Below are 538,399 nucleotides of genomic sequence, written 5' to 3'. Positions count from 1 at the left end.
GAGCGCAGGACTGAGGGAGCCTTGGATTGCAGCCTGCAGAGCCCCAGGCTCAGGTGGTTGTCCCCAGTCAGGTGTCACCAGCTCAGAGGTACCAGGTACCACCTCGATGGGAAGGGAAGGAGAGGCTACTAAAGCAGCCAGGTCCTCTGGCTTTGGGGTGAGCGGGGTGGAGCAGCACACAGGAAAGGTTCACAGCTTGATAACCTGAGCAACCTGAATCCGTGGGATGGGAAAGCAACTGGAGCAGCCCTGTAGCTTTACAGAGCTAATGTCCGCCATGGCTCCAAGGAAGGCAGCAGGGGACACCTATGTGGGGCTGGACATGCTGCAGAAGGCAGTAGGACAGGGAAGGAAGTTCTTATTTTAAAAGGTACTATGGCTTTTCATACGACCTCAGCCAACTCAGTCCAGAGTCTGCCAAGAAGGGGAGAGGCACTAGCCCACCATAAAATATCTGTCAGCTCTCACATTCAGCTATCCATCACTGCTTTAGTCACAGGCTTCTCCTTCAGATGTACTCGACAACTCACAGAGGACAGCCTTGCAACTAGAAATCACACACTGTCCCCTCTTCCTTACCAAAGGCAAAAGTCCTCTGGCCCAGCAGCCTGAAAGAGGGGTGATTTGCTCTCCTGCTTTTCTTTCTTCCTCCTGGGAAAGAAGGAGAACACAGCTTCTCATTAACCACACACCAAAAGGCCCCAGCTGCTGGCAAGGGAGGGAGAAGAGGTGATGGTGGCCCAGATTGACCATGTGTCGCCAGTCACAGCATGCAAGAGCACTGCCGATGCCTGCTGAAGGCTGCACAGCAGCCAGCTGAACAGCACCAGAGCAGTTTTCCAGAGCCACCAGAGCCACCCCACTGACACATTGCCCCTGGGTAATAGTCCAGACACCGTGACCCTGCCAGCATAGGTCCTCCATGAATGAACCAAGCTGGAGCCATGGACAAGATTTTCCTGAAACATCTTTTAACCTCCCTCTCCAGCCCATAGAAATCCTGCCAGAAGGTACTACACCTAGTAAATCCTGTGGGACTACTCTTGCACAGCAATGCTTACACTCAAGGAGTATGGAGAACAGCAATCACTAGTTCCCTGTTTTGGTCTCATTCCCTAAGCAAAGCAAAAATAAAGATGATGGACAGGCACTGGGAAAAGTCCATTCACTGCATTTGGGGTAATAAAGGCAGTGAGCATTCGTGGTACCTGCCCTTGTAGCTAACGTGACCCACAGAGCACCCAACACACAGTCCAGGGCAGCAAGAGTTTTGTCTGTTGAGAAAGCTGTATTGTAGTATTCCATTTGTTAATTAATAGCTTTAAGCAGTATGAGGGTGGAGGTGGAGATGATTAATGTTTCTACCTAATAATTGCTGTATCTTGAAATGTGTATTTATGGTTTTCTTATTTATTTAATTTATAATTTGGTTCTACAAGAGAAGGAGAGATTTACAAGAAGCATATTTAATTTCTCAGTATTCCAGGAACTGCTGTGGAGATTTCTTGTATTGTAGTAGATACCTATTTTATTGATTCAAACAAAATATGTCCTATTCATAAAAATAAATAAAAGAATCAAGTAGCGTGGTAACATACAGGTCTCAGTGACTTAGAAGCTTTTGAAAAGCACTTAGTGGAAAGCAGAGGGAGGGTTTATGATACTGAAGGACACGAACACCCTGATGGCAAAGAACCCAAATTTTGCTCCCCACGAGGAGAGCCTGGAAGTGTATGTTTGTGAGCGGTCCCAATATTTTACAGGTGGCAGAATCACTGTTTGTTATCAGATAGAGAACAAGCCTGGCAGCACCAGCATTAGATACATATTTACTCACCTGACCTTAAGAGGATTACGGACACGGGTTTTAGTCTCGCTGCATCCCTGAGAGGTAAGCAGTGTCACCTCCCTCTGTCCATCCTGTCAAATAAGAGCACCAAGACAGAGGCTCCTCAAGGGTAACTAAGGCTCTGGTAGAGAATAAAACCAAGTGCTTCCTATCTTCAGTCCTACCAGTTAACAAAGTCACTTAACTTACCTCAAACACAACGTGGTCTTCGGAGACCATGCGCTGAACCACAGCCCAACACAAGGTCGGTGGCACATGGACGCAGAAGCCCAGGCTAGGGGAGCTGCCTCAGGACTGCAAGGAGAAAGACTTTAAGATACAACAAGGAAAGAAAACATACAGTGTTGACATCCTTCACCAGCCCCAATTTTGGAAAGCCCGTCCATTAGAGGATGGCTTGTGCCCCTGCCTGTGGCACCGACCATACTCTGTGCAGCTCTGGTGAAAAGGTGCCACATTTCTGGTCCTTCCATTACAGACAGTGTCTATGTTTAAAATGAGCAACCGGGGAGTGCTGTCTCGATGAGTGCCCACACCAAAGGACTTGGCACAGATATTTTCCAGGACATGGGGTAACAACCTGGCTTCTGCTGGGAACTCCTCTGCAAATCCCAACCCTTAGTCATGTGTTAAAAATACTGGCATGAGTATGGAACAGGATGCAGAGGCGCAATACATTTTCCAGATGAAAATGTACACAAAGCAACATTGGGTCGACTCCAGCGCACCGTCAGAAATATGTGAAATAGTGATTAAAAACATAAGTGAACTGTACCATTTTTCCATCAAAGACAGAAAAGTTGTTAACTGTGCAGCCGACGGGCACTGCCTGACCCGTGCATACTGTCATACTTCATAGCATCTCTGAGAGGATGCATTTTTCATATGCGTTTCGTGTCATTTTGCAATTTTGGGTTCCCCGGAACTAGAGACTAACTGGGGCACCCACCTGACAGAAATAGACTGCAGGATGACAGTCCATTACACTTACAGTAATTTATATTTCATTTCCAAAAAAACAAAGGTTTCTAATTTCTTCTCACCATTTCAAAAAACATATTTGTGATAGAGCTACTCATTAAAATATCTATCATTACTTTGCATACCACTTTATTTAAATAAACTGTAGTGAATTTAAAGCTAGGCTACTATATAAAACAATTCTTACTGATGCATGAAAAAAAAATCTCAGATATGCTTTGCCTGCCTTTCTTCCCTTTTTGCACTCACTTTACAGATCCTGTAGCAAACAGGTTTGCCAGAAGAGTTGATCACAGACGCATTGCTGCTTGGGGGAATACCGCACACTTTTTACGGAAAAACATTTTTAACTCAAACATTGGCTTTTGCAGACTAATTTCGCATCTGAGAGTTACGCAGTCAGAAAAGTTGCAATATCAGGACTCGCACACAGAAAGAAAAGCGAAACAAGTCAGACTTAGATGAAACCCTGTGTGTGAACTCTACAAACAATGCAGATGTCAAATAGCCATGAATATTTTATGAGAGATTTTCAAAATCTCAGTGTTAGCTCCACAGATTATTCACGAGCGAGCAGCTTGACCCTACACAGATCACTAAAATAAAAAGTGAAGCATTTAGAAGGAAGAGAGAGAGTTGAATATTTAATGAAGTTAGATCAAGGCCCAGGAAAAACAAGCAGCTGAGCTCAAAGGAGAACATGAAATGGAAGTACATGTGAATGATGCCTGCCTTAGCCATCAGGTTGGATTCGCTACAATAAAAGGCATCATTTTTAACAGCCTTATTGATAAGCCCCATGGAGCAGCCAAGGGCTGACCCAAAGGCAGGAGATCAGCACAGACACAAGCTGGCAGCCCCCAGTCCCAGGTGTTTCAGACCTCCCACCCTGCAGATTCACCTGCCCTAACAGTTTACTCTGCTTTATTTTAGACCAACATTTTCCTACTGCGCTGTCATGGTTTGCATAGCAGTGAAATAGTAAGAGGCAACACACCATCTATTTTGCTTGATGCTCCCTTTTTTTTTGGGGGGGGGGGAGGGGGGGTTTGCACTGGACCATAAAGCAGAAGAGACATGCAAAGGGCCCTGCAGCGTGCACGGTCCTTCACCCCGCCACTGACGAGGCACTTTTTGTTGAAGCGAGCCCTCGGCGCGGCCGTGCCGGGAGCTGACGCTGTGAAACCAGCCGCTCTGCCGAGGCGTTGTCTGCTCCCGCGCTGTGCCAGCAAAAGCAAAGGTGGGGTGCAGGAAGCAACAGCATCCTCGTCAAAGCAGTTGTCTGAGTAACAAGGACCAGCAAAAGCTTCAGAAATTAGAGGCTACTTTAGCCTGGGAGTGCAGCAGCAAGCCTAGCGAGGCTGTATTTAACTGCTAGACTGCACAGAAAGTCCTGCAAGTGATTTTTAATAATAAAGACATTAACCTTTCCTGTGAAAACTGCAACCCTATAAATTCTTTATAACTCTATCCCAGAGCCCTTGTAATACTCAGTAGCTGACATTTGTCCTTGTAAGTTGGGATGCAAGCAGATTTTTCAGTCAGATTTGAAGCAAGTTGGATAAAGCTTTATCTATAATGAACCCTTATAAATGGGGTTCATCCACACTGAAGACTCTTGCACTGCCTATTCTTTTATTCACAATGGTAATATCTAAAAATCCAAGCTTGGCCAATCATTTTTTTAAAATAATTTACACTATAAATAGAAATATCAACCTATTTAGCTGACAACAACATGCTAGAGGTGGGTTATCGTATTAGCAGAAGACACACAAATATTTTAAGGGAAAAAAATATGAATAAGAATTAAGCCTCCAATCGTTTTCCTCCATGGACACAGAAACCCTCAGCAGCCCCCACTCCAGGCTCTGGCACCAGCGCACCAGCCACGCTCCGCAAAGACAAAGGTCTGTACAGAGGCACTGTGGGGTAGACAAGGATATGAATACAGGATGCTTTCACCCAGCCTGGGGTTTTGCAAGGGAGCCTTTATTTTGTGACCATGGCATCCATCGCAGCTGATGCCCGACTGAGACATGCTAAAGGAGTTGTTCCTTTTGCAGCCCGGCACAAGGCCCTCGCCAGACATAAGTCTCAGGTGCCTCAGGTGATGCCCTTTCTTCCCTGACCTTTGCCACCTAAAGAAATGAGACAAACTCCACCAGTGTGACAGAGGAGTCGCCCCATATGTGCAAAACAGCCACGGTCTGGTTGCCACTACTCCGGCACCTGTTTTGCCCTATGTCAATCCTTCCTGCAGGTGAGAAGCAGGATCCATCCAGGCAGCCGCTTGCCAGGGACCCTGAGGAATGGGAGGGCTCAGCCCAGGCTGCCTTCCTCCCCGGGCAGCGGCATTCCCAGCCAGCCCCACGTCCCTCCTCGCACCAGGGAGGCCATGCATGTGCAGCACTCGTGCCTTTGTCAGTGCAAGCATGCAGAACAGGGTCTGGCCCAATTTGCATAGCAGCTGCAGCAGCTGGACACATCAAGGGCCTCTCTGCAGGCCATTGACTCAGCTTCAGGTCTCAGGGTTAAAAATATCTTCTTACTGCATGTGATCACTGCCAGGCTGGAGACACAAGTGTAATGAAAGCTCAGCCAGGGTGATCAGCAGAGATGGAAACCAGAAACCCTCCAAATCCAAAAAGCACAGAGGTCAGCAGCCTCAGCCCCTGCAGAGGGTCAATAAACCCCTTCCTCACCTGGTCCAGCCACTAAAGCAGATGCCAGCGATGCCGTGTGGACAGCACGGTGAGGAGGAAGACTGCACGTTCAGGCTGATAGTGACCTTTGCAAAAGCAAGAGAAATAGCTTATTCACACAACTCTTGCTTTTCAGCGTGACTGGCTGGCTTACATCAGGCTCGCCACTACACAACAGCCCCCAGCAGGCATCCAAAGTATTGTATGATTACCAGTGCAACCATTGGATACCAGCATCATGCCAACACAGAGCACGGCTCTGAGACCAGGTCGGCTTCATACAGATTTGCTCAGCTCTACAATATAATACATAATACATTTCAGCAGGGAGGAGAGGTCTCCACTTATAGCTGCGGACACATAGAGGAACCTCCAGGTCACCCCACTGGGCTGTCCAGGTCCATACCCAGCTTTTGGGGGGGTGCATCACCTCCCAGAAACCCTGCAAGGATGCAGGAGGGTAGGGGATGTTCTGCCCAGAGGGTGGGAAATCCCTGCCCTTCCTGGGTATCCTCTAAAGGAGAAGAGAAGCAGGCAGTCACCCAGGCATGCAGAGGTAAATGCTGCTTTACCTAGACACAGGCTCCATCTTCACATCTCTCCCCCTGTGTCACCAGCTAACCTGGCTGGCACCATCAGCTTCTGCCTCACAGGTGGCTGCATTTTTGTTAGGAGACTGTTGGTATTAGCAGGCTTGCAAATTGCTGTTCTGCAGGACAGTTAAAGGCTCAGAAAAAGCAGACTTCAACAAAATGAAAATATACTCCAGCTAATCCAGGCGCCTAAAAATAGGGTAGAAAAATTGCTCGGCCTCAGTAAGCCTCTTTGCCTTTATAAAGTCACAGGTGTGAATTGCACCACAGCCACCAAGCTGAAACCTTCAGCAATGATTCTTAACAGAAGATGGGGAAAAGTAAGACTCAAAAATCAGAACAGACGGAACAGGTATAAAAGTTTACACGCAGCTCCTGATGACCCATTGACTGCTCAATTTTCAGTAGTTCACCTGAAATGCAAAGCCAGCACGTGATGAAATCATTGAAGTGCTGAAGGAGGCTGTGGCCAGTCCAGATCTCAGGGATCCTGCTGTGTCATCACGGAAGCCTCCTCCACAGGCTCCAGTGGAGAGGCTCACCCTCCTGCCAAAGAAGCCTTGCTTTCGCAAAAGGGGGGTCAGCAGTGCAAACCTCAGCACTGTCTGCGTTTAGTTGCTCATGGTGTTGGAACTGGTACTTCTGGTACTTTCCATGAGGACCAATATTTTTGGAAGAACCTCAAGGCAGCTTGAACGCTTCCTTCCTCTAGGATCTGATAAATGCAAAAGAGCCAAACCCTCTGCCCTCAAATCTCCTTTCTGAAGTACCAGAATAAACTATTTAACAGTCATTTGGGGTGAATTGGAGATAAATGAGGTTATGGAGCCAGTTTTGTGCAAGAGTCAGGTCAGCCAGTTACAGCAGTCACTTTTTTCCCTAGGAATCACCAGGCCAACAGCAAAACCCCCTTGGTAGCTCTGCCACACAACCCACAGCAGAAGGAAAACTCCCAAGTCACCGCAGTATCCAGTTGTGCTCCCAGCTGGATGGTTGTTAGTTTAAGCAGAATATTTCAGAGAGAAAGTAGCATGTGCACGAACCCTGCCGCAGCCCCTTGCAACACAGGACAAAACAACTGCCTTATCGATGGACGCAGGCAGCACCTAAGAGAAGCACTTCACACCACCAAGGAAACCTTCTTGCCTCACGTTTGCTAGGTAGAGGGTACACGTCGTACAAACCCACCCACTGACATGCACATTTTCCCCTGTGGCTCAGCACCTGCTCCCAAAAGACGGTGCAGGCAGGCCAGTGGGGTCTCCCTGGGGCACCGAGCCTGGGGGTGCCCAGCTTCACCCTCGCCCTGCCAGCAACACTACTAACAAACCACCATCACCAGCTGCAAAAGGAATTGCTTTAGTTCCTTTTATATACCATGAGAAAACAGCATCAAATCCATCTGATCAAGGCAAATACACACAGATATTGTCAAGTTTTACAGCATCTTGATAACCAGCACAGACATGGAGACCCGGCAGATGCCACACATCGGGCAATGAAAGGACTTCCCTCGTATGTTGGAAATAGCGTTATGTGAAGTTACACCATTGCTGTTTCATAAATATCCTGACAGGATAGCTGGACATGCATCGCTTTACGCCTCACATGGCTGAGTAAGAGGGTGCCCCTTGCCGCCGCTGCCACGGATTGACTGTGGGTGGTGACCCACGGTCAGCACGACACCTCAGAACACCAGGGTTGCTCATGTACCATATGATGCAGGGCAGGGAAAGCATGCCCAAAAAAGCCCCTGTGTCTGCGCCCATGTGAACAGCCAGCTCAGAGTCTCTGGCCACATTATGTTTAGGTGGCACAAACCTCTGCTGGTTCTCGGTGAACGGTCCGGATATGCAAACTCCCCACAGGAAATGCCGTTTCACACGGCGAGGTGTGACGAGGAAAACATTTCCCTTCCCTCCAAATGCTTCAACATTTTCCAGTGCCATAAGGCATGCCATTGTGGATTTAAACTGCTTTAGAAAGTAAAAACTAAATATTTTTGAGGTTCCACCTGCACAGGCTCTGGGCCACAGCTGACAGCGTCCCTGGGCACCACTTTTACGGGCCAGGCAGCGCAGAGCCAGAGAAGTCCCACACCCCTCACATCCCCTGTTCGTTTCAACCCCTCACCAGCCTTTCTGGACTAAAACCCTTCTTTTTCACTTGCGTCAAACCCAAGCAAGTTTTTAGCATCAATGCCTGGCTACTACCAAATATGAGGGGGAAGGCACAGAGGGGATATTTTCACAGCAAGGCAGCCTGAGCTGGGAACAAGTCTGATCCACCAAATGAAAGCCAATCCTATAAAGTAGAGCTTCTGAGGTCGCTGAAGGTTATTTTTTCCAAGATCTCTGTTCCACCTGCTTTGCAGCTGTCATATCGCTTAAGTAAACCAATAGCTGATAGCTTTATTCATGGTCAGTAAAGAGTCATAACGCATTTTTGTTCTGGGGTTTTTCGCAGAAGAGAAACGGCCATCCATAATCCTTACTGCAATGTGATAACATCTATCCTCCCATCTATAACCTGCAACAAGCGCTGCCTGCAAAATATTCTGTCTGCAAAATATTCTGTCTGCAGTCATAAGGCAAAAAACCCCCCACATCTCCCAAATGCCCTCTCAGCGTTCCGAAAACAACAAAAAAAGTCTCAGGGGAAAGAAAAAAAAAGATACACCAGGGTAGAGTGGCAAGTACTTTCATCCAGCCACCACCTGAACTTCAGGAGTCTGTGCATGTAGATTCAGCCTCAAACCTCATGACATCTCTCCTGAACAGGCAGATCCACAGTCCTACTGATATGAGCACTTGGGAGTCACACAGAGATGCTGGCGCTTGAGGTCACCACCAATCCCACTTGCTTAGCTCCAGAGATTTTAACTAAATTAACATTATCTTTTCCCCCCCATCCTATCACAGTTAGACCATGCGCACTTATAGTGAATTTTTTCAACATTTTAATTGTTTGCATTTTTGACTGTTTCAGCAGGGCTGGCTCCAAGTACCTTTGCAGAAAATGCCTTTGCTCTCAATGCAAGCAGTCACTAGCAATAGAGTTTGAAGGAGGTAGAAGGACGAGGTAGACCAGGACTGCTGCCAACAGCTGGACCTGCTGCTGGCTTTTCCACCTGCAGAGCTGAGCTGCCATGGGGCAGGGAGGTGGGCTGGAAGGGGGGTGCTCGAGCTGCCCTTGTCACAGAGCCTGGCACCAAACCATGGGAAGTGGGAAGCTGAACAGGATCAGAGGCTGCAGGTGCTTCTCCCACAACCACTAAATCCCTCAGGACAACATTTCTCTTCTTACCTTGCTGTTACCTGCTCATTTAAAGCTGGAAATGAGAGAAACATGCACGCTTACTCCTGCTTTCCCCAAGGGCAAGGAACGCGATGCTAACCCATGACGAAGGGCTAGGCTGGGTTATAAACATCTAGCCCAATGAGGTCTGGGCAAAACTTTACCAGCAAGAAACTTTAGATGTAAAACTACTGACAGGGTCTGCTGTGAGCTGAACTGAGGCTCTGGACCTAAAAACTCTTTTGAACATGATTTCCAGAGGTGGATTCAAACTCTGCAGCTATTTGCTGAGGGCCATTCTCTATACATAAGAGCTGGGAACCCCTCAGGTACAGGGAAATTCCTTCTGCCCTCTATTTATATCCATGTTTGCTACTGAGCTGCTGCTGAGGGAGGGAGTCAGATGCCACCCACTGTCACCAAGCTCCTCAGGAGCTCTGCAGAGGGAGAAGTATCTGCCACTGGCCAGCCCTGCACTGCAGCGAGCACCAGCTCTCCTCTCTGGGGCCAGTACCGACGGAGCCCCTGTGCCCGCTCGGACCTTCTCCATCCCCAGCTGCACCCTGAAAGCGTGACCTTGGGTGACCCAGGCCACGTTTGCCATTTTTCCCCAGCTGGCCGGACAAAAGCAATGGAAGATGTAATACGTTTTACACATTTGCCCAACGCAATTAGCAACAGGCTCTCGGTTGAGGGACTGTATTGTCACACTCAGCTGGAGCCAGCTAAGCTGATTTGTCTGGGCTTGCAAACTCCCCTTTCACAAGCCAGTGACTACGGTCAAAGGACAAACTGACAAGGTCCCGTCTTGGCCCCAGCTGCCAAAAGGTCCACCCCCTCCACCTGGCCCTACAGGGAAGTGGGAAGTCTTGAAGAGTGCTGGGTTTTCTTTCTCCCTCAGGCTCCCTGTTGGACAACCAGGTCCATGCCAGAGGAGTTTCCAGGCTCCCTCATTCTCCTGTCCTAGGCTGGAGGCCTCCTGTCCCGGCCTGGCTTGCCAAGTTGCTAAAACATCTGTGCCAGCACCGCAGGCCATATTTGCAAACTATACGATGTACAAACATAATTGTAACCATTGCTTACTGCTGGCCAAGTTAAAACACTTGCACTCTGGTATGCACCAGCAAGGGCACAAAGGGAGCATGAACTCAGCAAACACAGGATGCTCCATACTCAGTCACTGTAAGTTTGCTCAAGGAGAGGTTGTATTATAACAACAAAAAAAAAAAAAGGGGGGGGGGGGGGGGGAGGAGAAAATAAAAAGCTCTCCTTTTCCCGCCAAAAATTATGCGGCAGCAGGTCCACAGAGTGTCTGCCAGATGACCTGCTTGTCACACTCATAATTGCTTCCCATCTGGTGTCTGGAGCACACAAAGCCTGGCCGTTTGCCAGCGCAGGACGACGCACAAACTGGCCTACTTCTGGTGACACAGGCCCTCCAGACACCGGTGATCCGCTCGTTTCCGTATGGCTGAGGAGAACGTGGCATTCATTTGTAAATAGCTGGCAGCTGATTTATCCGGCTATTGGGGCCCGTCGCTCAGCGCAGCTAACGCGCTTCCCCTTTGCTGCGTGGCGCAGCCCGAGCCCTGGTGCTGGGCCAGTCCTCTCTGGCTCCAAGATGCCAAATGCATGTTTTGCCAGCATGAGAAGTAGGCAAACAAGGACGCTGTTCTCCCGTACGCTGCTCAGTTTTAAGATGAGAGCATCAAGCCAACTCATCCCTACATGTACGTGCAAACACATCTTCAGCTGCTCTGATTTACAAAGCTGATTGCTTTTCCAAACTTTGTCTTTCCGTCTAATGTATGTGCATAGCTCATTTTGTTCATGTAGTTCCTACAAAGACTTTTGAGGCACTTCATATCACTGCTTATGAGCATGGTCTTTCTCTGGGTTTTCTTTTCTCTGTTTTATGGGTTTGTTCTATTGATTTTTTTTTAAATTATTTTTCGTTTAATACCTACTAGTGTAAGAACTTGATACCCTCAGAAAACTCTGCAAATATTTCTTAACCTATGGGATAGACCATTTTAAAGCAGAGCGCACAGCATGCGCTACAGCGTACTCTGAAGTTCTGCTGGTTGTGCAACCACCAAGCAGCACTTTTACAAGGAGTAACTAAGATCAAGCAACTGGCCAACAGTAGGTGAGTAACTAAATGCTGAGTAAGCAGAATTCTCCTTCCCCAAGAGACAAAAGCACCCTTTCCCCTCAGAATATGACACAGGACAGTCACAGACATACATCACTGCCAGCCAATACACAGCCCATTCCCGTTTTGGGTATGCTAAAGCCATTAACATCCATCTTCTCTGTAGTCAGAGGGTGTGATGACACAGGAACTCAGAAGTCAGGTAAATAATCCAGAGGACTTTCTAAAAATAAACCCAAAGAATCCCCCCAAATGTCCGTAAAAGGTAGTAGCAGGTAGACAGAATTCCCTTTGCAATAGCAACTGTATCACTGGGGTCATGCAGTCCAACAGCAAGCACTGTCAGAGGACTCCTTTCAGTTCTGCACCTCACAAAAAACACGCACTGCAATGAAGCAGAAGAGAAAGTGGAATTAAAGAAGAAAACCAAACCACCAACACAAGCTGATACTGAAGAATGCCATATTGCACATCTCTTACTCCAGATGGAAACAGAAGCTGCACTATTGACGCTTCTTCATAATCATTAAGGTGGAATTCAGTGGGTATGAGTGTTCAGATTTTTGCTGTATGTAAGAATGCAAGGTTATGTATAAACGTCCAAAGCTTACCTGTTCTTCCAGCACACAGTGCTAGCAGAACTACAAGGATCCTATTGTTCCCTTCAGCTGCAGGGCAAGAATCCAACCCACTCAAGGGATAAGCTGGCTGTCTCCAGGGGAAGCCACACAGACCAGCACGCTGCAGCTTTGAGAGGGACCGATCTTTTGGCTCAGCTGGCACAGAAACAGTAATCCACAGCTGCTTCATGAAAGTAAGCATTTAAGCTTGTAAAGCTTCAGCTTTACAGGTTAAGGAAACTCATGGGAAAAAAAAGTTAAATGAGGTCTAGCATCACATCAGTGTATTTTCTGCCTAGGTACTGAAACTTTATCTGAATGTTTGCCACAAAACCAAATGCAAGAATCGGTTCCAGATTGTTTTTGTTGCTTCCATTGTGTTGGACCTTGGTCACAACTATGATGCAACAGTGGTCAGTTAATATCCAGCGTTAAAACCGTTATTTCATGAAGCTTGACGCACTCACAACATTGCATCCATTTTAGTTCGTTGCAACTAGTAGTTACTCTCGCATAAAACCAGAGTAATAGCGGTGGGAACTGGGCTTATTCTCACCAATCAATTCTTTAAAGACCATTTCTTCCAAGTAGAGCTTCCAGAGCCTTCATATAATCAAACTTATGGTTGTAGTTCCTTCCAAGCTGGGCTTACTGGCTGTCCCTCTGCTCTACTTTTGTTCACTGAGCAAAGCTGACATGGAAAAATGACCTAGTGACATCACTAGAGACCCCATGTTCACCCACCTAAACTTCACCCCAGTTTCCGAGGTCATCAGCCAGCCACAAGAACAAAGGCTCTACACTCAGCCCACGTCACTTGTCCCAAGTGATGGAAAGCTTCACGCGGGCAAACAGAAACGGGTCTGCAGCACGTACTTACAGCCATCCGGCTACGACAGCCAGAAGCCCAGCAAAGCCCCAGTAACAGTCACAGTTTGCCTATCCAGCTTAGAGCTAGGTGACACAAATTGCCAGGACATATTTCTGAAGAACTGGCTTGCGTTAGTCCCTCTTGTCCTTTCCCTTCAACAGACTATCTTATTTTAACTGTTTGCCATTTGTATTTTGTCACGAAACTGGGGAAGGCAATAATATTATTTATTGAATGCCCATGTTTCTAGCAAAGTAAGAGTCAAAGTGTAACACTGATTCAGATTGTTACATGTTTGTGAGTGCTAGTTAGGAAAAAAGAAATCACCATGTACAGCTTATGCTTGCATTGACCTCCCAAGACCCAGGCACACCTACTAAAATATCCCTTCTACCATACAAATGAAAGGAATGTAAAAAAGCTTTACACTAGCAACATTCTTCATCCCTCAAAACTGTCTCGAATACGTAAATATTGGTGTTAAAGCTTTGAGAGACAAATACAAACTGTTAACCAAATACAAGTCGGCTTACAAGTTGATTGGATTGAAGCATGGTCGAGGGGCTCCATCCTGCTGCGTAACTCACTTATTCCCAGGTCTGCTGTTTGTCTCTGCCTGTCCAGAAAAGGTAGGGTTCTTGCAGTTCCACATGCACACATACATACATGTTGCTTTAACAAGCACTGTATGTTTAAGTTCTCAAATAAAAGGCACTTACAGTAACCTGGTACATAGATGCTTTATTTCTGACATTAATATGGCCTGTATTGTATGTGAAATTCTCTTACATAAAAGAAAAGTTTGTGGTACAACAAAAACTAAGATAAACATGGCATTTGTTGCACGTTATGTCAAACCTTAAAACAGAAGTACGGAGTAATATGTATTTAGGTTTCATGCAAGTTTGGCTGCTGCATGTACAATCTACTTATAAAATGAAATAAATGCAAATGCACGCAACATTCGAAAAGTAATAAAAGATGCCTGACATATGAAAGATTAAAACCTTCCTGCTAAAGCAACAAAGTAGGAGTTAACTAAACGATCCAACCAATACCAACACAAATTAATACTACTTACCATAAATCTATGCTTAAACTTGGTATAGGCAGTTTTGGTGATACCACTTCTACTGAAATATATCATCCAGATTCTAGATATTCGTTCTCTCTCAATGTCGTTTCTTTTTTTTTTTTTTTGGTGAATTAAATGCTGTCTCTGGCATTAAATGTTGCTGTTAAATCCATTCTGGTAATGCACAGCTAAATCTAGTACTGCCAAGAATTCCAGTCGCCTCCTCTCAATTTTCATAGGTGAGGAGTAATCCTGGCATGATGGATACTTTCTGATCCCCTTGCTTATATAGGATACACCCCCCCCCTTAAAATTTTGATGCGAATTAAAAACTGCTAAAAATATTTATGCCTACTGCTGTCATAGCCAGGCAAATATTTAATATCAAAAAGCTCATAAAAATAGGATTGTGTAAGCTTTGAGATGTTTAAAAAAGTTTAATAACCCATTACCTTCCTTGTGCCACTCATCACATGTTAAAATTCTCCATTAATAAATTATCCTCTACCACCTTTGATATTAAAGTGATAGGAATGCTTTCCACACCCTGCATAGTACTGGCTGATCTCATAAAGTTAACTAGAGAACCTGACATCATTTTTGTAAGTTTACATACAGTGCATATGATGCTCGCTCTTTCCATCTCTCATAGCAGCAAGCCGATTCTGCCACTATCTGTAGCAGCACACCCGGGAGTGGAGAGGAAGAGTGTTTGAATTATAAATAACTAAAACTACAGTGTACAATTCTATTTACCTGTCAGTATTTGCTGATAACACACCATTATAACTTGCTCAAAATTTACTACATAAAAATCTCTACAACAAAAGCAAGCCAAAACATTCCTTCAAAAAAAGACATAAAATAAGTGCAAATACCTAAAATAGGCAACTAAAGCAACTGTTGTGACCTGTATACCTTTAAATAAGGACAAAAATTTTTCATAAATAAAAGAATGTTCTCTTTGCTCTTCAAACATTTAGTAAGTATATAACGGTCAAACTTAAGTGCAGATACAATTGTTTTGAGATCCAAGGTGCCAAGTTTCTTTTTTTTTTTTTTTTTTAAATATTTAAAATGCATTCGTTTTTAGTTCCTATGCAGGACAAAGTACTCCTGGGTCACATACAGGACCCCACCATTCCTTTCTAAATATATTTAAACAAGGTACAGGAACAGTTGCTGTACAATACAGGTGTACCTTGTAATTGTTTTGTAGACCAACATGATTTAAGGGTTATAGTGCAATCTTTATGTAGATGTAACATACAGTATAGATTCGTACACTTTCACCACTGTAATTCTTCTGCTATTCCATACTTTAAACTTGTCCTTTTATCATCTTAGCTGTTTTAACAGGAAACAACGTTGGCTTCTAGACAACCTGCATACATATAAATATCTACATTTAAGCTTTAAAATGAAAATAAATTATAAAAAACAGTCTCCTTTCCAATTTACAAAATTTTCCCTGTTCCTACATACTGTACAATACATTCAACAATCATCTCATTCTGAGATTTACGAAGAAAATACTGATGCTTTACACTAAAGCCTAATTCACCCCCCGCCTATTTCTAGTACCATTTGCAAATAAATATATTTAACACTGTAGTTAATTTCATTGTTTTGCAGCATACCAAAAAAATTAGTAGTGCAACTTTCTATCCTTCTTTTATACTCCTTTCCATTGTGTTTCTTTACATACTAGAAAAATGCTACATAAGCAAAAGCAGTCATGTATGTTGCTCATTTGGAAACCAGTAACAACCTATAAACCTACTCTATATTGAAAATGCACTATCAGAAAAAAAGCAATGCAAGTCAAAAGAATAAATATGAAAAATAGACCTAAAATCTGTATGTTGTCAGTACTGCAATGTTTTTTATCATTCTTTATCATATTTCAGGGTGTTACTTTTTTAATATTAAAGAAATCCATTGCAGGAGTGTTTGCAATATCCCATTGTAGAGACTATGAGAGCTTCATGCCTGTTCTTTGTCAGTCAGAAGAAGAAAGGAAGCTTTAAGGTAGCTTTAAGGTTTCCCTTGGCAGACTGTCCTTAAGTAAAGACTTAATTCACAAGCATTGTGCTGGAATTGCCTTCAACATTGTGTCAGTTTCAATGGAAAGAGATGGCTGTCAGTTGCAGTGACCATCACAGTATCAGAGCCCTTGAAGTGCTGTTGGTAGCCGTGTATGTGCTCAGATATCGTCTTGCTTGTTCAGTCATGATAAGCTGGTCTTCTGTTTTTCCGTAAACAACTGCTTCCCATTCACAATTTGACTGAAAAAAAAAATTCAGTTAAAAAGATTCTTTTAACTAAAATACTCGAGCAATTCTCATACAACCTTTCAGAGTAATAATAAATTATCCAAGTCTAGCAATAGAGTATTTTACTGAGGAGTCAGTCCTACAATATAATACCTAAAACCTGCGACAAAGCTCCCTCTCCACCCCTTAACCCAGCTCCCCAGCAGCGCATCTGTGTTACGCTTTAAGTTCTAACACAGAAAATGTAACGCACTCTTAAAAAGAGACTAGTTCAACAATTGATACATAAAAGAGAAGTTAATTAAGTCATCTTCTCTTTGGATATCCTCCCCTTTTAAATGGGCTGAGTTCAACAGGCAGAAAAATGCATTATTGACAGCTGTCTGGAGACACCAAGGAAGGTAAAATGGTTTGGCAGCTGAAAAAGAATACCGTGAAGGATTTCACTGAACTGAAGTGGCAGCTGTGGAAGAATGTTCAGATGTTTTGGGAATATATTAGAAATGGCAAAGGAATTAGGAATAAAAATAATGAATGGAAGAATAACTGAGCCGCTGGTGCTGCTTCTTCCATGAAGCAAACCCTGCAAGTTTACATGATTTATTGAATCTCAAGATGATTTGCAGCAGCTCTAAATTGGACCTGACACTAGCAGATTGTAGCATAGTGAAGAAGGCAGGATTCTCTCCCTCCCATGCTGAGCTAGAAAGTGATCCAAAGGATCAGTTCCACATATAGATGCACAGAGAAAATTAGCCATTTGAGTTTCTCTATAAATTTAGCAGGACTTTGATTCATGGAAGGGACCCATGGTTAGAGAGGCCACTAAACTGAGAGGGAATTTCTCAAGGGAAAGAGCAAAAAGAGGAAGAGAGTTCAATGAGAATATTTGCGGGTACAGTATCACTAAGCTCCCCTTTTAAGTATTTGTAAGAGCATAGTTCTGGGCCACCTTTGCTGCAATTCACTGCAGTTAAATTTTTTTTTCTTTTTGGCAAATCACAACTAAATAAGGTTTGTTCTTTCTTCTCATAAGAAAGGATCAGAAAGTAATACCGGAGTCTCTGTACTTAAAAACACATCACTGTTAAAGCAATTACATGAGACATGGAAGATCAGGCTCCAGGTGCCCTGCCTTTTTTTTTTTTTAAATTAATACAGAGCTGTAGATATTGAGAAGACAGAAAAACTTTACACATTAACTCCCTGTTGGGCAAACTGGAACAGGTACCAAGTCAGGTCGAAGACAATCTCTCCCTAAACCTGGCGATCAAGACACACATAGAGGAAAAACTAGGTTCCACCATTTTAACAGTATGGAAAATGTACAGATGTACAAGAACAGGCATGTTGCAAGAACAATTACCAACCAGAACCTGTGAATGAACTCTGCTTAATGAATCCCACTGGGCTTATTATGAAGTAACCACCAGCCAAATTTGAGAAACTTTGGCGTTATAGAGGCTTAGTGCGCACAAAGTCAAGTTTTCTTACTGCTAGACTTGGGTACCCAAACCTGTTTTGCAGGTCTACCCTACCCTGATTTTTTTTCCCCACATTACATCTTGAGGCCACTCAGTGAAACATCAGGGTTTTATTTAAAGAACTTTGCTATGAATAAACACTTCATGGACAAATGACCAACTTACAAGAAATTAGGATCATGGAAACACTGATCGAAACTAGATCACTGAATCGAACAGTTCTAGACATTAGTACAATACAGAAACCAAAAAGAAATTCTCTGTTAATCTGCTAACATAACTAACAGAATTCTTTGCATCCAGACCTGAAGAGTTTTCTCCATTTTGACATTTTTTGAAGCACATGCATTCAGTTTCTTCTTAATTACCACATTTGCTTTGTTTGCTGGATTTGTATCCTGGTTTTCGGATGTCAGGTTACATCTGTTGTCATGTATTTCCAACAATGGTATCATTAATAAAGATGTGGTATATGCATTTTCTGACTATTGACAAAAAAAGAGGGTAGGGAACAGGAATAATAATTAATATATAATTTAAAAAAAAAAAAAAAGTCTTCGACTGATGTGGTCAGAGAAGCCAAAATGTAAAAAAAGCAAATATAATCAAAAAGACCCTAGGAGAGAATCTGAAAAGAAAAAATAATGAACGGTATATGAAGAACTAGCCTAGTCTGTACTGGGATTCACAGCCAATGTTGAGCACAGTAGAACAAGTAGCTGCCAGCATGATTTGAGCATTACAGAGTAGACCGCTTCTTTCATATAAAGCCATGCTACAGCTGACTACATTTTTTTAAGAACAAGACTTGATAAAGCAGTAACTGCAGAACAGTTTTAAAGAAAAAGCTTGTCATTCGCTTCTGGTACAATCCTTGTGGAAGTACGCACAAGGAAACTGGAGTAAAAAGAATTAAGTTCGTATCAGTATCAGGGGGAGGAACTGCTTTAAGAACTGAAATAAGCACTGGATTGATTCATTCCAGAAGATTTTTATAGGCTGATAGTCTTTATGGAAATAAAAAGAAATTAATCCATCTTCACCATAGCAAAACAGAACAAAGGTATATGACAGTTTTAGAGAGCAAATTCAGATGTAACAGTGGCATATATGCTTGTTTGCTTACAAAAACACCCCATTAAACTGCATTAAACTACCTTTACATATTTATTCTACGGAGGACCTTACTCCTAACTTAAAGCCACATGGACACACAATTTCGACTTCAGGATTGGTATATTTTTCATTTTTTAATCAGATACCACCACTATCTCTCTTGCTAAGAGCAAATGTTCCTGCTGCACCAGCATCCCTCATTAAAATGGAGGAAAAGCGATTTTTCCCCAGTCCATTGTCTTTAATGTTCCACAACATCATAGCGTATCTGGGTTTTAGCTTAATAACCTGAACATCAGTGATGTACAATATACCATGTCATAACAAGGCGTTACTAAGAGAACACCGGATATTTTGGTTCTGTTTTGAATGGCCACAGCAACGCTGCTCCTCAGAAGACAGAGATGTTCTTGGGGAAGTGAGGAGTTTCCACTAGGTGGCAGAGCATGTAACACCCAGCAGACAGACACCGAGGCTTGGCATTAGGAAGCGAATTTAGAAAACCAGCTACAATAATCAGAAAGGGGTATAGATTAAGCACCTGTTCTTTTCAAAGACATTGGCTCCTACCTCTTGAATATACTTTTTTTTATACCTGATCAAAAGTCAGACATTTACTTTTTCAGAATTAAACAGATACATACATTAATTTAAGAACTGGATTAGAATAAGGTTTTCCTACAAACTACAAGACTAGAGAGTAATCTATTCAATCACTCAACTGGAAAAATATTGGGCTACTTTTTAAAGGAATGAGGGACCAAAACAGCCCCATCTCTGAGCTCTTGATGTGTCAGTTGTTGAGGCGGAAGTATTCAAATTCCTTCAGGCAGACGAAGGCCAGAAGCCTCATCATCTACGTGCCTAGCAAGTATTCCCCTACCACGTGATGCGGGAAAGGAAAGACATGCTGCTAATATGCAGTCTTCAGAACGTGTCTGCCAGACTGTCAAGCATGCAAAACACGGGCAAATGCCATCTTCCTGGTGTATTACAGAGAGCTTCAGTGTGCCATATATGCTGAAGTTTGTAGGTAGCCAGCATGGAAGCAGCTTTGCTATAACAGTAAATCTGCAAAGCATCTGCATTACTTTACCAGTCCTGCTCTGAAGACCTGAAAGGAAGAATTCATGCATGAATTCAAGCCCAGTGTTCAAGTATTGCTTTTAGCACGTGAAGTAATATTTCAAACCAAAGGTGATTTTCCCTTTCCAGATTTATGAATCTAGCCTCAATCCAAACATTTTATTTTAGTTGATAGAATGAAAGTTACTCAGTTCTAGATTAATATTGCTGCCAGTGATGGTCTTTAGTAGTTTAATACTCACCTGTACATCCAAACTATTATCTTCTGGGAAGAGCTGGGCACCAACCTGTTCTTTTTCCCATGGATCTAGGACCAGTGATTTTCTGACTTTTTTAGAAGAGTTGTGCTGCAATTAACATTTTGCAGAGAATAATTGTAAATTATTATTTAAAAGCAGTTATTTCCTATTTGAAATTATTATTGTAATGTTACCTCCTGCTTGCAGCTTTTATACACAGTGTCATCTTCCTCCTTGAGAAATATATCCGTTCCAGTTTCCTCTTTCAAAACTTCCCTAATGTCTTCCTCCAAGAAGGCAAGTGGTTGTGACTAAGTTAATTAAAATTGAAGGAGAAAATACAGGAAGTCTATTAGTTGCTAGTTTTTACCATATTCTACCTCCAGCTCATGCAGGCCACAAGAGATCTTGCAAAATATAGCAACAGAAAAAAGGATTTAAGCTATTGTAGTTAACAACTACACATCAACATTTCAATACTATGCAGATTTTTTAATTCATTTTATTCCACATTATTTCTAGCCAGATATAACATATATCCACACAGTGCCTCAAAAATGCAAGGTAGCATTGAATAAGACACGCAAACTACTTGTTTCCATTTATTACCTACGGTTATCCACTGGCAAAAGGGGTAAGAATACTTCATATATACTAAACACATACATAATCACATGTATGTATACATACATGCATACAAACATACTAAAAAACTGTAAAAACATGACTGTTGTTGGGAAAGGAATTTCTATCAATCTTAACACAAATCTTTGAATAAGACATTGATAGTCCTAAGTACAGTACAGAATTTCACAGAAGCCATACAGATGGCTCCTTTGTGTACCAACAGGAGAAGAATTCCCTTAAGCCCTCAAAATGTGATTTTGAACAGGAGGTTAATAGTGGACAGAAACAGGAATGCCAAACCACTCCATTTGCATAGTGAGAGACTGTGAATCTATAGGGTAACACAGATGGTGCCAAGCCCTGTGGCAAAGTCTGAGCTACCTTCTGTGTTTGCAGAAAAGAAGTAGTCAATATATATTGACTGGAATTTTTTCAGAACTTGAAAAGCATATGTCTACTGAATTCCAAAAGTTATTATGCATTAACATACCTCAGGTAGGCTCAGAAGAGAGCAAAAATTGAATTCAGTTGGAACAAATGAACAACCAAAAAAAGTAACATTATCCACAGTCAACCAAAAAGTGTCTTCTGTGAGAGCCAAAAGAATCAGAGGAATCATTAATTGCTATAATAAGATTTTGGGTTTTAGGATGAAGAAAATTGTAGGCATCACTCAACTAAGCCCCTAGGAAGGATAAAACACTTCCAAACATCTTCCCATAAAAAAAATTCTCAGAATACTAGCATGCTGTGGTAAACATCTAGTTTCAGTCATAGCACTGTAGAAGAACAAAAGCCAGAAAACAGCTCAGCTCTTATATAGTCCAGAGGATTCAAAGATAATGCAGTTTTTCAAGTCAAATGTGAAAGTTGCTGATAATAACAAAGTCAGTCACATTCATCTGCACCAGTCTACTCTTACTAGATTATCCAGTTGGAGGATCCACACTCATTCACTCTCTCACAATTTTTCTTTTGAAAAAAACAGAATGCTGAAGTATTAAAATTAAAACCTCGGACAACGATGTTACCACCTCATAAGAGGTACAGTGTTAGCAAGGCTACACAAATTTAAAACAACTCACAGATGCGGAACCAATGCATTTTAGGACACTATGGATCAAATTATTATATGTACCAAATACGACTCAAAAAGACAACGCCCCTATATTACACTGAAGGACACTAACCTAACATAGAAAATCTGAAACATTTTTGATTCACATTCTAGCTGTTCTCTAGCATAATATGGAACATCCCTGAAACAACAGCACTGTTATAAAATGCTTTCTAAGATCATGCTGAGGCTTACAATATCTCAGAAACAAAAGGGCATTTAGACTTTAACAAAGAAGAAAATAAACAATGTCATCACATACCATAAGTTTGAGGGGACCATACTTTTTTTCCTGAGCAGCCAAAGCATTTTTAAAAGGAGTTGGGGTCCTTGGTGTTGAACCCAAAAGAGATCTTCTAATTGTGGGAGTTCTAAAACTATTCAAGCATAGAAAAATGTTCACACATGCATTTTAATATTTTACTTTATCAACAGTAACATAATAAAATGAATCTAAGAAACATTTTTAAATACCTTCATTTACACAACAGATAACACCATCATGGATCTGAAAGTATTAAGATCACCACGGCATTGCCCCAGGTATATTAAACTTTAACTGGATTTTGTTCAATATTTTAAAAAAGTAAAAATTTTAACTGAGTACAAGTCACTTTCTGTTAAGTTAAAAACAGGAAGCCAGTTTGTTTTGTACACAAGTATTTAAGTGTTAGGGGTTTTAAAACTCATTCACAGTATGTGTACAGGTAGACTAATTTTTCAATGTTTAGGAAAACTTGTTTTTATTTGAGCAACACCACCAGATGTTTAATGTAATAACCCTACCCCACATTTTCCTTTTGATCTTTTGGTGTCATTTCCTTGTGTAGAGGAGTCGTAATAAGAACTTTCTGCCCACAGATTGGAGTCGATGTAAATGCAGGATTTTCGAGGTTAAATTGTTCATTTCCAGAGCAAGTGTTGAAAAACTAAGCACAAGAGAGGAAAAAACCCCTAAGCAATCTTAAAGGAAGAAACTTCACCACTGCACTGAACAGTAAAAAAATTATATGTATATATCTGAAAGGCTTTTATTGACAAACTCCAACTATTCTTGACTTATACTCCAAGACATTTGCAATATTTATCGCTGAAACCTTGGTTTTCTCCTTAAAATCCCTACTGTTTAATTAGGTCACAGAGACAATAGGTCTCTCTCAACAATTATTTGCATGAGAAAGTGTGAGCTGATTTAAGTCGCTGCCCCCTCCCCCCAAGTTACTCTTCAAAACAGAGGAAATAGGTTAATTAACAATTTCTTTTTAATATGTCTCCCCTTATGCAGATGTTTCAAGAAGTTTCTAGACATATACGCTTAGGCTACGAAGTATGACTACGGAAGAAAGTACTTGTAATTTATAATCCACCCGCTGCAGCCTTCATAGTTTAGCCATATTTAATAACAAACTCACCTGCGATGGAGAAAATGGTAGTGTTTTCACTGGTGTATGCTTTAGTGCAATATTGATAGCATCATTACACAAGCCATCATTCAGTTCATTAACTGGTGATTGCCCAACACGCAATCTCTTTTTCTTTCTTAGTATAGTAGGCGGAGTGCTGAATTTAGTTAAATTTGGGGTTGCTTGACAAACTGCTTCTTCCTCGCCACTGATGCTACTATGTTTTTTGCCATCAAGCACAACGCTGACGTTATACTGGCACTCAGCAGCCCCTTCATTTTGTTGAATCCGCATTAGTTTTACGGGAGCTGGCTTGACAGGAGATGCAACAGCCTCTGAAAGCTCAAAACTGGTGACATCGCTCCACGCTACAGGATCCTATAAGGCAAGATGTAAAACACTCAAACATAACTGTCAGCGTTATCCAAGATTATTTCACAACATCTAAGCCAGTCTAACAGCTCTCTACCTCCAGAAGCCATATAATGAATTATTCTCCCTGTATCTTCCACACAATCCTAAAACACTGAACATTTCCAAACACAATTCTTTTAAAATAGGCAATAAAAAAATCACTCAACATGGGTAAAACTACAGATAAGTACAGAATAAGGTTATTTTAAGAGTATTTTACACACATTGCAAAAGCTGGTGTTCCTAAATAAACATTTTTTAGAATAAATACAGACTTACAGATTCAATAAGCTCTAGAGTCTCTGCAAATTCTGGAATGGTTTGTAGAGACGACAGCATTGTATTTGCTTCCACAGCCAAATACTTAGGTGGTGAATTCTGCTGAACAGATGTGCCGTGGGTCTCATCCATGCTGTAGAACTCACTTGTTTGTTCCCCAAGGCTATTTAGTGTATTAGACACACAATCTTCCGTGACAAAACTTCCAGACCAACAAGGTAAGTTTCCAGCTTGCTAAAAAGTAAGAAACATGTTCATCTTGTTCAACTTAGAAGCTGAAGAGTCCGTTATGAGACCGTGGGGAGGAAAAAAACGTAGTATGTGGAAAGACTAAGAGTAACTATTAATTTTTGCTTTTTCAAACTCTGATTATCTGTTTGCATTAATGCAGTTAGCCTTCTCCTTACATTAACAACACTCAACATTCTCACATTGTGTAAGATTTTTCTTACCTCTCATTCACATCTTATACATGCTTATAACTTAGATAATTGTGGGTTGTATCAGAACACATCTCTGATGCAAGTTTCCCGTGTTTCTGAACATCAGTATATTATGAAGTCATCTTCACTATAGAACACAGGTATATTTTAAGATCAGAAACTGTTTCTAGAACATTAAATACTTCTTGTTTGATATGATTTTTTTTTTTAACGCAGATTCTGCATTGACAGTTTACTTAACTTCTAAATGGTTATCCCTTTTAGTACACTGCTTAGAAACTCACAGAACAGATCTTAATTTTTACTGGAAATCTAGAAGCAATACAGATTGCACTAGATAAGCAGAACACTGCACTGTTTCAAGAGAATGCCAGGAATAGTCCCACCACAAAAAACTGGAAGTTCACCTGTAATCTAAATTAGTGATCAATATTGTTGTGTTGGTTAGGTGTCTGATGTTGTTCACAGCCCTCTGTTCCTGAGGAAATAACTGACTGTCATCTGCAAATTTCCCTCATTCCATTGAGGTACACATAAATTTTGTACAGCACAAAATTTATATACCATTTGTCCTGTCCAAATGTGGTTATTAAGTATTACAAGCACTCACATAGAATTTTGATAAAAATATAATCTACACAACATTTTGAAATCAAATAGGGCAAAACCTATATATTTTTCACCTTTCTCTGTTGAACAGGTGATCAACACTGCTGATCTGTAAAACTGAATGGTGGTGATACCAACAAACATGCTACCTCTTGAAGAGGATTAAAGTCCTGGGTCTTAGGAACAATGGCCAAATTGCAGGTCATATTTCTGCTGTTTTCACAGTTTAGAAAAATGCACTAAAAATAATTTGCCTCAATTCTAATAGCTAGGCTTTGTTTCACAACCCCACAGCTACAGGTTTGATTTTAGAAGGTCGGGTGAAAACACACAACAAAACCAAACATCCATTACTAAATTGCTGAGGATTAATCTCAGTAAAGCATATTCAAATATTTACAGTCCTTACAGAAGACACTCGTTTTCTTCCGATTTCATTCTCTGCTGACATAAGTAGCAATTCAAGTTCCTTTATTTTCTTTTCTTTATCAGGATCATCATCAACAAATGACTGCTGAAAAATTTAAGAAAGAAGTGATTACTATTTTCCACCTCCACCACCCCTCCATAGCAAAGACTCTACATTATAACACAGCTACATTTTAAACAGAAATCCACACACAGGTGGAACAGAGCTGTTCAAGCGGTATTATATTTTGTAATACACTTGCAAGCGAAACAACTCCAGCAATTACCAGGAGATGGATCCGATATTAAAGTGGTATACAAGTTAGTATTTCAACAAGTTTCTAACATGGCCTGCTAATGCTCAGCATGCTATAGCACTTTTTAACCAAAAGGCACTCATTTCTGTCTTTAATAGAAGCGACAACGTTGGCACCTTGGTAGATGTGTTTGCATTTTCGTGTCCTTTCTAGAATTTTGAGTTATTTATCCTCACTAAGCATACAAGAAGGTGTTTCAAATCAGCATTTGCTGATAGAGTATCTATACATGCAATCCTCCCAATACTATCAGAAAAGAAAATTAATTGGTTTTGGTTGGTTAGTTTTTTTTCAACCTCCTTAAAACTTTCTGTTATTGCTATAAATACAGATAAGTGAGGATATATGCCATGAGCTTCAAAATTAGTTACACTCCCCAGTTTAGGGGGACTTCAAGGAGCAGAAAGTATCATATACTTTTCTGTATAGGGCAATCCAGAGTGTCAAAGGCCATAGGAGGCTTTGTTATGAGTTTTATTCTTATCCTGAGATCAGGGAGGAAAATACAACATGAAACAGATGACCCACACAGGGAAACTATAGGTTAGGTACAGAGTTCTGCAGAATGCCTTTAACACACCTAGCACAAACAAAATACATATTATTCTCTGCGTCAAAATAGGTTTTTTACTAATGTTAAATTCACAAAAATTCTTCCAGGAAGTCATATTACAAACCATGATCTACATTCAGTCTGCAACACGTGAGGAATTTCAGATATATTCTAAGTGAGGCCAAAGGAGCAAAAGGAAATAAACATAACCAATTATTTTTTGCATGAAAAAGCATCTTCAGCTGACTGACAGGAGTTTATCAGTCAGAAAAAACCTAAAACCTGTTGAGAATAAAAAAAGCACAGCCAGAAGTGTAATTCACAGTAAGCTATTTGAACTGAGTCTTTCAAACAGGGTTGTATTTATCACAGATATATATATAAATGTAGTAAATTCTTGTTGTTAAGTCTCTCAGAAGCTAGGTAATGCTCACCGGTCATAATTTTAACCTAAAGATTTAACTAGTAGACTATGTTTTAAGCCATACTTCTGTCAGAAATGAGGACAACTGCTGTGTTTCTGGGATGTACAGTCAGCTCCTTTTTTCCTACCTAGAACTACCAACTAAGCTAGCAAGCTTACTTACAGAAGAACACTTACATAAATTTAGGTAAATGCTAAAGCCTTAAAGACATTTTGAAGTAGCAGGTTTTTAAACTCTTCATTTTATAGCATAACACACAGTACATTCTCTTCATTTATGATGCCCGATAACAATTTACCTGAGCTAAGTTGGAAGAAGCTGAAGCATGCTCTAGACAGCTGCCTTCTGGTGAGGCATACTGGTATACTGGAATCTGAAAAGACATAAATAATTTTACAAACCCTAAAAAAAAGGAGACTACAAAATTACCTCCAGTTTATTGTACATAAACTATTTATTACAGCTTACAAATCCTAAGTTACCACAATATCACAAAAAAACTCAACAGATCTTCATTCTTTCAGATTTGTTTCTCATTCCAAATGCAATGAATTATTTGAAACTGGGAAATACTAGTTATTCTGGATTTCAAACTTACATGTGTCTGAACAGGTATGTAAAATTGATTCTGAGTGTGCAAGTGTTCCATAGTCAGACAAGGTTGGGGCTGAAGTTTGGATGAACTAGCTCTTTCAGACTTTATACCATCTTGTAAATATCCTTCCTGTTCCACCTTTCTCCGCATTGTTGAATTCCAGTGATTTTTAATCGAATTATCAGTCCTAAAATGAAAGTGTATACAACAGTGACTGGTTTCTGTATCTCAAAATTTAATAGATGGCATAATTTACAGGGTTTGTACAGTGGATTTGTGACTTCGGATTAACCTAGAAAGCTCCAGCAGCTTGGACTGCAAGTTCTACTATCAGTGAGGTTTTGGCATAATGACTAGAAAACTACTCTTTTCAAAACTTCCTTCTACTAAACTTCAACTCTGCGGGAAAGTAAAAGCAGCAAAAGAGAAAACCTTCATTCTAGCTATTATCATGAGTGAGAACCTTTTTTCTTGGATACTTGCAGCAACCCTGTGTTCTCTGTCACTGCATTATTTACCCTCTGCTACAAGTTTGCAGAACAAAAAGCTAAGGCAATCACCCAACTGTCCCACAGCATAAGGGCACTGCAGCCAGCGTTTGCTGCTGGAAGTCATCTCTTCTTAAAAAAAAAAAAAAAAAAAAAAAAAAAGAAAAAAAGACAGCCTACATTCCCAGCTCTGAGTTTTATGTGCAGCTTAGTGGAAGAACATCCCCCTACTTCCTGGTGCTCTTGATCTTGTATGGGAAAAGCAGGCATGGCAGAAGACCAGCACCCAGTGTCATTCCGCTTGATAAAAAAAAAAAATGTTTGCAGTTTGACAAGCACACTGAAATTACTTTTAATGCTAGACAAGCATTATGGCAAGAGTAGAGTATGAATGCATTACAGTCTAAAAATACTAGCAGTATTACTACTAGCTTTAGAGAGAGGTACAGAGAAATAAAAATTGCTTTAAACTCCATTCTTCACTTAAGCTCAACTCCAAGAAGTATTCCCCTTTTGCATCCCACTAGTGTTAAACTCTACAAATCTTCTAGGTCTAGCATCCAACCTCTAGCTAAGAGTCTCATCTTGGATTTACTGTCAAACAAGTTTATTAGGAATGCCACTGTCCTTACAAACTCATCTTCCCTCTCTGAAATTCTATTAAGATGCAATCGATTTCCTCCCATTCATTCCTCCAAAGGATTTCCTGTGATTCATGGATTGTGTACTTAGTCAAAATGTCAAATTTTTAAACACACATCTCTAACGACTCATTCTCCCAACATAACAAGTGCTGACATTCCTTAGGCAGAGCTAGGCAGTCACCTCCTGGACACACAGACTGAATTCAGAGAGGAACAGCTTAACATTGAGTTTCAATTAACAGTACAAGGTAAAAAAGTTTATTTCATTAAACTCTTTAAACACTAAAACTGTTTTCCACAAGCATGTAATTTGGCAATCACACTGGAAACACAGATAAGGAGAACAATATATACAATTCATTCTTAACTTTGAGACTACATGGTAAACCACTAGCTTTGCAGCGCATGACTCCTAAACCCAGACTTTTGAAAGTTACTAAGATTCTCTTTTGAGTGTCTTAACAAGAAGTATTCCATAAAAAATAAATTTTAAAAAAAGAAATTCTGATCTAAAGCCAAAAATGAAGTCACACCCAAATGCATATTACTGAAGGCACTTTGATATCAAGTCATACAAGGTTAAGGCATTCTTGCACTATTACACGCAGTTACTCTTCAGCTCTGCTACAGTTTTTTTTGTAAGTGAACAGGAGGATTTTTGAAAGAACCTGCTGAGCGTTAGAGGTCTCTTTATTGGTTTTATGGCTTTTTAAAAATACATAATCAAGTGCAAAAGATCTTTGAAAATTTCAGTATCTATCCAGACAAAGATGATGTAAGTTTCAACTGATGGTCTCTGACTAACACATTGGAAAGAGTTGTGCAATGACCACTTTCCATATTCCAATATTTAACACAAATTGAGTGGAAAAGCACCTTCCAGGAAGAAGCTTTGCTATTTCAGCCCATCGGTTTCCCAAACGCTTGTGAGCTTCATAGATTATTCTGTCCTCCTCTTCCGTCCATGAAGATTTTTTTACTTCAGGATTGAGATGGTTATGCCATCTCTCTCTGCACTGCTTGCCTATTCTTCCTTTCAGGTGTTTTGCGATTAGAGACCAGCGCTTTGGACCATACTTCTGAACTAATTCAATAACCTGGAACACAGATGAAAGCACATTAGGAAAACTAGGGTATAGAATTATAATCAAAGACTGAGAACACTGATAAACTCACATTTTAGGATAGGATTATAATAGACAACTCTGTAAGATACTAGGCCTAAGGAGGCAGACAGCAACTTAGGGTTTTAAAAATTATTTTTTAAAGAAAACAAAAAATTGCTTATTAACTCCAATTCACTGCGTTTAGAATATAAGTATATACTATGAAAACATTCATTTGGAAGTTTTCTTTCTGTAACCCATAGCATAAGCTGATGTTAGGAAAGACCAAAAGAGAAGCTGGTAAAGATACTGGGTTTGACTTTTTTCAACAACATATGTATGAGAAAAAACACCCCCACCTCTATGCCCAACCTTCATCCCTTTTCTATGTGTTTTTACACATTAGAAGCTTTTTCTTAGAAGACTGATGAGAACTGTAAATAAATAGATTGGGAAGACCATAAGTTGACAAATACTAGTTTTAAACATCTTAAAACAGCTTTTATAAGTGGGAATAAGCAGTCGATTTGAAACATCATATGTGAAAGCTGTATGTGCACCTCCCTACAGGGCAGTCCAGGTTTTGCAGGCAAAAGCTGCAGTGTGGATTAACAGAGATGGGGAAAAGAGGTCTAACACCGTTGTTAGCTTCTTTAACAGTAGAGTATGAAATAATTTCCCTTATTCCCAACCCCTTTAAGTCTGGTGGGTTTGAGGAACAAAAGATGTAAATAAGTCCTTTGATCTTTAGTGCTGTAAAGATATCTCCTCTACTTGGTAAGCCAGAGTAGCTCAGCTAGCGATCTGAACAAAGGGATATTAAATGCTTGAGCAGACCAGACATTCTGTCTACTTAAGAGCAGCTGCGGTTTTTTTCCTTCTCACACAGCATAATGTAATGTAATTACCTATGTCACAAGATGCATCAGACAGCATCTCTGTGGGGATGAAACCTAAGAAAATGTACACATTCTTAGTAGTCATATGCCAGTTTTATTACAGTAAAAGAGTACAGTATCAATTAGGTTTTATTACCCTCTGATCTTCTTCTTTAGTCCAGGGACCTTTAATCAATTCTGGGTTTAGTACCTTCTGCCATCGATGCTGGCATTGAAAATCTGAACGATTCTGAAATAGTTTTAGAAGACCAGTGTAGCTGTTAAACTCTTGAATACATAAAACCAAAATATTAGCTAGCCAGAATTATTAGCTTATTTCAAATTAAAAGCCTTACTCAGACCTTTGTTCTAAGTATAATAGTTAAATTCTCCCTTATTATTTATTCTTCCATTTGCTTATAAAAGCTCTTCTCCAGAAAAAACAGCCTTGCAAAGTTCTAAGTACTTCAATGTTCTTACTTGATAATCAAATTCAGAACACTCTCTTCTTTAAAGAAAAACTTATAATTATTTTTGTCATCATTACTCCAGACCTTCTCTGAACTTCATGTGATTGACATGCTTTTGACATTATCTATAACCTATACAAGGAAAGACATTTTAAAGGAAATCTTTTTCTTTCAAATAAGAGAACAAACTTTTTTCTAAGTCTCAAATGAATATATTCTCAGCTCTCTACTAGAGTGTTAAGTAAAACAGATTTATATCAAGTTTACCTAACACATACTAATTAAACAACATTGCTTTTTCCTGCTCAGGACAGATGGTGCTTTTCTGTAGCTTCACTAAGGATCTTTTGAAATATTGTTCCCAGTTATGAAAGAGAAGTAAGCTTTCACGTAGCCTCGTATAAACTGTCTGTAGGAAAGTTTGGGACTCTCTCGGTAGTTGGTTCAATCCTTAGAAATATGCAGATAAGAGCCTGCCCCGGCATAGCATACTGGTTAGTACATGTTTTATAACACTGGGACATGATGGTTTACTCTCTTCAGTACAAGCTGCTGGATAGCAAGTACTGATGTCAAGGGTTTGCTGTGCTTGCCTACCAAGTAATGGCATTACCATGCCAAGATGAGGTTAAACAAGAAGCAATCTGCAAGACCAGAGACACCCAAAACACTGTTACATCTAAAATTACATTGATGACAGTACTTTCAAGCTAATCACAAGTAGACACTGTATGATTAAAAGCACACTAGTGTTTGTTACAAAACATCATCATTTCCTGGTAGAGACAAGCTGTTAAAGGCAGACTCAGCATAGGATAGCTGCTGCCATTTTCAAGAGAAAAATTCTGAAATTTTGGCTTTCTAGTGTTTTTGCCTTCCAGACATTTCTTAAATCATGACATATATGGGGGAGAAGAGCAAAACAAACGATGGGATGAAACAACAAAATCATTTCAGGTCTGCCTTAGCCACAACAAATTTGAAGAGAATGCAAGCTGCGCTTCCTCTCGAGAGTCACCTTTAAGCCATCGTCACTTTTTTGGGCAGAATACAGGGAAGGTTTACTTGTGCCCAGCCCAATAGTGAAATGGGGTTCTGAAAACATGGCAGTTTGAGCACCTTTACATGCTAGTAACTCAAGATACACTTGGTTTTCCTAGCAAGAGACCATCAATAACAGCGTACGTTCTAATTACACCAGCCTCTATTATTTGGCTTTGTAATTTGAACACTGCAATAGGACAACCAGAGAGGCTGCGGAGTCTCCATCCATGGAGATATTCAAAACCCAACAGGACAGTATCCTGGGCAGCCTGCTCCAGCTGACCTTGCTTGAGCAGGGGCCTCGGACTAGATGACCTTGAGATGTTCCTTCCAACATCAACCATCCATCTTCCAAACATCTGCAGTGGGCAACCTGATTATCCATGCATGTTTCCCATGATAGCTGGGGAGCCTTTTTTCAATCTCACTTGGGTCCAAATGAACAATAGCTTTCTCTCTCCAGCAGCATGTTTTCAGGTGGAGAATATTTTATTAAATTAAACTATTAGATCCGTTAAATGCAACTCCATACTACACCTGCAGACCAGTATCACCAAACACTGTATTTTTAAACAGTTTAATATAAAAGCTTTTGGATAGTATCTCTTTCTTCTCTGCCATTCACTCATTTCACTGCTTTTTGGAAGGGGATAATATATATGTAAGGAATTATGATTTGCTTAGGTACTCCTTAAATTTAGAAGCTTTGAGTTTGTTTCCTGATATCTATACTTTGCCACCTGGAAAAAAAATCAGAAGCACCACAGTTGCACAAATATGAAGAGAACACTGAAAAGTTAGCAGTTCAGCATTTAGAATTCAAGTCTATTTTTACCTAGTTACACAGGGATTTAATATAACTATATAATCCCACTCAATATTATAACAGCCACAAAGGGGGGGGTGTAATTTTTTTATTTTTAACATTTGAATATTCAATACCACTTAAGTAGTGATTTCAACCTTAGATTCTAGTCACATTTTTATAGTAGGCATTTTATAACATTTTATCAGAAGAGAAACAACCATAATGGATTCTAGTTGTATGTATTTTCTACCAGTGCAGCTCATGCAGCTGAGGAGTCATTTATCATTTGAACAAACAGCTCCTTTACTTGTTTCACCTGACCATTGACACTTAAAATTTCTTGTTCTGTTCCAGTAGGAAACTTCCAAGAAACCTGCTAAGGTTCCATTCGTAACAACTGAAGTTACTGCTGGGGGGAAAGTTTTCATATGTTGGGGAAGCAGACATCACTGTGGAAAAAAAAAGACCAAAAAAACACCTAACACCAAAACAAAAAAAAAATCCACTACCTCATCCCCCTTTTCCAAAGGTATTTAAGAAATTGATCCTTCTCCTTTCAAGCAGTCTTTCAGATGCAACCCACTCTCCTAACTGCTTCAGATGTAACCACCACAAGTGATGCCACCAATAGGAAGCAGGGATATATTCCAGAATGAAAACAAAAAGCAAGCATGGACAGAAAGTGTAAATTATTTTTGACCATTTCAGACCACCACTTGATACCCAACCTGAGCTGGGAAGGTTCTCCAAGGTCTGAGCTAGATCTCAAGTCCAATTTACAAGCATCCTTTAAAATATTTTTTACTATTATGTGTTTCTGGTTTCTGATTTCTATTTCACCTCACTTCCAAACTAGGGATATGACCAAAGTAAATAAATATTAAGAGGAAGCTTAACTGAAACAGAGATTCAACTTACTTGTAGATGACTAGCAATGAAAGCCCAATCATCTGTACCATTTTGTTCCACCAGCTTCTTTAGCCTTTCATCCTGTTAAGACATAACCTCAGCCAATAAATTTTACATGATATCCCAATACAATACAAAATAACATTTAATGTGCTATTGATATCATACAGGAATTAAATTGAAGCCAAGAAAGTATTACCTCATCACGCGTCCATTTCACCCTGTTACATATCTTCTTCAAACCTTTTTGCTGTGGAACTTCATAGTCATGGTCCACATATTGAAGGTCATCATCTTCCTCACTGCAGAATACAACACAAGAGTGAAGAAGATAGAAACAGAAGGGTTTTTTTTAAACTCTGAATAACTTTTTTCCCTAACTACTTGTACCTTTTTTCCAATCTGTATACACATTGTTCTAAAATGACATATGTAATTTGTATTAACATAAGTTCTGCCTCCAGCAGTGCCCTATATTCACCACGTCAAAGGAACAGAATTAATTTTAATTTCAAGGCCACATGCTGGGATACAGACAGATAATTCATTCCAAGTCAAGACAAATTTGAATCAAAAGCTGTTGCTTAGGATCACGTTTCTGTAACACATTTATGAAGTTATTTTATATAAATGAGCTTATAAGATAATGTGTTTGGCTAGTCTGCAAAGTACATTCATATTCCACCTCCATAACTCAAACACACACAACCAGGGTGCCAACTAATTTAGCGCCAACTTGAGATTTTAAGCGGGCTCCTGCCTCGAACAGAAGTGCTGCCTCAGTGTTACAGGAATTAGATAAAGATCTCTTAACGCATAAATACTCCAGCAAGAAATAACTACCGGATCATGGGTGACCCTCTAAGTTAAGAGTCAGAAGGGCAGGAAACCAGGTTAACCTCTGTGACTCCATGTAGATCGCACTCCATCTACTGGAGAAATGCATACTTCACAGCTTTGATAAGCAAAGCCTTATGAACAAGCAGCACAGGGAAATGTTTCATGGAAATATCACTTCAACTTAGATGTCAGTGACTCATGTTAGTGTAAATTCAAACACATGTGGAAACCTAGGCCTAACAAGATGAGCAGTTCCTCTACATTAGTTATAGCAGACACCAAGAAGGGACTCCCATCCAAATACACAACTTTAATTAAAAGCAGTTTCACACTGCAATCTTAAGTTTTCTCCTTTTCATTACCTGGATAAAGCACAATATAAATATCATAAATTCATGTTCAAAACTGAATTTACTAGCTCTGCTCAGCCTTGAAAGTTACTTCCACTTTTCAACCAAAGGTTAAAAAAAAAATATCTTTTCCCAGTAACAGAATTAACCTGTGCTGGTGTCCCAAGAACTGATTAGGTGGCAGACCTCTACATTATTTTCCAGAACACGCAATTTGCCCACACACCATGCTGATTAACCATTGATACGTATTTGTTACTTCCCAGGAAGTGAGAACGTTCTCTATGGCTAACATGAAAATATGGTCATTCAAGAGCAGCACTACTTACTTGAAAGCATTACTACAAGGTAGTTATGTACCCAGCTCCCGCAGACCCCATGTCTTTAACATTGCCTTTACATCCCACACATCTGGATTTGCCCTACTTCGCTTCATGATGCAGTAAAAATAGTAACATGTAAACATACTAAAACTTTGTGGAGCCAGTGACATACAAAGCATTGAGCTTGTTGAAAGGTCAACAGCAACTTCTTCACAGTACTTCCACAAGTTCTTGACAAACTTCAGAAGTGTTTCTTTGTATTATAAGGAGCACATCTTAGTATTACAATCCTATTTCATACCAAGCAAGCCATACAGTTTACTTATAACTAAAATTTGGCCTTGTGGTTAAGCTGTTTGTCAACACAATCTCCTTACCCACTGCACAGCAAACTAGTTCAAGGACAGTCTTCAGTTACATGAAAAGTCATGGGGATTTTAAAAAAAGAGGAAAGGCCCCACGTACACAGCAGTGATTCTGACAAGACGGCCAGTACCAGACAATGTGGTGTCACCGCCAGCAGTGGCAGTTAAGAGCCCTGCAGCTGGAGTTCTCCAGCAGCGCACAAATCCCACAGCCAAACCAGCACAGCCACCTCCGTGCACTTCCCAGGCACGAGGGCCAGCTGAGCAGCCACTAAGCTCTCTTGCACCTTGATTCCACATGAATAACTGTTTAGTCTTTGGTCCTGTTTAGAACAGTACACCAGTAGATTGTATATTAAACATACATGAATGGTTAGGACTACTAACTTGAGCTTTTGATTAAAATATCTTCAAACACATGGAGTTGTTACAGTTCATGTGACAATTCTTTTGCAGTTATGAAACCATACCACAATACTGCACTAAAGTGGAACACAGCCACCAAATTTCATTAAGAAATCTGGAACAATAACATATTTCCTGAGTTCTGTGCTACCTATATTTACAATTCCGAGTTAAGAACCATTAAAGGAGAAAATTAAGCTTCCAAATGCAAAAACCAAGAGCAGTTTAACCAAATTAAACTTGATTCCATTTGGTGCAAAACAACTATACTTCCTCCTTACTCCACACCTGGATTAACAATCTTGAAATCACTTTTATGTAAATTCATAGCTACAATGATTTAGTTTTGGCGGTATCATCATCATCACACATTGACACAGTATTCTTGCAGGGCTACTGAACTCTAATCAAACGTTCCTCTGCTATCCACAGCCAGCTGTATTTTCAATGATGACATCAAAGCACTCCATAGCCACAAGAGATAATACAAGCTAAAGCTTTGCAGAGATGAAACTATTGTTTGCAATACCACTGAGGAAAGTCTCTTAAATTACAGAACACAGATTAGGAGCAACAAGAAACATTCTCTCTTCGAGCTGATTCTTGCAGATAGCTACATGTAGACAGCTCCAGCAGTTAACCTCAGCAAGCAAAGGCCCTTAATGAATCTTTGCTCCTTACACAACCAGGACCCAAAAGCATTGTTTTCTTGGTTTACGTGCAGTTTTGCAGAAAGAGATTAATTTATGAACTCTTTTCAGGTCAGAGGAAGATGCAGAAGCAGTTTTAATATCCATAACTGTGAAACCACCCCCAACTCCATGAGAAGCATACAGTCACGGTAAACCCCTGACGCCATAAGTAACTCTGGCATTAATATCACTCATTGCATACCTTTTCCCTCTCAATCCTAATCCTGCTTTCACATTTCTTTATCACTTTTCAGAAACTGATTTTCTATTTAGGACAAGAATAATTATAACAATAAACCAGTTGTCCAAGGCCCACCTTCTTGATACAAAGCAAAGACACACCCATTTTCATATCAATAAAACAAAAGATGTGTCAAAACCATCTGGGGCTACTGCTGAAGCTCCCGAGGAAAACATTTTCCCTCAGGAAGACTACAGGCTAGATAATAACATCCTCAATCAAAGAATATGCCGAATCAGAGAAAGTAGGTGCATTTAAGATATTGGAGGTAATCAGCAGGCCCGAACATCGGCTTTAACTGAACAGTCCCAAACCTTACATCAAGGGTGTGCCAAAGCCACTCGGGAGGAGAAAAGCAAAAAGTATTACTCCAGCAGAAGGAAAATAACCAGCAGGAAAAGCTCAGCGACCACAGAAGAACTAAGCCTAGGTAAGCCACAACAAAAAAATGGTTTGAGCGAAAGCATAGAAGCCAGAGCAGCGAGACATATACCCGGGAGCTGGTACTCCGGAGCCGGAGGGAAGACGGCCACCTGGGCGGGTGCCGGGCGAGGGAGGGCTCGGAGGGCGGAGGGGAGGCGGGCAGTGACACCCGGGGCCGGGGGGTGGAAGGAGGCCGACAGCCGCGCCAGCAGGGCTCGGCGGGGGGGGCGAGGGGCGGGGGGGGCGGGACGGCGGCGGCACCTGGCGGGGATCCCGGCGTGCGGGGGGTGCCCGGGCGGGGAACGCAGAGACCCCTGGGCCGGGCGGGGCCCGCAGCCGCACTCACCTGCGCGGTCTCTTCGCCATCCTCGGGGCGCACCATAGGGGGGCCCGCCGGCGCAGCGGGACGCGGCGCGGAGCCTCCGAGCCCCCACCCGGCCTCCTCCTCTGGCGGCCGGGTGGCGCGGCAGGTCGGGCGGGGGACGGAGAAGGGCGCTGGCGGCTCAGGGAGGCTTCGGGCGGGCAGGGTTTCTCCGGCGGCCCCCTCCTCCCCGCGGAGCTTCACGGTGTCTACAGCTCCCCGGCGGCCGCCCTCAACCCCGACCCGGCCCGGCTCCCGGAGCGTCAGGCATGGCTCGGCCTGGCCCCTGCTCGCAAGGATGGAGCACGCAGCGGCCCCCCTCTCGCCCGGCGGTGCCTCCCCGCTCCTGTCAGAGCTGCCGCGGGCTCCGGCGGCGCCTTCCCGCCCTGGCCTGTTGGCCTGTTGCCCTGCCGTGCCGTGCCCTGCCCTGCCCCACCCGGCCCCGCCGCTGGCTGGCCCCGCCGCTGCCCCCCGGGCTGCGCCGCCGCCGCGCTCGCGGCGGGCTCGGTCGGTGCCGCCGAATCTCGCGCCCAGCCTCCTTCCAGAGCCACCGTTTGAATCTGCGCAGGCGGACTGCCGCCCCATTGGCCGCCGCCGCCGCACGCGACCCGGGCGGGGGGCGTGGCCTGGCGCCCGCTGCCGCCGCGGGGGGGGAGAGGAGCGGGGGGGGGGCGAAGCATGACGGGGGAGCGAGTCTTCCTCGTTCTTCCCCCCCCCCCACCCCCCCCACCCCGGGCCCGTTACGCCCCGGCGCAAGCACGCGCACGCCACCCGCGGCAACGGTGGGCGAGGGGGGAGAGAGCTCCTGACGGAAAAAAAACGGCGGCCGCCCCGCGCGGCGACGCAAAAACCGTGCTGCTCCTTCGAGCCGGAATCGAACCAGCGACCTAAGGATTCCCGCGGGCCGCGCCTCTACAGTCCTCCGCTCTACCAGCTGAGCTATCGAAGGGAGCTGGGCGCCGCCGCTGCACCGCGGCACACAGCCCCAGCGCTCCTCACGGCGGGCGGGCTGCGCCGCGGCCCCCTCCCCGGGAACGGCCGGGGCGTAAAGACCCGTTTCAGACCGGAGATCGCCGGCGCCCCGAGTCTGACAGGGCGAATGCCCAGCGGAGACTTCCCGCAGCCAGGGCCCCCTCCCTCCTACCGGCGGGTCGGTTAGGGCAGGGGGCGAGCACGGCGCCCTCAGCCCTGCGCACCACCGCAGTCTCAGGGTGTGAAGACAGCCCTTCCCACTTCCCTCCTCGGAAACGCCGATGCCCTGTGCTTACACGCGTGCTTGCGAAGCGAGGGTCTTCAGCCCGCTTACGGGGCACCTGCTCTAGCCACTGCACTATTATATTTACAAAAGAGGCACCCCAGCCATCGCACCACATCCTCTTGTGGCTGCACCTACAAACACACGAACTCTGCAGAGCCCTTAGGAGAAAAGGGTGCGAGCACCTGCCCTGAAGACGTGGGTTAGCAGTTACAGAGCCAAAATCAAAAGGGCAGGCACGCCTGTTGCTGCAGGCACACCTCGGGTCAGCCTTTAATGATAGTCATCCGCAGCCTTTGCTCAGTTCTTGGGCGCTCAAGCCTATCGCAGGGCCCAACCACCAGCTTTTTCCCTTTATAAAGTGATTTTAACTTTAATGATCAAAACAAAGCCTCAAAACAGCATACGGTTTCTTACCCCAAATACATTTTTTAAATGTGTTTACTTACAGAAAATTGTTCACCACCACCACAGAGGAAACAACCTCCTGAAGTTGTCACCTCCACAAAGTACAAGCTACACACCAGCATAACCTATGTATCTTCTAGGTATTCCCCTACACGAGAGTAGTAAGATGGAAATTATTTGTATGAACGAAGCCTTGTACGTATGGAGTTTGCACATAGACACATGCACCTACATACGTTGTTACACGTACCTATCTGTGCAGGGTGCCTGTCCCCAGCCTGCGAGGGGAGCAGGGTGAGTGGGACAGCTTGGCTCGCAGCGCCCTCTGCGCAGGCACACGGGAACCTCAGGGCCTGGCACGGCCCGTAGGCGCAGGAGGGAAAAACACCCACAAAAACCTGACTTACCTGCAGTACAAACCTACTGTTTCAAGGCCTAACTCGTATCGTTGCATCTTTCGGGGGGGGGGGGGGGGATCAAGTAGGTTGAAGTTTTGATTTGTTTATTTACAGTCTTTGCCTGCTGCAGGTGTTCAGCGACAACCTGCACCCACTGTGATTCTAGTATCCAGAGATGACTACACAGCAGGTTTCCCCACATCAAAGCTCTGACAGGAGTCTTTGAACTACAAAAGCTGTAATCAAAAAGTATGTGGAATAAACACCAGCCCTGAGACAGGATTTGTGTCGTCAGCTTCATATGGTATGAAATGTCATCTTTTAGCATTCATTTATATTTAATTCAAAGTGAAAGGAGCCTGAAATAAAAAGTGTTGTTTAAATAAGTGCCTTCTTGTATATTCCCATTGTATATTCCCATAGTAATTCATGTGTTCTTAATTTGTAAAAAATAGATCCTGAAAGCATTAGCAGAGTCAAACTACCAAATAAGTACTGATGGTCCTGGTAAAAAAAAAAAAAATCAAATCTAAAGATGCAGTTTGTATGTCCAGTAAACATTGTCCTTGGCATACATCACCTACACGCCTCTCTTTTTTTTCTCTTTTAATCCTGTAAGTGTTACTGTCTGGTGTGACAAGGCCTGATGTTCAGAGTTTCTTGTGCTCCTACATGACAAAAAAAGGATGGAGGTGCATCCTCTCTCCATCTCTTCTCAGCTTCTGGTAGCTTCACAAAGCCAAGCCAGAGGTCTAGCTACCCCTCTCTTAAGAGACCCTACAAGTTATTTCTTCCAGCTGTTCATTTAAGATCATCTCTGAGAAATAACTGGCAATCTGTCTCTGTAGTGGGATATGGAACATCTCCCCCAAATGCCACTATTTTCAGGAACTGTCCTACCCCATCGCAGCCCGCCAAGGCTGTTATGGCCCACAAGCCACCAGGCTCAGCCTCAACAGACTTCTTGTAAGACACTCACCAGCCTCCGATATCTGAGTCCCGTTATACAAGACCTGCTTTCTGCCTTTGCTTGTCCCTCCCAAGACTCCCTCGTAACAAAGGAGAGCTCAATTCCAGCCTAGACCTGAATAACGCGACCAGATGCGAAAACACAGCTGCAGGTTCAGGGTGGCAGGATGAGGGAAGTGTCACCATCACTCCAAGCTCATGGACCTTAAGTCACAGTGGGCATACTTCCGCTTTGCCACTTCCCCGTTGCCTTAGGAGTGCTTAGTTTGGTCTCCTGACAAATCAAAACAAAACATCGCTAGAACCACCTGTTAGCATTTGAATCCTGCTTGGTTTTTGTAGTGTTCCCCACATGCTAACAGCAGTGGGCATCCTGCTTCCAACGACAGGACACTCACTCACACCCTTACCCAGATGATTTGATAGGCAATGTACCCTTGAAGAGACAGTGACGATCCTCTAATTTGCCCTGTTATTTGTTCCTTCTTGCTAAGCTTCCTGCTGACCTGCAGTGGGAAAAGTTCTGTTAGCCATTCATTATGACCCTAACCAACGGCAGATCAGCGACTCTGTTCCTGCTGGGAGACAGGTGCCTTTCTGGGCAATGCTGATGCTTCAAAAAATTTCACCCAGCTGCAGCGGTATGAACTATTAGGCCATATGTTAAGTCCATACGTGTATTACTGGGCTCATTTGTTACTGCTCCAATTCTGTGAGAGTTCCATCTATTCCCTGGCAAAGCCTTTAATGAATAAAAAAATACCAGTCATGATCCCACTTTATATTGTCACAGAGCTGAAATGATGGAAAAACTCTGAAGTCATGTGTGGAAGTTTGTAATTCTTTGTTGCCATGCTCATAAGAATCGCATTGTGAATTCAGGCAGCCAGTTCAACATTTATCTGGACAATTAAGCAATACAAGGATATTCCCCAGAAGGCACAGGGCTTAACACCAGACATGAAGTTAAGAATAACCAGCCTGTCCTAAATGATCTCCCTGTAGGTTGTTTGGAAACCATACAACTGAGGAACCCAGAGTCTTTGTGAAGATGGCTCTCAGCACTATGAATAAGGCATGCAACTGACTTCTTGCTACCAGAGCTTCAGCCTTTGAATCTAGCAAAATTCCTACAATGTGAACTGAGGAGTCAGGTTTTCTGAATTGGGAAATCAAGTGGCTTATTTTCTCTGCAAACGGTTTCCCAGCTCAAAAGCAATTGCTGCCAGTCTCATAGAGCTAAGGTCTATGAAGTAAAAGAAACACCTGATGATTGCTAAAAGACCAAGCTTAGTGTATGTGAGCTTGCAATTTTTTTTACCAGTTGCTTTCCTTTTAGTAGTCTTCAGTGCCTTATCACCAGTTCCTCTAGTGACTCTAATCTTCAGAGCTTTACACTGGCAGAAACACCAAATACGTCAATCAAACCCACATGTATCCATCAAGTCTTCAGCCCAGCTTCTCGACTTGGTCTAGATTCAATGTCACGGCACCCCTCATTCAGCACCCAAGGTGATCTTGCTTGCATCAGCCCTGTGGGCACTGAGCGTCCTCCCCATGTTTGGGGAAAGCCCTGATGGGGCACAAGGATAGTCACCAGATACCCTTTTAAATTAAAATAGTTCTCCATATGGACAGCACATTATTACTTGCATCCGCTCCCTGTCTCAGTGCTGAAGATCCCAGCTTATCATTAGTACTTGAATCATGTCACAGTCAGTTCAGTGAAGCTGCAGTTCAGAGCAATTTCTACAAACTTCTTAGTATGAAAGTTTCTGAAGGGCAATATTCTATTCATGGCTATTGAAAACGATCTGCTTTTGCTGGAATTCTCTCTAAATGCTCCTTACAACATTTTCCTAGATGCTGAGTCTTACTGGATCAACCACCTCACCCAGAAGAGTTAGCAAGCTCTGTGCACTTTGATGCAATCTATTTATACAGCCTTTTGAGAGGGGGAAAAAGTGCTTAATTGAGTGCCTAACTCAATGAGCCTGTGTTCTGTTAACCATGACACAGAGGAAGTGTATGTACTTTGTGATTTCATTAATTTGGCTTTACTATATTGACAGGTCTACATTATTCATGCTAGTGTAGGGAGGGTGGAAATGTAAGGCTTAAGGGCTACCATATCACAAAAATATCAAAATAATTTAGTATATCTGGATGGGCTTAGAATTTATACTAGTGCATTAACCTCTGTGACAACTGCGCACAAAAACACGTCCTCTTGCACATTCCCAAAGCAGCCTGTATCAGCTTCTCAAGGAGGCTGTACTCGGAAAACTCTGAGGTGGCCTTTGGATCAAGCCTTGGACTGAAAAACAACCGCAGTTCCCAAGTTCAGGAGATCAGTAAAGCAGTCTGAGGGATATAGCCCTGCCAGCAACCTACAGTAGGATCCACTCAGGCATGTACACAGAGAACAAGTTACTTACTGTAGAACAACTGTAGTTCTCAGGGATGAGATTGTATTTCAGATCTCATGAGCTGCTCTGTGTCCCTGCTACTGGCAATCCTTGGCTGTCATTGGCTTGAGAAGAAACTGAGGTCACGCTGAGCTCCCACTGCCTCTGGCACAGAGTGTGAGGCAATCGTGTCAGCGTACAGATGGACACTGTCACTTAGAATCCAAGTCCTAAGCCTCACCTCATCTGCTCATGCAAGTACAGTGGCAGCTACACTGACAGTACTCATCTGAAGAGACAAATTTCTCGTGGGCAAGCACTTCACTGGCATGGGTATTAATTTATATGAGGCACTATATAGGCACACAGATTACTTTTTAGGGGTTAAAAGTGAGATGGCCTTGAATCAAAGGGGGGAAATAAACATTCCCAAATTTACACTTAGACATTACCTATGAACTTGCTGTCAGCTCTCCCAATACCGCTGCAAGATTAGATTATAATGTTAATTAACAAGCTTTACTAATTTCTCAAATGCCACTTGCTTATTTTGGAAATCATGGAGGAATGCGTTTACCAGCTCTGGCCAGGCATGCAAATGTTTTAGAAAAAGGATTTACTCCTTTCACAAACATTCACAAATTTGGAGATGAAAGAGATTGTTTAGAAGTCACCTGTTGATCAGGTGTTAGCAGTACATGTTTTCCCACACTGTTGTGGGATTATGCCCTAGGTGGTCATCACTACAAATGCAAGAGAAGTCAACTTAATCCTTAGACATTGCCAACCCCAGGAGTAAACAATTGGTCCTAATGCAAGGGCTTTGTAAAGCAGGTGGAGCCAGACAGAGCCAACCACACGGTCAGGTGGGTAAACAGTAGTCAGGCAGCAGTAGCAGTGCCCCAGCAGCAGCCTGAGCTAGGTTCAAGCAAACAGCCCAAGTTCAAGAGCATCCTTGTGATAAATGGAAAGCACTGGCTTGACTTTCTACCCCCAAAATAAAAGCCACTTTATACAAAGAATAGTGTTATGATCCCCTACTTTCCAAACTAGCAGCAAGACTCTCTCCTTCCCACTCCTAGCACCAATTACAATAACAGGAGTCTCGGAGACAAGTTTTCCAGCATCACAACCAGCAATCCCGGAGACGCTGGCCCCTGCTGCTTGCACAACTGCAGTTTACCTCTTTTCAAGGCAGTGTTGCTCCCGCACCCTGCAGAATTCCAGTGGGAAGGGGGAAGGGAGAGCAGAGAGTGCTTACAGATGCAAAAGACTGCACACCTCCACCCTGGCTCCGCTTCTGCAGTCAGGATTGAGCATCCATGAGAGGTCCACAGTTATTACAAATATATTTTCTGAGTTTGTGCAGGGATTCAAGTTTATGAGAGTTTCAAATGTAGAACCTCAGGGTTAGGGTTGGAAAGACCCAAAATGTTAAACAAAAAGAGATTACTTTCAGAACAGACAGTAGATAACTGGGGATTTTGGTGCTGCTGGCTTCCTAGAGACCTGAGAGAGTTCAAAATTTCCAAGCTAAGAAGGGAATGGGCTAGCTCAGCTGGCTTCAAATGCAGGTAAGAAAACAAAAAAATATGTTAGTGACTATGGCAGGGTAAAGAAGAAGTTAAGGTTAGGAGAAGCAGAGGGAGCAAAGAAATAAATACTGGTGTTTAGTTTCGTCCATTGTACCATGCCTTGAATTTTCTTATTTTGAAAGCAGAAGGAAGCAGGTACTCTTGGTACTCTTGACCCTTGTTTCCTCCATCCCTCCTGCTCCCTGCAAAAATAATTGTGACTTCCAGCATCTGTCCTTAGAAGCCAAGAAGGACTTTATTTTAAGAAAGACATAGCAGGGGAAAAAGTAGTATTCTTGTATGTGTAATGTTCCAGTGTAGGACTTGGGTATGTAATGAGCAACACTTGAGCAGATCTGAACATAAATATAGTTAGAAATAGGATTTATTTCACCCCCACACCCATGCGATTTTAGGCTAGGCCCTTGCCTTTTTCTGTGTGTTTTGGCTTTTTTCTTCCTGCCAAAACCTTACACCATCATGTGGCAACAACTGGTGAGGTCTCACCCCTTCTGTCCCACTGTGTGGAAAAGTATGTATTTGGCAGCTTTTGCTCCTAGGAGAAAAGAAAGGTGGCTCTCAGGGAAATCCCCAGATTTAGCACGAGCCACTGCAGCTTCTAAAGCTCATCACCCTGGAGGTGGAACAACATGAAACACGGTTGACCCTACAGAACTACCAGGTGATTTTTAGAATCATTGATGAATCCTTATGTATCATCTTCTCTCTCCTGAATATGCCCACAAGTCCTCTGCTCTTTTAGGAATCCCCCTTCATTCCTTTCTGTCCCATGCATATGGACCTCAGAGGAAGTCAAACAAGGTTTTCATTTCTATCAGTCTAATTTCTGTGAAACTGGCTCATTTATCTATTGCCTCTCACTGTCTCAAAGAGCAGCAGTATAAACAGAAGATGATAAGCTTACAAAAACATCCAGGGTAGAAATTATTCAGTATATAAATCTAAATGGCAAATGAAAAGCAAACAGGAAAGCTACCCCAACATCAGAAGAGACCTGTTTAGGATCTGTAGAGTCTGCACAAATGCACATGGGAAAGAAGAGAGAGGTTGGGATTAGGAGGTAGCATCTCTTGACATTTATACAACATGACAATCTGAAAGAAGCTTCATTTTAAAGAAAGTCATATACTGAGTTGACAAGATAGCCTATAAAAATCAAGTTTTCTTATTCTGAAAGAAGTTGCTTGAATCATGTCTTAAAGGTTTATAAGAAATGACTGCATTTCACACAACCAGGCTCTGCAGACTATTGGTGAATAAGAACCATAGCACCTTCTAAACCTTCTTCTAATTTCTGATAACTTCCACCTGCCATCTTTCTTTTCATTTTTTACTTATTGAATACAAGTTTCCAAAAGCACAGACCCTGTCGAGATCTACAGGATCACTTTACAAGTGAAATTAGATTTGCTACCAGCAAGACAAGCCACTAGAAGTATTATTTCCAGCAGAAAACAAAATTAGGTAGTCATTTGAAAAACCAGAGGTGGATAAAGTCCAAATACAAGTCTGTGCAGCTATGTCTTAATCATGAAATCAATGCCTTTCATTAACAGAACAGAGAATAATAGTCTTTTCTGAACCCTCTGAAAGCATCTGCAAGTTACTGCAACAGAGGTCATGCTTACACCAAAGCCTAGTGCCTTTGACAGCATTAATAAATGTTCAGAATCACCCAGTGTACACCAGTTTAAGTAACTCAAATCAGAAAACCCCATTTCAAATCAGTTGTGGCAACCAGGTTTCGGAAACGTCAGCTTTGCCATTGAGTCTACTATGGATCCAAACACTGCTACTTTTCTTTGTCTGTCATTAAGAAGTAAATATTCAAAACATCACAAATCGGTGGAAGCCAACATATGTCAAAGCCTCAATAAAATAAACTCCATATCAAAGTGACACAGTTTCTATTAAGTTTTGCAGTCAATATACGTGTTCGAATTGACTCGTCATAATACCAGAAGCACCTTCCGCAACTCACTGCACAAGCGGATGAGCATCCGAGGTTCACTCTCACCCTGATCCTAGGGAGAAAATTATGTTGCAAGGAGTCTTGTTCTGGCAGAAAGCTGGGGTTTTGCAGGGATGTTAGAACAGATTTGCTACGGACACACCTAAGAATAAAAATTTTTAAAAAACCAAAACCAAACCCAACAACTCCAATCTAAAAGAAGAACATTTAGACACATATTAAGGCTGTACAATTAATAGCTGAAGAAAAATGAAAACACACTGAAAGCACTCTTAATTCGGTTGCTTCATAGATTCAGTACTGGTTTTTGCTCAGGTTATAAACACTGCATTAATGAAGATGAGTAAATTTCTAGCTTAGCATTAAGGCCTTTGAAATACAAATCTTCCAAAGGATAATTTTTAATTCTTCATGATATGACATGCAATCAAAATTAACTCTGTATACTTACACCCATCATTTAAAAAAATGCTTTAATGCTAGCACACTTTGAATTAAATACAGGAAGAAGGAACACAGAGTTTTGCAGATGGGTTTCATGACTTCTTTTTAGGCTCAAAAGTTATGATTACAGACCATTTTTGAAACAAACTGCCACGTGTAGCTGGTGGAAAAAGCACAGAGATAATTTCGTAGTTGTCAGTATGTTCATCTTTAAGCATGCCAAATATTCAAAAGCCTAGCTCTTCCAAATTATACTATTCATACTTGCATATTACATGCATGTATTAAAATTTATTTTGAAATACATTTTGACCAATGTTTCAAACCACAGACTGTAAGATATCATAAGTGTCACATATGATTTGGTTAGTGTTTTTCTCCACCTTCATGGTGACAACTTTGAAAAAGGCTCAGATCTCAGGTTTTGGTCTCAAATATATAAAAACTTGTTTTAAAAATCTCTCAAATTCAAAGGTCCTGTGTGTTTAATGAAATATTCGGAACAGATATGAGGTACAAAAAAAAAAAACCTCCAAATTTTTCCATACAGAGTTTTTCTTTCAAGAAAGTTTCTTTTAAACAGAAACATAACTAAAGCAAAATGGATGGCATCAGGGTTTACTTTTCTAAGATTCGTACCAGTTTTTCAACTTCTGTACTAGTATTCATGTATGCAAGTATAAGGCAATTTATATGTAGAATGCAAAAGTTGGTATAATTACAACTCATTCATTTTGTAGCCAAATCAGTGTCAATTGAACAGGCTAATGTGTGAAAGGCTAGATAAAAGTTGCACCTTATAAAACCAAAGCAGATGTTTTAACTTATAGTTTTAATATAGCAATCAAAGAAAATTCCAAATACTGTACAGTGAAGTGTAGTATAGTACACTATATACTGTTATAATACACTATTGTTACATTACAGATAAAAAAATCAAATATAATTAGTACAGCAATCACAAATAAAACAAACCAAACTGTGCTGGATAACAGCCAGTACTGTGAAGATGGTATAGTTTCTATGCTAATTTCATTTTAATTCAACAGGTAAAGCACTTACTGTTTAAAAAGATTTGTTCTCTAAATATATACACTATTTTAATTCTTATTTATACATTTTAAATAGCATTCCCTCCTAAAAGTGCACTCTTTCATTTCTTGGCAATAATCCTCATTAAACTTAAATTAATTCTGAAAATACCACTCTTGTTTCAACCTTTTATTGCTCAACCGCAGGCATAAGGGCTCAGAGGGAATCCTGCATTCTAGAGATCTTAAGCAACTTCTTCAGTTTTAAGAAGCTAAACTGATATCCACAAGCAAAACAAAGAAACCACTTACTGTTGTGGTTTGTTTTTTTAACAGAAGGATCAACTTCATATTATTATTATTATTTTACAAAAGCATGTAGATTCTGCTATTTGAAAATGGGAACCAAAAAATGTAGAGGTAACAGTGGCATCTTCTTAAATCATTCATTTTTCATACATTTCAGATCGAGCATCGCTCTCCCAATTGTAAGCATACGATGAATTTTATTACCTGGCATTTTCAGTGCGTTGAAAAAGTTAGCAACTCTGCTAACCTTGTGACAGTGACAATAGATTCTACTTTTTGAAAGACTGTAAATTAAGCATTTTGGTCTTGAAAGTGTGCCTGTTGTGCAGGGTTGTTAGCATATGGCCCCATGGCACTGTGCCTCTGGGACATCGCTAGAGCATTCTGTCGGAGGCAAACGTCTAGCACACATTTTCTGTCAGAAGACTAGTAAGCTATACGGGGTGCACAAAACCAACAATATACATTGCTGTTTTGTGACCATGCCAGCGAAGACATCCCAAACATATATGATTTTATTCGAAGAGCTGCTATTTGTTTTCCCTTTGCCGAAATGCAAACAATTCACAGAGAAACAGCAGTATCAAAAAGTCAACCTTACTAAGCAGCCAGCTATCTGAAGTAGTAAAAAGCTTGCATTTGCCTGGAAATCTGATCTTTTCTCCTGAGGTTTCCCATATGCTCATTGGCAATGTAGGTGGGGTTTTTTTGTTTGTTTTTTTGAATGGGCCTGTATTTTCAGTAATCATCTCTCATTTACATTATACATACTAAGCCACTTAAGTTCAGGATTTTCAAATAATTTAAGTCTTGTTTGCCATGAGTCACTGCGTAAAAGGTGGTAAAGCCCCTAGACAAGAAAGTAATCAAGACAGGTACTCAAAAATAATTTAGAACCACAGCCTAAGTGCAGAGGCAATTCAGTAGCAAGAGGTTGGGCGTTTGTTGAGAAAGGGACACTCTTCACGCCATTTGAGAAGTCCTATTGACAGGGCTTCATATCCACAATGACACAGCATCTTCCCTGCCCTTGTACCCCACCACTGTTCCTGATGCTAACAGGGAAATCTAACAAGCACACGGGTGCTCCTCAGACAGGCACACAGATTTGCCTCAACTTACATTTCCACCCACTGCTAGCAATCAAATGAAACATCTATTCAAACTTACACTTCAGTGTTCTTTATTTCACTTCTCCTGTACAGTTACACATCTCACCAGCACGTAGATGAAGTTTAGCTTCACTTGAGAGTATCAAAAGCTGTCTTTCTCAAACACACTGATATTTAAATGCATGAGAAAGCTACATGAAATAAGAACACTGCAAAGAAATATGACAGTCCTGCTTTACACCAGAGGAAATCACGTCGGCAGATCGTGTGATTTTGACACCATTTTACCATTCCTTTTTGAGACCATTTTGTTTTAGGAACTTGAGAGTTCTGATCTACGTGACTTGAGTGGACCCAAGGTAACACTAAGGGTGAGTCAAACAGAGCTATTATCTATGTCTATTTCTATTTAGATAAGAAGGAAAATGTCAAATTACTGCTGAAATGGGAAGTGTGTCAAAATTAAACCAAGCCTTCCTCTTTAAACAGTAAAAGGCACACAAACTTCTGTAGTCTTACCAGAAAGGCATGAAAAAAGTAAGCAACTTCCCTTAAGGGTGACGTGCAATAAATATGTCGATTTATTTCAAACTTTAAATTCTCTCATATACACTGCCTGTATTTTTTTCCAGTCGAGGAAGACTTCTTTTTCTAAAGAAAAGATTAAAAATGTCTAGGTGATAGTTATCTTGTCTAAAATGGAAATGATCCCGGAGATTCCTCCCCCTCAGCCTCTCCTGACTTACACTCCTTCCCAGGAACATACCACTGCTAAAGCTCACACAGTGACAAAGCACAAGCCTCTACTCAACATTTTCTATATAGAAGTAGCCTTCAGACAGCTAGGCTGATTCATGGGAGACTAAATGTTTTCAGAAGTCGTGGCAGGCTTCCAGCTGCTGCATATGCATCCTGTTTCTCATTGAATGAGCCCTGCCAGTTAATCAGTGCATGAGCAAGGTCAGTTCTGGCGAGCCAAATTACTTCATACATTCCAAGCTTCCAAATTGCTGACTTACAGGTTTGAGATCATGTATTTGTGAAAAGGTGATTCTTATTTTTTACCTGAAAGTAGTATACTAAATCATGTAATATTTATTCCCTCTACATAAAAAGTTAACCAACAGAGGCATTTTAATTTACTTGGGCAAAACGGGCTATTCTTTAAGTGACTTGCTTCAGTTAATTTTTACATACAAAAATAAATCCTCCCTCCTGGGACTTTTTATCATACTAATGCTTAGAACTGTTTAAGTGATTAGAAATGTAAAAAGTGAGGAGACTTTTCTGAATACAAACATATACAATACAAACAACATTTGTGAACTGGTAAAAACCCACATGTGCACAAACACAGATTTCAATATTTAAATGCTCTTAATTCCTTTCATCCATTCAATGTTATTTTACCATGAGAGGAAGCAATAATAGTGCACTTAAATATGACTCTGAAGATAGGAAGCAAAGTGCAGTATCAGATACACATTCCATCCTTAGGGAGCAAGCACAATGGCTGCTTCTTAAGAACTAGCACTGCAGCCCTGATGAACATGCTACTTACGTGGATATCAGCTATGTTATCACTGATGCAGGGAAACCTGCATCACAAACTGAACTGAGGCTAATAGAGGTGGGCAGTCTTTATAGACACTAAAACTTTCCAAAAGCTCAATTATCACTGAACACTTTAGAATAATGTATGTTAGAGTCATTTCCTTCCAATAAATTGTTAATTTGCTTTGAAGAGCACAGCTGTTACTTAATTTTTGCCATTACTAACCAATGCTAGTAATCGAACTATTTTAAAAGAAATGGATTTGCCATTGAACATTTGTTGTTTCTTGCAATTGCCAACTCCTTCTCTCCTGTAGTTGTACTAAATGTTGTACAACATCTGACAAGCTCAGTATTTGGGAGGAAATAAAAACATGCTATCACTTACTAACAGAGCATCAAAATGGTTGTGTTGGCTCAGACAGCCATGCATAACCACACCACATTCACTTTATCTTCATCATACACTAAGTAGCCTTTTTCCTAACTCGCTTAAACTGACAATATGCAGAAATTAGAGTTTACTAAAGTTACACTTATTTCAAGATTTGACAAGCGTATACAGCTGTATGAATGAAAAAGTTTTTAAATCGGAGGAAGTGCCAGCACAATGTAATTGAAGTACTGTATATGCTGCATTATCAGATTTAGCAGAAGTTTAGTTTCAGTTGCTTTTTGAAATTTATGTGTAATTCACATTTATAGTGTATTTCTGAGTGGAATTAAGTACCTGGGACAGGACTAACTTTGTCACGTTTCTAGTTTTGCCTGTTCTAGCCTTTCCAGTAACCTTAAACTAGCATGGTAAGAACCTTGCATGGGCTCTAAATTCTAAGACTTTTTAAGGAATTAAAAATGACAAAGAATTTTCAAGAACCCACATTTACAGCAGATATTCATCTCAGTGCATTTCCTAATAACTAATTTACAGGTAACAGAGCCAGCCTGGGCAGCAGTATGGTAATATTGAAAGCTATTGCCAATCACACACTTGCTTATCATGCACTGAATAAGATGATATAATCTTTGACATACATACAAGATTTAATAACTAATCACTTTGTGTGGCCCAGCCAATAAACATTACATTTGAACAGTAATTTCTTCTACCCTTATTAGATTTTAACCTATCAAGAGTGATCCATTGGCTCAGTTGCATTAGTGATTCCTGCATCTTGACTATCCATCTCCTCAAGCTCCTCAACAGAATTTCCCTTTTGTGCTTTAGACCTTGCAGGGAATGTTGTTCCCGCAGAATTCACCACGTTACCATCAGCTGATTCAGTATTCAAGTGTTCGGTACCACCTGGTGCAGAAAACGACTCGGGTAAGCCGGCCTGAAAGCTCCCAGTTTTAGCAGTTGAACTCACTGCCTCTACTTTTCTTTGAGATAGATCAACTGATGCTGACTGCTCTGTATTCTGATCCCGCAAATGTCTATCCATTGAAGCCTGAATAGAGGAGACCATTTCCTGCAACTTTTTTCTCTGTGCCTCAATCAAAGTGGGGTCAAGCTGTCTGCTGTCTCTCATTGTCACAACTCCCGGTGCAATTCGGATAAGCTCACTATTACCAGAAGCAGCTGTGAATACCGAAGGCTCAATTTTAGCAGAAGGACTGAAGTCCGTTTCTGTGCCATGCTTTCTTAAAAGTGGTGTTTCCCTGGCTCTTTGATCATGTTGTTGACTACTAGATGCAGTTCCTAGGGAATGGCCCTTTCCCTGAAATGCAGTTATGTTATGTAGTTGTTCAGATTTCTTTTTCACTACTCCACCACTACCCAGCTTCAACATTCCGTGTGAAGGACTTGCTTCCCTGCTTCTTGAAGTAGCTTCTGCTCGCACTTGACTTAAGGCCTCTTTAACCAGCTCTTCTACATCAGGACCGATGGGAAAGTGTCCAGCAGCATCCACACACAGCTCTAATCTGTCTTCTGCTGCGTTGTACACAAAGTTTTTACCAGGCAGATGTGGAAAAGTACAGTGCTTGCCATCAGCCAAACCTATAAAGATAGAAGTAGTTATTCAAAGTGCTAACATATTTTAAGGCATGCCTTGAATACACAGTAATTATTGTATTTAAACTTATTGCATCAAGCATGTAAAAACAAAACACACTGAAACTTACTACCATGGGAGAAAACCAATTGAGGCTTGTATGCCATGGGATAGCAATCACAGTATACCCCTAAGATGATGCTGCTGCCTTTTATGGTGATTCTAATGAAGAGACAGGAGTGTCGTATTACTAGATAAAACAACCACCTTGCTGGGACTTGCAGTTCAAATACAACAGAAGTTAAAGAAACAGTGTATGCTTGTGGTAACACAGAGCAAGTCAAACCCCATCATTACCACCACCCTGAAACCACACAAAAACCAAACAAAGAAAAACCCCAGAAAACAGCCAAAGAGGACATTTCAAATCACTATCTGGAAAAGTAATATTTAAGACCACTTCCATGCTAGTTAGAATTGTAGTAGGATTTCAGGGTGTACAACTGCTGCTGAGCCTGATGAACTTGAAATTTGCTTCTTGTCTTCTCAGAGAAGAAGTGTTGCTAAATAAAAGTGTTTCAAGCTTACTATGTTTAGTAGTCCTGGACAGTAGAAGTTTTGTTGTTTACAAAACAATCATGAGGCATAACATTTTTAACCTGCTGTTTGTTTCATTGTCCCACTTACAATTTGACCAATCTGCTAAAATTGAGAGCTCACGAGACAAAAGTTCTGAAGCTGCTCTGTGTCAAAAGTGAGCAACATTGGGTTTTCCAGTTTATAATCATAAAATACAAAAGAACTCTTTCAACTGTGTCCCATGCAGGTTGTGGTAAAAGCAGTAAGGTATCACTTTAGTGACAACGGCTTCTGGTGAGTTAAAAGCTCTCTCCAGATGAAAACTTGGCTGCAACAACTCTCTTCAATTCTATCAGCTATGAAAAGAGAGCTACAACTAAAAAATTTTTTAAAAAAAGTGCCAGGAATAGATAAATTAATGGGATCTTTCCTCACATTCTCTTACAATTCTTGAAGAAAAACTCCAGAAATTATGCAGAAGGGAAGAAACACAACAAGCAGATCCTATGTCTGTGTTACCAAATACAATGCAGTGAAAATAAGTATTCTGGGCATCAATGAAAAAGGTGACTCAAATAATTTGAAACATTATTAAACTGTTTTTAATACCGATGCACCAACTGACCAATCTCACTCATCCTCCACAGCTTCTGACTCACACACTTTTACAGTTTCAGAGAATCTACAGATGAAATTTTATTTCAAGAACTTCAGGCACCTAGCTCCTTTCTTTAGATATCCATGGGAACCAGTAACCAAACAGGCAGAACACACACAGGACAAAATTTAACCCCAAACACCTACCCATCTAACTTAGCCTGAAGAACTTGTTTTTACTGCATAATTTACCAGCTCAACCTTCATTTGCAAGAGAGCTGTAACAGCTTCTATGACAGACCAAAACTGCCTCTGAAATTGCAATCCTGAAATCTCAAAATAAGATCTTAAAACAAGATCTACTAAATCAAATTTAAATTGATTAACAGTACCTACACTTGATCAAAAGCTTTGTTCCAAGGGTCCAGTATGGTAGTTGCATTATTACATTAACGAAAATATTACAAATAGGTAAATTACAAATAGGTAAAGAGCTTAAGTGAAAAAAAAAAAAAAAAAGATTGTTGCACACTAATTGTTTAATGTAGAAATTTAGTGGTTAATAAAATGTTAAAAATCATACAAGTATGTTAATGCTGAAATAGTAATTCTGCCTCCCAAGGTAGCGTAAAATACCCGCACACACAGAAATGCAATAATGCTCAAATACAGAGTATCATCTCCTACAGACTTAGTTCTGATGTTGTCAGTTGGCAACAATGACTTTTAAGTCAAGCATTTTCTGTGAGTTAATGACCAGCTGGCTTAAAGTCTCTTGGATTCATCTCAGGTTCTCAACTCCGGCTAGTCATTAATCGGTCCAGAATGTCCTTTCCATCAGGCACTGTTTAAGCTAATTCACTTGCCACAAACAATATACCAGTCTTTACTGTACAAGCATATTAAAAGAAAGAAAACTAAAAGGAAACAGATCTGCTGTAGGACACTTGCATGCTAATTCTATTACCGAGGCTAATAATTCAGTGAGACATAGTGGGCACTGAGTATACCACACGTTTTAATTACTGCAAACAGAACAGAAATTACATGGTAAAATACCTGTTTCCAGAAATAATCAAGATAAAGTTATGGTTGATAAAACTGCCTAAGAAGAAATCAAACAGTAAGAAAGCAGCAAAGGAATCATTATTAGAGATGAACCCACAAGCTCTAAACAATGAATGCAAAGACTTCAATAAGAAAATAAACTTTAAATGAGAGAAAATAACTGCATAGTACTTTCTTCTCAAAAGAAACAGATCCTATTCTTTGTAGGTAATATTTATATACTTGCTTGGCTATTCTGCGTATAGTCCAAGATGTGACATTTAGCAATGCAAGAAGGGGATGGATAGCTTTGCTTTTGAACAAACTTAGGAGTATGAAAGACCAGTTTAACCAAACATTTACATTTAAAACATGCAGTACCCATGTATAAAGTATCTACTAAGAAACACACTAGAAAGATGAACTGCATATCCAGTAAGTGTTTTAAAGTATAACAGGAAGAGGTCCTATGATCTTCTCTTTGTTTGATATCTCCCTCACCCCCCCAAAAAAAAACCAAACAGTTGACTTATTGAAGTTATTTGTACAATTCAGAAAATTTAAATGGAGATGTATTGTTATAGAGAAAATTTCAGAGAAGAGGAGATTTAAGTTGAACAGACTAGTCTCAGTAAGATGTCCTAGTCTTAGGCTCTCCGAGGAAGCATAAGGCCTTCTACAGTATTATGAAAATGAAAATGTACCTTGGTAATAAAAAAATATATTTATGCTTACAAGTGACTCAATACCAATTTACAATTTTAGAGATTTGAAAAGAGGAAGGAAGAGATAAAAATAAAAACAAAACACACCTGTGGTTTTCTTCATTATGCTATAGAATACTCCACCCTGCTGAAACAATTGGGGAAGGCCCTTTGCGTAAGACCAAACGTCTTCTCCTGTAAAAATCAAACACAATCATTAGAATTAAATAGTAGTATTTTAACATTATAGATAATGACTGAAAATAGAACTCCTTGAATTAAAAGCTGAAACCTCACTCTCTTCTATGCAATTAAGAATTTGAATTTTTATTGCAAATTTACCTAACAGGAGCCCAGGTCATTGGGAAACTTTCAGGGAAGCATACCACTGTCTGCATTCAAATATCCTACATGCCCTAGTACAAAGGTTCCCAAATTCTATTTGATCCAAGCTGCAGCTCCTGATTCTTTGCCAGGCCCTACACACAAGTCTCCATTCCCCTCCTACCCATGCTTTCAACATAAAACTAGGAAATAACTAACTTCCAAAATTCAAGCACATACCCTTACCCATTAAAACCTCAATTCTATGTTGCTACACCTTCTCAAAAATCAGATCACAATTTCACAGCTGCCATACAGAAGTCTTTATACTGTAGCTGAGATAAACGTCCACACAGGCAGCAGTGTAGAAGCTGTATCTGTACCTTGCTTTTCTTGAGAGCTAGCAACAAAATACCAACTGTGAGGCCCCAGCACTCCTGTGTAACTGGCATTTTTCAAAGATGCCAAAAATGGCATTGAAATATGACAACTTTAAATGCCACTGAGAGGAAAGAAAAAAACCCCAACCTACACTATGTAAGGAAAGAAATACAAAGAACAGAAAAATTGGGTTACAATCACACCAGTGATGTAACAGCACCTGCTAAATCAGTTCAGATCTGCATTTTTACCTATACTCTCTTCCTCATTTCACTAGCCACTTACCTGCTTCAGAGAAGTGACATGTGATGTAGCTGTCAAAGTAGTGCAAACAAAAAGTACTCATAAATACCATTCTCCTGATGCAGAAACAACTACCGTGTATACACATTTTCAGAAAACTGCTTTTCCCACTTTATATCAAACATTCAGGGTACATACTGAGATACCTTAAATAGAAGTTGCGCCCTTCTTTAGGCATCAACATCTCAATAACCATGTCTCTCAATTTTCTATTAAAATTGGAGAATCAATCATCAACTAAAGTTAACTGGATGCACTTGCTACTTGGAATAGAGCTAGCTGGACTGTGTGAGGCTGTAAAATATTACCCACCAATATTTATTTGCTTGCTGTTAAGAGCAAAATAAAAATAAGAAGTTATTTTTAATAGCTTCCACATATAGAATACAAGGCACATCTAAATCCTTCCTTGCACATCTTTATGGCACATCCCACAAGGTAACTGCGGCTACTCTCCTATCCCACCCACCTCAGGTGAGAAACTGTTCTAGCCTTGTGACAGTGGCATTATGTGCTACATTACGCTTTGAAACCCTTCAAGCCACTCTCCAACTTTTCTGCTTTGCATCCCCGATGGGCACGAGACTCCCTACACTCCTCTGCTTGTCTGTCCCACCACCAGAAGGATTCTGTTGCTCACCTCCCCACTTCAGGTGTTAATCAAGTCCCCATTCTCAATAAAAAGGTACAGTGCATCTTCATTGTGTTTGTCTTTAGACATTTTAAAGGCAGGAGACCTACATGATCTGAATAATTTTAAATGCATTCCCTTGACCCATATATGCACTAGTTCACTGCATTCATTTGCACACCAAGCTCACAGATTTGGCCTTCACTCCCTAGCAAGAACATCCAAGTAAAACCAACTACTCGTCATATTTTCCATGATCTACTGAAGAAGTCTTGTCTCTTGATTTTATCCTGATAACTCCTCTCTGACTTGCTAATAATTTTGAAGGTCCTCTCCAGCTATCACTGACCCAATGAAAGAAAAAACATTGGAAAAAAAATAACATTATCTTTTCTTCCCCACTATTGTCACCATTTTCCCCTCTTCTTCAAACAGCTGCATGGAGGGAGGACAGTTACTGATGATAACACACTCTCTCACATTTTTGCTATTTCAGAAGGTGTTCACTGCTCCCCTGCATCCCTGTTCCCATTTATATTTTGAAATACACAATGGCTCCAGAGCATCGCTGCTGTGGCTCTTCCATTTTCCCCCAAGCAGCAGCAAGCTGAAGTCTTCCTGATAGATAGCCTTTTATGCAACACTAGGAAGGACTACATGCAGAAAAGTATGGAGAGCAGGGCTCACAAAACAAAAGCATCAGCCACTGAAAGAAACACAAACTAACTATGCTATTTTGATTAAGAGATCTCAGATTGGAACACCAAAAAAAACCACAATTACAACTGGACTCTCCCAGATCAGAGGGACTAGCATCTGTGATTCAACTAAACTGTGTCTGAGGTTTACACGTTTTTGTTGCTAGTTCGGGTTTACTTGTTTATTTTGGTTTTGTTTACCATGGGAGTAAGATGTTTGTAGGTCACAAGTTAATTTGTGTGATCATTTGGTTAGATTAAACACTCCCTCAAGACACTACATTTATCAAAGAGATTATGTTCTCCACACTATTCTGACTGCAGTGCACACTCCCTCAGACCAGACCTCGGCCCCACAACATTAAGGTATAGCAAAAATTAAGACTATTCTACCCACAAGCATGCCTCATACGCTGCTGAAAAAGGGTGGGTGCAGACTAATCTACACCAGCGGAAGCCCAAGACCATCACTTCATGCAGCAGAGAGGGCACACAGAAGTGCAAAAGACATCCAAAGCTCAGCTAATAAACACAGGTTACAAGGAACTACAGCTAGCTTAAAAACAATCTGTGTAAATCCAAGCAAATCCTGGTATCAATTAATACATTTAATTTAAACCTGGCTATTTTGATTTCTTGTGCACTGAAATTCATCTATGCAAAACAAACCGATCAAAATAGAGTCATACTTGGCTTGCATGTATCCAGAGTGTTTCTGCATGGGTGTATATAAAATCAGCTTAAAAATATAACGTTTTAACTATGTTAATGTAAAATTAAAGTTCCTTAAAGAATTCTCTATTTTGAGCTAAACAAAAATAGGGGAGAAAACATATTATGCATGATTTTTTGTAAAGCTAAGTAGCCCAGAAATTACAGTATCTAACTTCCCAAGGCTTATTTTTAAGTTTTATGCATAAAAATTAGAGATTATGGTCTAAAATTTTAATAAGTTAACTAGATGAGACTAGAAGAGAAAAATTCTAGTAACTGAAATATGAAAGAAGCATCAAGTGAGCCTGCAAGAGACCCTGTATGAAAGAAAAGCTTTTCAGCATCCAGAACGGTTATAGATGTTTGAAGACACTTTCACTACGGCAGGGGGGTGGGTGTATGGACACAACGACAACAAACAGAACACAAACAACCCAGCAAAGCATGTCTGGACCAGACAGCTATTTCAATAGCATCTCCCCTCTACACATTCTCATCTGACTGTATTAGAATAATGCTTTTAGCAGAACAACCTTAGAGCAACAGCATGCATGCAGGATAAGCTGACTCTCAGAACTTCGCAGCATTGGTTTTTAGCAGTACAGAAACGTAGCTGAGGAACACTGAGGCTTTCTTGACCCAGAAAGGCTGAATATACCACCTTGAGGAACTGCCACCCCAACACTCTGAAAAAACTGCAAGGACTTAAGAAGTTCCTTTGAGTTTGTTTCCCCATTGAAAAATTACAACTGTAAGTAGTCAACTGTCTAGATTTCTTCTACAAGTATCTTTGAAGGAAAATGAAGCCTTGATGAGAAAAGTGATTTTATAAAAAGGCAGCTACTGAGTAAGGTGCTGTAAGTTGTTATGACTGGTTGGTTTACCATTTCCTGACACTTGTACTTCTACTAGTAATGCAAAAATGGATGCAGTCAGAGGAGGGTGGGGTAAATTCTATTCTAGCCTGTGCTTCAGAAGCAGAGTCTAACAGCAATGAGAGTTAAAGACAAAAATTGATTCTTGAATACAAGATCAGCTCACAGTTTACAGATAAATACTTGTAAAAAAAAAAAAAAAAGACACCTTAAAAGTGACTGATATACTTTTAAAGCACCTCAGAGTTTTTGTAAGCCAATAACTATATTTTCAGGAGTACTTCCTGAAAACAGAAAAGTACTCTTAAGCTTCATCTCAAATTAAGACAGCTTTTAAACCTAACCTTTTCCTGCACTTTGGAACTGCCATATAAATGTCAGTGTGACAAGGTGGCTAGTGATTCAGCATGCTATCTTGCAAGAGACATGGGAGTAAACAATCAGGCTTGGAGAAGAATCAAAGTTCTGCATTATGAACTTCTGACATACCACTCTGTGATTATGTAATTGTTTCATTTCTAAAACATCACATGCTTTAGCCACACCAAATCCCTCCAGCAAGAGAAGGCTCCCACAAAAAAAAAAAAACAACAAACCTGTAAACATTACTATTCCACTGGTTCATAGAGCTAAATGTATGATAATTACTGTTCTACTTCCCGCTGGTAAGCAGCAAGAACTGTGAAACCTGATGAAGAAAGCACACAAATGAAGGTCCAAGTCTCCCGAGTCCAAATACGAAAATAAAAACCACAGGCACCTGAGTAAAGTCCTTTTATCTTGAATTATTAGCAGTTAGTTTTACATGACTGACGATTTATAAGCATAGCTTTGCAACCCTACATCCACCTTCAGGATTCAAATCCGTTTAGCTTCTTTCAGTTTCTCCTCTGCTTATCTTCTGAAATACTACTTTTCACAGCTCTTTAAGAAGACCTGATCTTCACTTAAAATTAGCAGATTAGCCAGGGACACAAGGTTGTGTTGATTTGCTTAAACCAACACAACCCCCTGTGGGGAGAAATGCCACAACTTTATTCTAATACAAAGGTGACAATTTGGTGCTCAAACTTCCCATGAGCAGACATTCAGCATCCCCTTCTCACCTCTGCTTTGAATTTATTTCCCAAAACCTGAGGGAGATGTAGGAAAAAAGAGAGCAATGTAGCTCACACACACATCAGGTGTATGCCTAATGAGAGACAGGAAAAACAAATAGAAGAGGAAATACAACAACTTCTAAACAGCAATGTTTAAAAAGAGGGCTTTATAGCAAGGAAAGAACAAGTATCTCATATACACATTTTTAAAAGTCACAACACTCAGGAAAGCACAGCCAGCATGTTCTTCTAATAGCAGAATAAAGGAACTAACCTTCTCCATGGTTACAGAAAAGGGAAAAAAAAATATATATGGATGTAACTACAGTTTGTAAAATGTTCTCTTCTACTCAAAAATATAATTTAAAAGTATAACTTGAAGTCAGCCTTACCCATTAGCGTTGCTAGAAGACAGAGAGAATACATCTCCTTATCGACTTGCTCTTGAAGTTCCTTTGATGAGATTTTACTAGTCACAGCAACATCTTCATGCTTCATGGCATGGGCCGAGTGTGCTGAAGCAGACTGCCTGCCTTCCTCCTTACCTTTCAGGATTTCTATCGCAATCCTGTCACCATGCTGCAAAGGAACAGGCTCATTTTCCATGCCTTCTTTGGGAGGCAGAAGCTCTTTAGGAGGAAAGCCATAGCGAATACACTGCAAATAGGGAGGAATATTAAATTCTCTCGCTATGCTGTCCTGTAGTTCCAAGAAGGTGGTAGTGCACTTAAGTGTAAGCATTGACTGCCTCCCATCATTTGTGGTTATTCGAATTTTCTTTTCTTTTGTAGATGTTGGAGAATATGGTGTTTTTGTTGGTGTAGCAGGTGCAGATGACGGCCCCTCACGAACGGCCCCAGGAGAAGCAGCCCTAGGTTGCCCTTTATGCTCTTGTTTCAATTTTTCACTTTTCCGTTTTTGCATTACAGAAGCCTGGTCTGCAATGTTCTGCTGAATAGTTCTTTCAGCTTTGCTCATATTCAGCTCCTCCTTGTGCAAAGTTTTTGTCTTCTGTCCAGTCAAAATAATTTTGGTTGGAAGTTGCGACTCTAACTCTTGTCCTTGCTGTACATCATCAGCTCTTTGGGCGTGAGCACCATCAATATTTACAGGGGTATAATCATCAGGGTTCTTTTTGGCCGTTTGATGCAATATTGTGTTGACAACTTTCTGAACAAGGATCTCACTACCAAATTCACCAGGAAAGTGCTTGGTAACAAGTTTCATGGCAACATCATACACATTGCTGTTCAGAGATGTGTCACTTTCATACTGGAACCAGTAGACAGTCTCTCTCACCACTCTTCCACCCCACTCTAGAGTAATAGGAAAAGCTTCAGGGAGATTATCATATTCTTTACCTTCCCAGTAGTGCTTGAATCCACAGCCACATTTGCCACCTGTAGACCGAGTGTTAGTTCTGTCTCCATCCAAATATGAAATGGATCCATCTTCTCTGACACGACGCACTAAGTTACCATGACACCAGTTACAAGCAGTCAAACTACTCAGGCTATAGTCTGGTACCAGCACATCCTTTGCAGGGTTGTAAGAACACACCAAACTGTTCAGGGGAAAACTGTAGTTTTTGTCAGGCCTTAGCTGGCCATGGGTACTTTTTGCCAGGTTATAGAGTTTCCCCCCAGGAGCCAGCCACTCCGGAGGAACATGATGCTCTGAAAGGGCCCCACAGATGAGGCACCTGTGAAGGCGGTTGTCCATCACTGCTTTTTTGGCAGCTGCAGTTACTTCTTCAGGCTGGACTCCTATTACACCAGTCCTTCTGTAGAAATACTGATGTACATCAGCTACAAGACTGGGATGGATACCGTGTTTACTCATGAAAACCTCCTCCATTGCAGCAACGAGCCTCATCAAGTACTTATCTTGCAAACTTCTGTCTCCACCAATAACACAACCACCATCCTCCTCTAACTTGATGTACTTTTTGATGAGGTCTTGAGGAACTCCCCAGGCTTTAGGAAGTAGCTTCCTAGGCAGTTTAGGTAAAGCAGCACCTTTTATTCCAACTAGAGGAATATAATGGTTACGTCCTGAGCTACTCCATGCAATGCAGATCGGCTTGTTCAACATGCCATCTTTTCCCATGCATTTTTCTAGAGGTACCAGACCAGGGAGGAACGTTGCTGAGTAATCTCCGGAGCTTCTCATTCCACTCAAGGAGTCTAACAGGATGATAGGCCGGTGAAGCACGTTGGCCAGACCAAAGATGTGAATGTTCCTAAGGCCCATTGGCACACCTTCTGGAGGAACAAACAGAGGGTCACATTCATTGATAATGTCCTCCCACTCTGCTGCATCAATAAAGTCGTGGAAAAGTGCCTTGTAGTGACTCAGATTCTCCTCAAAATGCTTCTTTAGATTCTCTCGCAGAGCATGCCAGAACAGTTCCCTGCCAACGAGCGCCCGCGAGACCGCGTGGACGAGGCAGTGGCCATCTCCATCCACATGGACAGGAATGAGGCACTCCTGACTGTTGTTGGCCTTCTTGATGTCTTCCAGGGTATCATGCAGGTAGATGAGGCTACCAGAGCGGTCCTTTCCATAACCGATGGTTTCAACGTGCTCCGGCTCAATGAGGAAGGCACGGTCACCCAAGAGGGAGCAGTCGAAGATGTCTCCCTGGTTCATCTCCGTGAGGAGCTTGGCTTTGCCCGTTTGCTTATCCATGCCGTAGCGGGCCAGGATGGGGGCCAGGAGCTTGCAGTGGTAGTTGGAGAGGCCCATGACTTTGACGAGCTCGGTGTTCCTGCGGGGCGGGCCGGCCCCGCTGACGCCCAGCAGCGCATTTCGCAGCAGGTTGTGCAGCACCAGGTCGGGGTCCGTCACCTCCTCCACGGCCAGGAGCTGCCGCTGCTCGTGGCGCTGCCCGCAGTCCGTGCACTCGATGCTGCCGCTGCCCTGCGGCCCGTGGGCCGGGAAGAAGAGCCGCGCCTGGCATTTGGGGTCGGGGCAGGTACCCGAGAAGATGCGCCGGTCCCGCTTCTTGGAGGCGGCCGGAGGTGGCGGCTGCGGCTGCTGCTGAGGAGACGGCGGTGGCGGCGGCGGCGGCGGCTGCTGCTGAGGCTGAGACATCGCTCTGCTCCGGCCGGGCTTCACCCCCACCCGCGCTCCTCCGCCCTTACAGGCTCATCACTCCGGCCCGGCTAACCCCCGGCGCCTCACAGATGCCGGTGCCGTCCGTCAACCACCCATCCACCGAGCGCCCTCCCGCAGCCGCCGCCGCCGCCGCCGCCGCTCCTCGCCCCCTCCCCCTGCCGCGGCAAACGCGGAAGCCGCCGGCACCGCCGCTTACTGGCCTCTTCGCTGCTCCAGCCCTTGCCCGCAACGCAACGGCCCCTCGCACTTCCACGCCAACGGCGCCGGCGCGGCGCTGCGGGCGGCGCCGGGAAGTGTAGTCTTCGCCGCCGCCAAGGCCCTGCCCGGGGAAGGGAGCGGGGCAGGGCGGGAAGACTACAGGGACCGAGATGGCGGGCGGCGGGGGGAGGACGGGGGCGGGGTGAGCCGGGCCGGCCGCCCCACCCCGCGGGGCTCCTGGGAAGTGTAGTCTTCCCCCGGGCGGGCCGCGGAGGAGGGGAGCCGAGAGGGACATACTTAGGGCGCTTCGCCAGCGCTTGTTGCGCTTCCCGTTTCATGGGCTGGGGGAAGGGCGGGCTGCGGTGTTGAGGGTGACACCCCCACGTCTATATTCCCCTTCTGTCCCCCCTCCCTGTTCAGCCCCACAGCATGAACAGTGAAGCGAGGTTCCCTTGCTGTCACCCGTCCCTCCGTGAACGCAGCCCGGCGAGGAGGCTGCTCACGCCTCCACCTGAAGCTGCCAGCAGGCCTTGTCCTCTGGCTTTGTCCCCCATCTTCTCACAGCACTGCCTGTGCTCCAACAGGTGGCCTTTGACAACGGGCTGACAGAATGGGGCATGGTGGGCGGCTGAGCCCCAGCCTGCACCTCGCTGTTGCTGCGTAAGGGGGGTCCGAGTGCCTGGGGGCGAGCCCCAAGGGCTTCCCAGGCATGGAGGTTTCCAAACAGCATGGCAAGAAGCACATACTCCCAAGCAGCCATCCCCTGCAGGCGTGGGCACATGGCCTCTGGCCACCAACACCCGCCCGTGGGTTACACGAGCCAGGCGTGGCTGGCACAGGGCTGGCATCAGCAGCAGCACTGTGCCTGCTCTTGGAGCTCTCCAGGCATTCTGGAGCTCAATACACAGTCAGTGGGGTTTCTCTTCCTGAGCAGCTACGCCAGGCTTGTTTTTCGTGAGGTGAGCTATCTGAACAGAGGTGTTCCCCAGCTGCTGGCTGCTGATAGCACCGAAGCAAGACACGAGGCGATGTGAGAGCAAGTTGTTAACACAAGTCATCTCTCCTGCTGGTGCTACGTAAGGAGATAATGAGAGAATAGAGCTGGCACTTACATTATCTCCAGTGGCCGTCTGAATAATACTTAACAAAAATGAAAGGGAATAATGATCACAACCTCCAACCTAATTACAATGGGCTGGCAGCATATTCATGCAGAGAGCTCAAGGAGGGTTACTGTCAGCACACAGGTTTTTTTAAGTTCACTGGAAGCCATTCCAGATAGAGATTTATCCTTTAATAAAGGAAAACCAAAGCTGAACTTCTGGAGGATGAGGTGGCACCTCCCTGGGTATTGCCAAGTACTAGACTGATCCAGCCCTACAAACAGAAGGGCAAAAACGACTGCTTCCTCCCTCCTCCATCATCCCGGTTCCACCAAATAAACACCTGGCATTTACATCCCAAGGCCTTAGTTATTCTATAGTTCCCAAAACAATTTAAAATTAGAATAAAAATTATAGCAAACGTATTGTGCGTGTGCTTTCCAATACAAAAAGCATGTTTCATTTTCATTAATCCATTAAAAGTAATTTATGCAGCTGACATTTAAATTATAAATATTCAGATGATTAATACATACAGAAAAATTCTGTTTGTGTGTTTTATCACAGGCTTAAGGAAAAAAATGGCTCCAGGCCTGGCCCTGTGACAGACTGAGCACTGCCACCTTCCAGTGATGGCAGCAGAGCTGTGCATGCTCATTCCCTCTCGGTTCCAGTAATTTGTCAAGCATAGAAAATGTATATGTGTGTGTAAAAGCGTGTATTCCACAGCGTAATCTTTTATCTGATCTTTCAAAATCTGGGACAGGTTTGAAGAGGAAAAAGTGAAAATTATGAGACAGATTTTCCTTCTTGCCTGCTACTAATTCTTTTTTATGCATGTGACAGTAAGGTAGCAGCATCACCAGCTCCATAATCCTGCCAATGTGCCTTGTACTTGGGGATAAATCAGCAGTCTGTGCCCATTCATTCCTTAGTCTTCCCTTCATAAGTAGCAGGAACGCAGTAAAAATGCAAATAGGGAAGCCTCTGTCCTCTGTGAAACTCTGTGGCAGCTATTGAGAATGGGCACCATTCAGTGCATCGGGCGGTGACAATCCTGTGCTAACCCAGCTTGCATTTTGAAGGAATGTCAAAGGATTTTTCTGAAACATCGCCAGCCTCTGGAGCAATCCATTTCTTCGCATATGGGAAATAAGCACTTCTGTCGTTGTTTAATAGTACTTTGAAGTAAATAATAGGTAGCACCCTGGTGAAATAATTAGCTTTTCCTGTCAAAGCCAATGGAAATTTTGATGTTTTGTTTACTTCTCTAGCCAGATGTTTTTATGAAAGCACTTGATAAACTATGACTGTAAAGTCAAAAGCATTTCCCCTTCCTATTCCCATCATTAATTTGACTGATAAATTATATTCAATAGAGGAATCTATCTTTTATGGTGACTTGACCCTAATTAACATGAATGTTTTTGATGAATGACATTTGTAAGTATTCCAGCTATATGCAGACTTATCTCATGACTGATTGTCCAAGCAATTTCTGCAACAATAAACTTTCATTGCAGAATCTTTGATAAAAATCACAATTCTCTGGCAAGCTAATATGTTATGCAAATTAAATGCATATTTATTTACAAGCTTTATTCACTGCATCTGGCAAACAGGATAAGGAAGTTCTGTGTTATATCACTGAATACAGGTCATGTGACTAACAAAACCTTTAAGCAGCCTTAAAGGAAAATTCAGGAAATGCAGTATCTGCCTTGTTAGCAGATAACCTGCGGAAGTGTAGCAACAAGTCCTACCAGAGGTCACAGCAACAAACACACATTTTCACGGACAATGCAAACAGCAAGATCACAGTCAGGAAAGTAGGATTACTTTCAAATCTACCACATAGTTGAAGATCACACCGATTACAAAGTTAAATCTATTTATAATGGGTCAGAAGAATGATTAATTATCAGCAACAGGATATATCTGAACCCATGCTACTTTGTTGGTGTGAACCGAGCACTGCCAGGCAAAATACCAGGCATTCATTTCAGGCCCAGGATGCAAGATCTAAAACTGTAAGTTTGATCTTCACCCAGTGCTATTCGCTCTCTTCTTTGTCATTCACCCTCAGGAAATGGGTCATTCCCAGGCAAAAGCAATTATTTCTCAGAGGGACTCGTTTCTTTGGAAGAGCAATGACAGAAGTTTCCAGCTAAGCAGAAACAAAAGGCTTGTGCAGTGTGGCAAAGACCAGGTCATGATAAACTAGAAGATGCTTGATTTTGTTGAGAGGTGAAAATTATTATCAGCCTTCAGCTACAACTCAGCGTGGTCTCCATACCATGCATTATGGAGAAAGGATAGCTGAAAGTCTGGTGTTATCTTCATTGAATCCCTGGCAGAGCTGATCCTGCCTAGCCTACAAGACTAGCAGTTTTGCCTGACCTGGCCCTAAAAGCGCTCTACATTTCAGCCTTACACTTGAGAAAGAGGAGAGAGAAAACAACTGTGAGCTAGAAGGAATATCATCACAACCCACAATAAATGCACTTTTCTGTTTAGATATAACACCCTAGTGTCTAAAAAGCATGGCTAGGCCCCCAACTGGGTAGTACTTATGATATCCTAAGTACCAGCTGTCTACAAGGAGTCAACAACAGTATGTGCTTAACTGCACAGAACAGCTTCAAGTTCCATGCAGTGAGGACTCCTGTATTTATCTCCCTTGTTAAACCAATTCTGCACTTGTTTCCAAACTGAGGCTGAACTGCATATATTTTGTTCCCCTTCACCCAGGCAGGCAGTTGTTATTAAAAGCCCGAGCACTAACCGCCACGGTCACTGCATTATGCTGAAGGGGTGTTGGTCACAGGCCTCCTCGTGCCCTTGCCCTCAGAGGCAGCGTGCAGCCCAGCATAGTGTTCTGGAAGGACAGGAATCACCACTGAGCAGCTTCAGTTCAGCTTTCATAAACCTTTGGGTTAATTAATAGTTAGTCGATGGTGCTTAGAAAACAGCATCTGGCTTAGTTTGAAGACCTGGACTGGTGACTCTTGTCCTGGATACTTCCAACTGAATAACTTCCATATCCCTCTTCTACTGCCTTCCAATGATCTCCAAAATGAAAAACTGTTTTCCTTCAGCACTTTCACTGAGTCAGAGCTTGAACTGCTGCCTTTGCAACAGGTTGATGTAATTCCTACACATGAGACCAAATTTGGGCTGCTCAAAATGTGGTATGTGTGTTACCAAACATAAGCATGTTAGGAAAACAACATGCAAAAGGGAGATACTGGGCAGACCTTCTAATACTAATTAGAACTATCCAAACAACCTGCTCAAAGGCTTTTCTGCTGCAAAGTCAACGCTCCCAATATTTGTTTGGGTACAGCCTTGTCCGGTAAGAACAGCTCTACTGCTGACGCCCATGCAGGGACAATCGTGGCATCCAAGACATGCTGCTCAACGGGTACACTGGTTTTTTTTAACCTATGCTTTCCTTTTATTTCTTGACTCAAAATCTGGTTTTGAGGCCCTATCTTGCAAGCAAATTAGATTAATTTCACATGCAAACTCCTCTGCAAAATTAAGGCCTTGCATTTTTTATTCTGAATATCTCTCTTAGAGTTGACGCCAGCACAACCGGCAAATAAAATTAATTCATCAGGACTGTCAGTGTCCAGCAACTGTCAATAGACTATCAATCTTTAGGGCAGTAGACCATTAAAAAAGAGGAGAATGTAAGTGTTATTAGCTTAGATGTGTAACCTGATTAGATGGAAGTCTCTACAGCAATTACTGTGAATATTTATCTGCTTTCCATAGTGATCTGTCAAACACAGATTGAAGGAATGGTACAATCCCATTACACTAAAAGATAAATGCCTCAAAATAAAATAGGTCGAGCAACTAACAAACACACTCACTGCTGTATTGATTTGTATGTTCACAGCGTATGCACGGTCACTGATCTCAGCAGCTATTAAAGGCTTACTTAAATCTATATGACATTCACGTGTATTTAAACATCCCAATTTACTGTCTGGTCCTTACTGAAGTTCTTTCTTTAAATATCCAGTGAAGGAGAGAAGAATAAGCAGCAACTTCCAGGGCAGAAGAATTCCCAAGTCAAGGATGTAAATGGGTGACAGAAACAATGGAATGCTTCTTACAGAGAACACACAGCAGTGATGCCTGACTTGTGACTATGCTTAAATTTATAAGTATTTGACAGGTCAAAAGCCTGTATTTTTCAGAGCTGAAGACATAGGAGAGAACCTGGTACACAAATATTAAACGGTGGGAGTGGATCAGCTGGCTGAAAAAAAGAAAAACATAAAAAGCCACTCTATCTTCAGACTTTCTCCTGACGGTTTTAGCCTCAATGTTGTTAGAGTTCAAATATAAACCCAATGAACCCTTCAAACTGGCTTGTTGCCAAGTCCTTTAGCAACTGATCATAACATCCCATCTTCCAAAATGCACAAACACCCTCACCACCACCAGCCAGATGTTATAATAGTTTATAGTTTTCTGACAGCTCAAAAGGTTCTTAGTCCTTTATACACCTATAAAGGTCTAAACTACAGTTCCTGAGTGCATGAATTCATTGCAGTTCACTAAACCTAACAACCTTCCAGTAAGTGGGATCTTTGATCACCTTTCCTTGTCCTGGATGTGATTTCTCGGTATTGAAATAAGTGAAAACGAGGTTTGCAAAAACAAACAAACAGGTCCCTACTACTGGGCACGAATTGCTTTGAGGAGAAGCTTTTTCTTGAATCTGATGTAAAATCATCTGCAGTAACAATGAAGATGTATCATCTATTTAAAAAAAAAGTTACATCTTTTTTGCCTCCGAGAAGTATTTACTTCTAGCCGTAAACTCATTAGCTTCTATCATGGAAAATGCATAAAGTAACTTTCAATTAACTCTTGTCTTTCACTAATTTTACTAGAAACACAAAAGTAAAAAAAAACCCCAAGTTTCTCTTAGAGACCGTGCCATTTCTGATCTGTATTGCTCTTATTTTCATAAAGCTATGGACAGTATTTATCCTTTCAAGTACCGTACTGGTAGTCCGAATCCAAAGCTACATTCCATGAATCTTGTGGGACAGTGTCAAACCCTTCTCCTGTGTTATTTTGCTGCATTCAGCTCTGGCAGTAGGTGTCAGCAGAAGCTAACCAAGTGAACCTTCCCACTGATCCCAGGAACTGCCACGCTACACGGATGATACATTAATGCTATAAGGCATGATTACTTTGTCACTCTATTGCCTTTTATCTGCCTAATCAAATAAAGAAAAACAGAGGGTCCAACTGCTGAACATCCTAGATGATTGTACACTACTGAGCAAATAAGCAGAACAAGCTTTGCTTACGCACTAAGATTTCATTAGCATAGCAAGCAGGGTAGCTCACAAGACACATACTGATATAGAACATTACATGCTGAAGAATGACAGGAAACTGTGATTCACACATTGAGAACATGAGTGCCTGTTCTGAGGTCCAGAACTCATCAGGAGATCTGCTCAAATAACTGCAACAAAATGGGGGCAAAGAGAAAGCAGAGGAAAGATCCCACTATGGTATGACATTAGAACACTGCATAAGGATGATTCCAGGGATATAATTTTAAGGGGAGGATTTCAAATAAAATTGTACTAAGGTCCTTCATTACCAAGGTCACTACTCAAACTAACAGATAACTGCTGGTAGATGGTACAGTGGGAGAAAATTGGCTAACAGGTAGAAAGTTTAAGAAAGATTCTGTTGATATGGAAAATATAAGACATCCTATAGGGAAGGCTTTCTAGATTTGAATCTGAGCAAATCTAGCTGACTGAAGAAAAGCAGCAAACAAGCTGCACAACTGTTCATTAAATTACAAGAGAGATAAAGAAAGACAATGCACTTTAATAAATCATCTTTGAAACTCTCCACATTGCTAGATAAGATTTCATGGGAAGAAAGTAAAAAACAAAAACAATTCTGAAAAAATCAGAAGTTACATGTGCCCAAACTATCCCGATCCAAGTAATAGAGAAGTGCAGAAAAATCAACTTGGTTAAACAATGTCATTGACCCCAAAACTCAAAAAGAGCCATACCAAAAATAAAAAACTAAATCAAATTACCAAACAGAAAGCAGTATGGTAAAAAAAAATAGAACGGTGCCAAAGCAGAAAGTAAGACACAATTAAGGGGATATAAGGAGGACATTCTGCAAGCACATTATTACTACGAGGAATGGTTGACAATGCCAGCCCAATATGGTAACCTATTTTCTCTCAGTGACAGCAGGCCACATACATGAGAAGAAGTGATAGCTGTCTTATGCTGGCATCCGTCAGTTTTGGTATCCTCTCACATTCCACCTTGCAATCAAGCTAGCAGAAAATGCGTCGATTGGATACTGCTGTGCTAGATAGAAGAGCCATGATTATAGCACACTTATGTAACCACAGCATATGCAGAGCAGCTGATCACTACCAAACTGGAAAAGCATATCAAAATGAGGTTATGCAGGCATCTGTCCTCAGTCTGTTCATTAATTACATGCAAGATTATACTTATTGAACTTGTGGGAAATACTAAGCTGGAAAGAGTTGCAAGCACTTGGAGGGAGAAATTTATATGTCAAAATTCTCTTGACAAGCTGGTGAAACAAATAGGGTTAGGAATCAGCATATATAATACTTTATTCCCGCTTATAATCACAAGATAAGAGAGTAAATTTAGTGGAAACATTCTTCAGAAAGAATCAGGGCATACAGTGAATCACAAACTGATTGTGAGTCAGCCATGTCATATTGTTATGAAAAAGCAGTCTTTTAAAGGATTCAGAGCATGAATATCACAGGTAAGACAAAATGATCGGCATGGCAACTTGCAGCAAATGCAGTGTGTGTCAGTACCTCATTTCAAGAGGCATGTGAACCAGCAGGGAAAAGTCTAAGCTAGATGAACAAAAAATAATCATGGTCTAGAACAAAAAAAAAAAAAGATGTGAGAGAAAGAATGGATGTCCTCATCTAAGCATGCAAGAGCTAGGTAACTGAGGCTGCCATCACATGCAGACTGGAAGTAAGAGTCAAGATATCAGTAAAGAAAGAGGATACAAAATTAGAGGATATCAGAAAAAATATCACAGATATTATATTGGTTCATGATAAATAATCTGCTCTATTACCAACCCTTTCCTATCTTTCTATTTGTGTCTACAACTGCTAAGTCCACCCCGCTGAGAGGTAAGTTTTGTTCACCTCCTGTTTAGACCATGAGCAGCCAGCCCAGCACTCAAGGTGAACTGTGAAGCTTGGGGGAATGCTCCTGATGAAGACAAACAAAAACCTGCTGACTATGTCGAAACTAGAAAAAAGGCAAAATAAGAATTTGGGAAAAGGAGACCGAGAACTTACCTGCTTGTATGTAGGTTAGCAGAGCTGAGAGTTTCAGCTAGTTTTATAATAACCTACAGATCAAAGAATATTTGACTGAAGCCATTACCCCTCCCAAGAGCGTTATTCCCAGCTCAGCTCTTCCAAAGCGCTTCACTGGCTCTCTGATGCATTTGCTTCCATGAAGGAAAAATGAATTAAAATATCAGGGGACTAAAGAGATTCAGTGAATTGATGGGGTAGTGGAGTGGGAAGGACATGCACATGGGACCTCTGGTACAGGGAGACAATATAAGCAGCTTCTGGCAGGGTGGGAAACCCCAGTCCCACAGAAAGGGAGTCCTGACGGTCCCTCTTCCTTGTTGCACAATACCAGACCCCTGGAAGAAGGCCTCAGGCAGGTATTTTTACTACAATTGTCTGAATAAGATGGAGAATAAACTAGAGGATATATAACTGTACCCAAAACTTTGCCTTTCGAGTCTAGGTGTAGGAGGGACAGTGGATAGTTTCCCCAAATAACTCTTTAGGAGCAGATACAATCTGAAAATATTCTGAAGTGGAGATCATGGCATTTTTTACCATTGGTTTACCAATAGTTTACCATTGGTTTAGGTTTATCTAATCCCTACTTTAAATATTGCACCTCAGTCACTTCCTAGGACTCCAGACACTTCCCAAATAGACCTTTTGTGAGCAGCTATCTCCTATCATGTGTGCAAAAGGATTTCCTGTAACCTTCCGGCAGTTCCCACCAGCAAAGAAGCACCTCAGATGTAGATAGCTACCAGTGTTTGAAACATGCTCTACTGAGAGCAGATCTTGTGCCACTTGGTTAGCACATCTGGGATACTCGCTTTCTTTTTCCTGCTGGAGCTCTGCAAGATTTGATTACAAAATAGATGCTTTTAGAATGGAGTTACAGCACTTTCCAGAACCCTGGGCTTAGTAACATGAATATCTCTCCTTTGCTAGCCCAGTTCAGTTATCTTTTCGTTGTACACCCATTGAATTTCACTGTGCTTATTCCTGTGTGCAGGTTTATAAAAAAAAAGATTACTAACTTCAGGTCTTTCCCAGTTTACCTGACAGAAGAGATTTCATTGGTTTCCTTAATCTGGCTTCATCTGTTTTGCATTACAATGCAGAAAAGTTCATAGAACAGAAGACAGTAAAGATGAGAAAGCAGGGCAACAAAACTGAAGGAAAACAAAAATTTTAATTTTTAAGTTGTACTCTCACTATCAGCAGGGCTGAAAAGAGTGCTTGTGTTAATGAAGAGTGAGCATTAAGCAACACTTCCGATTTACGCATATATAAAAAAGACTTCACATATATAGACTTATTCACCCTTCCACTTCACTTAGAAATGGGTAACTTAGCTTCCTTACAGCCTTCAACTCTTGCCCACTCAAAAGGTTTGTTCTCTTCTTTTAAAGACTTTACACCCCAACTCCTATATTAAGACAAATAAGAACACCTTCTTGAGTTTGTGGTAGGCTTGGGGATTTTCTGTCTGGGAAAGCTGTTGCCTCATGCCTGGTACTTCCTGATAACTCACGGGAAACATCTGAGGCAGGGACTTTCTTGTTCCTCAAAATGGCAACCAGAGCTGGAATGAAAATGAAAAGAGAGAAGAAACAAAAAACCCACTTCATTAAATACATCTATTTTCTAAGTAGGTTGTTTTCTTACACTGAAATTTTCGTAAGTTAATTCAGTTTCAGCTTCTTGGAGACTTTCATTGCTATATCACATGATGTATTTCTTTCCTACACCACTAAGATTTAATCCCAATTCCCTTTTATAAAACTATCTTAAGAAGCAAAAGTAGACATAGGGTTTTACTTTGGGCCTCTTAACTTATCATCTGCTTAATTATAACATGTTGCAGTGAGTAAGATAAGTCCTCTCGTGTTTTCTTTGCTGTATCCTTTGGCTTTCCATTCGGCGGTATCTAGATATAATAATTACGTAGCACCCTTGTAATACATGCCATACTGTCTTCTTTCTTGCATCTTTGTGTAGAGAAATAGCTTCTAATTCTTGGCTGGATGTTTGAGAATTGTTTAATATATTAAAGATAAATATTTTTATTATTTTTAAAGAAGTTTATCACAGATTTAAAGAATATACCATCTTCCATTCTTTTAGTTAATTCTGCTTGCAGAGGTTGACAGTTAGATGCTGTAGCCAACGTGACCAGTGTTTCAGATGACAAATAGTTCATAGCAGCAGGGATCCTGAATACAATTAAACAGGCTTGTGGTGTGAATGGATGAACCTTACAGCGTATCCAGTAACAAAAGCTGAAGGGCAGTGAATCTTCTGGTCCAATTAACCTTGAACTTTACAGAGAACATACTCAAATGTTTAATAGTAGCATAATATGCCACAGCAGTTGAGTAAGCGGATATGATAAAAGAATAACAAATTTACCTTTTGGAAGGAGGGAGAGAAAATGAAGTGTGTTTTCTAGCTACCTAGATGGAGGATCCCATGCTTAATTGCTTACCTCTCACTGTTTCAGGAAAAGAACTGTACTTAGCGCATTGAAAGCTGCTCCTAGTTAGAGGCTAAGTAACAGTGCTTCCATGTCCTGAAATATCACCCGCAAACTTGGCAATATCTTCTTCCTGTTCAATTCACTGGTATTTGCCTTGTCTCCAGATTAGCCCGCTAATGACCATTATTTAATAACAACTAAGACTTGGAAACGTGTCTCTGTTTACACTCTGGAGGTGGGCACCTCGCCTGAATATCCATCTATGGTGGACTCCAATTCTGAAAAAAATCTGATCTGGATTTACTCATGACACTGAGGAATACAAACTAGAGTATGAAACCCAAAGCATCTAACAGTGTAGAAACTATAACCAAATGAAACCAACTTTAAATAGTGGCTATGAGACGGGTGACCTCCACTCTTCCCTACCCATCCTGATTTGGGTGTTGATACGGAAGTCTAATGGCAATGCTTTGGAGAAGATTATTTTTGCTTGGAGGCACAACAGGAGTTAGATAGAGACCCCCAGATGTGATTTGGCAACCAAGTTCCAGGAGCTCAATAAAGCACTTAAGTTCCTTTTTATTTAATATTTGTGTTGACCTTTCATCTTAATTGCTGTAGTCCGTGTTTCAAATGTTCAATAAAACATGAGTTATACTACCTTACCGGAGGAAAGTAAATTCAACACCTGTACCTTGTAAAGCTCGATGTTTATTAGAAATATGAATAGTTAGCTAGCCCCCGAAGACAAACTTTATCATTCCTTCAGGAACGTGCTCTGAAAAAATGGGAATTTGTGTGCCTGAAGATAGGAACCTCTTTATGAACATGGATTTAGTGGTAGATGAATGCCACATCACAACATGCCTTTCTCATGATACATAATCATTGATTTATTTCCTTGCTATTGTGTGGTTGTGGGGGATCTAACTAGCCTGAGCGTGTACTGTCAGGTGTGCAGAACAGACAATCCTAGGTGCAAGGTCACCTCATATAACTTTCTGCTTTCTACTTTAAAACTTTCTTAGCTTCTTTTATTCCACTTGTCCTTCACCTATTGCTTTTCTCCCTACCTTGGCTCATAGCGTGTAGTGCTAGAAAGTTCACTGCCAGTCTACCTCAGCTAACGACCCTTTGCCTTTGCAATTTTCCCTTCTAAAGGGAATAGTGCCTGCACTATTACACAGCTTCTTGATGTGGGAGGAGGCAGAAGTAAGATGTATGCAGGCAGAGTTGCTATGGGGAAAGCAGTGCAAAGGGAAGAAAGGTGGAGACATGCAAATAGGTGAAGCGACAAAGAGAATGAAAGGAGGTATAGCAGGAAGGCAGAAGTAACGGTGAGGTTGCAAAAGATCTTTCCCCCCTACATTTGGTGTCTCACAATAAGGTGGAAAATACATCGTCTCCACAACTACTCAGTTACTGCAGGAAGAGTTTACTCTGACCTCGGTCTGTGCACCAGACTGCGGGTGTTGATAGGAGTTTTGTTATGCTTTAAAAGCAGTATGTCATCATCATCTGTTTTTTTCGCCATTTTCTCTTTCTGTGTTGCTGGTGCTTCTAGGTGAGCTATTCAGACATTGACCTGTGTGTAGTTAAACTGATCGACCTGTCTGCAAGGATATGTGTAAGAAAAGAAAACAAACGATGGAGCAAACAGATGAAGGAACAAATGAGGCACATCTATTAGCTTTGTTTGTTTGGCAGCAGGACTGAGGCCAACCTTTTAAAGATTTTCTAGTTTTATTGCTTCCTATTGTGGATGACGTAGCATTAAGGACCTTGAGTGTGTACTTATGTCCTCACAGCAGAATACCAGAGCAAAAGGAAAACATGCTGTTCTTACAAGGCAATTATGATGGAAGAAAAGGCTGACTGTAGTAGAAAGTAATTTTTTTTCTTTTTTTTTTTAAGAGGATTCCACCTTAGGTGAAATTTTCTTATATTGAAGGGGTGACAGGGCGTGGTTAATATTCTCACTGACATTTAGGTCATGCACTGTGGCTGTACAGGAATGTGATAGCCTGAGTAGCCACAGAAGAGTCTCTGGTACAGAGAACTGAACCTGGAAAGAGTGTGAATTTGCAGTCACCCAGGGGCTCCTCCACCACAGCAAGCTCATGGAGGGGCCAGGTCTGCGTCTGCAGGTTGTGGCCTAGACTGCAAACAAGCCAACCCATTACTTGCAGGAGGACCATGTCTTTCTCAAGACACCTAGTTTGGGTCAAACTGCATGTAAAGCAGGAAAAATGGGTTCTCTCAGGTCAAAGAAAGATATGTAGTGTTTTTACACACACGCAAAAAAATGACTAGTAGAAACTTTCAGTGGTTCAGCCTCCTCAACTTATAAAAGCTGCTGTTTATGGCAGTCCGTTTGTTTTTCTTCCTACTAGCTCTGTGTTCTTTTTAAGTAGCAGGAAAACTCTAGAAAGAGTTGCATATTATTGTTAGATAACTGAGGTGGTTTTCACTTAAAATTTATGCTTTTTACAATTTTTAATTTCAGACAAGGAACAAACAATATGAGAAGACCTTGTTAGAGCTTTGGAAGTAGAAACCCTGGCACCGGTATGGGATGAGCACCAACAAAATTAGGTACTTTATCCAGTGTTTAAGTACAAAAATGTTGCGATGATACATCAGGTTATAGGCTACTCTGGAGTTGACTAGCCTTTCCCTTTTTGGGAAGGGGAAAAGAACAGGTTTTGTTCTGGTTTTGGTTTTGCCCTGATACAGGAGCCCTGGCTTAGAGCCCCCTCCGGCCTGACCTTGAACGTTTCCAGGGATGGGGCATCTACCACCTCTCTGGGCAACCTGTTCCAGTGTTTCACCACCCTCATCATAAATTTTTTTTTTCCTTATATCCAGTCTAAATCTACCTTCTTTTAGTTTAAAACCATTACCCTTTGTCCTATCGCAACAGGCCCTGCTAAAAAGTTTGTCCCCATCTTTCTTATAAGCCCCCTTTAAGTACTGAAAGGCCACAATGAGGTCTCACCGGATCATTCTCTTCTCCAGGCTGAACAACCCCAACTCTCTCAGCCTGTCTTCATAGGAGAGGTGCTCCAGCCCTTGGATCATTTTTGTGGTCCTCTTCTGGACCCACTCCAACAGGTCGATGTCTTTCCTGTGCTGAGGGCTCCAGAGTTGGATGCAGCACTCCAGGTGGGGTCTCACCAGAGCAGAGGGGCAGAATCGCCTCCCTCAACCTGCTGGCCATGCTTCTTTTGATGCTGCCCAGGATACAGTTGGCCTTCTGGGCTGCAAGTGAACGCTGCCAGCTCATGTCCAGTTTTTCACCCACCAGTACCCCCAAGTCCTTCTGCACAGACCTGCTCTCAATCCCTTCATCCCCCAGCCTGTACTGATACTGGGGGTTGTCCCAACCCAGGTGCAGGACCTTGCACTTCGCCTTGTTGAACCTCATGAGGTTCACATGGGCCTGCTTCTCGAGCTAGTCCAGGTCCCTCTGGATGGCATCCCGTCCCTCAGGCATGTCAACCACACCACTCAGCTTGGTGTCATCTGCAAACATGCTGAGGGTGTACTTGATTCCGCTGTCTATGTCACTGATGAAGATACTAAACTGTACTGGTCCCAGTATGGACCCCTGAAGAGAGACCACTTGTCACTGATCTCCATCTGGACATTGAGCTGTTGACCACCACCCTCTGGATGCGACCATCCAACCAATTCCTCATCCACCAGACAGTCCACCCATCAAATCCATATCTCTCCAATTTAGAGAGAAGGATGCTGTGTGGGACCATGTCAAAGGCCTTACAGAAGTCCAGATAGATGACATCTGTAGCTCTTCCCTTGTCTACTGATGTAGTAACTCCACCATAGAAGGCCATTTCTTGACAGGTTGGTCAGGCAGGTCCTGCCCTTGGTGAAGCCATGCTGGCTGCCTCAGATCACCTCCCTGCCCTGCATGTGGTTTAGTATAGCTTCTAGGAGGATCTTTCCCATGATCTTCCCAGGCTGACAGGTAGGTAGTTCCCATGATGTTTAAATATACTTCAGCTCTCTATGATAAATGATCTAAATATTCAGGCCATTTTCCAACTTCGTCTTTTGGACCACCAGAGTTTTAAAGAAGCTGTCAGTCAGAAAGAGAAGTGTTCAACACAACAGCAATTGTAGCAACTAGAGCGTACAATTCCAGCAAGTGGTGGCAACCTAAAGAAAAGACTGAGATCAGTAGTGAATTATAGGTGCAGTCAAATGAGTGGGCATAATGATGGGCTAAAACAGCATTCCCACTAAAAATGTGTTAGCAAAATCCTTAATTGAAGAGAGTAAAAGAGGAAGCTTGCATGAAATCATACAATCTTGGCAAGAATGCCTTAATCCTATTTTTCCTCAAAGACGTGGCATTTCGCTGTACCTTTTAATCTCACTCCTTTGCTTAATTGGAAGCAGGGAAGGAAGGAACTATCCAAACTGTATTGAAGGGACACTGTAATGCAGTGATCATTCTTTTAAGATATGCTAGGACATCAGATTAACTATATCAGACCATCAGATTGAGGTCTTTGTCTAGGATTCACTGTTGCCCATACTAGAGTCTCCGTTTTCTTCCTTGCATCTCAGGATGTGAGAGCTGTTGCCTTTCTCTGTAGTCTCTTGCCTTCTTTTTGCCACTCAGAAATTTCACCTGTGCTCCATTTGTGCTTGGAACAACCTCCCTTGTCTCATGACCCACCTCTGAGGCCTTCCTGAAGTTCTTGTTTTCCAAGCCGGTACCATCTCCTTAGGTGTGCTATGTACAAACCTCAGCTGGCCATACTCAAACCATGAATCTGATACACAGAAGTGTTATGAGGCAGGATTGTGCAAATTAAGAGCGGGGTGGGTTGTTCCATGCTGCATCCTGTGGTAATATGTGCAGAAGAAAGCGCGGCAGGAAGCACAGAAGCAGCAGCCAGAAAAGAGACAACAAATGTCGCTTGAGACAGACTGATAACTCTATTTTTACCACATCCTGCCATGAGAAACCAGCATCGAGTGAGTAGAGAAGGAAAAAGACAAAATAATGCCTAGAAGACAGAAGGGGGAGGATGCTTCTGCACCCTAGGTAACGTCTCCAATGCCTCCTTTCTCCATCCAGCCTGATTAATTCGGTTTTGCCGGCCAGACGAATGAAATACTGGCATCAAAGATCTGTCTTCGCTTTCTGTGCCAGGGCGTGACAGCTTTGCAGTTGACGGAGCGACCCAGTACTATGTAGGCTGTGCCTATTTGGCTGACGGGGAATAACTCGCCGTGTGCCTCAGCGAGCGGCGGGCTCGCCGGGCGCTGCTTCAGGGCACCGTCGCCCGCCCCAAACTCGCTCCCCGGGCGCAGCCTGTGCTGCCCGGTTTGCGTGGGACGCGGGGGGGGACCCCGCATGACCCGCCGGTTTAACCGGAGGAGCCCGGTAATCCGGCCTTGAACCTCCTCTCGCCGTGTTCCCTCACCCCCACCCCCCCCGCGGGCGGGAGCCCGTCAGCCCGGGGCGGCGGCAGGAGGGGCGCGGCCCGCGCGGCGGGGAGGAGGAAGAAGCTGCCTGCAACGGGCGGGCGGGCGGACGGACGGACGGACAGACAGCCGGACACCCCCCGGCCCGCCCCGGCCGGGAGGGAGGCGGGCAGGTACGCGGGGCCCAGGTGGCAGGCGGCCGGGCGATTTAAAGAGGGGGGTCCGGAGCCATGGAGGTTCACCGGCCGCGGGGAGGGTGGGGGTGTCGCGGGTACCGGGCACGGGACCGTTTTGCCCGCCTTTTGTTGCAGCCCGAAAAGGTACGCGTGCTTGTCTTACATCCCCACTCGCTTCTGTGGCGGGTGTTCGGTGTGGCCCTCCCGAGGCTTCTGCCGTGGGCGTGGGGGAACTGAAACTGTTCGCGCAGGAAAACGCGGATCCGCGTGGGCGTGCGGCTCCAGTTGCACGGGTCCAGTTACGGGCTGGGGACAGAGTGCTCCAAGCAAACATGGAGAAACTTCTGCTCCCCCCCCCCCCGCTTTTTCCCCCAGCTGGTATAGTTTAAGGTGCTGTATTTGCAAAGAAGTCGCAAAGTCATTCTGCATTTCACGTTCTCCTTCCGTCTTACTTTTTTTTATTCCCACCCTTTTCCGTAGTGTTACTTGCTCCTCCTAGTACTCTTGCCCTAATATTTTTATGCGTTACTCTGTGAATGTGTAGTTTTACAAATTATGCTTTTATTTTGCGTGGCTGGCTGGGTTTGATTTCTGGGTCGCAGCTACAGCCATTACCAAACTCCATTTCAGTTCCACTATTCCATACAGACAGTGATGCTAAGGTGGAAGCAGGCAGGCGTTCAAGAGGTAAGGGTGTCTTGGCATTTACATTTAGAGCAGTTGGAAGAGCTTGTTTCCAGAGAGCCCTTTCCCCGGGACCCTGAAGGATGGGGAGACCCTGGTTCACTTTGCTTTGTGCCTCGCAGAGGAAAAGCAGTTAATGCAGTTTAGGTCAGCGGTCTGTCTTCCTAGCGACCCCTGTGCTCTAGATAGGTGAGGGCTGGAACTGCTTCTTCACCCCTTTAAACACCTTAAATATGAGAGAAGTTTGGAGGCATGGAGAAAATTAAAATAATTTTCTCCTCACGTGCAGAGGGAGTTGCAAAGTATCCGTACTTTCTGGACAGATCTCTTACGGGAAAGGTAAAATTCTGATGCAAACTTGAAGGATTTGCGCTAGGGGGAGAACTAGTGGAGCTTGAAGGAGTACATCCCACAACATTTACCTGCGTGACTTTGCATTTGCAGGACATCTTTGGCTCAGTTCTTTCAGGAGCATTGGTGAGCACTCCATGGCTTCCCCTTGCTGAGACATATATGCTCCTGCGGAGCTGGATTTTTGTCTGAATTATGCCAAGCTCTTCCCCTTCATTTTGGGGAGTGTATGAAGAGCAAGAATATGCACTAGTTGGCAGCAAAAAGGAGTTTGTGGTTTCTAGATTTCTCTCTAGCAAGTGCTACAGCCTCTTTGTTATGTGGTCTTAGCAATGAAACAGCATTGAAATTTGTATTGGATGCTTAAAATAGATGCTGACAGCCCTTGCATTTAACTTCTTTCCTGCTAATCTAATAAATTCAATATCTGTTGTTATCTTAAAAGAGGATTAAACATTTCCTGAGGGGAAGGAGAGTTATGTGGACTGGTTTATGCATGGGCTGCATCCAGAGGACTGCAGGACTTCATAATTCATTGGTTATATTGTTTTGAGGGGATCTTCATTCTGATAATCAACAGCTGATAGGAGTTGTCGGTTTTTATTATTGCTCTGCATTTTTATTCTCTAAGGACAGGTAGCTTTCTAAGAAGCCTGACAAAGCTGGATGTTCAAGTCTCATTGAACAGAGGCTCAAAGGACCTCTGGGGGGACATTAGTTGGGTGGTTCCCAGCCCACTCTGCTTATAAAATAATGTGTTGCAGGGAGCTAGTCGTTAAAGTTTTAAGATGTGGGCACTTTAAAATTACTAGTCTGCTCATTTTTTGACTTGTTTAAAGTCAATCCACAAGTAGGTGGATAATTTGACTGTAATGGCATGTCTTTAAAATAGTGATTGCTGGTTTTTAATATGCAGAATTGTTTCAGCCTAGCTAGCTGGAGTAGCTGCAAGCCTCCAAAGCTGACTTGACCCTGCAACAAGATATTTCAATAGGGTATGCTGAGAGCCAAAAATAAAGTGTATTTAATAAAATGTCACAGGTATTAGCAAATAAAAATAGATGCAGATCAACTCTTTTCTCCCCTGGGATCTGGGATTTATTATGAAAATAATCTGTCATTTTATAATGCCATGTGTGTTAATTGCAGGTTCATGTTAATCATCACTGTATAAGAGGGTATGCCAAATCTTATTTTCTATCCCATCCATACAGGATAAGCATCTAATAAGCTGTGATCCTTTAGCCACATCCACACATTAGCTCTGTCCTGGGTTATCCTGCCTATATCCCAGATAATTTTCCAGATGGTTTCTGTTTTATAATTTGCATGCAAGTACTAGGGCATTTTTGTCCCATGGCTGCAAGCCATTTTATACACAAATGCCCTGCATTGCTGCACGTAAATCAAGATCAGATTACATGCATTTATAGCTGTAAATGAATTTTTTTTTTAATGTTTTAATTTGTCATTTAGAAAAATGTTACTTTTAAGGACTGGGCACATCCCCAAAGGAAAGTCACTATTAGGGTTTTTTGTGACTTCATTTTTGGATGCATATAAGTCACTGAAGACTTATACTGCTATGAATTATTTTTTTCTCTAGACCAAGGAACTAGAAACTGGCATAAGTAATCTATGTATTTATATAGACTGAGCTGTAGTAAAGCAATATGTTGTTTTTATTTGAAGTTAGCACTTCAAGTGTTTGTATTGAAGGATTCATTTTGTTCTAGTTTGAGTAGTATCCATAAGCTAAAATAACCTGCAAAGAAAACACGCTTTCCAAAGCAGAACTGAAGGGCTTCAGCATACTGTGAGAACATTTTAAAATGTGTTAATCAGGTTCCTGCTTGCATTCCTAATTCTCAAACAGAATTTATCTCCCAAGTCTTCCAAACCACCTAACACAGTGTCTGGCTGACTCTGAAAGTGTCTTAAACGTATTGGATCTCCCTCTAAGCAGAAAGTTCTTAAGCGCCTTATCTAGAGCTGCTGTAGTTGAGCATCAAAGCCCTTAGGAGATCAAGAAACTAGGACACCTGGCAAGCACACTGTAAACAGAGGCGCTGAAAGGACTGGTTATGTCTCGAAATGCAGTTGTATGGGGTTTCTTTTTAAAACGTCGCCAGAAGAGGAACCAGTACTTGGCTTTCCCTGAGAGCTGCTGGTGGTGGGACTTGTCTAAAGAGTAGACTGTGTTCTAGGAGTTGAAACCCGGGCTCCTGGTCCCTGCACCCAAGGGGTTCAAGCCCACATCTTACCCAACCCTTGCAGCTGTTGCACAGGCTGAAGTGAGTGGGAGGGCATGGTTCCCTGTGTTTAACCCGGGCCATCTCGTGGAAGGTGCAGCAGGTTGCCCGAGGCTGACATGAGGGAGCACCAGCAGGAGCCTGACACTGTTGCAGCGGTTTCTGTATTCCTCTGGGAGGAGGGCTGGGATTTAGAGCTCAAGTCACTGACGATGAGGCTGTTAATTAGAGGTGGGAATTACCATGGCATCTTCTGTGTTTCAGGAGAGGAGCAACACTTGGCTAGTTGCTCTAGGAGAAAACCGGGCCCAGAGGAAGAATGGACTTTGAGCTCTGGAGTAGATGGTTACAGCTCTTTGTAGTCCTGGCTTAGGAGTTTAAGCTCTGAAGTTGAAGTGAGGAGGGTGTCCAGTATTTCCTACCAGAAAACCCCATTTCCAGTGCAGAAGTCTCTTCCTGGGACACCTCTCTTGCAGTGTATCTGTGTGGTGGTAGGTGCCAGCCTGGCAGTTTTCTATTATGCAGGTGTTCAGTTCTTATTGTAACTGATCCAATCCACAGGTTGGGTGGCCTGACCTGTAACTCCATTTCCTCACCCAGCTCTGTGTTGAGAGTCATCTTCCCTAACCTTTAGCAAAGGAACAAGGAAGGTTGTGTCTTCACATGATCTTTTCACTTCGTTCTTTCAGACACCCTGTGAGCATCATCTGACAAGAAGAGGGAAATTCATCATTCCGTCATATTTGAAAAGTTTTACTTTGTTAGTACAGTTTCTTTGTTCTAGGGCAGGAAAGTACCTGGTTGGGGGGGCATGGATAAGCAAGATTGGTGTCTAAATGTACTTGAAAGCTCCTTTATTCAAAGAGATACCACATCTTATTTTTTGGCAGTTGTTTGAAACTCTGAGGGCGACTGGCAAGCTGCTAGTGCGAAGTGCCTTGCCAAATACTATTGCAAAATACTGGCACTGCAGAAGTTGCATAACTTTATAGACGATTACATTTCTCTTGGAGAAAACCCAAGGGGTACCAACTTCTGATCCTTTGCCTCTGCTAAGAAGCAAGACTGACATGTTTCCAGCTGTTTCCGAGGCACCAGCATGCTGCTTTGCTACTACTGTCTCTTCTAGTTCTTGCAGTCAGTTTTCCTTCAACAGTACTTATGCATCTCTTGTTCAGTGTTGTGAAATAACTGATGAAACAGAATTATTTAAAACTTTTTCACTGTCTTGTTAATTGCAAAATATTTTGGAACAGATATCAGACCAAGGAAGGCTTTGCCTCTGGTTCTGAAGTCACTGCTAATGTAGCAGGTGCATCAAAAGAGATTTGCAGTGTCCCATGGCGTTATACCCTGTATTTGAGTGTTTATTGAACAACTGTGGAATTGAAGTCACTCCCAAGTATTTATTTTCATCTAATTAATAGAGACTACAAAATCTGATATCTAAATATATGCAAACTGTGGATTAGTTTTTGAGTTTTCATAACTTTTCTGTTTGCTGTTAAAATAAGGCACCGGCTGGAAACACAGTTCCATGTCTTGGACAGTGAGTCTTCATGGTTATTTCAGGGCTTTGCACCATTAATCTTTGATCAAATTAATATGCTAATGAGAAATTGTGTTTGGGGGAGTTGTGAGGATTATTGTCCTGTGGTGTTGTGTATAACATTGCATTACAGTGACACTTCTGGATTCAGCTAGGAAGATATGCTGAAGGGGTAAGTGCTGCTTAGGGCTAAATGTCTTAAATCATGCAGTTATTCAGGTTAGAAGGAACATTGGGAGGTGTTGAGTGCTACCTCCTGCTCGGAACAGGGTTAACCCTCAGTTCAGATGGGCTCAGGGCTCTTTTTAGCTGGGTTTTGGAAATCTCTGAAGACAGAGGCTCCACAGCCCCTCTGGGCAACCTGTCCTAGTGGTCAACTAGCCTCATAACGATTTCCCTTCTCATGCAATGCACTGCAAGCAGAGTCTCTCTGTCTTCTCCCTAACCTTCTCAAATGCATTGGGAGGTGGCTGTTGGGTCCCAGTGAAGCCTCCTCTTCTCAAGGCTAAGGGAGTCTAGTCATCTCTGAGTCACATCCCAGAGCATGAGCTGTAGCCCTTATCTGTCTGTCTTCTGACCTCTTCTGTTCTGTGCCCTGTGTTAGTTCCTGCTTAAGTGCAGGAATGTCAGACGTATGTATTTAAGTATGAATATACTCGGACCACAGCAGTCTGACAGAACAACCGTATATTTGGATTGTGATAGTTTAGGTTGAGACTTTTTTTTTTGGCATCTTAGTGTTAGTTATTTATGAACTGGGATCACTATCAAGCCCTCAAATATGTTTCATACTAAGTTTGGTAAATAAGTAAGGACTGAGCATTCAGAAAATGAATGCTTTTACTTAAATGCTGTGGAATATCCAGTTTATGATATGTGTTTGCTTTAATGTTGGGAAGAGCGTGGAACAGGGATAGGAGGTAATTAAAGAAAAAAATAACTTTTGTACTCCCTTTGGATGAGATTTAAGCATACCTTGCAAAACCAAGATGCATTAAATCTACAAGTTTGGAATGCTACCAAAAACTACAAAACTGAGAAAATTTAGAACAGTTCTAAAATAAAAGCTGCCTGGCAAAAGTACCCAGACTGTCAAATGCCTGAAGACAAACGCATCAAAGAACTAAGAGACTTCTGCTTCCTTGCTGCAGTAGTAATGGTGCATCTTGATTATATTATAGACAAAAAAAAAAAAAGAAAAAAGCTATGTTGTCATAAAAGGTAAGTAAAAAGAGCATGTAACGTTAAAAAGTATCTAGCAATGTTTTATGAGAGGTAAGTGAAACAGAAGGGGCTGATACAGAGTTGTAGTAGATGCTGACAACCTAGAATCAAACTTGCCTCCTGATTTTTATTTTTTCCTCCCAAGTACTGGGCCCTCTTGTTTCACTCAAGTGTTTCCTTTAAGTAATACATCTATTGGTGTTAATCTAATCTCCTGGTGCTCACAGTAAATTTCTAGTAAATAAGTAATTTAGCTTGATCAGTTGCTCTTGCAAGGGGTTCTGGATTTTCAGACTATCACGGAAATACTTAAGCAGCATTTTAATATTAAAACATCTAAATTTCACCCCCATCCCTCCCAAATCAGCCCTTGGTAAAAGAATATCTGTTGTCTTTAGAATTGTTGGGTCTCTTTTCTGCCATCCTTCTGTGTTAAGAGTCCTGACTGAAAACATATGGGGTTTCTCTGTCAGGGGACCACGAAAATGTTCCTTGATAGTGTCCCTGAAAAACCATGTGATACTTGCAGCAGTTAGAGAAAACCAGAGCAATTACATTGTTCTGGCAAGTGAGCGCGGCCAGTGCGCTCCGAAATTTTCAACTGTCTTAAAGTGTTTGTATCCAGAACAAACTGTGCTGTTTCCAGTGAGGTTTTACATCTTGTGTATGTGTCCACACACATTATATGTAACTCTAAAGGCATATGCCAGATAGATTGGTTTAACTTCACTTTTCTTCAGAATATTTTGAAGGTTGGCTGCCTCTCTGGTGCTCTTTTCATGTTCACTAATACGTTATGTGGTGGATGAATAGGATTCTTTATAGAATTATCTAAAACCAGCCACTGATTTATTTGAAAACAAAGGGTTTCTTTAGAGCTTAAGTTTAAGCTGGCATTGCCATGAATCCTAGAATTATTCTACATTTAAATGAGAGAACAGTGATGCACTTGTACTTCGGCTTTGAACAGCACAGAGCTGTTGACCAGAGACTCGGAGACTGCTGAGCAAATCTTTCTAGGTTCACTTGCCGAAATTTCAAAGCCTACTTTTCTCTCCTTACGCAGATAATGAAAACCAAAGCTAAAAACATGCTCTAAGTTGCACTAGTACATTTTTTTTTTTTGAGGTATGCAAAATTGTTCTGCAGTGCGTGATCAAAATATCTGTACAACCCTGAGTGCTCTGTAGCAATCTGAATGCATACTTTTTTTGTTCTGTTTTGGTTTGGGGTGTGTGGGGTATAGTGCATAGCAGCTAAACAATACTTCACTTGTTTATAAAAAACCTTGGGAAGAAGGAGTGAGAAAGAAGAAAATATTTACAGTAGTTTTCTACCCAATTAAAATCAGAAGGCAGACTGAAAAGGAAAGAGTTCATCTACTGTCCAACCCAATTAAAAGTAAGTTTTGCAGTTTGGACATTAATTTACACGTCCAAGGCAATGTAAATTTAAACTAGAAGTTTGACTTAACCTCACCAGTTCAGGTGAACTTCAAATTTATGATTCATTTGGGTTTGGTCATAGCATCTGTGTACTTAAGCACATTTTATGTGAATTCACAGAGGCTATTAGAAATTCATAAACAGCCTTAAAATGTTAAACTTGCGGAGTACCTCACCAGAATGTATAAATAATGCCTGTCTTGCAAACATAGCTCTGCAACACAAGCTGGCTAGGATCCTCAGTTAAGATATTCTTATGTTTCATGCCCTCAGCCATTTTTCCTGTTGTTTAATTATCTGGGAATAAAACCAGAATTCTGTAGCTTCTCTCATGCATTAAAAAGTATCTAGAATTTCTGTGCAAGCATTTTAATTGTATTTGTTGATATTAGTTGAGGTTGGTTGTAGGTGTTTTCCCCATGTTTCATGTGCATTTGTTTATAAAGAATTAAAATAGGCATGGGAGGAGGAACCTCATAACACAGTTTTACTCAAATTATACTGTAAACTTGTCAACGTGTGCAAAAATCAGTTTGCTGTTTTACGTAGAAGCATCACTTGAAGTGACCTGAAAGAAATTTAACATCAACCACCCAGACAAAGCCCAGATAATTATTCAGGGAACCACGTTGGATGCGTGATGTGCACAGAAACAAAAGAAAAAAGAAAACAGTCCTTGACAAGGAATCCAAAGGTGTCGAATATTTCAGAAGCTACAGAGCAATGGCCTTGTAAGGAACAGAGGATGGCCTTGTAGCTCAGAATCTGAACAGGCACGCGCACAGAGGCATGTGCACAATTTGACCCTTCTTTAGGAAGAGAAAGTTGCATCATGGACTGAAGGTATGTTGGAAAGAAATAAGGAACTGGCAATGAGAAACTGGAATGTTCTTTGTCTTGGTTATGGCTTTATGACTCAGCAGCTAGAAAAGACTGATGGCTTGGGCGCTTGGCCTTTTGTTTTGGTTCTGCTATTTTAATTTATATGAGTCAAAAAGTCCCTAGACATAGGTCCTCATTTAACGAAAAGAAAGAAAAAGAAGGACAGGTTATTAGAATGTTATTTTAAAGAAAATGCAGTTGGTAAACTGTAACCAGCCATCACAATGTTTTCATTTATTTACAGACCTACCAAAGACGTCCATATGTCACATCAGATGTCAGTTAAAATGGTCAATATGCTGCCTCAAAACAGTTAGTGCCTGGTGCCTAGACACTTAATGCAGTCATGCTTGTTGCTGCAAAGTATTTAGATCTATCTAACAGTTGAGGTGAGCAGTGTTGTTCTGGTCAGCTATGGTTGACCTGTCCTGCTTTGCTCTTTGCCATGTGGATGCCACTGTTTGTCCCAGCATTCCTCTGCTTAGGGTGAGTCTGTGTTACCATATCAGGAGCTGGCTTTTGAAGTATGTCCCTCACCACATTTTGGTTCACACTGGTGGGTCATCTTGGGGAACATGAGCTGGATTCCCTTCAGATGAGGTCAGATTGGAAGATGTTCTGCAGGAGTGCTTTTAACACCTACCAACCGCTAACGGGTATCCTGCCCACAGGACCAGGTTAGAGCTAGCTTGAAGCAAAACATAAAAATCCTGCCACACCAACGTGGGTAGTGTAGATGCTGAATACTCAACTGTTTTCCTCTCTGTGGATGTGCTTTTCTTGCACTGTGCTACTTGCTAAGGTAGACATTGGAACAAAAACTACAGCAGGGGCAGATGCAAGCACCTGGAGCTTGCCTTTTGACTTCAGGTGCAAGCTTATAAGTAGTTTCTCATGAAAGTGTAACATGGCTCTCCGTGCAAAAGGCTGTCTCATTTTTCATCTTTCTTTTTCTCAGTTTCCTGCCTGTCACTTGACTTCCCTCAGTGCTTCTCCTCTCTGTGCTTTCAAACCACTTTTCCTCCCCCTCGCTTCTTGTTTGCCACCATCTCTTTCCTCAAATATTGCTCCCAGCCATAAGGTCTCAGTCTGAAGAGGTCATTTAACTGTCTCTGCGCCAAAGGTGCATTCTGTCTTTTATGAAGAAGTGTTTGCCTCAGCTGTTTTTAAATCTCTTTGCTGGTAGAATCTCTTCCAGTGCTTCACTACCCTTCCATTATTTTTTTTAATGTTCTTGTCTCCCTTTCTCCAGTGTTTAACCTGAAGCTTTCCTGTACTCATTTTAAGCTCATTAGGACTTGTCCTATCCATAGCTGACTGAAGAGACAATTCCCTTCTCTTTGTAGTAGTCCTTCAATGCAACAGCTGTCCCTTAAATGGTTTTATTTTATCCTGTACTAACAACTAGCTTGTCCATCCCACCTCCCCATAAGTCACATTTTCTAGACTACTTTGTGTTCTTATTACTGTTCCCTAGACCCTCTCTGGTGGGTCCACACCTTTCCTAGGTATTCAGACACAGAGTAAAGTAGAAGGATTTTTTGAGTTCAGCAGATCATGCTGAGGCTTTGCACTCCCAACACTTTTTCTTTTAATTTTATACCTCATAGCAATGTTTGTCTTTCTTACAACAGCATGATATTTGTGTCTTGTGACCTGCTGTAGTCTGCTGCCTTGTTGTTTCCCATCCTGTATTTGTATGTTTGATGTTTCCTGCCTGTGGGCAGTATCTTGTACATAACCTGCTACATTTCACTCCGTCCTTCCAGATCACTACTTTATCTTGACGATGATATATTTAACCTTTGTTTCTCACATCCTGAACTAACCTTTATTCTTCCTGCATCTGTATTCTGATTGTTAAAATATCTTGAGGCTGTTTCAAAGCCTTGCTAAAGGAAAGATGCGACATCTGTGGTTTCTCTCCTGTCTATCTGGAAGGCCTGTCAAAGGAAGTTAGCAATGTGATTTAACAAATCTCTTTTGGCTACTAGTTGAGATTATCTTCCAGGTGCTGCTAATTAATTTGTTCTGGATTGTCTTGCCCAGGAATTTGAAGTTAGATAGGCTCATTGGGTCTCTAATACTCTTACTGTTGTTTTTTGTTGCTTTGTTTTGTTTACTTGTTTGTTTTTTTCCATCATGCACACGTGCACACAATTTCATTCACACTCCCTCTTTCTCCCTGCCTTTCCCCCTGAAATCTTATGTCATTGCTGTTATTTATGCTATTCGCTGCTTGCATTTGACCCTCTTGGTGAAGACTGATGTCCTAAACACGATAGCCTTCTGGATGCCATTTCTCATCAGTTTTTCTCTGTGTTGACTAGGGCAACAAGGTTTTTCATGCTCTTAAGCTATAAACATGTTGATAATAAGGATTTTTTTTGTTGCTAGCTTGTTTTTTTTTATTTGCATTATAATTCTGTCTTAACAATGCTCATTCTCATACTGATGTACTTATGCAGATTTTATACGTATTGCTAGCAATTTGACCGGGTTTTCACAATCTATGTCTGTCCTGACAAATAAATCTTGTGTCGCAGATTTTGCTGTTTATTTTTACAGGGCACAAGCACGGATTATCCTGTTGTATTGTTTCTTGGAGGAACTGCTGCTGCTTTCTTGTCTCTTTGCTTAGTGTCTCTTGTGAGGTCTCTTCTCTACCTGAGTGTGTTCACATTTGTCCTCATTACGTTTATGAGCTCCCTCTCCTCCCTTTTCATGAGGTTTAGTCAACTTGTCTTCTGAACTGGTTGCTCTCCATTTGTCTAGAAACAAATCTAAAGGATCTGCTGCCTTCTGTATTTTCTCCATATTTTAATTAAAAAATTTCTAATTTTGAAATAAGTGTGAGTCTAAACAACAATAAAGCTTCATGACAATTCACAGGCCTTTACTCCTTATACTATGTGGCTATCAAGATACCACATGTTGCGAGATTTCCATTTCAGGCTTTTTTGTTTTATTTCCAAGTTGCTAGCTGTTTGATATGTAGATTTGAGATATCAAACAAATAACCCTGGTGCTGTGAAATATTTTTAATGGCTTCGTCATTCTTTAAACTGATTAGCCCTGTTAGTGCAAACAGCTTGTTCTTGCCATGCTTCAGACTCAGCCGGCTGCCTACCGTGCATTGTCTGTCATGTGCCCAGTGCCAGTGGATCTACCACAGTGGGAAACATGAATTTAAAAAATAGAGAGGGTGTGCTTTCAGATTTACAGTTACTGTACATTTCCATTTCTGGTCCGTAGAAGCCAGGTTTTGTTCCACAAGTTGTTGATACTGTGCAAAGTGCGATGCTGGGCGCAAGCTCTTCCAACCATAGATTTAGGCCCAGGATTTATTTCGACTGCTTGTTCCAGCAATGAAATGCAAAAACTTCAGCAAACACACTTCATTATAATGAACACTTTTGTGACTTGAGTGACCTCAGCAATTAACTGTAAATGCCTCCCCTTGCTGTTTTTGCTCTCCACCCCTGAGGGAGAACTGAGCCTTTGCACATTCACCACCAGTGACACCAATGATCCTAAAAGCTTACCATTGACTTTCTTCAAATCCAGGGTGAGTGAAAAAGGCAGAAAGAGTGTTCCCACCCCACTATGGGAAGCCAGTCCCTGCAGCATTTTCTTGGAATTAAAGCTGCTACGTGTGCTGCTGCTCTTTCATAAGAAAGGGATCTGGTTGTCTTGACCAGGGTCTTAAGAGCTAGGAATAGAAAGATTTTTGAAACTTTAAAGGATTAGTATGGAGACCATTGAGCATGATAAGAGGGGGGTGTGCAATAATACATATCTGTATGTATAAATTTATGTGGTTGTCTTGGTCATTGGCAGCCACTAGGCACTTGAAGCTGCATCAAGTCCACCTTATGCTGGATGTCTTGCACAAAATTAATAAAGATGACCTCTTTTCCAAAGAACTCTGCTCTGGCTTTTATTCTTAGCTGGTGACATAAGACAAGTCACAGCTGCAGTGTGGAATGAATCCTGAACAGAGAGGATGACAGTGGCGTTGGAGTGTGGAGAGAGCAGGAAGAGAGGGGCTGTGAGCAGAGCTGCACCTCTTGAGGGTTGAAACCCTGTGGGTTTCCTCTGGTGAGGATGCGTTGCAGAAAACAGGCAAGAGGAGAGGCAGGATGTAACAGACATTTTCCTCCCAGTGAAGGTAAATGAGAAAGATGATACAAGAAAAATGGAAAGATTTTTTTTTCCATTGCCTAGTATTTGATATTACTGTTTGCAAAGTGTGTGCCGCTGCTGGCAACCTTTTTTTTTCTGTGCTGGTGAAGGAGGTGCCCAAAATGAAACGCTATTTAGGGTTTAATATAATAATTAACTAGGCAAAGATCTGCCACTTTGTCCTGATGACAAAATGCTCTTTTAGGCTTCTGTCTCCTTTTCTCCTGTCTAACTAACATCGCCAGCCCAATAAGACTTACTGTGATTTTGATGTTAATTTATTTGCAGCCCTTCTAACCTTGTATCTAATTAGAGATTAGTTTTAGCAAACTAATAAATTGAGCATATTAACACATGGACCCAAGTACTCCTAGGGAGCTCCAATCTCCCTGTGGTTGGCGAGTGGTCTTGCAAATGTTTGTATGTAACCCGGGGGTTCTGCTGTTGCTCTACACAGATGAGCAATCAATGTTATGTGGTGCTAGAGAATTAGGGCTGGGGTGCTTTTAGAAGGAAGTAAGAAGTATTCCTAGCTGAGTAAGAAGGCTGTCCTTTGCAAGTAATCTTGTTCCCCTGTGGGATAATGCATAAGATGTGCTGGGGGTTTGGGAGACTCAAGATCTTTTCCTTGTTCTAATGCAAAAACTTCCTTTGTGCCTTGGTTGAATATTTGAGTCTTTGTTGCAGGCACGTTTTTATTGCTGTTTTCATGTTTTACAATGTAGCAGGCCTTAATTTTATTGTTCCTTGGAATCTGAATAGTCTTGGCCAAGAAAATGCTGCTACTGGCAAAGAAAATACTACTTAATCTATTTATTTGGATTCAGACCCTGGTTTATTTATTTATTATTCTTAGCCAGTAGCTGGGATTGTGCTTGTTTCTTTCTTTAGTCTGACTTCCTTCCGAATTTATGATACATTCTGTGCCAATGTATTACAGAATTAACCACAGACCAGTGTCAGGCCTATTTTACTTTTAAGAGTCTTCAGTAAATTGACTACTTAATTTTTCAGGACTGGGCAGATTATCTAGCAGTATTTGAAAACTTTAAAAATGTAAAAGAAATTCCACAATTTATGTGTTCAGAAGATACTGGCAAGTATTCTCTGAAATAACTTTTTGTTAGTATTGAGTTTCCTTTCCTTCATGGTAAATTTGTCCCTCCCCAATATGCAGTTGTGTGTGTGTGTATATATATATTTTTTTTTTTGCCATAAAAAATAATTTTTTTTTAAAGTAAAGGAGTGGGGGTTCTGCATGTTTTCCTCTCCCCTCCCCCAGACACTACAGGAAGTCATGGGCTCTGCTCTCAATTTTCCTGGACATGCAATAAACCCAAACTTAATATAATCCCATGTAAATTAAATAACTAATCCCACCATCTTTCTGTTTTCATACTCCCACAATTCTAGCATCCGCACAGGTACAGTTTTACTCTCTACCTGCCCAGCGTGGTAGGCCTGTTAATGCTTTCAAGTTCGCATTTATGTGAAATGTCCGAAATATCTTTCTCTTTGGTGTTAGCTTAATGTTTTATTTGTTCTCTTTTTGTCTCTCTCGACTGCTGGTCCTTTTGTTAATTGATAGAAACTATACTATCACTCCATTATCCCATAAAAGTGCTAAGCTGCTCTGACTTGTGGGACTTGAGACATTCTTCCCATAAACCAGGTTTAAAATGAGGTACTAGTTTAATGGTGCAAGTTCACAACAAATGCAATAAAATGTTTATGAAAAGCTTTATTGAGCAATTATGCATGGAGGAATGCTGGAGCCAGGAATCAGCAGTATAAACAGCCATCTTGCTTGCTCTGACTTTAAAAGAATTATGTAAAAAAAAAAATAATGGTTTTGTCCTCAGTAATTCCACATTTCTCAAAATTAGGCATTATTCTTCTAAGAGTGAGAAATAAACAATGCTTGTATTTTCTGATTTTGAAGATGCTTTTGAATCAATCAGTGGAGGCAGGAGTGAAAATATCCATAATTACCCTGACTTTATTTTAGCAGAGGTATGTGGTGAGGACCACTTGGCCAGACACCTGCCTGCCACCCCCAGGCTCCCTAGGGAAGCTGACTGTGCCAGCAGCGCAGGCGTTCCCTGCAGTCATGGTCTGCTCACAACTGCATGCGGGTAGGCATAAATTGGTGGCAAAGAAAGGCGGAAAAAAACCGAGCAGCGTAGGCCTGGGAGAACCACAGTTATATAAAGGTGAATGAAGAAACATTATTTCTGAAGTGGGTATTTTGAAGGGCTGTTACTGCAACACTTTTTATATAAATGAAGGTGCATTTGCATCGGAAGCAATTTGGTGTAGAAACCTGCTAGTGACTCACCCCAAACCTGAGAGGAAACAGAGCTAGTGTGGCACAGAGATTTTTGGGTGCTTACATGGTATCTGCTTCAGACTGAAGTTACATTTTCATCAGTTAATCCAAGAGTGGAAGATACTGGCACCCTCCTCCAACACCACTCCTATTAACTTCCATTAGCGCAGTGCATATTCCAGTCTGGGTATCCTCATCGCCGTTGCAATTGCATCCAAATGGGGGCTGATGATTGGTAGTTTCCTGAACACTGTACAGATTCTGCACAGCTCCTACATTTAGCTACCAGTGCAGTAACAACATATTTATTAAGTGCTTCAGTTCGAGATGTATGACATCTTGAGTTCTCGTGGCTTTATGAACTTCATCTTCTTTCTAGAACAATTTTTTTTCTTTGCTTAATTTGAAGATTTATAAAAAAATTAATGAATCAGGTTGACACAAAGATTGCCATTTAATTAGAAAACATTGGCATTTTGTTCTTTTGTGTTCTTATGCCAGCTTAAAATTGCACTGTCATCTACAAAAATTACTTTAATTTGTACAACATTATTGGAGAAGACTGTAGTTGGAATAAGACTTATTCTTGATCTCATGCCTTATAGAAAAGAGAGTAGCTTGGATTTGTGTGCAGGAATGTTTTCATATGAAACATTTGACTAATTTGAACAATGACTGCAAGAAAATACCATGTCTTTTAACGAATCTGGTTCTTATTGTCCCTTTAAAATGGCTGCATGTACATCAAAGCTAAAAGTCAACAGATACAATTTCGTGATAACTTCTACTTGGTATTCATGTTCCATGCTGCAACCTACAATATCTTTCTTTGTTCCCTGCAGTCCTTACCACCCAATACCATAAATGCTAACGTCAAAAAATTGCTGACCTGAAACATTAAGTAATGCCATATTCTTTTTTAAAACTGCATAATGGAACAGGGGTCTTGAGTTAATAACTAGCTTAGAGGGATTTCTTTAATTGTTGCTTGTGCTTCATACTCAGATTTACAATATTCCATTAAGCGGCTTCTGCTAGATTGTCATATTATAAAAAGAAAGATATATTAAAGAAAAATGTAGTTTAGTAGAGTCCAAAAGTTGATCATTTGTCCTCTGTCCCTTCTTGTTCTTGAACATCCTGTGTTGTATTGGTTTTATCTGGTAGAAGAAGACAGGAAGTATCTTTCTATAAATTTATTGCTGAAACTCACTTAATAGTTCAGGCCCACATACACATTTAAAAAATTGACACACGGCTCCCAGGATTGAAAATGGTAATATTTGTGCTTGGAGAACAAAACCCAGACTCTGCAGTTGTAGATGGAAATAGATCTCTGTGGGTTGGGAATAAGGTTGGGCATCTGGCAAACATGAGGAACCAGCTGGATAAACAACTAAACAAAATAAGGACAGCAAATAATAAACTTTCACAACATTTTGCTTACATCTCTCATTTTTGGATTATGATACACAGCTTCTTGCTTTGGTAGTGGGGTTTTTACATCACAGCTACCTTTTTTTCTGCTCAGAGTTGGTGCGTAACAATGCTCAAGTGGAATACATGTGGCTTTTGACATGAACAATTTTTTAGAGGTATTAACAGAACAGGAAATCCAAATCTGGTCCTTCTGTAGATCCTAGGCTGCCTTTAAAATGCTGACATTTTGGAAAAAGGCTGTGAGCCTTTTGTGAGGGAGTGGACACTCCCAAACCAATGCCCTTGTTTAGTTTCATTTGAATAGAATACCTGTACACATGAGCTACTGGTAAATAGCTTCAGAATGCAAATACGGTGCTTGTGTTCTTGCTCATCTCTATGTTCTGGGGAAGAACTCTTGACATTCTGGGTAGACCCCACCTACATAACATTGTGCGCCAGAGCATTTGTTTACCAAAGCATATTTGTTCACCCCAGCCTGTATTTGCAATTCTAGCAGAACGTGCTGTAGCTGGGATCCAGGAGGCTGAATTAAGAAACATCCATACAGAATTACTACTTAGAGAGCTTTTTTATTTCCTTTTATACTTAACTTAGCTTTGGTATACCTTCCTGCTCAAACTGCTCAGATCTCTTGCAAACTCAGATACTTGACCTGTTTTATAGAACTGTATTTATGAGCTGAATTCCAAAGAGCCTTTAAGAACAAAATGGAGGTCTTGCAGTACTATGAGTTGAGAGGTTTTTTTAGCAGCATATACCGATACTTCATGAGGTGTAGTGAATAACTTCAGCTTCAAAGGGTTTAACAGCACAGTAATATATTACTGTGTTGTATGTGTGTGCTGAAACTAGCCTCAGAATATGTTAGCATATACCAATAAGCTGTATATTTAACGTGTCAAGCACATATTTTGCTATATATCTATAAAGCAGCCAGTTTGTCCTTTTGTTATATATGTATTCACCCTTGTAGGACTCAGTGATGAGTCAGGTCCAAAGGACTTATTTTTCCTTATATTCTTGGAACCGGTGTAAATCTTCCATGCTTCTGTGTAAGCAAGTGGAGGTGGCTTGAGGGAGTATCTACAATGTGCGTCTCTAAGATAACTGAAAACTAAGGTAAACTAGGCTATCAGGAGTTTATTCATACTACTATTGTGCTTATGGTAGCTGAACTAGTTTGTGGAGATTTCGCTTGGGTACCTGCTCCGGACTGCACACTTGCAGTGAGCGAGGATAGGTGCAAGGTGAAAAGAGATCTGGGCCTGGTGGGCAGTGAATACTGGTGTGTGTCTATGTGCCCTGGGTTAGTGGTGCTTCTCCTAACCACAGGCTGTAACTGGGTAAGATCTCCTGGTGGAACCCTGCCAGCTCTTGCACTGATAAGCGAACAGGATGTAAACAGCACGGTTTGGGTCAGAAGGTGGGCTTTGTCAGACAGTTCATGTGCACTTCACCGTTCAGTGAAAATGCCTTGCATAAGTAGCTTTTAGAAACTAATATTACGATGTTTGCTTTATAACAAAATACATTGTTCAACTTGCCCTGACTGAAAATAGTACTCCAAAATTACTGATATGGCAATACTAATACATTTTAGTGTATGCATGAGGGAAATAAAGAACTTGGGGAGGATGAAGTGAGGAAAATAAGAGATGTGTGTATTGCAAATGCAGCTATAGTATTTCACTGCCTGATACTGCTTTTTTTTATCTTGAAATCCCACCATGCACTTACGCAGTTTCTACCAAAAATTGCTTGCCTGTATCAAATTACCCAGCGGGTTGTTAGTTACAACATAGTGTTGTACAAAAGGAATGTATTTTCCTAAATACATTTATGAAATTATACAGAGGCTTCAAGTAATCACAAAATGTAAACAAGCAGAACTCTTGCATTGAAGGAAAAAAGGGTAACTCATGGCATTACTTGTCTTCATGTTTTCAATTTGATTTCCATCTTTTAAAAGCCTGTTGAGTGCTTGTGAGAATAAATTGGTTTCCATGTATGTGTGTTCTCTAATACTCATGTATTTGGATAAAATATGAAACTGGTTATGGTATGGATTATAGGTTGGTATTGAGGTCATGAGGGATGTCTGTGCTATGTCTGAGGTACATAACAGCTTTTCTGCTGGAATGAATCACTCAGGTTTCCTCCCCACTACCACTCAGCCTATCGTGTTCCATTTGCTGCCTCCAGATCCTTGTACATATCAAATACTTCCCTACGATGAGGTGGTGGCGAGGTACGTAAAATCCCTTTTCTACAGGGTATTTGCCCATAGTTGTTACTTGAAACAGATTCCTTCTCATTGTAAAAAACCATATGTGACAAAACCGAACACAAAGTATTTGAAATACAGCCAGAAATCCCTGGTTTGTAAGAAAACAGCTCAGAATATAGCAATCCCTGCACCTCAGGGAATGAAAATTTTTTAAAGTGAAGTAACATCTGGGATATGAAAGTGGCCTTTGTGAGGGCAAAGGGAGCCATCCCTGGGCAAAGTCTCTGGTACTGTGTGCAGGTGAGGGCTAAGCTGGACTGAGATGGGATCTGTAAAACCTGCTGTATGTGTAATTTTCTTCAGAGATGCCTCTTGTTTTGCTTCTGCCTGGAGGTGCTACCACGACAGAACCTGTTTGTATTTGTTTTGGACCTCTGGATACCCAGCACACAAACGTTGCCATTCAGCTCGGACTGTAGATGTTAAGTCCTGCATAGGTCAGAGTACAGCTACCGCTTCTAGGAAGGACCAGATATATGTGCAGTAGCATTGCCCAGTGTAAATGTCAATGTACTTAAGACAGAGATGCCACCGAACCCTTTTTTAGTGGGACTCTTCCATGTGAATGACAGTATTTGCTATTTACTGCAGTTAATCTTGCCCAGAAAAAATCTCAGCTGTTGGTTTAATCATCCCAGCACTGTGTAAATGCATTGTTGAAGCGACTGAGCTTCATATATTTTTAACAAAAACTACAATTGCTCTGAAGAGCACTGACAGAGAATCTGAAGTTCCAAGGTATGCAACAACGCACTTAGCATACATGTTCCCCTAGGTGGGGATAAACTCGCCTTTTTAATTTTTCAGCATTACCTATTTTTCCTTAATTCCTTGTGACACTGCTGCTTTTGGAGCAGTGCTTGCTTGTGTACTAGCATTCATCTTCACTATATGCCTCAATTGATTTAAACCAGTTTTCTTCTTAGCTTCTGTGAAGAATTTCTCTGATGTGGTGCTGCTGTCATTCTTCTGGTTCATGTTGTGCATACTTTGATGTTTGTGAAATGATGCAATTTATTACCATTTTTCTATAGTTTTCCATTATTTTGGTTTGTGGTGTTTGCTATGCTAAGTGGGGTCTATGTAGTGGTGGTGTAGATCCTGGTCTTGATCTCCACTGGCCTCTGTGCTCCAGGACACTCTGTGTGATACATGGATCATCATCTTTGTACCTGGAGTGCTGGAAAACTGTCAGTTCCTGTGAATGTCGTTCAGGGTTGGGAAGCTTACTTGCCAAGTTCTTATGTTTCTTAACAGATAATAATGAATCTTTCAGTCATACTTGTTTAGGTGGGTTGTGGTAGTTTCGGGTGGGTTGGTTTGTTTGGGAGAAGGGGTTCAAGTATACGTTCGCTATGAATCTGTCTCTTAAGTATTCACTTCAATCCTTCAAAATTAAATACTGTCTCTGTAATCCGAAGACATTTTGTTGTTGATCTAGCATACACAAAGAAAGTAGGGGAAAAAAGCATTTCTCCTGCGCAGCTCATGTAAAACTGAACCACTATTCAGGCTTTGCAAATAAGCACAGGCACGCAGCTATGAAAATGCATTCAATGAAAGCCATTAATATGCATACATGCATTAAGTGTTACAAAACCTGGTTTGGTAAAGAACAGTTACCTGGTGACACTGCTGCTTGCACGTGCACTTTGATGTTTAAATCTTGTCCAGCTGGCATTTCTTCCACAGTTTTAACTCTCGGGCTTTCAGCTAAATCACTTTCCCACTCAGGGTTGTCATCTTTGATTTTTATCTGTGATAGCCCGTGTTTTCTAGTGCTCTCATGTGTCCAGGGAGTCTATCAGAAGAGTGTTTTCTGTAGTATGTGAGTCCTGGGTGTCATGCTTTGCAGCACTGAATGCCTGGTTCCAGCTGGCCCAGTCCCAAACCCCTTCAAAGCCTTCTTCCTAAGCAGGCAGTGGGCTATGAACATGATTAATTAGGTGTATCCAAACAAGAAGCTGGGAAGCAGTGTGAGAGTAATTGATAGAAAAGGGTGGGTACGTATCTGTCTTCATACATTTTATGGAGCTTTTGTGGCTGCCAGAATCCATCCGGGGTGTTAGACAATATTTGCCCTGAGTTGCTGTGCCTGTGTCATTCTGAGGCCCATCCATTGCACCCTGAGGCTTTCCAGAAGGTGATGTCCCCAGACTGCTCAGTGCTGCGTAGATGGATACAGTCTGCTTGGAGCTGGGTTCTTTGGCACGTGTGAAGTTCACTAGAACGGCCAGTGGTTGTTTCCCGAGTGAAGTCTAAGTTTATAGGCTAAAGGGTAACAACAATTCCTTAAAAGATCACTTCCTTTTGGAGGGTTTTAAACAGACGTGCATTTGGTTGTGTTATCCCTGAGCGTGAGGAGTAGGATAGAAAGCTTGGTGTTAAAAGTGATAAGGTACTCTTTTGAAGGTGCAGGAACCGAGACTGAAATCGGTGATGTTGGTGTTTGAAGCTGATAGTGATGGTTTCGAGGTGTTACTCAATTGATCCACCATGTTTTAGTAGTAACTAAAAATATGGGACTGTGCTTCTGAAGAGGTTTGGGCTGTGCTTGTTGCGTGAATATTTGAATATATACTGAACTACCACAGAATATACATGCGGAACAGCGTTCACTAGCAGAGCTCCTGGCTATGTTTAAACAAGTCTTCTGCATTCCTGCTTGTCTTTGTCTTACAATGGTTTTTCATACTGTATTTTTACCTATATAGTTCTCTTGAGGTTGTAAAATTAGACTTTTGATCTTTGGTCAGGGGCAAGGTTTTCATACTAATTTAAGGACATTTTCAGTAAACACAGGACCTAATAGTTGAGATTATTGCTACCTGTCATACTAGGCTTGGATAAATGTGGAAAGTACCCTGCATTTCTGTCGCCTCTTGCATTTGCAGGGGGTTGAGATGGGTCCTCATTTCTCTTCCCTTCTTTTCCACCCCAACCACTCAGTCACGGGTGTTCTTCAACAAAGACTTTAAATACTTGGGATGACAGCACAGTACATAGAGTTGTAACGTTCTTAAGGAGTAAAGTACTGCAAAGCAGTGGAAGTGAGATTCTTTGTATTACTTGCCCGGGAGATAAAAATGGGGAGTGCAAGGGAGTTCCTGGGGACAAAAGTGCCAGAGTGAATGCTGACCTTTAACTTCTCGTAAAAGGCAAGTCGAGTTCCGTGTGTTTCTGTGTGTGCTATGCAGTTAACCACCAGGTATCCACATTGACATTAGAATATCAGCCTTTAAAAGCTCATCAAGCAAATCTGTAAATTAGGGTTTATTTAAATTTTAGGACCTTCACAGTGTTTTGCATGGTATGATGCACTAGGCAGACGAACGTGCTGTGGAATTCATTCGGGCAAATTACAGTTTAAGGATACGGAACACATTGTTGCTCTCTAATTACTTAAGGCTGAGCATAGCTCCAGAGTAGTGAGAGGAACTGCATAAAATTAACTGGTTGACAGCCCAGTCTTCAGGGAGTTTTGAACCGTGAGGAAGGACAAATAGCTGGTCTTTATTCAAAGGTTTAGGGCTTAGACTGTGTGACCATGTAGTCAGAGTTAAATTATCTCTAGGTCAGGGTCATCCTCTCCTTTCCTGGGCTGAGGCCCCTCTGCTTACTGTAAATCAGGCCAGTGGCTCCATTCAACTGATCTGCTGACAAGTAAATGATTAACTGAGAACTATCAACCAGACGGAAGATGAACACTGATAAACAACTGTAAAGTAAAATAACTCTTGAGTACAGATTACCTGATTAAGTTATTTGCCAACCAGTTATTTTAACTGACTGTAGTTCAAAAGCTCTGGGTTCCACAGTGAGAAGTGCTAACAGTTTCTTTAAAACCTCTCGATGAACGTAGGGCAAATACCTTGCCCGGTCTGAACAAGAACAAGGTGGCTGTTGCTGCAACGCAGCAATGGACTCTGGATGTAGCAGTGCCTACCCAAAAATACGAAACTGCAAAGATGAGGAAAGGGCATGTTAGGATGGGAAAATTCCTTATTTCTTCCTGTGCGGACTCCACTGAAACGGAAGCTTGTGATCCAGTTGACTTGTAGCTTGTGTGAACACAGTTACAACGCGCTAATCAAAACACCCATGCACTTTGTGTAATGCCAGGCTGTTTCTCTGGTTTGTTTTTGGAAAGTGCTTGGATGACTCTGTGTCTGACGCGAGTGTAGTATTATACAGGAGTACTTCTGCAGCAGGAGCGTCCAGGAACAGGATCTCCCGAATCACTGTTTGCCAGATACTTGCCAATACCTGCAACTGTTGGAATGAGCATCGTCATCACGTCTCATCAGGCCCAAATGCAAGTCTTGTAAAGACACGCTTGTAGAACGTGGAGCTTCTCCATAATCAATAGCACAATTTCCTGATGAAAACCTGTCCGGTTTTGAGGGCACCTAGGTGTTACATTGGCAAAGACAGTGGCACGGGCCATGGTGTTGTTATGCTTGCTCATTCTTTACACGGCTGTTGAAATCCCAAGAATCATTTCAGGTATTATGTGGAGGAAGCTAAAATGGCATAGGCTTTTACCTCATTCCGAGTGTCACCATATGCATTAGATATTCTTTGCCTCCTAAGCCTTGTCTGAATGATGAACATATACGTTTAGAGACCCAGGGCAGATCCTCAATAAACACAGGGTTTTAGCTTGATGGGTGCAGTGGTCTGTTCTGTTAAACTGAGGCCATGCTGATTCCTGGCTGTCCTGCACTTTAGCTCTAGCTAACAAAATAAAGTGGAAGTGATACTGCCATTGAAAGAGCTTTTCTTCTGGAATCTGTATTTTTATAGCTGTTTCATGGCCTCAACCTGCTCAGGAAAAACTTACCAAGTTACACTTTGTTTTAAGAGGTCTAGTTGAATTTTAACTGGGCTATTGAACTTACCCTCTAATTTCAGAAAGTGCAGAAATGTTTCCCTAAATAGTGCTAGACATTACACAATCCTATCTTGTTTTCCTGTGTTATTCCTTCTGCACATGCAGAAGAGGAGGGATTATTTGTGTGCTACGTGAATGTATGTGACCCATGAAATGTAATTTCATTGCAGCAGCCAGTTGCTTTAACGGTGGCCTCGCCAGTGGGTTGTGGCCACCCTTAAACTCCCTGAAGAGTTAAACCGAAACCCCTCTTGTGTGCAGTCATGGGCTTTATTGTTATTTTTACCGGAGCGGCAGCTTCACTGGGGCTGATTTTCAGGCGTTTCTGTGGGGAGCCGCCCAGCAGGAGCATCCCCCGGGGACTGAAACAGCAGCGGGGACGGGGAAAAGTGGGAACTTGTAAGTAAAATGGGAAGACCAAAAAAAAAAAAATTAAGTTCTGGGGTTTTTATTAAAAAATAAAAAAAAGAAAAAAGAGGGTGGGGGAAGCCTCGCCTCCGGTCCCAGCCTGCAGCCCGGGCGGGACGGGCCCCGTGCCCTGCGCAGGACCCGGGGGCGGCGGGCGGGCAGCCGGGGCCGCCCCACGCCCGGCCTGGCGCCGCGGGGGCGGAGGGGCGCGGGAGGGGGGCCGCGGACCGGGCGCTGGCCCCGCGGGCGTGTCCGTGGGTGAGGCCACGCGCGGGCCCGGGCACGCACCTCCCCCGAGGTCGTTCTCCCTGGGAGGCAGTTAATGGGGGGGGGGGGGGGGGTGTTAGTGTTCCCCGCCCCCCCCCCCGGAGCGGCCGCGACACGCGTGGGGTGGGTGCGTGCGTGGGCGGAGGGGGGCCGCTCGGCACTGCGGTGAGGCGCGGCACAGCGCGGCGGGGCCTGCCGGGCGCTCTTCCCGCGGCGGCGGCGGCGGCCGCCTCTCCTGGGTGGAGCCGCCTTTCGCCTTTTCTCGCCGTTGGGCCCCGCGTGTGCGTGGGCCCGCGGGGTTCCGGGGGCGGGCGCGGAGCAGCGCGGCGCCGGCGGGCAGGCGATGGAGGCGCGGGGGAGCGGCGGGCGGCGGCAGCCGAGCGGCGCCGCCGCCGGACCGGGAATGTGAGGCATTTGTAACTTCCGAGGAATCGGGGAGCTGAGGAATAGTTGTCGGGGCGAAGGTGAGCGGCTCCCGAGCTCGGGGAGGGGCGGCGGAGCCGGGGGCCCGGCCCGGCCCGGCCTGGCCCGGCCCGGCGGGCTCCTGTGCCCGCGCTGGGAGGAGGGGCCCGCCCGGGCGCTCTGCCCGTGCCTTGCAGCCGGGAGGCGGCTGCTGTCCTGCAGGAGCGCAGCGAACCGGGGTGGGGGGAAGCACCGCCGGGGTCTCGCCCTTGGAAAACTAAAGCTTTTTTGAGTAATGCTGTCCTGTAGGGACTCAGGTACCCTTGAGGAGTTTAATTTTGTGGAGGTGAATTAAAAGGCAGCTGTCAAGTATTAAGGCTTAAGCTGTTTTGACAGCTCGTCCTTTTTTTTTTTAATTTAATATTTTTGTGAATTTTTCTTCTCTAGCAGCTTTTCAAGGTGTAAGTGTTCCACTTCTAGATGCGCAGTAGTTTTGCAGCATGGAATATTCATTTCTTATTCCCCTTTAAACGTGAGATACGTTTTCGTGCTGGTACTGCATTTCATTTCAACGCAGTTATGTCACTTGAATGCCGTTATGATTCTTCCAGTTATTTGGCACTGAAGATTTCTGTGAATATCACTTGCTGTAATATCCTCGTAGCTAATTTTTTTTATATAACTCCTTTCAAACATATATTAAGTGTGTTCGTATACTCGTGCATAATTAATCTGTGTTTTTAAAGGCTGCTGTTATTCTATTTTGGGTTCTTTTAATGTTACTCTTGCTTCAGTCTGAGTGTCTAAATATAGTTCTTTTTTTGTTTGTTTTGTTTTTTTTTTCTAGTTTTCACCTGCCCATCAGGCTCCTCGATGACTGTAGTATAAACTGATGATTAAAAAAGGGAGGTGTGTATGGAGGAGTGTTTTATGAAGGCTTTAAGATACTTTAAATTTCAGAAAAAAATGTTACTAGCTTTTGGAAAGCATTTTGGAAAGTTCACTTAATATTGTCAAGGTAGTCTCTGTACTTGGTATTTCTAATAACTTAAAGCTAGAAAACTGACCTATTTCTTAAAAGATACTTTGAGATACTCGATTAGGTCAGAAATACAGCAGGTATTGGAGATCCTTGTTTAAGTGAGAAACTTGCCTGTTAGTGAGAAGTCCTGGTTGTTTTAACAAACTCTATAATTTTAAAGCTGAAGAAGCTGTGACTAGTGGTTGCATGATGATGGTCAATTGTGTTAAATTTGCTTTCCAACCTTAATGTCCATCTTTGATTGTAAATTACAGCCTCACCACATCTGAAGTTACTGCACCAAATTCTGTTATACATGCATAAACAACTGTTCTCTGAATCCTTATAGAATTGCAACACCGTCTTATTCTCTGTGCAGCACTGAAATATGTGAGAGGTCAACGTATGCTCTTACCTGCAAGAGTTTGTAAACTGTCCTTGAAGAATAGACTTGAAATAATAGCTGTAGTTGCACTGATGGAACGCGAGGAATCAAGTGGTGGTGAACTGGGCATGCTGTTTGGATGTTGCTGTATGCTCTTTCTCTTAGTTGCCTCTTAATATATTATAAGTTGTTGCCTTTTCATTATCCAACAGCTTTATGGTTCTAGGCAGCCATGAAATCTGTAAAGCACAGACTTCAAAAGTGTGTTTTCTGGGTCGTGAGCTGTAGCTTGGGTTTACATATTTCGTTATTTTAAAATCTAGATATATTCTGTTGTATGGATTTTACCCTTTTGCCAATTACAGTACACAAAATCCAGTAATTTTCTCCATGTTTGATGCATTAGCAATAACATTAGTCTTAAGTAGGTCAGAATTGTCTTGCATTTACGTAGTGAAACTGAGGGAGAACAGTTAGTGACTTCTGTTGAAGGTTATAGAAAATAACGGGCAGTATATCTGGAATTGAAGTTCAGGGTTTTCTTGCTTACTCCTCTTCAAGAGGGGCAAAATGAGGCTGGGATTATTTGCTTTGTGTTTACTGAAGCCTGACTGCCCTCTTACGTAGAACTGACTACGTTGCAAGTGGCCAGTATCGGCTGTCTGTAAGACCTCTTGAAAGTAGCTTACAGTGCTGTTGCTACAACTTTTGATCGGTGCTATCCTTAGGCATCTACATTTAACTTTAATTGGACCTGGTGTGTAGGAGGGCTGAGGAAGTGCGCCAAGGAATGTGCAGGTAGCAAGTGTAATGCTCTGATGTTTGTGTCAGTCGTACCATCTGAGGCCCATAGTGACATTTCCAGATACTATGGACATGGCTAAAGGTGAAATTATGACGGACCTGTGTTCAGGAATAAAAGACATTTGCCTTTTATTGGCAGTATTTGTTCTTTAGACCCATTTTATTACTCAGGGTTTGCTGACCATGGCAAAGAACCTGTGTTCTGTCACGTGATAAACATGGATGCAAATAGATCCAGTCCAGTCCATGAATCTTGTTATATTCCAGTTAGATTAATTTACTGGAGCTTATTTTGGGAGGTGGGGCAGATGGGATGTTCTTGGGTGCAGTAGAATTGTGGGAAGTAAATGTTTGCCTGACTTCACGTAAATTTGACAGAGACAAAAAAAAAGTGTTTCTTATTTCTTTCCCTTGGTTGAGGTTTCACTTTACCTGCCATCCATTTCTACAAGTAGAAAGAATCAGTTGAATTGGACTTTGCCCACATTGCTGCAGAGTAGTGGTTTGCTTTCCATAGTGGTGATACAAAAGGTTTTAAAAAATTCAAGGTAGTGAGTGGGTGTGTAAACAAGAGAGCAAGCTTTTTCCTTTATACCAATGGCTGAATTCTCAATTCTCCTCTCCAGTTGTAGTTAGAAGGGAGTGTGGAGATAAGCCAAGGATTGCCAGACTATCTTGGTTAGTGCTTTCCTTTTTCTTCAGCTGTAATATTTCTAGAGGTCTTCACTGGTGTTTAGTGTTCTCATATTAAAAACCATATGTATGTGGTATTTATGTGCAGGCCTACGTGAAACCTGTTTTCTTCAGAACCTAGTTATTCAACAGTTTCTGGTCATCCATCTCTCTTCACAGTTTAGTGCTCTGTGTTTTGCTTTTGACTCTTCCTGAGGCATGTGACTTCTCCTACAATCCCGAGCTCTCCTCATCCTGTATTTCTGTTGCACTGGGTTCTGAATATCTTGTCTCCCATTTCCTGTGTGTCAGCTGCCTGTCTGGTAACAAGAGAGTGGGACCGTCTGTTTCATCATACAACAGTTGAGAAAAAGTTTACTTTCTGGGCTTTCTCAAAGATTGTGTAATGTTCAGTGATATGTTGAGTCATTATCAGGATATTTGCAGAGAAGACTGAGGTAGTGATGAAAAGTATGCCAAAGATGATACTTTCTCTAAGAGGAAATAGAATAATGTTTGTAGCAAATAATAGGGCTGTCTCCTGTATCTGGCTTTCTGTTTCTGCATATGCAGGTTTCTTCTGTAATTGGAATCACTCAGGTGGGATTTTCAGCTGTTGGTTTTACTGGTGGCTCAGCCCTAGAATCAGTCTTCCTAGGTGGATGATTAGTGTATAGGGAAATGGCGGTTCTGTTCCAGTGAGCGAGTATGGGTCCTGGTGATTCTCCCAGGTGTGCTTGCAGGGAGACTGTCTTTCAGGTTTTTTGACTGTTCTTGTTTCTGCTTCCCTTGTATTACTCAAAGAGCTGGAGTGAGTAGGATAGCTGAGTTGCGCTGGCATTAGAGGCATTTAAGGGAATTTGGTTACAGCTCGAGAGTACTCACCCAGCAGGTGAGGACTCAGCTTCCTAATCTAGTTCTGAATGTTCTTGGTAGAGATTGACTCATAAGCACCCAGAAAAAGGTGTTTGGTTATGCAGTGGTATCATCTACAGGTCATTATAATTTAAAAAAAAAAAGTTTCAGTACAGAATAAAACAACCTGATTAAACTTCAGGAACCTTTTCTAATACAGTTTGAGCCTAGCTTATGCAGAAAGGAGTAAAAGGAGGTTGCCACGTACCACTAAACTACATAATGTTTGCCTGTTGCATGTAGCTATTATGAGGTTGCACAAAATATTTTATTGTAAGGCATTCAGGAAATTCTTCATTTGTGGGTATAGCAGATATATCTATGTTCTCGTAGTGTCAGTGTCCTGTAATTGGTGTGCTCTTACTTCAACAGAGACAGGAGTCAACCTGAAATTTGGCATTATTGTGGCTTAATGCAGGAAATGGTGAAAATACTGCTTGCTTTTTGACAGCCACCATGGAGAAAACAGTGTAGCTGCTGATAGGCTTGAAACTCTGCCAGGAGGACGGGTGACTTCGGTTCTCCTCTATTGCATTTGTCTGTGCCTTCCCCTGTTCCAGGCCTAGATACTGTAGCAACTTAAAAGTTTTAGCTGTGTCTGGACAGCACTGGTCTCAGGGTTAACCTGACTTGCATTATGTACACGCTTTTTCAGTAGTGCTCAAGTATGATTTAAGGGGTATTTATTTTGCTACCTAGTTTTCTAAAGTTCCTTCTCCTTTGTGTCTGTTATCAAACTTGAGGCCAGGGGATGCTTATTCTTGGTTACAGGAAAAGCTATAACCAGAGACAGAGACTTCTCAGCTGACAGTATCTGTTAAATTCACTCATATCTGGCAACCCTCAAGACACTACAGTTTGCACTTTTGAAGCTGTGGATGAAAATATGTCTCTACTGTTTGCTGTCTGTTATCACTTCATGTAGTTACCACAGCATTAGTGGTTTTACCTGCTACTAAAACTACAGCTGTGTTCCTAAATGGCAGCATGGCAAAAGATTAAAACAAATCTATCCCTATTTCTATAGTCAGACCTACAGTTCAGATATAAGAAGCTCTCAAGAGCTGATAGACTTATGGCAAGCAGAAATTGAAAGAAACCTCTGATCCTCTGGAGCTCAGTGGCAAACTGATAATGCATTTCTTCCGAGTTTGTCAGTTCAGCTTAGTGTTGGTGACCCAGGCACAACACAGAGGAGATGCCTCAGGGAAGGAAAACTATCACAGCCAGTGATCTAGGCAGCTTAAAGAAAGAAATAGGAACGTTGCAGTTTCATCTTATCAGATGAGTTATTCTTTTTCTCCCCAGTAAGATGAATAAACTCTTCCTGAATTAATCTGGGTGACACTTCCTCCTTTTGTTTGCTGTAGATCTTTCAACCTCAGATCTGGAATAAAGCTCAGTCTTCCAAGTGATGTTCTTTGGACTGCGGCCTTTAATCCATAGTGCTCCTGTACTGGTATTTAAAGCTAGGACACCAAGAATAAAAAACGAAAGGGGTGAGAGAAGCACAGCCTATATTGTGAGAATGCGTGCAAGCATGTTAGGAAGCTCTGTAATGAATGTCAGTTTACAAGAAGAGAAAGACAGTTATATTAGTCAGGGAACACCTAATCCATTTTTAAAGCTTGCTTTGTTTTTCTGTCATGAGCAGGATGAACACAGGTACCCGTGCTCCATTTCTTGTGCTGGACCTCAAGTGCCTAAGGATAGGCACAGGTGCTTAGTAAAGTCTAAGCTTAGCGAAACACTTACTGAAAGTGGTGCCTGTTGACTATTTTAGTGGACCTCTTGTGATGGAGAAGAGCACAGATCTTAATTTTTGGGTGTGGCAATGGGTGAAGGACAGTCTTAATCCCGTGCTAGTATAAAATCATGGAAAATGGGAACTGAGCCTTGTAATAAAGCTTTTACCAGTGGCTTGCCAAAGGAAAAGAGAAACTTAGAGTCTGCGTAACTGGCTTGGATGAACTGTGCTAAAAATAAAGACGGGGGAAGGTTAACCCTGCTCAACCCTGTAACTACCTAATCAGTGAAGTAGGGAACAATCAAATTAAGGTAAATGCAGATGTAACTAAAAATAATTCCCTAATATGTTGCAGTATGGGTGATCTATCGCTCATCTGTAATTATAGTGGTTTCAAACACACTTTTTTTTGTTTAAAGTCACCAGACACATCTTTGAAATGACTTAATTTTAAATGGCTACAGGAAGAATAATAACATGAAGTTTGAACCAGAGATCTGGCTTTTGAGAACAAGAAAAATAGACAACTGACTGACTGAGACTAGTTTGGGTATCAAGAACAAATCTTTTCACTGGATTCCAGGGACTTTTGCCTTTGTGCCAACATAAATATGGGTGTCTCTCTAATAGCAGAATTGCATTGGATTCATTTGTGCTATTTGGAAATTATGATATGAAATATACAGTTCACTTTTAGACTTCCCTGTTTTAAGAAAATAGGGAGTTAGATGTTGAACTGGATGCTCCTTTTTCCTCTGGGTGTTTTGAAGAGAACTGAGGTCTCCTATTTCTAAAACATTCTTCTCATGTTTGTAAGTTGGTCAGACACACAGTGTTCTAAAAGCTCTGCTGCATTCCCTGCAGGCCCAAACAGAGAGTTGTAGCTATGTAGCATCAATTTCAGCTGCTCTTAGGCAGTGCTGAAGTTCCTGCTGTTTGCAGTGGGGTCCAGTAAACATTTGGCTTGTGTTCAAGGCGGATGTGGGGAATACTGTCCCTCAGTGAGCAAAGAGGCATCAGGTTAATACTAAGCTCTCTGCCTTTTTGATGGCTTTATCCTCTCTCTTGTCTTGTGCCCTTCTCAAGTTCTGCAAGGAAGCTAACTGTTCTGCTGAACGGAATGGACGACCTTACTGTTCTGCTAAACACAAAGTATGCCAAGTATGGGGAAGGGGGGACAGAGAAGGTAAATACTCAGACAGACACATGATGCTGCCTGTGTCCCTCTCTAAAATTCACATGAAAAATTACTTTTTCTCATGTCATCTTTCATCTCTGATGTGATAATTAAATATACTCAGCATGTTCTGACAAATCTGAAATGCCCTCTGGTACATACTCAAGCAGTTGAAAACCTTTGTCTTTGAAATAAACTGTTCTGAATGTACATGTTACTGGCTTTTCTCAGATGTCTGATACCAGGTTGTCATCTTTAATTATGTCTCCGTGCTCTGTCTTTGTTCCTTCAAAGTATTGTCTGTAGTGGGCCCAAATCTGTTTCCAGTACATATATGCAACTTGGTGATATTTTGGGTGTGTTAGTGTCTTCAGAGAATGTGAGTGATTTCAGTGAAACAACAAAGGACCACAAGCCTGAAACAGTTTGCAAAATCATAATGATAATGGCTGTATATGTGCGTAGTAAAGTGCATTACCTGCCAGGAAAAGTTCTTGTCACACAGGTTTTAGCACTGAGGTAAGTGTTCCTGTACTTAATTTTCCCTTTATATTTACTTTAAGATTACAGCATGGAATTCACGTTTTCTCAAGAAAAGCTGCATATGTTAGATCAATACCGTTGAAGATATCTTCTGATTGCAACACCCAAAGCAGGGTCCTGGAACCAATTTTTCAAAAGACGACACACAATGGATCTCAAAGAAAGCTGCCCAAGTGTTAGCATTCCCAGCTCTGATGAACACAGAGAGAAGAAAAAGAGATTTACTGTAAGTATGTAAGAGTATAAACCACCAAATTTTTGAAAGACCTTTTCTCTGTCTTCCTTCTTGTTTTCTGATTCTAATACCTATGAGTTGTTTTTTTGTGTTGTTTTTTTTTTTCCCCTATCCTGTTTGTATTTTCACTCCTTGTTGTTCCCTTCCCTCTTTCTTTTTTGGCCTCCCAATTTGACTTGCTTTCTGGAAGTAAAGTCTTCCCATTCTGTGGGGGAATGGTTTGCATTGCATACTGAAAAACAGTGCGGCATGGATTTTTGTTTTGCTTACATATATGCTGGGACATAAAGACAGCATCATACTTCCTTTAAAAAGCTCAAACTATTTCATTGCTCTTATGCAACTTCCTCTCAGCTTTTTTTGACTGACTTAGTCACTCCTCAGCTGTGGAATGCAGACACCCTTAGACTGAATTGCTGTCTGGAGCATACAACAAAACAAAGATTTACTTTTGAGTTAGATATCTATCTTTCCTCTTCACCTCCTTTCCTCAGAGAAGAATAATGCTATTTGATTCTACAAGTGTATCAAGACATAATTTGGGGAAGGAACGTGCTGGTAAAGGGGGCAAGCAAAAGAGAACTTTACTAATACTTAAAACTGCTGCATGCATGTGAAACTCAAATGAGCAGGCAAAACTTCATAAAAGTCTAAACTTGAGCAAAACAGGTTTGTTTTGTTCTGTCAGTGCTGGCAGTCCTGCTGCTAAAAGTGCCAGTGTGGTACATTTATGGTACGTACTGGTACATACTAGTGTTGTGGTTTCCAGGTCATTTTACCTGAAGATCTGTGTGACAACCATAGCAACTTAAAGGCATTTTCTTTGGGCGTGCCCTCTAGAAAGCTGTACAAGTAAGAGTAGGAAACTTCAGAAACTGGTGGTTAAGGGTGGGGGGGGAAAGGAATCCAACCCAGCTTGCACTGTGTGGAGGTACTTTCTCTTGGTGGCTTCTGCTTTCTCCATCAATTAGCAGCTTGACAAGAACTGGTTTTCACAACCAAGCTTTTGAGTATTATCACATGAATTTTAGGATTTGGTAACAGAAATGAGGGTCAGGCTAAACTTCATGGGAGGAACTGTGAATTCCAGCATGTGTGTACCAGTGCTTTTACTCTGTCTCCTCTTTTGTAGCTGCGTTGTAATGACTGGAGCCTGTCAGTACTGCTTTTGGAGGGGAGTGAGAGAGGGGTGTGGGGACAAACAGTTCTTAACAAATTTATGGCAGGTATAGATGTCTGTTTCTGATAGCCATGTTAGTGCCATTTCTATAAAGAGCAGTAAGAACCTTAGGGTAAAAGAAAAGGTTAAAGTGATAAAGGCTAGGAAACATTCAGGTGACTATTTTGTATAATCTTCACCTTACCATTACCTATAGTATATACCACTACTGCTTCTGAGACTATTCTAGAATCTTACTGGACTGAATAGAAACTATGAATTGCAGCTCAAACTTTACAGCGGCTTGCTTAATGCTGGCACTGAAACAAGACAAGTATGTGCAACTTTGCTTTTACTAGCTCTTCTTTTTCCCCTTGCACTTGACCTGACGAAGCATTTTTAAAAACAATCTTGTCTCTGTGCAGTCCTCATTCTGATAAATGAATCAAGCTTTTCAGTTTTGTCTTTGGAAATGAACTCGATTTCTCGTGAGCATTTTCATAGGCTTTTATTGAATATTTGATCAGTTTTTGTTAAATACTGCATACATTTAATATATTTACTACTGATATTTTTTTTCTTCACTAATAGCTTCATGTTTGATTTTTTTAGGCATTCTGGCAAGGAAGGTTTTTTGCTTCCACTTAATCTGTGGTAACTAGCTTCTATGTATATTAACTCTAGTTCACTGTCCTGCCTTTTTCTAAAGATTCAGCATTCACTTTCTTCATAAAAAGAGCAAAACACTTGCTTGTTTTGGACTATATCTAGACTATATTAATTGCTACTGTCCTTGCTGTATAGTGGGCCACTTTCTTTTGCCTGTTTGGCCAAATAGCTTTGTTTTGGATTTCTCGCTTCTATCCCTGTGTTTGATGTCTGAGGCTTAATTTTCTCTTCTGACTTGTTCTCTTGCCTCCCCTCACACCCCAATCAGGTTTAAGAGATCTCTTTCAAGGGTGGTGTTTGTCTGATTAAATCTGGAAACTTTGTTTCAGACCTGTGATGTATAATACTAATCCCCAACCCGGTGGAAATTGTGGAGTTGTTTATTTTGTTGATGCTTACTAAACAGTTTCCTTACTTTTTCAATGCTTGCTCTCTTGAAATTGGAAAACTGCCTACCTTTTTACTTACCTTAATGCAAATGGATTATTTAATCCAGAAGCATAAGCTACCCAGAGTTGAAGCCTTTTAATTTCAGTGACTTCTTCCATGAAGAAATGTATCACATCCAGAAATAGCTGGACCCTACCTGTATCTGGGAAGATAGTTTATAGTGATGGCTGTGTGATGTTTTCAGTTTTGTTTCTTTTTCTTTTCCCTTTCTCAAAGCTTTGTATTATCTATCCACATATTAGAAGGTGTGGATGCATCTTATCTATTTTTTAGGAGTTTTCTAAGACTAGTTTTGGTTTAGGAGTAATTAGACTTGTTAAGGTTATTATCTAAGTAAGGCTAGATTCCTCCCTGTCCCCCCCGGTCTTTCTAGAAACAGGCATTGCACACATCTCTAAATCATTAGATAGATGTAGCTGGTAGTAGTAATACAGCCCAAAGACATAGTATGTTTTGGGGTTTTACCAGATTCTTTGTAGATATCATATGTGTTCTTAACCATTCAGTGCTTCTGTAACTGTTGAATTTGCAGTTTCTACTTTGTAGGGTATGCAAGCACTTCAGTGATGGTGTAAACTGGATGACCTCGTATGGTTTTGGGGGTTTTCTGTGTTGTCTTCTGTAAAGAAGGTGGTCTGTGTCATTGTTCTGCAGCTAGCTACTCCCAGAACAAAACTGTTTTTAATCTTGAGGTTGACAAGGAGGTGACTATCATCATGTATCCTAAGTTATGCTCAGTTGTGCACTTTGCAGTCTGTGCGTTTTGCCCTGATAATTTAAGAAGTTGTCCATGGCCTGCTTCTTAAGCTTGTTGGCATTGATCTGCCATGCAGTCATGGGGAGTGAAGATGATGTATGTTTGAGCATTATTTGCAGGACTAGATTGCTGTATAAGATACCTAGGTAAGGAGAAGAGTAGTTAAGTATTGCAGCTGAGGCTTTTGCTGTTTATGGTCTAGGGAGGCTCTAGATGGTGTGTAGCTAGGTTTTATGCTACTGCTTGTTTAGCAGTATAAGGGTAAGCTAGTTCTCTAAGTCGAGTCTCATCAGCATCCTTGTGGATGCTTCTATCCAGCCCCCTGTGTTCCCTGGGGAAGACTGAGAGCAGCTTATTTGGGCAGTTACCGTAGCATGAATGCAATTCTCAGGCTAAGAACTGATGGCAGTTGCTGCCACTTCCACTGAGGGAGTTGAAAAGAGAGAAGTGAGCTGCTTTTGCAGGATGGAGGGGAGACTGGGGCATTGGTACAGTTTTCTACATCAGGAATTAGCAGCCTTCTGCACTCGTTTCCTTGCTGTGCGCATCTTCTCCCCTGAAGGAATAGCTAGGCTCCTTCTGGAAGTAGAAGGTGGAGAAGGGAGGTCAACTAGTTGTGTAAGAGACAGGAGAAGCATGCTGGAAACTCAGCTGTCAACCAGATTTATGAAGCCAGGGACTGATAATTTGTCTAGTTACTGGAGTACTCTTCTGCCATGGGATTTGAATGGCCAGAACTGCGCAGTAGGTTCCAGCTACGCCTCCCTTGATCCCAGTGCTGTGTATTATGTACCCTGTCCTGTATTTCAGCCACAGCAGTGTTTTTTCCCCCTTGAATGATTTTGTCATCTGCCAGGATCCTGACTAAAATATGTATTCAAGATGTTGCAAGGAACAGCTATCTTTATAACTGCCTTCCATATGTGCTTTCTCTTTAGGTTTTGGTGAAGGCAGTCTTCAGTATTTAAGTGCTTTATTTCCTTAATGATAGTGTTTATTATGGATTATCAAGTTGTTAACAGATTTCATAGCGATTTTTTTATAGACGACCGTCTGATGGCCAGGTGTTCTTGTTGGGTATGAACTAATTTATGAAACTGCATTAAATCAGCTTAAACACCAGGTAAACAAAAACTACTGTAAAATACCAGACTCTTCTAATTGTTCTTTTAATCATTTGTATTGATGTCTGTGTGACAGCTGTAAGAAATACATAGCTCAAGAAGTACATTTACACAATACGTTTAGCAGCCTGCCCTTATTTCCACCACAGGTCTAAACCTGTGAGGTTTTACTAAACTTTGCTGTTGGCAATAACCTTATCTTTGTTACTACAGGTTTACAAAGTGTTGGTCTCAGTTGGCAGAAATGAATGGTTTGTCTTGAGACGATATGCAGAGTTTGATAAACTCTACAATACGGTAAGCAAAAGGCAAGCTACGAAATCATGCCAGAATAGCACAGAGTAACACTTGTTTGCAGCATTATGGTCGGAGTTAATTCCCTCATTGAGGAGTTGAGTCAATATTCAATGACCATAGGAGCCTGTTTAAAGAAAATGACAGGGTGGGGTTTTTAAACTTGGTTTGTTTGAATTTCAAACTCAAAACCCACTTATTTGTCGCTTTTGTTCTATTGTTGCTTGGGATCCTAGCGTAATGAGAGAAACTTCCAATTCACTGGTTGTCAAAACATCTGAAATATGCATGTTTGTGATGGTAAAAATCACTGCAAAACTTAAAACATCTGGATAGATAAATTTATCTTAAAACAAGTGTTTTACTTTGAAGTACTGAAAGTAATAAACAAATCCTTGTTTCTCAATATAAACTTTCTGGTAAGTCAGTCATGGCAGTTGCTACCTGCAGTTTCATAGCCAAATTTTGTGGCAGTGGTCCAAATAAAATAGGCCTCTTCAGCGACTGAGTATGGATTTCTTGGGTTCGTTGTTAGAAGAGGATTTTGCCCCTTTGACATAGTGGGCAAGAGAGGCAAATACTTGCTCAGATGTGCAGTTTGTTGTGTCCTGCGTCCATACGCTTCTCCAGTTCTTCATGTTTAGAGCCTACAATTTTTGTTTTAACAAACGAAGAAGTAATTCCTCTGTGATTCCATAAGAAAAGGTTACTAGCTGCTTATCTGTGCCTCCTTTTCCATTGTCCCTGTGGGAAGTAGTCAGGCTTTTCTCCCTTCTGCCTCACTGTGCGTGGATTTATATGTGGCAGTGGTATACAAGTGCAGGCACTGAGGTTGGAGCTGTCTCACAAGGTCTGAGCTGAAACCCCCCACCCGGATACACCACCTAGTGCTTTGCCTGCATCTTGGGAAAGACTTGCAAGTGATGTGAAAACAAAGTATCCCGTTTTCAATACCTGCAGAGTGAGCGCTGGTGATCCTGTTGCCTTTGCTGTGTTGTCTTGCTATTCAGATCAGCATTGCTCTGCTGGTTTTTGTCACTGGTCTTTCTAATGCATGTAGAGGTGGAGGTCCTGGGGAAGTGGAACCGGGAGGACATTTAGTCCAGTTTCTATTCTGTGTAATTCATACAGTATAGTACACCAAAAAGAATTTGTGGTGTTAACTGGAAGAGATAACCGATGTTTCTAAGGAAAGAAGAATTGCCAGCTACTGTATTAGAAAACTACCCTCTTAAAGAGGATGAGAGTAAGGTTGCTCTTCCTGGAGTGCTTGAAGATGAAGCAAATGCAACCAAGGCTTGGCTCTTGTCAGGTTATTTTGATAAATTCAGTGCTGTTGTACACAATCTTCTGGTCAGTTTATCAAGTGCGGAATATAACCAAATTATCAAATGCAGTATTGTAAAATAGGCTGTTCATCTATCTAGAGTTTTGACTTAGGAGTGGACCACCTGTGGTTTCTGAAGCTTTAAAAATGTGGTTTGGGCAAAACCTGGAGGCCTGTATCCCTAACCCATCTTAAACCTCAAGTGTACATCCCTGTGTAAGCAGGCAAGAAAAAAAACAAACCTGAGAGAGAGAACTGATGGAGAAAGGCAATAAAGAGGATAATAAAACCAACATTGAAACTCTAGCCTACTTTTTTAATATGGGGCAAGTGGAAAATAATTTTTGCCAATATTGCAGATAGCTTTCTACAGTGAGATGGCCTTTGAATTTAAAAGGGTATGACTGGTGCAAACAAGCTGAGTACAGGTTGGTTTGGGTTTGCTTTTTTTCCCCCTAAGCATATGAGTAGAGCAGATGGCAGAGAGAAACAGAATTACTAATAATCAGAGGTTCAAACTGTTTGTCAGAAAACAAACAAAATGCAATTATTTCCAGGTACTTCAATGTCTAAGCACGATCTAATTGTATGTGTTTTGTTTACAGCTAAAGAAGCAGTTTCCCACCATGAACATGAAGATTCCAGCTAAAAGAATATTTGGCGATAATTTTGATCCTGGTAAGTTATCATCTTGTTACTCATGTTGTCAGTTTTTTTATATGAAAATTGATCTATTCCAGCCTACGAGAAGCTATCTTAGATGAGTTTTACACCAGTCCTCAAAACAGTGACTAAACCAAAGTTTAGTCATGCTTCAGTCAAGAACAGGAACTAGCGTAGGTAGGTATTCTACCTTGTGATCTTGAACAAAGTATTGCTCAGTGGCCTAGTGCCTGCCTTGTGCTGAAGGCTATAGCTCCTCCCAACCCTCCTGTGTCCAGGATTGTGAGAGATTCTGAACTGTCAGGTGTAATCTCTCTTCTATAAAAGCAAAAGCCAAAACCCAAACTCTTCTAAACATAAATTTTAAACTTTTTGTGTGACTTTTTTTTCCTCTCTCTGAAACATGAAATAACTAAAGGATTTTCTCTGAAGGCTTTTGAACTTCTGTATCTAAATGTGCTTCCTTGTACTGTTTAGATGAAAGCGAACCTCTTCCTGTTGTTGTTCCACTTACAGAAGCCTGTCTGATACCAACGTGTTGTGATCCAGTTAGCAGTGATAGGTCCCAATTAAGCTTGCATAGTCCACATCAAAATATGAATGGAAAATCACTTGTAAAGTGCATTGAGTTAACCTAGGTGGCACCACCGATGAATAAATAAAAAGTAAATGGGAGGCCAGGCTTTTGCTCTGTGTGTTTATACCCTTCCTTGAGGCGATTTTTACTTAAGGGTTTTCCTGATGGTCGTGGGGAGCCTCCCACCCTCCCCTGGCTTGCTGACATGATCAGGCTGTGTTTGTAGTTTCACCTACTCCTGCACCTGTTTCAAGCATGTCATTTTCTCCTTTGCTGAAGAACAAATGGATTCAGAGATTCTGAACTTCTAGATGTGTTGTTTTGGGTGTTTTGAGGGTTGTTTCAAACAAATTAATTTTTGGCAGTGACAGTCATCTGGATCCTGACATGAAACTCCCTTTTATTTTTTATTAAAATAATGAAATGCAAGTCCAGTTTCTGGTGTCCTCTTCTGATGAAGATGTAAATGATTGCCAAAAGTTCTACGTGTATTATGTCTACAGGGACTTCTTGGATTGTTTCAGTTTCTTTCCTTTGCTCTGACCTTGGGGTTTTCAGAGCTGGCTGAAGACCTAGTAATGTCATGCAGTCTGGTCTGCTGTACAGCCAAATGTACAGGTGCATTTCTTGGAGTCAAATTTAGGAAACTGGAGTTCAAATGGGGGTGGGGGGACGGGGACCTAAAACTTTATTAAAACTATGTATGTAAAACAAAGTCCTCAGACTTGTTTTAAATTTCTGTGAACTATCCTGGAATCCTTGAAGCATGAGAAGTTAAATAGTTCTCAAGATGTTTCTTGCTGGGGGGCAGGGAGGAGATGGAGCCGTGATACTTATTTACATAATTCTTTATCTTAACACTGATTTATTGAAGCTTTGATATAACGTTTCTGCTGGCTTCTGAAATAAGTCACATACTTTACCAATGGTGGAAAGGTATTTTACTTCTGTCAATCCACGCGTGGGTATGCAGCATTCTACTATTGCATTGGAGTTCTAAGTGCAGTAGAGTGAAACATACATATCCCTTTTCCCAAAGTCTACCAAAACTACTGTCATAACACAACATTTTTATCTAAAAGCTCCATTTTTATTCTCACTTAGGTTATTTAAAGATTAATCTTGTTTTAACTTCAGAAGTGGGGCAGAGGGAAATTACAGAAACCAGTCACAATACAGAACTGAAAAATTACAGAATACATTTGAGCTGACGTGATGCAGATGTTTTACCTTCAACAGCATGGACAGCTCTGTAGGCTTCGTGTGGCTGATTGCATTGTACATTCACCATACTGAAACTGCTGATGTTGGTGACTCCCATAACATCTTTATGCAGATGTACCTACCTGTTCGATGTCAGTAATTTGGGATTAGTAAATAACCTAACAAGGATTTAGGGTTTACATCCCTGAAACAATATGAACATTTTTTCATAATATTTGAAATACGGCTTTTAATTAAAATTAGATTTCACTTTAAAATTTTAATAGTTGTCAGTAATCTATATGTGACAGAAAGTCATGTGTATTAACATTTAAGGTATTCCAAAGTTAAATATTCTTCTTCCATACAAATTATTGTTGATATGAGTAATGAAAAGCAAGATTATTCTGGTTTACAATTTATTTCCTGTTAGAGCTCTTTCTGTTTCAAGTCCCTTGTGTATCTTTCCATATTGCTAAAGAAAAGCTACGTGTTTTGAGCTTTGAGAGTGGAGATTCTGAGGAAATTTTTTTTTTTACTTTAGAGATTGTCCAAAATGGAAAAAACGCCCGTTTCATTTAGTTATCTTTAAAGGTTACATCTGAGTGTCTGCTGGCTGGGTTAATTGTGCAACTTTCCCACTGCCATATGTATTTTATGGAAATATGCTGCTTGGTGGGACTGTTCATGTAAAAACTTGACTTATGAAACTGATGTCAGGTTTTCCCTGTGGCTTTTTTCTGACTGGAATCAGGTCCTGAAGGGCTCAACCCGTGCAGCAAAGGCTGCACAGGTTAGCCGACTGTGGTTACCTGCTGTTGTTGAAACACTTCAGTGCACTTTTAATCCACCTGGCTTTCTCCGTTCTCAGGTAGCGTAGCACAGAAACTGAAACGTGTTCTCTCACCTGACTTGAATGTTTTAAGCTTGTGATTTTCATATACAGAACCAATTGTGAACCAATATCTTTAACTGTTGTTCAAGCCCTAAAAAAACTGTAAATATTGAAAATAAGTCTCTTTCACAAGCTGACTGATCATTCTAATAAATCTTTTTTTTTTCTCCCCCCCTCAGATTTCATTAAACAGAGAAGAGCAGGACTGAATGAATTCATTCAGAATTTAGTTAGACAGCCAGAGCTATGCAACCAGTAAGTAGTTTAATTTCTGTTTTATAAGGGCTACTTATAAAAGACATGAGATGTCAAATATGAAATTGCAGATTAAGTACTTTTAACCAGAAAACACATTCTACCTGTTCAGTGCTCTTAAGTATAATAAATAAACTTTAATATGGCTGTTCATTCCTTCAGGAAAAATCTAGAGATTGATGAACAGTATAAAGATATCTTTGTTTTCTGAAAACTGATCTACAAATAAACTTGCAGGCATTTAACTGATTTTAGTTCGAGGTGCAGATTCCGGTATTGGCACTGTTGTAGGGCAGGCGTTTGTTTTGCCAATAGCTTTACTGTTTGAAAACTCTACTGTCACTTGCTGCTACATTGTCCTTCTGGGAGTAAGTCAGTCACTGCCTGCATCCTTTTGTTAAAGCAGTTCATGTGTCTTCTCCAGAACTTATTTTAAGCCTGTTAACCATATAGCTTCATGAGCTTGCCTAAGTGGTTTGGGATACCCAAGCTGCCCTGCCTAAAGCAAATAAATAAGCTTGCATATAAACTGTTCTGTTAGAAGAACTGCAGGTGTGGGACGGTGGGATGAATGAGATATGGTGATGTGCTAGAGTTGGGTCTAGTTAAGTCTGGGGGATAGTGCTTCTAGAAGTGCATGACTGACTTGGGGGGTAAGCTGCCTTTTTCTTTCAGTTTATATCTAATTAGTTTAAACTAAATCCATGCAGCTTTCTATGTTACTGGAACTAGTAAAATGGCAAAGCTCTATATTTGGCTTCAGCGTTGAGTAAATGACTGTATACAGATGCTTTGTTTAATTAGTCTATCTGTACAACCTGTGAAATCACCAGTTTCCCCACGGGGGAAAAAAAAAATCCCAAACAGAATATTGCTGCAGTTTGCAGTGAGATGATTTTTTTCCAAAAAACCGAACTATTTAATGTCCTGTTAACCTGAAATATGTATTTCCTGTCTTTTTTGGAAAAAAAAAAGGAGCTTTATATATATACTTCCTTGTGATAAGTGGAAAAAATTTCAAAACAAAGTCTCTACGGTGGAATAGTTTTCCACTAGAACAAATACTGCAGGGTTTGTGGTTGTAGTCATGCTATTCTCTGGGAAAGATGGAAAGCACTTTAAAATAACTAATTATTGAAAGCTTATCTGTTTTGTTACATTAGGGAAGGACACTGGTTTTATTTAGCACAATCCCCTCCCCTGTTTGGTTGTCAGTGTGTCCAAGTACAAAATATTTTGTCTCAAAACATACTATATTTGTTCTCCAAAGGGAGAATGGTACTTTCCTTTTTTATGCATGTCACAAAATTGTGTGCTTAAAAAAAAAAAAGCCAAACCTCAAATCCACTTGTGTTCTTAATTTTTTTGTGAGCTTTTAAAATTGTTTTATGTTCAAATGCATCTGTAGCTGAATCTGTGTTCTTTAACATGGCACTTAGCCTGTCTGATCCATTAAAACTAACTCAAACCTGTATTAAGAAATAGGTCTTCAAGTGTTTGGTGCTGTTGAAAGTGTGTTGAGTAACAAGCTTATTTAGGTGTAGTTCTACAATACAACCAAAATAGAGAGTGAAGTTCGTCTTGTGCTGTTCTCCTCCTCCCCACCCTTAAAGTAACAGTGGTTTATGTGGCAGAAAAAGCAAGCCTTTAATTCACAATTCAGTGCAAAAGCATTTAATTTTAAAGTAATTTCTGTGTTGTTTTTCTTTTACTAACTGCAAGGTACTTTGTTTTTCTGGAGTGAGCTTTTAGTTTTTGCAGTGCTCCGTTGCAGCAAATAGAATTACTAATTACATAATCTGTCAGTGAATGCTATTAGTGAAGAAATACCAAAACTTTGACCGTGGTGGTTGCTTGTTGTTTAGGTTGGTGTGTGGTTTTTTGTTTGGTTTGGTGTGGTGTTGTTGGTTTTTGTGTGTGTGTTTGTGTTTGTTTTTTTTAATCTGCTAGAAACTACTCAAGGAATATGTGGTGACTGAGTCTTCAGAGATAGTCCACACCCTTGACTTCTTAGACTGTTTTGCTTTAATGTGCTAATTAAATTTGATATTAAGTAAAATAACTTACATAAAGTTAGTAATGTACAAGAAAGACTTAAGGGGTTATGCATTCTTACAGAACTTTAAGGAAGTCCACCTTCCGCTACATCTTTTAAGCATTAAAACCAGTATCAGGTTGTCATATTTTTAAGTCCTACCTATGAAAACTGTTTCACTAAAAACTTAGGGATGGTTCATGATTGTCTCCTAATTTCTGGAAGGGAAGGCATCTGAACATCTGAATTGAAAAGCACAAAGGTCAGATTCCATGTGTCCAAAATGATAATATTTACATTATTCTCTGAAACATGCAGCACCGTGTTCTTTTTTCTCCCACCCCCCAGTGGACTTTGTTCTTGGGTCTGACACGTTTGTTGAATATTGTATCAAAGCCAAACCTTTCTGCTCAGTAATAAACCCAACAAAAACCTAAAGTGTGTTAGAGTGATTAAAAAGAGCATGTAACGGTTGATAAGGATTTTCCTGGAATCACTGTCAGATGGAATATGTGGTGAGAAAGGTCACTAGCTTAGACCAAATTGGGAATTAGGTGGACTAGCTTCAAGTTACATTTACTCAGCTAACTGTATTTGACAGAGAACTTGTTCTCCTGGACAGGATGCAGATGTTGAAGACAAAAAAAAAAAAGTCAGAAGCGATATTGATCTGATAGTGCCCCCCCCCCCCCTCCCCCCGCTGACTGAATAGGAGCTGGGAGTTTGTTACTTGTTAGCACCTATTCAAATTGGGCTGCTCGCCCCCTCAAATGTAGGTCTTCACTATAAAAATAATGGATTTAACTGTCAATCAGAGCATGTCCAAAGAAAATCTGTTTGAATCCAAATGTATAACAGAGAATGCATTAAAGATGTAACGTAGTTATTTTTAAACAGTCCAAAGTAGCTCCTTAATGAAAGTGATAACAATTTGCATAACACTCGAAGAACTCAAGGATGACAATACCCTGAAACCTCTATGGGGAAATGAATCATCGGCTCTTTAAGTGCAAAGCGGGGTTCTGCATTTGTTCCCTAGGAGAAAATCAGAGAGACTAGATTTTTCTGGTTTTGAAGTCTCATGAATATAAAAATGAATATGAAACCCCTGGACTGTTAGGTCTTGCAGCCCATGTTGGGGAAAGCAAACCTTGCATTGCATTAGTTGTGCTCTTTTAAAATCTTACTGCACAGTATGGCTTTTTGAGCGTTTGCTTTCTGCAAGAGATAGCAGTGCTTTAGGTTTTTTGGTTTGGGTTTGTTTTTTTAAAAAGGTGTTTGGAGAAGAGTGAGGAACTAGGCACCATTATTTAAATAAAGTGTGTGTCATACATTAAGGAGGTTCTGTCACTGGCAATTAATTTTACCATTTTGCTTCAAAATTTGTGTAACTTCTTGGCCTTGTTCATATTTGTGGGTGTGTCCAAAATTTTTGTGTGGCTTCATATGTTTCTGCAGGAAGGCTAATGCAGAACCAGTATCACAGAAGGATCTCTATTTAGGCAGAGTGTGACACCCCTTTGTGGATTTCAGAGATAATCCATAAACTAAATTTATCCAATCAATCATAAAATTCCAGACAAAACCAACTTTTGCTGGTAGTATATGTACAATGTATACAAGCATTGCTTTTTAATCTGTTTTCTTGATCCTTTTAATTTGATATGTGATGTTATTTTAGGAATAGTTTCAGTGTCTTTTAAAATACACTGAGCTAATACGTGTGAGTTGATATAGCACAGAAGTCCTACCAATCTATATAGCATTTTGCATAACATGCTGCAGCCTTAGCTAAGAAGTTGGTACGTTAAACTTTTTAATCACTCTTTCTTTGCAGTTCTTTTAAAATTACAAACGTGAACAGTGTAACATTGATCAGTTACGCTTCTGGCTGCCCGGTATTGCAGAGGCTGTTGAATACCCTGCCACTGTACAGCAGCCTTCTGCAGTGAACGGATTTTTTTTTTTCCTGCTGTGAATTCAGTCATGGACAAAGTTACTATAGTAACTATTTGAGATGTATTACAACATGCTCTATTTAATCAACCAGTTGTCCAGAATAATTAATGCTGAAAGGTAGTTAAGGTCTGTTTTTGTTGTACTATCTAGCAAAAACCATTAACCGTAACTTCTTATTCTTGTTGTTATGATATCCAAAGATTCTGAATCTTAAATTGTTGCATCATGAGCCAATATTACTACGATATTTAAACCGCTGTGATTTTTGTCTTCCTGGGACTCAGGGTACAAGACAGACCCTGAAATAGATCAGAATTTGGAGTTCATGTAAGATGGGAAGAATTCAACTGAAATGATGGTGGGAAATTTTGTGACTGGTCTTGTTGCTGTATTTTAAACCTGAAAGGCCAAAGGTAACTGAAACATAGGGTGTAGGAATACAGAATGTAACTGATGGAAACTGGGAGCCTCAGACAGCATGGGACATGAATTAGGTTCAGTAATGCTAGTATGAAATACAGAAGCTGGAGAAACGTCAGAAACGGCTTATCTCTTACTTCTGATCCTCACTTTCCAGAAATGTGGAGGGTGAAATGGATCAAAAATAGCAAAGCAAGTACATCTGCGTCTTATATGAAACTACCCTATTTTATATATAGTAGAGAAAAAAGTGCAGCTCCATAGTAAGTTAGTGCTTTCCATGTACTGAATGGCGCATGCAGAGTTTCCTATCAGTGGCTGCCCTGAGACCTTCTCAATGAACTTATATCTCTGAAATTTAGGTAAGATTTCTTCCTTGATCAGTAGGTTGCCTTTTAGTAAACTGAAGGAACTTGAAAGAGTCAAGTCATCTCTTCAAGTGGTATTTAGGCTACACACGATATCCATTTGCTTAGGAATTAATTTTGCCTCGCTTGTATTACATCGTTCTTTACTCCCTCACTATGCTGTGGTTAAGACAGTCGTTACATTCTTTTGAACTTACTCTTGGGTAAGCCTTGCTTCCTGGGAGCGGGTTCTCGGAGTTCTCCTACTTTCCCTCCTTTCTCCCAGTCCTCCTCCCCCAGCCCCCACCAAGACAAAAGCTAGAAACCAATGCTGAAGTTAAAATGCGTCTCCTTAGGTACTGTGGGAAGCTCGTAGTCTCTCTTGCAGAGAATGCACTCTGAATACAAAATCACCGTTCTAAAGCGAACTGAACAGCGACGTTCCTGCCATGTACCTGTTGGGATATGCACCTCTCTTTGGAATGAGGACTATGTATTTCATTCTGTGTTGTGTTGGACTATGTCGTTAATTTCAGAAAACTAAAAATGGTTTTAAACTCTTCAGTTTTTTTGAAAGTAAGTTGGTTTCCTGGCAGTTGCTAGCCAATCAGAATTCATGCTTTGGATGGTGTTCGTTCTAATAATAATTACCGTTTAATGCAGTTCTACAGAGCATTTCCTTATGAAGTCTTTACATACATATACTTTAACATGTTGGGTTTTTGCATGTGGAAATTTTTATGTATGGTATGGAACACGTTCAGCAGTTGAATTATGTTGCTATAGAAGTGTTTCTTTGTGATGAGTAACTCCTCTGTATGCTACTGTTTATTCCTATGCTTCCTATGATTATAGCTGAAAATGATGCACATTATCAGTGTGCTAATGAAGTTAACTGTGTTTCTAGCCCAGATGTCAGAGCATTTCTCCAGATGGATAACCCAAAACACCAGTCGGATCCATCTGAAGATGAAGATGAAAGGAGCAGTCAGAAGGTAATAAAACAAGTAGAACAGTCTTCTATATTTAGCTACTTGAGGGCAATCTTAGGCATATTATTTACTGAAAATTACTGGTTGGTTTCACAATAAATCCCTTCCATTCTCTTTTAAACAAATGTGTTCCACTATGGGCTGTAAGGTATTTTTCTGTCAGATGTGAACAGCAGAGAGGGGTAGAAGTGATGGCTAGCTTTGTCTTGCTTCTTCCCCATTTGCTATGTGGGTTAAAGAAACACAGCTTTAGTCATAGCTTAGCTGTCACAGTTTTTGCAATCTCTTAAAAGATTATTGCAAAGAACATCTGGCAAGGAGCAGGGGACACTGAATGTTTAATTGTCTCTTTGTTTGCTTCTGTGTTGTGGTGTGGTTTTTTTTAAATAGAGGGAGAAATATAATTCAGGGAAAAAAATGCAGTCCTTCTCGAAGTCTCTCAGGAGTAAGGATGGATTTTATTTCATTTCACATGTAACACTGTGTGAGGTCTGAAGCCTTTTTTGTCACAAAAGCCACTACATAGCTAGATGGATTCTCTGAAAATTAACTTACAGCCTCCAGAAGCAGTGGTGTTTGAAAAAAGGAGTATTTCTAGGAAGGCAGAAGTGCCATATTTAAGCTTGTTTTCTTTATGGCGTACTTCCTGGCATACAGATGCGATCTTAGTACTTCTCTTCTTATCCAGCCCCTGTTAAAGATACGAGTTGTCATTTTGGTTTGTGTGTGATCCACAGCAGATCTGGTGTTTTCTGAAAGTTTCACTTCCAAAGATGCCAGTCTTTGCCTTTTTTTTTTTTTTAAAGTGCTTGATAGCACTGTGAGCGTGAAGCAAAATTCTAATTTAAAAGACCATTTTCTTCTTCCTTTGAAAAGTATTTTAAGTAATGTGGAACGATCTAAACCTCCTGTGGAGAATTAATGATGTGTCATGCCACAACAAATTCCAAAATAGGAAGAGAGCTAATGCATAGGGGCCTGGACCGTACATTTTGATAGAAAATTCACCTTCTCATAGTTACTGTAAGTGATGAAGCTGAAGAATAAGGAACAAAAACAAGCCCTCAAGAAAAGAAAAATCTTAAAACTTATAGTAGCTTTTTAAAAACTCTCCAGTACCATTGTGTGATTGGCTCTTACTAGTGAACAGTAGCATCCAGCGCTGCTGTCGGGGCATTCTCTGATTCTGTAGGAGTACTGGCTTTGTGATGCCTGCTAGCCTGTCCCCAGGTAACTTGTATTTGAATGCAGTTTATCCTTCTCTGATAAAGTCCAAAACCACAATGAGGATGCAAATGCTGCTTTTTTTAAATTAAAAACAAAATGGAGAAGATTACCTAAATGACAGTGGCTTCCTCCTTTCCCTGTAATTTACAAAATCTGACTGGGTGTGTACTGGTAAGATTCATGCCATTCCTGGAATTGAGTTAGTTAACCTTTAATGTCAGGATAGGAAAGGTTGGTAATGTTTTTCTTGGGGTGGGGAGAATGTTCACTTTTGTTGTTTTTAAAAGCACTGTGCTTTTCATTAACTACTCTTGCATAAACAGTGTGGGTTTAAAATTATGTTATTGCTAAGATCTTGGAAAATTTAGAATAAAAGGTAGAAAATATATTCCTAGAGTAAACAAAGAAGGGGTTAAGTTCTGGATGAGGAACAAATTGTTCAAATGCTCTTAATTTTTTTTTGTTCCTAATCTTTGTCCTCTGTGTCTGGACACAAGTATTTTATTATCTTCATCCTTGAATATGATGTGTGTAGAAATCATTTGTGACAAGGTGATGATGACTAGGTACTTCAACTTAAGAAGTTCCCAATCTGGGCACTAGATCTCTTTAAAAATCTAATATAACAAGTGTGAAGGTACATGCTGGGCAAATTAGTAGAGTTATTTTGAAATTAATATTGGTTGAAATGTAAGAGAGAATTAAAAAATAAAATAAAAATAAACCTCTTTGTTCTTCCAACAGTTAAACTCTACCTCACAGAATATCAACTTGGGACCATCTGGAAATCCCCAGTAGGTTTCAATTAAACTGAATTAAAATGCAATACAATTTAATGTAAATGTTTTATTTTAATGAAATTTTATTAAAATTAATTTTAAAACCTTAAAAATTAGACTGAGTGTAATTGTTAATAGTATTAAAAGTTCTTTGGATATATGCCTTTATGTGTTGATTTGCATTGCTTAGGAGGAAGCAAAACATTGAATCCTGTGTTACATAAACAATCACTTTTAAAACATTTTTTATCTCTTCACCTTCAGATTTTGTTAGTCTACTATCCTTTTACTTAAGGATGCTGTAGCAAAGATGACCTCTTTCGGGAGTGGTCGCCCAACTGTTCAGAATGTGAATGGTTTCTGAACACAAGTTTGTTTTAATGCATGGCAAAGGAGCTGCTTGCCTGTTGATACTCCAAACCTAGTTATTGCAGTTGTAACTTGCTTCTCTGTCTTCTGTAGAGTTTCTGGTCTCAGTTCTGTGTGAAACCGTGCTTTTTCTCATCTACGAGATGACTGCTATTTTGGTTTTGCTTTCTGCACAGATTTGTTCTGGGCTAACAGGAGGAAATGCTTAATAGATTGCAGTAAGAAATTAAAGAGTGTACTTCCTTTCAGGGGCCGTAAATGGAGAGGTGTATGGTGATGTAACTGTTGTTTTGGCATTTGAAAACATGGTTAATTGTTTTGCTGACAAAAATATCTCTGCATTGTATTTAGGAAAAAGTGAGGGGATCCTGGGAAATTAATGTGGTGATGTGGGAAGTGGAAAAACTGAGAGTGAGTTCATACGTGTACACACACAGAAGAGGAAAGTGTTAGGGCCTCACTCCTCTCACTGTAATTCAAAATGTGGGAGGATGGGAAGGAAAGCAGAGAGAGAATAGAGAACAAACTTGATCAGTCCTTCCTTCCTTCCTTTCTTCTTTCATGTAAGCTTGAGAATCCATTTGGCCCTCTGGAAATGAGAAATAAGCTCCAGGAAAAGCCATGGGGAAATGGAGACTTAAAAATTACAAGAAACTAGACTATGGAGAATAAAAGAACAGTCTTGCTCCTCTATTACATCTTAAACTTGCAAAATAAAATAAACTTAAAGGATGCAACCTGAACTCTTTCCCTGGAGGAAAGTGGAATTACAAAATGATGAGGAGTCATCTCCAAGGGAAGGTCTGCAGAAGTCTAGGTGTTGGGCAGAATGAAGGAGGGTGCTAACACACAGTTAAAACTCAACTGCTACACTAGGCTGCTGTACAGCTATAAAGCTTGTAATTTCTGCCCAGATGACCTGTCTCCTTCCTAAATATCTTTCAGTGCTAAACCAACAGACTTTGATTTCCTGAAAGTTATTGGGAAAGGCAGCTTTGGCAAGGTGAGCTTTCTCATTACTGTGTCTTACCCCAGTGCAAGGATGCTAGCTTGTGTCATATGCATAGTCACTGTTGCCTAGACTTGGCCAGAGGTTTTGGAAAGTGGTGTCGGTCTAGGGTGGCAAATAAACTGTTGTATTGGATCCCTGCTGCTGCTTCTTTTTCCCTGGTGTGGCAGTTGGCCATCTCCATCACTTGTCGGGGGTAACGAAAGGGAGCGTTTCCCTTTCTCGTTAAGAGCAGTAGGGATCTTCTGTTTCCCCGAGAGAGGAAGGGAGGTAACACTGTGCTTATGCAGCAGCTGGAGTACAAATTGTGCATTTCCCTTTGGCGTAGTCTGTTTTGTCAAAAGCCTAATGCTATGGAGCTGTGTGAGCAATGGCCCATTGAAAAGTGACTTAAATACTGCTATCCTGCAAAGATGCAACAGAGAATCCCTCTTGACATCTTTGTTTTCAGCTTATTTTTCAAGTTGTTTTCCATTAAATTATCTTTAAAAGTTAAAAAACCAGCTGAGCTTGATCTTGATAGCGATTCAGTGGGTCCTGGAAAATAAATTCTGTATTCAGTCTTTCATGATACCACTATCATGAGAGGTTTAATGAACTGCTAGCTTACTCTATTGGTGATTATATTGCTGATTGACCATACTAGAAGCAAAGAAACTTTATTGTGGAAAAAAATAGAGTGAATACTTTCCAGTTATGCTGAAATTATGGAAATATTCCTAATACAATGTGAACTGCAACAATCACATTTCTTCATTTGTTTTGAATTTCACAGGTTCTTCTTGCAAAACGAAAACTGGATGGGAAATACTACGCTGTCAAAGTGCTGCAGAAAAAAATCGTTCTTAATAGGAAAGAGGTGAAAATAAATTTTCTTTCTCCACCTACCACCCTTCCTTCTTTCCCCTAATTACAAAATAATTCCTGTTTACCTACTGATCTTTTACTTTCTTACAGCAAAAACATATTATGGCTGAACGTAATGTGCTTTTGAAAAATGTGAAGCATCCATTTTTGGTTGGATTACATTACTCATTCCAAACAACGGAAAAGCTTTACTTTGTCCTGGATTTTGTTAATGGAGGAGAGGTATGTGGTGGTTGTGTTTGGATTTGAGTCTGTTTTGCTAATTCTAGGTGGGAGGAACAAAATGATCCTTTACCAATGGGCTGTGATCAGTATTCTGCCAGTTTTGAAAATTCTATTATTATCTGCTGTTACTACAGACTTCTATAGCTATACAGACCCTGTTCCTCTTTTCAACAACTTTAATCCCAGATATATTCATGGTTGTCAGATACAAATACCGTATTTCACAGTTACATAAAATGTACCTTTATTACTCATTAATCTTATGTTGACATTTTTCACCATGTAAAACTGTCTTTTCCTCTTGCAACTGCATTGGCTGACATGCTAGTATTTCGAAAGCGGAAGGAAGGAAGGAAACTGGCAACTGACTTTACCACATTGACATTTTTTGGAACGTTTTGATTATTCTGTAGCTGCACATGGTATAATTACTTCTTCCCAAATAGCCTTAGCCTCAGGATTCTTTGCCTTGAGGCAATGCTATTGAATCTGAAGATCCATTAAGTAACGTGTGAAAGAAATGGAGAAAGTCTGTACATGTTTAAATATACTTCTGGAGCAGTTTGTCTTCACTTAGGGACCCGTTGCTTTTCCAAGTACCTGGTGCTTCTAGGAAGTGGTCAAGCAATTAGTGTATAAACTGGTTGAATAGCCAACACACATGACAAGGGTATAAAATGTTGCTTCTGTTCCTTCAAAAGGTTCTGTGGAAAATCAAGGGTCTTGTAGGCTAATAACTGATTTCCTAGATAGTTCCAGGTATTGTGAATGAAGAAAACAGTGTAGTGAAAAATTATTGTATGAAAGGAACTCTCCAACGTACATAATTTAAAGAAGAGCTCTATGTCTTGTCACTTGCTGTGTTTTCAATTTGGTAATTTATTGGGGTGAAATGTACACATTCCAGAAGGTCTTACAGGTGCTTAAAGCAGAACAGGAAAGAAGGATGAGATAGGATGCTGTTGGAGGTGATAAAACTCTGGGAGCTGAAAGACCACTGAAGAAGGGGTAGAATTTAAATAGTTTGTTTTGGCAATCTCAAGGCTTCCTATTATGTCACTGCACCTGGATATACACAGACAAGTATGAAGTATGCTGAATAAACCAGGATGAGAGATGAACTGGGGTATACACCGGTTCGCATTCATATGCCTACTGTCAGTATTTATGTTGCTCCTAAAGCTGGCATTCTGGTCCCTTTAAGTGTCAGAGTTGGGACAGGATGGGCCTTTCTCTTGTCTGCAGATGATGACAGTACATTAGACAGTATTAGCAAACTCCCGGTTTGCTGTACTCTGAATTCCTGGCCACAACTTTGGTTGGCGTTCTTCCATGCAAACTAAAATACAGTTCAAAACAGCTTTCAAATTTGAATGAGCGTTTGGAAAGCTTTGGTGGCTTTTTGTATTTATTTTTTTTCCCCAAGCTTTGTAGGCAGAAAATAGAAAATTTGTTTTCTAAAAATTTGTAGAAGTTGAATGGGTAGTATAGTTTCATATGTATGTTTATGATTTAATCTTTTGGCTAGACTTCCAGAATCTGCTCAATTTATTTGAAGCCAGACAGCTCTCTAGTTGAGAGATTTTGTGGATCAACTTGGAATATACATCTCCCAAAGTGATCTAGGTGATTTCAGAATACAATTATATAAATACTCGTATACAAAACCTTGAATGCAAGCCTATACAGAAACTGAAGATTACTTATTTGACACCACTTTATATTGTTAGGAGGCCATCTTGCATGATTTAATCTTGTCAACCTCTCTTCACAGCTTAGTGATTTACTCTAGTTCATTTTCACCAGTCTTGGTTTTAGGGGAGTGTTTTTATGTGTTTGAGTTACCTGTCCACTTCTGAGCTACAGAAGAGAGGAAAGGAAGTGAGTAAAGGAATGACAAAGTCATGTGGCAAAACCAATTATAATTCATTTTACATTTTTAAAAGAAAAAAGTGGACAGCTAAATAAAGTTACTTTTTTACTGTTAAAATTACACATTATTAACCTGGTCTTTGTGTGTAATATTTTTATTTACTATTTGTGTATTTACAGCTGTTCTTTCACTTACAAAGAGAACGTTCCTTTCCTGAGCACAGAGCCAGATTTTATGCTGCTGAAATAGCCAGTGCACTGGGCTACTTACACTCCATGAATATAGTGTACAGGTACGTTTCTGAAATGTATCCTTGTCCTGCAGAAGTTCAAAATAGGAAAAATTACTGAATAAAAACCGCTGCATGAAATAATAATATGGGAAAGTCAAACATAACGATTTCACCAAAGTGTGAAGCTTTCAGCTGAAGAATAAAAGTCCTTGCCTCTGAAGCTCTTGTGTTAGTTACTGCTGTTTTGAATTAATACAATTATTTTCTTTAAATAGGGATTTAAAACCAGAAAACATTCTCCTAGATTCACTAGTAAGTATTGCAACATTATGTTTGCTTTTCTATGTTCTTTCACAAAATTTACACTTATGTGTATGAACATGTTGACCACGTTCTGTTTTTTAAAATACCACACTTTCTTAAACAGGGTCATGTTGTGTTGACAGACTTTGGACTTTGTAAAGAAGGGATTGCAAGTTCTGATACCACTGCAACCTTTTGTGGGACACCAGAAGTATGTTGACAACTTTCCTGTTGTTTTTTTTTTTTTTTACCAGTAATTAATGCCTGTTGACTATTTTTAATATCTGTGTAACTGGAAGATCAAATATTCCATTTTGTGCTGTTGGAGATTTGCATGCTTTCAACAAGACTTTCCATGAAACCAAACCAAAGAAAGGCTTCCTGCAGATCTGTTCTTTGTCCTTTTTACTAGTACACAGTATCTCCTACTTAACTGCCCACATCCCTGTGACCCATCTCTTCCTTCCTCCTTTTTTCCAGTCCTTTTCAAACACTCTGTTCCTCCCATGTCTCCTAACTGCCGGCTAGACACAGGACAGTTAGCTTGTTAACAGCTGAAACAGATTTGCCAGTATGAATCTACTTACCATATTCTGCCACTGATTTTTAGTAAGTTTATAAGGACTTAATATCTGTGAGTCTTGAGAAGATTTTGCATATGTGTGAAACTGAACTTGCTGACTGAATTTATTCACCTCTGTTGTCTCTTTTTACTAAGAAAACTAGGCTGGAAAACTTAGAATCTGGAAGTCTTGAACACGTATGAGGGATTCACTGAAATTCCAGGATTAGTGGCTTTGATAATTTGATAAATATATTGTAAATTATAGAAAAGGCCTTTGATGGCCGTGGAGGATAAGTGAGGAGTAGTATTTAGCTGGAACATTTGAATTAAAAAAAAAAAAGGCAGGTGGCAACATGTGACAACTTATCCTAGTTATGATCAGAGCAGGAATCCATAAAGCTGAGTGGTACATGTGTGCTGCAACAAAATTAGTTGACTATTTTGGAAAGTTCAAAGGACGATATATAGAACACTGGTAACTCTGGATCTGTTTGAGAAAATCTGTGGGATTTTTCCCCATGATCAGAGGCTTAGTCTTCACACTTACCTTGGACTTGCATGACTTGGAACGTAAGAGGACGCTGATGCTCTTGCTTCATAAGTTCTTAAAAATACCAAGACTAAACATAGCAGTTATGTGTTAGACTTCCTAATCCAAGATTTAGATTCAAATCTCTCATGATCCTGCTCAAAGTGTAATGCTCTTCTAAATGTTTCTAAGCACCAAGTTGAATGACTCAGTGAGTTCCAACACCTAAAAAGCTCAAAGCAGGTAGTGAAAGATTAGAAAAAGCTTAATTAGTTGAGTTCAAAACACTTCAGCTGCTTTTCATGCTTTCACAGCATCATCTATAGACAAATGGGTTACAGGGCAATCACACGTACAGAAAGTTTGGGAAAGACTGATGTGATTAAACTTTGAGTTTCAGACTGCCTTGTCTGACAATGCTATCATCTATTTGTAAATTAAATTTCAGAATTTGGATACTAGAATGATAGAAGTGAGCATCCTTTTGTTTTGAGAGGTTAGAAACTGTGTGTGCTGTAGATGAGGACTGAGATGATGATGATCCAGCCATAGTAATTTTATATTGTGTACTCTCAAAGCATAGTCTTTGTATTATGAAGTGGCTGTCCTTGTGCTGTAGTGTTAGTAAGCTCTGAGATGCTGAGCAGATTTCTTGCAAGGCAGATGGAAACCCAGTTAGCATTGTCATTCAGTGTTTGATGGTATAGAATATTTATCACAAATCAGTCAAGTGATGATACCTATTTGACAAGAATCTCTAATTTAGCAACACACAACTCATGCCCTCATTGAGATTTACAGTGAAACTTAATATAGGTCATACAGTTTCTGAATAATGATAGATTTAAAGCAGAATTAAGATCATCACCTTTCATGTTCATGTACCGGTGGGGAGCATACAGGCTGAGGATGGCAGAATAGGCGTGGCCAGCTTGCTGAGATGTCTCTGCAACAGCACAGCAACCTATCTGAAATGTAAAATTTCATAACAGAGGTGGCAAAGCAGTTTGGCAAAACAGTAGTGTATGGAAAGTATTGTTTCAGTTGGGAAAACAGCTGTCCTAGTTGGTAAATGACAGATGGTGACAAAGTATTTGCCAGGTTTGTGGTCTTAAAATTGCCTTGAAGCAACTTTCCTGAAGGTGTTTACTGTGATGTGACTAAAACCTAGGTTGCTTTAATTGCTAGCCTAATGTTCTAAAATACCTTTTTTTTAAATTTTAGTATCTTGCACCGGAAGTCATTAAAAAGCAGCCCTATGACAACACAGTAGACTGGTGGTGCCTTGGTGCAGTTCTTTACGAAATGCTTTATGGGCTGGTATGTACTTAATATATACTCCTCCCCCTTTATGTGAACTAACCCTGGAGTGTTGTTAAAGATGCTAACTTCTGCAAACTCCACTTAGGTGGAGGAACAGTTTGTTCTTGACATAGCACCTGTTTTTCTCTTTTTGGATTTCACATTGCCTCTTGGTGTCTAAAAGTTCACATTCCAGTGAACTGCTGGACATCAACTCCAATGAAGACCAGTAGTCATCACTCAGAGGGAAAGTGAGAGTAAACTGAATCAACGGTGATAATACCCAATAAAAACCCCCAACTTATAAGTGAAATTTTGTCAAATACTGGCATAAATACAATTAGAATACTTTTTTTTACTTAGGTCTCCCAGAATTTCTCCTAGCTTTCCCACTTCTTGATGCAGCATTAAAACAAAAAAAAAAATCTTACTATGCTGCTTCTACTCATATGTCATTACCCCAGTAACAATCTGTTCTGTTAGTTTTCTTGAGTTTTATCTCTTCCCATAGGACCTTAAATAGGGACATAGATTTGGTTTTCCACCCTCGTGATCTTGTCAGGCAAGTTCAATGGGAGCTTTGAAGCTGGATGGCTTCTATAGAATGTGTTAGGAGAAGAGGAGGTGGGTGGGGAAGCTATCAAGTGTAAAGATCTGGCAATGGTGATGACTGAATTAGAAGTTAGCAGTGCATAAGAAGACGTAGATTTCTTCTCTACTGCTAGCAGTTTGTATTTCTTCTAGAATTGTTTACTGATCCATACATATGAAACAATGTCGCATGTGGCTTCAAATTAATGTATAACTGTTTTATTTTTTTAGCCTCCTTTTTACTGCCGTGATGTTGCTGAGATGTATGAGAACATTCTTCATAAACCGTTAGTTTTGCGTCCAGGAATCAGTCTTACAGCCTGGTCTATTCTGGAAGAACTTTTGGAGAAAGATCGGCAAAGCAGACTTGGAGCAAGGGAAGATTTTGTATGTACTGTCCTAATTTATTAAGCCGTACTTCGTTTAAAGGGACATCACCAAATTTATGTGCACAGCACAGGTTTAATAGTTAGAGACTGCTATGTTATGTCTGTTTGTGTTTTCCTCCGTTTTATTTCTTCATTAAAGACACCAGTGTAGTCAATCCCTGAAAATTATTGGGGGTAGGAGACACGTGATTGTTGTGGGATATAAATGTTTTGCGCTTGGTTGCTGCTGTACCTGCCAGCAAAGGAAACACAATTCCTGGTGTAGTAGTCGCTAAGATGTACTAAGGTAGGTTTTGCTGTTTGTAGTGAAACTCAAATAATCAAAAGAAAAGTGTGTTTTCTGGTAATGTCACTTTAACTAACTGTATGAAAAAGTCTTCAGACAAAGAGGAACACTAGTACCATGCAAGCAGCAGCTCTTTTTTTTTAGTCTTAAAATCATGGCAAATGTTTTCCCAGTGTAACAACAAAAACTTTCTTTGCCAGAAGGCAATGTGAGAGAGTATAGATGTCTTCAGAACTGTGCGATGAGGGATGATCTAGGAGGACTTCTTCCATCCATTAATTGTGAGATCTTTGTAGTCTTCTGTTGGCAGCCTTAATGTTAGGTAGTCTGTTGACCTTGTAACAAAGGATTTAGACTATGACATAATACTTTCTCACAGTGTGGAGCAAGACGAAAGGATTTAATTGCTGTTTCTACTGACTACAGCTTTTATTGCAAAGTAAACTGTGAATAAATGAACTGATGGAAGGACTTGACTCCCTTATGTGCATGCAGTCTGAGGTAGTATTTACTATGATGCACAGGATGGATTTATAAAATATCTAAAATCTTTATTCCTTACTGCAGCTTGAAATTCAAAAGCACCCGTTCTTTGAATCTCTCAGCTGGACTGATCTTCTTCAGAAGAAGATTCCACCACCATTTAATCCTAACGTGGTAGGTGCCTGGTGCTGTTTTAGCTCATACCTGCCAAATTTCTGCTTTTGAGGGTTCATCTATTTGCAAAGAATGTTTGTTTCAGAATGGTGAAGAATGGGAACCCCCCAGTGCTGACTGGCCTTTTGAGCACTTTTGAGCAGTGATACTGGGTTTTTTGTTTTTTTTTTTTTTTTTTTTTTCTTTAGAACTCAGTTTGACATATCACTGTTTCCTCTCCTTGTTCCTGTCAAAGGACTGTCAATTTTTGTGGGGTCTGAAGACTGAAGAAGGAAGTACAGATAGCCTCTTTATTTGAAGACTTTCCAAAAGACTGACTTCCTGCTTTTTTCCTTTTTTGGTAGTTATTAACCCTTAGTTGCAGCTTTTCTTTATCCTCCCATCAGTTTAAACTGTGTCAACCTCTTGCTGCTTGTACCAAAACTTGGGGGGAGAGGGAGCAGGAGGAAGCCCTTCCTAAAGTCACATCAACCTTTTGTTGAGTCTGTCTAGTGAAGAAGCATTAGCTGTCTTGTCTCTTCTCTCTGTGACTAAATTATTACTGCACTTCAGTCCTTAGGTGTGTTACTGGGAAGCTGATCTATCATAACAGTACCATTGCTGGAATTTAACACTTAAAGTATTATTGATGGAAAAGGAAGAAAGAATTGGGTGTGGTTTGGCATTTGTTGGGGGTTTTGGTGTGTTGTGGGTTTTTTGGTGGTTTTTGTTTGATTTGGTGTTTTGTTCAGGGGTGGGTGGTGGGTAGTGGTGTTAGTTTTTGCATCTCCCTAACAGTCATTTAAGAAAGAGACGTTTCTTCGTATTTCTTAGGTTTATCAGATCATAGAGGTGTGTAGGCTTTGGTCTGAACTCCAGCCTAGAAGAAACAGGCAGGCTTTTAATAGGTGTTTTCAGGGATGCTGTGGTGTGCTTCCTTAAATTTTCTGTACTTAAATAGGAAAGAACGACATAAAGCAGATAGCCTCGAGAGTGAAATTTGAAGTCTTAAGGGCTATCACAAGTTTGAAAGAGTATTAATATGACAACTGATCGATCTTTCTGTTTTCTAGGTTGGACCAGATGATATTGGGAATTTTGACGCAGTGTTTACAGAAGAAATGGTCCCATACTCAGTTTGCATTTCTTCCGATTACAACATCGTTAATGCCAGTGTCCTAGAGGCGGATGATGCATTTGTTGGATTTTCTTACGCACCACCTTCTGAAGATATGTTTTCCTAGGGAGTTAGAAGGCAACAGTGTTTTGGAAGTCTTGGGGTGAACTGAAACGTTAGGGTTATGGACACATTCCAAAATGGTGTAACTAGTGCCTCGTTTTGTATGTAGGTTTGAAACCTATGAACAAACTTTCTCTGCTGTATAGGAGGAATTTGGGCATTTTGGATGGCTTTCTTTGGGGGTTGAACTGTTTGTTCCTGCTGCAGAAAATATTTTTTAAAACCTTTAAACAGTGTTCTCTACATATTTTTTAAGCAAAGATACTGACTGTTCTCCTCAATCCCTTCAAGTTTACATTCATACCTATCTAAGATTTGGCTGGCACAAACAGCAGCAAATTTAGTAAATTTATAAATGCTTTTGTACCTATTTACAGTGACTTTGTGCTTGAATTGTAACTATGCAAGTTGTCTTTTGTATATCCTGGTTTAAAAAAAATGAAAATGTTTTCCCTGTTATATCAGTTCAGAATATATGTTAATTTACCTGTCAGCACTTAAATGAGGGGTTAATATAAGTTAAGGCCAGGATTCTTAAAGGAATTCTGCAGAATGAAAAGGTGGTCACATAAAACTGGATTGTTGTTCTTGCACTTGCTGAAGGACCCACTCACTCAACTGGGTTATCTGAGGTATTGGGGGATTACTTAAAGCAAGGATGGAACAAATTAACTGGATTGATTTGGTAACATTACTGATCATGTGTTCTACTTTTCTTTCTTCCTTGAGATAAATAAGTCTATATTTCAACTACATTAAAATATTTTTGGTTAAAAATCTGCTTCTCCAAAGATATAATATGCAATAATCACTGTTACTTTAAAAGGCTATCTTGCTTTGACCTTTTGGGGGCGGGTGGTGAGGGGATGATGCCAAATATTGGGGATTTTTCTCACGGATTCATAGTTTGAAACACTAATATGTTCTAAATTGATTGTATTTCAACATTCATAGCTACTTGTCCTTGTGTTCCAGTTTGCACCATTTTAAATCTTCACTTGATATTGGGGGGGGGGGGAAATGTAAATTACGCTGATAATTTTTAAAATGTGAAAAGCTGTTGTATTTCTCATAACATACACGTGTATGGACAAACATAATTCTGAACAATTTCTGTTTAAGGAAATTTTTTTAAACAATGCCAAAATTGACTGCAGTTACAGTGTATAAAGGCCTATCACGGTAGTAGTTTTATTATATATATTACTTGTAAATAACAACTTATTTTTGTCTGTTACTTCACAAATGTTCTGTGTTTTTTGTTCATAAATATATTCAGTTAAAGGCCTTGATTTGAGAATTCTGATGACACTGATGAGTAGCCAGAGTTAAATGTCAGATAAATTTCCATATCTAAACCATCTCATTTTTGACAAAATAAGAACTAGCTAAGAGAAACCTATCTATATTGCATCAAGATCAGTTAAAATTGAGAATATTGGGGAAATGAGTGTATCAAATAGGAATTCTTCTGAAACTAATGTTGTGTCAGCAGTGAAACATTAAGGCAAGTGGAAACTAAAACAGAATTCCTTGCTTATCTCAAGGAGTGTCTCCTGCAGTGTGCTTAAGTGATGCTGAGCAGTTGCTACATGAGGTTTTGGAAGGAGCAGCTGGGTAAAAGAAGTAAGAATTGACGTTGGGTGTGGAAGGGAGGAAGGAACTGCTGTATCCTTTGTGGGAGTGGACTGATGGCTTGGTGCTCATTTTCTATGGTGCTGCCTTTTGGAAATAGCTATGCAGCTATTGTGGACAACCAAGCGCGTGTGAATCCTGTTCTTGCAGTTATAACCGTTTGGAGGCAACAGCCTTATCATTTTTCTTTTAAACATACGCCTTTCTGATGGACTGGAAAGCAGAAATGGATTGTAAGAAAGGAAGTATCTGATCTCATACTGAATTCTTATTATAATGATTGTGGGCTACTGCAACTACCTTCTCTTTATGGCAAGGAAGCACATAATGTAGTTGCTTTCTGCTTCTCCAAGTGAGGGAGTACAGTACTGTAGAGAGGGAAAGAGAGGGGATACTTCAGAAGCTGTTGCTGTGGGACCTAGCACCCATTTTAGTTTGTCTTATGTTTCTAAGATGTCTGTACCTAGCTGCCTGACTTGGGTGAGGGGTTTTGTGGTTTGGCGTGTTTTGTCCTAAATTTGAGGTTTCTTTCCTTGTTTTATTTAAAGAAAAAAACCAGCAGTGGTAGTTTGTTATTTCTGGGACAGCAGCTTAGTAATTGCATATTAAGTTTTTTCCTTCGGCAGGCTCCACCTCTTTGGCAAAGTTCATGTGTTTAAGCATATACCTTGCACTACTTACAGTAGAAGAAACAAAAGTAACGTAAGTTCATATTGTGACATGCCTCAGTCAGATCAGGACTTCTAAAGATAGCAGACTCTGTACAACATCAAGCATAAAGCCTCACAATACTTCTGTAGCTAGTGCTCTCGTTCTGCATCTCCTGAGGCTGGCTTTCAAAGTAATGTGGCTCAGTTCAGAGTGTAGTAGCCCCTTCTCCCATGCTGAGCTGAAAAGTAAGTCTGAAGCACTAGTGTGGTAAAGCCCAGATAAGGAGACTATTGAAGAACCTGCACAGGAACCACCTGTGGTGCTTCCTTCATGTTTTGGCAGAGAGAAAAAGACAGATTTTACCTCCCTTTATTAAGTGACTAATGCAGGGGGTTTTGCCTGTCCCTGGCAAAAGGGGATTGTTTCTCCCCTTCCCAAGACGTGCAGCTGAGCCCCATGAGGAGTTTATGTTCCTGTTAGGCTTTCTCTGGTGGTGCTGTAGAAGCAAAGGAGCAGTGCTGCCCTTGTTCTCTCTGGTCTTTCGGCCTGGGAGGAGAGAGGGACAAGAAGGAGGGACTGACTGAAATGCATGGCAGTTGTAAAAACATGAAACTGGAATAACACCAGTGAGTTTAGAGGTGCTGTCCTGGGAGGTAAGACGCGGATGCTAAAGGCAGCAGTTAAATATGCGATATTTACTAACGAAGGAGAGAAAGTGGTTTTACAAATACATTTCTCTTACTGCGCTGTGACCTGCTTACGACTGTGGCTGCAGCGAAGCGCGGGCAGCGCGGCCCACAGCGCTTAACGGGGCACCGTCATCCCGAGGAGGTGGCGGCTCACGAGCGGGTGGCGGCCGGGCCGGGGTTTTGCCTTCGTGAAGGAGGGAGCTGCTGGCGCTGCCCTTCAGGGGCCCCGTAGCGCTGGCCGTGCGAGGCCGAGCCCGGAGGGGAGCGGTGCCGCCTTTCCCGCCCTGGCCGGGCGGGTGGCGGCTGACGGAGAGGCACCGGCAGCCCGGTCCTTCGGGGGGCGATCCCCTCGCTACCGCCTCCGAAACGGCCCCGTCTGACTCTCCTGCGGGGGCACCGGCACCATCGTAGGGAGAAGGCGCCATAAGCCCCTCTCACCGCCGTGGTGTGGGTGGCCTGGCCGCCCTCAGTGCCCATTGCTGCCGCCGCAGCAGTGCTGAAGTGGGGGGCGTAGGAAGCACCGAGGATATTTCGGGGAGAGCACCGGTGAGGTCTGTGAGGAAGGGGTGCTGATAGCAGGAGCTTGGTGTCGGGCATGGGGCGGTGCCATATGCTAGAGTGCCCCTGAGCGGGCTTGGCAGGCTGTGGGGGGCGCTGATGAAACATGGTCACCCCAGTAGTGGGACTTGCCAGACTTTGTTTTTTGAAGCTTACTCCTTCCTAGTCGTGTTTGGTGCTCTCCTACCCTGGGGAGCCCAGGGTCCAGGGAGATAACGGTGGATCTGTGTGTGTTTAATCCCTTCCTGCTGAAGGTTTTAAGGGATGGAGCAGTAATCGTGTAGGAATAATCCTAAAGACACTGGAGAAGAAAAAACCTACTGTAAGTTATTTTTCAACTTGTGTGTAAAATACTTGAGGCCCTAAGCACACCTACCAGCCCACAGTGTGCAACTCTCAGAGGGTTTACACTGCTGCCGCACACGTGTTGCACTGGCATCCAGTTGCTCTTCTCTCAGATGTTGACCTGTTTGTCCTCCCAGAGCCAGTTCAGTGAGCTCCTACAAGGCATCTTTCGTGTGCTGTGAGCTGCGCTTCTGCATGAGCCCAATAATTCTATGTCTTGTCCTTCACCAGGTAGCTAAATCTCTTTTTGAAGAATTAAGTGACGTTTCATACTGGTCATCTACAGAGAGGACAAAGGACGCTTTGTAGAAGATCTGTAAGACAGTAAAACAGATACATATATCCAAAATACTGTATTTTGGCCTTAGTAAGTCTCCCTCTAAATTCAGCAAAGTACTGCTTTGTGGTATGAGATTCTACTTCAAAAGATGCAGAGATGTATATAATACACAATGAATACAGCACTAAAGAGCACAGTCAGCCTCCCAACCAAAATTGTAGTTGTGAACGTTTTTGTCTATGGGAATCAGAATTGATCTTCAGTGTACGTGAGTGGAAATAAGTGTTTGTGAGATCAGCACCTTCAGTGGGTGCTACAGGAGGTAACAGCAGAGTAGGAAAGTCAGATTTAAAAAAGGGAAAAGGTGTTGCCCAGTTTCACACTTATAACAGCTATGGCAAACTTCTCCAATAAGGGAGATATTTAAGTCTGTCTTTTGATAGGCTGATTTTACCTGTAAAATATATAATATATTTTTAAAATGGCAAGCTTTAATTTCATGAGTTACAGGACTGGGCAGTGAAATAATTCACTGAGAGAATAAAACACTAGAGCATTCTTCAAGAATTTACTTTGGGAATGTACTATGCTTCACCCATTAGAAGTTTCCACTGAATTTTAAAAATCCTTCAAGAACTGCATAGTTTGAAAAAGAGACTATTTTAATTTTGTATGGCTTTGTTAATATATATATGTTCTTATTGTGGCATGGCCAGTTCTAACATCATTTCTTCACATTTTATTCCAACGTGAATAAAGATAGAGAGTGCAAGATCTTTCCTGGAAGATGCATCGTGAAATACAGAAAATGAGGGAAATTGCCCTTGTTTACCTTGACAGAAGCGGTGGCCTTCAGAAATTTGTGCACGATTGCAAAAAATATAATGGTATTACTCACTCAATGGACAGTTTGTTAAATTGATACGTAATGTTACACAAACCTGTGTTATTTTTATTTAAGATACTTTTTGCTCCTGCAGACTCAAAACAAAGTTACGCTGTTTATCGTTTCATTATTTCAATAAATCCTTCTGATATTGCTGAACTAGATGCGACTCTGGGAAACTACATTCTTCATAATCCCATACAAGCTGCACAGATTTTTCAGTCAGTGAGTGTGTGTTTATAGACAAGAGTAGACAAAATTACATCATCTATATTTTAACCAGATTTTCCTTTCTAAAATCAAGTTATTTTTCAATCACAGGTATGCTTCATAGCTATTAAGACATTGTCATTAATTGAACAACTGCAGACAGAGGCCCAGGTGAGTCTGCATTGTTTTCTTCCATTTAGATCGTAAACCTTTTAAGTAAGGTGAAGTATTAACAAATACTACTTTTGTACTAACTAACTTTCTAGTGTTCATCTTCCCTTTGCTTGTAGTACTATCTGTGATTGAAAAAAGCTGGAAGTCTCATGCAACCATATGGCAAGAATTTTGAGATAATGAATTTGAAATCTAATTACTCCTACGCTTCACGTGTTTCTGAAATATTTTTCTGATAGCTATATATGACATGGTGTGTTTGGCCATGTAAGTAAAACAGTTTTAAATAAAGTATTTTTATAGTATTAATGTAATTGTGTCTCTTGTTAGATTAGCATACTGCTGAAACCAACACATTTGCCACCTTTACCAAGTTATATTCTGAGTCTTTCTGCGTTTCCTTTTGATTACACATCTCAGAGATTTTATATGTCTGAAGGAATAGCAATTGCAATGGGAACTGTAACAAAATATACGCAAGGAGCAAGATTTCTTTGCACTGAGGAAACCTGCCCATTTTCTGAAGGTAGTAAAAAAATTCATTACTATTTCAAAAGCTTTTTGATAATTTTGATAATTTAGCCGAGGTTAAAAACCTAGCATGAAAAAAGCATTTTCCTGTGCAGTCTTTATTTTGCAGACATTTTTGTTATGAGTCCAGCATGGTTTTTATTAATTGAAAGCAGTGGACTTTGCCAGTGCTTGCTCAGCATTAGTATATGTTTTGGGAGCGTAGCTATGCCAGCAATCCATTTTCCTAATGCTAAAGATAGTTTATATGAGAAAAGATACATTGCTAATATAATTTAGTAAATTATCTGAAAGCAAAAAAGCTAAACTAGAATTTTTTTTTTTTACCCTTGGAAACTGTGTTTCTGTTTATATAAAAATGCCACAGAACGACATGCTTAAGTGACTGGCAAAAGATTCTAGCATAGAACAAGTTTAATGACTGCTGTGGAACTACTTTGAGTAATACTACTGAAGTGCCTGTATCGTTGCAGGATTAGGCCTTAACTACTTTTAAGGCTGTTTTGTTTGCTTCTTCCTGTAACCGAGATCATAACATTATAAAAGAGAAACGAAATGCCAAAGTTAGGAGACTGCTGAATAAATAATGGTGTCTTTATGAAGGCACATAGCTCTAATAATGAATTATTAATCCTGTGTCATTTCGAGGCAAGGCAGAAGCGGCGGTCGCTCGCTCCCTGCGGCTTGGAGAGCCAGGCCGAGCTCTGCTGCCTGGGCATGTGCAATAGCAAATCCTGCCATCTTGTGGCCGGCCTGTTATAAATGACATCATTTTAGTGGAAGCATAGTACATGAATATGCGCACTCATCTGAGGAAACACATCATAAATTTGGAATTTCACCGTCCAGTATTTGAATGGCTTGTATTTTAGTGGGAAATATAAAATGAAAGCCATGTCCTCATTTTAAATGTTTTGTAATTTTAATTTTTTTATTGTTTTTATTTAGGGTTTAGGTGCATAAGAGTGCATCTGCCTGGAGCTACGGAATCTGCCACAGTGAGGAACGATTTTGTGTGCAGTTTGTGTTCTTCGCCACTGCAGGAAGATATGAAATTTAGAGTACTTGGTGGTAGGATCTATGTAGTTTTGAGATCTGTTACTTTCCTACCTCTGTTACACAATAAGTAAGCAAAATGGTTAAGTGGAAAAAGCCCCCAAATACACCAGTCATAAAAAAAAAAAAAAGCCGTACTGTTTTCAAGAGAACTAATCTTTTCTTTGCCTTTATTTTGAAAGATAAACAAATAGTTGAAATGATTGATGCAAAAGTTCTTGATGCTCTGAAAGGATATTCCAATGATAAATTACATTTTAGGATTCAGACAGTCACAGTTTTCTTGAGAGGTAAGCTTAAGTTTGGAGTTCCATCAGAAATGTTTTGAATTGAAGTGTAATAATCCCTTGCATTTTTCTTACAGGTCCCTATCTCTGGATAAAATGGTGAAAGTCATAATTTATCTTGCAGTTCTTTAATAAAATTAGGTGGGGAATACATAAAATTAGCGAAGTGACTAAACACACAGGTGACTGAAGACCGCACACGGCAAAACTGTTGTGTTCACTTTTATATCTTGATTTAAATAAAATGCCCAGGCCAGCTCTGCAGTATTGCATTCTAGCTGTGGCTTAGTTTTTCTTCCTCCTTTCTGCTTCCTTTGGTCATACTGTTTTGTACTAAATTAATGCATTTTTAACATCCTTCCTCAGTCTAGCTGTTTTCCGCATTCTGTCAGGATTTTTGGCTTCTACTACCACCAGCTTCCACTGCAAACATTAAATGACTTCTGATGTTGAATATCCAACTAAAATCCCAACTCACCAACATACTTCCATTAATTCTCTTAAAAGAAAAAAAATTTAAAAGCCATTCCAAAAGTCTATGGAATTATACGGTTAATTTCTTGAAAACTAAATAGCCCTGAGGTCATGAGAAATGCTTAAAAACTGATGCTATGCATGTATTGTTAGAAAACAGAATCTATGGGTGAGATACTGAGAGTTATGCACGTGTTACATTTACACTGGCTTCAGTGATCAGTGAGGTTAGAGTGGGTCTCACAGCTGGGATTCATATTTGGTTGGACCTAACTCCCCAAAAAATCTAGTTTTTTTTTTAATGCACAAAAATACAAAGGTTCCCAAAGATATTTCTGTCTCTTTTTGAAATCTGTTTAGTTTGGATCACCTTTTTATTTTTCTCTGACATTTTATAGGACAGTAACTGAAAATGGTGTCACCACAAGTCTGAGTAGGAACGCATACTTGCAAACAACTGTCCATTTTCTTTCCAATGCAGAACTAAGTGCAGCATCCATTTTCTTTATCAGGAATCTGCTTTTCCTCACCCAGTGTGCCTTCCTTACCTTTTGTATCCAACTGCTGTTGTCTGCAATTAAGTCATAAAATCAAAGCATTCAAAATGTGAAAAAGTTTTCTGACCGTGTCTTTAAAACTGGTTTTATGCCCTAACACGTCTGTGGGTTCTTCTCCCCCACACACTTTTTTTTTTTTAATTTCTAGATGAACTGGCCAATAAAATGAAAATAGGAAACCATTACAAGATTATAGGGATTCCAGCTTGCGTACAAAATGGCTTACAAGCTACAGCATGTATAGAAGTCAATAGCGTACAGCCCTGTAAACCAAAGGGTAAGAAAGTTCTGTTAAAAATTGACTAAAAAAGTTGGGAAACCATCTAGAACAAAATCTTAAGAATTGGTACAGTTTTCTCTTATCTAGAAGACTGGATTACAAAACCGCTCTGGGACTTTGCTCTTACAGTCTGAAATGTGAGCTTTCTGTTATTTGAAAATATCTTCTTTTGCCCAGTTTCCATGCATTGGGAAGCTACCTAATTATTTACTGCAGTTCTTCAACTTCTCTTTCCAAGTTCTCCTACTCATCGGAAGGTACTTTGAACTCATACATTAAATGAAGCTATTTCAGTTTGTTATTTCTTCCTTATTCCATCAGCTTTAGCATATCACGTCTGCTACGCTTTTACTAGTAAAACTAATGGTGTCATTTACATTTTGAATTTTTGCTTAATACATAAACAGATTCGTTCTAAGTTTTGCATCAAGACTAGAATGGTGATTTGTTCTAGTATATCTGCATGGCTCTCTTACAAAGTGCTTGTTAACCTGTACTCTGTTTTCATTAGGTCCTTTGTTTATCAGTGACAATTTTAAGTATCTGCTCTCACTGAGTTCAAGTTCATGCTGGAGGTTTACTGCCATCCTTGCCAATATCTTTGCTTCTCAAGTCGTTCCACCAGGCACTTACAATACTCTCAAACTTGCGATATTGCTGAGTCTAGTACAGACGTGTGAAAAAGAAAATGCAGATTATCTGGATCTGTTGATTGTGACAAGCGACACGCTAGTAATTGATAGGTAAAGAGATTCTTGATTTTTCATCTAAATTAGAATTAAAAACATCAGTATTTTTAAAGATAATAGGATCAGTCTTACACGAACAGCTGTAGAGACTACAATTTAAAAGAATATACAGGGCTCTGACTTAGTAAAAATACCCAATTTTTATCCCTGGGACATTTATTTATTTCAAGTGATAAATGCAGATCAGAACTACACTAATAATAAAACCCCTTAACACTCTTGTGATCATCTCAAGATTTTAACACCAGCACTGTTTAGCAGAGCTCAAATAAAACATGCTTCTAAAACCAAAACTGAAAACCGTCCCAGAAGCTGGTAATGATAAAAGCAAAGGACTCTCCTCTTCAAATCTTGTGTCACTTGAAGCCTTTTCATCACCACTTCCCAGCCATCAGCATTTTCAGTTAATGAGCAGTGTTCAAATAGATACTTGCATTTTTATTGTTCTTTTTCGTAAAAACTATACTGATACAGTAGCAAAAGTTGTGTACATCTTTACATGTAGGTCATAAATCTGGCTGTTTTTGCCTTTTACAAAATGTTTTTCTGCATTTATGCATTTTATGTATTTACCCCTTCACACAACTATAAACTGTTAACACCATTTCACGTACATTGCAGAAAAGTACAATATGCTTACCTTTAAATTTATGTTAATTGAAACAAAATCACTTTCTCATTCCCCACCTCAAAACAGGGCTTCATTTTTATTTTTGCAGAAGATCTTTGAAAGGGGCATGAATTTTTCTTTCGAGTGTTCTTCAACAAATTCATTAGTGTTTTTTGGTGTGGAAAAAAAATTACTTTCTTAACCATTTCAAAGTTTAGCTGTAGAAATGAGTTCAAATTTGAAAAAAAACTATGGGCTGCAGGCTTTCTTTCCCCAGGTTAAGAGTGAGATTTCGTAAGAGAAATTACAGGAACTCAAGAGTGTTTTGAGAATCAAAACAGCTGGTTAATATTAGAACAGTTGCACTGTCAAGCTTGGTCAGTAGTCATTGGTATGGTCTTGCATGTGCACATGGTATTTTGTTGTCAGTAGCCTGTCAAAACAGACATCTCCTACATATTTATATTGGTATGATAGCCTATTTATGAATACTTGCCGATTTTAATGAGTAAGTTTTTCTTAGTTATTAATAGGCTAAATCGTGCTCTGACATCTTAAAATCATTAGGAGCCTTTGATTGTGGAACCAGACAGACAACTGGCAACATCTTTACACCAAGGAATATAGTACAGGGGATGGAAAAGAAATTCTATACCTGATTTCTCTCAAAGAATGGGGGGGGGGGGGGGCAGTAACCCAGGCAGGCAGAGCTTGCACATTCCCAGCCTCTTCATTTTTCCCAGATGGGCAGGGTCGCTAATACTCTACCCTTTTAAATCACTGGAAAAGTTTCTCTAGAGTAGGAATAGGAGTCAACAATATGGGATTAAGTTGTGAGACATCTTTGACTTCCTAGGAATTACTTCCATTGCAAGCCATGATTTGCCTTGTACATTTAATCTCTAAGAAACACAGTCCTGTTGGCGAGAAAGCTTGGACTTCTATTTTTGCACTTAAAGTTACTTTAAACATTTGACACTGGTTTTATGTTAGGGGTTTTTTTGTAGTTGTTTCTAAGTGAGTTTGAATATATAGAATATTAAGTTTTGAAAATCTGAACAGTAATTTAACAATTTATGACTGACAGAATTATTTAATTCTCTAGGCTTCTGAATTACAGTGTATGTCTTCTCCCTCGTGGCATACGACACCCACCTTCTAGTGAAATTTTTCCTTCCGTCTCCAAAGATAAACACGGAACTGGAAGTGCCAGTATTCACGCGTGCAGTGCTGTGCTGGCTAAGGGTGGTATCTGTTACATAGCAGACTTATCTTCATATAAAAAGGATAAACTTGAACTTCTACAGTCCGGTAATCTCACACCTACTAATAAATGAGGGAACAGAACAAAACAGACATGCAAATTCATTGCTAGGTTTGTTCCCCAGCTTGTGGCCCTCAAATGATGGGGAACATCTATAGGCTGTTTTTGACCAGTCTGTGTAACAAACAAGGGCAAAAAAGCCAAGGTTCTCTAAGCTTGTATTTGCTACGCTACAGCGATCCATTGATCATGACAATTCAGTGGAATACATAATCATGACTGGTTTCAGATAGCGTGTGGGACTAGAATTTATAGTTAAACTAGATAAATTCCATAACTGATGTGTTTTGTCCTGTCCTGTCCTGTCCCAGTGCTGGAGAGCAGAATGACAACAGTATTCATTCCTGGGAAGAAGTATGGAGAAGAGGCTGACCAGCAAGTTACCATTTCAGTTCAGACCAATTTTTGGTCTTTTGTAGATATAGATTCTTCCTCAAAGAAACATATACAAAAGGATAACTTCTTAATTGGACAGATGGTAAAGCATGACAGGAACTGTACTCGAGAAGTTGTTTGTGGTTACTGTTATTTCAAGTTGTGAAATAATGAAAACAATCAAATGTGTTCGTATTTCCCAAGAAGTCACGACTTAAGTGACTTTACATCAAGTATCTTCTAAAATGAGCTAGCTTTCCCAAAAGTAGGCATCTACTATTGAAACAAAATTTTACTGTATACATTATAGGTAATTCATTAGACAATCTTGCAGGACTCCGTATATATGGGCATTGAACATCTAGACTGAGAAAAACCTGTGATGTTTCTACAAGTCAAAAGGCCAAAATAAAGTAATTGTTTTCCTTCACTGGGTCTTCTCTTTAGGATGTGAGTTTGATTCCACCTAACCTTCTAGATGTTTTTGGGCTTTTGATATACGACGAGTTTCCTTCATGTCGACTATCTTCTCTCATACCTCACGTCTTGAAAAAAGCCATTAATCCTGACGCCATGCTGTACAGAGTCTCGCAGCAGTTCAAAATGCAGGATTATGAGGAGGTAACAGATACTACCCAATGACTTAGAAACACATCATACTTGGGAATATCACACTGTCTCTGGAATTCTGATGACTCTGCACATTCTGATGGCTTATTTTTAAACCTGTCAATATTCACTTTCTATCCTTCCCCCCTGCCCCACGTTCCTGCTAGCACTAACAGAATCACTGATAAAATTAGCTTCAGTTCTTTAAAAGGGTCAGCATGATACATTCAGTTTGATCTTGTTTCTGAAAAACGTACTAGGTTAACAACAGATCTCATACCTAGTTTTGACAGAATAGTTTACAGGCTCCATAGTTTATGGATTTAATATTCCATTCTAAATAAACCACCAATATTTCTAGTATAATTAACAGATTATTCTGTTCAGTATCTGCCATATATCCTATGCACAGCTGAATGGTAACAGCCATCTTTATAAAAACTATTGGTAGAATATATTGTCCAAGCTATATTACTACATCACTTCTATGTTGAAAGGTGGGAAAAAAGTAAATTCTTTCTTTTCCAGTTAAATATTTAAATGCATACTCTCTCTAGTTTATTTCGTTTGCTAAGAATCTTCATGTTGAACTGAGTTCAGAAGCAGAAAACCTCATTCAGGGCTACTACCTTGCAAGTCGCAGAGTGAGAAGAGATTCTGTTCATGGATCAACAGTATCAGCATCTGCACTAAAAATTCTGTATGTCCTACTTTTTGTAGTGAAGGAAACACATCTATGTTTCAAATAGAAATTGTGCTAAGCTGCTCAAGAGCTTGTTAAACAAAAATCTAGACAAGACCCTTCAGTTTTGAAGAGTTCAAGCGTAAAGAATCTATTTATGAATAACATTTTATATATTGATGTTGAAAAAAAAGCTTAAAGAACTTTGCCAGGCAAAAACCCAGTGATTCAGAAACAATGATCACTGTTCAAGCTATCTAGAAAAACAAAAATAGGATTTAAATTCTCACAGCTTTATATTATGCAAGCAAAAAAAGTAATAATAGTAGACAATGTGCCAAGTTCCACTGCTTTCATAGCACAAAAAAAGTCACGCATAGTGATACATACTTTGTCAGGGACAAGTGTAACTGCACAGTAGTTGTGGGAAGTTTACACAGCTGAAGTATGGAAAAAAAAAAAACCACTACAGTGTTAACTTTTGATTTACAGAAGTGCTTGAAACAGGGCAAGGCGTACAGCATTTGTCTACAGTACTTTTTATTTCTGACATGCTTGTATTCATCCCCTAGGATTTCACTATCCAAGGCTCATACTAAACTAAGTTTAAGAAAGAAAGTACTTGAGGAAGATGCGTTGATTGCCATCTTGTTACTTGAATCATCTCTTACCCTAAAACACGGTAATTAATGTAACTCAGTCTTGTCTTGGGTACATTGTTTTCATATTCTGGCAGTTTGAAAAAAGTTTATATTAATTGATGGCAATAATAGTTAATTTCCAATCAAAGTCCAGAATTTACACTGTTGAAGACCAATATAAGGAAAGTCATTTAGTCAACTTTCCTGCAGAGTCTCAGCACTGTATGTAATCAGGCCGCAGGCCAGCACCAAGCCTCCCTCTCCTGTGCTGTCTGATGTGAGGCATTGCTGCTCAAACACTGGTCCAGGTTCAATTAATGACAGATTTCCCTCCCTGGGGAAAGAGAAGACAAGGCTTGAGGGTTTGTGGTTTTGGTTTTTTTTTTTTTTAAATCTAGCATGAGAGTCACATTTGCTTATGCAGATTTGGCTGTGAGACATGAATTGTGATGTAACGCTTAAGTACAAGACTGCATTACTAAGTAATCTGTAAGCTTTTTTTTATCCTTCAAAGTCCTGGCAAGAGTTTATAAAATCTTTTAGCATAAATCTTAATTTCTTCTTTGTTTAGGCAAGTCTGCATTATGCATAGCTCCAAATCCTGTATTTCCGTTTGACCTCAGTGATGAAAACTCCCTGCAACAGAGGGATAGTTACCTAAGGCAGTGTCACCATCAACTGTGGACTTTTATTGGTGCATATGGCCCATATGGCCCAGGAATTCACACTAGCACTAATGAAGAGTGAAAACTCCACAAGTAAAGCCTGAAGCTTCTACTTCAGCTTTTTGAGAGACTGCAGTTAGAAATACTCAGAAGTTCAACATTTTTCAAGACGGTTCAGTGCTTTTTTGCTAAGGAATAAAGCATAGCTGACAAGATGTGATTACAAGTTCTGTGGCAGTGTTGAAGGCAGGAGCAATGTCCTCATCCTTGGCAGCCATGGCTTCAGAATAAAGCCACAACCTCAGCTTCTCCTGGCTACCACTGTTCATCCACAGCTCAGAGACAGGAGTAAAGCAGGGTTTTTAATAAGACTAAAACTAACAGTTTAAACCAGTTTAGAATCTAATGTTTCATTTCAATATGAATATTCAATATTCAAACTATATGAACTCTGCAGTTTTTCTTGTTGCTTCTTTCCAAATATATCACCCAATGATGGTTAAACAGTTTCTAGTACATTAAAACCTTTTTTCTAGTGTAAGCCAACTTTCTTGAATTATTATTACTCACATTCTAAAAGACATAAAAGTATCACCCTCTGCTTGACATTCTACGTCTTAGTTTTACATCACAGCAACATAATATTAGACCAGGATGGTGGTGTGCTCCTGCAATCAGAAAAACACCCAGCATTTCCCCATTACTTTACACAGACTGCAGGGGACAGTGAGTTCAGCTCTACCTCACTGCAAAAACAAGTGTAGAGTGGTGTGGGAGAAGATGACATGTCTGGGCTGCAGTGCTTCTCCAGCTGTGGACTATCCTGTATTTTTAGTTCCTCGTGAGGATATAGCAGCAGACATAACACTGAGCAAGTTTTACATCCGAGATGTGCATGTTTAAAAAAAGAAAAGCAGCAGAACGATTGTACTGACTTTCTGTCAAATCTGGACAAGCTGCATAGGAAAGGCTCGGTTGACTCCTACCCGGGATATCATCCAACAGGATCATGGTGCTACTGCTCACATTGCCAACAAAAAACTTACAGCCACTGAAAACAGAAATCTAAGATTTTATTCATCCACACATATTGCCTTGGAGATAAGCAGAAAAGCTGCCACCACTAACACTAAACAATCCCATTTATACAAGCTAACCCAAGTTTTTCTACGTGTTTTAACCCTTGATTGATTCAATTTTTTTCAATGTGTATGGTACACTTAAATATTCATACTAAGTTCTAAGAGTGTCCACAAGGCCAATTCCCCTTCTGACACTCTCACCTGTACTTCATTCGAGGTTTATTCACACATTTTCAGCGAACAGATATTCCACTGCCTCACTCTTGAATCAAGCAGTATTTCTGAGGAGCAGGAAGGGCCATGAAAGCATTTCCAAGTGTATTAGCATTCCACATTTCAGGCTGTTTTCAAGCTAAAAATAATTTCAAAATAAGTTAGTTTTCTGTACACTTAATCAATCTTGCACAAAGTTATTAACCATACTGGCATTTCAGATGCAAAGATACACATCAAAAACCAGTCAGATGGGTAAACGGCAAACATTTCATCATTATGCCAGCAAAATTACTTTTCTAGAACAGACTTAAATAGAATTACTTTATAAATCACTATTTTTGATAAGCTGTATTAAGGAATACATATCCTTAGGAAAAAAAAAGGATGCTGCAGAAAGAGCACAATTTTTATCCTTACCTCTCCCCAGCTTCTCCCATGATCTTTTAAGCAAAACCCAGAAGACTAGTAGCACTACCGCAAGTAAAGGACAGCACAGTCAGTCCATAGCCCGAAAGTGTCCTTGACTAACGGGCCACACCCTCAGCTGCTGTCAGCTCCAGGCAGTGGCAAACATGGCCAGGACAGGCCTCCAACAGCGAGCACATAGCTTGCTGGAGCCCAAGTACTGTAGTATCACAGTAAAAAAGCAACATACCTTCCTAAACACCATCCACTTCTAGAAGTGTGGGAGTCTACTATGGGTTGCATGTGCCCACACAGGGCTCAAGGACAGCAGAGGCGGCCATCTGATGTCATAGCACCTTTAAAAGAATAAATAAAATCAGAAATTATGGTAGCAAATCACACTGGAATAATCCTACTAATTTTCTGGCACATCAGATGCAAGACTGCTCATCACAAAATTCAGTTGGGTAAACGGCAAAGAGTCATCACCATCATCACTGTGCCAGCGGGCAGTTTCCTGCCTGCAAAAAGGCTGGTGTCATTTTTCCCAGATACCAAATACAAGGGGATTTGTTCAGTTTGTCTCAAGAGCTGCGCTTCTACATGTCTAAGGAGAACTGTAACTGTTAAGTGCAGAATGGATGGCGTATGGCCAGGAAAGAGAAAAAAAGCTCCCTTTGGGTACAAAACCACAGGCCCCTCCTCTTGTTACGTTCAAGCCCAGATGCCAGCTATCTTTCTGGAGGTAGAATTCACTGTCATAGTCACCTTTCCTGTTGGAACATATTCCAACAGACTGGTACAGTTAAATGCCAAGCAAGGATGGTGACTTGAACACACTGTTCTTCACTTCAGTCTCTCACTCCCAACTAGCATCTGTTAATTCTTCAAAGCAGAAGTCTTGTTTCTCTCCCATTAAAAGCTAGATGCTCTGATACTATTACAAACCTCTCCCCTCCGATTACTTCAGGATTCTTGGATTGCATCTGCTTTGCTCTGGGGAGCAACTCATAGAGGTTTTATAGCTGCTGTGATACCTTTTATTAGGATTTCAACCCCTTAACCCTACGTACAAGCAATCATGTTCCTCCTTGTTGCATCTGTATGAGAATTTACAAGCCATAAAAGACCTTCAGAAATCCAGATTTTAGGTTTTCCTCAACTTTTTTAAGTATGTTAAGAAATAATTACTTCTGTAGCTCCAGGATTCACGTGACATCTTTCTGCTTGCAAGGTAACAGCATGGCAGAGCCCAGATTGACGATTCCCAAAGCCAGTAACAAACTCATCTCTTCACTTGCTGCCTGAAACAATGAAAAAGAGATAGATGTCCGATTCAGAGAACGCCACTGCTGAACCAGTACCAGAGAGCATCAGCATTTCCTTAAGGAAAGTAAGCCAGTCAAAGAAATACCACCCTAACTGGGCAACATAACTGCTGGCTTTGTCATGACCTGGGGAAAAAACTACAGGCAGCATCAGCCGAGATCAAAGTTAAGCAGAGGCACAGCCATTTTATGTAAAACAAGTCCCTGTATGAAGAATGACTGATTGTAGGGCTGTGATGCTGCTCCTAACAAGCAGCCATCACTGGCGAGAGGAATACCCAACAGGGCACAGCCTTTAACCCCAGATCATATGCCACACTTCAGGGAACTTGCCGACCTGTTTTCCCATCGTTTGAATTAAAGTCAGTGCTTGCGCTGCGGTCCTGGCAGGAGAGCATTACCTCAGAGACCGCTGAGGCCCTGGGGTCCTAACCCTGCCAGATCCCACCATTTTGGGTCTGTCCCTACGATCCAGAAAAGGCATCATCAGGGTCACCACACAACACTTACCCAACTCCCCGAAGGGAAAAAATGCAATTTAGGTTTAGAATTAGGACATGGGTTTGCCTATGAAAGTGCTTTATCAGCAAAACCAAGTCTCTCTGGATGCCTGATCTGTCATTCCTTCTAGGACTTGATGAACCAAGAGTTAACTCAAAGCAACCACCACGGCTTGCCGGTGAAATGGCACATATAATTAGGTCTGTCTTAGTCTCACAGGCCATACACCGGCCTCTGGAAAGCCTGCACGGCTGCTGAGTGCTAAGTGTCAGCTTGAGCTCAGCCACTGCAGCACCCAGACTATACCAGCTGTGAGCACGCTCCCACCTCGCACGACAACCAAAACCGAGGCACGGCTGCAACAGCACAACCACTCGCCATTTAATAGATGGCTTACGCTGTTCAGAAAACAGTGCCAGCAATCCATCCTTTCAATTCTTGCCGTTATATGCGTTGTTTTGAATTATCAGAACCGGATTTCGTACATTAACCAGTGGGGGATAGTTCTAATTCCTCAGAAAAGTAAAAAAAAAAAAATTAGAAATCGCTCTGCTGTTGCGCAGAGCTTGTGGTCGGGGCGTTGAGCCGAGGCGCTCCTTCACGGAGGCCCGGCCGCCCCTCTGCAGCGGGGCCCGGCGGCCCGAACCGCCGCCGGAGGCCGAGGCCCGCCCGGAGCAGCCCACAAGCCGCGCAGCTGCCGGTGGGCCGAGCACCCGCCGTACCGCACGGTGCAGACGGCCGGCCGGCCCCGCCGGGCGCCCCTCGCCCGCCAGTGAGCGCCCGCCGAGAGGGGCCCCCGCACCACACAGTCCACGTCCCCGGGCCCCCCCGGACCCTCAGTACCCCGCGGCTGGGCTGCGATGTCTCTCAAGGCCGCCGAGCGCGTGGAAGGAGAGATTCCTCCGCGCGGTCCCATTAAATAGGCCGCGCGCCAGGGGCGGGGAAGGCGCGCGGCACCGCGGTGCTTTGCGGCGGGGCGGTGCCTGGCGAGCGTGCCCGGAGGGTGGGGGAGAGGGCTGCGCGCGCGCGTGCACGCGTGGGCCGGCGGTAGCGGTGCAGGCGCGTGAACCCGGTGCTGCGGCTTCCCGCTTCATAGAGGCAGAATGTTCTGAGTGGGAAGGTGGCACATCTTCCTGTCATTCCCTCGGGTCCTGTCGTTGGTCACCAGAAAGATCAGCGCCTGCCCCTCCTCCCCTTGTGAGGAAGCTGCAGACCATGATGAGGTCTCCCCTTAGTCTCCTCCAGGCTGAACAAACCAAGTGACTTTAGCTGCGCCTAGTACAGTTTCCTCTCTAAACCCTCCACCAACTTCGGGGCCCTCCTCCGGACACTCTCTAGTAGCTTTACATCCTTAATGTACTGTGGCGCCCAAAACTGCACCCAGCACTCGAGGTGAGGACACACCAGTGCAGAGCAGAGCAGGGCAATCACCTCCCTCAACCAGCTGCAATGCAGGGCTTGATGCACCCCAGGGCACGGTTGGCCTCTTGGCTGCCAGGGCACACTGTTGGCTCATGTTCAACTTGCCGTCGACCAGAGCCCGGAGGTCCCTCCCTGCAGAGCTGCTCTGCAGCCCCTCGTTCCCCGGTCTGTATGCGCATCCAGGGTTGCCGTGCCCCAGGTGTAAAATCCAGCACTTGCCGTTGTTAAACTTCATGTGGCTAGTGATGGCCCAGCTCTCCAGTCTGTCCAGATCCCTCTGCAGGGCCCCTCCGCCCTCAAGAGTGTCAACAGCTCCTCCCAGTTTTGTGTTGTCAGCAAACTTAATTAATATTCCTTCCATGCCTGCATCCATGTCATTTATGAAGACATTAAAGAGTACTGGCTTCCCCCTTCCCACCCTCCAGCTGCCACCATGGCGTGTCCACAGCCCTGGGAGCCCTGAGGGGCAGCCTGGTTCCTTCAGACCAGCAGGCACAAAGCAATCCTGTGACTGCCACCATCACGGTGCTGGAATTTGAGCAGAAGTGGGGGAGCTCAGAGTGGCTGCGTGGGGTGAGGAGAACCAGGGCATGGGCCCGTGGCCAGCTGGGGCGCTGAGGAGCGGGCAGCCAGGTGGGGTGCTGTGGCGGGGGATGGTTTGTGGTGTGACTGAGGAACTGGAGGAGTTTGTTCTAGGTGGGTCAGGAAAGCAGGAGGCTGCCTGAGAGGGAAGCACCATCGCTTTCCTTCTGGTCTGTCTTACCTACAACAATACGCTTAATAAAACCCAGCGTTTCCAACCTTAAAATGCTTCTATTCGCACTGAATAGTCAGTCCTTTAGAAGTCGGAGCCACAGAAAATTAATCTTTTTGGTGTTGTCATTCTTCAGTTTACACAAGTACAATGACTCCTTTGTCCTAAGGGTCTGAGTGAAAAAGGAGCGGTTGGCAGGGCAGGTATGTGCTAAGAGAAAGCAACACATGACTGGAGGGCAGGGTAGCGTAGTTACAGCTGTGTGTATAAGGAAAAAAAAAAGATGTGTATGCGGCAGCTTTCACACAGGCAGGTTATTTGCCTACAGCCATGTGAAGTTCACCCTCCCATCCCTCTGAAGGAAAAGCTGCAATGACAGTAACTGAGGTTTGCAAAGATCTTTAAGTTACTCCATGAAAAAACAGTTCCTTTTGACAGCAACATGAACACTGTAGAATTGTATTCCTAAATGCTTGTGTATTTCCAGTGCCAAATGCCAAACCGTTACATTTCAGTATATGAGGATACGAGCTGTTCCTAAGAAACCTAACATTTGATCCAAGCATCAGGTTTGAAGCAAAGAGGTTCAGAGGATCTGTTTTGAACCTGGTTCAAAAGACAAGAGCTCTTGCACTGGCCAAAGGAAGGGGCTGCCTGACCTGGTGTCTTGGCTCTGGAAGAAAAGGCATAAAAATTTGCAGCTGATGCAGAATAACCTGTCCAAAAAAAAAAAAAAATCCCAACTCATAAATATGGGGCGCTCTCCTCAAGTAAAAAAACTGCTGTTGTAATTCTGCATATTCTTACTGTCCTTTAATACATCTATAAAATGCTGCTAAGGTCTTTGCATTGTCGTGTATGTGGCCACAACTAACACAAAGGTTGTTGGGTACAAGGCAGCTCCAGTGTTTGCTGCCCCATTTCACTGGTCGTCTTCTGACCACCATGAAAACTCCGCCTGGATAGTAGTAAAAGTCTGAGTAGAGGTGCATCCATTCCTACCTTTCCATGTTCCTAACACTTACTCCTACCCATTTTTTCACGCTTTTCATCCTTCAATTACATTTAATGGAAAAAGCCTTTAAAAACTGCAAGGGGGTGCCTTTTTTTTCCCTCCTTTTTTTTTGTTTCTTGAATTCTGCCCCTTCCGGGTGTATTATTTAAGAGCCTGTGAAGTAACCAGCACCCCTCTGCTAGGTAAGAGCATGCAATTGATGCAAAACGTCACCACATTTTGTGCTTTCCCCATGCTATTTTGCATTCATGGTTCTATGTGTTTTGTTTTGATTATCAGATCACTGCTACACCGTGGCATCTCAAGGTTTGACAGTGACTTTGGCTGAGATTTTGCTTGTCCTTTTTTCCCTGACCCAATGCTGTTTATTCAAATCTCAGTTACATACAAAACTAGACTGAATTCTCCATGCTTCTACATTGCTACTTGGCATTTTATCAGCCTGAAGCGTAAGTGGTGTCTTACGCCTTCATCTCATACAGCAAAGTACTCCCGGAAGACCTCGCTGTTCTGACACTCCTTCATTTTACTTAACTATCGTCACCTTTGCAGCTCCTTTGCATCTCCTCATTTGCATCTCTGAACGTAAATCAGTGTCCCAATAAGAGGAGGTTGTACTAACTCACTTTTTACTACTGTGGAAAGTCAGTATAGTTCTTTAAAAAGTCAGGCTCTTATTTACGTAAGAGTAGATAGTTGCAAAACTGCTCTTTTATATATTTTTTTCTTCCACAAAATACAGTAGTTTGTGTGGTTGAATGGTGCTCTGGCTATGTAATTCTCATAATAAACCACTTACAATTGTAGATAAGAAATATGCCTAAAATAGTTTAAATATATGTACCAAGCATATTTAAAATATTCTAAGTACTTTTACTATTTAAAAGAATAATCTTGTTAAAAGCTCAGAATGCTGCAGGGGTAGAGGGGAGTTCCAGATTTTGCCACGCTTTATAACTCCTACATATCCTAGGTGGTTTGTCCGACTCTTTCTAACTGCCCTGCTCGTTCTTACATACTTTCTTCTACCAGAGGCCTGATTTTCTGTGATACCAAACACTCAGCTTGCCATGACATGCTCAGCACCTCTGCAAGCCATCAGCCATTTGACTCCAGAATGAAAGCAACAGAATTTTTTTTTAGTAAAGGTGGTTCTTGCTAGTATTTGTGTTGTCCTTTCAATGTCATTTTAAAATGTAAACTGTGAAGAAGTCTTCAGAAGGAAGTTGCTATAAAAGCAGAACTGTTAGAAACTATCGGTCCTGTACAACAAGAAACTGATAAAGGTTTTGCAACTCAATAAATATATAATGTCCACTGAATAATATTTAATGTTTACCTCAGCAATAACAAACTGTGAGAAGTACAGTGTTTTACAGAACAGGTACATTAGATGGCATTTGTGCATTTAGTTTCAGTTTTTCTTGCCTAAATATAGAAGACATTTAAGTGAAAAAGGTGCTATGAACAAGCCAACTGTTCAGGCTCATTTGCTTGAATGCATGAACCCACTAACAGATGAGATAAACCAACCTTGGCATCATGAGCAGACACGTAGTTGTACTGGGATAACACTTAAAACACATTTTGAACCCTGTAACATGCAACACTGTCATAGGGGTCACCACGAGCAATACCTGACACACAGAGCGGTCTGTGCCTGCTGTAGGCAGCGCTGTGTGCACACGGGATAGATTTCAGCACATTTTTACCTGCGGTGAACATGCAGCCATGTTTTCAGGAATAACTACACACATTTCAGATTATCTGACAGATGAAGCCCTGACCTGACAACTGCTGTCAGGGGGATTTCTGCCCTTGGGTTCATGCAGTGAAGAAAGTGCACGTGGGATTTTGGTGGCTATTTTCAGACTTGCCCTTCGCCTCTCACCCAAGCCCGTACTGCTCTGTACTTAGCCAGTACTGCATCGCTCCTTGCTCCTCCCTCTTCCACACTGCACCTATTCACCGCTCATCCTGGCGGGGCTGAGGTTACCTATTCTGCTCGCAGCTCTGCCTTTGGGGCTGCTTCTGTTGGTGCTGACCGCAATCACCTCCATTTCCCCCAGTTCAGATCCCAGCAATGTCCTCTATGATAGAAACCAATCACATGTCACATTAACTTAATGAGGTATTAATTACATTTAAGAATCAATTCCTTCTCCTCTACAAACAGTATTTCAGGAATTACAGCTTGTCTGTAGATATTATTTTTTAACTTAAATATATATAAAGGTGTAATAAATAAAATTTTATTTTTTTTAGAAGCGAGAAGGGAGATTAGTTTTGTGAAGCTGTTGATGTTTCTCCTTGGTTTGCACCGTCTCCTTGTGCTGAGTGAGTCAAAAACTGTCCCGTAGCTCCAATGTACAACCTGGAACGCATTGGCCACTTCTGCAAAAGAAGAGACAAGCGTGACGCTGAGATACACGGGAAGGGCGCAGCATGAATGCAGTCCTCAGCAGAGCTTTAGGCGTTGATCATGACACATTCACATCGTTAATCACAATACGAGAAAATAGGAAACTATTGTCATTGCCAGGAAATTCCCATTTTGTCATTTGTTTGAAAATGTCATTAGAAGCTGGGTAAGGGAACCTCAGCCTGAGTATTTTTCTTTGGTCATTAATCATGAGGCACAGTCCCCAGACCCCCCGGGCCCCACTGCACAGGAGTAAGTCACACTGATCAGTCATTGCACCACAATTGGTACAGCGGATGCTCTGTTGGTAGAATGAGCCAAAGCATTCCTCTGCACAGCGCCAGGGATGCTATGGGGACATACCAGCACCCGCAGCCCTGCGCGTGTACCCGCTCACGCTGGCCAGCCCCCGCCGTACCAACTGCAGCACAGGGACTGCTAGAGACTGCATGAGAGGGAATTGAATGTAGTTGCTCCTCGGCAGACATCAGGACTGACAGCTTCTTGTTCTTTGTCAGCTTCAGTGATTTTAGATTAGACAATTCATCTTTCCATTAATTCATTACTGGAATAACCAGTTACGTTGGTGTTCTTAACCCAAGCAAATCAGTTACTGCAGGCGGCCCTGCAGTACGGGTGGCTGCAGCCGCCTGCCCTGCTCCTGGGAGGAAGCATTCAGCTCCAGTTTGACATGCCGAGTTCATGATTAGAGAAGTGGGTGTTTGAAAAGACGAACTTGTCATACACATCTGATGCAAAAATGCTTGGAACAACATGCTGGCTGTGTTTCAGAAGCATACAAGGGTTTTTTAAAGACCGTTTTGGGAACAGGCTGGCACCTTTCCTGTGGGTAATGAAAGGGAGCTCTAAAAACTAGAGGGGCTTAATACTGCAGCTAAGTGTCAGCTCTTCCAGTTAAAGACATAACACAGCAGCATATTCTCAGTTGGAAAGACTGTACAATCCCATTCAGTATTTTGATTTCAAAAGTGATGTTATGAATTCATCACCAATAAGACATCAGAGTTTAAAGTCATTAGCTGTATTTTTCGTTCAGCAGACACACAGCCGTACTTGGATATTTTACCTTCCTCACTATTAGTATTTACTGTGCTTGATATATCGAGTGTAGTTACAGTCCTTATCTGTACTGGTTTTCTCATATCTTGCACTTTGGGTTTTTTTTCTGAAGCACATACTATGATTTGTCTGTGACGCTTTTGTTCTAGTGCCAACTGAAAAATTAATTTGCCATCAGGAATATTAGAAAGATTGGTTAGACTCATGGAGTCTTCACAAAACTAAATACAGGTAAATGGCATGTAAATAAGATTATAAGAAATAATTGCTAGATTAATCCAGTATTGCTGTATTCCAGTAGTTCAGGAAATGTGCATCTGGATCATTTAACTGCTGTAATAATATTTTAAAGTATTTTTCTGCCAGTAATAACTGGCAGTTGATATAAAATACCATAAGAGACCTGTGTCCTTTCACTCTGACCAAGAGAACTAACAGAAGCTACTTGAAACTTATTTTGAAATACGTCACAATATTTTTTTTCCCTTCTTGAATTATAGCCATCTTCTAACTGACGTAAAGGCTTTGCTTTCTTAACAAGCCTGCTGATCATTTAAATGGCCTCAGAAGCCTACGTTCACATCATGCTTTTTACAGCGACCAACACTGGACAAGAAACTCTGAATTAGTCACTTCATAGGAATTAGAGATTACTTCACAAATTAATCTTAATTAAATCATTCTCATTTCACCAGACTTCAAAAAAAAAAAAAAAGAAAGAAAAAGAAAACACACCCCAGTGCTCTTAACTCCCTCCCTGAGACCAGAGCCAAAGAAAATACCCCGTGGCATTTCAGAGTCCTGCCAGTCACTGAATGATGCATTTGAAACCAGTTTCCAGCCCCGGGTCCTCTCCAAGATCAGTTCCCCTTTCTCGTCCCCTCTGCATCACTGTGAATTTCTTGTACGAAAGGAAGAGCAACAACAGCTGATGCCAACTAGACAAAATAAATGCATCAGAAAAGTGCTTTCATAGCAGGGATTAACATGTGGTCAGTAATTAGCACCACCTTCCGTACCTTGGCTGCCTCGGCAGGAGAACCAAAGCCCAACCCTGGCTGGGGTCACCCCTGCAGGACAGAGCATCACCTCAGCCACACACAGCCCCTACAGCCGGTCCTGATGGGTTTGGTGGGGAAATCACCAAGGTTTCCATACGGGGACAGAGGAGGTGCTGGTACTACTCTGGTGCTGCCTTCTGCCTTCGCTTCCAAGGGACCAAGTTCCGTGATGTTTAAACCTATGCTATATTTGATATTTTAGTGCAAAGTTCCTGACGCTGGAGGGACAAAGCTCCGGGACATTTCCATCAGGCCCCTAGCACCTAGATGAAGTGTTAGTCCAGGCAGTCTTCTCATGTATTAACTCTGACAAGGTAAATAAATTTGAAACCTTTTTTCATCTAAGTACCTTTAACACCTCTTTACTTCTTCACCAAGAGAAGGTGGTAGCTGCTCCTCAGCTCTCCTACCTTGACAGGGTGGAGGTATCCATCCCCGCGGAGGGTACCCAGGCCCTCTCCTGGCAACTCTTCCTCATCCTGAAGGCTGCGGGTGAGGTGCGCGATATAGGTGGTGGCCAGGAGGAGTACATCCAGCTTGGAGAGCTTGGTGTCAGGTGGCACAGAGGGGAGAGTCTTCTGCAGCTCGAGGAAGGCATGGCGCAGGGTTTGAACCCGACTGCGCTCTCGAGCGGCATTAGCAGCAGCAGGTCTGCCAGGAGGTGCCCCAGCCCGCTGCCCAGCCGCCGAGGGTGGGCAGGAATTGCTGCCGGCAGCAGAAGGCAGCAGGGAACTGGGCTCTGTGCCAGGGCTGGAGATCTCCTCGCTGCTCTCAGCTGAGTGTCCACAGTCCATTGGTGACTTCCCTGGCAGGGAGGGTCCTGCAACCAACAAGAGCATCTCTAAAGCCAGCCACCACGCTGTGCTGAAGCAAATGCTTTCTAAAAAACCAAAGATTATCAGGAATGCAAATGCTGCCTGTGCCAGGAAAAGTCAGGATGCCGCTGTGCGAGCTGCTTTTCTGCGAGCTGCTTATAAATTTGGTATCGCATACAGGTACAGAAACAGAAGTTAAACGCTTCAAAGATTGGTGTTTAATTTTTTAGGGACGGAATTATACAGAACAATTTCTTTGAATCACATGCAGCCCAAAGATCACCTGGCTCATCTGAAAAAACCCAAGAGGCAGTGCTGAGCAGCACTGCCACAGTAGTTTCTATTTAAAACCAGCTAAAAATTAGGCTAAACGTTATTTTTTTAAAAACACATTACTTGTATAATTTGACATGCAGGACTGTGTGTATGTTTTCTATTTACTTGCCATCATTTTATTGACGGTCTTTTAAGTGATCAGTGCTCCACCTATTACAGAAAGAAAAATACTGTTTTCAGACGCAGCGGTGAATGGAGCCACAGAGCACAGTACTGAGGTTTTGAGGGATGAAGCTTGGTCCACAATTTTAAAGGATCAGGAACAGACTTGTGTCCTCCCACCCCTAACACTACTCAGGAATTTCCATGCTTATCCTGTAGCTTCTACGTTTTCAAACGTAAAAAGCATCTTGTAAACTGGATTTTGGCCATCGGGGGGCAAAAGAACCCTTTGAAAACAACAGCGAAAAGCTCCTTTTGAGCAAAGCTGGTAACAACGACTGCAAGGCCTTTTCCCGTTTCAGAAAAGACAGCCAGCTCTGCCTGTAATAAAACTCACAGTCCTTTAATTAATTCAGTTCCACAGTAAAATGCAATTCAATCAAAGCGCCGCACTTCTTAGCTAGAAAAAATAATACCTGATCCTGTTGTCCTTAGTCAAGCAGCCCTTCGAGACGTCTCAGACAGATCCCGGCTTTCACGTGTTGGGAGCAGCTGTTTCTGTGACAGCCCAGCTAGACAGCAAGGGTAAGGACAGCTATTAAAACTTCTGATTTCATTCAAATACTATATAATTTTAAAAAATTTAACAAAATTGGTGCATGTAAGTGACTGAAGATCTAAACTTACAAAAATTAGGCCTTGATTTTTCATAGTATTCCAACCACATGCTAAAGTCCCACTGATCACCCCATTAACTGTGGCTGATAATGGCAAAAAACCCAAGACAATGAACCAAGTGAAAAATTTATAGCAGAGAAGAGGAAAGGTTTCTAAATAATGATTTTTGCAATGCTCTAATTTCATTGTATTTTGAAGGCTTTTGTTTTTGGTGTTTTATGGTGATTAACTTAGTGTTTTATGGTGATTAACTTGGTGTTAATCTGACTCACAGAGTTTTATCAGGTAATGTTTTCTTACCAGTAGTACAGTTTAGACTGAAATTATTTGTGAAGTACTGTGTGCGTTATAACCATAAACCAAAGGGAAAAATCTCATTATTATTTTTTATTGTGATAATTATGACCTACTTAAAACTCACATTAAGTCTATATGAGCTTGTCTTGAGTGAGGGCTGAAAAATGGTCCTTAACCTGGCTATTTCCTTCAACGTAAACCAAAGAAAAGGTTCCATATGCTTTTTTCTTGGTATATTCTCACTGTGTTAAGTCACAGTCAGATCTAGATTAATTTTAGTGGCAAAAAAATAATCTCTCTTGCCACTGCAGCGTAAATACAATCACAAAATACGGCATAAGAGTATCGTTTTCAGGTTAGCAGCAGGATTTCTCATTTGCCATCCCACTGAAATCCCACTGAAACGAAGACACCTTCCCTGATTACTTGAAAAGTCCAAGTTAGACAAGGATACGGTCAGATTGGGTTAGTATAAATACCTACTCACCTGCTGAAGCAGAGGACTGAGGCTGGTTTACAGGCAGTTTTGATTTTGCTGTGTTGGTGTAGAACTAATGACACTAGAATGACTTTGCATGAAATGCAGTATATAGAAATGCACGTACCTAAAAACCTCATTTCCTTGGGCGCCCCTTGAAGTACAAGTTTCTGTTTTAGGAGCTTCACATCTACATCAGATGAAATCCTGGGCCTACCAAAAAAAAAAAAGGAAGGCAAAGTTTCAGCTGTGGACATGAGAGATTTCCCTCTGAATTAATTTCTTCACTTTCAGATTTCCCATTAAATACATACAGCAAACGGCCTGCGAAAATCCGCTATGGAGAAACACAGGACCTGCTGTAGGTATGTGCATGTGCAGCCAAAACGCGGTGGTTCCTGAGCCAAGACCATGTTTGCTGCACACTGGGGCTGGGCAGCATCACCCCTCGCACCGGCACGATCGGGGTGCACGCTCTGGGCGCCATGCTCTCTGTAAACCCTGGAGTCACCCAAACCTCAGCGCCCAAAAAGCCCTTGCTGAAAACTAAAGTAAATAAAATGCCTCTGGGCAGCAGCCAGTTACCATGAAACCTCCTTTAAAAATCTTACAAGAAAGAGGTTGGTTTCTTAAGAAAATTGCCATGATTTTTGCAGACACCCGCTTGCTGCCTGGCGTGCAGAGAGACCTGGGAACAGGGGTGTGCAAGGAAATCAAAGCATTTATATCATTTGTAAAGCATTTCTACTGCATTATTTCTAACACAGGCAGATACGTTCGTGTTTTTACATGACGTTACAAAGACATAATCCGTTCAAAATCAAGTTCACCGAAGAAAACAGCACAACATTACTTTAGCCCCGAGTTCCATGTGAATGGAACGGCGACGAAGGCAACCTGCCCACAGGGTCAAGGAAAAGATCGAGAACACCAGAGTATGCAAACCGAACAGAAATAGGTGGAAACCTTAGATAAACTAGTTCACCGCCTTTTCAGTTGTTCCCTGGGGGGTGGGGAGGGGTTATATAGGTACGCTATACTATTTGGCACCATTTTTAAAGAGACGTTTCGCTTTGCGTAACTCCGGTAACAGTTAACGAAAAGCACCTTCTCTGGAGCAGGGGAGCGGGAACTCGCCGCTCGGGGTGCGGAGGCAGCGCGGCCGCCCTCCGCCTGTCCGCCCCGTCCCATACGGGCCCCGCCGCGGCTGCCGCCCCTCCCGCTCCCCTGGATCCGCTCCCCCGGGGGGGACCCCGCGGACCCCGGCCCGAGGATGAACTTACCGTTCCCGCCCGGATCGGGTCCCTCCCAGCGCGTCCCGTCCCGTCCCGTCCCGTCGGTCCGGTCCCTTATAAGCCGCCGCGGCCGGTGGGCGCGGCGGGGCTGGGCCGCACCTGGGCGCTGGGCTCCCCCCGCCGCCGGCCCGGGGGCAGCGCCCGCCCCTTCGCGGGCGGTGGGTCATTAATCACAGAGCTGTCGGGGGCCGCCATCGCCTCACGGCCCCGTGTCCCCCCTCACGGCCCCGCTGCGGGGACACCTCCACACCCCTCCCCGCCCGCCCGCCTCGGCCGCTGTTTTTCTTCGGATGAAGTAACGGTTTTGCTGGGGGGGAGCAACGGAATGGCTGGGCCGGGAGCTCGGCGCTGGTTTGGGAAAAGCGAGGCCCTCCCCTCCGCTCCATCCCCCTCTGCGGCCGGGGGGGTCCCGGGGGTCCCCCGGGTGAGGCTCCTTCCCGCAGCCGCGGGTGAACCGACCCACGCGGGGTGGAAACGCGAGCGGGTGGGCAGAGGGGCGATTTAAAAGCGAACGGAGAGCAATTAAAAATCAGTAACGTTAATGAGAAGGGACGGTCAAAATAAATCCTGGGGGTATAGAATTAGCCCAGAAAAAACATTGTGAGCGAAGCCTGATTGCGCGATAACGGGGACACAATAAATCAAGCCTCGGGAGCAGTAGGAAAAACAAAGTCTGAGCCGTTCCTTACCGGTTTTGCAGCCAAGAAAATTATGGACTTAATCTCCAGCGATAATTGAAAATCCTGGGAAGGGATGATTTAGGAGCAGGAGGGACGAGCCTGGTGAGGGGCCAGCAGCAACCACACAGGGGGCCCGAGCACTGGCCACTGATGAGGCCCCCCAGACCCCCGGCCCTCGGGGCAGTATCCGCAGCCCTGCTGAGGCAAAGATGGCTGGGTGGCAAGGGATGCCACTGGCCTATTTTAAGGGAGATTAATCACCAAAACCGAAAACTGCCTCAATATTTACCTTTGCCTGGCACTGGCTGCCTCAGTAGGGGTTTCATTTCTTCCATCAGGAGTCACTCTGACAACGGCTGCTCTGTCAGTATCTACAAGGCCATGTTTATGGCCTTCACCTGCACCAAGGACTGTCTTTCAGCCTCCTGGTGCCCAGAAGAGCAAAGGCTGGGGCTCCCCGGAGGGTGGTGGAGGTACCTCTGAGCAGCCCTGCTGAGCCAGCCTCGCACGCCAGCCCATGCTTCAGCCCCAAGGAGTCCAGGTCTGCCTCCAGCCCAAGACAGCGTTGCCGAAATCTTTCTGCAGCTAAAACCTCTTAGAAATTCACTCAGCCAGCCTCCAGGGCTCAAACAAGCAGTTCTTGAGCACATCCTTAAACTCGCACTGAAATCACCCTCGCCAACACTGTGATGTGGTATGGAGGAAGCACTCCCGGACTGCCCGGGGCATGGGGAGACTTGCCTTCCAGCCCCGCTTCCCCTGCAGCTCCCCTTTCACTCTGTAATCACCAAATGGGCACTGACTAGGTCCAGCACGCAAGTCTGGGGGTCGGCTCGCCCGTATCCCAGGGAGCTGCCCTAGGTCTGCCTGCCCAAGAAACATCTACTCCAAAAGGGCTTTTAACTAGACTACAGCACCCTTGGTAATACTAGTATGGGTCAGTGACGGACAGACAACTTAGCGAAAGGCAACCTAACTGCTTGAGACTTCCCAGCCACCTGAAATTAGCAGATCATGAATGCTGTGCTCTTCTTCTCTGCTCTAATGTACTTAATGACAGAAAATTATGGGTTTTTTTACTTTCTCATCGTACACATGCTGAGTTCAGCCTCAGTGCAGGAAACACTGTGGAAGGACTTGAAGAGAAGGGGTAGAACCCCCATTACCATCTTTTGACAACTCCAAATCCGGCTTGCTGTGGAGTTTGGTTAGAGAGATTGCAGCGTGAGATTTGTGAGTGGGGTTTGGAGAGACCACCCTGGCTGCTAACGCTGTTACCAAAGAAGAGGTGCTTTAGCTATATTAAAAAAACACCCCAAGCAACCCCCAGATATAAAGGTAGAAGTAGTGCTTTTTGCCCCATCAAGTCTTTCTCCCACCAGCAGGCTCCTCCCCCATTGCAACCACAACGAGATCCAGTGATTACTTTTTGTATCAACCCACTACTTAAGTCTAAAGCCATGACAAGCTGCTGCAGCTGTTTCTTCTTCTTCTTTCCCAGCTAAATGTCTAAGAATTACTTTCCTGCTTTACCTTCCACAATATATTTCAAATCGGAGAAACGCCAGGGTCACAGAAGAGCCAGATGTCCAGTGTGATTTAGGTAAGAAAAAGTCCTCCTAGAGACAGAGTGATGCTTATCCAGGTACACTTTGCTCCCTTCACGTCAAATTATTTTCTGGTTTTACAGCTACAGTTCAGCATGAACATTCATGGTGCTTCTTTCCAATTTGTTCATTCTCTCCCATTGCCATTTCTGTATAAGGGCTTAACGAGTGGCTTTGTCTGCTGGAAGGGTGAAGCGTGGATGTCGGTATGGTACTACTGACGGACTAGCAGAAACACCGCTTGTCCCAGTAAAACAGTTACGGCGCAAAGCCGCGCATGGGCTGTGCCTGACCAGGCCCTGCTGATTCCAGCTGTAGCCTGGGAGCAAACGAAAGGTGAGACACCGCCATGGGAGAGTCAAAATAGGTTGACATTCAGAACTTCTGCTTCATGGGGAAACCTCAGCGTTTCCTAATGGGAGTGTATTTCAAATGCAAACAAATATTTTGACAATTTCCAACTTAATACCATTTTTCCCTTGCTTCACATGCCATGCTGTTAGTGTGTTGTAGGACCATGGCACATTCTACAGTTGTGTTAAATATGTTATAATCCAGTGTAGCAAAATGCCTGTTATTTTATTTTCTAAATTACTAAAGGTAGAGCTGCTTCTTAATACTGGACTACCAGAACACATCAGTGCCTCTCCTGTATGCTGTAAGAAGGATTTTAACATTGAAAAAGAAAATAGGACAAACATTTTCCATCTCTTCTCTCCTTCCAAATTTGCTGATCAAAGTCATTTAGCTTTCAAAAACATTGCCTTAATCAAAATTCCATTTTGAATTACAATTTTTGATGAACATTTTTGCTAACAACCATAAAACAATCAAAAAGTTCAAATGCTCTCTCTTACCCCCCCCTTTAAAATTGTCCTCTCTCTACATTTTCCCATTCGCAGTCATAAATCCAAATATTTAAAAATACTTTTTTTAAAAAAAAAACATAGAGTTTTCAGAGGCAAGTTGCAAAAATGAAGCTTAAGTGAGTGGAGTATCCTGTTCTCCCAGCTACTGCCAAGAAGCATCCACTTTTCTCAGTAATAATTACTTTAAAAATAGATCTAGAATACAAATCAGAAGGGCTCCATCCTAGTGTGCGTGCACACAGAAGTGTTAGAGCGTAACAGAATCATGGAATGTATTAAGGGTTTTTTTAAGACTTGCAGACAGTGAGATCCCACCGCAATGCCATTTCACACCCACACGTATTTAAGGAAGCATTTCTAAACTATTCCATTGTAGATCACAAGAAAGGTGCCCAATTTGAACAGGTCTCCATTAGCTTGGCCGTTCTCACTCTAAGAAGAGATAGGAAAACCAGGGTGAAGGATGAGAGCCTTGAAGGATGAGATGGGGCTTGGAGTTGTCCCTCGCCAGCAGCCACGTGAGAAGTGCGCTGCGGCAGCCAGCGCCAGTGAGCAGAGGGGGAGCTGAGCAGGGCAAGGGCTGGCTTTGCTGGAGCTAGAGACGTGTGAATATTTATGCATCGAGTGACAGTGTGAATGATTGCGCGCAAGGGGAATTGCAGACTGAAAACGTAGGAGTTTAGAGCAGGCCAAAGAATGGGACTAAACATACATGTATGCAGCTGGGATGGAGCGAAGTCGTTATAGAACATAAAACGTGAGAGTGAGATTAGATGTGGAGAGATCGAGACCCACTTTCCTATATCACCAGTGGAAGACTTTGATAGGGCTTTGCTTTAGCTAGCTAAAGCAAACGTGAGTTGCTTGGCTGCAGGATTCTCTGTGTGAAACACCATGGCCCACTTAGTACGGGGAATAGTTCATTCAGGTCTTAAATATTTCATTTAACGTACAAGAAACTAAAATCTTTAAGCCAGAAATACTCAGAACCTATGAAAAAGTCACACCCTGAATGGCTTACACAGCATAGCCCACATCAAGAAATACTAAAAATCCATTAAACATTTTCAAATGGGTGCATGTGAGGCAGAGGGAGGCGTAAGGTGGAAGGATAATGTTAATGCTGTGCTATAAAGATCAGGAGGTGACTTCCTAATGCACTGCCTGGAGTCAGTAATCCGGCAGCTGCCACTTTAAACAAGCTCACCAAAAGTGTTGACATTCCTCTCTGGGAATTGCCTGAACAAGAAGAAACCTTTTTTTAGTGTATGCTTTTCTGTTGCCCTCGACCTGAATATCATTGGTGACGGCAGCTAAAACAAGAAGTACCGCGCTCGGTTAATACTGATTTCAGTAATGGACTAATAACGACAGCTACACACCAGAGCTTTATTTATTGTTTTGTGTTCTCTTACTCTGAAGGCAAATGACCCTCTAGCTTTACCAGAAGCAAGTGGCACCTCAGCATTAGAGTACCACTCATTTACTACCTTAGTTTTGGAAATCTGTTTCTTTATAATGAAGATCTTGTTATTCAAGGGGAGAATGCATGCAGGACTTACATTTATTTGAATTATCTTTATCAAAGGGCAATAAAATATTAACAATAAAATACAGAAAACATAGAATGCAGAAAGAGAGATCCTGATTGCCTTATTCAGGAAAAATTCCTTTCTTACTTCAGAGAGGGTCTCAAGTGTAAGATGCTGAGCTGACATTCCTACAGAGAAACTCCATTAGGAAAGGTTTTATTCCAGGGGCAATTTATAATCTGGGCTTTCCTTTCCTTATCTGTACATTTGGAATTTTCCTGTATCAGAAGTCTTGAGCGTTCATTTAATTACTGAAACTAGTGCAAAGCAGCCAACCTCCATTTCCAGTTACTTAAAGCAGAATTTGAAGTAAAATTAATGTGTAATACTCCCAATCCAAAAACTAATCAGCACAGACATCGTTCATCTTCTTGTGCCTTCTTTCCTAACTATTCCACATTATTCACCAGAGCTTCGAAAAATCCAAATGATGGAAATTATTTTTTAGGACTGCAGATCTCAAAAATCACATGCTAATAGCTCCTTTCTCCTTGCAGTAGGAGGCTATAAGCACGTAATGGTTAAGCGTATCATGTATGGAAAGAAGCAGCTTCTCGGGTATTCAGGTCACAGACTAGGTAAGGCACTGGTTAAAAACAACTCCCTTCCTGAGGAAGTTTGAGAAATAGGCAGCCAGTTTAGCCTACCAAGTGCCGATAGTTTTACATGCTTTTAATACAAAGCATCACTACTAAATAAACAGGCGCTCACCTTTTTCTGAATGTTCTTAAAGGGCAGTGTTAAGTTCAACATGCTTCATTCTGTCTGGTTTGGGGATTACAAAGACACAGATAACATAGCCAAAGAGACACCAGTACCTTTCTTTATAAGCTTTGAGGGGAAAAAAAAATCCAATAATGGCCAAATCTTCACATCCTGTAACTTCTGGTGTTTAGAATTCAACTTACTTCTGCCGTCACTTCAGATTCCTCCTCCACCTACATCAGAGAGATCAGAGAAGACAGATGAGCTTTTCACGCCAGAACCACACCAAAGTCCCAATCGCTCCTGTCTTCATTAACGCTTCTCAGGACACACAACATTTCTACAGAATGTATAAGCAGTGCTGTCAAAAGCCACAGACAAAAAAAACCCCAGGTCTTTACCTATTGCAAGGATATCAACTGATGCAGTGAAAGCCCTTTTATTTAACCAGTGCTAAACCTGAGGGCAGACTTCATTGGCAGACTAATTGATATAATCTGACGACCTGGAGTACTATCCCTTCCCTCATTACAAAACGGACCGGCTTTTTGCACACACAAAACCAGTGACAGTTAACAATTTTGGCCAGACAAATTTGTATCAAGTACCAGTAATTTTCAAGTTCCACAGGAAACAAAAATCTTAGTAATAACCAAAGCAATTTCTCATATAAATGAAATCAGATAAGAATCAGTCTTTTATTCCAAAACATCTTACTACGAACTATATGTAACTGATTATACCCAGCTTTACTGGATGCATAATTAGCGATTACCGTGACAGTCTAATGTATTAACTCTCCCAGAAAGGAAGATCTTACCCATCCAATTGGCTTTTTGAATTAAAGTATTAGTTTATTACATGGATCATTTCACAGCTGGCTCTGATTTATCTTGGTTTTGATGCAGCAATTAATTCTGCTCAGAATTAAGAGGACAGAAGGATGTAGCCAGTAATTTCTGTAGTCTCTGGTTACAGTGTTTGATTGAAGAGGTAAGGTTCAAATACATATTTTTTTTAGCAGTGAACTCCTAGAATCCTTCAAGGCCACATGACTTAAAGTGAAAACTCACTGGGTTTTTTTTCTGGCAAAGCAAAATGTGTTTGTTACAGACACAATATATAACATTTATCATTTAGTGACTGTAAACAAGCAGGTTCACATATTAACTGATTCCCCTCAGAGCCCTGTTTGTCAGGACAGCTACTTTGCACAGTACATGAAAATAAAAAATCATAAGGAAAACACAGCAGAGACTTTCAGATCCCCTTATTTTTATCAGTTGTGCTCTGAATTACAACGACATACTTTCCCATACTAACAGATCATGTGTCGTAGTCCTCAGCCCAAAAAACTGATGGGCACATCTTGAACACTGACTCAATTTTTGGCTTTTTTCCCCCCTTCTTCCCCAACATCAGAACTTTCAAGCTGCAGTTCTATGCACTGCTTTATACCTGCATATATGAAGAAATAATATGGCATGAAATTAACTTATACCTTGCACTATTTTTAATGTGACATTTAAGAAAAATAGGACTTTTTTCACTGGTTACTGATTTATGTTTCAGATGTGTACACAGTGATTGCAAAGCTTATGTACCTATACATATATTCTGATTAGGATCCGAGCCGTACTAAGGGGAGGTGTTTGAGCACCAATGCCTTACTTTGTTTCCCTTTTGGTACTTCTAACACACCAAAAAGCTGCACCAGTACGGCAGACTGCTCTGAAAGCAGCAGAATCTTTACTGGCAAGGCCTGGTCTCGCACCTCCTAGGGCCTAGCCACAGCTTTTAGTGGGGAGAAATAGTAGATGATGATGGGGATAGGAACCACTAAGGCACATCTGATGTATCCAAGTCTTTGCAATTGGACGGGATGAATCCCAGGTGCTGGAGGTGAATTTGAGGAAGGCACAATGATTGGGTTTTCACCTCAAGTTTGTTAAAGCAACTGCTTTCAGCTTTTCAGATATGGGAGTATGGCTACAGAATGCCTGGTAAGATACAGGAAGGCAAACAGTGAGACAGTGTTTATATCATTGTAGTAAATTATTGGAATGGACTTAACTGAATAGCTTCTGGAGTTATGCTGAGGTATCACAGAATTTATTTATATATTCCTATTCACATAGCAGTCTTTATTTTAACCTCAAATTACTTTTTAAATCTCCCATGCAGGTATGTGTTTTAAAAAGCTGAAAACACAGCATTATTTCTTTACTATGTTAATTTGATTCATGCTTTGTGTATATAAAAGTGATTTTTATAATTTTGCAAAATAGTTACACAATAAAAAATGTTCAGTGTTAACACAGCAGAGTAAAAATGTTATGAAGTTTTGAGTTCTTATTTCAACAGTAGTCTGTAAAAGTACTGACAACAAAGGCCTAAGGATAGGAAAAAAGTAAACAACGCATACCGGATGTCTGTCTCATTTAGGTAATAACTATTAAAATGACCACATAACACCTAAAAAATGCATATGCAAAGATTTGAGTTTGTTTTTTGTTTATTTTACTACCCCAAAGTAGTAGTTCATTCCTGACACAATTTTGATTGAGCCATTTACAAGATGCAACTCACTCAAAAGTCACCAAACAGCCCTCTCTATATACACATTCCGTTTAAAATGTTATTGACCTACGGTTGGACTTGGTGATCTTAAGGGTCTTTTCCCAACCTAAATGATTCTAAATATTCATGTATTTTTTGTACCAGGTTTCAAACATTCTGCGTTTCAATGTTCTTGAAAGCGTATTACAGCCTGCAGACCCAGGTGTGCCCCGGTAATTTTTTGACCTACCACTGGCTGACAAGTTGCATGTGCCATTTGGTCTTCTAATGGTCTGGGCAATAGCACCTACCTCCTGGAAGAGGCAGCAGGCTGATGCAAGCAAATGTGCTCCTGCCAGCTTGCCAATCAGTGGGCATATTAGGATGAGAGGAAATGGCCTCAAACTGCATCAGGGGAGGTTTAGATTGGATATTAGGAAAAATTTCATTACTGAAAGGGTGGTCAGGCATTGGCACAGGCTTCCCCGGGAGGTGGTGGAGTCTCCATCCATGGAGGCGTTCAAAAAACGTGTAGACGTGCCACTTCTGGGCATGGTTTAGGAGGCATGGTGGTGTTGGGTTGATGGTTGGACTTGATGAACCTAGAGGTCTTTTCCAACCTTTATGATCCTATGATTCATATACCTCCTGGCAAGAATGTGCCTATATGATGTCTGGTCATCCACACCTGTAGGAGTACCTGCGGTCTAGCTGGCAAACTGCTCACCAGGAGATGCGCACTCTCTCTCAGTGATTTGAAAAAACATTTGTCCTTTCCAAGGGCACAGAGGATTTAGGTCTGTTAGCACATGCGTTCTGTTACTGTATTTTAGATCCTTCCTCTTTCCCAGTTTTGGGCACAGCCAGCAGCACAGAGAACTGGCGTGGGGTGGCATGGACATAGGAAAGGAGGGATAATTTCCAAATCAGCAGTCTCCAGGTAAATAGCAGAATTCATGCCCAGAAAGGGATGCCTTTTATCATTGTCTTTGGGAGGCTGAATGATGTGGCAGTGTTAAGTACTACAGAGTTGGCATATATTAACACTACTCTTTTTTTCCTTTAATTACCGCTACTGAAATTTAAGTTTAGGGAGAAGATAATGCTGTTTGCACATAGTCTTGCATGTTTGTAATGAGAGTTATTTCTTTCCTTCAAAACAGATTATGAATTATCATGGGCAGAATCATTCAGCACCACATCCAGCTGAATTAATTCAGCAAGATTGTAAATATGGATAGAGAAAATACCATAAAGATAAACAACTCTGTAACATTAATTACGGTCTGACAAATGCACTCACACTCACTTTTGCAGGTAGAGCATTTCCTCTAGAAAAAAAGGGAAACAACCACTGAACTGATGAATTGCCTGCTGAAACCTTGCATGGGCCACAGTAACCAGAGACTGTTTATACCTGATCCCCATTCAAATAGCTCTGCTCCAGCAACCCTATTTAATTTCAGAACTTCATCTCTTCGTCCTTACACTTGCTCTAGCCTTTCAGTGACTCCTCTCATATCCCATATCTTGGCTGAATAATTCAACTGCAAGTAAATTCCTTACATTTCTCTTCGATGGCCTTCGTCACTAATTGCTGATTGATACTTTCTAGACCTCACTGAGGAGACATTTGCATTTTTCCTTCAACACCACTGCCAAGGAAAGGCAGTGAGACGGGCTATGGCTGCTGGGAAAGGCACTCCAGCTCTGTTCAAAACATGCTCTCAGCTCTGCCAAAGTGCTCCATTTGGGATCTCCAAATACCAAATGCACCAAACTCTGAATAAAGTTGGAGTGCTTGCACACTATTCAGTGGCTGAAACCAGTGCAGAGCTAAAACTGCACTGGTTTGTATCTTAACTCTGTATTTCTCCTTTTTCTGAAGCCAAGGCAGAAAATATTTTTTGAGTTTTCAGAAGTTTGCTGAAATTGACATTCAGTAAGACAATAATATTTAGGTTACCTGGAGGTAACATATCCCCCACTGCCCTCTCAAATAAGAGAACTATATCCTGTAATATGAAATGAACATATGATTGTAAAAGTTATGTTTTGGGTATGCAATTGTTATAATCTCAGTATCAGGCCTCCCCAAAAAACTGTCATAGAACAGGCTTTAATAATTTTATTTATTTTAATGCCAGTTAGATTCCTATACACAAAAGCCCAGCACACATGCAGAGCATGTACACTTTTACCTGTTCGCAAAGAAACATTACTCTACATAGATTTCAGACCACCTAAATCACCTCAACTAAAGGTATTTATAAATATTTAACAAAATAAATAAATGCATACATACAATGTTGATAAGAGCATCTGCCAAAGAGCTAAGAAGGGGGAGAACTAACATTGCTCACCACAAGTTCCTTCCATTTGGACTAGAACTTGAACCATACAGATGTGCGTGGTGGCTAGGAGAGAGGCTTATGATTAGTTGACACGATCCAGTGTAGTGACTATATGCTGACTATATCATTTAAAGATATGACCATACTGCTAGTCACATAACATACACTGGAAGACAAAAGGTGACTTTCCCACCAAATTCCAAATTGCTATGGTATTGCTATGAATACCGACTAGGATATTTATTTCCGTGAGTAAGGAAACGTGGGCAGAAACTGCTGGTTACAGGTTCAGTTTACAACAACAAAATTTCAACAACTTTTCTACTCAGGGAAAGTTAATAACAGTGTATCCCATTGGAAGGTATTAGATATCTTTAAAATAGCTAAATGGTTTGTTTTCTTTTAATTACTTCCTGCCAATATCCATCATTCTCTCTGAATGTTCAAAACTAACTTAAAATCCAGTACGAAATTGCTATTGTTTTTGTAGCATCAAAATAGAAAGACTAATGACATATTTCAGTAATCTAGTAATAACTGGCTTTTTTCATTGTTCAAGCTGTACGTAATCCTCAGTGGATCTTAGATGTAGGTTAAAAAGGTATTTAATGCCCGTTTTTCAGTTGCCAAGGTCAAACATCACCTAGCGTGTATAGGGAAAGAGGAAACATCTGTTGGAATAATTTATTTGACTAACACATAGGGTAGGATTAAAATTCACTAATTTCTTTGGTCTCATACTGAACTTCAATTAAACAATACAAGTATTTGTTCAATTTGACAAAATTTTGTTGCTTTACCTGTGGGCACATTTATGCAAATGCCTAACTACTGGATCCGGCAAGGGAATACTGTGATTTGTCATTATTTCATGCCTGCATATACTCTGAGAATTAATATTTCTGTATTTTGAGTTGTGTACCCCCTGCCCCCCCCCCCCCCCCCAAAAAAAACCCCAGAACATTTTAGAGAATTCACAAACCTTTAACTAATTCCCAAGACTCTTTGGTTTCCATGGAATTCTACTAGTAACAAGATTAGAATATATCTCAAGATCAGTGGTTACATATGGAATTGTAATGTACAGCAACTTTTAGTGTCCAAGATAAAAGCCCTGCTTAAAAGTTTTTTGAAAATATTAACTGCAAGTCATCTGACTGTAGATTATTCTATGCTTTATGCAAATCAGAGTAAAATCTTCTAGACTAACAGTAAAAATAACCCAAAACAATCACTCAAATTGTTTAATTTGCAAATGTAAATCAATACAATTACAGACATTTTATTCCAATCAAGTATGGAAGATGCAATCTTTGCCTTTCTAGGCAAAGACCCCTTTCTAGGGTCAAAAGGGATTTCAACAGGGCCAGGATTGTTCTCCAGCTTTTTAATACTGGGAAAATTTCTGTCAAGCAAAGAAGCTCAACAATTGGATAGCTTTTTGTCATAGTACAGTAGAATTGGAATGCTTTATCTCCAAGGAGATAGCAGAAGTTCTTACACTGAAGAAGATAATTGTCTGGGAGGTGCTGTACACATGTGTTCCATCCTTTAGTAGAACTAAGGGGAGTGCTAAATGAAAAATGTAGCTTTATTTAGCCTGGCCCAAAAGACAGAATGCTAATAAAGATGAAATGCAGGCTGACAGGACACTGAGCTTGTGTGAAAAAAAAAGAAAATACATGTTTGTATGGCATGTGTACCTCTCTAAATTTCACAAGCCTGGACTATTCAGTGGAAAATAATCACGTAGTAGCACTATTTTGTGAGAACTAGTGCCTTGTTCCTGCAGTTCTTGTTTTTAAACTTCTCTGCTTCTGCAGGAGGAAAAAAATTCAGGAACAGGCAATATATGATGAGTTCTGTTTCTTTCTAGGACAGAACATATCCATTGCCATATGAAGAACAAAAATGATACTTTGGAAGAGAGCAGCTCTGTGATTTGTGATTCTTCTTCCCTTCGCAAGGGAAAGGCAGCTATTTTTAGTCAAAACAAAAAATCAGTAGGAAAAAAACTGATGGAATGGAAAGCAGTAAGTTGTCAAGAATAAAATAGTATTACATGGTGCCTAGTTAAATTTTCAAAACATACTAATAAATTCTGATTTGCATGTAAAACAAAACACTACCTTTAGTAATTCAATTACAAAAGAATACCTGTGTCAGTTGCATTTATTTATTTATTTATTTTATCTACAGCATTGCATACACGATGATTTTTTTGTTGGCCAGTACAGCTGATAAATAAAAAACCCGTTACACTAAAAGTAGCATTAAAAATCTGGAAGGAATGATATTAGGTTCCAAATACTGAATTTAGCTATTACTACAGGTAAAACTGGAAAAACTACAGGTCCCAAACTGCAAATCCTTATGGGCAGATTTCATTTCCACTAACAGTTGCATTAGAGTTCCCAGGGCTGCTTATGTGAGTAAGGAATACATATGCTAAACTCTGAATTTAAATTCATCTGATGTCTAAATGTCTGTAAGGCATACACATCAGATTTTCTTTCTTGGTTATCTTGATGGTCTTGAGCTTATGCTACAGGAAAATGCTAATCAAGTATATAATACACTGGAACATGTTTATTAGAAGTAAGCTATAATGATGAAAAGTGATCATTTCTCCTTCTGCATATTACTGCGTGCATGGGATCGGCCTTCACCAATGTTGTTGAAAGTACTGTACTTCCAAGAATTGACTTGTATATTATTTTACTTTTTTGGAAGATTACAATCAAATGCATATGACAGAAACTAGTAACACTGGAGGAAAGTTATTACTATTAGCCAGTCTACTGATTTATAACCAGAAACTGAAATCCATTATCCTGTCTTTCAAAGAAATAAAGACAACAATTATAACACGGTTACAAAAAACCTGAAACAGATTTAAGATGAAATTCTACTTTCACTTGTCTTGTTTTCCAGCTGACTCAGTAAGAGCTGTACATGCAATAACCAACAGAACTAAAAGGAAGATGTCTGAGGAACATACCTGCGTTTTCATCTGATTTATTTTTTTCCCAGGATTCTTGGCAGAGGTTTTCTTTTAACTTTCTGCATCTCGGACAAAACTAAAAAATTTGTTCTTTCTTTCAGACAGTGACTGCAGTGAAAAGGAAGAATAGGATAAGGTGTTTCAAAGTCAGCTGCAGAAAACAAAGAAAAAGGGATTAATTAAAAATCCCAGGTCAAAGCAAATCTACTTTAATATTCACTATGATTGATCACAGGCTCCCAAATATCTTGTTATACAAAACAGCATAATAAGCTTTAGGGTAAAATGCCTCAAATTTGGTAACTGAGAATGGAAAACTTTGTACGAAATGATGGGAAGTGCTGCAACCACCGACGAAGGTGAATATTTTAGCAGGTATTCTTCTTCAGGTAGAGTTATTTGAAAGGGAGTAAATTAAATTACATAGCACCTCCTTATGTCGGTAGTTATTCAGAAGGCAGAATATTACTTTCAGAAGCACTGCCATTCACATGGCTTCCAAACACCAAGCAGACTGCAACTTTCTTGGGGCTGAGACTGACAGGCTGAGTGCTTTTCACTTCACATCTTCAAAAACAAGTGAACTTCATGAGATTTCATGAATTAATAGTTTGAGATTGCATGGCTGTAAAGAACATGCTTTCTCCCCCAAGTTACGTATCACAGTTTATCTTCTGAAAGCAATGGTGTAACTGCCACCAATTTTATTTTATTTTATAAATATGGTCATTCAAACCATTTTGAGTAATTTGAAGTCGAATATCAGTTTCTGAATCCTGCAAGATGGCAAGACACGCTGTTAAGTCATTTATGTTTTAATCTGCAGCCAACTCTATAACAACAACCCCCACCCCGCTGTTTTTTAAAAACCTCAAAGTTTATTTCAGGTTTTGCTTGAGTTTCAAAATTAATTTGTTTTCCTGCTTCAAGAACCTGTTGCCTTTTCTTTTACATTTAAGGCTTTTCTTCCTCTGAGGCATATTTTTTCTTTCCAAGTTTAAAACTTTTACTGCTGCTAGACATGTATCTTGTGAAGGCCTTTAAAAGGACTGGGAATCTACACAGATCAAATAAGTATTGACAAATAGATTTTAAACATCTGATGTATTTCATGCATATTTATTCTAGAATGCCCGACACGTTTTTCTTTTAATATGGAAAGTAATTGTGAATATTTACAAACATTCAAAATGTATTAGCTACTCCTTTCCATAATTCTGGGAGATTGGGATGGGAGGGAAAAACCACCACATGAACTAGTGCTCAAATTAAATTTTATATTGGAAAAGTTCAATTTCTACTCCTGTGTTTCGGTCTCACTGCCAGCACAAGTCTCATTCCCAGTATATTTACTGTTAGCTGCTATTTTATTGTTTCTATAATTTATTAGTTTGCTTACAAAAATGTAGATAGGCTGCATGTTCATTTGTCATTCTTTCTTTATTTTTGTTCCTGGCAGCTTTGGAGGCTTTCCAATTCATTAGGAACTGTCTTTCCATTTCTTTAATTTCTTTCCCATCAAGGGATTCTGTCAAAGAGAAGAGAACATTTTCTGATACCTGAAGTTAACTAAAAGGCTGTACAAACCCGTATGTAATGTGCACTGATTCTATATTTGCTCTCTTCAAATCTTTTTTCCTCTTTTTAGTCTTTTGGAAAAAAAAAACCACCAATATGATACTCATATTTAAGCTGCAAGAGTGAGTTGACATGCCTTAATTACAAAAAGCAGCTTTGTTTTTGTAACTTTCACGGGAAATATATATATTTCACATTCCGTTAACGTGAAATACCTTATAGAAAGTTTTGAAGAAAAGCTATGCTCTTACACAAGATATATATAGATGCAGAAATTCAGGTTAAGGAGAAAAACTGCGTTCTTAGCAATCAAGGAATCCTTGTGCTCATGAAGACAGACAGACAGATTTGGCTCTTTAAGATTACCTTTACTTACTTAGGTACCATAAAGCTTTTGCTGTATGCTTCCTTGGTTGCATCTGCATTTTTGAGTCAGACCAAATAAAATACCTCATTTGGCCACAAATTTAGGTTGTGTTAGAACTGTCCTAAGGCACCGTTATTTTCATTGTGCATATAGGCTTTTCCTTTTTCTTAATGTCCAGTGTTTTGTACTCTCAGAAAAAAGAAAACCAAGTTCTGTAATTAAAGAATTTTAAACAACTTTTTTTTTAAATTTTGTCTTGTTGTTTAAACAAGAATTAAAAACAACTTTTAAGATAATTTCCACCATTTTATTTCCAATAAAAAATGAGCAGATAATTTTTACTTGTTTCTACAGTATGAATACTTATGTATAGAAGACTAAGTTGCTTCCTTTTATGCTAAAATTTTCTCAAAATAATAATGTAAACTGCAGTTTAAAGAGCACAGTAAGGTTAAGATTAACAAGTACATTCACAACACAAGTGTAAACTGCTTTTAAGTTTAAGGACAAATGTTATAGAACAAATTCAAACTGTGCTACTGTAACTGTGCAACTAAAACACCTAAGCAACTACTACGATAGGGGAGTAGACTAAACTTAATTTTGAAAATCAGTTTCACAGCATCTGGAATATGAACACAAAAAAGTGTATTGTCTTATAACAATCTCACCAATCCTCTATTATAAAATGAATGATTACTGCTACGAATAGCAAAACTAAGCAACACCGGTCATGCAGTTGATTACATAAGCAGGTTTAGCTACATTACCTGTACATACATTAAAAATTTATCATTTGACATAAATACCTATGGCAGTAATTGTGTTTACATACATAGTGCAGTTCAAGAACAATTAATGTATCAGTTATTTCCTAAAACAGTGAGGATTATGAGTGGATTTTGGGGCTGGCCATTGGTTTTATTTTTTACCTAAAGTCCATGACTGTACTACAATCCTGTCCCTGTACTTTGGCTTGTGGCAGATGGGGTTTCCTGTAAGATCCATTCCACGTAGCTTTGTCCATTTGTTTAATACAACCTCCAGATCCTGCAGTTGATACAAGAACAGAACATTGTGATTGTTTTTCCCCCTCCAGAGTAAAATTCAATAGTAACGTAATTTGTTCATCCAGACCCAAATCCTGCACACAGAAATAACTTCAGTGAGACTGTTTGTGTATTAATATGCACATTAAGATTGTGCATTTTCAAATACCATGATGTGTAGCATTCCCTGAATATATCATAATTGCACAGAAAAAATGGTAATCCATTTGGAAAACTCTGCCTTTTTAAGGTTAGAGTAATGCCAGCTATGGAAATTACCACTACAATCCCACTTATAAGCACGTAAAACTGAGGAATTACCAGCGAAAAAATTTGGGTGGTATGTAACGTCTGTTAATGCATCCCCATGGTCTCACAGAGCCCTTAGAGTATCAGTGCCTGATTAGATTTTGAAAGAATTGTGGAAGAATAAATACTTTACAGAGGAAGAACAGACTCTAAAACAGCTAAAAATCATGCAAACCACAGTAGACTGCCTTTCTCTTTATATATATGTAAAACTGTATTTTACAGGAGAAGCAGTGATCCCCCCCACATATCTGTGGGTGGTCAGTTATAGTATTGGCCCAAATAGTGAAATTTTTGAAATACACCTTTCTCCATCTGGGTTTCTGTCTGGTTACCCAAGGGCAGTATGACCTAGATAAAACTTCTTCTGTCTTTTAAATACAATAAATTCAAGTTAAAAGGATGCAAAGCTTAGCAGTTTGGTCGTTTCAACTCAGATACCCTACTTTCTGAAATACTTTCTTTTCAAAATTTCACTTAACTGTCATTCTTGATAGGCTTAAGGAGGGATTCCAAATAATCTGTATGAATGTAAGAGGAGAGAGAATTTACGTTCTACAGGTGTAATAATTTGGAAAAAAATCTACTAATCATGATGTGACAGATACTAAACTGCAAAGTCTGTAGAATTTTGTAGCTTGATGCCAATAATGAAGTATCTAGCAATGTAGATATCTCTTAGCTCCTTCAAATTTAGAAAATCACCTGGGTAATGCAAGTAAGAAGTCCAGTTTTGGAGGCTTTACTCCCTTGGTAGAAAATTCTCCTGGGAATATTCTATGGGTTATATAATACATATTTAGAAGAATCACACGGAAGTGGAAGTGGCAGCAGAGCCTCACACATTGATGGTGATACCATCTATCATCTATTGTTAGCCAGTGATGGTAACGTCTTTTCATAAAAATAGAGAGCAAAAGTTTTGTTCTGTGAGGAGCAAGACTGATAAAACACTGCAAGAAACTCTGAGGACCACTCCACATGAAGAAATACTGATAAATCTCATAATGTTACAAAGCAAAGCTTTATCAGAATAGCAATATGATAACCCCCCCCAGTTTAGGTGCTAACACTTAATCACAAACACACCAATTTAGGTGAAAAATATTTTAGTCTGGACTTATTAAGAATGAAATAGCATTTAGCAAGTGTATTTATTCTTACCTGAGCATTCAGGCATTGTCATTGAAATCTGGAATGTATTCGAGATTTCACTAGAAAGAATGTTTTCAAGTAATAATTTTGCAACACAAAATTGTCTATTACTGAAATAAAATGCATACAGTTTAAGTTTGATGAATGTATACAAAGAGTCCTGTAGATTTTGTTAGCTGTTACTCACTTGATAAATGACCCAGAACATGCTTACTCCAGTGTATGTTTATCTAAGAGCACACTAATCCTGTGCTGAAATATGATTACCCTTTCGATACGCTCTAGTTGTTCATTGCCTTCCTGTCTCTAATAAAGTGCTTTCACTTCCTAGCCTTTCAATAAGCTGTACTAAAGGGACCAGACACTCTTCTGGGCAGTCTCCGTTTGATAAATGATCATGTCATGCTATCACTTTGAGGTCTGCTACAAAATACTGACGAGCAAATTATATTCCATTGGGGGGGGGAAGAGGGGGAAGGGCAAGTGCCTTAGGAGGCAGCTGTAGTGCTGGCAATATCGTTCTTACCAATTAATGATGGCCATTTAAGAATTGGTATTTGACCAGTATGCTCCAGTTTTTATCGGAAACGTCTAGTCCAACTGCCCTAACTACATCTACAGACAGCAATTTGTCACCGTTTTGACTACCTGTCATAATCTATTTGAGAAAATCTATAATTTTTCTCTTGTTCCTGACTCAATTCTGAAGTGAATGAATTAATCTTTTGTGATATCCTCTTGTCATAATCAATATCGGGCAGAGGTTGAATAAATTAAAGACTTAGAAAATACAGATTTTTATAGTATTTCTAGTTACGATTTCTCTATCTATCCAAATACTTACGCAAGTCATAATCTTCCCAAAACTACTGTAATTAGTAAAGAAATAATATTCTGGCTTTTTGTAAACAGGAATAGTTGTGTTTTGTTTTGTTTTTTAATAGGAATAGTGTTTTTTAAAAATTCCCTTAGTATTCCAACCTAAATACACTGCAGCCTAGAAGCCTTTGTGAACCTGACTAAAGTAAACCAGAACCTAGATAGGATAAATAAATGAAGTAGCAAGAAAAAGAAAGCTAAGAAAAGCCAATTCTATTTTAAAATCAATTATGTTTTTGATAACTGACCTAAGACATGCTTTTTACATGTGGTAGGTAGTCATAGTAAGTTTTTTTGCATTAATTGAGAAATATTACTTAATTTTGTTCTGTTTACTGTTCAGACTGCATTATATAAACTTCAGCCAGGTGAAACAAGATCATATGCCTTGACGACTGTTCATTATGCTAACAATGCCCTGAATTAGCCAGAACTTGAAGTGCTTTAATTTATTGGCCCTAATTTTCAACTATGCTGAAATCAGCATGGCACTGTTGAAAAGCAAGGGAGTATGGGGTTTCATAACAATGCGAAAAAACTGAGATAAATGTTTAGATACAAAATAATTTTACTATACAAAAATGAGAAAAGTCTACATGAGAAGATATTGTATTTAATGCATTTCTTATGCCTTTCACATTTCCCCCTTCTGCAAAGATTCCATATTATTCCTGCTCCCATCTACCTCTGCTACACAGATCAGTGCTGTTCACCAGCCCTGCTAAGACCTGGATGGCTCCTCTACAGCTTCTCTTCCCACCAGTGAAGTAGAGCTGGGTACAGAGCTCTGCAGCACTCCCCTGTTATGCAGCACCACCACGGCCTCTGATCAGTGCCAAACGTTCCTGGGGGTGACCTTGATGGCAGTGATGGGGAGCAGGAATGGGAAAACGGGGTGTAGAGCCTTTGGCATGAAAAAGAGGTATACTTCAGAGTTTTGAAAACAGAGGGGCAAGAAGGAGGAGAATGGAGGCAGCTTGTGTGGGAACGAAAGAGCATTTCCTGTGCGTAAGAAGTTCAGCCAGCAGAAGAAATTAAGTATATGTAGTACAATGGCATTCCCCCTATAATCCTTTCAGCTATCACAGTTGTAGAATAATGTAAGCTCTGGAATAATGAAATTCAGTGTTGCAAAAAACCTGAAACATACTCAAAACTTCCCTCAACTATTTTTTTTAAACAGTTAGCAGATGTATACAATTGTTCTGCTAGGCGTTCACTGTAAGTTAAAGCCTCTTAAGCAGAGCTAAAACGGATTTTTTTAATATACTTTGCATCGCATACTGCTTTTCAACAGCTTTTTCTAAATTTATATAAGAATTTATATTAGTGATAAGTGGCGCCTACTAAAATGTAATCTCTAAAACACAGTAATTGTAGCTGGCAAGTTGGATATCCAGCTGCATCACACTGTCTGTTAGGCATATTCAATATGGTCATTAATTTTACAGGTCTGCAAGGGTGTGAATAGAAATACTCTATATGCTCCATGTTTTCAAAACTTGGAGATTGTTTAGAAAACCCAGAGGACAGTCACCTTCAAAATTTCCCAGAGCTTGATCCAAGCATAACTGACAGCAGCAGCAGCAGCTAACTCAAACGCTAACCACATAATTTTTCAAAATCTGTAACATGGAAATCTAAATGTCTAACTGATTTGGGTAAATGTTAACTCTGGTCTTCCTGATAATGAAATAATGACTTTTAATAATGATTAAATAATACATACACTGTTACTGAATAATACAGTCCTCTCCTTATTCTCTTTCAGAAGATACTGGTTTTTCCTCTGAGATACTGGAAACACTGTTTCTGAACTGGCATCCTCATTCTTAAGAATAATTGTTTTTTTGGCTAAGACAATCTTCTTTTAAGATCATCATCACTGAAGTCTTTTGTTTTTATGAGAAAGAAAACAATTCTAAAAATCTCTGTAATATATTTTATTTAGAAAAGGAATGCTTTTCAAAAGGGAAGCTTTGGAGAGACTACCTATTTAAAAAAACCTTACTGTTATTTTGATGTAACCAACACATTCAATATGGTTTTAATTACCCAGCAACAGCCAAGATGAACTCTATTTTGATATAAATTCAATCACAACTGCCAGCCGGAAACACAGCTTGAAATACAATACATTAATAATCCTCTAGTAAAAAAGACATTCATCATTCAACATTTTTTAATATTAAAATGTAAAAAATTAAGAGCCCAAATAAAATATATTGACCTAGAAATTTGCTAGATTATGCATACAAAGTCCTGGAATCTCCTGTAAAAAGAACTGCAAATTTAATGTAAAAGATATTAAGTGTTCTAAGAAGTAGCAAGAATAGTTATTTTAATAATTACTAACCAATGAAAGTTAACATTTCTAAGGAAATAGAATGTGTATGCAAAACAGTAATGAAAGAGTTTATTTCAATCAAGGCTTTGACTTGGTGATTTGGGTTAAGATTTAAGCAAATTCATTTCAGTATTTATTAGTGAAAGTATAAATTTCAAATAAAGCACAACACCAAGAGCATAAATACGTTTATTTCACTTGTTTTAGCTGCTACTGTAGAAATTAGAGCTCTTGCTTATGAAGACATGTCTTTCCTTAGCAGAAAATTATGGAAGAAATTCACTCTTTACTTTCAAGACAAATACTTCTTTTGCTACTCCAGCACCAATAGTCAAAAATTCATTTTGATACTAGAAAGGCTGCAAAATCAGCTACATGATCTGATATTCAAGCAGCAGCTTTTATTTACATTAAAATAGAGAAGATCTGTAATACGGTAAACTATTGCAAGTTAATTAACCAACAATGGCCACGTCATCTTTGCACATTAAGCCACAGACAGTCACTCAAATGGCCAAAACATACACACTAACTCTAAGTTTTGGACATATTCTATTATAGTTATAACTTCCATGCATTTACTACTCAGTTGATAGATGCATGCACAATTGCCACTCCACGTAGGATTAAAGGACATTGGGACATCCTGGATAAATGGTTCTCCACGTTAAATCTCAACGAGATTTTTGGATGAGAAAAGGCAACACACTTGGAAAGTCAGAGGTTCAGTAACTGAAGAAATCAAGTTTATTTTTACTAACCTATTTAGTGATAAAGATTAATTTGACTGATTTCTTATCACCCATACTAAATGGAACAAATATTAATTTTAATACCTTCATATGTTGAAGTTGATTGTCAACTGCTCTAAGATAAGCAAGATTTTCCAAAACTGCCAGTTCTTCTAATTCATCTATGTTGTTATTGCTGATATTCAACACAGACAAAGATTTCTGGAGGAATAAAAGCAGAAAAAGAAAATTATTTTTTTCATGCCATGCATGAGTCAAGTTGTAAATTCTTACAGAAAGTTCTCTTAAAGGAAGAACAAGCATATGAAACAGAAACATGCAAATAAATACAACTACCACATACCTCACACATTGTTTTATCTTGGCCTTGCATCTTGTCCTAAAATGCTGTTTATTTTAGTTTTGAAGTCAAATCGAAGTAAGATTATTCCTCAGTTATGTCAGTACTTCATAACAAATACAGAATTTTTATTTTTCTCTAAACATGTTAAACTGCTTTACAGAGTTCTGCAAGTGCTACTAACTCTAGATTCAAAGTCTGAAACAGACACAGTAATTGACTGCCTTTTCCAAGGTTACATCTGAATTGCATAGAGCTGAAATCCGTATCTGATGTCCACGTAGTCTCATTTAACAGCTGGACTATTCTGTTTTGCTTTCAGGCATAATCCTACAAACTTCTTGGTATACATACCTCTCTTCCTTGCCCCTTCTTTGGAACACTAGTGAGCCATATGATGCACTTTGTCTTTTGTAACAGACAACAGTTAGAGAGATCTTTACATTCTAGATAAAAAGTAAATGTGTTTCAGGTATTTAGCCCAGGAAGCACTTAATGTAGTTTCACGTAAAAGGAACAAGCTTATATGAAAAAGGGCACCAGTGAGTTTAGATATGGGATTTACCATTAGTTAGAAAACATCTATTTCAGCAGCGTATACAGGAAAAGTAACTCCCATCTAAAATCTGACCAAGATCTACGTTGCAGGCAGAAATTACCAGTATCATCCTGATACGCACAGTGCATAAACTTAATCTCCTCAGTCAAAAGATTCATGATACTGTCATCATCAAGACATTTGCTCGTGGTATACAGAGACCTAAATGATCCCATGTTTTTGGCTCTTTCATCTCTGACATCATTAAGAGCCAGAAACAGATAGAAGATGATGAAGTGATGTCTTAAAAAGGGACCAAACACTTAGCACTCGAAGGATAAATATAGAATGTTTTCACATGTAGCTTCCACAAAGGTGTTACATAGGCAAGAATGTAAAGTGTCTCTTAAAAAAAAACAAAACAACACAAAAAAAAATCCACCACACCAAAAGACCTTAAATAAAAGCCATGAAGAGCAAAATGCTAGTGACTCTAGGCCTGGATGCTGAAAAACACTGAAGTATGAGAGCTATCCTGGGAAGATTATAGCTATATAACCTCCCTCTACTTTCACCATTTCTCCAATATAGAAGGAACAAAGTAGAAGTGCTCCCACAGGAATGGCTCATTTCTATTAAAAGAAAATGGCACGACATGTTGTGGATTGCTTAATCTCAAAACAGCAAGAATCAGAGCTAGGTCAAATGTTTATGACATACACACGAACAAAAAAGCTCACTTTACAGTGAGTTCTTCATCTTCACAAAAAAAAGCTCATCAAGCCCCAACTACACTTTGGGAGACACAGCAAGATGATTTTTTTTTTTAGTATAGAACTACATCTATTAGTAAATACAGTCTATTTTGATAGACATTTGATGAATTGATAGGATTTGACTACATTTGATGTTTACTGAGCAATTTACATGTTGAAAGAAAACATCAAAAGGTGACTTTCCTGAAATCTTGACCTACCACAACATACAAAAATGGCAGAACTAAAACTGAATGCTTTTGATTGTGTTGCTCTTAATAGCCAGAAAAAAAGCTGTTTGTACCTTTTGCCATTGCATTCTCTAGAGAAATACAGGAGACAGTAAATAAACTAATGTAACAATCAAATCAGAGAACTATCAACAAACTAATTCACTACAAACTAAGTAGACTAAGATAACTAACTGTGGTAAATTCCTACCCCTTTTTTAGTTTGTTCACATTCTGTGGGTATAGAGCATCCACATATATCCTTACTTCCTCTCTGTCTTTATTCTTATTTCCATCCTTCACAGAAAAATAAAAGAAGAATCTGCTGGACTCCTTGCTTATATGAGAATTGGGATGGGAGTACCTTGGTAGAATCTGAAAGAAGAGCACCAACTGGGAGAAAAGGAAAACACACCATGATCGAGTCCTAATCACTCCTCCTAAAAATACTGATCTACTGATTAACGGCTCATTGAAATTCTCAAAATGTACTTACTGCCAGGGACCTAAGAGATCTTGGATCAAACAGAAGCTTCTTGCCAGGAGGGAGGTGTTGACTTTCAATATGTAGCTCCCTTATTTCTTCTAATTTATCCAAACCCTCTACCACAGTGATGCAGTTGCCCCCCAAATATCTGCAGAAAAGAACACAAAATAGATTTAATACCATTTGAAAGCAAAAGCTAACACAAGGCCTCAGTGTATATATATAAAAAGTAATATTTTAAGTGTTATTGAATAATACTTGGAAATGATACTAGAAAAAGTAAATAACCTACCATGTAAGTAGAACACACAGATAACAGATCCAAGATTTTTTAGGGGTTTTATATATTGCTACTATTATTAAATGGCTGAAAAAGGAAAATAATTTAAATGAAAATAAATATGTTAAGATGACAGACCATCACTTTACTTCTATCATAGGACACTTTGCTAAAAAAATTCTAAGCAATTACTTTTAATTGAAAAGCAACATTTAAGAGCTAAAAGGACCTTACTGGCTACATATTTTTTTAATTTCTTAGTGTAATAATTTTTCTTCTACTAGTAAAACAAATGCATGTTTTTCAACTTACAGTTTTTCAAGGTTTTTCAGCGATGAGAGATTTTCCATACATGTAATGCAATTGTTCTGAAGGTAAAGGTGTGTTATGTTTGAAGCAAAGTCCAGGTTCTGGATTTGACTGATTTGGTTGTCATATAAATACAGAACTCTAAGATTTTTACACAAAGAGAGATCACCCTGAAACAAACAATAAGAAATGAATGCTACATAGAGCTCACTCACTGCCTGCTTCTGGAAGATGTTGATTGTTTTTATATTTAAGTTCTGCTGCATGATTTCGACATTTTTATCTTTACCAAACACTTTTAACAACTATTTTTCCTCAAAAAAATGAGTGTCAGTAATCATCTCCTGCACAGATTTAAGACTGAAATCTATCATTACTGTTCTGCCGTACAGAAGCTGAGGGCTACAGCCATCATCAGCAGGTGCACCACATCCTGTGTGACTTCATTCCCTTCCCTGCCTTCATAAGTCAGGTTTCAGAAAAGCACAATTGTTAGTGTAGTTGTCTCCATCAAACCTCAGTGATGTAATGGAAACCAGTTCTTGGCAAAGGAATACTGATTTATAAAAAAACTTGCACTTCAATGTATTTTAATACACTTCCAAGTCTAAGATGACACTCAAATGTCAAGTTTCTTTGAATGTATTATTCTTAAATAACTAAAAGTTCACATATTCCTATGAGGGTTTCTGTAAAGCTTCTCTATGGCATCTGATGAACCAGTCCTAATCAAACGGACTGATCAAGTTAGTAATTCGCTATGGCTCTGCACATTCCTAGGAGTGGGCTGAATAAACCCACTTGCTTGCACGGATCTGCTCACACAGAACAAGCTATTTAATCTTCTTGACTGAAATCACACTTTTAAAACAGAAACCCACTATACACAACAATTTAGTGGTTCAGGGTTCAGCAGTTTCAAAATGTGCTCAGTATCTTGAGGGGATTTGAATCAACTTGGGACTTACTGAAACCTGTATAAATTTCCTATTATTAAACTCAAAGGAAGAAGAACTGCTTGCAGGTTTAGTCTTTGAAAATTAAAAGGTCATGGATTATTTTTTAAATTAATAAGCCCCAGGGAGCAATTTAAAAAAAAAAAAAAAGTAGATTTTAACCTGACTAATTTGAAAAAGCAACTACACCAGTCCAAATTTGTTAACCTCACTTGGCTTATATCCTGTTCCTGGACTCCCCTTTCTTTTCCCAGACTTCCTCTGAAATCTAAGGAATAAATCAGAGATAGATTGAAAAGATTGTGCTTTGCAAGTTAACAACTTCTTGTAAAATTCCCAAGACTACAAAATATATGGCATTAACGAGAATAAAAGTAGTGTTGCACTTAATAGTACGTAATATCATTACTACTTCCTTAAAAAAATATATCTGATCTGCAAAATTACTAGCTCATTACATCATCTTCACTTCCACAGTCGCATTTTTATAAAGGTAACCATCAAGAAATACAAGTCTTTAAATAAAAACCCAAACTGTTGCTGAAAACATAAACTTTGTCTTTTAACCTCAGACCTAAAGTCTCCAAGATCACTATAGCTAGATTTCACTATATATAGCAGGGCTAGAGCACTGCTTTCAAAGCCCTACACCTACTGATGCAACGGCAACAGCCTGGCTGTGTTCTGTAGGAAAGGTGTCAGGTCTAAATTATTAATTTGAAGTATTCTCTTTCTTAAGTGGCTAAAGGGGTGAGCAAGTGGAGTTATCATGTCCATTCTGGTGACTTCCTGAAAGCTCCTTTACAATGTAGCAACTGTACAAAATAATCAAAATAGCAAATTGTTTTAGCTTTTTTTTTTTAGAGCTGCAGATTCAACATTTCACCTCTCGTGTAATTGCTTACATGGATTTTCTATTTTAATTAATTAATGGCAAAAATAGTGTACCAATAATATCCTTCTTGTCTGATGCACAGATGATACAGATTGCTACAGTTTCAGGTAAATAAAGTACTTCAACAAGATTCTTGCCATATAAAGAAAAAAGCATCAGGTCAATAATAAGAAACCCTCCAGACTGTTGGAGTTACAGTCACCCACTTTGATGTTTTATATGAGAAGTTACAGCTGAAAGATTATTTTCACATTTCAAATGCACACACATTTAAAATCCATTTAAATACTTTTACATACAAGCAGTGTTCTGCACAGTAACAGCAGTGAATACTGAAGCATGTTTCTAAACAGATATATTATTAGGGCTTAACTGCAAGTCAATATAAATGTTAAAACATAATATGGCTGTTATAAAATAGAAACTTGTCTTTGCTTGTTTGTCTCCCCAACTCTAAACAACTCATCATAACAGTAACTGCAAAACATTTGAGCAGCCAAGTTAAAAAGAATAAAGATAAATCTTACAATTGCATCTATATTTTTATCTGATAAATTCAGATGAGTTATTTTTCGCAGATACTGTCCAAAGTCCTCTTCGTTGCGATTCTTGTGACTGATGCTTTTAGCAATTAGGTCCATTGTTAGTCGAACCATAATTCTGCAATAGGCCCAACTGCTCTACCACTTCTTTTAACAGTGTATGCCACGTGCTCTTGTAAGTAGTTTTATATAATGCCTTAAAAATAAAAAGGAAAACATTATACTACTTGTACCCCAGCTCTTCAACAAAGCTTACATGTATACTTCAAATGTGGTGTTTCGCCTTTTTGCTTACAGTGACACATTTACATAGTCTTTCCTGCTTATAAAAAGCTACCCTTCTTGCTGTCATTTTTTTTCACTTTTAGTGTATTAAATAACATTTTAAATAGATTGTTATATTTGATTTGTGGTTTCAGTGTGCTTAAGAAGGCTATACTCTCGTCTTCATCTTTTTCATACAGAAATACGAGCACAATGGTCCACAGCAGAAGTAATTCTCACACATAAATAGCTACTTAATTGCAGCTCATAACCTAATTATTATTTAGAAAATACATCATTCTGTATAGCAGGTTGTACAGGCTGTGAGAAGTGGCAAAACCCTACGGTATTCTTTATTCATCTGCACAGCCATTTTGTCATGCACACCACTGCACGTGCATTTGTTATGCACAGTGAAAAACCGAGTTTTTCACACGGAGGCATACTGTAGAGGTTCTCACAACAAAACCAACTTTTTTTTTTAAACTCTGGCCACTGTCCCAAGTGAGCTTATATATCAGGGAATGGGGGGCAGGGAAGAAGACAAGACACATATTTGAAACTGGACATGTAAACGGCCTGGGGAGAAAAATAGCCTAACAAATAGAACTTAACAACTCAGAATAAAAAGGTTGCTTTTTTTTTAGCCTACATATAGCATACATAATGTACATAAAACAATGTACATTATGTATTTTAGCCAATGCATAAAATCCCCACATCAGTGTATCAAAACAACTGACAAGACAGAAAAAAGCATCCCAATACTAACACTCACGCAGCCACATAAACCAAGGCACGGAGAATCCTCCTTGCCCGTATTACGCTTATGAGAAACTAAGCAAAAGCAAAGATTGAAACTGTGTAGAAAAAAGAAACTAAAGGTCAGCAGTTCCCCCTTACCCATGCGGGTTTTGCTTTTTTGTTTTGTTTTTTTAAAAGGTGGGGGAAGAACGCTGAATGGACTTTTTTTTTTTTTAAACACTGAGAAGCATGCTTCTTTCTTGCTTTTTTATGTAAAAAAACTTTTCAGAGCCTTTTCTTAGACTTCTTCCAAACCAAGCAGTAACAGCAGGCTGCCAGCCCAGGGGGGGCTCCCCGTGAGGTAGGCCTCCCTAGCTCCCAGACCCCTGAGCTTTGCCCGTCTCCCCCACCCCAAGAGAAGCCTTGAGGACGACGCGGACCCGCCGCCACCCCGCGCAGCCGGCGGGAAGGCTGCTTCCATGTCCCTGCCCATAAGCCAAGCGGGACAGGGAGGGTGCACGAAGGACGAGGCGGGACCTGCTCCCCACATCCATCCCATGAAGAAACTACCCTTTCCCCCGCCGGCCTAGGCGAGACCCCCACGGCCCAGCCCGGCGCGGTCCCGCCCCCCCCTCACCTCCCGGCCGCGGCAGCGGGACGGCGGGCAGAGGAGAGCCGCCGGCGCCTCCACGCTCCCCCCACCGGTTGCCGGGCAACCGCACGCCAACGGCCCGGGGGGGCGGAGCGCTCCCGCCGCCGGGTGTGGCGCGCGCCCCCCCCACCCAATCGGCGTTGAGGAGGGAGCTCAGGCGGGGGGTGCGCGGGGTTGTTCGAGCCCGTCGTCGCAGGGGCGGAGGGCGGCGGGCTGAGGCGGGCTCGCTGCCCCCCTGGCCCCCTTATGTGTCCACGAGGGTGAACTGGGGTGGGGGAGCGGGTGTTGCGTTTTAGCCAGCAGTCATGGGCCTGGCTTATGCCTCTGAGGCAAAGAGGGTTGCTGTGCCACAGGCACAGGCGTGTCTTGCAGCGAGGGTGGCCTCTCGGCTAGCTGGGGCCTGTCAGCCCACTTCAGGCGTCTGTGGAAGAGGAAATTGCAACGGGAATATCGCAGAGAAAACTTTGAAACCTAATGCAAGTGGACTTTGAACAACATCTGCCCTGTGAAGAGCTTACTACTTAGAGCTTACCTTACTACTACCTTAATAATGCTATGTGTTCCTAAATTTTGTTTACCTGCAGTCATTCCATCTGGCACTGGTGCTTCTTCCTGCATGCCAGGCATTTTTGTGAGCGTGAATTAGTGGCAGAACCAAAATTATGTGGTTCATTTCCCCCATGCTTAAATTGGGAGGGTTAATAGTTTAATAAATTGAGTGGATGCTGTATTTAACAGCAATGTTCTATAAAAAAAGTTAGCAAATGTTTAATACATTTTTCCTATGATGAAACATTATTCCAATTTGGGGTGGTTTTTTGAAATCAGTATCATATCAACTTTTCTGATGTCTTTTAAAATGAATTGATTAATTGCTGATTACGTAAAACTGAGAGGAGGGGCTGATTTGCCAGAGGGTTTTGCTGCCATCCAGAGGGACCTTGACAGGCTGGAGGAATGGCCTGACAGGAGCCCCAAGAAGTTCAACATGGGGAAGTGCAAAGCCCTGCCCCTGGTGAGGAACACCCCCAGGCACCAGCGCAGACTGGGGCTGACCAGCTGGAAAGGAGCTTGGCAGAGAGGACCTGGGGGTCCTGGTGGACACCGAATTGAACATGACCCAGCCGTGTGCCCTTGCTTGAAAGAAAGCAAATGGTGTCCTGGGCTGTATTAGGAGGAGCATTGGCAGCAGATGGAGGGAGATGATCCTGCCTCTCTGCTCAGCACTGGTGAGGCCACACCTGGAGTGCTGGGTTCAGGTCTGGCTTGCCAGTACAAGAGAGACGTGGGCATACCAGAGAGAGTCCAGCAAGGGGCCGCTAAGGTGATGAAGGGGCTGGAGCATCTCTCCTATAGGGAAAGGCTGAGAGAGCTGGGAGTGTTCAGCCTGGAGAAGAGAAAGCTCAGGAGGATCTCATCAATGTACATAAATACCTGAAGGGAGGGTGCAAAGAGGACAGAGCCAGGCTCTATCCAGAGGTGTCCAGTGACAGGACCAGAGGCAACAGGCACAAACTGAAACACAGCAGCTTCCCTCTGAAGATCAGGAAACTCTGAGGGTGACCAAGCAGTGGCATAAGTTGCCCAGGGAGATTGTGGAGTCACCATCCTTGGAGATACTCAAAATCCATCTGTCTGGACACAGTCCTGGGCAACCAGCTCTAGGGGACCCTGTTTTAATAGGTACGTTGGACCCGATGCCCTCCAGAGGCCCCTTCCCACCTCAGCCATTCTGTGATTCTCAGTTAAGCATCTGAATAACTCACCGAATAAAACTTCATACACTATGTGCTTGCTGTGTTGGAATGTAAAAGTGCATGAGCTGGACAGTGAAAAAATATATTGTTTCCGATGAAACCAAGATTAGGAGTTTATTTCTTTTATAGGAAAAATGACACCAAATGTTGTCACGAGCAAGCGTATACCACTTTGACCTTTGTTAGAAATGCAGACAAGGTATAAAGACCCATCCGTCCAACCTCAAATTTCCTATATCCTTCTCTCAGAGGATACGAAAGATCACAAAATGTCCTTATTTCTGTGGTGGAATCCAAACTGAGCATGCCCTGGAGCTGCTTGTTCTGGGAAATGTTTCTGTAAAAAAAGCATGTTAATATTCTGAAAGTTAATTTTGGACTTAGTTTGTTTGCCCTCACGGCTGTAGATTTTGCAGGTGTCTCGGGCTGTCGTTAGTAATTTGATTTAAAGGCAGAAAAAAGCTATGAGAAGTTTCAGAGAGAGTATTTATTCATTAAGATTTGAAATAGGATTCTCATTTGGTGGCACAGAGTATTAAACAATCAGCTGCATACGCTCCAGGATGGCAGTAATTTGGCTGAGTACTAAAAGTCCTTGTCTTCAGAAAAGCTTTTGGCAATATCAGTGTAAAACAATCGATGGCTATATTTTTTACAGTTCCAGGTTGGAATGTTGAACTGAAATTTACTTCCAAGGACATAAAACACCTTAAGAGCTTCCCTTGCATAAGCACTCCCATGCATTCTGCATAGAGCTATTTCTGCATGTATGGATTCTATATGTGGGGCGTGGCATATAATGAATGAGACATATCCTTAGAAGATACTCACACTTGTAACTATAAAACATTAAATTCAAGCCTCACGATTTCTGAAGAACTTTTTCAGGGCTGGATTTCTTATTCAGTCAGGCTTTTTCCTGAGTATCTCTTGTCTTCCTTTTTTGTGGCTAGACAGCTATATAAAATGGAGTCAACACAGTTGCTTCAGTAATTTGTTTTAATATGTAAAATATGCCCAAAACAACTTTTTCACCAAATTTAAATCAATTTTAGTTTTTACGTTTTCAAAGGTAGCAAATACAAGTTTCTCAAAAACATAGGGCAGAGCAAATAGTGCTTTAATTTCAATAAACTTGCAGAGACCTGTACTGAAATGTCTTTCTCTGAAAAAATAAGGCGATAATCCATGAGGTTTGGCATCGTCAGTGTGGTTCCTCAAGGACATAGTGCTTAACCTGTTCCTGATGTCTCTGCCTGTACAAACCGCCTAGTAACTTTTAAACCCATCAAGCCAACTCTGGCTAAAACCAGCAAAGGGGACGGGCATAGGATGGCAACAAATTCTACCGTTTTTTACAAAATTCAGTGACTGGTTAGCAAAAAAGATTCCTAGCCTAGCATCCTCATTTGAGGGGGGGGCTGAAGCGTGACCCGACCAGTTACATGCTCATCTGGGGGGTGGGCATTAGCCTGCCTCTGTTGGCAAATCAACAGCCTGCCTTCTGCCGCAGCTGGGTAGGCAGAAGGGAGAGCTGGAGCAGCGTGGGGATGGGAACTCCAGCGGCGACCCACTAACCTCTAGTTACCGTCGGCAGGGAATAAGATACTGCAGGAGACAGGGCATCATTATTTTGGATGCTCATGAATAATAATTCTGGTAAATATGTTGTTTCCTCAGTTTTGTCCATGTCAAACTTACTCTGAAATAGGCGTAGCGCAGTGTAACTCTACATGTTTGTATTTCTATCCTGGAAGTGGTTTAGGTGAGACATGTTCCTGGAATAATAATGGGAAGCCCTAACCTTGAACGCTGTGCTTCAAGTTCCTGGACTTGTTCTGTTGTATGGCAACTGCTCGACAACACCTCTTGATTCTTGATTTTATTTGAGCAGGATCTCATGCACGCACAAGTAACAACAGATTACGCATTCAGAGCTAAGCTGCTTTTTCCTCCCTGTGCTGGAGAAGCACCGCTGTGGAGCTCTGTCCTTGCAGTGCCGCCTTCTCCCTGCTGCCCACGCACAGTTCGTGCCTCATGCTACTGCTCTTTCACCGCTTATACCTTATCACTTCTGCCGTGACTGGATTAACGCTTTTGCTCATACTGACTGCTGATACCAACAGCGCTGTGTGAGCCTAAGCAAAACCAGAGCTACAACAGAAAACCACTAATGTGATTAAAATGAGATAGATAGCAGGCTGGCTGTTACAAAAATTCCTAAAGTTATTTATGCAAATACAACTCAAATAAAATTAAGATATATCCAATACCAGACAGGGTCTGAAGCCCAATATAGGTAATTATTATTATAAAACTTTAAGGTCTGTTATTAGTACAAAACTGTTATCATCATTGATAGCCTTTCTGCATTTCCCAGCATTAAAATCTGCTAAAGCCTGGAAGTAAAAGTTAGTAGAAAACTTTGTTAGGAGAAACATTTTATCTTTATGGTGTTTATAATGTATTTATACAAACGTTGCATCTTACCTCCAGCAGAGACTACAATGTTGATTTGGGAAATGCAGGATTCTGTCTCCAAATATGAGCAGTAAGAAATAATTCAAAACACATTTTTACAATTTTCACCATAGAGAAAACAACAGCTTTCCAAATATTGTAATGAAGTTTGACAGATCAACCAAGAAGAGAAAGTAAAAACGATTATATGCTGCTCTTATTCAGAAACAGCCACAAGGCGTACTGGTATCTCAGCATTATTTTGTTGAGCACCACATAGAGAGCAAATATGAGCATTCACACAGTCATCACTCTTTCTTCTTAAATAGATGTAAGATGTTATTTACATGTTATTTGTCCCTGGCTGATGTTTTTCATAAATATTTTTTGTGTTAAACCATTTTTGCCTCTTTCAGAATTTTACCTAGTTTTTAAAGTGGAAAAGGAAGACATTCCACAAAAACTTGGTATAATGAGGAGCTAGTTTGGAGTTCGCATCACCATATAGAATATGTACATCTTGTTCAAGTTGGAAGAATAGCTGCCGGTTTAGTACCTCTAGGTTTCTCCAGTTACATCTCCACCTTTGTGAACTCAGACTGGAAATGCCTCCTTTGGAAACAGAATAAAAATATAAGCTTAAATCTAACCTCAACCGATACAGTAAGTGAATGCAACTTGTCTTCTGCTGGAGAAGAAAGTTCAGATGGTTGTAATTACTGAAGATTGCATGCTATTAGATGCAGGCACATAAATTAATTTCCTTTTATAATAAAGTAATGCCACTGCAGTTATACACAAGCCCTAAGGTAATCGGGTCTAAATCAAACAGAAATTCACACAGGAAATGATGGACAAATTATGCAGGAGCTGAATGCGTGTTTCAGTTGAAAACGAAGAGTTCCTAAACCAATATATTTATAGTCCCCGCAAAGGGCTTAGGCATTTCCTATCTGTGATGATCTAAACAAACTCTGCAAAACAGAGTAAACATTCTTTGCTAACAGCATTATTAAGAATTGTTATTTAAGGTGGTGCTGTCTGACAAACTGGGGATGTAGCAGTGACCTTTAGTGCATAAAAACAGTAATACTTATATATCCTTTTTCGTCTGTATTTTTAAAAGGCTAATGATCAATCTTTGTATTTCCTAGAGGAAGACAGGCACTAGCTCTGGCAAAAATGCCTTGCTAAAGTTTATGCACTCCTGGTTTGTGAAAAGTCAGGAAGAAACCCCAGTTCTCCTGAGATGCAGTCCTGTGACCTATCCACTAGACCATGCTACTTCCCAGAATACTGTAGTTTTCAGAAAGCCCTGTATGAAGCAATTTTTCATAATTAAAAACAAACCAAATGTCACAGCAAATATTTCATATGTTAGAAGTTTCATCTGAGGGTCAAAATTAACTTTCCTAAATTACATATTTCCTCGTGGATATTATTCCTCGGCTCTGAAAAGAATAACTACAGCTCATAAAAAATACACCCTGAGGAACAAGATACTTCATTAATTCCTTAAAGGTTTAGCATAATTGTTTTTAACTCTAGAAAAATCCTTCAACTAACTGGAGACTGTCTGATGTCAGGTCTTCAAGACTTGACACAAGAAAAAAATTTATACGTGCGTGCAATTAATCTTATGTATTATCACCCCATATTTCAATCATCTTCACCTCTTAGGGACTTGCACCCTTAAAATGATGCTAGCTCAACTCTGTAGTATTTAAATTTTGTCTGGTTTTGTACTTTTGAAAGTATTTGTTTTTATAATTTTATTTTAACCTAGTTTATGGTATGATATACAAAATATTTTATATGGGGATTTCAAGAAATACTTTAAATATTGTATATAAACATGTTAATTATATGTTAGTAGCATAATGAGAGTCCAGTTCTGATTTGGACTAAAAAGATTCTGATTTGCAATAAGAAGAGACAAAATAAATAGTATGTTTATCAAAGAGAAAGTAACACAGCAAGATTCTTTTAAAACATGGACCTAAAATTAAAAAATCTCCAACATTTAGCAAAGGGGAAAAAATAAGTAAGACAATGTTTAATTATATTTAGTATATTTTTAATCTTATAAACAAGATAGTAACATGTCAGCAATTAGCTTTATATCCTGGATTCTTGCATTTTTAACAATCAACGTTAAATAATCAGCTGGCATTACAGTTCGTAATAAATGGAGGAGCACTTTGGAAACACGGTATGCCTTGGGGCAACATGCTCTGCTGTGCAGGAGTGATCCGGTACTCAAGTTCATGGCAACCTTATACCTTCCTAAGCTACTCTATCTGCAGGAACAGCCTGCCGCACTGACGTTTCATGAAATGCTGGACAGGTTAAGATAAAAACAAAATATCCAAACCCAGACGGCGGTCGAAGCTTTATAAAGGCACAAGTGATAGAAATGCAAGAAAATGATGCTCCATTTACTGAATAGCAAGTTCAAAAGAGCTCATTCCATTTAATCTGAGCTCGTGTACACAACCTGCCACTGAAGGCAAGGAAAATAAGGGAGTCCCTTGTAAAACAGGGTCTGAACAGCGATGTTGTGGGGTCAGGGGGGTTTTCCAGGGAATATCAAAGATACAGGGTGAACGTTGCTGTTGTAGCCAGCTCACAGCTGCCTCTTCTAGTACTAGAATCAAAGATAATTTATGAAAAGCTCAAGGAATATTTCTTCTGGCCTGGTGTGAATGTGAGGTAAGGGACGACTGAAGAACTTGTGATGCTGCTCAAAAGCAAAAGATTAAGGTTAGCCTTTTTATTAGCTTTTTCTAAAGCAAAAATACTTCTTGACTTCAGTAAGGTTGTTGATACAGGGACTGCTTGCTTGTAAGAGTAAAAATTACAGAGTTTGTAACAAAATCATGGTGGCTCACGGTGGCAGAGCGAGTCTTTGGGACGGAAACATTTTCTAAAATTTGTCTTACTTCAGTGTATCAAGATTATTGCTTAAAACTCCCAGTTAGGGCTAATCCTTCAGAAAGGCTCAGTCTCCAGTAGACGTCTAACGTAAGAGGCCTAGGGAAATGCTTAACATCTAGTAATTCCCATTTCCCCTCTGAACAAGTGCCAAGTTTTTGAAAATCTGCGTGCTTCGTGGTATAAATGGGGGCTGCTGGATGCAAAATTATTTTGGAAAAAAATTGGCCCTAATAGCCTGATCACCTAATTTAGCTTTTTTACAGTTTTGTTAAACATTATCTACAAACATTGCTAAAGCAAATGCAACCAGAGTGAAGATGTTACATTTTACAGATTAGTTAAGAATATACCCACTAAGTAGGTAATCTAATTGTTTATGCGGGACTTCAAAGCAAAATTTCACTTCCTTAAGTGTCTTGGCTACGTATAAAATCTGAGAAATATGTGCATCCAGCTTTATATGACCAGATACCTCAGATATACCATATACATATAAATGTGATATGTTTCTATTGCCGTTAGTTACTTTTAAAATAATCCAGGATTACAACTTTGCAAGTTTCTGAAGTGCTTATTTTCAGTTTTTTATATATATATAGATGCATATGGCAGTCAGATACAGTGCAGGAATATGCAAGACATATGAATAATTGTACGTGCATGAATCCTATGTCTGCACCTCATCATTCATGGGCCAGTCCTGAAACCATCTCCTTCTCCAGTGTACAGCCTTTGGAGAGCAGAACATTCTTCCCTACAGCCACTGCAACTCAGCGTTTGTCCTCCAACGTGTTTATTTTCACAAGTTTGTCCTATAGTTGAGTTACTACTCTCTGTGCAGTATTTGGGATATCCAGAATACAAAACAATGGCTAGACATCGGACTCAATTCTAAAGGCAACCCAAGCTTGAATTTTGTTCTAGAAAGCAGAATATTTGACTTTCCTGTCCAAAAGTATGGCAATACATTATAAAATACAGTCACTATCATTGGGGTAAAATCCTTTCTGAAATGAGCATGTCAGTCAGATGGAATCTCAAAGAATTAAAGATAACTAAATATCTTGAAGTTGCCAGCTGGTAACTTGGCTTTTCTGGATAGTCAAATGCTGCACTGATGGTGAGGAACTCTGAAAGGATCTCACAAAACTGAGAGCAAAAATGTGGCAGAAGAGCTTTGACGTAGATAAATGCATCTTGGGAAAAGTGAACCATGCCTACGCAACGCTTTCCAGAGTTGTACCTACCAATTCAAACCTAAGTAGTTTTTAAGATTTTGAAATCATCAGCCTGACATGCAGCAGCAACCAAATAAGCCAGCGAAACACTGGGTGCCACCAGGGAAGGTACTGAGAACAAGGGAGAAGTATTTTGCTTCTCTATAAAACTTTGGTGCACCCAAATCTTGAGTATTGTGCAGCTGTGGGCTCTGCGTGCCAAGGACAAAGCAGGATGAGACGTGGTATGGAGGGCAACTAAAATGATCAAGTGGGTAAAGCGGCAGCTTTGTAACAACAGCATGAAAAAGCTGAAACTTCTCAATTTGGAGAGAAGGCTGAGGTGGCGATATGATAAAAGCTAATAAAGGTGGAGGGTAAGGCAAACAAAACTGTTAATCGGTGCATGGCACACTATTAGAACTAGAAATACTCTACAAGAAAGCTCCTCGATCCACCCAGGTTCACCTGCTCTTCCCCAGCAGCACTCCTACGGCTGCTCCTGGAGATGGCCAAGCAGCAGGGCCTTTCCCGTAACCCCCTACCTTCTCTTGCCTATTTGCATTTTAGGTAGACTGGAAGATAAGACAACAGGTGAACAGGAAAAGCTGGTCTCTCATAGCTGCATTGCTCCATTCAGTAAATTTAAAAAAGGCATGAAAAATTATGTCTTCTTTCTAGTTCCATGTGGCAACAGAAGCAAAGCCATTCATTCTTCAGGTAAGAAAATTAATTTATAGGAGCTGCCATTCTAGTTCTTACCAAACATTTGAAGGGAAGTTCAAAGGAGAAGGAGGTCTGATAGCACAGTGAAGCATCTTTGACTGCCTGGTAATCACAGAATCAATCTGAAAGGCTCTTCTTAAAAGCTTGTGTACAATAAAGGTGAACTGGTACTCTGTCAGGAATTAAAGCTTCTTCCTTGGTCTTTGATTGTTAAAAATATGCATATATTTATCTGGATTTTATTGAGATTAGAATGTATAAATCGTTCAGAAATGCAATATGCATACATGAGAAAGGTGAGCATACAGGATAACGTGAAGAAAGAAAACCTGAAGAACTGGAGAGGGAAGAAGTTAAAACACAATTCGGCATTTTCAGCATTCCATGATTGTTATGTCTGTTGGCAAATACTGTTAGATGAAGAAATTAATTGCGGTCATTGAAATAGATTTTTATTTATTAAAATGTGAAAGGCACTCAGAATTTTTGTATGCATGTCTCAAAAGAACCTACCTGCATGTGCCTTAATATGGACTGAATTACTTCAGCTGTCAAAATAGTTACCTGATACGGGGCACTCATTTGCATAAACTGACTTCTAAATAAAATGTGGGTGCAAATGTGAAAGAACAAATTAATGTATTTGTTGATAGACAACATGTACTGTTCTCAAGAATACCTTTACTCCTAATATTTTTAAAGTCTCAAAACTATTTGGTAGAACATAGGCGTACTTTCTATTCCTTCTCCGTGGTTCAGGATACACTTGCGTGCGTGTGTGTACGTATGGGATGACTCCTTTGGGCGTAATCATCTTCAATGCACGGAATTCTGATCTTGGTTAAGGCAGAATTTGGAATAACGTTAGCATTAAAAATGGTTGCTCAAAGACAAGGGCGTTGTTATTTTGGTTCCTGAACACTGCAGGAAGGATCCTATGCAGGCCACAGGTATAGCCACGCTGCAGGTATGCTTTAAACTGAGTTATAACACGAGATGCTCAGCGAATAACACCACACATAACTCAAGGGACACCTGTTTACATCAGCATTCATGTTGCTATAGTCTATAAAACAACTTGGTATTTTAAAGCCAACTATGACTAAAAACATTCAGTCTGAGCCTACCTGCATGAAATGTCAGCTCACTGTGTCACAAATGAGGGCAGTTTAAATACACTAAATAGATTAATCTCATATTCAACTATTATTTTATATTTCAAGTAGATGTCCAAAACTTTTGGATCATGGTATGCAAAGAGAATTCTATGAAGTGGTAACATAGGTTCTATTTCCTAATTGGTATTTATCTCACAGCGCCCTTTTTTGTGCAAACATATATTGAGTGGGACAATGGCTGTGTGCTAAAATTTGAAATCTCACAAACACCCGTGGAAGAAAATAAGTAGCAAAAGTTATTGGCCAGGTACAGGTGCTGTGTCTTGCTTGAACTTAAAAGGTACTGCCGTGGGCTTCTGTACTGTGCTTGCTTGTACAGAAAGCTATTGCTGCCATTTCCAAAAAAATTTGATAGCTTTGAATATTAAAAAGCCACAGCTTTCTTCCTCTCCTGCCTCCCCACAACACTGCCAGGCTGGGAGAAGCATAAAATTATTCTCCTGTCAAACTGCACATCTGATAATTATCTCAACTTTACTAGCTCCAATTAAATACATTTTTCCTATACTGTTGGATGCTGTTGCTTTAAAACTCTTGATGTATTTCTGCTTCAGGGTATCTGCGTTCCTCTGCTGAATGATAAGTTTCCATTGTATAACTTGCATCTGAGCTTCAAATACTGGAATCCATTTGGATGAAAAGTCCCAAATGAGTAATAGCTATTAAAATTTCCAGACCAAAACAAAAACAAAACCCACATCAAGGCAGAGTTAAGGTTGAAAAGGAATATCAGTGATTTAAGATATAAAGTGTAATGGCATATTGTATAAAGCATGTTGTAAATTATCCCAAAAGTAAACATTCCAAAAACCCCAGGAAACTCAGGATTAAGTATAAAAACCTTAGAAGAAATCCAAACATCTTGAATTACTGAAATGCAGTATGAAAGCCTCCAAACCAAACTCAGATCCGCCCTGCAGCAGCACCATGCTCTAAGCCAGCAATTATGATTAATGCATTTTAGTAACTGTGCCCTAAATCAGTCTGATGCGTATTTCAGAGATGATAATTTTTCATTTTGTTCCTTTGCATGCAACAAATGACTATGACAAGGAATAGAAGGTGAGCAGGAGAAAAATAATGGTATATAACCATAATACTAGTTTCACTGTAGAACTGGTCGTTACTTGACTACTTAGAAATATAAAACGTCCATCTTAAGCACGAAGCTACAAGAGAAATACTGTCATATCATGCATGAATGTTTCATCGCTGTGAGAAGAAACCATTTCTGGCTGGACCAGTAAAACTAAATCAGGAAAGGCTCCATCATATTTAATAACTTGTTAAAAGATAAGCAAATGGGATTTCACTTCTTAAACAAGTAAATGAAAATTTGAGAAACAAACTTCTTGTACTGCATAGGTTACTTATCTAACTGAGTGGACAACACTTTTCTACAGAACAATAAGAAAAAGGAGGAGGAGACGAATGTTTGCCAAAAAATTCAAGCCCCAAAACACTCACTCGTTTTCGAAATTGTTTTATTGCAGTTGGATAACAGAGATAAATACCTAACAGCAAAATCCAGTGAGTCACATTTATTTTTCTTTTGGAACAATTCTCCAAACTGGTTGTGTTTTATGATAAAGAACAAAAAGTTGCACTACATTTCAGAACATTTTGTTCTTTAAAACTGGTCAGACAGGTGGGAAATATTAAAGTTCTACAAATTAGATGAATAATTTTCCACTCCAGCTTTATTTCCCAAATTGAACAAGTCCAAGCGAAAGAAAGCATGACTTTTTCTGCTTTGGAGATGCATATCAGCTGGTGATGCACTTCAAGCTATATTAATTTGATTAAAAAGTTTATCCTTAATAACCTGAGACATCAATCCATGTATAGCTTCTATGGTGGTCTTGCAGCTGAAAAACAAGCATAAATTCAATGTTGGCCAAACACTGAGCTGAACTGCCATTTTATTTGAAGATATTCAGCTGTTCTGGAAGTTCAGGGTGCCCATAACCCCATGAATCTTAACAACTGTCCAGAAAGGAAAAGTCACACACAGAAATTCAGCCATTGCTGCCAAATGCTTTTTGTTATTTAAAAAGCAAACTGACGATCACTATACACACAGCCCAATTCCAGAAAACTTCTTTGTCTGGCAATTTAGGACATCTTACATTAACAATGGCAAGTGAGCCCTCTGGTCTTCTGAACCAAAAAAATAAAATAAAATAAAATAATCCCTGGGGGAATGGAACTACCAGCTGTTACCAATACCTGAAGGCTCTCACTGTTCTCTACCTCATCTCCTTTGCCCAACCAAGGCCAGTAATGCAGCGCTACCTTAGCTCCTCTGAGAAACTTTACAGAGAACATATACAGACCTAATCAGTTATTAGTCAAAATAAATTAACATGTGCCAAACCCTCAAACAGCTCAGAGGATTCCTATTGATCCAAGTTTCATCCAGTGCTCCTGGCTTAGGGGGAGGTGGTGTCAAACTAACAAAAATGTCTCAGAATATACAAATGCAAAAGGTGAATCAGCCCTGAAGGCGTGGAGAGTGGGGACAAATTACTGCTAGACAGATAAAGGAATCCTAGGTGAAGGAAGCCGGCTCAGAGCACAGTTTGACTAATGCATATGTACTCTTAGAAAACGGCTCTTAGAGATGTGTATGTACAGCAACAGAAGATATCATATAGCTAAGTGGAAGCACCTTTGCACTTTGGCACATATTTCTAATGTGGCAGGGGCAGAAAGACTACAAGAAAACTGTTCCACGTATCAGGATAGAACGATGAGCAAGGGGACCAGAAAACCTCCAAATCGGAAAAGTAGAATGTCCCAGATTTTATTCAATTTTTGCAGTCTGTTCCAAGGGATTCTACGGAACTGTTCCTTCTTTAATGGAGTTATACCTCACTCAGAACACTCCTAAGATACATGCAGGTGAGTCCTGTCTTCTCCGCAGATGGACCTGAGATTGTACTAGCACGTGCAGTGCAGTACTTCTAGGTTTTCAAAGTCTGGAATTTGCCAAATACAATGTTCTTGAAAGGCCCAAGATACTGTACAACTTGTTGGACACTATTACCCTTTGTTAAAAATTTTATTTGGAAAAATGATGACTATAATAGTCTAAGCACACATATTCTTAAGACTATTGGGAGATAGATGTGAGTGAGAAGCAACTTTTGTACTTCAAAGCTCAGAAAAGAGCTGATTACCAACAAACATATATGGAACGCCGAGGAAAAACACAATAACTTCTTTGAAATAATCCTGTATACCAGAGATGGGTAAATTAATTAACTGATAATAGCAAGTATTTGCTATCAGGCAGGGCAGCTGAATATCAAGGCCAGAATGTCTGTAATCTATGTCTTAGAAACAAAACAAAATAAAAAACAAAAACCTGCCTCATTTGTGGGAAAAGGATGGATTAATTAAGAAATATGAAAAAAGGGAGTTCTTAATTTTCAAGTGAGACAAAGTATTACACAAATGTAAACTAAACTTACTGGACTGCTAGCATTAGTTCTTAAAATCACATTCTATATAATAATTTTATTTACTGTTGGTTTAAACCTGATTAAACCCATAAATGTGCTATTTTCTAGCAATGCTACCCTTTTGCATTTGACAGAAAATGTCTTTTTTGGTTTGCTGCATACTGATGGAATTTAACAGGGATTTTTTGTTTAATATATAAACTAGAATTGATTTTTTTCCAGAAACAAAGATTGAAAAGCCACTGTAGGTTTAATAAAAGCAAGATTTTCTTAAACCTTCAAGAAGAGCTAGTGACATTTGGAGTCTCTCATTCCTATTTATACTCTAATCATTCTTATCTGTAATCTTGGTAGGTTACAATTTAAGGCATGATAAAAGTTTAAAAAAAAATAACACTTTTTACAGAGAAGAACACAAGTACGTGTTATCTTACCTGTCTCTTGTTGCTTTTGCAAGTTTGTCTTCTGATTTCTTATCATGAGTCTCTAAACCCAGCATGAAACTGCCCCTTCCAAGCTGAGCTTCTGACTGTTCTAATTTTTCAGACAAATCAAAGACTTGGCCAGTGGTGTAGTCAGCATTCTTAAGAGAAAGAAGGTAATAAACATATTGAATTCTACACTATAAATTCAAGCATTTATACATAAAATAAAATCTGAAGAGAGCCTTTAAGGCTGTAGTACTGCATATTTTAACCTCTGTCTGCAACTGAAGTGATACAGAACATGAGTGGCACACAAGTGGTGGCGGAGAGAACAGAAGCTGAACATTGACAAATGCTCAATACCGAACGCCTGAAAGGGGCATTCCTTATTACTTTCTGCCCGAAGTTATGAAAGAGTAAGTAAAACTCATTTGGTTTTGACCAAGAGAAAAGGTTTAAAATTGGCTTTTGCAGAAGGAAGGTTTTGATGCTGAGCTGTTCCGTTGAAGGCCTACCTGCAGTATTTCTCTTGCAATCTTGTTTTAACAGTTCCCATTTTTTTAAAGTGTTTATTTATTCAATACCATTATTTTAAGGCATACTATTCATTACAGTGCTGTAAAGAGATATAAGGTTAAAAGGTGTGTAAGACAAAATCTAAGCGTATAGGGAACTCAGTAAAATCAAACTTCAGCCATTCCCACCTTCTACTTTTAAAGAGCAGATATAAGGAACATTTCAGTATTCATCATTAGGAAAATCTCCCTTTCTTGTTTAATCTGACAAATAGATTCTTAATGTGGGATCTGAATCTATCAGTGTCCCATTAAGCATTTTACAGTAGAAGGTCTGGCTTTCAGCATTAATGAATTAATACATGCACATGGTAGCATACTATGGTACTTACAGTAAGCAGACTCGAAGAACTGAGAGTGTTCACCCAGTACTTGTTCCACAAAAGCTCAAGCAACTTACGATCCAAAGATGATTTAAAGTACGAGACTTCTAAAGCATAATACCTTCAAAAACAAACATGCAAACAAAATAAGCTTCCATCTAAATGCGTCTTGTTTGGCTGTGACACCCAAAGTACACGCATCTCAAGAAATCCTTATCAATAGCAAATATCTTCAAAAATTCAAAGCACCGAACAATAAAAAAGTTATCCCAGTTCCAATTCTAACTCTAACAGATTTTCCGTAAGTATTTCACATATAGCTTTAATTCACGTATACACAATCCCCACATACTGCGTGTTCTATTTAATGAGATTGCAAGGTTTCTTTAATTATTCTCTTAACAACTTCTTGTGCAATGCAATGATGCCCTGTTCCATGCTGGGATCTTCAATCCTATAATTGTTAATTACAGATGACTGCAGTTTTGCATATATCACCTCTAATTCAATTAGGAACGTTAGATAGCAGTAAATGTTACAAACAGGCAAACAATCTTATGCTCTACCACACCTGTTTTGAAAGCCAGGCTTTAGTTGTGCTACAGAATTCACAAGAGACAACACAGCAGGTAGAAAGCTGAGCTATGCAAAGTCATTAGTGTATGTGAATTACAGCAACATTAAAGAGCTACATTAAATTTTATTTTGACCAGGAAATTATTGAGCAGGTTATCAATAATCCAATTATATCTTGATTTCTCTGGAAAGTTATTTCGCTTGGCATTTCTGTAAGAAGTTCCATCTGAGATAATTATGCTTTAAAATCTACCCCCACACCACACTAATATTTCTGTGATAGCCTTATTTCAGACATTCTAAGAAAAATACGGTACTAAGTCAGTTCTTCAAAGAGACGTCTGGCAGACTCAAAATTAGAAATCCAAGTTATTTGAGGAGTAGTGTAATGGACTTACTTAAAAAGATTAAATGGAAGAAGTTTCACACTGGGCATTGAACACCAATTAAAGGAGAGAACTTTGACTAAGATTATCCAGACTGCTGTTATGACACAATTAATAGTCACTGGCATTCCAAACAGACTGGATCATTAAGGGTTGAAGGCACAAATCTTATGAGGAACGGCTGAGGGAACTGGGGTTGTTTAGCCTGGAGGAGTCCGAGGGGAGACCTTATCGCTCTCTACAACTACCTGAAAGGAGGTTGTAGTGAGGTGGGGGTCAGTCTCTTCTCCCAAGTAATAAGCGATAGGATGAGAGGAAATGGCCTCAAGTTGTACCAGGGTGGGGGACTTAGACTGGATATTAGGAAAAATTTCTTCACCGAAAGGGTTGTCAAGCACTGGACCAGGCTGCCCAGGGAAGTGCTTGAGTCACCAACCCTGGAAGTATTTAAAAGATGCGTAGATGCGGTGCCTGGGGACATGGATTAGTGGTGGACTTAGCAGTGCTAGCTTAGCAGTTGGACTTGAGGATCTTAAAGGTCTTTTCCAATCTAAATGATTCTCTGGTTCTATGAGATCGTTCAAGTTCTCAAAACTTTTAATTGTCAGTCAGACTACCCATACCTCTGAGAGACCACCACCACTCTAGTCTTCTGTATTATCAGTCATTCACTAATGTGACAAATTCCCTCTCTTTGCCTAACTGCTGTTTCCTTCTAGGAAAGACTGGAAAATATTTTCTTGGTTTGTATGGAAAGAAAAGGCTTGTACAAGAAGCCAAATTCCTGAGATGGAGATTGCAACAATAACTATTAAGCATTTCCAACTTCAAAAAAACCCCACCAAATTAACTCTCTCCAACCACCTCTAAATAGAACGGATAAAACATATCCTTCTTTCATGCTTAAAAGCATGGCTTTATGACCAATGCCAGGTTTACAATGACTTACAATACTCTGAAATGACAAGAACATTACAGTTCTACAAAGATTTCTGTGTAGCTACTGTTCTGGATTTTTCCTCAAATTGGATTGGAAGACCAATTCCAATTGTTTTAATTTCTGCATCTCTTCAGGGTCAGATTTTGCATGCAACTATAAAGGCACTGAAGAACAGATATCCATGCACTAAAACCATGAAAAAATTACACAACAGCCTACGGAACACACTGGTGTCAATGAGATCTTCAGGTTGCTTAAGGTGCTTCAAGGTGCTTAAGCTGTAACGCTTGTCAAACATCTGAAGGTGGAATTGAAACCAGGCTGTTACTGAAAGAAGCGGTCCCTCCTTTCCTTAGCTGTTCTTTGCAAACACTGTGTCTCCAGTATCTGTCTCTGCTTTCCACCCCACCTTAGCTTAACCATCAAGAACATGTGTGCTCCCACAAGTTGGGCCAGACCACGGGACTGACCTGGCAAAACAAATGCCTCACCAAATAAGTCAATGTAGGTATGAGCTGGGCATAGAACAGTTAAAGAAAGAATGGTTAAAACTAAACTACCTTTTTAATTCATGGAAAGTAAACTAACAGGAGAGAAAAAGCAGTAATTCTTCCTGTTGCTAATGTTGTCCTAGAGGCAGCTCCACTTTCCAATCCTACCAAAGACAGAAACAATCTTAACACGCCCACGGCACTTGCCACTACTCAGAAGAGGAGACAGAGTAGAGTCTCCCTGGCCCTGCTGCTAAATCTATGCCTGACCCTTTCCTCCCTGCCCTGTGAAAGCACCACTGCTTAAGGGTGTTCAGGAAACAACTGCTCAAGCTTTAACCAGGTTCATCTTTTTAACAGTTCTCCCTTGAAGTATCTCCTGATGACACTTTTTCACAAAACCAACAGTGCTAAAGCAACAAAGAACTTCAAGACTTGAAACTCTCCAAGAAAAATGTACGTTTCCATACTGAATCACTAACCTAAACACAAAAATTGAGAACTTACGCTAGAGGTAGTAGGTTTTTTTACTTACTGTTTACAGTGTACACCAAAGTCTTCTATTTTATTAAGTGGAATAGTCTGGTATTCAGAGGGACCTTCATCTGGAGGTTTATAGCCCTAAAAATTCAACAAAGGGCAAAGATGACACAGTAATTTTGAGACTTTTTTAAATGCCTAAACTCTTTGAAAGTACTTCACCAAAATCCTAACTTATGCAATTCTAGTTTATTTTTCCTAGGGAAAATGAAATTTCCCCCAATAGCCTGAGATTTGGAATTTTCTTGGACCTCAGGATTTACATTTGGCTTTACTAGCAGTTATTACATTTGCAGGTCTATCAAAATGCATGTTGGAAGCGAACTAGTGGTCACAGCTGAGATTTTTCAAACAAGATGGCAAGCTATGATTAGAACATTTCTTGAGTGAGCTTCTTCTAAGATGGTATTTCTCTACCTATCCTTGGAAGTGATTTCAATCCTCTTCTGAGGGAAGACAGCAGGCATGAGAAGAGGGAAGAGACATCCACACCTTGGATATGCCTTAAGGATACCTCAAGCTTCAGCTTGAGTATTTAGCCAAGATGGTGCCACTCACAGCTACTGACTAGGCAGGAATTGCCTGCAGACTACCGTGAGGACTCCCTAAAAATACACTTCAAACATGCTTTTTCTGTGTAGGATTTGGTTCTCAGGTGCAGGATTCTATTCCCTGCTCAAAATTCTGAAAGTATTTGTGAAGTGGTTCTGACTACAGAAGTGAATATTCTTCTTAATCACAAACTGTTCTAAGAAGACCTCTTGTGTATTTGTCAACACAAAAGTAATGCCTGAACGCAACTGGGAACCTCTCACAAATTTTTTTGTTAATTACAGTTTTACTGGATGTCAGCCTGGAGTTCTTGATGAGTCAATAATAACTGGAAATTTGAAGGCTATACCTGAACTTTGTCAGACTGAAATTAAATAGCACGGTTATATCTCTGCCAAAAGTATAAACGAAAGACTAAATCTGGAGATGTAGATCTCCAATATTTATGTGATTTCCTCATTTTTAGCCTACCCTTCCATGTTGTTTAACTAACTCATACATTACATTGCAAAGATTCATAATATTTATTTGAAAGAGTTAAGTAGATAGTTTTGAATCTTCCTTTTCTAAAATGAAAAGCAGATTACAACATGTAAAACATACTATTAACATTTGGCGTTAGGTCTAAAAAATAGGAGAGAAGAATTAACACAAATATATTCTGATGAATGCTACCCGCAACGATATCCATTAAAAAATGGTTTTATTGAACTATGTAATTTTAGGACAACTCTACTACCTAGACAGTCTATTTGATTTAATGCTGCCAAAAACCTATGAAAAAGAAACTAGAAGTCAACCTTTGTAAATGTAATCACTACCTAAAGACACGCAATAACCAGTATACCAGCACGTCTTTCTTTCAGAAAGAGCAATGACACACAGTGCAACACAGCAGATCGAACTGTTAGATGATCTAACTGCAGTGATCTTTAGAACCAATTTATTACTCATTTAAAGAAAGTGTAGCGATCACACACTAGATAATTTTAACTGTTCACCTTAGGATATGTCCTAAATGCTCCAAGATTTACTTTTCCCGCAGATATTGTTCTTGTTGGATCAATCTGTAAAAATACAGTTAATACTTATTATAGGCATTTTATAAATTATTACAGGCATAAATTAACACTAGTTGTATTGCAGAAAGTTAATTAGTGCAAATTTTATTAGTTATGATTGGTATCTGTTGGTATGAGACTCTAAAAAGATGGGAATATCAATAGCCTTCTACGGACCATTTTTTTCAAACTAATTTTTTTTATTTCCCAAATACTTTAAAGAAATGGCACTTTAGAGCAATCAGTAAACCATAATTAAAAAATCTGCATTTTAATTTTATAACCACTAGAGGTAAGAAACAGTATTATGTGATCTGCCGTCATTTGGTGGAAAATACAGGAAATGAATGAAGAAATCTCCTTGCTAACATATTTACTAATGCCGTGTTTAATTTTAAAAGTAATTAAAAAAGAAAAAGAAAGAAAAAAAAGGAAAAAGCGGTCCCAAGGAAAGTGTTCTGAATCTGTGAAATTATGTCATAACACAGGAGAACTAACAGGGTGGAAATACTTAAGAGTGATTTATCCTTTTCTAATGTAATTCTTCCCTTAGAATTTTATTCCTTCCTTGTGATTAGTTTCAGTCTTTTTTACTTTATTTCCTTCAGTAGCAATGGTTATACAAGTAGTATTTAAAATAAGGTTTACTTTTGATTTCAAATGTCATCTGAAGTTTAGAAGATCCTGGAGGGCCCAAAGAGTTTCTTCAGGTTTTTTCTTCAAAGATAGATTTCCTAGTGTCTCCTACCTTGTACTGTGCCATTGACTTAATTTAAAAGGCATTTTAGATGCGAAGTAGCAGAACTGTGTGAACATGCTTTGCTCTATTTTGACAGAAAAAGCAACGAAGAGAACAAGTGACAGATTTTTGTTCTGTTGAGGGAGGCTGAGTACGCATTGCTCAATACATGTTTTTTGCACAAGTACCAAGTAGAACTTTAAGTTAGGAGTAACATATGGATTTGTACAGAGCTACCATACCTGGAATAACGCAGTGAAAATGGCCTCTGTAAGTAATACTACTCGTTCGACTGATACATGGCCAGCAAAGCAAAAGGAGCGATACCAATTTAAAATTTGGATCTAACACTTCCATCGTGCAAAATGCACACTACTAGAATGTGGACAGAAATCTAAAAATTATTCCCACTCAACATAATTTGCAATGCAGTGTTATGAACTACCAGCCAGTACTTACAACCACTGCTACAAAGGGTTCTTGAAATTGCTGATTAAGCATCTGGGTACTGACGTCGATCCCGGAGAGCCAGCAGCCATAGCCAGGGTGACTGTGATACCAGCCAATTGCGTTTTCTAGACGACCAACCTGACAGGGGTGAAGGAAAACAAACCCAGCATTAATCTCCCTTCCGAAAGTATCCTCTGCCCTCTGCTGGGCCTCCCAGCATACTGCAACACGTTGAGCACATAAAGCATACACACACAACCCATGATCCTAACTTACTAATACTACACTAAATACTAAACATACGCCTTATTTTGCTAAACTATTTTCTAGAAACCATAAAATCTATAGCATTAACATTCTCTGTTACAGCTACTACCACAGAACAAAGAACTTCAAGAAGCCAGGAGCTCCTTCTCCAATGACAGCAGAAATACAGAAGCGATTCCACGTGGTGAGATGGTAAGCAAGCTGGGACTCCTCAGCATGGAAGTGAAATTTCTTAGGGTGGATATGACGTATTTATAATGTCATATAACGTCTGGTATGTCACTAGAGAATTAATGTTAATTCTTTAGTATAGTAACACATCTCAGAGGCACACAGAGAGATTATTGCTAGGTTTAAAAATAACTTCAGAGGGGCATGTTTTCGAGCGCCATTAGTGTCAGAGATTATTGCCAGAGCATGCTGTGAAAGCCAAAAGATGAATTTTTGCAATTTTTAAGATCAGAAGAAACTCAAAATCGGAGTTTCCAAATCATACCCCTGGCTATCTCTACAAACTCTGGAAGAAAACCAATGAAACAAAACAAAAAACCCCAGGAAAACAAACACCCATCGCACCTAATTTTGTAATTCTCTCTCAGGAATTGCTTACTGGCTGCTCCATACCGAGTTGAATGATTTTGGTACAACCCTATATACCAGTTCTTAGCTGAGAGGGGCATGTTTGGATGTATCACCTGCCTGGTTTTGCCAAATACTGAGTATGTCAGGAAGGTTAAATAAGAAAAATGTTAAGATGAGACAGAACACACAAACTGCCTACTGAATGGAGCATTTATTTTATTTCTGAATTGGTGAATAATATTTATATTTTCTTTACAACCCCCATAATAGAGGAGGAGAAAACAACAAAACACTAAAGAACGTGTTATTTTTCAAAGGCAAATAACACATTTTGACTGTATTAACACCAGATCCTGTCCATGGAGAAGCAAACGTTGGCATCTGTAAAGTACTTATGCAGAGGAATATATCAATTTGCAATCTAATATTAAAAAAGAGTTATTCCAGGAACAACTGCTTGCCAAAATCAAATGTGGAACAGCCAGCATGCGAACTCTGCCAGATCACCAGTATAGCTGAGTTATTAATATTTGCACACAACTTCAATTTCAAAATTGTGAAACCAACTACAGACAAAACTGTACAATATCAACAACTAGAAGAAATGTTTCCTATCATATGAGTACTCCTACATAAACCTAGACTGTTTTAAACATAAGACAAGCTAACTGTATGTATAAAAGCCACTAATTTTATGCTACATACTTACTCTTTTGAAACCCATTATTTCTACCTAAGAACTAGTTAGTATCAATGTATCTTTAGGTAAAGACATCTTTTCAAGTTACCTACTTTTCTCCAACAACAGTAGTAGCATCATGACATTAATAGTTTCCAGGTAAAAGGAACTAGATTAAATAAATAATTTCTAAATTTTCTCATAAACAGGGATGAATTACTAAAAAAAGTCCCAGTATATACCTACTTCTGGATTACATTTACTCCTTTCTGATCCAGCCTAATTCACATCTATTTAAATTTCTCTAAGGGTATATAAGGCTGAGAATATAAGTACAACTCTCCAAAATAGCCCAAATACTGCTCTGTTATCTCCAGTGAATAAGTACGGGGCCTCTAGTTTTAGCTGGTTTAAAATACTTTCAGGATTAAAAAAGGTCAAAGGGTAAACTGGGCCTCACAACTATTTGAGCTTGGCGAGTCAAGGGTTACTTCAGCGCTTATTTGTAGTATAGGATTGCCCTGTATTGGAAGAAGCATGTCAGCAGGTGCTCTGATGTGCCGTGCTGGTTCCTACATCAGCCACAGAGCAGATTCATATTTCTGTTAACCCTGCATGTGAGAACTTCACTGCACAGTCAGGCTTAATGTGACATGGATCTCCGAATACAGGGTGACGAAGAGGGGGAACAGACATCTGAGTCAGTTCATCTAAATTTCCAAATTATAAACACGAATAATTAAGTTACACTGAAACTTGCTTATTCCTTCATTGGCATTTTCTTTGCAGATGTGTTTTCTTTGTTTTTATGGAAAACAGCAGCATGGCTATGCAGTTAAGACTTCAGAAAGCAAGAAGGTAAGAATAAATGTAATATTCCTGATCTCTGAAATGTATGTATATTTAATTTTGCGTACTGTTTTTAGAAACATGTATTACAGCAGTTATTTTAGAAACACACTCCCTCCTTGTTCCATCCACAAGCCACCAGCTGCAGCCACAAAACACCTCCTGAGCCATGAAAACCATTTATAAAGAAAAGGAGAATGTGGTATTTGATGACCTACTGTAAGACATGAGAATATATCTATGAAAAAGGTTTAAAGGGCTCTGCGTTCTTTGCTGCTGACAGAGTTCTCTTAGCCACCTTTGAGAAGAAACAGGGCAACTGGACAGCCACTTCGTCGCTGTGGGAGGCAGGGAACCCTGCAAACCCCACAACACGTTCCTGCGCGGTTCGCTTACAAGATCTGCGGCCACAGCTTGGCGAGAAACCCCCTCTGCCGCCTCCCCTCACCTGCTTGGCGTTTTCGATGTAGGCAGCCATGTACTCGTAGGCGGCCGCCTGGGCGTTGACGCGGGTCTCGGTACCCTCTACCGGCAGGGCGAAGCTGTCCATGATGATCATGGTTTCCCCGTCCACCTTGCCCAGCATGAGCCCCATCACCTCCAGGTTACCCCCGGACCTGGCGTGCATCACCATCTTCAGGAGGGCCAGCGCCGAGATCTTGCAGTACTTGAAGTAATGGTGGCTGCAAGAGAGAGGCCGCGGAAGCCATCAGGGCCGGCCCTGCCGCCCGGCCCGCTCCTCACGGCCCCGCCGCCCTCCCGCCGCCCGCCCCGGCCCGGCTCTCGCTCACTCTTTGGTCCAGGGCTTGGCCGCCAGGATCTCCTGCTGCTGTTTGCGGTCGTACTTGTAGATCTCGTCGATGCTTTGCGCCTCCTGCATGTTGTTGGCCAACTCCCACGTCTTCTGCGCCATCCCGCTCCCGGAGGTGCCGCTCCCCGCCGCTGCCGCCGCCATCTCCCCCCGCCGCGGGCCGGGCCCCGGCCCCGCTCCCGCTCCCGTCCCGCCGCACCGGGCCGCCGGCGGAACCACGCGAGGCCGGGGGTGTGTGTGTGGGGTGCGGCGGGAGGTGGTACGGTCCGCGCAGGCCCGGGGCTGGCGGCGCTGCGCCCCCAGCGGGAGCGCCGGGCTCTGCGGCCGTGCGGGACGGCGGTGGCTGTGGGGCCGCTCGGCCCGCCCGGCTACAGCATGTTGCGGCCTGGCAGAAGCGTTGCGGGGCCGCCCTACCTCCTCCCTCCCCGCCGCCGCCCTGCCAAGCGGTGTGTCACGGCGAGCGGGCCCCCGGCGAGGGGAGACCGCCGCCGCCGCCGCCTTTCGCCGGTTAAAGGCGCGCCGGTGCGGCCCTGGCCGCGGCCCTTGTCCCTGCCCTTCCCCGGGGAGGAGGCGGCGAGCCGCGGACGGCTGCAGGACGGAGGCGGGATAGACTGGGCCGCGTCACGCCGCCCTCCGGAGCGGTAGGGGGCGCTGTTCGGCGCCGCCCGCCGGTTTCCGGGGAGGCAGTAACGCGCGCGCGGGACGCGGAGAGAGCCGCGGCGGCCGCCGGTGAGCGGCGGGTCGGGTCGGGTCGGGTCGGGGCGGGGCGGGGCGGGGCGGGGCGGGGCAGGGCAGGGCAGGGCAGGTCAGGTCCGGTCCCGGCCCGGGGACCATCACCCGGAAAGCCCGGTGTGCCTGCCGCCCCGCGCGGAGGCCGAGGGGCCGCCCCGTTGGCAACCCGCAGCAGGCGCTCCCGCTCCCCTCCGCGGCAGGACGGGGGCGGCTCACCGGGGGGCGAGGCGGCGCGGGGAGCGGGGCCGCCGGCCGGGGCACGGGACGCGGTGTCAGACGTCCCGGTTGGGGGGCGGGGGCGGGCAGAGGGGCTCCGGCGGGCCTTCCGGCGGGCGCCGCTTGTTGCGCGGCCGTTGCCTGACAACGGCGCCGCGCGCCTTAAAGGGGCCGTGCCTGGAGAGCCGCCTCCCGTCCCGGCCCTCAGCCTCCCGCGGCCTCGCACGGGGACGGGGCGGGGGTTGGTAGTTGCGGGGCTGCCTGAGCAATGCTGCCGGGCGGGGACCGGGGCCGGGCCGCTTCCCCGAGCTGTCGGGCGTGGAGAAGTAAGTCTGAGCGCCTGGCTGTGAGGGTTCCCCAGATTAATGTCTTTTGTATCAGGGTGCATGTTCTGGAAAAGTAGATACGGGAAATAACTCGCGAAACTTGTTGGTTGCTTGCTGTGAGGGTTAATTGCCTTCGCAGTTATGAAAAAGTCGTGCTTTCGTCAGGGTTTATTAATTGTGAGCATCCAGACCCTGGATTTTTTGTGTTTTTTTCAGATAAGAATTGAAAAGAAACGAAGGTGGAAGGTGTAGGAAGCATGTCTCTTAACAGCAAGAGCTTATTCTAAAGGCCGTTCACAGGGGCGGAGAAGCAGCCGGCAGTGGCTGTTCTGAGAGTTTAGGAAGTTTGGGTGAAAAATATTTCGTAATGAAACAATTATGTGGCCATATAATCTTCAAGTACAATTACTAAACATGGAATACGGTTTCTTTTTTAACGCAATTCCCTCCCCTCCTGCCCTTGCTGCAGTTCACATGGATGGGAATAGCCGTTTTGCCAGTTTTCCCGATGTCATTTTAGTGTTATTGTGGCACAGAATTGATGAGATCTGTCTACTTATACATGCTGATTTTAAATTTTGTGCCCTGTGTTCAGGAGGCACAGAATAGGAGCGGAAGGGAAAGAATAAAAAGGAACACAGTAAACATTGCTTCAGATGATACAGTAAGTACACAATAAGTAGATAGATATAGTACATATGATAAAATCCATATGCAAATAGGTGTTTTGAATGTCTTGAGTAGAGATGTGCATTGTTAACCATATTTGGGCATAGATCTAATAAAAATATAACGTTCAAACTTGATTTTAATTGAATATATGCTTTCTATTGCCTGGTATATTTGGTTAAGTTGAAGTCTACCTGGCTGACTGTAGTTATTCAGAGTTGTTTTTGTGGAAACTTCCAGACTGAAAGAAAGGTTATGTAAAACTAAAATCTTATTGTAAGTAAAAAGATATAAAATATATTTTTTTACGAGACACTTTCAGACAGTAGTTGAGTATATAGCAGCAGTATGTTGAATGTAATTTTGCTTTGTATAACACAATGTTTTAGGAATGCAAATACATCCAAGATTTAAAGATGGAAGAGCTGATAAATTTATGCTAGCAAACATTTTTTTTTTAAAAACATATTTACAAAATATTCTGTTTTCAAAAAAACCCATGAAAAATACGTTGTTTGCACCCCCTAATTTTGGCGGCATATGGTTTATCCTTGGGTTTTCAGATGTTTACAGCAAGTTCTGACTTTCCCTTTTGCTCTGTGCACGTGCCCAAGCTTAGTTTTTGAATCTGCTACTTTGGCTAGTAATAACTGCAAGGCTCTAGAAATGCACAAAATGCATTCGGACACATTGCTAAACTGAACATAGATTATTTTATTTTGAATCAAAGTGTTTTTTTAATGGCAAACTTTACCTCAGTACATTTGTGCAGTCATATGAAGCCAGTTTGAAGTTAATGGTTCGCTGTGACTTCAGTGCTGTCACCTCCAAGATACTGGCAGTCACCACCTGCAGTTCACTGTGTAACTGGGGGCTGTGGTAGCACTCTTTTCAGACAGAAATGTATTGTTTCTTTTTTTTTTTAGTTGCTATTAGTCATGATCTCTTCATTTGATACAGCAGATGAGAAAATTTATTAATATTCAGTAAGACATTTGCTTATATATTGGTATATTTTCTGAACTTAGCAGTGTATGGATCACATTCAAATTGTCAGTCTTTTGCTTAGAATATATAAGAATTTTTGAATTTTTTCCCCCTTATCTTTCATTCTCTGTCAGTACAATATACCCTTTTTGCTTAATCTCATAAAGTTTTCACTCGGTCATATTTTAAGAAGATGAACTCAAGAAGAAAGATGTAAGAGCTAAAATGTCTCACTGTTTTCTAAGGGGCATTTGGCCGCTTTTCCTGGCTATTTAGCTGTATTAAAGGTATGCCGAATCAACAGTGCTGTGGCATTATCTTGTTAGCGTTCTCCAAGGCCTGTAGTTGTGAGTTTTCTTCACACCAATTGAATTGCCTGTGTAGTTCAGCTGTAACTGTGTTGGCTTTGTTTTATAATTTATTATGTTGCTCTTTTGAGCAATATGACAGGAGTGCAGAACGTTAGAATATTCATTGTCTTCCTCGTGCTAGATGGAAAGTATACTGTGAGTATTCTTTTCCTTATACCGTCTCTCAGAATAGGCTTGGTACCATTCCAATACAGTGGTTTGGAAACTGTTTTAGAGTTTATAAATATTATTGTAAGTAGAGGTAAGAAATGCAGATGTTACAGTCAGTGAGCTTTTGGGAAGGCTTCTCACAGTGTTCCCTCCCACGTGTGGTAATCTTGCTTGTGGTGGATATGCAGCACTGGAGAGGTGATGAGACCAACTTTAAAATTCTTTAGTATGACAAGTTTTCACCTGTTCAGAACAGTTTTTTCATTATTCTTATGTAACCTAGTAGGCTAACTAAAATTTATCAGTGCTTGGCAACTTACCCTCTTCTAGATTTCTTTTATCCTTTATAAATGTGCAAAACTAATGAGATTAAAGATTTAGGACAAATCAGATGGGGGAATTTATTTTTGGAATTGATTGTCCTGTATTACCACTAGGAGTCGTAAATAGGTTGTCCTAGTTCTGCCTCCTTTGTAACAATATTGTAATTTTATATTATGAACAAAAAAATAGCATTAATGTAAAAGTTTAAAGGAATACATTTTAAGGAATGCAACAAGTAGATGTATTCCTTAAGTTAGCGTGCAATTATTTGTATTTATCTGATGGAATTTTGACATTTTTTTCTTCTTCATCTTACTTCTAGTAAGCATTTATCTCAGTCTCTCTGGACACATTATTTTATGTTAACCTATGTAATACCTTATTCCACTAGTCTTTGTGAGATGGGTGGGTTTGTTTGTTTGTTTTTAATTCTTTGATCCTCTTTCTGAAAGTGTTTTCTAATATACTTTCATCATTGGCCTATTGTTTACTCCATACAGTCTGTAGGCTTTAGAAAGTTATGGAATTCGCCTCAGTAACACCACTGTACAATCTGAGTTTAGATACCGGATGTCATGGGATTGCTTAGGAACCTGCATAAGCAATCCTATTGCTTAAGTTGTGTGGGTAGTATTAGAGGGATTTGAGGGTCATAATTTTCTTCTCAGTTTCATGCTTCCTTTAAGCATGGAATATAGCACATGGATTTTTTATCTATAGGCTTGGTTTTGCAAAGCTTCTCCTGTGGAGCTGGTGAAAATACAGGGCGGAGATTAGGATGAGTAGGCTTGTATGCAGTTATTCTTTTTTGGTTTTGTCTTTTTTTTTTTTTTTCCATGGTTACTTAGTATGCAGCTTTGTGATATTTTTAGTTCCGATAAGACTATGCTAACAATGAATATTCAAAGTCTGAGTGTGTGCCTTAACTTCTGTACAGTTCCATTGTCATGAATTTGATTCACTTTTTTTATTATGGGGTTATTTAGGAGCAGGAACATACAACACACAGTACAAATAAGATGCTAAATTTCTGCCCTGAAGGGCTTCCAGTTAAATAAGCAAGATGCAGAACTAACAGAAGAGAGGTAATCAGCTGTTCCTCAGTGCATGTCTTGTTACAGATGAGTGGCTTGTCTCATTGCAAGTCAATGCTGCCTGATATCCACAGTCTTACAATTATTGCAGAATTGTAACTGTTCTTATTGCCACTGGTATTTTATTGGTATGGGAGGTAATGATACAATGTTGTCTCCAGCTCTAGAAACACTATGCAGGCATTTAGTATTTTGTGGAGGTTTTTTTTTTTTGCTTTGTTGTCTTTTTTTTCCACACACACCCTCCCCCCCCCCCGCCCATAAGCTTGATGATTTTTAAGACTTCTCATGATAGTAAGCTAAGCATGGAATTGATTGTATGATTTGGTCCTTATTTAGAGTATACATGTATTTTGTACTTTTCGTACTTTTTTTGTCTAACAATTCCTTTATGCTGTGTATTTTTTATGTTGTCTAATTTTGATTTTATAATTCACTAACAATAAGCTTGTGCTAGTGTGTAGTGAAGGGCCATCGGTAGATTTGCAGTTAAAAAAAACAGTCCCAAAACACTTCAACCAAGTTAGCGCAAAAGATTAGCAAAATATCTTCATTCTTACAATCTGGAATCTTTGGATTTTCTCTCTGGTGAATCATCAGGTAATCTCCTCCATGGCGGGTTTCCTGAGTCAGGAGTTTCGCTGGCCCATCAGATATCTTAAGGCTTGTAGTTCTGAGGGAGAAACTTACTATTTAACTATTGGCTTAAGGAACTGTAATTGAGCTTTAAATTTTTGAGGTTCTGATATGAGGCAATGTTCTGTGTCTTTTCTATAACCTTAGAAATGATGGCTGATGATTTAGACAAATTTATTGAAGATCAGAAGGCCAAGTTGGCACAGGATAAGGCAGAACTTGAAAATGATCCACCTTACGTGGAAATGAGGGTAAGAGTATTAAACAGTTTTCCTGAATTTAAACACTTCTGTTGCTAGGGTCTTGATGTAAGCTTGCTTCTACTGTGCTCTTAAAACTGTATTTGTTGTTAGAGTATTTATTAAAGACTTATCTAATAAAAGTAATTTCTAACCTAAATACTGCATATCTGTATTCATCTAGATTTTTTTTTAAAAGCCTGTTTGCCACCAGGCATACGCAATAACATTTGTATTTTACAAGCAGGAAAACTCTTGTAAATAGTTATCATTGTTCCTTTCCCCAGTCCCTAGGGAAGCTGACTGGCAGGATCTGCTCTCTGCCCACCCTGGAGCATGGGTGTTGGGGTGGAGGTGAAAGGTATAAATAACCTCAAAATTTCTGTTTTGGAAACTAGGAAATATAAAAGGCAAATTACTTATCCAACCAATTAAACAGAATCTGTTCTTATCACTGTTTTCGTATCAGAAATTTTAGTACCTCATTGTAAAGCTATAAAGATTATATAATTTGCAGATCACCATTAACTTGTTTAATAGTGCCAGTACCTGGCAAAAAGCTATATCTAAATAATTCAAGCTAGCTAAGCATCATGGTAACTAAATACAGTCCTCAGTAAAAAAAGTTGTGATTTGTCTGTTGTTTATCTTACAAGGCCCCACACAGCTTAAGCGTTTAACAGCAATCAAAAATATTGAGTTTTCATTCCGTTTTTTGTTTCATCAGAAGGTTATGAGAACTCATCTTTTCCCTTCTGTGGGTTATATAAGTATTTTTACCTAGTTATAATAATTCCCTCCAGAAAGTTTTATTCATTCACCGCAGAAAGTTAATTCTGAGGGAGCCGTGAGAAGTTGTGCTTCCTTTATTTTTTGCCTCCTTTGCTCAGAGCAAGTTTAAAGAGAAGGGGAATGTTTCCAGTCTATAGTTTGATGAAGTCCTAAGCTGTATGGTGAAAGGGAATGGGTGCGTTAACCTTGCCCTGTAATACCCTCTAATTCTTTCATAGTTTCAAGCGGAGTGCAGCGTGTCAAATTAGCCTGCATAAAAAAGCAGAGAGGATGTGTATAAACTATGAAACCATTGTGGATTATGATGTGGTTTATGATCAAAAACACAGTATATATTTTCAACATATTTCATTACATGACATATATTGAATATACAGAACTAATAATTCCTGTGTTGTGGAGAACTGCTTTTTTGGTAGTATTAGTGAAAACTGTAACTTGCTTAATGTGTTAAACTAGCATCGCTTTCAATCTCTCTGTTCTCCAGTGCTAAAAATTATGTTAATAATGTTGTTCTTATATGTGATTTTTTTTTTACCCCGTGATGCAGCATTTTTGTTTTGTTTTCAGAATAAGGAATCAGAGAAGCTTTCTGAGACTAGCAAAATGTTAATCTCCATGGCTAAAGAAAATATACCTCCAAACAGTCAACAGAACTATCCTTCAGGTATAGTATATTTTCTTATGTCTTCTAGATTTGAGTAGCATTTAATTACTTTTGAGAATTTTTGGAAGGGCATTACTGCTTTGGATTTTTAATTATAAGATGATCATTATAATTCAAGTACTTACCAAGTCTTCAGTCTTTCAAACGTCTTGAGATTGTATGGAATTTTTTTTAGTTAGGCTTTTTTTTTTTTTTTGAATAAGGAAAATATGCCAAGCACTTTCTTTTTCTTCTTGTGGAGATAGCTCCATTAAAACCAAACCAAAACAAAAAGCTGCTTGCTAGTCCTTGATAGATGATCTGTCCTTTCCTGTTGTATTTGGGTGGAGCAAAAGCTTTGGAAGTCCATCTTTCACCTGGACTTTACTGTAAAAGGATATGTTCCCTGTACTTTGTGTCAGGGAAGTGAGGGTACCTTAGAGGCCTTCAGCCTCTAAGCTTGAGTCCTGGTCCAACTTGGCTAAAACGCACACAGTTAAACTTAATTTTTCTTTTAAATGCTAAGTGTGTTTTAAATGTTTAGTCATAGAGTACTAAAGTGATTGCACTGCTTTTGTAATTTTCTTTTAATGTAGTAATTTATTACACAAGGAAAGAACAAGCACTTAGTTTTGGTTGAAATCTTAACCAAGTGAAATGGTGAAATGACTATTGTTTAATCACTGTTTTCCTATGTTCTTCTTTTCTCAGTGTTCTTTGTGATTTCTGTTTGAAAATGTGTCATAGTGTTTCTTTCTCCATTTTACTGTTTCTGTAGTGCGCCACCTTTCCTTATTGTCCTACCATCTTCTTTCTGTAGGCATGACTGTTTTTACTTACACTTGTGTAGCTCAGGTTTGTCTTGACAGCTTTAGAGCTTTTCTGTGTCCTACTTCTTGTCGAAAGGTAACTCTTTTCTTTCATGTGTAGACACTTTGGTTTTTGTACTGCATTAATTTTCATACTGTGTTTACTGTAATTCTGGTGTAATTCTGCATCCAGTGGGAGTAAAAGCTGTCCTTTTATTTTAAAGAAGATATGTCAATGGATATTTGCAGTTGTTTACATAATATCAATCTAATCTATCTTTTAAAGAAGTACTCCTGCTATACTTAATGTTATTTCCTCTCTATAATTTTAAAAGAATTTGTGATCAGAAAAGTGCATGTCTTTAATTAAAGAACGGAGCCTGAGCTTGTGAATCTGGGGGCCTGAACTGGTCTTAGCTGCATAAATGAAAACGTGTTCTTATAAGAATTTATAAGCCATTAGTAAGGCAAGCGCCTCTAAAACCTTTACAGGAAAACGTTACTAAAAATTACCTGAAATGATAATTGAATATTCCTTGCTGCCAGAAGTGATAATGGATAAACTTGGTTAGAGGACAGTACTTGAATAAATATCTACCTCATGTTTTTGGCAGTTTTATTATTATCAGCAGGTTAGTCCTGGTGTTGACAATTCTTTGCTTAACTATGGAAACATATGATACAGAAAATAGAACACAGTAGGTAGTATCCCAATGGCTGCGACAGACCACTACATAACAGTTAAGCTATTTGAATATTAAAATAATTTTATCTCCTGTTGCGGACCTATAATAGCATGTTATGTTGGGTTTATTATTATAAATTGGACTTAACAGTTAATGCCTAAATATAGTAGCACACATAATGAAATATTAGAGGTGAGGGGCATTCAGGTGGTCTTAAATGAAAAGCAATAAGTAGGTATTGTTATGTCATGGTTTAACCTCCGTCAGCGGCTAAGCCCATGCAGCCACTTGCTCACTCCCCCTAGAGTGGGATGAGGCGAGAGAATCAGAAGGGTAAAAGTGAGAAAACTTGTGGGTTGAGGTAAAAAGAGTTTAATAACTGAACTGTAATAGTAATTTAAAACTATAATGAAAATGAAAATAATGGAGAGAGAGAAATAAAACCCAAGACAGACAAGTGATGCAAATGAAAACGATTGCTCACTACCCATGAAACGATGCCCAGCCAGTCCCCGAGCAGTGGCCCCCTGCCAACCTCCGCCCTATTTTTATATGCTGAGCATGATGCCATATTGTATGGAATTTCCCTTTGGTCAGTTGGGGTCGGCTGTCCTAGCCGTGTCCCCTCCCAGCTTCCTGTGCACCCCAGCTTCCTCGCTGGTGGGGTGGGGTGAGGAGCAGAAAAGGCCTTGGCTCTGTGTAAGCACTGCTCAGCAGTAACTAAAATGTCCCTGTGTTATCAACACTGTTTTCAGCAGAAATCCAAAACATAGCCCCATACTAGCTACTGTGAAGAAAATTAACTCTATCCCAGCCAAAACCAGCACATTCTGTAATAATAATTTGGGTGCTGAACACATTTGGCTGTCAGTGGATGGTTGTCGATATTGTTGGCTGGTTCTGCTTTAAAGCAATGTAATTTCCTTTGGATTAAATTATACGGGGACTTGTTTCTTAGTAGCTACTAAGTATGTTCCATAGTTCTAGCAGTAGTGTTGAGAATCAGGCTGAATGAAATTATACTTATTTCTCAACATATTAAATACATGCAAACTTTTATATAAAAATGCATTTAAACTATTTTTCTAAAAAAAAGTTGTTCAATTCAATTGTGTGTCTTTAGCAGAATGTGAAATGGCAAATAAATACAGCAAATACAGAATAAACAAAAGCAGAAAACCAATGAAAAAGGAAATATACCTCTTATTCCAATGGAAGAATTTGTACAAATTGTTCATGAAATTAAGATGAATGTATGTTAATTGGAGTAATTTTGCCCTGCTAGGCTCTTCTAAAGTAAGTTTTTGAAGTAGGAGTTTTCAAATAATTTCCTAAATCACTACCCATAGTTGTTCTCTCAGTGCTTTTCCGGTGGCTAAAAAAAGTCTTGTAATAAAATTAACTTTTAACCCTCTTTTGTTTGAATACTTCACGTATTTGAATCAAATGGAACTCACACTTACCTTATGTGCAAAGTAAGGAAAAAAGTAACTTGCAGGTTGGAGAAGTGGCTCCCATGCAGATTTTGGTTAGTAGCTGAACTCTGCAAGCTGTTTCAAAATAGCATATGACATATTTAATCAAGTATTAGGTCCTTTGCTTCTGCAGAACAGCAGGCTGACTTGTTTTGGTTCGTGAGGATACGTTCTGACTTAGCTAAAACTATCTCAAGCCAAGCCAGTTAACTGTATGTTTACTAAGTACACTTCAACCTTTTATCTGTTTCAGTAGCAGAGTGATTCCCAAGTTAGCAATTTTCAGCATTTATAGAATGTCATTTCTACTGTACAGACACTGATTAATGCCCTAAATATTTAAAATACTGGAGTCAAACAAAGTACCATGCAGTAAATTGGGAGTGATGTAAATCTTGAACATCCCTCTGTTCCCTCTTACTCCTTGCTACTCATTTTACATAGACCACAAGATGTAGGAATGCTTTCAGAGAAACAATAGGAAATTAAAAAACCCAGAGTTGAAATCTTTGTCTCTTGTTGTGTGGTTTGGTGGCATTCACTAGCTCTCTGGAGAGTGGTGAAAGTGGCTGCAGAGGTGGGCTTCTGGGGCAGAGGATATTTCTTATACAGTGCTTCAAAATGTGTTTTGGGAACAACAAACAATTTGCATAGCCTTGTATTGTAAGAGTGCAGCTGTTAGTAGACCTGAAAGTAATCTTGGAAAAGTACTAAATGTGTGTTTTGGGTCTACTACACTTAAAAACACTGAGGTGGAAAGAAAAAAGTTACTATTATTCTCATATGGTCAGATTCCTTCTAGTTGCGGGGAAGTCAACATGTTTTTCACATGCTTCATGCTAAACAAATAGCTCATTGCTTTCTGGTTGCAAAGTATGTTTTCTACTGTGTGATAAGCACAGCTTAAAATATCAGAGTAATTTAGAAACTAACATGTCAAAGGAGATTTCCTTTGAAACATACATTGACAAAAGAAATATATACAACATTTATGTTATTTTATACTATTTGTCAAACTATCCAAATAAAATCCGTTTATGTTGCACTTTTTTTTCTAGCGGGGAGAAAAAGCACGAAGACTAGAGGAAAAGTAACACCCAAATTCAATCAATTTTTCTATACTTTTCACCCAACTACTCATACAGAGAAGGTGGCTTGTATTTCATCTGGTTTGTAATCACTGGTTGCATAGTTAATTTTTTTTTTAATTGCTGATGTCAAGTAAAAATCCAGATGTACCTTTGGCAGGAGGTGCTTTGTATTGATACAAAATAGTAGAATAATAATATTTAACCGTGTTAAATATTTCACACTATTAGGTGACTATGGCTTGAGCTTACCTCTCGGAGAAGAATATGAACGAAAAAAGCATAAACTCAAAGAGGAACTTCGACAAGATTATAGACGGTATCTTTCTCAGGTAAAGCTCCTTGTCTGGTTGCCTGAGTTTAGTGAGTCTTTTAAAATTACTCATTTTAATTGAATGAAAATTAATAAAAACTGCGGAAAATCTTTATAAGAGAGCATTCTTTATGAGCACTTGAAGATGAGCACTATGAAGACTTGAGTGAAAGTAATTTCAAAATGTCACCACTAGAAGGATTTAGCGTTTTTAGGGTTCTACGGATCTCATAGCCATGAGACTACATATTACTTAGTATATTTGATTCTGATTATTTGTATTTATTTGTCTCTACTACTTTCTTAGTTTCTCCTTAAGCATTTAAAATATAACCTGTTACTTCCTTAAGTACTAAGGTATTCTATGGTCTGTAATTTTGGTAAGAACATTCCTGTAATTAGTGTGGCTCCATTTGACAGCTTCATTTCAATTTTAGAAACAAAGAACCTTTGATGTTCTGCTTAGCATGGTTTATTAAATTCAATTATAATTGAAATGGAATGTATGAAATGTCATAATCTTGGGAATATTCTGTAATTCTGTATCCCTCCTTAGTCAAACAGGAAAAAAAAAAACCACCAAATAATTTCTGTTGTCTGAAAATGCTAATCATCAGTGTCTTTAGTTTGTAACATGAAAGACTGGGTGGGCTTTAAGAAGTCTTTTTTGTTAAGTAAAATATTTTTGAATTAAAGACTCTTTTTGAATAGTATCTTTTCCCTGACTTTTAGGGTATTTCACAGGCAAAAAGAAAGGTAGGGTACCTGCAATATCTTTTTTTTTTTCCCCTTCTTTCAAATTAGTAGCTTTTTCTTTGTTCGAAAGCTTTGTGTTCTTTGTATTTTTTAAAAAAATCATTACTTTTTTGTGCTTTGTGTGTTTGTGCATGCTGTAGTAATTAGTTGCGATTAATAGCATTGTTTGCTGTGTGCAGAATGATTGCTTATATTTATTATTTTCCATTAATAAGATTTTAAAACACTTTTTGATTTTTTTTTTTTTTTTTTTCCCTTCCCTTTGCAATTGTTGCTGTCTAATGCTGACTCTACAGAAGTTTTTCTTTTAGTAGACATTTACTTCAAGGCTTATCAGTTACATAGAGGTTATGAGTTCAGATTATTTTTTCTTGATATATGTACTTTAGAAAGCTGGAATAAAATAAAATAATAAACTCCGAAATATTATAATATATCATTGGAAACAGTCAGGGCTTTTTTTCTTCCCTATCTTTGTGAAATCTCATCAGTGGTGCTTGGGAAAGCAGTAGAGGCAGTTACTCAGCACCTAGTGGCCAGAATGCAAGAATACAAGTATTGTGAGAAAAAAATAATACCAGAGGCACATTTGTTCAACTTTGTTCAACCACAGTAGTTTTAAACTATTTATATCATTACACTGTCCTGTATATATAATTTTCAAATTTAATGCTGTCCATCCAGGTTGTTAAAATTAAGCAACTTCTGTAACGGACGGGGAGGGAGGTAACATGGTAGAAACACAATCTTCTGTTTTTTTCTGGGGCTTTGAATAACATGCATATGATAGAAATTAACTATATAAGCATGCATTAGAATTCCAGAATAACAATAGCAACAGCAGAATTACCTGGCTTCTTAACCTCTAACCAAAATGTTGCTTATATAAATTGTTGCTTCTTGGTTAGCCTTAAACTTCAGATTATTTTCAAAGTTAGAAACTGTGTTAAAACGTAGTGTTTCATAATTCTCACCAAAGTACCCAAATAATATAATTTTTACCTTAACTTGTAATGTTTTATTCTCAATCGAACTTCAGTTTTACAAATTTAGGTTTTCAAGGGTTGTGAGTTTTATTTTAATGCTGTACACGTTAGCTATATTAAGCTTGTAAAGCTTGAGGAAAAGCTAGGATAAAAATCTCTAATTTCTTTTCCCCACAAAAAGAGATACTGTAACTTTTAGCAGCTCTCATAGTGATAATATTTTGGTTAATAACTTCTTTCATCTGGCTTATGTAGAAAATGCAGTTTCCATGCCAGCTTCTGCTTTTTGGCAAATACCTTTGTAAGATCAGAGGTAATCTCTGCAGATGTGTTCAAAGTATGAAAAGAATTACTTAATGAGGATTACAATTTATTTACTTTTTCTAGTAAAAATAACTTAGTTCTACATATTAATCTAGTTGTCTCAGTGCTTGAATATTTTCATTGTTATTAAATCTCTCAAATCTTTTAATGTGTGGCTGTGAAATATAATTCATAATGATGTGGTTTTGTACTGCAACAGGTAGAGCTCTTATCTGTTGACAGGCCTCTAAGCTTTTAAGGCACGTTATGGCATAGATAATGGCAGGAAACAATGCTAGTGAAATACCGTATCTAACCTGTTCCCTCATCAGCCCATGCCACAGAAATAGATGATCTTTTTATTAAAGATAATTGGATTTATAAACCATAGGTGATTGAGAATGGCCTGGGGATGCTTTTAGTAAATGAATGAGGTATGAAGAAGCCACTAGACCTTGAAGCTGAGGACCTGTTCCTGCATTGGTGTTTGGTTTGAAAGGCCAAAGCTTTGACCTGCTCTGCAGCCCAGTTCCCATGCTGTGGCCAGGGAGCTCTATGGAGCAACAATGAAGTGCTTTCAGTGGAAAGTTCCCTTCTGAAAGTGACTGATGATTGGTCAGGAATTACAAGATTTGGTGATGGGTCATTATCCTGAAAAGTTTGGGGGCTGCTGTTGTAGAAAACAGATAGTGTTGAGATGCAGAGTGGTGACTGCGCTAGTGTTGCTGTGGATTCCATGTGTTAAAATAAGAGGTAGATGTACGTTTTTGGCAGTTAGGAGAAGCAATTTTATATCTTAAGTAAGGTAGTGCCTTGGAAAATTCCTCTTATGCTTGTACAGATGCTTGTGCTTATATTACTTGCTTACAGGAGAATTGAGTAATGGTGGGGTTTTTTTAATTAAAAAATAATTTTTTTAATATATGGAGACTGACTTATGTAACCCTTGAAATAGAGTAACAGGGAAGAAGTAACACTTTCAGACTCAAGTTTAAAGCTTGACAAGGCCCTTGCTGCATTCCTTGACTTTACTTCATTTGTGTGTTTCAAGAGCATCCTGCATTTTCAAAATGTGAAGATTGTCTTCAGTCTTTATTTCACTAAATTGATCAAATTTATTTCAGAAACTATAATTCCTAGCAACTATATAGCAAGTAAGATTTGGTGTTTAAAAAGATACTGAATTATTTTAATTTTTTTTTTTAAATGTAGAAAAACTACCTGACTACTGGTGAAGTAGATCCATATACTCAGGGATTATCTCTTCCTATTGATGAACGAAGATCTGCCAAGGTAAATATCTGGAGGAAATTAAATGATGAATAACTTGAAAATGAACCTGGATATCTGAACTGTTGTGGAGAAATTATTTCCACTTAAATTTTTTTGTTTGGTTGTGTTTTTTTACACTGTTTACAAATGAACATTCTTGGAGGTGGTCGTTAGAATAATTTTCAGAAAAGTAAAGTCTTTAAATGTTGTTGTTTTAGAATTTTTAATCCTGCGTTACCTGTACTTGTAATCTTTAGATAATTAGGTGTGTAATTCTGTACTGATACTAGTTTGAGGTTTGCTACTCCCACTTCACACCTGCAGGGCACTTGGTGTGTTCAAAAGCTATAGCGGTTGTGCTTGGGTTTTGTTCAGCAATAAATTGATCTAATAAAGAACGTTGTTTTTCTTGTAATTATATATATACTTTTCTAATTTAATACTCTTCTTCCTGCAGCCTGAGGATAATTTAAAAAATATTGGCTTGTAGTTGTTTCTACAGTGATATTCTTATGAGTTCCTATAAGAACTAAAGGAAGCGTGCTTTCTGCTGTACACAGTTTGTTTCAATGTCATTAACCAACCTGTTTATCCTCATGTGATGCTTTTTTTGTTTGTTTTGAACAGACAAATTCAGGAATGTAAATAAAAGCTGATCTTGTATTTTACGTATTGCTTGCTATTAATATAGGAATCTTCCCAATTTCCAGTCTTTCTTTGAGAGTACGGATACTAATGTGTTTTGTGAAAGCAGTACACATTCTCTCTCTGCATTTAGCCCCTTTGATCTCCCTGAGGTTTCTTATCAGTTCATAGTCTTGCTTTCGTATGTTGGGGAAAGATAGCAGCCATGACAGTCTCTCTGCTATTGGAGGTACACTGAGATTAGAATATGAAGATGCAACATGCATATGTGGGTTTTCTTAACCTCTGATCCATTCCTCTGATGATGATTATATGAAAGCCTAAATCAGTCTTACAAGGGTCACTTCTCCTCCTGCCCTCATACTGTTGGCCTTATATTCCCAGTTCCTTTCTTGTGTTTGCTTGTAAATTGATTCAGGGAGTTGAATCAGCAGAAACATTGTAATTTAACAAATATTTTTGCTGGCTCAACTAATACCACTGGTTGGTTGGTAGGATCAGTTGAACCCCAGCGGAGATGCAAGGCAGAAAGAGAAGATGTATTGCTGGAGGACTGGACTGCTGCACTCTTGGGGGTTTTATTTTGTTTGGTTTTCTTTAACCTCTGTTGCCTTGGAGTTGTGTTGTTGCTCTGTGGGGCTAGGCTGTCACTGTAATCTGGGGCAAGACTTATGCTATTCAATGTGTTGGTCTTGCCTGTGCTGTGCTTACTTATGCTTTCTGCCTTTCTTGTGCTGGCAATAATGTTTGGCCATATGAGAAGCCAGGTGAGAACTCCAATAAGTGAAAATTGCTGTTATGAACAAGCCCCAAACTCCAAATTAACCTAGTGTTAAAAAAAGGGAGGCAGCAAGAATTAAATGATCAGGAAGGGGATTATACTCATCCTCAGTGGCAGCATGCATTTGTGCTGAGTTTGTGTTAGCTTCAAGTTCTTGTGAACTTAACCCTTGCGAGTATGTGTGCTGAAACAGTGAAAGATAAAGTATCTTCGATTAATTCTGTGAAAATTAAAGATGTATTAGAACTGGGAGCATGTCTGATCGTTGATGGATTTATATCACAGCAGCTCAATGTTCGCTGAGATTTTCTGTACAAGTGCTTTGTATCTTTTTTTACCCATTTATTTATTGCCATTGCAGAACCTAAAAGCTGCCAGAAGATGTCACACTGTGCCTTGCTAAATGGTTAGCCTCTGGGCAGCTAATGATTAGAGGTTAACATTTGTATTTTCCTTCATCTATTAGGTAAAATGTGCAGTCACAGAGCACATTTCAGAAAATACTGAATTTTCTGCTGAGTGTTTTGCCACCTGTTAAATACAATGTTAGTTTCTCAGTATGGAAAATACCCCTCAGGCAGCTTTTGTAGCTGTCTGCAGGTTTTATGTTGTCACTGTCAGAAAACCTATAGACACAAATTTTGACCAAAAAAACCCACAAAAAAGCCCAAACCCACAAAAAAAAACCCCACCCCAAACCAAAAACCCCACAACCCCCCCAAAAAACAACAAAAAAACACCCACAAAAAACCCCCACAACCCTAACCCAAACAAACAAACCAACCCATACAAAAAAAACAACCCCAGTTTTGGGGAGCATTGGTGTCATTTGCAAAACTGTTCCTAAGCTGGTATTTCCATGGTAATTGAGGTATAAATTATTTTTGTTTGAAATTTGTTCATGAGAAAGTACATTTGTATATAATGCTCAGATTTTCTAATACCTTTTGCTTTTTTATTGGAAAATACTGCAGTGGAGAAGAGCATGTTTCATAATATTGTAATATAATTATCTTTTTTTCACTTATATGACAGTTGGAATTGAGGTAGTTTAAGAGATGCCCCAAGCGCTAAACATAAGGTACTAATATCAGGAAATAATGCAAATTAGACTTTGCTCCACCTTTTGTATTTCATATTATATTATTAGACTATTGATGTATAATTCCTGCATATTTTTAGATCTGAGCAAGCTGCTTATAAATGTTGTCACCTTGCAAAAGCAGCTAGGACAAGGTGGATAGGTCATGTTTTTCTTAGTTTTCCTTGCATTCTTTGCACTTTTGACTCTTTTTGCAGTCAGTTTAACTGCTTGTTTGAATTTGACAGTTCAAGTTAAATCCTAAGCTATAATTGACACATCTTGTCTATACATACATTTGTTGTCCTGTTTTTAATTATGAATGGGGCAAGTCACAACTGACCTTAACATACAAAAAAAAAATCCTATGTTTAAAAATTATCTGTAAATACATTCAGATTGGAAATTAGAAGGTGATTTCTATTTGTCAAAGGAGTGAGGCTTTGGGACAATTTTGGAATAGATTTAGCAGGAGGAAACCTAACTGTTTTTAAGATGGAACTTGATATGCAGTAGTGTTACTGGAGAGTAGACTTCATGCCCAAGAAGGTGACTTCTGCATACAGATTTCAGATTAAGAGGAAGTACTATGGTCAAAAATGAACAAAAACCTCAAAGGAACTCAAGCCCTATTTGTACATCACAAAGGAGGGGGAGGGCAAACACACAGGGTGCATGTATTCATTTAATACAGCAGTTCTATGAAGTCAAAAGATACTACAAAATGCAAAATTATGATACCCTTTTCAATGCTTGTTTTAGGAGAAACTACGGCTTGAAAGAAACAAGGAGTACAATCAGTATCTCAGGGATAAAGAAGAATGGAATGAAAGGCTAAGGAAATTAGGGAAGAAGAACATAGAGGTAACACAGTTTTACTGAAGCTGATAGAAAGAACAACATAAATGATCTTGTCAGTTGTTTTATCATTGACTAAGATAAAGTAAGACAAAATAAGCAAAGAATGTTGTTCAATTAGGCCACAGTTTTATTAAGGTATCTAGCAAGTCCTGGTTATGAGTCATACAGTACAGTTCTTGATTCCTACTTCAGTCATGTCTATCTGGTAGAACGATGCTTTCATTCTTCTGTGTGTCTGAAGCAAGTTCCTGGATTGTTCTTGGTGATAAAAGCGGTGGCCAAAAAAGCTGTCTGTGGACAAAATGCTGAGCTCTACACTGTGTTCCTTAGCTTTTATTTGTAGTTGCCTTTTCCTCAGTCTGTGTTCAGTTCATGAGAAAGCAAGGCAAGTACAGGCAGCTGTCCAGTATATGGTGCTGTGCATTAGTGAATAAAAAAAATTTTTTTTTACTACTGAAAGTGAGCTAGACTCTCAGAATATGAGATGAAGCCTTTGATTTGTATGGCAGTAGGCAGCTAAGTACCATGCAACCACTTGCTCGCTCCCCACCTGCCCCACCCACAGTGGGATAGGGGAGAGATCTGGAAGAATAGAAGTGAGAAAACTCGTGGGTTGAGATAAAGGCAGTTTAACAGGGAAAGCAAAAGCTGTGCACGCAAGCAAAGCAAACAAATTAATTCACTACTTTGCATCGGCAGGCAGGTGTCCAGCCGTCTTCAGGAAAGCAGGGCTCCATTGTGCGTAATGGTGACTTGGGAAGACAAATGCCATCACTCCAAATGTCCCCCACTTCCTTCTTCTCACAGCTTTATATGCTGAGTATGATGTCATGGAGTGTGGGATATCCCTTTGGTCAGTTGGGGTCAGCTGTCCCAGCTGTGTCCCCTCTCAGCTTCTTGTGCACCCCCAGCCCACTCACTGGTGGGGTGGGGTGGGGTGAGAGGCAGAAAAGCCCTTGAATCTCTGTGAGCACTGCTTAGCAGTAACTAAAACATTCCTATGTTATCAACACTGTTTCCAGCACAAATCCCAAACATAGTCCCATACAAGCTACTCTGAAGAAATTGAATGCTATCCCAGCCAAAACCAGTACAACAGTCAGCAGGGGATTTTTAGGTCTAATTAGCATTGTTGTGAGGCCCTTTGTTTTAGTAATCTGGAAGCAATATATTGATTAGAGAAAGCCTCTCTGCTGCTTGTTAATTTTAAAATCTTGTATAGAATGGGTAAAAATTTTAAAATATTGTTGCCTTAGTTTCATGATGGACTGCAATAATTTGGAACTCTCATCTAATGCTTGATTTAAGAAAGCCTTCCACTTTTTTAAATACAGAAATTCTGAAGTGTACAGTAGTATGAAAGCTAGGTCATTCTATGAAGGGACTTGTACTCATAACCGGTAAAGGTTTACTGTCTGTCTTACAGCAGTTGGCAATTGCAAATACCTATGTATTTATAAGTTCTGTATAGAAGAATGTTTCTTGTCTGTGTCCAGAAAGATTTTCTTACAAGAAAGATCTTTTCCTCCAAGTGCATTGGCGTGTCACATAGTTCAAAACTATGTTAATTTGTGAAGACAGCTATAAGGCAGTATTCAGGCATCCTTTAGATGTTGGAATTCAATATCTGATTCTTATTGGCTTCTTCAAGGGTTGGAGTGCTATACAATAGTGATCCCTGGGAAATACATGGCAAAAATGCAGCTTCTGTTTGTGTAACTGAGTCTATAAATCTCTAAATATTTTTCTCTGTGTTTGGGCATTTATGTTTCCTCAGCTAACTTACCTAATAAAATCTATTTAGGGAGTCAGGGTTTTTTCTTTCTGCTTTATTTGTCATCCCATTGGACTTTTCTGTTATATTTTTATTATCCTTGTGGAGAAACAATTTTGCTGTCATAAAAGGACAAACACGAAAAAAACTGGTGAGTATTTCTCAAGGTTCTTCCATCTCTGAGCAATATTTGACTTGGAGCGAGAGTCGAATGGGTCTCATGATTAACATCTGTGACCTGAAAAGTTTGATCATAGGATGAACTTCAGTTGCAAGGAACCTCTGGAAGTCAGGCAGTACAGTCCCCTGCTCAGAGCAGGGTTAAGTTCACAGTTAGATCAGGTTGGTCAGACGTTATCCAATTGAGTTTTGAAAGGATGGAGAATCCACAGTTCCTCTGGGCAACCTGTTCCACTGCTTTAACCGCTTGATCTGAACTTCTTTCCCACCGTATCCTGTTGGGATTTCCCTTGGTGCAACTTGTGACTGTCAGTTCTTTGAAAACTATGATTCTGGCATCTCTGTAACCACCATTAGGTAGAGATTGCAATTTCTAGTTTCTCCTGCCCCCTTACATACTTCCATAACCTTTTTCCAGGCTGAACAAACCCAGCTCTGTCAGTTTCTCCTTTATGAGCCTTAACCACCTCAGTAGCCATCCTCTGCACTTTCTCCAGTTCATCAGTATCCACGGGGAGGGTGGGAAACTGGGCACACTACACAAGAACATGAACGCCAAACTGAGCAGAGGAGAAAGATCACTTCCCTTGACCTGCTGATGACACTCTTCCTAATGCAGCCCGGGGTGTGGTTGGCTGTCACCACTGAAAGGATGCTCTGCACTCACGTTCAACTAGTTGCCCACCATTAACCCAGGCCTTTTTCCTGCAGAACTGCTTTCCAGACAGTCAGTGCCCAGCCTATACTGGTGCGTGGCATTATTCTGTCTGAGATGCAAAATTTTGCATTTGCGTTTGTTGATCTTCCTGAGCTTTTTGTGAGCATATTTGTCCAGTTTGTCAAGGCTCTTCTGAGTGGCAGTCATACCCTTTAGTATATTGATTCCAGTTTGGTGTCATTTGCATCTTTAATGTATTTTTCATTACATTTTGTAAAGTATGAGTTACTGTTATCTTTATTCCACAGATGAAAGATTAGTGCAAAGAAATACTACAGGGTTTATCCAAAACCATGTTGATTGCTAGAACTGTGTATTGAATGCTGGTCCAGTGTGCCATAGGATTGGTTTTTATCCACTAAACTATCCTTTCTCATAGTGACATCTCCTGGGGAGCAAAGGAGAGATTGTCATGTTAAAAGGTCATGCTCATAGGCAAGTATTACAGACTTGCCTGAATTGGATAGAATAAAGGTACTTTCACTCTTGACGAAGTATAAAGTTCAAAGTGTTTTTTGATTCTTTGCACCTCTGAATCTGAAGGTCAAGTTGGACTTCGTAAAGACCCATCCAGGTTTGATGGCCATTCTTCTAAAAAACATTAGATAAGAAAAAGAGTGGGTTTTTTCCCCCCTCAAGAAAAATCCCTAGCTTTTAAGCCCTCCTTGAAGTATTTTTCTTGCTTACCTCCTGCCTTTTCTCTAGTACCTGCTTAGGGATTGTTTGAAGAAATACAAAGCCAAGTTGTTGCTCAATGTGATTTGTTTATATTCAGGTCTTTTAATATCTTTTTTTTTATTAAACAGAATGAGATGAACAGGAATAAAAAAGCTATTGCTGTTACCAGGCTCCAGCCAGAACTACATACGGAAGTACAGCCCTGTAATACAGGTGCAGAACCTCCCAAGAAGGATGCCTTTACTTCTACAGAATGTTATGAGGATCTGCTGAATAAGAGGTGGCTGGAGGAAGACAGGTATCATAGGTTAGACGATGAGGTTGAATTAAGAAGTCGACTATTAAATAAAAGACTTGATGAAGATTTGGATGCTCCCAATCGAAGACATCGTGGATTTGCTAGCCAATCTGTAATTCCTATTAGGAAGCATCACAGACTTGATGAGGATCGTGATTTTAGCAGAAGATACTACAGAGTGGATGATGATCCTGACATAAGTGAAGAAATGGACCCTAGATTTAGGTGTGAAAGTGCTTATGACAGAAAAACTCCCCGGGTTTTCTATGCTGAAAGGTATTCTTAATTCTCCTTTATTTCTCTAGTGCTTGTTGACAGCCATGGTTTGCTCTCACTGAAAGTTAGACAAGAATCACATGTGAAAGCAGGATTTTTGTACTTACTTTAAAAGGAACTTTGCAATCATTTTTAGGAAAAAAAAAAACATTTTAAAATTGGAACAGTACCTAAGACTATACCTCACACATTAGGGAGCATTTTATATATTATGGCAAACCAAGGATACTGGAGAAATTACCCCAGAAAAAGAAGCCCACAATTCATTTTTAGGAAGAGTAGTTTGTGAGAAAACATGTTGGTATTTGAGAGCAAACCTCTGTGCTGGGAACCCAAGATTACATTATTCCTCACTTTACAGATCTTGGGAACATGAGCATTTTAGGGGTGTGGGTTTTTTTGGGTTTTCTTTATTTTGCCTTTGTGTTAAGCCTGTTTCCAGAATCATTTTACTGCAGTTGCTTCAGTGGAGGAGACACCACTGTCTTTCCCTTGTTAGGCAAAAAACTACCTTTTTTTTTTTTTCCCTAGACTTAACACTTCTAGAAAAAACAGAAGGGAACTTGTACCACTCAACTGTGTTAAATATTATGATCGTGTTTTGTTGTTAATTGCTGGTCGACTGATTAAATGATCTTTTGAGTAATTGTTTACAGGGATAATTTTCTGGATAATGCTACAAATTAATAAGTGGAAAAACAAACCCTAAAATGCTTTTCTATTGCAAAAGTGTTTTCTAAATTGAATGAAGTCATGCTTCTTTTCCAGTTTCAAATGCCAATAGAGTTAAAATAACTTCTCTACAAAAACAGCTTTTGATATTCTTTTTTCAGCCTTTAAAAAAAAACTTTTAAAGGAATTAAGTAACTGTGGATAAAGTGAAATGTCTGGAAGCATTTGGTAGACGCAGACTAAATAAACAGATTGTTTCAGAGTTTCAGATTGTATGTTCAGATGTCCTTCTAAAAGCATGTATTCATACAATGTTTCTGTAAAAGGCTAGCGAATGGACACAGTGGTTAAATAGATAGCAGGAACAAGATTGCCCATTTTCTGCTGAATGAGATTCTGAGAAGGTAATGCAAAATACAAAAATTGTTCCATCCTGTAGTGTAATATCGGTAGAAATGAGCAAAGGAGGTTTTAGGGTGAGGTATTCTTGTCCTACAGCTTCTCAGAAACAATATTAAAAGCTTGACTTGGTGTCTAACAAAGATAATCTCAAAAATATGGACTTTTTGGTTAACAGCAACGTTAATCCTCTACATTAATTAACACCCAGAAGGATGAATGTTCTCTTTTTACTAGGTAGCTGTTTGCCACTGTCTAATGCAATTGGACACGGAGTAAAATATTTCAATAAAACTGACCATTTGATAAAGTTTGAGGGTTTACTGTGTTTCTCAAAGAATATATGCAGAACTATATATGTTAAATGTCAGCAAGGATGGTGTTTGAACTAACAGTATTGTTTTGAACAGAAGTATACTAGTTCTTCGTTATTGCAGAAAACACTGACCGTGCTTATATAAATGTCTGTGACCAATATATCGCTAGGCAATTAATTGCTTATTTGGAGAGGCATCTGAAACAGTTTTAGTTCCAGCTTTCTTTTGAATGAAAGTACAGAAGATAGTCTTACCTTTGTTATTGGCAAACTTGGTGCATCTTCTTAAAAGAAGTTGCTGGACCATCACCTGTATTGCCTGAACTTAAATTTGTACATAAAGGTTTGGTTTTTTTGTTGTGTATTTTCTTCTTTGCTGAATTTTTATTGAAAATTACTTTTAATTTTTTCTATTAATGTGCTTTGTAATCTAGTACTACTTTTTTCTACTTCTCAAGTAGCTCCACTTAACCTTTTATGAACTATATTCAGTCTCTCTTCAAGGAGGAGAAACACATCTGTTAGTTACTGACAGCTCAGCTTCTGAAGAGCGAGCATGTTTTTTTTCTACGTATCAGGCAAAGTCAACTTCTCCCGAACACATTTGATTCATGACAGAAACTAAATTCAGAAGGAGGAATATTTTGCTGTACTAAAGTTTTCAAGTTTTTGAATGGACTTTGTTAGTTTGGAGAGGCAGGTGTTTGTACCGGGACTTTTCAGAAAGGTTTCTGTTTTGACGGAGACACAGGGTTGTGGCATATTTCAGCAAATAGAAATGGTGACAGGAGAGTGAGAAGAAGTGCAAAATGTTTCTTCTGAGTGGAATGCTTTAGTCCATCCCCAGCAGCCAGGTCTGTCCTATAAACAGGATACAACAGCTTCTTGATTGAATTGAGCCAGCGTGTCTGGACCTGCCATGCTAAGCTTGCTGCTTTTTACAAAAAAAGTTTCCACTTGAAGCCAAAGGTTTGGTTTTTTGCTTCCTCCCTGCATCCTTTCATCATGCTGTGGTCTAGGCTTTCTGTTTCCTGAGTGTGTTTGTCTTACGTGACCAGCCTTGTAAGTAGCAGGTTGGTCGTTATCAAAAAGATATTCATGATCATGAAAGATCATGTTATGCCAAGAAGATGGGTGTCATTCTTTCATGTTGTTCTTGGGCGTTGTTAAGGTGCCAATATGGTGTTTAAGAATCTACTTGCATCCTTTTGCCTTTGATTATTGGCTTTTATTTAAATTACAGAGATGGGCAGAGCTATGGATCTTTTCACATAAAAGAATAAGTTGGGGTTTTTTTCTATATTTCCATAAGGTGGTGTTTGGTGTTTTTTTTTTTTTTTTTTGCGTGTGTGTGTCTGTGTGCTTAATAGGAAGTCCATGGCTCTGTCCAGCTCTGGAAAATATATAACTTTGTTAGCATCAGTTGGGTACTTTATTTTTCAATGAATACCTCTTCTTGCCGTATTTTATCAAGATAACTTGAAGTCCTCATTAAAGAGTTGTTAATTTGCAAGGCAGGAAAAGCCTGTAAATTCAACTACCTCAGATCTTTTCAGGAAAAGCTCCCTTGTGTCCATACAATTTTTGGCATCTTTGGAATGTTTTGAAGTTTTAATTATATTACTTCGTTTCATATGTAGATGATTCAAATTTTAGCTCGTGAATGTTTGTATTCACCATGTTACCTGTATTTTAACTTGATCAAAAATCACCTCCCTCTTTTAAATGGTATCAGGTACATAATGAAGGGTAGGTTGTCATTAAAGAAGCTTTTCCTAAGTGAATTAACTGTTTCACCAGGCTTGCCCCATAGCTTTGTGCTGAAATCTGTGTAGACTTTGTTGGCTCCTGGGGATTAGGAGCAGCATGATCAGCTTCTGTTAATGCAGTGTGAATGCTGAATGCTCTTCAGCTCTCAAAACCTTCCACCAGGCTCAGTAGATAAAGGTTGTATGAAAGCAGGCTTGTGAATTCAGACTCTAGACAGAGAGCTGTCTTGACAATGCTAGGAAAGTGAACTAGTTGTGGAAATTTTCTGTGATATTTTCAGAACTGCTTCTGCCGTCCAGTGTGCAGTCAGGCTGCGGACCCGTTTGCACGAAACTGCTCGACCTTCTGTTTCAGGTTGGATGTCTAGGCATGCATTGCTGAATATTTTCTATCTCTTTAAGGCCCTATCTGGATGGAATAGTAAGAGATCTACCTGCAGATTATGAAGACGAATTAAAGGAGAGAGTACGTGTGCAGCAGATCTCAAGAACTGGAAATTCTAGGTGTGGTATACAGGGTATTTTTCTGGTAATTGCACTACAAAATCATGGTGAAAGGAAAATGTTTAATTAAAATCCCTAATATGTTGTCTGAAACAGCTGATAGTTTTTCTTGCAGCTACGATATAGTAGAACAAGAAAAATGTGTTGAGAACATCTATTGAAGCTTGCATGCAGGTTTTCTTTTTGAAACACTACATCACCTATTCTCCAACTGTAGACTTTTAATGATTAGAATAACATGGAATTCTTTTTTGATAGTAGTTTTAAAATTATTTTTTTCCTCTTGTCTTGGTTTTGCAAGTCTTGAAGTGATCTAAGTGGATGAGGCAGAAGCAGAACACTTATAAAGTCCTTACATAAACTCTTGACTGGCACCACTCAGTCTGTCAACATTGTTGAAGTGCTCAACTGAGTCAGTGCTTCTGACGGCTTCAGAAGCCCCAGGGAAACGAGGACTATGAGAAACACCTTTTTGCCAGGCAGTTTCTTCTTTTGCTTGTGTTTCTTTGGATTTTAGGAAAGCTGTTTGTCATAAATGTATCGCATAGTGATGTAAGTTCTATCATGTTTCACATAGACTGCAAGTAAATTCTTGAGTTTGATCTTTCCATTTTCTTTTTTTGTCTTTGCCAGAAATCAGGTACAAATTAGTTTTTCAGCTAATGAACAGGCCAAGTCTGCTGCTGAAATGCCACATGCAACAGGCCTTGTTCTTGGTATGTATTAAAACGTAACTAATGATACTGAGTTACCCTTCTTAGTATATTTTATTTTTCTTTGGGAATAATTAAAAACTAGAAAAAAAAACTTTTTCTTTGTGCTAGTTGTCCCCAAGACTGGTAAATAAATATTATTTACATAGAGAAAATAAAAAAAGGAAAACATGTTCCTTTTCCCCCTTAATGTAACAGGGCTTTCTAATTAATTTTGAAAAGCCCAAGTTTTCTCTTAGATTTCATTAACAGCTTAAGGCCCAGATACATTCTTAAATTCTTTAACAATACAGAGGTTGATATTTCTCCTATACTTCATTTTGTAAAAGATACAACTTGGTACTGAATTTTAATTACAGAAATACAGAAAGTGGTACTGCTCATAACCTTGTGCAAGAACAAGTGATTCTGATCATCTCTTACTGCTTAAATGTAGCCGTAAAATTTAGCAAGGAACTTTATTATTGAGTGTAGTAGAGAGAAATACTGTTGAAAACATAGCATTCCTAGCTAAATTCAGAAAATTATAAGGCAAGAATAAAAGAACTGTAGTAGTTCTTCAGATGGGAGCCTCTGAAGGTAAGCTAGGTTTGAGTTGTGGAAAAATTGGCTAACAGTTGTCAGAATAATTTCTTTTCATTTTTATATTTGAACTCACCTGATCTTCAGTGCTATAAGTGGCAGGTCAGGTTTTTGGAACTGTTTAAAGGCAGCATTAAAACAGTGGTGTTGTAATGGTCAGTCTCTCTGATCTGTTCAGTCATCTCCTTTACAGTAACTTGAGTGCATGAAGTTGTGAATTTGTATTCCTAGCAGTCCTGGTTAGGAGAAGAATATTGTTAACTATGTTGTATAAAGATTAAGTAAATTAAACCTTGAAATATTTGGAAATGAGAAGTGATTCCAGACTCCCCCAAAATCACAACTCATGGAGGTTATCTTGCACGTTTTGGTCACTTTACAGTCCCAGCACAATAATAGAATAAAAAATTCAGTCAGTCGTGCATCATGGTTGTGTTTTTTTGTTGGGTTTTGGTTTGTTTGCTTGTTTCTTTTTTAGTTTCAGTTTCTTTGCAGCTTCCTTCACTTTATTGTTCAGGTCTACTTCACTGGAGATCCGCAGTGACTTTGTCTATGGAAATATGTTAGGAGTCCTTGTGTCTGATAGTCATACTATAAAGAAAGTGGTGATAATGTTTGTTTTTGTTTTTACAGTAATGGAAGACTTCATGCTTATTGTGGGGGAACTAGCACAAGTTGAAAGTTTTTTAGGTTGCTTAAAATGTATGTGTGGTGTTATCACTGTTTCCTTTTGCATATACATATCAGCCAATACTTTGCTAATTCTAACTAGTCATGGGAACCATCCTGAAAGTGGAGTCATTTGCTTTCCTTCCTGTGAGTTTGACTCTTCAGTTTTAACTTTCATTTTTATCCAGGGTAATGCCTCATAATTTTGGAGTGCCATAGTGTATCTTCCTTAGCTGAGCATTAGGGGAAAAAATATTAAGTAAATTTTTTTAGTTGCTGTTTTATCAACTAGCTTTGAAATTTGTAGCTTCCTGACTATAGAGAAACAGGCAAACTAGGAAAATTATAATGAAAATTTTAAGTTTTGTAGATTATTTTTTTTAATCAGTAAAGGTCCAGTGTTCTTATGCACATTCCCAGATTGTATATTCTGTGTTTCACATTCTAAATTGACTGAAATGCGATGTTTTTGTCTAGTATCTTTTGTGTATTTTGTGAAGCATTTACTCAAATGTGTGGTCATTTCCACTAGGTGGTCAGGACCGAGAATTTCTCCAAAGGAAAAAAGAGAAATACAGGCAAGAACTAATAGAACAGATGGCTGAGCAACAGCGAAATAAGAGACGGTAATGGAAAGTTACTATATTTGTCAAAGATAATGTCTGAAATTTAAAGGAATTTAATGAATTCAATGTGGTAAGAATAATTTTCATAACTAAGGAATTCCAGCTAGCTAGGTAATACTGCATCCAATTAAACTCCTTGGCATGAAGACTTTTGTTTGTAATAAACAAATTCACCAGCTTTCAATGGAACAAAGGAAAAAAGGGGTTTTTTAAAAAATTAAAAAAAAAAATTTTTTTAGTTTCTTAAGGGTAAAGAAGCTTTAAGCAAAATGAGCCATTTTGCTGGTAGAGGAGTGTCTAATTACTTTGCAAAGTTGAAAACTGATCTTGTTTTGCCTTCCAATTTAGGAAAGTAACCTTTCAATTTCAAAGCACTTGACCATCTGGCTTATGCAGATTAATAAAATATTACTTTCTTGCTCTACCTATTAGTAGCTGCCTGCAGAATGATAGTATGGCTATGTAAAAAACGCACAGTGGTATTAGTGAAGGGATAAGGAATTAAAAATAATTTACTGTTGACAGTTTAACTGTGACATAAAATTGTATGTGCTGGACAAGCCCGAGCCCTGAAATTACAATATAGTACTTATGCTGTACTTTTGAATAATTCATTTCAATATGTTTATAATAAACCTCTTGCTGTAGTGTGAATAAAGATCAATTTTTAAGAAATGTCCTGGAAGGTTGTAGTAAAAAGCAGTGTGGTGGTTTGACCTTTTATGGTAGTTGGATTTTTATTAGGTGGAATAGATGATACTTCTTGAGAGTTCTGTTTACTTACAAATAATATACGGTATCCTTCTTCCCTGACTCCAGGAGAAATCAGTTGTTACTGCTTTCTGATTTGATCCTTTTTTTTTTGTCTTTTTTTTTTTTTTTTTTTTTAACAAAATCAGTGAGAAGGAACTTGAGCTTTCTGTTGCTGCTTCTGGAGCTCGAGACCCAGAAAAGAAGGTAAGGAATTTGGATTTTCTTTCTCCTATATAGACTTCTTTTAATTACATGTATGCTGGGGTTGCTCAGTCACAAAACTCTGTAGGGCTTTTATAGAATGATAAATGTTGTGGGGTTTTTCCCTAGTAGGGCATTAGCATAGAAAAAAATTGAAGCCAAGGATGGTAGGGCTGTAACTCATTATAGATGCTTTCAGCTTAAGAGGAAAATATTTTCACAGAAGTTATCAAACATTTTCTTTTACTGTGACCAAGTGGAAATTTTGTACCAGCAGTGGGTATCATGGAAAAAATACTTAGTGTCCCCCCATAGCCTGCACTTGCACACATTAGTAACCTTTCTTTGGGAATGAAAAGTATGCTGCAGAAAGTTTTTGCTCTTTTTCAATTAAAAAAGAATCCAGTTGTTTTGCAGCTGAGTTGATCTCATTGTAGCAATTTTTAATTTCAAATTTGTAATTATTTTTTAAACTATCAAATGTATTGTCAGGATTACAAAAATTTGTTTTGTAAAAAGCAAGATGTTTGATATTATGCTGCTTGTAAGACTTAATGCCGAGTTACTGCTGTCTCCACTTCCTTAGGAAAGTGATTATTGTACTAGGAATTTTGATTAGCATATATGAAGGAGTAGATTGTCAACACTAGTAATGTTAGTAACAGACTGATTGTCACAGACCTCATATATGTGTCTGCTAAGTGCCTGAAGCCATTGCATCCTGGGTGCAGTAGAGATCTGCTGTTGGAGATGTAGGATGGGTAGCTTTCTCAAGCAAGACTAAACTGGTTATTAATTTAATTGGTTACTAGTTTAAATTATCAACAGTGCTGATTTTTGGGGGTGTCTACAACAAAGAAGGAAACTTGTGCCATTTCTGGAGAGTTCAGCGGATGTGAAAGGAGCTGTTATTTTCTAGAAAATGAAGATGAATGAATAGCTGTAAGATGCTATTAGTCAGCATGTGAGGCAGGAGACTGAGAATGCATGTAGATAAGCAACGAAGCTGAATCAAAATTCTTACTCCTAAATGGGGAGGGAAAACACTGACAAGTGGTCTGGTTGCATATTCCTGCCCTCTCTGCTTGAAGTATCTGTGGTGTTTGTTTGATCCCGTTTGCGAACTGATTCAGTTTGGTTAGCTGGCGAAAATCTAAATCTTTTTTGCTGCTTTAGTTGGCTTAGAGGGGTCAGTTGGCTAATCAGGGATTCAGATGGTGAAAGGGAGAAGGATGGAGCATACAGATGGGAGCCAAGCAGGAAAAGAGGGAAAACCAAGCAGAGGATGCTGGCTTTTTTGGCACAGCAGGCTGTTTAAGGTCAGTGCAAACAGTTTTGTCTCATCAAAGCTGACTAGGCAGAAGCATGCTGTGCTGAAGCACTCTATATACCGTATGCATCTCAGTCAGAGACTGAAAAGTGCCTCTTGTAGGAACAAAATTATATTCAGAACAAGTCCGAGGCATGTATAATGTTTTAAACCATTAATTTAGCTGAAACCCTTCAATTAAGTAGAATTGCTACATTCATTAAGCAGCAGTCACTGTTAGCTTTAAATTGCCTCTCAGGGATGGATTCTAATTAGGTGGATTTCTTGATTAATTACAGGTTGGTTAAATAGCAATGCCTGATTACACAACGTTCTACATTTATAGATCCCTATACTGCTTGTGTAAAAGAAAACAATCCCCAGGATTAACTGAGTACCCTAGTCACTTCTGAAATTAGCTACAGAGCTGAAATCTGGGGCACTTTGGGAACAATTCACATCAAACTTGTTAGTGAGAAAGGCTGTTTTAAATGTTCTCCTGCTCAAGACACTGGATTGAAAAGACAAGTTAAAAAAAATAGTCTGTAGACTGCTTTATAACTTCAAGTGCTGTAGCTTGTATCTAATTTTGTATTCACATCTAGAAATTTGAAGTTAAATGTTATAAACAAATATTCACGCCTAGTAGATTTTGAGAATTTTAATCTTAATGCTGTAGTTCATGACTGGTGAGTACTAATTGCTTTGTATATACTGTCTTGCAGGCAAGTGATGAGGAGGTAAAGGCTTAATATTTTGCTGAGATACTTCCATATTGCAGGGTATATGGTTTGCTGTTAGATATTTAATATTTAGCTGGTTGCTGGTATTACTTTCTCTGAATGCATGTTAACCACAGCACTACAGTGTTAGGACCAGTAAATTGAGAAACAAAATCTGTTTTACAGTGTATGAATTTTTTCTGGTCTTCCATTATATTGACTAATTTAAACAAATATTAAAATGTTCATGCATAGCAGCTGGAATAAGGGCTTTCTGGGTGTGACAGGATAGTTCTGTAACTGACTTGCATGCCTTTGCATTACTTGCCACGTTGCCTTTGATTTTTTTGTTTTTTAAGAGGCTGCCTGTTATCAATAAATATTTGTTTGTTTAAATTGTTATGGTTGCAAAAGCTAACAAAATCAAAGGCACCCAGAAAATAAAATAGCAGTATTGCAAGGAAATGTTTATTGGAAAAAGTCTCAGTGTGTGTTTGGTTTTGGTGATTATGAGCTATTTTAGGTTTTTTTGGGGGTAGTGTATTTTAGAAACTTTCCCTATGCATAATATGAAAATATTGTCAGTGTAAGAAACTGGTGGCTGTACTACAAACAACTGTGTAAATGGGTTTGTTTTTCTATTTTTTTTCCCCCTGGGTAATAACTAAACCATATTCTTCCTGAAACCTGCCATAGAGGCTGGATTTTGTAAAACTGAGATAAACACGCCAGATTGTAGTATTAGAATTCCAGTAATTCTTGGGAGAGAAAAATGCAATTACTAGGAAGTTGAACAGCTAGTTGGGACCCAGGGAAGTGTTTAACACAGCCTAAATCGAGGTTCAGAATATCTCCTAGTCGTAACAAAGTAACTGTGGTTTGGTTTTTTTTTTTTCCTTTGTTTTCTTCCTCCCCTTCAGCCAAATAGATTGAAGCAGTTTGGCTTGACAGCAAGAGCTTCTGAAGAGAAAGTACCTCCCGAAAGGCCTAGGGTGGCTTTTCAGACTCCAGTGCCCATTCCTTCAGCCTCTCCAGTGAATGAAGACTTTCACAGGGGGCTAGCCAGCACTCTTGGTGAAATAGCAGCGCCCAGGTGCTTCACCATCATGTTCATTTTGCATGTTAAATAAGCTTGGTGCTAAGCATGTTATTACTAATTATTGGATGTTTGTGTAGGATAAGAGTTGTGCTCTAGAAATTATGCCCGTGGCTGTAATACGGAACCATGTGGTGAGGGTGCTTGGGCATGTGCTTGGGGCACGTGCCAGCAGTGTCCATGCTGTTAGAAGGCTGGTATGGCGTGAGTTTGACCCCTATCAATTAAGCCCTGTCTCCTAGGGCTAAGCTCAGGAATGCAGTGTAGGCAAGAACAGCTTCCACTAGGCACTGTGGTTGAGACTTAAACTGTTTTGGGAGAGAGAAGGAGCTTTAGGCATGTGGCTAAAACTGTGCTGTGCCACTTGCCCTTTGACCACAGAGTAATCCTTGGCTTGTTTTATTTACTGTTACTGATGTAACTGGTAAGTACCATTAACTGAACCAGCTAAAGAAGGCGTGCTTGTTTTGTGTTCTTTGGATCTCTGGAATACTGTGGGTTCATGTACTACTCCCTAAGGGAAGGTTAATTTTCTACTGAGGCTTATTGTATCTTGTTCCTGCATGGCACTCATGAGAGGTCTTGGGCTGAGCTAAATCTAGAGTTTTCCTACAGTGAATTCTCTCTCTCTCTTTTAATTTCTTTCTCCTTTTGATGATCTCTCTTTTTCGTTGTACAACAAAACAAAAAATTTTTCATTTTTTCTTCAAGGCTTGCACCAATGCCACCACCTCCACCACCAGTTTTGACAGACTATAGAACGCCTTATGACGATGCATATTACTTTTATGGGGTTAGGAATCCTTTGGATCCCAATCTTGCATATTGTAAGTTGATGATTTTAGGTGGATTGCTTGTTAGAGAGATTCAGATGACTGCTTTTAATCTAGGTAAATGATGAATAACGTAGAACTAGTAACAGCAATTTAAACCCATTTCTTAGATGTGTATTGAATGAAAAGTAGGCTTTTTTCAATACTGGTTTTGAATGAAGTAGTTTTCTCCAACTGCAAAAGGGCGTATGGTTTCCAGAAATGTTATTCATCGCCTGAACAAGCTCTAGTCTCAGCTACTTAGCCATTACTCCTCCCAGATAATCTTCTTTATAGTTTTGATAATCAAAACAATCTTTCCTAAAATTGCTTAAATAATATTATAATTCATTACATGTTTTGGTGTTGTTACAATTTCAGATACAATTTTAAATATTTTTAAAGGAACTGTATGTAGTAATGAAACTTTTTATTTTAAGAACCCCTTTTTTATTAACCCTTTGACTACTTCATGATGATTTCACAAGTGAAACAAATGTGTGTGGAGGGACTGAATTGTGCGATTTTTTAAAATTTTTTTTTGCCTTTTGTAGAGGAAAAAACAGAAAGGCTTTTTAAAAAGTTGTTGTGTTACCTTCATAGAAAAGTTAAAATAAAGGAGGTAAAAAAAACTTACAATCATAACTCTTTTACTGGTTGATTTGAATGAGATTCGTATCCACTGGGAAACTGGGGAATTTCAGGAATGTATGGGATTTAAGACCAAAAGTTTATAGATTCCCCCTCCCCGCCCAGTGTAAATTTCTCCCTATCTTGAAATGTAATAGTTTATGGTTTTTGTTGTTGGTGTGTGGTTTTTCTTGGTGTGGTTTTTTTCTTTTTTTTTTTTTAGTTCCAGGCACCTTTTTTACCTTTTCTCTGTAATCTTATTTTGAGACCACAGTTCTAACTCACAGAAGTTTTGGGATTTTTTGGTGGGTTTGTTTTGTGTGGGTTGGGTTTTGGGATTTTTTTTGTGTGTGTTTTATTTTGGTGTTTTGTTGTTTGGGTTTTTCCCCTTGTGTCGATATAACCTCTAGGGTAAAATGGCTTGCAGTCGATAGAGTTTTAAAGAAACTAATACTTCAAATTCACATACGAGAGTTAGGTTGCCTCAAAGCTTGTTGTCACAAACTGGCATATTGCTAGTGCTTGAAATTTGAAAGGGAAATCGTTTCAGAGATTCATCTCTTACCGTCTTGAACACAAGCATTAGTATGGGCAGTAATTTCAAGCCCTGCAGTGGCAGAGTGCTGCAGGTCCTATTTCAGTGGGAGTACAGATGGCAAATGTACTGCGTTTCTGCAGGAGGCAATGGGGTACTCCTCACAGTACAGGACACATTTGGAAAGCATGAGGACAAGTGTTAAGTGAGTTATTTCTTTTTGTTAGTTCATTTCAGAATATGTTAAGAAATTTTTAAATTTTAAAGGGATTTAGTTTAATTTAAGAAATAGATTTGTACCTTGGCATTGTATATTTTTTCTTCAAAGGGCATTAAGAATTGGATAAGTTTGTTACATAAGTTGAGTCCTGTTTGTAATTCTGCAGTCACCAAGTTTGAGTAGTGAGCTCTGTTCATTTAACTAATGGCAAACGTTTATATGTGAGCGTTCAAAATCTAAAATAGTAATTTTTTTTTTACTGTGTAGATGGTACAGGTATGATGGGAATGCAACCCACACCTAATCTGGATCCTCCTCTAGGCCAAGCCCCAGTAGAACAATCTGTGTAAGTATTTTCTGTATGCATATTCTTTGTGTTTATCTGTATTGATATGCTTTTCATGTTGGGAGTATTTTGGTGACAATGGATATGCCTTTGAAATAAAGTGTGTTAAAGACAACTCTTCAAACTTATAATTAAGAAATTTGATCTAAACAATAATTCAGTGAACTATTTTTATATGGATTTATGAAAATATTTGAGATTATAAACTGCCAGGCTGTGGAAAGCAACAGCTCTTACATATTTCAGGCAGGGATTTTTACATTTTTATATATTTTTTTTAATTCCTCCCCCCCCAGACACTATGATGTTTTCCTTTTATTTGTGTGGTTTTCTGATTCAGAAGTAGCATTGGACAGAGGAATACAGGAGACAGACAAAGAAGCATAGGAGTATATTCTGAAGAAAAAACAAAGCCTTCCAAAGAGGCAACCTTATCTTATCAACAGGAATTACAACAGCAGGTACTGAGTGATAAAGCTTCTCCTGCTTTCTTCTTTTGCTTTTTGACATATATCGGTTGTAACTGTAGTTGTCTTTCAAACATGTTTATTTAGTTTACATGTAAAAAGCTTTCTAAACTCTCCCTCCCTTCATCACTTCCTTCTTCCCATTCCGATGACCCTGCTTTAGCTCATTTTAGCTCTTCAGGTGCACAATAAGCTCTTCAATTTTTTTTTTTGTCAGAGGCAAAGAGAATGTTAAGACTGAGAGCAAACAGATTAGTTCCAGGCATGGAGTTTTATATAATTTTCATAAACATAAGAACCTGCATGTTAAAAGCAATGAATTGTATTGCTCCGATATTCCTTCTGAAAGATTGCTTTTGAGCATTATTGCTATAATTATTAGGAACACTCTAATTTCAGTAAGTTCTTCATGATCATTTAGATGTTAATTCAAAAGCTTCCCTAATGTTTCCTTCCAGTGTGTTTGCAGGTGGTGTCTTACCTCTTTTCAGCTTCCTTTTTGATAGACTAGACAGATTTCTTGAGTCTCTTGTCTTCCAGTAGGTGTCCTAGTGCCCTACTCATTTTAGTGGCCTTCTGCTGCTGTGCCTTGTGGGAGTGTATATTTATAAAATGTATTTCACTATGATAAGACATGTTATTTCAGAAGAGATTTTGCTAGAACCTGGTTCAGTGGCACTAACGTTTTCTTATCTTATTCTTCTTTATGTATTTCTTCAGAGGAGGTAAATAATTGCTATAAAAATATTCTCATTCTAATTATGATTGTTCATAGGAATAAAGGAGAGGCTGCCAATCCAGGTCAAATTAAGAATAAAATAAACATTTAGGAATAGCGTCTGATGTTGCAGTTACGCTTCTCTGAAGGCATTTTCTCACTATAGCCTTAAGTAAATTTTATCTTGCTGTATGAGACACTGCACAGTTTGACATAAAGGTCTAATAAATGTGGCACGATACCGTCTTTCAAAGTGACTGTGCTGCTTATGGTTGAAAGTGAACAGAAGGTATTGTGGTTTTTTTTTTTTACCTGTAGACAAACCTGACTGACCATTTTTTCTAAACAGTCGAAGGGGCTAGGTGGGTCTTTATGTTGACTCATTATATCTCTTATGAAATTGATGAAATTGACTACTTGATAAAGAGAAATGTTAATTTAGTGCACAGAATAAACAAACTTAAGAAAAATACATTAATATATTTCAGCTACGTAAATAGTAGCTCATATTTTAAAACATTAAAACATTTCTATTCAAAATAGAAGATGGACTTTTTAAACAGCCTTTCTCTTTATAAATGCTACATTAAGTTATTAGGAGACTTACTTATATAAATTTAACCTGATTTTGAAGAAAAGGAAAAACAAACCATATGAACAGTTCTGTGTTATTTGTATACATCATTACATATTACTGCAGAAAACTATTTCATGAATGGTTACAGAATTGTGTAGCGTTCTATTAAGATATTTATTGTTAGGAGTCTTCCCGTACCTCATGTCATTTCCTCTCAAAGTTTAGGTTAAACAAGACATACCAGGCTGAGAGAAGTAAGTGCTGTAGTATTGTGGAATTTCGCCTGTTTAATATTCAGGCAGCATAAACTTCTGTATCAAAGATCCAAAGATATGGGACTTTTGATCTACTGCAAGTGTCAGATGTGAATGTTTCTGGAACTTGGAAGTGTTATAATGTGTATCTATGTATTTCTCTGATTATGCACAGCTGGACATGTATGTTTTGTCTAAAGTGTTCAATGCACTGCCTGCAGTGTAGGCAGGGAAATGTTTGTGATGTGCTTGATATAGATGGGGGGAATGGGTAATGATAGCATTCAGCTTGCTCCTTTACCTTATTTTAAAATTATACTTAGAGTGATATTTTTATGCAACTGACTTTGTTTGGTTTTAGATAAGAGAGAGAGAAGAGCGACGTAGACAAGAGAGAGAGGAGAAAGAACGCTATGAAGCCAAGTTAGAAGCAGAAATGAGGAATTACAACCCCTGGGGAAAAGGTGGTGGTGGTGCTCCCCTCAGAGATGCAAAGGGAAATCTGATAAGTATGTTTGCCAAAATTATGGGTTGTCTTTTCAAGATTGATGTTTTCTTGCTCTCATAACGGCTCTGTTTAGATATGTTATTCCTTGTTTTGTAACACTGGTAGGCCTTTACTGACAAATAGACATACTTGTTTCAAGCAGATGCACTTTAGGAATATTTAAGTGAGTAATTATTTTGATTTCTGTAGAATCCTTTGAAGAGTACAGTTTGAACAAAATGGGAAACACAGGATATGTCAATTATAAGTGAAGACACAATGCATTAGTAAAGGGGGAAGGAGGAAAACAAGCTGTTAGAATCATCTGCAATACAAATGTGCTAAAGCTTGTTGTGAAGGCTTTTATTTCTACAAACAGTTTTTTTCATTCTTTTTCATTTTTAAAATAACTTCTAGGCTTAGAAAGCTCTACTTGTGACATGGAAAATGGAAGCATGTTTGAATAAATTTATAATGCTAAGCAGGATATTTAAATTTCTCTAAGCAACACTGCTGGTAAATGGCTATATAAATAGCAGTCAGCAGTAACTTTTTTTAAGGTTTATTTTATTTTCCAAGTGCTGTTTTACTCAAGATGGGAGTAGCGAGCTGGGAGATAGCTACGATTCGGGAAAGTTGTTCATCCACGCCTCCAGTAAATCAGAGCTAGGTGTAAGATTAAAATTCAAATTCCTGATCCTGATTTCTAGTGAACCCTGCAGGAATAGTTTATCTAAAATAAAAATGTACTTAGTAGGCACAATTATATTTGCATATTTCAAAATCTTGGCCTGTGCTAGCTCTCTTCATTCTTATCTTTAGCATCTGAGTGAGTGAGTCTTAAAATTTTATAACTACTTATTTCTAATGTGAAACAAATTGATTTTCTTGTTATTGGAATATGATGCTGAATTCTGATTAGATTTTTAAAATATGTCTCCTGATAATAAAATATGAGAGTTTTCAAAGCATGGAACACTTACTGGATAACAGTTTATGTATAAATAATTAGTCTCAGTTTTATGACACCTGAGCGACATATCTCTAAATTCATTATGTAATTTGAGGATGGGGGGTAAAGTTTAAATACTTTTTAAAGACTGTGTGCCCAGATAATAAGTTTAGAAGCTTGTGTTGAAGATCCAAGCTTTTGTTTATCCCCAGAGCAGATAGAGGTACTCACACTGCCTGACTTCAGGCGCTATATTTAAGTGTCTGGCTTCTTTCTCTGGGCTTTACAATGGTGTGAGTAGAGTGGGTCAGAGGAAAATGTAGGTGTCATATTAGCCTGAGCTCTGCATATACCTGCTGAGAAGCTTATCTCCATCCATACATGAGGAACCAAGAGAAAGAAGTTTCTTAGCCTGCTTTCCTGAATTATACATGCGAAGTTATTTTTCCCACCACAGTTTAGCAGCATGATGGATAAGCAAGCTATGAGTCAAATATCATGAAACATAACATGCTTTCTGCCATGTCTTTTTAATGCAGCGTGACTTGTCTTTTTATTCTCTTGAAAACATCTGTAAATAGCTTTTGAGACTGATGCATGCAAAAGGTGCTTTACAGAGAGTGATGTAATTTAAAGTTCTTAGAATCTGTGTGCTTAAATAACTACAGCAGTTCATAATCATTGGGAACACTGTTTAAAAAGATAATCTGAAGACTGTGTAGTACTTCTTTGTTTTGAAACAAGCCTTCTAGGTAGAGCATGGTGACACTTCAAAACAAGCTGAAGTTAACATCTTTGATCAGGATTTTTATGGTAACTGAGAGGCACCAAGTAAATTTTGGTCGAAATGTTGGATGACGTTGTTTGGCTTACATACAGAAACCTGCACCTGGATTATTGCAAAAGACGTGAAGAGCAAAATACACTTTATGGTTCAATTTTGCTTATCATTCTTAAGAGTAATCAAATAGAGATTCAGTACTTAAAATACCAATACTAAACTCAAAAGTGTTTTACAGCTTTAAGGAAATAGAAGAAAGGGTGGTTTCTGAGCACATGCTTATCAACACAGACTTGTCAGTCATTTTTGTCTTCGAGCTCTTTATCTTTCCGTTTCATAGCAGTTTTGGGCAGGAGAGAAGGAAGTTTTGCTATGAAGAATCATTCCTGGAAAAAGAAAACCACCAAAATAAATCTTTTAATCGGTGAATTCCTAATGACTGGTATTTCACCTATAACTTCTATATTCTTGTCTTGGCTTAAATTTTTTGTTCCCATAGTTGGTATGCCCGGGAAAAGTGGAGTCTGCTCAAAAATCCCTGTATTTTTGAGATTCTGTGGTGAACGTGGCTTTTATGAGAATAAATTATTATAAACAGTTATTTCCCCTTTCCTTTAGCGGACTTGAATATGATGCACAAGCAAAATGAAGATGCATATCATAATCCAGAGGCAAGACTATATGAAGATAAAAGGGCTATTGTATCTGTTGACCTAAGTTTGGCCTCCCCAAGACCTGAGAACACAGAAGCATCTACAAATAAAATAGCAGGTTTTTAAGAATACTGTATTACAGCTCTAATTATAGGCCTTAGTGATCAAAATTCTCTAGTTTCTTTACTCCTTTCTAGTAGTCCTATGATAGTATTAGTGCTTTCTACCTGCAAAGTCAGTATCATGCTTCTTTCCCAAACTACTACTTTGCTGTCACTGTGTACACTGCAGTTGTATTTTCTTATCTGTCTTGTCAGTAATGGTAACTAACTGTTTTAGCACCTAACAGTCAGGATCAGTATATTAGTTTTCCAGGCTCAATGTTATCTAATGAAATCTTTATACATACTTGTTTTACTTTTAAATGACACATTAAAATACAACTGTATAGTAGGAGGAAAGATGGAAATAAAAGGAGGAGGAGGGTCTGCAGATGTATGATGTTACAGGTTAAGGTGAAGTTGGCACAGTAACTAGGTTAACAAGTTCTAAGAAGTTACAGGTAAATTGGGTACATATGCAGCCCTGTGCACTACCTCCAAGTTTTAGGGATTTATTTTATTTTCCCATTTAAAAACCAATGCATCGTTCTCTTCTTATGTTTTGTGAGACATCTAAATGAGAGCTGTGATACTCCAGACCTGTCCCTAGTCTGGGATGGCCAAAGGCCAGGATCGATGGTGGTCTCGCAAGTCAGCTTAGATGTTGCTTTTCTTTCTCTGGTCTGAACTGTTGCACTTCTGTATAAAGAATTAAGTGGTATTTGGGGCATGGATCTACTTCGCATGATTACAATTCAGTGTCCTGACCACTAGCTGTAGAATCAGTTGGTTTTTTATTGTTCCTTGTGTCCCTTCTCTTGCTCTTTCTCCATAATACGCTGTACATTTAACCATTTATAAGATGTGAAACAGGCAAGGCCAAAGAAGTAATAATGCAGAATAGCAAAGAGCCCCCTGGTTAGATCACTTACTTTGGGATTAGGAGGTGGTGCAGGATCAGGGATGGGAACTTCACAGTCTTGCACCTTCCTTTTCATTAGTCAGGCAGTAATTGTATAGGTTTTGGTTTTGGTGGGTTTGGTTGTTCATTTTTATTGTTTTGTTTTTTTGGTAACACTACCCCATTAAAAGAGGAACTTGCAGGATAGTAGCCAGTACACAGTAAGTTTATCCCTTGATACCTTCCATAGTAACTTGTCTTGTGTCCATGCCTTTCAAATGGTATATAAACTTTATTCTGCCTATTTGCATGGAATATAGCCGTGTGAAGCAAATCTGTCCTGAAAGATCCACATGTAAAGTGGAATGGAAGGATTCAAACAGTGATTTCATGTAAGGAAAAATAATACTAACCTCAAAATGTGCTTCCTGGTATCCAAGCACATACTCCTAAGGCTAGGCTGTAGCAGTAAGCATGTGCATTCCTATGGGAATAAGCGCATGTGGTATTTCTGCTTTCATCTGACTTGGGTGGTACATCACCATACAGGGAATTGTAAGGGGGAAACATTAGAACAGCTACAGCTGTGTTCGTCTCAGCTCAGTGGAGCTATGGCTCTTGTACATCCTTGAGGCACTGTCCTTTGGCGCAGACATCATACGAATGAAGAATGTGCTGTGTCAGCTGAAAAGTTAACACAATTTATTCTACTCTTCCTTTATTTTCTTTCTTTCTCCTCTGCTTCCTGTAGGGATCCTGTTCCATGTGGTATCTGAGTTAATCCTCCTACCTAGAACTTTTGCAGCTGTATGGTTATGACACATTTGTAACTCAGGGCTAAAGGAGACCTGGCACTTCAAACTTTGTAGTATGGAAGGAACCTTATACTAGCAGAATTCAATTTTCTGACTGCTTAGAATTTTATTTGCCAGTTTTGGGCTTTGGTTTTGGTTTTTTTGTAGCATCTGTTGCTATTTTACCTAAATATTTGTTCTGTTAAGATGTTCTGTTTTTAAAGAGTGAATAAACCAAGGAACAGAACTACATGTGCTGAGTCAGTGTGATTGAAAGCAGTAAAGTTTTGAGATGTAAAATCTTTTCTATTATAATTAACTTACAGGTAACATTTTTAGATACTAAACTGCAGATGGGACAGTAGAATATAGGACTTTTATAGGTGTTATTTTGTAAAAAGGCAACTCGCTTGGACATTATTAATTGAGCAGTTAAAACCTGACAGTATTCTAGGCAGACAATGTAAGAACTTCTAATCCTAGCTATTGTTTTCAGCTGTAGCCTTGAATTATGGCTGTCATAATTTTTGAAACAAGTGTCTCAGATTCCCGCTCCTTCGCTCTGGCTTGCTGTCTTAAATTTGCTTTGGTTTTTCATCTGTAACTTCCCTCTCCTCCCGCCTTAGGTTTTACATATGCACAGACCTCTCCTTTTGCTCGAGGTAATGTGTTTGGTGAACCACCATCTCCACAGCATCTTAAGCGACAGGAGTCGTACAAGAACTTTCTTCGTTTACAGGTGAATGTGTACACCAGTTATCTGGTTAAATAAATTTTTAAAAAAGGGGTTATAGTCCAAGTAAATCATCACTGCTGACCAAAGACCTTACCCAGTCACAGCCAATTCTGTATACAAGAGGTGTACTAAGAGCCATGTGCTGTTGAGTCTCTCTGATTTTGTCTTACATAAGAAATGCTTATAAAAGCAATGCTATTAATAGTTGGCTTCATTAATCTAGATTCTGTCTTTTTTTTTCCTGAGTACAGCTGTCTGAATACAGTATTGAGTTCTCAAACTGTGCATACAGTAAAAGTTTGCATCCATAAATCTGTAAAGAAACAAAGATGTTTGCCTTTGGAAGTCTATATGATACAAATGGATGTTCATCAGAATGAAGCAGTGATCAGTGAGGCAATAATAGTGTAGTTATTTATTGATGGGTATGTAATCATGATTATTGTTCTACCAGCCTCTGTCTCCTGTCCATAATACTTCACCTATAATCTTATGCCACAAGAATTAAGTATTAAATTAAATATCGATATCAAGGAAATCCTAGGTAGTTAAAAAGAATACAAATGTCATAGGGTATTTTGATGTGGATGTCTTAAAAAGAAAAGATCAAGTTTTTTTTCCATATATAGTGCTGCCAAAAAGAATAAAGAATGGGCAGACCTTTGGCTTCAGTAAGTCAGTGCTGTGTCTAAATATATTATAATTGTGGAATGGAAAAAGATAACTATTTTGTCTTTTTGTTTTGGTTTCCCATCCTCCATTATTTAATCAGTGAAGAAAAGTGTTATTCCAGCACATCTAGAGTAGATTATGTGTTAGGAAATATTCGGGTTTTATTAGTAGCATAATTAGTGTTCTTACCAGAGGGGGGTTCTGTAAATAGTGGCCAAAAAGAAACAGTAAAATATCATCTCATTTTAAAGGAATTCTGAAGCTGAAATGTAAGACTGGTGCTAGAATTCTCTCAGTTGCTCTGTACAATCTTTGATTGCGCAAGTAAGTGCTGCAGAAGTCACAGATCATCATGATGGTAAATGCTGTTCATCAGGCTATTGCTGGCTATTGACAATTGAATACTACTTTGCTTTATTTTCTAGATTGAAGAAAAGAGACGTAGGGAAGAAGCAGAGCGAGAAAAACTTAAAATGGAAGAAGAAAAAGAAGAAAAACGACTAGCTGAACAGAGGATGAGAATTCAAAAAGCATATGAAGATGAACAAGAAGAGAAAAGAAAGAAAGAGGAGGAGGTGTAGTACTTTGATACCTTGACTTTTTTCCATTCTAAACTAACCCTTTTTAATATTTTTCCCCTAGATTAAGAAGGTAAACTGAAGTGTCCTGTGAATTGGTCTTTGTTTTTAAATGGGTCTACATTAGCCAGAGGAGAGGTAGAAAAATGTCAGTGTTAACTGGCACATTCTTCTCACTCTTTATGGTATACTACCAATTTGAAGTACTGTTAATTCTTCAAATAAAAATTGTATAGTTTTATAATTGGCAGTGGTGCTCTCCTTTGTAAAGGAAATTATTTGTGAGGCCAATAAAAAGCTTTGTCCAATTGATGAATTAAAAAAAACAACCCACCAGTTCCTGTTTGGTGGTTGTTTTTTTCACACACACCCCCCCCACCCCCACCCCTCCCCCATGTCTCTCTCATGGAATTTGTATTCTGAATGTAGCTTGACAGGAGGATTTTGAAAAGCCTTTTTATGAATTGGCCAGGATATATCTTTGAGATAAAAATACTGTTTGTTTTGGAAGAATGCCAAGCAAATCTAATGAGCACTTTTCATGGAGGTAAACTTGTGATTTAATTCAAACCCGAAAGCTTTATTTATCAGGTTTGGAAAATTGAATGAATTTGCATAATTCAGAATCTCATAAATAACTGCAGGAAGAGGACACAAGGCCATCAGAGATGGGAAAATCTTTCAGTATCCTTTTGGGATTATGAAAGATCAGTTCAGGATGTAGGACTTCAAGAATTCTAAAGCAGAACCCTTAGCTTATTCTAGATTCTTCCCTGGTATGAGCAAGTTAGTTGGTGGATGTATTTTGTCTCCTGGATAATAGAGCTGGTCTAGTATAGAGTAGGAAGCTAATCATCGCTTTTCACAGACTGAAGACTAAAATTGAGACTGGATGATAATTTTCTCTGTGGGCTTGTGACAGGGTGGTGCATGTTGCAGTATGTTTTGTTTGAATTTGAATTTTTGGAAATTACTCCTATAGTTCAGTTTAGCAGCAGGTCTGGGGACACAAACTGGTGTTTATTGAAGTTATTAGGAATGTTGTTAAATGATGTCAGCAGAGCCACAACTGCAGATGTTTAATGTTTTCATGGCATAGTTTTTAATTTGACTGTTTGAAGTCAGCCTAATGAAATATGCTTTTCATTTCATATTAATCACTTTGATGTGTAATTTTAACTTCTCAAAGAAAACAAAGCAAAACTTTAATAATGTTGAGTCTTTTTTGTGTACTAATAATGTTTATATTACAGCGAAGACTGAAAAGTAGAGAAATAATCCGATTAGATGAAGAGAGGCAAAAAGAGGCAGAAAAAAGGAGAAAAGAAAAAGAAGAAAAGCAAGATGAACAACTTAGGCAATATTTTGAGAAAGAAAAGACAGAAGAAGAAGAGAAGACGGTATTGTTCAGTGACTTTCTAAGATAGAAATACTTCTTCCTAACTTTAAAAAGAACTGAGTTTTAAAGAAATTGCATAATTTCTTAGACCTCTGCCTTCAGTGTTGTTCCCCTCTTAGTTCATCAAGCTATGGTACATGTTACAAGGTTATCGCACGCACAGAGAACAGCTGATTGAAAAATCAGACATACTACAGTGGAAACTTATCTGCTGATCAAATTCACATTTTAAAAAATAGTAAAAACAAGATAAATAAGAGCAAGCTGCACTCTGTAGTTGATTTTTATATCTGCTGTGAAGTACTGTTGCCTGCTTTTGCTGAGGTCCAAACACAAATAAAAATAAAGTTACATAATTTAGAGGACTGGGGGACTGTCCATCTTTAACAGTTATGTTCTTTGTAATTTAATTATTTTACTTTGACCTGGATGATGTAAGAAATCCATCACATAGAACCCTGATGGACAAAATCTAAGTAAAATATAGAACTGCTTCTCTTCTAGAAATTTCTGCAAGTAATTTCTCTGAAATGGACAGATATAATGGAATTGTCTAGAGACTTGAGGAAGAAAAAGATGTGTCACCCATAAATTAAAAAAACTACATAATAGAAAAGAGTATTAAAATTACTACAGGTAGAAAATAAATCCCATTAAATAATTATTTGCAATAATTTTATGTGGCTAAGAGTTGAAAGTAAATTAAATCTAAAAATAATTAAGTTATGCAAAAGCATTTTTCAGTCAAATGAAAAATACTAACAAAACTCTTCTGTCCAAAAGCATACTTTATTCAGAATCTATAGGAATGTAGTTTCAATCTTGCTTTTCTCTTTGCAGTTTTCAAGGCAGCCTTCTCCCATTGTTTCTGCTCTTCAGAACAAATCAATAAGAAAAGAAGAAAGGATTCCCTCTGCTGAGAGTCATGTATCTTACTATGCACAAGTATGATATTTATAGTAAACTTTACTGAGTCATTTAAGACATTAGTGTATGAAATCCTACCAGGTTTTTAATGCTTGCCAGTTACTACTGGAATACCACAAATAACTGGAGACGGTCTTTATATTAGCTAGTCTTGTAGCTCTGAAATTTAATGTTCGTTTTTATTCAAAGTATTGAAGAAATATTTTGGGTTTTTTTTTCCTTTTTTCCCTACATGCACATTTTCTGTAGAGATGAGCACCTCATTTTTGAGTGTACATAACTCTGTCCAGGCCCTTACCAAGGGTCTAACGATCTCAAGGTTTAGGATAAGAACGTTCACATCTGATCTAGCAACACACTGTGTTTATTCAGAGAAGAACTTAGCTCAGGCATGAAGTTTAATGTTGATTCCTAGCTACAGACATTATTGTTTTATTTTTTATATTTTTGAAGGTGCAAAAAGATTATAACTGCTAATACACTTCACTTTCTTCTTTGCATCACAAATGAGTTACAGTAGTGGTCCCAAGACCACTAATTTCTTTCATTTGATTTAAGTCTTCCCGGGGACATTTTTTTTTTTAAAAAAATAAAGTTCTCCTGTGAAGAGTAGATTAAGTAATGGTCTGTGATGTTTGAATCTCAGGCTACACTTCTGACTCTTTAGTGGAATTTTTTTTTTAACCAACTGACTGTTTGAACTGGGCTAAAAATTTGAAAAATTAATTTGCCATGGAAATTATAATTTGGCAAAATACTTTATAGTACAGTTTCAGAAAATGTTTTAAGACAAAGCTTAAACCTTATTTAAAACCGTTGCTTTCCTTAAATGTTAAGAATGTTCTGGAGGAAGGTCAGTTTATTTCTGTGTCTTTGTAGTACTTGGTATAACTTTGTCTAGATCTCTGAATAGTGCATTATAGGTATTATCATAGTAATTTGGATTATACATTTAAAGATCAGATTTTAAAAAAATCTTCGGCATTAACAACATCTAAGGTTACTATTCTGTCTTCCAGTTGTAGAGGTAGCTAATGTAAATTGGACATAAAAAAAGGAAAAAAATGTATGCTATATTTTCTTCCTCTGACATATTAACATTTCATATTCATTATGATCACTAGGCTCCTCCGCAACCAAGGGTTCCTTCTCCACCCGTCCCTGCTAGAAGAAATCAATTGCGTGCTTTTGGTAGGTATTGTCTTTATTGCAAGCTCACTTTCTATTACAATGAAATTGTTCTCAGTTACAGTTCATTCTTGCTTGCAACGGAGTAGTCTTATAAACTTTGCACTTCTGTATGGGTGTTCTCTCTGTCTTAGTAGTATCAGTGTATTAGTATGGTATGTCTGAAGTATTAATACAAAATAAAAAGGCATTTATTGTGCATCTTCATCAGGAAATATTTTTTTGTAAAAACTCTGATAATTGAATAATCTGCACAGGAAGTGCTGGATTCAGTCAGGACAGTGCTGAACACTGTGACCAGAACGCTGCAAAATGGGAGAGTTTTGCATTGGCTGGATTAGACCAACAGTATGTAGAGCATTGCAGACCTAACTCTTGAATTCTACTTTCCTTTGTTAATCTGCCTAATCCTCTGCTCATTCCTCTTAGCTTTCACTGCTGGTTTTAAAATTCAGACATGCTGGGAGGATCTCCTTTGCTCTTCATGTTAGTTATCTTGGCAGTATGTGGGTGGAAAGCAGTTATTTTTCTTCTGATTCCTTTTTACAAGTATAAAAGAAACAACACATGGAATGTGACAATGAACAATATCCTACAAACGCTAACCCGCAGCAGTCAGTACCTGGGTCCATTCTGGGGAGTAATGGCTCTTCCAAATGGAAGGCAGAGTGGTTCTTAATGCAGCTCTTGGAAATTGATTGACTTAGACCATCTGTTGAGAGAGAAATAGAGACACATGAATTAAATGTTGTGTTTGAGGATTTAAGCTAGTAAAACTTGCTTTCCTGCTAGGTTCTGGACTCAGACAAAAAGTCAGTAAAATATCAATATTAAGCATGTTATTTGGAAAAAAAAGAATTTATGAAACTGTTTTAACTTGTGGAGGAATGCTGTCGTGACCACAAAAAACAGCTTAGACACAAAGTAGGTCTAAAAAGTCAACATAAGCACATGCTAAAAGTAAGTGTTGAAGTTAGACCTCTCGAACACTTATGAGAGTCTGCACTGAGCAGGCAGATAACTGACTTTTGAGTCAGGAAACAGAAGTGAGGTTCTGTGCTTGCTGATACCACCTCGGTTCCTGTCATCTGCTTCTGGGACTCTGAGGACTGTGTAGATTTGCTAATTTCAAGTAAGGCTATTTACTGGCAGCTGCTGTTTCATAGCTTTTCTTTTTTTAAATACAGTGAAACACTTCAATGGAAGTTTGGATGCTCTGCTGTTCAGGGGGATCTGGTCCTTGTGCTGTCTCAAAATACAAGCTCTGACTTAATTTCTAGTGTATGAAATGCTGCGATTCTTGAGTTGGTATAATCCTTGTTTTAATTAATGGATCATTATCTCTTTTTTTTCCACCTTACACTTATTAGGTAGGCAGAAAAGTGTCTCTGACACTCTTTATTTTTAAATTGTGTTAAATTCCAGAGGAAAGAAAGAATGTGATAAATGAATTATCAGAGATGAGGAAACAGCTTCGTAGTGAAGAGAGGCGACTGCAAGAACAGTTGCTAAATGTGGCCAGTGATGATGATGTACCAATTACACGGTAGGAATTTAATCTTCAGCTTTAAAAGTTAGATTTTTGCATGGGAACTCAAAGCTACTGTGTGTTTGTAGCTAGTGTTGGTTGGCTAATATACATGAGTGAAATGAAAATATAAAGATAGAACTCGTATATAAAATTTTCTTCATTTTTTTTTCCTAATGCGTGTGGGGTGTTTTAAATAATCTTACTGAAGTTCAGTGTAAGAATGGCTGTGCTGGTAAGATTGGAAGTTGCAATACTTTGTCTTGCAGAGTGGTTCAAAACAGATGTCTACGGCAGAATTTTAACTCATTACCTTTTTTCCTAGGGCATAATTGATGCCTGTAAACTGCAGTACTACTGCTGATGAATATGCTTATGAATAGCATACCGCTGTGGAAGTACTTTCTTATTGAAAATCATAACGTTTTTATTTAAAAAAATTACTCTTGCTTCCAAAATCTATTAGTTAATCATACCAATTAGTTGGGAAAGACTCATCAGATCATCTGTCTTAGTTCCACTTCATAAAGTAGGAGGGGTGTTTTTTGATTTTAAGTAGGTCATGCCTTTTTATAATACAATATGCAATGTCATTACTTTAAAATTTATTTTCCTATTTTGATAGTTTTCTTTAAGGATAAAAGATGTGAGCTGTATCAAGATTATATTTCCATCCATCTCATTAATATTACAGTGTTAAATTATATTCTGCTTGTTTTATAAACTTTTGAAGTGGGAGGAGAGACAAGAATCCAAAGGACATATTTGAGATGGCCAGGCTTCGTCTGCAGGCTCCAGTAAGGCGACCTTCATCAAAAGAGGCACAAGATCCTGTCAATATACAGAATATCTGGGAATTTAATGAACTGAAGTACAAAGGCAGGTAGATCTTCTTGTTGATGAAGAAAGGTGGCGAAACATCTGTTCGTTTCCTCATCTTCCACACCACCCAGGTTTTAAAGGCGAAAGTAAAAATCAGGCTCTTCACAGCTACTGCCCGTACACAATATATTCTGTGGACACTAATTTGCATGTGTGTAAATCTCTCTGTGTGGCCATTTCTACAGGTGAACCCAATTCATGGCATTGTAATGCTGAGTTATCACTCAGAGCACTCACCTAGCTTCTAGTCCTTGCCGCTTGAGCTTCTTAAAGTTCTTATGATTTGATACTACGACATTACTGAAAGTAGACTGAATTTGATTATTTTTTTAATCCACCAACAAATTATGATTCTGTGTAACTTTCTGTTTCTCCTTTGCCAGAAAATAAATTTTTTAATATAGTAAAATGGTAAAAGCATTGCTAAAGTGGCTTATCCGCTTGGCCATTGTCATTATTTTTAACGTTTTTTTATTACTTTGAATCTGTAGCTAGTTCTTTTAAAATGTTTTTCGGAAATGTTGGTTTAGGGAAAAATTTAAATCTTGTATCTCTGCTCTAGATTCTGAAACACGTATGGGCTTGAGACACATGTATCCTGATCCTCCAAAAGATGACCAGACTCTAGAGATTCAGCAGCAGGCACTGTTGAGGGAGCAGCAGAAGAAACTTGACAGAATGAGAATGAGGCGAGAAACAGAAGGTAAGGAATGATCGGTCCACAATAATGACAGTGACTTGTTTATTTTATATTTGATACGAACTAAAACCCACCAGCTCTAGTTGTACTTCTTCCAAGTTTGATGACAGCACTGCAGTACAAAACAGTTTAACACCAGAATGCAGAGATTCTGTCGTAATGTAAAGCATAAAATAATTGAATACCTTTTTAATTACTGTGATTGTTTCTCTTTCATTCCCTGAAATTAATTTAACTAGTGCTTCATACTTCAGAAAAATGCAAGAGAAAAGAAGTTAGGTTACTGTTTCTGAAAGAAAACTACAGAGCAGTAACACTCTGTTTTATTGATTTGTGATAAAAGCCTTAACAGGTAAGTTCCTTGTGGCATTTCTTCAGTTCTCACTGAGAAAGTAGATGGCTTGGAACTGCGAATTGGTTAAAATGCAGCCAGTGTGTCTTCACATTGGTCTCCTTTTAATGGATTAAATTTCTTTTATTTCCATAGTCTTGGGTTGACTGTTTCAAAGTTTCAGAAATCTGTATCCATAAGCAGGCTTTGCTTTAGAAACGACATGTAAGATATCATAACCAGTTTGAGGTTCCAGAATGGAAGCGTTGGTTGTATCGCTTACTAAAATATTAACATCCGAACATAGTAGAATGTTTTTGCTGCATATTGCAGAAGCAGTGAAATCTAAATGTAATGCCCCTTTTTTGCACGCTGCACTTAATTCCAAATGTAACGTTCATGCCGATATCTTTTTATGAACAGTCATTGAAGAGCAGTATCTCAAGTTATTTTAGATGTTGTTTAAAAATATGAAAGCTGCTTCAACCTTTCCAAAAGTTGCAGTTGCAACTATACACATGACCTCAGCTCTGAGTGAAAGATACAAATTTCTCAGAGAAGTGTTTCTCTCTGTAATTCAGACTGGTCTAACTAAATTTTTGAAGAGAATGTAACTGTATTTCTGTGGTGGCTTAGCCTTGGCTAGCAGCCAAGCTCCCACCCAGCTGCTCGTCTGCTCACATCTGCCTCACTTACGCCCCTTGGCAAGGTAGCAGGGGAAACTGAAGAATAAAGCTGTTGGTCGAGGTACAGACTTGGAGATTGCTCACCAATCGGTACAAACTCAACTTGGGGAAAATTAACCTAAGTATTACCAATTTAAATAAATATTTAATTACAGATTTTGAGTAGTGGTAAACAGAAAGACAAACATCAAAGCCACACGTTGTCTGCCCTCTTCCCTATGTTGAACTTCACTCCTTTGCTCCTGACACCCCTGCTCCCCTTCCTTAGTACTGCCCGAGGTTATGTTCAGTCCCTTTGTTGGTGCAATGAATGGTGTCAGGCCAGGGGGTGGGGTGGAATTACGGTCAGTACACAGTGGTTTCTCTCTGCTGCTCCCATCTTCTTGTACACTTCTGTCTGCTCCACCATGGTATTCTTCAGGGGCTGCAGGGGAATCTGCTCTGGCACCTGGAGCACCTCCTCCCCCTTCTTCTCTGACGTTGGTGTCTGCAGGGCCGCTTCTCACGCTTTTGTCCTCACTCCACACTACTGTGCTTCGCTTTGCCCTTTCTTAAGTGTATTTTCACAGAGGCACCAAAAGCTTGACCGATGGGCTCAGCTGTGTGGGTCCGTTGTGGTACCAGCTGTGCCTGGCATGGGCAGCTCCAGGCATCTTCTCACAGTGGTCACCCCTGTAGGCCCCTGCCTTGCCGCAGACACCCAGTACAATTTCAGATTGCTTCTTAGTCTTTTTTTTAGTCTTAGAGATGAAGAGAAAGTATAGCATTAAAAGCCCAAACATATATGAAAGGAAAAGACTTACACCTCTCTCTACTGCTTTAGAAAAACTAAGTGCCCTTCTTATCGTTGGTTGTTTGAGGCTTGTTTGTGTTACCTATTAATAGACCCATACATGAGTAAGATAAACAGAATTGATACCAAGATCTGAAGGGTGACAGTTACTTGCAGAATGTTTTGTTTGGTACCCTGCTGAGTGTTAAAAGATGACTCTTATTCCATCTCGGACAGATGTGCTGGTGTTCAAGCAATGGGTGCAGTATTGCTTATGGATAACGTAACATCCCAGTTGCAAATAAGCATATTGGTACCACTTCCTGTGTTAATTGCAAGCTCTTGAATATCATTTAATGTCTAAGTGGAATGTATAGGATTGTCTTCAGTCTTCCTCATTGTGAGATTGACTGAAATGGTGAAAAATTATTCACTAGCTTCAACTGAGACCTGTGTGGGGTTTGGTTTTGTTTTTCAGTCATTAGAATATTTTTTAATAGACCAGTCTGAGAAGGCTTTAATTTAATGTTGTTGGAAAAGGAACCTCCATCATCTGGAAAGCCAATTTGCTTTTTTCATTAATTTTAAGGAAAAACGGTCATTTTAGGCATATGCTAATACTAAATGTGTAACACAGGCTTACATAGTGACAACCTAAAGAGGCATTTACTTGGGCATTTTAGATTAGTTGGTAGACAGGCAGTTGATTTTTAAAACTATTTTCCACTGATGCTTATAGAGGATCCTTGAGCAGCTTTTCCTCTCTCTCTCTCTCTCTCTCTCTCTCCTCTCCTACTGCTTTACAACATCATTTAAGTTTATAGCCTGTCACTTGTGTACTGAGCAAGAGAATTAGTTGCCATATATGTCTCTATTTCCAGTTTATTTTGCTTAGAGACAAGTTCATCATCTTCCTCTCACTGAAAATAGACGAGTGGTTTTATTGTCTTATTTAAGGCAGAAAGAAAGCTGAATTACAGCAATAAGTATTTTTGTACTGTGGGAGAAATGTTGTATTATAGTCTGTAGTGGCAAAGGCTTGCCTGTTTTCCCACACTATATGTAAGTGTTCTTTACCTTACATGCTTTATATATTCTTTTCCCTCTGATATGCTTTTTCTTTTTTTTTTTCTCTTTATATAGAAGAGAAATATGTGGACTCTTAGTGGAACTATAACCTGAGAAATTAATGATTTTTGTAAACGTCCTAAGTTTTTTAAATGCTTGCTGTGTCCCTATAAATAAGGCAGTCTTTTGCAGGCTTCTGGACGATCATTATTTTGGGGGATAGGAGGGAAAGGCGCAGGAGCAGGTTTGATGTTGTGCTGCAGTGCTGGGCTCTGCTTGACTGGTGTAGTGTATCAGGAGTGGGCTGGTTGTCAGTCCAGGAGGAGTGACAGCCCATGTGCTATGGTTTTTCATGCTGGACAGAAAGTCAGCTACTTGCTGCATAGTTAGTATTTCTTGCAACTCTGTCTAGCAAACCTATCTTATTAAATATTTCATTCAAAGACTGAAACCAAACAAGAAGAGTTACTTCAGTTTTGATTCTTTGTATTTCCAGTATGCATGGGGTCATTGTTAGATTAACTTTCAGGATGGCTCTCTGTGCTCTCCAAAGTTGAGGTTTTATCCTCAGACCAGTACTTCCTCTGTGAAATGATTGCTGTCTAGCTCAGACCCTCAGCCTCTCTTTGAAAGCTGCAAATGTGGTGTGTTCAGCATGTTGAGCGTGCAGTCACTCTCGAGGCTTTCTGCAGTCTCCTGCTCTGATTATTACACCCTTACAGAAGCCAAGAACTGATTTCATCTGACAGTTTATTGTGACACAGCATCCTTCTTGCTAGTCAAATTGGTTGCTGAGATGTCCCACCTAGGGATGAAGATCATTAGTCTTGAGTTCCATTGATATAAATATGACTGTTCAGCCTATCCCTGGCAAGCAGATGTCTGGAATGTAGAATAAATATGTTTTCGGTATCCATGAGCTTTAACTACAGAACTGTTGTAATGTTTAGCTTCACTGCATATAAATGAGACTTCTGACTCCCTTGGTCAGTCTAGCTCTAGATAGACCACTAAAAATAGTGGCAAAAAACAAAGTGGGGTCAGGAAATACGTGGCTCAGGTGATTTCTAAGTGTGGAAGAAATAATTTGATACAGTATTGGTTTGTTTTTCTGCTTGGTTTCTAGCAAGTTTAAACAAAAATTGTTAAATTAGAAAGCTTTCTCTGTTACTGGGTTTTTTGTGTCCTAGCTATGAAGTTCAGATGGAGTGTAAAGTGTTGCAGTTTAGCACTAGCGACCACTGGGATGTTGAGTACCATTAACTTCAACTCTCTCTTTTTTTTTTTTTTTTTTTTTTTTAATTCACAAATATTTTTAATATAAGAAAAATGTGTCATGTAAAATCTAATATGTGAAGATGATGGCAAGAAAACCAAAGTACTTATGCTAGGGAAGGGAGGATAATCTTTATTACAGGAAGGTGGCCGTCAACTTTTGAGTTCTTGGGTATGCTTTGGACAGCAGGTTTCTGTTTAAATTCTTTTTTCATCTGAAGTTGCTTGACCTGGTGGGTTTTCTCAGTACCATGTTCCAGTTGCATTAGGATTCAGCAATGGGCAGAACATATGAAAAAAAAGCATTTCTTGCTAGCTGTGTGACTGGATATTGTTTAAGATGCAGTAATTCAAATGACAAACATCTTAAGGTATGAACAAACAAAACACAAGAGGGTGAAAGAGGGAAGCCAAGTATTCACGCAGCAACCATTTGTGCCCTGATGTGTTGCTTTGATGGCTTAACCCATGCTGCCTTCCCACAAATTGGAGGTTTTTTTGCGGTGTTCAGTCAACACTTGGACATGACCTTTCTATACCAAGTGTTCACAGTATTGCTGTAAACAGAGGACAAAAGTCGTTCTGACTGTTGCAGTATTGAGAACTTCTTCAGGATTCAGCACAATTTAGTGCAATTTTAGCATATAATGAAGTGTGATTATATATTTTTTAAAAAATCAGTTTTCAGTAGCCACAGAAATAGTTATGCTTGCTTTTTCTGGATAACAAATCAGGTTTTGAACAAGATGGGAAACAGATTTTTGTTAGTGGTGAATGATGTAGTTCTAGTGTGACAAGTATGTTTACTCTTTGGGAGAGAGTGATGAAACCAGCCTTAAGAAGGACTTGCACGTGCTTAACATTCTTAGAAATAATATACTACCGAGTTCTGTTGATTTCTCTGATTCTGCTTAAATTGACATAAGGAAACTGGAATAAACATTGCATTCAAATGTTTTAAAAATATTCATTACGATGTGTGTGATTTTAAAGAAGTAATGCATAGGGGTCTTCATTTTTTTAATAATATGCTGATAAAACTTTTAAATATGTTTCAGTATTAACTGTTTTTGTGTCAATACTATGGTTTTGTCTCTTGTCTATGTGGCTTTTGTGGATCAAGATGATTCTGCTTCTGGTGGCGACCCACAAACCATGGGCCTGGTAAGAAAAAACAGGTTTTTTTATTATATTACTTTGCCTTTCTGAAGTGTGAGAAATATTGTGTCTTTCACAGATTTGGAAAAAAGAACTACACTTAAGTAAGAACACAGCAAGCTTATTTACTTTTCTTGCTTGTCAGTACAATGAGTAACAGCTTCTTTAGACTTGTATGTCAAGTTGTTTGTCTTTTTGTATAGGGGCAGTTTGATTCTTTCACTCCCTTCTTTTTATATTCAGTGGTACTTATTTTGTAATCATATGATGTTAGATTGCTGCTGGGGTGGGAATTAGTAGAAAAAGCCAGGCCAGAAGCAGTTGCTCTGGATGCAGGTGGCTTAAGTGATGCACACGGCAGTCAGTAATTAGATCCATTGTCTCAAACGGGACGTTTATTTTCTGACTTGGTGAAAAGAGCGAAATAAAGTGCTATCAAATTGGAATTCCACAGTCACCCAAACTGCAGAATAACAGAGTTCAGTTGTGTCTCATGGGAATGTGAAACCATACAAAATGGAAGACGGTGCAAGAGCAAAGCCATTAGCCTCAAGGATAATACTGTAACTACACGCAGACATGAAACATTTCTTATATTAAAAAAACACTGTAATGCATTTCACAGTTGTAACTTATTGCCTGAAATTCTTCTTCAGAGTAATGCTTTGCAGTAAAAATTTGTTTTCTCTTGTTCTGTTTCCTCTGATAGTTTCTACCGCTTTGATTTCAGAGTGGTTTACAACATAAATTATTCCCTAGCAGACTTTCTGTAACAAATGGTTGCAACTATGCAATGAACTACAAGTATTACTCTTAGTGCTTGTTATGACTATGAAGAAATGTGTTATTTTAATGTTTTAATATCAAAGATTGTATGTGGTGGGATAAATGAAACATGAGTCATTCTTCATTTGATCAATACTTCACACCAACCTTAGGTGCAAAGCTTACTTCTAGTGCTGACTGTCCTGAAACTGAAGCAGAGTGACAAGGATGTATTTCTTGAAGGAAATGTCTGTGTTACACAAATCACAGCAGTTGCCACGTGTAGACAATTTCAGCAAATGGGATTACTACAGAAAAGTAAAAAAAAACTCCTAATGCTAAAAGAGAACATGAGTTATTGAAAAACGTATAGGTTTTTTTATAGCCATAAAGTAAGGAATAGTACTGAACACTGTAGAGCTGCCTTTTGCTTCGCAGAAGTTTGGCAATTAATTTACATTAATTATAACTTGGCCCCAGAAAAGATACTGAGGCATCTGAATTCGCATGTCTTCTCTTTCACTTTTGTAGTTCAGGAATGAATCTAATGAATTCTTGAAAAATTCACTGTTGGAATCGGATAGCGCTTTTATCGGTGAGTTTATACCTCCCCTTAACCATGGTATGAGTGTACAAACATGTCATTTAATCTAATGTGTCTCTAAAACGATTATTACTGTTTTAAAAGTTGCAGTGGGTGGTTGTAGCTATGGTGATTGTTTTAAAGTATTGGCAAACTATGCCTCCAAATTAAAATGCAGATCTTTATGTAATTGTACCGCAATAAATTTGCGTAGGTCTCACCTAAAATTAATGATGCTGCTCACTTGCCTTATGCCACTTCATATCTTTTCATGAGAAAGCATCTTTCCATGCTCATTGTGCTCTGACTGGGATGTTAGCCTTGTCAAGGAGCTTTTTTTTTTTGACATCTTCCCATCTTTGGATAACGAAAAGCTAATATTTGTTCAGCAAATGTGTTACAATGGTAGAATATGCAATGCTTTTCTGTTCTGCAGCAAATAATTCATTAGCAATCACAGCTTACAATTACGAGCTGTCCATAGTGAAATATAAAAGCGTTGGGCAGCCAGCAATTCTTTCCATTTTTATTCTTTTGTTTTACAAGCAGGCTCAATTTTAGGTATGATTGTATGGGTATAAAATAGTGATTCATTCTGAATTACTCACTTTCCTGCTGTTGACACATTACTTCATTTCACATAACTTGCAACACCACACTTGTAAACATTGTCACTTCTTAATCATCTGAAGTAGATGATTTTTAGATTTCTTAAGATTTTTTGTGTAGAGGACTATGTCTCACGTTGTCATATGTTTCTCTTTTCAACCTTTATACGCAAGCGTGTAAAAGTGCTGTTTCAGATGTGTTCTGTTCCCAGTCACTAGAAATAATAAGGCTAGAGCTTTCTCTCTTTTTTTTTTTTTTTTTTTAAAAAAAAACAACCAACCAGCTCAGGCCTCTATGTGTTATTTTCCATTAGTAGGCATTGTACCTTGAAATTCTCTTCAATGATCTATGGGGAATCATCTTACAAGGGTTTGTTCTTTGCTGTAGGGGAGGCACAGTAGATTCCTGCAAGTGCTTTTTAATGAAACGAGATATGTTTCTGTATACCGATGATTGTTATCACTGGATTTGGATAAAAGCAGAATTTTTCTTTTGAAATGTATTCAAGCTTATTCTGTTAACGTGCAAGTCAGGAGATAACCTGGCATTGGGAAGGGCGCAGGATGGGGCTTTCAGGCTTGTTCAGCGCATTTGCTACTCGCTGTAGTCTGTAATACGTTCTTCTTCAGGTTAGAAAATACTACTTACTATGTACAGACCAAATGATGAAAGGATACTTTAGGAGAGTCTGTCAGTCTAGAATCCGGCCAAACACCCTGTCTCAGATAGTGGCCAGAATAGGCGCATGGGGGAGAAGAGGAGGAGGAGAGCAGGCGTGCAGCAATGCTGCGGAACACTCTTCCAGCCTCCAGTGGCTTGTGGCTCAGAGGCTTCCTGAGCCAAATGCAATGCGTTTGCACTTAACAAGTCTTGCTAAGCTGGGTCTTTAATAGGTTGTCTTTCATGAATTGGAATCAGCATTTTCGAATCCCTCTAATTGTTTACCATCAGCAGTATTGTGTGGATAAATTTCCACACTACGTCTTGTGAGAATTATCTCCTTTCATCTATTCTGAATCTGCCACCTGTGTAATGGAGTGCTCCTTGGTTTTATTCATCACTTTCACAAGGTTCATGATATTTATAGTCCTCTCTCCTATTTCCTCCTTTTCTCCCTCCAGTTGATTCTTGCAGCTTAGTGAAGTGATGGAGTTAACTTAAAACACTATTTACCCCCCTCTTTTTTCCACAGATCCTTTATGACTCTGTTGAAAAGCGTGTTCCCCAATACCGAGCTGTAGGCACTAACTAAAACTTTGTTACTCTTTGCATTATTTGGACTTTATAAATAGCTATTAAAATTCAGAATATGAAACTGAATCTGGTGACTTCCATCCCTGAAATGAAAAATAAAACTCATTATCTGTGGGCTGCCTTCTCTGTGAATTGTGCTGCTCACATTGTCTGAGGGTCTTTTGTGAAATACTTGTGGTGCATTTTAACAATATTTTTAATTTCTTAAGAAGAGCATAACCCTACCCTCTATTTTGTTGTGGTTTTTTTTTTTTTTTTTTTTTGACATGGATGTAAAATCTAACTCGATTTTGTAACAGATGTCAGCATTACAAATGAATTTGTCTTTATCTCCTAGGGCTCAGAAGTTTGAGGTGGTTAGGTATAAAGAGGTTTATCAATTTCTTTTTCCCTTTTTTGCCTCACTTGAAACCCTAGGATTTGTTAGTGTTAATGCAGTGATTTGAAAGCACTTCTGCATAGCAGTATCTGAATGATAGATGCTTAAAGGAACAGGTAGCATCTTATACTGATAAAAAACTAAAGGTACAAATAAATTCTTTAGCTTGTACTTTGTTGTGATAAATCCACATGATTAAACAAATTTTTGTATTCTGAGTTACAGCACTATTTTGAATATAATGAAGTTCAACTGATCTTGTAATTAGAATCTTGTAAGCGGGTTGTTAGCTCTCATTTGTGATGAGACCATGAGTACCTTTGAAACCTGGGGAGGGAAAAGAGGAGAGGGGAATACAATTTTTATTTCCAAGGAAAAACCAACTGGTAATATGAAATAATTTTTAAAAATATCTGTGTTTGTTTCTCTGAACTTCCTTGATATCAAATTTATTTTTCAAACTCAAATAATTGAAAGTATTTCAATTATTCAACCAAAACAACTGTTACTTTTAAAATTTCATTTGAAGATCTTTGAAACACAGGAATGATGTAAAATATTTCCTTAAAATTTATTTTCAAATTGCTAGGAAATTAAAAACTCGTTCTTTCCACAATTGTGGTTTATTTTTAAAATCATAGTATGTAATTTCAGAGAAAAGCAGAGTCCTTTCTTTCTCTGGGAGGCTCTTTTCTTGGAGGTACCAGAGGGACTGAGCTAGAGAACGGAGGCCACTGCCTGCACCAAGCAGCAGCAAAGCTGGAAACCAGCCCCCAGGCAGTGGTTACTGGTCCTGGAGGGAAAAAAAAGTCTCTGTTTGAAACCGTTGGTATTTGAAGCAGTTTCCAGAATCAGCAAAGGAAGGGAAAACAGACAAGTGTGAAGCAGAGACATGGCCTAAGGGTTCATTTATATTATAGAAATAGATTAAACTTCCCTGCCGTAATGTGATAGAGGTATGATCAAAAGTTTATTTAGTTATTTTTGTATGAACAGATCCTAACACTTTATTACATGAAAAGACTAAGATATGACTAAGGATATGTGATTAAGGTGTTGATTATGTTGTTATATTCCATGGAATGTTGTCATTCCATGTAACATTATTATATATTCCGTGTAACTTAATTTACGTACATAATTTATTACATGGTTTATCTTTTTATGTCTCCAATTTGCCTAGTGTTCTCTTTTTCAAGCAGAGGTACTATACTCATTTGAGGACTTGTTTTCTTTAAAGGTCTAGGTATAAACAAGATATGGTGAAGTAAGATAGGTGGTGGATTTGCAGGATGTGAAATGCCTTATCATCTACGTAAGAGAGATCTCAATATATATCTCAAGATATTTCTTGCCTTTGCTTGAAGTTCATCTGTTGCTGCTGTTGTGGTACCTTGTTCTTTTGTCTGCATCTGGCTTATACTGGCTTCATGCAAGATGTCCTAATGAATACACTCCTTTGATTCCCGTGGTTAAATCAAGTGCAATATATTGGTTCATTTCCAAACATAAACAGGTTTGAACACTTATCAAGTATTTTGACTTATTTGAAAATTGTTTCACTTGTTTTTCCAGGTGCTAATGGGGAAACATTTCCTGCCTTAGGAGAAGTTAATTTATCACCACAGCTTCCACCTTCTGCAAGGGAGAGGAGACGAATAAAGCAGAAAGCTTTGGAGTGTGCTGTATGTATGACAACTGGGTTGGCTTAAATATGAAGGTGGACCACAGATATAACGTCAGTTCCTGTGGTTCTTTAGTGGCTAGGGTGATACGGATACTGAGAGTGCACACGTATAGCTATTTGCCCTTCTAAAAAGGAAGCTATTTAACTGAAGGATTTGTGCATTTTTGGATTTTCTGCAGGAGGATGTTCCGCCGGGCCAGACGTGGTTGCTGCAGCCTGACAGCTTTTCTTTGCACTCGAGCTTCAGCCTTGATACTGATCAGTTGAAAGGCAAGAATGAAGAACGATTGCACAGACTGACTGAGCTCCAGCAGAAATCTGCTTACTTAGGTATGCTCTGTGTGGTGGAGATGATGCAGTGAATACGAAGTAATTACAATAATTAAAGGAGCAAATATTAATAGACTGCCTGTAGCTGAGCAGTGATCAACTGGCTCAAACATAGGAATTATTTATAGAGCTCTGTATCTGGTGCAAGAGGTCCCCCAGCAAACTTCAACACAGCTTTTAGAGTAAGTTTAGAGGAGGGTGATAGGAAAAGATGCTCGAACTCCTGTCTGATCACCCACTCATAGTTGTCCTGTCTGTCCCATTTTTAATACTGCAGTGTGTCACTGCTAGCGGTACGATGTGGATATCCAGCTGCATAGCTGAAATGTTAGTGGAAAGAAATGAAACTCCTGACTGATTGATGATGATGGGGTGCCTGTGTGAGTTTATTGGCATTCCTAGGAATCAGATGTCTGTGGTCCAACCAGCATGAAGATATGCCAAAAAATTGTGTATAAAGTAGTACTTCGATTTCTAGTTAATTTAGATTTTCTGTTGGTTTCTTAGCATAAATGATCATGCAGTATTTGAGGTTGATGTTGATACCTTTTTCACTATATATGCACTTGAATTTGTTATGTATGTCTAGTGACCATATAATACATCAAACTCCTGGAGTTTATTGCAGAGCTTCTCCATAGGCTTGACTGCCTGATGTACATCCACTTTGTGTATGAGGTACCAGTTATAGCAACCACTAATGGCCTTCAATTTCTCACACGGATTATGACCCAGTTGGTGCACTTCGTGCTAATGATTCTTTCATACGAATCTGAAATATCCCTTTTTTGTTTAGGAGGCGGTTGCTATGCTGTCTAGGCAATTAGAGTATCAGTATCCCTTTTATAATCTTAATGAGAGTACAGACGCTTACAGTTTTTCCAGTTCTGTTGCTATGGGTATTTTTACAAGCACTTCATCCTTTGTTTTAGCCATCTCACTGGGATACTTTTTTTAAAATCACTAACCCCCCAGTCATATTAATTTCTTCTATAATAAAAATAAATGCTTTACTAATTTCATTCCACCTATACATTTTTGCTATGTGAATATGATCTCTGCCCTTGTTCTATCTCACCTCTTTTATAATTTCACCTCGCATCATATGAGCTACACCTTTTCTTTTGTTTGCCTTCTGTTTGTCACGGTCTTCAGAGCTTCAGCCTTTAGATACATATACTTTGTGTGTGTTTGTGTACATATATATACACAGACACACACACATTTATATGCCTGTATGTAGCTTGTTCCTTGGAACACATGGGGACCATCACTCATCCTTAGCATATGTGCCTCTTGGAAATGTAACGAGATCCTTTTGCTCAGCTGTAGTCGCTGGGGCTGCGCTGCTGCCTGCACTCCTGTTCCTTCCTAATAGTCACTGACATTACAAAAAAAAAAACCCCAAACTCAAAAAACCAACCAACCAAAAAAACCCAAAAACAAAACCCCAGCAAAAACAAGAGTGAAGCCAAGTGGTTGTATTCCTTTTCCCTAGCAGTTTGATAGAACCCTTGTGGCATCCTCTTGCTTTCCTGACAGCTAGGACTGTTACTTCTCCTCCACCGTTAGAGACGCTGCTGGGAGAAACCAACCCTGCCAAATACATAACTAAGGAACTCCCGACTGATTACCTTCCCTTTAAATGACCGGGATATGGCCGTTTACAGACTTTGATAAATTTTAAGAGCTGAACTGGTTGACATAGTCAGGAGGCTCTGTTCATAGCAGTTCACTTTTTCTTTATGGGACTGATGTGGGAACCCTAAAGCCACCCTAGAATTGTTTTCTTAAATGGAAAATTAGCGCATACTGGGGCCAGGCCTCCTCCTCTGTTTTCACCCACTCAAAAAAACCATTCTCATCAGTGTAGAGTTGCTGAGTACTTTGGGTGATGAAGTCCCTGTAAGGCAGCAGCATAAACAAGAGCAGACGGAGTCACAGAAGAGAGAACTCTCACAGCTTTGAGCACCTTAGGTATGTGGCTGAGACCCTGCTGTATGTAAGAGAAGTTGCCTAAATTGCTTGAGATTTTTTAGGCATTCCTCTCTGCCTTTAAGGAATGCTGGAGCCTGTGAAGGTCTACAGCAGGCAGCAGCACTGACTCCTGGTAAACGCAGGCTGGCAGAAGACAAACACTAATACCCACTCCAGGGCGCTGAAGGAGTTTGTTTTCATCTAGGGGCAGGATGTGCTGCAGGCAGCGTTTAGCGGGAGTCCAGACACCACTCAATTTCTAAATCCGTATTTCTGGTGAAGGAAAGAGGTCTGCTTATCCCCAGCCTCCAAATACAAACTGTGAATTGTCAAGTGGCAACTCCAAAGAAAACTCTTTATATACGGCCCAATTAAGAACAGTTTTTTATGGAGTATGCAAAAAGTGTTGAAATTCACAATGAAGCAAGTTTTGTACTATCGCTGATCTGTTGAGCTTTCTAAAAACAGCACCAAATGAGTCTGATACAGTGATGTGCACTACGATCTTACCTGTGACTGCTGGAAGATCTAATGGCTTTGTCTTTGAAGGCAGGAATAGTTGAACTTGGGGAAATGCAGCCTTCTGGGCTGAAAGTCCACAGTTTGTCTCTGAACAAATACCTTACCTTATTTTTGTTGTTTCTGAATATCAACTCTTAAAAAGGTATCAAAATGAAAATCTTCAGGTATTATTTTTCCTGCTGTGTGCTGTTGTTAACCCCACCATAACTTACGGATGTAAAAACTTGCGGGTTCCAACCCACAGGAGGGTTCATCTGACCCAGGATTTAGGAGAGAGGTTCGCTCTGCCAGCTTTAAACCCCGCATCAAGCAAAGGAGGCGACAGGCCCTAGAGAGAGGGCGGGCTGTTTACACTTCTGATTTTACAGAGAAGTTTTGTTTTACCAAACTGAGAAGGCTTGTAGGAAGATCAGATCACCCTCTGTATGATGTGACAGAACTAGTGGATTCACTGCCAAGTTACTTTGAACAAAAAGTATTGGGCATTCTGTTTCAGAACCTGCATCCCATCTTAGACACTAAGGAAAACTGAGCCTTTGCTCCCAACGTATGTGGGACTGTGCGGTTTCCGTTGTTCCCTTCACATCTACGTGCCTGGCTGCTGCTTCGGCGGGACTTGGGTTCTCTCACCCGTGCTTAGACCATCAACTAACTTTCAAGTTTTAACAAGAAGCTTCAGAAGAGCTTTGATTTAAAATAAAATTTTTAAAAGTTGACATTTTTTTTCCCCAGAATAAAAATCTGAAGTTTGGAAAAAAAAAATCATCCAAATACTTAAATTACATGACACTTAAGAATTGCTTAAGGGAAATATTTTAATCACTAAAGAATATACAATTCTGTTACGCTTTACTGGAATTAGTATCGTTCTGAATCCAAAAAATGAACAGCACAGAGAAATGATACATTTATATGCTTTTATATTTATATATATATAAAAAACTATGTTGTTTGATTATCCACACTAAAAACTGTGTGATGGCTGACTGAATAGAAACAGGTAATAGTAGCGGTCAGAGTGGTAACAACCCCAAGTTCAAAGACAAGGCTGTTCTTGGTTTTTTGGGTTTTTCTCTTTTTTGTGTGGTTTGTTTTGTAGCTGGAAGATGACAACCTACCCAGTGTGCATTTCAGAATGACATTGCATTAAGGTTATTAGCTGTGCTGGACTGTGATGTACTGCCTTGCTTGCGTTTGCACCGTTTACCAGTGTTTTACCAGTGTTAAAATAATTCTTCCTGAGTTCTCTCCTGCGTAGGAGGCTGGCTATACTAGAGCATTCAGCCATAACGCCGTAATTTAATGGCCTTACTTTTATATGCATTTCCTACGCGTGTATGTGCTGACAGATTTGACTTGTCGCTATAATAGGAGGCTGTGGGAAAGCAAGAACCTACTACCACAGCCATCCAGGGGTGCCCGTGTGCCTCCTTGTTGATCTGGCAGGGGCAGGAGCTGTTGGCATTAGACATCAACGACTTGGCATCATTAGCTGTTGACTCTGGGTGGGCCCAGTTCCTCAGAACGTCAAAGATGTGCGTTAAGTACAAACAAACGTACCTTAAAAGCATTCTTTATGCATTTATTGCAGATAAATAAGCCTCTTCGATGTAACAAAATGTTGTGGCGAGATGTGATAAGCTGTCGTCCTTTAACACGCGTACGTTGCTCTCCTCCTCTCTCAGGTGATAACGTTTCCTTAGGAGACGCAGAGGACCTTCTGAAGGCTGCTCCACCGCACGCTGGCAGACGGCCCGGTTCCGTTGACACGGTTGCAACAGAGCCCTGGCTGCGACCGGGAACGTCGGAGACGCTCCAAAGGCTCATGGCTGAACAGTCCAGCCCAGCAAAACTTCCACCCGAAAACACGCTCCTGCTTAGTTGGCAAGGCCTCTCGACCGCGCACGGCTGACTGGAGCCCCTGCGACCAGCGGTGCCTTGCGGCGGGGGAGGGGCTGCTCAGCACTACTGCACTTTCCAAGGTCTCTTGTAGGGATAGTTCTCTTCCCTGTACATAGTGTGGAGCTGTACGTATTATTTAAAGTAGCAATAATAAAGTAAGAGAAGCTGCAGCGTAATGGAGATGTAGAGCAGGGATATTTTATATTGCGTGACGTGGGAAGTGGAGGAGTAGCTTGGCAGTTTTTGCACTTTTTATACAAGTGAAGTTTCAGCCTCAGAGCTGGACTTACCACAGAAGCTGTGTGTGTGTGTGTGAATTTGATATTAAATCAAAGTTAATTTTTAGCTTTGTTTATAGCCAAACTCCAAAACTCTCTGAAAATAGAGTAACCCAATGGCAGAGGTGCAGTTTAGGCTTTTGGTAAAAGAGTATGTAACTTGGAGAAGGGCACTTGCTTTTCATACAGTGATGTGAGCTATGCTGCATGAAAGCTCAGCGGTTTCATCAAAAAATGACTATTAGCAATGTGTCTTTTGTCCCCTAAACTCTTACGTGCTGGAAATACTGATATTGTTGCATATATTTAATTTATGGTTCTGATTTAAGAGTTAATAAATTATTTTGCTACTAAAAATGTGAGGCAGACTTCCCTTTTCTCCATTTATCATTTGCTTCAGCTTATATCTACTCATGAACAAACTTGACACATTAGGCTGTCTTCAAAGCAGCAAGAAAAACATAAAAGTTGCTGAATAAAAGCACAGGGCAATTACCAAGAAGGCTGTGCAGGTAGAAACAAGATTTTAGGAGCGCAGTGAACTGAAACACCAAGGTGAAGCACTTGTCGTTGTTAGGTGTTCCCAGCCAGAGGCCAAAGCTTGGCCAGCAGGGAAGGACAAACTATGAAACCAAAACAACTTGTAAAAACAAGTCTCTTGTTTTTACTAAAATGCTGCCTTCAAGCGCCTGTCTACCTGCTTGACAGCCGCAGCCGTTCTGTGATGATGGCAGCAAGAGATGCTTGTTGAGAGCTGTACTTCAGTTCTGCGTTGTGCTTGGCTGCTTCGTGGATTTAGCATGTTCCTTCCCCGAGAGGAAGTGCCAGGTGAGGCTGGCTGTTACCATGAGCTTTGGGCTCATCAGCCTGGGTACAGCTGCCCTGGGCGGTGACTAATGGAGGGAGCTTGGCATAACCCAAGCCTGAGGCCAGAGTGGGTGTGGGGCAGGCCTTGTGGCTACTTGATTCTCAATTTCCAAGAGGTGGGAATGCAAAATAATTTTAAGCAGCTATGGTGAAAAGGTTTTATAAGCCCATTACCACCCTAGCAGGCAGCCTCCCATGCTGAAGCCCACTGTATATATTTCATACTGTTCTTCCATTTGTCACCTGCCAGCCTTTCCCTTGGTTTTGATGCCCAAGGTCTCCTCAGTCGCTTCACATGTTGAACTTTGTGATACATTTGCTCTACTAACTAACGCCAGGCTAGATGGAGAACTTTTCTTCCTCATCTAGTCACCTACAGAGTTTAATTTTTCTTTATTCCTTGACCTGTAATCAAAGTAAGTTTTACGGCACTCCCTGCCCAACAGATGCACAAAGCCAGCCTCACATAACTGCAAGACACAGCTCAGGAGCCCTCTTTCAGTTCCTTCCTTAACCTCTGCTGTGACCTGAAACCACTGAACTTAATTTAACCTCCCTGCTCAACAGCACATTGCGCAGTGAATTGCACTCTTCCTTACAGTTCTCCTCCCTGCGGCAGCCAGGCTGCTGGTCAGGATACGCTTGGTCTTTCACACCTTTCCTTGCCAGATCTTCCCTTCAGCTTTCTCCGCAGCTCTGAGGTTCAGGTGTAGGAAGGGCCTTTCTGCCTGCCTTCCTACATTTTAAATTTTTTAAAAAAATCATGACAGTGCAGTCTGCAAACTAAACCCGGGTGCAATCCACGCTCCTGAGCGCAAAGTTGAGATGACTGAAAAAGAACCCCTTTCCTGCCCCTGCTTTTCTGACAATCCTTGCAGATGTGAGCATTGAATACCCAGAGTAGAGCTGGTGCGGGTCTGGCATTGCAAGAATTAACGCGAGGTTACAGAAGACAATGATTATGATAGAGGAGTTCAGTTTCCAGTGAACCAAGACTAAACAGCTATTAGGCCTTTTCCACATAAGCAATAAATAAGGTAAGGCATGACAAGGTCATGCTGTAAAAAAAATCATTACTAAAGAGGGGCACACAGCAGAACAAAGAAGCAGTAAGGTTTAAAACAAAACCACCCTCCCCCCCACCTAAACTATCAAACGTTTTAGATAATCTATTGTACTCCCTGCCCCTGACTGGCGATCGAAGGCAGACATTTAAAAAGGAATTGGGCAGACGGGGGTACCAGCTACATGAACGGCTGCTGCAACAGTGCCCTGGGCAGGACTGTCAGGAACACCTCCAGGGTGGTACCAAGAACGCTGTTTGCCACAGGCACAGGAGAGCATACGGCATCAGCAGCGATGGGACACATTATACTCTAAGAATTATTAATTATCACTGTCCAACAGACAAGAATTATCACTGTCCAACAGACAAGACCTCAGGCCTGGCCTAGTAGAGTGGTTTAAGATATTACACAACAAAACTGAAAAAATAAAATGCAGCCCAAGAGAAAAGGCTGTACAGTTACAATTAATTAAAATAACTTCAACGCTCCCCCTTCTAATGCTGACCAATGCAATTTGGATTTGCTCCACCCCCAATTAGTATTATGAGAAAACTCTTAGGTGCAGGTCACGCCTTTTAATTCCCTTCACCGGCTTTTCCGTAGTTTACGCTTATTTTTGGAGCCTGCTGTGAGCAGCTTCAGGGGGACTCATTCATCTCTGCGATTAGGCCCCCTCATCCGCTTTCTCAGGCATGAGAGACCTTTTCTAGTCATGAGTTTTATGAGAACACACTAGAGAACAATCCAATTCTGCTTTCACTTACAAAATCAAACACTGACAGGGCTCAGCTGGTTGATGCATTCTGAGCCAGTGGTCAGATGAACTGTAATCCCAGCCCTTCCCTCCCAGCCACCCTTATTCCATGGTCTGTTTCATATTAATATTTCAGTCTCCAGAAAGCAGAACACAGTATTTGAGTTTCTATCTGTGCAGCACTACAGGGTTCATTTCACTAGTCCACCTACAAGCACTTTTAGTCTTCCTTTTTTCTTTTTTTCTTTAAACTGAGTAGTAGTGAATGGAGTCAAATCCAGTTGGTGGCCAGTCACGAGTGGTGTTCCCAGGGCTCAGTGCTGGGGGGGTTCGATATCTTCATTGATGATCTGGATGAGATCAAGCGCACCCTCAGTAAGTTTGCAGATGACACTAAGCTGGGTGGAAGTGTTGATCTGCTGGAGGGCAGGAAGGCCCTACAGAGAGACCTGGACAGGCTGGATCGTTGGGCCAGAGCCAACAGAATGAGATTCAACAAGGCCAAGTGCCTGGTCCTGCACTTCGGTCACAACAACAGCTACAGGCCTGGGGAGGAATGGCTGGAGCTGCCTGGAGGAAAAGGACCTGGGTGTGTTGCTCGACCGCCGGCTGAACATGAGCCAGCGGTGTGCCCAGGCGGCCAAGAAGGCCAACAGCATCCTGGCTTGTATCAGGAACAGTGTGGCCAGCAGGAGCAGGGAGGTGATCATGCCCCTGTACTCGGCACTGGTGAGGCCGCGCCTCGAGTGCTGTGTGCAGTTCTGGGCCCCTCACTACAAGAAGGACATCAAGGTGCTTGAGCATGTCCAGAGAAGGGCAACAAGGTTGGTGAAGGGTCTAGAGAACAAGTGTTATGAGGAACATCTGAGGGAGCTGGGGTTGTTTAGTCTGGAGGAGGCCAAGGGGAGACCTTATTGCTCTCTACAACTGCCTGAAAGGAGGTTGTAGGGAGGTGGGGGTTGGTCTCTTCTCCCTAGTGACAAGCAATAGGACAAGAGGAAACGGCCTCAAGCTGCGCGTGGGGAAGTTTAGATTGGATATTAGGAAAAACTTCTTCACCAAAAGGGTTGTCAGGCATTGGAACAGGCTGCCCAGGGAGGTGGTGGAATCTCCATCCCTGGAGGTATTTAAAAGAAGGGTAGATGTGGTGCTTGAGGATATAGTTTAGCGGTAGAACTTGGCAGTGATAGGTTAGCAGTTGGACTTCATGATCTTATGGGTCTTTTCCAACCCTAACGAATCTATGATTCTATGATTCTTTTTCACCCTGTGTTTGCCTAACGGTGAGAAATCAGATCCTGGTCAACCAAAGGGCACCCTCCTTTCTGGCCCCAGAGGGCTGGGGTTTGCTCCTTTGAACCGAGAGCATGAGAGGCAAAGGAAACTGTGAAACAAGTAGCTGTGGATTAGACCGGTTTTGATTGCACTGATGAAAGAGTTCAAAAACTTTATTGACCTATAACCTGATTAGAATATGCCAGATGAGAACCAAATATTGTACAGAAAGTTGTACAGAATTTTTTTTTACATAGAAAACTTTACAGATCTGTACCATATACATTTTGTCCATCTGAAAAAAATTTCTACATCCATTGTAATACAGAATGCTTGACAATCTTGTCTTTTAACCATCGGAGCACAATTCACAGTATGAATACGTTTCCAATAAATTTAACCATCCCCAAACCATGCCAGATTTGTTACTTGAATATACTCAACATTAAATTCTGTACATAAGAGTGAAATCTACATCAAACAAAAAACATCTGACAGCAGACACAACCTAGACTTGTTTGCAGTGATTCAAGTTCCAGTCCTTGAAGGATCATCATTTCAATGGCTCGTTATATTTAAAAGCCCTAAAACAAGTATATTACAGGTAGTTTTGTCAGCCGTGATATTTCTACCTCTGTTCTTGACAAAAGTCAGCAACACTAACTTCTGGGCTACAACAAAACCAAAAAAAAAAAAAAAAGAAACAAAAAAGAAAGGAAAAGAAAAAATCACAACCCAAAAAAAAGAAACCCAAACTTCTAGTGCATTTGGTAAACAATGAAGTGTTATGGGTTTTCAGCAAATCAATAATACAGAAATAAAACGATTCAGGAAGAACTGTATAGTGTTAAAGAGTTTATATTACAGACCTGCATCTCTGTACATTTTTCACAGAAGGATGATTACCAATGTCTCAGACAGCCTGAGTGTGCAAAAATCTTAGAATAAGAATATCAGACATAGTTGCTAAATATCTTTTACCATGAACAATAATCTCCATTTTCTTTTCACTATAAACATTTAATCCTTCAAAATACAGCTCTCCTGAGTTGTACTTCTTGCAGAAGCTCAAACCTTTACATATATAGTTCTTTGGGTACATTTTACTTTCACACCCACCATAAACATCTGTTGCTATGCTGCTGTCTAGGACAGTAAAGGATATCGCAGCCCATGCTGACTAGAGGACTGTGCTAAAAACCGGCTCTGTGCTCAGCATGAGCCAGGTAAGAGGAACCGACAGAGAGAATCCATCAGGAAATACAGGGACTGGAGTGTTGCAAGCCTTAATTACAGTTGTAAGCATCTGTACCGTTAACCCTCGGATACGCGTTGCCAAACTAAGAAACCGTTTTTACGGATATCCAGACAGAATGGCTCAGCTACCTGGTCCTTTTATTTAGCTGAGGAATACAAACTTTTAAAGGGAGCAATACTCAGTCACTAGCTGCTACTGCTTGCTTATTCCAGACTCTTGTTCTGGTGGCTGGGATATTTGGAAAACCACACCAATCCGCAAGAAAAACCTTCGTAGAACAGCTCGAAGCTCAGGAATAAGGTCAAACTGCATAATTTCACACAACAGAGGATAGTAGAATGAGGCATGAGCCTTGAACTGAGGAGAAAACAAACAGAAGAAATTACTCTAGTATGCATCAGTACACCTCAGAAAGCGTGTTGCAAGTGAAGCATTCTAAATACTCTCCCAAGTCAAGGTGAGAAACCCACAAAGTGACAGGCAGAGGCATCTTTAAAGCCGAAGCCGGCAGTGCTAGAGTAAGGCTGAGACAGCTGCGATGCACTCTGACAGACGCGCACTAGCTACACACAGCTCCTGGCTAACGCTTGCTCTTCAAGAGGAAGACTTTCTCTATTATCAGTGAAGTTGTTTGTTGTAGTTGGCCCCTTTCACTTAATACTTCAGCCAAGTTTTGTTAGAAATCAAGGGAGATCTAAATACAGATTTATTTACTGCAGAATTGCTTTGGAGAAGGTCAAGGGGAGGTACATATAACACTGGAAGCAGAAACAGGAGCTACTTCTTTGAATAAAGTATCAGCCACTAAACCTCTTCCTTAGCAGGAGAGGGGTAAAGCAACTTAACACAGACACTTCTAAAGAATTTTAGCATCTTTTAAATTTTCTCAGACACATTTTATTTTATCGCTCACTGCACCCTCATTCTGCGCTGCTACTGTCAGTAGCTGTCAAGTACAATTTCAACATACATTCCCTCAACACAGACTGTCTACAGAGCAGCAGGAGCTTTTAAAGTCACGTAGGTAACTGTGCGTGAAGAACCTGTCTGGAACTACTTCTTACCTGTAAACATTGTCTTAAAAAACATTCCAAACAGTTACTTACCCTTTCATCACTTATCTTCAGGACTTTAGTCAAAAATAAGAGTAACAGATTAGTCCAGGCTTCCCTATGACTTTCTGATGTAAGAGTGAGGAAGTAACTCAGAGCCTCACTGCAGACACTAGAGAGAAAAGACACAAAAACTAGTAACCAGCATTTTATTTTGAGCTCTACTGCAGAGAGGGAGCTTTGGCATTGCAACTTTACCACTGTAGAGCCCTGGTGTAGATGAGCATCGTTTTATGAAAGCTACTGTAAGCCTGATCAGTAACAGAAAGCAGCAATTTTGTTCGACTCAAAACCAAAGTCCTAGGACTTCAGTATTAAATATGCTGCCCAAACTCAATCACGATCTGTATTTGAAGTGTATCAAGTCCTCTTTGAGAGGTATTAAAATGCATGCGACAAAATGATACATAGACTGAAAACTGATCTCATGCTGACGGGAGTTCTCAGCTGCTCCCTGGTCTACAAACCTTAAAATACTTTCACTGTGTTACTGCCATGGTTTTAAGCCCTCTGCTATTCCAACGCTTCCGTGAGTAACTTTGTAAACTAAAAAACATTTAGGTGAACCTTAGTATTCACAGTAATGAATAACCAAAAAGCCAAAAGCTGCTGTATGCCCACTCGTTCCTCAAGCTTAGTGCTTTTCCGCAGATGAGAACAAACAGCATCAGTTCCCTAAAATATCTGAGGTTACTGAAAGAAAAAAGCAGGGTTTAGGTGACGGTTGCTCTTCTTTTTAAAGAGGAGCTGTAATGATCCCCCACCTACCCACATGCTACAACAACAAAAACAGGTGACAAAAACCTTTGTTCTCTCCTGCAAAACATGTAATGAGAAGAAAAAGCAGAGGCAGCATTAGTTGCTAGTAGCACAGCACTCTCCACACACAAAAAAACATTAGCTGTGACCACCACCACACTGTGTTGGCTCTAAGAAGATTACTGCAGACAGAGGAGGTCTGTCCTTTCAAATAAACGTTCTTTAACATCAGAAATAACATCAACAAGTTCAGCTACATGGACCTTACTTTAGTAGTCGCCGCTGGACTTCCTCCCATGCACTGGTACGGCTTTCATCCATGTACATACGGAACAGAATGCGCAACCCACAGGCAAGACTGCTAGTCTCCTGTTTCAGAAGATTAGGCTTTGATTTGCCTTTGAAACCTAGAGGAATTCCAAGCGTCCGTTTAGATTTGTTTCATCTGACATTCTCCTTACAGTCCCGCACTACTTCTAAGCATCTTCTGCAGGTAGACAGAAGAACCACCGTACGTAACTAATTTCTCACAACATTTAGTACAATAGAGTACTGCTAAAAATGAACCTACAAATACACCATAATTGTGTTTGGCACCCGTTTTTATATAGGCTGCCAAGTAGATGTGAAACCTGGGTTTATAATAAAAGTGCATTCTAACCCCCTGAACAATGAGCCATTTTGTCTCAACTGTATATCTATAGTGTATACTGTTTTATTGCTCTATTTTCAATAAGAATGGCTAAAATACTCCTGTTTCCAAAGCTGTTACTGTATAATTGAACTCAGTTTGTTAGCAGAGGCCCATACTAGCAAAAAGCATACCCATAAATACTACCTCGCTCAAGCTGACGTGGTTCTGTGTACACAGAAATGCACAATGCACAAAAAGGCTTGCTGCATATTCACAGTATGCATTCACCATTAAAAATACTAATATAGCTAACTGTGGTGGAAGGAATAGATTAAACATAATGCTGCAGAGTGCCCCTTTTCTAACTGTTTCAGAAAATGATATATTTCACTGTGCTGGTTTTGGCTGAGAAGGGGTTAATTCTCCTCACTGTGGGGGTCGGCTACCTTTCCAGCTTCCCGCGCTCTGCCGCGTGGCGGGGGGGGGCTGGGAGGGGCAGGGCCATGGTGGGGACGGCTGACCCCAACTGGCCAATGGCAGGTTCATTCCATACCATGTGACACCATGACCAATATATTGAGGTGGGGGCAGCTGCAGCGCGAGCGCGGAGGCGGCGCGGCGTCGGGTCGGCGGGCGGCGCGCGGTTGCGGCGTGGGCAGTTTGTTCCGGCGGTTCGTTCCCCCTCTCCCCTCCCTTCCCCCCTCCCCGGGGCTTTGCGCCTCTCGTTGTTCTCCTTTACATTGCATTTCTACTGTTGTTTTCTTTTAATTTTAATTATTAAACTGTTCTTATCCCAACCCACGAGCGTTACCCTTCTGATTCTCTCCCCCATCTACCGGTGGGGCAGTGAGTGAGCGACTGTGTGGGGCTGAGCTGCCGCTAAACCACGACATTCACTTATACCCTGGTAGGTAAAACAACCCCCCCGACAAGTTTTGGGGTTTTTGCCTGCAGCTCCCAAGCATGGGATTCACACCTGCAGCCAGGGATTGGCTTGGCAGCCAGAACCCAGCCAAACCTTCGATTTTAGGAAATCAAAAAGATATTTGCACCTGCACAGATGAGGTCTCCTCCCCTTAGGGACTCTAGGGTTATGAAGTTACAGCCTGATATTCAATTTTACATTCAGCATCAAAGTACTTTTGACCTATTTTTGGGTCAATTCAAAGCACAGTAACACATTCTCGCAAGGTATTTCTTCAAAGTGACTGATTCACCTGCTTTCCAGAGAGCAGTTCTTTGTTCGTTGTTTGAATTAAATGCTTTAGCAAATCTGTGAGATTCCAGCAGACAATCAAGAAGTTTGAAAAGCTGCTGTGACGTTAGAAAACGATACATCCCTTGATCTTGTGTATCCACATGGACATCGAAGTCTACTGCATCTCTCTATTAAAAAAAAAGGTATTTCAAGTAATAATTCACAATTGTCTTCAGCAAGCTCCTGTGATAACTCAATCCTACCCTGTTTTCATCTGTACTTGTATTTAAACTTAAAACTGTATTAAAAGTCGTATCTACATCCAGTTACATAAATGCCTTTGAACAATACATGTTTTAATCTCCACAGGGTGCTGCCCCAGCGCAGCAAATGCAATTTAATGCAAGATTGTAAAATTGTAAATTAGAAGATGTTACAGGAGTTTATGAAACTTCATCCACTAGAGAAAAAGCTGTTAAAGAGAGAGATACCCATCAGTTCTACTTACTTGTGCTGCTGCTAGATTCTCTGCATCCTCTTTTTTGCTAGTTGCTGGGAAGAACACAATATTGTCGATAGTCTGAATGAGTTCCAGTTGTACAACACATTTGATCAAAAGAGCAGCAAATAACTTCTGTTCTGGAAATTCTTTAAAGAAAATAAAAATAAAATTGTTTGTTAACTGAAGAACTGCAATACTTACTTTTCTTTGTTGAGCTATTTTGGGGGGTAAGGTGAAGAACAGCTTAATTTCAAAAGCACATTCGTAAACCAAACCTGGAATCCACCTATTGGAATTACTCTTCTAAAACCAGGACTGATCGTCATGGTAACAATTGGTAGGTTTTAAAAAACTATATCCTAACTTTTAAGTCTCTTGCCACATATTAGACAAATATTGAACATTACCTAAAAAGTCAGTGACCTCGTTGCTCGCACCAGCGCAATGGCAAGAACCAGAGGCTGAGGCTCTGCAGGCAGAGGAGGCTTAGGACAGCACTGATACCACCGATGCTTGTTAGTACCTCTGGCAAGCACTAATACTACCAGACATGAGCATTTTAAGCACCAACATCTAACTTTGCACAAGTATCTTAACGGTTTGATACACTCCCTTCAAATCAGTGTAAATACCTTTTTCTTTTTCAGCTTATGTTGCATTCTGCACAGAAGGAACTTTGCTCTGAAGAAAAACAAATACTCATTTACATAGCTTTGTAAGGAGAGTATTATTTTTAATATTTTGCTTTGGGTAAAAAGCCTGCAAGTTAGCAGCTGAACTCCAGATTTTTAAAGCACAGGTCAAAAATGCGGACACACCAGAGTCCAACAGAATTCTGTCATACTACATGAAGACAAAAATTTAACCAATGTAAACTTTCTTCACCTTCCGTTTCTAAAGTTATAGCTGGGGCTACAACTAAAGATACAAAACATCTGCTAAATACTACTCTTAACAGATAGAAAATGCCAAATCACTACAAGACACGCACTTGCTGTTGGCCTGGTTTTACTCATTTCTTCACCCACTGTGGACCCTGCGCTGGGCTGATATGGACGTCCATCTGAAGATCTAGGCTGAATAGAATCATTAATATCTACTGACTTCTGTGAGATTGTATCCTGAAAAGAAAGAAAGAAAAATTAACGTACAGAAAACCTCTGCAAGCTCATCATCAATAATGTTGTGTTCCTCAAAGCTTAAGACATTTGCTGTTTCAACACTGCACTTCTTCATCCACTTTAATCGTATTTGATATTAGCATTCAAGAAAGATGTACTAAAAAGGACCTACTAAGAACGAATTGAAAATTTAACCAGCAGCAAATACTTCATTACATGGCAGGTTTTTTGTATGCCATCCAAGCATTCATTTAGTATGTCAGCCAACAGTTAGTTTGACTTTTACCAGATTAAGTGTATGATGTTTGCTGCAAGGTTCCAGTCTACCCTGATCTACAGTAAAAACCTCTACTAGCTTCTGTGAGAATCTGTATTCCTTTTATAATGGGTGAAAATGTGAACACACAGCTCTTAAATGACAAGTCCAAACAATATGAGGTTATCATCAAACTTTACCTGCCTTTACTCCCTTGAATGTTCTGAATTATAAGCTCCTACTAACATGTTTGTGGGTGCTACAGGAGTTTACCACAGTACATTGATGAAGGAGGAGAATATATGCATATCAAGAAATGCTCTAATCTAAAATCCCTTTGCCAGAGAGCTGCTTCAGCAGACCTCTGGAATGTGTTCTGATTCTCCATGTTGCTTTGTGTTACCTTGTGACAATGACTTTGGAAGATGAATTGTTGGGGTTTTGTTTTCTTTTTAAACAAACATCTTCCTCCTTCATCAGGTGAATGTAAAGTGTCAAAATCAATGGTAATACCTATTGTTTTCATTTTAGAAAGCATTCACTGAAAGAGGGAAACATAATTAATAAAAAAAAAAGTATGTTATAATTAACTGCAGAGCAGTTATATATAGCAATTACTGTCCCTTTCTATCAGCATTTGTTCCCTAAGTGCCACTGGAGACCACACATTAATTCCCTATATTGTGGCATTAGCAAGACTTACATCTACACCTACAGTTTCTATAAGAACAGATCAACTCATACCAGTAAATAACTACGGTTTTAATCTCAATATAAATATACTTTTAATAGATATTATGTCTATAGATAGTAGAACGTTTCATTATATTTGAACTACCTGAAGAAAAATCAGATGGAAATATCTAAAGCCTGCAAAAATTCTACCCTACTGAAAGAAAGGATCCAAAATGTATCTCCTTTAACACTATTTATTATACAAGTTCTGTTAATTTTGAATTTAAAAGTGTCTTTCCACACTGAAGAAAAAAAAAGATTTTTGAAAACATGTTAAACTATTTCAAAGAGAAAAGATCTTTCAATTTATTCATGACTAAGACATTTAATATATTTGTTGTTTTCACATGCTATTATAGCTGACATAAATGGATCAAAAACATAGCCAATGTTTACATAAAACATTTTATACATCAAACCACTACAAACGAGTCAAGATATAGCAAGCACATTCAGTCACATGGATGTAAAATACCTGTATAATGAGAACTGGACATCACAAACATTTACACACTGTTGCAAGTGTATTATGTTAACACTCCATAAAGATAAATAGAGTGGGTCAGTGGCTCGTAGTAGAACTCATTTGGGACCATATCCCTGAACAATTTTTATCAAATGCTTCATTAATCTATAAAGAACTTCATGCAGCAATTTTGTGAGAACGTCCAAAAGCAAAATCATCAGTAGTCAAGTAGCTACAGGGCTGCCACTTGTAGGCAAATCCAAGTGTTACATCAGTTTATTCAATCAGTGCTAAGAAATCTGATGGTTATACATATTTTCTATTTTAAGCACTGATGTTTAGGTTCTTACCACCAGAGAAAATCTGAAGGAAATACAAGTCAATCTAACTGTCAATCTTCCCACCTCCAGCATTTTCTCATCATGTCAATACATCAAAGAGAACATTGAGCAAAATGAAACAAAAAGCACACCCCAAACCAGAAAATGACTCAAACCCTACATACAGTGCTACAGAAACCTACCAGACACAGGGCATTACCTAAAACATATATAGATAATGACCTACAGCCAACTTCCGGATGCCAACTTTGCCATAACAAAATACATACTTCTCTTCCTCAATTAATTTCTTGTCATTTTTAAGCATTAAATAGCTCTTTATCTGGAAAAAACTTTTTCAGGTACATCAAAATTGAAAAATGGGTTTAAACCAAGTATACTTTTCACTTATTCTACATCACAACACATATGTACCAAACTCCTGCAAGCTTTTAAAATATTTTTTATTTCAGTAGCTTACCAGTTTTTCTTTTGCATCAGAGGGAGATCCAGAGCTAAGCTCCCCACCAACCGGTTGCCAAGTCAGCAGCCTTGAAAACACAAAACCCAGCACCAAATTTAGTAAGTTTGAAATACAAATCAGAACCGATATTCTAAAAAAGTCCACTTCAATAGGGTGGAGGTTTTGTTTCTTTCAATTTAGAAGCCAAACATGAAGAGAGTCATATACAGATATTTCAAAAAATTAAGAAACTAATTTAAGTTGTAAGTTTACATTTTATTCTTTCACACATATGGAAAAAAATTTAAGTATTGCCTATTTTGAACTTGTAACGTTTCTGCCAATTGCCTTGGACACACAACTGGCTTATGTGGAGGCGGATTAATTTTTCTCAGAAATATTGGACTTGGCTTTAGGCAGTGCTCACGTGCCATTAGTGGGCCTTGTTCTCTCACGCTTTATCTGGAATAAGGAATGAATATGCTCCAGGACAAATTGGCACAAACGTCTGGAGGTGTTTTGCATTCTGTTTGGGATATGTTCCAGCATTGTGGTTCTATTTCCACACCGGATTCAATACTTCCACTTAGGTTTCACTGCTGCTATGAGTACCAAGTCACTGGTAATATTTCTCATCTCTTCCTGCTGTTTTCCTATAGCACGTCGCTGTCTTGAGGATCTTCGCCTTAAGCACTAAAAAATTTCTGCATTAATTGTAACTTATTGGGGCTCTCTGTTCCTGACAAGAGTTGAGGGAAGCTGGATTAAATAACCTACACGGTCCCATCATCTCTTGTTCTATCAAAACTATGGCCAAAACTAAGACTGAAGTATTCTGTCACTGTTAAGATTTCAAACTATTTAGCTTCAATCTATGTGAGGCAACACTTGATGGACATTTATGCCTGTGTATCCTGAGATCTCTCCCATTGCATTAAGGATCCTAAATTCACAGACCAGTGATCTCCATACAATTAAAACCCACATAACTGAAATGACAAATCGAAGATAGGAAATGAGAAAATCTTGAGGCATGTAATGAGACAACAAATAAAGCAGAGCAGAGAACTGAATTGATTCTTGAAAGCTACCAGGACACAAATTGCAGATTATTCTGGATTAGAGATTGTTAAATACAGTGTAGTTAATTTTGTGCCATAAAGTCTTCAACTTTACTGCAACATGTAGTTCAAGGGCAATCAAGATAGACTTCAGGGCCTTGGGACAGCTAGTAAGGGACCCTGGAGCACAGGTTATTTTCTCTGCTCTCCTTCCAGTTGCAGGCAGCAATACTGGAAGGAACAGACGCACCCCATCTATTAATGCATGGCTCTGGCTGGTGTCATTGCCACAGTTTTGGGTTGTTTTTTTTTGATAATGGGATGGCCTACACAGCACCAGGCTTCCTGGCATCTGATGGGACTCACGCTTCTCAAAGGGGAAAGATCTTTGCTCAGGAGCTTGCAGGGCTCATTGACAGAGATTTAAACTAGAGTTGAATGAGAAGGGGGTTAATATCAGGCTTGCCTGAGACAAACTGAGGAACAACATGCCAAGGTTAGAGGGACAGGGTGCTAGTGAGGGCCCTCAGCCTGTGTCTGAGATGTGCTCAGTTCACTGGAGCACAGCTGAAGTTGTATGGAGGTGGACTAGGGGCTACTGAGGTAATAGGAGCCAAGAGGGGAACACAGGTGAAACACCTCAAGGGAATCAAGGGGTGTTCCTCTAAGAAGGTGACATCAACAACAGCCCAGCTGAAGTGCCTCTACACCAATGCATACAGCACAGGCAAACAGGAGGAGCTGGAAGCCATTGTGCAGCAGGAAAACTATGATAAAGCTGCCATCACAGAAACATGGTGGGATGACTCGCACAGCTGGAGTGCTGCAATGGATGGCTATAAGCTCTCCAGAAGGGATAGGCAAGGGAGGAGAGGCAGTGGGGTAGCCCTGTATGTTAGGCAGAGTTTTGATTGTCTAGAGCTTAATGATGGTGATGATAGTGTTGAGTGTTTATGGGTAAGAATCAGGGGGAAGGCCAACAAGGCAGGTATCAGGGTGGGAGTGTGTTATAGACCACCCAGCCAGGATGAAGAGGCAGATTAATTATTCTACAAGCAGCTGGGAGAAGCCTCACAATTGCTGGCCCATGTCCTCATGGGGGTCTTCAACCTACCAGATGTCTGCTGGAAATACAATACAGTGGAGTGGAAATAGCCTAGGAGGTTTCTGGAGTGTGTGGAAGATAACTTCCTGACACACAGCTGATGAGTGAGCCAAATAGGGAAGGCGCCCGGCTGGACATGTTATTTGTGACCAGAGAAGGACTTGTGGGGGATGTGATGGTTGGAGGCTGTTCTGGGCACAGTGATCATGAAATGATAGAGTTTTTGATTCTTGGAGAAGTAAGGAGGGCATTAGCAGAACTGCCACCTTGGATTTCTGGAGGGCAGACTTTGGTCTGTTTAGGAGCCTGGTTGACAGAGTCCTTTGGGAGGCAGCCCTGAAGGGCAAAGGAGTCCAGGAAGGCTGAGCATTCTTCAGGAAGGAAGTCTTAAAGGCACAGGAGCAAGCTGTCCCCATGTGCTGAAAGATGAGCTGGTGGGGAAGACGACCGCGGGCCTTCTTGAGAAGGCATGGATGTATTAAAGAGAGTCCAGCAAAAGGCTACAAAGATGACTAAGCAACTGGAGCACCACTCCTGTGGTGAAAGGCTGAAAGAGTTGGGACTGTTCAGCCTGGAGAAGGCTTGGGGCGGGGAGCACCTCATCAACGTATATAAATACCTGAACTGATGGTGCAAAGAGGACAGAGCCAGGCTCTTTTCAGTGGTGCCCTGTGTCAGGACCAGAGGCAACGGGCACAAACCAACACAGAGAAGGTTCCCTCTGAACACTGGGAAACACTTTTTCACAGTGAGGGTGACCAAGCCCTGGCACAGGTTGCCCCGGGAGGCTCTCCTTGGAGATACTCAAAAGCCAGGACATGGACCTGGGGAAACTACTCTGGGTAGCCTTGCTTGAGCAGGGGAATTGGACCAGACAACCTCCAGAGCCCCTTCCAACCTCAGCCATTCTGTGTGATTCTGTGTTAGTATCTTCAGCTATCAACACCTCAATGATTTTGTGGAAGCTTGGCCAGAATACAGTTTGGGCTCTTGTAGTAAGTGATCCTTGCTGAAATTGGTAGCCGAGTAAATATTCTAGTGCTAAGTTTTCCAAACAAGGAAATAATACTATCATCTGTCTTTGCAGAAAAGTAACTGGCCAAGAACCAGCAGAGGCTAGTATTGCAACTTTTAACTCCCACAGCGAATGCTGCAACTTTTAAAATGAAGAAGTTAAGCAATACCTGGAAGATGTTTTATATGAATGCTAAGAAAGAACAGATGTAATCCTACCTGATCAGATTAATAAAAACCTCTGCCAGAAGATACTTTATACTCCAGAGATTCACAGCATCTGACTATTTCAAGACAATTAACAATAAAGCACTTGCCCATAAAACTTTCAAATCTACCACTGTGCAATTTGTCTCTGTCTTCATTTCAATGTTAACTATAGTATTACTTCCAAACATGTGAAAATAAAGGTAAAAGAAGCATTTCCTGCCTTCTCTGAATCCTGGGGCAGCCTCCACCACAAGCTGGGTATTAAAATTGTGTTGTCAAAAAAAAAAAAATTGAGGCTGGGAAGGCAGGAAAAGCTCTGCCACAAAAATAAGGCTAATAGAGGGACTAAGAAACACAAATATGAAATGCCAGCCAAAGCAGAAGTCACAGAAAAAGAACCAGATCCCATAAAAAGAGAGGAAAAAAGGGAGAAAGAAGTCTCCTCCTATGGCTCAGAAAGAGAAGGGAAAAAAGAGTACAAAACCTCCATTAAAAATACAAACGAATACCTGTATATTGTTATCATAATTTTTCTTATCCATCTAAAAAGCTTCAGCTTAGTGAAAAGACTGTTTTGAGCAGTTTTATGTCACCAAACAATTGTTTGGAAAAGCAGGCATACTTTCACCATGAGAAAGGAGACTGATTCTATGCGCTCACACGTAATTACAAATTGCGAAGTCTGCCTATCAATAGCATTCTTCTATTACAAAAAGAAAATGACCAAAAATATCAGATAGTACTTCTCAAAAAATCCAACATGTTTATATTTAATCAAGTTACAGTTTGGGGTTTTTTTAAATTCTTGTTGTTTGCTTATCTCCCATATGGTATTTCTAGTTTTTAACAGTTTATCATTTACAACACAAAAGTAGGATATCTAGCACCTGATTTATCATTATGTTCCAAGCAAGACTGCTTCTATTTAGTCCACACGTAACAGCTTGTTATTCACCCCACCTGTTAGATATCTAACAGTTTTAAATCAGTAAGTCATCTAGCTGAACTGTTTTGCAAGGTATAAATATTAACAGTCGTCTTACGCATGAGGGATTGTAGTTTTGAAAATATCCAGCATGCAAGTACAAGTTTTATCCCAGATTTCTAGGGTAAACTTTTCACCATTTAGGATGACAACATTCTCCAAACAGTTTGTACCAGACCGTGCCAGTTGTTCATTGTCTGCAAAAGACAAGCAGAGCATTTGTTCATTCACACTCAACACAGTAAAATGTTAACATTGTTTAATGTAATTTGGTACAGTCCTACCTTGCTGCACACACCAGTACAGCTGTGCAAAGATATCATCCAGAAGAACATCACTAAGTACTTCTAAATACTGTGTGAATACATCACATATTGCATAAAGTGCATGGTTGCAAGTAGTTGTCATCCATTCAGCTTTCTAAGAAGGGGGGAAAAAAAAGTTACAACTTTAAGGTGGAATTTTTAGGATACATATCCCTGCAGGCAGATATTTCTGTTTACTCAATTTGAATTGCTTTATAGAGACTTGCAATTCCTTTCTATATCTCAAAATCCCTTGCAAAGCTTGGAGCCCCAACTTTTGCTTTGCTAACTAGCAGGTTTAAAAGCAAAACAAAACAAAACCCTAAACAAACCAACCAAAGCACACAGGAACAGGCAAACAGCTATTCTAAGAGACCTGTTTATAGGACTGCCAAGCACTTACCATGATGAAATACTAAGTCTGCCATTAAACTTAGAGGCTAACCCTAGCTCAATTGTTTAACATCAAGCTAAGCTTTCTGTGTTTCTTCTAAATATTTTCCAGGGACTAAAAACTCAGAAAGTGAGCCATGTCCCTCTACAAATAGTCAGACAGAGCCACCTAAACAGTTGACAGTCTTGATCAAAACTTCTAATTTTAATAATTTACATATAATTTGCATTAGTAACCCCATTTCTGTTTCACTTTCTTGTCAGGACAGGACCTGGTCCTGGTTTGACAGGTCAAAACCAGACTGGTGGTCAAAAGGGTGCAGTGAAAGCACAGTGCTGTTTTCTGTTGTTTGTTTGGTCTTTGAACTAGTTTTGAACTAGCAGGACTTAATCCTTCTAATTGTGACTTCACTGCTGATTATAAGCCTCATTCCATTGAGCATGTTACCATGAGATGACGTGTGTCTCCGATTCCAGGCATCATGTATAAAAGTTGCAGTTCTTACAAACCCTAGATATGTTGTATTTTATGCTATTCTTCTATCATTTGTTGTGGAAACTACTAGATCTTTTAGACACATGGTTTAAAAAAAATGAGAAAAGTGACAATAACTCCAGCAGAATGCTAATAAAACCAAATAAGGCTACTAGAGCCACAGGTCAACCATGCAAGTTTTGAGGTTTGCCTTACATTACTTGATAAGCTATATTACTAATCAGGTTTTCTACTGTAAATACAGATCTTGTAAATTATCTTGCCCCACTTTTTTCACCTCAGTCTGCTGTTCTGGCAGTTTCATGTTGTCAAATATCCTGAAGACAATCCGAAACAAATCTTGCCACCAGTGTTTTTCGTAAGTATGACCATATGTCTTCATTATTTCAAACATTACTGTTAAGCCCCTGAAATGAAGAAAGAACAACATATATTAAGACTTACAAAAAGACATGCACTAGACCAAATATGTCCAAGTGCAAAAGCAATAATAAACTCAAATACTGTTAAGAATATTATACATTGATCTGACGTGGATCAGTCACACCAGTACACAACAACTAAGCAGAATATCAGCTTGTTTAAAAAGCACTTAGAAGTCTCAGGCAATAGCCAGAAAACACTTTTGAGAATTACGGTGATTTTAAATTTAAGTAAGAAACTGACTTATTTACAAAGGACCACAAGAATAAAGGAACGAGTATTTCCAGATAAGAAAGAGGTCTAGAAATGAGTATTAATCTTCACCAACTATAAAGGGAGTTCAGATGCACAGCTTTCACATAGATGTGTAAGTGTAGAATGATTTGTATACAACCTCTTGTATTCAGCGTAAGAATTGCAACAGAATACACTTTATAAGGGAAAAGCCATATTCAAGGAAAATAAGCAGGTTTTACATGAAATCAGAGTACTTTGCTTTTTCAACTGTTTCTGCAATCCTCAACCAGTCAAGCATTACGGTATAAAACCAGTTCTAAAAATCCTCAAAGTAAGTATGATGGCAAGACACAGGAAGGCAGGCAGGCAGGACTGGGGTCATGAGTTCTAATTAAAACCAAAAAGATTCCAACAGAATTTTACTGTTGGAGTCCACTAAAAACCTACTCATTGCATGGAGCTTTTGACATTTGTTTTAAACAGAGCAAAACTGGAAACATGAGACGAGGCTTAACCAGGTCAACTATGACAAATCACTAAAGTGGAATAAGTAACAAGGGTGCATATCATGGAATCAAACATCATATATTTATATTTACTAATGAACAGAGAGGATCAGTATTGCCACTGAAAAAAAAAAGATTTGGACATCAGTCCAATGTAATGCCTTATTAAAAAAAAGGGGTGTGTGTGTATTTAATGCATGTCGACCATTTAGAGTTGACCTCCTTTGTTAAAATAACACTTGTTTGTTGTATGTTAGGAGAGTCAGAAGTGGACTTCTACATTTTACTGTGTTCTATGCATAAACTGCATCCATTGCATCGACTGTAAATCAAGCTGAGGTGTTTTAAATAGTTTACAGGTTCTATAATAATGGAAAACAGCCACTATATTTTAATTTACTTAAGCTTTAATTTATTTTCAAATGAACTGTTTAAATAGTTCGTATCTCTATGATTTCATGGCTATTCATCCTAAACAGGCATTATTTGAATATTTAACTTTAAGGGACTAATCTATTTAACAAAATGCAATCACAACCACGTAACTTCACTATTTCTTAAACAGAAGATAAAAATTTCGTATGTGAAGAACACAGATTTAATTTCTACATTCCAGCATCTATTTAAAAGTCGTTTTGAAGTCTGGTGTTCCACCTAGCACCTGAATTAAATACGTAGTAAACATAACCATCGTAGAGTGACTTAAGAGAGTTGTTCCCATTTTGAAAGTGTAAAGAAAGCCTTTTAAAATTTGAATTACAAATACTGATTGTTACCTGGTTCTTACATCTAATTTGCATCTATTGATGATACAAGACAACTCAAACAGAATTGGGAACCATCCCCGCACCCACACTCTGTCTTCGGGAGCTACATTCATATCATCACTTGTGTATTCCTTGAATGCCTTTAGAAGAAAACACAGGGTTATAGAGAGTCGTAAGAGTTAGATTCTCCAAAATAAAACACAATTTGGGCTGTAAATAACAATCTCTGCTGTACTAGTATTACACCCTGATACCTCAGGTGGGCTGGCAATCAAAATAATACTACTGGGACAGTGAAGGGTTTTTCAAAGTAATGCTTAGTATATTATGGAAAATAAACTAAAAAACATAAATGAGATGATACATACAAGCACCAGTTTTTGCTTGCAGTTCAGTCTCGGTCTCTTACTCTCTTTTTATAGAGACAGCACTGAAAGTCAGCATCTACCATAACATTTTGAGGATATCAAGCATTTTTGCTTATGCCATTATGCATTCTTCACAACATTTCTCAGTAGAGAGCAGATCCTGAGAGACGTTGAATTCCAGCAGCTCTCAGAAAAGCTAGCCACCAGCTGAACTGGGTGGATGGGATGGGCAGGGGGGAACAAAACAACAAAAAAATTTCTGATACTTTTAAAGCCTGACATTTTATACTCCTATTGTGTCTGAATAAAATACATTTCTCATTAATATCTGAAACTTGAAGGGAAGCCAATAAGGTTAGTGCGAGTATTCTTTTCTTTATAAAAGTACTGTTGATTAAAGCACTTATAATTTGATTAATACAGACTATACCTGAGGTCTATCAGATACATATTTTGCACAGTGGCGAATGAGGCGAATCGCTTCCATACTGGTATCCGGAAATGCTGCATTGCAGGCAAATTCAGACAAGCACTTTACTGCATCCTGGAAAGAATCTATGGTTGCTGGGAAGTGTTTTTCAAACACAATTGCTGGGAGAAAAGTGTGAACAGAAAAAAAAGTGTCATGCTTTAAAAACTATTAATTCTAATACAAACTGATTGTAACAGAAGTCATGAGAGACTGGTTCATTAATTGGTGCTGTCAAATGCTTGAGTAGTAATGAAAATTTAAAAAAATGAATGCTCAACCAAAAAAAAGCCATCTAGAATGCATTGTATTTTGACAGTAAGTAAGAGTCTAAAATAAATCAAGGTAGCTTCTAGTCTAAAGAGTCTAAAGGAGGGAAATTTAACAGTTAAGCAATAACAGAGCAATAGGCTTGCTGTTTAACACTAGGCTGTGTGATCAGAGCTTCAGAAGGCTACATAAAGCACAGAGTTACATCTACAAAAAGACTTCCTTCAGCGATATGGTTCTGTTGCCTTGATTTTAAAATCATTTTTGAGGAAAAGAAGAACTAAAAACCCCAAAACATTCTTCATCAATGCTGAGAAAGTTAGGAACTTGCAGAGGTTGAGACAGAATAAAGAGATCCCTTATAGCACTTAATGCCTGAAATCTAGATTAGAATGGGAAGGGGGCAGGGGGGACAGGGATCATAGAGCAACCTAGTGCAGTACTTTCTCCTAAACAGGGCCATAGACAAGCACAATTCAGAAACAAGGGCAAAGATAAGCAAACAACCTAACAGTAAAATAACTACATATTTTTTTCTAGGCGGGGAAAATCCTTCACTTAAGTGAAAATGTACACATTAAGTAAAATTATCTAAGGCTTGACTTGTTTTAATACAGAATGCTACAGATACTTTTTTTTTTTTAAGCATAAAGACAGACAGATAACTATAATCTTACTGAATTATTTTCAAAAGTATTCTCCCAGAAGATTGGCTGAAAAGTGTGAAACACTGCTTCTAAAGCATGAAGCGGGCTTTACTATGCAGGCTGTAGAGCCAACAGAAAACCAAAGCTTCTCAGTCTCTGGAGTCACATAGACTTTCATGATGTCTGAATATCATCAATACTCACTGACAATGTGTCCTGTAGTCTGGAATGCAAGTTCCACTATACTTTCATCCTGATCTGAGGCTGCCAGATGAAATACTGAAAAAATGTTTTTCCAGCCAGAACGAATGTTAGCAGCCTGGGAATTTACCATCTGTGCAATACACCGTACAACCATGTCTCGAATAGTAGGAGACCTAAATTAAGATAATAAACAATACTTGTTTGCACTAAACTACACGATCAACTGGAACAGTACAACTCTCCAGCAACTGATTTTACAAAAGCAATTTGAAACTTTAATTGCAAAAGTTGGTGCTTATGATCCCAGGCGATTCAGTTAATTGTATGTCATTACCTGTTTCTCTTCATGATATGTTCAAACGGTCTTAGGAAGTCCTTCTGGAATCGGAAATTAGCAAGTTCTCCTTTTTCCAAGAATTTCATTGATAATTGCCTTAATGAGTCTACTGCAAAAATAGCTACATCTTCATTAAGATTGCAGCCAACCTGATAACGCAGAACAGAAATGCATAGTAAGCTTGCATCATAATTCTTACAGATTCAGCCCAAGCTGCCTTCGCATTTGATAATGGAGAACTAAGCAGTACTGGAAAATTAAAAAAATTAAACAGTAGCCAATTCCATAAACTACATTGTTAATGCGCCTCAATAATCCCTAACGAATTCCAGCTATTTTCTACATTATATAACCTAGCATTTCAAACTTTCTAAAAATAAGCTAGCTTATTAGAAAGACTTCAAGAAGCTGTATTAAAAATGCATGTCAAGCATTCACCTGATAAATAATCAACTTAAACTTAACAGGAAACAACCTCTTATCCCAAGCTTCATAAAACACCCCCCAAAATTAGGAGACATAACTAAAGACAGCCAGTTCTAGCCCCAGCTCATGATAAAGACCTTAATATTTACTCCTGCTTTTACATGAACTATATTGTGTACCTGTGTCTTCTCGCAGGCCTGTCCAGCTTTACAATTTTTGTTGTGTTTTAAGCTACTTATACACAAGGACAGTAAAAACAGTATCATTCAGATGAGCACATGCTTTTCCAACAAATCTCTAAGTAGAATTTGTTTCTATCAATAATTCAAGTAGTATGTAGTATAACTGTTAACAGGGATACCTTATTAAAATGATCTCCAATAACTTCCCAGATTCTAGACCACTGTAGCCTTATCCGGCCCATGTTGTAATAAGAAATCTCTACGATCTTCTGTAGACTAAACATTCGAGGGTGGGTAGCAGACAGCAGTTCATCCATAGATACAGCACAAAGCCAGCGAACGAAATCCACTGTTAAATGACCACAGATTTTAATGCAGTACTTTGCCACAGTTTAAGACAAAGTTGCTTTTTAGCTTACAAGGGTAAGAGAAGAAAAAAAAAGATAAAACCTACCAATAGCATTTCCATCCAACCGTGTAGATCCCGTAAATATTCTGTGAAGTGCAGTTTAAGACATTGTTACAATTTCTTAAAAAAGCATCTATTAAACCTGCATTCAAGATCTTTTTAACATATATTGACACCCCCTGACTTATTTATTAAAAAACTATTAGTAGTTGTAGAAAAATACTGAGTTTTGACAATAAAACCAGAAATATTTCAATTGTTTCTAATGTTTAAAAATAACTCCCATAAGCATGCATGGAGTCTGGGAGGTGAGCACTGTTTCTAATACTATCCGCTCATTGACAGTGACTGATGAATAGTGTCAGTAGTCTGTAAACTGTTGGGCCCTGCTCCAAATACAGAAGTCAAACTTCTCCAGAGTGCACAATTCCTATTTACCATGACAAATAGAGACTTGAAACTCTTCCCATTATGAAGAAGGGAAAAATACTACAAACCTAAAGAGCTATTATGTGTTTGACATTAAGCCTCCAGTTCGCTTGATGTGATTTAACTGCAAGGCAACTTTCATTGAACTCACATTGATCTTGCTGCCTGTACTCAATCACAGAAATGGTTGTAAGCCTTCAAAATGATACCCCTTTGTGACTGTCAGTTTTGACAACCATTAAGACAACTGTGTTTTCTGATTTCTTACATGCTGAGAGAGCAAGATCCATTAACACTCCAATCTGATCAGTAATTTATGATATAAACAGGAAATGTTTATGGTATGAATTATGCCTGATCAAATCCAGTTATGATAAATATGATTCATAGAAAGCAAGACTGGAATAATAACAATTTTGGTAATTTCAGACAGCATCTACATAACCTAGAGGAAAGCAGGGAGTCAGTAATTACATTTAGGAGGAGAAGGGTCTGTCAATAATGCTGCCTCCACTAAGGCAAAATGAGATTTGCTAAATGTTACTATATATAGCAAATCAAGATTCACCAGACAGTACAGCAGTCTCCATTCTGCATCTCTCCTGTAATAATTTTATATCAGTGAAAAGCCTTCTTGCCAAATCTTGTTGTGTTCCTTCTTGCAAAAATACTTCCACTCTATAAAAAAGGAAAAAACCTACAAAACTGAAAAGCACCTTCATATTAGGTTTTTCCAAATAGGGGTAAATAATAATGTCCTATTATTAGCACAGGCTATTCAAACATTGCTTTAAAATCTTGAGGTGGCAACAGCAAATTTAATACAATACCTGTCTACAGCAACGACAACACTTTGGGAGCTAGTTTCACCAATGGATTCCTGAATACTTGCTATCTGCTTCCAGTCCACGTTTCCACCAACTACAGTGAACAGAATATGAAAAATGGGTAAGAGATAACACAGAAAGGGCTGGGAAGAAAGGGGAAGAGAAATTGTGCTGTTATCGCTATAATTAAACATTTTTTAAATTCACAAAAAAGAGCAGTATTCATTTCCCTTGCATGAGCTGGGCATCTCCGTGAACAGTTGCACGTCGATCTAAGTCCTAATTCTCTAGAATTTTTGTCCATGTATAAACTACATTAGTTGCAGAAAATTGTCCACATTCGGAACAACTGTATGAATAAACACAAGTGAAAAAAATTCAAGAGCACAAGAACCACACCTTTTTCTCTCCATCTTTCAATGGAGCTTTGGTAATTCTGCTACTGAAAATACACAACATATGATAGAGAATACTGCACAGAGGAGAACTTTTCATGCTTTATTAGCAGCAAGTGAGTAAATCCATCCTGACTGCTTTTCTTTTTAATCATTCACAGAGAAGAGCTCCCACCAAAACTCCATCTTAAAGCTACATCTTAAGTGCAGCAAAATTATCACCTAAAATAGTTAGAAAAATCTGTTAATAAAAATAGCAATATTTACTTTGGAGGCTAGAAACTGTAACCCACACCTGGGAAAGCTCATGTTAAGAAAACACTAATTTCACTGTGACCAAATTTCTGACATTTCTAGCAGTCTCTAAGCCCCCTCCATCAAAAAAAGAGCAGGAATCTTGCAACCATTCTGAGTAATTCCACCTACCCTGTACTTAGGGTTTGGTTGTTTTGTTGGGGTTGTTTGATTTTTTTTTTTCTTAGCCAGCCTATCAGATAGGTAGGGGAGAACAGAAGACTGAAAGAAAGCCAGCAGTTCTGTAAGCCAGCAGTTCTGTTCTCGGAGCTCTGCAGCGACAAAAAGTTCTCATGTTTCAGATTGCCTCCCAAAAGTCTGCCTCAGAATCTTGATGTGCTCCACCACCTGGAGGTGGCTGGAAGGCTGTCCAAACTTGATAAACTAACCTGCCTGAAGTATTTTTCTACGACATTTATGGAGTAACCTTTCTGTACATATATGCATACAATACTAGTCTTATATTAGTATTTCAGCAGTGTATAATACTGTTGGGTTTGATTAAGACTTCTCTTGCAAGCACACAAGATGCTGGTATCAATTAGCTTGAATCTTCATAATGCATCAGCTAAGAAACATATCAAACAAGCAGCCCTGTGAAGTGGATTTGAAGAGCTTTTTCCAGTAAGTCAGGTAACCCTAACTAACTCTGCCAGCTGAGAATTCCTCATTATTGCAGGATTTATAATCAATGCTGGAAAACCTCAACAGCCAGCAGATTTGTATTCCAAATGTTATGAGATCTTTTACAATGAAACATTGAGTCACCTATATAATTCTGCTTTACAGAATACTGATTCCTCAGATTCCCATTTTGGAATTCTTTGCAAGGCACCGCTGTTGTACAGCACTATCTGTTCCCCAGGGCTCAGTACTGGGGCCAGTTTTGTTTAATATCTTTATCAATGATCTGGATGAGGGGATCGAGCGCACCCTCAGTAAGTGTGCAGGCGACACCAAGTTGGGCGGGAGTGTTGATCTGCTGGAGGGCAGGAAGGTTTTACAGAGGGATCAGACAGGCTGGATCGATGGGCTGAGGACAATTGCATGAGGTTTAACAAGGCCAAATGTTGGGTCCTGCACTTGGGTCACAACAACCCCATGCAACGCTACAGGCTTGGGGAGGAGAGCTGCCTGGCAGAGAAGGACCTGGGGATGTTGGTCAACAGCTGGCTGAACATGAGCCAGGACTGTGCCCAGGTGGCCAAGAAGGCCAACAGCATCCTGGCTTTTATCAGGAATAGTGTGACCAGCAGGACTAAAGAAGTGATTGTCCCCCTGTACTCGACACTGGTGAGGCCGCACCTCAGATAGTGTTCAGTTTTGGGCCCCTCAGTACAAGAAGGACATTGCGGTGCTTGAGCATGTCCAGAGAAGGGCAACAAAGCTGGTGAAGGGTCTGGAGAGCAAGTGTTATGAGGAGAGGTTGAGGGAACTGGGGTTGTTTAGTCTGGAAAAGAAGAGGCTGAGGGGAGACCTTATTGCTCTCTACAACTACCTGAAAGGAGGTTGTAGCGAGGTGGGTGTTGGTCTCTTCTCCCACGTCACTAGCGATAGAACAAGAGGAAAGGGCTTCAAGCTGCATCAGGGGAGGTTTAGATTAAATGTTAGAAAAAATTTCTTTCCTGAAAGAAAAATTTAGGAAAAATTTCTTCACCAAAAGGGTTGTCAGGCATTGGAACAGGCTGCCCAGGGAAGTGGTAGAGTCGCCATCCCTGGAGGTATTTAAAAGATGTGTAGACATGGCACTTCAGGGCATGGTATAGCAGCCATGGTAGTCTTGGGTTGACGGTTGAACTTGATGATCCTAGAGGTCTTTTCCAACCTTAATGATTCTATGATTCTATTAAACAGGATTTCTGGTTACCTAAGTAGTACACTTTGGCTATGACCTACTCGTAGCAGCAGGTTTTGTCTTCCAACTTGGTAAATAGAAACTAGAGTAGAAGAAAGCTGAACTTCAAAGTTACAACTCCAAGTAAGACAACATTCCTACCAAAGAAGCAAAGGAATAGACGCTTATTCATTTACTTTTACAAGCCACATGCTTGTGATGCCATGAATTTTCACATAAAACGAAAAAGGGCCACAGCACAAACTTAATGCAAGAGTGATGAAGACATTCCAAGGTAGATCCCTGAAGAATGCACACCTGAATCCTTGTTCAGGCAATAAATGAGCAAAGGGGTTTGGGGCATTGGTTCTGTGTTTTGGTTTTGTGTTTTTTTTTTTTTTTTTTTTTTAAAAGGCCATACACTTCTAACTTAAAGCAAGAAGAGTGAATGCTGCTGCTTATGCATGTCTGATTTTGCAAGCAGATTTGAAAGATGAAGCTTCTGTATCACCCAACTGCAACTTCACTTACTCCAATTAAACAACTGTTTTCCTATAAATTATGTGTCTGTGTATATGGACACATGCACTGTGGGTGCTTCACAGGAATCTAGATTTATAGGAAGGTTGCTAGAAAGCCATCGTTCCAGAGCATACTTCAGAGTGATCACAAAAAGAAAACTGAAGTACCTGCAACATCGGATTTGTGGAGAAGAGTGAAAAAACTAAAACAGCTGAGAAAATGACTATGTTTTAACAGCCTCTAAAAGCGCATGAAAACCAAATTCCTTTGAGATGGGCATTTTCCTATAAGATTTAAGTGATATTATTAAAAAAAAAGTTAAGTTTCCATATGTGCACTGTAACAAGCATTCCAGAAATTCAGTTCAGGCAGAAACATTTTATTCATTGGGCATAGACTATTTTCCTTAGAAACATAGTTGACAGAGGGGAAAAAAGTCTTTATGAGCTGGACCTACACCAACGACCAGCAAGCATGATTTAGAGACACCTGACTACAGTTTACATTCTTGAGCTATTAGGACTTAAAATTTTTAAAGGCCAGTCACTTCAGCTTAGAGGAACTGCCAGCATTTGGAAATAGCAAAGTTGTATAGGTCATCAGGGAACACTAAACTCGAGGATGCATATTAAAAGGGCAGGAAGAAGCTCACTATATGAGATGCTGGCAGACATTAATTTCCAGGCATAAAGTTTCCCTTCAGCAACTCTTGGCGAGGTGAGGGAAGTACAGAGAGGCAGGCCAAAGGAGAGCACAATGGAAAGAAAAGGACTGACTGCAGAATAAGAAAAACTGCCTGAGGAGAACACAAAGCCAGACGATTAGGACTAGTTGAAAGCCAAGCTCACGGAAACTAGTAAAATAATCATTACTCCTCAAAAAAACCAAACAAACCAACCTCCAAAAAACCACACCTTAAAAAAAAGAAAAAAAAAAGAAAAATTCAGGGAACACATAGCTTTGGTTTGGCTGTGGGTGAAGCTGAAGAAGATACTGAGCACCACACTAAAACGGAAACTTTCTAACAGTCAAATGGAGTTATATATACTTCCTTGATGCTTCCACAGTTTCCTAACACCCTACACCTGTATGTCTTTAACCATAGTCCTATATAAAAAAACCCAAACAAACCCAAAAACCCCCAAAAAACATCCAAGACCAAACCAACCTTTTTAAGACAGTTTAAGGTAAGACTTGTATAAATTTCTAGGAAGACAGGAAACATCATCTCATTTATGGAGTAAATTTTGGCTCTCAGGCCAACCTAAAAAAGGCACTTACTCAGTACTGAAGTAACTAAAAGAGAAGGAAGCAGAATTTCAGAATTTAGGCTAAACCTAAGCTAAAAATTTAATCTCCCACTTGGTTTGAATACTGCATATTTCTCATAAAGTTTCATAACAGGCTACTTAACCTACACACACTAACTTGCCTGTTTGGTGAAATACTTGGTGCGCTAATATTGCAGTATTATTAAATCTGGTCATATCATCAACAATCCTTTCTTACTTGGTCAGCTATATTTTAATTGAAATGAACCCTGTATCGTTTTCTTACATTTCCCACTCTCCCATATTAGCAATAACACTTAACAGAGCAAAACAAGTATTCCAGAAATAGGAAAAGGTCTCTTCAAAGCCTAAGAGTTTTAGAAGGACTATTCCATGGTCTTTTGTCTCTGAACCTCACAGTCAACAATAATGAAAACAAAGGACAAACCTTAGTATTTGTCTGAACAAAGCCAGTTAAATGAAGTACTTCGTATCTGCATTACTTACCCAGTCCCAGCCCCACAAATTCATCAGGTGCCTGATCTTTTGTTCCAGTAAAAGAACCTTCCCTGCCACGCACTGTCCCTGAGATGTAGCGAGGTTTTACTCCAGTTCCTATTAACTGTGCCAGTTCAAGTTGACTGATGCATTTCAAAATCTATTCCAGAGAATAAAGAAGTTCTTTATCAACAAAAAATAATGAAATAGTAATAAATAAATAAATATCTTTAGGCAGATCTTTAGAAGAAAAAAATTCTGAACACTCAAGGTCAGACAAATATTTCTGTTCTTCTAAAACAAATATTAATTTAAATACTATTGGATTAGTTTCTCACAATTTTATTTCTCACTTGGACATGTTTTGCTACTTTAATTGGCTGCATAATGTGCAATTCTACATAATGTATGTAGTAAAGTTTATACTTCGCACTTATCTAAAAACCACTGTATTTATATACAAACAAGTACACTGCTGTGTTCAAAGTCAGTACATGCACTTTCTTACAGTTTAAGTAGTACAAAATACTCTTGTACCTCATGCCAGGAATTTCCTAAATAGTTTCCATCTGTATGAGCCACCGTGATGAGAGTTTTAATTGTGTCAATATTCTTCTGCTTCATTTCAGTAATACCAGAACTCACTGTAAGTAATGTAAATCTTGCTAATGCTTGGACATAGGCATCTCTTTCAAGCTACAAGGAAAAAAAAAAATTGTCTTGTAAGTATTTTCTCAGTTTTTTGTTCTTAGTAAAATCCATGAGATTTCAGCAACTACGTCGTTTATGTGTCTTTTCCTAGAACCAGATTTCAAAAAAATTCTACATTGTGAAAATATCTCATGTTCTTCTGTAGTAAGCTGTGGGATAAAATCAGGCTCTCTCTATTCAGGAACATGGAGTGTAACGTCTGACAGCATGGAACACATAGGCTGTTGCTAGGTTTCTGGGTTTAGGCTTTTTGGATTTTTGGGGGGCTTTTTTGGGAAACAGGATGCTGTTGCAGAAGAAATGCAGCTTTTAGCTAAGCTTTTAATATTCATGTACTATACCTGGACCTACTCTGAAAATGCTGCCTTAGCAGGCTCTCTCAAGTTGTAGGATTTTTTTTTTTGGCAACAGAATCTAAATAATGTATCTAAAAGGCATATTTTGCCAATTCCACAGAACTGCTTAAAATTTATTTGATTTAATTTACACCATTTGGAGGACCTCAGAAGCTTGTGAGGCAAGACTGTCATGGGTGGGTAAACAGCAAGTGACCTATAATCTAGGCTGATTAAATCAATTTCACAGAAAAGAATGTTCCACATGTAGGAACCCAATTTTTATGTGTAGAGTATCTACAAATACCAAAGAAAACTCCTCAGATCTCATTGAACCGATTACAAGAGTAAAAAGGGGATTACAGCTGAGCTCATAAGTACGTTTTACTCTCCTGTGATGTATGATCTGAAGGGCATAAAGTGAAATGGTTGTACATCAGAGAAACAAATGACAACTACGAAGTACATTTAACCGTTTGGATATTTTGAAATTAGAAAAGAAAAATCATTGAGCACATAATAAAACCAAAAATATTGGAAAAAAATTCCCAGGAAGAATGTCTGTTTCGTAGAGAAAACACGAATGCCACAACAGCGAGCAATGACAGAAGAGGTAGATTCTCACAGAGCCACACAGCATGGCTGACACGTTCAAACCCAACTACTACAGGGTACACTGGCAGTAGTACAGCAAATGATGTATATGCACAGAAAAATGGAAGCTTCATGGAAAGAGTACTAAGCAAAGAAGCTTTAGAGTCTACAGACTGGGTATCTTACGTAAAAGGAAAAGGTTGTCAGTCCTACCTTCCCTCTCTGTACCATACAGATACCTCCCCCTCTGCCCCTTTTTCTAAGCCAAAGTAGAAGAAAAACAGCTAAACAATGCATCCATCAACAAGAAAGTAAAAACTGATTATATAAGCAAATTAAGTACATCCTTTTGATGAGTATCTTGTCCCACATACATATATACAAAAGCCAGAGTGTATGACAGTCTAAGATTAAAAGCATGAATAATTAAAAGCAGAATCTTTAATTTTGGTTTTAGAAGGGAATATGCATAGGTTGAACTATATTGTGCACTTCGGGAGTTTTCTTTAAAACTAAAAGCCTCTGACTCCCTCCATTATCTCTCAAGGTGTGTAAACTAATGTTAAGTGTTCTTAGACACCAATCTTAACTTCTGTATGTTTATTCAATGAAATAGAAAAGCTGCCAGCACCAGTTAAGCACAAGTGGAAAAACATGCTTCCAACAGCAAAGGTCTCTAAGTCAGCTCAAGTACAAATTTGCCAGTCTCCTTCAAACAACCAGAGCTATCTGGCATCTGAAGTCAGACAACACTGCCATCTCACCAGGACCTTGTGCAATGGAAACATCCTGTAACGTACTGAAATCATGAACAAACCAGTATTGTTTTTAATGATATCAACAAAACCAAATTCCCATAAGAAACCAAGAAGGAGTATCACTTACACTGAAAAGACAAAAACAAGTTTTTAAATTTCAGCAAATGAGAAATGTAGTTTTTTTGAAACACCTCCAGCTCAATCAAGTTTGCCCCAAGCCAATGGAAGGAAGGTACATTCTTGGAGCACAGGGATCTTAAAGCAAACGTGTCCTTGCCCTCCCCACCAAGGCAGATACCACTGCAGGACCGGGAGCTACCCTCTTCAGCTGCTGAAACAGATATTTGTACTAGTTCCACTTTTGCAGCTTAGAAACAAAAATAACAGGAATGTTAATTTCATTGAACAGCTGCAGGCTCCAGGGAAGCCTTTGTTAATCAAATTGTGTCTGTTCAGTTTGAGGGGCAGGGAACACAGTGGAAAGAGAGGAAGGAAACCTTACATGATCTCAAATGGGCTTTTTTAGCAGCTGTATCAGAGGTCCCAGTGTGTCTTTCCACATCAGTGATAGAAAGTTACTGAATTTGCTAAATACAGTTGCCAGGGGAGAGGGAAGCAAAGCATTCGCTAGCTTATCATAGTTCAACAGTTTTTACTTAAAGTTAGTAATGAAAGTTTTTGGGTTTTTTTTTGATTGTTAGGTGGTTTGGGTTTTTTTTTTTTAATGTTTTCAATATACACATGAAATAATTCAATGTCAAACACATGAATTTTGCTTGCCACTCTCTTCAGCTATCCGTACAATGGACTTATGGCAGACCAGTACTCCATTTATTAAGTAATCATCTACAATAACGTAATAGTACATCCACTACCAATTATTTTAAAGTGAAGGGGGGAAAAAAGAGGAAAAAGTAAGCCCAAGTTTAAATCAGAATTAACCTCTGGAGCCAGAGAGTCTGGAATTCTTGGCATTGGGCTTAATGCAAGATACATTCATGCATTACATCAGGAATGACATTTCCAGTGCCATAACTGTTAAAACCGTATCCAATTATAGAAGTCTCAGATTAGTATAATCTCTCTGAAGTTGAGAACAGTATTTCAAACAGTTCACAGAAATACTATTTTACTTACGAAACAGGATAGAAAGACTCATTTTATGAAACATCACAACAAAGCTTTGTAATGAAGCTAGAAAGAAAGCCCTTTGACATAAAAGTAGTCAACTTGTGAGGAAATAAAGATTCAGTACATAGGCATGGCAGCACTTACCACAAAATACCAGGAAAAATAAAGGTCACTTCATTTAAAACACTTTCAGTCAAACATCAGATGAAGTAGTAATTGCAGAAGCAGGCAGCCTCTAGGTATTGCAGTGCATAGCTTCAGCAACAAGGACTCTTAGAACATCACTAACATTTTGCTGGCACATAAATCAAAGTATTGTCTCAATCTTAATTTTTTTTTTACCTGAATGTTGAAAATGCAAGCAATCCTGATTGCACATCGTATACCCTCCAGACATAGAGAGGCAACTTCTGTGTCATCACAGTCCTGCAGACCCACACTGAATGCAGCTAGAAAAGGTGTCCATGCCAACTGGAACATACGCAAAATAAAAGTTACTTTCGCAACTGCTAGTACTTGAAGGAAATGTTATAGTTTCAACATCTTGCTAAAGTATAAATTCCATCCTTAACTCACATCATTAACCTTGAAGTTGCCTTTTGCCAAAAGGAAATGGAACAAAATAGACATGAAACATAGAATAGGACAGAAGTAATGCAGATTGATGCTCCCCTTAGAAGCACTCTCCCTCAGCAACCAACACACACAACCATCTTCAGGTAGCTGAAAAAAAAGCAAACAAAACCCAAACCCCAAAGCTATGTCTGTTAGATGCCTATTAGAGTTTCATTATTCCTGGGATAACCTTTATCTTTCTTCAGTGAGAAATAAAGATAGAGTTAATAGTTATTGCAAGAACCAACACAGCATATAATAGATTCCTTTATGATAAAAGGCACGTACTGAAGGAAGACAAGTTTGTCCTGATAACACCAGATGGAAAAAACCCCAATTGGTAGGGTAAAACAGGGCAGCACACTAAAATTCCACTAAAATTACAGTAAGACAACAACAGTAAGAGACAGGGTATGACTCTTTCCTTGATATCTCTGCTTTTAATGTTGTTGCCCTCAGCCCTCCATCTTTTTGTATCTAAGCCACTGTTGATGTTTCCCATTCCTCTTGCCTTAGGTGGGACCGAGAGCATAACACACTCAACTAAAAGTTATTGCAGGAGAGTCCATATGGTCCTGTCCTTGTGGTTGAGGCTCCCTCTCCCACAGGCATTAAAACCAGTCAGAAGATGCAGAAGATCCTGACGTAACTACACATGGTTATGGAGAGGAAACCCCAGGGTATCCAGAACAATTTTAGACAGAATTTTACCTGAAGTCACCCAGATGAAATACAGAGTCAACAGGCACAGCAGGGAGCAACAGATGTCACACTTAATTTCATAATAAAATGATGCACCACAGAGCTTTGGTTTCATTTCAACCAGCAATTCTAAAAACACTACCTCAGAAAAGCATTTAACGCTTGCACACACCAAACCATAACTCTGGGACAGTATTAAAGGTATCAGATTAACTCCTAGATCCAGGACTTAATTCCCTATAGCGTGACCTTTAAAGGTCCCTTCCAAACTATTCTATGATTCTATGTTCCAGAATTATGTTGCTTCCCCCCCACTTCTAATTTTTCATTCAGATTGAAACTGGAACTAATCTTAAAAATTGCAAAAGTGAAATACTTTCAGAACTATCTAGAGATCTGTATAGTATGCTTTGTAACGAGATTTACGCTGTTATAATAGACTATTTTGTCATTAAAAGGTGAAAATTAAGCCTCTAAAATAGGCAATCAATTCAGGGCTGCTTAGGTGAGTGCATAAAGTGAATTTTTGATCTCTTTTAATCATTTAGCAAATCTATTTGTAAATGTAGTTAATGATAAATTTTACACTGGCATCAATGGATGAAAGAGATAGCCAGTAATTTATAAAGTTTTGCTGAAATAAAAATTAAAAAGTCTAAAGAAAAATGTGAAATTTAACTTCCTCAGTTCTCACTTTTTTGAGAAGACAGCTCTCTGTTCAACATATTACATTGTCCTCAGTACTTTAATTAGTTCATGAACGTGCTCAAGTAAGAAGGCGGCTAATTCTTGGCTCTTTCACAAAATAGGTTTAGGGTGTTAATTTACTCTGATGCTTCATATTTTGCTCCTTCAAAATGGATTTTTGCAAATGTACTTTTCAGAAAATGGATTTTGCAAATCTACTTTTCGGATACTAAAGGCTAGGAATGTTATAGAGTAATAGGGCTGGTATCTTAACGAAAAATAGTCTATGAATTTTACAGAAGCCTGCATGAGGCTGAGGGAAGACCACCTCGTTCTCTACAACTACCTGAAAGAAGGCTGTAGCGAGGTAGGTGTTGGTGGTCTCTTTTGCCAGGTAACAAGTAACAGTACAAGAGGAAATCACCTCAAGTTGTGCCAGGGGAGGTGTAGATTGGATATTAGGAAAAATTTCTTCACCAAAAGGGTTGTCAAGCATTGGAACAGGCTGCCCAGAGAGGTGGTTGAGTCACCATCCCTGGAGGTGTGGATGTGGTGCTGGGGAACATAGTTTAGCAGTGGACTTGGTAAGTTAACAGTTGGACTTGATGATCCTATGGGTCTTTTCCAACCTAAATGATTCTGTGATTCTTGAATCTGGGCCTGGAGCTCAACCTGACCTCAGAGCACTCCAGGGAACCACTTCTTTAATGTAGTGGTAGTGGTCTAAGAATTTACCTCCCTGAAGCAGTTCACAAAAGGATCATATGAGGACCAGTACCTGCAGAAGGGCAGCAAATGAGAGCATGTGGTAAGGGCGCAACAATTTATTTCAGTGGCAGTTAACTGTAATGAGTTAGTTATGCCAAAGTTAATATTCAATACCATACTGAGGCATAATGCACTACTGAATACACTCAGTATCTACAAATCTGAATCACTGGTATGGAAAGGGCATTTGGGATGTAGACAGCTTTGCACCAACACAATGGGGAAGACAGGTGTTGCCCTGGTTTCAGCTGGGATAATTTTCTTCCTAGTAGTTGGTACAGTGCTGTGTTTTGGATTTAGTATGAGAATAATGTTGATAACATACTTATGTTTTAGTTGTTGCTAAGTAATGCTTACACTAGTGAAGGACTTCTCAGCTTCTCATGTCCTGCCAGGGAGAAGCTGGGAGGGGGCACAGCCAGGACAGCTGACCCCAACTGCCCAAAGGGGTATTCCATACTATGTGACATCATGCTCCATATATAAACTGTGGGGGGAGTTGGCTGGGGGGAGGGGTGGGGCGGCAACTGTGGCTCAGGAACTGGCTGGGCACCAGTCAGCAGGTGGTGAGCAATTTCATTGTGCATCACTTACTTTGTATATTCTTTTACCATTACGATTTCCCCTTCCTCCCTTTCCTGTCAACACACAAATTTTACTTCCCACCCCACCCCCAATTCTCTCCCCCATCCCACTGCAGGGGGGCAGGGGGGACTGAGCAAACAGCTGTCTGTTGTTTAGCTGCTTGTTGGGTTAAACCACAACAGGTTTTTAGAATAATGGTTTAACACAGGTCCAGCTACCTCCCAATACTAGATGACAGTCCTAGCCTTTCTGAAATATAAATTTGCAACAGACAACATTAGACAGAAATTTGTTCTGATATTTGCTCCCCCCAAAGGCAACGAAGTAATCTCCCTTAGAAGCAGTAAGAGGGACTCAAACAATGAACTGGGATTAGTCATGTCTCACTTATTAATCTGTTGTTTTGACTACACCTCCACACCCGATATAAAAATCCTATCATTTCAAGTTTTTAACTACTCTTTGTACTTTTGTCCCCTCAACATACTCCTCATAACTCCTCCATTATATCAAGATGCTGCTTCTATCAGCATGGAAACTTCTTAAATCCCAGGGTAAATGAAACTGGAGTAGAAGGCTCAAAATCCCACCTTTCCTGTAGCAAGTTAAATAACTTACAAAATGATCAAAACATACAAGACACAAATCTTTAGTATTTTCAACAAATTCTGTCAGTCAGCATTTGGTATTAAGAAACTATGTGATATTCCAGGTAATTATCTAAATATGTATCTTACCTTAAACATGGGTCTCACATGCTCCAGGTGTGTTGCACTAGTAAAAGGTGCCTGAACATGGCTCACTGCCTCCATGAGAGCTTTAGCTGTTTTAGCCATTTGTTCCATTTCCAAATTATATAGGAGCCTTCTCTGCTTTTCACTAGCAACACCTGTAAACACATATTTTCCTCTTATTTGTGCGTCTTTAGCAGGAATATAATAATTTTAATTTTTTCAATAAGTGCCATACTCAGATGCATTTTTTGGGTATTGTATTTACTTTCTGAAATTACCACACCAGCAAGTTACTTGTTTTACAATATAGACAAAATTTAACTTCAGGCAAACTTATGTATGAAATGCAACCTAATTTTAAATGTTTACAGAATTTTAAGATTTGCACAACAAATACTTCTTCTCCATCACCTCAACTGACAGCATAAATATCACATCCACTAAGCTATCAAAGCGAACAGCAATTTCATAGCAATCCATCCAAACAGAAAAAAATACGTGGACCTCCTTTTTCTGAGTGAGAACTACCTTAATCACCTTTACATTTCAGTAATGGAACATCCATCTCGTCACAAAACTAAACCCCAGTAGAATGTAATAATCACCTTACTTAAATTACAATAAAAACTTTATGCTAATTGAACGAACATTGAAAATAAGAGGGATTCTTTTTTCCAGATGTGAATTTCCTGTAAGCAATCTCTTCATAAGGCTAACCCAGGACTTAATAGTATACAAATTTGAGTATGTTGGGAAAAAGTCCAGTCTCTCAATGTGGAAAAGCTAGAATGAGTAAAATCTTGATCCTTACACTGTGCAAAACACAAAAAAAGTTTTTCTGGTATTTGAGAGAGGAGAAGAGAAAGAATTTTAAAAGTGCAGAAATTAGGTCCCATGACACTAAATAATGCAAAATTTTCAAAGACGACAGACTGGTTATTGCAGAAAAATACAACGGTTACCTTAGAAATAGAAGGCACAGCCAACATGTTTGTTCTGCACTATGCCTATCAGCAACACTGTTACTTCATGAAGCCCTCAAACGCATTTCCCTATATGCTGCTGTTCAACAGCAAAATCTGCCTTCTCCATAGTCAATGCCCTGAATTCCAGTAATTCAGGTGCAAAGGGAAGTGAAAATAAGCAGTTGAATTTAACACAGATTTGAAGGTAGCATCATGCATTTATGTTAAAAGCAGAATATGAAATTAGAAGTTAGGACTCATTTTGAGTTAAGCAAGTGATGCTTGCTTCATTCATCTCATTTTAAAAAGGGGATAGCTTCATGAAACTGAAGAGCCAGCACTTTGAAGAAAGCTAACATTGCAACTACTTACTTTGTTTACTGGATTTTGTGGGTATTGTTAACTCTTTTGTTTCTTTCATTGAAATCTTCTTTCCAGCTATTTCATTATAGATAGCAGACAAGTATTCTTCAGGGAGATCTTTACTGTCATTGATACCTCTATTCATTTTAATATACTGTTCTTTTGTCATTTTATTCTTAACCTGAAACCCAGAAAGAAGCTATTAATATCAACAAATGAGGCAAGGTCATAGCAGTTACAATGCTGCCTATAAAGCAGCCAAACACATGAAAAGTTACCACCAAGGACAAACCTGCTGATTCAGAAAACATTTTTAAGTATCCAAAATATGCAAGACTTCACTGTCAAATCTAGATAATAATGCAAGGCCATGTGGACAATACAACACTCAAACATTCAGTAGGATCTGTAGATCAATTACATGTATATTAAAAAAAGGCATTTTACCTTGTCATACAGACCAAGCTATCTATTTTAAACATAACCTCATAAGAGTTCAATACTCTTTCCAGATTTTGCTTAAATAAATGATGATGGCTAATCACCACAACTTTGAATATTATGCACTGCAGAAGTGAGCTGTATTTATCAAAATAAAGCTGATTTTTTCAAACAGACTGAAATGAGGAGCAGATGTGTTAAAAATCAATGGGTAAGTAATTACACAAGTTCTGGCTTGACTGTAGGTTAGATCACTACTGTGAGTGCTGTAATAGGAAAGCAAATCCACACAATTCGTATTCGACACAGTGTAGGGAAATGAGACCTAACACAAAAGTCTAACCAAAACAACTCAAAAAATCTCACCACCCACGACACACAAAAAAATTATTTAAAAGATGCACAAACGTAAGCTACCCTATTTCTTACACACATATCAGTGTTGAGCTGATTATCAACGTTTTACAACTACATCGTCAAAGCCTGGAAGTTAGATGTCTATGGATTACAGAAATATTTTTCTAGCAACATACCTGTGGACTGTGAAGATCTGTTGTCAACATGATAATTGAGTAAGCTAAAACGTATGCGGTATCTGCACTAGCAAAAAGAGTTTGCCTGAGGGGGCAAAGGAGAAAAAGAACAGCAAATTTAACATATTAAGATTTTTTACTTATTATCTAGCTTTCAAAGTTCTGAAGACAAAGTATGGCTTACCCTTGGTTACATTCTAAATATCTAGCAGCAAATTTCTCCATTAGGCGATCAATTTTCTGAGCCTCTCCTGGAAGACGAAATCCCTCTAGAAACATGCGCAGAGCTGAAACAAAATCCTTTCCTGAAAAGTCATGCTGGTCTACATATGCATACATGACTTCTTTGTTAAATTTATCATTGTCTCCCAGGAACTCCCCAACCTGAGTCTAAGAGAAGAACAGAAAACAAAAGCTAGTGCATTTACATTGGAAAATGGTAGAAAATACTAACAACAGAGTCCTACTGCCCAGACATCTCACAAAGAGAGAGGCCTGTACGCAGTTAACTAAGACATATTCCTGCTTCTCTACTCTCTAAAGGAAAGATTTTGGCCATATATTTCATCACAATGCTCATCTCTGCCGACTTTCCTCCTCTGGTTTTACTGATGCACCTTTTTTTTTTTCTGTTAGATGAATTCCACATGTGCACAAGACAAAGTTAATATTACCAATGACTGTTTGTTCTCTGCTGTAATGATTTTTGTAGTTTGGAAACTTACTACAGGAATGAAAAGCCTGCTAAACTCAGTTTTATTCCCACTAGAGTACAGATATCAAATACATGCAAGTGCTGCCTGAATATAAATAGCCGATACTCAAATACATCCAAGTTGATCACTGTCAGCGCAACACAGTACAGTGAAAAATACCATGCATTCAGATAAAGACACCTGTATATGTATGTAAACTGAGGTAAAAAATTTGTTTTGATGGCTGATTCTGAGTTCTAATACTGAAATTTGTGACTTCAAGTCACAGCTGCAAGCATGGGCATATGCAAGCCTTCCTTAGAAAACAATGAGGGTGGCTACTAAGCACAATGGTGCAGACTGCCATTTCAGAAAGCTAAGTTTTTCATGACAGTACCAACATAAGATATTCCCGCCCTTCTCAGCCAGATATTGCAAGACCCTTCCAAGTCCAGCTAGCTGTAAATACAACAAAAGAACTAATCTAGATTTGCTGCCTCTCAAAGGGAAGTTATTTAGAAATGCTTTTCATATTGTTGCACCACATTGTTTTTCAGCTGTCTCTGAAGGACAGTTACTTCTGGCAGTCCCTTATTGGACTAAAGTACATACAGTTTAATAAGTTGCTTCTAGCTATACTACCAACTAAGGGCAAGATTTTGACTCAGCTCAAGTAGGTCAGTCTTTTCCTTTACACTTCACCGAACTGCAGGATGCATGTAGTACAGGGTATAGCTCTAAAGCACACTCCAAATTCCTTGAGCTTACAAATCTTAGGAGAGAGAGAAGTTTCCTTTTCTTCTTTGTAGAATAATGTTATAACACTTTACAACACTATCATGTGATTTGCAATTAGTATAAAAACATCAGCATACGCAAAAACAAGCATCAGGAAAAAACGGTTTCCTTACTGAATCTAATCTTTCCTCTTGATGCAAGAACTGAGCAATATCTTCAGGGGTAGTGCCAAGCATCCCTTGTTCTTGCAGGTACTGAATCCCCCTCTTTGGTTTCTTATTGAATCTGTACAATCAAGATCAGGATGAAATGAGAGTCAGCCCTTTTACCCATGCACAAATCCTTACCAGCTTAAGAGATTGAATAATTTTGGATGAGATATTAAAAATCTATGTATTAAATATTTTTCCTTTGGCAAACCGTGCATTAGATAGGAATGAGCTATTCCCTTCATCACTGGATGATTTTAAGTGTGTGTTCCCCCACCCCACCTACCCGGGAACAGCCTCCTCTTCCTCTTTGCTACATAACTGCTAGCATGGCATCCAAGCAGCTCCCAGTAAAGAGAGCTGAAACACTATAATTTACCCTGGCACTCATGAAGAAAAAATTCCATAGAAATAACAAAGTCTTTGCTTTGAAAGGAACAATTATGCTTTGTTACTTTTTGTTTTAATCGGCATGAAACAATCAAGAAATTCACAAGTTGCCTTTAAGAATGGATATGTACAAGACAAGGAACCAGGTAACTGAAAGAAACTGAAACCATAGAGGACTAAGGCATGTTTGTTCAGGGTCTGAGAACTATACTACAGAAAACTTTTATTTTCATGTAAAGTGACCTCACTGAAGTCAGGTAAGGTGACAAGGCTGAAATCACACACAAGATTCATGTCAGACTGCACTGAGAAATTATACTATCTTCCAGTTCTAAGTATGGCAATTTAATTAATCAGAAGGTAGCATCAGCTTAAGCATATAGGCACTTTCATCAGTAATGTGTACACTAAAATGGGTCGTATTCGACTGATCACGATTTCAATGTTCTTTTTATCCAAATATAAAAACCTTATTTTTAGACAAGCAGGTCTGCAGAAAAAAGAACAAACATTCAGAGTACTCATCTTCTAGCTGTGAGGAATTAGGTTAACACAAAACACTGTTGACAGGCTCCAAAGGGGACACCATTCAGCACTCTTTCACCAGAGGAAGTGCTGTTACATCCAGAGATTTTTTCCTAACACAAGATGAGTATCTATGAGGAGAAGGAAGAAAAACCCAGGAATCTTCATAGCTCCAAAAGAATCCACCCTCCCATGGGTGATAAAAGGGCACTCACAAGTCAATTCCTTGTTCTATTATTTCCTTTTGTTGCTTTAGGACCTCAAACTGCTCTGGGTTGTCAGTACCAGACATCTGTGTGCTGTAACTGCCAATTCCTGAAGAAGCAGTAGAATCCAAGGAATTTAAGCTTCCGTATCTGTTAATTGTCTCAGGGTGTTTGGTTTCATTGCTGTCTTGTTCTGTGGGTTTTTCTTGGCCTAAAAATTGGAAAGGGTTGCATACGTACAGTGAGAAGAAATTAAAATCACAGGTTATTCTTCAAATCTTCTCTGAAGGCTTCTAAAACTTACTAGAGTTACCTTCAATGATCTATTTATTTTTACATAAAAATTCTGCTTTTGTTTTGGCTGGGAAAACAACAAAAAAATCACTACAACATATCAAGGAGGACTCTTTCAATACATCACATAGCTGAAATTTAAGCCTTAGATTACAACTATAACTTGTAGGCACTTCGAAAAACACACGACACCTTAGAAACCCAATTACAGATCTTTCATTTTATTTTCAAGTCCGACATTACTTTTGACCTGAAATGAATCATACTATTCTAAGCTTTTTGAAACAGAGTGTCCTCTCAGTTCACAAAGACAGCCGTGCTAATACCTCTAAAAAAGGTTATTACTCATCTACCAACATTAAGTGCTTAATCTGAAAATTCTGGCACAACCGTAGTACTTTTCATTTCGAGTCACATGGAAACAAGATTAAAACAAGTAATGATTTAGTTACTTCACTGCTTACAACACTGAAAGTTCTATAGCTATTTATCAATAAATAAAAGAAATGCCCTCCATCCAGCTTGTTTCAGTAGTAATTTAATCAATACAAACTTAGCTGAAATTAGGGGAGCTTCAAATGAAGTTCTGTGATCCTTTTAAAAACAGAAATACATAAAATAACAGGATTTAGTAATTTTCAGTGTAGTAGCTTTCTAGGAATTCACAGAATTAAGAAAAGACTACTCAGACAAACCCAAACTTCCCAATATTTCTACCAATGAAAAAAGTTTGTTCTCTATTAATGCAAGGGGTTTTACCAATCTGGACACTAACAGTTCAAAATACTGGAATAATGCACTAAACTCCTAGAGCACCTCTCTTCTAAAGCCAGAAGAAACACATCTGCTGTCTTACCAAGTGTTGTCTGAGAATTGGGATTTACATATTGATCCTTACTCCACTCCACCATGCACTTCAAGATCGATACTAAGCATTCCAATCCTTTTTTTCTCAAACTTAATTCCTAGAAAAGGTTTCAAAAGCAATACATTAGTGGAACGGAGAGTTTAGTCTTAACATATCATGCCAAGAAACATGAAGCTTCATAAAGTTTGGTGGAAATTTTACCTGAACATTGGACATGCCAAGCTCTTGGCTACCCCTTCCTTGAGCAATCTTTGAGAGGTCATTAACCAGCCTTTCAAATATATTTGCTGCATTTAAATCACAATCGTAGTTCACGTAGATGTCCACTACACTCTGAGCATCTATAAACAAAGTGACATTGTCAAACTTGGAACAAAAACTTGATCATTCAATGAAAGGCAAGTAGCATAAAAATGTAAAAATGAGAAACAAATGGTTCTTAATACCTGCACATATCCTTGTCAGCGTTTGTATAACCATCCATTTATGATCAAATGAGCTAGTAGAAGTTTCCAAGATATACAGGAAAATTTCTTTGAAAAAAACCTAACAAATATTCCAGGAAGAGGGAGGAAAAAAAGAAATTATTACAAACACAGCCACTAACTTTGATGGCCAATATGCTGACACAATTCTGAAAGCAGTACTTCAGAGGTACAGGAGATTAAAAAATAAGGGATGAAAGGAGGGAACACAACTTACGCTTGACACATTCAAATTCCTAATTTGAATAACTACTTATGTACTTCTGGAGTTTTGTCCAGCTGAAAAATTTGGTTTATATTCTGACCACTCAAAACCAGAAGAACCAGGAATGATGTGAAGTCCCAAAGGACAATTTAGCCTATCATGAAGTCTAAGCTGCTGTTAAGAGTTCATTTGGGATTTTGAAAGGAGAGGTATTACCTCACCACAAAAGATTTTCTTTACGAGATGATGATATGGCACAAATGTAACAAACAGCCACTTATGCCAATTTAAAAATTGGACCTTCATTAGAAGGGAAACATCTTCACACAAAAAGAATCACTCTACAGTATTAGATTATTGGAAGAAAGGTACTAGTCAGGCACAGCATCAAAAAATGCAGCAGGTCCATTAATGGGAAAGTTACTCTTCCCTAAGAGAGATATTGGTTTTCCCTGAAATCGCTTTAGTACAGATGCTTTTGTTTGGAACAATCTATTTTATCCCCGTCTTTATTAGTTCCTCACCAGATCCATTAGTATTACAGGCCAACTATTTCAGCTGAGCATGTTGGCAGCTAGGGCAGGCTTCTTCTCACTTTGTCCCTAAGCAGCAGCAACTGCTGTAACAGCATATGAACTCAAAATGTGAACTGCTACATGGCATTACATCACCATCCTACACAGCATTACATCACTGTTCTGCAATTCTGAGAGCTCAGCTCTTTACAGCCAGTTGTGGCTACCAAATCCACCAACATATGTTGGTTTTCTTTTCCTAGAACGCTGTCAAGTTTCAAGCCATCAAGCTCCTCTTCTCTGACACAAGCACACAAATATCCAAATAGATAGTTACCCTCATTTTTAATATTAGCTACTCCCTTATACCACAGTATTTTTACAGAGATATTTATGCTATTAGCCCAGTAGAGATAAAGCAAAACTAGCTTTATGCTTAAGTCACATGCTTGGGGAAAAACAGCAACATTGATTTTTAAGCAACTTTGATGGTAAGCTACTGCAAGCAAAAGGCACTAACAATATTTCCATTTTATTGGCCTCTTTAGAGAAAAAGAAGCACAAAGCACAATCCCAGTTGCCAGTCTTAATAAGGAAAGTATCCCTACAAAACATAAAGGGTTCAACACGTAACAGATCAAAGACTTTCAAGCGCTTAAATATACTCCAGTGTACTAGACTGATTTTAGCCACAACTTTATGTAATCCAAACAGAGGAATACATAACATTTTAATAAAGGTCATGGTATGAGCAATCCTTAGTTACATATTTGCTGTTTTCTGATTTTTAACTGAAAGACAGTAATGTTATATACCCTCTGGAATAAGGAAGAGAGCTTTTTTTCCTGGTCGAGTATTTAAAAAAAAGAAGTCACTGATAGAGCAGAGAAAAAATTTTCAAGTACAAAAATTAAACCCGAATCTAAGCTAGAACAGAAATTAGCTGGAAGGTCTGCATACTAGGAAGACACTTTAGATCTCCACACTTCTGAGACAGAACTTACTTTGTGCTTCTGGTATCAACTTTGGACAAGCAAATCTTGGAATGAACAGCTTCTCAAAACCATACTGGTTATTTATATATCAGATACTTAAAAATGCTATCTATCACTATGTTACTTATTGTAATTCATGTCACAGAGTTGAGGCTTTTTTCCTAGCATGTTGGAAAAGTAAGCCAGAGAAGAGCTAATTATTTAGTTTGGTCAAATGAAAGTAATAGTTTTAAGATAGCTTGTTCACAGTTGTGAAAGGGTGCTAGTGTATAGCTAAATGACACCCAAATCCCCTCATACCTAGGGTGTGATTTGCTGCAAATATATTCATTGACCCATTTAGAAATGCAGTTACAATACAATTAAGATATGACTCAAACTATTTTAACTGTCAGAGGCCAGTGTTAGCTGAATATTTAAGTCAAAGGACCAACACAAAATCACTTTCAACAGAATCTGAAACTCTTATTCAAAAATATGCCAAAAATTTCTTACACAGATGAAGAACACAGACTCAATCCCAAAATATATAGATTTTGCATATTATAAATCAGAGCATATGGCTCCCCTTACAGCTCCAAGACACAAACTGAATGTGAAGTTATGTCTTGCCTACCCACATCTTCTGAATAACCTTTAGGATCAGTAGCTGAAAGAAGAGGAATTCTTAGCTCGCAACCAGGAAAAAGAATAAGTTTCTAGAAATTGCTGTCCCCCATATTTTGTAATATGGGGATACTTTGGCAGCATCAAGCTTTTGGCTTTCACATTTGTGAGGACACAATGCAGCCCTACTGTGTGGTGATGATCCTATTTTAGCATATTCTAGAAGCTTCTTCAACAGCGTAGGGTATCCTATATTCAATTTTCCTCAGATGTGTCTTCATTTTCTATTTGGAATTTGGGGAAAGGATGGCAGCGATGGAAACTCATCAAATTTCTGTCAGGGAAGCAGGATTGCAATGAATTTACCACCTACATGCTGACTTGTAAGCTCTGCGAACACATAGCGCGTCCAACACTTTCTGGGAAGCAGGCTGTGTGACTGAAGAGGAGCTCGGCCCAGTCTGTCTGATGCGCTGAACACTGCACATGCACTACTCTGGCTGAGCACACACAGTTTGTCTTGAAAGTCTTCAAAACGCATCATATTTTCAAGGAACATTCAATCAATCACAGAACCTGTATTTCTATCCAAGCTATCCTCAAGGAACCACTGGAAATCCTATTGTTGCTTCCCCAAAAAGACATCAAAATATAACTTCCTGATCACATTATTGAACGTCAGTTGACTGAGCTTATCCACAAACCTACTCATTTCTGAGTTTGAGTCATTCTGCAATAATACCATGCCACAGCCAACAGAAAGCTCTGCTTTTAAATAAAGGAAACTAATTCATACAGTAACAATAGTGAGTATGGGCATAAGTTATGATTGTAAAAATTCACCTCAATCAGAGTAGATCAAAGCATGTTTTGCACTGTAAAATTTCCTAGTTTACGTTAATGTCTATTATCAAGTGATGAAATGGCCTACTTCTTTATTAGGTACTGCTTTTCATATTCTAGGTAAAATATGATGGAATTTTTTTTTTTTTTTTTTTTAACAGCCTTACAAGAGTCTTCCCATCGCTTTCCACTTCACCAAACAACACTACCACAAGTGTCACATTACTTCTGATGTTACGGCGCAAATCTAAATAAGCATTTATCTTATCTAAATAAGCATAAATCTGTAAGCATTCCAAAGGAAATGCACTATTTATTCAAAGGGGGTTTCAAGGGCGTTGTTGCAAGCAAGTCCATTGCCACTGGGTGAAAAAGAGCTTCTAATGCATGGGAAGATCTGGCAAGTCTTACACAAAAGCTGAGGTTCAGAAAGGAAAACAGATTTATCTAAGCAAGACAAGCTACACACAAATATAAACTAATGTTCACTTAACACCCTCCACCCCTTAGATTAGAAATTCACGTAACATACCTCAATCTGCATCTTTAGATGAGTCTTGAAGTTTGAGAGGAGGGTAAGAAATATGGAAAGTGAAAGTTCAAAAACTTCCGGAACTGATGAGACTCCATTTTTTGACAGTGCAACACAAAGGTACTGCTTAATAGCATTAATAAACATCTCATTTGTCCTGAAGACAGGTCCTGCATTTTGCAGAATGGACAGAAGCAACTGCAATGAAAGAATCTTTGATCGCAGTTCATGAGATCTAGAACAAACAATGCAGCATATCAGCTCAGTGTAAGTTATAAAAAAATAAAACATTCTCTTGAAAAGTCAGTACCCGCCACAATAATTTTGTATGTGGAATGTTCATGAAAAACTTAAATTTGACACAATCTGGTGTAGAAAGAATCATATAAAGATGTTGATCATCTTAGTTGATGTGGTCACTCTTCAGCCAAGAAGGTGGGTAAGAACAACCTTTTCCAGCTACTGTTTCTCTCCACTGCTATTGAGCCACTCTCTCTTCTGCAGCACAGCACTGCAGAACAGCAGCAACTGTAGGCAATGATGCCCATCTTAGCCAGAGGACGAGGGAAGCATTCTTTCCTTTTAATGGAGTTTTGAAAGATCCCATCTAAAATATCCAGGCCATCTACACACCCCTGACTGCCAAAAGGTGGACAATCATCCTCCTCCTCTGTCTCCACCAGCACAGAGTTGAAGGACAATAAAGACAACAGCTGTACTACCTGACCTACTTCCTCCCAACAGTGAAATCTCTTTTCTCAAATACAGTATTTTATATTGTTTATCAGTCATTGGCCCCATCCCACTCCAGGAGCAGCTAAGATACATAACATGCCTATTTTAAGCATCGCAATAGCAAAGTCAGGCAACTGCAGTGTTGTCAAGTGCTCCATGGTTAACATCATGCTTCTTACAGAGTGAAGTAAGCTAGAATTCATGTCAGAACAGTGCTACTATTTATGCTTTTTTTTAAAAAAAAAAAAAAAAAAGAGACCACATGAAACACAAACACCCCCCAAAAAACCAGCCAAAAACCCTCAAACCACACACACACACAGAAGAGTACAGGATATCTGCAACTATGAAAATATAATGCAATTTAAATAGCACTCTGGGTGAAAACATTCTCTCGTCAGACTCCTGATGTTCCTTCCCAATTCTGATCATCTCAAAAAAGACTATAGCTCTTCTGAAGAGCAGGTATAGACACAAATGACACAAATGGCTTTCCCAACAAGACAGTCCACAGCTTTCACTGAACAACCATCCACCGACAGAGCACAGTTATGAAACATAAGGAACAACGTCAGGAACTTTTTCATAAGTATAGCCCAGACACGGTAAGGAGCGCTTTGAGTCAACACGTGGCACACACAATAGTTGGGTATTTGCTGTATACTGCAAAAGTATGAGATTAATGAAAAAAGAGTAATTCCAGTCTAGCTAAAAAAAGGAATGCAAATTAATAACAAGTATGTTGCAAAACCCCTCTATTTCTGCATGCTGGCCAACAAAGTGGGATGGGGGGAAATCAATCTGCAAACATTTCAAACTCCTAGAATATAATCCCAAGCTTACACATTTTGCCTGAAGACACTTGTGAGAAGCAAAACATAGGCAAACTCAGTGAGGAATTTGTTCCTGGCTGTTCCTCCTCCTGGCTGCAGGTCAACAAAAATGCCCTAAAACTGCTCTCTGCAGGAGTTCTTCAAGAAAATGCCTGGCTCTGGACACTGCAGAGCTGCATGGAACCTAATATAACAATCTCCTTTGATGCAAAAGGCTTAATTTTTGCATCACATTGTATCAAGTGTGCAGACAGCACATGGCCAGACCGTACTTTGCTATGAAACATAAGAATTTAAATACAAAGAGAATTTAAATCCTCAGTAAAACAATAATATTGCCTACTTCCAACAAGTGTCAGCTCATAACTGAAGTTCTAACCTTCTGGCCTTACCAATTCTATATGATGTGTAAAGCCCGCTTAATTGAAAACAAGTTTACGGACTAAAATCTCAGAAGTGAACATTCGAGACATTTCTTCCCCATCTTATTTTACTCCAGGGAAAAAGGAGATAAAGACATTAAGCAGATTCCCAGGAAGCATAACCTTGATCTCAACTCCCAGCCTGGTGATTTTAAGCTAAAGCTCCATGTCCGGTTACCTAAAATTTAAAAATATTTTCATTAAAGACTTCACAGCTAATTTCACTGGAAAGATGATTTTTAAAGAGGCAGATATCCTACGCCTCCTCTTCCAATTACAGCATGTTTGCACTAGTTCAAAAAGCCATCAGTGCTTCAGAACCACTGATAAATTCTAGGCACTTCTCCAAACACAGGATGTCTTCGAATGCCTTTGGGGCTAATTCTTGTTGCCCTAAATGCCATTTCCTCCAATTTGCTTCATCAGTTCTAATATGAACGTCAAGGACTCCATGGATTCACATGAGATGCTCCAGGTGTCTCAACAGCTATTGCTGCTTTTCCAGCAGGAGTTAATCCATTAAAGCCTTTAATAAATCGACAGTCTTAGTCTCAGAGAACTGACTAAAACCTAGGATTTTCATGGCATTTCCTGGAAGACAAATTCTCAAAAACAGTGAGGAAAAACCTCATGCCTCAGTCTTCATTCTTAAATGTCCAGACTTTCAACACTGCATTACTAGGTAGCAATTTGAAAACGGTTCTAGACTAACCCTTCAAAACCTCTTCTACATCATGGTTTTTTCCAGCTTATTAAATCCATGAAATGTATCGGTGACTATATTGAATTGTCTTAAAGCTACTTGCTTTAAAAGTTAGAACTTGGAACAGTAAAGCTGATTTTATTTTGAGGAATACTGGGCCTTTGACTGTATCAGAAGTCATACTACAGTTTTAATATCTTAGGAACAAAAATGCATTCCTCTTGAAAATGATTACCAATTGCTCCTAATGTAAAAAAAAAAGATGCATATAAATTCTATCCAAGATCAGAAATGGAATGTTTTTGCCAACACTCACAACTAACTTACACTGGCGCCCACCTATAGAGGCTAATTTTTTTGTTTACAACAAACAATTCTCTAAGCCAAATTGAAAACATGGTATCTTCAGTCAGCAGACAAGATTTGTTCCAAAACAGCCAAATAAAGACTTTGTTTTCAAAACATTTGTGTTTTGATTAAAGGGGCTGTCAAGTGTCCATCATGAGCAAAAGAATGAAACATTATATCACAAATTTATCATAACCAGCATCAGCTCAAAGCAAGGACCTTATACCAAGATGAAGCAGGGTTGCATATGTGTACAGGATACCCAATATACAAGATATTGTGGGGCACAAACAGCAATGGTTATGAACCTAGGTATTACTTAAAAGCAGAGCAACGTCAGCCAAGGCTGAAAATACCTGGAGACCTTCTTTACAAACCCTTCTGGAAAGTGTTACAAAGAACAACTAAGAAAAACACGATGTGCTTACAGGAAGTGTAGGTGTTGTTAAGAAACTTCTAAACATGTAGATGCAGTTACTTTCATTTAACATACAAAAGATGCATTAAAACGTAAAAGTACCTTTTTAAAGTTTCTAGGTTCATTTTAATTTTACCATATAATTATTTTCTCAATAACTGAGGACTCTCAAAAATATTTAAATAATTGATTTTTTATTTTCAAATAGAAAAGATTCATTATGAGAACTCTTAATTCCACTTACTTTGGATCTGGTGGTCCATCTGACAGGGGCTTCATGGAGAGTTTACACAGTGACCTGAATACAAGGAAGGCATCCTTTTGTAAAATGTGGGAAAACTTAGCACCAGGGCTAGGTCCTGAAGAATTTCCAGATTCCTAAAGAAGTTAACATATTTCAGTATTCCATTTTGCATTAGCAGGGTGTGTAGGGAAATCCCCACCTCCTAGCAACAAGAAGTTAACATATTATACAAATATAACCAATTCACTATAGCTTTACGGTCTCAAGACTAAACTAAAACAAAACGAAATATTCTGCAATCCAGTTAAAATTAACAAACTCATTAATAAAAATTTAGTAAAAAGATAATTAATTAAAGACTGTAATGAAATTAGGTAGGTCAAGTTTAAGTAAGGTAACTTGCAGTGAATTGCCTTTGGGCATTTTCAGTAGATAACTAGTTTAAAAAAACCTTCACATTTTAATAAGATGCAAGTATTTACATATCTCTGGCAAGATATATTCTATGTGCAATATTTCTATGGTACAGCAATAGTGTAATATTTCTATAAATCTGTAATATTTCTATGGTACAGTAATCACTCCTATTACATAAGCAACACGTCTTACGTTAAACTTCTATTTGTATGGCATATGTGACTGTAGCTTTTTAAGCTTAAAATCTATTATTCCCAAACATAATGACTAGATACACTCTGACAGCAGGTACCCTGTCAGCTGACAGTGCATACATGCTGATACCTGGTAAAACAGAGGGAGTGTATTTCCAGATATTTTTTTGTTAATGAAAATCAAATCCTCTCAGACATTAAACTTTTCATCTAAAACCACTGCAGTAAGGTCATGCTCTAGCCTTGAAATTTCTATTTATCATTTGAAAAGAGCACACTGAAATGATACAATTATGTCTGTAATTGGCTATATTCTTCACTATGCATACTGAATGCTGGTTTTATAGTTTCTCAGGAGCACTTAGAAAAAAACAGGCAATTGAGTCCTCTAACCTTGGAACAGTGTACTCTATGGGGCAGCTAAAAGTACCCTAGGATAAAAAAAAGGCATCATATGCGAAATTTACTTCCAAAAATTTAATTTAAATAGTGCATTAAAATAGAATAAAGCTTACAACTTGACTTAGTACTTGAAATTCATCTGAGTAACTTGTTTTATAGAATTATGTTAAACAGTCTCTGCACAAGTGTTGGGCAACACTTAAAACATTACTTTTTCCCAGTATTTCCTAATTTATAACTGCCTGTACCTGAGTATCGTTGGAAGAGACAGACAATCTGTCATCAGGTAAAGATGGTGTATAAGCAACAGAAATTGGAGTCCCTGGAATTCCATTTGCCTGAATGTTTTCACTGTCACTGCCATCCTCTAACGTTACTATTGTGCCATCACCACTTTCAACAGTCCCTTCCATATCTATCAGAAAAGATGTAAAAGTTAAACAAATGTTACACAAGAATGCAAATTAAAAAGAGCTATTAAATCTAACGTTTAAATACTAAAACAATCATAAGCAAATATCATAAGGAGGAGCTTAAAGCAGAATTTACTCTTAATTCCCACTAATGAAAATCATAATTTAAACTATGACTTATAATTTTACATTGCCAGGTTCACCATTCTACTGAGTTTCCAAGACGACCCCCCAGGGGAGTCACTGATGGTGACACTGATCTGATATACACTTTCCAACAAACTGAAAAATATAGTGCTATGCTGCTACTACAGAGAGAGGCCCATTTGTGAAAAGCTTATGCGGAAACGAAACAGGAAAAAAAAAGGAACAAGAATTTGTATTTTAAGAAATAAATAATCCATTTTACTGTTAAATAATGCACAGCTAAGGTCAGACAACTGAAACTGTTTTCTTCAGCATGTGTTATTTAATTAATGACGTATTTTAGTTAAATATTCAGAAGTGTTAAAATAATTCTTAATGTCAAGATTCAGACTGTAGTCGCTATTGAATAGACAGATATTAATGATACCTCCAACTACTATGTTCACCATTTCCTGCACAATACTTTCTACAATTTCTTGCGCCTTCTCTTCACACTCATTGCTTTCACCATCATATGTTCCTCCATCAGCTTTAGAAAGATCTTTAAAAAGAAAAACAGACCCAAACAAATATTAATGAGAAACTCTGAAATAAAAGAGATCTCTTACTTGCATCTAATATTTAAAAATTCAATTACAAATCTAGTAATAGGAGAGTATACATTAAAAAAGCCGTGTCTGGATGCTTTTAATATAGTTATTTGCAGAACATAAGCATTCCAATGTTTAACCTGTGAATGGTAATTAATCCACAGGCCTGTGCCAACAAAAGACAAATTTTTTATTGTCACATACATTAAACACTGATTATTCTCAAAAACTTTCACAACATTACACAGGTGCAAAGAGGAATCCTTGCTACGGTGACTACCACAGAGAGTAGGACTAAAGGGTAGTCGTGGTAAAGTTTAACAGTGGTAACAAAGACAACCGGCATTTTGCATCAGTCAACTATGTGAAAATATATGCCCGACTCCACATTTGGGAGAAGGGGCAAAAAAAAGGCAAGCCTCATGCCTTTCTTTTTTACAGACCTTTTCCCTCCCTCCATGAAACAGAAATACACACTGATTACTTTCTGCTGCTGTAGCTTGGTCGGCTTCTGTCTGTTCGTTTTCAGCACTAGAAATATCAGATCCATTTTCTGCCTCTATATCTTCTTGAAGGCTCTTGTCCACATCATTCGTGCTGTGGTCAAGCTCTCTCTCCTGTTCTTTGGACAGCTGATCAGTCTGTGTTGGAATATGTCTCAGCTGAGGTGACTCAGGCTCATGATGGCTTACTGGAGACTGCTGTAGATGGTGTTGCTGTCTGTGCCTTTCCTTTTCCATCTGTTTGGCTTCCTGAAGCTACAAAAACATTGCAATCACACAAGAATTTCACTATCAAAACAAAATAATGAGCTGTATACATACTGTATATATTATTTTACAAACATGAAATCTCTATTGTCTCTGCTTATACAGTGTCTTCCTAAAGTTGTAACAGTTTAAGAAAATGCATCCTTTGTATTATTATAAATAATCTTAATATCACGGGATAAACCTTTGCATGAGGGCTGCTTCCCAACTACATACATTTACACTTAGCCACACCCTCACTATGGAAGATGGATGACTAAACTACACACAGCACAGAACTAAGAGTTGTCTGCCTGCCCTATAAGGAAGTTCAGCCAGTAGGTTTGACAATATACAAGGACTGCATGGAGAAACATCAAGGCGGAGTTTTTGTTCCTTTTTTGAAAGCTCTCACAAAAATACATACATTGGAGACTTTCAGAAGAGTCTTCTGCGGGGTGGGGGGGGAACAAACACCCAAAAAACCCCAAAAAACCCACCACAAACAAAACCAAAGGGAAACTGACTAAACATCCAGTGAAAAACCTCCAAAACAGGAGTTAAAACTGAAAAGAGAAGCGCTTCCAAAACACTAAAGACAGATCCTCAGGAAAAAATCATCATACTTAAAACTGTAAGACAAAGACTTTTAGTTTTGTGGTTTCTTGATCTGGAATCCCCGAAAACTGAAGAATTTTTGTAACTTGTCTAATGGATTAAGATAACAGCCATTAAAATCAAACCAAAGCAGGGTATCCTTTGAGGCGATGCTCTAAGGACTAGCTTTCTATCCCTGCAGAGCTTAATGTTTACCAGAAGTTTTGTAACGTTTATACTGTTATTTTGGCTACTATGATGTCAGGCCTTTACTCTTCCACTTAAAGCTTTCTATGCTGCATCTTTTGGGGTGCTATAGATCCCTGAGTAGAAACTACCTTTCAAATTACAGTTCAGAATAATTCATTCTGGCACTTGTTAGCCATCATATTAAAATAACTGCCCTGAGTGTGCAAAACAAGAACTGCTTAGCAACTTGCATAAAGACTAGATTTATAGCCTGGCAAAAATGAAGACTTCCATTGCAGAATAAATAAAATAACAATAATAATAATAGTTATAATGATAATAATAATCCTGGTCTTTATTAAGTTGCTTAAAAGGAATGTAACTGCACAGATTTCTCAAAGCTCTCAGGTACTGCATGGCTTTTGCCATGACTTATCATAAATATGATGTCTTACAAATCTTCAACTGTGATGGCACCATGTACCAATCAATATGCAGCAGTTGCTTCTGAGAAGAAAGTAAGAAAGTACTAAATATTCTTAGAGAAAACTTAAGAGTTTGTAATAATACAGCAGAATTACTTCTTGAAGTAGCTAGGAATTCAACCAGTTCCCAAATCTGTGCATCTGTTTTTTTGTTTGTTTGGGGTTTGGGTGAATTATGACAATTACTTTGCCTTTGTGATCTTTACCATCAGCAGTAGAAGGCACAGTGTATATGCTGGGGTCCCTGCTGACAACTCAAAATATCAATTTTAGTGACATGTAAGTATCTGTTAGGGACTACTACACATTAAAATGTAAATGATTACATGACTGGAAAGGTTTTTTGTTTGTGGGGTTTGTTTTTTGTTGTTGTATTTTTGTTTTGTTTTGTTTGTTTTAAATTATGGATTACTTCTTTTGTGTTTATCATCACAATAACACTGGAGCATTTCACTAACAGTAACATATTCCATATGCACTCTTACGCAGGTAGCGAGGCATCACTTGACAGCCTGACAATAGAAACTGAAGTTGAATTCATCCACTAAATACAGAGGACCACTACAAGAAGTTTAAATCCTATACACCACCCCTACTCCCACAAAACACTTCACACCTATTTCAGAGTACAAAACACAAAAAGAACAATGTAAGGTACCAGATTTTATTTTTTTTCCCCAAAAGTGTTTAAGTCGGGAAGACCAAAAAGCTTTAATAATAATGACAAAACAAATATCTCAGCTGGTTTCCTTTTAAAAGCTAGTTTCCATATAAAGATACTGAGATACTCACTGCTTGATTTTCCATACGTGCAAAAATGACATTCAGCATTTGTGTTAGAGTGGCCTTGGCTGTGGTTTGATTTATGAGATTTTTGCTTGCTAGATAGATATTGTAACACGTTCTTACAGCCTGTAGCACTGTTCCTTCGTGGATTTCTATGTGTTGAGATGTTACTGCAGTGAGCAAAGCCTAAATAAACAAACACGTACACATATATTTATGTATTTTCCATTTCCAGTCAAAACTTTTCTTGTCAGTCAGAAAGTTTGCAAATAAATTAACAAAGTTGGATTACTTTTAAAATATAATTAAGTACATATCTTGAACTGCAGTTTAATTACGTTTTCCCATGAACTCTTGTACCAATATTGGAACATCATATTTACCAGTTATATTAAATAGATAGTGGTTTTTATCAACAGATCTAGGAAACACATGTTTCATAGCATACAACAGCAAGAAGTAACCAATGGAGTAACCCAACAGGTAGTTAACAGAAATCATCCTAGAATTTTCCAGACACAAAACAAACAACAGACTACCTGTTAAAATCTGGAAAGCAATCCAAAGGGTCCAAAAGTTGTTTTACAAATAAATGTAAATGTGAAAAACAAAGACTGAGCATGAAATTAGGCAGTTTGAGGTAGAATACTGTATTGCACTCTCTGTAGTAATTAACTTCTTTCTTTCCATTTGAGCTAGTATCTGTTTCTCTTTTTAAAAAAAAAAAAAAAATAATAATATGCAAATAAGCCTCTACCAGATCAGGTAAAACAGAAAGAAGGAACACATTATGTAAGGTAGAGGCAGGCTGGATTAAAGAGCAGAAATAGTGGCAGATACAAGCTGAGGACAGGGTGTGAAGATGTTGTCAGAGGTGCATTTTGAAAGAGTGGAAGCAAAGGGGAAGAGCTTGGTCCACAATAGAACAAATATGTTTATGCTGATCATTGCACTCCAGTAAAAGAAACTGGGGAATTTTATGCATTAATGTCTTTGACAGAGCTAATGATTTAATGGGACATTTAGGGTAAGTAACAAAGAACTGGAAGCACTGGAAAACTCATACTTTTGTTTTTAACTGTAATAAACTTATGAAAGTTATTTTAAGTGTTGTGTAATTTACTTATCAAAGCATGCCTCACTTCTCTTACTGACATTGTCAGCACCTCTGCCTACACATGGCACCAACAAGTGGACAAACAGTATCCATTGCTCACTGAAACCCTTTAAAAATCATTGTACAGCTTAAGAGGAAAAAGAAAATCAAAGACCCACCTCACTGAGCTGAAGAGACCTGAATTCTACTGCTAGATCGGCAGTCCACTTAAGGTCCTTTCTTACTCTACCTGTGGAGCCTCAGTTCTCTTATCAGTGGACACAGGGAAGTACATACATGGATGACTGTACTTAATTTCTTACTGGATAATATATGCTCTCATCTGCATGACCACTAACCAGCATCTCACACTACAATCTACAAAGCAGAACTGCCTAAATGCCCACTAGAAGTCTTTTCAAAAATCAAAAGGAAAAAAATTCAAAACCCACCCAACCAACTGAAGAAATGAAATCACAGAGGTAGGCAAACTGTAGACAAGGGCTTCATTAAAGGAACTTAGGTCTCCAAGCACTGGTACTGCTTTTTTTTTCCCCCCCTTGCAAATTCAGTTTACATGTCACTGGTCTTCTAAAAACCAAGCAGCACTTAGCTGAAATTCATACCACCACCCTTAATTCTTACCCTCTCTGCAACGATTCAATACCTCCAAGATCTCATCAATACCCTGCTTCTGCTAATGGAAACATCCTTCAAGGAAGAGGGCAGACAAAAGCCATAACAAAATCCAGTGCCTTATCTGGATGGAGGTCAGCAACAAGTGGAATCCTTCAGGGGTCCATACTGGCACCAACACTGCTTAATATCTTCATCAGCAACATGGACAGTGGGATCAAGTGCACCCTCAGCAAGTCCACAGATGACACCAAGCTGAGTGGTGCAGCTGACATGCCTGAGGGATGCGATGCCATCCAGAGGGACCTGGACGACCTCACGAAGCTCATGTGGTTCCCATGTGAACCTCATGAGGTTCAACAAGGCCAAGTGCAAGGTCCTGCACCTGGGTCAGGGCAAGCCCCAGTATCAATACCAGCTGGGGGATGAAGGGACTGAGAGCAGGTCTGTGGAGAAGGACTTGGGGGTACTGGTGGATGAAAAACTGGACATGAGCCAACAATGTGCATTTGCAGCCCAGAAAGCCAACCGTATCCTGGGCTGCATCAAAAGAAGCGTGGCCGGCAGGTCGAGGGAGGTGATTCTGCCCCTCTGCTCTGCTGAGACCCCACCTGGAGTACCACATCCAGCTGTGGAGTCCTCTGTACACGCTTTCTTGTGCTGAGGAGGGCCACAAAAATTATCTGAGGGCTGGAGCACCTCTCCTATGAAGAAAGAGTGAAAGAGTTGGGGTTGTTCAGCCTGGAGAAGAGAAGGCTCTGGGGAGACCTTACTGCAGCCTTTTAATACTTAAAGGGGGCTTATAAGAAAGGTGAGGACAGACTTTTTAGTACAGTCTGTTGCAAAAAGCAAGGAATAATGGCTTTAAACTAGAAGAGGGTAGATTCAGACTAGATGTAAGGAAGAAATTTTTTTATCATGAATGTGGTGAAACACTGGAACAGGTTGCCCAGAGAGGTGGTAGATGCCCCATCCCTGGAAACGTTCAAGGTCAGGTTGGGCGGGGCTCTAAGCAACCTGAGTTGAAGATGTCCCTGCTCACTGCAGGGGGTTGGACTAGATGACCTTTAAAGGTCCCTTCCAACCCAAACCATGCTATGATTCTGTTCTATGATCTCTGTATCAACGGGTCTACCACCAAACCTATTTATACACTTAAACAATTTCCCCCCTGCCTCTTCCCCTCTCCCCTTAATACGAACACCTTCTACACTGGCCTACACATGCAATTCTTTGTGTTGCATTTTCCTTAACTGTTGTACTGTTCCACCTCTACCTTACTGCTAGCAATTCCTGGCAGGGTTGTGAGACTTGCAAATACTGAGGTAAAACACACAAAACCCCATTAATTAGAGCTGCACATCTCTTCTGATCAGGTGATGTATCTACATTCCCTACACCGCAGTACACTCACACAACAAAATTTATCCCCCAAAGCTACTCGTATCAATTACAGCTCTGCTGATTTCTCCAACTCTTTCCTATATGTTTCAGAAGCAAACACAATCACCCTGAAGACAGGTAACTCCCAGTGACTAGATTCTGCACTCGCCAATCTGGCTGGAAAGGCCGCACACCCATACGTATTTTAGTGTTCTACTTTTTAAGTTTCTGTGAATCATGAAGTCCTGAAAGGCCAAACCAAAAGGCTCCCTTCATCTTTCACTAATAATTCTGTAACAGAATTAACCTTAAAGAACTTTGTCTATGCTAGTTTTAAAAAAATAAAATCAGGAACTCTTGAAAACTAGCCAAACAAGTAGAGCCCAGCAATAAACAGACAGCTATTTTTTTCAAAAGTGCTACTGTTTGGGCCCAATACAGTAAGTATTTAGATTTAGTTAAGATTTCTTTCACCTATTTCAAAAAGATAACACAGACACACATACATTTACGATACATCATTTTAAATAACCACCGATAATTCTCATTTGGAAGACAAGGTCCCTTGCTGCTTGGCATTTAAGACACTAATGAAAAGGTGCAGGGGCAAGGGGGTCAAGCCTCCATCTCTTTTGTTATAGCTATGTCATTCAAAGTTATTCCTTTGTGTCGCTTTCTGTCTCCTTGTTAAATTCGGGTGATGAAGAATTTGATATTTGAAAATCCAATCTTAACTTCCATCTCAGTTCAGTGAAGTCCTATGGGGTTTTTTTTCCCCAACTTTTAATAATAGGATTAATAATGCCTGCTAGTAGAAAAAGGTGACAAGGCTACAGATGGATTACATGCTCTTTTGTTTTAACTGGCTTAACAGCCTGAGTTTCTTCAATATGCTTGTTATGACTAAAAGAGCTTGGTTCTTTTCACACCACCTGATAAGGGAGTGTGGAGGCAAAGAAATGTTTGCACACACAGAGAGACATACCCCCTGAAGATATTAATCCAAATTCACTGAATAACTACATCTTCCATCCAGACTGGGAAATCAGTCTTTCCAGCAGGGCATCTCCTTGCAGATATCTAACTATTAAAAAGTTCAACCTGGCTACAGAGGTCCCGACAGTCACTTCTTTGGGTTTCCTTCCTTCGCAGGCACTAGAGACGATGAATCCTAATAACTACTATACATGTTTGTAACTGATAAGCATTTTCAGCTTTGATATTTTGCTACTATCTTTCATATTCCTTCCAATTTACAGCCGTCCTCAAGCTATTAGTCATACTTACTTCAAGTCTCAATGCCATTTGTCTTCCTCTACTGTAACAATCTAGCAGAAATATGAGAACGAACATGAGACAGGAAGTATTTTACAATTACTTTCTGACAACATCCTTCCCTTTGGCAGCTTCCATTTAGGGCTATATTTGGCAGCATGCCCTAAACAACATCACCTCATTCTGTATCATAAAGAAGTGCATCATTACCATAACTGGTGTGATGGCTACCCCCAAGAAACCACAGGTTACGACCAGCAGTGGCAGTCCTGCTCCTCTGAAACCCTTGTCACCTCAGACGTTAGAAGACTAATCCTTCCCTTTCTCACTTTATCAGTTATCTTCAGATTACTCTCCAGCCTTACCCTGTAGCCACACAGCTCCTAGGTCCAATGCAAGGAGGAAAAAGAGGGGAGACAGACAAGTAGAAGATAACCACCTCAGCAACAGTCCCCAGTGAAGCAGAATTACACAAAATCTCGAACTGCTACACAGCAATGCACGTCCTTGAGAGGTGGAACAACAAAAGCCACACACTCTTACTGCTTAGCTATTTTAATGGCAACACATTAACACAATTAAAAACAAAAGAGAACAAAAAAAACCTCCACAGGTGCTTTTCTGGTGTTTGGTTTTGGAGTTTCTGTCTGTTTTAAAAGTGATTTTAGTTAATTCAGGGTATTAAATGCATGCCAGGACAAGGGACGGGGTGGGACAAGTCTGGTAGCAAAGTCTGGATGGAAAAATGCCTCTCTGCAGAGGCAACTACTGCTGTGGCTCTACTGACTATGGAGTCACAGCCTTAGGTTGCTCTTTTCTATCATCGTAAAGATTTGATGCTCAAGCCTTTTGCAGCTGAATTCCCACTCCTGGTCACACTTAGCTCATCTGTTTTCATCCCGTATCTTCAGTGTAAGCTAAGAAGAGGTGATTAAAAAAAGCCTACTTTACTGTATTCCTCCACTTTGCTGTTCTTTAGTCAAGGAAGGAAACCTTTGTAAAAACATGTTAGCACTACCTCATTATACTTCAGGTCCTTCCACAAAAGCTTTTTGTTGTCACAAAGCCTGCAAAAATACCAACAGTCATCAAGCCTTCCTTGTCCTGAAACTACTGGCTATCATCCTGACTGTCCCCTTAGGCTTTCCTTCCAACCTACTGTTCGGCATTTGAGAAAGACCCTGTTGTTCTGTGCATTTACCTAGTTACTATAAATAAAGCTTATTCATATTTATAAGCAACCATCAGATGGCTTTAGGAAAGGAGAAAAATATTTAGGATAATTTCTTGCGTTAGAAATTATCATATCATTGTATGACACCCACAGACTCTTTTCTTTTAGCCTGAAGCATGTTTGCCTGTTTAGTGAATTTCCTACTATGTAAAATGAGTGTATTATAACAGTACAGGAAGCATCACGATTTGTGAGGCAAAACCAGTGTAGTTTAAAAAGTAAACTAAATTAAAATTAATTCTTTACTAAAAACACCGAACATCTATCTGTACCTGTAAACTTGTCATTCCTCTCACACTGAATAGGCTGCAAGAACAGAGCGGTTACAGTGAAAGAAAGTTACTACAACCAGGAGAATGATTTAAGAACACACAAGAGGCAGGTGCACCTACACACAGGCTTGCTAGGAAGCCTAGTTTTCAACTCGGGGTCATTCTTTTCTTCCTCTCAGCCAACTCCGATCATTTTATCTTTGGAAGATCTACGACACAGTCCAGCCGTCATCTGACCAGCACGGGCTTACTTTGGGTAAAATACTCATAATTCAGTTGCCTGGGAACTCTCAAGTACTGGAAACAGCACATAACACAGTGGCCCTAATCCCTCTCTCTGATATATTAGCTAGTGGAAACACGTAATCCGGTTTTCTTTGAGAAGGATTATTTTTAATAATACAGTTTTTAAAAAAGTCAACTTGAAGACCAAACATTAACTTCTCACAAAATAAAGTTATCAGGGACTGACTTTTAGAAAAACGCTAAACCACAAAGCAACAAATACATCAAATAACCTTCACAGATAAATCATTATTCAATAAGAGTGGTAAAAAAATTATATAGAATCCAGTGATATAGTTCTCCAAGCAACGTCGTCTTTCTTTAGATGATTATCTCCTGCTTCTTACCGTTTCAAAATTTTTCATTTATGTTATACATTTACCACAGCTTTAAAAGACCTATGTTCACCTAACTTAGTTTACCAACTTTGAAGACCTATGGAAATACACTATAAGAGTATGAAAAATAGAAAAAAATATAGGGTTTTCTTCCAGCATGCAAGTAATTTTAAGAAAAAATAATCCATATTCACAAGCATGTGGTCAGTCATAAGCCCTGAAACATACTGAAGGATTATGACTGTGGAGATTGCAGAATGAACTGAACTACATTCCTGTTTCTCCTATGGAAGATAATATAAAAAATATAAATTATATAAGAAAAAAGTTTTATTTAGTTTTATCACTGGAAGTTAGGTGTTCAAAATGAGCTAGAATCTAATATGGAATTAAACAGACACATATTTTGCAAAGCCTAAGTATTTCATGTCCAATTCTGAAAAAGTAATCTTTCTCTAAAAAAATAAAATTCCAAACTCTCAGGACAGCATTTTCAGGTTAAGTAACCAGTCCTAGCCTTTAACTTAAGAGGAAAGCCTCTAAGTACAAAGATTCAGAACTAAAACCTCCTGCACTGTTATTTCAATTTTCAAATCATTCCACAATCCACAGCTCCTTTTAATCTCAGCAGGAGGAATTAAACTTTCTACAATCTTTTTACAGGAAAAAATAACCACACTACTACATGATACTGTAATGACTAAGTTACTTAGCATTCCACGCTACTGAAACACACAGGATAAGTTTTTTCTAAGGGTCTTCTCAAATTGGAATCTGTTTTCACAGAAGTTTTGTTAAAATTCTTCCAAACCTATCATTCTCCTTACTCCTCAGACTTAGCTTTTACAGTTTTCCCATTCTGTAATCCAACAATGAGTTGTCCTCTATTTTTAGTTAGTTTCAAAAAGCGACTTGTGCAAGCAATGTTTGATTCAACCCTCCTTCCTCCATGGACACCGGTCATATTGACGTGACTAGTTGTAAAAAGACACGTACAGGAGCTGACCTTACGAATAGTCTATTGCACATGGAAGACTCAGAAAGCAGTCACTAAAATAACATTCAACTTTTCAAACTACAGATATCAAGCACACACACACAAATTTTTCTTTGCCAAACATGAGCATGTTAAGCTGTAGATGTATCTAGATAACGACAAATACTTACTATACAGCAGACCAAGGAAAGAAAGCACAGGTAAGGATAAACAGTTGATCTCATGTCCCATCCTTCCTCCTCATCCCTATTCTTTCTTTATAGATTAAAGTTTTTTAAAAAATCTAATTTTTGTCGTAAATGTAGTTCTTCAGGAACAAAAAGGCCGGACAGAAATGTAAACAGAACTTCAACTAAAACCTCTGCAGATGTTAACAGGAGCTTTGCGCACACACCCTGCAAATGCCATAGTAGCCCTAGCAGAGCAAGCCTGAAGGCGAAAAGGTTCAATCAAGGGAGGCTGTTTCAAACATAATTCGAATAAACAATTTTCAATGTTTTCTATGTTCAATTAGTAGCCTAATTACTTGCTTTTCTTCTGCCCCAGCAGTCGCCACCATAACAACCAAACAAGAATTTGCATGGCTTCCATTCAAAATTACACCAAATCAAACTAAACTACAAGAGGAAGGAAGGAAAAGGCCAATTTCCCAGTCTGGCTCATCGCAGAGTCTGCAGATGAAGAATGAGGGGATTGCTGAGATAAGAATATGCAAGCAGAAATAGAGGCAGAAAAGTTAAACTGGCCACGAACTGTCAGAACTACCACCAGACATACCTCTAAGCTTAGATACCTAAAAAAAGACAAATTACACTCCTCATTCTCAGCAAGATTACTTCCTTAGTAGTCAGCAGGAACGGATTTTTAGAATACCTAGGCAGCTCCAGTTGTTGGGAACCTGCTTAAGATGACTCCACCACTGGAAAACCACCTAGTAACTAGCAAACAGCACTGCGTGCAAACTCTTACCGAACGCCAGCTCTCTGATCTTAGACTGAGGGCAGCATGCTATGTAAGGGCCACCCATTCAGCACGCAGAACTGAGATAACCCTCCAGCGAGGAAGGTGTCTGAGTGATCAAGGTTCTCAGATTTTACTGTGGTCTTGGTGACGCAGCTGCCCTGCAGGAGCACTGCTCACATTCTGGGAGTGCCAGCACAGAAAGCAGGAGACCAAGGTCCCCTGCCTTCTATCCCCCTGATGGAATCACTAATTCTTCAGAGAACACACTAATCACCAGGATCACAGCAGAGCCTGAAGAAGGGCATGATCCATCCTTCAAATCATAATGGAGGAATTGGGTCCATACTGAGCCCAGACCTGAAGAGTTACGAAGCCTTAAGAGAATACAACTGACTTGGCAGTTTCATTATTCCCCCCAAAGGAAGTAAAAAGGTCTGGTCTTTGCTAAGATTATTTCTAATTTTGATGCTTTTTATAGTGTCCAGCATACTGGACAAACATGGTGTCAAAGCCAAACCAGTACTCTCCACTTTCCCAGGAATTCTAACATGGCAATTAGCTAAGTCTGAACATTCAAAAAATGAAGGCACTAAATGAATTTACACACTTAATGCATTTTACAATAGTTGAAGAATTTACTTTCTCAACTATTGTCTTGGACAGAAAGAATTTCAGCTTGCTGATAGCTGCTTTCAGGCAGGAGGTAACTTTTTAACATCTTAACTGAGAGGACTGGAATAAGAACGTATCTGGAGAGAAGGTATTACAGTGAGAGGGAGATATAACAGTTTCAGCCACTGGATGTTTAAAATCAACAAAAACTTCCCTTTGCAAGATGAAAAACGTCTTAAATGCTTGGGCAAAACAGCACAAGAAATCTAGACAACAGCAGCATAAACCAACATTTGTTAACAACTATCTGCTGAAGAAGTGGAGTGTCAAGAAAAAGGAAGATTCGAGCCATGAAAAGGAGTAGCAGAACTACCTTCTTTGCAGTAAAACAAGTAAACACAATCTGCAAGAAATGTCAACACCTCATGACACACGTACACAAGAATATGAGGTAACAAACACTCCATTCCTTATAACTAACTTTAATTGTATTCTTCACTGCTGCTCATCATCACCACCATTCAAAGACTACGGTTACAGGAGTAAGGTATGGTATTTCCACTAGATGGCTAACTTCTGTTAGGTGACATAATAATTTCCTGTAATAAACACCTGTAATTAATGGGTGCAATCAGAAAACTACTAGCATTCCCCAGAAATTCTTATTTGTACAAACTCCACATCAATGTTTATATAAGCTATGGAAAGAAACCCTACACCACCTTCAAGCAGAAGTCCATGACACAGCAGCACACAGCTACCATGGTAACGCCAGACTGCCAGGTCTAATTGCGTTTCATAAAATAATTCCAAAACGGATTTAAAAATCTGATGTTTAATTACCAGCTTCCCCACTGGGAGTGCAGGATTATTGGACAGTAATTCCTCACAATTAGAGAGCTCCACTGATCTGCTGTAAATGAAATTTCACCCAGTGGTCTGTGCACAAGACTTCAGGTCACAACTGTGAATCCACCCAAAATGCAATGGGAGAAACTACAGAAAGGAGCATAAGATAGGGAGTTTTCACCTCAAACAGGATCAATAAAATATTTTAAAATTACCATTACATTTACAAATTAAACACTTCTGCTTTTGAACTCTGAAGCCATGAATGTCTTCCTGCTGTCACCAGTATAAATACTGGAAGTATTAATCATATTACCTTTATTATTTGTAGCTGAACCCCTTCGTCTGTTTGAGGGCCTTGAAAACAGCCACATATTGTCTCAATAATTCTATCAATTAATTTTTTGCCAGGAGCTGTACTGTCTGGAGCATTCCCTGTCAAGTGTCCATATGCTATAAGTTTCTGGAGAGGAGAAAAAAAAAACCATAAGAGTTTAAAAAACAAGTCAGCTTTTTGTTATAATAAATTCACTTGATAGCTCCGACTTGCACAGAATAATTAAAACAGGGCATTTTATGCCAAGACTCCTAAAACATCAAGGATTTTTTAAAAATGTCCTCCAGAGGTATTCAATTTTCACTCAGCAACTGCAATACAAAGTTTGTCAGCAAGCTTAACATTAAAGCATTTGTTCATCAGTTAATGTTTTAAAATGAACAGGATTCTAATAACTAACTCACATGTAACAAGTTTTCATATGTTGTCAGCAGGCAAATGCTTTTAATACCAGATAAACCAGCTGAAAATGCTTTCTATAAGCTACTACCTAGTTTTCTGTTTTTAAGTGTTCTATTATCCCTTTCTCTCTCTAGGTCTTCAATACTTTGAAATAGAATTTATTACAAAATTAACAAAATCCTCTTCTAAACACTTCAGGCATGACAGCATTTGCAAATCTCCATGGCCTACCTACTTAAAAAATGTACACCGAGTAGCAAGGCATCATAATGAAACAGCATGTCAGGCATGCATGTGTCTGAAAATGTAAATATATTAATTGAGTTCACTGTGGGGTTACTCAGGAGAAGCAAATGGCTAATTTCCATGCTGTATTTTTTTTTTTAAAAACATTACAGGAGCCTATGAGTTTCGAGACTAGATATCCCAAACTGAAAATATTTTATGAATATTATGCAATTATAAATAGCATAAAATGATTTTGATAATGCAATACCTCTGTGTGAGTTCAACACACAGATACACATGTGAAAATAGGTAGTTGTACACTAAATAATAAAACTAATCCAAACATGTAACTATATGTGGTAATACATAGATACACAAACACACACATACATGCACTACATAATAAGACATACATTCACCTTTTGTGAGAAATATATTCGATTTGGTTTTGTACGCAATAAAGTAGAATAATAGAAACACAATGACATTATTTGTTACATACAGCTGTACTTCCTCTCCAAACCAACAGGATTTTATAGTTGACAGTTAAATCTCATCTTCATACAGACCTGTAAACAATCTAGAGACGTACTGACAATCCTGGGGCACTTCGACTGGCATGCCAATTCAAATGGTAGGAAGTATTTGTCTGCTTCAATGAAGCTTGTCTTTGATTTCACAGGTGGAAGAGTGCTTGAACCAGGCTTTGCTTCTCCATGAGGGGGACTAAACAGAATGATAGTGTTAGAATGCTGTAAGCAATCACAAAAATAGTTCTCACCACCACATATTTATGAATGAAATAAAATATCACAAAAATTAACATTAAGAAAGAGTAACTTCTATAAAGTTAACACAATGGTAATATGGTCATATAAATATTAACAGCTCTTGTGCTTCATCTGTTTCCTTTATGGATCAGGAAAATTGACCCATTTGTACTCTAAGTAGATATTCACTGGTCCCTGATGGTTTCCTTGTTTCCTCTGAAAAAATAGGAAAATACTTTCCTTACTTGGCCGGTGAAGGCAGAGGGGAAGACCAGAGATCTATTCAGTATCATTTCCACATTAAATGACAACTCTGAGAGTAGTCTATTACTACTAGAACAGATAAAAAATACAACTTGCCAAAAATTTTTATGACCCTGAAAGTTAAGAACTACTCAAGTACTGTATGAGTTTGGTTCAGTACTTCAGAGAAAGTACATCTATTTTGGAGATTAAATTGAATCTGAACTTCAACCCTGGACATCGGGAGGAAAACACCCAGAAAAACACCAATAAAAAACAAAAAAGCTCAAAACTTTGCTATCTGTGCTTCAGATGTCACCACAGAATTTAAGAGTTCAGTGGTTACCAACGTATCTTACTTGGGCAACATATCTGAAATGACTAACTGTACAAAGTTTGAGAAAATTATTATCTGTTGAAATCTTATTGCTTACAGCACCTTTAGAAAGGGCATTAATACTTTGCTAAAAAGGACAATTAAGAATAGGTAATTTTTCACTAATTTCTGTGCATCAATGCAGTTTGCCTTTGACTCAAAGCAAGTTGTTTGGCTCTTTCAATAGCTCATCACCATTATATAAAGTATTTCTGACCTTTTTTGTGCACACATACGTATCTTTACATAAAAGGTAAACTACACTGTCTTACACAGACTTGATAAGTGGTATAAAAAAAAAAGGCATTCCTTTGTATTCTGTAGTGAAGGATTACAAAATTCTTGCAGCAATTCAAATAGATCTTTACAAAACAACTGATTTCAAATCCAGGCCCTATGCATTTGTTGCAAATTAAATCAGATGCTTCAAGGAATGCAGATAGTAGAAAATACAAGTTTTTCATGTTGCTGAAGTAGAAGAATGAACTGCTAAGAGTTTATTATAAATCCAAAGAATTTATGCAGTCCCACACCATCATGGAGAGAGCCTTAAACTAACCAGTACGATAAATAATCAACCTCAGCTATTCAAGGAGCAAGCTGGATTGTCCTTGAGATGTTCGGTGCCACATTCAAACAGCCTTTCTTGTTTAGGCTGCTTTAAAACAGCATCTAAATTCTAAGTCTTAATACTGAATAATTAGTGTTAAGATTCTACTTTCTACTAAATAATTTCTCTTTTGAAGGTTTCAGGATGCTGCCCCCTACATAATTTTTTTCCTGAAGAGTAGCAGAGGCTTGTTTTTCTGTTGGATGCATAACTTTATTTATTGCCCGATATTGTTTTGCAGGAAACAGCTCTTTTGGACAAAATCCAAATCAGATAAGTTGCAGAGGAAGTACATGATTCTTCTGTGTTCTGAAACGTCTCTGAAATTCCTATAAAACTTTTTATCTGAGGAAGGGAAGGGTGGTATCTCTTGCTCATGTCTTATGACAAGACTCTTCTTCATCTAGTGAATAAGTCTACTGAAACCATTACAATTAGGTTAGAAAAGCACCCTGGAAATAAAACCAGAATTTTTCAGAAACAAGGAGCAGACCATGACGAGATTCCAAAAATGAAGAACCCCTGCCACAGCAAGCAACTGTAGAAGCCTGAAGCTTCTCTTAAATGAAATCTATTTTTAGAGTGCCCAAAATAATAAATACGGAAGAGGATGCTCCATTTGCCTCTGGAAAAAATAACTCAATAAGCTCATCACCTTGCTGATGATGGAAAGGCAGGGGATAGCAGGTAGAGGGGAGAAGAGAAACCCAAAAGATCTTTTCTTCTTAACATCAGTGAAGAAATTACTTCAGCTGCTTTTTTTCTAGCAGACTGTGAAAATGGAAAGTGTCCCTAACAAACCTTTCTTCCACCAAGGGATCTACCAAGCATGAGAATTATGAAATATGCTGATATTTACGTATCAGCCATAAAAACTAGCTAAGGTGTGTATCAAACAATGGATTTTAAAAATTATTTTGGTAGCATTTGCTGTGTAACGGTTACATAAATCAGCTTGTCCTCTTCTATTTCATTCCTCTCTGCCCCACCACCAAACACCAGTTCTGTCCAAAAAACAAACAAACAACAAAAGAAGCAGTTTTCCATGCAAAATTTCTGGGAGATGGAAATTATCTATTTTTCAGTGCATTCCAGGTTAACTGTGAGAACACTTCCCTTGATCAGGGACTGGAAAAATTTAAAGCGTTATCATTAGAAGTCCCTTGTTAGGATATTCAGATCTCAATTACAGAAGTAAGAAGCTGAAAATAATTTTATAAACTAAGAAGCTTCTCTATTCTAAGGCCTAGAAAAACAAAACAGTATTTTCTACTGCATCTAAAAATTTGAGCCTACAGTAAGAACAGGGCAAATCCATTCACAGTTTCCAAGTCCAGCAATGCCTTCATAGCAGCAAAAGACTGCTGTCAAAATGAAGACAGCACTGAAGAAATCAAAATCTGTTTAGAAAAATGTACACAGGCAGGTAAGACATACACATTACACCCAAAAAATCACTTCAGATATTAACAGGACAGAATTTAAGCACCCAAAGTTCAGAAATGGCTGAACCACGCTTGTATAAATCAGTATAATTCAGCACTCTCATTAGTTTTAGCATGGTATTTAACTACAGGATCAGGTATTACTTTTCCTTACACAGTGCACAGAACAAATATCCCTCACTGAATATTCAAAGTTAAGCTTTTTTTTTTTTTTAATGCTGCTTCGCAATGTGGACTTCTGCTTAATTTATACTACTCCAAGTAAAACCTGTTATAAAACTACACTTACTTTCTGTCTGAGACTGTCTTGTGGTGCTTGATACAACATTTTCTGAATGCTACACAATATATTACATTTATTTTTACTACCTTAGCACAGTGACTCAGTCAGATGCATCCACTTATTTTTATGTACCCAATTTGATAAACGGTGAAACTAAGTTGTTCAGCATATTTGGTATTAAACTGTTGTTTACATTTTCTGAAACAAAGTTCCCATTGGCTTCCTTTCCAGTTAGATGTGCTTACATTTTCCAAACTAAAACTTGTACATTTCAGCTCAAATATCCAGGAGACAAAGCAAAAATGATTAGCAGACAATTTTGACAGCTGTGGTTTAAATGATTTGCCTAAACCAGAAATTCAGTTACAGGGCAGAATGCAGGATCTCAAGGAGCACTCATCAAGCTTAAGCCGTAAGAGTACTTTCATCATCAGTTTCACCCACTGACCTGATTCTTTAAACAAGTGCTACAAACAGCTTTCACCGCACAGCCCCGACTCATGGTTAGCAATGCACACTAAATGAGGAAGAAGACCCTGTGGAACATTGTAATTAAATACTAATAATGGATTCCACAGTTTCCCATTACTTAAAAATGTACTTCTTGATAGCAGAAGTGTGCTCAATGGCAATTTTGATTCTACCTTCACTTGCAGAGGCATTTCCTCCAGAAATCTATACCTATTCCCTAACAAGGTCCTTTCCAGACACCATCTTTTCAAATTACATTGGTTTTCCCTAGCCGTTTCCACTTCCTCACCCCAACTTCCTCCCCTTCCTCACCCCAACTTCCTCCCCTTCCTCACCCCAACTTCCTCCCCTTCCTCACCCCAACTTCCTCCCCTTCCTCACCCCAACTTCCTCCCCTTCCTCACCCCAACTTCCTCCCCTTCCTCAGTCAGTTCGTATCTTTTATTTGCATTCCAGGCTCTTCTCGCTCCTCTGGACCCACTTCAAAAGCCTTTTAAGCTCAGGCCCCTCCACCAATGCTTTCTTTCTGTGTCACCCACAAAGACCTCTTCTAGTCTTGATTCCCCATTCCTACCCTCCCTCGCCAGACAGTATCAGCCTGCTCCCTCTAAGGTATCTTCTGCCTCATCCCCAGGCCCATGCCTTGCACCATAACAGCCAGTCACAGAAGCAGCACTTCTAGCATGTTTCCAGGTACCAACCACCTTACAAAATAGATTGAAAATGCTTTTCAGAGAGAGCCTGTACTCCAGTGCAGAATAAGTATGGTAGACATTTTAAGAAGTTAAAAGCACTATCACTCAATACAATGAACTATCACATACCTTTGCTTTTCTGTTTCAGCCTTTATTTCCTCTGTAAAATGAAACAAAGGCATAGTTATGGAAATTATATCATAACCACAAATATAAAATGAAATAACTGAAAATGATTGGAAAGCAAAACTATTTAGGCAAACATTTGAAACCAGGATAAGTTTAAAACAGAAAATACATGTTTATAAGCAGTTTCATAAGAGTTTCTGCTCTTCACTTGCATTGGTTGTAAACTGTATCAAAACTACTTTACAAATCTATACTCAAAGCTTAATACTTAAATTTGCATCCAGTCATGCCAGCTAAACACCACACCCCTAGAATGTTTCTGCCAAAACACTGGCAAGCTCTTTTCACAGCTCATATATATAAAAGTAATGATGAAAACACAAGTATTATTAAAACTATTAATCTATCAATGAAGGATACCTGCTTGTTAAATGTGGAACAGACAGAAAAACAACAAAGAAACCACCATTGCTGATTCTCCCATGAAACCTTGATGACTGATAGTAATCTTTGGTTTTAAACGGCATTAGACACTGCAGTAATGACTAGAGTGGTGTAAAAAAAAAAAGCCTGGATTACCTCTTTTTCATACTATTTTAAAATATATTAAAACAGAAGGACTAATAGTTCAATGCTGTTGGCAAGACAGTCTAAGTAATATTTTACAATACATTTTAAAAGTAATTCTGAATTACTGAAACTAATTTTAGGACACATCTTCAATTTCAATAGCACTTTTGCCTGTATTCTCTAGTTATTTAGCACACTTAAATCATAGGGCATTCCATAAAGATTAGGATTTCCAATGTTATAGGAATACATTCTTGAAATAAAATGTACAGGATCCAGTATGAAAAAAAATATGCTTAAAGAAATCATCCTGGGAAATCCATTATAATGTCAAGTCCTGCTCAAACATGCAAAACCACAATCAACTAAACCCAACACTTCACTTTGATTCTTGTGCATAAGCTTTAAACTAGTGGCATGGATTGATTCTGACAAAAATTTTTAATATTTCTAACTAAGCTCCCATGCAGCAAAACCACACTTTGTCTGTGTTCTACCCCTCATTTAATATTTCACACATACAGATTCACCGATGTAAGTAACACAGGTTCCCAAATTTTATTTTATTTTATCACAAATCACTCGTATCAAATATGCTTACAGAGTTGCTCAACATCAAGGAAAGTGAACATAAGGAGTGCACGTTAACCTAAAATCTAAGTCTCATTTCTGATAGTCCCAGTAAAACCCAGAGGTTAGCAGGTCAGTGGTTCATCTTAGCAACAGCTAGTCCAGACGTGGTTCAAATCTGTTACCCAGGAGTAGACGAAACATGAAAATAATTCCATATTCCAGGTATTCAATACCCCTCAATAAGTAACAGTAACAACAACATCTTATAGTCAGCAATGTTTCAGGAAAGTATGCCTTCCTATCAGGTTGTAACTCTTGATCCATTTACTCACTTGAAGACAAATTCCTGACCAACAGGAAGGAGAAGAAACTCTCCTCCTCCGTCTTCATACCCCTCACTAATTTATCTCCCACCTCAGCGTTCATACACAGGAACTTTCCTCCCTGACATGCTCTGAAGGCTGTCCACAAACGACATCACCAACCAACAGACACAACTGCAGAACAGCTTCCAAGTTCAGTTTCCGACTACAGTGACAAAACTGAGCAGATTCTTGCCCAATACCGAACTACTTTTAACACAGAATGAAACACAGTAGACTACAGAAACTAAAGGAATCCTAATGCTCTGCTCAGATAGTAATCCCATTAATAATGGTAATGAAATATTAACAAATTTTGTCTGTAAAATGACACAAGGTGGAGCAGTGGCATTAAAAAGGTGGGGGGCAGACACCCAACATGAAAGTAAAAATCATGTCTTACTGAACTTTAAGTCGTTTGAGTGACTCTCTTAAATTGCCTTTTTAAATATATTTAAAGTTCTCGTTTAAAATTATTGACACACAAATTTAGAAACTACTTAGTTATAAAAGTTGACCTTAAGTCATACTAACAAAAATTTCTACTGTTTGATATGTAAATGATAATACAAGACTAACTCATTTTATGGTATTTAATATGAAGAAAGATGATATTTCAATTAAAGATTTAAAAAATCATTGCTACCTTGATATAACACAAATTTAAGTTTACAATTTTATCAGATTTTAATAACCTGGAACAAACACAATAGTTTAACAGTTTTACTTAAGATCACTCAGGTACAGGAGTCAGCTACTCTATTCACAACACAAAGATTTGTGCATTTACAAGTTATTTTACACTTTGACTAGGGGGAAAAAAAAAAGCCAAAACCAAACCCACAGCCCAACAAACAAATCTAGACAAAGAATGATTTCAGACTATTGCTACAAATAAAACAACTACAGAATGCAAAGCTCCGCTTCATGTCAGATACTGGTTGCCCTTCTCAGCCTGCACCAGGTCAATGGAATGCAAGCCCCCTGAGGCTAACTACTCCCCCATAGGGAAGGTGCAAATTATAGTGGAACTTGTTCATTGTTCGGAACAGAAACAGTTGTGAGTATTGAATTAGTGTGGAAATTGCTTAAGGCAGTGCAAGTAAGCCAGTTCTCAGTTCCCCACCCTACCCCTACCCTGTTCTCCATGAACATCAGTATTTTTCCAGTAAAAGACAGCATGTGTCCTAAGGGCAAATATTCCTCTGGCAGTACTTAAAGCAGATGTGAGAGCAGGTGAGTGTTCAGGCATTCTCGTCAACTTTACACGTTCCAAAACAGTGATTAAACTGTACGCTTAAGCAAATTTCTTGAGCTAAAAGCACAGCATGAATGTAGACAGTCCCTGGCAAACAAGACAAACATAAAACAACATTCAGGAGAAGAAAGATCAGAAACAACGGTTCCACTTTGCACTAACTCATTTTATTCCTGAACTAAAAGAATGTATCAAACCCAGCTAGCTGTCATCTTGATGCTACATCAGACTACCTCTGAATTTATTCTCTGCTTTGTAAGCTATAGCAGTACTTGCAAAAACTACCAAAATAAAAAAATCCTGCTTAGAGCCCTCATTGTGCTTATGATATTCTAAGAAATGATCACTATTGTTTCTTAGAATACTACAAGAGATTGTCTTCAGAATTGGCCACAACAATCAGTATCAGAAAATGAAAATTTTTGTAATCAAAGGAAGTCTACTACAATTACAAGGAAAGAGCTTATGCAAGTGTCAATCTAATTAAATGTTACTACCATTCTGAGCAGCACTGCATCAGTCTACTACTGTGAAAGTATGGAATTTATTACCTTTGTTAAATAAAAAGAAAGATTCTTAGAGTAGCTGGCATCAATATTTTAGGAGACTAAAATACTTCAAATGGCAGATAAGCATATGGTACGATACCATTACTATGAATGAGGTAGACAGCAAACTTAAACTTTACTTTTACCCTTGAGAACAGAAAAAACCTATTTTCCTTTACTGTCTGATTGCTCCCTCTGCTCTCCATGCCAAAACACAGCACAATCTCATCGTCACGTGACGACCACATCCAGTAGAAGCACAGAAAAATTCAAGACACATCAGCAGAAAACCAGATTATAATAAAGGTAACTAAAAATTCTCACACTAGATAAATAATCTGTTCATGACAGACAAACCAAAACACTAATTGATTCATTCTTTTACATGGGAAAAAGCAATCCCTGCAAAACTAAGGGTTAGCTAGGAAAGTGAGACTAAGCCAGGCTTGAAAACACGCAGCTGCTTCCTTATTTTGCACTCCCCCTCTCCAAAACACAGACCCAAAACCACAAAGGAGAGGATCCAAGAGCTGGAAAACCTTATTATCTCACCATCACTATTCATTTTCGGGAAAGAAGAATAAGAGAGGATGTAAGATGCTAGAACAGGGCAAGAAGACTGGAAAAGAGGTCTGCAGCTTCCAGAGCCTCTCTCTGCAGTATGTGGGATGAAAATACAGAATTACCATGGAAAACAGTTCAGATAATTTTACAGTACTGAAAAGATGATGTGCCCTAAACTGGAATTAAGGGGCGTATATTTAGTACTCTTAAATAAAGTGCAGCAGAAATAAAAAATCCCTCCTGAACCCTCGCTTTCACACACAGCTCCATAAGAAGACCTCTTTATAGAGCTCTATCACAGAATTAATGGAAATCTATGTGGCTTTTGCACACAAAAGATAGAGCTGATCAAAGAGATGCATTATTTTGCAGTTTTACAATGGTACGCATCAACTGTTCCACATAGCAGGTAAAATGAGTCATGTATATTAGTTGCAAAGTAATTTTCCATTTCATCCACACCATGAAATGACCATCATAATTTCAAAGAAATCTCTGAAAAGGTCTAAGACCTTTGTTATACAGGTGTACTGCTTTTGGCTGGAATAGAATTAATTTTCTTCATAGCTGCTTGTATGATGCTGTGTTTTAGATTTGCGATGAAAAATGTTGGTAACAGGGATGTTTTAGCTGTTGCTGAGCAGTGCTTACATCACATTGAGGCCTTTCCTGCTTCTCATCCCACCCCACCAGCGAGTAGGCTGGGAGTGCACAAGAAGTTGGGAGTGCACACAACTGTCCAAAGGGATATTCTATACCATATGAGTTCACATTCAGCAATAAAAACCTGGTGGGGGGAGAGGGGAGTTTACCTGCCATTGCTTGGGGACTGGCTGGGCATCAGTTGCCTGGTGCTGAGCTATTGCTTTTTTAGCATCACTTGTGTTTCCTGGTTTTGTTTTCCTTTGTTCTCTGCTTCCACCTTTTTTTTTTTTTTTTAATTAAATTTCCTTTATCTCACCCCAAAGTTTTTGCACTTTTACCCTTCCAGTTCTCCCCCTGAAACCAGCCACTCAGTGGCTGAATGGGGCTCAGCTACCAGGCAGAGGTAAACCACCACCACCGCAAGTATCCATAATTCCATTCTCATCTCCCCAACTTTAACTCACTGTTGCAGCATGTCATTTGAGCACTTTTCCTTACCCTCTTCAGATTGCTCATAGCTTCTACAATGAAAAAGCCAAACTAGTTTCTAGTTTTCTTTTTCTTTCTTTAACACCTAATAACCAGCTGATCTCATTTGCAACTATAAATTTAACAACTCACTCTATGGACAACGCCTAAGCACCAAGGTCAAAATGGGCCAATGTTGTGGTTTAGCCAGCAACTCAGCCCCACACAGCCGCTTGCTCACTCCCCCACCGGCGGGATGGGGAGAGAATCAGAAGGCTAAAAAGCTCGTGGGTTGAGATAAGAACAGTTTCATAATTAAAATAGAACAATAGCAACAACAGCATCAATAATGCAATGGAAAGGAAAACAATGAGAGGCGCAAAACCCGGGCCAGGCAGGGGAAGAGGGAATGAACCACCAAAACAAACTGCACGCGACGCAGCCGCTCACCACCCACTGACCTGACACCCCCAGTCCCCAAGCCCCAACTGCCCCCTCGCATGCCAGCTGCCCCAGTTAACATACTGGTCGTGGTGTCACATGGTATGGAATGAACGCCCCATTGGCCAGTCGGGGTCAGCTGTCTCGGCTGTGGCCCCGCCCCTCCCGGCCTCTTGCCCACATGGCAGAGCACAGGAGGCTGGAAAGGTCCCTGACTGCTACAGGCACTACAGTGATGAGAATTAACACTTTCTCAGCCAAAACCAGCACAGCCAAGTAGGTCAGGTGGGTGCTGCGGGCAACTGTCTTATCTGGTCTATGATGCTGATCAAACTCCAACTTAGAACTAAGTCACTGTTTGCCCCGCTAATCTGATCCAAAGGATGAATAAACCTTAACTACACTGAAGGGTGTCTCTAATTCCCATCTGAAATTTGATTTTGACTAGATTTTTCCCTTGGTTCCTATGCCAACATCCCCCATATATCTGAAACAGACCCTCTCCTCTGGGTTATCTTTAGGAAATTTTTAATTCTGCTTACCTAAATAACCTGTAATAGCATGTAAAGTACAAATATTCTATGGTTATACTTTGGCAGAAGAAGGAGAACATTCTCATCAAGTAAGGGGTAGCTAAATGGTTACCTTCAGGAATGGTACATAGAGCTATGTTCTATGGTTTCAGCTGAATGTCAAGTGGTCCATTAGATTACAGGGAAAAGACTTATGGAACTTACTATTGGGAAAAGGGCAAACTACTTACGATAAAATGGAAAAATACTTTACAAGTTCATTACGAAGTATGATATTAGGAAAAACCCCCACACTTGAAAGTATTTAATGCATATCTCACATTATATTTTTTCCATTCTTGCATCAGAATCGTATTAAAAAACAAGAGCGTATTTCATTCCCACAATCCTGTATTCCAAACAACTGATGTTGTCTGCCAGAGAAACACATGTGTAAGTCTCAACTCTACATGGATCTGCACAACTGAAGACTAATATTCAGTGTGTCAGATTTAAATTTTATTTACCTAACTGAAAGTACATCTATAGGAACAGAAAACATCCCGCCTTTTAATTGGCAAACCCCCAAATTACGTCATTAAAATTACATAAAAAATGTATACACCTGTTCCTCTGCTTACTGGGGGAGAGGCAGGAGAAGCTCCTCTTCCACTTAGCAGTGAAAAGAAACTTGGTTTTCCAACTCTTCATAATGCCAAAAATGTATGCAGATGACTAACAATCATAATGATATTACAAAAAAAAAAAAAAGGTGGAGTATTAAATGTATGAATTCGAGATAATTAGCAGGGGCATTTTAAAGAATTGTAACCATCCTGGGTAATCAGAAGGCAGAACCAGCCAAAGCAGCACAAGCTGCAGTACTCCAAGGAAACAAGAAAATGTTTAGAGCTCAGATTACTTATACCATAGCAGAGTACTGTGAGAAGGAAGCAATTTGAATTCAATTCTTTCAAGTCAAAGCAGGTGGATGAGATCCAAGGAACATGCAGAGAAGACGAATTTAAATTATATTGATATCTATATTTTAAAAAAAGAGACATGTTAAATCCTATTAGAACATGAAAGGCTTTCCTTGAATTGACTTGGCTTGCTTCCTTCTATCTGAGTATTCTAGTGACTGTCTCCAATGTCATACAAAACATTGTGGCAACCAAGGGATTAAAAACCCCAAATTTTTCATCATTAACAATTAAACTGTTGTTCTCCATGTCAAGGTGTATGGTAACCCTCAAAGACCTAGAATCTAAAGGTAGTTGCAAATTTAAAATGTATAATGGAGTTAGCTGGACTCTAAGTAATATAAAACTCGAAATTCAATATTTATTTGAAGGGAACTTTAATTAACTGAATTCCCATCTATGTAATAAGATTATTACATATACAGTGATAGTTTAATTAAAAAAAAATTACCAAGTTTGAACTCACAGTAGTAAAGCCACATAAACGTGACAGGAATAAAAAACATCCCCAAAACAATCTCTCCCTCAAAGAGATAAAACTCCAAGGAGATCATGCTGAGTAAGTTTTCCCCTCAAAGGGGTTATTAGAATACATTTCTAAATAAATATCCAAAACTGTTTCTTTTCTTGATACCTGCTATCGGTTAGCTCCAAGCAGTGTGAAAAAGTCTCTTGCCTATTCAGCTAAAGCAAGTGAGTATTAACACCCAAAAGTCAGTAACAGACTTCAAGAAAAAAAACTAAAATAATTAGGTCTAAGGAGTCCAAACAATAGTACTGGAGAAACACACAGCCATTTTCAACTCAAGGTCCACTGCATTCAGACAATCATGATCCAGAGATGATCTCTCTGGGCAACTTCTGCCAAGTCAGCATGGCTAAGAAAAACCAGCAAGTTTATGTAAAAATACATGTTGCAAATATGGCACTTGCTCTTAACTAAACATTGTTCTTAACATCTAAACCCCTTATGGGTCTTTCGCAAAGCTGAGGATTGGCTTATAGACAGTGTCAAGCACAGAAACTTTATCCAGGCTTCCAGCTGATCACTCTTCCTGCTTGCACAGAGCCTCTGCCTCACTACTTCTAAACTCTGAACTGCTGCAGTTTCAGTGTATTCTCTTGTGCTGAAGACGTATGGAGAAGAGTAACCACCAAACTTAGACTATGGTATTTTCCTCTCCCATTTCTTTTTCAACTGTACCAGTGTAATTAACTCTCAGTAACTTTTAATACATCTACAATGTTCATCTGTATCACTGTATGTAAATAGCAGACAGATAGAAAATGAAAACCTTATAAGAAGCCTCACTGGGATCTCAAATTACCACAGAATAATTAAACAGTTTAGTACAATACTGTTATTCCCCTAGATTATCAAATCAGGTTGACTTGCCTAAAACCTGTAATAGTGTATGCAAATTAATTATAGGAAGATAGTACTGAAACAGTATTTTAGGTAGCCTGCAGAAGAAAATACCCATTATGAAAGCTAAAATTGTTCCTTAAATGGAATTCCCCAGATGCGTAGCACAGCACTGTGTCTTCCTGTAAATCCTATAAACAGCTTTCTCCATCATACCTTCTAGGATGCACAGAGATCTCTCCTCCCTTCCCTCAAATCCTCCTGAACACAGTGACTGTAAGATGGACAAAAAGTCCTATTTGTGGGAGTCCAAGAAGAAGCTGATAGCAGCACTGGGCCTTTAGGGGTGCAGTTTTGTTCTTTGTTTTAATCCAGGAAGCTAACCTAAAGAGAAACAGGATTGGAAGAAATACAGACGCAAGTGCAGGCACATACAGCATTGAAGTGTGAATTTCACCCGTGTACACTCTCCCCATTGCAGAATACCATGAGTGGTTCTTTCCCCTCGAAATTCCTGAGCCCAGACTTCAGCACAGACCCTCAGTGTTCTTATGACTGCTGTTGTTTGCTGGGGCCAGTTAACCCTTCGTTTTACTTAAGTTTCCTCTATGTGCACTGTAACAGCTCACGCAGCTATGGCACATGGACAGAAAAGAGCAAAGCTCCATGCACATTTAAGAAAGTCACTGCTGTGGTCTTCACACGGCATTTATATAATGATAAATAATTCTTGTATAGACAAACAAAACAAGCTTAAGAGTATATTTGAACACTCCACTTGCTTTCCATTCCAATGTTATTATGCTGCTGCAACTTCATATTTACAGGTATTGAAGTAGTAACTAAGTAGCACAGACTAACCACGCCATTTGATAAGAGTTCCAAACAGCCGTTATATTTTGAGTCTGACAACTCTGGAAATTCTGCATAGATCCTCCTTGTTGTGCTCTACCAAATCCTGAAACCCTCTAATCAACTGAAATACTAAGTCTATCTCATTAGCTTAAAAAAACATGGAATAGTAACCTTTGAAGTACACAGAGAAATATTTATACGTACATAAAGTTAAAAAACCAAAAGCCACGAATACAAACTTCATACAGGTGAGGTCCTTCAACTTCAGATGCCACTAACCCTCTGAAGAGAGTGCTAATTAAAGAAAGGAACATCATCTGTTGTTACTTCCCGTGCCGTATTTTATGAAATGTTGAAGGTTTGCAGTAAATCCCATTGAAGTATTTCTCTGCTTTTATATCTGCAATTCAAAAGACAATAACTATATGTCTGATGGTCCTTATTGGACTTTTTATCTGTGAAGCCATCTTCTCACTTATTCTTAATTTTCTGTTTAGACAGTCATTCATAGAGAGCTGCACCCCTGCTGACAATATAGTATCCTTTGGGAATATGCAACTCTGCTGTAAATTCAGAAGTTTGAGCGTATAACTTGCCTCTGCTCAGCCAACCTTACCACCTGCTCCTTCAGCTCATTAGACAGGATATTTTCGGAGAATCACTGGTAAATCTACTCAAAAGAAGAAACTACTCTAGTGGCCTCATCCTGCTTAAAATTAATTCAGAATCATTCAATCCAATGGGGTTTTATGAGTAGATTTTCTCTAATAATCTACTTGATAAACCAAGTCAAGACTACTGTCAAGTTGCTTCACTGACTACCTGGATAGAACAGGATGGGTGACACACATATAGGTCACACATTGCCAAGGATAACACAATTGTAGTCATTATTAGTAACATTTTTATTCTAACATGTGGCTGAGAAGCTCATTTTCTGCAGCAGTAAATCCTTCTGCTTCCCCTCAATACTATTTGGGCCCCCATTTTTTATTAAACCTACAGTTAACTCCCAGCAGTAACCAATCTTGTATCTCCACTCCTTAAAGAAATAACTTAGATGAAAATCGAAGAACAGAAATAGACTTTTTATTTACACCTTTAAACACGGTTACAAGAACAGGATAGCCATGCACATTTATTTTAATGAAGCAGGGCATACCTTTTGAACATTTTATTCCAGCCTTTTTTGATACCTCCTCCCACTACCCCTGTATACTGGTTTCACACCCAGACCTCGTAGCATGAGTTCCTGAAAAGGTGCATTAATATACAGGCAGTTTGGTTGCTTACCAAATACACAGCCACCTAACCAGATTACAGAAAGGATCTTGCCTAGAGGTACCGTTTTCCAATATGCTTTAGTCCAATCCAACTGAGGGTGACCACCAAAAAAGGCAGGTCCTCCTATTCCACGTGTCACTTTGTGCTTATTTGCACACTCCTTATGCAACCACTGCCAAGGCACAAAGTTTCAATAGCTTGACAATTTTAGTTTTCCTTGGGTCAGTGAGCTATTTCAACTCACTGTAGGGCTGCATGACCACAAGTTGCCACACCTCACATGTATCGCATTTCAGGAAAGAAGCACTGGAACAGAATTGCCATTGCAGTGGATGCCCACAAGTGCACCAGAATAAATATACTGCAAAACCATATGAAGTCTACCCATTACATTGCATAACCATTAGTATTTTTTGTAATGAAGTCAGTTTTGCAAGGACGATAATGTTTCTTTACCAGATAAGGTGGGGAAGCCTGCAGCTCTTCATATTCTCTCTGTGTATGGTATCTTCTGACCTTTCTTTCTCGTGTCCGGTGTTAAAATTCTTGAGTTGTGGAAACCCTAATTCTAGAGGCCTCCACCCTAGCATATAAACACAGCAACAGCTATCCAAATAAAGAGGCAGGTATCAACATTTTGAAAACAGCATGGACTAACTTCACTCAGATATTTGTATTGCTTTCTTGTATTTTTTACTGCTTAAATAAAGTAAGCAGCTTAGATATTCCATGCAGACAGATGAGTCAACTATTACTCAGAGAAAGACTGCTCAGCAAGAAAAACTTAGAACGTTGTTCAATGTGTTAAACAGCAGAAATCTTTTTGATACTTAACATTCCTCTCCTCCTGACTGCATCATCTATCTTACACCAGTACAACTGCCTGCACACACCCGCTATAAAATTTGAGAGGGACCTCACCAGTTGAAGAGTAGCACTGCATTAAGAAAGTGAAAGTTTAAGTTAAAAAACTTTGAGTTAAAACTTTTTTTTTCCTTAAATATGGATGAGTTCCTTCACCTGGTTTTACCATGTGACTTGCCAGGATGGGGAAGAAAACAAATGCTTTAGCCAGGGTTACTGCTACTGCTGGGGAAATATGGGGTGTTAACTATAACAGACTAGAATCAGAAAAGAACAGAAAATTAAAATTCAGCATGGGAACATGAAAATACGTGTCAAGGAAAGTAATTTATTTCTTTACTACAGAATATGGGAGGATGAAACACTGCAGAGAAACCACCAAATTAATACAGACCCCCTAGAAGCGTCTGATTAAAGGATATACTACAATTATTCAGATTAGAGTAACTGTAATTTACAGAAAAACCAATTTTATCAATTGAGTACAATGGTACACAATATACAGATCCTTATACAATGAGGCTGGTAACAACTGTCTTTCATGAAAATACCAACATGCTAGACTAAGAAAAGTATTACAAGTCTTTGGAGATAAAAAAATCCCAGCTTTTCTAACTCAATAATTGGTTTTTTGAATATTCTTGCCAACAATCATAACTGCCATCTAATTAACCCATAACAAGGTAAAATAAACTAGTTACTAATTACAAATTCTATAAAACAGAGATTATAATCAGCATAATTCTTTATTGAAGTGAGATTTTATATTTAAATCCCCTCTGTCACTGCAAGCCAACACTACAAAGCACTTTGTGTCAAATTCCTGAAAGTACCTGTAACTCCATGAGAAAGGGTTAGGAATCTACTCAGTGAATTAGGTTTCAAATTTAAGTGGGGGTGGGAGGAGGAAGCAAGCCTTGAGGAATGACAGAATTTAATGCTTTGAAGTAATATGTAACTTCTCTGGTTTCTCTAAAATAGGTCATGCAAGATAACTGGACTTCCCCCCGCCCTTCTCACTGTTTACCCAATTCAACTGATGGGACACATTAGTTTCTCAGCATTTTCAAAGAGAAAACAGAGTGAAAAATCAGGACAGACAGAAATTCTCAATAGGATGTATTAATGAGAGACTCAATACATCCAGTCCTCCTCTCTATCAATTTTCTCAAATATTCACTAGTTTGACGGAATATTTGCTTCAGTCAGCAGAACTGTAGCTTGTACTGCATGCAAGAGCAGGACTGCAGACGCTCTCTGAGCATGGTGGGTTTACACTTCCTCAAACCCACAAGAAAACCAGTAGCTCTGTTGTTTAAGATTGTGAAACTTGTTTGCCCAGTTCTAGAGAGGATGAATCATCAATAACTTGATTTGCCCCAGCAGCTTGATATCACAGAATCCCAGGTTGGAAGGGGCCTCAGGGATCATCTAGTCCAACCTTTCTGGGAAGAGTACACTCTAGACAAGATGGCCCAGCACCCTGTCCAGATGACTCTTGAAGGTGTCCAATGTGGCCGAGTCAGCCACTTCCCTGGGGGGATTATTCCAATGGTTAACTGTCCTCACTGTGAAAAATTTCCCTCTCATGTCCAATGAGAATCTCCTCAAGAGCAACTTGTGTCCATTCCCCTTGTCCTCTCCATGTGACTCCTTGTAAAAAGGGAGTCCCCATCTTCTTTGTAGCTGCCCCTTAAGTACTGGTACATGGTGATGAGATCCCCTCTGAGCCTCCTTTTCTCAAGGCTGAACAAACCCAGTTCTCCCAGCCTACCCTCATATGGCAGGCTTCCCAGTCCTCTGATCATCTTGGTGGCCCTTCTCTGGACCCCTTCCAGCCTGTCCACATGCTTTTCGTACAGAGGAGACCAGAACTGTACACAGTACTCCAGGTGTAGCCTGACAAGTGCTGAGTAGAGCGGGATAATGACTTCTTTATCTCTGCTGGCGATGCCCTTTTTGATGCAACCCAGCATCCTGTTGGCCTTCTTGGCCGCAGCAGCACACTGTTCGCTCATGTTGAACCTTCTGTCCACCAGGACCCCCAGGTCCCTTTCCACAGAGCTGCTCTCCAGCCAGGTGGATCCCAGTCTGTGCTTGCACTCCCAGATTATGTTTTCCCAGGTGCATGACCTTACACTTCTCCTCATTGAACTTCATAAGGTTCTTGCTGGCCCACTCTTCCAGCTTATCCAGATCTCCCTGCAGAGCAGCTCTCCCTCCCGGAGTGTCTACTTCCCCACTCAACTTGGCGTCATCAGCAAACTTCTAAATCAGCTACACTTGATGCCGTTATCCAGATCACTTATAAAGATATTGAACAACAATTGGGCCCAATATTAATCCCTGGGGGACCCCACTTGAGACAGGTTGCCACTTGGAAAAGGAGCTATACCACCATTTGGGTGCGGCCTGTCAGCCAGTTCCCTACCCCTTGCCCAGACCACTTGTCTAAGCCATAACGCATTAATTTCTCCAGGAGGAGGCTGTGGGGGATCATATCAAAGGCCTTGGAGAAGTCCAGGTAGCCAATGTCCACTGCCTGTCCCATGTCAACCAGGCAAGTCACTTTGTCATAGAAGGCCACCAGGTTTGTCAAGCAAGATATGTTGCCCTCTAAACTTTAGAGAAGTTAAAAGCAGCTTCAGTTGTTCTGCTGTAACCTTTAAGAAATTAACTTGCATCTAGGTCTTCATATTTTTCCCTTTGAGCACTGAATATGATACAGCTTTTTCAGATTCATAGTAGAAAGCAGAAATTTAAGACTATTCTCTCTCAAAAATTTAAAATTTTGTTACACATATATAAGTGCACATACACCCCATCTCCATATAGAATGTAATTTTTTTTTTTACTCCCTAGATCTAATCTGTAACTTGAAGAGGAAGTTCTAACTCAACAGAACATAGGAAACACCACAAGCATTTAACTAATAGTTTGAATCACAACACAGGTCATGACTGAAACTACAATCAGAACACTAATACATTTCCAGCCTCTACCACTCTTTCAGACATCCTGATAAAATTTTCATAAAAAGTACTACTGTCTATTCAAACACAACATAGATTCTTCTTTTTTAAGTTGAAATTGAAACTCATTAATACAGGCAAATAAAAGAACTGATTATATATGATATTTCTGGTGAAAACTGTCATATATGAAAGAAGTGTAACATTTACAAAGAAAGGAAGCTTGTGGTAATGCACATTGTGCCTCTTCATGTCAAGTTGCACTTCCTGTCACCTCACCAACAGAGTAGGTTAGCATCCCTCATTTTTACGACCAGAAACTCAAGCACATCCCTTGTGTTCTGCTTGGAAAAGTGTGAGTTTCTGCTAAAATGCAAAGACAACAGAAGCAAATTTTACAGATGATTACATTTCAAATAGGGAAAGTGTTTTCAATCAACTAATTTCCACCTGTCTGAAAAAGTATATTTGAAATTAAATATATCCAGAACAAAATCCTGCAATTTGTAACTCATCTGAAAGGACACAATCAGCTTCTCTCTGAAGACCATCTTTAAGTCTGACCTTTAAAAGTTCAAAGTAGGCAAACATGAGCAGCCAAACTCAAAAAAAACTCGAAGACCTGACATTAAGCAATTATCTCGCCTCTCTGTAGTTGTAGTTGCTGGATTCTTCCACCACATCCATCCCTGTAAGACAGACATTTCTGCAGTCTGATGTGCTGCTGCCTATTTATTACTTTTAGTAATATCTAAAGAGTGAACAGGCTGCCCAGAGAAGTGGTAGAGTCTGTTCCACTGGAATTACACTCCTGCCTGACAGGGGTCTCAACCGATTCTAAGGCCCTGCTTTCAACAGATGACCTCCACAGGTCCCATTCAATCTAGATTTATCTATGACTTGACTCCATACATTTCCAAAGGATTTCCATTACACAGGAACATCTCTTTCTTCAGCATTCACTTGCAGTCAAACAATGGGATAAATAAAAGGCTTAACAAAACAAGTCTCTTAAGTAGCTGAGTATTAAAATTTAATTAACATTTTTAATTGTTTGCACTGACAACTGAAAAAGCATCCCAAACACTCAATAAAGCCTATGTCTAGAAACACAAAATGCTGCATTTATGGTAGGATTCAGTTTGATATCAAGATGTTTCACCCTGCATCTTTTCATGCACGCTATCTGCCTAAGCTCTTGTAAGTGCAAGCTGTCAACAGCTGAGGAAGCTGTACAACAGACCAGCCAGAAGGCGTGCTTCAGGACTTGCCCAGCATTCCTCAAAGCCAGCAGAGAGCTGATCAATACAATCAGTGGAATATGAGAGATTTGATGCATACGAAGCCCTAACCTTAGGTATCTTACTCTTTAACCGAACCCTGTTTCAAGAGTTTATACTCTGACAACAGTATCAACAACCTAGTAAACACAAGAACAGGTGACATATAACATGAACTTAAGTCACAGAGCCAGCTTCTCAATTTCTCCTCAGCACCAATACTCCCATATTTTAAGAACAGTATTACAGCAGTAAACATAAAGTGCTGTATTTACATGAATTATGACAGAAACTCAAACAAAGAGAAAATGACAACTGTATTTTCATGTACGCACTTGGCTTATTTATAAATCAAATATTTAAGGCCTAACCAAATATAAATCAGAAAATCAAGCTGCAGCATATTTTGTTCAGCTCTCCTTGTGTTATACAAGCATTCTGTTCTTCCTACTTCAGATACAACATGGCTTTTTACACCTGTTTAATTCCAGAATTAGTGTATTTTCAGTTCACTATACCATTCCCAGAAAACCAATATATTCATGATCATTTCATGTCATAAGACAGGGATTTGCATTCAGTATGTCTAGTCATTTAGTTAAGAAAAATTTTTTTCCTTGTAGTTAAACCTGCATTTTAGTACATAAAATAAAAAAATCCAACGATTATTTAGCATAAGCATTTTCGAACTTCTGCACTACCCAGCACAAAAGCTGTTTCACCACAGACTGCAGACATAATGGAACTAAAAAAAAGAAATATAAAACAAGAGGCACAAAGGCAACTCATCAAGCTTGACAGACAATGAATGTCTTATGAAATACATAAGCAGATCAGTGTCCAAAGATCGAAACAAAAAACAGAGCATGCCTATCTCAGGTTTTTAAAAAAAGTTCAAGTGAGCTTTGAGAACTGGGGAACAAACCCAGAAATGAAACCTAAAAACAGCAGACTGTATTGGACAAAAAGATACAAGAATGGCAAATTTTTCTTAAACCCTTGATATCTACCCTGTATTTTGCTTCCACAAGTGGAGAACAGCATATGCTTAAGTAAATGCAGGTTACACAAGCAGGGCAAGAATGCTGCAATAGTCCCCTCCTACCAGCATCTAGCCATCCGTAGCTTATACTCTTCCTGCTGGTTTGACAACCCTTGCTAAATTTTCATTTAATCACTTTTTAAACCATTTAAACTTTTGGGATCAATATAACTACAAGCTGCAGGAAATAATTTTTTTTTGCTTTACTTTAAATAAGCTGAGCTCTTTACAGAATCTCCAGATCTGCATGGCAAGAAATTACAATCAATTAATCTCTCTTCATGTCTACACCACTTACAATCTTACAAACTACCCTTACAATCATCTTCCTCTTTTTTTTTCTCCTCCACAGAAAAAGAGGCATAGTCTGCTTGACCTCTTCTGGAAGACATTCCATACTTTCAGTTATCACTGACTTCCAATGCATAATTTCTAGAGTCCACTGTCTCTTTGCGAGACAGCAGAGAGCAAAGCTACACATGGAATGCACAGTATCTTTATAAAGTTGGTGTAATAAGCTTCGGGTTTTTTCATTTCTCTATTGTCTTCGTATTTGTCTTTTTCACAAATAAATCATATATTTTGATGGAACCCTTCACAGGAACTCCAAATCTTTGCTCCTCAATGGATAAAAGTCTTTCTTAGTGCTCACGTTTGTGCATGCACAATTTAGACCAGTTTCCTTCTCCACTTCCCCTCTTCCTCTCATATGGATTAGTTTGCATTTCTCGACACTCAACTTCTGCCACTTTATCAAGAAGTGGGTCATTATAGCACAACTGCAGGCTTTAACAGGTCTTCATCACTCAAATATTTTCTTCTGTCAAACTTTGTTACCTCACAATTCATGCCAAAACATCACAAACCTTTACAGAATTGAAATACCTCTCTGTTCGGAAAGCAGAACATGTACTGCTTGACAGCTCAATACCTTTAGGAACCTTGGGTGAGCAACCTGGTTGAGGTTTGCTGTAAAATTGGATTACCATACGCTTACCTACACACTCATTGGCTCTGCCTTACAGATTTTTGACGGTAAGTTTCCCCTCTGCAAAGCCTTTGCCGACTCTTCCTCACCACAGCACACGCATCCAGTCTGTTCTCTGCCAGTTTTGTTCTTTGCTACAGTTCAGACATGTCAGAAGTTCTCAAGATTTCTCCATCCCTTATACCCTTGGCACTTTTTTGTTTTTAAGGCAACAAACAAAAAGACCGACACTATCCACATTTAGTACCTCCCATTCCTTCATTAGCAATCAACAATATTACATGCTCTATTAAACAGTGCAGCCATTTTGGATTAGACAATCTTTAAAAACTCCTAATCCTAACGAGTTAATATGAACTTTGGTTTAAACTTCAAATTGGTCGGTTGTGGGGGTGTTTGGTTTGGGTTTTTTTTTTCCCCCTGAGTCATTCGTTGTAATTTCATTATAGGAAACTTCCTCAGCTTTCATATACAACAAAGCAAATAATGTATTTTTGTCTCCTTCAGTATCTTTGTATTCCCCAAATTGTTCTGCGATACCATTATCACCTCTAAGCAACACAGACATAGGTGTGTTTTCTTCTTTGCTATTTGTTTATACAGACTTTATCACAGGCTTTTCATGAGCTTTTATCAATAGCTGGAATACACCTACTCTAACTGTTAACAACACACGTGACAAAGAATCACCATGTTAGCTCCAAGCATTTTGCTCCCTTCTAGTGTCATCAATCTTGTATTACTCTTTTTGAAATAAAAAAAGTACATTAATGAGTTGTTTTCATGACTGCTATTAAGCTGAATTTGAGCACATTTTAGCATGTGTTTGAGCATGTAATGATGAGAATGCTCACTATTACAGCCCAGATCTACAGCTGTTACACCTTAAACCAATTCCTGGATAGCGCTTGAGAACTCAAGAGCTGCTCAAAACATCTTAATTGTTACCTGTCAACGCAGTTGATTTGTTTACTTAACATGACAGCTTTCTGTGAAGTACAGCAAATTAAACATTCATACCTACATAATTAATGCTATTGAATTAAGACTTTTCCATGGATTATCCCTCCTCATTCCTGGCCTGTTATGACAGCATCCTCATTTTAAAACCGCTGATATTTCAGCTGACCATTTTTAAATGCTTTCAGCATTCATATATAAGCAAGCATACATTTGTGTCTGACACAGATACCTACTGATGAAACAACTTCTTGATACTTCTCTTTTATTTTCTACTATGTTTTACTTGCTCACTTGCTTGATGGCGACAACTGAAGACTGAAATAAATATTTTACTAATGCTTGTATTTATTCTGGCAAGGACAGGCTGCTGCTGCTGAAGAACAAGACCATCATTATGTTTCTCAGTCTTGTTTCTGGATCATTTGGCAGGATGAACAAAAGCTACACGTCCACTTTTCACACAGCCCTCCTCTTCAGTAATACTTTGTCATGTAACGCGATCCTTCAGGCATTGTTATTTTTTCTTACAAGTTTCTGGTTTTTAGGAGTAAGCATACATGCATAGCAATGATGATGCATGCTTATTCCATAAAGTATAACCAGCTACTACAAACTAATATTACATACAATGAAGCCACTCAAGTTTAACATTTTATTCAAGGTAAGAAAAGCAGTGAAACCTCTGTTGCCTCCTCCATGAACACAAGCATACAATATATTAAATAGGTGCGATACACATACAGAATGGATTCATGGAATAAAATAAATCCTGGCATATAATGATGGTTAGCCTAAGCCAGGCGTGTGAGCATATTTATCTCAAAGTGGGTGTTTAATTTGACTGCTAGAATTTTTTTTTTTTTAATAAAATCCAGAGCTAAAACTGATCAAACGATGTATGTAGTAACCCTTTCCAATTCCCACAAAAAGGGAAACTTCATGCTTTCTGATTATCTGCCTGATGACAGGGGCAATCATTTGCTATAAAATTTTCAATATCTACAAGGAGGTTTCATTTACCTTTCTATTAAGCAATCAGTACCGTGAATTGTCAAAGACTAGATACAACCAAGGACTATAAGCTCTTGGGCAGCATGAAGTTCTAGGAACAGCTAGAATAAAATTAAAAGATTCCTTTGTAATATGGGAAAATCTACATTTTATTTTTAACCCACACGCTTGCTGTGGGTATCTAACTACAATTATTTTTTGTCCTTTTGGAAGTGGGTAGTTTAAAAGGTAATTTAGAAGTTGGAAATTACTAAGCTTTATTTCAGACTTGAACACAAGAACCTTACAAGTTCATGATACCTTGAGAAATGGCAAAAGAAGAAAAAATCTCAAACACATTCCCATAAAGCAGCCTGCTCACTACAGTACATTCAAAAGCAATTTGCAAGTAGGGGTGAAAAAACAAGAAGCAAAATTCAAGCACTAAAACTTTAAAGGTCACATGTAAGTCTACACATGAATTAACTACTGGTAACCTTCTTATTAAAAAAGGATTATGCCACTTTCCTCTTGCCATAGACCTGAATCATAAGGAAATCATCATCTTTTCCAGATAGAAGATAGCTGGAAGACCACAATTTAATGACTGTGTATAAAATTCACCAAGCTACATTTGACAGAGAAAAAAAAAATGTAATGATAACAAAAAAGTATGGACTTCAGTTTTTTTGTGTCTATGGTATGCCCCCAAAAAAGGTTACAGCCATATCAACTTTGTAATTTTCACTCAAACAAAAACTTGTATTTGTAACAGAAGAGTCAAACTTTAAATCAGAAGTCCTGATGTGAGAACTTTCAGATGACGCTTTCAAAGTGATCACACTGTTATGAAAGTCCTGATTTCTTCATTAGATTCTGATATAGGAAACAGTTCAGACTAAGATGTTTGAAGGAACACAGGAAGTAAGAAAATGAGTATTACAGTACTCAGAAAGCTCCAGCGTGTCTGCCTCCAGTACAGCACGTATGCATTAGATTATTAATATAAGGAAACCTTTATTTTCCATCTCCTCTTTTATTTACACACAGAAGAAATGTATTTGAAAGTTCAGACTGCTTAAATTAAGACAACTGCTCATATGACAGCTGCTCTTTCTTTCTTTCCTCAGATGCTGATCAGAAGACAAGTAGAATACTACTTAAAAAGGTCATCACTATACAACAGTATTCACTCCACCCCTGTTGCACACTGTGTTACAGGGAAGTGCTTCTTTCACCACTGCCTACCAAAGCTGTGAAGAACAAGACAATTAAGGTATTCAGTTCAGTTTACTGGATCCTAGTTCATAATTATTATGAAAAAGTGTACTTCGCATTGATTACACAAATGGACTGTGTATATATACACACAGTTTTTATTTAACAGTAATTACTTACACTTTCTACAGCACTGAGATTGTGCCCCTCATACTTGCTCTCTAACAGCATTTTAGGACACATGATTAAATAAATGCTGTTATAAACTACAACAGTCAAAGAACTTTCAAAATCACCTTCTCTGTTATAAAAGGATACTTGGTCTTTCTAAATATTTGTTGTTATCAAAATCATGGAAATTTCTTCATATTTCAGAAGTCAGCGCATAACTCTGTGGCTATTTCTAGGCAATCTATTTTTGATCAAATGTAAACATCTTCCACCATCAGCTAGTGCTCATCAGGCACCTATCAGATTACCTCTAATACATCTAATCTGTGCTATTCAATGCTTTTTTTATTATTAATAATTTCATTTAAGTCATTGGTATATAAAACTATTTTGGCCATTTCTACCTCTACGTAAGTATGAAACATTAGTGCATGTACTGCCACAGGTACAAGCTGTATACAAAAATAAACCTCCAAAGTTACACGTATCTTTTAAGTTTTATAGATATTGGCAATAAATGGCAGAACAATCTCTAACTTTGCTTTAAAAGGTCCTCAAAATTATACTTTACTGTTATTTTAAAAAGAAATTTAAACCCTTTCCTTTCCTTGTGAGGGTGTTTCACTCTGACCCACTGCTCCCTCTGGTCCAGTTTCAGAGAGCAGCTCTGGGCTGGTGGGGAAGAGAGATTTTTGGATTGGAGGGGGAGGTGGGGGTGTTATTAACGTGAACTCCTACACAGAAGCACAAAAGAAACAATCACCAAAAGGGTAGAAGTAAGAAACATCTTAGTGCCATGCCACCTGCCTCAAGTTCATCATTGAAAGGCCTGGAGAGCAACCAAGCAGACAGACAGCAGCTTCTGCTTTTATGTGGAAAGGAGGCGATCAAGGAAAGAATGGCCCAAGTGCTGCTTTACCTTCTATGTAAAAGACAGTGTTAATAATTTGAATGCAGAATTTTTGTCTCGAGCCTAAGAATACAACATAAGACTCAGGGATGGAGGTCAAACTTACCCCCTTCTCTTTCCTTCTGCATGTAAGATACAAACCTAAGGCTCCTCCAAACGTCCCTAACCATCAGTCTATTTTTCCCACAGTGTTAAGAGACAATTCCAAAGAAGGAAAGTATCTCTCTTTACAACAATTTTTCTAGGTATTCACAATCTATTTATATGCATAACTATGTACACATAATCACAGAAAATAAAGTGTCACGTCTTAAATCAGAAGTGGAAAACATCCAAGTGTCTCATTTCATTGCAGGTGAAGAAAATTTTAATCATACTTCACAAGCATTTAGGCAGTCTTTATCCAGCTTTCGAACTTTCATGCAAATACAACTGCCCTGTTTTAGAAATTTTACTTACAGCAGTTAAGAGTTCTGTTTTGGTTTCAGGATAATGAAAACAGAGGTTAATTTATTCCTATCCACTTTCCCTGTACACTGGACAAGACCAAGTATGGCATTCTTGCCCATCAGCCAAATGAAACAACTCTGCATTTTCCAGCTTTCCTGAGTTGCAGAAAAAGCCTTGTGATTTTATGCCAGCTGCCACCCTCTTGGTCCATCCAATAGTACCACTCAGACCTTTATACGCACTATTATAACCTGCAAGGTTGCTTGCCAGGCATGTGTGGGTGTGTTCATTTTACACACAACAGGACCATGCCTTTGCAAAAAAAAAATCTTCATTTGAAAGGGCATTCCCATTATGCTTATTACCTGCATTAAAAGTACACTGTTTTGTGCAAGTATATCTGTGTTAATTTGTAGCACAGTTTTTAAATTAAAATATGATGGGAAGCTACCAAAGAAATCAAACCAATACCACACTACTTGTTTAATTTACAGATATGAAACTTTTGTAAGTGTACCTTGTACTATTCAACTGGACTGCTGAGCCCTGTAGTATAAAACACTGTTTAACACCTTTAGTAAACCCCAACATTTTTATTTCAATTTGAAAGTCTAAAAATATCTTCTCCCCAGTTCTCTCAAACTGCAAAGCTGCGCATTGCAATGTTGAAGCATGCTGGTCATTCAAACACACCTGACAACTAACTGCAATGCAAACCGGTGATCAAGACTCCCACATTTATGTCAAGTAAAAAGACAGAGCAGTAAAACACCCCTGTAGCTAACACTGGCTAAAATCTCTTGACATGAAATATTTACAAACCTAATTATACTTTTATTTCTAAATGAAAAGAAGGAATAACGTTACAAAACCTGTTACAATTATTAGAACAGCAAGTGCTAGAGACAGTGAATGCAGATTTGTATTATCAATGGATCATCTTTTTTAAACTGACCTATCTCTGTTTAAGAACAGACAAAAAAGAGGACTTGAATAAACTCATTTATGACAAGGGTGGGTGTTTTCAATTACCTTAAAAATATCGTAATTTTTTTTCTGACACAAGATATACATAAAATGAAAAGAAGATTGAAGAGCACTGGACAGCAGACATTACCCATTTGAACAAAAACAAGTATTAAATAGCATAACATCAATAACGAAGTAATCTTGTACCACATGGTACAGAGTACCAGAAATGCTGGAGGGGGGAAACAGAAGTAAAACATTCTGAACTGAAACCAACTATTAAAAAAAAGTCCACAGCAATCATGCCCTAACTGTCTTAATAAAAGAATCTCTTGGTTTTGGTAAAATGTAGTTAAGCACTTGGAGTGTGTATACAATTCTAAAACAAAGAGCTGGGATAAAAGAAAAAAAAAAAGCTACCCAAGCGTGACAAAATAGCCAGTTAGGTAATACAATTACAATGAAACCTGTTTAGCAGAAAAATTAAATAACACTAGAACAGAATAAGGGCAGCATACCTACAAAAAAAACCATCTGAGCTGGTGAAACAGGCAGCCATGCGAGTTTATCAAATTAGACAGGGCCTACTGTCCACGACTTTGGTCCAGTGTAAATCTGCTTTTCAGGATGGGGTTTGTCTTTTTATTTTAAAAATCTACCAGAGATGCTACTGAAAAGTATTCCTTTGGTTCAAGCACATACACACAAAAAAATCAAAGGAGGAAAAAAAAAATTAAAATATTAAAACAACCAAGCAGAAAGATATTTTGGGAATCTAACCAAACACATTACTGCTTTGGGATCCCTTGCTAGCACGAGTAGTGCATTTGATCACAGCTTAGAGAAGAGCTACAAGTAGCCACTTCAGAGAATAAACACCATCAGAATGCAGCAGTGATCCCTCAGTTCAGGACATTTTGGCAATTTTGTCATTCCTGAAGAGGCAAAAAGATCAGCCGGCAGGTGACCATGGTGGAGGAAGTGAAACTCCCTCTCAAAATGAAACCTCTATTTGTCATTTTTGGGTTTCACACACACACACACACACACAGAGACAGGTCTTCCAGTCCTTTAGAATTTCCTCAGTGTCCTAAGATTGATTATAAATCAATAAGGGAGTTCTGCCAGGTATTTAAAATTCTTGGGACTTGACAGGCTTATTTTTAGCAGCTCTTTTACATTTATACTCAAAATGGGAAGTATCATATAACAAGTATCATCTACCTTATCCCTCAAAAGGGATAGTTGAGTCCCCAGCATTCCATTAAGATATCTATAAAATATATAGGTTGCGAGGTTTGTTGGTTTGTTTGGTTTTTTGGGTGGTGGTTTCTGGTTTTTTTTTTGGGGGGGGGGGGTGGTGTTGGGGCTGGGGGGTTGGGTTTTGTTTTTTTTCTTAAGTTTTGACACAAGGTGTTTTTCATAGAAACAAAACACACCAGCTACTATTTGTTAAATCACCCCTGTAGAATATTCTCTTTCCATAAAATCCCACAGAAGTATTTTATGTTTTCCCTGGTTGTTTGGAGACTTTTTGTATGTGACTTTTCTTAAAGGTTTGGTTTGCCTAACAGTAACCTATAGTTTCTTCTACTGTTTACTCATGGAAAGGACACAGTAGTAACTGCCAACTATGCACAGAATACTTCTTGGTCTGTATCCATCTGACTAGCACAGCTAGATCACATTTTTGTCTTTCAGACACACAGGAGTTCTGCCTCCTATAACAGATAAAAACTATAAGGCTTCTTACTCAATTCTGTGTATTTCCTTGATACCTCCCCCTCCTTCCTCAAAATCTGCAGTTGTGTCTCCCAAGTCACTTCAGCCTCTGATACTCCACTGACAGTAGCTGTCTTTCCCAGACAAAAATATTTTCTCCCAGCAAACCACCAATTTACACATCACAGAGGACAACTCTCTGGCTTCATGCAGAAAACATTAAACTCCCTATCCTCTGCCTATTCAATTCAGAGTCACTGATCTCCTGCTGGCTGTTGCAGAACTGAATGAGAGTCACATACAAGTTTGCTGGTCTTGCTTCCCAGGCTCCTGGCAGCATTAGTTTCCTTTAAAGTACTAACTCATCAGCAACTTGGTAGAAGTACCAATACCAATGAAAAAAACCAAACTGATAGGCAGGTGCCCCAAAAGACGACAAGGCTTCCTCATCTAGCTTTTGTGAGTCTGTGATTTCAACGAGGAGTTTCACCAAAAACAGGGAAGAGAGACTGACTAGAACCTCACTGGCCGATGCTTCCCTTCCTTCCTTCCCCCATGCGACAATCCCCCGACAACTGCACAAGTTAGCATAAGCATATTTGACAACGTAGTATCAAAATACTAGCTCAATACCAATTATTCTCTGGAAGACTCCAGAAAAGGTCTGGAATGTACATCTGACATCAATGACCAAGCTAATTTTTTTTTCAACTGTTTATGAAGATGCACAAGAACAGACACTGTTGTCATCCTGAAAGAAGAAATGAAATGGTGGTTAACTGGATACAAGAACCAAGAGACAAGACAAAGAGATGAAGTTACAGGAATAATATCCTGGAAGAGGGTACAGAAAAAGATCAACTAGAACAAAAGCCCACAAACCAGTAAAGATATTTCATTATAAGAAACAGATGCACTCTGGTGACAAGGCAACAACTTTTCATTTTAAACATTCCAATTAGTGCTCTAAAATACAGAGCAGAACAGAGGTATTCAAAAGCTGCCCTGTGTCACAAAGATGTGTTGAAGTCTTTCAAAATTAGATTTTAAAAGGTAATGAAAATCAATATTAAAACCTCCAAAATATCAAAGGCTTTAACTGAGGACATATTTCAGGATAAAGTCAAAGTTCCACCTGAAAAAAATACCATTTTTTCCCCTTTCAGGACAAAAAGCAAATATTTCATACTTAGTTTCCAGTAACATTTTTACATCTCAAATACAATCTACCTTGTTTTCTACAAAAGTGTTTTCATGTGCACCCTGCCAACCAAGGGAGGCAGGGTAATCAAGGGAGATTAAAGCTCATCGGTATTGCCATTCTACACAGCCAAGAACTAATTACATTTAAAACAATAAAAATTCGCACTATACACAACCTCTCTTAAATTAGCCCCATAAATTTGACATAAATAACACGTCACGCCTCAAATGCAGAAGGCAACCCAGAAAGCAGTTTATGGGGCCAACCAAACCTTACTATTACCAAGGCAAGTTTTAAATCTTTGAAAAAGTAGATGAGATCTTAAGCACACTGAAACCCTGCTAGGTAAAGTCTAAGTTTAGCAAAGCAAGCAAGAGGAGGGAAGGGCAGCTGCAAGTTTTAGGGATTTTTTTTTTTTTAAACACATCTTGGTTTGTACTAGCAAAAAAATACCCATTTATCCTGCTTGCTTACTTAGAAATAACGGTTTCAGTAGAACAATTAAAACCAGAAAATAAATTCTGTACAGACAATGGTGACTTGTATATTGTGAAAATAAATGCCTATAGCGCATGCAGGCAACAGACAATGGTACAATATTGATCTCTTTGTATTCAGCATAGAAAAGACTAAAAACTCTGGGCTTTGGCTTCTAACAAAGGACAACTAGTTTTGATGAAAGATGGAAGGTAGTTACTGAGAAAAGCATTATCCAAAACACAAGCAGAATTTAGCTCGTCCAATGCTTTTGCATTTAAATTAATTCCAGAAGAGTAACACAATAATGGTCTTAAAAATGCATTTTTAACTGTTTGTCCTAGTTTAGGAAAGCTTTTTTTCAATGCACCCAGTGTTTGCAACATGTACATGCATTCCTGTATTGACTGTAAACCTAGCTTAATCTGATAACAGAACAGAGTTATCTACATACACGAAGGACACGAGAAAACGAAACTAGGAAGGGTAAAAAGAGAGACGGGAAAATTTATGCGCTTGAGTCTTTCCCAGGCCATTTATAAATCTGCATAGGGAAAGATATAGATGACTCTTCCCACCTCTGGGGAAAGTTCTACTCCAAATGTTACCTGTTTTCAGACACACTAAGATTCAATGCTTAATTATATCCTGCTGCTTCATCATCCTACGCGTGCATTCAATGGCAGCACAAACTGAATGGAGCTGTTACTTTCACATTGCCTGAGACCTACATCATCCAGCAGGATCTTTGCATGACAGACTACACAATCCAAGGAGCACTGAAAAACCTTTTGAAACTGAGTTTCAGCCCTTTTCAGTTGATACTTCCAGAATTCCAAGCACCACATGCACGCTTTGCTTTGAAGTATGTACCAGGTGCATATCTGTATCATTTTACATTATTTGCAGTTTGGAGGTGTGGGGGTTTTTTAAGAAAAAAAAAAAAAAAAAGAGTTGCTTCACTCCCGATTTGCAGTTGAACTAGGCAGCCTTTATACAGGCAGAAAATTCTGGTTTGCTCGCCTTTCCAGGTAGACAAATCCACAACCTGGATCCTGACACAAAGCACTAAGTTTTTCTACAGTCTGTTAAAAACTTTATATTCAGCTGAGGCTTCCCCCCACCTCCCCAGACCTTTTATGGATCATACACCATGCAGTATGTTTACTGTAAAGTTTTCTATATTGTAATATAGCTGAAAACCAACACAGAAACAGCAGTGCAGGGAACTGACTGGGAAGGGAACCTGTAAATCTAATCCTGCTGTCAGCTTGCTGCCTGACGCTCTCTGCAAGCAAACAGTTTTAAAGATAAACTCATTCTTTACCTAGATTAAGAGTACCTGCTGTAGAAGTAAACAACATGAAGTTCTATATTAGCTGTATTTTATTAGGTGACTAGGGAAAGAAATGTTACACTCTTTAGAGACTGAGAATGTGTTTCAGAAAGGACAATGTTACATGAAAAAATACATTAAATTTGGAGTCAGCTATTCTGTATTAATCCAGACACAACCTGGTGAAACATTAGATACAGGATGTGAGTATCAGGCTGAATTTCATCCCTGTTGAAAACCAAAGAATGTCTGTAATTCAAGTTGCAATATTTACTTCATATTTTGCTTTATCTTCTAATAGCCCAGAAAAATGGTCATACTAGAAGCACGTCATCTTAACACCTGCTCAGAGGTCAGGCTTCCACAGTAACATATACCAGGAATGTTGTGTGTTTTTTCTCCCTCAGAATTCACAAATCAAAAATAGATGAAGTATAATCTTAATGGAATGCAAGCACGCAGGCATTCTGTAAGAAAATATAGAGAGATTAAAAATGACAAAGGGATATTCTTAAAGATTAAAGTAAAATACCGCTTGTCAACTTCAATCTAAAAAGCACAGTCTTAATTTGTTTATCTGTTGTACAGAAATACCATATTTCTGGTCATTGCTTCCTTGCTTCTGAAATCCTTCAGCAGCAGCTCATCTTATATAAACTATGTAAAATGATGTAAATACTGGGCTTAGAAAAAACTAAAACAAAAAAATGAAAACATCTCAAAATATGAAACAAAAAAAGAGTCTGGATTAGTAGCAACTAGAATATTTGATATTCTAATAGTAAGCAACATTTTACTACAGTCATGCAGTTGGAAAAAAAACATCTTAATGACAAGAGTTTTGTATTACACCAGATAATTTCAGTGAAGACTAATCAATTAAATATCCAGACTGAAAAAAACATGACACTGATTTGAGGGTGTCTAATTACTGTCATGATTTTAAAAAGCTACCTGTTATTTAACAACCATTTTAAAAAATCCAATAAAATTTTAAAGTTAGAGTTTGCCAGAGTCAACTCCAAATTGAACTTAACCCTAAATTACTGTTTTTCTAATGTTTTATCATTAATGTTGTTGCTCCCTAAAATCAAGCAATTTCTCAGGACTAAGAAGTATGTACTCCTTGCTTAAGGTGGCAAAGAAGCATCCAGCTGAAGAGTATTCTCCAACAGATGACTAGCTAGATGGAGAGAGCACAACACATGGACCTTATTTCCAATTCTGCTATGAAAATCACAGCTCAGCTTTAACACCCAAGTTGCCCCACATGTGAAATAAGGAGGACATTTACTTTCCTCTAAAAAGCTTTTTACAGTTAGACATGAGCACTACTCTATTCAAGTTATATATATTGCCACTGTTGAATTAGGAGTCTGTCACACACAAAACCAGACAATGGACCATACTACATTTTCAATCACCAGCTATATTTCATTGTGCCACAATCTAAAAAAAATTATTTCATTAAAACTCGATGGTAATTAACATCGTATCTGATATTTTTCAAATTCATCAAGCCCATCTATATACATTAGCTAATACATACAAACTTGTATTTCTCCCTGCTTCACTGGCTTTTATACCCTCACATTGTATCATTTTCCTATTTAAGCCCCAATCACACAATGAGATCCACAGGAGAAGGTTTCAATGAAGCTGTAGCATAGAAATCACTGGGATGTGTGCTCGAGGGTCTCCTTTCACAAGTCAGTTTACAAGATAAAAGATGCAGACTGTACAGACTAGAGGGCTTGCTTTATAATCTGTGTACCACAATGGAGCCATGCTTAGAGGGATCTGGATGATACCTAAGACAGCTCAAGCTACTGAAATAAAGTACAGCAGAAACACAAGATTAATACCAATGTCTAATTCAATGGATGACATACAGGTTGGATTTAAATGCAGTTTAATAATAAGAAAACATTTATCTATTTCTAACATGAACACGCACTCTAAAGCCAACTGAAAGGCCAAAGGTTTGCCAGTTTAATCCCATCTGCCTAAATCATAAGATTATCATTAGTAATTCTAGTAATAAATAAGAAATGTAAGAAAAAAGCTCTTTCCAATCTATTTGAATTATTAAGAAACAAATAGTTGAAATACTGCCATTTCTCCCCCTCCATTTATCAGTCTTTCAGACAAAGAAAACAAGAAAAGGATTGTTCTTGTTTTTAAATCGAAAGTATTACAAAAGACAAATTAATAGAATGACAAAAGAACAGCTTGAAATTACTTGCGTTAGTTTTTAAAACAAACAAGTTTCAGTTTAATATCTCTTCAAACAAACCCATTTAAACAGATATTATTACTGTACAAAATCAAGATAATTATCTCCAAAACCAGAAACAATTACACAAGAATGGGAGGGACATAATCTATTTATGTATTATTTAAATAAAGCAGGCCTTTCTCCAGATGTCTTTCAGTAAATACATCGATATTTTGCCACATAGGTTCATACCCTGCTTGTACTCATCACGCTAGAATTTTAAAGCCCAAGCTGTCCTTTTACACTGCCTGTTACTGAATGCGTACATATGCTCTGTACTATCCGGCCCCGGTAGTTTCCTCACGCTTCTAGACGAGGTGGTGTTGACACAGCTGCACTACAGACCCAACTCCCCTCTGCAGCCCGAAGCACCAGCCCTGCCACGCACGAAGGAAGCCCCCCTTCCCCTGCAGCTATTCCTGTAACAACACAGCTAAGTCTCTCCCTCGCACATCTCCCGCACCACCCTCTCCCCCTCTAGCCTTCCTCCCTACAGGCCTCCGTCCTGACTCTGAAGGGCCACCAGGTCCCGAGGTGGCCTGGTGCCATTGTCTCTCGCTTTCCACCACCCCCGTTCCCTCCCTCCCCCGTCCCTCCTCCCTCACCGCTGCCTGTCACCTGCTCCCTCCCCGCCGGCCGTCTGCTTCCAGGTCAGCTCAGCTCCTCCGTCTCTGCCTATTCATCCTGCTAGCCGGGAGAAGGAGGAGGAGGAAGAAGAGGAGAGCCCGCCGGGCGCCGCAGCGCCCTCACCACCGCTGTCAGCGAGGGGCAGTGCGCGGCGGGGCCGCTCCCGGCCGAGGGGCGAAGCTCTCCCCTCAGCCCAGGGGCGCGCACGCTGCCGGAGGGCCCCGCGCTGACAAGCCGGCTGGCCCCGGCCTCTCTGCGCACCCGCCCCGAGTCTCACACAACCAGGCAGATCCCCCTCTCGATCCCCAAACCTGTGCCGCGGCTCATCCCGCAGCCCCACCTCCCCCCAGCCCTTCCCCTCCGGGCTGCCCCTCATATCCCCAGGGAGGCCCCAAAGCACCTCTTTCCCCCCTCCGCAACACAAACGCACACCAGGCGCTAGGAGAAGGGGGCCCCGGAGCGCACCCCGACCGCCGCCCGCCCCGTTGCGGTCCCCGCCGGCCGCCTCTTCCCGCCCCGGGCTGCGCCTCACCTAGGGCCACCTCGCAGGCTTTGCGCAGCTGGGAGTGATGCGCCTTCTTCACCTCCTTGTCGGCCAGGATCTTCTCCAGGGCCCGGGTCAGGAACATGTTTTTCGTCTTCTTCCCTTCATACATGGGCGCGATCGAGCCGGCAGAGGAGGAGGAGAGGAGGGGAGGGGTGGGGTGGGGAGCGCGGGGCACCGGCCGCTCCCGCCGGGGGAGGGCTGCGAGGGGCCGGGGCAGGCGGCGAGGCCGGGCCGAGGCAGGCGCGGGGGAGAAAAGGGCTCCCTCGGAGGGAGGGCCGCGGCGTCCCGACGCCCGCTCGGAGGCGCCCCCCGAGGGGAGGCTGGGGTGGGCCCGAGCGGCGGCGACAGCCAACCCCCGCCGCTGAGGGAGGACGGAGCCTTCTTCTTCCCTTCTCCTCCCCCCCCCAGCCCCCACTGCGTGTGTGCGCGGACGGCGCCCGCGACGCGCTCAGTCCCCGAGCCGCCCCCGGCCCGCACCCGCCTCCATTAGCAGCAGCAGCAGCGGCGGCAGCAGCAGCGGTGGTAGCGGCAGCAGCAGCGGCAACAACCTGCCCTCGCCATGTTGGAAGGAAGCGACGTCAGGGCCGCAGCCGCACGGCTGCGGAGCGGGAGGAAGCGGCGGCCGTGCCGCGGGCGGAGGGGAGGGAACCGGGCGGGCAGGCGGGGGGGCGCTCGCCTTCTGCCCGCCCCGCGGGCGCGCTACAGGTGGAGTAGACCCGCAGGAGGCAGCGGAGTGGGAGGTACGGAGATGGCCGCTGCCACCTGGGAGCTGGCTGAGGAGGAGGAGGGACAGGGCTTCCCTTCCGGGCCACCAGCGCTAGGAGGGGGAGGAAGGCTACCCCGGGCAGCGCCACCTGCCTCTGAGCGGGGCGGGCTCCGCCGGGGGTAGAGCAAGAGGCTCCCGCGGAGAGGAGTTGCAGGCCCTCTCCCGGCCGCCTCCTCCCCTGACGAGAAGTCTCGCCGCCCGGGGCTCTGCCTCACGGGAGGAGCGAGGGGAGGGCAGCGCTCCGGCGCCCGGGGAGGAGTAAGTGTATTTGGGTGCGGGACGTGACTCGGTCGTCCGCGGCCCTTCCGGGGAGCCGCGCTTCCCTTGAGGCTGCTGCAGCCCCCTGCCCGCGCCCTGCCTGCCCCCCGATCTGGGGGGCTGGATGAACGGTTCACCGGTGTGTGTTCATGGTGCCCTTTCTGCTCGGGTGCCCTTTCCCTACCGCCTTCATCCTCAGCCTTTAAAATGCACTTCTTCCCTGTTGTATGTGCACTAGGAGTACAAAACGTTAAAAAAAAATAAAGTGCACCTTCACTTACAACTAAACAGTGACTTTTGTGTGTAGTTATTTTATTAAATTGTTCGAAATTCTTAGAAAAATGTTGGGGGTTTTTGTTTTTTTTTTTTGTTTTTTTTTTTTTTTTGTTTTTTTTTTTGTGCTTGTGTTCTTTGGCCTTTTTCCCTCCCAGAGTGCTAAGGGGTAATTTCCTCATGTGTGGCTCAGGGCCAAGGAAAGCTCTGCTCGAGTCTGGCTAGCTGGTAAGCGGCAAAAACATAATAGGGCAAGTTTTTGCACTCAAAGGCAGTACACCAGTATTTAAAAGTAGAACGTGGCGCTAACTGAAGCCAGGTCTGCTTTAGAACATTTTTACGTGATACAAAAAAATACTGATTAAGAAATGTGGAAATGAAAGGACTGGATTTCTAGATTTCCTAGAATATAGCCTAGACTTCTGCCCTCAGGCAGAGGGGGACATGGCTATAGCATCAACGTGCAGAAAGCAGACATGGTTGTAGAAATCGGGCCATTTTTGACCTTGGAGGACAGAGGGTCGGTGCATGGGAAGGAGCTTATCCCCAGCTAACTTTTTCTGTCTGTCCTCTATTCCTCTGGTCCTGCTGCATCAAAGAGTCTTCCGAAGTTAATCCTGATCCCTTCCTCGTGGAGAATTTGAGAGTGCCTTGTGTTCTTGACTGTAGAGTTTATTTGAACACCTCTGTTTCTTTGTCTACAACGCAGTGGTTGTAGCTGCATTAATAAAAGTACAGTGATCCCAGCCCCCAAATGAAGAGGCAGCTAATGCTGCCCAGTATTGCTTTAACCAGTTCCCAAATATTATTTTTGCGAAAATGACTTGTTGCCTTATAGGTATCTATATTTGGACTTTTTAAGGAATACCCTGGCATGGAGAATTCTGCTAAAGCTATAGATGAATGCTAGGCCTGACCGTTAGAGCAAAACACTTTGCTGAAATGACTTGATCTGCATCAGGGGCTTTTTCTAGTCACTGTCAGAACCCGCATGCTATTTTATTACCCAGCTGATAAACAGTACTGAAATATTAAGAGGGTACATCTAATCTTAGCCTTATAACAGCTTTGTGAGAGAGTTAGAAGTCATGTCACCAAGCACATTGATTCCTGAAAAAGAATACACAAGGTTTTTTTAATTACCATATTCAGATGGGGTTGGTTTATTTAAAAGACTGCATCTTCAGCAGCACAATTACTAGGCATAATTGAATTATTTCTAGTAATTTATTCAGGTAAAATCCTTTTGCCTATTGGTTAAATCTCATTTTTTTTTATACACAGATGCAAGTTCATAAATTCTGATGTCAAAATGGCTTCTGTCTTTCCAAGCTGCCTGCTAGTGACCACATGGCAACAGTAAGAATTTTCATGGACTTCTTGCTGGTAGTTTTGCGCAAACCACCTGAGTCCAAATTTCCTTAGCCAAGTCAGCTTGCAAGAGTTATTTAGCAAATGGAGTTTGCTATTGATTTTCATGGTCCATTTGGCAGAAATAAACTTGCAATATCATGAAGACAATGGGTATCTGCATGTTAAAAGCACTGAGCACTGCAGTTATCTCTTTTGTTCATATTAACGTCTAACTTCATATGCTTTAGATAAGATGATTTTACATGTAAAATATGTTCTGGTTGAGCATATAGAATTGCTGCTGAAACATCAAGCTACTGGAGGAAAAGACCCATCAAAAAGATACTCAGTTCCATGTCTTTCATTCCTGCTCTAATATGAAAAGACTAAACAACTTGTTTTGTTTTGTTTTGTTTTCATGTGGTTTGAATCTTCAGTTTCTGTTCTCAGGTTCAAACAACTGCTGCTCTTTTCACTCAATTTTTAGCTTGGCACAGCTGGTACATCTACGTGCCAGTCACAAGGCAATCCCTGCCTAAATCCCACAACAGTGTAGAGCTTGTATGTTACCGAAGGACTGCTTTTGAAATTACACAGAAAGATCTTACTATAAATCATCTGTCCAGTAGGTTGACATCCAGTTTCCTTCCAAGAGCTGAGCCAATAAGGATGGAAGTCACAGGGGAACTATGATAAGCATTGGAGATAAAAAGGCAGTCCAGTGCCTTCATTTAGGACCAAGATATGAATGGTGTCCGCTTGTGTGCTGGGTCCCCATGCTTTGAATAGAGCCAGTTGTTAGGAGAGCTTAATTTACTAGGGAAGACATGTATTAAAATAATGTTTGGTCAATTATAAAGAATTTTATGGACTTTGAGGAAGCATTTTGAGAGGAGATTTTGTTACAGGGACTTCATAAGGAGCATGTTCAGCTCTGCTGATTACTTTAAAAGCTGAGGGTTTATCTCAATTGAAAGGAGAACAAGAAAACTCACAAGAAAGAAAGGGTGAATATTTAGAATATTTCTGTCATGCATAGGATCCTAACTAAAGATAGAATCATAGAATCATATAATCCTTTAGGCTGGAAAAGACCATTAAGATCATCGAGTCCAACCGTTAACCTAGCACTGCCAAGTCCATCACTAAACCATGTCCCCAAGCACCACATCCACATGACACTTAAATACCTCTCGGGATGGCGACTCTACCACTTCCCTGGGCAGCCTGTTCCAATGCCTGACAACCCTTTTGGTGAATAAATTTTTCCTAATATCCAATCTAAACCTCCCCTGGCACAGCTTGAGGTATTCCCTCTTGTCCTATCACTTGTTACCTGGCAAAAGAAAGCAACGCCCACCTCGCTACAACCGTCTTTCAGGTAGTTGTAGAGAGTGGGAAGGTCTCCCCTCAGCCTACTTTCTGCCAGGCTGAACAACCCCAGGTCCCTTAGACGCTCCTCATAAAACTTGGGCTCTTGACCCTTCACCAGCTTTGTAGCCCTTCTTTGGACACGCTCCAGCACCTCAATGTCCTTCTTGTACTGAGGGGCCCAAAACTGAACACAATATTTGAGGTGTGGCCTCACCAGTGCCGAGTACAGGGGGACAATCACTTTCCTGCTCCTGCTGGCCACACTATTCCTGATACAAGCCAGGATGCTGTTGGCCTTCTTGGCCACCTGGGCACAGTCCTGGCTCATGTTCAGCCGCTGTCAACGAACACCCCCAGGTCCTTCTCTGCCAGGCAGCTCTCCAGCCACTCCTCCCCAAGCCTGTAGCGTTGCATGGGGTTGTTGTGACCCAAGTGCAGGACCCGACACTTGGCCTTGTTAAACCTCATGCAATTGGCCTCGGCCCATCAATCCAGCCTGTCTGATCCCTCTGTAAAACCTTCCGACCCTCAAGCAGATCAACACTCCCGCCCAACTTGGTGTCGCCTGCGCACTTACTGAGGGTGCGCTCGATCCCCTCATCCAGATCATTGATAAAAATGTTAAACAAAACTGGCCCCAATACTGAGCCCTGGGGAACAGATAGTGCTGTACAACAGTGGTGCCTTGCAAAGAATTCCAAAATGCTTGTTAGATACAGTGATTCTAGTATCTGTATTGTTTTGGTTTCAGCATGCAGATCTCTGCTTTACTGGTAATTGGCATCAGTCAATGGCTGACCCAAGGACTGTAATCCTAGTAGCTGCAGATACCCTGTGTTGTTGCTGGTGAAGTCCTGAAGATGTGGAAAAGGACTGATAATTGGTTTTTCTGCTCAAACCTCTAAGTCTGCAGGCAATGTGTATGGAATATTATTGTTTTGCTGTCAAACCTGAGATATGTTTTCTGACAGACCTAAAACAAACATGTTGGTATGCATGTGCTAAAGCACAAAAGCATCACTGCTTTGTTGGAGCCTTTACATTTAAACATAAAACAGCACAAGAGAAAAGATGTATTTGAGAAACATCCCAAAAACTACTGTCTAGTACTTCTTTATTTACAAGTTAATTGTAGTATTCCAAAAGCTATTTATATTGTTTCATATATTTAAAATGTTTTGAGTGACTATTAGGGGGTTGTTTAGTGAAAAACTGTAGAGAGCTTTCTGTGTGAGAGGGAACGATTAGCACCTGCTTCTGATGGTTTTATGTACAACAGCTGTATGTAGTGCGTGTCTGGAAATGCTGAAAAGCTAGGACTTTTAAGCCTTTGCTCACAACTGACAGTAAAAGGTGACAGTAAGAGTGCAGTTGCATACTTGGAACAAGCTGATGATCTATGGCTGCATTGCCTCCCAAAGGGAATTCTTGCACCTGTATGGGCTCTCACCCCCTTTTTTGTGTTGGTGCAGTCGTGCAACCATGCAGTGAATCAGTTCAGCTCAGCGGTCCAGCCAAAAATCAGCCTTACAAGAAAGTTAGTGTTCAGTGGGATCAGTAAATTGATCAGACTTACCTGCATATTCAGAAACTCCTACCCAGGAAAGGGAGGGTGGAAATGTGGTCAGGGGTGATGAGGAGGGCCAGTCTACTGCTCATGGGGGCACTGTCTTAAATCATCTTGATGAGCTATAAGACAGCACAGTAATAGTTAGACTGTGATCACTTTAAGCTAGAATAAGACAGAACTGCCACTAAAAGAAGCAATCCTTCCTGCTCCTACCTATATATTTCTTGCTTCCTTGGTCAGCATAAGCATTTGCATTGTCATGTTGTGAATGATGTGCTGAATTATATTCAGAATTTAATTAGGTTGAAATTAACCTGACAAGAAACAGAGGATTTTAAATCCAGATATATTCCATATCCTGATTAATCAGGCAACCTCACAAATGTTTGTGTTAGCTCAAGGGAGGGAATAACACAAGGACAGGAACAAGAAAATGGGCAAGAAAAGGGCAGGCTTGCATTTTTGGGCAACCCTACCACTTTATGCCAACGTAAAGTATTGTTTAAACTACTGCTTTTAATATAATTTTCTTCAGTATTTCCCTTGTTCAAGAGACCGCTCAGCCTTGTCTCTTTATGTGACCCCTATATAGGATGGATGGGTCAATAGATAGGACCAGTGTACGAGTGCCAGTGTATGTGATCCTTTAATTGTGGTGGCTCACTTGTTGGCACCTTCTTTAGCTGCAGTTTAGCACTTTGCATTTGCTCCCATTCTGTTTTCATGTACCAGATACAGATAATCAGTGTGTGATGGATCAGGGTCCAGATGGATCCAGCAGATGGGAACCTGGAACAGGAGAGAAGCTGCGATTCTGTTCTGCAACTGCAGGCTAGTTGGTGGAGAAGTTTCCAAGTCTCTTCCTGAATGCATAAGATTTAACAGGTCAGCTGGTGGTGCTTTGTCATGTAATACTGAGGTACAAAGAAGGCATTTTTCTCTGTCCCTTTATGGAGTCCTAGGCCCACCACCCTTGTAAAAATATCCACTGTATCCACTATGCAAAGGATCACAATCTGTCAACCACACTGCAAGAGATATGCTCACTATAAATGTACATTAATATTTTTAAGAAGCTTTGGGGTTTTTTTTTAGATAAATTCAGGAGCTGAAATGAAGAGTTCATAGTCTTTTCGTAGAGTGCGTATTCTAAGAGGTTAAAACAGGCCGCAGTAAATCCACTGCTGCACTGAAGGAACAAAAGGAAATGTTTATTAGCACAGGGAATATGAATCAATAGGTAATTCCTAGGTTGCTTCCAAACAGTTGTACAAAAGTGTATGACACCCTGGGGTGACCAGTAACAAAATAAACATCCATCACTATGAGGAGGCTCTTGCAAGGTGACAAGTTTATTTCTTAAAGCTAATAAGTACAGGCTCTTGCTGTATTGAAATACATTCTCGATACTACAGTGAAGCGAGGATACGTAATCCTAGTAAAGTGTGGTATTTGTCAGTTTGTGACAGGTGCAGGAAAAATGTCAGATAGCAGTGAAGAAAAAAACCCACCTCTTGTGGTTGGTGGAATGAAGTTTTGAATTGTGTCTGGAAACTGTGGAGGATATCAAACATTCCTGGCTGTAGCTTGCATTTGTGTGCTGGAAGCTTATAGCACTGCATTTGCTCCAATGGGATCCTTTTTTGCTAGGAATTTTTTTGTGGGAATACATTTTCTTCTAGCCTATAGGAATTTTCAACTACTTGTTTCAGCATTTTGGTCCTGCTAATAGGTGAATAATTCAGCTCCCAGCTTCCATGGCACTTCAGCATATACCATTCCCTAATATTGTGAATGAAGAAGGAATATAAGTATCCATCTTAAAGACAGAAGGAAATATATTTTTTAAAAATTGGTTATATAGGGGTATTTTTTTAAAGTTTCTTTAGTAGTTTTTCAAACTTGAGGACCTGATTATGGATGTATCGGCCATAACTGGCTGAGAAGGTGACTTTCTGAGATACCCTGTTTGAGAAAAGACTGTTTCCTTTGGGGAATGTAGAAATGAATAGCACATCTTCAGCCTGAACCAGGAACCTGCTATATAGTTATTGTTGTATGTGAGGCTATGCAAATACAAAGGTAAATCCAAGCCAGTATAGTGACTCCTTCATAATGGCAAGTATTTCTGTCTCTGAATACCAGGAGTACAAACTTCTAGTAATTTCCTGAGAGCCTTGCACTGCAAAAGAAAACGTGTGGAGGATGTATGGCAAACGTAGCAACAAGATCAACTGATTTATTGCTTCTCCTAGCCAACTCCAGCAGATAAAATTGCTAAGGAACTGTTATTGGATTTTAAGGAGAAGCTATTGAAGGAGGGGAGCCACAACATGATTGCCCTCTTTCTTGGGAGGTGCTGTCCCTACCATTATGGCTTTCCTACATTACGCTGTGGGTGTGAGCCTGGTTAATTAGTTATCTCCCGAAACACCTGTAATAGGAAGGACTACCATAGCATATGGTTATCCCGAATTCTTAATCTCCAGTTTCAGTTTACAAAATGAGAATATTCTCATTTGTAACAAATTAGAAAAGCAATAAATTTACCAAAAATTATGGCTCTCCTACCTTTAAATCCTAGCTTCAGACTCCTGCAGGTCTTTGTAACTGATGTGACATGACCAGCATAATGCATGCTGAATTGTCTTACAGCTTAGCCATTAAATAGCTGTGCTGGTTTTGGCTGGGGTAGAGTTAATTTTCTTCACAGTAGCTAGTATGGGGCTAGGTTTTGGATTTGTGCTGGAAACAGTGTTGATAACAGAGAGATGTTTTGGTTACAGATGAGCAGTGCTTACAGAGTCAAGGCCTTTTCTGCCTCTCACCCCACCCCACCAGCGAGGAGGCTGGGGGTGGACAAGAAGCTGGGAGGGGACACAGCCAAGACAGCTGACCCCAACTGACCAAAGGGGTCATATGACATCATGCTCAGCATATAAAGCTGGGGGAAGAAGAAGGAATGGGGTGGGGTGTTCAGAGTTATGCTGTTTTGTCTTCCCAAGTAATCGTTACGCATGATGGAGCCCTGCGTTCCTGGAGATGGCTGAACACCTGCCTGTGTAGTGAATGAATTCCGTGTTTTGCTTTGCTTGCACGCACAGCTTTTGCTTTCCCTATTAAGCTGTCTTTATCTGAACCCATGAGTTTTCTCACTTTTACTCTTCCAATTCTCTCCCCCATCCCACCGGTGGGGAGTGAGCAAGCAGCTGTGTGGGGCTTAGTTGCTGGCTGGGGTTAAACCATGACAGTAGCGTAGATATTGGGAGCATGAAGCATTACTTATAACCTAATTTCTACATGACTCTCTTGCCCTTGATCTGAGGTGAATTCAGCATATTGCTTTAGAACTTGTGCATTTTCAAAGGTTTATGCGGATCTCTCAATAAGCTGATAATAACAAGGGCTGGAAATGAAAAGGAACTGAAAAAGTTGAATGGAATTCAGCTGGAGGAAAAATATCACTTTAATCTGTGGGTAGGGTAAGTCAAATGAATAACAAGGATGATTTCCAAGTATTTTAATACCTGTGTTGAAAAGCTTAGACAGAGAGGTCATGAAAGTCATGTGAATTAAGGTGAGAAGCAATGAGATTGGAGCAATAACCACTTTTAACTGCCATGAAGTGATCTTTGAATCTGCCTGATTGTTTCCTCCAGCAACAGGCAGTGCGTTATTTCCTGTCAAAAATGCAATAACAGATATTTCAGCATATATGTTAAAAACTGTACGCTTTGTGGCAGGAATGAAAGATTTTGAATAAGAATAACTAGAAAGATAAAATTGAATGGGAATTGTGGATATTCTTGCCTAGAAGAAAGGCATTAAAGAAGCAGTGTAGTGATTCATTCTAGTACCCCAATTAACTCACTAAGTATTTACTAGATGTGTATTCACTCAAATATCTTTACAAGACATTCTGGTATTCCTATGACAGTTTTAATTTGACTTCCAAGATATTTCTAGTTTCAAGTCAAATGGCAGAGCTGACGTGCCATCTGGATCATTAAAAACTGGACTGACTGGTTCACACAATATACAGGGGATGGTTTCTCATGACTGTCAAAGCTGCTGCTGTCTGGGTTCAGATCCAGGCAGACCTGGAGTGTTTAGTTTTGATATTTGGAAGTGTGTATTGTGAGCTGTTTCTTGCTAAAAGCTGTATAATTTTAGATCTTATAATAGTTATAATTATATAGTTAAATTATAATCCTTATAATTTAGGAGTAGGGACAGTGGCTATCAGAAAATGTTGCTGTGCCACTGGTGGGACTGTTGAGGTACAATTTATAATTGTTTGTAGCTGAGAAGGCCAAACACTAAATGTTGTTGGGCTGGTAAAAATCTCATTTGTCATGGTTTGTGAGACACACAGCAGATAATTCTACAAGGCCAAATTCCTCCAAATCCATAAAGCCATTACTGATTTTTGTGACTGCTTCTCTACTCGATTCCTGACAAATGTGATTTGAGCTAGGTTGTGCTTACCAGTACTGCAACCCTTGCTTAAACAAGGACTCTGTAAAGAGGAGGCTTTGTGCACGGCCCTTATAATAGATACATAATGATACAAGTCAACACTGATGATAATTTTTATGGTGTTTTGTACATGCATGGACCAAACTTGCTTCCTTGGCTAGCTCTGGCACTAGGTACATTGTGCAATAAAAGCTTACTTATATTTAGCAGCCGGTTACTGCAATGGAGCTTGAATTGATCTACTTGTGTTTGTATGGGATGGGCGTCACACCTCTGGATAGCTGCAGGTGTCATCCTTAAAATGCTCACTTGACGAGCCGCTTCTATTCTTTAGTTTGTTCTTCCTTAACTTTTCTTGGATTAAACTCTTGTCAGCAACATTGCTTCTCCTTTGCTCGCCATTTTAGAACAGAAGTAATACATGGGATATTATCGTGTGCAAATGGCGTGAACACAGATGTATGAAGGAAAAAATATGGTACGGTTTTGCAAAATGAAGTGTGTTGGCAGTAAGACCTCTCACATGGATGAGGTCAACCCAAATCTAGATACTTAGAAAACAGAACACTCAGCACGGGCACCTGCAATTTCTGCCTTTTTTGGTGCAGCAGTATGTATGGCACCTGCAAGAGAGCATCCTTAATCTTAAGGCATAGTAGTCCATGGAGAAATATGTAAAAGAGGACAGACGATTGTGTATAATTTCAAAATAGTAATTTGAGGCGTTTGTATCACAAAATGCGAGACCCCACCAGAATTCTCCTCAAGTTTATGGAGGTCTAAATTACTGGTTTCGTATCTTTTCATTGTAGTGCTGGATCAAAGGTAGAAGATTAAAATCCAAATTGCCTTAAATTCACAGTGTACCCTATAAGAATGAGGTTGTGTCCTTCAAAATAGGTGTGAACTCTCTGTGGAAGCTAACTGTGCTCTGTCTTAAAAATCCGAGAGATCACAACAATGTCTTACAAGCAGGCTTTGCATATTTGTGCACATTTGGTAAATGTGGTCACCGTGTGAAATACAATATTAAAACATTTTGGTGTATTTGCAAACCTAAATGTTGTCACAATAATTGCAAACATTAATTTATTTTAAAAAATCACAGAGCACAGAAATCTGTAGTCACTATTTCTATGCATAAATTCTGAGGTTATTTTTACTATGTCATTTACTACAAAGCATTTAGTTCACTCATACAATTCTAATAAATGTCTTACCACTGAGTTATGACTGCATTTTGTTTTTCTTACTCATAAAAAGCTCAGAGAGGATTTTCTTTCTAATGAAGGTATTGGCTTTTATAAGAACAAGATTGCTTTCTGCAGTGGGAAGCTGAAGAGGCTATAGCTTACCTTGAATATTTGTTTGCTAGTCTCCATTACTGATCATAGTCTCAATTACTGATGATGTGCATCAAACATGAAGTTCTTACACATTCTTATAAAAACAACATTTTTACCTTAAATTCAAGAGGTGCTTTAAACTCAGTAGCCTTTAAATATCACATAATGCCTGCTAGAAGCAGGTAAAAGATTTCATTAACACTTAAAGGGGCATCTCCTATGGATTCTGCAGGCAGCTGGCAGCCAGTCAGCTGCTGGGGTAAAATCCATAGGGTCTTACCAACCTTGGAATTTGCTGTTTTCAGTGACAGATTTGGAACTGCCCTATGACAGACTTTGAATACTTTACATTGCTCAATTATTCATGTATGTGTTGTGTCTTTGGTATATTCTGTATGCTGTATAGCAGCATTTGTTTAACTTATAAAAAATCTGTCCAGGAAAAAAGAAGAAAAACAATGCATCGAGCAGCTAACTCAAAGTTAGATAGCTAATTGTTATTTAAGGGGGGTTGGCTCCCTCTCCAGCAAACTACAAGGACAAGAAATGAAATGTGATTGTAGAGTAACAAAAATAACTGGCAGGATTAAAACAGACATGAGAGAGAGGGACAGAAAAGGAGAAGCATTCATGGTCCACAGCACCTGAAAGACGTCAGGCTTCACTTGGGGTAGCTGAAGAAATTAGGTCTGCTGGAATTATAGTTGAAGTTACATGACACAAATATATGTAGGCAGTTTGCTGATTATGTGTACATTATTTTCTATTAGACAAATATTTGCAGCTAAAATAAATAACGTTTATTTTTAAGAAGGCTGTTTGTTCCCTGAATGCCCCACATGCGAGGAAGAACTTCAGGCATCTGAATACAGCCAGAGCTGCTAGGTAAGCATGGTTGATGTACTGGAAGTTAAAAGACGTGTCTCATCCTAGGGTGGAATTTGTCTTGATGAATTTTAACAGTTATAAAACTAGGCACCTAGTCTAAACTGTCATCTGGACTTCTGCTATGCAGAAAGACAAACATCTAATGAGTAACTAATGTGGTACCTGTGGTGCACCAAGTCTAAGATAGATGTGACCTGTCATCCTTTATTCTTTTCTACCAGCTACAGAGGGAATCAAGTACATTTAGTTTAGATGAATGGCTTTCATATAGTTGAGGTCAGATTAATTAAATCCCACCTCCGGAGCAGAAGGACTGAAGTCTCCTCCCACCCAGGTGAAAGTTGAGTCCTGCCACCCCAGGGCATGAATAAAGATAAAACGAAGGTGAATGGCACCATCAGTAAGCCTGTAACTCTTAACACCTCCTTGTTCCTTAGTACCCTGCATTACTATCCCCCAGGAGGAGGTATGAGGATCACCTGGGTTTTTTCCAGGCATGAAAGAATGGGAGGGTTTACTGGAATATCTCAGAAATCTCAAGGAATGCTTTTGGCTGTATTATTGCCAGTTGTTGTCAATATGCTGAATAATAGTGATTGAGCTGTTAAAGGTTTGGAACTTTTTCAAGGTGGTGTATATAATTGTCAGGGAACAGCTAAGGTGAAGCACAGAGAGGTTTGTAATTGATGCGTATGAGCCTTGATAAGTAATACTCTTTTGTATAAGAAAGAAATTTGCAGAGTTTAAAAAGTATTATTTATTTATTGTTCCCTTTTTAAAAGATATATAGTAGGCAAATAGACTGACTCTGGCTGTGTTAAAATAATTTCCCACACTGAATGGCAAGTAAAATGATACATATCCAGTAGTTTTCCCTTTCATTGCAGCCTTGACTTCTGTACTCCAGTGAATTTGAGCATAAAGTGTGGTTTAAATAGATACACGTTGTCAAGATTTAGTGAAGCCTAGGAGAGCCTTTCTTGGAAACATTCCCATATAATTCTCATCTCCTGGGTTCCAGTACTGCTTTTTGCTTAGAATTTATTGCACGTCTTTAATTTCATACTGTATATTGGCGGTACTGCAACTTTATCATTTTCAGCTATGGTATCAATCTGTTCTTGAAAAGCTGTGTACTTATGAAATTCATTGCAATGCAGAAGAATAGAGAAAAATCATCATTACGTGGCATTATGGATGTCTAATGAAAAGTAGAAGAAGAAATGCACTTCTACCATGCAAAGAGATCAATATTTTGATGAATTTTTTGACAAGGGAGGCTTTCCATAAAGGAAGCTAATCTTAATCCTCTTTACCTTTTGGTCCCCAGTATCTTGCAGCAGATATATGGTGCTTTTTACATTTATACTTGTTCCCTTGTGGAAATATGACCCAAATATAATGCAGATGACTTCTGCTACCTCTGTGTGGAATCTGCTTCTCTGCTTCTTCACACACCAGATACCCATCCGGTTTTGCTGTGTTAGGCTTTATCCATGCGTACAGCTGGAGAGGTGGAGATAAAGGTGCCAAATTGCATGGAGTGGGAAACTCGGTAATTGCCAGGGAAGGTAGTGAGCGTTACTAGATACCTTTAGCTCTTTGCTAATATCCACATACACTAAAAATTAATGATGTCACAGGGCTCCTGAATGTTAATTAACATTGTTCCCATGGGAGTGCTCCAAAGGCAGGTAATTTTTTAGGTAAGAGAAGCTTGATTGTGGGTTCTGACACCACCAGATGAACAGAAGAGTGATTCTCTTGATTTTAGTGTCCCTTTGGTCTTCTCTGCTTGTTACTTTTAGAAATAATCCCAGCAGTATCTGTTTACTTACTCAGGGTGAAGATATTTTTATACTTCTCACCGAGCGTCATTCAATCTAAAATGATTAGTCTCTGCTTGTTTGCCAATTTTTTTCTAACTTTTGTTCTTCCAACTGTTTGTTTAGTCAGACAGCCGTTTGCTCTCCCAGCAGGCCATCTGACCCAGCAGTTCTCTAATTATTCAACACATTAACGTTATTCAACATTATTTCCTTTCATCTTTCTTAAGTATTGGTGCTTCAGTGATTTTAGTCCTGGTTAAAAAAATAAGCCTTTTTATACTAGTCAAAGTAACCTCCTCTGCTCTTAGGGCCTAGAGTCTTGCTGTTTAATTTGGACTTTCTCCTCTACTCTATCTTAGACTTCTGTCCTTTGCCTATATTTTTAGTCCTGATACTAAATGAAAATGGAAAACATGCTCCAGTGTTCCACCTTTGGTCTGTGTGTTCAGAATTAGAGTATGAAGATGATACCCACTATAGTTATTATGGGTTTGGATAAAACTTTTAATAAATCATTTGTCTTCCGGGATTATTCCCCTTCCCCCCGCCCCGTACATATGAACCGTTAGTTTTCAGCAGAATGAAAATAACTGAATCCAAAAAGAAATTTTTCAGAAAACAGCTTCTTCTGTGTCCTTCAATAGACACCTAACTGGGGGGGAGTCATTCTTGTGTCTATTCAGGCTTTAACACTGATGGTTTGCTTAGGATTCTCGAAAAGGCAAAAGCAAAGATCAGGGTGGTGATCCCAGTAATTTTAAATAATGCTGTTTCTGGTGGGCTGGGTGACAGTGGGTCTGGAGCCGGGCACACCAGTGAAGGAGCCCTTCTCCATGTGCCATGCAGAGGACTATGAAATGAGCAGGGACCTCCCTTTCTCTGTTAAAACTCTGATACAGACTTTAATGTTTTTGTGAGAAGTGCAGTCCTGACAGCTGTGTAAACATCATGTTCCTACGCTCAGCTCAAGAGGAGAGAGCTGTAGACGAGCTTCCCAACGTTCATTAGCCAGTCTGCATCAGAACTGCTCTCTGAAGAGTAGCCCTGTCTTCTGAAATGTTTGCTGGGAGGTCTCTGCTGAGACATCTCCTGAAGATAGCACTTAGCCGCAGTGTTGGTAGCTGTGTGTTTGACTCCCTAAACAGCCTTCAGCATGACAGCAGCTTCAGATTATTTTGACCTCAGCTTCTCAGAAAAGAAACCTCATTAAAATAATCGCCATAGCTTTAATAGAAAATCTTTAAAATGTATAAGAAAAGGTTTGGGGTTTTGTTTGTTTGTTTGTTTGTTTTTGCCTTTGGTCAATATGGGCAGTGGTATAGGGCCTTCTTCATAACCCACAAGGTAATGAAGGCTTTCTGGGATGCAGTCCACGTTGGGAGCTGAGGGTATAGGGGGTTCTTACAGCCTCTGCCCTAAATGTTTACAATAGCAAAACCCAACCTCTCAGCTCTCTACAGTGCAACACACGAAGGACTTGACCCATGGTCTGAGCTTGTAGGTGGTATGCTAATGGTAGTAGCGGATAACCCACAGGAATACGCTACAGCAGTCCTAGGAGGAGAACTTCCTGGGTTTCACCAGTGAAATAGCGTTGGGGACTTCTAGGGAACTGGCCAAATGAGCTGAACTTGTGTGTGCTTACACCAGGCAGAGGAGAGATGCTGAACACATGCTGCCTGCTATCAGCAGCCCTGTGGTTGCCAAGAATTGCAGCTACACCATTACGTAAACCATCACACAGTACACATTGTGCAGACAGACATCTTGTTTGTGTGTGAATGGATGTGCGTAGGTATGTGGGGAAGTTCACATATTTTAACAGGTTCATGACTTAAAATTAGTACCAAAAGTTAGGCACTTTTATAGCCTGAAGTCGTCACCGACAGACAGTATTCACTTTTTTGAAATGAAGGAAGAGAAGTGGAGATGAATGCAGCATGATATAGCAAATTTATCTGTTAGATAAGGCTCGAGTGTATTTTGCCTTTTTGACAGATTCTGTGCTAACAAGGGCAAAGAGCAGCTCTGGTTCTCCTACCACACTAGCAGGTCTTTCACTTGTTTAACCCTTAGAAAACTGGCTGGCTCCTAGGAAAATAACAATACATCATTCCAAACCGTACTAAGTTCTGTGTATGTGATAATTTAATTCAAACAGAGTAAAGCGATTAGTCTGTATAAAGAACTTAAAATATAACAAGTTGCTTTTTTTTTTTTAAGTAGCTATTTCTAGCTCATTAAGCACAGAAGAACCCTTTACGCTCAGCTTTTTGACTGCACTCCTTCAATTCAGCCCAAGTGACCCAGAAACAAAGTGAAATGAAACAAGGGAAATGAAACAGTAAGTAGATCAGTCATTTCTCCTCAGCTTTTCAGGCTGCTATACTGTTTTTTTCAGTTATGACATGCTGAAAACAATAAGCCACCTGAAAACTCTGACTGTGATTTTAACAGATGCATTATTTTCAAGAAAATGGAAAATTCTGTTACAAAATGAAACTTTCTCAAACTCTTTTTTGTGTATATATCTTCAGACCTAACTTGATATTCTGCTCAGAACTGGTAAAAGAGAAAAAGGGTTCATTATTTGTTTAAAAAAAGCGATGGCCCTCCCAGCATCGAGCCATCTTGGCATGCGGATATAGCCTGGCACACAGCAGTCAGCACGAAAGACTAAAACACCTGCTTGCAGTCATACCACAATATTTATTTCAGAAGCAGTTATCTATTACTTGAGATAAAGTATATGCTCCTACAGACCTGGGGGTAGTTTAAAGTATTTCATTGTTATGGCTATTCTGCCACATGTCTTTTCAATAGCGCTGAGCGGTGCTAAGGTGGCTGGACTCTAAGAGCAGGCAGGACAGATGAAATACATTACCCCACATCTTTATGGCAATGGATGGATTTTCTTTGTCGCAGGCAAAGTGCACTTTCTGCATGGCTGGGGACAGTGGCAGATTTTTTTAATTAACATTTGAATCTATTATTTATGAGTGCATTCCCTGATGTGTAAATCTAAGGGCAAGCCCTGCCATGCTTGAGTCGGTCTCTCAGGAGAGGGCTCAAAAGGATCTGCAAGTGGAGAGAGCTGAGACTTTCTGCTTGATCACTCCTGCCTGTCAGGCAAGGACAAGCATTCAGGAGCTAAAGATTTGCCTATTCTAAATGTCCTTGCCCCAAACATCGTTTGCTAAGGAGAACCATGTGTTAGCTCACTGCTCTGGAGTCACTCTAGTTATCCCAAATTTGCAGATATTAACAGAAGACCTTGCTGTTAAGGCATGCCTTTTTGACACCACATGCAGCCTAAGGCTGTGAATTTCCAACAAGCAGCTCCACCAGTGCATTGTGCTTAGGGCGACAGGCACATTCAGCTGAGGACTGTGAAAACCACTCTGGAGTTGTTCACCTTCCTCCAGGACAGACCCGCCAACAGCATCAGTACTCCTGACTTCGTGGTGCTGATAGAGCTTGAAAGCCTATCGATGCAGTCAGCAGCAAGAGGTGGTTCTCTCTGCACCCAACTTTCCTCCTACACGGTGAAGGAGGAAGCAATTACAGCTGTTTGGACCTTAATTTTTTTATCCTGAATGAGTATGAGAATTGGGCATACATTAAGCATACCAAATGGCCTGTGTTTTCCGTGGACAGAAGACACTTAAATTTACAAGCCAGAAAAGGTATTTTGTGTGGTAAGGGTTTAAAAAATGTTTTTAAAGAAGTATAGCTAATGCCACAGGGTTTATATTTAAAAAGTCTCCCTGTAATTTATTTGAAATTCTGTTCTCTTGCCCTGTTTTCTACAGCAGAGGGGTAGTTGTATCTCTACACATCTGAGATATTATTCTGGTCTTTTACCAACACTTAAGAACTGCATGAAAAGGTAACATCTGGCTTTTAGGCACAGAAGTCAAAAACATGATGTCATTATGTGTGAGACTAACATTATTTAACAATGAATGTGACTGCTATATAACAGCAAACTATGGAAATGATATAGTAGTTTCGCACATCCAAAGGGCTTACAAAAATACTTATTACTCTACCCATGCTGCTGAATATCTAATTCTTTGAGTGGTACCATTAAATTGAATGTAAACATTAAAAGGGAAGGGATTGTTTAACATGAATAAACTAGAACAGTTGAATAGTAACTTATTTTTGGTAGGAAATAGAATGCTTTCTTCCCAACCTTAAGAATTAGATGCAGTCTTTTCAGTAAAGTTATTTTGCGCAGTTCTCAAGTAGGCAGTGCAGTCTGCACACTGCAATTTGTTATAGACAAGCTGCCTGGCACCGGATGTTTTGAAGTAAATGCATGTTGGCATTCGAGGTCATTTGGACTCTTTCTATTTAAATTTCAGAATTTTCAAAAAAGAATTGCAGTTTTCTGTAGCCTTTACATGTTATATGAGTGACCAAATACATTGGCCTTTTTGAAGCAACTTCTGAAAACACACAGGGAGCTTCACCCACCAGCTGTACTCTTTCTTCAAGGTTTGCAACCAAACTCAATACCTTTTTTTGACTTCCAAAGGCCAACTTTTTATCAATTTATGAATGATGAGTCAAGGTAATTTGGGATAATTGTTTTGTTGTTGGGAAGGGTGACTTGAGGTATAGGCCTGTTTCCTTCACATTAATTAAGCTCAGGGTTTTGTTTATAAAAAATAAAAGCTACCAAAAAAAAACCCCAAAAGAGATGTTCATGAAAGCTTGTCTGAGCACTTTTTCCAAGTTACAGAAGTGGTTATAGTTATTCTGTCAATGATCAATGGAAGTGTAACTCCTGGTTTTTACATAATCATCATATATGTGATTTTGACTGCTGGGTTAATAACCAGTATTTTGCTGTTCACGTACTTTTTATTGTGTTGAATGATAAACTATACCTGTGATCATAAAATAAATTCACTCTTCTCAAAACCAGTTATTGATTCTGTTGCCCTGTAGGCAATAAAGACTGCTGAAGAGAAGTACAAAGGGAAGAGAAGTAAGCAATTATGGAGATTAAAAAGACCTGCTCAGAGAATTAACATTTGTAAGTCACAAAGTTCTATATCCAAATAGCTGATTTCCAGTAGTTCTTTCCTTAGGGTAAACTACTCTATTTAGAATCACTCTTGCCAATAAATTGTCTTACAAATTCTTAATTCAGGAAATAGGGTTTGTTCTTTTCTAGTGATGGTCTTTCTGATCAGTGTCAGTGACCCTGAAATTAAAGGGCTCAGAGACTGTTTACGCTTGTATTCAGCTATGGGGCACTAAAGTACCCTGCGCAGGTCTTCAAAATTCAGCTCAAGGTTTTCAGTTGCACACAATACATGGTATTCAGGCTGAGTCCATCCAAATACCAGGATGTAGCTTTACTCATGGACTGTTTTTGGTATCAAGTACTTCTAAATGTCAAAGCTTCTTAGATAAATGTAAGAATACTTGCAATTATTCCTGTACAAGAAGGTCAACTAGATCTACAATGTTAGGTCCTTTTAGAAACCAAAAGAGGATTTTTGTTGTTTTTTTCCCTTTCTTGCTCCAAGAGTTCAATTATTTTTCAGTACCAGTGGAGATGTGATAGTATGAAGATAAAGCTGAAATGTTTCATATGACGAACTGTTGTACTACAAGCAGGAATCAAACCATCACATCTGAAACTGGTTTCTCCCGGCCCATACTTTGAAAGGTTTGTACTGTGCAATCCAGAGGTAAATTTGCCTCATGCTGATTAGGCATTTCTCGTTAGGCATTCCCTTCTGTCCTTCACTTCAGTCTCTTATGTCCTTTTAGTAGTTCAATCTTGTCACCTAAATCCAGAATAACTCACAATAATTGGTGCTAGTATTTAATTTACACCAATATCAAGGTCAAGAATCTGTGCATAGCAAATGACAGTTACTACTATCTTAGAAATATTTAAAGATTATGGTCATATTCAACTAGAAATGACTAGTGGATAGATATTTTGAGAGCTTCTGTCCCCTAGATTTTTCTTAAACCAGAATAGAAACTTGCATTACTCAAACTTAAGTCTAAACTAGTCAAATCTGAATAAGCTTTCAGAAAGCTTGTTTAAAATAAATACTTTTTACTAACAGTGTTAAACAAATAGAATGCAATTCTGTTGCCTTTTCTCACTGATTGCCTTTTACAGTCCTGAAAACAATGGTATTCTTAATTAAATACAATGCTCCATAGTCTTATAAAGGTTGCCCATTTGCTAAGTTCAAGCACTTACTTAGAGAGGGTGTAGGTTTTTTAAAATATCTCATCCTTGGTGTCAATAATGTTTTACAGACAGGTAAAATTGTTGCATCCTTGAACTAAAGCTTTAACAATTAAGTGAAATATGAAGACTACTTCAAAAGCCTTTGATGATTTTATTAACAAATATGTTTTATTTAACATGTTGTGGCATAAGATTAAACTGAAAATTAATAAAGTAAAATATATGCTTTTGCAGATATAATAAGATTAAAAAAAATAGTATTTTAAACGTACCAAAGACCCTCAACAAGTTATATTCATTATTATACTTTCAAACATGGTGCTATTTCACTGTATTTCAGCTGTAAAGCTGCTTTCACTTCTGGCTCACTTAAGAATCTATTATTAATTCCTTTAAAACATGCAAAAAATATGCCTCCCAAGAAGAACAGCCACATAGCCATAAAGCTACAGAACTTGCTGCAAGAATACTGATAAATATAACATCAGTTAACATCAGTTAATTACACTTTAAGTCCAGATCCTTGGCCGGTGGAAATGGACAGACATTGACTACAGCAGAACCCAGATGCACCAGTCAGCTGCTGGTTTCCAAGTTCCAAGTCATGGGAAGTTTGCTCTGTCTCTCCATAAAGCAGAGTATTGTATATCTCAGTAATATTTCATTATAATTCTTACACATCTCTAGGAAAGTTACATTTTCAAAGGCAGTATGCTGATTTTGAGTCCACTCCAATACATACGTTTGGAAATAGGTTTCTCTGAACAGTTAAAGGAAACCTTGAGTCAAATTCTTGCACTACCTGAAAAAAAGATCACAAAAATGCATATACATCTGTATGTATACATGCAGAAGGAAGCCACATTGCCACTCGCAGTGTGGCCAGCTGCAACTATATGCCATTTACTGCTATAGACACAGGCCTGTATTGGGCCATAGAGTACATATACGTGAATGTAAACTTTATCCCTCGGTTTGAGAGACACCACTAAGGGAAGTCTTCCCGTTAGGGAAAGGAGTAAGGCCAAGGACTTTCTGGAAGTGGAGTTTTATTTCAGGCATCTCTGTGTGAACCTGGACCTGCCCCACTGAAGTTGCAGAATCAAAGCTTTATTGCAAAAAGAACAGCCTACTTTAAACCAAACTGGTAACTAAGTTAATATATCAAGTTTATGGACTTTTGTGGAGCAGATAGTAAATTATTTTTTCCATTTCCCACCTAGTAAATCTGGTAGAAACAATACTGCATTTCCCATTAGCTTCTATAATTTTGAAGTGGCCAGGTTTACAATGGCAACTGAACACAATGAAAGGCATCAGCACTGGGAGTAAAACACTCACTTTCAGCTCCTAGAAATAGCTCTCAATGACATTTCTTCAGCAGATGAAGAGTTATATTTTTAACTGCAAGCATGGTCTCTGTGCAGGTTGGTTTGATCAGCGTCTCAGGAAGTAAAAATCCAAAATGGCCGGTGTCACGCAGCTCAAATGCAAAAGCATAGGGGATGCCATTTTTGTAGGCCCAGTCCATAGAGCTCCCAGAGCTCACATCTGAAAGAGGGAGTTCAGAGAAAATTTTAAAACATGTTAAATGCAGGTCATGTTGAAAGCACCAGAGGGTTCTTGCGGCATTTTGTACCAGGACTCAGTGAGTATACATGCAACTGCATCTGTTGCCTGCTCTCATCCTGAACACCCTTCAGGGGACTCAGCACCTGGTGAAAGGTGCTCAGCACAATATGGATTAGACTCTTGATTTTCACAGGAAAAGAAGTAACAACAACTGACTTTTTGTGTAAAGCAGAACTTCAATGAAAAAGAACATTTGGAATAAAGCCTCAAAATGTTCTTGTCCCCAGGTGAGTGCAGTCTAAAGCTTTGCTTCCACAAAGATCTCCCAGCTGGACTGGAGCTCTGCATGCTCCTAGGTTTAACTTGGGTGTTTTTAGCAATTCCTTTGCAGGGAGAAAGTTGATAAAGTAATCTACATTCTCCTTTTCAAAGTGCTTTTAAAATTCTTTTCATTTCTGTCTTGTTTCCTCACCATTTCCTTCCAGCATGAGAGCATTTGCATAGGTGGTGTCTAATATTAACAAACCTTCCCAAGGCACTGTGCTTCTTATGCTTTCGTTATCTCCATATGTTGATTACCAAAGACACTTATATTTATATAAAGATCCATCTCTCATGTGGCCTGCTGTCTTCTGTGCAATTCTGGCATTAATTCACACTGTTCTTCCTTTGATATAGCGACTGACTGCACTGTAATGAGCATAAGATGATGACCATGCTGTGAGATGGAGGCCCACAATAAAGTGGAGCTCTAGCCAAAACAAAGCAACAGCAGAAGAGGTGCAGGAGGTTACTTGTGAAAAATCTTGCTATTTACTTAAGCATCTCACTTTTTCAATGTCTGTTATTACCGAGAGCATCCAGGCTTCATAGTTTCAGTAAAAAAAAAAAGGGTCTCACTGAAACTTATTGAACTTCTTTTTCTTTTACCTGTTTATGTGGAGAGCTTACCTGACAAATGTTGTTACATGTTTAAAAGGCATAAAGATCCTTTGTTATAGGGAAAAGTGTATTTGAAAGTGCTCTCTGAAAAATTGAAGACGTCCAACTAAAGATACTGTTGCTATCATTTATTATCATCTAGACACAGAGACATTTGAAACCTAGCTTTTAAAGACATCACCCTAATTTTAGGATGAGCTCTATGGATAGCTATATCTATCACAATTGCACAGAAGGACAGGAAAAGTAATGGTGAAAAATGAAAACTACTTGAAATTATTTCCTCCTCCTAATTATTAAATAAGAATATTATTTTATATTTTAATAGTGTATTTACAGTATCTGATAAAGAGAATGCTATTTAAGATCTTCTTTTATTTTCCTTTTTTAAAAAAATCTGGTTTTATATGTTCTGAACATGTTATTTGCTGACTTTTGCCTCTCAAACGCATTGCATTTTAATCTCTTTTAGTGCATCAATTAAGGTAATCTTCCTGCAATCAACTGACTAAATCAGTTACAAAACTTCATCTTCCACCTTCCTTACCATCCACAACTGGAACAAAGTTCACTTTAAACAGTGCAGTGTTCGCTTTCTTTATTATAATAAGGGTAATCCCCTTCTTACTATGAGTAGGTCAAAGTCACAAACCTGTGCCAGAGGAAAACTTACACAAAGTGCTAGATGCAGGACCATATCTGTATCTTATACCGTAGGCTGACTGAAGAGCGTTAACAGCATTATAGGCTGCTGATTCCTGTGGGGGGGAGAAAAACAAATACATAAACTAGACTTTGAATTAAATACTGTAATGGGATTGGAACCTGAGCTATGGATCATTGACTTCTGGTGCAATACGCTGTTACTGGAGTCTGGGGCAGCTAATTTAAAATTATTTTAAAGGATAAATGCATTTTTTTTTTAATTAATAGCAATTCCCTGAAAAACTTGGTTTGGTATTATAATGGGTTAAAGAAGCTCACTGCACTGCGAATGATCAGCCATTAAGTATTTGTAATTACAGGTATGTATACCAATTTAGTGACACAACAGTTTAAGCAACATGTGAGAACATGAGATGAAATAATCTCTTTTTTAATGCAGTTTAAAAGCCATGCATGCATTTTCTGCCAGTACCTGTGGATGCATTTCCCAGTCCACTGAACCCCATCTCTGCTGGGCTTGTGAAAGAGAAATGATCTCGTGGTGACACTCTACAGTGGTTCAGTGAGCAGAGTGGGAAGAAGGGAGAAGGCAAATTCTGCTCCTGAATCACTGATGGACAGGTGAATGTTCACTGCTGGTCTAACTTTCTCTGGGGCCAGATGATGTAGGCTTGGAGAACTATTTCCACTATTGCAGAAATGTGATTTCAGTACTGTATGGGGAAAATCAGCACCTACATTTCAACATCCATATGGATGCAGTCTGTTAGGATGTTCATGGCATCCTGTGAAATTGGGTGCAGACCTGGCCCATGGCAAATTCTGAGGACAGTGCATCTAAATACAGAGAAAGGACACACATATTCAAAAGAAAAAAAGGAATATTCTGATCCTAAAGAAAAGGATCCTGGAGAATGTACAGTGAGAACCCAGAATATCTAGGTAAACACAGAGCCATCTTGCTATAGAGAGCAGGAAATGCACATCTTTGGAGCTACAAACTGCTGGACTTTGAACCACTGGGTAAAGCTGCAATGGTTGTGTCCGTTGTTTTATTCCGTGAACTGAAAAGCTGTAGGTTTCAGTTTATGCAAGTCTTCATGAACTTGGTCCTTATCTTGTTATTCATCAGGCAGTAGATGAATGCACTTTGGAAGGATTACTCTATACTTGCCTTTCTGTTCATATGTTTTCCCTAACCTTCCACTTGTTTGCCATTGTCAGGAACTGGGATTCTGGCTTAATCCTCAGTCTGACCCGTACAGGCATTCCTGCTGTGGGTTTTGTCCAACCGAGTAAAGAAGCCTGAGAAACCTACTTTAAAACAAAAAGGAAAAAAAAAAAAGAGTTCATTTTCACTTAATGGCCAGCAGGTAGGGTTTTGGAGAGAAGTGCTCTTAGCAAATGGAAGAGCACTTTTTTACTCCAGTATAAAAATCCATTAGGCACAATTAGATTATTTGATTGTTTGTTTCTCAGCACAGGGATGATAGTGCCGGAGACTCTGACATTTTCAGCTTGCTCCTTTTCTTCCTCTTGCCACCTCCATGAGAGAGTGCGTGGAGGCAGGGACCACTGAAGTTGATGCCGCTGGAAACTTCTGCTGCAGTGGGATGTGGTGGGTAACCTCTCACTCACCTTAACACCAAAGATGAGGAGGTGGGAGGAGGTCCGAGAAAGGGGGAAGTGCTGTCACTTGGGACTTTTCCTCCTCTGAGTCATGACACACAAGACCCATGATGGGGTCAGAGGTGTTGGACCCTGTGAGGGTGAGGCCATGGTGGTGGCAGCGGGGCCTCACAGGACTCTGGGGAGTGGGGAGCTCCAGCTGCAGCCTGGGGCTGTTTTCTGGTGCCTGCACTGAAGCCTGAAGTACCAGGCTCAGTTGCCCAACCGAAATTTGGCAAGCAGCTCTGCTTACCATCCCAGGGCCATGGTATGGATCTGGGACAGTCTGACAACAGGCCTGACGCTACAGAAGTGGGAGACAGGGCTCAGCTGAGGGAGCCGAGATGGGTGGAGAGCAATGTCCCAGTAAATGCACCATGGAAAGGATAAAATATCAACAAAGGAGAAGACTCCCTGTGCAAGGATTACACATTGTACAGCAATGAGACAACAGAAGCAAGCCCTGTTGAAATCTTTCTTAAGAAATAGTTTGGCAATGCCCATTGAAAACCAGCACAACAGTACTGGGTTCTATGCAGAAGCAGCAACCCTCTGGAGGCCAGACTGGGAGTGACCCAAGTCCACATCCACCACGTAGGCAGGTGCCCCTGAGCACTGTGAACGTGATGTTCTTAGCCTTGAGGGGTGCTGCTTGCTTTCACTGTTGGTGTTATGTGCCCAAAGAAAGGGACAGTTCTCAACTGCATCATACTGTGCAGGCTGGATCCTGAATAAATCTGGGCATCCAGTCTTTGAACACCCTAAAGGAGAAAGCTTCACATAAAATTACCAGATTTTTACAAAGACATGCACAAACTTAGTCATGCCATATAAGTTCACTGCAAACACTAAGGCAAACAACTGTACAGGAAGAAAAGTGTTCAGAAGTTGGTGAAATTTAAAACTCTCAAGATGGATGAATGTTTGCTGTTTTTTTCAAACTAAAATTGCACTTTCATTTTAAGTATCTTAAAAGAACAGGTTTCAGGAGAGTGTTAATAAGAGAGTTGTGCCTAAATTAGAACAGAATATGCATGTTGTGATCAGTACACAGCTCTCCAGTTTCAAAGCAACTCTGAATAATTGAACACTTTAATCGAAACAGCAACTGACAGCTCACTAGAATGATATGGCCCAGATGGAAACATCCTTTCTTCTGCTCAGGATTAATTGTGGCCCCCTGTTAGCACCAAATGTTATTTATCTGCTATGCATGTGGAGTCCTACAGTTGTCCACTGTACACTGTCCATGTCAACCAACAAAGCTTGTTCCAGCAGCAGCAGAAAACACAGATCTGATGCTTTCCAGCTCACTGTAATTTCCAAGAGAACTGGAGAATCTGAAATCTCAGCCTGTCACCATTTTAGACACTTCAAATATTAAAGACTATTCATTTAGGAGCCACCAGATGATGGAGCCTTTGGCTGTAGGCAAATATTAAAACACACGAATAAATAAGCAACAGTATTCCATTCATTTTCCCCCTAATGAGCTTTCTAAATAACAGGAAATTACTTCAGTTTCTTATTCCAACCTCCCTGTTCTTTTTGACCCACTGCAATAAAAAGAAGTACAGAGCCAAATACTGGCAAAATATTTAGAACTGGGATTTGGCTTCCATTTGTCCAGGGCTGTTGTCTAAAACAGCGTCTTTCTTTGTCCCTTTAGGTCTGTGCTATACTCCCTCTGATGAGAGGCCTTATCCAAGGTCTCACAAACCTGGGGAACACCTACTACACATCAAAAACTGGGTTCCTTTGGTCTAAAAGCTGTGGATGGAAAGAAAGAGTGTGTGTGCTGAGGGGCAGTTACTCCCTGTCTCAGAATGGAAATAGCCCTTGAGCAACAAGAACAACATGTACTGGAAATGTACTGGAATGTGTGAAAACTCTCAGTTAAAGACTCCTTTTCCTGACAATAAATTTCCTGACGCCGTGTCTGCTATTGCCTTAGGTTACTCTGGGTATTTTCATCAGATACCCAACAATCACCTACTTGCAGAGGAGATGCTGATTCTTCCTAACACCATGACTTTACCTTCCACTGTGTCTTCTCTTCTTAAAAAAATACTCATGCACCTGCTGTTCTTCAAAGATATGAGATCCTGTGGTTTTAAATTCCCGGTCTATGGTTTTTGGTAAGTAATAGTCACCAATTCACTTGGGGAGCTCCTTTCTCTCTGCCACTCCCCAAAAGAAGGCAGAGAAGGTAGAATAAAAAGAAGATTAATGGATATATTCACAGTCAATGCAGGGCTGGGTGGTCAGTCCCCACAAGCCTCATATTTTTAGCTCCTCTGGCTGCTTAGCTAACTTCTAATTTGCTCTATTTCTCAGGAATGACATCAGACATGAGAATTTTTAGTAGCTGCTGAAATTGAGTGTCTTAACAGAAATAAACCCACAAAGAGAGTTTAGTTTGTGGAGTGCTGGTGCTCAGCCTCCTGAGAGGACAGATGAATGAAACTTCAGCGAAGCTCCAGGGACTGACTATATCATTTATTCTGCACAGGATAAATCTAAGGTGCAGTTAAGCTCCTTTGGAGTAAACTAGCTTAAACTAGTAAGTTAAAAGGCACTGCAGCTTTCAAGGCCAAAATGGGAGATATACGGGCAATGTAATTTTACTGGGGACTGAGGGCGAAAGAAAGAGGCTTGCAGCTGTTTGGTGCAATGTGTGTCTGTGAGCAGGAGCAAACAGCGAGTAAAGCTTAGCCATGTTTCCTGAAGAGAATAAGCCATAGGGAGGGGTTTACGTACAGGGGGCTGGCTAAAAACAGACCTCAAATGGCGAGCAGAGGGAATAGTTCTTCTGCATTTGGATGAGCATGGAATATGTGAAATGTACATATTTGAAAATCAATAGGCTTGCATAAAAAAAAAATGATTTTGTATTAATTTATTCTTCTAATAGACAAAAGTCCCTGATGTTAATTAACTGCTGTCTTAAAGGGTTAAAAACATTACGTCTGAGCAGGATGATACCTAAAGCAATCAAACCTTTATTTCTGGGGAAATCTATGAGATTTATCCTCTAACTGATAAGCATAAACCATTTCAATTTTATTTTGTTCACAACATTGAAGATGATCTTCTCTGTGCTCCTAGTGTTTAAGTTCTGAGCATGAAGGGGCAGAATTTCAGCTAGATGCCTAAGGACTTAACTACATAATTCCCATTACAGTTAATTAAATAAAATGATAATAACTATAATTAAAACCCAGGGATTTATCCTATGAAGTAATTTAAAGGCACTATACCATTTTAATCAAATTACCGCTGACTCACTTTGAGTGACGGTTACATAACCAGAAATGCGATTGCACACAGATCCAGAATAGATACCACTCAGCATTAAATATGTGGAAAGTATTGAAGAAACAAGTTTCATCTCAAAACAAAACATACCAAAAAATATATACAGGGAAGCATATTCTCCCAAGTCTTAATGTACTTACCACGCAGCTGAAGTTTGGAATAGTTGCATATTTGTAAGAGTAAGGGTACAGCAGCATCTGTGCGTATGCGTGGAAGGACAAATAGGCTTTAATTTGTTTTCGATGTTTGCGGAGAAAATGAGCAACAGCCTTTACTTCAGGCTCAGACTCGGGAAAGGGACCACAGTAGGTGTCATCGCATGGGTGAAATGACGCACCTTCATCTAGAGGTTGAAAGAGAACATTGATGGTGAACGATCACAGAGGATTTCCAAGGTTCAACTTCTGGCTCAGCCTGTTTGGGCCCGCGTGCAAAAGTGTGAAAAGCAATAAACAAATTGCTTTCTTGTGACTGATGGGCATGAGCCAGTGGGACCTCGGTACAGCAATCTGCTTGTGCATCTAATAAACACACCAAGTTGCTAATTGGCCAACTAGACACAGTTGTCCCCAGAGGAAATATTTTTAACCCAAAAGAAAAAGGAGAGCCTGACTTCATTGTATTTTCTTCCCTGGCTTTCCATATGAGTGGCACGTTTTATGATAGCATTTCAGTATTAAAACTATTGAAGGGTTTCAGTTGGTCTATTTGAAATCAGAGAGCTAAATCTCTTTCACTAGTCACTGCCAAGACAAATCCAGCCTTTAACAACATTTTAACATACTAGCTACTACTGTGGTGCTTACAATGGTAGGTAGATAACCTGAACAGGTGTTATCTTAGAGACTGGTTTAAAACATGAGAATAGTTCTGGAATACTGCCTATTTTTACTCTTGCAAACCTTATGGGAAAAAAATGACAAGCCACACAGGATGATTGCTCAGTTAGCTAAAATAGTTATCATCTCAGCTTGCACAGGGCTTAATTTTACTTCAAGCTTGGGGCAGGGGTTCAGTTGTGAGGATATCTTTCACCACGTCAACATGCTCAGGTGGCAGTAAGCTGCAGAAGTGTAGCCTGTAATATCCCATGAGGTACTGAAAGATGAAACTCAGAAAAAGAGATGTGGCAGTGGCTCCTTTATCATTTATCAATTCTGGATCTAAGCCACCATCTCATTTACAGCTCAGGTCCTGGGCCTAAAAGAACAATATTTATGCAAATCCACGCTGATCTTTTATGCAGGGTGATTTCAAAATGCCATGTTTTACACTGACCCACACAATAATAACGGTTTGTTTGCAACATTCCCTGGTATCATCAGGGACTTAGAAAAGCAGTGTTTTATTAAGTTTCCTTTGTATAGTAAGTACTGCCATCTTCAAATAATAAGAAAAGAGCAGCATGTGAGAAGGCTTAATAATATGAACTAAACCAGGGTTATGCAGTCAACCTAATGCCAAAATATTAAAAAGTGGAAGAATTTCATGCTGCAGCTCCATTTGTAATATGAAAATTGAGGCTACCATTCAATGGCCACAGGTGGGGATTTCAAAAGGTATTAGTGCTTAGATTGCAGTGGATATAGAAGGGTTATATGGAGGGCAGATGGTCTCCTCCCTGCAGAACAGATGGCCACCAAGTCATCCAAATCCCAAGAGCACTCTGCCTCGATGTCTTGACAGATAATATAGGTAAAGGAGAGCTATTTAACAGAGCCTACAGAGCCTCTGGGATTTTTTTATGGACACTTCATCTCCTGTGATAGTGTTGTATACCAAATAATGAAAATGGACATCACTCTTAATAAACAGCAGAATCCTAGAAGCTAATAGTAGAATGACCCAATGGTAAGATATGATTCAGTTTAGTGACTTGCAGTGAAGAAAAAACTCTCTAAACTGTCCAGCCTACTATCGTGAGCCATTTGCAATCCCAGCTGTAGTTAATGCTTTTTTTTTAAGTGAAGCTGGCTGGTAGTAAAAATATAGGGTTTCTATGGTGGCCTTGGATAATGTAAGGATATCCTCAATTTTCATACTGAAGTTGTTTTAAAGTAACCGATGCACTACCTATCGACTCCTGTGAAATTTCAGAGTTACAGTCATGAGAAGAAAATGGAATTGCAGAAAATGTTACCTTGCTGCTGTATTTTTGTACCTGATGGCATACTGGGGGAGGACAAGTATGCTACAACATCCAACATGAGATCAAATGTACAAAGGAAATGTGTGCAGAGACTGATAAAACCAATCTTTGATGCAGAAGGGAAACTGGGAGGATGGATGAGCCACAACATGATTCTCAAACTTCCTTGCAGCCACTTCTGCCAGTATGGGGGACTGTCCTCAGTGAGCAATGGGGTGCACTGGAATTTTTAACTCCCACTGCTGCTTTCTTTGGGGCTTTGGATGCAACCCCTTTAACTGGATTTGCCCTATGACATAATTTACTTCTAGAGTACCTCATCATTGGTTTTCAAGTTGCTGCTTATTTAATGAACATCAAACCATTATGCTAGTTATTGCACATATATATATATATATATTGCAAAGAGCATTTCTACCCAGAGATCTTGCTGTGAGTACGCAGCTGGGTCTGTGTGCAATTTCTGTGCACTATTTTGGGTACAGGACACTGCAAAGTGAAATCTACCACAGTCAGTGATATGGCCCTTTTCTTGGTCCCTAGAGAATACAGAAGCAACATCATAAAGCTTACATCAAAGTCCTATGCTAGAAGGGAAGAGGAAAGCAGAAGGGATGCTGTGTTATCTTTACCAACTAGCTCACTGCAGCTACCATTCAGTGCCTTTGCTGGGGGCGGATTCTGCCAGAACACACCTGCCTGGAAGCCCCACAGTGAAGTTCAAGCCTTTCTGCAAACTGTAAATGTGACTGAACTGAATTAAAAGGTTTTTACAAGCATATGCAGTATTAAATGTTAAACACACCATGATTATACAAGCCTCAAAGTGTGATATGATCCAGATTCTTCCCTGCCTCATTTAGTGTCAGATTAATGAGAACATAGGGTGCCAGGTGAGGATCTTCTGAGAACCAGTCGGCCCAGTTCATGAAAGAGCTCTTTATTCTCTGGCAAAACAGAGAATCAGACAGAGTTTGGGGTCTGGTGAGGGAAGCAGAGCATGTGCTTGATGGGATGATGAGCAACCTTGAAGGAATTATTGTTTTTTAAACTCAGGCTGGGGACCTGTCTTTCATGTTCAGTGCAGAGGAGAAATGCAATAAGCTGTGGATTACAACACACAATGCATGTGTATATTGTTACAGTTTCAGCCTAGAAAAAATAGGTTTTTTGCTGAAAACTATGCAAACATTTTCAGGACTGAGTAAAAAGTGTACTTTAATAAAGTGGATAGGGAGCAGGAAGAGGGAGGAGCAGAGCGATTTGAACTCAAGAAAGATTAATTAGGACTAGAAAGAAAATGCACTGTATGACTATTAACATTGCAGTGATAGGTACCTATAATATGGCTCTGAAGACTTTGTAAGAGAACTGTTTGTTCCAAATACGCTGGTGGCTATATTCTGAACAGTAAATGTATGTCCCTAAAACACCTGCAGTTGTGACATGAACTTAAGTAAAAGATGATAACAGTGATGCAAGACTTTGGTGCATTTTTACATTATTTTTGCAGTATAAAATTGCCTTAAAGGTCGTGATAGCAGCTCTGGGACTGTCTTCTGTTGTGGAGGAATTCTCAGCTAACATAGGTTTTCTGTAACTGTTTCTGTGTCAGTCCTCTCCATACTGCAAGTAGAGTAAAAAAAATTGGAAGCATATTTCACAGGTTGATACTGCATTGAATGTATGCTTCTGTTCAATCTCATCTGTAATCTCCCCAGGCAGACTATTCACACTCACTTTTATCCTTACAGTTCTCAAAAATCTACTCAGAGAACCCAATCACTGCAAGCCAGGCTGTACGGTGCTTACTCCTCCTGCGAGTCATCGGACTATCGTGGAAACATCTAGAGACTTCCGGCAGAACAGGGATGGGCTGAAGGGAGGGCCGTTGCACTAGTGCTGTGCAAACACAATTTCTGTCTTTATGTGTTTATAATGTAAATAAGGAAGGTGGACGAAAGCTGGAGGAGAAAACAGCAGCACAGAGAGGTGAAGGAAGTTGCCCAAGACGGGAGAGCAGGTCAGCAGAAGAATGAGGTATGTATCACCCTATTGCACAACAAAGTGCTATTCCTTTCTGCTGCACCAGAATTTGTGTGGCTGCTTACCCCTGTGTGAGTTGCACTGTCTTGCTCTAAGATTTAATAAAATACTATTCCTTCTTCAGTGGACCCATTCCAAATCTTTTGCTAGTATTTCATTACTGCTACATTCTCTATGCAAAATTGAGGTCAATTTTTACGAAAGTGTTTACAGAAGTGCTGGGAGTTTAAAACCGGATCCCCATGCATTTAGAAACACTTTCTTCCTTTATTAAATCACTAATAATAATGGCCTTAAAATATTCTCAAACACTTCTCTGTGAGGCCAACAAAGCAAGCCTGACATTTCCAAAGCTAAAGCCATTTCAGAGAAATGATGAATTAAATAAAATTAAGTTTGAAATGTTTCCTAAAGCTGTAGGCAGGTAAATTCTGAAACGTGATGGGCCAGACTCAATACCGTGCTTCAAATTATTTACATGATTGCAGAAATACAGAATAGCTGTATGTGCAGTTTTTTACTCTTGCCACACTCGCCATGAAAACTTTTTACTTGTGGTGTGTTTTTCCAAAGTTCAGACTTTTACTTTTTTAGAAGCTAGAAGGAAGATTTGAGCCCTAGCTTGTGGCTTTATGGGAAAATAGCTTCAGCTTTAACTATGGAAAAGAGAACACTTCACAACGGATGTGACCTAACCTACTTACTCTGTTGGATAATTAAATACAGGGTAATCGGAACTGGTCGACCAAAGTATCTCCAGACTTACCACACCATTTCACTTTCCAGTTGCGATTAGCATCAACACCATAACACCGAAACCTTGTGTTCTTCGATCTTGTTTTTCTCCAAAATCGATCCTAACATAATTTATGAAATAGTTAAATAGCAGTATTATTATATTTTGGTAAAAACCTATTTGTACACATAACAAACCAACCCTGGTAAACATATTCAGTATTATATTTTAACTGGAGTAATTTACTTCCATTTTGCACGCAAAGAAGCGATGGTCCAGATTTTACAGAAAGTCACCTTTGAATGATGTAACAACCATTCAATCTTCCCTGTCTGAACAATTTTTTGAGTAATGCTACTGGCACTACTTACATTTGTCCAGCTAAAATGATATCCATCCACATTAAATACAGGCATGATATAGAAATACAGCTGAGTTAGCATCTTTCTCATGGCAGGATCGGTCTGGTATGTCTGAAGAGCCTAAAGCAGAAAAACCCAAGAAAGTAGCTTCCATAATAAAAATAATTTCCCAGTTAAGTATTGTGACAGGCTAAGACAGTCATGTGGCCTTTGGCAGTACAGAGACCTGATCTCACGGCACCACTGACATCCTTACAGCTGTATTTGAAAGGCTGACATCTTCCTGCAAATGTGATTAAAGGCAGCGTGTGAACATAAGAAAAAGGTGTTCAAAAGACCCTATTCTCTCTGCTTTTCAGTTACTTTCAATAGCAAAGAAGATACAACTCACATTACAAGCCAATGCATACAAAGCATTTCTTGACATAGGAGCCGAAAGTCAGTGGAACCGATTCTTAGTTGAGGAAACGAGTTTAGCTCCAAGACAACAGAGTGCTGCTGTTTCCACCAGGTCATGATTTGGTGAGGTCAGAGCATCTCTTAAAGCATTTAAGGCTCGCATTACATAAGCTTTTGTTGTATTCAGAGTAATTTACTATACCCACTATCATCAATACAGGCAGCTTATTCCTTTATAATTCAGAAAGCCCTCTACTTTTGCAGAATGGAAGTCTAGGTAAGGAAAGTTGGTGGGTTTTTTTCCATTCTACATCTTAGAAAAATGAGGCTTTTCAACAGTTCTGTTTGCTAGTACTACAGATGATCCTTTACTAGTTTCAGGAAGCCTGGACTCCACATGCTGTAGCAAAAACTGCCCCTGGTCATAGCTGGGCATCAAACTTGCCTCCTTCAAAGTTTAAGTCTTGATTCTGTAAGGCGAAGAATCAAGTGCTTCACCTGGCAGGCGGTAAGTGTACCACACCGATGCTGGGTTCAGAGGGATGCCTGAGGCTGGCTCCTGTCCTGCTGGTGCTGGGCCCTTCAGACCCAAGAAGTAACATGTGTTTGGGGGGACAAAGGGAAACGCTTGCTCTGAAACCTAAGCTAAAAGTTTTTCGATTGACAAATGCCAGGGAAGACTGTGAAGTACAGGAATTTGATACTTCTGGGTTCCTAACCATGCAGCTGTTTGGATTATTGGAGGTGCCATGAAAGCTGACAGATGCTTTTGGTGGAATACCTGCAAGAAATACCCATACAACTGGACATGTCTGGGGCTGAAATTTACTCATGGAGGAGTCTGAACATTTTTTTCTTTACTGAGGACCTAGTAAGACTTCTAAATACTTGTTCTAAGCTGTTCATTAACCACCTTTGTGTTGTGCAGTGCTTTCTGCTCACCCAGCCTCAGCCTCCCTTCCAGCAGTGCTTTGCACGTGCAGGTCCTTCAGCCTCACTGGCAGGTGCAAAGCAGTGTGTTATCCATCTGCAAAGCCAGCAAGTCAGCCAGTGCTACTCCACCCCCAGCTCCTCTTCTGTTTCAGCCAGGCAAGAGGAGGGGAAGGTGAGCAATAGAGGGCAAAGGGGGCACAGCACAGAATGAAATGAGACTTAGGCAGCAGCTGGGACAGCATGGCATGGAGCACTGCAGGGTGGCATGAGGTGCTGAAAGAGGGTAGGGTTATCACAGGGCAGAAGAGGATGACAGCGTGCTTTTGAGGGGAAGCTTGTTGGAGTCATGGGCTGCCTGTGAGAAAGTCCCTGGCTGACACAGAGGTCACAGGTCTCCTGGCCCACGTGCCAGAAATTCCCCAAAGATTCTTAGCTGGAATGGTATTGCACTCAAATTCGATTTTGCTTGTATTAGGAAGCCACATCAAGGCTACAAACACATTTGCATAAAAATACTGGTATTCAGGGAACTGCAGCTATAGTAAAAAGTAATTTTGTCAAAACACAAAGCAATGGTTACTCAAAAATAATGACCATGAAAACAAGGGCTCTGTTTCATTGATGTTCCACATACAGAAAACACATACTGAAGCAACAAGGGCTACTCTGTGCATTAAGCTAGCCTTGCACTTAAATCTTCACAGGATTAAAAGCCTATGTGGTAAGTATGGATGTTAAATCTGCAGGACTGTTCTTACAGTGGAAACAGAACCAAGCTGTGCTCCAAAATGTGAGTCAAGAAAATAAGCATTTTGATCATGTTTATTTCAGGGGGAAGTAATTTGGCTGGGGAGGAAATAAGCACCACACAGCACTTCCTTGAGTTTTTAATGCTTTTCTCTTTCTAGACAGTATTAACAAATTAAGCTCAGCTTGTGTCTCCATGTGGGTATTTAAATATCAGTGATAACGAGGCTGGCATATCTGTTTGTATCTGTATTCATGTATGCTGTTCTTTTGCTGTCAGTTACACCTGTAATTACACATTTTGTTACACTGTAGTGTTAGGTACTGTATTTTAAACTGTGATGCTATAAGATCAAACTCTTTAAACCACTTTTAAAATAATCTCCTTAAAATAATGACATATAATTAATTTGAGGTAATAGGCTTCTTAACAATTGCATGGATGACCTTTACAATTTTTTTCAGAACCTTTCCAAATTTGCAAAAAGTGACATAATGAAAATATTTTACTTAAGACTTTTTAATAATATTCAATATGTTTTAAATCTTATGAAAAGTGTATTTTTCTTGCTAGGTAAAAGCACCACCATTTAAAAACCAAAACAAAACAAAGACTGCAAAATGCCAAGCACCCTTCCATTTTTTAAAGCTACTCTGTGTATTTGAATGCCTGCTGTCATTGACAAAATACTAGGACAGGCTTTAGAAAGCATTATGGTCCCCAGTAATACTCTTCAAAATCTTAAGTCTTAAAGTTGATTTAGAACCAAACATGTCAATCATTCAATTCTGTTCTTTAAAGCAGATATGGTTTATCTTAATGATTGGATTACCCTTTTAGAGTAAGACTTAATTAAAAATGTAATGGACCTGGTGCAGCTTTCTTCCTCATGGAAAGCAAGAGTGTAGATGGTGTAACCTGGTGTAAGTGACTCTGCTGAAAATACTTTCTCCTTCATACTGTTTTTATCTGGCAATTTTATTTGATATATATAATCAGGCACACAGACTGTGTAATCTTACCTCCCATAACAGGGAGGTCTTTGGCAATGTGCCTTACACTTACTAAGGTCTACCCTTCCTGGAGCAAAGCCCACAACTTGCCTTTTGTGACGTGCCTCTCAAATCCTCTGAACAGCAATAATGCGAACCACACCCCGCCCCCGGCAGTGTTGAAACATTTTCTCTTCACTATGACACAAGCAAGATGATCATAAACCATTAGTGAATTAACTACATTGTAGTTTGCACAGAGCTCTCAGAATACAAAGTCATGCGACTTTATACAGCTTGATTCTGCTTCCCCATCATGCAATCAATAGCAGCTTTGCTGCTGAATGTGCAGAGAGCCAGACTCGCCCAATAAATGCTGAATAGTGTTATTAGTGAATGAACAGATGATACAGGAACCCTGCCAACACCGTGCAAGCAATCTGCCTGGGGGATGGGCGAAAGAACCGATGATTAATAGGAGGGGGCTCGATCATCTGGATCAGCAGAGGGGTGGTTGTTGATAAACCTATGCCAGCTTAGGCTGGCTGAGGATCTGGTCCATAAGAAATTTAATCTGGGGGACAAAGTGAACAAAAGAACTATATTGTAAACTGCAAAGGCAATAAAAGGCAAGAGTTTAAAATGGATTTAGGATGCAGTTGGGCTTTTTATAAAATAAGGGGATTGCTTGAGAAGGACAAAGCAAGGAGACAGGGTTGAGAGAAACTCTGAAATTGCAATTGAGCTTAATGATAATTTGCTGTCCCACAATTATTATCAATTTTAAGGTAACAATCAGCTTTTGTTGTTTCTGTTTTTTAATTAAACAACCACACTGAATTAAACAGTTACTATTTAACACAGGGAATTGACTCCATTGCTGTTCTGACAGAAATCGCCCAAAACTGCTTCTGACAAAACAGGATTAATTTTTCCATGCAATTATTAAGATACCAACGAAAGCATCCTTTCTGATGGTAACATACAGTGTTTTACTATTGTCTGTGTACTTTGCACTTTAGCAGGGTGACGCTATGATCTGCCATTCAGGCCTTCATTGCCACTTTATCAGTTTGGCAAGCTGGTGGTTAGCTCTGTCTCTGTTCTTGGAAGCAGTACATCTTTTTACCTTCATTTTCCCTTTTACTGTTAGTGTCCTGCTTTGACACTCAAATCACAAGCAGAGTGGTAGGCCTGTTACTAAAGGTAAGATATAACCGAGTATCTAAAAACAAATGGCTTAAAACAAAGGGTCAAATTTTCAAGGCTGAAGCTTGAATTGTGTCTGATTTTCTTTTTTTTTCCCACCAAGCAAAATTTTCCTTCCTCTTTGGAAGCATTTTCCACAGGAGGAACCCAGAAACAGCAACTGAGAAGGATGACAGTGTGCTGCAACTACTCGGCAACACTCAGAAGAGAGCCCATATAAAGAGTCTGAAAAGAAGGACCTGAAGGATCCCAAAGGCTTGCTTACACTGGTACTTAAGGATGCAAATGGAGAAGATGCTGAAGCACAGAAGAGGCACAGGGACGATGGCATGATTAACATGTTATAGAAGCAAACTGCAGTTCCAGGAAGCTTGTAGAAGGCTGGAACCACCCACGCAAATGAAGGCTCTTGTGGGGAAGAAGCTGGATAGAGTTACACTGATCTTAATGGAAATAGGAGACACAACTTCTTGGTTCCACTCTGAGAGGCAGTATACAAAAAACCCTCCCAGGTCCCAAATAAGTCAAGGACTACCTAGCAGGGAAAAGAAAGGTCTGAGTTATTTTAAGCACTGTGAATACCCTGAAAGGGGCAACACAAGTCACTCTACTGGTAACTGTATGAAACTAAAGCTTACCAAGTTGGTGGAGACCCCTGGAGATGTCTAGCTCACAAAAATATAATTCCTGAATTTTACATCCTAGTTATGTTTGTCCAGGGTAGTACATATTGAGGGCAACCCAACAGAACTCACTTGAACACATTGTTTAATTCAGTTGTTGAGACACAGTTAAATAATTAAGATACAAATTATTGCTTGTAATTCCATTTCTGGAACAACTAAATGGTCCAACACACAGGATTTTCTTTCACAATCCTTTCTCGTGCTCAACAGTGTTTCTGCATATCAGTAATTTTACTGGGGCCCTAATTACTCAGCATCATCATACAGGAGTGGACTGCTAAAATATAAGGCAGAATTTCTTCCCCAGGGCATACAATTTGTTGAAGCAACAATGTGAATTCTCTTCATGCCTTGAAGAAGAACATACCAAACAGCTTAAAACCCTTCACAGGGTAGAATTTGAGTGTCCTAGTGATTAATACTTACATAGGAGTTTGCACTAGCAAGTGTCATTGAAGAATTCCTACTACAGGCACAACACAGCTGCAGGGTTACCTTTATTTTAGCAAGATGTATTCATATTGTGAAAAATGAACAGCTGCAAGCAAAATGAAAGCAATTTTTACCTTCTTAAGATCATGGGTAGGCAGGAGGATGCAGCTGAGTAGTTGAAAGTGCACAAGAGAAATAATGCAGTACTTTTGTCCTTTGGGAAGAGGAAAACTGGAAACCATTTTAACTGTTTTTGTTTTGCCATCATGAAGATGTCGCAGCAAAGTAAAGCACCTTCTCTAAACTGTCTTACTGTTGAATAGAACCTGGAAAAATCCACCATGGACCAAAAGAGAAAGAAATACTGCACAGTATAAAAATGGTTTGCCACAGCTGCTTTTAAAACAATGCATCACATGCCTCGTTGTGGTGATACCATGGTACTGCACTCCATCTTTTTGGCATTGGCTTAGATATTATCCATTTTTTTAAAAAAAAAAAAGCATCACAACTGAGGGCCCAGTCTGGGAAACTCTTCTTGGTAGTCTTCACTGCTATCTTATTTTCCTTCCCCTCAGACGTGGTGCACATTAGTAATCTCTTTTTTTGATAGCAAGGTTGTGCTGGAGAGATGCAGACTCAGAGCCAAGTGGGATATAAGATGGCTGCTGAAATAACTGAACTCATTTAGAACTGAACCAGCTGTGGAGCAGAGGAGGGATGTTGAGTAGGAGCAGAAACTACCTACACATAGGTGTGAGTACTGCACAGAAACTTCAAATGGCAGGAACAGCATTTGGAGGGTGAAAAAAATCATGAGGATAAAACAGATTCTGCATCTGCACCAGTGCCCCTTGCTGTTGAAAGGCTGATGAATGAAGTACTGAATGAAGAGGCTGAAGAGGTGATCTCTCTGATGGAGAAAAAAACAAATAGTGTTTCAGGCAGAAGCTCCTGACAGAGAAGAATGAGTTAGCTAAAGGTAAGTAACGCTGAGTGTTTCAAATATAGATGCTGCAGAATGAAACAGATGGATTTTTCCTCCAGATAATGGATATATAGGGAGCACTCAGAGAAGTCAATTTTTTTTCTGAAGTTAGGCAGCTAAAAAGACAGCTGGGGAGACTAGAGTCTGGCAAACAATAAAAATTAAACTCCAATGATTGTATTGCATTTACTGAAAGAGCTGCAGAGTTTGTGGAGAGATCAGTCACCAGGTGGCTTGTCCTTGACGGTGAGAATAGCCCAGACTTCATGGTGCTGTCACCACTGGCAGCTGTGAAAGAGGCTGCAGGGGGCCAAGAAGCAGCCCTGAGAAGCTTCTAGCCTTCCTAAAACAAGGGTGAACTAAAAACTGAGGTACAGTAGGAAAACCCAGACAGGAAGATTTCATAGAGCAAGAGATGCGTTGGTTTAAAGGGCAACAAAAAATTTCAAGTCAAGCCAACATCAGCTGAAAAGCTTTAGCTGAAGGGAACGGACTTCAGAAAGAAGGAAAATATTCTGCTAAAGGATGAAAGGAAAAAGCTACAGGTACAGTATTTGTTTTGGCCTTGCATGCTTCTGATTCACTTCAGATTATTTCAAATTATTTCAGAAGCTCTTCAGGTTTCTGAAAGCCAGCACTCAAAGATATGTTAACAACAGTGGCATATCTATCCCCAGGAACAGGACTGGCATAAACGTACGGCATATAGGGAGAGGCAGTCAGGTCCTTGCTTTCTTTCCTCTATGGTCAAAGCTTCTGCTTGGAAAACTCAAAAAAAAAATGAGATGGAAAGCATATCACAGGGGGCGAGCTAACTACATTGTCTCAAAGAATAACTAAATACAGGTGTAATGAGCATCCTTTAAATTAATATTAGTCTCAAAACAAGACCCAGCAAGCTCAGCAAGACCCAGAAATGATCCAGAACACGAAGCTGTTTTCCTGACAGTGTGGATTTCACCACTGGAATGAGTGACTGAGTCCTGCTCTGACTGTTGATGCAGCATATTGCAGATGTTTTGTCCATCAGGACATGGACTATGGAATTTTGCAGAATAAGTGCTATACTGGCTTTCACCAGATCTTAAAGTAGGAATACTTATAGCTTTATGGCCTTCTGCCCACATGGCCTGCATGGCGCAGAAGAAGTGCCAACCTCTTTTAACACTGATGCTGTCTGAGTCTCCTGCTTGGACCAGCTTCTGATTGCACAGTTGCCCGTATTCATTTCTGTATACGTGTATGTGCTGTTATTTTAGGTATCCTGTCTTTACAGTCAAGCACTTCATAAACATTCCTCAGGAAGAATCTGAGATCTTGAACCCTGCAAAATTCCTGGTAAAGACTGGTCTCTGGGGCCTGGTCTGCAAGCCCTATGGTTGGCTAATTGGCAGTATGCATCCCATATGCATCCCACAAGGTGGCTCATAAATCAGTCTCAAGCTTAGAATAGTGGAGGCAGATGTTGCCATTATGCATCTTAGACAGTCTATATGTCTCTCTTAGCTCATTATTATGGAGTGAAAAGATGGGATTCAGGCCTGGTTTTGGCAGCAATCAATACCAATGTCAGCATTAAAAAAAAAAAAAAAAAATCTGCTCCCAGCCTTTAACTTCTTTGTCTAGGGTTGCCTGTCTGCTCCCCGTGTGCATGACAAAACACAAGTGCTTCATCTGGGATAATTTAGGAACTCAAATAACTGGGATCGTAGGACACACACATTTCAGAATTTGGACTTTCAGCCACACATGTCTCAATCTAAAGTACACAGAGCATAGTGATATTCCTTTCAGTTTTGGAATTCTTCTGAGATGAGACAGCTCTTATGGCTCATTTTTAAGGGACAATGCAGTGCTGCAGTGTAAGTAGGGCTTCAGAGGTGCAGATTTGTATTCCTCTACTATATCCCTCCTTTCCAGTGGGCCTGTGGATATGGGCGAGGGAACTGTCATGGGTAGTCCAGCAAGGTCAATGCCTGAACCAAACTTATCAAGTCACCTTGATCAAATCCAGAAAGCTCAGCAAAGACCTTAGATATTGGCTAGGTTCTGGCCCAGAAGCAGCGGACAAGTGGCACTGCTCATCCAGGAAAACACCACAACAGCCTCACATTAAAGAAAAGTGGCTATATGCAATGCAATGTAAGCTGACCCTAATTCAAAGAATAATAGTAATATTATTTTGAGGGAAGTCCTCAAGATTTAAACATTTGAAAAATGTAAGAGCCTAGGGAGTCTATGGAAGAACGTGCCACAGTTCACATTTGAGATGCAGATACACTGAATCTGGTCAATACATGTTAGTTTTCCTTTTTTCCTAAGAAGACCCGCTTTGGAGGGTGGGAGAAGAAGGTGATGGTGGAGGATACTGCATTTCCAAAGTGTGTAAGGCTATTTGCACCTTCATTTGAGGCCCCAATTAAGTCACTCCCTGAGAGGGATGCACATGATCGCAATGGATGTTTCCCTTACAGTTGCCATTGGATTCTTAGAACATTTTGTCAACAGGTACAATCAGTGCTTGCTTCTTGAAGGTTTTTAATTACGTTTCTTCAATTTTCTAATCCTGAAATAAAAATTCCTGCACCAGAAGCAAAGAATAATGCATCTTAAAGTCACATCTCTTTTATGCTGTTCTCTGAAAACGTTGTATGAATGACATTTCAAGGTTATACATCATTGACATGGATCAAATGGCAGCATTTATTAGAGGGAAGAAAGTCAAACCAGATGTAATGGGAATCCTCATCTGCTTTCACTAAAACTGAAACAGAATCTAGTTTTGATGTTAATTTGAATAGCAGCCTGTGAACCATATTTCAGATTTTTAAAACAGTGGTAAAATCCTAAATTTGAAGTCTGGACAATTTGATATCCAAATTCTGCTTCTCCTCTCACAATTGCATGCCCAATGAAGAGGAGTTACATTCTCTTATTTAACACATATACAAATACAATTGTACTTTTGCAAAAAGTCTGTAGGTTTTGCTTCTTTGTTTCTATGAGGGCTATTTAATTTTGGATAAATACATTATGCCTGATAAATAAATTTTGTTTCTAAAGTCTACTGCTTTCTGTGAAGTAATAACACATGACAGAGTCCCTTTCTTTCCAGTTTGTAATATTTACTGACATATTTTAGTGATTAGATCCCATGAGTCTTTTTAAAAATCTAGGCTAACAAACCTTTTTTTTTTTTTCTTTTTTCCTCTTTTCTAAATGTTTTGCTGTGGACACAAATTCTGGGTTACATTAGATTAATTTATCTTTGCAGGTTGCCTTCAAAGTAGTCCACGTGTAATGAGTTCCATTTCCTTTTACAGTTCCTTTTGCTTCCCTGCCCCAGCACAGGTCTCTTAGTATTTCCACTGTCAGGGCCTTTTTTCAACCCCTTTCCAGCTGAGTAATGCTTGAAGTTGGGTGGGAGACTCGACCATAACCTAACTGGTATTCAGCTACAATACAGGCACAGGCACTTCTCTGTGGCTCATTAGTTGGTACCTAAAGCTCTGATCCTGTGTGTGCAGGGCATCCCCTTTCTTGACTTGAAATTCAGTGACCATGAAGTAGGGTTTGTCAGAGGCCACCAGTATTGCTAACCCTGGTAGAACATCTGATTATCTTTAGTTGAGAGACTACAGGCATTTAGAGGCGCCTTCTATGGAAGCAGTGATGTTATTGACACCAGACCTATGGAATACAGATATGTCTAGAGCTCATGCTGGAGTAGATCATAAGAAAAAAACCACACAAAATCCCAAGCAAAAACCCCAACCCCCTAAACCAAACAACAGTCTTCACTCTCCTTTTGTTTGTTTCAAAATGTGAGCAGGCTGGTTCTGTACTTTCAATTATGTTATTGCATAATGCAAAACTATTTTCTGGGCGTTCTCTTTCTCTTTTTAATCTTTAATTTCTACTTCTGTGTCTTTCCCCCTTTTCCTCTAGTCCATCTGTTCTTTTTCTCTAACTATTGTATTTGCCTGAATACAGAACAAGCCTGCATAGCGGGCAGCCTCTTGCCTTCCCATGCCCTAGTCTTACATCCTTGCTTCCCAAGTCTGATCTGCCTTAGTCTGCTTTGCATTTCTACGTAGATGGGAGCCGGGTCCTGCTTGGGTGAACAACTCCAGATGCTCTGTCAAAAGCAGGGAGCCACTGCCCATACCCTGGCAAGCCACACTAGCAGCCGGCTGCTCAGTGGCATCTCCACCCTACAGGAGGTGGTGTCTCCCATTGCTTGCAGCAAATTCACTGGCACGCGAAGCTGCCGCTTCCAGAGGTGCAAGCAAGATACCGAGGGTTCCTAAGCTGAATGGAAATATCTGATCAAGTTTGCAGCACCCAGTCTTGAGCTTGAAGGTTAAGTGACATTCATACGTAGAGGATGTTGTCTAAGCTAAATCACTTGAAAAGTCTAGTTGTACACAGGAGTATGGATATTCCGATAAAAACAAGTGACGGAGAGCACAGGGTGAAGTGAAAGCCTGATAAAATATTTCAGGCTGCCTGCATGGTAAAGGGATGTGCGTATGCTGTTCCTGCTGGAAAATAAGCTAATGTCACATAAATCCAACATTTCCCTGTGCTTGCCTTAAATCAGTGGGCTTGTGGCACTATTCCTTAGAGTTGACAAACATGCCAGGAAAAATCTGTTTCCAAGCTGACTGCCCTTTCTCAGAACTGCCTGTAAGCACAAGAGAGGATGGATGGAAAGTGAGCTGCTGGGCTGCAGAGGTGCTTAAGGGAGGAGTCTGCCAGCAAAAGAGAACTGCAGAGTTTGAAGCACGGAGACACCTTTAGTTTTCCCAGAGTTCTTACTAAAAATGTCTAACTCATTTAATGAGAAAAGCAATATCCTAAACAAACCAATCAAACCATCTTGTCTCTCCTCCTTTTGCAGTCATTTTTAATATAATGATGAAGACTGTGAGCATAATGTATTCTTATCCTGATGCTTTTTGCTTTAAGGCTGGATTGAAATATTGCTCTAAGCAACAAAAAAGATATATATCATTTGCAATCAAAGGCAATGCATGACCGAGATGGCAAAGGTGGTACATTCTTGAAGACTCAAGGAACTCTGCAGAAACTTTCATGTAGGAAAATGCTTTTACATAATTAGTGAAACAGTCTACTAGCAAGATACTCTCCAAGGATCTCAGATAAGAACCAGGAGGTTTTTATATACACATAGTCAGCCTATTTTCTGCCTTAAGCACTATTAATAAGCTCTATTATAAGCTCTATTAATACGCTCTATTATAAGCTCTGATTTTTACCTTGCTGCCACATTATAGTGCTTTATGGGAAAACCTTGGTAAGGAAGACGTACTTGAGCAATAGGCTTTCCTGCCAGTGCCCACCTGTCCCAAACATACTGCAGCCTGTTCTCCTGGGTAGGAAAGCTGCTCAGAAATAGCTGCAAATTTGTTCATCTTTACCTTAACAGAAGTCCTAATAAGAAGGCACACAGTGATTGCACACTGAACTTTGGAGATCAGCTCCTGGATGTGGTTTAGCCTACCCATGCATCAGCAGCCATGCTGACAGGCGCACCCAAATTGTAGCGGCCTCATTATTTCTTTCCTTCCCTGTACGCTGCTCTGTCTTCTGAGGGAATGCCACACATGGTTGTATGATCATCTCAGCTAAGGCATTAGAGTGTTGATGATGCAGAAGTTTACTCTCATGAAGTGACTTATAGGACCAGGATCTTTCTGCTGAGTGGAGAGATCCCAGAAAATCAAGGGCAGATCCTTTAAATAAGAGGAGGTATGAATACATTGTAGAATTTCACAGTGATGGCGTGGAAGAGAAGTTAGAAAATTGTGTGTTTATAGGAAGAACCTTGCAAAAAAAATTGCATCCCTTATTTTGTGCAAAAAATGGTATGCAAGATATTCAAAGCACATCTGTTGGTTTTTTTGAAGCCTTCTTTGTCTTCTGTAAATTGCATTGCAAGGTAGTGTCCACTGTGCAGCTAATATACCATCTTGAACAAAACTTTGTTGGCTAACGGGTAATGTCAAAATCCTGCAAACATATCATACATCTGAAATGAATCCCAAATTAGAAGAGATTATGTGCCGATATTAAAAAAAAAAAAAAGGAAAATATGAACTGGACAAGTGAAAAGCAGAATTCCAATTCCATTTGATTGCACCAATCATTTGAAAAATGGCAAATGTATGGATATGAAGGCTAAACCCTAGATATCAAAGATAAAGGGAGCATAAATCCAGTAAGAAAGGATCAAAGAAACATTGGAGGAACCACTTGATATTAAGAGAATATGAAATCCATCATTTTCAGTGAAATCTGTCTATGAAGAAGAAGAGCCAGCAGATCAATACCTGGCTCTGAGCCTGGTGTCGCCAGCAGAATTTGGGGTTTTTTGATCATGGTTCAGTTTACACACCACCGGGCCTGCTGGGAACAAGCAGGGTACACCTATCTCAAAGTGGGAAAAGGATCTTTGTGCAGGAGTTATCTGGGCTTATTGGAAGACCTTTGAACTAGATTTGAAGCGGGAAAGGGATAAAACCAGGCTCACTAGAGATAAGCCTGGGGCAGCAGGTCAATGTTTGAGGGATGGTGTGCTAGTGAGGTCCTCTGGTCTGCCGTCTCAGTGGAGGTAGGGGATGGAGATCCATGTGGCAGCAGAGACACAAGGGTTATTGTTGTAGAAACCATGGAAGCACCTGAGGATGGTCACGTAGGAATCAGGGCTTCTTCCCCCCAAAAGGTGGTAGGATCAGTATCTCAACTGAGGTGCTTCCACACAGTGCAGGCAACCAACAGGAGGAGCTGGAAGCCATTGTGCAGCAGGAAAAAAAAAATAGTCGCCATCACAGAAACATGGTGGGATGACTCGCACAGCTGGAGTGCTGCAATGGATGGCTATAAGCTCTCCAGAAGGGATAGGCAAGGGAGGAGAGGCAGTGGGGTAGCCCTGTATGTTAGGCAGCATTTTGATTGTCTAGAGCTTAATGATGGTGATGATAGCATTGAGTGTTTATGGGTAAGAATCAGGGGGAAGGCCAACAAGGCAGGTATCAGGGTGGGAGTGTGTTATAGACCACCCAGCCAGGATGAAGAGTCAGATGAAATACTCCATAAGCAGCTGGCAGATGTCTCACAATCACTAGCCTTGTTCTTGTGGGGGACTTCAACTTAGCAGATGTCTGCTGGAATTACAATACAGCAGAGATGAAACAGTCTAGGAGGTTTCTGGAGTACGTGGAAGATAATTTCATAACACAGCTGGTGAGTGAGCCAAATAGGGAAGGCGCCCAGCTGGACGTGTTACTTGTGACCAGAGAAGGACTTGTAGGGGATGTGATGGTTGGAGGCTGTTTTGGGCACAGTGATCATGAAATGATAGAGTTTTTGATTCTTGGAGAAGTAAGGAGGGCATTAGCAGAACTGCCACCTTGGATTTCTGGAGGGCAGACTTTGGCCTGTTTAGGAGCCTGGTTGACAGAGTCCTTTGGGAGGCAGCCCTGAAGGGCAAAGGAGTCCAGGAAGGCTGGGCATTCTTCAGGAAGGAAGTCTTAAAGGCACAGGAGCAAGCTGTCCCCATGTGCTGAATGACAAGCCAGTGGGGAAGAAGATCGGCCTTGCAGCACAGAGCACTTTGACTGGAACTCAAGAAAAAAGGAGACTTTATGACTTTTGGAAGAAGGAGCAGGCAACTCAGGAGGACTACAAGGGGGTTGCGAGGTTATGCAGGGAGCAAATTAGAAGGGCCAAAGCCCAACTAGAACTTAATCTGGGTACTGCCATAAAAGACAACAAAAACCAGTAGTATAGTGAGATGGGTATTGGTCTCTTTTGCCAAGTAACAATCCATAGGACAAGAGGAAATGGCCTCAAGTTGTGCCAGGGGAGGTTTAGATTGGATAGTAGGAAAAATTTATTCACCAAAAGGGTTGTCAAGTGTTGGAACAGGCTGCCCAGGGAAGTGGTTGAGTCACCATTCCTGGAGGTATTTAAAAGATGTGTAGATGTGGCGCTTAGGGACATGGTTTAATGGTGGACTTGGCAGTGCTAGGTCAGTGGTTGGACTCGATGATCCTAAGGGTCTTTTCCAACCTAAATGATTCTGTGATCCCATTCTACGATTCTATGATTTTAGCTTCCTATTCCTATGGAATCAAACAAAAGATAAATATCTTTCTTAATCTAAGTCCTTAAAGCAAAGATATTGCTGAACTGATCCGAAGCAGTACACACTGGCACTGATTTACCTGGACCATTACCAGAATTGAAATCTTCACATTTTTAGGTCTTGGAATAAAATCCTACTTCATATCTCTGCCAATATGTGTCTGGCATATTTTTGTCCTGTGCCTAGATGTGTCTGGCTGTTGCTATCAGCTTCATTTATCAAGCACTTAAGCGCTCTACAAATAATAATAAAAAAGTAGTATCATAGCTAGTTATTTTTCTTATTAATAATATGTTAGATCAGTTATAGCAAATATGCAATATTTATTGAACTGAAGGAACTGCATGACTGTAAATCATTAACACTTACTTCTTTCACGAACCACTGGCAAAAGGCAGGACCAATCCACTCTCTTGCATGAATCCCACAGTCTATCCAGACAGCTTTCTTGTAGAGCTGTGATCTTTTACCTAACTTGAAGTGTGAATATTCATAGAAATATCACTAGATCTCATGACATTAGTGAGATACAATAATGAGAAAATAATAGAACATTAGAAACACTAAACCATTTTGAATTTTCTGGTATAGAGGCACACAGATCTATTGTTTTCAAAGATATGGCCAAGATAATGAAGCTGATCCATAGGAAAGAAAATTACAGGAAAAGTGAGAGGTATCAATTTATTTTCTATGAGGAATGATATCTTTAAATATCACGTGGAGCAGGGTGAAGAAAAATGATGCTACGGGAATAGCTTGATGTAGAATCAAATTTTCAGAACTCTGCAACAGCAGATGAAAAGAAAGTATATTGAAAGTAAATTTTTTTTTTGCATCTTGCTGACACCCTTTTCTTTGTGGTCTTAATAATGTGAGTTGAGAGCACACAGCCCTGAAATTTTTTCAGTAGCTAAAGATGAAGTATATGCGGCACATGCTGAGAAGGGCTCCAGAGTCCTCTGGGGTCCCTCTCCAGCAAAACTGCTCTACAAGTTGCCTGTAAAACAAAACTTTCCAACTCCCTTAAACCCAAATTCTGCTAATTGAACTTGTCCTGTAATCTATCATCTCCATGCATATCCAATCTGAGTAAATAGGATTTGGCTTTTGGTTTTCCAGCTTTTTATTATTTTTGCTCATTAAAGATGGCATTCAGAGATAGACTTAGATCTTAGCAACTCATCCTTAGGAAACACTGTTAATGTGCCTCTCCAGTGTACGTACTATAACCTAACCCTGATTCCAGATTTTCGTCCGATTAATGACTATTTAATCTTTACCTTGAGTACAAACAGTGGTCTCCCTTCATAGGATTTTCCAACAGAGAACATGTGAACAAGGTCTGAATGAGTTTTATTCAGATGATGCATCCAACTCTGGATCTGCAAACACAGAAATAAAATTGTTGCTTCAATCTTCGCATTTCATGGGAAGCAGCGGTAACACATTTATTAGTCTCAGCTCTCAGTCCTCTGTATGTTGTTGGATTTTCCTGTACCTTTCATCTTTTTTGTTGTTGTTGTGTGTTTGTTTGTTTCTATTTGTTTTCACACTTGAACTATCATTGGACTCTCATAGCTCTATTGCCAGAGGCTGGATGCAGCCTTCAATCACATGGGATTTTTTTCCCATTTTATTGTTGGATACTACTGGAATGCACTAGCTGACTGTCAAAAATCTGGGGATGGGGCTAATTTGCCATTCCCACTAAATATTAATGGAATGAAGAAAGAAGGTTCCTAAGTCTGCCTGCCAGGACACAGAATGGTGAACAGATTGAGCTACAGGATTCAATGGTATCTGCAATATTTGTTTCACAGGCACCAGATCTCGTTGAGGTCCAGCACCCTCCACGCTCAGCCTAGTGACTTTGTTTTGGTGTACGCTGAAACTGTATATATGAGCACACTGAAATCAACACAAATTATTTACCCAGCTCTCTTCCAGAATAGTATCCCTTATACATGAATTCGTATGTAAGTGTTTTTAAGTCTTTGGGCCTCTTGTACAAATACTTAAACGTTTGCTCATATTGCTTAATTAGATGACTCCGTAAGACTAATCACTTGCTGAATTATCTTATTACATCACAGAAAATGACCTACTTTAAAAACAAAACTCAGAAGCTGTCAAAGATAGTTACATGTAAAAATAAGTCTTGAATACAAATATTGAAAATATGTGTATTTTCACCAAGGTGCCTATTTTCAAAGAAGAAACATTTAGAACACTTCTGAAGATGAACAAGTAACCACAACTTGTAGAGAGAGTGAAATCTCTAGCCTTATTAGAAAACAAGATTCTAGCAGATAAGAGGAACAAAATGAATTTTCACGTACTTCTTCCAGGGAGTGATACACTTCATAGTTATACCCAGACAGGGACCTGCGATTCCTATATGACCTCAGTCCAGTTTGGTTTTCTATTGCTTTCTGTAGGTCTGATATGAGAATCCTAGGTAAAAAATGATAGCGGTATTACTGGAAAACTAGTAGAACACACAGGCTAAAGCAGAACAACAATCACATTTAGATTAAATATAGCAGGAATTAAACCATCCTGATGTTACTTCATCTGTTATATTTTGACAATAGAGTGCTTCAGGCTTATTTGAATATATGCTGGCAAATAAATACTCCAGCTGCTTTGAAATGTAACAGTGCCTTCAAAAAACACAATGAGCTTGTTAAGCAAATAAACCAGAATAATGTAAATAACGTAGCCAATGTGAAGAAGAAACCACTTTCATTTCTTTATGGAGCAGCATTTGCTGTCTTCTTTTATAATCCAGTTATATTACATGATCATGGATCTTCAAAGATTAATTTCAAAACCAAATAAAAAAATCTTTTTAGGCTTAGAAAAACAAACACATACTTTCTCTTGGGAGTTGTTGTACTGGCAGGGAACATTACATATACCTACAAGTTGTAGAGGCAAAACAAAAAAATGAAGAACTTGATGGCATTATCATTCTGTCTGAAACTCAACAAACAACAAAGAAAAAATATCAAGTGTGGTTTGTTGTTTACTCTGCAATATTTGCTTGCCAGTTATTGTAAAATAGCTCCATAAAAACATGAAACAATACTAAATAAAAATTAAATATGTTCGCATAAAAAGTGAGAGGTTCTTTGCATTAAGAGCAAAATGCAACAAAAGTGGTGTAAGCTGTAAATTTTCTTATTTTATGGCAAAACCAAATAATGATACAAATATAAAAATATCATATAGAAAACATCTAAAAAGAATTGTATTGAAGAAGTTGGAGCATCTATCCTTTCCATCACACAGCGGCAGGAACTGGGAATATCATCAAAGACATCAGTTACAACATCGCTGTAAAACTGAGAGTCATCCTTGCATACCACCTTCTCTTAAAGCATGGCAATGTATAATCACCATACCACTAATTTATCGTTCCTGTAAAATGATGGTCACATTCAACATTTTAAAGTTTTATAGGCATTAGCTGCAATGATTGGAAAAAGATGGAAAGAAACTGCATTCACTCTGATCCTAACTCAGCTGTGAAGCAGATACCTCAAAGGTAATAGGTCTGTCTACACATAATATCAGAGTAAAGGTTATCTTCATCTTCAGATGTATTAGTGAAGTAATTGTATAATTAGGAATTACATTGTTCTACATCAGCAACTGTCATTAAGCAAACTAAGGACTTATAGTCTTGACTTGCAAAGTGCTATATGCTCTAAGACAAGTACTGTAAAAAAAGTACTGTAAAAAGCAGTTAAATTAAAGCAGTGGTTTTATTCAAGTCATTAAGACATTTGTTAAAAAAATACTTGCTGAATTCTGATTAGTGTAAGTACCTACAAGGATCAAGCTCTGTTCACTTTTACATTAATATATTTAATTTCACAGTTCCTGATTGTTCATGCATCTGTACTCCAAATGAGACTTTATAATCTTTCTTTACTCTTAAATGACTGTGTACTGTTTGTGCTGGTAACACAAAGGCTCTTAAGTCCCTCAAGTCTGAATACAACCTAAGTGGCTTCATTGGCAGAGAACTTACAACTGAGGTAACTCGGTGCCGTAAGAGTTTATGTGATGCCTGGCTTGTTTTCATGACCATCTTGTCATAATGTCAAACACTGGGACAGATAAGCCTGTCTTAATGGGGAAGGGCTGGTGACCTTGTTCATTGTTAGGGCTGCTTAATGCTTCCTGTCTTTAGAAATTTGTCATAATTTAGCCAAGTGTCACTCTGTTTACATGGTGTTTGCCTCAGATTTTCCAGTTCCAAATGGAATTTAGCAATTTAACTCCTTTGCAAAGAGTGTGTCAAAACCAAAATTAAAAAAAAAAAAATTGTGAAAAACAGCCATGAGAAAAGGAGCTGTGTGAAACCTTGCCTAGGGCCTCAGCCCCTTGGCTGCGGAGCTGCACACCAGCTCAGGGCTGCGGTGCCCACCCCATCTGTGCTGCGGTCCTGGCTGTGCCAGCCGCCCTGGCAGCCCTGCTCCTGCCGCTCCCCGACTACATCTGTGGCTGCGAATCCTGCTGCCCCTTGTGGAGTTACAGATCTCAGGAGGCTTGTCAGGACGAGCACATGCTCCTCTGAGACTATGTGGGGTTTTGCTTTTGATGGCTGGGACCCAGCGGACAAGAAGCCTGAAATGAGCAGCAGGGAGATGAAGAAGGAGAGCAAAGAAACAGTCTGGAGCTGACAAAATTCTGCCTGGCTTCCTCCTAAGCGCACACAGCTTGTGCGCTAAATGTCAGAGGAAATTTGCCCTGTGGAAAATTAATGTAATGTTGTCCTAGTATTTGTAGCACGTTGTTTCAGGTAAACTGCAGAGACCCTTTGCTCTTGCAGTTCTTACGCTCGCACACTCTGCTTTGCAACCTAAGTAAAGGTCTTCAAGTACAGGGAGTGTTTATAACACATGTAAAATGGCCTTCTGTCATTTCATTAAAGGTGATTACCGTGAGCAGGAACAGCAGCAGACGTGAATACAACTGCCAGGGCACAGTAATTAGGGGACATTTTTTATATAAGCACAGGAAAACAATTACAGAAATCCCCATCTCATTTTTAAACACAAGCAAAACTGAAGCAGTGCTGAACCCACATGAAAGTCACTCTGAACTTCAGCTACCAGGCCTGAGTAATTAATTTCCTTATGTTTGTTTTTGCATTTTTAGAACAACAAATTAAGAAGAGACCATTGTTATAATAAAAATGGCATTCTGAGAAGAGTACATATAATATAGAACATGATTTGCACCATCCTTTTCTCACTGAGAAATAAGTATAAATAGCCTCATGCAGGGCTTTATTCAGCAAATGTTTGAGTATTCAAATAACTCATCAGTTGATTATTCAGATCTCAGGGAATCCAGATCTTGGGGATTATTCATCTCAGGGAAATGGCTTTAATGACAAGATCATTACTCTTGTCTAGTATATAATATTGATAAATATGAAATGGCAAGTACACTCCAAAACTGTCTTGAATGCTTTTAAGAAATGCTATAAATGATGCGTGAGCCTTAGCATGTATTTGTTCTGTATCACTTGCGTTGGGTCATGAGGAATGAAGAATTATGAAGCAGAACTAGTACATTCCTTTATAATTCATGAAGAAGGCTTGCCTATGCGTTCGCACCACACTTGTAAACAAACCTTGCTTCTGTTAAATACAGAGAGGCAAAGCAGGCTGTAGAATTAGTAATTGCAATCCCTCTCTTAACAGATGTGATTTCATATACATTGAAAACACTTCAGCTTGACTCCAAAGGAGGACATTTAATTAAAACTGCCTGCCTGTGGGAGATTTTCTGTTCTCCCATTAAAATGCTTGTTTTCTTGGCAATGTTTAGCTGTCTGCCAGTCTAATTGCTATGATGTGGAACGTATTTTCAAGTGCACTTGGCGTGGTAGAGGCAGAACTGCCTTGGAGGCCAGATCTCTGGAGTGAGGCACAGAAAGCAAAGCACAGGCTTACGTGTACTGGATGTTTGCTTGCTGGAGGTAGGGCAGCAGGCTTCGGGACGTGTTCTGCGGTACTCGCACATCGGTGACCGTACCTTCGATGATGTGGAAAGGGCTGCTGGGCTGCCACAGGTCCACCTGTAGTGCAGGAACCAACCTGTAATTCATATGCATTCAGTGTAGGTGGGGAAATCGCTTGAAGCTATGTAGGCAAACACTTTAGGCATGGTATAGACAATAAAACTGTATTGGCTGGTCCAGCTCGACATCTATGCTAATGGAGCAGATTTTGAAGAATTATTGTGTCCATCTTACCACAACTCCCATGGGACATTTGCCAACAGGAAGAGAGAATGATCTCAGGAATACGCCTCCTCAAACAGCTCAAAACAAAAGCTACCTCCAGCTTCATGTGCCTTCTCAGACTAATATACGTCCTGTACATCCCCTATGTATTAGCTCCTATTGAGTCCACGAGTCTTTTTTATTTCACAATGTATTTTCTATGTTCACTAAGACAGTAAAAGAAAAGAACGCTCAAGAGAGGTAGAAAGTGTAGCGTATACCAGTATTGTTTGCAAAGCGTACCCAAGTTTTGTTCTTGATGATAAGCACATCAAAATTCAGTAACAGAAGGTCACCAATACTATGAAGGAAGCTGTGATCTACCCAATAATTTTATATGAAATGTCAGAATAACAGTATTTATTATACAAGATAATTAAATGATAAACCAAGATAATTAAATTATTGCAATCTTGTAAAAACCGATAGCTACTAAATGATACTACAGTTATTAATGTGCTATCTCTGTGTATACCTAAAGGATGCTTCTTGTCCGTTTTACTTTCTTTTGTTGCCAAATCTGAAATACACTTGGAAACTTTAGCCCAGAACATGAATTTTCAAGAAATCAAGAAAGTTTGCAAACAGGGATTTGAAACTTGGTGTTCTGCACCCTGTAGCCAAGCGGTGGTGTACTGCTCAGCGGTACCAGCAACAGATGCACATACTCTTCAACAGAGGTGAGAACAGTTCCTCCTCAGCCAGTGGCAACAAGACAAGTTAACAAACCTCTTCCCAGAGCTGCTGGATAGTCACAGGGGACTATGGAAAAGTCTCTCAGCAACAACCTCTGTGTCAATGTGACAAATACGCATGTCAAGATACACAGGCCTTAAAATATATATAAGTTTGTAAGCTGAATACAAAGAGGGGAATAGATGGGGATTACCATGTCCCCCCATTTCTTAAAGAGAATTTAAAAAGAATTAATACTTATAAGTATCTTTGGAAGTTTATTGCAATCAGTTGTGTTAGGCCATATTGATTAAAGTCATGGATGCAGCTCATAAGTGTCCCTTGCCTTACCTGCTTTCCAGGTTTCTAGGAAGTGTTTTATAATCCTGACTCCTTCTATGCCATACAAGTTATTTTGAAAATATCAAATATATTTCACCTGGTCTTGCTATGAACCTCGTTTGAGAAGAGAGTACAATCTTGCAACAGGGGTTTAGCTCCCACCATTTCTCAAATGGCCCTGAGAAAGAATATTCTGATTACCAAGAAGGCATCCAATGCTGAACCTGATGCTACCTCTTCAAGCAGTAGTGACTTTAGTCCAGTTAATCCAATTAAATGGCTGTTACTTTGGAAGGAGAAAAACTGAAACACATGGGCAGCCTCTTCTATTCCTGCCAAAACCACCCTTTGTTTCACGCTGCCACAATATGGTCTATGGATCCGTGTGGTAGTGGTGGGTGGGTGCAGCATCTTTTGAAGTCTAACACCAGGACTGGCAAAGTTCACGAGACTTGTGAAGCTGACAGCAGCTATGACAGATGGTCAGTAGAAACTGAACTCATGAATTAAATGGTGCTAAAAGCTGCTTATAAATAAAGATCCTCTCACCTTATGTTTATTAGTTTATCTATCTTTCGTATTTTGATTAATTATAGGCATCCAGTGAAATTCCCCCCTAATTTAACATGGTTGATTTCACACATGGTTAATTAGAAATGCATATTTGACTTTTCAGATTTATCCCTAAAAATACACATCACGGAGGGTAGATTTATTGCTCTTGGAGTAACAGCATATCAATCAGCTCAGCTTGAGCCATCCTTATAAAAATATCAACACATTGTTATACACAAGATAAGAACAACTGAAGTGTCTCCCGGCCAACTGCAATATCTAAGCAAAAAAACCCTGGAAATAGAAGTTACAAAAACAAACAAAAAAAGAAAAATCATGATTGAGATACTCCTGAAACTTGTCATTGTTCTTGAGAGTTACTGAGGATTAATTTTTTTACCAGCTGCAAGGGAATATCAAAAGCAGAAGCAATCTTCTTGTAACTAATGAAATCAGCTGTATATTGCACACCACTATCCTCTTTTGGTGAAAATGCAATATTTCATTCCTGGCGTTGTCCTGGAAGCGAGACAAAAAAATCCCATTTTTAGAATGCAAATCACTCCTCTTCAGCTCAGTACCCTATTTGAGTAGTTTGATTTCATTTGGTTCCCACTTCTTATCCTTTGCAATGTAAACGAAGCATTCAGTGCTCATCTGGGAGATGTTACCTGTGCTGTCCAGAGCACCACTTCAATTGCTGACTTGGTTTTACTTTATAAAGCATATAACAAGAAACACGTTTCTCCAACAGATATCTTATTTATACCACAGCTTTCAGCTTGTCCTTGGCGTGACATAGAGAGAGCGCATGAAAACTGACAAACAGGAGATGGATTTCAGAGCAGGCATGTTTGGACTGAGCAAGTCCAACTATCCTTTACTCACTGTCAACTTTAGGAGGCTTCATCATTGCATCTCCCATGGATACTGAGGGCTCCATTGGAGTCATCACTCTTCTTGCTGCATTATTCCTCTGGCAAACATGCCTTGGATTTCAGCGCTGGGCTCTGCTGACTAGTGAGTGGTAGCGGTATTGTTATCCTATTCTCTTTACTATCTGCGACAGGGTGTTGTTATCCTTACACATTAGCTATTATATAGTATTACGGACGGTGTACCAGTCAGTGCCAAAAGGCATTTATTTGGTGTGCGGGTGGTGGGATTTGCTAGGTGCGGCGGAAGATTCTCCAGCTGCAAAATGAACAGATGCAGAAATCCTACAGAACCCCCTCAAAATTCACCTGGTGTCTTGAGGCTAGAGGAAAAGAGATATACTTTAGAGTATGTCTACAAACCTAAATATTATCATCTCCTTTGCAGGACTGTTTCCTTTGCATGTCTTTTCTTATCTGTCAGACAGCGGGTTGTCTTTAGAGGGTCTTGGGATGTTTTAAACCTCTGGACAATAAGCAGAGCCCAGGCAGGATTTTTCGGCAGGCTCAGACTTGGGACCTGCTGACCAATTACTCAGCACCTCCTGCTGCACTTCGGCATGACTCTGGGTACCTGTTCTCAGGGACAGTGGTGGCTCTGCAGATGCCCAGCGAATGCTCTTTCCCAGAATCTCACTAGAGGCACAAGCATCCTGACTTGCTTTCTATGAGAAGAAATGGTAGGTAAAAGCATACAGACAACCCCCTTTTCCCAGAGGTTTTAAACACATTATTGCTTTATTTAACAAAGAAGGTATAAAATATCATTAATCATTATTGCATAGTAAGTATTCTTTTTAACAGCACATTCTTTTTTCAACCTCACTCGTCATTTAAAAGTCCCTGGGATTCAACTTGTGCTTAGGAAAGCCAACAGTCTTAGGGTTTCTTTGTAGGCAGTTTCTCTTTAAACTGAGGTGTTAAAGACAGCTCAAGAATATAAATGTATCAGTTCTTACCTGGACACCTTCCAAGCTACAACAATCCTGAACTCATTAGTCATGTCTCTAGCTTTTGGTAAGTATGGTGATGAGAAGTCAGCAAAAGGCAAAAGGACAAATATTTTAAAAAGATTTGGGTGCCAAGCTAAGAAAATTCAGAATTTCTTCCAAAATTAAAAATTATGCAAATCATTTTCCAAGAACAAAAATATTTCATTGGTATAATCCTACATATCACAAGTGGTGTACACAAAGCTCTGTTGCCCTGCCAAGACAGAAACCAGAGCAGGGAGTTTTTTTCTTCACTAGTGCCAGGTTTTTCACCAGCTCATTCTTGTGCCTGTGGAAAGGGAGCCTGAAAAGACTCTCCTTGCTTTTTTCCAGGAATGCACTCATGGCTGCGTAAACCCCGCAGTCATTTTTTTCATTCAAGTCAGCAAGAGAAATCCCCAGCTTCTTTAGACCACATGGCTTAGTCTGGCTCATACTTTGTAATTCAAGCCATTTGCTTGGGCAGTAGCCTCCAGTTGTTCCTCAGTACCCTTTCGTAAACAGGTGTTTAATTTCTTCTTCCATTTAGCCTGGAAGGAAGATGCTTAGCACTCTCATCAGATCTGCAATTGTGTATCAGTCAAAAGAGATAATTGATGCTTGTCACTGAAAATAACTAGAATAACTCTGCCATAATTTACATTTAGTATCTGGACAAAATTGTTTATATGATTTATCTGTGTTACACCCCATGAAGACAACAATTTTATTATGCTTTATTACCTAGCAATTCCAGTTTTTATACTTATTGAGTTGTATACAGCAATACATGTGCCAAAGCTGGCCTTGTCCTTAACATCACTATGAAGAGATTCCTTTGAGAAATGTTGTCAACTGTAAAGTTCAGAAAATAATTATTGTTATGATGCCATCAGTTGAAATGGCTTGGCATTTCTGAGCCTCTTGTAAACAGGAGTGTGCTGTCAGTAATGCAAGCAGTGATGTTCTTTGCTCATGGGCTCTGTCAGCGTGTCATGGGCTCTCTCAGGATGTACTGGTTTTCCGTTTACATCTATATGCTTGTGTACAGGCACATAAACACCCTAAGCAGTCCTGAAACTCGTTAGATATGTTTTCAGTTAGAAATCTGGTAGTAGAAGGTAGAGAATAGAAGAAGTAGAAACTGCTCTAGTCTCACTGATGTTGTCAGAGGTCTGACTATCGGAGGCTTCATCACATAACATATAAGAAACATAGTCGCATATACGTATGTACACAAACACCCCGCACATGCACACGCATAGTGTGTAACAGAATTTTAGGCTTCTGTTGGTTCATTTGCAAAGAAAGAATGAATGAAGGAAGAATGACTCCTGTTGACTCTGGCCCTGGTGGATAGTTAGCTGTGTTAATAGCTGTGCTGTAGTTCACTTGCAAAGAGTAGAACTGTTCCTCTCTAGTGTCTTCACCCTTGCAAATATCTTCAGGATCAGGACTGATTTCATCCTCACTTGCTCCTGCCAATTAAGGAACTTAACTGACAGTCCTGACTGCAAATGTCCTTCAGCTGCCCTTTATGTGCAGCAAAATGGTCTAGTGGTAATTAAGCGTGGGATTCTCTCTGCTTTCTAGAAGGACTTATAAGGTAGTCCTAGTTGTTGGTGCAAAGTAATTTAAGTTGCTGATTGAGCACACTAGACATTTAATTGGCTCTAACTTTTCAGTATTTATTTGCTCTTCAGTGAGACTGGTAAGAATAATTGTGCCAATAAATCGGGATTGATTTGTGGGATTGCAGCAGCCATAATGCTGGCAGAAACAGAATGTGAACAATGCACAGCTTGAAGTTTTGAGTTTTGCAGATCTTTGTGGAACAGTAATGGTCTTGCCACTTTACTTACACTGGTATAATTTTACACAGAGCTCTCCACTGCAGAAAAGAACTTGTAGGCTATTCCTCAAGAGAGTCACTTAGGAAAAACTCATGCACGATTATACGGTAATTGAATATCCGTTCTTACAAGTACAGATGCCACTAGGCTAAGTATATTTGAAAGACATGAAACAGTCTTTAACAGACTCATTAGAAAAACCCAACCAAACCCCTATTTTGTTTCTTATTAAACTATTTATGGCTTGGTTCATTTTGTAGTTGTTGCTGCACTGCATAAGAAATGGAATAGTAAGCCCTGGTCTGATCCTGCTCCCACCGGGGCTGTGCTGATGACTTTGTTGAGATTGAACTCAGACTTCCTCACCAGTAAAAGGGGAAGCAGATTCCTCCCATCTCAGTCCAGGCTTTCTGCATCTTGTGAGAACAATACACTCACTACCTGGGCTCTCTTTTTCTATCTTTCATCTTTCTACTAAAGTTTTCCTGGAACAACGTTTTTCTTCTGAGCTTGGCAAGTGGTTTACAGGCACGTATTCTTATATATTGATGGATAACTTCTGCTGTCCCCTGATGCTCCCTGTGCATCTGAAATATTCTGCACATATTTGACTGGAGCCCTAACTATGAGTTAGGGCAAAATCTGGACCGATGACTAAAGCATGTGGCTACATAGATATATTTGCTGTATGTGCAAAGTAAAATGCACACAGCCATGGCTACTGAGCTAATTCTTTTCTTCCACAAAGTAGGCATATCTCCATTTGGGCTGACAGGCTTTCTTACTGCGTTTTCAGATGGGCTTTTGTTCTCTGAAGCCTTTTTCAGCATTTGCCTATGGAGCTGTAACTATCAGATTTATAGCCAAGTGATCCTTTTCCCCTATGAGATATTTTTCTGATTCCCTGAGCTGCAATGACAGGATCAATTCAGGGATTACAATGGATAAGCAGCTGCTGGAGGGGCTAGAAAACAAACAAAAGGGAATGGAGTTGTGACTTCAAGGCCTGCTAGGCTGGCTCCTCCCAAAGTTAAAGAAGTGCCTAGCTGTGCCCAGGAATTCCTTTTGTAAAAGCTATTGAAGAATGAGTGGTCTAACTCTATTATGCCAGGAATGTTCACAGAGCAGTAGCTGCTTTGCTACCTATACAAACAGCCCCGATCCCAGTCAGGCGTATGTGATAAAAAGTGCTTGTAGGCCACCGATGGAGTAGAAGTTATCAGTCAAGACTCAAATGAAGTAGCACTTCAAAAATAATGCTTACAAAGGAAAATTCCAGAGCAGATAAACAGAATCTGCTGGGTCTGAGGACCTGAGCAAATCCTACTTTCTTTGCAAAGCCCTTGGGAATGTGGCATTTGTTTCTGTCAGTCAGGTCCAACAGAATTAAAACCCTGAAAGGGCTCATAAATCAGCAACAGGCTCCTCAAATTGTCTCCTGAACAAGACAGAGCAGGAGACAATAGCCAGTCACTGGAGAGGTGTATGAGGCTGAGGGGGACAACGGCTGGACAAGAGGAGCCCTAGGGGACAGAGTGGGCAGTTCTGTAATACTCAGGTCACTGTGGTACTAACATCCTAAATTTCTCTTTCGTTTGTTGATTACTGTAATAATTTGCAAATGACGAGTGTGAAACAGTGAACCTCCAAAAAGGTATTTCTGGTCTTAAACACTGGATCAGGAACGAAGATTTGTACCGTATTTATAAAAAGAGATAGTATTTATAAGAGCAAAGGACTGCAGCAGAACATCTAAACTTTAAGATGATGTTAGAGCAGCAGCCGATCCAAAAACTGTGACGGTGATCTATAGCTAGAAAATTAAATAACTCAATAAGTTTGTGCTTGAGTTGCAGAAGAATTTGCTGCATTTTAGTGTATCACATCCATATGAAAATGTTCCTTAACACTGCTATGCAACTTACTTGTCATCTAACATGAAAGTTGGAGGAGGAGCTCCACCATCATTTACCCCTGTCATACTCACCATCACATCTGCTCCAGTGGTCTTTGGCACAGGGACTGTGCAAAACGTGTTCAAGGGTGTGGGGTGCTACGACTGGCGGGAAGCACAGTTACCAGGTTCTTATTTTTCTTCCCCACAGAAACTGAAAGAAACTTGCTGTAGGAACATGCTGGAGACAAGAGGTACAGAGTGCTGTATACACACCGATGGCATCTCCCAGCTGCTACCACCTTTGTCACTTAAGTGAAAAGCAGAAAATGACACCTGCTGCCTTGAAAAAGAGCACGACTCTCTGTTCCCCACCTGCCTAATTTCTTAAGACCTCAGACATGTATTTCCCTAAGAAACAGTTGGATACATCGCAGCGCACGATGCATAAGAGTTTTCTGAGAACCTGCTCTGGAGAGATGGTGGTACTGTGGTCCTGAAGGCAGGAGCTGGCAGGGGGAGCGCGGGGGACCCCGCTCTGCCTGGCTGGGGCAAGAGCGGTCGGGGCCAGAGCCACCTCCTGCTGTTTTGCAGGCTGGGATGGTGGCTGACTGAACTCAGGACATTTAGACTTCCTTTTTGCTTTGTTACTGTGGATGAGTTTATAGTGAACACATGCACACATTGAACACATGCAATTTTAAGCAACTTTACAGAACTCACAGCAGACAAATTTTAATCTGTAGGGCTGGCTATTTTTACTGGCTGTGCAGGTCTACATACTATGTTCACCCCATCAGGGAAAAAGCAATATTTTGTCACCCAGAAGTTAACAGAACCAGCCAATGAAGGAATCAATTTATAGTAATGATTAATAAGAAAGCACTGTGGGCAATGGAGCTACAGACCAAAACTAATTTGTGGAAATTACTCAGCAAGTGATTATGACTAATGTGGTTTGCCTTTGGGCAATTCATGAACCAAAAGTTAAATGTGTGGAATGAAACATTCATTATCCATTATTCACTCACTATAGGCAATGGCATTTGTACTGTAGCAGAGCCTATACACTTCAGGCAGGTTTCAGGGTTTTATTACACTAAGCATTATAAGGACTTTTTTTTTTTCTTAAAAATAAAGGGGAAAATATCCCTCTTAAAGAGCTCCAGATGCTAGATTTAAAAAGTCTGAAGGGACTACACCTTCTGTAAAAGTGTGTGAGTTAAACTTACAGCTCAGGTATTGGTAGAAAGAGATCAAAAGGTTTCCATGTGGACTAAAGCCCCTGAGTAGTAATCCAATGTCTTCTGTGAGTTTTGTTGCTTACACTGTGGCTAGACTGTCACTTTTGCCCAAGTTAATTACTGGCAGCATATTCTGAGATAATTCAAAGACATGAAGACATATTGTCAATTCCAAGATGATGCTTCAAGGATGTCTCAGTGTAGGTTTCTGTAAATGCACATTCAGGAAAGGACTCCTTTTGTGCCTGATCCTTTTCCCAAAAGGGATGGGCCTTGCAACCTGCTGACTTCTATGGCACTGGCTTCAGCATGGCAGAAGGCAAAGATCTCCCCACTTCTTTCCCCACTACCCTGGTGTTTCTTTCTGAATGAAAGCAGCTAGAGCAGACTGTAAATTACAAAATCTACTCAGGAAAAACCAGTGGTAAGGACAGTAATTAAGAAACAGGCAGATAAAACAAAATGAGTAAAAAGATACATTGCCACTTTTTCTAGCACCCGTTTATTTTCTTCCTGATTGTTTTCCCTTTGTCCAAATCAGTGGGCAATAAGAAGGGGTATCTTTGCATTTGCTTAATTCTCTGCCTGACACCAAAATACGCTACTTTGTAGCAGGACCACCAGGATAATTTTCTCAAACTTCAGAAGGATACGCTTATTTGAACTGGACGGAGATGAGTTTTCCTTTTAATTCTCTGGATTATGAAAGACAGGCCAGAAGCAAAGGCTAAGTGACTCTGTCTCACAAATGTAGATTTTAAAGGCAGAAGGAAATGGCTGGAATAAACACAGAACACCACAAATTTATAGTAAAGCTCCCTCCACCGGTGAGGAGAGAGCTTGGGACAGGAAGGATTGTATTCTCTTTCCCTTGCCAGATAGATGGTCTGTTGTATGCAAGGAAATCCTGCAACAAGAATATGATCCATTTGTGCAGAATCTACTCTGTGTTTGCACCGTCCTGGGAATTTACTGAAAACATTTGAGTTGCGCGTGGATCTCACTGGGGGCAAACTGGACCCCCCAAACTTGACTTTTGCACTGCAGTTTCTGTGTTTCTTTGGGTTGACTAATAGGGACTAATCCTGACATCGCTAGAGAGCATAACCTTTGGTACGTTTGAAATATACCTCATCTCTAACAGACCAACTTGCCAGGGTAGAGAAACATATGTCTGAATTGAAGCCCAAGTGCAGGTATCCTTCTCACTTCAAGAATGAAAGTGATGTAACTTCTATTTTCACTGGCTTTTCTTCTTCTAATACTGACAATGGTGGAGAATAATATCAGGCTGTATCATAACTCAGGCTGAAGTCTCCAAAAATGGATTTAAATAAAACATTAACGTTCTTCAATAGACCAACTACTTGCAGTTAATCCCAAAACACTTCCTCTGAAAAAAAGTGAAATTGATGGTATTTGACAGTTATTTAGGTACAAAACTGTTGTGTCTTGAAAGGATCCTAGTTCCAGCTTTATTTTTCCCTTGAGGAACAGAACATGTGAGTAGTATGACAGGTTGGTATTAATTTATTGCTCAAACCAAAATGGATTCAAAGGAGATGTGTTGTAAACCAATTCTGGCTTTCTGACTCTCAAATGTAAACATCCAAAGTGCAGTACTTGTAGTTACAGCAATTTGTGTATCTCTTTTTGATCCCCCTGTTCACAGCTCTGTTTGTCAGACATACTGTTGTATGACAGCAACAGGACTATATCTGGGCTTTGTTTGTCGCTTATTTTGCACTATTGGGGTTTTTTTTGTGCACTGTCTTCTATTTTCTCCTAAGCACATTATCAGCATTGTGCTTAAAGACTCATGTTTGAAAAATTGAATGTAAGCCCACTGTCAGTTGTTTCCAACTCTGGAAGTCTGGGGGCGGGGGAAGGACAGGGGAGACTGATACGGAGACTTAAAAAATTGCACAACTCTAAATACATGGTTCTTCAGAGGGGCTGATGACTTGCAGCCGCTACTGACTTTTGCTGGTATTGTGAGCACTTGGCACTCGTAGGAAGTGTCATTGCTGATCCACTCCTTCATGAGTGAATAACCTGAGATTTATTATTTTTTAAAAAAAGATAATGGTAAGTTAATGTTAAACATATCCATTACTTGTTAGCCCCCCAGGTGTCTCTTTCTGTCTGACCCTGGGTAAATGGGCAGCGAAGCAGCTGCAGATGGAAGAGCCCTAAGACCTGAAATGGAGCCAAACCTGGCCTGCTCTCATGAAACTGGGTGTAAATACTCTCTCTTTTTTGAATCTTCCCTTCAACCTACTCAGCTTACTACCTCGTCAGAATCAATCACTTTCTAATTAACTAGTCAGATTCTGATGCAGTTTGCCAAAATTTTATTATCCTGCTCTCAGAGTTATAGCATGTAATTATTTGTTCAAGTTTCTACTGCTCCCACTTTGATGGAATTGGGTGAAGGAATCTCTTTCTGGGAGCCTAAGGGAGCTCTGTAATGAGAAACAGTTGCAGGAAGGTGAGTAACCCTTTCGCTTCGCAGGGTTTGCAATATGAGGTGAAAGGGAAAAACACATGTGCTCCCCCTTTATGTTCCAGCATCCAGGGGGAAGAAATTAATGCAAAAACCAGCTTCCACATGTATTTCTTGGGTTTACAGTTAGATTTTTTTTTCCTAATTGGGAGTAAAGCAATTATCCTTTTTGGGGTATTACAGTAACATTCACAGTTGAAGGTCAGGCCCTTAGCAAGCACTGCAGACACAAATATAAGACAATATTCTTTGGGAGGGTTGGGCATTACAGTACAAAGTGCTATAATACATAGGATTGAACACTGCCTCTGTTGAACACTGAAATTCCTCATGCAACCTGTGCACAGGTTGGATGTCCTGAGAATGGGATTTACAAAAGATAGTATCTTGAATGGGCAACTAACTGAACATATTGTTAAGAAATGCAGAGGTGATGAAAAGACCCTCAGCCTTTCTACTTAAAGATAGTAAGGCATCAATGTCTGGACTGCTGGAATATTTGCAGCAGTAAGTCTTCTGGGCTGAGGTACCTAAGGCAGCTCTGTCTACTTGTTATAAAATGGCAGCAAAAAAGCTTCATCATAACTGAAAGATGGAATTCTTTTCAGGAGGGTGTAAGAGGTCTTCTAAGATCTTAATTTTGTTTGATTTGGTATGTAGATTGAGATTCGATTTACTTGTATCACAGATGTTATCTATTGGACTAGAAAATTACATGCACCTTCATTCTTTGACTCACTGAGAACACAATCATTTACACAAGGTTTCAACAGAGACAGAGATACAACACAGGCTGCCTAATAGTTCGCCGGAGTTGAAGGCAGTGAGCAGCCCAGAGGTTTTGCACATGCTCCCATCACTTTGGTACCACTGGTGCTCTGCTGTGATCCAAGACTGTCACAGGACTGCCAAAATTACCAACCTGTTCCTTTGTGTATGTCCATCTGGCTCTTTTCAGCCAGACACAAATGAAGGCTCGCTGTGCCAGATGATTTCAGCTTCTGCCCGTGCTGCCTGTAAGGCTGCCCATCAAACTCCTTTACCTTCATAGGTACAGGGAGAAGTAAACTGTTGCCTGCCAGGTTCAAGCAAAGTATGAGCTAACACAGGGGAAGAGGCAGAGCCTGGGACTCACGTTCAACTCCAGGAACATACTCAACATGGTGATCAAGTTGTTACTTCCCTGGTTCTGCTCTGGTTAGGCTGTGTTTTGGAGGCTATTAATGAGGCTTGCTGCTCCCCCAGTGCCTGAGGGCAGCCATGTGCATGGTGCAGTCCTTTCCATGCTGTCGCAGGGGCCAGGGACTTGGCTTACAGGTACTCGGCTTACAGGTACTCCCCATCCTCCTCTGACATAATGGGCCAAACTGCTGTGGAAAGACTGCCTGTGCCTTTGCTAGCTGTGCCAGCAAAGCAGCACTCTGCAGGGTGCTCTTGTGCTGCGCTACCACAGTGGCACCATTGCTTTTCATTTATATTTGCAGGTAAAGGCCAGGGAAGGAATTTTTTGGCTTGTTAGTGAGTCTCACAGACACTTTCTCAACTGCCTCCAGAAAATGATTCTGCCAGAGAGATCCTCAGAGAGAAGTCCCCTCCTTTTTCCTATTCTGGTGTGTGTTCACATCTTGAATTAACTCACTGTTAAACCATCAGCCAGATAATGAAGCATGCAACTATGTATGGTAGCAAGAAGTGGAAGAGTGAAAAAAGCAAATTTGCAAGTGTGGCACTTCTATTATTTTAAGGCAATACATGTTTCTTGTTAAAATTGCCAGGCATGATGAATTTAATTCCTACACTATTTTATTGGGAAATTAGCAATTTAATGGGCAAAGGCTGCTTTCCAGAGTATAAAATAGCTTGAAGTGCCAAATGAAAGGCGTGTCAGTTAACCCACTACAGTCTTCAAAAAAGATCAGAAAAAGAAGATTAAAATAATCAAACTCACCTTAAGCCTGTTAAATGCAGCCCTCAGGATCTGTGTTTCCCTCGCGTTCTCAGGAACAACACGTATGACTTTATCACTGCCAATAACAGAACATTGAATTGACACTTTAAGGTTCTTTGCAGCAGCACAGTGCAACAGTAAATAGGTTCAGGTAGCTACCGTCCTTTTTCAGCATCTGCAAAATGTCAGGTGAACTGGAGGTCTGCTTCTAAACTTGCTCTCTGGGTTATGCACTTCCATAAAAATGATTTGCTCTTTACAGATCAGGTTGTCAGCTTGACCTTCCATGTCTATGTTAATGATTTATTCATTCGTTCTAATTTAAACCATTCAGGCTGACATCTTCCATACTAAATATCTGCCTCAGATCAAAGAAATTATTTTTTTGGCCAAAACAAATAACCTGTTTCTGAGGTCAAGATTAGGTAAGATACATTGCTTTTGTATGTTTAAACATTCAATGGGCTTTGAAGAGCCTTGCGTCTCATGTGTTAAAGAGGGGACTTGACTTTAGAAGAGAGGTGACCTTCATATCAGGGGCATGCCTTTTGCTTTATCCATTAAATCTTGCACAAATTTTGTGAAATTAATAGCCGTTCATACATGCTCAGAAGGTTCTAGAAAACAGCTGCTCACTTTATGCACTTTCTTTAGCAGATCTCAATGAGTGTAACTTTGCAAACAGGAAACAAGAAACTGAAGAGCTGTCCAGTCAATGACCACCATCCATGTCATAAACTATGGGAGGCTGGAGACCACAGAAAATATAGGGACCGATCATATAACTAAGACATCATCATCATCATAATCCATACACAAGAGGGCTGAAATAAATATGTGCAGGCAACGCTAATTCCAGCATTTTCCTACATTTTGAGTTCTTGAATTTGTACCGTTGGTACTCAATACTTCTCTTCCAAGAGACCTTGAAGGTCATGCATGTCTTTATTTCTACAGTTCCGTCCACTAGCCATAACCCCCTTTTAAAAAATTTCTTTATCTCCAGCTTCCTCATTATCTGGGATTTTTATGCAGTAGAATTTCCCTTGACCTTGGGAGAAGTTTGACCCTTAAATATATTGTGAACTCTCCTACTTTCCTGAAGCTTCTGAGTCTGCTGAGAAGATATTTGGCCAACTAGAAGCAACACTGGTCAGTGTGCATTTACTGGTCTCACTGCTTTAGGAAGGCTCCCAAGCCGCTGCTGTTCTCAGCAAGCAGGCACCAGCCCTTGCCTCTGGGGTACAGCAGCTACAGCTCTGGTAGGACTCATCGTTGTTGCAAGAGTCCTTAATGCATATATAGATAAGCATTAAATATCGCCAGTAAGTGGTTCAGAAGAATGCATTGGTTGTTGGGTTTAATAAATACTGAATTGTGAAATGGCTTACTACACCTCTTTCTGGCAGCCATTTTCCGTTCCCCCATTCTTCTTTAGTCTTTTCTCTCCAGTCAACATGCACTCCCCTTGATTAGTCTCTGATCCTTCTTTCTGTCTGAGCTCTTCAGTTTTGGTTCTCACCCCTGCTGAGCTTTCCCTGTGGATAGGTCCCAAGCCATAAAACTTCTAAGTCTTCCAACAGTTTAATGGCCTTAAAGTTTTTGGTCTGGTGAGACTCTAGGTTATGGCTGCAATAACACTGATGTACTGAGATGTGGATTTCAGTCCATTCTGCTTGGCTGCTGTTGACCTTACTTGACAAATGGTCTACGCCTAAGAAGGAAGATTTCTGAAAGCACTATTGTTATAATTTGGCAGCTCTAAATTTTTAGGGGAAATTACTATGCTTCCAGGCCAAGTTTAACCTTCTGTATAGGAACTTACACAGAAAGGAATAAGCCTCTTAGAGTGCTACAACTGCTGCATCTTTTCAAAGAAAATAGATGCTTTTAATTTATCATACATGTAACAGTAATATTATTTCCCATTACTCATTTCTTTCAGAGCATTAAATAGCTGTTAAGAAGGAAATGGGTAAAAAGAAGTAATGATTGCCCAGGACATGTGAAGGTGAAGTAACTAATAAAGATTCATTGGCCTTTCTGGAAGGACTGGGACAACCAGCATATAAAAACCAGATTTTAATGAAATAAGTAGCTAAGCATGTGTTATGCAGCTGTAATGGAATTTCGAAGGAACAGATATCACTTAGGTACTGCCTCGAATTAATACACATCACTCTAAACTGTCTTGGATTAGCTCAGTAACTCTGTCATTTCCAATGTGATGAAAGACCTGTCTTAAAGAGGAAAATATTGGTGCTGTGACAGATTGATCACTTGACACATTGTTGGGAAATACCTCAAGCTGTGGCTGGGTCTGCTGCTACAGAGCCCATAGCAAGCAGTTTAGCATACCTGGTAGTGTTAGTATTTTATGAAAAGACAGTTAAGCCATTATGACAAGGCACTTTCCTCTCTTGTACATGCAAGATTCAGGAATACACTGAATTCCGGAGAGCTATCTGCTAACACCCACTTCTGTAGGCTAGCCAGCCGGTGGATAATCATTATACATTCTTCAAAAAAGCACAGATACCAAATCCGGCTTTAGTCCTGATATCTACCAGTAAAGAACATAGTCCTAAGGTTATTTTTTAGCTTTACAGCATCCTTAGTTACATTTAACACTAAAGAAATCAATTACCTTAAACACTATTGAATACCCATTGAATTTGGGGTAGAAATCCAACAGCCTACCCAGTATTTAAGAACCAACAACAGAATCTACCAGATCATGGACTAATGTGACTGATAAATGTCAGCTGTACCCCAAACACTCAGAATCACCCCGTGGTGAGGTCACCTGCCATCCCTCATGTCTATCTGTTGAGGAGAAAGAAGTAAATGATCGTGTATACATCTAGGGAAAGTTGTGTTACCTGCAGACTTATGTCAGACTCTGTTGATGTATGCAGGCAAGGTTATTTTTCTAACCATAATGTCTCTAAACATTTTCTGTAAAGTCTATTTTTTTTAGATTCCTAAACAAACAGCAAGATGGGATATATTTTGTAGAAATCAATATAGAACTTTACATCCACCAGATCAAAGTTTCAATTTACCCCTAGCAACTAGGCTAATGGAATTTAAAGCTAGGAATTAATGAGATCATTTGAATTTTGTGTTAACAGAGTTGAAAGCCTTTGAAAGAGCAATACACAAGCTTTATGAAATGAACTGACCAGATGAGAGTGGTGAGCAAAGAGTAGAAGCCAGACTACTGGTGTCCCCAGAGACAGCCTTGTGTCTGAGCAAAACGGGTTAACAGTTGTTGGCTAGCACTGACATGCAATGACTTTTTTCTTCCTTCATTACCTCCTTATATTTTCAAGAACAGCATGAAAAATGATACAGCTGCTTTTGAAACACAGAATATGTTACATGGGCCTGGCAAGGGTGATATTCCCTGATGCCAGTGGGGACTAAAACCTATTGGTTTATTTCTTTGGCTCTTTTAATTTACTTTTTTTTCCATTTACTTCATAGTACTCATCTATGGACAGACCAGATGGATTAAATGAAACCATTCTGCAGCACATATACCACTTCTTTACTGATGGAATTAGTAGTTCTCTCTCATGAAACTTTCCTGCTGAAGTCAAATGGCATGAATTGCATTGATGTAAATTCCTCATTTCCTTCAGGAAAATCCTTCTTATTGTTTTATTTTCCTGACTAATATGAACTTTAATCAGCTCTCTCCTCTCTCATGGAATCCAATAAAGGAATGTTTACAAAGGCTTTACAAGGATTTTAAACACAGTTTGAGGAATGATATGTCATAAATCAAATGCCTATAGAAAAAATCAGAAAGAAAATAAACCCCGACTTACAAGCATCCATTCCTAAAGGTAGAGGAGGGATTATAGCTCATGAGAACAAGCTTCCATAGCTGCTGCACTTAAGTGGTTCATTAAGACTTGGGAACTAGCTACACACTTAAAGGCACATCTGAAAAAAGCTACAGCATGAAAGCCTCTCATCAACTCCCGATATGCCATCAGATATCATTTGTGATGAAAATCACAGATTCATTCCCTTTTCTCTGCTGAACTCTTCTGCTAGTCAAAATGTTAAGAAATACTCAAACATTCATTTCTATATCTCTCTTCATTACTGGGATGAAGAGTTTCAACTGGGAAGTCAATGCTGTTACAAAAACTACTTACTTAAATAAAGTTAGGCTCCCTCCTGAGACCTGATGAAGACATCTGGAAAGGGAATTTTACAAAACTCCCTGAGCCCTTCTTTATGGTTTTCTATATTACAGCAGATGCTGATGCAATCAGAAGAGAGCACCGTTTGTATTTTCTAGATAGCATTGCATATATTTTCTGCCTTTTAGTTATTATGGCAGAAACCCTGATGTTATTCCTGGTATAAGGAAGAGCCACCTAATCTATAATTTTGAATGAAAAACATTTGCCTGGGTAGTGTAGGCAGAAATGCCGAGGAGGCAAAATATGTATTGCAATGTATTTATCAGCATAGCACAGACGACTTCTCTGAAAACTGAATTTATATGCAAGTTGCCCGCTAATTCTCAGGCATGGGATATCTGAGTTTCATAGATGTTCTTCAGGTGCAAAAAGGGCTTCCTACTTTACCTAAGCAGAAAACTTTAGGGACTAAAACAATGCTATATTACTAGCACTCTTCCTTTAAACAGCTTCATTCAAGAGACAGATGGTCTGGAAAGGTTAATGTCTGCAGAAATTTCAGTTTTCATTCCAACTAAGGAACAATGCCTTTCCAAGCAACGCTGGCCTCCAATGGCTTGTGAACGTTGCACATACAGCCATCCAGCTCAAACACAGAAAGTGGGAACCAGTTGTTTCAGTGAATGTCTCTGTCTCAAGAATAAAAGTGTGTGTAGGGCAATCAATACCATCTTGCTTCACCATGGATCATCCAGTTGTATGCAAACAGAAGGGAGAAAGAAGGCAGTTACTCAGGGCAGAAAATAAGTAACAAGACAAATACACACTTAGGAGAAACAAACAGGCCAAAGTAAGAAAGTAGATGACAAGGAGTGCTAACCATGCAGTACTAAGGTATGCAAAAACTTGGGAGATGCCCATTTTGACCCATGGGAGAGGCTGTACTAGTCTGCTTAAATGAAAAAGCATGTACTCTCATTTGAATTCACTTCCTAAAAACTGCATTGTAATAACATGTTTGCATGAAACAGCTGATGACTGTTTAGCTTGGATATAATCCTTCCAATGACATATTACATCAAGCACAGCTACTTTTAAAGAAAGGACCATCATCATTCCAGTAACAGAGATTATTGAAAGAAGCTTCTGCTATAACCCCATCTGCTCCTTTATTTCCATGGCTCATATATTTCTCCAGTGAGTTGCTCTGTGCTTTGTATGGAAGTGATGAGTAGATGGTGATGCTGTCAGGCCTGGCATGGGTCTGGCAGTACCAAGATGCTTATCTGTCAGTCTGGGTGCTCCCCTGCCCAAACAGGAAGGCTTACCCCCATCCTCCCTCTTCTCCTGACTGCAGAGGCATGTTGGGCTTGTGTGGTGTGGCCAGACAAGCTTAGTTTACCATCGTGATTAGGTTGTGGCAATCAAGCACGGGGCTGCCCAGCCAGTGCCCCTGGACAGACATTATTACAACAGTTGCGTATATTTTTATCCCTTTTCCTGTTTTGATCCTCCCTTTTATCATGCTTGTACCTTGCTTTCTCTCTCCATCTCCTTGCAAATAAACAACTCAAGCCTAATTTATCTCAATTGGTCCCAGCTTTCCTACATCTGTACACAAATTTGGTATTTCTAGGTAATCCCGGCCTCAAATGGTATTACTGATAGGGCTACCTAGGTATTGTTGCCCCCCAGATGTCCCCGGTACTCCCCTTCAATTACCTGTGAAATTCAGCCATTTCTCACATAACCCCTCCTTTACCTCCTGCATGATCCAGATAGCCTTCAGAGTACTATCTGAAATTTTTGTCAGCTTCTCACACTGTCATACCCAGCAATTTCTTGTATCATGTGCCATAGTTTATCCATGTCCTGATCAGTTAGCTTAACCTCAGGCCAGGGTCTAGTCCACAGCCTGCATGTGCCTGCAGCCCCAGTCCTCCTCGATGCTAAAAGTCCACACAGAAGTTCATATGCTTTTCTGACCTTCAAAATTGCTTCAGTTCATTCTAAGCCCCATATACTTTTTCAGACAACTGCAGCAACTATTTCCAAATTAAGTGTCTTGGGACTCCACAGAGCAGATTTGCTCTTGATCTCAGTGAAATCAAAGAAAGAACACCAAGTCCGAAAGAGGGTTGTTACAGAATTTAGATAGCAAGAGCAGAAGGCTGAAGGGGCAAATGGTTCAGTGCTAGAGGTCTACATTAGATTTTTTGTGCTCCAATGTCCTTTAAGACTTGAGCAAACCATCACTGGTCATCTACAAGTCAAGTCAAATGCAGAATTGGCAGAAGGTTTCTTATACTGAGCTCCATATGCTTTATATCCAGGTTGCTGCCTGTCATTCAGTTGTAAAAACCGCACACTGAGTATTTGCTGGTGGACCGGCTTGTTTGGTGCCTCTCTGCCCCATCCGTTCCAATGGCCTGAGCAGGAGCCTGGGCTCTGTCCCAGTGGGTGTGCCTGAAGCACAAGTGCTTGTAAAAGTGTGGCATTCAGCCTGACTCTGTAGCTGAGTGCACACTTGCCTGCAAAGCGTGACGGATGAGCTTAGGCTTAGAGCTTTACTTAGCTGACAGCGTAAATATGGCTCAGCCCCCCACCCCTATAAATGGGCATGATAGCATCTCTTAAAATTGGGGGTATCGAGACAATAAATACATTCATGACTTTTAAGCTTCCAGATGGCTACAGTAATGGGAGCAATGCAGGGACCACAGATGGAAAGCAGTAAATACACATTTCACAGAAGCTAAAGAACAAAATTATACAACTCTTAAGTATTGAAACATTATGCATTTACCCGATAGACTTCAATGGTGTCACAAGCACTGTAAAAGATCATCTCTAAGCCTAGAAAGATATCAGACCTCCAACAGTCCATAGGTCTGACTTGCCATGCGGCTCTTAGTTTCCTCTGCTGGCCTTTGATCTTATTAGAGAGAAGCAGATATACTCAGACGTGTACGATGCTGAAAAATGGACCAGGCTTCTTCAGACCCTGTTTTCTATTGCAGACACACATGCAAGAGGCAGAAGAGCACTTTATTTGTTCAAATGGTTATATTTTCCCCTGCATGAAACTGGACAGAGGCTTCAGTTGCCAAGCAGGTCTTATAATGCTCATGGTTCACTCATGGTGGGGAAATAAAAATCAGCATTTCTGCCTGGTCACCTGAAAACTACATCCTTTCTCAGAAGTTTAAACCTCGCTATTCCTTGACAACTTTACTTTTATTAAAGCCAAAGTACCATCACACCACGTGGAGAGGGCTTCGGCTTTTCTAGGAAAGCTGTTTGAGACTGAAAAAATCTAGACTAATCTGCACAACGAAGGTAAGCAATGTTAAGCTACAGCTTATGTCTTTTAAATTTAATAGTGATGCTTTATTATTTGGTGCTACTCCTTTGGATCCTTTTTTCAATTTTTTACTTTTTCAATATCCTACAAAAGCTTTTTTTCAAATACTGTAATATTTTCCACATCTTGAGCTTTTTCCATACAAGTCTCCTCATAACATATATAATTTGCCAAAGTCTTGTCTGTATGCAAAAAGGGTGTGTAGAGGATCCTTACTTTTCAAGGTTAAGTGAAAAATTAGTAGGTGCTAAACTTCCTTCCTTTTATGCTTTTTCCAGAGACAATGAATTGATATTTGTAATGTAACAAACAGCAAAGAGTCAAAATAAGAGATGTCCACGCTCTCTTGCTTTGGAGGCAGCTATGAAACTGCGAAATGTGCTCAAAGTTGGAAATAAACACCATTCTTTGCTGTTCAGGCAAGCTACAAACCTGGAAAATATGAAGTGCTACATTTTCAGTGAAAGCAGTCTTCTACAGTCTTTAAAGAGACTTTTAAACACTGGTGGTTTTCTGATAAAATTGTGTAAGTTGTCACCACTGCATACTAAACCCTAATATTTTACCATGAAAAAAACATGGTAATAATTATTTACCATATACTATTTTTAAAAGTGTTTATATCAAAACTCTCATACACCCAGAAGTAAGTGAAAAAACTATTTTTTTCTGATACTAATAAATAACTTCGCACAGACTAAGGTCTAAAATCTTCCTTTAGAATGTTTGGAGTTCATAGAAAATCCTTAACTTACAGAACACAAACTATGTGGGCTTCATTTTTCTGAGTTATGTGTTTACTTGACCTGCCGCAACTGAAGAAGGGAACGTTTCAGTCAAATACCTGCACATTTCCAACTGTGTGACAACCACTGAATGGGGTATACAATTTATCTGCCTTGATGACGTTTTCTCAAGGACCAGACAATACTTCTATCTTTGAAAACAGAAGGGAAGAACCAGTTACTTTTATTTTCATGAGTCACGCTCTTCACTTAAATTTTTAATTATCTTTCTTTTTTCATTTATTATTTTAAACACAATCTCTATAGCAGTGTCATAAGAACCATGCTAAATTTATTATGCAGTTTCCTTCAACAGCAAAGAGGAAGTTCTTGTGATGAGCAGGTCTTCTCTAGCTCCTCTCGTCGTCTGTAATGAATTCAATTCAAAATTATTCCTATCTTTGGAGAAGTCATTTCAGAGTAACAGCATAATTTTGGTTGATGACATATCTGGAGATCATGTCATCAGATACTCTTGTAGCTCTTCTCTGTACCTGTTCCTGCTTTTCTGCTTTTGAACATGGTCCAAAAGTGCTGTGTAAACTTTGTTACTCCTTTGAAAAGTCTATTTTATGGTCCTAACATGCTGGAGCTCACAGTCATCCTATGGCTTACTACATTACTGGATTTTTTCCTCCCTGGTCCAACAGAAGAAATTCCTGTATGTATGTTCCTTAAATTTGAACTACTGAATTTCATCCGAGTTCTTTTAATTCAGTCATTAAGTCCATCAAGTTTTTCTAATACATGGCTAGAAGCTTCCTTGCACAAATGACCTGAGAAAATAATTTGGGGATAAAGAAAACCCCTTTGTATTTTTGCGGGTAATGATAACTCAAGGCACAGAGAATGAGGGACAAAAGCATGAAGAAATTCTTGTTGCTGAATGGGACAAAGTCTGGAAATATTTGGTTATTCCTGATTAGCAATCTCTTGAGCTTATTTTAAGACTTTGATCCTCAAGCTCTCATGAATGTATAAAGGCTTTCAGCATTAGCAGAAGGAAGTCTGTACTCATTGCTGTACTTGGCACAGAAACACAAATAACTGGTAAGCGTGTGAGTTTAGAAGTGTATAAAAAAGAGATCAGAGGAATTGTCTCATACATATTTTAAAAAGTAAATGTCAAGATGGTGAGCTTAGTTTTAATTTAGGACTTATCATTAGTGTTTTCTGTGTATTTATTCATTTATGCAAGTTACAGCAAGAAGGATGAAAATATTTATGGACTAAAAAAATGTTACGGCGTGAAATACTGGTGCATTGAGATGTCTGTAGCATGTTAAGTTTCCCAAAACTATTCTGTCATGACTTATTACCTAGTTTGCTTCAACAGAATGATTTTGTATTCCAATTCATGGAAAGCACAGCTTTAATGTCACGATACAAATAAAGGGCAAACACGACATGCCTCTCCACAGTTTTGCAGGAGGACAGGATCCATAGATTTCAAAGCTGGGGAACATACAAAATTTACAGAGTGTGGTAAGGAAAATCCTGGGTCTACTTCTCTTTTTGCTGGTGTTACTTTGTAGGCTGGTGTAATTTCATTGCTTTCAAGGGGTTTACCTCTTCTCGCTAGGTTAAGCAAGAAAAAAACAATAGGCTTTTTTTTCCATGGCAGGACAATCAGTTATTCCTGTGTTTCACATAAGGGTAATAGAGGCCTGGGTGCTGAACTGTTCATTAACTCTGTATGCTATTTCAAAGAAATTGTAAATCTGCAAGCACTGAGCCCAGGAACAATTACACGTGATGTTAACTGCTAAATCCTACAACAGCACATGACCGAGAGTCTCACAGGGACCCCTCTTATTTTCCCCACAGGGACATGAACAAGGTGATGATGCTGACCTGAGACGGCAAAACTTTGTGCCCAGGTAGAGTGTCTCTGACAACGGGGATGAGGAGAGTCCCTCAGCAAGGGGAGACCTTGCACACCTAGACCGAGATGAAACATATTTGAAAATTTGTCCCTGAACAGTTTGTATGGTAGAATATCTTCCCAGCAGCTGAAAATGATACTGCAGGAAAGGAGTGGATAAAATATATATAAAGCAGAGATGAGAGACAGACCCTTTGAATTAAAAATTCTGGAGAGTTGGTTTCCATGATCCCTGGTACACAGTGTCATTTTTGCTCTCTACCAACAGCCTTGAATAAGGAGACCGATGAGACAAACCTAGCAGTAAGTCAAGCTTTCTGCAAGAGCTACAGCTATACCTGGGAGTATTTCCCAGTTTAACGCACTACCTGGATGTATCTCAGCTTCAAGCTGAATCCCAAGCGACCGCACGGCACTGCGTTCAGCCATTGTTTCCCTGCCAAGGGATGCAAGGTGCACATCGCTGATGGGAATCTATGCCTGCACCAGAAGAAACCTACATCACTGGGGAACCAATATACACAAATCCCACCAAATGTGGTTTTCATTTAGCATTGTCAGGTTTTGTGCAACAAAATGTTCTGAAAAATTCGGAAATGTTTTTGGATGTTTAATTACGTAATGGGTTTTCTTCAAATCAACTTTCAAAAACATTTTTTGAAGTGGATATGAAAATAAGAACGCTTAACCGCATTTTCAGTGAACATGGAAACCAAATGTGTGAGTCAGGAGGAGAAAGAAGTAATTGTAACAAAAATTTTTTAGCTTCTAATCAGTCGTGTCACAGAAATAGTGAGCTTCAGAGAATTATACACTGAAAAGTGCAGCTCCAATTCTGCACCATGTATACTTCAAATTGCAATGTATTTACTGAACCATCTTTCCTTACTTTTATCAATCCGATTACCTGTGATGGCAAATTAAGTATGCATGTGCCTGCAGTACAAAGTGATATTTTACTAATTATAACAGATTTTTAATGTTCACATTTTTATAATTTTCAGATAAAGGTCAGATATATTTTAACATGAGAGTTCGAAACAACACTTTGGAACCAGATGTAATACTACAAAGAGAAACCTCATGACTCACAGCATGTCCTTTCTTGAGGACCACTTTTCCATGGTGATGAATTTATAGGCAAGGTTTAGAAGCCTTCCTTGGTGGGACATTTTCAGCCCACAAACAAGAAAACACTTACCCAGCTGCTCCACACAGCTTTATGGATGCATATAGTCTTTTTGCTTATACATACAGTTCCTGGCTTTGTAACTTATTGCGTGAGCCTTTTTGTTTGTCAATATGGGTTTTACACCCTTTTATACCTTATCCCATTTGTTTATCGTACCATAGGAGTTACATGATAACTGGCCACCCCGGAGAGCCAGTGCTGCCAGCCCGGGTGCGCGCAGGCAGTCCCCCCTGCCACACTCACTGCTCACTGGCCAGCAGCTATCGAGATGACTGCTTGCAGCACTGCTATCAATATTTTGTCAAAAGCATATATGTAATGGTTTTAGATGGTGTAGAGGTATTTTTCTTCACTGTAGCTGGTATAGTGCTGTGTTTTGGATTTAGTATGAGAACAGTGTTGATAACGTGGAGATGTTTTAGTTGTTGCTAAGTAGTGCTCACACTAGTCAAGGAGTTTTTCAGCTCCCCATGCTCTGCTGGGTGCACAAGAAGCTGGGAGGGGACACAGCTGGGACAGCTGACCCCAACCCACCAAAGGCATACTCCATATCACATGACATCATGCTCAGCATATAAAGCTGAGGGAAGAAGAAGGAAGGGAGGGGGGGATGTTGGGAGCGATGATGTTTGACTTCCCAAGTAACCATTATGCGTGATGGAGCCCTGCTTTCCTGGAGATGGCTGAACGCCCGCCTGCCAGTGGGAAGTAGTGAATGAACTCCTTGTTTTGATTTGCTTGCGTGTGCGGCTTTTGCCTTCTGTGTTAAACTGTCTTTATCTCAACCCACGAGTTTCCTCACTTTTCTGATTCTCTCCCCCATCCCACCAGGGGGGAGTGAGTGAGCAGCTGCATGGTGCTTGGTTGCTGACTGGGGCTAAACCATGGCAATATATAGTGTATATAAATGAGGATAAAGACAGAAAATATATGTTGTTAAAAAAACAATAGCCAAAAAGTGTGTTTAATGTGGTCATAATAAATTTCTTTTTCATTACTTATTTCATAGGCTGTGAGAATCAGCACAATAGCCATGTAAAAGTGCCTTTGCTTTGATAACATACTGGATTTTGTTTGGTTATTTTTTAGGGAAGGGGGAAAGTGGGGCTTTTATTGCTGGTTTGGTTTTGTGTTTTGTTTTGTGGCTTTTTTGTTTGGTTTTGGGTTTTTTGTGGTTTTTTTTTTTGTTTGTTTTGTTTTAAATCTTAAAAGTAAAGTGATTTTAAGTATCAGTAAGGGCCATTTAGATGCAACCATGGAAAGCCTGAGGTCAGCTGTATTTAGGAGTTGGGGTCCAGACCCACTTTGTTGGGCATGGGGCTCCCTTCATAAAGGCTGTGCAAGACTCCCAATGCCTTTGTCTAGCCCATCAGGATACTACATTTCATCCTTCTCGTGCATTTTTATAGCCATAAATTTAGGTTCCAACCTGGCCCAAGGTTTCTCAGGGGTAGACTACCCATGAAACATTGTGATGAGCAGGACTGACATTTGTGCTGGCCAGTTACTTGTTAAGATGGGCTGCCATAAATTTTATTATTAATTCAGCTGGATCCAGCCTGTTTTGTTTTTCAGTGCCAAAAGTGAAAGCTTAAAAAAAAAACCCAAACAAAACTGGTAAGTAATAGAGTAAATGGTGGGGAAGAATTACAGCCTGGCTAGGCTCCCCAGAAAATGAAAGGTGACCCAGGAATGCTCTGCTCATGATGTGATTGCAGCTGCTTCTCTGGGCAGTGCATTTCTTCAAGTGGTATTTAGTATTTTCTTGTGAGAGGCCCTGTGCAGGCACGTAAGACAGTCTTAAGCACTAATGATGTTGTAATACATACATCACAGTTCTTGCACATACTTAACTATGTGTCTCGATAAAAAAGACTTCAGGATGCTAAATTTAAACATGTTTATAGTAGTTCGCAAGTTTGCAGTCTCACTTAACAGTGGGCAACGAATGGGAAGGAAATGTATAACGTAGTCACACATAAACAAGATAGCTGTGCATAATTTGATGGGTCTGAATCTTTGAACTTAGTCTTGATATGCATATACGCAATCTGACTCTTCTTTGATCTGGATTTTCTAAAACTAATTATTTTCTTCTTTTTCCTCATGGCATAAACCGGTTCTGAGCATCTTACACAAAACTGACCTGCTATCCTGTCACTGGAAAATGGAACCTATAGTGCTGAAGAAAACCCAAGCACAGCAAATGCAGAATACTATTTAAAAACCAAAATCAAACTGAAGTCTTGGGGAGGGAAATAAATATTTTAGTGGCAATGAAATTATTTATTCTCTGAAGACAGTTCCTGTAAGGCAGCTGCACCAGCCATTAAGGCAATTATATTTTGCCATTTTCATAAGCTGCTTGAGAAATAATTTTTCTCCACTAGATTAATGCTGTGTCAGTTCTCTGCAAAATCACTTCTAACTTGAGGGAATATTGGAGATACATGTTGCATAATTATGGAGGTAAAAGCTTGGGATTTACTTCTTTATTGTATTAGCCGTTGTTTGGGCAGGACGACTTGGAATACTACAAAAACTTCTGTGCCTCTGAGTTTGCTGATATCCTGACCTCAGAGGATGCCATTATAAGATTTCTCTAAGCAAAAAAGTGGTAAGTCTGCTTGTGGTTAAGATGTTCAGCCTAACTGTACCTGCCTAGCTTGTTATAATTTCAATACGATTGAAAATACAATTGAATAATGAGAGATGGGCATCTCAAGACTGTTCAGACTGCTAAAGATATGCATCATCCTCTGGAAGTCCTCTCTCCATCATCTGCACAGTGAAATATTTGCGGAAGAACCAATACAGTATAGAGCACAATATATTTAAGCTATTTTATACTCTTTTCCTCGGGCGGCTTTACCTTAGGCTACCTATTTTATTGCCTTTTTCTTCCCTTTAAGGAACCCAAAGTTGCTGTTCCCTGATTCCAGGGATATGATTGCTTTGAGCATTTTATTTTGAGCTTTGCACACTGGCCTAACCACTCTGCACATTCTGACATGCTTCCTTGAATCAGCTGAGAATGGCTTTTATTCCTGTTCCTCATAGGCAAAACATAAATCTATATCTTTAAAATAAGAGTGACAAATAAGGAGTAACAGGCAATGAACCATTGAATAGGTCTTGGTGAGGTTATCTACCTAACCAAAGTGAGGTAAAATACTTCACCGAGGAATAAACGCAGTCTGCATCTTGTAGTTGTGTTTCAAGGCTGATATTTAACTTCTTGGCAATCTGTGTTTATGACTGTAAGGAGAAAGATTTATATTGCATATTTAAATAATAAACTGCTTCTTAAAACATCTTCCAAAAGAATGTGGTGTTCTTTTCTTTTTTGTTGGTGTTAAGATACCTTGTTTTATTCAAGTCAATGATGTTACACCTGCTTGCATAAACTCAGGATCTGGTCTTGAGTTTTCCTATCTGCTGGTATCTGTGATGTGCAGATGTTAGGGCAAAATGTTCATTGTAGGATGTTTATTGCCCTGTAGTTTGTAAGTTCTTTATTGGTATCATTTAAAAGATACCTACCTTGCATCAGCAAATAAATCTTTCTGCAAGACAGCCCTCACAGCAACACTTTCCATCCTGATTGCTTTCATTTTTTTTCTTCTGTTTAAAAATACCCTGATTGTAGGGTGAGTTAGATGTAATATCCAACAAAGCTGCTAACAACAAGGGTCTCCCCATGATACCAGAAGGCTTACTGAGCTGATGCACATTGGAATAATAGTCTATACCCAAAACACCATTTGAAAATGACGACAAATGAGTGCGAAATGATAGGAGATTCCAGAAACTTTCCCATTCTGCATGGAAAGAAAATGAAAACTTTTCTATTTTAGATCCAACAGAAAGACTCAGCAGCCCAGAATAGCACAGATATAAATCAGGCAGCATGTGAAAACTCCTGTTTAGGTGACTGATCTTAATGACATAGTGAAGGGAGTTTACTACATCACAGGAATGTCCTAAGTACAGTGCATTTTAAGGATTCTTTTTTTTTTTCACTGTTCAGTTTTAGTTTGAAAGTTCTCACAGGCTGTCCTCTTCCTCTGTAGCAGAAAGGGGCTCTAGCATTGGGAATCATTCATACTAATGCAGTCTCCACGAAATAATGAGTAACAGTATTCTGACTTCTCATAAAAGAGGCTGTAGCGATCAGTGATGGTTAGGCTATACTATGAATGTCGGACTAATGCAAATTACTCTGTAGCCTGTTCCTAACAGATCCATATAGCTGTGCTTAACATTGAAATGACGTATTTTATATGGTCTGTTAATACAGGCATGAACTGCTTGTAGTGAGTGCTACAATAAAGCTGTTCAGATCTGCCAATTTGCCAGAGCAAAAGAGTCTACTTTTAGACCTCATTGTTCACATTTAGCTCATCTGCCACATTTAGCATTTAGATTTTGTGGAAATGGTGAAAAGTCAAGCTAGTCTTTTCTAAATTCCTTTCTGGTAAGGACAAACCTTTGCAAGCTGTACAGGAAAATAAATTACAGAAGGATGTTAGATCATCTGCTTTTTATTATCTTTTTATAGGAACAGCAAATATGATGTTATTAAATAGTATTAATATTGTAAATAGAGCCAAAATAAATATTAACATTAAAAAATAGTAAAAATATTAAATATTAATAAAATATTTTTAGCAGTAGATTTCCAAACTTTTAAATGCCACTCAGCTGGGAAATAGTGCACAGTAAAAGTGAACAATGCAAGGAAGTAGCAGAATAAAATGTTCACATCAAAATGATGTTAAGTAGAAGCTGGGTAAGGCAGCTTCAGCACAACAGTAAGGAACTGCTGAAAAACATGTAAGAAAAAGGAGAAAAGTGAATTTTTGTGGGTTTTTTTGTAAACAGAAAACTCTAAGGTAGCATTTTAGTTCAAGGGGTAGTCTTGGACATTAAGAAACACATAGTGAATGACTGAATGTACAAATAAGTATTAAATGAATGACCACGATGCTACAGATCTAGTGAAGTGCCCAGCATTGCTGTACGAAGGACCACGCTGCAGGAGCCTCAGATATCCACAGTAATCCTACTTGCCCCCACCAGAGCCTGTAACCTGCCTCCAGCAACTGTTTCTGCCATGGTGCCTAGAGTAGGACACTTCCCTTTTCCTTTCCTTAATGCCCAAGTACTTTACTGTCCTTAAATACCTCCTGGTGTGCCTCTGGAAGGCATACGCAATATAAAATTACTTTGAGATTCTCTGAATCTTAGCAGGGGTCAAAAGGTGGTTATCTTTATCAAAGCACCTCAAGGAGAGTGCTTTATTTTGGTCCAGCCTTATAGCCCAGAGTCAGCAGGACGTACCGGCGGTAGGTGACAGCCAGCCGGAGGCTCAGTTGCACAGTGCCGCCTGCACGAGGAACAGCAGTGCAGTGCTGAAGCGCTTTGAATTGCCCTCACTGAATCTGTTAACTTTTTTTCAGTAAAACCTACAACTGAAGTAATGTGGAGAAAAACACCTTGCGGTGCATAAGGAGAGGTTTTCCCCCCTCTGCCCTCAGGCAAGAAGCTGAGAACAGTTGTGCTCAATTTACTACAAGGGAAGCTGCCAACGCCAGACAAGTTTGCATCTTCTCTTAAACCTTCAGCCCAGCCTCTGTCCCTCTCCAGGGCTGTTGAGACTTGCCCTGTGCTTCTTAAGCCTGCTCATGGTAATACGACTCCATTTATAGTAACTTCAAAAGTGAAAGCCTGGTATTAACCACTTTTATTATTAGAGAATTTGTATTTCTTGTTACTGATGTCTCAGTTTCCCTGAAGGAGGAGTTCAAAAGACACCTTTTGCAAGTGAATTCAAGGAAAAGATGGGTGCTGAGAGTTCATGCTTTGCTATTTTTGTGTTGGGTGTGGTGTATACATAGCTAATGTATATGGGGCTGGTTTGTGGTGATGCACAGCTGCCTCACAGCAGGAGCTGAGAGGGCAGAGAGTACCCAGTGAGCCAGTACCAGGCGGGCACCGCGGGGTGGCCACAGCCGCTGACCTGAGCGGACCATGCGGCTCTCCCCAGCCACGCAAGACCTGCTACCAAGGCCAAGGCTGATGGGGCATCTCTCCAAAGTCCACTCAGATGGGTGGGCCAGGTGCACACAGGCAAACATTTTGCTTCCACCAGAAATAATTTATTACTGAAGGACAAATATTGTTCACTAAATATGACTCGCCTCGGTCCTCAGCTAACGAAAGGAATGGTGTGAAAGATCCTGAACTGCTTCAGTAGTTACTCAGCCGGCTGGTTTCTAAGCTCCAAGGTCAGTGATTTGAAGTGATCTGGATAATTACTAACACAATTAGTGCCAGCCTGTGGGATCAGATCTGCCAGTCCAAAGCAAAACCCAACAAGATTCATATAGTGTGGAGAAGTTCTGGTCCTCAGCACCAGCTGGTCCAGTCTCATCGGCACGTCTACATAGCACTACTTGCCAACATAGACATAACCTGAAAGGATGGCTGTTCTGACTCAATATGCCAAGACTTTTCAGTTGGTCTTTGCTTAACCAAAATTCATACTTTAAATTTACCAAAGACAGTGTAACTACTGAAAGGCATTTTTGCCACTGTGTTTGAGAGTGTGGATGTATATCCTACATTACTGCTTGTGGAAAATGTTTTTTTTTTCCCCACTCAAATCCACGTCATTAACACATGAGCTACAAGTCATCCTGCCTTCTGGCGAGAGAATTTTCACCCTCTGACTTTGTCATAACTGAGTTAAATCCTGGTTTGCCAATAACTACTCAGGAAATTTATTTAGTTCCAGAGAAATAATAAGGCGGCAGTCAATCTATTTAGTTTCCAGAAAATTTTTATCAAAATATCTTTTAAAGACCTCTGCTGCCTCTTTTTTTGGGGTCAGTGAAAGCACAGAAAATCTCTCACAGAATTTCTATTCTGTTGAAGGCCAATTTCATCAAAAACACCCAGAGTAACTTTTGTTTTTACCAGCTCTACTTGACAGATGTTTTCTGCCCACAGGGGCACTATGTTACACAAGTGTTGAGATCTGAATGCTATCAAAGTCGGTACTTACTTAAATGTGTAAAATAAGCTTTCTCAGTTCCACATTAGACTCTTACGTGAAATATTACAGTTTTAAGCAAGTGCCAATGAAACCGAAGCACTCTTCTTCAAAACTTGTCCATAAAATAGTTTAATGATCTAGCTATGCATGAACATAGCTTTCTAAAGGTCTTTTGCAAAACCATAAATTCTCTGTTCTTACAGATTTTAGAATCTCATGCCATTAGCCTAACTTTTAAAATTAAGTGCTGTAAAAAGTTTTACTACTAATTCTGATGCTTCTAGCTTCTTTCTTCTTTTCAGTATTCATGTTTAGCTATTTTTGAGTAACATATAAATGTCGGCTTTAAATTAGGAAATACTTTGTCTGAGCCAAAAGTGATGGATCTTACTAAGTGATTTGATAGATTTTGGAGGCTCTGTATATGCTCTGAGGTTCGCATTTCATATTTATTCTGAAGGTCAATTGCCAAGAGAATGAACTGTGTAAAACAGAGACTATCAGTTCAGTAGATGAAGTGAACGGATGCCTAATTCCCCAGGTGGGTGACTATTTGGGTGCTATTTGTCCACAGGAAGCCTGGTAATCTGCTAGAGCTTGATACAGTTTGCTGCAGCAGTAAGTAGCATCCTCGTGCTGTGTTATTACTGTTGTAAATGACCGTGCTATCACACATGACCATACAAATACAGCAAAATACAGAAATACACTGGGTCTGTGGCTGTTTTAGGGAGCAGAGCAGGATGGCTGCTAGCTTGCCTTTTGCTGTCACTTTGGATATAAAGAGATTCCTGATGCTGTAAGTCTCCTTAATGCTCACACTGAATGAGCAACACTTAAAACTTGCCTTTGGGCATCCTCTAAAGAGCAGGCTAGCTGCTGACTTCCCCTGTCCCACTGTTCACAGTGAAGAAGCAGAAGCCCTTTTATTTACACTCCCTTTGATACCAATATTATAAGTGAAACTATTTTAAGGGTTTTCAAATCAGTTTAATAGCATACTTAATAATACCCCACTACAATGTTTATGCTTTTGATATCAGACTATGAAAGATTCATAATCCATTGTGTTCCTATCACTGGCCTAATGTTTGGGGGCAGTAGCAATTTCTAAATGAATACTAAATTGGAAGAGAAGTGGGAGCATCCTTATCACAAGAGCAGGGAGGACACTGCAGAAGATGGAGGCAGGGCTCAGCAGCAACAGAACTAAGGAAATAGAAAATGGGAACCTGGACATGAAGAGGTGGGCAGACAGTCAGAGGGACTGGCATAAAGACAGAAAGTTTTACATCTTTATAGAAAACACAGTTGGGGAAGGTCTATCTGTAGAGGTTAGAAGGCATTTGTATGAAAACACTTGACTGTCACTCAGCATAACATACTGGCATTTAATAATTTTCTGGGGTGCAGAAGTCAGTGACCTTGCAATAAATAGAACACAGAGCCAGAGAGGAGTGCTAAGTGCAATCCTCTGGCCTGATGCTCCTCCACTTTCCCAGTCATCGCTGACTTAATAGTATTCAAATAGTTTGTGCAGACTCTAAAAGAAGTTCAAAAAATTATGAGCAAAGGAAAACAAAAGCATTAGGCTATTTATCTGCTGGGTTTGAGTACAAAGGTTCACAGTGGAAAGCCATTTTCCATGACGTTTCAGATGACTAAGTATTCTCTTGATTGCATAATTTGAGCAGAAAACAAAAACAACCAACTAATTCTTAAGATCAGGATGAATATAACTGGCTCCATCACTCCACAAGGCCTGATGGAACGATGGCCCTAGACCATTCAGCAGAGTCGGTGTGTCATATATATGCTTGAAGTGTCAGATGTAGGGGCAAGAATACTAGGATGTTGTACTCAATACATAGATGGAATAGATTAAGGATGAAGTATCTCAATGCCTCTGCTTCCTAGCTCCCTTCATCTGGAATCTACTGATGCTCCTACTAAACAATGCTGTGTTTTTATTAGGGTTTAATATCCAAGCGATAAGTATCAGAATTCTTTTTCTCCCTAACAGCAGCTTCCTCTACTTCTACAAAAAGTAAGGGGCTTCTTTGCAGAATACCTTAAATCAAGATACACATAAATGGGACTATTTACAATCTATGCTTCAGATGACATGCCCAGTTTGATCCTAGACCTCATATTTATAACTGACAAGCACAATTCCTCCAGCTGAATTCCTCTAGTAATAGATTTCTGATAACTGAGCCTGACACCAAGCTAGAAAAACTATATATGCGTCAGACTCAGCTTGGTAAAGTAAGCGACCAAGAAGCTTCTGATCAGTCAATGGATGTTTTGATGGTCTTGTGGTTGGGAAATCTTCTAATTGCTTCTTTTGAATGGCTGCAAGTGTAGAACTGTGGGTGACGCACAGAAATATTCAAGATCATAATTCCTGGAGTACTGTAAATTTGTCCCAATCTTTAGAAAACCGATTAGAAATGCATATTTAGAGGCTTAGAAGAGTGATGCTGTAAGCCCTAAATACTAGGGCTCAGTGTGAAGCTTTACCCATGTGGAGATCCTCGAGAGAGAGAATAAGCCTAAACATTCAATGTTAAAGCTACCGCAACCAGGAACACATGGCAGTCCAGACAGCCCATCATCAGTTAAAGCATGTGGCGAACTCAAAGGCTCGATTTAAAGCTGGCAATATAACGTCTGCGCAGGCTGCCAAAGCACCAGATGTCTCATGCCTGGAAGACTCTTTTCTTTACTGACTCTTTGCTTATGGGTCCTGTGATTGATATCCCAAAAGGGCAGCATAAAATGTAATGTGATTGCAATATGATGTGAGGTACTGTAGTCACTGGCACACCTAAGAGCTCTTCCTTTTTTTTTTTTTTTTTTTTTTTTAAACAAAAGGTTGAAAATCTTTCTTAATGATTTAAAACACAAAAAATGACCCCCTTTAAATAGATCATCTTACTACTTCAAATAGTGCTTTGGACTTCTGTAGGCTCAGAAACTGTTATCTGTTACCAATATGACTTAATTTACAGATAAATGTTTGTAAAATGGAGTATGGAGTTTCTTATTTAATTTAGTAAATTCATTTTATGGCTAGATAATAAATATTTGTGTAGAGATGTGGGCTGAGGTTGGGAAATTCTGGTCACAACATGAATTAAAATGCATTACAGTTTCATTCACTTTGGAGAATTTTGTAACTTTTGGAGAAAACAGCTTGTTTACTATCAAGTGTCCAAAAAGTGAACTTCCTGAGACAATGATGTTCCACAGAATTATTCTGATTACTGAACCAATGTCTGCATTTTCCCCCAGCAATTCAATAGGCAAATCAAAAATCAGAAAATACGGTGTAGTATTGTTTGTGTCATCTAAAGGACCAACAAAGGCAGAAGAAAAAGGGTGACTTGAAAAACATTATTTGAGCACAGAATTAATGCAGTAGGGTTTGGGATTCCCTTATACTACCAAGAAAAGAAACATAATCCACTTTTGGGGAGCTCTGCTAAATGAAAAAGCCAGAGCTCTTATTAGATGGTAAGGTTTTTGTTTCCACCCAGGTAAATGAAAAAAGGCTTAATACTCTGAACTGAAACTTTTGAAAATATCACCTATTTGCCTGGTAATCACTTTTCCTTCAAATTAAGGAGCGTTCATTTTTGGCTGGACTCTGATTTCTTTGCTGTAACTCCATCAAAACCACCCTGCAGTATGTTGGCTGCCCTCCCAAAACTCCAACTGGCAAAGCAGTAACTTCGTGTTTTCAAAGTTCAAGATGTGGTTACAACTGAGTTATGGCTTGGGCTATTCATGCTGAATTTGACACGAGGACTTTGGCTCTTCTACTGGGAGAAGGCATGGAAGATGGTGAAGGGGCTACTTTGAAAGCCTCAGCCCACTGGCAAAGCTTAGCAAATCCCATTAATCAGCCGAGTACCGTTCTCAGTGCTGGAGCCCTGTGGCATCCGTGGTAGCAAGCAAATCTTATAGCAGTGCTCTAACAACCTACAGCTGATTTCATGAGACATGCCTTTACATTTGTTTATTTCTTGATTGTTAAAAAGCGTTTACCGCACTGGTTGTTAAACATCAGTCTGACATCTAGTTTGCTAAACCAAGAAAAACCACAAATGCAGAGATCTTCTTTAAGTATTATGTCTTTGTTGCTGAAATACCAAACTCTGCGTTTGAGATTTTATGTCACTCATTTTGTTTAGACAATTCAATGCTGTGCTCTTAGAAGAAAACAATCCATGCTGCAAAAGCTGAATTTATGAAATGTGGTGCAAACATGTTCTGCCTAACAGCAGGCAGACAGCAAATGCCTAGGGCGTTCTGTAATTGTCCTGGGAATATGGTTTCTAAAACATCTCAGATTTATTACTGCAATTTTCATCAGATACCCGATACAGTAAATGTTTCTAAAGGTTTTATAGTTTTTATCTAAAAAAGACAGATTGTTTAGTCTACCTTACTGAGTGACATCATGCTATTCATACTTTCTGTATGAAAGACAATTACCTTTGTGTGTGTTGCTTTGACTTAACAGGTTTGGAGGTATAATGGACACCTTTCCCATTTCAGAAATGTCGATACGCATAGTTGTGTGAATGTATAAGAAAACACTTAGTTTTTAGTGAAAAAAAGACGTTGCTATCATCAACTTCATCCAGGATGTGAGTTACTTTGGGCTGAAACGAACAGGTTAGATAATGTCTTTTAGAGCTATTGTTTATGACCTCCTGCTTACTGTGTCTTAACTGATCACAATTTCCAACTCTCACCTCTAGGAAACTACTAAGACCATGCAAATAAACCAAGAAAATCCAGAGGGATCCAGGAGAAGAAGATACTGGGTTCAGAGGGTGTTGGTAGAGCCTTGCACTCAGGTATCAGTTCTCAAGCTTACATCAACATGTTAAGAAATGGAGCTTTGTCTGTTAATACTTGATGGAAACTATCAGTTTATTTCATAAACCCAGTTTAGGCCCTTTCCTGCTATTACAATTCAGGAAAATTGACAAAATGCTGAAGAGAGCTGCTAGCCCCTTAAACAAATCACCTCATCAGCATTTGTTGCCTTCTGTCCAGCTGAATACAAATCCCTAAATTGAAAGCATCCATATTAATAAAACATTGTTAAGCTTATTCTCACCAGTGTAAGACTGTTATTTGTCATACTGGCTGGATCCACTGTCCAAAAGACCTGTGTTAGAGCCGAAACTACTATTACTTGATTATACTGCAGACTCAAGACAACAAAGACCTGGAGTTATCTGCTGATCCAGCAGGTGGTAAAATGCCAGTCCCTACCCAGAACAGTTCTGCAGGCTGTTTATGATGAGACCTGAGGACAATGAAGTAGAAGGGGGTGAGAACTGAGAGGCAGGTACGAGGAAAAAAAGCAGGTTTTTCACACAGCAGGCTGTAATCTCAGCTCAGCACCTGCACAGCCAGCAAAGGGAAAGGTCCTTTGAAAACGACAGCTGAGAAACTATGTACATCAGCCTTCTGTGAAAGAACTTTTGATGCCAAATGCTATTTCCATCAGGGCGATATTGCTTGCCAAGTTATGTCCCCCAAGCAGCATTTTCACTAAAAATATGCTTCTGCTGCTGTAGCACCCAGTGATTTTATCAAATAGAGCCTCTAATATACTTGCTCCCCATTTATAAGTGAAATGCTAGAGTGAGGGAAGGGAAAGATTTGGTTGGTCTATTTAATTTTGCTGAGTTTTTGGTAGATAAATAGGATATAGCTCAGTTTGACTGAAATAGACTAGAAGAGTGAGATGAAATTTTACATGAAGAAATATATAATCCTTGTATTGTCTTATGCCATCTTGAGTGCACAAATTTTGCAACCTGAGATCAATATTGAACCTCAGCCTTGCTCTATATTTTGTTCTAGAAGAGGACAGCCACTTCGATATGCCTGAAGGAATGGGATTTAGCAAAACTATAAACTGAAGGGGAAGCTAGCAGCAACAGTACATGTCCACTAAACACTAAAATCAGAACCCAGACACACAGCTGTGATTATTTTTATTGTTAGGCAATTTTTAAAAATCCAGCTAAAATCACATTCTCTGCTTTATATGAATATACACTTACAGTTCAAACTGTCTTTTTTACATTGTACAGAGATAAATTTGTGAAGTGAACTAATCCCTATTTGCAATTATTTCAGTCTATAAAGTTGTGATGTGCAAAATATGTGCATCCTGAGCTACACTTGGTGTATTATGTGAATTAATAACACACAAATTTAGAGCTGTACAAAACCATTAAATTGTCATCTCCATATTTCTGCAGCTTCTTTCTTGTTATACTCTTTTTGTGCCCAGCTATCCCTACATAAAGTTTCATGGAAAATGGAGTTGGCATGCTACATGGCTACGAAAAAGCTGCCAAAAACTTATATTATGCAAGAAGCAGCACAACATATGAGGTGATACTTTGCATTTGTATCAGAATTTTGTTTTTTCCATCTCAAATGAAAAATATATCTTTTTGTTGTACTTCCGTTTTTCTTTTGTAAAATAGAGAGTGGAGTGACCTAAGCCATACATCAAGACAATGTGTGGCCAAAACAGTAAAGGCCTCTCAGCTTTGGCTGCAGTGCTTATCCAACAGGCAATGTTTCCTTCGGTTAATCCCTACCATAAAGTAAGACAACTCTTACTTCTTCCACCATAAACTGTAATTGTAAACTTCCCCTTCCCTGTTTCACAGGAGTAATAATTAAGCTTAAAACAACAGAACCCCACAGGCAATGGGGACACAAGTCTTGAATGCAGTGAAGTGTGTTTGGTGTCCTTGCACTGAAAACAAACTTTCTTGTTTTCTCAGCAAGACGTCGCTGCTAAAAGTGAGCATCTGCCTGTTCCTCAAAGAAAACAGAGTCCAGTCTTCTTCTGACATTACTTCATTGTACAATATCTGATGTTTTTTAGACATGCAGTTTAAAAATAAATATTGCGTGCAGTCTGATAACTTTAAAAATATTACCTTAAATGTGCCCATTTATTTTTTCTTGTAAGCAGCAAAGTTCTTTATCACAGAACCACAGAACGGTAGGGGTTGGAAGGGACCTCTGGAGATCATCTTGTCCAACCCCCCTGCTTGAGCAGGCACACCCAGAGCAGGGGGCACAGGAACGCATCCAGGCGGGTTTTAATGTCTCCAGGGAAGGAGACTCCACAGCCTCCCTGGGCAGCCTGTGCCACTGCCCTGTCACCCTTGCAGGAAAGAAGTTTTTTCTCATGTTTAGGTGGAACTTCCTGTGTTCCAGCTTGTGCCCATTGCCCCTTGTCCTGTTGTTGGTCACCACTGAAAGAGTCTAGTCCCATCGTCCTGACACCCACCCTTTAGATATCTATAGGTATTGATGAAATCCCCCGAGTCTTCTCCTCTCCAGGTTGAACAAATCCAGTTCTCTCAGTCTTTCCTCATAAGGGAGATGCTCCAGTCCCCTGATCATCTCGGTAGCTCTCCGCTGGACTTGCTCAAGCAGTTCACTGTCCTTCTTAAACCAGGGGGCCCAAAACTGGACACAATACTCCAAATGTGGTCTCACTAGGGCAGAGTAGAGGGGGAGGATAACCTCTCTCAATCTGCTGGCCACACCTTTTAAGGCAGCCCAGGATGTTTTTGGCCTTCTTGGCCACAAAGGCACAATGCTGGCTTGTGGTCAATTTATTGTCCACCAGCACTCCAGGTCCTGCTCAGCAGAGATGCTTTCCAGCAGGTCAATCCCCAGCCTGAACTGGTGCATGGGGTTGCTCTTCCCCAGGTGCAAGACCTTGCACTTGCTCTTGTTAAATTTCATGAGGTTAAACAACAAGTAATTTAAAAACTCCTTCTTTGTTTGCTTGAAGTTTGTATTATTTTTTCTCCCCCCAAAAAGTAACATTTTGCAGTGGAACAGAGGGACTGTCGGTTGCTAAATACACCCTAATAATTATGTTTTCCATTGGCTGCTGTGAAACTGGTCCTCCCAGTGAGATCCCTGCATTTTCCTCCTGCAAAGTCCTTTTTTTGTTCTGTTTATTTTATACGTTTTAACAGAATAATTATTTAGCATTTTTATTGGCCAGCTATTAGCTACTCCATCATTAAGACTGTATTTCATTAGCTCTAACAAGGTAACTGAAATCTGGTAGATCCATCACCCGTAAAATCTTGAAAATGTTGTATCTCACTTCCCTCAGTTAATGTCACTTCACAGTAAATACATATGAATATTAGAAACCTCTTTCCTTACACCTCCCAGTTTTCACGGACCTGACCTCTTTAACCATCCAGGAGAATGCTTTTTGTCTCCTGTTTGCTTCTTTTTTTCCAGTAGAACCGTGCAGCCTGCAGTCAGCGTGACTTGCTGCAGGCTCTGTGAGCAAATGCCTTCTAATTCACAGACCACCCCCAGTGCAGTTGCCATACATAAAAGCTCACGTGTGTTTTTTCAGCAGAGATAATGGATGCTGGATTAAAGAAAAACAATGCAGAAAGATCAGATTTCACAGAGTACAGTGCAGATCCCTTGTTCTCTATAATTCTGTACCTGGAACTGTTTCACGGCACTGTCTAGCTGTCTGCAAATTGGTAGGACTGATCTAGTCTGACAAGGTAAAATCTGCAGGTTTTCTCCTCACTCCCAGTTTCATTCAGCAGAAGCAAAAGATCAGGTTTTCCTGGTCCTTGGACCCCTTCACCCACCATTCCTTGGTGGAACTTTTACAGCATTTGGGGAGGTCACCCCTCATCAAAAGGAGCCGTAAGGCTTAACTAATTTTGAGCACTAGTCTATACTGACTCCTTACCATGTAGAAGACTGGCCTTATTTCACTTTTCCATCATCTCCCAGAGGCTTAAGCTAATTAATCTTTCTACAGTTTTGTACTGTTTTCCCATCTGTTTGTGGGTCATACATGCTAATCATGACAAATCATTCTCCACTTCGGTCAGGCAGAGGCAGCCTGTGCTGACTACCAGACTTTTTGAGTGCCTTTTTGTCCGTCACTCATCATACAGCCAAAAAATGCCAGTTATCTTATGGAGAAGAGATGATAGGTCCAAGAAAAGAGGGATGGACATAGGAAAAATAACACACCGGTGGGTTGCATGCCGCCCACTGTCTAAGGACTAAGCATGCACAGAGGGCCTGGATGCTAGGGTGAGACACTGATGGTCCTAAAGTCTCCAGGTCTGTGACATCTGCTAACCTGCTCCTGAATTGCAAATCACTTGAACTCACTGGACACCTATTTCCTAGTTTTATAGACATTTTTGGCAGGTGAGGCTAGATGCAAGGCCCTGAAAGACCTACCTACCTCATGTGACAGAGCATACATTATAGAGGGGAGGAAAGGCTGAAGCTCCCGAGTTGTCACTCACCAAATTTGCACCTGAAATACCCACGTTTCTGTCCCCATATTGGCCCAGAACCATCTGGCAAGAGCAGGTCATCATCTTTGTCACGTGCCTGGCTGACAAAGGATGATGATGTTGACCAGGTGATGTTTCTTTGCCTGGGGCCTCTAAGAGGTATGACACATCAAATATGCCCATGCCAAGCAGACAGGGTTCCTCACAAGACGTGGTTGCCCTTCTGCTCAGCAGAGGAGCCCTGATTTCCTGTGCTTCCTGCTCCTTGCAGCTGCTTCAGAGGGAGAACCACCACTCTCCCTCAGGATGACTTAATGTTGAACAGAAACAACTCTTGCAGTAGGGATCAAAACCTGCATAATTACATATTTCAGTGCAGTTACAAGTCTAGGCTAGGCCTCAGAAAGACAAAATTATTTTTTTTGCTGTTGGATAGTGAATATAAAGGCTTTTACCTTTTATATTCCAGTGCTTTGTTTTCCTCTGAAGCTTTTTTGAATAGGTCACGATTTTAAGACTGATTCAAAACTAAGACAGCTACTTTTGGTAAAAGCAAAACAAAAGAACCTCAGTTGAACAGACTGAAGGTGAAATTATTTAATTTTTCACAAAGAAAGCAAATTACTTAGACTTCATGTTCTATTAATGATCTCCATATATATTTTTAGCATTGTCACTACCACAGGCAGATGGATCAGGGAACCTGCCTGTTGATAAAGGAGTAGGATAAAGACACGATGTGCTGTCTTTGTGCCACAGGGTATGTTTTCACTGTGTACTGATGGCAAAGACACAAGCTCATTCTGCTGAGACACAGCTTACTAGTCCAGACTTGGCAGTGTCCTTACATGGTGACTCTTGTTATTTGGTATAAATTTTAGGCAGAGGATGTTCTTGGCTGCCTGTCCGGTATAGTTCAAGTGAACCCAAGGTTTATTTCCCTGTTGAAACTGCACTGTGACAAAAAAGGCGGAGGTCTTAATATAATGTCCTTATTTAAATGTCTTCCCTGTTTCCTTGACAAATACAGCTATTGCCTGCTTAACACCAAACTATTTAATAAATATAGAGGTTATTTTTCTGTAGACTCTATCACATCAGTCTGGTCTGTTACATAAAGAAGGACTTACAGCTTCTTCGGACATTAGGCATGATGAAGTCCCTTTGATTCAAAAACCCATGTGTGATGATGGCTAGTACCAAGGTTAACTTTTTCTCTGGTTTTGCACTTCAAGGAAGCTGCTTATTTGAAAATAAGCATCCCACTATTCTCTCTGAATGAGCCTGAAACACTCATTTGGGACTGTTCCATTGACATCGGTCTGGAGAGGAATCTGGCAGCCAGGACTGATCAGGAAGCCAAATTCTGCCGAGGTAAAACCATGGTGCTCCTTGGAGATCATCCCTGCAATTAACTGGTCTCAGACAACTGTCTCCAGTGCATATGTGTAGAGGGACACTGAGAAGCTTGAGGTATGCAGGCAGGTACCAAAAAACCAGCCACTCCTGCCCCTTCCTTGTGCCAACACGAACACCCCAGAGGCTCTGCAGCAGCCAGATCACAGCCTGACAAGCGGAACGTTACTCCAGGAAAAAAAAAAAAAAAAGAGGAAAAAAGTGCTTATTTGCTCTCTTTGCTCCTGGAATTGGCTCACTGTAGGCAGAGGAGTGCCAGTCCCTGAGCAGCAGCTGCACACCTGGACCAGCGGGAGCACAACTGCCTGCCCTGGCTGCAGCTGGCCATTAGTGGGGGTTAGCAGGGTTTGGCTGTATTACTGCACTGCAGCCGGAGAGTAGCATCTGGCGGTAATCTTGGTAGGAGTACAGTGGAGTAAATCAAAAGACTGCACCAGTTTTTCGTCAGGCCTGCTAAAGTAATTTCTCACATCTGTCCTTGAGGCTTGACTTTCTTTCAGGGTCCTATCCCATATTTATTCAATGCCTGACTTCAGTGCATTAATCCATTCATTTATTTCAACTGAGTTAACACCTGCAGTGGTTTGGGAGAAAAAAATATTAAAATGGCCAAAACATCCACATTTAAAATCCACCTACAGACTGTAGTTTTATCATGTATGCTACCTGTCCCTCAAAAAAAAAAAAAAAGTCTTCTGGCTTAACAAGCTCCTATGTTGTCTTGTATTTAAGGTGTACCACCTTTTATGCTGCTTACCTGAGGCTTTCAAACCTGTAGGATACTGTAAGCATGAGTTATTATCCAAATGCAACACAAAAATCTAAATTAAAAATAAAAAGAGCCTCTTCTCTCTCTGAGACAACCATGAGGTGCTGCAAACTGTATCATTACTCTCCTGAAGGTATCTGAAATATAATATAAGAAACAGTAAGTTTTTCTTAGAATAACCTTACTGTAACAAACACCCTACAAACTCATTTTCAAGGTCCTGCTTTGGTAGCCTCCCCTGTACAGAGGCCTTAACTGAGCTGCAGAATATAAACAAAAGAAAAAATGGTTTGATTTGATATGATACTTCTGTTTTTTTCATGGCTGTATTTAAGCTGTCTAGAATATCTTCTCCTTAGCAAGTGCCGTTCCGTGTACTGCTTTGCTTGATAACTTTATGGTGTGGCTTCTCTTTAAATAAGTACACTTGCAAGTCTCATCGTTCCCCAGAGGAAGAGGGGGCTTGGCAGAACCTTGCTCTCTAGAGCATTCAGCCAGCACAGAGCAGACACAGGCAGAAGGAATGGGTTTGTGTTCCCTGCCTGCTGCTGTGTGCCAGCCTGTGTCAGCACCCACCCCAAAGACCAGGCGTCCTTGCTCCTCCTGGGTGACGTGCAATGGCTGGCTTTCAGTTTCACAAGAAAGCAGTGAGGTCCTTGGCCTTCCTCCTCATTTGGCAAGCTCCGAAGGTGCAAAGTGTTAAAAAAAAAATTGAATATATTGCCCCCATCATTTGTTGGTCTGAATATCTTTTAAATTCAGAATACTTTGGCTCACCTACCCTCAGGTATCTTGCACAAAAAAGCAGTTTTAGAGTTTTCTTTGCAGATCCTTTCCTTACAGTGCCTGTTTAAGGTCTGATTTTGATCTGACATACTGAGGTGTAAATTAGTAGCACCCTTAAAATCCACGCACGTTTTGCTGTAACACCCCTATCAGATGAGAACCACATCTTTGTACTCCTCCGTGTGAACAAAGCCTTTAAATCACAACCAAAATTGACTGGAAAAAATTGGGATTGGGCTTAATTGTCTCCAGAAGTTTGCTGACTGTAGGTCTGTTCCTGCAAATCTGAGACCAGCAAAAGTCCTGTAAAGTTCCGCAAGGAGTTTTGCCTGCAGCAGGGTTTTCAGAGAGAGGTCTAATGTATAATCGCAATTATTGGTTCTCATTTTGCAATCAAACCTGCTTATCACTGTAAAAAGAATGGAGAGTACAGGATTTGCTGAAAGTTGTTTTCTGCGTGAAAAATAATACTGATAGCATAAATATGTAAGCTGGGTGGGCAGGGGACAGTAACAATGCTGGGGGTTTTTGTGTGTAGAGGGTCAAACTGCTGGAAAATTCTCCTTATCTCCTAGCTGGGAGCAAAACAAGTCATACTGCTTGAAGAGTAAAAATACTGAATGGTGAACTACACTGCCTGTTTTCAGTTTTTACTGCTATATGCGTACTCACAGCAGGTTTTGCTTACAGGACTGCTGAACAGATGCCCCAATATATGATCAACGTATCTGTTCCTTTCTTGACTTTTGTCTGAACATTATGCACACTGTGCACTGTTAAATACTGTGTTCTCCAACAGAAGAGGGAGTACAATTTCTGTTATGTATTCAGAGGTAAAATTAAGGAGAAAAGATAAGTGAAGGACAGTTCTGGAAAACAGAGATGACAGAGTTTACCTCCTGGAGATAGCGAGAAATGATTAATGGTGGCCATTCACCTTCAACTGTATAGAGCAATAAAGGTTTCCTACGGCATTTTGACCACGTACGGCTGTTTCAGACATATGGACGACATTTTTACAGATACTAGAATTTCAGGAGACCTTCAGATCCTGTTTATTGTGCAGTGTGGGATACAGTCCTAGGGAGTGTATGAAACTAGAGTTCCTTCCAAATTATTATAAATGTAGTCAAGAAAAGCAGATTTTTAGCCTACCTTTTTCACATTATCTTCTTTCAGAACTGTGATTTTCCTTCTGGACTACAAGTACGTTTCACTGTCTTTCATGTGAATTGCTCACACATTTTAGAATCCAAATTTTTTAATAAAAAAATTAGTATTTACGTAATTTATATAGTATCTGTCCCATGTGAGTGCTTGTTAAAGTCCTGTACAAAACATTCAGAGTTGAGAACTTCATTTTACGAAGCCTATGAGTGACTCTGGGAGAGTGAATTCATAGCAGCAGAAGCTGGAAGTGGGTATATGTAGAAGTGGGAGCTTTGGAGATAACTGCAACTAGTACCAGAAGCTCCAGGAAAAGATGTTTTTCTTTGTCTGCTTATTTCCATGAGACAGTGATGCTGGTGGATTCAAAGTGGATGTTTTACACTGAGCATCTAGATAGATTTAATAGGTGAACTCCCTTTTTTTACAAGTATCTTTGTCTAAGTACACGTTAATTGTATCCTGTTTTTTGCAGAAAATAATTAGTGGACTAAAAACCAAGCCTGAACATGAATTTTCTTTAGTAATATACTACATACACACTTCTAACATATATACTTTTAAAAATGAGTAAAGCGTAAATGTTTACAGAAGTTGGTTTTACTTTTCCCAAAGAACCATTCTTCCTAGAAGACCATAGGTTGCACCTGATGTAGGAAACCTAGGAAAGGTTCAGATCTCCCAAGTATGGGTGCAAGCTTTGTCCATGTCCTGATTTTTTATGCCTTCCCTTACACCCCTATGATTTCTGCCTCTCTTTTCCACCTGCAGAGGCCAGACAGGAATCACAACCCCACTCAATGGGGTCCCAATTTGAACAAGTATGGGACCAGGCTCACATGGTGACATGAACCTGGAAATTAGTTTAGACACAGCTGTAATGAACTGGGAGCCTCTTTGCCTGGCATTCATTTCACCTGGGTAATGTGGATGTGCACTGTTGTTCCAATTATTTAAAAAAAAAAAAAAGGGACAGAAAGCAACTGAAACACTTCATATTTCTCATTTATAATGAGGAGGGCAGAGAGGCTTTAAAAGGTAAATTTATTGTGCCTGGACTTAGAGAAGAAAAAGAATCAAAACTTGGCAGTAATTTTTTTTCTCTAGGAGAACATAAATGGTATTGTGCAGGGGAAATATTGTGTGATGAGAAAGCACGAAACTAGAGTTGCAGTGTTGGGACAAGCATGGGTATAGAAGTCCCAGAGTTGTGGATTTCACTGACATGCGCTTTTTTTAGGAATCAGTGGTGCTTTGTTACAGAATTATTGGTTATTTGACAAGAGGATACTTAAAATTGTTTGTGCTAGACAGCTCCCAGCTTTTCACCTTTTAGAAGCTCCCTGACACCATCCAGAGAAGCAGCAAGTGTGGTTTTCATCTGAATGAACATGATTAACTTCCATCTAATGCTGGTGGTGTGCTTTCCAAATGCTTTTTTTTTTTTCCAGTTGTGAGTATGACATTTTACTTTGACTTGGGGGTGGGGAAGTAGAGCTGAGCAGCAGAGAAAATGTTTTTTTACACAGCAAAGCAGATCTTTTAGTCCCTGATTAAAATATTTGGAAAAAGTCTGCAGAGGGGAGTAGCACAGGAGTTCCTTTCCACTTCTCAATTCCCTCAGCAACTTCTTTTCGTCACACTCCCATGTGTTTTTTCCATGAGACAGAACAATTGCCAGCTATTGTGTGTAAGGTATTGTGGGATCAGAGGCACTCAGCTATGGTATGTAGGGATATTAATGGGCATTAAAATACTTGACATTTGCTGAATGCTCTCAGATTTGACATCTGCACTTACCTACATGAACAGTTGGTTTATGCAATTTTCAGGATGTGATGTTCCAGTAGCTGCAGCATATTATATCTTGGATTATAGAACATTTCTTTACTGTGTTCAGTTTCCTTATTACCCACCTCAACATCACTCCCAGATTATTTTACGCAGTTCTTACACAGTAATGTAAGCATGTTCCATAGCCTTCACCTGACCAAGAGAAATGACAATTATCTGCAGCACTGCAACCCATGGAAGAATAACACCTTGGAGGAGTTAATACCTCGATCCAATATTTAAAAATACTCCAAATCCTCCTGCAAAAACCTTAGAGAAAAATGGGCCAGTTTTTTTCAGCCTTTGCCTGCATTTAGTTATTTGAGGTGAGAGCGGTGATGAAATGAGGCACACTTCTGAAATGGCTTTGGAAGAACGGGAAGTGGGGTAGAAAATGGAGGGAACATGCCCGACTGCCATGTAGAGGTGGAGGTAGATGAGCTGGAGTAAAAAGATCTTAGTAGTCATTTTTAAAGAACAAATGAGAGACGTGCTTTTTGTCTGAAGAAATCTTGACCTACTAATAAGAAGCCATCTACTTCTTCATAGGATCCCTAAAAGTAGGATGATTGCTGCATTTGGTCAAAAAAACCAACAAAAATTCCATCTGCTCTGGAAAGTCCCTACTCTGGAAAACTGTCAAAAGACAACTACCCAAGGAAGAGTAGCTACGAGGCAAAAGAGTGTGATATTACCACTAAGCACTCTCCCACCCTACAGTTACTTTCAACACAGTGGTCTCCTGGGCTGGATGTCATTTTGGTAGTATACCTAGTAGCTAGACTTTCCATGGACTTGTCAAGTCACCTTGAATCCTTGTAAACATTTCACATCCTTCAGCAAGAATTGCCACAGGTCTCACACCTGTGGGGTGAAGAAGTTTCTTTTTAACCTGGTTCCTACTATATTTGTTTTATGCCTCCTACTTCTTATAACTGGAAGAAACAGTGAACAACTGCTCTCTATCCACCACCTCCATGTCATTCAAAGCTTGTAGATATCCGTTAGGCCCTAAATTGTTTCAATTAGAGACCAAAGAGTCCTCGCTTACATGGTTATCTCAGGAACTCAAACCATTCCATTCATTTGGTTATCCTTGTTGCCTGTTTGAACCTCTGGTAATGGCCTCCTGGAAAATCCTCTTGAATATACCATATCTACTCTGCCCAAACCCTGATGTGTCCCCCCTCCCTTGCCTATGTCCCCTGGAATCTTTGGACAGAGCATGCTAATGGGAGAAGGAAAACGTGTGTGTGAGAGCAGTTTTGAGTTTGCTGTGGGGTAGCTCATTAGCAGTGTCTTTTAGAGGTGAAGCCTCCTCTTGAGTTGTCACAGGCACAAGAGCACAGAGGCAGGTTGAACTCCTGCATGGTGTGTGAGGCAGCAGGAGGCAAATACAGCTGTTCCTCAGTCTTTGCAAGAACTCATTGGGCATGAGAACTGCTGCACCTTTGCTGAGACTTCCCAACTATTTGTTGACTTCCCAAAGGTATCTGGAATGCATTTGCTTAAAGATGTGTCCATCTGGCATACCTGGCTTGCTCTGAAAAGTTTGGGGAAGTTAGTTTGGAGAAACGTGTGCAATACCAACTAATTGTCTTAGGTCAGAGTCCTCAGCTAAAGAGGTACAATTGCTCTATGCCCCCTAGTGCTGGCCCGTGTTTATGAGAAATGTCTTCCATTGCTTTTTTTGTTCTTTTTTTCTCTCATCCTTTTGCCCTAATTATATTTATGCCTTTCCCCTATACGGTACACCTTCTGACATGATAGAAATTACTAGGATCGATGCACAATTTCTCAGCACAAAATGAAGTCAGGTGGCTGGGACATGCCTTTTAATAATGACCATTAGAAAACTATATTCACCACCCGATTGCGTTTCTCAAACAAAAACCTACCACAAAATTTTTCCCGTTGGGTGATGACCAGGTTCAGTAGGGATGGCAATACCTGCTCAACTGTTTCTCATCAATTGCACACACAGAAGAAATTAGATGATCCTGCCCAGGACACTGGGCTGACGACAGATGTCTCAGAAGGACAAGTTATAGTCGTAACTCTGAAGAAAACTTCATCCTGCTTCAAGCTAATTTTCCCTCATCTTTTATTGACGCAAATAATGCCCGGATAGTAGAAATGGAAAAGATTAGTAGAGTGGGAAAAATACCAGGTTATTTTTCCAGTTTGTGTTACACATGTGGTGCGCATTCTGGCTTCTGTTACAAATGTGGCCACATTTTCAGCAAGGCTTGTAAATGTGTCTTGGCCCCCTACTACAATCGCCTATTGATCAAGAGTTTTTATAATGAACTTTCAGCCTTTTTTTTTTTTTTTTTCTGAGTAGTGATTTTTGTTGTGTTTGCCCAAATTTTGGAAGCTGATGAGAAGTCTCATTTTTCTGGGCCAGACTATGCAAAAACTTCTAGGACAGGGATCAACAGGGAGAGTTTGGGTGGGTTCTTCACACGTCACCCAGGTCACATAAAATGCTTAAACAAGAAAATTATTTTTAAAACTTTAACAAAATTGGTGAATCACGTAACTGAGCAGAGGTACAATACTTGAATCTGTATGTAATTTTTTTCTATTTTAACCAACTTGATTATAGATTAACAATCTCACTTAAACCTAGAGGATATTAAAATGTGTATTTGGGTATCTCATACATTGATCAATAGATAGCTCACGTATCTACTATTAAGAAAAAGTTATGTACCAGCACTGGGAACATGTTATTCATCTCAATGTCATCTGCAAACAAATTGAATACAATCCTGAGTTTAAAAAAATTGGGTCTTACTGAAACCCCGACTGTGCAATGGTATCCAGTGCTGCTGCACAAAACTTCAGACAGGACTGCGGCTTCAAAGAACAGGAGGGCTCCTGACTGGGGTGGCTGGTTGGGTTTCACAGTGCAGATAGATACTGGGACGTGAGGAACCGAGCAGGGATGGTGAAACAGCTGTCAATTGCATAACTACGTTCTATCACTAATAGTGACCCAGGGGTGAATGGCTTCATATCGTGTTACCAAATCCTTGAAGCTCAGGGAATGTTTTTGGTTTTTAAAGTTCATGTTAGTAGTGGAATTTACATGCCTGGCTGGCTTGGCTACGTTAATAAAATAAAAAGAATAATATGGGTCCTACTTCCACAGGGAGCTGTGCTTATCCTGAGGAATTTGCTGGTCAGTTTGAATTAATTTTATATTACATGTGAAAAGATGCCACTGGTTTCTAATGCTTCTCTCTGTTTGGCTGTCTTTTCATTTGCATCATAAATCTACCTATCTTGTTAAATACTTGCTAAAAAGAAAGTCTCTAAATCAGGCAGAAAGAACACACACTTTGGAGGCAAAGCCTAGCGATGACACCACAGTTCGCCTTTACTACTACTACTTAGTTCAATCTCTTGCTACAACAAATTTAAACTTCAAATTGGGAAAAAACCCACCAAAACAAAAGTCGTTCGAACTACATGTAAAAGTCTTTACTTGCTTACAGTAAGGTTAACCGAGTTCCCGATTAAGCATTTTATGCATTCAGTAGGGCTGCACACTGCTCGACTTCAAAAACAATTTTAAGTTCCATTAAAATTGTCCCCTAAAGGAAGATACAAACCTTCATTCATTTCAGAGCACGGCGAAGCCTCTCAAACTTTCCACCCCTTATATAACCACCGCTTTTCTTTCTGCAAGGACAGTAAAACTTCCCCCCCGCCCCACCACGGCAGCACCCTCCCCATTGCTAGCAGAGACTTGCAGCATCTACCCCACGAAAGCGCCGGAGCACGCGTGCTACAGCTGAACGGCAACAGGCAAACAAACCGCCCAGCAGCGGCAGGAGCAGCCCGAGCGCGCGCCCCCGGGCCGGTTCCCGCTAGCGGCGCCGGGGAAGGTCGGCGGCGGGCGCGGGGCTGCGGGGCTGCCGCCGCCCCCGCGCTGCCCCCCCCGGCCGGCGGGCGGACTTACCCGGCGTAGCGGCCGCCGTGGCCGCGGAGCGGCAGCGCAGCCTGGAGGCAGAGCAGACAAAGGGGCAGGAGCGCGGCGGGGCGCCCGCCGGGCAGCGGCATGGTGCGGGGCCGCAACGCCGCCGCCGCCACAGCCACCACAGTCACCGCCACCGCCCTGGGTGGCGGCGGCCGCGCACACACAAAGCCGGCGCGGAGGCGGGGGCCGGGAGGAGCCGGGCGGTTGGAGGTGTTGCTGGGCGCCGGCGGCTGAGGGGAGAAAAGTCGGGGGGGTGGGGGGGGAGGACGCCGCTCTCAGCCCCGCCGCCCCTGGGCACGGGGACGGCGGCGGGACGGGGCGGGGAGGCGCCCGCCCGCGCGCCTGGCTGGAGGGGAGGGAGGGCGGGGGGGTGCGCGGCCTCACCGCCCGGCCCTTGCCGGCCCCCGGCCCCCCCATCCCCGTCCCGGGGCAGGGCGGCGGCGAGTAGCCCCCCGCGGGCACGGAGGCTCCGTGGGGTCCGCGGGGAGGGGGGTGCGGCGGCTCCGTGGGCTTCGCCTGCAGGTGCTGCCGGCCAAGGGCCGGTTACCGCGCAGTGAGTGGCACCGGGGCGGCGGGGGTGGGGGGGATTATCGGCGTGATTTTCCCGGTTGGGCAAAAGATTTGAGTCTGATGTGAGGGCAGAGATACGCTTGCATAAAACCTAAGCGGTGGAGAGTCCAGTAGGAACCACGAAGGGAGGAGAAAGTGGGATTTCAAGTTACCAGTGTTGCCAAAAATCTTGGGCCTGGGTAGTGGGAAGGGGAAGAGAGGCTGCTATAATAAAATAAAACCAAGCCTCAGCATTTTCTTCAAAATGGGGGGTTAAGTGTCTTTTCTCTGCATTGGTGAGGATGAAAGATCTGCATAAATCACCGGAGCACTGGAAATAGCAAGGAAAATGGGGAGAATTTTGTTGCAAATAATTGCAGTTTATAGAAAACACATGGAGTACTTGTTGAAGTCAGGAAAAATATAATGCCAATATGGAATAAATTGATAGCCCCTTTGATACTTTTATGTGACTTTCATAAAAAGGAGCAAGAAGTGCTTCAGAACCAACTGATTCTCAGCCTCTCTGAGAGCAAAAAGAACAAGTAGGCTGTAGACAAATAAAACCAGCTGACATTTGAACATGTGTGAGAACTACTGTAAATCCCTGTTAATGTTTCAGAGGCACAGGGAGCTTTTTGAAAAAGGACTGTATTAAACTACACGCACTTTGTTTTCTATGGCTGAAAGGCAGATAAGTGTTTTCCTTTGTTTCCTCTCCATATTGGCACCAAATCTGATATGAGTTGTGTGATAAAGGTCTGGAGATGGAAAAGACTGGTCCAGGGCAGGATTATTCCCTTCTGTTTGGTTACCGGCATTCTCTCCCTTAAACTGCCCATCCCCCAATAACATACCCTGCTTAAAATCTCAAATTAATTTCTCGTGAATCTACGCAGAGGTGAATTTGCGTGTGTGCATATACACAGATGTGTGTTCAGCATGAGATGTTGTACATCTGTGGTTGAAAACACTTTCCATTTACTCCAGTCAAGACCTGAAACCTTTTCTGCAAATCTTCAGTCTTGTAATAAATGCAACTTTAACTTTACAGGCATCTATTCAATAGAAGCTCTACTGTATGTTCAGAGGTGACTTCAAAGGTAAAGTGAGCTGTCGTGAGGTTAAGTAACTGACTCTTGGAGGGCAAGATATATTTTAATATCATGAGAATGAAATTGGAACAAAACCCACTGCTTTATTTCACATGCTGTTCTTGGTTACTTTTCTATGTATCCTTGCCACACCTGAAGTGCATCAGGTAATACACCAATTTATTAAAATGCTTTCAAAATGTAGTTTGGCTATTATTCTAAAATATTTGCTTTCAGGATGACAATCTGGCTCTGTCAGAGTTCAGAGGAATTTCACTATTGGCTTCTGTTTGTGAAATAGTTTGGCTATTATTCTAAAATTTTTGCTTTCAAGAATAAAACTTGGCTCCACTGGAGTTAGGGAGAATTTTATTATGGGCTTCTGTGGCTCTAGATCTCAGACTTAAATCCTGCCTTTCTGCAAGATTCCCTGAAAGTAAAATGCAAGAAGATAGGAGAATGAAAGGGAGTTCAAGCATCAAAACCAAATAGTGAAAATGAGTAACAGAGAGTGGAATAAACACTCAAAGAAAGGTATCGCTATCTGTGTTAATATGTACTACTTCTGCCTGTTTAAAACAAATTTTTAAATTAATCTAAAAATACACCTTTAGAGCTGTGGACAAGCTGGAGTGAGAAATAGCTCAAAAATATCAAAAAGGGCTTTAACAGAGGTAGGGATAGGCAGGGGGGATACAGATCCCTTGGTCCTTCTGATTCATCGGTTTAAATCATAGTAGGCGACAGAGCAGACTGGAGGGAGGGCTGGAACTCTGTCATGCAGGCAGCTGGGAAGGGATTAAAACGCTGTGGTCAAGCCTGGAAGCTATGCATGTGGTAAGCCCACCTTTCTGACAAGATGGGGCTAAAAACTTGCATTTGGGAGGAAGAAAGTAAGAGTTTCTCTTCCTTCACTTCTTGGAGCTGAAAAAAAGAATTGCCAGCACCAAGGGTTCTGGTGTGCTGCTTTGACTTGGGGGTGATGAGAGCCTGTGAAGGAACAGGAAAGAGAAGGCTGAGATACAGTTTCCCTCTTAATGAATCAAGATGTGGGATTTATCACAGCATCCCACACTTTACAAGGAACACAGGCTACTGAAACAGAGGCAATTCTACATGGCATGAAAACAAGAAAGGCTTCACGTAAAGAGAGTTGGCAGGCAGCCTACATTTGGTACCTGAGCTTGAGAACATGCCATTTATTGAGAAGCCTGTAATTGCACAGACAAGCAGAAAAAGGGAAGTAGTTTCTTATAAGCATGTTTTATACCTTTGAGCTGTCCCAGCTCTCACCTTCATGAGAAGGTTGCATTAGCTTGAATAAGCAATCCTTGCTGTATGTTTGTTAGAGTCACAATGGTTCAGAAACAGGAGTTTAAACAGGGTTTACATTGAGTATAAATCATACCAGTTAATAATAAATTGGAATAAGTGTGTTCATGCTGGGATTTGCACTGCTGTAACTAGTTAAAAAAGGTGGAAGTTGATTGAGTGCAATGTCCTTTTCAATGGCAGTGCAATGCCTGGTCTCCATTTGTTTTAACTCACACAGAGTCCTTGACAGATGAAGGACAGTGGAAGTGGCCCTGCTAAGTCTGTGCTACGTTAGGTTTGGGGTGTAAAAGAACATGAAAGCCATATAATCCATGCATGAGTGCCACAGCCGAGTTAACTAACTACTCTGTATAGTCAGAAGTGTTACTGTAGCAACAGAGAGCTGATAACCTGAGGATTTACCCACTCTTAGGGTTGGTTATTCAGGTTGTGCTGAGCTTTGTACTCAGGGACATGCTGTTGTTGGTACCTGAGTTAGTCTCAACCAGGCTGCTGCAGAGGCAAATCACTTAGGGTGTCTTTTTCTCTGTGTAGGTTTGCTACCTTTCCCTGCATCCCTCCCCACAGCTCTGTGGTCCTTCTTCCCGGGTCTGCTGACAGCTGGTACTTGGGAGGTGTCACCATCACCTTGCCCTCACTGTGGCCTGAGACATGGCAGCACAGGAAAGAATAAATGATCAGCTAGTTTTGTTACAATGAACCAGTGCTGAACATTGCCTTGCAGGGTATTCAGATGTAATTAGCTTTCTAAAATGAATTACAAGTGTCTTTAAAAGGGATGAGTTTTGCAATTAAGAATCTTGACATTCTGTCTTCGGCTTGCTTGGGGATGCTGCATTACTATAACTGAGTCATTTTATTTGGACTTTTGTCAGTGGCGCTGAGCTGTTATAAAATGGTTCAATTAAGTGAAAGAACGGAATGCTTTCACTTAAGCATTCCATCTTCTATTATTCTGTAATTCTGCAGTAGGACAGGAACACAGGTTAAATATTCTTTTCTGTTTTGTAGAAATGAGAGACATTTTAATATAGGTATGCTTTAGAAGCAGCTAAACAAAATTGGATGTGTAACTGGGAAATCATCAACAGATCAACCCCCCCCATAGGAGTCTTCAGAAACCATACTGACAGATGACATCAGATGACAGTATTACCAACCTGATGAGTTCTATTCCTTATATGAGTTTCTGTTCCTTGGAAAGACTGCTATACTTGTGTTCATAGCTGTCATTACACATATGAAATTCCTTCTTAAAACTACCCATAGGAGAAAAAAACCTCTTTGAAGGATCTGCAGCAGGCAACATTGTGAAGAAAAGCTTGTTCTGTCTTGAGATTCTGCCTTAAGACACGTGTGGCCACTTTTAAACCTTTTAAATGTTTTAAACCTTTGGCCAAGAGTTTTGAAAAAAAGCATGACAATTCTGTAGAACTTTTGCCCTTTTTCTAAGTGACAGATGTATGTAACTGGATAAACAAATTGCAGCATGACTCTATGTAGGCTTTGTCTTAGATGCCTCTTTAGCCCTGCTAGCACTTGTAAGGAAACAACATCAAAAAAGATTTCCTATATCTGAACCTACAGGATTTTTATCTGAGTGAAAATATAGTCTTTCTTTAGGCAAGAGATTTATCTACTTTTTCTGTTCTGGTGAAAATTTCAGACTGGGAAATATGAAGATGGCAATTTAAAAATTTTTTGCACGTCCCACACAAATCATGTTCATTTACTTTCTGTATTAATTAATTGTGTCTAGTAACACATTGAACTTGTATTGCACATTCCTCCAGCCCTCTCGAATTTCTGTACTTTGCAGTCATTAAAGATCTTGGCCTTCCTCTAACTTTGTGTAACCAGTGTTTTGGAGTTCTTTTGCAGATGGAGATACTAAGATACGGGGAGGCTGAATAATTTGTCCCAGGAGAAAGAGCAAGTCTCTGGCAACTCTAAGTCTAGCATTTGGTTCTCCTGACAATAACCACTGAACCATACACCATTAGTAGATTTGTATAAGATTGTATCTTTAATCTAAAAGGCAAACAGACTAGTTCTGAGAGTCTCAAACTTGCGTGCGCATACTCAGGCTTAGATACAGTTTAATCTCTTTAACTCCAAGTGGAGTGGCATATTCACAATGCAAGACTTCTTGTTCAGTGTCTAGTTTTAATATACACATTGTTTGCAATCACTGGATACCCGGTAATGATTTTTTATAGGATTGAGAAGAAAGAAAAAATAATAACAATGTTTATATTGAAACACAGTGAGAAATCTAAGTGACTTCTGAACCAGTGAACTGTGTTTATAACTGCTCTATAGCAGCTACTGTGCACAAAAGATGACAGGTGCTGAGGTTTCATTTATATCAACTAGCATTTGCCATATGTGCACATATGAAAATATTTAGAAGGAAAAGGTATTTTTGAAAGAGTAAGTTCAGTACAATAGTGTGCTGTGCAACTCCCCAGACAGCTCCCAGCTGCAGATGTTCTGCGGTGGACTATCATTATATCTTCTGGGAGGAAAGGGAACATTATGTAGAATACCATACTGGAGGTAGGTGAAACAGAAACTACTGAGTTGTTAATTTATCTGTCAGCTGCACTGGCATGAAAAGTGTCTTTCCTCCTCCTCCCTATCTCGCCCTTAACATTGCCTGATAATTACCAGGTCATTTTACCATCTGTGCCTGGAATGATATTTTGATTGTCCTCCTTCAAATTTGGATGCCTCAATAGCTTGAAACTGTATATAATTAGGTAGCATGTACTTCAGAGCTTTATGCAACTTGAATACTGAAAAATGATAAAAAGCCTGGAAAATGTGAATGGTGAAAAATACTGGTATTACAGGATTCTGTCGTTCCAGATCTGAAATATTAAAAAGCCAAGGGAATAAAGTCTAGATCTGGTGAAATATGTCAGAAAATAGAACAGAGGAGGAAAACAAGAGGAACCTCAAAAGCATATTTAATGCAAACATCCTTGTGTCTTACAAGCAGGCAGCATTACAGCAAGACAATACCACCTGTCATCAGCTTTTCAGAAAAACCTGGATGTACACAAGCTGGGCCATGCGAGGAAATTGTTTCAGCTGGGAGGTAGAGAACTGCCAGGGCCCTGAGGGCACTGCCAGCCCTGCCTGCCCCTGCCCACAACAGCCCTTGCCCCAGCGACGCTGCAGCAGGGCCAGTCTCCAGCTCCCCACAGCCCGGCCATGAGCCCTGCTGAGCAGGGCCCACCGTGGGCCCACGTCCCCAGGGATGTGATGCTCGGGCCCCTGGCTGCCCTGTAGTACCCTGCCATCCTGGGGAGCCCCTAATGCTCCCGGCCCACAGGGAGATGCCGGCTTTTGCTGCTCACTGACGATTACTCAGTGTTTCGCTTCTCCATTTTGGTAGCTGAAGCAGTGAACGCCGCACGCATAGCCTTGCAGTTCAAATCAGAGGCAAGTGGTACAGAACCAGAAGAGGCAGGCTGGCAGAACCTTGTGGCACCGGAAGTTGCAGTGTGGTCATAAACAAGAAAATATGGTGCCAAAAATAAAATCTTAACTCAAACCCCCGTATTTCTGATTAACGCTTGAATTTACAGCCATTGAGTTAATTTGGCAAATATTCTACTGACTTAACAAGAGGTGACTTCACATAATTTTGGTTCAGAAAAGAATTTCATAATGAGAATTTCATAATTTCATTGTCTGGTGGAAGTTGTGGGACCCAGAAATTTGCACTGAAAGGTTAGAATATGCCTAAAAAGTTATCTACAGTAATCTGCTGTTGGGGGCCCCTTCCTTTAGAAGTGAACTATTGTGTACTCTTTCCATTCAAAAATTTTAAAGGACAACCTGTAAAACTTACTATCTGTTTACTAAGATAAAGGATTGAAAAGTTTATAGAAAGAAAAAAAAATTGCTGAAGATGCTCATTAAAGTTTTCCTCTGGGGCAGAACGAGGGTTGTTTTCACGTGACGTACGTGTTGGTAATGCTGTTTCACACAGCATTACAGTGCAAGAAGGACATATGATATGGCTAAAGAACTCTTTAGATGACATTTTAGCTTTTTCTCTTTGCTGTTGATAGGGAGAGTTATCCGAGTGTGATGTCTAAGCTAGACCTTATAGTACGTGATCTGAATGCTGTATCTCTTTTTTTTTTTCATTAGATAAAGTACCTAGTGTTTGATAACTTAGGTAGCAGGTAGTCTTCATCATTCATTGCTCTCTTAAACATGGTAATTTTAGGCATGACAGCAAGTGGCCGGAACACAGGAGTGCAAATCTTTTTCACTTTACTTTTAGCAAATCACCCCCTGCCTCACCCCCTGCAGATGTGAAAATGTACTTCTCTTGAGAGACTCTTTCACTGTTGGAGGAACAAGAAAAAAACCTGAAAGCAATGGATAAACAAAAAAGTTTTTCAGCTGCTGTGTTACTGTCCACAAATGTAAACACATGAAAACGCTGAGCAGTAACAGCGAAGCAGAGTAGAAGATACCTTTACCCCTTTGGAGCTTGTTAAACCCTTTCACTTCTCTGAGTCAGTGAGTGGATGGCAACTAGTTATCTCTGTAAGTGACAATTTCTCTGCTGTTTCTCAATGCTGTTAAAAGTGTTTCATATCATCCTTCTATATCTGTGTGACTGCAGAATGGAATAATCCTTTATGATAACATTTAACCCACATATACATGAAGCTAAAGTAAATAAAGTGTATAACTTCTCCAGGTGAAAAACATAAATTCAGATTCAATTATCTATTCAATTATCAATTCAACTCTCTTACTAAACTTGAAATTTTTTTTCCGGCCCAGCTGGTGTCCTGCTTTCCTGCCCACACCATGCACCTGATACACCAGACAAGCAATGAACATTTTTGAACCCAGGCTCCATAGAGTGAAAACTTTCCTTATTTTAAAACACTAAGTAAGATGAGCTGTGGGACCTTTTCCCCGGGAATGAAATACAGTTTGCTGCCCTCTATTAGTGCAGAGCTTAGTTGTGAATATTCATACAAACTATCAGGGTTAGTCTATCCAAGTAACATCTTCATTAATATGGAAGTATTTTGGCAGAATCCCATTTTGCTTCCTGTGACGCAGCCATCACTGGGGATAAACAAGTGAATATAGCTGAGAATGCTGTTGTTTCCAAGAAAATGGAAGATAAGTCTGTATGTACTTTGGTCAAATTTTGTCAAATCGGTTGATATATCTGATAGTCAGAATTCAACTGTCTATGCACCATGGAAACAGTTTCCATAGCAAAAATCTCTTAGCTCAGAGACAGTTCTCTCTGGATTAAATCCAAGGATTCAGACTGATAATCTAGAGCTTTCTTTAATGGCTGGGAAGGTCAACACATAAGAGGAAATTGCCACAGCTATCTGAAGGTTGTACCATCCCACTGCTGGAATATATTCTGACCCTCCAGAGCAAGAGAAGTGCCAACGTGTTTCCTTCCATTCCACACATCTTTGGTGTTCAAAATGCCATCAGGTGGTTTAGAGGCAGTTGCACATTCTGTCAATATTCTCAGTTACCTGCCAGAAATACAGATAATTGATGGTATCTCTTTGTAGATGTAATGGTTTAACCCCAGCCAGCAACTAAGCACCACACAGCCACTTGCTCACTCCCTGCCCGGGGGGATGGGGGAGAGAATCGGAAGGGTAAAAGTGAGAAAATTTGTGGGTTGAGATAAAGACAGTTTAATAAGTAAAGCAAAAGCCGTGCGTGCAAGCAAAGCAAAACAAATATTTCACTACTTCCCATCAGCAGGCAGGTGTTCAGCCATCTCCATGAAAGCAGGGCCCCATCACATGTAATGGTTACTTGGGATGACAAATGCCATAACTCCAAATGTTCCCCCCCTCCTTCTTCCCCCAGCTTTATATGCTGAGCATGATGTCATATGGTATGGGATATCCCTTTGGTGGGTTGGGTTCACTGTCCTGGCTGGCTGTGTCCCCTCCCAGCTTCTTGTGCACCCCCAACCCACGTGCTGGTGGGGTGGGGTGGGAGGCAGAAAAGGCTGTGAGTCTTTGTAAGCACTGCTCAGCTGTAACTAAAACATCCCCAGATTATCAACACTGTTTCCAGCACAAATCCAGAACATAGACCCATATTAGCTACTGTGAAGAATATTAACTTTACCCCAGACAAAACCAGCACAGTAGAACAGCTGTAATACAGTCTTCCTCTATAAGGCCTCAAAAAGACTACTGTATAGAAACTACTTTTAACCCATGTAGTGAGGGTGGAAAGAGCACAAAGCATAAAACAGTAATGTCTTTCACATTAAATACACTGTTGCCTATTTGAAAGCTGATTAAGAGAGAACTGTGGGATCCTAAATGCTTGTGGATCAACATAGTAACAAAGCCCAGGAAGGGAACTGACTGGGATTTGTTAAAGGCCAAATGAAAAAGATGCGTTATTTCCTAAATGCTACTCTAATATATGGAAATAAAAACTGTATCGAATTGAATGCTCTTTGAGAAGAAGTTATTTTATGGCCTGAAGACACAATTCTACAATTTATATTTCCCAGGAAATAGGACAGCACTGGCTAAAAGCCATCCTGGTTCAGTAGTGAAATAGGTGTAGCAATTTAAAAAAAAAAGCAATATCGAAAAATAAAAAAGAAGAAATATATAGCAGTCGATACACGTATTCTACACTTGATAAATTCTGAATTATAAGAGGATCTGAAACCATTGGGAAGAAATTAATGAGTGGCAAGCCTAAGAACAAAAGGGTTTAAATACATTGGGTACAGTGTAAATCCTAGCAGTGGCAGAGAGCCACTGCTTGATGGGTGAATTTTTAATAATAATGCAGAAATAACAGACATGTTCGGTAGGAAAATCTGTTCTGCATTTGGAAAGAAGCAAGAAGCAACATTATGTCCTTATACTGCAAGAGAATCGGGAAGTCATTTCAGCAGTAATCAAGGAGGAACATGAACACTATCTAACAAGGGATAAAAAAAAATAATCAGCATGGCCAGAGAAGCTGTATCCTGGCCCCTCATGATTTTATATAAATACTGGGTTTATGAAAAGTTTCTGGGAAAGTCAAATACTCTTCCATATTACACATTACAAAGGCAAAGGGGCTGATCCAGGTAAGCATAAGCCTGTTGGTCTGACACAAATCATAAGGAAGACAGATGAGTGGTTTATACAGGGTGCAATTAGAAAAAAAAAATCTGAGGGTTGGAGTGGAAGTAATGCTAGTCGGTATGGTTTGTGAAAAATGATACCTCAAAAGATTTAAACTAAATATGCTTGACATTTGTTCACGAAGTATAAGCTACCCCTCTGGGAGTTGGGTTGATTGCCATACAGGAGCAATATATTCAGACTTTTGAGATGTACCATACATGATGTCGTACCACCTGATGTTCTGATTAGCACAGACCGAGAATAGCTGTATGCAATATCAATAAAGTGCAAATTCACAGCTTGGGAACTAGCAGACAGATCAACACAGAAAGTGGTGGTTATTAGGAAATTGTAATTAATGGGAACCATCTAAGCAAGGCTCCATAGATATAAATATTAAGTCTGATCTAGGACTTTCATTTGTGTTTGGAAGTAAATATAAAGTCACTACTGGAAGGTGTTTACTTACAAACCAAGTTGAACCAGTGCATAAGCAGAGGAGTAATGAGTTACAGAAAATAATCTGGGTGGCTTAAGTTCAGGATGATCTGCTTTTCCTATTTGTAAATGGATAATTTATAACATCTGAGACAAGTATCCTATATTTGATAGGATCCACAATAAATGTGGAAGGGACCATCAGCTGAGGTGGTTTAGTAGGAGGTTGGGAGTAGTCCAGTTTCCACTAGCAGGGGAGAGTTGACCTCCTAATCACCCACTACATATAAAATTTCAATATAAAAGCAAAATTACTAAATGACAAAGAAACCAAAATCTATTTATGGGTATTTAATGTGCTGTTGGGAGACAGTGGCTAGAATCTAGGGGTAGAATCTGAGGAACTTAACTTTTTGACTGGACCTTGCTGCTAGCCTGCTAAAGACCCTGCACGAATTGCATCATCTTCCTCAGCTTAAGTTTCCCTGCCTAGAAAAGAGTTATAATGATACTAACCATTTTCAAAGAGCACTTAATGAAGAGTGAAAAGTGCCAGCTAGTCTTACTGGCTATGTATTATCTTAACTACAGCCTTGTGTGATGGATGTAGCTAGTAACTGCTCTAAAACATAATTCTGATAAAGAAACAGACTGAAAAAACACTTAATGAATGCAAAAGTGAAGATGTCTTTTGGTGTCTTATTGCCTTCCAAGCATTCAATGACATTCAAAGTTCAAAGAATCAGAACGACAATAAGTCATCCACAACTCACTGTGCTGTAATTTACTTTCTAAATACACCACTGGCTTCTAATCACATCTGGGAAAACTTCACTGGCATTTGAAAATTGTAGAATCAGTACCACCATTTTTTTAACCAGTGATGAACTCCATCTAATTACTGAGATTATATGGGTGCATTTGAACAGACAATCATTCCTCAAGGAATATCGTATCTTTAAAAACATGAAACTCTTTTTGGCTTCATTTCCGAATCCTCACTATATCTTTCAATTGATTTTATTACCTGATTTACGAAACAGCAGGGCATTTGTTTTTTAAACTAATTTATTAAGAAGGCTACTGTGACCCACTGGAAATAATTTACTTCAGTCTCCTGCCATCTAGTGTCAGAAATAACACATTCGCACCTCCTACAGCTGACACATGCTCTTGCAACTTTAAACTGCATGGCAAAAACTATAAAATATCGTGGAGTTGTTTTTTCTCAGTGTTTAGCACCTTAGCATGAAAAAAACTGTGTGTGTATATATATATTTCTGTATATGACAAAAGACATTTTCTGTATTTATTCATTCCGATGTATGCACTAAAACGTTGCTTTCAGTCTCTGGGATCTGTTTGACAGTGAAACAAGGTGTGTGTTCATACCTAAGCATAGCATAGCTTAAGAAAACCCTATATGATCAACCAACTAAGCATGCATATTTTAATGTATATTTTGGGGGGTAATACATAATATATTAACCAGCAGTCAGTAAAACATACTTTGCTAATTTCTTTACTGACTTTGTGGAGTCTTGAGGAAGTCTGTTGTTGCAGTAGCCTTGGTGAAGGTTTTGGAAGGCTTCCACATCAGCTCCCAGTAGACCAGCTCCCTGACTGAAAGATTGGGCTGCCATAAGAAAGGGAGGCAGGTAGGTCCTTCCTAAGGTGCTTCGGTATGGCCAATGCTCCTTTCAGAGTGAAGTGGATCCTGTTAGAATTTCCAATCCCTCAGTCTATTCATTCATGCTACTTGTCCATTAGTTTCCAGGTCTTCTAGTTATCTATGACTACATACGGCTTCTTCCTCACTCTTTGCAGTAGCTCCTTTGCAGATGCCTTTCAAGTTCCTCTCTCTTTTATTCTAGCTGCCTTTTCCAATTGCCTCCTGAACTCTCACCCTCAGGTGATTACATTGCCTCCAAACAGCAGTTTCTCCCTTTCTTTCCTACCCCATTTAATTCCCTCATATTCATACAGAATTGTTTAAGTTGGAAAAGACCCTTAAGATCATCGAGTCCAACTGTTAACCTAGCACTGCCAAGCCCACCACTAAACCATGTCCCCAGGCACATCTACGCATCTTTTAAATACCTCCAGGGATGGCAACTCTACTACTTCCCTGGGCAGCCTGTTCCAATGCTTGACAACCCTTTCAGTAAAGAAATTTTTCCTAATATCCAATCTAAACCTCCCCTGGCGCAGCTTGAAGCCATTTCCTCTCGTTCTATCGCTAGTGACCTGGGAGAAGAGACCAACACCCACCTCACTACAACCTCTTTTCAGGTACCTGTAGAGAGCAATAAGGTCCCCCCTCAGCCTCCTCTTCGCCAGACTAAAAAACCCCAGTTCCCTCAGATGCTCCTCATAAGACCTGCTCTACAGTCCCTTCACCAGCTTTGTAGCCCTTCTTTGGACACGCTCCAGCACCTTAATGTCCTTTTAGTGAGGGGCCCAAAACTGCACACAGTATTCAAGGTGAGGCTTCACCAGTACTGAGTATGGGGGAACAATCACTTCTTTAGTCCTGCTGGTCACACTATTCCTGATACAAGCCAGGATGCTGTTGGCTTTCTTGGCTACATATTACATCTTAGTCCTCTTCCTGTTCTCACCCGTTCCTCAAAAAACCTCTTGTTTAGCAAATACCTGTTGGAAAAAAAAATATCTGAATTCTCTTTGTGTTACTTTGCCAGGTTCTAGACGGTGGTCCAAAATTCCTCTGAAGGATGGATTACATAGTGCAGGAAATAAGCAACAAATTGCTTTCAGAGTAGCCTCTGGCAACCTGAGTGGTGAATTAATAACAAAATAAATAGGACAGGAGGGGTTTTTTTTATCCTTACCTAAGTCTGAGGCAAGATTCATCATTACCAGAGGTGAAGATCACCTTTTCTTAAACAATTAGCTAGCTGCATTTTATATTAGAATTTAATATAATAACATAATATACTGTCATTAATTAATACTAATATAATTTAATATACTAGTATTTATACACATTGTTAAATGCAGGTGTTTTTGCAGGTATGCACACACCTTGCTTTCCATTACAAATGGAACCAGTGAGAGGATCTGAGACTGAAAAAAATGTTCATTGGTGTACCTGAGGAATAGGTACACTGGAAAGTATGGTTACTCGAATTACCCTTTGATTTTAGGAAATAAAGATTAGGACTTACTGCTTTCAAAATGTCATATCTTAGTGTGCCGTGTCTCAGTAATTACTGGCAATTCAACTGCCTTACTGCTTTTTTATTAGGAAGGAGGGGTTTGTTTTCAATTGAAGGTTCTATCCAAATCCATAAACGTCTGTGCAAGGAAGTTATTAACTGGGTGGGGTTTCAACATAATACTTTGTAATGGGAAACAATGTGAAAAAAACAATGCACGAATGATAATGTTTTCCAATCTTTTCCTCTGCCAAATTTCTTTATTTTAATATTTGATCTTGTCTGGGACCAGTTGTGCAAATAACACTTCAAGTACAGTGAGGAGGGTAGGATGGAACAATGATAAATTGTACAAGGATTTACAGGTTAGATTAAGAAACTTGGGAAAAAGTTGTCCATGGAGCTGTCTGAACTATCCCCACTGTAACTGTATGTAAAGTTTTGTTACCATCTTGTTTTTAAACCTTCTGCTTTCAAAACTCCCTCTTCCCACTGCCATCTCTGGGAGTTACAGACTTGAGCCAGAATGTGACTTACCTGAAGTAGTTGATTTAAGCTAGTGGTATATGTCTATGCAACACTAAAATCTCAACAGTATGATCACTGTAGTTGTACCTGTTATAACATGTTCATCCCCCTCACTAATGGAACAGATAAATGACATTGAGTTTAGCAGCAAAAAATTAATGCCCTGAGTAAGTGTACACAGAGGACACTCAACTAGATGAATCCCCCTTTCCTTAAAAGTATGGCATAGGATCATGGGAAAATTTAGGTTGGAGGGGATTCAGGAGGTTTCTAACCCAACCTGCTGCTCAAGACAGGCATACATGTGAGATCAGACCAGGGCTTTATCCAGTCAGATCTTGAAAACCTCTAAGAACAAAGACTGTGCCTCCTCTCTGGGCAACCTCTTTCACTGTCACTGTTCTCAGAGTGAAGAATTTTTTCTTTATTTGTTGTCTGAATGTCTCTTGCTTCAATGTGCCTGTTGTTTCTTGAGCTCCCGCCGTGCACTGCTGTATTAGCCTGGCTCTGTCTTTTCAATCATGTCCTCATAGTTATTGGCAGGATATTATTGGGTCTCCCCCAAGGCTGTCTCTTCTCCAGGCTGAAGGTCCAGATCTCTTAGCTTCTTCGCATAGGAGTGCTCCAGCCCCAAGCAACTTGGTGGCCCTCCACTGGATGTATGCTGGTTTAACTGATGTCTCTCTTCTGTTGGAGCCCCAAAACCAGACACGGTCTTCTAGATGCTGTCTAACAAGTGCCAGGCAGAAGGGAATAATCACTGCCCTCAACCCACTGGCTACACTGCTATTAACACAGCCCAGGATCCTCCTTCCTTGTGTACTTGCTAGGCGTTGGATTGACAGTCATTTCAAATTTGGCCACTGTTTCACTCTTATTTGAGCTCAAAGGGTCCAAAGTCAAAACATGATATAACATTGACCTGAAGAATATATTTTAATTTTGATGCGAGTTGGCCTAGCATGGTGGCAAGACAAAGTTTTGACAGACTCCGATAAACACAAAAGTATTACTGCACTGCTCTTCTAACCCTGGCTATTTGGCAAACACCATATCACGTGCTTCCCTTAAAAACTTATCTCCCTTTGAACTTTGCAGGTTTATACATACAAACTGATATATATCTAGATTAAGACTATATTTTAACACATATGCCAGCCACTTGTGATGAGTAGGCAGATGTCAATGTGCTTTTGTGTCAAGGAAGCGATGTGGGAAGGAAATTAGAGAATTAATAGAGCCATGGATCTTCCCAACACTTGCGGTGGAAGGTTTATATAATAGGCAGAGATCACCCACAAATTATTCCTTCCCCTTTAGCAAGGGGAAATTGGAAGAAGTTTGTGTCTAGACTAAGCTACAGAGTCTTTTCCGGGCTGCTGTTGCACAATGTATTTCATGTTCATCTCCATTCTCAAGACTGTCTAAAGACAGACTAGGAGCAGCACTGTAGGAAAAAAAAAGATCACCACTGACTGATATTCCTAGCCTGTGACTCTTTTAGGCACTGTTTATTCCCTGCTTGCCACATAGCTATTCTTTGAACTGAGCTGCAAATGGATAACCACGTGTGTGTGTGTTCAAAATAAATTTCAAAATCACAAAGTCCATTGAAAATGGATGCAGGATGAACTCTTCCCTGGTATATTCCCTCGGTCTAGCAGCAGGCAGACTGAACTCTGATATCATCTGCGTGTTCTGCCCAACTTGTTTACATAAACTAAAATTCACTGTGACCTATTAGTTATATAGATAGTGTCTGGCATTTAGAAACAGGATACATCTCTTGGATAAATTCCATGGAAAAGGCATAGTGATCTTTTGACAATGCACCACTAAATCTTTTGGTTAATTTTCAAGCACCTGCAGTTAAATCTATTTCCCTTAAATTAGAATGATGGCAAATGAGAGTACTGAGCACCTAATTTAGCCTATGCATAAGTAAGTCCCCAGTTAATTTTAAGCAGAAGACTGCTTTCAGTTCTATATATGTATACACACAATTTATTTGCTAAATTCAGATTCCTCATATTTTAGCATGTGAGAAATGAGTTGGTAAAAAAAAGTTTTTCTGGAGTTGCAGTAATCACCTCTAGCTCTGGCAACCATTTCTCCTTGAACAGTATTTAGTAGCCCTGTGACACTGGAAACAAAATCCTCAAAACAAAAGGAAAAAAAATGCCTATGCCTTTGGTTTATCTTTTTTTTTTTTTTATGGGAAATGTAATTTAATATAACTGTATAGTCTCTAAACAGGATTTTTGGGTTACTTGAGCAGGACTTTTACAGAAACTGTGGACCTTGAAATTCTAACTTAAGAAATGTCAGTGATGTCAGAAAAGGTCCTACCAGTTGTTTGAAACAACATTTTTGCCACAGTGAAACACCACAGCGTTTCTTAACACCAGTTTAGTCTGTATAATTGGTTGCATATACTTTTTTTGGGAAGAAATGGCACTACCACTGAAGGTAAGGGATTTGCAGTGAAGATTTGAAACGCAATAGCAGAGAAATGGAAGAGATTTTTCAGAGGTCACTAATGTGTTGGCACCTTTGTAATCGTATCTTCTTTGATGGAAAGTGATGGAGCAGCTTTCAGCTTTGAAGAAGATGAAAAATCAGTTTGCTAAGCTGTTTAATCAGTTCAAAGGATCTGACAAAGAGAACAAGCTAACAAGCAGCTAGATGTTATCACATGCTGAATGCTTGTCAGAAAGAAAAAATTAAGCAATCAATGCGCAAGAGATCTTAAGAATCAACCTGTTGCATGAAGAGGATAAGCAGGAACCCAAATGAGGAAAAGTTGTCAAAGGCATGCCATTTGCTTTGCATTCTGGTACTGCCGCGGAGAGCACTGCAATGGCATTACAAATTTCCATTGCCCTGTAGCTAGCCAGTTGTCTAGAAAGTTTAGATGAAATGCATGGAATATTACCAGATAGGATTATTAATTTGAAAGTAGGCTTTGTCTGAATGAACTCGTGGTGATTAAAATAACAGAAAAATTCCCTTTAGGCTGCTTCCAGTGAATTATAACCCAAATTATATATGAAGGCTAAGATCGCCTCTTTATAAGGAACCAATTTAACTTGTTTCTCACTCTGCAATGTATAATGGACTATCACTCCAGCTGCTTGACAACTGCAGTATATCTTAACTCTGATATATATGGGAAAAATTCTAAGAATCATGGATATTTTAAGACAATCCCCTAAATGTAACCATTTTATATTCCTGTAAATATTTCTGCCATTACCATAAAATCACGCAGACCGTATCTGAAAATTCTTACATTCCTTGGAGGACTAATATATCGTATATACATACATATCTTGCACTGCTTACTTTGCAGTAAGAGCTATTTGGATTCTATATCACTTCAGGTTCCTTCATGGGAAGCATTTAAGATGCCCTAAGATGTGTGTGCATGGTTTGGAGCATCAGGATGTGCTAGCACGCCATGCAGGTTTGTATGGGTCAACTCCTGTGGATAAATTGTGTGGGATCAGGATCTGGTCTAATACCTTTTAACCAATGTTTAGCCACATTTTTATATTTCCATCCAATTTTGTCACTATTGTATCAGAAGTACTTGTGTTTCAAAATCAGCGTATCCATTTTGTTTTCTATAAGCTGGTTAATTTCTTTAGTGCTAAGCACTTGCACCAGAAAAATACAGTTTTATAATATTAAAAAAATATCATAAGGCTTGGGAAATGTATCTCAGGTATTTACCATAACCACAACACTACGTCTAATAGTGTTAGATATAGATATTAGGCACATAGATATGTCTAATTATGACATGGCCACTGAGAGGTTTAATTAGCATATGTCACTTTAGTAGTGTAAAGCGTTTTATTAATAAGCTTTTATAGGTCATACAATTTCTTTATGTGCCTCTCAAACTGACAATTTCTAAATTTTTTTTCCCCTCAAAATATACGGGAATTTCCATGCTATGATTGTGATGGCCTAAGAATATTAGTTCTGTTTGTGGAATTTTGTTATACTATTTGAGTCAAAATATTGTAATGACTAAGCTATTGCAGCTTAATATGAGGTTTATTGTGAATAAGTGACAGAGTGGAATAGTGTAAACCAGTAAGCTGCTACAAAGTAAAGGTAGCCAGGTGTGGGTCTCTGCAACAGGGAATCCCAACAGTGCCTGCAGTATAATTATGGAATTAGTGAGTGCAGGTGCTTTTCCTTTCTCCTTTCCCTTGTACCCCACCCAAGACTTAAGTTTACTCAGTTATATATTTCATACACCCATGACCAGACATCAGATCTTTTAAGTTTTTTTTTAATATGATAATTATGTCAAAATAGGTGTTTCCTTGTTCTCTAACTCTTGTTGCATTCCCCTGCTGCAGATGTGTTGGGCTGTCAGACTGAAATGGCAGTTGTTGTCAGGTAGGCCTGGAGAAATAATAAAATTACAGAGGGACTTCAAACCCTGGGGTATGCCCAATAAAAAAATAACGTCTTCCCCTACAAATTTCAGCTAGAAGAAATTTGATAGTGTTATTTGTTGAGAATTAAAATTTTATGGATCTGCAGAATTACAGAATATTTTTGAGCAGTCAATAATAATGTAAACCCCCCTTCCCCCCCCAAATCCTGCAACCCCCCGGTTCTTCTTACTGTACAAAGTGCCTCTTAAAGGATCTTGTACATCCTGTTAACTTAAGCCTCATAAAATGAATAACCCTAGGCTTCCACTGGGACCCTTCTTGAGGAAGATGCAGGGTGACTAAAGTTGGTCTTGTGTTGAACTGTGTCCAAGAAAACTTCTTTCACTGCTCAACAATGAGGGAACTTTGAGACAGTAGTCTTCACAGGATGATTAACCATAGAATCATAGAATCTTATAATGGTTTGGGTTTGGAAAGCACCTTAAAGATCATCTAGTTCCAACCCCCCTGCCATGGGCAGGGACACAACTTCCACTAGACCAGGTTGCTCAAAGCCTCATCCAACCTGGCCTTGGACACTTCTAGAAAGGGGGGACATCCACAAGTGCTCTGTACAACCTGTTCCAGTGTCTCACCACCCTCACAGTAAAGAATTTCTTTCTAATATCTAATCTAAATCTACCCTTGTGGTGGATTGAAAACCGTTACCCCTCACCCTATCACTACACTCCCTGATAAAAAGTCCCTCCCTATCTTTCCTGTAGGCCCCCTTTAGGTACTGAAAGGCTGCTATGTGGTGTCCCTGCAGCCTTCTCTTCTCCAGGCTAATCAACCCCAACTCTCTCAGCCTGTTCTCACAGGGAATATGCTCCAGCCTCCAGCCATCTTTGTGGCCCTCCTCTGGACCCACTCAAGCAGCCCCATGTCTTTCTTACAGTGGCGGTCCCAGAGCTGAACACAATACTCCAGGTGGGGTCCCATGAGAGCCAAGTACAGGGGGAGAATCACCTCCTTCAACCTGCTGGGCGTGCTTCTTTTGATGCAGCCCAGGGTGTGATTGGCTTTCTGGGCTGCTATGGCACATTGCTGGCTCATTTTAGGCAATCCCTTTGGCTTTCTTTGTGCTGTTTGTGGAGTTTTAATTGCTTTATGGAATAATTTATGTACTAATATCAAGGTCTGAACATCTTGCTAGGAATAGCTCCCTGAGCTATCTTTAAAAAGATACTAATATAGATACAAATAATAGTCATTATGGACATAAAAATCAGTTATTAACTCATTCCAGGTTGGATAGATAATGACCAACAATTACCATCTATTTGCTGTTTGGAGAACTATGTGAAATGTACTGGTGATGTTGATTCAGCTGGCCACATCAACAGAGCTGTCAGCATTGTAAGCCTTGGCCACCACAGAAACTGCTGCTTAAACTGGGCTTAAGGAAGCTCACTGCAGGTCAGGGCTCATGGATGTTGATAAGACAATGTTGGGAGGTTGGTGCCAGTTCTGCTCAAGCTGAAGCTTTCTGTGAATTGACAAATGAATATAGTCACCAGGGCTGCCATTCACATACTTTTGTAGCTCTAACTTGACTAAACATTAAGAGAGAGGAAAAAACCCAACAGGTTTCTGACAGAGCGTCAATGCTCCTCTTTCATAACCATCTGGGAACAAGGTGATTTGTCACAACGGAGACTTCTGGCAGTGTAGCTGAATCATCGACCCTGTAGACTTAAGCACCCGGAGTATACAGTATAAGCTGGGGTATGTACTAAACTGCAGTGCTCCTTGTAAGAAAAACTTATTTATATGTTTTGGGCAAAGTTCTATTTTTAATTCACTGATACCTCTGGCTGCATAGGGACTAAATTCCCACAGAATAAGTGCAAATGTACATTGAGCTGTTTTTTAACTTGAATTTCTCTATCTTACTAAGTTATTGTGGTTCTGCTTGAGCACCCCACTCCAAATGTTAAAAGAACATAAATTTTAGATATTACAATTTTTTCTAGCTCAACTAAAGCTGAACTACAAAGTTACAATTTTACATTGGTCCTTTGTTTGTTTTTTAATGTTGCCAAGACTTATAGCTGAAATATCAACATTAGGAGAGAATATACAATATTAGCTGTCTTGTATTCAGCGACCTCAACCATTCTGTGATTCTGTGATACAGCATTCCCCCTAGTCTTGGGCTGAGTTAGGTTTGGAGGAATAACATGTAACAGGGCAGGGTGAAACTGGAGGTGAAGGCTGCCTCACAGCAAAGCAGTCAGGGAAATATGAGGCGCTCTTCTGCCAAGAGATAGTGAACATATTGGACTGGGGGTGGTGCCAGATCACAGTGGGGATACTGTCCCCACACTCTGTTCTTATCCTGGGCCCTGAAAGGAGAAAAGACAGAAGGGCTGTGGGGCCAGCAGGGCAGACCCTGTACTGGTGGGGTGCACAGGACTTCCCTACCTTGGTATCAGCAAGGAGGAGTGAGCCAGGACCTTATCTTACCGCTTTTGTGCTTTCTCCTTCTGTGGGAACCTCTGTCTGAAGCTAGAGCTGTGACTTTGACATGGTACTTTTGAGTAGGATTCATGTCAGATGCACAGAAAAAAGAAGAGAAAGGTGTGGAACATTTAAGTGTGCATGGTTACACAACAGCCTTTAAATAATCCAGCATCTGTTTTTACCACCATGATCACTACTAAAAATCCCAATTCAAATCACTGGCATCTTCAGCTGCTGAACTATGACTTAGGTCATGTTTAAATTTCTCCTACTGTATTTTAATGTATAAAACTTAAACTTCAGGTTAATCAAACTCATCTAAATATACCATTCTTTGAAAATACAGCTTTTGAAAACTGGTGCCTTCTCAGACAACTTACGTTTATTTTCCTGTCTTCTGTCTGAAGAACTTGTGGAAATCCCAGAAATCCCTCAGTGAATGGAGAGGAAAGGAAGAAAGAGGTGAAGCAGCTGGTGGAAGAGAGGGTGCATAGCAAAAAGTGTTACTGGGAGAAACCAAAGATAACCTGCAGAAACGGCCCTTGGATTCTGGTGGATGCCAAGCTGACCATGAGCCAGCAGCACGCCCCTGTGGCACAGAAGGCTAAATGTGTCCTGGGCTGCATTAGAGGAGTGTTGCCAGCAGGTGGAGGGAGGTGATCCTGCTCCTCTCCTCAGCACTAGTGAGGCCACACCTGGGTACTCTTCCAGTTCTGGGCTCCCCAGAAATAGAGACATGGGCATACTGGAGAGAGTCCAGCTAAGGGCCAGTAAGATGGTTAAAGGACCGGAGCATCTCTCCTGTGAAGAAAGGCTGAGAAAGCTGGGATTGTTCAGCCTGGAGGAGAGAAGGCTCAGGGGGGATCTCATCAATGTGTATAAATACCTGAAGGGAGGGTGTAAAGAGGACAGAGCCAGGCTCTTTTCAGTGGTGCCCAGTGACAGGACCGGAGGCAAAGGGCACACACTGAAACACAGGAGGTTCCCTCTGAATATCAGGAAACACTTTTTCACTGTGAGGGTGACCGAGCACTGCCACAGGTTGCCCAGAGAGATTGTGGAGTCTCCATCAGTGGAGATACTCAAAAGCTGTCTGGACATGGTCCTGGGCAACTGGTTTTAGGTGGCCCTGCTTGGGCAGGGGGTAGGTCCAGATGACCTCCAGAGGTCCCTTCCAAGCTTGACCATTCTATGATTCTGTGAACCTCTCAGCAGTTTTCTTAGATGGCTTACCTGACTTTCAAAAGCCCTAACTTTGAACCATTTTCTCTGCCAATTTAACAATGCTGCTGAAGAAATTTCCAGTTAGCATTTCAGAGTACTGCTGTCTATGACATGAAATAGAGGATCAGCAATGCAGAGTCTCAGTAAGTCTGCAGACCACATTTCTCTGATGCACTTGTTTGTTTCCCTTCATAGAAAATAGCTTAGTCACTGTTTTCTGTATTTTGGTTGTCACTTTCCAAATTGCTTGGAGCTCTCATCTGTGCAAAGTGCTCTCAAGATTTTTGTCACAGCCTGCTTCTCTCAAAACTCCTGGGAACATCACATGCTATTCTGATCACCAGTCCATCACTTTTGTGAAATATCCCTTTTGAATACACTTCACTTCTCAGGTTATAATTTACAGGTGCTGATTTACTGGCACTGGTGCAGTTACTTTTACCCTGCCATATTTTCATCTCAGTGGGACTTAGTATTCCCTTGCAAGGCTACAGATCTCACTGCTCTGGGGAGCAAACAAATATGTAGGGCTTGCTTATGTTTACAACCGAGGAACAACAGCTCTTTAAAAAGGGGAGCCCCACTAATTTTTATATGCCAGCAGCACATGACATGTATTTCTTAATGAAATAAAGAATCTTATGTGTTAGAGTTACATGATTACTGTGACTAGTATAACCTCCCCTGAAGATGTTCCCAGTTTTCCTTGTCACAAACAAAGTACTAGTACACTAGTACTAGTGACTGTAGTGTTTGAAAAGCAGCTTCCATGCAGGACAACCTTCTTAAAATTGGTGTGAGCAGTATGGATAAGTAGCATCTACTTGGAAAGAGGGGTTGAAGATTTTTGCTGTGTGATTGGAATGAAAAGAACTACTGCTTCCAACCATAGAACCTCACCTTGCTGCCATGTTAAACTTAACAGAGGTCACTAAGTTGTCCTATGTGGGGTCTGACCCATGGGAGACAGTCCTCCATGACCCTTCTCCAACGTGGGTTCTTCCCATGGGCTGCAGTTCTTCATGAACTGCCCCAGTGTGAGTCCCCGTGAGGGCACAGGTCCTGCCAGAAGACCTGCTTCAGCATAGGCTCCTCTCCACAGGGCCACAGGTCCTGCCAGGAGCCTGTTCCCTCATGGGCTTCCCATGGGGTCACAGCCTCCTTTGGGGCACATCCACCTGCTCCAACGTGAGGTCCTCCATGGGCTGCAGGTGGATATCTGCTCCACTGTTAACCTCCATGGGCTGCAGGGGGACAGCCTGCCTCACAGTCTTCACCATGGGCTGCAGGGGAATCTCCACTTCTGCTCCTAGAGCACCTCCTCCCACTCCTTCTTCACTGACCTTGGCGTCCACAAAGTTGTTCCTCTCACATATTCTCACTCCTCTCTTCTGGCTGCTGTAGTGCAGCAGTATTTCCTCCCTTCTTAAATAAGTTATCACAGAGGTGTTATCACCATTGCTGATGGGTTTGACCTTGGCCAGTGGTGGGTCTGCCTTGGAGCTGGCTGGTATTGGCTCTATCAGACATGGGGAGAGCTACTGGCATCATCTCACAGAAGCCACCCCTGTAACCCACCCCCGCAACCCACCCTGCTACCGAAACCTTGCCATGTAAACCCAATACACTCTCACACACCTCAAACAGCACAGCAGATGCTGTTTTTCTTCTTGATAGCACTGGGCTCTGATGTTTGCCTACATGCTTGAGGTGGGTGCACCTTGCCAATCCTTGCTTTCCTTCAGAGGAATGGTTTCCTGACTCTGAGGAGGGAAGTGGTATGCTCCACTGATGGTGAAAAACAGACCTACCTGCCTTAAAATAAAAAGAAAATTAATAAGTTTAGTAAAGAAGTCGGTACCATAACAGTGGATACTCAGCCTTGAAAATGGAACCATTTCTGGCCAAGCCTCCAAGGCTGAAGCTAGAAAAGGAGCATAGCCAACAGAGCCTGTGGCATCTCAGTCTACTCCTACTTTCTGTTCCTTTGTTTCCTCTTAGGTTCAGAAGGCTCTTTTCCAAATGCCATGTGCCCTGTCGGAAAACAGAGCTCCCAAACTGGGGCTAGTTACTATTTAGTATCTTACTTTGATGCCTGAAAGGCTGATGCTCACTTTTGTTAAAATTTTCTCTCTGTTCCAGAGCTGGATATGAATCTGGATTCCATACTGCATGCATTTTTAATGGTAGTCCAGGTACTGGGTTGCTAGTTGATGCAGCTTTGTCATCTAGAACTTGAATCCATTCCCTTGCTTATCATGTAAGAAAATGAAGTTCTTCCTGGTAGATAGTGCTTTCTCTGTGCCTGATGTTAGGGGGAAATAGGCCTTTGCAGGATGGAGAGGGCTAGAAGCTTGTAGAACTTGAATGGGGGTATAAACAGAGGGAAATGTTTTGAGGAAACTCCCACTGATGGAAATACAAAGTCACAGGGATTCTTCAGAGCACTCTGAAAACTTTTAACCTGTCCCAAGAATAAGCTTGGGAAAGACGTTTCCAGGTTGCATGTTGCTGTGCTGGAGGATTCATATTGCTTCAGCAGAAGAGTGAAACTCTTGTCTCTGGAGAGGGGAGTAAGCTTTTTAGGTTGGAATCTTGTCCTGGTCCTTTCAGTCTCTCTTGGACCTGCTCTTGCCTCTCCCCTCATGTTGGTCCTTTGTTTCAAGTTCAGTTTGGTTTCTCAGCCAGCTGCACACATGACTCAGGTTTCTCCTCGTTGGAACAGTCTGCTGATGGTGCAAGTTCTAGTCCAATGCCCTAGACTCTTGGGCTCAGCAGACCTCCTAATTTTAGTATCCTTCTCCACCTTATCCTAGTTCACTGCCAAGCCTACCCTTCCTCAAAAATATACCATTTTTCTTCACTCTGTCTGCCACTTTACCTCAATATGTTTTCTCCCTCAGTCTTATTACCCAGTCTCCAACCCACTTCCAGCTCCCTGCTTTGCTGCTCTTTCCCTTAATGAGTTTGCTCATCCAATGCGTTTTATTTTCCCTGTACCCAGCCTCCTATATCTGTTCTTCTCTGCCTTTCAGAGTGCCTGAAGAGCCCCACACACGCCCTGGCTGTGTTTTGGCTCTTCGCTGTATCTCAGCTTTCTCTGTCTGTTAGTTCCAGTTGTCCCTTCTGCAACCTGGAGATTGTCTCCTCAGTCATTGCCTCAACATGTTTGCCTTCTCCCTCCCAGACCTAAGGCTGTGTTCATGAAAAGATGTGGTCTGTTCAACATTGTGTGGAAACAGCACTCTTGTTGGCTGCCTGCCACCTCCTGTGTTATCTGTTGAGGCTCCTCATTCAATGCACAGGAAAGTCAAGTACCTCAAAATGGAGTCTATAAGAAACTGTGTGTTTAGTACAAAGCTTTCGGTGTTACCTAGTCCGTAACAGGCAACTACCGGAGAAAGGACGAAAATGACATTGTAAATGTATCAAAACAGGGTTAAAAGGCTCTTATTTGTTCAGTGCTCTACTGAAGCAGCAAACATTTTGACGACTAAATGGTCTTTTCTATCTCTCTAATGCTGAGTGACAGCTGTCTGAATATCCTGAGATTTTGGTATGTACTGCTGTACTTAGCACCTGTGCTTGTTTAAATCCTGCTTTCAGACACCTCTGGGTCTCAGAATTCAAGTTTCTTCTCTTGCCCACAGATAGGTCACCCCATAATCTCATACTCCTTTTCCACTTTGCTTTGCCTCTGCATTTCCCCCCATTCTCAGATAGCTCCTTCAAAGCCCTTGCTGACAGCATGTCTGGATGCTGCTCCTGCTCTGCACGTGTGTGTTCCTTGTCTGCAGAAAATGATTCTAGGATGCGTGCTCCTGAAGGCACACAGGTGATAGGTGTCTCGGCCTCTGAGCACGCACCTGAACTGAGACAAAACGCAGCCCTCAAAAGCCAACATTGCCATTCCAAAAATGCTTTTGCTTGGATGGGGTTAAGGCATGCTTGCATACAGATGGACTGGATGGGAAAATATACTGCTAGCATCTCAGCCTCTGGTCAGGAGCTTCATACTTAAAACCTATGCAAATTTGTGTGGATTTTTCAAAAGGATGAAAGAGCCACACTCTTGATACAGTGTCTGGCACTCCCCCTTCCCATCCTTGCCCTCCTGAAATTCAAGTCCCTACTTCAAAGAACAAATTGCTAGAACTTTTAACAAAACAAGATTACTTTCTTTTTTTAAACACAGGGAAACCCAGCCTCAGCCAATTCTGACTACCCAGCTGAACTATTTTTATTGAAATCTCTTCCTTTCCTTCTCTTGGCCTTCCTCCCCAGATTACAAGCTGACATGATAGTTGGCCTGGAAACAAAATCTGAGGGCAAACTACTGATGCTTGGCAGAGTTATAAACAACTAAACCCAACATTTTAGGTGGAAAGTGGTAAACTTCATAATAGGTGCTGCTAGTGCCATCTACCATAGGAAGGAAGCAATGCACCATAGAAGGAAATTGAATAAGGCTGATCTTGTTTTCTGCTACTGCCATGGAAATCAGTGGAATCCACAAGTCTCTAAAGCTCTTTATGGACCTTTTCTTCTACTGAATCCTGCTTTTGCTCTGATTTTACTACTGTAAGAGAGATCAAACAAAAGACCAGTATTCTTGAGCCTGGGTCCTCTTGTGCTAAGAGTAGAGAATAGGTGCAAACCAGAATATCACATCAAAGCACAAGTATGAGTCTCAAAGGGAAACAGAACTCTTTCCTTTCTAAAGCTGACCTACTCAATTTGATTGGATGACTGGGAGGAAAACCTTTCCTGTGCTCATTCTGTAGCCTTCCTAGTTGGCTCTAAAAGATGCCTGGATAAAAGAACCAAAAGCTCAAATAGACTTTGATTGCATTTGAAATTCCCTGAAGAGCATTCGTCTTCTACCTATTCTAAAACCTATACCTATTTACTTCTAGCTGCTTCTGAAAGTTAGCTTCAGTGTCTGATGCTGATAAAAGGTAAATTAGAAATACTAAAATCTGGCCTCTTGCTCCGCAATGAATTACGTTGCACAGACATGCAAAATTGTCATCCTATCCATCTGTTCCCTGATATGTATTTAAAAATGGGCAATGCCACAAAAGCTGAATGAAACAGTTGAAAAACACTGCATATTCTGTTTCCTGGGTGTTGGAAGAAATGACAGTCATACTGAAGCACAGATTCAGCTGGGTAGTAGAAGGGGTATGGTGGAGCCTTTTGCAGCACTGAAGGAGGGCTATGCTGCTGGCATGGAAAAATCTATACCCTTGATCTGCTCCTAGATGTTGGCATTGAATTCAGACTGTGGGCTGAATTTTCAGTTTCACTAGAGCATTGAACTCCAAACTGTGTTATCCCTGATCATGTCTGGAGATACTCACGCATGTAGCTGTTCATCTCCAATACAGGCTCGATTTTATTTCCTGTCAAAGTTGTTGGCCAAGATCCCTTGATTTGCGTGATAACAGAGTTGACTATGTGGATTAAAATCCTAGACTATCAGGATTTGATTTTCCTGTCAAATGTTCATCTGTGCATTGCAAGAGCATTGTGTGATGCCGACTTTTTCTATAGGGGAGAAACAAAGAATAATCTACCCTGTTCTGAAGTCTTGATATAAAATATGGTGGAAACAATGTACGTATTATGTTTCTTGATCAGTGGCAGGGCTTCTTTTGTCATACTATAGTAAAACATGGTAATTAAGAGCTTCTGATCTTTTTCCTTATGACTCTCAGAATTAGTTGCAAATCATTTAATTGGGGAAGGAGGTGGAAGGGAATGTGGTTTTTTTGGACTGGGCTGAATGTGGTTATTGACACAGACTTCTAGCCATACACTTCATAGACTGAAGTGCCCTTCCTGTGGCATCCCTTTCATTACATCCAATTTTGCCTTAAAAAAAAATTCGGCCAACTACTAAACCCCAGATTCAGAGATAAATTAGTTATCTACTTTGAACTATTAAAAAAAAAAAAAAGTACCAGGAATTTGTGAGGTTCAGGAGCAGACTGAATTGTAGAGAAACTCATATTTTTACATGGAATGAACAACAGTGTTGATGCTCAAAGGATTTTTTTTAAATTTTGAGAATATTTGCAGATCTGTCTTGCTCAATGTGTCAGCTGTATTGAAGTGACTTTTTTTTCTGCAGCTTGTATAAAATGTTCCTTCTGGTAGTCAAGATGTGGATGTTTTACCAGTCTTGGCCTAAAAAGAAGTACAACATAAATTTACATGAGTTCTAAATGATTTACATTACTTATAAATGCCTATTAAAAATCTCTGTAGACTTTGGTTTCATTTTAAAATACTTGGCTTGATTCTGAAGTAGCTTAAGGCCTTCATTAATTAAAGTGGTTTTTAATTATAATGGATACAAAGAGAAAGTTTTGTCGCTGAAATTATCAAGTTCCAATCTATAAAATATTTTTATGTAAAAATCGTGAATAGGTGCTCCCTGATGACATGAATCAGCTGTAATCTGAATATAAAGTGTACACAGTGCAAAGTGTTGTTAATATATTTATCCCTGCTTAATTAGAGATCAGTTCTGTAAATGCTTATATATGACCCTAAGTGTGAATTCCTGTGGATACACTTCTGTGACTGAAATCAAGCATAGACAGAGTCTTTACAGGGCTGGGGGAAACAATCTAGTGGCTGTATAATCTTACTCGGTTGGATTTCTTCTTGGGTTTCTTTTCTGACACAAATCCACGAGAGGGCAGTACACAGCAAGAGTAATGGCAGATGCATTTCACTGCAGGTTTCTTCAAACAGCGCCCAAACAATCAGAAAGAATAAGGTTAGTCCCCAGCATCGCTCACTTACAGTATTTAAAAAAAAAAAGCATTTATATAAAAAACCCATGATGCAATATTGAAGATATTTAGTGTAATTTTAGGTGAACTTTGTCTTCTGACATTGGAATTTGTTGTTCTACTTGGTTCCTGTTTTCACAACTACAAGTTCTGTATATTTATTGAAAAGAGGAGGCAAGGTGGATTTAGAAAATAATCGTGATACTAAAGGTGCCATGGCCATAATGGAAAAAAACAAAGGTAGTGAAATAAAAACACTGAAAATTAATGATACTGAATTGCCAGAACAAACTTGACAGCTGTTTCAAGGCTTGAAATAGCACATTGAATTAGATAACTGAGAAGTGCCTACAGTATGTATAGTTTTGTACTTGGGCAATGGCATTTTTGACATGGTCAGGTCCTATTAAAAAAACCCCATGAATTCAAAGATTGTTGCAGTAACTGAACTATTTAAATCTGATTAGAATTTCTCATTTAGACCCAAAGGCTTGGTATGCTATGTTTCCGATTGCAGCATTTCATTAATTAGTGATCAAATCACCTGTGCTTGTGACAATAATACATTGGCTTTGCCATGTGGAGGTGACGAAACGAAGCACCTGCTGTACAGTAAAAATTCAGCATGCATTTGTGATTGAATTATTTTATCTGAGTATTAATGGAGTGAAATTTGTCTTCCCTAACAGAAGTTGACTTTCTGAATATTACTTAGTTATGAGCTAATGAAACTAAACAAAGATTTAAGCCAAAATGGCAAGTGCTCCTTCAAGCATTTTGCAGACATAGCAGGTATTTTTGTGTGCCACTCTCACTTTTCTTTCCCATGGTAGAAGATGTCATACCTCATTTGTCAGACATCAGGCTTGAAATTTACCTTCAGTGAGAACAGGTACAGAAATATTTCTATAGATACCTACCAGAGGTTCCTAACCTTAGCTTTTCTGGCAGCTTCTCTCTGTGCACTGACCATGATGTGGCTGCCTTGTGCAGCGGGTGGTTTAACCTGGGTGCTGGTCTCCTGCCTGCAAATCCACAGTAGGCACGATGACTGCATTGTGTCCAGTGTAGGGTAAATTGCTACGTGGCCCCGTTGCTTATATGTGCACTGCACAGAGCAGTGTTTATTCTCTATGGCTACTTCTGCTGCATCACAATTTGAACATTAGTACAGAAGACAGTGACTTGTACGGGCAGGACATCAAATTCATCCTCCCTAGGTGTCAGGTACAGGGAGGTCTGGGTGCAGGACTTCAGCCTTCCTTATTTTCAGACTTCTGTCTGAGAATTTCTGGCAGAAACATTCTGTGTAACTGTCTGTTAGAAGATTTAATTTATCCTTGGATTTGAGCTCTGCTCAGCCCTGAGAGCAGGAGTGATAAAGATCCTGCATGTCACAGCTTGCGGATGGAGAAACAACTCTGTTTTCTTTCACTCCCTCTAGGGATGTGGTTTTGGGTCCCACTGAGCTTGCCTGCATCCCCTTCTGCTCCAGGACCCAGCCAAATGCATGTGTGTGTCTGTGTGTGCTTGTGGATGGATACACAGCAAAGCACACATGGACACATATATATACACACATTCATACAATGCTGTGTTCTCTCTGTGTATTTTGTATTGCAAATAGAAGAGGAGAAGGATGGGTGTTCAGGCAGGGGGGGCTGTGAGCACATGAGGTGTGCATGCGTGCAAACCCCTGCTTGTGCATAGCTGGGATGGACAGAGGTGAATACAAGTAGAATAGACTTGTGAAATAAGGAGTGTGTTCTGAGAAAGGAGTGAATGCAAAGGCTAAAAATGAGTAAAAAGCAACAGGAAGTATAAGCACCGAGTGCAACTGAACAAGTAAACGGGGAAAAAATTAGCTGTGTTTTTGTGCAATTAAATTGACTTAATGCTAATTTATGCATGACGTATTTAATGGCACACAGTTACAGGAAAAGAGGAGGGATGGTGGAAGCAGAATTTTTGTTAGTTGCATGAGGAGACCTGTGCTTTCTCTGCAGTAGGACAGCAGCTGTGAGGAAGGGTGCCCTCAGGATGGGTGTGTTAAAGTTCTGGGGAGAAATGTAAATCCCTTTCAGAATTGTTCCTCTGTAAAAAATGCAGCATCAGCCACACAAATGTTCTAGGGGAAATAGACTGAAGGATGTGTGTAGTGATCCTGACCAGAAGACTGTTGTACATCGAGGAGTTGGTGATTCACAAAACATTCAACCCGAGCAGGCCTATGGATGGTTTGAGCTGTGCTGCACATGCAGCTTTGCCTTCAGGCTGGTGCTGTACTGCACAAATCCCTTGGCTTTGGGATAGACTCAGCCAGCTCATTTGTAAAAAGAGAGCCTGCAGGCAGCTCCCACCAGGTACAGACGATTACGCCACCTGCATGGGCTTGCCTTTGTCTAAAAGCACAGCAAGTTCTCATGCAAGCATCCTTTCTGTTTGACAGTAGACATGATGAATACAGTTGTTTTCTTGCAATAAAATCCTATAATAGCTCAAATGACCAAAATTCTATGGATGGGGTCTGCGCAATGGATCACATGGATCAGAAGCTCATTTGATCCCACACCACTTAGAGTTCCCAGCATCTAAAGGGATGTAAGATTACCTTTACTTTTCTCGTCTTATTGTGTTATCTTTAATATATAGCATTTAAAATGATATGTTATGGAATCTGAATGCCTTTCTTACTGGGTTCATAACAGACCAGCAACTTTTGGTCTTTTGGTGCAAAATCAAGAGTGTCAAGTATCAGGTAGGAGACTGGCTGTATGCTATCTGGATTTTCTGAATTATATCCCCGGCCTCACTGAAATGAGTGCCAAAACTTATTGAGAAAGGCATGACTGGCCAAATCTTTGGTGCTTTTGTTACAGAATGATGTTGCTCCACAATGCTGTTCTCTTTTTTCTTTTTTTTCCAGTTGGTGACAGAACTGAAGACATAAATATTACAACTCTTAGACACCATGAGCAGAGAAGGAAGTGTTAACTCCAGATTGCCTTTTTAGTCATGAGAGGATTGCATAGGTCTTGAGGTCAGCATAAAACTGTGAATGGATCCTGTGAAGTACTTTTGCAATTTTTCCCTTGAAATGGTCTCCTTTAATAAGAACAGGATTCTCTGAAATCTTTGGCAGAATTAATTGAAATTGTGAAAGAATGAATGACCATCTAAAAAAAAAAGAAAATAAGTTTTCCTTTGATTTTTTTTTAGACCAAAAAGGTAACAGCAGGCTTGTAGCTGAGAATTTTACTTTTATAACTTCTTTGAAGGTCTTTATATTAATAATTCTTGGTCATTATATATTTTCCTGATGTTCCAAGATTACAATTTCAATTCACTTTAATCTGTGTATGAATAATTGATCAGTAGCTTTTTTATGGTGTCAGTCCAGTAGAACTACCCAACATGCCCAAGCTTTTCACATGAAAGATGAGCAGTTCTGCTAACAGATGATGATTAATCAAAAGACATTGTAAATTACGTATGACACTCTTTTTTCCTTTTGCTCAATAACTATGCAAGTGACATTAAGTAAATGACATTTTCATCCTGAAAGGAGAAATAAGTTAATATAAGAAGTCCTAACGAAAATCAGATAAAAATAGAACGGAAAGTAGGCTATTGTGTTGTTTGGTATATGTAGTTTAACCTACAGACTGTTGATAGAAATCATTCTCCTAATCATTATTGGCACCACAGTAGAACGGATGGAACACATTCCAGAAGAAAAATTGTTTTTTTCTGAGTCATTCTTATTTGAAGTGAGTAAAGAAATTAGTATATGGGGCTGAATGTGTTGAGGTGGAAGTGTTGCTTTTATCATGGTTTCTGCATGTGGAAGAGATATGTGGAGCAAGGCAAAAGAACAGGAAAATAACCAGAAGAAACCAAGAAAGATCCTGTGTTTGTAGAATTGGGAGCAAGGACAGGAGAGGACTGAGACCATAGCTTCATGGTGCTCATGATTCTCTTAATAACTGTTGCATCCATGACTATCAAGGCTATCATGAAGCAATGACTGAAGAGAACAAAAATATATTTGGTTAGACTAGCTAATATGGCTGGAAAAAATAATCTTTTGTTATTTAGGCACACTGAACTTTTTTAGCTGTCTTGTTCTGTGGTGAAAGGAACAGCACCTCTAGCTAAAAATATAAAATTACAGCTGTGAACTTAATTATAGCAGTGAACTTAATTATAGCAGTGAACTATTAAGTCCATTCACTTCTAGGTACAGAGTAATGTAAGTAACTTTAACTAAGTAACTTTACTTAGGGGCCCTTGCACTAAAAGAAATTTTGGGTTGGTTTAGTTTGGTTTTTTGCTCAAGGAGGAAGACCCTTCCCTTAAGATTTGTAACACAAATAATTCCTTCAGCAGATATGTGTGAAAGGGTGATTTTTCTCTCTTGGATGTCTTTCCAGCTATACAGATCTCTGTGTATGCATTTCTGGGCATCAGGAGTGTAGGTTTCTGTTGCTGGCTCTGAAAGTGAATAGTATTTTAAAACTGCATGACAAATCAAACTCTGCCTGTTATTTTTGTGGTTTGTGATGTAAATTTGAACCCTTTTCACTTGATGCAAGAGATGTTGGATTGAAAGAAGTACTGAAGTCATGAATCTATATAAGGACCTCAGCTGACAAAGTATCATATGGTTACAGATGCGTGTAATGGCTATAAAGTAGTTGCGTGCTACTGCTACAGCTTGTGCTGGTAGGTGCACAGTCTGGAGCTTTATATCTTATTGGATACGCTCTGTTTATTTTTTTGCTCTAACGGGTGAATGATAATTGTGGGATGAATTAACCCTTGCCTCATAATAAATATGTGAAGGTAAAAAAAGTTCTTAATGTGTTTAGCAAAGAACTTTGTTAATACATTGTGTTCCCTGTGTTTATAGATGGGCCCAATAGGTGGTTAATTGAGTAGCATCCTTTCCCAAAAGCACAAAACCCCCTGAGTTCTCCTCTTACTGTCAGTGGCTAGCGATTCAGCACATGGGAAAATAGCTTACTTGGTCAGGTAGGAATCTGCATTGTCTCATAACTTTCCAGGATTTTGTTTCAGAATAGTAAGAAAAGTAGTTCCAAGGAAAAAAAATGATGAAAAATTAGGATCAGACTGTAGAATGCCATCCTTTGCCAAGAAACATTGATTATAATATTCTTGTACACAGTCTTAAGAGTGAGGAAACTAACTTAGAAGTATACAAAAATGAACTAATCTGCCATGTTCTTTCTCTTTCCTTGGTGCCTTTGAAATAAATATCATTTGAAAAGGATGATTAAAACATATTAAATATAGTGAACACCTACAATAACTAAAACTGAGTTTTGTTATAAGATTTTTGGCCTTCCCTGTTTTCATTGGTTTGTTTCCCTTCCTTGGAGTTTTCTCTGTCTTTTTCTTGATGAGTTACTTTACCAAACAATGGCTTCTAGAAAGCATACATTTATAATACTTACACTGCTATTTTCTCTTGTTTGAAATTTTAAGCAGGAAAACCCAAACCTAACTAATCAAATGCTTACGAGATATAGGGTAATCAAAACTACCAGAGAATTATATCATTTTCTCCTTTATTATTGATGGATAATTCAATACTTGCCAGCCCTCCACCCCCAATCTTTTTAGACTTTCCACAAAAGAAATATTATCTTGATTTTCTCTTTGAGATGCTGTACTGGAAAATATATATTAAAATGTTTTTTAATGCTTTCAGAATTAGTAGTGTGTCTTTCCTTTGCATAACAGCACAATTAGCTGGCTGATCTATGTAGTCAGAAAAAGATCTTACTGTAAATTAATTGTTTTGAACATATCTCTTCTTCTGTTACTATGTATCTGTTTAACTTTATTGACATGAGTTGTACTTCTTAAAATCAGTGGTGCTACTGTTTGAGGTAGAGATGAAACTGTATGGATGCCCAAAGTGAGAGCATCAGTCTCCAGGAGTTCTCTGAACCCAAGGCAACACAGGGCAGTTTAAAACCATAGAAAAATAATTTCATTCCTCCAACTCAGACTGAAAGTACACTTCAATAGACAATGTTGCATGACATAATACTATAATATCTGAACAGTCGAGAACTAGCAAGATGGCCTTTGCAAATGGAAGTGTTGGGAAAAACTTAATATTCAACTAAATCTCTGGGGTTTTTGAAACTTAAGAATGCACTTAAACTATATAAGTACAGTTTGAGATTTTTCCATCAGTGGATACACTAGACAATACAAAATAAATAAAATGAGATGTTGTGAAACTTCTTGTGGTAGATTGACCCTGGCTGGCAGGCAACCTCCCCCCTCAGTCGCTTGCTTACTTTCCTCTCCAGTGAGATGGGAGAGAAAATCAGAATGGCAAAGCTGGGAAGATTATTCATGTGTTGAGATAAAGGCAGTTTAATAAGTGAATAGGGGAAAAAAAGAAGAAAAGAAAACAAATGATGCAAAAGCAATCACTCATCACACAGACCTGACGATGGTCAGCCAGTCCCTAAACAACATCTACTTTGGAAAAACTCCCCTTCAGTTTTATTGCTGACCATGACAATATCTGGTAAGGAATATCTCTTTGCTCAGATGGGGGGAACTATCCTGGCTGTGTCCCCTCCCAACCTCTTCCTCATCCCCAGCCTGCTTGCTGAGAGGCAGAGTGAGAAACAGAAAGCTTTGATGCTGTGCAAGCACTGCTCAGCAATAGCTGAAGCATTGGTTTGTTATCAACACTATTTTGGTCACCAATCTAGAACACAGCACCATATGGGCTGCCATGATAAAAATTAACTCCATCCCAGCCCGACCCAGGACACCTGTAAAAGCTGACAGAGCTGTCAACACTGTGGCTCACCTGCATTTCCATGATTAATAAGGACTCTATGGCCTAGCTACTTAAAAAGAAAATAAATGAGAGAAGATGTGAGCTCACGCTTTCATTTTGCATTTATGTTGAAAACTTGACTGTTATCTGTAATGAAGTGGGTGGACTTAGAGAGTTAATTCAAGATCACAGATAAAAATCCATACTCCGCAGTGAATATGGAAGAATATGGTGGATGGTATTTGGGCAGTTTTAGTTTCTTATCTGCATTTCTATTCTTACTTGCTCTTAAGCTGTTGGTGCGATCCATTTGTGTTCATACGCAACTTGGAGAAGTTGTTTTTGTGAGAAAATGTCAAAAAATGCTTATTTGTTATTTAGGTATTTAAAATGTTTTAGTCATCGGTTTGGAAATGTAACCAAAACAAATACATTTTTAAAATAGATGGTTCATTTCCCAGACTAGACAGCACTGGGAGATCTATAAATACACTGGATGTGTCTGTTCCTCTACTGGGAAATCAAATAATGTTAACATGCATTTTGAAGAGCTGTGATGATTGATATCTAAAATGTTGTGGGTTAAGTTCCTAGTCAGTGTTAATCAGTCTGGAAGCTAAGAAAAATGTGAGCAAATAGCATCTGATACACAGCTAATGACCAGAGAGAGGCACCATCACCACTTCACTTGTTTTTAGTACTTAAGATGCTCTTAAATGTTATTCTGTCCTAATTACAGTTGCTACGACAATATTACAATATTGGCAGTGGATTGACTACATTTAAGACATATTTTCCAGTGGCATATCAATGAGCACTTGTTCCTTCAGCTGTGTTCCACAAAATGACTCAACTTGTTCTGTGATTTACTCAAATGTTCCTCATGAACATTCTTCATAGTTCTCATATATTTTTAGTTTTGTGAACTGTGTTGGTGATCATGACAACTGTTTCTGCTTCAGAGCTACTCTTTTCTCACTCTCTGGTGCCACAATACAATCTCTGAGCTTCTGCTTTTTTCCAGACATTTTTTGCACACAAGGGAGTCATACTTAAATCTTCCAATAAGCATAAAAATAACTACATTATCAGAAGTGCTGTTTGACAGTTAGCTGATAAATAACCAGAAAATATATATAAAAAAAGGCTCTATAGTGACTGAGTGGTACTCAGAGAGAATAGTTCTGCTATCCACCATATGAAAACGTCTTTACTGTGAGAATGACCCAGCAGTGGCACAGGTTGCCCAGAGAGGTTATGGAATCTCTATCCTTGGAGATATCCAAAAGCCATCTGGATGTGGTCCTGCGTAACCAGCTCTAGGTGGCCTTGCTTCACCAGGGGGCTGGACCAGATCATAGAATCATAGAATCGTTAAGGTTGGAAATGACCCTTAAGATCATCGAGTCCACTGCTAACCTATCACTGCCAAGTCCACCACTAAACCATATCTTCAAGCACCACATCTACCCTTCTTTTAAATACCTCCAGGGATGGAGACTCAACCACTTCCCTGGGCAGCCTGTTCCAATGTTTGACGACCCTTTTGGTGAAGTTTTTTCTAATGTCCAATCTAAACTTGCCCTGGCACAGCTTGAGGCCATTTCCTCTCGTCCTATCTCTTGTTACTAGGGAGAAGAGTCCACACCCACCTCACTACAACCTCCTTTCAGGTAGTTGTAGAGAGCAACAATGTCTCCCCTCGGCCTCCTCTTCTCCAGACTAAACAACCCCAGCTCCCTCAGTCACTCCTCATAAGACTTGTTCTCTCGACCCTTCAGCAGCTTCGTTGCCCTTCTCTGGACACGCTCCAGCACCTCAATGTCCTTCCTGTACTGAGGGGCCCAAAACTGCACACAGTACTCGAGGTGCGGCCTCACCAGTGCTGAGTACAGGGGCACCATCACCTCCCTGGTCCTACTCACCACACTATTCCTGATAAAAGCCAGGATGCCATTGGCATTCTTGGCTGCCTGAGCACACTGCTGGCTCAAGTTCAGCTGGCTGTCTACCAACACCTTGGTCCTTCTTGGCCAAGCAGCTTTCCAGCCACTCCTCCCCAAGCCTGTAGCATTGCATGGTGTTGTTGTGACCCAAGTGCAGGACCCGGCACTTGGCCTTGTTGAGTCTCATACCGTTGGCTCTGGCCCAACGATCCAGCCTGTCCTGGGCCTTCCTGCCCTCCAGCAGATCAACACTTCCCACCCAGCTTGGTGTGATCTGCAAACTTACTGAGGGTGCACTAAATCCCCTCATCCAGATCATCAGTGAAGATACTGAACAGGACCAGCCCCAACACTGAGCCCTGGGGAACCCCAGTCATGATTGGCCGCCAACTGGATTTGACTCCATTCACCACCACTCTCTGGGCTCAGCCGTCCAGCCAGTTTTTAACCCAGTGCAGAGTGCTCTTGTCCAAGCCGTGAGCAGCCAGCTTCTCCAGGAGAATGCTGTGGGGAACAGTGTCAAAGGCCTTACTAAAGTCCAAGTAGACAACGTCCACAGTCTTCTCCTCATCCACTAAGCGGATGATCTCAAGATGATCTGCTCCATGACCTTTCCCGGCATTGAGGTCAGGCTGACAGGCCTGTAGTTCCCCAGATCCTCCTTCCGACCCTTCTTGTAGAGGGGCATCACATTTGCTAGCTTCCAGTCATCTGGGACCTCCCCAGTTGACCAGGACTGCTGATAAGATGACCTCCAGAGGTCCCTTCCCACCTCAGCCATTCAGTGATTCTATGAAAGAAAGTATATTCCCCCTCCACACACACCCCAAGTCCAAACCAAACCAGAAACTCCATCAAAATCCATGCAAGTGTATTCAGCATAACTCTGTAATAATATGTACCACACATTTAGAACATTACAATATAAACCAACTTATAAAGCTTTAAATTACTTAATACTGTTCAATGTTTGAGTTGAATTTTGCTTCTCGCCTAGAAATAGCCTCAGGCTATGTAAATGTGGGTTACATAGGTAAAATGCATGGCCAAATCTCTGGAACCCTAAGATGACTGCAAAAATTTATCATGATAATGTCTTAAAAAAACAGCATTATTGATCTTAATGGATACTCTACAGTTATGCTCTAGGAAGGTATATATTGTCATTTCTTCTGTCCTGAAGGCAGGGACTCTAAACACTTAAAGAAATGTTTAACGTTTAACTCCAGTGATGCTAATACTTAATGTATTCAGGAGACCACTTACATGTATGGCGATGGGTGGATGAATGATATACATCTGACTTAAAGCACTGCTGTTGACTTCACTGTGGTTGGAAGAAGGGTTGTGCGACTGGGTCCCTACTGACTTCAGAGAATTGTGTTTGGGTACGTTACACAAGTATTGATTTAGACATTGCATGTTTTTTTCTTGGTAAAGAAAAAATTTGAGTTATTTTTATCTTTTTTGATTGTTTTAAATAAAAATCGAGATCTGGAGGATGAGCTGAGTAGTACACAGGATAGCTCTAGTGCAGTCCATAAGGCAAAAAAAATCTTCATTTGACAAGTAACACATTTGCTTTTATTTATAAATACAAGGTACAATTACATTTTCAGAGTGAGAAATTTTTGCAATTTTTAGCAGATGTATGAATAGCAAGGCAAGCAATGATTATGATAAAAGGTATTTCCTAGAAGATGAAATATGGGTAACAGCAAAGTGGACTCTTTAGGTAAATTAGGCTGGGAGAAAGGCGATGAAAAAAAGAAATTTGCACTTTCAAAGCATAAAAGCTCTGGGAGACAAGCAGTCATGTAAAGAACCTTTCAACTCAGGCAGTCTTTCCCATGTTGTTCATTAGTTTAAGCTTCTAAACAGTTTCTACACTAATTGCTGTGATCTAGGCTAGTGCTGTTAAGCACACACAGATTACTTAGGGCAGAATAAAAAGACAGAAGTGATTGCTTTTCAAGAAAATGCAGCCCTGCACATGAAAAACACATTGCAGCAGCAGCACCACTAATGTTTTGATAGTACAGGAACAAAGATACAGAAGGTTACAGAGGAAGAGTCTGCAGTTGGGTCCAGAGGCTTCCAGGCAGGGTGATGGTTATGGGGCCAGGCT

General features: G+C 39.9%; 10 protein-coding genes, 2 long non-coding RNA genes and 1 other non-coding gene across 34 annotated transcripts; 4 read left to right on the top strand and 9 right to left on the bottom strand.

Annotated features, from left to right (window-relative positions):
- Window positions 1-13,796: 13,796 nt before the first annotated feature.
- Window positions 13,797-38,441, bottom strand: MYBL1 (MYB proto-oncogene like 1). Of its 2 annotated transcripts, XM_064442610.1 has the most exons (16): window positions 37,870-38,441; window positions 34,084-34,186; window positions 33,894-33,965; window positions 30,811-30,903; window positions 29,546-29,766; window positions 27,541-27,724; window positions 27,241-27,315; window positions 25,649-25,753; window positions 24,188-24,421; window positions 23,504-23,872; window positions 22,878-23,020; window positions 22,354-22,468; window positions 20,542-20,658; window positions 20,351-20,455; window positions 18,212-18,391; window positions 13,797-16,434 (listed from the first exon to the last, which is right to left on the bottom strand). In XM_064442610.1, the coding sequence occupies exons 1-16, from the start codon at window positions 37,887-37,889 to the stop codon at window positions 16,306-16,308; spliced, it is 2,265 nt and encodes a 754-aa protein (XP_064298680.1). In that variant the 5' UTR covers window positions 37,890-38,441; the 3' UTR covers window positions 13,797-16,305. The 2 variants fall into 2 exon arrangements, with proteins under 2 accessions (XP_064298680.1, XP_064298681.1); XM_064442611.1 differs by lacking the exon at window positions 18,212-18,391.
- A 302-nt stretch (window positions 38,442-38,743) lies between these two features.
- Window positions 38,744-38,833, bottom strand: TRNAY-GUA (transfer RNA tyrosine (anticodon GUA)). The gene is given in 2 exon segments: window positions 38,744-38,779; window positions 38,797-38,833. It is a non-coding gene; the product is annotated as a tRNA-Tyr (tRNA).
- Window positions 38,834-48,146: 9,313 nt separating this feature from the next.
- On the bottom strand, window positions 48,147-64,653 carry VCPIP1 (valosin containing protein interacting protein 1). The gene is made up of 3 exons (XM_009512020.2): window positions 61,682-64,653; window positions 56,372-56,458; window positions 48,147-53,341 (listed from the first exon to the last, which is right to left on the bottom strand). The coding sequence occupies exons 1-3, from the start codon at window positions 64,383-64,385 to the stop codon at window positions 52,470-52,472; spliced, it is 3,663 nt and encodes a 1,220-aa protein (XP_009510315.2). The 5' UTR covers window positions 64,386-64,653; the 3' UTR covers window positions 48,147-52,469.
- A 16,448-nt stretch (window positions 64,654-81,101) lies between these two features.
- On the top strand, window positions 81,102-142,104 carry SGK3 (serum/glucocorticoid regulated kinase family member 3). 11 transcript variants are annotated; one of them, XM_064442599.1, is made up of 17 exons: window positions 81,102-81,215; window positions 113,105-113,310; window positions 117,692-117,775; window positions 119,705-119,777; window positions 122,617-122,692; window positions 128,361-128,448; window positions 130,417-130,466; window positions 131,766-131,823; window positions 132,605-132,688; window positions 132,787-132,918; window positions 134,974-135,086; window positions 135,302-135,338; window positions 135,454-135,540; window positions 137,648-137,743; window positions 138,548-138,703; window positions 139,559-139,648; window positions 140,701-142,104. In XM_064442599.1, the coding sequence occupies exons 2-17, from the start codon at window positions 113,233-113,235 to the stop codon at window positions 140,869-140,871; spliced, it is 1,473 nt and encodes a 490-aa protein (XP_064298669.1). In that variant the 5' UTR covers window positions 81,102-81,215; window positions 113,105-113,232; the 3' UTR covers window positions 140,872-142,104. The 11 variants fall into 11 exon arrangements, with proteins under 11 accessions (XP_064298669.1, XP_064298675.1, XP_064298670.1 ...); XM_064442605.1 differs by lacking the exon at window positions 81,102-81,215 and adding an exon at window positions 81,297-81,362; XM_064442600.1 differs by lacking the exon at window positions 81,102-81,215 and adding an exon at window positions 104,848-105,142.
- Window positions 142,105-143,613: 1,509 nt separating this feature from the next.
- Window positions 143,614-159,641, bottom strand: LOC135311900 (uncharacterized). The gene is made up of 8 exons (XR_010371444.1): window positions 159,511-159,641; window positions 158,030-158,142; window positions 157,089-157,194; window positions 156,419-156,569; window positions 151,995-154,804; window positions 144,777-145,025; window positions 144,557-144,701; window positions 143,614-143,699 (listed from the first exon to the last, which is right to left on the bottom strand). It is a non-coding gene; the product is annotated as an uncharacterized LOC135311900 (long non-coding RNA).
- MCMDC2 (minichromosome maintenance domain containing 2) lies at window positions 145,023-154,519 on the top strand. The gene is made up of 13 exons (XM_009513316.2): window positions 145,023-145,912; window positions 146,006-146,136; window positions 146,233-146,292; window positions 146,626-146,821; window positions 147,775-147,897; window positions 148,065-148,172; window positions 149,349-149,477; window positions 149,992-150,223; window positions 151,945-152,150; window positions 152,475-152,641; window positions 152,986-153,159; window positions 153,705-153,847; window positions 154,402-154,519. Exons 1-13 carry the CDS (start codon window positions 145,813-145,815, stop codon window positions 154,517-154,519), a joined length of 1,887 nt encoding a protein of 628 aa, XP_009511611.2. The 5' UTR covers window positions 145,023-145,812.
- A 3,527-nt stretch (window positions 159,642-163,168) lies between the features above and the next one.
- On the bottom strand, window positions 163,169-170,570 carry TCF24 (transcription factor 24). The gene is made up of 5 exons (XM_064445437.1): window positions 170,411-170,570; window positions 169,255-169,340; window positions 168,151-168,246; window positions 166,832-167,241; window positions 163,169-164,252 (listed from the first exon to the last, which is right to left on the bottom strand). The coding sequence occupies exons 4-5, from the start codon at window positions 167,213-167,215 to the stop codon at window positions 164,139-164,141; spliced, it is 498 nt and encodes a 165-aa protein (XP_064301507.1). The 5' UTR covers window positions 167,216-167,241; window positions 168,151-168,246; window positions 169,255-169,340; window positions 170,411-170,570; the 3' UTR covers window positions 163,169-164,138.
- Window positions 170,571-183,793: 13,223 nt separating this feature from the next.
- Window positions 183,794-197,752, bottom strand: PPP1R42 (protein phosphatase 1 regulatory subunit 42). Its single transcript, XM_064445436.1, has 7 exons — window positions 197,546-197,752; window positions 195,171-195,337; window positions 194,588-194,726; window positions 192,313-192,429; window positions 186,670-186,787; window positions 185,192-185,320; window positions 183,794-183,943 (listed from the first exon to the last, which is right to left on the bottom strand). Exons 1-7 carry the CDS (start codon window positions 197,672-197,674, stop codon window positions 183,807-183,809), a joined length of 936 nt encoding a protein of 311 aa, XP_064301506.1. The 5' UTR covers window positions 197,675-197,752; the 3' UTR covers window positions 183,794-183,806.
- Window positions 197,753-210,962: 13,210 nt separating this feature from the next.
- On the bottom strand, window positions 210,963-223,352 carry COPS5 (COP9 signalosome subunit 5). The gene is made up of 8 exons (XM_064442597.1): window positions 223,189-223,352; window positions 222,846-223,080; window positions 220,030-220,158; window positions 218,772-218,837; window positions 217,214-217,299; window positions 214,295-214,406; window positions 213,397-213,545; window positions 210,963-211,363 (listed from the first exon to the last, which is right to left on the bottom strand). Exons 1-8 carry the CDS (start codon window positions 223,350-223,352, stop codon window positions 211,279-211,281), a joined length of 1,026 nt encoding a protein of 341 aa, XP_064298667.1. The 3' UTR covers window positions 210,963-211,278.
- A 452-nt stretch (window positions 223,353-223,804) lies between these two features.
- CSPP1 (centrosome and spindle pole associated protein 1) lies at window positions 223,805-289,477 on the top strand. Of its 9 annotated transcripts, none has more exons than XM_064442589.1 (32): window positions 223,805-223,937; window positions 225,078-225,146; window positions 228,861-228,964; window positions 230,315-230,411; window positions 234,680-234,780; window positions 235,494-235,517; window positions 238,019-238,099; window positions 241,348-241,449; window positions 244,925-245,370; window positions 248,929-249,030; window positions 249,664-249,746; window positions 251,527-251,620; window positions 252,520-252,577; window positions 255,526-255,698; window positions 256,413-256,528; window positions 258,166-258,244; window positions 258,585-258,705; window positions 260,622-260,769; window positions 263,099-263,251; window positions 265,556-265,668; window positions 266,763-266,912; window positions 268,169-268,315; window positions 269,155-269,259; window positions 270,366-270,432; window positions 271,855-271,975; window positions 272,691-272,836; window positions 273,402-273,542; window positions 278,795-278,835; window positions 280,126-280,189; window positions 283,995-284,104; window positions 284,286-284,436; window positions 288,621-289,477. In XM_064442589.1, the coding sequence occupies exons 3-32, from the start codon at window positions 228,863-228,865 to the stop codon at window positions 288,845-288,847; spliced, it is 3,663 nt and encodes a 1,220-aa protein (XP_064298659.1). In that variant the 5' UTR covers window positions 223,805-223,937; window positions 225,078-225,146; window positions 228,861-228,862; the 3' UTR covers window positions 288,848-289,477. The 9 variants fall into 9 exon arrangements, with proteins under 9 accessions (XP_064298659.1, XP_064298662.1, XP_064298666.1 ...); XM_064442591.1 differs by lacking the exon at window positions 223,805-223,937 and adding an exon at window positions 224,423-224,482; XM_064442592.1 differs by lacking the exon at window positions 225,078-225,146.
- Window positions 289,478-293,233: 3,756 nt separating this feature from the next.
- ARFGEF1 (ADP ribosylation factor guanine nucleotide exchange factor 1) lies at window positions 293,234-393,811 on the bottom strand. The gene is made up of 39 exons (XM_064442586.1): window positions 392,838-393,811; window positions 361,416-361,446; window positions 356,963-357,119; window positions 355,743-355,889; window positions 345,493-345,672; window positions 343,165-343,438; window positions 342,518-342,631; window positions 341,779-341,945; window positions 340,518-340,651; window positions 336,815-337,049; window positions 333,080-333,179; window positions 332,835-332,974; window positions 332,622-332,730; window positions 331,481-331,682; window positions 330,315-330,426; window positions 328,893-329,098; window positions 328,709-328,793; window positions 327,744-327,915; window positions 326,410-326,561; window positions 322,658-322,786; window positions 319,324-319,482; window positions 318,796-318,946; window positions 313,976-314,066; window positions 312,762-312,802; window positions 312,487-312,656; window positions 311,697-311,848; window positions 311,363-311,535; window positions 310,203-310,363; window positions 309,414-309,544; window positions 307,749-307,878; window positions 306,562-306,697; window positions 306,336-306,474; window positions 301,921-301,990; window positions 299,533-299,662; window positions 298,548-298,687; window positions 298,059-298,227; window positions 296,476-296,614; window positions 295,443-295,560; window positions 293,234-294,693 (listed from the first exon to the last, which is right to left on the bottom strand). The coding sequence occupies exons 1-39, from the start codon at window positions 392,959-392,961 to the stop codon at window positions 294,529-294,531; spliced, it is 5,535 nt and encodes a 1,844-aa protein (XP_064298656.1). The 5' UTR covers window positions 392,962-393,811; the 3' UTR covers window positions 293,234-294,528.
- LOC135311899 (uncharacterized) lies at window positions 392,850-412,035 on the top strand. The gene is made up of 4 exons (XR_010371443.1): window positions 392,850-392,923; window positions 405,083-405,156; window positions 409,215-409,332; window positions 411,948-412,035. It is a non-coding gene; the product is annotated as an uncharacterized LOC135311899 (long non-coding RNA).
- Window positions 412,036-413,351: 1,316 nt separating this feature from the next.
- On the bottom strand, window positions 413,352-498,566 carry CPA6 (carboxypeptidase A6). 3 transcript variants are annotated; one of them, XM_064442584.1, is made up of 12 exons: window positions 498,231-498,566; window positions 460,473-460,548; window positions 447,218-447,342; window positions 443,582-443,696; window positions 442,523-442,624; window positions 441,609-441,713; window positions 426,689-426,799; window positions 426,348-426,438; window positions 421,527-421,729; window positions 416,408-416,522; window positions 414,562-414,771; window positions 413,352-414,022 (listed from the first exon to the last, which is right to left on the bottom strand). In XM_064442584.1, the coding sequence occupies exons 1-11, from the start codon at window positions 498,329-498,331 to the stop codon at window positions 414,584-414,586; spliced, it is 1,332 nt and encodes a 443-aa protein (XP_064298654.1). In that variant the 5' UTR covers window positions 498,332-498,566; the 3' UTR covers window positions 413,352-414,022; window positions 414,562-414,583. The 3 variants fall into 3 exon arrangements, with proteins under 3 accessions (XP_064298654.1, XP_064298653.1, XP_064298655.1); XM_064442583.1 differs by having other exon boundaries at window positions 413,352-414,771; window positions 498,231-498,565; XM_064442585.1 differs by having other exon boundaries at window positions 413,352-414,771; window positions 416,408-416,492; window positions 498,231-498,561.
- Window positions 498,567-538,399: the final 39,833 nt, after the last annotated feature.

Source organism: Phalacrocorax carbo, chromosome 2, assembly GCF_963921805.1.
Source record: "Phalacrocorax carbo chromosome 2, bPhaCar2.1, whole genome shotgun sequence".
Taxonomy (NCBI): Eukaryota; Metazoa; Chordata; class Aves; order Suliformes; family Phalacrocoracidae; genus Phalacrocorax; species Phalacrocorax carbo.
Note: the sequence above shows the minus strand (reverse complement) of the source record. Positions and strands in the feature narration are given on the sequence as shown.

Bases quoted from the DNA above. Each gene is read 5' to 3' on its own strand.
- PPP1R42 (XM_064445436.1), bottom strand. From the start codon at position 197,674: ATGGTTCGACTAACAATGGACCTAATTGCTAAAAGCATCAGTCACAAG. The intron at 185,321-186,669 runs GTAAAAAATAAA...TCTCTTTGACAG, and splicing joins AGTACAGTCATGGACTTTAG to AATCCCTTGATGGGAAAGAA. The intron at 183,944-185,191 runs GTAAGCAAACTA...TGTTTTCTGCAG, and splicing joins TGCAGCCTATCTACATTTTT to CTGACTTTGAAACACCTTAT.
- ARFGEF1 (XM_064442586.1), bottom strand. From the start codon at position 392,961: ATGTATGAAGGGAAGAAGACGAAAAACATGTTCCTGACCCGGGCCCTG. The intron at 318,947-319,323 runs GTACAAGAGTAT...TCTCTGGAATAG, and splicing joins TAGGAAATTCCTGGCATGAG to ATTTTGAAATGCATCAGTCA. The intron at 309,545-310,202 runs GTATAGTCTGTA...TTTCTTCTAAAG, and splicing joins ATGTATCTGATAGACCTCAG to GCATTCAAGGAATACACAAG.
- TCF24 (XM_064445437.1), bottom strand. From the start codon at position 167,215: ATGGACTGTGGACACTCAGCTGAGAGCAGCGAGGAGATCTCCAGCCCT. The intron at 164,253-166,831 runs GTAGGAGAGCTG...CTTCTTTTGCAG, and splicing joins GATACCTCCACCCTGTCAAG to AAGTGGCCAATGCGTTCCAG.
- MYBL1 (XM_064442610.1), bottom strand. From the start codon at position 37,889: ATGGCGAAGAGACCGCGCAG. The intron at 23,021-23,503 runs GTGAGTTTGTTA...TCTTGTGCTTAG, and splicing joins TACCATTTTCTCCATCGCAG to TTTTTCAACACTTGCTCTGG. The intron at 22,469-22,877 runs GTAGGGTTATTA...ATGCTTGAATAG, and splicing joins GATCAAAAGGAAAATGTGGG to TTTTAGAACTCCCACAATTA.
- CPA6 (XM_064442584.1), bottom strand. From the start codon at position 498,331: ATGCCGCTGCCCGGCGGGCGCCCCGCCGCGCTCCTGCCCCTTTGTCTG. The intron at 447,343-460,472 runs GTGAGTTTGATT...CCTGCACTACAG, and splicing joins CTGCATTTAACAGGCTTAAG to GTGGACCTGTGGCAGCCCAG. The intron at 426,439-426,688 runs GTAAGTAGTGCC...AAATTATGTTAG, and splicing joins ATCATTTTAGCTGGACAAAT to GATCGATTTTGGAGAAAAAC.
- VCPIP1 (XM_009512020.2), bottom strand. From the start codon at position 64,385: ATGTCTCAGCCTCAGCAGCAGCCGCCGCCGCCGCCGCCACCGCCGTCT. The intron at 56,459-61,681 runs GTAAGGCTGACT...TGATTTTTACAG, and splicing joins TCTTCTAGCAACGCTAATGG to GAGAAGACGTTTGGTCTTAC. The intron at 53,342-56,371 runs GTGTGTTTTGTT...CTATCTTTATAG, and splicing joins CATAATGAAGAAAACCACAG to GTTTGGCTGATGGCAAGCAC.
- SGK3 (XM_064442599.1), top strand. From the start codon at position 113,233: ATGGATCTCAAAGAAAGCTGCCCAAGTGTTAGCATTCCCAGCTCTGAT. The intron at 113,311-117,691 runs GTAAGTATGTAA...TTGTTACTACAG, and splicing joins AGAAGAAAAAGAGATTTACT to GTTTACAAAGTGTTGGTCTC. The intron at 135,087-135,301 runs GTACGTTTCTGA...TTCTTTAAATAG, and splicing joins TCCATGAATATAGTGTACAG to GGATTTAAAACCAGAAAACA.
- CSPP1 (XM_064442587.1), top strand. From the start codon at position 224,425: ATGCTGCCGGGCGGGGACCGGGGCCGGGCCGCTTCCCCGAGCTGTCGG. The intron at 252,578-255,525 runs GTAAGGAATTTG...CCTCCCCTTCAG, and splicing joins CTCGAGACCCAGAAAAGAAG to CCAAATAGATTGAAGCAGTT. The intron at 260,770-263,098 runs GTATGTTTGCCA...CCTTTCCTTTAG, and splicing joins TGCAAAGGGAAATCTGATAA to CGGACTTGAATATGATGCAC.
- COPS5 (XM_064442597.1), bottom strand. From the start codon at position 223,352: ATGGCGGCGGCAGCGGCGGGGAGCGGCACCTCCGGGAGCGGGATGGCG. The intron at 220,159-222,845 runs GTGAGGGGAGGC...CACCCCTGTCAG, and splicing joins ACATCGAAAACGCCAAGCAG to GTTGGTCGTCTAGAAAACGC. The intron at 218,838-220,029 runs GTAAGTACTGGC...GTATTTTTACAG, and splicing joins AACCCTTTGTAGCAGTGGTT to ATTGATCCAACAAGAACAAT.
- MCMDC2 (XM_009513316.2), top strand. From the start codon at position 145,813: ATGCATCGTGAAATACAGAAAATGAGGGAAATTGCCCTTGTTTACCTT. The intron at 146,137-146,232 runs GTGAGTGTGTGT...TTTCAATCACAG, and splicing joins CTGCACAGATTTTTCAGTCA to GTATGCTTCATAGCTATTAA. The intron at 147,898-148,064 runs GTAGGATCTATG...TTATTTTGAAAG, and splicing joins GAAATTTAGAGTACTTGGTG to ATAAACAAATAGTTGAAATG.